The sequence below is a fragment of the Zootoca vivipara genome, chromosome 1, assembly GCF_963506605.1.
Source record: "Zootoca vivipara chromosome 1, rZooViv1.1, whole genome shotgun sequence".
Classification (NCBI taxonomy): Eukaryota; Metazoa; Chordata; class Lepidosauria; order Squamata; family Lacertidae; genus Zootoca; species Zootoca vivipara.
Window position 1 is genome coordinate 44,901,937 of NC_083276.1, and position 470,995 is coordinate 45,372,931.

The window sequence follows — 470,995 nt, forward strand, 5'->3', positions numbered from 1 at the left end:
TCTCATCTCAGTCTTCTCTGTTCAGTCTTCAGCTGTTCGGCAGTGGAATTTGCTACCAAGGAGTGTGGTGGAGTCTCCTTCTTGGAGGTCTTTAAGCAGAGGCTTGACAGGCATATGTCAAGAATGCTTTGATGGTGTTTCCTGCTTGGCAGGGGGTTGGACTGGATGGCCCTTGTGGTCTCTTCCAACTCTATGATTCTATGATTCTCTTTTCCAGGCTAAATATACCCAGCTCCCTCAACGATTCCTAATAAAGCTTGGTTTCTAGACCCTTGATCATCTTGGTCACCCTCTTCTGCACTCATTCCAGCTTGTCAGTATCCTTCTTAAATTGTGGTGCCTAGAAATGAACACAGTACTCCAGGTGTGATCTGATTGAGGTAGAATTGAGTGGTACTATTACTTCCCTTGTTCTGGATGCTATACTTCTGTTGATGCAGGCTAGAATAGCATTAGCATTTTTTTCCTGCTGCATCACACTGTTGACATGTTGAGCTTGTGGTCTACTAAGACCCCTAGATCCTTTCCACATGTACTACTGGCAAGCCAGGTGTCCTCCATGTTATATTTGTGCAGCTGGTTCCTCCTGTCTAAGTGTATAAACTTGCATTTGTCCCTATTGAAATTCATTTTTTTAGTTTGGGCGCAGTTCCCTAATCTGTTAAAGGTCATCTTGAATCTCAGTTCTGTATTCAACAGCACTGGCCACTCCTCCCAGTTGGGTGTCATGTACAAATTTGATGAGCATCCCCTCCATACCTTCATCCAAGTCATTTATAAAGCTGTTGAACAACAACAAGCCCAGGACAGAACCCTGCAGCGACTCACTTGTCACTTTTTTCCAGCATGATGAGGAACCATTAGTGAGCATTGTGGGTTTAATCAGTCAACCAACTACAAATCCACCTGGTAGTTACCTCATCCAGTCCACATTTTACCAGTTTCTCCACAATAATATAATGGGGGACTTTTTCAAAAGCCTTACTAAAATCAAGATATACTATGTCCACAGCATTTCCCTGATCCACCAAGCTTGTAACTCAATCAAAAGAGAAAGAAATGAGATTCATCTGGCATGACTTATTTTTGAGATGCTGAGTCTTAGTAATCACAGCATCCTTTTCTAAGTGCTCACAGACTGACTGTTTAATTATCTGCTCTTGATATTCCCACCCCCATCCCTTTTGTAGATGGGAAAAACATTTGCCTGCCTCCAGTATGCAGGGACCTGACCTGTTCTCCAAGAATTCTCAATGGTTATAGACAGAGGCTCTAAAATTACACCCACAAGCTCCTTTAGTACCCTTGGGTGCAACTCATCAGGCCCTGGAGATTCGAAGTCATTTAAGGTCGCTAGGTGCTCCCTTAACTAATCTCTTTTCCTATCTTGGGCTGCAGCTCCCTCCTTGCATTATTTATTCTGTTATTACCAGGTTGGGCACTGCTTTCTTTCTTTTTGCATGAAGACAGAGGCAAAGTAGGTGTTGAACAGTTCCACCTTATCTCTGTCACCCAATAGCATTTCTCCATCATCTCCACACAAGGGGCATACTACTTGCTTGTTCTTCTTGCTTCAGACATAGCCAAAGAAACCTTTTAAAATTATTTTTAACCTCTCTTTCAAGCCTGATTTCATTCTGAGCTTTGGCTTGCCTGACCTACTCCCTGCAACTCTTCCTTTGTGATTTCTCTTTTCTTCCATTTCTTATACATTCCCTTCTTACATCTCAGCTCATCTGTAAGCTCCTTATGCAGTCACACTGGTTTCCTTAGGTGCCTCCCACTTTTCTTTCATGTTGGAATTGTCTGCCTTTGTGCCTTCAGTAGTTCACCTTTAAGAAACTCCCATTCATCTTGGACTCCCTTCTCCATGAGTATTTCTGACCATGGGACTTCACCTACTATTTCCTTAAGCTTTTTGAAATCAGCCTTCTTAAGTTCCAGAATACATGTCCAGCTGCACTCAAGCATTCCCTTGCCTGTGTATAATGAAACCCAAGAGGACAAATTAGTTTAAATTTCCTGTTATGTGGATTATGAGCCAAATTCATCCCAAGTATATACGCTTAAAAGAGAGACTTTAGAGGCTAAATATGTTCTTTGTGGCCACCCAGAGATACCAGACTTTAAAACAATGCCATGCACTTGATTGCTTTTTTAAAAAACCACTGAGCTTGCTACACTTGCAGTTGCAGCTTCTTTCTGATGCTGCAGTCAAAGAGTTGTTTATGAATCTCATGAGAGGATGTGAGTTGCAAACAACTTTGACAGGTGTCAGTTATTTTAAGGTAAGATTCCCACACTCCTGAATGCCGGAGCTCTACAGAAGATAATTGAGAGTTGCTGGACTTTGCAGCATATCTTTTGTGAAATTCTTATCTGATTCGCCTTTGATTTTTAGGTTGCTCAAAGGGCTGGACCAGTTCCAACCTCTCCTTTGTATTAGCTGATAAACAGCCTCCCCCAAGAACTGTTACAGCAGCCAGAAATACATCCTTCAATTACAAGGAGCACCAACAGGGTATGCACTCTTATTGTGTAGTTTCATAGAACTTTATATTTAGTACCTGACCTAAGGTATCTTTGAACTAGTCTATGCACACATTACTTTATCCATGCAGCAAACAGCCCTGCTTATAACATCTCTAACATATACTTTCTATGTGGATCCTTTGGATCAACTGAATATCTAGGCCACTTCTAAACTAACAACAACAACAACAACAACAACAACAACAACAACAACCACACACATTCTCAATTCCTCTCTCCCCAAAATCCACTTTGCTTTCAGGATAGTAGTGGGATGAAGACAAAATCTACTGATATCATATATCAGTCTGGAACAACTGGAGACTTACCAAGCTGAACAGCCCACTAGGTGTGTGCTGTGGCCTGTCAGGGACTTGATAAGGCCCCTGTTTTCTTCTCTGCCTCACACTGCAAAAAAGAGTTGCTGTTGTCATGTCGGACACCTTGAAAGGCATAATCCATGGCCGATGGGCTGCATTTGGCTTAGTTTGTACCATGGCCTCTTATATGTCCCCCACTCCCACAAAGACTTGTACCCACTGTGAACTTTGCCCAATTCCTTGATTCAATAATCACATGTCTACAGAGATATTTTGGGGCCTGATAAGCCCCAAATGATAAGCTTATGGTGGCATAACAATGTAAGTATGTAGCCAGCAGACTGCTTTAGAAAGGCTCTGCTGGATCAGGCCGAAAGGCCTATCTAATCCAATGCCTTCTTTCACTTGTTTGACAACCAGGTGCCCATGGGAAGCCCCCAAACAGGTAGCATCTTATGCTTCCTAATGGTAGGACTGGAGAACATGAAAATAATACTGAACCACGGCCCTTTCTCTCTTTTGTTTAAGACTACTGTGGCTGCAGTCTTAAGCACACACTCCTAGGCAAGCATGTATAGGACTGCATGGCACGAGACCAGATTTAGTCGAAACACAAGTCAGATCTGCACTGCAAGCTGATAATCAACTGTTTAGTGCTGCTGGACAAAGATGATGACCTGGGGTTTTTGCTCTTTCTGTTGCCCCCCTTTATTACAATATCATTCCACACGCAGTCACAATGACGTCTCTAGGAAGGTGCAAGTGTGGTTCAGTTCCATGGCTGCCACCCTTTGGTTTAATCTCAGACGCAAAATGTGCAGTGATTCATTTCCAGGTAGCAATCCTACTGACATTCTTTTCCGCTTTCCAGTTATTTCTCATCAAGATACTATCGTGGGTTTATTTGTACAACTACGCAAAGTTCAACAAAAACAAATGTGCCCAGTTTGCCTTTTGATAAAGATGTAAATTGGGAGGTCTGATTTCTGTGGTTTCTGTCTATGTGCATGTTTGTAGAGCAGTATTTCGAAGCAGGGAAAGTTGCCCTTCAGACTAATAAAATGTTCAATGCAGTAACAGCATGCCACACCACACCCACACTAGCTTCCATATGGTGTCAAAGCAGGCCAGATGTGCATTGCACTGCATATGGGGTAGGTTAGGTGCCTTGTATCAGCATTAACTTGCATATAACTGTAAATGCATGTCCAGGGTAGATATCTCCTGTCACACTGCATACCTTTGATTTCTGCATGAAATAAAAAACACCGTTCTGGTCCCGTCCCCCCCAATATTTGATCTAGCAACAATTTCATTGACTGGAGTATCCTTTGTGGATTGGGTAGTAGTCACACCCTCCACTGTTTTAGAGGATGCCATCACCCCCACAGTAGTAGGGTACAAAATCCATTCATGGGGGACGTTGTTCAAAACTGTTGGGAATCTGGTTCCAGCAGATCATCCCTCTTGAGTTAAGAGCATGTGCAGAACTACAAATAGCCAGACATACAGCTTACAGGACCACAGATGGAGCATTGTGTTGGAACAAGATGCTTGCTCAGGACTCTACTACATAGGAGGGCCTCCCAATGTCCCAGGACTGATTTGCCACATTTTGAAGTAAGATGAATAATATACTCTGCCATATAAAGCAGGCACAGGAAACCTCTAGGCCCTGCACTAGATTCAGCCCTCAGGGACTCCCCACACAACTCACCCAAGCTTCTCCCCAAGCCTCCCCACCGCTCCTCTGTTAATTTTTAAGTTTGTAGGCAGAAGACTCAAGGTTCAGTCCCCAGTATTTCCAAACACAGCAGAGAGAGTCTCTGGGGTGCAGCTGCCAAGTCAGTGAAGGCTGGGGTGCAGCTGGGGTGCAGCTGCCAAGTCAGTGAAGGCTGAACCAGAGGGGCCAGTAGTCAGTCTTGGTATACAGCAGTTCCCTATGTTCCTGTGATGTATATTTATTCTGAAATGAGTCTCTCTGAGTTTAGTGAGGCTTAATCTTAACCAAAGATTTTAAATCTTTGGTTTGGTTAAAATCTTAACCAAACCAGACAGGAGTTTATTGTGAAATTGTTGCTGCTATGCTTACAATTCCACACACATACACACACCCTGCATCTACATGACATTGTAATGTAAACATACATACATACATACATACATACATACATACATACATACATACATGTTCAGTTTCTGTTAATTGGTTCTCATGGGAAACTTATAGATTCTTGCTTCATACAATTAACTCAAGGCAGTGTCAATTTACTCTTGGCAGAAAGCCAAGGTCTGCCTGACCTGGAAACTACTCTCTGATTGGTTAACGGCCAGCACTGAACTCTTATCTAGGAATGCTAGCACAGTTGTTTCTTGTTGGGTGTTAGGAGTAGGAGTGCTGTGTATATGGTTGGAGAGAGAGAGACAGAGAGGATTTATTTTGCTTTGCTTTATAGGCAGAAACTCTGCTGGTTTTATTTTCTTTTAATAAATCCTGTAAATAGTTATTCTGCGTCTAGCCGACTAGTCATTTCCACCTCAACTAGCTTCTGCACTGTGCAGGAAAACTCTGCTACGTTTGGGCTAAAGCCACTAGAGCTATGCCTGACACTTCAAAATTCTAAGAATACATACATACATACATACATACATACATACATACATACATACAGGCTGGCATTTTTGTTTGTTTACATTTAGTCTGGATTTCCCCTTAATGTGGAAAATCAGATATGTAAAAATAGCCCAGTGTACACCTGCAACTGCTCCCAGCATGTTAGTGCAATCTTTAGGGTGAGTGTTTTGTTATGTGTGTGATAACATCTCAGTAGGTAGTCCCTATTGCCACACACCTACTTACATTTTGCTCTTCACCTGAGCAGTTTTGTTTCCAGTAGCCTCAGATAACAAATACAAGACTCCTATTTCTACTGCTTGTCCCACACCTGGTTTGGAGGAGAGACTCTCTCAATATCTCCTGAGAGGTTGTAATCACTGTATGAACACCTGTCCCCCCTTTAATTAGAAAACAAACAAACACAGAGGTATTTGACAAAACCCACAGTTTTTTTTTTATTTAAATTATTCCCTTTCCAAAGCCCTACCCTTCATTTTGCCCCTAATAAAACATGGTAGCTAGCTGAAGAAGGCTGGCTATGCTGGCTCATGTACAATTCTTAGGATGCAATTTCTTCAGGTATGCAGAGGTATAGAAATACCTGTGTTCATGCCTGTAATTTAAAAAGGTAGTGGGTGCCAGGGGAGAAGTAACTGAGGGGAGAGACCAAAAAGCAGCAACTCTGGTGTGGATGGTAAGTAGTGGAACACTCATGAATATAATATCCATTACAGAGGTGGGGAGAGGAATGTGTGGAAGCTAGCATGCCTAACACGCACACAGAAAAAGTAGATCTTGAAGACTCATTTATGATACCAGGTCTGGTCCCTATCTGGAAGTACCCAAAGTGTGCTTAGCAGTGCAGTCCTCAAACGTCCAATGATTGGGTTTCACATACATGCCTGCTGAGTGTGTTCACTCAAAAGTTAGTCTCATTGAGTTCCATGGGCTTCACGGCCAAGTAAGCATGCATAGGATTTCAGCCTTTAGACACATCAAAAATCTTTCAGCTCCTCTTCTGGGTAATTCATTTGCAGACTCGTGTAATTAGCCACAGGTAAACTCAGACGTCTTGGTGTCTTTCCCAGAAATGGGGCTCTGTCTCCACTCCTTTCCCTTGCAGTCAGAAGACCTGCTGCCTCCGAGAAGTTCCTTCGCTGCTTCGGAGCACTTACATGTGCTTTAATGAAATGTAGGCGAAGTTCCCTCCCTCCCGCTCCCTTTTCTCATGTCAAAAAGATCAGAGAGGTCAGGTCCCAACACGCTACACCCAGACGATCACGCTTCCAAAAAGTTGCTTTGAGTGAAACAAACAGGCGGTCGGTTTGGCCACTGTGCATTATGTAACTAGTGCACTGGCTGCAGGAGCTGGATGACTGACACAGAGAAATTCCTGGCGGAGGGGGAAGGGTGCTGCTGCTGCTGCCCTGAAGTCACTGTAATTACCAAGCGCCGTTCCAAGAAACCTAAAGGGTAAAGTGGCTGGAGATCAAGGGAAACAAAATGGAGACCACCATGTTTTGTTTTGTTTTCGTTTTTTTTTAATACCCCGAAGAACTAGAACGTGCACTGCAGAAGTGAGTGTCAGTACACATGTAACACGCCCCCCCCCCGATTAAATGGCACGAACCCAATCCGAGCATATGAATAGTTGGTGGTGGTGGAGGGGATGCTCTTCGGGAAACGAGAAGCTATGGAAACAATGAACGAACTATGTTTCACCCCCGCGCGCACACGCACCCCACGCTCGCCTCTGTGCGTGTGCGGTTGTTGTTCTTTTTCTTTTAAAGACCCAAACTATTATTAAAAACTCTTAAAACTCCCCGCTATCTAAGTTCGAGCGCAGATTGCCCCTTTGCTGTGTCGCTGCCCCTTTAAGACCTGCTCTCTTAACAGTTGCACAGAAAGGGAGTGACCTCTGGGCTTTGACAGCTCCCCTAATAACTAGCAGAACCCTGGCTCCTCCCTCGGCGTTTGATTGGGCGGCGGGCCGGTATCCACTTTCTCGATTGGCCGAACGCTTCCCCTGAGCGAACCTTTAGAACTCCGAGACACAATATTCTGTTACATTGTAGCAAAATGGCGACTGTCATTCACAACCCCCTGAAAGCGTAAGTAGGAATCAAAAATGTACATATTCCGCGTGGTTTAAATATGAAAAAGGGCGCCTTTCCGATGCATGCTGCCAGACTGAACCTGGCGTCTCCAGACTCCCAGCTGGTCTACCCTCCTTCGCTCTTTTCTTTCCTATCTCCTCCTCCTCTCTTTCTCTTTTTTGTGCAACACACACGAAGTCTCTCGCTCGGTAATTAATAAGAAGAAATTATTACGTTCGCGTCCTGCTTAATTGATTTGCGGTGGTGAAAAGAAAGCGGAGTTTCTGGGCGCTGGGGCACCGACGCTCTTGCAGCTCTCGGGAACGGCAAGGTTTTGACGGATCCCCGAGGGGGTGCGTTGCACTTGACAGAGTCCTGTGCGTGGCGTCCGGGCTGGCTTTGCAGCGCTGTCAGCGCAGCGTCCAGCGCAGAAAGATCGATTTGTGGGAACCGGGTGCACAAGGACGGGCTCGGCAAACGCTCGGGTTGCAGTTTCGCGAGTTTTTTTTTCCTTTTCTGTTTGCAGAACACTGTAGTTCGGGGATGGCTTGAAAGCTGCGGGAGGGAAGGAGTTTGAGTCGCCAGCGTTTGGCTGGCTCGTTGTTGGCAAAAGGGCAGCACGGATCTTTTCATGGCAGGACAGTAGGGACATATTAGCCATTACACTTGTATATGCGTGTGTATGGAGAGAGAGAGACCGACTTGTTCTAGATGAATGACTCGGGTTGGTGGCTGGTTGCTTTTGATAAAGCGCAGGAAGTCCGGCGATCTGCTTTACATACCGTTCGACCCCCCCCCCCCCGCTTTTAAAAGTCGAGGATGCCGGAGCTCGGAATGCGTTTCGATTCTGGAATGAATACACTCGGTGGACGCCGCCAGGGTGCAATTGAGGGTGAAATCTGGCTACTCTCCAGAATCCAGATCATCCAGAAAGCCCCGGTGTGCAGGTTCTGGGGGCAGCCCTACTACCTCGGGGGGCGGCGTGTGTGTGTGTGTTTTTTCCATCATAACCCTGGTGGTTAAAGGCGGGTAGTTTTCTTCGGAACCTCCCCGGTTTTTCCTTCTGGTCTGCAGCACACACAGCCAGTTTAATCCCCCCAGGCATTAATGGGAGAGCGGGATTTGGCAGTGCGACTGGGGATTGCGGGGCTTTTCCTTTTCCTTAACCTTTTCAGGGTTACTTCTGCGCTCGAAGGAACCGGCGCTCAGTTACAACGCGGACGGTGGTGGATCGGATCAGGGATCCTGGCGTGGTAGAGGCGGAGGGGAGGGAAGCTCCTTTGGGGCTGCTTCGCTACCACTCGCTGAAGTTATCCGACCGGGGGGCGGGGGGGGGCGGGTCGTCTGCCACCTTTCAGCCTTCCTTCCTCCGATCCGGGAAAAAGCACACATTTCGGAAGGGTGTTCCGGGGATACTCGCTGATGTGAATGGATGGGAGGAGGGGAGAGTAAACCGGAGGAAGAAGCAGCCTTCATTGGGGACAGCTGTGGGGGTTGGGGAGAGAGGATGCACAGCGAGCTGTCATATTTAAATAACTGACATCTCCCCTCCCCCCTCTTTCCCTTTCTGGAATGAAATATTTGCATAATGAGACCCTTTCCTTTAGTGAATTCTAAGCAGGGACCGTCAGGGAAGCGGCACCTGCGATTTTCAGATCATTAGCGAGCGATCCCCTTCCTGCGATGGCGAGGGAGAGCGGGGCACAAAAGTCGGCGGCCAAAAGCCATAGCTGCCAAGTTCTCCCTTTTTTTAGGGGAAATTCCCTTATGCTGAATAAGCTTCCTCGCGAGAAAAGGGAAAACTTGACAGCTATGCCAAAAGCGGGTGGACGTTCATGCAGCTTCCCAGCAAAGTTTAAAAACACCGTATTTGTCACATCCGTATCTCGCCCTTCCTCCGAGTGGCTCGGGGCGGCGCACGTGGTTTTTATGAAAATAGATTACTAAAAAAAAAAATCTTCATAGCAAACCTGAGAGCTAGGTAAGATTAGAGCAGTCGGTGTGCTTCGTGACTATAGGAGCCAACTCCTAGGGGCCGAGGTCCCTTCGCCCCCCTCCATTTGAGGGCCCCCCAAAGTTGATGGGCATTGCCATTCAAATGGTGTGCGTGAGCTGCATCTTGTGATCGATTATGCGGGGTAGGGCTTACCCCCCGCAATATTTTATTCAAGTTGGCACCCCTGTTCATGACTACTGAGGGCTGGGCGAGGGCGAACCCACTTCTCCTCAGCCCGGATCCAGTATGCGCTTACATCTTGTGGAAGTGATCTGGAGTTATGCTCGCTTGGAGTCGCACGTGTTACGTCGGTTTCAGGGGGGCGAGGTCGCTCAGTCCTCCCTGCTGAAACCCCCCAAGTGAAGCAGTTAGTGGCCTCCTTGACAGCTCAGTCAGCCCTGCTCCCTATTGCCTGCGGGGTCCTGTTCCCTGTTGCCCCATGCAACCCTTGCACCCGAGTCAGTCGGTATTTTACTCCTGCTTGCACAGATCCGCTGCAGCAGCAGCCCACTCCCGGGCATGTTTACTCGGAAGTAAGCCCCGATGGCCATTGGCTTGTCAAGCCCACAGCCGCGAGCACGAAGGCAAAGGATGAGTGGAAGTTTCTTTTCGAGGAGCTCCCTCGAAGGAAGGGCAATATTTTCATCGCGAGCCTGGAAGGGGGCGGGAGGCGCGTGGGGGGTGGATCCGGAGTCGAGCCTCGCTGACATCATTGGTGCAAACGAAGCGTGTGCGCCCGGCGAAGTAGCAGAAGCTCCTCGCGCGACGCTATTAAATTTGTTGGCGCCCAGCAACCTTGTGCATCAATCATTTCCTGCCCCTCCACGTGACCCGTTGGGAGCCCTTCGCTGCCCGTCGATGAATTCATCTTGCGGCCCAGAGTTCGCCGCCCTGCCGACTCTCTCCCGCTCTTTTAAAGGGACAGAGAGAGAGAGAGAGAGAGAGAGAGAGAGAGAGAGAGAGAGAGAGAGGGAGGGAGAGAGGGAGAGAGGGAGAGAGGGAGAGAGAGAGAGGTGTTACTGTCCATTTGCCAAATTCACAACTTGCGTCGTTGTTTTTAGTGCGCGTTAGTTAAACGCAGTTAAATATACTATAGAACGTTTCTTCTAAAAAAGTTGCTGATCACAAGCCGTATAAATATATACCAGCCATATATACGTATAAATATGCATCGCGCCAGCTTATGAGGGCAAAGGCAGTTAAGACACATTAGGGGGCCAGAGAAGGGGGGGGGGTCGCAGCGCGATCCGTCTCAGCCCCGTTGTGTCCTTCCTGACAATGAAAGGGAGCCGAGCAGCATCTACATTTTGATTGTGATGTCTCAAACAACTGGCGCCCCACTCCCCTTGCAAAGAAACTGGCCTCGAAAAGGTTTTCTTGGTCACCATCGGTATCGCTCGACCTCCTAAATGACAGCGGCCCCCTTAAACTCTTTGTATCCTTGGTGTATAACAATCCCTTCGTTTTCAGTATACACCGAACTAGGCAGCGCTGCTAATTCCGTATATTAATTCCACGTGGGGAATATAAAGTACTGCATTTCCAGTCCCGCCGGATACTCGGAAGAAATACTTTGAAGTTCCCAACTGGAGGCACTGGGGGCCCTTTTCTGTTTGTTTTCAATTTCCCAGTGCTCTCTCTCTCTCCTCCTCCTCCTCCTCCTCCTCCTCCTCCCCTCTTACAATAGCATCCGCAGATCCTTTTGGGTGTCTCCGGCGCTTCTCCGCTTTCCCTCCTTCTCTTCTGGGATTCAGCCAATGGTGTGGCTGCCCATTGTATTGTTTCTGCCGCTGAACACCTTGTTTGCCCACACGTTGCGAAAAGGCAGGGAGCATCTAGAGGGCTGGATGGCTGGGATTCCTGAACCTGGGCTCTAGGGGGGTGGGGAGGCTAAGCATGGGCAAATGCCCACCTTGGATAAAAATGGACTGTCTTGCAGCACACCCACTTACCTGTTCTTGTCTGCATTAGAAAAAACAGACTCAAGGGAGGTTTATTTCTGGTGGTGAAGAAGGTAATATGTGAGACAGTTTGTGCAACCCTCTCCTCCCTCCCTTCTGACCCCAAATCTCTGTTGACCCTCCTTTATTCACCTTCTATTTTTTCCTTTTCCTTCCTGGGCCTGCCTTTGATCAAGAAAGGGAAGCTGGACTTATCTGGACAAAACTTGCAGGATCAAGCAGCCATAAACAACTAAGACTTTTTACATTTGCTTGCTTTGGAAACTTAGACATTGTCTGTCTGTCTGTCTGTCTGTCTGTCTGTCTGTCTGTCTGTCTGTCTGTCTCCAGTAGGGTGTCTCTCTCCACCCTGTACAGTATTTGCGTGTCATTGCCTTATTTTAACACCCTGGAGGGCAGGGATTAAATGATGTTCCTATCACTCCCTGTACGTAATTGGATTCTGCAGTGTCTCCTGTTGGTTGCCTGTTGATGGTTGTTGATATTGACCTCTTAGTGTGGACAGTTGGGACAGTTGGCATCCACCTGCCTCAGGAGGCAGTGGAGGAATGTGCCTTTGGGAGTACATACAGTCAAACTGTAGTATGGCTACAGCACCTGCTGTGGAGACCAATATGGGAGAGACATGCTTTGTTGCAGCTGCTGCAGATGCATCATGGTATTTCTTCCCTCTGTGCTCCTCCCAGCAATCATTCCTCCTCTGGTCACTACTCTGCATACACGACCTGTTTGTCTCCAGGCCCTGCGGCCCCCTCAAGTCTGAAGAGAAGTCCTTGCTCACCCAAGACATGGTAATTTGTCCCCCAGCTCATCTTCATCCCTGGATAACTCACCTCCTTTCTTCCTACCAGCCTTGTTACCCGCCTCCCCCAATCTCCTGCGGTTCCTGCTCATGAGAAGTGCTAAGAAAGTTTTATAGAATTCCCCTCTGTTCCTGCTATACTACTAGTGGTCAGTGCCCCAGGCTACGTACATGCCATACATTTAAAGCACATGACTCCTCAAAGAATCTTGGGGATTGTAGCTTTGTGATGGGTAAACTACACTTCCCAGGATTTTTTTGGGGAAAACATGTGCTTTAAATGTATGGTCCGTAGGCAGTCTCACCAATGCAATCTTCCTCCTGGTTGGTGATCTCCATTCTGATCTCAGTGGGAGAGAGAATCAGCAAACAACCACAAAATGAATGACGGTTCACTTTCTTTTATAGGCTCCCCAGTATTCCCTTGGGAATGCTAGCGTAAACGTTGCTTGCACTAGGGAATTCCCACCCTTTTCCTCCCATGCTACCTTCCAAAAACCTCTCCTCAGTTAACTCAGGGATCCTTGGTAAAGGGCTGGGATGTGGGGCAGGGTATTGCTCTTCTCTGCTGACCAAAGATGCTTTTGCCTGATTGCAGACTATTCCACACCCCATCTCCAGTAGTGCCCTGTCCCACATCCCAGCCTACACTGAGCACCCCATGAACACTAGAAATGGCCTTTTGAGGGTTGCAGGAGCTGAGAGTGCGGAGACAGGTCGAGAGTTCACTGGGGCAAGTGTCCCTTCTGGTCATGCTCGCAGAATTGGGTACAACTCAGTGTTTATGTGGAATACATATGTGTACCAACACACACACACACACACACACACACACAAATTTGGGATAACGTCATGCACCTGACAAAATGGACCATAGCAGATGAAAGCTTAAGCCGCAATATACCTGTATCTGCTAGTCATTACGGTGCCCCAAGAGTCTTTTTGTGTTTGTGCTGATGAAATCAGCAGCCATCATGTGCTTAGTAACTAACATGCCTCAAACTATCGCCAGGCTTAACAGGCCTGAAAACAAAGAATAAAAAAGAAGAAGAATGTAGTCACACAGAAGTGTCCAAGCCAGCCCGGACTAGTTCATTTGCATGGAGGTGGCTGCTGTGTGTCTGAACGAAACCTGAGGAGTCTCATTGGTGAAGGAAACAAAAAGACCCCTAAATATGATTATGCCTTGATCTAAACCTGCACTGTGATGAAGTACAGATGAAGATAATTGTACTTTAAAAAAACAAACAAACAAAAAAACCACTGGAGTTTAATAGCTACCTGCTTGCTGAGTCTGGCATTGAGTAGTCCTTTCAGCAGATGTTAATCATTAAAAAAAAAAAAGAGTCTTGAGGCTTAAGTCTGTGGAGCAATGTGCCGGCAGAGATGCAGCTGGGATGGAGAATAACAGCACATTGTCGCAATCTGATGGTGGTCATGAGCCAATCCAAAATATTATGCTAAAGCAACAGCTCTGCTGTGTTAGCAATTATGCAAGTGACAATTGCCACTGTTTAATGTAGGCAGATGGGGTCCATGGGGCTCGCCAACCTGGGAGGGTAGCCCATCTAGGAGAAGGAAAACTCTGATCCTAAACCTCTGCTGCCCTGCAGGGTATCTTCAGGAAAAGAAAAGGTTAAGGAGTAAACCCTACACAAATCTGGAGTCCCTAAGATGGTTGGTTGGATGGCGTATTGTCATAGCTGTCTCCCGTTTTTTGCAGGAAACCCCCGGATTTTAATCCGTTTCCCGCTGTTATCCCGAATAGAAAAAAATCCCAGAAATCCCCCGGATTTCCTACCTGCCAGAGGCTCCATTTCAGATGCCGCTCTGCCCATGCCTGGGCACCGGAAATCGGGCAGAGCGGCATCGGAAGTTGCTTCTACACATGTCTGGACACGCATAGAAGCGACGCCTGGTGCCGCTCTGCCTATGTCTGGGCACTGGAAATCGGGCAGTGCCGGCACCGGAAGTTGCTTCTACGCATGTCCAGACATGCGTAGAAGCAACTTCCGGTGCCGCGCCACTGCTGACCCCGCATTTTTCGGCAGGAGCCTTGGCAGCTATGCGTATTGTATGCCTCCTTCTGACGACAACTGCAACCAAACTGGTGCCAAACATATTGCTCTGCTTTCTTGGACCACATAAAGAAGGCCGAGAGGGGGTCCTATTGTCTGGGCAGCCCAGGACTTCCATCCACGCTGCCCAGGCTTGTACATTGGGGAGGTCAATTCAGTGATGTTAACCCAATGGTTTGATTTCACTCCTGTTCTGCCCCATTCCAACCCTTTCTGTGAATTTTTTATGACTTCTGGGGCTACTTCCAGGTCCAGTGCTATGCATGTGTGATTGCGCATCATTTGGACATGCCTAGATTGGTCACTGCATGTATTAAATTTCTATACTGCCCTTCACCCAAGGATCACATGGCAGTTTACAATATAAAAACACAAAAATACACAACATAGTAACAAACACAAACAATACCCCCACCCCACATTGATGATTAAATTAGTCAAAGGCCTGGGAGGAGAGAAATGTCCTCCCCTCCCCGCTTAAATATATGTAACAAAGGCTCCAGGCAACCCTCCTTGGTCCAGCAAGACTCTTCTTACATTCTTAAGTTCTGTGGCTCTCGACATTTATAAATGCTTTTTGAAATGCATCCCACTTATAATTTGTTTCAGAAGCAAAACCATCCTAATCAGTAAAGCTCTGTCATCCTTGTATCTTTGACCTCCTGGAAAAGTGTTGGATAAATATAGCCGCAAGATGTGTGAGTGGATGTGGATGCTGAACAAAATGGGCTAGAGATAGGAAATGAGAACTGCTATGAGCTGGGGGAAGGGTGTACTATTGGGGAATCTGGGAAATGATAGGTTCCCCTTTTATTTAGTTGCATGAAAGACTTGAATAGTTGCTTAGTGCTTTTGTACCGTATATTCTGGTGTATAAGACGACTGGACGACTGGGCATATAAGACGACCCCCAACTTTTCCAGTTAAAATATAGAGTTTGGGATATACTCGCCGTATAAGAAATACGACCCGGCGTATAAGACGACCCCCCAACTTTTGAGAAGATTTTCCTGTGTTAAAAAGTAGTCTTATATGCAGGAATATACAGTAATTTGTTTCTTCAAAATTCAAGTCTTGCACAGCCCATCAGATTGCGTGGATGGATGGAGTTGGCTTCATAAATTTGTCATGGGGTGGGAAAGGATTTTCTCAAAACCTCTACATTTGTTTATACATACTGTATTCCCCCCCCCAAAAGAAGCCACAATAATAGGCTTGGATGGGAATAACATTCAAGGGACATGAAAATCAAAATTGTTGCAAGAATTCAGAGCTACAAATCTCCCTATTTGTGGGGGTGGGAGGGGAAAGGACTTTCATGGTAAAAGGGGAACATATTTGGGGAAAGTTTTCAAATTGTGTTAAATGGGTTCCACATTCAATCTTTTTCAAAGAAAGTCTGCACAAATAATGGGTCCTTGCACTTAAGTATCACTAAAATCAATGGGACAAGGTAACTTCTGGTGAGACTGTCTCATCAATTTCATTGAGATTTAAGTATAATGTAACGTTCTGAGGGTGTTATGAAATGAAGTGGCCTTTCCACATTGCACACTTATCCTGGGAGATGAATCACAATGGATTATTAAGCAATGGACTCTAGATTTTGTCAGTCTGTGTTCTGATCACGTTTGCAATCTAGGCATGTGGTTTTGTGAGGGTTTTGATGAATGTTGTCAGTTACCCTACACTTTCTAATTCAGTTTCTGGGCATTCGACTGCTGCTTCAGTGAGGTCTGAAGACAACATCCAGACAGTATAACCAGCTTCAGCAATTTGCTTTCTTTATCAATACATGGGTGGTGCTGTGCTCTAAGAGCCTAGGGCTTGCCGATCAGAAGGTCGGCGGTTTGAATCCCTGCGACGGGGTGAGCTCCCGTTGCTCGGTCCCAGCTCCTGCCAACCTAGCTGTTTGAAAGCATGTCAAAGTGCAAGTAGATAAATAGGTACCGCTACAGCGGGAAGGTAAACGGCATTTCCATCTGCTGCTCTGGTTCGCCAGAAGCAGCTTTGTCATGCTGGCCACATGATCTGGAAGCTGTACGCCGGCTCCCTCGGCCAATAACGCGAGATGAGTGCGCAACCCTAGAGTCGGTCACGACTGGACCTAATGGTCAGGGGTCCCTTTACCTTTAATGGGCAAAAAAAGAAATTTCAATGCATTCCTACGGGGAACCGCGATTCGCAAGACAATTTTTTCGCAAAATGAATTGACTCGCGGAACAAATTAAATTCGTCTTGCGAGGCACCACTGTATCTTGGTACCCCTGTGGGGCTCAGGAGCCCAGTTATGTCACCCTTTGCTTGCCTACAGAGCTGGCAGCCTCTCACCCTTTTTCTAACACTGTCCCTTGTGGAGTGTTCACTCAGCCTCCTCTCCTCTCCACTCTCTTTGGGAGTCCTCTGGGCAACTGCTGCCGCCACCCCTGGTCTCTGAGCTGCCACCCCACCCCTTCCAGAGGCACCATTTGCCTGCAGAGCTGGTAGCCAGAGCTGCTGCAATAAACAGCTGTGCAAGCCTTGGGGAAGCAGAGATGAGAAAGGGCATCAGAGGAGGGGGAGGGAAGGAAAGGGGGACAGAAGCCAGTGCTGCCCCTGACCATCATTCAAGGCACCCCAGGGTGCCACAGCACACTGGTTGAAAACCACTTGCATAGGGTATGCTGCCAGAGGAAAAGAGTTGAGTCTGTGGAAGAGGTTAGAGGACTATTTATTGAGAATCCAATCTGATTTGTGCTTGTGGTGTTACATGGGCAGTTATACATAATCATGCTTTCAATAGCATTTGCTCTTGGGTGGGGGTGGGGGCGGCACACTGCTTTGTTTGCAATAGGTCTATATCCTGTAGTTTTCTGCTGTCATCCTGTAACCTTTAATACCACAAATGTTCCGAGGTTATGGTTTCTTTGTGTCCCTCCAGACTGCAATAATGTGGTGACATTAGGGAAGCACCCAAAGCCAAAACTCTGTCCAAGAGGCCACAGTGTGCTCACTACCTGTGTGATGAATAACTATAACCAATTCCATTAGTTTTCTCTGCTGGAACTGTTTGAGGAGCACAAGTTGTAACATGGTAGCCTTATGAACCCAGCAGAAGAGAGGTGGGATGGCATAGAAAAGCAAGAGTATTTTCCTTTTGAATGAGAACATAACAAAGGAGAAGAACGTTGTAATCAAATTTTAAATAGTTCTCTCTTAAACCACTGCAAGAAGCTCTGGCCAGGAATTTTTCATGACATGGTTTATAGCCTAAGAGAGCCTGTTCGAGCCACAGATTCCAAGTCAACGGCCTCAAGGAAGAATTTAATTTAGTGTCTCTGAAGTTTTTGGCATGGCCTCCAATACACCAATTCTCCCCTCATATGGGAATAGCTGATGAAGTTCAGCAAAATGCATCTTAGGTCACACTTTCCCTGGCTGGGTGTTGTAATGTAAGCAAAATACAACTTCAGCCTCTGTGAATAATTTGATGGCATGTTCAGCAGTGCCCAGAACTGTTGCATCTTGGCAGAGAATGATATGACAAATTCCACAGCCGTATGGTGTGAATGTAATCACAACAGGGTGTTTCCTCTGAATCTTGACTGGTTTCTCATGGCACTTGCTCCTCAGGCAACTCCTTTGGGGTGTTACTGATGTGGGCTGCTTCACCCAACTACCGTATGTTTCATCAAAAGCTGGTGTTCAATGTTATATCTTTTAATATTGCAGAGTCTAGTTACAGGGCGTGCAATTCTTCACTGAACGGAGGTACTAAAACAAAATGGTTTTATCTTTATTCAGTTTATGGGATCAATGTTGCGAAAGATCCCAGTTTGCCAAGGACTGCTTAGCCTTGCTTCTTATAAGTAACCCAACTGAAATAAATGGGTTACACTTAATCCACCCCCCTGTTGTCTCAATTCCAGATCTATGGGTTTGGTCATGGTTTCTTGGTGCTTAGGAAAGTGCATTCTGCACATGCTCACTGTCTCCTCCTTTTACTGCACATCTCCCAGGACTGAGTCTTGCCATGACAGTGGTGTGTTGGGACTCAGAAGTTCTGAGTTAAGCACTGGTGAGCCTGGATTCAAATAATACCTTGATCCTCTCCTTTACCCTCCCAGTGCCTTTTGTTCTATTCCTGGGTCAGTTTTATCTGAGAGATTGACAATGGGCTGCTTAACAACCAGAGAGTTTCTTTTTCCTGGTCACCTTCACATGGGATGATGGTTATAACCCAGCATGCCATTTTGCAAATCAGGGGGCTTCCCTTGTGGCATTACCTAGTTCCATAAATACCGTAGCTCTCGGTGGCTGTTTGTGACTGGGACCTTATACATTTGGCATTGTACCCCACTTTACAGAGATGGAGAGTGATTGAGATGGAGAGTGGTTGAAAGAGGCACATCCCCATCAGGTGATGTTTCAGTTCACTACCACCTGAAGAACGGATATCTTCTACAAGCATTTAGTCTTGGGGAATAGTTCTAGCCAGACAGAGGTTAGTAGCTAATCACGAAAAATACCTATTGTTATCGTGATGACAGACTTCTTCCTCCTGCCCTCCAATGTATATTCCAAAACACTATGTTCCAATGGCTAACTAACAGCACAATCCTAACCATGTTTACTTAGAAGTAAGCCCTATTGAATTCCTGGGGGCTTACTCACAGGAAAGTGTGGTTCGGGCTGCCGCTTAAAAGGCCTGAAATTAAGAGGAGTTTCACTTGATGTTACTGTCTTTGGCTAAGCTGCTTGGACACAGTGTGGCAGGCCCAGGGAAGGAGAAGACTGCAGAAAGTAAAGAAGTAAGAAGTTGCCTGCAAAAGGTGAGTTAGAGGAGGGGAGTGGTTCATCCACAGGCCTGAGGAAAAGCCAGTGAGAGGAGACAGAGGCAAACTACACACAAATGTGAGGAAGCCCTGGCAGCAGCTGCAATAATAATAATAATAATAATAATAATAATAATAATAATAATAATAATAATCAGCCGCCTTTGGAGGCTCTGGTTTTGAGCTGCAAAATGGGAAGGGGATGATACAAAGATGTACATAACCCTTTCCCTAAATAACCCCCTGTGGCGGTTTCCTCAACCTGCACAGAACCCCCAGACGTTTCACGGTCCGTTGGTACCTGCACCAACCACGTTTTAATTCCGCTGCCACCAACCAGTATATGTCTGGTAATCTCTCCACTCACTCCAGTCAGGGATAACGTTGGAACAAACTATGTTTATTTAGATTTAGTACATAAGCATGCGGTTTCCAAAAGATTAGTTCTTATTTTCTTTCATAACAGTTCCTATACCGGCCTATACCTATAGCTTATAATCAATAACAGTTCCAAACTCTCTCTCCCTTCTGGTTACCTCGCTACCTCTGCCTCACCCTCATACTCTCTCAACTGCCCCCTCTCAGAACTCTCAGCCACACCTCCTCAAACCTCCCACAACCAGCCCCAACAACAACCCCCTTCTCCTTCCTGGGGTGGGTTTATATAGTCCTCCTAACCCCACCCCCTAGGGTTCTAACTGGCTAATCCCTTTAACTCCTTCTATGCTGTCCCTAAATTTGGGTGATCGTCACACACACACACCCTGCCAACTGCCTATTTCTACAGGGTCGCTGTTAGGTATCCAAAACACTAACAGCATGTGTTTCCAGCAGCCAGTGTAGAGGTCACACTGGTACCTGTGAGACCAGCATTCAAATCCTCATAAAACTCCCGTGGTGCTCTTTAGGAAGTCATTGTCTTGAAGCCAAACCTACTACCTTGCAGGGTTGTTGTGAGGACAAAATGAAGAGGGCAAGAATCGTGCATGGCACCTTGAGCACCTTGGAAGAAAGGGGGGAATGTAAAGAAGCAATAAAACAAATGAATAAGCACACAGAACTCCATGGGCAAGGGAATCCCGAACAGAAAAAAGAGTCACCAGGGAAAGGGATAAGCACCACCTCCACTCAGAAATTGCACCCTCCTGAGAGGGGAAGGAAATTGCACATGTTCAGAAGCTGCAGATGTGAGAAAAGCCCACTGAATTTAAATAACCATCCACATTTTTGGCTCTTGGCCTCTATCCAGCTTGCATTTGCATAGATCGAGTTGCTGTTAATGGCACAGGAGCCAGGGCCAGGGAATAAGCTGGCAACCCTGTCAACTCTCCACATTTTATGCTTTGAAGAGCTAATTGGTTTGGTCAGCTGAGAGCAAATTCTGTGTCTAGTGCTATCCGTCAGCTTCATGTGAATGAACTAGTGAATAGCATGTAATTCAATAGTCACAGATGATGGAAACTTGGACTACAAGATCTGTTTCCTGATTAGTCACTGCCAGTTTATATCCTATCAGTGCGTATGTGAAGTTTGATTGTTTTGTCCTAATGTGCATAACATTATGCTTACATGTTTGTCATTTTGTTCCCCATTCACCCACTTTCAGAAACTATTCTGGAGCCCTTTGAGGTCTGTTTGGGTTTTCACAATCCTGAATAATGCAGTAGCATCTACATAACTGGCTACCGGTACCTTGCAGCTCACCCCTGACTGGTGCTTTTTTTTGTGAATAAAGAAAACAGCACCAAGCTCTCCTCTGTTTTCATTTTATTCATTTGTAGTAAATGACTTCCATTCATTTGCTATGTTAAGTTAGAAATTCTGTCTCTCATCTCTAAACAATTTCCCTGTAATTGGCCCTAATATTTGGATCTTTTATTCCTTCTGGTATCCATGCCACTTCTTTGCTTGTATTACAACAACTTATCAAAACCTTGCTTTCGTTGTCCAAGACTGATATTTCCTTTTACTACACTGGTATCTTGTAACCCCCCCCCCATCCCAGATTATAAGCCATTGGGCAGGACTCATTGGGTTTTTCCTTTGGAAATCATCTAGTTGTAGGCATCATTTACCAGTAAATCACGAGTGGGGACATTTTCCTGCCCTAAGGCCACATATTTATCTTCAGGGAAACTTATTGAGGGCCATATATGAGTGGTGGGTGGGGTCAGAGCAGTGTCAGATTTACGTATAAGCTAAACAAGCTATAGCTTAGGGCCCCACTCTCTTGGCCCCCCCAAAAAAAGTTAAAGGGAAAAAACTGGATGCACATTTCCAAAATATAAGATAAAAAACAAATAAAATAAAACCTACATACAGCAACAGTGTTTTGTGTTGTGTAGGCTCCTATGATGTAAGTAATGGGCCCCACCTGCTAGCCTGCTCCCTAAAATATCACATATTTTGTTATATGCAAATGGCTATTAGGTCCATAAATTACCATATAGCATATATTCAGCACAAAAAACAGCGACAATTTGTTGTTGACAAAGGACAGCTGGCCCCTTTACCTTCAGTAGCTTAGGGCCTCATCAAACCTAAATCCGGCCCTGGGTCAGAGGCAAAAATAGATGGAGCAACATTATTTTTTAAAAAACCGTATGTTCAGTACGGTAGTTTTACACATGCTAACACTCACCCTCTCCCCTCGGTCCAGATAAGCAAGAGGCAACATCAGAGTTCAAGGATACATTCCTGCTACACAAAAATGCTTGGTGGTTGCAGCAGGACCAATGAGGAATGAGGCTTAGGGAGAATTCAGAGGACCAGACAGAGAAGCCTGAGAGGATGCATAATGCATTGAACCCCCATGGCCTGAGGTTCCCCACCTCTGATTTAAACATTGCTGCAGAGATTTCTGTGATCTCATGGCAGGACTTTTGGAAACTCCTTCCATTGCAAAAATTGCCTGCACACTGCGGCTGTCTGGCATTTCTGTACATGCTTTATATGCATGGCAGCATTTTTCCATGTGATTTTGTGCAACAATGGCATCTTCTCCATGAAATGGTATGCAGGACCATATGCGTAAAAGCTGCCTTATTCTGAGTTAAGACTACTGCTCCATCTAGCTCAGTATTGTCTACACCAGGCGTCGGCCACGTTTTCTGCCCGTGGGCTGGAGGATTCCAACAGATTATCGTCCGTGGGCCGCACAGGCGCATGTCCGCGGCTGCACAGAAGCAATTTCTGGCGCTGCAGACATTTTGGAAATGAGCAGCACAGCACCAGAAAATGGCTTCTGCGCATGTCCGCGGCTGCGCAGAAGCGATTTCCAGTGCTGGCCGCCCATTTCCAAAATGTCCGCAGCACCAAAAATCGCTTCTACGGCTGCGTAGATGGGATTTCCAGCACCGCTTGGCGAATCCCCGTGCTGCACCGGTTTACCGCAGCGTGCGGGGGACTTGCTGAGCAGGCCGCTCGGTTCACGGGTGGTCTGTGGGCCAGATAAACAGCCTCCATGGGCCGTATCTGGCCCATGGGCTGGAGGTTGCCGATGCCTGGTCTACACTGACTGCCAGCAGCTCTCCAGGGTTTCAGACAGGGAGTCTTCCCAGCACCGTCCGGATATGCCAGGGATTTAACATGGGATCTTTTGCATGCAAAGCAGATGAACTAAGCAGCCTTAACCCGCAGAAGGTTCCAAATGTTCCTGTAGAATGCTGCAGTGGGGCCTTGTGTGAGAGCGAGACCCAGAGGGAAGAAATGTTGGGCAGAGAGAGTGTATCACTCCTGCCCCACTGCTTATCAGCTATAAATTCCCCTCTCCCCAAACTGCTTTCCACGAGTTGCATGGAACCTATATTTAGTCCCAGAGCTTTTATTCTTTCCCTGTGCCTGCAGAGCCGCCTGTGTGGCACCATTTTGGGTAGCATATCCTTGCAAGAGCATGTTCAGGGATGCATAGTGTGAATAACAAGCTGCCCTGGCTGTGGAATAGAGAGATCAATCAGATTCAATGAGATTCTACTTCCTGCATATTAGCACTGTGGGAAATTGGTAGATTTGGCAACTGTCTCTTCTGGCGTCAACAACTTAGATATACTTAAAACTATAAGATGGTTGTTTTTAGACTCTGGACTGAATGATCTTATGCGCCTATTCCCACCAGTCTTTCGATGGTAATGTGCTTCTTCTTCTTTGGCGATCACTCATAGCCGAGTAAGATTGTCTTCCAAAAACACAATTTTAACAATGAGTCCGTAAGTGACTGTGGAGGTTCATTCTGGATCCGCACGTCCTTCCACAGTGGGGACATTGGTTTCTGGGCAGAAACCAATGATCACGGTGTGCATTTGCCAAGCATGCATTCCTCTTAGCACGTTTCTCCCTTGCATCCTGAGATCGAGTGTCTTCAAAGCCCATGACACCTTTGGTAAAGGCTGTTCTTCAACTGGAGCGCTCGCAGGCCAGTGTCTCCCAGTTGTCGGTGTTTAAAGTAATGTGCTCTGTTCTACTTACTTCAAAACTGGTCAGTCAGCCCTGCTGCTCATTCTACTGACTGGGGCCCTGAACCTTGCCTGAAAGTCTTGCCCTGATGGCACCCACTATATTTGCATGGAGTCAGGGTGGTGAGCAGAGCTAAGAATCTGACTCAGGAGTAAAGCAAGGGTGCTGTGAAGTTTGTGTGTGCCACAGATTCCTGCTAAAATAAGAAAGCTTTAAAGGAGGGGAGCAAACACTGTCTGGTGTTGACATGGACTAAATCAGGGTTGGTCAACCTTGTGTGCCACAAGTCATGATAGTGCATGTGTGCATACATTGGGTGTTACACCCCTTTCATGTCGCTTTCTCACACCCACCTAGTTTTGAAAATATATTTGTGGTTCTTTCTGCCTGCTGGCTCTATAGTAACAGCCATCCAGGCTGTCTTCACCTTAATGCAGTGTCACCATTCACTCAGTGAGCAGCAGCTGGTCTGCATCTGGTTGCAGCTCCACTGATGGGGACCCTCCAACTCCAGCCAAGGACACCTGGACAGTTAAGCCCAGTCAAAGGTGACTATGGGGTTGCAGTGCTCATCTCGCTTCAGGCCGAGGGAGCAGGAGTTAGTCCACAGACAGTTTTCCGGGTCATGTGGCCAGCATGACTAAACCACTTCTGGCGCAACGGAACACCATGACAGAAGCCACATGATGCTTACCTCCACTTGTGTTGATGTCACTACTTCTGATCCCTCGGATACCTATTTATCTACTTGCACTGGCATGCTTTTGAACTGCTAGGTTGGCAGGAGCTGGGACAGAGCAACGGGAGCTCACCCCATCACAGGGATTTGAACCGCCGGCCTTCTGATAGGCAAGCCCAAGAGGCTCAGTGGTTTAGACCACAGCGCCACCTGCTCCAGCCAAGGTACACAATGTGAGCTCCTCATAAAATGCAGTTCCCATCAGGGGACTGGAATAGCCACAAGAGAGTTAGAGGCATGGCCTGTGTGTGTGTGTGTGTGACAATAGTAACAGCAGCGACTGCTAGTTACTGGAGGCTTTTGCCACCTTCTTCACAAGCCCTGTTCTACATATCCACTGCCAGAGGCCCCACTCCTTGCTGCTTCTCTGCCTCCATGTTTATGCCTGATCCCTCCACCCCTTTCCCTGTGCCATCCCCTGCAGGGCCAGCAGTTCAGCCTTCATCCTGCATCAGTTCATGGAAGCAGCACAGATAGCAGCATTATTTATTGAAAACGTGATGTGCAGGTGTGCAGTGAGAAGTAGCATCTATTTTTTTTTTAAATGTGACTGTCATTTCCTTGACCATTAGTCCAAGGAGAACAAAATGGAAGGGAAAGCATCCTTCCCACAAATCCGCTGTAAAGCCAAAGGTGGAATGAGGGAGGGAGGGGAGGGAAAAGGTGCCAAACTGGTTCTGCAGGCCTGAAGCCACTCCTCTCAAAATAGTAATAATACCACACTGTTGATTCACATGACACAGAAAGCAGCGGCAAAATGCAGTAACTCAAAGTTGGTGTAAAACTAGTCGGAGAAATCTCAGGATGAAGGATCAGAAGTGCAGTAGTGACATAAGTAAGCCCTCCCTGAAACACACCCACACCCACACAGGAGCCCATCCATGGGGGGGGGGCTCCTCTTTTAACAGGATACATAGTTCTTCAGTGGTGGAAATTTGGAGGACCTTTGGTAGAGTACAACCCTTTTGAGCTGCCCTCCTCGCCCCCATACATAGGAGGAAATAGCAGCTGTTAGACTTCTTACAGCCGTCATGAAATTAAAAGACGCCAGCTTCTTGGGAGAAAAGCAATGACAAACCTAGACAGCATCTTTAAAAGCAGAGAGATCACCGTGCCTACAAAGGTCCATATAGTTAAAGCTATGGTTTTCCCAGTAGTGATGTATGGAAGTGAGAGCTGGACCATAAAGAAGGCTGATCGCCAAAGAATTGATGCTTTTGAATTATGGTGCTGGAGGAGACTCTTGAGAGTCCCATGGACTTCAAGAAGATCAAACCCATCCATTCTGAAGAAAATCAGTCCTGAGTGCCCACTGGAAGGACAGATCGTGAAGCTGAGGCTCCAATTCTTTGGCCACCTCATGAGAAGAGAAGACTCCCTGGAAAAGACCCTGAAGTTGGGAAAGATGGAGGGCACAAGGAGACGGGGACGGCAGAGGATGAGATGGTTGGACATTGTTCTCGAAGCTACCAACATGAGTCTGACCAAACTGCAGGAGGCAGTGGAAGACAGGAGTGCCTGGCGTGCTATGATCCATGGGGTCACGAAGAGTCGGACACGACTAAACAACAACAGACTCTTTGCATATCCTATGCTGAACCTTTGCATTGCATAAAGAATTTGATGCTTCTAAAGCATTTCACTTCTTCCTGCCTCAGGCCAAGGACTGGACCTTACAGACTTTGGGTGGGGGGTGTGTGTCTTCATTTTGTGAGGTTTTCTCCGTTCTTGCAAGTACCGTAGCACCATGGTGTCATCAACCCTTAAAAACCAGCCAAATATTACAGCCAGCTTTTCATTGGACAGCTACAGCTCGGCAGCTGGATGTGCAAACAGTAATGGGTAATAACGTTTATTTTCTCTTGGTGAAAAGTTTCACCTCCCTGATTCCTGCACATCAAACATAAAAGCAAAAGAGCAGGCCAGCACAGGTTTTTCCCCCCTGGTTAGTTGGCAATGTTAGTTGCTCAGGAGTAAACAACAAAAACAGGAGCTATATATCTTCACACTCTTGAGAACACTTAGGTCATTTTCGCAAGACAATGAAAACCCATTTTGCATTTCCTGTGTCTGTAATTCAAATGCAAAAGTTACATTGCTTATTAAGTAGATTCCATTAAATAAATGGTTCTCTTCTCTTTCTCCCATTTCAGCAAAGTTTGCATATGCAGATAAATGGTGCAAGAGCACTTTTAGAAAGTCCACAAGATCAGAGGGCCAAACTGGATGTTGCACAGGCAAACTGAGCAGTCTTCCCTCCTTTTTAACTGAAAAGCACCCCCTGACAGCTACCAATTTGACAGGAGGAAAGGAGAAATGAGAGAAAGAGAGACTTGTTCCTTTCCCCCTTCTGCTGTTTTTCAGCTCAGAATTGCAATTTCCAAGCTGTTTTTTCCTGTATGGTGAGAAAAGATACAGGAATCCTGTATCTTTCTTCACAAAGAGGGTAGTACTTTTGAGTTGAAAAATGGTAGGAAGGGAAAGGGTTAAGCAATGCATCCTGCTCCACTACTCTTCTGTTCCTTGATTGCAGCCTCTAAGACTGTTTTTTAGTTAAAAAAACAAAACAAAACAAAACAAAAACAAAAGACAGGACTTGGAAAATTCATGCACTTCTTGGAAACATCTAAACATAAGATGAGTCTGCTGGATCAGGCCAATGGCCCATCTAGTCCAGCATCCTGTTCTTACATTGTCCAGCCAGATGCCTGAAGGAATCCTACAAGCAGGACATGAGTACAACAGCACTCTGCCCACCTGTGATTCCCAGCAACCGGTATTCAGAGACATCATGTCTGTGACAGTGGGGGCAGGGAGGTGGAACAGAGCCATTGTGGCTGGTAGCTGTTGATCATATGCTTTCGCCCTGGTCATCCTTCACACAGAAGAGAAGGCAGAAGAGAAAAACCTTTGGTGGAAATTGGTATTTTGGACTGTGTAGGTTTACGAAAAACAACTACAGTACCAGACTTTTAGAGGACATCCAAAAGCAGCCTTGTTTAGAGAAGCTTTTAATGTTTAACAAATTACTGTATTTTAATACTTCTGTTGGAAGCCGCCCAGAGCGGCTGGGGAAGCCCAGCCAGACGGGCGGGGTATAAATAATAAATTATTATTATTATTATTATTATTATTATTATTATTATTAATTATTATTATTATGTTCTGCCTGGGTCCAGGGAGTGATGCAGCCACCCCCACCCACCACATCATCTTCAGATGATGGTTGTTGGAGGAGAGGATGTTGGGAGGTGCATTTGGGGCCACTGTGTGACCAGTGCATCAAGTCGACAGGTTGAGGCCATTGTAGTGTAGTAGTTAAGAGCGATAGATTTGTAATCTGGGGAACCGGGTTCGCTTCTCCACATGCAGCTGCTGGGTGACCTTGGGCTAGTCACACTTCTCTGAAGTCTCTCAGCCCCACTCACCTCACAGAGTGTTTGTCGTGGGGGAGGAAAGGAAAGGAGAATGTTAGCCGCTTTGAGACTCCTTCGGGTAGTGATAAAGCAGGATATCAAAAAATAGGTGGGAGATGGCTAGTGTTGATGATGTGCCTCTCCTTTGTCCCAGGCCATGGCCAGAGGAGGGGTTGAGCAAAACTGCATTCAACTCTTCCCCTCAATTTCTGAGATATCAAAGAGGGGCAAGAAGCAAATAATTCCCTTCTTCTGAGCACTCCATGTTCCTGGGCAGATAGTGTCTCAGTTGTAGCTCAGTGATGGTGCATTCAAAATCCCAGGTGCAATCCCTGGCCGCATCTCCAGGTAGCCCTGAGAAAGACTCCTTGCCAGAAACCCCGGAGAACTGCTATTCAATGTAATCACTGAGCTGGATGGACCAGTGGTCTGTCTGCCTTGGGGGGGGGGCACACGACACAGCTTCTTTTGTTCCCTGTTTCATGGCAGCAGCAAGGAAGGAGAGTGGACTCACACATTCAGTACTTGGAGTACACCTTGCTGAACCCAGCAGGACTGGTTGTTTATGTCATGTTTAAAAATACAATTTCTTCTTACGTGCTTCCTCTCTTTAAAACACTGTAAGCGCAAGACTCATGAAAAGCACCATCCGCATGATGCTGCCAGATGTAAGCATCTGCTTTTCACAGTCCAGTCCTGTTAAATGTGTCAAAGCCCATTCGTTTCAGTTTGCTAAGCCTAGGTGCCTTTAACTCTGCATAGAATGGCTTGCAGTCTAGGCACATCTCTGAGTATGCCCCATTGAATTTTGTTTAATTTTGTTGTTGTTGTTGTTTAGTCGTGTCCGACTCTTTGTGACCCCATGGACCAGAGCACGCCAGGCACTCCTGTCTTGCACTGCCTCCCGCAATTTGGTCAAACTCATGTTCGTAGCTTCGAGAACACTGTCCAACCATCTCATCCTCTGTTGTCCCCTTCTCTTTGTGCCCTCCATCTTTCCCAACATGAGGGTCTTTTCCAGGGAGTCTTCTCTTCTCATGAGGTGGCCAAAGTATTGGAGCCTCAGCTTCATGATCTGTCCTTCTAGTGAGCACTCAGGGCTGATTTCCTTCAGAATGGATAGGTTTGATCTTCTTGCAGTCCATGGGACTCTCAAGTCTCCTCCAGCACTGTATTTTTAATTTAATTTAAAATTAATTTAGTCCTGAGTAAATATGCCTAAGCTAGGGCTGCATTCCCTATTGCTTTTATAGGAAGAGAGCTAAGAACATGCTTAAGTCATACACTTAAACACCAAAATGCTTTAACTTTGGGTGGACTTATACCCAGTGCTTCCCCCCTCCCTAAAAATGTTTAGGGGTACTCTCATTTTCCTACTCACATTGAAATACTGCCCCCCAATGAGGCCAAACTTAGATTCACAAAATGTTTAGGGGTATGTGTACCCCAGAAAAAAACACTGCTTATACCCTAAATCATATTACCCCAAGTATATTTCCTGACTTCCTTTGAATCATTTGTATATACCTTGCTAACACAGTGTGTGTTTTAAAGAAAAATGAGGGCTATATTGAAAATTATTATTATTTTCCACAAAAGAGAGAGGAAAAAAAGATTAGCATCAACCAGTGGGCTTTGGAGGGGATGCCTAGAATTGCGAGTCTCCTAATAACATTGCAAGAGTTGGCAGCTCTGTGGTTGTGCACCTGAGGAGAGGATTAGGTTGCTTTCTTATCTCTGGAGTCCACCACCTGTGCAGATCTTGCTAAACCATCTCTGCTGGAGATGACCTATCTCTGGCATTCCCTTCTTGACAAGCAGCATTTTGCCTCTCGGAGGAAGCGCATTGCACCAAATTCCAGGTGCTTTTAAATAAATCAAAAAATCCCAGGGATGTTACCAAGGCTCTTTAAAATCTTCCAATTTATTATTTCAAGCTGGAAACAAACATTGTTTATAAGAATTCTGCTTCGATGGAAGCCTGAAGTACCTTTCCTTCATGGACCAGCGTAACAAGAGAAATTCCCCAGAAATATTAAAAAAAAACCCAAAACACTTCATCATATCTATTAATGATCAACCTGATGGTGTCTTGTACCTTGTTGTGATTTTAAAAATAAAAACAAGGGATTTAAAAACAAATTGCATTGCCCAGCATCTGTTCCTTATGAGCACGCGTATTTCCAAGCCAAAAGGAATGTGACACAATTGCAATATTGGGTCACTTATTATCACAGCACTGACAGTACATTACTGCCTAAGATCACTTTTCTCCTATTAAATGCCCTGTTTAGCCTTATCTCAGTCCTCTTTATAGCTTGGCGTATTTCTTAATGAAAAGTCTGCTCCTAGTTCAACCGCACACATAGGCTAATCAAAGAGGTACATTGCACTGATACATACACATCATGTGCAAGGAGAAGAGCCTTCCTCCTCCTCCTTCTCCTCCTCCTCCTCCTCCTGCTTCCTCCAACCGTGCATTTAATTGCTTTTCTATCCCTTACAGGCCGGGCATTTTCTTTTTCCGAAGGTTGAGTTTCTCTCCCCTCCCCGTTATTTACTTTCTGGTTTTGTTTTCATTGCAAGCTTATCCACCAAATGCACTTTTGGGCTCTTCTGTCTCACGGTATGTCTCCAAGGTTAGCCATTGCTAAGCAACCGCCACACAAAGTTCAAGGCTGGTCAGCCTACCGCAATACATTTCCCAGGTTATCTCTGATACGAAGTTAAGGGCTGCTGGAGTTGGGAGGAGGGGAGGCACTCCTTGGGAGAAGGGGGAAAACGTTTGCGGCTGAGCTGCCACTGTGACTTTGAACAAGGCTCCGGCCAGAAAATGGATTTCAAATTCCACCTGGACGCTTCTCTTCCTTGGTAATGGAACGGCCCACCTGAGCTTATGTCCCCCATCGTATTAATTCCACCTCTGCTCAACTTTCCCAGTCAATTAGCCATGTCTATCCACCTCTCTAAGCAACCACATGTGACTCTTTTGGGAAGAGAAGCAGCTGCTGCAGGGATCTAGAGCAGCATTTCCTTTGGCGAGCTCTCACAGCAGCAACCCCCCCCCTTCCCGACACACTTGGAGCGTGGTTATCAATCAAGGCATGTCAGGTTTCTCTTTCAGACCCATCTATCTTTGGGGTTTGGCCTCTTTCTTTTGTTCCATTTTATACCATTTATGTATGATGCTGAATTCTTAGCTGTTGATTAAACTGGTTTTCTTCAGTCTGAGTGTGTTGCTTTTAGCTAACCTCCAAATCAGTTGGCACCTCTGGCACTTAAGTTCTGCCTGTGCCATATAAATGAGGTCACTCGCAGAAGTCCTACTTGGGTGGCATATAGAATCCTAGAATCATAGACTCGCAAGGGACCCCGAGGGTCATCTCTACAAGCCAACCCAGCCTCCTGCAATGCAGGAATCTCAGCTAAATAATCCATGGCAGATGGCCATCCAACCTCTGCTTAAAAACCTCCAGTGAACGTGACCCCAAGGGAGTCTGTTCTACTGTCAAACAGCTTTTGCTGTCATATGTGGATCTGGAAGGGGCGAGCTGGATTCTCTATGTATTGCACGCAACACTTTGAACAGAACGGTAGCTGTAATGTTCTGCATGCAGAACTGGGGGAAAGGCAGGATTCCTGATTGTGTGGAAAGAGCCTGTGCATGTAAGTCTCTCTTCATGTACTGCTCTTGCTTCAGACCTTGTGTGAAAGGTGGTGGAGGAACATATTCAGGCACATGTTGCACTGGAAAGTGAGCTTTACGAAATTGGCCAATCTGGTTTGCAGGCCATAGTCTGATATAGCTCTAGCAAGGAAGCCAGCCAGATCAAACTTTGAAAAGCAAATAGCATAGGATGATTAAATGCAATAGAGGCTAGCGCTTGAGTTCCTTTTAATAATAGCTGCGTGGAAGAGCAAATTTTGTCAGGAGTAAATTGTCAGGCCACAGCGGCGCAGCGGATGACTGCAAAGCGGCACTTGCCGAAATTCCCTCTTTTCTACACCTGCGGATCTTCTAAGCCCACAGAGTGAATGCAGAGGTGGCAGGAAGCTGAACGCTGGAAGATTCGGGACAGATAAAAGAAAGTGCTGCTTCAAGCAGTGCGTAGTCAAATTATGGAACACTCTCGCCCAGGAGGCAGTGATGATTACCAACTTGGATGGCTTTGAAAGAGGATTTTATATGCAATATGGGCTTGTGCGCACAATCTACTGGTAAATGAAGGCAGGTGAAGGGTGAGGCTTGCAGCCAAGTCTCTCTCTCCCCTCCCCCAAATTCCCACATTCACTCTACACGCTTAGAATAGCATAGGTCTGCTGCACCTGGTCTCACCGCAGCCATAATTCTTCAAATACTAGAGTCTGAAAATAAGAGATATCTGTGATGTCACATAGAACCATGATGTTACACAGAATTTGGGAATTTGCATGATAATTGGGGCTATAGATATGGAGCTGTGGGTGCGTTGAGAAGCCCCAACCCTAAGGGCCTTTTTCTTTCTCAGCTTCCCTCCCTTGTCAACTTTCTTCCTATGGGGTTCACACCTTTTGTGTGGTCTGGCTCCTCTGTCCTCAAAATCTGCCTGTCAGTCATTAAATGATTGCTTCTCCCCCCACCCCCAATATATTTTCTCTTTATTCTTTTAAAAGCTTCAGCAATTTCATTTGAGCATATAAAATCTTGGGTTTTTCATAGTACAAAGAGAGAGAATACCGGGAACCGGCAATTATATTTTGGGCTGGCGAAGTGCCCATCATTATGACAGGGGAGGTGTATATGTGCTGGAGATGAGATTTTGTATTGTACTGTGTGAAAGGTTCAGAATATTGACGATAGGGTGGCCAACTATGCATCAACCAAAAGAGAGGACAAAGGAGACACAAGTTTGTATAGTATTTTGTATATGCTTTTATTGGTATAGATGCCAATTTAGAAATAATTGCTATAATTTAAATAGAAATACAACTCACTGTAGTGAGGAAATCACAATGCTACCTCTGACCTACAATACTATTCAAACTTTCAAGGCTATCAAAAGTTACTCTCTCTCAGTCCAGCCCCACAACCTGCAATAGCGGCATATAACCCTTCTTTGCAGGCTTGTCACAAACTCTTTGTCCAACCTCCAGCACTCAGTTGCACTACGCAGCTGTTGTAAGCCACGAACTCCCAGCCACAGCCCCCTCTAACCCACAGTTTGGGAATAATAGGATGCAGCATGTGTACTGGAATTTGTACTGGCAAAACTGTTATTTTAAAACATTTCGACAAAACTGAGGCAGTTCACACAAAGTAAGATCTGGGTTAAAAAGAGCAAGGATATCCTGGTTCCTTTTTTGGAGGAGGCAGACTGTGGACACACAGCCCGGACTTCTCCCCCATGCATCTCTCCCAGAAAGCTGAAGTCCTGAGAATACACACACTATTGACAGAAGAAGTCGAGTAAGTGTTACTGAGACATACAGACAGGGAAAGGAAGGAAGCAGCTATAGGCCTGAACTCTTTTGCCTTCCTTAACCATGTGGGGAACTGACAACAACATGGGCCACACGTTTCAAAGGGTGTCTCCAGGCAGTGGCTATTTTGTGGGTCGGATTCAAGTGCGTACCAGAACTTTAGACTGTCGCAATGAAAGTGGATTCAAGTGCCCCGTTGTTGCCTTAGCACAACAAATCCACATTCTTCTTCTTGTTTTTAAAGGGGATGTTTTTTGTTATTAGGAAAAGGATGGGGGGGAGAGAATTCACCGAAAAGCAAATGATTAATGGGAAGACATGTAATCACCCTGCAAGCAAATCAGGATGAATACTCATTGGCATATAACTGTCCCATAAACAAATCAAAATGAATGCTCAGTAAAGACCAGGCATTGTCTAACAGCTATATAAGGTTTGTGCAAGCAAATCAAGGTGAACGCTGAACAAACAGTCATCTGAAGGAGCCAAAAGAATGCCTTTCTATACAGTCATACCTCAGGTTGCATCCGCTGCAGGTTGCGTCTTTTCGGGTTACAGACGCACCGAACCCGGAAGTAACCTGTTCCGGGACTTCCAGGTTTGGCGTGTCCGTAACACATGCACAGACACGAGTGCTCGGGTTGCGGACTTTTTGAAGTGCAAACGGCACCCCGGAACGGATTGGGTCCACAACCCGAGGTACCACTGTACTGTCACTCATGTTAGCTTCGATTCTTTTCTCAGGCCCTGCTCCATGAAGTGAGAATTTACTGCTCTTTATTGACCTTCTGGAGGGGTGCAAAAGCATATTTACTATTTGGCTTCTGGGTCAGCTGGGTAGTTTTGTGTGGTTTCATTGGTGTCTTTCTCTTTTTCTTAGCTGTTGTGTTTGTCCTGTTTTCTTTTACTTCTTATGGTGTGCTGCCTTGAACACTGGGAAGGTGGCTAATAAATGTTTAATTCATAATGATTCATAATCTCCCAGATTTTTAACTGGGTAGAGAGGGATAGCAACAGTTGCCTTACCACAAACCTGGAGGCTACAAATGATGTGTCATGAAAGTCATAGTTTGAGTCTTCTGCTATACAGTGGTACCTCAGGTTACAAATACTTCCGCTAACCCGGAAGTACTGTAGTACCTCAGGTTGATAACTTTGCTCCAGAATGAGAACGGAAATTGCGCGCTGGTGAAAGCATGCCTCAGGTTAAGAATGGTTTCAAGTTAAGAACGGACCTCTGGATCGAATTAAGTTCGTAACCCAAGGTACATGGTATATTGTGAGGTGCTTTACAGGGCTGGTGTTATTTATTCTGAACATTTATTGCATTTGGGGCAGATGCATGATAAACACTCTGGTTAAATGGCCTGGATTATGCTCCTTGATTGGTATTGTCTTTCTGCTGAATAGATTACACCTGGAGAAAATTACACATGCACTACAGAGGAGGTCCCCAGCTATTAACTAACAGTGCGATGGAAGGACATGGGTGGCGCTGTGGTCTAAACCACTGAGCCTCTTGGGCTTGCTGATCAGAAGGTTGGCAGTTCAAATCCCTGTGATGGGATGAGCTCCCATTGCTCTGTTCCAGCTCCTGCCAACCTAGCAGTTCGAAAGCACAGCAGTGCGAGTAGATAAATAGGTACTGCTGTGGTGGGAAGGTAAACCGCCAGAAGCGGTTTAGTCATGTTGGCCACATGACCCAGAAAGCTGTCTGCGGACAAACACCAGCTCCCTCGGCCTGAAAGCGAGATGAGCGCCGCAATCCCATAGTCACCTTTGACTGGAATTAACCATTCAGGGATCCTTTACCTTTACCTAACAGTGCAATCCTATGCATGCTAACTTAGAAGAGTAGGGGATGTGGTGATGGACAGTGAGATAGAAATTAAAGACTCCCCAAAAGGGGTCCCCAGCCCCGTATGGAGGTCTGGACCCTCGGAAGGAGCGCGGTTGCTGAGGCTCCGCTCTGGTTGGGGGGGAATGACAGGTACCTCACCACACAATGTGCTTCAGTGTGCCCGCAGTTGGGTAACATGTGATTTCCTTCCCTTATTAAATTATCTGTGTATTGGGAAAATCTGAATTTAGCAGGGGCATAGTGTGGGCTGCCCCTTTGATGATGATGAAGCAGCCATACACCTCGTGACACAAGCGGCTTCAAATCCACATTAAACTCCAATGTGGATCTTCTCTTTCCCCTCTGAGAATATATACCCGTATATTCCGGCGTATAAGACGACTGGGCGTATAAGACGACCCCCAACTTTTCCAGTTAAAATATAGAGTTTGGGATATACTCGCCGTAATAATAAAACGACCCGGCATATAAGACGACTCCCGACTTTTGAAAAGATTTTCCTGGGTTAAAAAGTAGTCTTATACGCAGGAATATACTGTACTAGGCCCAGACCTTGAAATGGGGAGGGGAAAAAAGTACTGTAGTGCTGGCTAATGTATTAGTTCTTCAAACATTCTTATACACCATGTGCTGATTTATTGCACTGCATGTTCTAACTCTAATGTTCTAACTGTTTTCCATTGGCTGACTCCAACAACTTGTGTAATGGAAAAGACTTTTTTTTTTTAGTAGAGAACTCTGGGAACTTTGGCTGTTTTAGCACTCAATGGATCAATGCATATTCCAGAAACTCCTTGCCTAAGTGACCTACAATTGGGCGATCAAACCTCTCCCCCCCCCACTGCCTTCCTCTAGCCTCTCCCCTGGAGAAAAGCTTGTAATTAGATGAAATGAGGACAGACTATGCATAAGTATCTGCTTCGCTGGGATTCCTGCCCAGAAAGGAAACAAATGAACACACTGAACTGGTCAGAATCTTTTGCATCCTTTACATTAATGACAGGTTTATAGTTTGACTGTGGAAGCACAGAAGATTAAGTTAAAACACAGAGCTGCTGACTCATTGTGATCTCTCCAGGCTGACTGGCTTCAATAATAATAATAATAAACAAACTATACATCCTATATTGTTAATATTTTCTCACATCCTGCATTGCTGTGGAAGTTTTGGCTCAGAGCAAAGAAGCTGATTCTTCACTTGGCCTCTGTGTAGTCATTTATTTGCTTGCAAAGTGACCATGAATTCTGGTCGTGCAAATATTTTATAGGGTTACTAATTATCACATAAGCTGCACATGATGCTGAATCAGGATTCCAGTCTATTTCCTCTCCACTCCTGTTTATTTATAAGGTAGCACACACTTCTTTACTTCTTGATTACTCCACTGACGACTAGAAAGATTTTCTTAAATTTTGAGTGCGTGAAGTATAGGAAACATTAGTCAGTTTACAACAGGTGGGTTGGATCCAGGCTAACAACAGCATCCTATGCATGTCAGCTCAGAAGTATTGGATCCAATGGGATTTACAGCACTTTGAATTGGGCTTTTCAAAAGCCCTTTTCCAGGCGATGTAAACATTGTGTTATGATTGTTTAATTTAAGTAATGCATTCAGTGTTTCTTTTTTTAATTCGGCATTCCAAGACTCCTGTTAGGATTGTATTGGATTAAAGAGCTCTAACCTGAATGAGATTTAAACAATTAAAGGTTTAATCCACTGGTGGGGAACTTTTGGCCCTTGGGCTGAATTAGGCCTGCCAGGCCTCAGAGCATCGCCTGTCAGGCTGTTTGGGGCAAACCTGGTTCTGTGTTCATATATGATTTCAGATGCAAGCTGGGGTTGAAATGAAGAAGTGGGAAGAGGATGTTTGAGAACCCCATGCAAAGCAGCAGAAATAGGTTTCAGCTCTCCTGTCAGTTGATGCACAGCAGACAACCAAAGCCTGTGAGACAAAGGCTGCTTATAGCTGGTTTGCCAGCCTTATGCTTGGTGCAGTGGAATTCCCAAACCTACTAACCTACATGTGGGTGGTGTGGTGGGAAGATCAGGCCACATATTTGCTCCTGCTGGAAGTGGCAACAGTGGCGCACCTGCGTGTCCCTCAACCTCTAACACCAACAGCAAGAGTATGGCTGTTCACGCCTTCATCCCACCACACATTCAGTGGCTGTGCTTAGTGCTGTAGTCTTGGACTGCCTTGACAGCCAAACATGATCACTCTTCCCCCATCCCCCACTTGTAATGCAGCCATCAGTGGGACCTTTGTGAATGCACAGTCCCATTCATGGATGCCCTAAAGCAGTGCTCTTTTTTTAAAAGGAAAGGAAAGGAAAAAACGGTGCTGGAACTCGCCATGAAGTTGTTACAGCAGGTATCACACATTGAAGACTTGAGGGAAAAGGTGTACCCTTGACTGCCCCCAGAAAAAAAAACATTTCCTGTGGAAAGGGTTAAAAAAAAGGGAGTGGAGATAGCTTACAAGGAATGGGCAAGAGCATGCAGTAATTCTCACAGGTGAATTCTAGGGTTATTGCAAGGTTGCATGCATTTTATTGTGCTGTAAACTGAAGCAGTATAATTTAACCCTTCTGCAGACTGGGAAAGCCTTTAGTATTGTACAGTGGCTCAGAGGATATACTGATTGCCTGCTATGTGTTGTACAAATGTCACCAGAGGAAGCATGCTAGATCCACATTACAGTAAAAGTAACACACACACACACGAATGCCATGAGTGGGCAAACATTCAGAATATATTTGAACTCCTATAGAAATTGCATGGGAGGAAACATAGCAGGAAGCAGCTACTCCCCCACCACAACTTTCTTCTTGAATGCTATGCCAGAAGCATGAAGTATGTTGTTGTTGTTGTTGTTGTTGTTGTTGTTGTTGTTGTTGTTTAGTCGTTTAGTCGTGTCTGACTCCTCGTGACCCCATGGACCATAGCACGCCAGGCACTCCTGTCTTCCACTGCCTCCCGCAGTTTGGTCAAACTCATGTTCGTAGCTTCAAGAACACTGTCCAACCATCTCGTCCTCTGTTGTCCCCTTCTCCTTGTGCCCTCAATCTTTCCCCTTCATGGATCAATGCCTTGTCGTGGCGAAGGGGCTTGAATAACTCAGTGAAGCTATGAGCTATGCCATGCAGGGCCACCCAAGATGGACAGGTCATAGTGGAGAGTTTTGACTAAACGTGATCCACCTGGAGAAGGAACTGACAAGCCACTCCAGTATCCCTGCCAAGAAAACTCCATGGACAAAGACAACAGCATGAAGTATAATGAAATATAACTCTCCTGGTGCATTCTTAAAAAGTCTGACTCTTAAGCCAGTATTATTATTAATTTTTTTACTTTGCATTTAAAAAGGTGGCTTACAAATTTTCTCAAGGCAGCCTTTTCCTTTTTTTAAAATAGATAAACAACCTTGGCTAACTAAAACGGCAGCATTAAATAGCATTCCAAATAAAACTATCAGTTTCATTAAAAACCCTAACTAAAATATAGAACTAGCATCAATATTATTTATTTAACTTATGCTAAGTTTACTAGCAATGACAACCCTAGACAGCATCTTAAAAAGCAGAGACATCACCTTGCCAACAAAGGTCCATATAGTTAAAGCTATGGTTTCCCCAGTAGTGATATGGAAGTAAGAGCTGGACCATAAAGAAGGCTGATTGCTGAAGAATTGATGCTTTTGAATTATGGTGCTGGAGGAGACTCTTGAGAGTCCCATGGACTGCAAGAAGATCAAACCTATCCATTCTTAAGGAAATCAGCACTGAGTGCTCACTGGAAGGACAGATTGTGAAGCTGAGGCTCCAATACTTTGGCCACCTCATGAGAAGAGAAGACTCCCTGGAAAATACCCTGATGTTTGGAAAGATTGAGGGCACTAGGAGAAGGGGACAACAGAAGACAAGATGGTTGGACAGTGTTCTTGAAGCTACCAACATGAGTCTGACCAAACTGCGGGAGGCAGTGGAAGACAGAAGTGCTTGGCGTGCTCTGGTCCATGGGGTCACGAAGAGTCGGACACGACTAAACGACTAAACAACAACAACAACAACAACAACAAGTTTACTATACCGGTACTACTTTTGTCAAACTGTGACATACACTCCTCTCACCTGCTAGTCTTTAGTATGGCAAAACATTGCTGGTTTTGCTGCAGCCAGCTAATCTTTTTACTGGAACACACCAGTGAAGAGGATACAGTTAATCAGCCAGAGGTTGCTTGAGACCACCTCCCACTCAATGTTGAAAGATACAGTTCCAAAGGTCAGCCACCAAGGACACCCCTTTCACCATTTGTTCGGAGAAGGAGATGAACAGAGACGTTTTTTAGTGACTATTCTATAGTTACTGAAAACTCCCCAAAGACCCAACATTTATTTAGATTTCTACCCCCTTCCCATGAGATGATTCGTATAAAACAAATAAATTTCATTAAAACTCACAAAATATATGCTTATACTCCCAGATAAAAACCAGCAGAATTAAAACTACTGTATAATCTCTGTTCTTGGAAGATTTATCTTCATGTTAGAGAACAGGAAGGGACATATTGAAGAATTTATCGGTTTCGTTTTCCTCAGACATTTCCCATTTGGCGGTGTGGCTTTTTAAAGGTACAGGGAACACCTGGAATCTATAAGCCAAGATAGTTAAAGATTTTCAGTTATGGAGCTTTCCTGTACAGTTCACCTTTTACTTTCCACAGTTGCGCCTAGTAGTAGTTTTATGACTTCAATTTGCTGTGATCAACTGGGTATATATCAGGGGTGAGGTTACCTTTCTGGAATCCTGGTCCCAAGTTGCAGAGGGATTTATATGCCAAAATGAGCACGGGGGTCCATTGTTCTGTTCGCACAATAGCCAACTAGATGATAATAGAAATCCCACAACTGGAACCAAAATGCAACAGAGATAGTGGCAGTGTGAGATGACCAAGGAAGATGCCCAGAAAGAAGGCTCTAGAGCAGGCACCCCCAAACTGTGGCCCTCCAGATGTTTGGGCCTACAACTCCCATGATCCCTAGCTAACAGGACTAGTGGTCGGGGAAGATGGGAATTGTAGTCCAAAACATCTGGAGGGCTGAAGTCTGGGGATGCCTGCTCTAGAGGCTTCTGGGCTGAAAGCTTGGGGCGCTGATCATGTGCCAGTTCACCAGGTGAGTTTCTTAAAGCATAGCCCCTGTGGGGAAAAAATGTAACACCATAAATGCTGGAGGTTAATCAGTTTCCCCCCCAAAATAATCACATGCATCTATAACCCCAACCTTCTTCAGCATTATTTTATTTTATTTCTAAATTAAGAGGAGGATAAATTCTAAAACAGTTTCAGACACAACGGCCAACTGTCATTCTCATGACAACTTTTCTTCTGTCGCTTCTTTTGAAGTTTTAAAAGGCCTTATCCAACAGATGTGAAGAGTAATGGCGCACACTGTTTCCACACTCTCTTTCCGAATGCCATCACCCCCAACCCCCCCCCCCCCAAGTCAGCCGAAAGCCAGGTACAGTAATTATCTCCAGGCTTGTTGACATCTGCAGAAATATTCCTGTAACAAATAAAACTAGGCTTGTGCCAGATGTTTCCGCACTTGAAGCCAAAAGGGAACAATATGGATCACTGGAGACCTCAGAATGCTATTGGAGGAGAGAAGTTGTAATCCTATCGTATCCAAAGGCAGGAGCAGAAGAGGGGGTTGCTACCTGCCTCAGCTGAAGGAAGGAAATAAGCACAGCTTAGAAAGTGGTTTTCTATTTTTGTGGACAACTCTTCTTCCAGGCCCACTTTGTATTTAAATCATGACATGCTTTAGTATAGCAGTACCAATGTGATGCCATGCAGTGTTTTGGACTATCACTCCTATCATCCCTGGGCATTGGCCATGCTACTGGGACTGATGCCGAAAATTGTAGTTTACATCATCTGACGGGTCCCACAATTGCCTATTTCTGTTTTAGCACATAAACCTGGCAGAGCCTAAAATAAGTATGGAATAGGCATTCCTTCCTATGGAACTTAGTTCATTTGCTGACCAAAATGCTGACTCCTGGTGCTTCTACATGGATGGATAACTAACTCTTCTCCTGCCCCCTAGATATCCTTTGCCCTTTCTGTCTGTGTTACTTCTCCCTTGGCCACCCTTGACAAATGTACCAGATGGAGGGGACTGTGAATCTTGAACGAACTTGCATTTTTATACTCCTAGCAAGGGGGCTCCTCCGAGCTCTGCCCACTGTGAAGCAAGGGGTTCGATCAGAAATACAGAGCAGGACAAACATGGGTTTGGTGACTAAGGGCATTCTTTGTACAGTTCATTCTGGAATCAAAACAGAAGCTCTGCGGCCTTCTGCTTATTTCATGAAGATCACTTCCTAGAACTTTGTGGCACACCACCAAGAATAAAACCCAAATACAGGGAAACTGAGCAAGGCAAGATACAGAGCCCCTCCCTCAGTTAATATATATTGCACCACAATACTTGTTTTATGGACCTAAGAGCAAAAGGAAAAGAAAGCAGGAATTTGTGGCATGGATGATGATGATGATGATGATGATGATGATGATTGCATCAATGTGTATAATATTGAGAAGATGAGCAGCATGAGCTGTGAGCTCTTGACAAGAAATGGACCTACGAGGGAACTTTCAGTAGTGTAGAACTTTGTGCCAGGAAGCCAAAGGGCTCAAGGAAGGATTCCTGAGAGGGCTCCTATATCTCTTTCTAGATGTTATTTCTCCCATCATCCGATATGGTGTGGGAAACCACGCCTGGAAAAATGTATTGTACAGGGGTCTTCCCAAGGTCTGGACCTGGAAGCCATAAGTGTGGACAGCAAGGTCCAATAACTGCACAGTTCATGCTTTTGTGTATTCACTTCCATGGTTTCACTAGCTCTGCCTTTTGAGATGTGGATTCCTCCTGCAGATCCCATTCTCACTAGGAAGTCTGTTCCCTAAGATACAAGACTCAGGTCTTTAGTGTTGTAGTATCTACTGGTACCATTTGCAACTCCCCCCCCCCCGTAATATAACTGTAGGTCTAACTGTAGCCAGGATAAACGAAAGCAATAAACCTTTGTCCTAGATCTTGCAGGGAGCTGAGTATCTATAATTCTCCCTGTGAATGAAGGTGGACCAGATGCCAAAGTCTTATTCTGGGAGGTGTCTGGATAAGAACTAAGCAAAGGTTTGCTTTCGCATATGACAAAACGGGGTTCAAATAGTACATAGACCACAGAAACAGGCATACTTTAGGCTCCCCCCCCCATTTTCATGGCCCTAAGTGTACCTCATTTTGACCTGAGAGAAAAACGTCAAATGGTAGAAAACTATTAGGATTGCAACTGCATGGTGGTGGTCAGGATTAAGCAAATACTGAAGATACCATTGAGAGGGAGATCCCATGACCCAACTTCTCTTTCTTTTGGTGGTCTTTTAATCGCGCATCTGGTCTCAGTTATATGTATTATGGCAGGCAGCAAAACCACTGCAGCACAGGGAAATAACTATAGTATAATAAAAGCTGCCTTGTCAGGGGAGAGAAGACTAGTAATTCTTCACTTGGTGGGGTGTAGGAGGGAGGGAGAGAGAAGGGGGAGGGGACTGCTCACGAGGCTGGCATGGGGTGCTGCACATTGTAGGAATGCACAGTGCCATTTGCAAAACTCAGATCACTTTGCAAAAATCTTTTATTGCCAAGCGATAAACAGTGACAACAGCAGTGATTACTTCACCTAGTCATGGCCCATTACGTCTCTGAGTGTTACACTCCGTTCAGTTTCTAGGCAATATGAGTCTGGATAGATCAGGGGATTGCATTGTCATGGGCCTCCATGTCTCTCCACTGATGGATAACAATGTATAGCTCCTTCACCTTTGACTGTAGGCCCTCACCAGGCTGCTCTCGGCCTTGTTGCACCTTGTGCACTGGTACAACTCATTTCCACACGAACCACTTATTTCTTCCTCCTGTCTCTATAACCAGGGGTGAGGAAACTTCTGGTTCTCTAGCTATTGTTGGACTCTGGTTCCCTCAGCACCAGCCAGCATAGCCAATGGTCAGAGATGATGGAAGTTGGAGTCCTGTAACGTCTGGAGGGCCACAGGTTCTGCACCCTTGCTCTACAGCATACTTTCTCACTCTGCCTCATCCTCCTGCTTTTTTTGTCCTTGGCCCTCTGTGGTCTTGGCTTCCCATCCTGAGCGACTCTTCCTCCCGCTGAACACAGACCTCTCTAACCGAGCAGAGAGGGGGAAGTGGGCTTGTTGATGTCGAAGCTCCACATCCCAATTGGCTTAGCTAGATAAGGCCCAAGCATGCAGTTTGGACAGAAACGATGACCAGGATACAGCCTAAGTGAATTCGGCTTGGAACCGTACAACCCTTGCCTTGCATAACAAAAATGTGCTTGCTCTACAATGGTAGGGGAGATACAGAGTTTAGACGATCCCCATGCAACCAAGATTCTTACAGTAAGGAAATGCACTTGATCCTATTGTTGTTTGGTCGTTTAGTCGTGTCCGACTCTTCGTGACCCCATGGACCAGAGCACGCCAGGCACTCCTGTCTTCCACTGTCTCCTGCAGTTTGGTCAAACTCATGTTGGTAGCTTCGAGAATACTGTCCAACCATCTTGTCCTCTGCCGTCCCCTTCTCCTAGTGCCCTCAATCTTTCCCAACATCAGGGTCTTTTCCAGGGAGTCTTCTTTTCTCAGGGGGTGGCCAAAGTATTGGAGCCTCAGCTTCACGATCTGTCCTTCCAGTGAGCGCTCAGGGCTGATTTCCTTAAGAATGGATAGGTTTGATCTTCTTGCAGTCCAGGGGCGTAGCCAGGATCAAAACTAGGGGGGGGGGCAAGCCATGGTCGTTCAGGGGCGGGGCCAAGGCACGGAAGGGGAGGGGCCATGAAGTGGGCAGGGCTAAAGGGCCAGCGGCCACCTTGTGCTTCTGGGGCTGGTAGCGTTGGCGGCTACCCTGCTTGGCTGGAGAGGACGGGAGGGTCGGGCAGGCGAGAGGGGGTGGCAGGGCGGTCGAGGGCGAGGCAAGACACGGCCGCAGCCACGACGGCTCCGAGGCGTTGATGCATATCAGCATAATATTTCAACCATGGTTCAAGCCCCACCTTAGGAAAAAAATCCTGCATTGCAGGGGGTTGGACTAGATGACCCTTGTGGTCCCTTCCGACTACAATTCTATGATTCTATTGATATATTACCATAGCATATGCATCATTCTGCTTTCTTGAATTGTCCTACTCCTAGGCATAGCATCCAACTCCTAGAGGCCTAGGTGCCCCCCCCCCCAATTACTGGTAAATACCGTATTTGAAAGAGTCATCCCCCCCCATGTTGATGGGCTTTCTATGTGGGGCTTATCTGCCTCCCCCCGTATTTTATTAAGGATGGAAGAGGGAGGGAAGGAAGGAAGAAATAGAGAGAGAGATAACTCATATTTGTGGGTGTCTCTGGATGACGCTGTGATGCTGGAACTCTGCAGCAAGAGGACAGGAGGGTTGGGCAGGCGAGAGGGGGTGGAAGGGCGGGCGAGGGCGGGGCAAGGCATGGCCGCAGCCACGACGGCTCCGAGGCGTTGCTGCATATCAGCATAATATTTCAACCATGGTTCAAGCCCCACCTTAGGAAAAAAATCCTGCATTGCAGCGGGTTGGACTAGATGACCCTTGTGGCCCCTTCCGACTACAATTCTACGATTCTATTGATATATTACCATACCATATGCATCATTCTGCTTTCTTGAATTGTCCTACTCCTAGGCATAGCAGCCAACTCCTAGAGGCCTAGGTGCCTCCCCCCCCCAATTACTGGTAATGAAGATTTTCTATTATATGGCCATTTGTGGCTGTGCTGCACGGCTGTACATTCTTGCCGTTCCAAGCAGGTTTCATGTGGCATTAAGTATAAGCGACAATTCTTAATGGCAATCTGGCCATGACTGAACAGGCACTCTGACCTCCCTGGAGTTTAAGAACCAGAATTTTCATGTTGCATTTGCATTTGTTTTATTTGTTGAGGCATGGGAGGAGCAAATTACAAAGCACACTCGGTGTTCAAACTTTAATACAGAGTTGTACAAAGCCACAGAAATTGGACCCAAGAGTGAAGCAGTGAAAGCAGCACCCAGCTCAGCTTAAGGGATGCTGAGACCTACCACTTGACCCTAATATAGGAGGCTTCACAGAAGATCAATGTTACCAGGAATTGCAACAGCATCTTCACATACATCACCTTCCAGCTACTGCTGACCATACCTCTCAGACGTATCACAATGCTGGAGGTGGCAGCCGTTTGAAAGTTACTTTTGAAGCCTTTTTGAAATCAGTTCAAGAGCATTTTTAGTAAATAATATACCCTCCAACTAGTGGCATGGGAGCATATTGTTATTTAGCTTTCATGTGCAAAGCGCTTATGAATACCTGCTATCCATCCTGACAGCAAAACCTGCCATGTGAACTGTTAGAAGCCTCATTTAGAGGTTGGGGAACGGAGGAAAATGACTGTGAGGTATTAGACATCAGGTCAAATCACTAACAGAAAATATTAACAGAATGCATTCCCTAAGTGCTCCTGTCTACTTTTCTCAATAATCCTTTCCATAACTCTGTAAAGGCAGGAGGCAATGAGTGTGTTTTATGACAAAATATGGGATTTGAACCAGGGGCTTTCTGCTCATTGCTGACACTTTTCAGTACACCGCCTCCATCACTCTGATTTTCCTGCTGTTGTCCATTTCAGGCACTAAAGTACAGCAAGACTATGGCAACTGTGCTGAATGTCAAAACTGCCTTGTCAAGACACCTCTGGCTGCCTTTCTGCTACACCCTTACACACACACACACACACACACACACACACACACACACACACACACGAGAGAGAGAGAGAGAGAGAGAGAGAGAGAGAGAGAGAGAGAGAGAGAGAGAGAGAGAGAGAGAGAGAAGAGAGAGAGAACACTGCTGGATCAAGCCCCGTGGCCCATTTAATCCAGGCTGCAAAAATGGCTCTTTCATCTTTGGTCTTTGGCTTCCCAGAAAAACCTAAATGCTGACATTCCCTCTGTCACAATATTTCTCAGACTGGTACAACTGGGCACACCCCAGTCCACTTCCTTTTTTCAAGAGAAACCTTTGGTTCTGATTTGCTCTTCTTCTGACTTTCCATTCCCAGTGAATCCCAAACGTGACTGAATCATGTTCTTGCAAGCTTGACCAAATCGTGGCGATTTTTCTGCTGACCAGATCCTTTTTTTAAGACCTTGGCAGGGAAAGGAAGGAGGTAAATGATAGCGCCATTTCTTGGTTAAGAAGATCCATTACAAGCCCAAGTTGCCAGATTGCATGGTCGATCAAGGTGTAAGTGGCTTTGGCTGCCATACTGTTTCAACAAAGCACAACTGGGGAAATTTATTTTCCCACTACAGTGGTACCTCGGTTTATGAACACAATTGGTTCCGGAAGTCTGTTCATAAACTGAAGCATTCATAAACTGAAGCGAACTTTCCCATTAAAAGTAATGGAAAGTGAATTAATCCGTTCCAGATGGGTCTGCAGCGTTCATAAACCGAAAATTCATAAACCGAGGTGTTCATAAACCTGTCAGCCTGTCTCTTTTAAGGATTCAGAGGCCTGCCTTTGTACCTTGCCTGCTGCAGTAAAGAGGGTGTCCCACATCCTGCAGCAGAGAAGGCTGGGGGGCTAGTGACCATTGGTGCAATGACACCAAAGACATAATTTCCACTGCCTTTCTGGCTCTGAGGGCTATTTCACCCTATCCTGAAGGCTCATGGTGTAAGCACAACCGACCCCCAGCAAAACAGAATATATTCTATTTCATTAAATCACCAGGGACAGATGATGACTTTTATTTACAGTATTTATTCACTTATTTTAGTCATGTCTATAAATGGGAAGTGAGGAATGTTGCAGCTCCCCACAGTATACAATCCACATGGTGAAAAAATAAATTATGAGGTTGCCTCTCACAAGTAATGGGGTACATTTTGCATCCTAATTCCACAACACGAGGCATCCCAGTGCGCTAAAAGGTATAGACAGGGAGATGCACCCAGTGTGATTCCTATTCAGAGTAACCGTAAGTTCATTAAGTTGATTTGGGACTGCCCTCGGTGTAACTTAGTTGGCTATCACTCAGATTCTTCAAATCAGGGGCGCCAACTATAGGGGGTGGGAGCGACTTCGCTCCCTCAATAATTCTGGGCAGGGAGCCAAGCCCCCACCCCAATATTGAGGGGGCCACCATCCCCCGCCACATCATTTTTTAGAGGGGGAGCAACCAGGAGCCCACACAGAGGCTCCGCGAGTCAGGTCTGCCCCAGGGGTGGGAAGAAGGGGAGTAAGGGCAGCCGTGTTGCGGCCCTTCTCCTTCACTGCGCTGTGTCCGTGAGGGAGCAGCCAGCTCCCTTGCAGCCAGCCGCAGCTCTGCTCCTGGGTCAGGTCTGACCGGAGAGGCAGAGAGAAGGAGGAGAGCTGCGGCAGTGTTGCTGCCCCTCTCTTCAGCTGGGCAGCGCCGCACAAGAATGCTGTCGAGGCAACTTTTTTGCGTCCAGTTGGGCCGGGCGCAACGGACTCGCTCTGTGCCCTGCCTCCCTTGGGGGCACAGCCTGCATGCCCAACATGGGTGGGAGGAGCATATGCTCTGCCGCTGCAGTGGGTAGGAGGGTGATTTTCTCCACCACTGATGGGCCAGCGGTGGCACTCTGGGCTGGGGCGGGAGGTGCGGAGGGTGAAGATACCTCCATGCTCCCCAGCCCCTGCTGCCAGTGGACAAGCACTGGAGTGCTGGGTGAGGATGGGACAGGTCATGTGACGCTGGGCCCCCTCAATGTGGGGGACAAGTCAGCGCCTCTGTTGTAAGTCAACTCATAAGAGCATAGAAGACTTTAGGAATTGTTGCTAGAATGACATAATGAACAGGAATGAACAGTCTCTATGTCTAAGGAATATAATACAATCTTAAGGTGTGTTCAAATGGAAGAGCTAACCTCTTAATCTGTGTGCTAATTCAGAATTTCAGAACATCTGGAAAGTAGAACCCTTTTTTGCACTATTTGTTATTAATAGATTAGTAGATTACCCCGCGCTGAAATCTCATGGTGTAAGACTTACAGTGTGACATCATCTCTGGTGTAGGTGAAAAACAACCACCATAAATCCCCAATAAAATTTCATATATTTTATTCGATTTAAACAGAATTAAAACACTTTCTACTGCAATTTTCAGTTTATCCCTTTAGCCCCTAAAAGCCTGCCCACATAAAAGATCTTACAAGGTTCCCAAGAAGTGCTCGGACTGAGGGAAAGGGGGGCGGGCGGCAGCAGGAATGGTACAGTCTACTATTACAATGCTACCCTAGCACCTTCTGTGCTGTGAATGGCAGATACACAGGTCTAGGATGAATGTAGGATTGGGGCTTTTGAGAAATACACAGTGCAAGATGAGAAGCACTGGAGGAACCCTTGTTCCCCTTAAAAGCCAGAGTGTTTGCACACCCTTCGAAATGGCATGCACAGCTCTATAAGTCAAACCCGAAATGTTAAAATGTTGGCCTCTAGGATAGTAAATCTTGACAAGGAGCCTGTATCAGGTTTGGTTCCTCAATTGGATACATTGTAATTCCACTGATTTCCTGTCAGAACCTTCTATTTTGAAAGGGATAAGATGACACCCTTGTCGTGCCCCACCCACCTAGTTTCCTACTCCAATTGCATTCTTGAGTGCCCTGGTGCTATTGCATTACTTACTGCATCACTTCTCATGAAGGCAGGACTTTTAAACTGAAATAAGGCTCTGACCCTTTGACATGACACCTAAGAGAAGGTAGATAACATGATCCTTTCTGCTTATCAGAGGACACTTTGAAACTCTGTAAGAAGATACCTTTCTCAATATAGCCTCCTATGAAGAGAGGAAAATGGGGGGGGGGAGAGAAGCTTAACCACTACTGTACTAGAATGCTGCAGTTTACAATTTTGGTATACTTCAGTCAGTGGGCTGGGGGAACCAGAATATTCAGCAAAATATGGTATATCCTCTATATACAGCACTCTGGAAATTAAGGATACATAGGTATGGATGTTGAAAATTTGTTGGATAGTTTCACCCATGGGTGTTTTGTTCTTTAATGGTCAGATTCAACAGTAAATAGAAGCTAATTTTCAACACAGGTACATTTGCATTAATATGTGCAAATTAGCAATGCATTATATTTCTCTGGAAAACTGGGCAACTGTACCTGACACTGTCTAGAAACGGTGTGTGTGTGTGTGTGTGTGTGTGTGTGTGTGTGTGCAGATAGTAGTTCTGGGGAATCATCAAGGGACTGAAAGTAGGTGACTGGTGGGGAATCAGATTTCCACTCTGTAGCCAGTCATTTAACTATTTGCTGGCCTAGTAGCATGTTCCTCTGAATGCTTATTCAGAGGTATGTTCCACTGAGTTCTGTATGATTTACTGCTAAGTGAATGAGGATATAAATGTGACATTCCTGATTCCCTGCAGTGTTAGTTGTTTTAAACAAAATCTACCCTTATTCCCAGGTGGCGCTGTGGGTTAAACCACTGAGCCTAGAGCTTGCTGATCAGAAGGTCAGTGGTTCGAATCCCTGTGACGGGGTGAGCTCCCGTTGCTTGGTCCCAGCTCCTGCCAACCTAGCAGTTCGAAAGCACGTCAAAATGCAAGTAGATAAATAGGAACCACTACAGCGAGAAGGTAAACGGCATTTCCATGTGCTGCTCTGGTTTGCCAGAAGCGGCATTGTCATGCTGGCCACATGACCTGGAAGCTATACGCCGGCTCCCTCAGCCAATAATGCGAGATGAGCGCGCAACCCCAGAGTCGGTCACAACTGGACCTAATGGTCAGGGGTCCCTTTACCTTTACCTTTACTACTACTACTACTACTACGCATATGTTTGAAGCCTTACATCCTATGTACATTTACCTAAGAACTAGTCCCACTGAACATAATGGGACAGTCCTCTGCATCAATATGCATATAATTGTTTAATATATTTAAACACATGTGAAATAAAAACAAAATTGATATGTGCAAGGTAATGCTAATACTGCTCCTGGTGGTTGGAAGCAAATGCAACCACACTTTCTGATGTCTTTTCATATTATCAATTCAATTTGTTAGTCACTTGTCACATAAGGAGCCCAGAAGTGATGTACAAAATTTTCAAAGTGCAAGACATGACATAAAATCTGAAAAAGAACAATACGTTATAATAAAAGCCATAGAGTAAGCTATAAAAGAGCAGAAAAGGAAGAAAGAGCCTTTTTACAGTATTTATATTCATGACCACTGCTGACTGAATGTCTTTTTGGGTGGGTAAGACATTCTCATTTGTTGTGTGTCTCCCCCCCCCCACGGGCTCTTTTTCTAATTTCCTTTGCCTATTTGCTTGCTTCTTCCTCTGTGTCCAAGTTGCTTCATTTCCAGAGAAAGGGCAAGGGCTCCTGGGGTGTGACCGGCACTTAACAATGCCAATCCCTGATGGCAAGCCCTGTCCATGGTGAAATGTGAAATTGTCCCAGCCAAGGTGGACTGCTGATGAGAGTGAATATAGGAAATCCCTGCAGTAACCATTATCGCAATCTAGCCTGGCCTCCTACATTGTAACACCTACAGACATTTGTGTAATTATTTCCATGTTGTGTCCAGTCTGCTTTAGAGTTGTTTTTTCCCTTTGTACCATAGGGATGGTCCATGTTGATTCGAAAATTTTCTGTCCAGTCGTGTTACCAAATCACACTCTGGAAACCATGCACAAACCTTTAAAATTCCCCAGGGGGGAGATGAAGTAGCGACAGCCTCTTCTACCTTTCATCACCTGGTCCTGCTTTTAACCCTTCTCCCACTTCCCGTGTCCTCTATGTAGACACACATTCTCTTTGGGTAAACCCGAGAGTTACTGCTTCTTCTGAACAAATTGAATTCCAAGCATTTTTTCCCCTTTGGTCTGAACAGAACAATGGGTTTTCTTGTGTTTTCCTAACTTCCTCACAGTGTGTTGAAAACTTGCTTTCTTGTCATGCAGACCGGTTCGTCGCTGTTATTCAATTTTATGGTTGAGTAGCCAAGGGCAGGGTCACAAAGTATTGTGAAGTGCGTTGCTTAGACCTACAATCCCACATCTGCTTGTTCAAGGAAAAGACCAATGAAATCAATAGAAGTTGGTAGGTAAGAGGAAATTAACCAAAGGTTGTGTAAGTTTCCACTCTTTTATCAGCATATTGTGCCCACACAGGAATTTGCGTGAATGCTGGTAAATGGTAACAGTTATTAAAGTTTGGATTCCATATTCCGTTAGAGATACCAGTTGAAACATCACCTTGTTGGCTTCTTTACTTCTCTTTGAAATATATATGAGAAGTTTATTTTATTCAAGGTCATGAGCACAAGCTGCAATCCTGAACCTGCTTACTAGGAAGCAAGTTTATTTATTCTTTATTTATTAAATTGGTATACCGTTTATTTATTAAATTGGTATAGGTCTCAGGGTGGTTCACAGGATAAAACCACAATATAAAAACAAGAACAGTCCAATAACGCCCCCAATACGTTTTAAAAGGGCACTGAGTGTCAGTCAGCCAAAGGCCTGCTTAAAGAGGAATGTTTTTGCCTGGCACCTAAAGGTGTATAATGAAGGTCCCAGGGGAACCTCCCTGGGGAGAGCATTCCATAGACGGGGAGCCACGGCAGAAAAGGCCCGTTCTCACGTTGCCATCCTCTAGACCTCTCCTGGAGAAGGCACATGAAGAAGGGCCTCAGAAGATGATCTCAGAGTCCGGGAAGGTTCATATGGGAAGAGGTAGTGTGGTCCTGAGCCGTTTGAACTGAAATCAGGAGTACTTCTTGGTAAACATGCTTATGATAGAGTTATCAGTCTTTAAGGTGGCAATTCTACGCCTGCTTACCTGGGAGCATAGCTGCCAAGTCTCCCGTATTCCCCGGGAAACCCCCGTTTTTCCAGCCGTTTCCCGCTGGCAGCCCGGATTTAAAAAAAACCCGTAAATCCCCCGGATTCTTACCGGCCCAGGGAGGCTCCTTCTGCGCATGTCTGAAATCTCTGGACATGCGCAGAAGCGACTTCCAGCGCTGCGGCCATTTTGGAAATGGGCAGAGCATGCGTAGAAGCGACTTCCTGTGCTGCTCTGCCTACTTCCAAAATGGCCACAGCGTGACTTCCGGTTACAGCGCGACTTCCGATCCCGGATTTTTCAATCTGGGAGTTAGCACCTATGCCTGGGAGTAGCACAATGTAATTTACTTTTGAGTAAATATGCATATGAATAGGCTGTAAGTTCAGGTGGTTTTTGTACCTTCTCTTGAGGGGCCTTCTTTGTGGAAGGTCCTGTTCAGTGTGGCTCATTTGGTGCCTATGACTTCATTTTGTTGCCAAGTAAGACTCCCCCCCCTTATTTTAAAAAACCCATTCTTTTAAAAGGATCCTTGGAGGTTTTAAAAGGCTTTTGGGGGGAATATTTTTCTTTAAAAAAAACACTTGCAAAGGGTTTTAAATTTTGAAGGCTTTAAAAAATCTCTCTACTATGAGTCTGATAGATTGATCTTACTGATTTTTTGCCATTTGCTTTTGTTTTATTGATTGCATTTTAGCTGATTGCATTTTAATTGCTATAAGCCACTCAGACAATTCTGAGGCATAGAAATACCCTCATTGAGTTTGGCCTCATTGAGGGGCAGTATTTCAATATGAGTAGGAAAAATGAGAGTACCCCTAAACATTTTTTTAGAAAAAAAGTACTGGCGATACCACAAACAAACAAACAAACAAACAAGTTACACATACTGGTGTTTTTGCCCATGTCATCTAGTCTGGCAATTCCCTTCCATCCAAATGAATCAGGAATTGGTGAGACAGTTTGGAAACATAAGCAAGTGCCTGATCCGTATTTCTCCTCCCTTACAGAACTATAGTTCTCAATGCTCCCTGGGGAGAGAGAAGGACTGCTAAATCAGTGTATCAGCTGCAGTGTAGAAACACCCTGAAGATAGCAAAGACCAGAGGCATCTGTGAATTGAGATGAGTTGTTTCAGGTGAATGCCTTTAAAGGTCAAAGAAACAAATCCAGTGGCCACTTTTTATATACTGTTCTTTGGGATGGATACTCAACTGGGCTTATTCTCCAGTAAAACAAGGCCTTCAAGAATCAATTCCATTTGCCACCTTGTCTGGGTTTTTTTTTTTTAATCGTCATGGCTTAAACAGCACAAGTGCTTGACTACTTTATAACAATCAGCTTCAATTGCACCAAATTTGAATTCGAGTACAGGTGGCGCTGTGGGTTAAACCACAGAGCCTAGGGCTTGCTGATCAGAAGGTCGGCGGTTCAAATCCCTGCGACGGGGTGAGCTCCCATTGCTTGGTCCCAGCTCCTGCCAACCTAGCAGTTTGAAAGCACATCAAAGTGCAAGTAGATAAATAGGTACTGCTCCAAAGCGGGAAGGTAAACGGTGTTTCTGTGCGCTGCTCTGCTTTGCCAGAAGCGGCTTTGTCATGCTGGCCACATGACCTGGAAGCTGTACGCTGGCTCCCTCGGCCAATAACGTGAGATGAGCGCCGCAACCCCAGAGTCGGTCACAACTGGACTTAATGGTCAGGGGTCCCTTTACCTTTTATTCACAAGGTGTTCCTGGAAATAAAACACATTTTCCCTATTACACAGTATATTCAGGAGGTGAGTATGGAGGGGAATGATAGGCAAACTTCAGTATTGTCCTCTCCTCCTCCAGTACAGTGGTGCCTCGCTAGACGAATGCCCTGTAAGACGAATTTTTCATTTAACGAAGAGATTTTTTGAGCGGAGTTTGCCTCGCAAGACGAATTCATTTTGTGAAAAATTCGTCTAGCGAATCGCGGTTTCCCATAGGAATGCATTGAAATTCAATTAATGTGTTCCTATGGGCAAATAAAAAATAAAAAATTCAATGCATTCCTATGGGATTTGCTAGAAGAATTTTTTGCAAAACGAATTGACTCACAGAATGAATTAAATTCGTCTAGCGAGGCACCACTGTAATGGCAACCTGGGAGTAGAGAGCAGCAATGCCACAAGGTTGTCTTCCAGAAGTTGGTCACATGGTTCCTTGCAGGCGCATATAGATGTTTTATCTGTACAGTGGATGAGTGGCACTGTCCTGATTACTCCTTTCTAAAAATAGACTTATTCCTAAATGAATTATGCCAAGCAAGCACCAAGAATAGTTTCAGTTGAATACTGTATACTAATATAAGGATTGCTTCTCTTTCAAATCATGCTTTAAACTAATTGCACAGTTTAATTATATTGTTTGTTAAGCTGCTGATGCTACTTACTATCTATACTGTTGCAGCTTCTGCTGCCTAGATGTCAGGAGTCCAGGTTCCCAGCTTGATAACACAGTAAGCGTAGGTAATTAAAAAGGAGGATTTCTTGCAAAAACAAACAGATAGCTCTGGACAGCTCTAACAAAGCCTCCAACACCATTATTCAAGATGACCCTTCTGAAGACTCCTTCCAGTGACAGAAGATATTGAACTTATGAACCTTACGTCTCTTGTTTTGCTTCCTATCTAGCAGCCCTCCCATTCACCAACTTTTCGGACTGAGTGGATCAGCTCCAACCTTTTGCTTTTCTGACAGGCTGTCTCTGAGTTCTTTCACGCCTGCTTGTACTTCCGGGGAGCTTTGACTGTGTTCTAGCCTGCTGTCAGCTACTGTCTTATCATCCTACCCGTCAAAGTCAGGAAGAGCTGAAGTCTGCAGCTGCCGGCTCTCCCCTGCCTAACATCAAAGCCTCCCTGTTCCTGGCTGCTTTCTGCAGTTGGCTGCAAACCTTCGCTTGGAGCTAGCTCATTCCTGACACTAGAACAGTTCTTATTTTTATCTGTAAGCCACCTTGATTCCCTGTCAGTGGAAAAGGCAGGGTATAAGTAAATAAATATATATATAACAACAAAAACAACAACAGAATGGCCTCTTTTCTGCTAAGCAAGTTGCTTCCCTCTCCACCATAAAATCCCCTTTTGATAGCCTTAATAGGAAAACCATTGTTAAACTACTGTAAACTTCACTTTCCCTAATTCTCCACTGCCATCTGATTGTCCCCCTACCTAATCCTTGTCATCAATCATGTGCCAGACTGTTACCGTTGTCTTCATGGTCCTTGAGTTACTTCTTATGTTGCTTGGTTCACATCAAAAGCCATGGACCACATGAGAGGTACTTGACCAGGCATCCCCAAACTGCGGCCCTCCAGATGTTTTGGCCTAAAACTCCCATGATCCCTAGCTAACAGGACCAGTGGTTGGGGGAGATGGGAATTGTAGTCCAAAACATCTGGAGGGCCGAAGTCCCGGGATGCCTGTACTTGACCATGTGGCTCCCTCCAGTGCCAGCACTGGCCCAGTTAGGATTTTTCTGCTGAGTTAAAACATATCTGCACTCCAAAGGCCTACTTTTTTTAAACCAGCTTATCTTCAATGGCTTCTTTCAAATAATATTGGGAAGTGTAGTGTGGAGAGGTGGATGAGCTTTTCATGTCAGAGATCTCTGGTTTCTTTCACAGAACTACAGTTCCCAGTATTCTTTATAGGAGCAAAGAGCAAATTAGTATTCATTTTTAGGCTGCGGTTTAAACATGTCATTTGTGTTCCATGCAACTACAGTAGTGTGCATTTCTTACAGACAGTATGCAAGATTTCATTCTAGGTTATGCCTTGATAGGGGATATCATATCAAGCACTGAAAGCTAAATATTTTTTTTCCTTTGGAAACTTACCACACTTTTTATATCCATTGCCATCATGGATTTTTTCCGTAGAATGTGGTTGTGCTCATTTAATAGGCATTTCTTTGTGACGTAATTTGTGAACAGTGTCACAATTAAAGTTTGCATCGTTTTGTGAAAATGCCTCCCTGGTAAACTGCCACTGCCTTTCTCGAAGGGTGCTCCCAATATGTGAGATGCTGAAGGCAGATCCTGTGAAGTCCTCTTGCCACCTGCATAGGAAACGCTCCATGCAGTGCGAGTGCGGGCAGAATTGAGATTCGGAATAAAATTGATTCTGTTCGTTTGGCCACATCCTGTTTCCCTTCTTTATGTACCTGCTGCGTTGAAATCTGGCAACTAATTTTCAGTTTGATGGAGGCCAAGATAGGGTTGAGCAGCTAAGGAGGGCCGCCACATTTTTTTTTTAACCAGGCAGAAAACCTGTCTAGCTGCTGCATGAAATACAACACACACAAACACCCTCTCTCCCCCCACCCCGCCCAGTGCCAGGAAAAGCTATAGCTTTCAAAAGTTCAGAAGCTCTTACAGGAAAAAAAGCTGTAATCCTACTGCCAAATTGGGTTGGGTTTTTGGTTTTTTTTTTTTACTTCAAAGTATCTTCATCAGCTGGATACTTGACTAAGGAATCACTCAGTCGATTGTCATCTGTCAACTTGGAGCTCATGCCTGTCCTCTCCAAAGCTCTGTAGCTTCCTCTGGAAGGAAACAAGCAGCTGTTGTGTTCCTGCTCCATTCCTTGACCGTCACTTATTCATATAATCATGCCCAAAGCTTTTTGGCTCCCCTTTTGCCCAGTCACTATTGAGAAGAAGAGATGCAAGAACTTTTCTCGTCCTGTTTTTTTAAAATTTTCTAGAGGCAGATGATAGGGATTTCAATGTGTTGATTGTAGTATGAAAGAGATCTCCCTTGCCATTGTATCGATTGAGCTGGTAATCAGGTTTTCTTGGTGCCTTAAAAGTCAGCGAAACCTGCTTGACCAGGGACCAGAGGAATCGTAATCGTAAGAATAATAATAATAATAATCAGAATTCATTGTAATGGTAAGGAGATCATTCTGTCAGTACAAGCATTTCTTCTTGCTTGATGGAACAGTCTCCTCTCTCCTCTTCTCATGTACTTTTTGGAGTATTCTCTTGACCATCACCACCCCCAAGCCAATTTGTGGGGGTGGGGAGAAAGCCCCATGCACACGAAAGCTCATACCAAAATAAAAACTTAGTTGGTCTTTAAGGTGCTACTGAAGGAATTTTTTTTATTGTATTAGAGGACATCCTTGCACAAGCTTCTGCTAATGGGACTGGTTGGCTGAATCTGGCCCAATAATAATAAATACTTCAGCCATAACACTTTCAGTTCTGTTAGAAGTAAGTGACTGCCTTTAACCCCAGACAAGCAGTTCACATAAGGCAGTTCCATTCGCCTTCCTCCCCAAGTATGTGAAGTATTATGTCTTTTTGTCTCCCACAAATAGTTCATTCTCTGGTTTAGCTACCTGTCAGTCCATTGATATTCTCCCACCTACAATCCTCAGGACGTAAGAAGGCACAACCCAAGAGATCCACAATTAAAATACTGAAAAAATGTAGTAGAAGCAAGTAGGTGCTGGGGGTGAGGCAGAAATGCGCTGGGAGAAGCAAGATATTTTCCCTGTGCTCTTCACACAGTGCAAATTGTTTCTTTTTCCCTGAGCTGCCATTTTCTCCCATGAGGAACAGCACACCTTTCCCCAAATGGGACAAATAGCACTTGGTAGGGAGGAAGGTGGTAGTGTAGAGAGGGGGTGGAAAGAAGAGTTAAACCAGGAACAGAGAATATGGGGCTCACATATGTTGTTCAACTCAATCTCCCATCAGCCCTAGACAGCATGGCCAATGGTTAGGGTGATGGTAGTTATAGTCCATCCACATCTGGATGACCACGGGTTCTCCACCCTTGCTGCTAAAGAATCTAGGCACATTCCATCTAGGTGTGGAGCCCATAGGGTCTTAACGCTCCAATGCACCATGAACTATGCCCTACCTTTCTAATATACAGTGGTACCTCGGGTTACAGACGCTTCAGGTTACAGGCGCTTCAGGTTACAGACTCCGCTAACCCTCAGGTTAAGAACTTTGCTTCAGGATGAGAACAGAAATTGCGTGGTGGCGACGTGGCAGCAGCAGGAGGCCCCATTAGCTAAAGTGGTGTCTCAGGTTAAGAACAGTTTCAGGTTAAGAACGGACCTCCGGAACGAATTAAGTTCTTAACCCGAGGTACCACTGTACATGCATTATACAAGGTGGACTACATCTACCCACTTAAAAATGTAATAACAATACTGGCAGTATAAAAACCACAACATAACAATTGCAAATTGAAAACACAGCAACAATTTCAGCAAACTAAGAAGAAAACTGCCTTGGATTGATCTCGTGTCTTTAAAAGAGGTTTGATGTGAAAAACCATGCCACATTACAGTGGTACCTCGGGATACAAACACTTCGGGTTACAGACTCCGCTAACCCGGAAGTAGTACCTCGGGTTAAGAACTTTGCCCCAGGATGAGAACGGAAATTGTGCAGCGGTGGTGGGAGGCCCCATTAGCTAAAGTGGTACCTCAGGTTAAGAACGGTTTCAGGTTAAGAATGGACCTCCGGAACGAATTAAGTTCATAACCAGAGGTACCACTGTATATCACCTGCTAATTGCTGCAGATCAAACCACTCTTAGAGGCCTGCTACAGAGACCAGCCCTGCTGTTGGGCTGACACAGTTCTGCAAAAGCACAAAGAGGTCTTGGTGTAAAAATGATTTCAAAAAATGAATATAGCCTTGAACTCCTCTTTCACAATGGAAATGTTCAGTGTCAGAGAACTTTTGAGCTCTGCTCTGTAATGTTTCTTGACCATCTCCCCCAAGCAGTTCCTTGTTGGAATCCAGGTTTTTGTTACTCAAGCTTCAGATATGCACCCCCTTTTCTCTTCTTGCCTTTCTCATTTTTTTTCTGTAGCAGATGGTGATAATTCCCATGGCTGGATCAGGCTGCAGCTGAGATGGCTTCCCTGATGCCTTGACTGTACCATGGAAACTCCCTCTGGCCTCTCCGAGAGGGGAATACGCAGCTTATTATCATCTTCTGTTTATGAATTTAAAGGTCCTATTAGGATTATATTTCTTACTCATGTGTGTTTTCCCTCTGCCCTTTTCAGGGTACCTTTTGTACCTTTGTGTGACTGCTCTATTTTGACTTATGTACAAACACAATTGCAATGGCCTTATAACAGAACCTTTGTTTATTCCATTTTTAAAAAAAATAGTAATAGCATCCAGGAGATGAGATAAATTTAGTAACTGAAAATTCCTGTTTTGAGATTTAAAACAACAACATTATTTTTGTCATTCATAGTGATTCATTCTGATTGAGGGTTACTTCTAGCATTTCATCACTGTCGGCCTAACCTGGAGGTTTCCCCCCTTTGATGTGTGTGTGTGTGTGTGTGTGTGTGTGTGTGTGTGTGTGTTTTTTCAACAATTTATATTTATATATATATGTTCAACGATTTATAGTTTTCTTTACACTGTAATTTCTAAACAGTTTACAATGAGGTTACAAAAGAGATAGAAAAGATAAAATCAGAAAAGCTTACTTAAAATGTATACTGAAATAAAAAGCACCTAAGGTTCAACATGGGGGGAGCCTTTCTGGTCTCAGCTAGAAAGGTGTTCACACAATTGGGTCCACACACCTCCTGGGGGTGGGGGTGCCAGGCATGCAGCTTAACCACAGCCTGGCCCATATTTTATTACTTACTTCATCAACATGTTTTGCCTGGCATGGACATAAACTGATAAGAAAAGCTTAACTTAATTTCTGGACAGGGGCATCGCAATGGGGGGCGAGGGGGGCGGTCCGCCCCAGGTTCCACTCTGGGGGTGTGCCACTTGGCGCCCCCACCCCTGCGACTCCCAAGCCAAGCCCCCAGCCTCCCGGTAAAAAGTCAGTGTCAAGCGGACTTTTCACCGGGAGGCTGGAGGCTCGGCTTAGGAGTCGCGGGGGTGGGGGCACCAAGTGGCATACCCCCGCCATACCGCGCGGATTGGAGTCACCAGGGGGGGGCAATACCCTGCTACGTAAGATGCATGTGTAGCGGGACGCTGCACATGCGTCGTTACATGGCGGGGTATCGCCGCCCCCACGCCTCCAAAGCCGCGCGCCTCCAGCTAAAAACTGCAGGTAAAAAGCCCGTTCAGAGCGAGCGGGCTTTTTACCTGCAGTTTGTAGCTGCTTTGGAGGTGCGGGGCGGCGGCGATACCCCGCCACATAACGGCACATGCGTCGTTACGTAGTGATGCCACCCCCCCCCCGGGTGCATGGCAATTTGCCACCCCGGGTGTCGCGGCGCCTCGCTATGCCCCTGTTTCTGGGGCTTAGGCCACTGTTGAGGGGAAAAAGCAAGGCCTCTAAAAATTTTAACCTATACTCAGGGCAGGAGTGTGGAATATTTTCCTGAACATAAGGAAAGGCTGCTGGACCAGGCCAGTGACCTATCTAGTCCAGTGTCCAGCTCTCATTCCCAGTCACCAGTCTAGCTGTCGCATTCTGGATTAGTTGTAGTTTCTGGGTCACCTTCAAAGGTAGACCCACATAGAACACATTGCAGTAGTCAAAGTGGGAGATAACTAGAGCATGCACCAATCTAGCGAGACAGTCTGCGAGCAGGTAAGGTCTCAGCCTATGTACCAGATGGAGCTGGTAGACAGCTGCCCTGGACACAGAATTGACCTGCGCCTCCATGGACAGCTGTTACTTTTAGACACTTTTAGATAATGAAAGAGTTGTTAATCTGGAATGTATTAAACAGAGATGTGAGGGGAAAGTTTAGCTGAATTAATCTTCTCTGTTCAAGGCATCTGTTAATGGTGCAGGAGCAGGGCTACTAAAAAGGTGTTTCAACTAAGTTTCACTCAGATCAGACCCATTGAAAAGAAACTGACCTGACTTAGCCATGTTCATTAATTTAATTGGGTCTACTGTGGGTTAAACCACAGAGCCTAGGGCTTGCCAATCCGAAGGTCGGCGGTTCGAATCCCTGCGACGGGGTGAGCTCCCATTGCTCGGTCCCTGCTCCTGCCAACCTACGGTAGCAGTTTGAAAGCACGTCAAAGTGCAAGTAGATAAATAGGTACTGCTCTGGCGGGAAGGTAAACGGCGTTTCCATGCGCTGCTCTGGTTCGCCAGAAGCAGCTTAGTCATGCTGGCCTAATGACCCAGAAGCTGTACACCAGCACCCTTGGCCAGTAAAGCGAGATGAGCACCACAACCCCAGAGTCGTCCGTGACTGGATCTAATGGTCAGGGGTCCCTTTACCTTTACTTTGTGTAAAACTTGGTTAAATACTACTCAGTAACATGATATGTTCTTGTTCTATGAGGTGTATTAAACTGGGATCCTTAAACTTGAAGTCCAATCACAATAGAAACATTGGACTACAGTTGCAAACAAAACTTTTAAAGTGTGTTTTAAGTGCAATATACAATGTGACAATATACAACGTTTGCTTATGGAAAATTCAATGTATTTTAAAAAATGCTTTAAAAAAAGCATTTTCAGTACGGCTTTTATATGTGTGTAGATTCCACCCTAAACACATGGATGGGGAACCTCTGGCCCTCCAGATGTCATGTTGGCTACAAGTCCCAACATCCCTGACCATTGGCCATGCTGATTGGGCGTGATGGGAACTGGAGTCCAAATGCATCTGGAGAGCCACAGATCCCCCCCCTCCATCTGGAGAGCCTTATATCCCCCTTCATATAGACTGTCACTGATTTTATTATGTCTTTCGAACTCTTCCAAATAATGCAGAAGAAAAGTAGAAAACAGTTTCTATATTCAAGGGCTTCTCTAATCAGCAAGGACACATACGCCAAATAACACAGATGGATGCCACTGGAACAAAGGGCTATTCATTTTCATTTATAGGCTTCCTTCAAAGGACTTAAATCATAAGGTATGGAAAGACTGAAGAAACTTTGAGCCACGAGTTCTCAGAGAAAGTAAAGCTGGAATGGCCTATAATGCACAAAGCCCTATCATAATGACACATGTTGCGTCTTTAAGGTTCCTCAAGGCTCTTTGCTGTTTTCGTAACTAAACAGTTTGCACCTACTGTACCTATCTTTGGTGGTGGTAGTTTTATTTACTGTGGCATGGCTTTATTCATTCCTAATTCTTAAGAATATGAAGAGAGTCCTGTGGATCAGACCAAAGGCCTATCTAGTCTAGCCCTCTGTTCTCATAGTGGCCAACCCAGATTCCCACAACCAGGACATGAAAACAATGTACTTTATTACTCATGATCCCTATGATTTACTGGTGGAAACAAAATATAGCTATCATGAGTCTAGTTTTCCATCAGTCTATAACTCTGTCTGAGAATAAATGGAAAGTTCTTTTAAAAATCAAGTTACGCTGGAGAGCATAGTATGCTCTCTGGTTGCTGCTAGGAACAGTCTTCCTACATCTTTCCTTGAAGTGTGTTTAACCAAGGAGGTGTCTTCAAAGGCAGCCTCTGTTGCTCCTTAATTAGCCGGCCACTCCAGGGAACAAAAAAGTGGGACAGGAATCTAATCTGGCTTTCCTGGATGGCAGAGCACAACTCAAGAGTTCCAGCAGCTGAGTGGGCGCATGCATGTTATATATGTTAACCCTTAGGAAATGTACCCGAGTTCTCAGGGGTGGTGGTGGTGTCATTTTGAAATGAAGAGTTGGATCATTTCCACATTTAAATCAATGCATATATTTCCTAAAGCAAGAAGGCAGCTTTGCTAGTTTGCCGGTATGGGTAAATGATTTCTCTTTGATCTTTGTTTTGAGTAAAAATGTCATGAATCCAGTTTTTGCTGAAAGCACTGATACTTCAGGTACTACTTCGGGAAAATTGCCCTTCGCTTGTATTTTTCCTAGAGCATTGCTATGTTTATGTCATCTGGAAATTTGGGGCTGCTGGTTATTTTATTTATGATATGATTTTTTAAAAATATTCACCAGGTGAATATGTTTGCCAGATCTCCCCCACTCCCGAAGCAGGGCTGTATGGCCAGGCAGAATATTGTTTTCAGTCTCCCATGATGAGTTGATCTGGCCTGGTTAGATTTTATTTTCCTTTCTTTATCCCTTTTAAGCATTCCTTAGAGTTGATGCTCTCTTATTGTTCTATATTTGGGTTGAATAGTCTCTACTATGGTGACAAATGTAGAGATGATTTGTTGTTAGTCACATACAGTATTAGGGACATGTCATTCTCACCCGCTTTACTTTTTGTTGTGGTTATCCGTTCATCTTTGGTATACAGTAATATGGGGAAGATACAATTGTAGGGGCTTTCAATTAACTAAAAATGTGTAAAAAAAACAAAAAACCAAAACCACAAACTTGGGGAAATAATTATTTAGAGTCCTCCTACAATAATTATTGATGTGACACCTGTAGGATGGAAGTGGAACAAGCTGACAGGGAATAAAATGTTTTGCATTGGTGACTGCGTCCATGAGTCTGCATATAAATTACTCAGCATTTCGTAGGATTTAAGATTTGACTATAATGATTTGCAAAACCTGGAGAGATCTAGCAGTCCTTTGGATTGTCCCTATCAGGATATGCCATGGGGAACAGCTGCAAGGGAATGTTCCAGCCATAAAGGAACAGCAGCTATGATAGGAACATAGGAAGATGTCCTACACCAACACAGATTATTTATTAATCTATCACTAGATCTTTAAAAAAAATCAAAGCGATTTACAATGATACCTGTATACAATGAAAACACTTTTAAAAAAATCCCATCAACTGACTCTTATGGAAATATTTATCAGTAATTGCATGCATAAGCCTGGCAGCAGGGCATTCCGCTGGACTGGGCTGATACTAGAAGCTCCATTTTATGTTGATGTCAACTCCTAGGGGCTGAGGGGTCTTTGACCCATCCCATAAAATATTTGTGGGGACCGCCCCCCCCAGTTGATGGGCATTGTCATTCAAATAGTGTGTGTGCACCGCATCATGTGATTGATTATGTGGGGTGGGGCTTACCCCATATTTTATTCAAGTTGGCACCCCTGATGTCAAATGAGCCATGGCAACCTGGGGAACAACCAATGACCCTACTGCAAATGATCTCAGTGATCATGGGAGATAAGGCCCCATAGGTATTACTCTTGAAGAGCCAACAAAAAGGCCCTTCTTTGCCTTTTTGTGAGGCACAACCCCACTGGGCAGTTGTGTGGTAGCATGGCAAGCCCTCGATTCCTGTGTCGAGTCTGGCTCAGTCTTTGGGTTTGGATCACCACTCTCAGGTTTGCTGGGATACAAGCCATCAGCCATGAGCACTTTTGGCTCCGAAATGCCAGCATGAGGAGTTGGCTATTTCCCAGCTGGGGATATAAGCAGCTCCAGACTCGGCTGGCTCCTCCTCCTCTGAGCTTGAGGCATGCAAATGTGTCATACTTTACAGCCTTCTGTTTGAAGGGTCATTCCATCCAGGCCTGTTTTAAAGATACAGAGCCATAGGTAGAGAGAGCAGGAAGGGTCATCAACAGTTAGCCTTGAGCATAGCTGCCAAGTTATCCCCCCTTTTTAAGGGAAATTCCCTTATGCTGAATAGGGTTCCTCATGAGAAAAGGGAAAACTTGGCAGCTATGGGCTTGAGACATCAGCTTGAGCAGGACAGAGATCACTTGGCCACAGTTTCCCCCACTATGGTGAAATAAACTTAATGAATTCGTGCCCACTACTGTATTACCATCTTCATTGGTGACATCTTTTCCTCTCTTTTTGACCATGCATAAGTGGCCACCCTAAGCATAGCTGCCAAGTTTTCCCTTTTCTCACGAGGAAGCCTATTCAGCATAATGGAAAATCCCTTAAAAAAAGGGATAACTTGGCAGCTATGACCCTAAGTGGAAATTAAACTTCAAGAGACAGAGGGTGGTTTTTGTGTGTGTGTGTGTAAACAATGGTCTACTATGGGTGGATAGCATGTGCAACTACAGATTTCTTTCACTTGTGCTGTCTCTTACCGAGCTCTGCTTTTGTTTGAGAATAAAAATGCACAACCTAAAAACATTAACTTTACAATGCGCAAGAAAGGCTGAAGGCATAACAACATTGCTACAGTATCTTAGTTCACAAGCCTGGGATAGAATTAAAAGACTTCTGCTATCTACCGTAAAGGAACACCTTATAAGTAAGATTTGTCTAATGAAAAATAAAAATTATTTCAAGTCCCGCCCCCTCCTAAAATATCAAAAAATGTTCCAGCTTTGGCAGAAATGTTAAGCGCATTAGCGGGTTTAATTGCCCCAGTTGCAGAGGCTCAGGAGGCCACCAAACTGCATCGATTCCATTCCAGGATCCTTTCCAGCTGGTGGCTCTTTTGACAGAACTCGGTGGCAGAGTTACAAGTGCAAGAAGTCTGCAGTTCAGGTGAAATATGAGTTAACGCTGCTGCTATGTGGGTCGGACGGGTGTTGTGTGGGCAGGAACAGGGAGAAGGTTACAAGATCAGTTTGACTATGTCTGCGGCGAGAGAAATGTGAACTGGCTGGCTAAGGTTCCCACTGTTTTCCGCCCACTGGAGGAGGGAAAACGGTTACTATTGATGCTTCATTCATTGTACTTGATGAAGGGGGTATTTGCTGAACTACCCCTCTCACATTTCAAGGTGAAATATTTATGCTTTTTCATCTTGGATGCCTTGGGTAATGTCACCAAGAACTTGTTATGCTTGTGTAATTGCCTCTTGGTCCGATTCCGCTATCGTGTGACCAGTGTAAATGCTGATCATTGTGGGGTCCTCTCTGTCCAGTGAAAATGGTGCAGCTCAGCTAGGAGTGGGCTAGCTGCCTAGCTCTAAACACTAGCGCTCAGTGAAGGCAGAGAAGCTCCCATACAACTGAGCCGAGCCCGGCAGCCTCTTATCTCCCCTGCAGATGTTTGTGCTTTTGTCTCGCTTGTGCATGGAGGCAGGAGAGAATACGGGAATGTGCCAATCCATTCCCTCTTTGCTTCCTCTTTCAAAACTGCCAAAGACGGGCAAACCTCTGACTCTATATTTGGCAGGCGACACAAAGAGCAAAAGTGTGATAGCTACGTCAAATAAAGCATCTGACCGCATTTGGTCTTCTTTGTTGGTTTGGGGCCCAAGTTACACTTAAGGAACCATGGTTTAACTCTTGGTCCATTAGCAAGGCTGACTTCTGCCCTCCCAGTATGCGGCAGAGATGCTGCTGCCAAGAAGGTAGCGTGGCAGCTCCACCCCACTGGGCAAGCTGCTACCTCCAATATGACACAGCCAGGGCTGATGGAAACATAATGTTAATTGGCCATAAACTGGGGTTAAGGAATGGGGCCAAAGGATTGCACACTCTTCCAAGCCTTTTCCCTTACCTGAATTCACCGCTTCTCCTTCACTTTTGGTCTCAGGTATATCTGACTACCATTGACCCGTTAGTAGAAAGGGGAAGGGGACAGCTTCTGGAACTTAACCTTGCACCCTAAAATTAGTTGTGTAGTGCCACTGAGTTTGGGCTACCTAGGGTTAACATTGGTTAAACTTAACACTGAATCGTGGATACGGAGCTTGGGTGCAAAAGAGGACGGGGCTCCTGCTCTTTTAATTGTTGTGTAGAAGCTTAACCTGGCATCCTTCTTTCTTGGGAGACAATGGAGGAGAGTGCCTTTGGAGGTGAGGTCAAGCTCACAGCGCCTGCTGTGGCTGTAGAGACCAATGCAGTAGAGACATGATTTGTTGCAGCTGAGGCAGATGAAGACGTCCAGATGTGCTGCTGCAGATGCATCATGGCGTTTCTTCTCTCTGCACTCCTCCCCAGCGGTCATTTATCCTCTGGTCACTGCTATGAATGCACGACTTGGCTGCCTGTGGCTGCCTGTCTTCAGGCACTGGGTCGTCTGCAAGGGATTTCCATGTGGCAAAGTGCGGCAGATCCTTATCTGAGAGATGTTATTTGCAGATGACACAGCTTTGACAGCACACTCCAAAGAATCTCTAGAGAGACTTATCAACCGTTTTGTGTAGAAGCTACCCTTGCTGAAATGTCTTCAGGCACTGGGTCGTCTGCAAGGGATTTCCATGTGGCAAAGTGCGGCAGATCCTTATCCGAGAGATGTTATTTGCAGATGACACAGCTTTGACAGCACACTCCAAAGAATCTCTAGAGAGACTTATCAACCGTTTTGTGTAGAAGCTACCCTTGCTGAAATTCCCTCAACTATTAGCAGTTCAGGTGTCTTGCTTTCTTTTGCATCTGGTCATCCTAGTGGGGCGGCGAGGGGGGCAAGGAGAGGCTCTCTTTCTTATCCTTTAACCCTGAGTTATCAGACTGCTGGCTTAAAATATTTTTATATTGCCTACTCGTCCCTTCTCAAGGGTGGTGTACAACAGTGTAAACAATGGCATCTGAATCTCCCTTTGCACTGGCCCATAAAATGGCTCTTATAACAGAGTTGTGCTGTTAAGCAAACATGCATTGGGCAGCTAACCTTTCTTTTCTCTCTGAAAGTTAGAGGTTGCATTTTTATCTCTGAACTATATATTGATGCCTAGGGCAAGAGGAGGGGGAACCTTCTAGCATGATACTTAGCCAGAAGCACATTAACATAGCAGGGGTGGTTTATTTTGTATACAGTGGTACCTCGGGTTACAGATGCTTCAGGTTACAGGCGCTTCAGGTTACAGACTCCGCTAACCCAGAAATAGTACCTCGGGTTAAGAACTTTGCTTCAGGATGAGAACAGAAATTGTGCGGCGGCAGTGCGGTGGCATTAGCTAAAGTGGTGCTTCAGGTTAAGAACAGTTTCAGGTTAAGAACAGACCTCCAGAACGAATTAAGTTCTTAACTCGCGGTACCACTGTACTTGCTAGGTTTCTAGCCTAACCATATCAAAGCCTCAAGGTTTAACAAAACACCATATCATATGAAACAGTTAACAGTGGCCATCTGAAGCCACCCCTTCCTCAAAAGTCTTGTAGCACTTTTAAAAGTAACATGGGACTGGGAACTTCATAACCATGGCTAGCAGGGGCAGTCTATCCTATTTTGCCGCCTGAGGCAAAACAGGAAGGTGCCTTCTCCCTGCTGCTGCCTGCCCCCACAAAAGCCTTCTGCCTGTGGGGAACTGCCACAGGACTCTGCCACTCTGTGGGATTCCACCACCCAAGGTGGTGGCTGCTTCAGCCTGTCTCATGGGCGGCCCAGCCCGGTCCTGATGGCTAGTTACAACTGCTCTTATGTCAGCCTCTTCCTGGTTGACCGTTTATTGCTTTAGTATTGTGGGTTAAACCACAGAGCCTAGGGCTTGCCGATCAGAAGGTTGGCGGTTTGAATCCCCGCGACGGGGTGAGCTCCCATTGCTCGGTCCCTGCTCCTGCCAACCCAGCAGTTCGAAAGCACCTCAAAGTGCAAGTAGATAAATAGGGACCGCTCCAAGTGGGAAGGTAAACGCGTTTCCGTGTGCTGCTCTGGTTCGCCAGAAGCGGCTTAGTCATGCTGGCTACATGACCTGGAAGCTGTACGCTGGCTCCCTCGGCCAATAACGCGAGATGAGCGCCGCAACCCCAGAGTCGATCACGACTGGACCTAATGGTCAGGGGTCCCTTTACCTTACTGCACTTTATCTGGTGATGCAAAACAGATAGAGCCCTTATTTTCTATAGCTTTCAACCATGCTGCTAACTCTTAAGAATACAATGCAGACGTGGCAGGGAACTGCAACTCCCATCATCCCTGGCAACTGGCATTTGAATAAATGGAAATGCTTTAAATTCTGCAATTACACCATTATGGCAAAGCTTACAAGTTATTTGAGAGTGAAAGAGGAAAGGTGGAAACTTGCAATGTTTAGACAGAATTGGCGAATATTTCTTGAATACTGGCACAACAAAGCAAATGCTTCACATGATGTAAATGAATACTTTTCATTTTTTTCATTAACATTCTTTGTAAATGTGAGGTTTTATGAAACTGAATAAAATGGTAAGTTTTTAAAAAAGGAAATGCTGTTTGGATAGAATTACTGTACTTAATGTGAGGAAGACAGAATGAATTAAGGAGGTTTGGACAATGGAAAATAGAGTTCAGTCTGCCGAAAAGCAACAAATGCATAGTCAAGCCCCATTCATTTCAATGGGATATATGTATGCTTAACTTACCCATAAGGCGTTTGCCCCAAGGTTTTTCTAGATACATACCTAGAGTCTGAAGTCCTGTTGCCAGTCAGAATACTGAGCAAGATCAACCAATGACTTGAGATAAGGCAGCTTCCTATGTTCCAAACTAGAATGTCACTGAGAATGAGACGGGTTCTTGTGGTAAATTATAATGAGGCAATAAGCATTTGCTACTAAGAGAATAAGCCATCTGTCCAGCTCTGTGTTAGAGAACCTCCTTAATCTCTTTATAAACTGTTGTGCACAGTTGCTTAATATGTTAAGTAGCAAACTCTTTTTTGTTTGTTTTGGATAGGTCTAAACGTTCTGCCCTTCTTCTCAGTCACCAATTTCATCGTCAATTTTTGGGTGTTACCATCTGATGGGGATGAGGCTGCGGGTGCAGAAATAGTTGCTAACTCTAGTTTGACAATTCCTGTGTACATCATGTAATCCTCTAAATCTCTGGCATTTTGATTCTTTCTACCGTCCCCTCTGCCTTCTGTTGTCTGCAAGTTTCTCAGGCTGTTTAACAAATTACAGTGCATTACCTTGACATTTCCACCCTACATGGGCATGGCAAGGGGAGCTAAGCTCTGTTATCCCCGCAATCCATGCTGTTACCCAGAAAAAAGAGAGAGGATGTTCTTTAACTGGAACTGATTAGGGCCTGATGTGGCCAAGAAACACATGAAAGGAGGAACTGTGTTTTAAATCATTAAGTGAAGGCAGAGAGTGGGGTTGCGGGGAGCATCCAAACAAACAGGAAGAGACCATGAAATATCCTCTTTGATGTTTTGCGCTAGGCAGTTTTCAGTCTTTGCTTAAAGACTCTCTCTCTCTCTCTCTCTCCCCCTCCCACTTTCCCTATTTGCCTCTTGTGGGACTGTATCCAATATTACAGCGTTCATGTAATGCCTTGAATTAGCTATCACTCTTCTTGAGATAATTATAGGTTTGTATAATGTACCTATTGTTCTGTTCCACAAAGCAGCACTGTCATATGGATGGCTGGGGTGGGGAGACATCTCAGTTTGCCTCCTGCATCCACCCTGTGCTGTTAATTAGTATTCTGGTTTGCATTGCCTTCTTAAGGGGTTTCCTCCTCTGAAGGCTGCACTCTATCCTCCCCTGGACCGTTCCTTGCTCTTGCTCATCAGCCATTCTTCCAGCCTTTGTCACTACTCATACCAACATAAAACAATCACTCTCCAGCATATTGGAAAGTAAATGAACCTTTCCACTGTGTTCTCTGAACAGACGGCCAAAATTTGGGCAATATGGGTCACTCGCAGTGAAGCAGCATCTTTCCCCAAATACCATAAGTTTCTTGGGTATCTGTCAATATCCTTTCAGATTCTCTAGAATCTGCACCTGCATGTGGGAAATATATCTATCTGTTTAGTGTATTTCCAGTGTAAGTTTCAAGGGTGGCTCGCAATATTTAAAACAGGGGTCAGCAAACTTTTTCAGCTGTGGGCCGGTCCACTGTCCCTCAGACCTTGTGGGGGGCTGGACTATATTTTGAAAAAAAATATGAATGAATTCCTATGTCCCACAAATAACCCAGAGATGCATTTGAAATAAAAGGACACATTCTACTCATGTAAAAACACCAGGCAGGTCCCACAAATAACCCAGAGGTGCATATTAAATAAAAGGACACATTCTACTCATGTAAAAACATGCTGATTCCCGGACTGTCCGCGGGCCGGATTTAGAAGGCGATTGGGCCACATCTGGCCCCCGGGCCTTAGTTTGGGACCCCCTGATTTAAAATAACAGCATAAAACAAAACCAGTTCAACAACCATTATCACAACTAGAAATAGCAATCAAAACAACAAAAACCTTTTAGCTCTGTACAGCGTGGTAGCTGAGCCAGCAGATCTTGTCTGTACCTCGTGTTTAAGGAGGAGAGAGCTTAACCATGAGCTCAGATTCAGAAAATGCACTGACTTAAGCCAAACCTTGGGAGGAGCAAAGCAGCTGTAATCTCCGCCCCTGGAGCCCACATGCCTGCATATTCAGTGTCAGCACCAGGCAGACATTTAACAAATTAAGCAGCATTTAATCAACAAAAAAATATCCCCATTAATCTGGCAGAATGTTTTAAATGTATTATTTTTTAATATAAGTTCTGGTAGAAACTGCTGATGGCAAACATCACCTTAACAGGAATCTCCCCACTTACAGGATGAAATACTCTCTTCTGCTTCTCCTGCTGTAACAGAGCATGCGTTAGGCTTTAGAACTACTACTTTTAACTCCTATGCAGATTTAAGCAAACTCAGCTAATGGATTAATTGACTGCAATTCATATGCTGAAGTCAACTAAGAGTTATTTGAGTGACAATCCTAATAAAAAAATTACGCGGATGAAAGCTACAGAAATGCTTCTTTTTTATAGTGTAATATAATTCAGCCATTACTGTAGAAGCTAAGTGTTAGGAGTTTTCTATCAAGCATCCAGTCATCCCCATTAATGCTATTTCCCCCCCTGGTATGCTCAACTACACCCACTGTGATTTCTGTGATTGGGCTAAAATTTTTTACTTATATAATATTATTTGTATATGTAAGGAAGATACCCTCCATGAAAAACAGCCTGATGGAGATGACTCTTACTGGTACCTTCTGCAGCCAGACGTACCTGAACTGTTTGAGGCTGATTGGAAGCTTGGTGGAGCGCTGGGTCAGGTTTAAAGTTATCTCCATGGAGGGCTATTGCCTGCTGGAAGAGGCAGGTGAATCAAACAAAGGGAGCAGAGGACTAGATCCCTCCACTCCCTGCCATCATGGTTCCCACAGCACATCATGTCATGTATCCCCAGCTGTAAAACATCCGAAAAGCCCTTTAGCTGTTGCACAAAGAATTCTCATGCTCACGTTCCGGAATGCTCCTCAAATCCACTGAACTGGGCTGGAGTTTCTGTCCTAGAGAAAACTTTATAAGAGTTTGTTTCCTGCCATCATAATAGGCCTGGGCTGTACACATTCCAGAATGTGGTAGAATCCCAAAGTGGTGGGCTGTAACTTGATTGCAGGTGAGGATGCCATTTTTGAATGCAACCCATATTTGAAAATATAACTCTCCGTACGTGTAAGCAAAACAAAAATCCTATTATTTCAGGAATAAAGGGTAAGCCTGTTATACTGGCTTTCTATTTGCAGGGGATTTTTTCTTATTGCAGAAAAGAATTCAAAATGTGAAGCTTCTTCTGCATCCCAAAATTGTTCTCTCACCTCTGGACATCTCATTCCCATCTCATGTTGAGAACGGTTTGCTGCATATGTAGAGCAGGCCAAAGTTACCAATTGTATTACTGTTGGGATTCAGTAAAAAAAAAACAGTTGCAGCTTTGGAAATGAGTGCAAAAGCAGCTGATAATAATGATGACACAAGCCTTTGTACTTTAAAAACGCTTCCCATACCTGATATGAAAGCCAATTCTGCCTGTCTGTGGTGATAGCTGATGAATGTGATGTGGCTGTTGATTGATGCTGGTGTTGAGTGATTTGTAATGTGAGATGGAGGGACAGGGCTGCACAGCTAGTTCCTCAGCATGTCCAGTAGATCTGCATCTTGGCAATGGGGAGCTTTCAAAATCCATTTTCCTTCCTCAATCATTTGTGGAACTGTGTCATGGAAATAAATAGAAGCAGCTGAGAAAGAAGCACAAGCTGGCAAGCTGCAAATACCACAGGTCCAAACTTAGGATAAACTGATGCAAACTTTTCAGGTGAATCATCACTATCAATGATCACTGTTTGCCACCATTATATTTCAATATATTTAAAATGTTGTAGGTGGTGATGGTGGGTAAAGGTAAAGGGACCCCTGACCATTAGGTCCAGTCGTGATCGACTCTGGGGTTGTGGCGCTCATCTCGCATTATTGGCCGAGGGGGCCGGTGTACAGCTTCCAGGTCATGTGGCCAGCATGACAAAGCCGCTTCTGGCGAACCAGAGCAGCGCACAGAAATGCCATTTACCTTCCCACTGTAGCAGTACCTATTTATCTACTTGCACTTTGACGTGCTTTCGAACTGCTAGGTTGGCAGGAGCAGGGACCAAGCAACGGGAGCTCACCCTGTCACAGGGATTCGAATCGCTGACCTTCTGATCAGCAAGCTCTAGGCTCTGTGGTTTAACCCACAGCGCCATCTGCGTCCCCCAGGAGATGGTGGGTATCTACAAGGAATTCTGAACCACATTTGCTCTTTGGAGAGGAACACACAGACATATATACTTGCCCTGATTGAGAACATAAGAGGAACCCTGCTGGATCAAGCCAAAGGCATATTTAACTCAGTATCGCATTCTCACAGGGCCAACCATATAGAATCATAGAATCATAGAGTTGGAAGAGACCACAAGGGCCATCCAGTCCAACCCCCTGCCAAGCAGGAAACACCATCAAAGCATTCTTGACATATGGCTGTCAAGCCTCTGCTTAAAGACCTCCAAAGAAGGAGACTCCACCACACTCCTTGGTAGCAAATTCCACTGCCGAACAGCTCTTACTGTCAGGAAGTTCTTCCTAATGTTTAGGTGGAATCTTCTTTCTTGTAGTTTGAATCCATTGCTCCGTGTCCGCTTCTCTGGAGCAGCAGAAAACAACCGTTCTCCCTCCTCCATATGACATCCTTTCATATATTTGAACATGGCTATCATATCACCCCTTAACCTTCTCTTCTCCAGGCTAAACATACCCAGCTCCCTAAGCCGTTCCTCATAAGGCATTGTTTCCAGGCCTTTGACCATTTTGGTTGCCCTCTTCTGGACACGTTCCAGCTTGTCAGTATCCTTCTTGAACTGTGGTGCCCAGAACTGGACACAGTACTCCAGGTGAGGTCTGACCAGAGCAGAATGCAGTGGTACTATTACTTCCCTAGATCTAGATGCTATACTCCTATTGATGCAGCCCAGAATTGCATTGGCTTTTTTAGCTGCTGCATCACACTGCTGACTCATGTCAAGTCTGTGGTCTACCAAGACTCCTAGGTCCTTTTCACATGTACTGCTCTCAAGCCAGGTGTCACCCATCCTGTATTTGTGCCTTTCATTTTTTTTTTGCCCAAGTGTAGTACCTTACATTTCTCCTTGTTAAAATTCATCTTGTTTGCTTTGGCCCAGTTGTCTAATCTGTTAAAGTCATTATGAAGTATGATCCTGCCCTCTGGGGTATTAGCCACCCCTCCCAATTTGGTGTCATCTGCAAACTTGCTCAGGATGCCCTCAAGCCCATCATCCAAGTCATTGATAAAGATGTTGAACAAGACTGGGCCCAAGACAGAACCCTGTGGCACCCCACTAGTCACTACTCTCCAGGATGAGGAGGAGCCATTGATGAGCACCCTTTGGGTTCGGTCAGTAAGCCAGTTACAAATCCACTGAATGGTAGCATTGTCTAGCCCGCATTTTACCAGCTTCTTTACAAGAATATCATGGGGCACCTTGTCAAAGGCCTTGCTGAAATCAAGATAGGCTACATCCACAGCGTTCCCTTCATCTACCAGGCTTGTAATTCTGTCAAAAAATGAGATCAGATTAGTCTGACATGACTTATTTTTCAGAAGGAAGCCCCCAACCAGGACATGAGTGAAATAGCAGTCTCTCCACTTGTGATTCCCAGCAAACAGTACAGTGGTACCTTGGTTTAAGAACAGCTTGGTTTATGAACAACTTGGATTAAGAATGCTGTAAACCTGGAAGTAGGTGTTTTGGTTTGTGAACTTTGCCCTGGAAGCAGAACATGTTCTTCTTCCTGTTGAGTGTGTTCCATCTGTAAATTGAGTCCCCCGCTGCTATGGGAAAGCACGCCTTGGTTTAAGAACACTTTGGTTTAAGAACCAGGGCTGGCTCTAAGGCAAGGCTGGGTGGCGCAATGTGCCACGGCGCTGGGCCGCCAGGGGGCGCCACACTGCATGCAGCGCCCGCCAGACAGCCGCGTTGGAAAACGGGGCGGGGCGGGGGCGCCGGAGGGATCTTCGCGCCAGGGCGCCAGATACACTTAAGACGGCCCTGTTAAGAATGGACTTCCGAACGGATTAAGTTCATAAACCAAGATACCACTATACTCAGAGGGATACTGTTCTCACAGTGGGTGGAGAAACATAGCCATCATGTCCTTGGTAGTCTTCTCCAGGAACTTGTCTAATCCTCTTTTTAAAGCCACCCAACTTGGCCGTCACTACATCCCGTGTGAGCAAATCCCACAGTTTTAACTATGTGCTGGATAAATAAGCACTTTCTTTGGTCTGTCCCGAATATTCCAACATGCATGGCCCTGTGTTCTAGTATTACGATTGCTTTATGGTGCCCTTCCTTTGAACAATTACAGCCTGCCTTATGCCATGGCAGCTATTTCTCCCCATGTGCCCTGAAGTAGCAACCCAAAGATTAATCTTGGCAAACTGTGCAAGTGGTTGGCACCACTGGAGCAGCTCCAGAACATTTTCTCCCCTTGCCTTAAGTGTATTTACATACCACGGCTCTTTGCTGTCCTGACACACTCCTTTCTGTATTCATTCCCAAGTCTTGGGCTTTTCGCTTAGTTCTTTCTCGACTATTTTGTCTTGGATTCTGTTCCTTTATTTTTTTAAAATGCAACTGTGACTGAAATGCTACTAAAGAGTAAAGATCGAACAAACTGGCTGCAGCCTCTCATCTCTTAGTCATCACCTTATATTGTTCTTATCCTAATTAATGTTTGGCAGTAGCTATTCTGTTGAAGTTGGGCTGGAATCTGTTATGAGCCAGCCCTAACTTGACCGCACACGATCCCTGATTTGGTGGATGAGAATCTCAAGCATGTCCTAGTAGCTGAGGTAGCTTACGAACTGCAGGAGTATTATTATTATTATTTCTTAAATTTATATACCGCCCTTCATCAAGAGATCCCAGGGCGGTTCACAGAATAAAATACAAGATAAGGCCATAGCTGCCAAGTCTCCCGTATTCCCCGGGAAATCCCCGTTTTCCCAGCTGTCCCTAGCTGAAAAACGGATTTTTTTTTGTTTTCCCCCGGTTTATTCTGGCGCGACGGCCATTTTGGAACTGGGCGGAGCACATAGCTGCCAAGTTTTCCCTTTTCTCGCGAGGAAGCCTATTCAGCATAAGGGAAAATCCCTTAAAAAAAGGGATAACTTGGCAGCTATGGCGGAGCATGCTCAGAAGCGACTTTTGATGCTGCTCTGCCCAGTTCCAAAATGGCTGCAGTGCGACTTCTGGCACGACGGCCATTTTGGAACTGGGCAAAGCAGCATCAAAAGTCACTTCTGAGCATGCTCCGCCCAGTTCCAAAATGGCGGCAGCGCTACTTCCGGCCCGGTCCCTTATTTCTCCAACAGCAACTTGGCAGGTATGGATAAGGCACAAGTAAATAATTAAACCAAAACAACAAAACAATGACTACCCCCTTCCCACAGATACATTTAAAAGGTGATAGGTGTGTTAATTTGAGTAAACCAAAAGCTCCAAGGAACCCGTAAGAACTTTATCATGCCCCTCTCGAAAATTACGATAACCTGGGCATAGTAGAAATAAGTATTTATTTTACTTACCGGTACATTTGATAATAGACTTTGCATTTACTCTACCAAGTCCACAACACTCAGACCAAAGGGGAAAAGAATACCAGCTAATACACTTTCCTACATCAGGCATATCAATTGTATAGTTTAATCAAAAACAAACAATTCCAATTTCTAACAACTGTCAAAAGCATAATTATTCTTAAGGCCTCGTCATTCTAATAACCCATTACGTTTTTATCTGAATTACCAGACAAATTAAAAACTTAAGAACCATCTTGCTTATCTATTGTTCCAGCTTCTTTTAACTGTTCCCAAAGCAATTGTCCTCTTCAGGAATCTGCATGAAGCCGTAGTACCTTTTTAAAAAAGTCCACCAACTTAATTGGAAATCTCCATCTATAATTAATATGTAAATGCTGTAACTCACTTGTAAGCCATTTCCAAAGCCTATGCTTTTCTAAGTGTCTTGCAAGATAAATCAGATAAAATCTGTATTGGAGAGTTACTCATTAATAAATTTTGTGTCTGCCAAGCAGACCTCCTTATTAGATTTGTCAGATGCTTCAGTCCTATAAGTGTACACCTGGAAGTAAGCCCTGCTGAACACAGCAAGACTTTCTTCTGAGTAAACATGCATAGGATTGTTGCGCTGCAAGTCTATATAACATGAGCCACAGGGATGCTTATTTCCTTGCTGGTAGCAAGACTTTAGTGCAGGGGTCCCCAGACTTACCGCGCAGTGGGCTGGAGGGTGGGGAGTGCGCGCGCAGCGGGCCGGAGGGCGGGGGAGTGCGCGCCCGTGCGCATGCGCACACGCACACGGGCGGGAAAAAATCGCCGAAAATCGCTTGTGCGCATGCGTATGGGCCTCCCCGCCCCGGAAGTGCATCGGAAATGACCTCTTCTGGGTCGGGAGAGGCCCATACGCATGCACACAAAGGATTTTCCGCGATTTTTTGCCGATTTTTAAGATCGGCGCCGCGCCGCGCCCCGCCCCGCCCCGCAAGAGCGGGCGGCGGCAGCGGGCGGTGGGGGTCGTCGCGGGCCGGATTGGGAGGCCGATTGGGCCGCATCCGGCCCGGGGGCCGTAGTTTGGGGACCCCTGCTTTAGTGCAAAGGCAGATCCAAGAGTGCTGCCTGCTTGTAGAATTGCTTCTGACCTTTTCAGGTGTTAAGATCTGCAGAGGGGAACCAAGAGAGGGTGGGGTTTTTTTGGTGCCAGCCTCTCATTCTTTGACAATGAAGGTGTTTCGTGGGACCCACCTCTTTCGTCTGTTTGGAATGGTTTTACTTGTTCTATCATTGTAATGGTTTCAACTGTTATTATAAGTTGCCTATTGTGTTGTTGTAAAGTGCCCTGAGACCTTATGGTGAAAGGCAGGTAAGGGATCTAATAAACAATTCAATTGTTGTTGTTGTTTAGTCGTTTAGTCATGTCCGACTCTTCGTGACTCCATGGACCATAGCACGCCAGGCACTCCTGTCTTGCACTGCCTCCCGCAGTTTGGTCAAACTCATGTTTGTAGCTTCGAGAACACTGTCCAACCATCTCATCCTCTGTCGTCCCCTTCTCCTAGTGCCCTCAATCTTTCCCAACATCAGGGGCTTTTCCAAAGATTCTTTTCTTCTCATGAGGTGGCCAACGTATTGGAGCCTCAGCTTCACGATCTGTCCTTCCAGTGAGCACTGAGGGCTGATTTCCTTCAGAATTGATAGGTTTGATCTTCTTGCAGTCCATGGGACTCTCAAGAGTCTCCTCCAGCACCATAATTCAAAAGCATCAATTCTTCGGCGATCAGCCTTCTTTATGGTCCAGCTCTCACTTCCATACATCACTACTGGCTACGTTACGTTTAGTGACTGGCTACTTTACGTTTAGTGATGTAAACGATTCAATAAAGAATATTAAACCACATTTCCCTTCCCTTCAAAGTAGCAGAGAATCACAGATTTTACCAGGGGTGCTGTATTATTTTGGCTTCTGGACATGTAGTTGCATCCTGAGAAGAGATGCAATGAAAAACATTAGCAGCTAGTCAATGGCGATTAATCTTACATAAACAGTGCAGTTATCTCACAGCTACTCAAAAGTAAGTCTCTTTGATTTACCTAAAAGAGGCTTCCTCCCAGGTAAATGAGTAAGCAGCCAAACTTTCCTGAACTCAATAGGATTTACTTCTGCGTAGTCACGTGCATAGGGTCGTGCTGTATAGTATACATATGCACCGCGAAGACTCATATTACAAAGAATTGTTATATGAAGGCCACAATTACTTCAAAATAAGTTTAACTAAACTCAGAGGGTCTCATCTGTAAGTAAACATGTAAAGGACTGCATTGTAAACGACTTGCTCAGGGATGGAAAAATATTTTCAAATCCTGCCCCCAACCTCACATTGCTGAGAATCAGGTTTTTAGGCAATATCATCAGGCCTGAGTGATCAGGAGTCTGAGATTTTCCTGCTCTGGATCTTAGGGTGCTTAGGGGCCTTTATTGTTATGTCGTGAGTGTGATTTCAGCTCTTGGTGAAGTCAGCTCTGAGTAGTGAGTCAGCATACTAGCAAGGAACTGCTAGGAGTCAAGTAGGTATAACAAGAACAATCTTCTTTATTGCAGTAGGAATCTTGACTGACTGGAGGGAAAGGGTGAGCTCCTTTTATACTCTCAGGAGCATGGGCGTACCCAGGATCAAAACTAGGGGGGGGGGGCAAGGGGAGGGGCCAAGGCACGGAAGGGGAGGGGCCACAAAGTGGGCGGGAACAGCGAACTCGCGCTCCGCCGGGCTGTGCCCCTCCCTAGCAGCAGGGCTGGTGGGCGGAGGCGGAGCCCAGCCCAGCGCGAGTTCGGCGTTCCCGCCCACCGCGCCGCGCTCCCTGGTTCCCCGCCGCGCTTGGCCTTGCCTGAGGGTGCGCCGGGGAGCTGGAGGGAGGGTGCGGCGCGGTGCGGCGGGAATGGCGAACTCGCGCTCCGCCGGGCTGTGCTCCGCCTCTGCCCACCAGCCCTGCTTCTAGAGTAGGGCAGCTGCCCTAACTTGCCGCATGGTGGGTACGCCCTTGCTCAGGAGCAGGGCTTGGGGAAAGGATACATTTAGATTTTGGCGGGACCCTATCAGAGTGAGGATCCAAATTGTGCTAACAAGTTAACCAATAGCAACTGTCACTGCACCCATTTGAATCGCCCTGGAGCGGGAAAGGTAGTTACAGGACTAGCAGAGGAACTCATGTACACAAATTAAACCAATACATAACACTTATATTGCAAGTGGGTCATTCAGATTCCATTTCTTGCATTTGTGCTTGGCACATAACTTACACACATTCCTGGGTTTCTTCTTCCAGTCATGGATATTCATAGCTATTCTGATAGTTGTCCATATCAGTAGGCTGTTCATCTGCCTTTTTTGTATTGGCAAAAGTTAGAAAATGTGGAAAGGACTGAGGTAGGGTGGCCAGATGAGAGAGAGATGAGGAAATATCAGTAAAGTATAGCTTGAAAGATGCCCATTGTAATTCCTCTTCCACACAGCTATTGAAATTATAGGAACCTGTTATCTTTTTCAATTGAATCTGAAAGGCTTAAGATTCGAGCACCATATTTGACACTATATAGTACAGTAGGTAGGCAGTATTTATTTTTTAATGATTTGATAACTACTGAAATTCCCTTTTCTACACAACTATTAACATTATGGGAACTTATCTTCTCTTTTTAAATGAATTTGGAAGGTTTAACATCTATCAAATCATTAATAATAAATACTGCATATTCTGCGGTATTGTGTGCAATATGAAGCCCCCCTTCAGATTTGGCTAAAATACTACCCCGTCTTGAAGCCTTTTTGAATGCCTTTGTCCTTTCATAATATCTTAATAAGTTAAAACTTAAAATAAATAAATAATCCTGGTGCTATTGTGACCAGAAGTGCCTGGTAAGCAAAGCCCACAGGCATCTGGCTGGCCACTGTGAAAAGAGTTTGCTAGACCGGATGGGCAATTGGCTTGATTCAGCAGAGTCTTGCTATGTTCTTACAAATCAACACAAATAGTCCCCCTTTCTCTCCCATCAGAAACCCTTCTGTGTGCAAAGGAAATCAACTGGATTCCATCTATATGTATTTTTGTGTGTGTGAAGAAAGCATGAGTTTAGACAGGAGAGGTCCAGTGGTTAGCATATCACACTCCTTGCAAATGAAATTGAGACTGATGAGTGGAATAGAAACCACCTCCCATGATAGTGCTTTATAATATTTGAATGCCTTTCTTCATTATGTAAAGGTAAAGGACCCCTGACACTTAAGTCCAGTCGCGAATGACTCTGGGATCGTGGCGCTCATCTCGCTTTACTGGCCGAGGGAGCTAACGTTTGTCCGCAGACAGTTTTTCCAGGTCATGTGGCCAGCATGACTAAGCCGCTTCTGGCGAACCAAAGCAGCACACGGAAATGCCGTTTACCTTCCTGCTGGAGCGGTACCTATTTATCTACTTGCACTTTGATGTGCTTTCGAACTGCTAGGTTGGCAGGAACTGGGACTGAACAATGGGAGTGTTGGCAAAACACCATAGGGGACGCCAGGGTTTATGTGCCCCCCCCCCAGGCCGGCCTGCAGGGTGTCTCAACCCTCCGGTGCAGTCAGGAGATATCGACCTAGACTTTGATAGCCTAGGTACGCTGTTGCAGAGTTCACACAGCTTGAGCGTCCAAGAGAGAGAGAGACGTGTTGGCATATTTACAGGCGTTTATTCAGCAAGAAGATCAAACCTATCCATTCTTCAGGAAATCAGCCCTGAGTGCTCACTGGAAGGACAGATCCTGAAGCGGAGGCTCCAATACTTTGGCCACCTCATGAGAAGAGAAGACTCCCTGGAAAAGACCCTGATGTTGGGAAAGATGGAGGGCACAAGGAGAAGGGGGACGACAGAGGATTGGATGGTTGGACAGTGGTCTCAAAGCTACGAACATGAGTCTGACCAAACTGCGGGAGGCAGTGCAAGACAGGAGTGCCTGGCGTGCTCTGGTCCATGGGGTCACGAAGAGTCGGACACGACTAAACGACTAAACAACAACAACATTCAGCATATCTCAGAAGAGAGAAAAACATGTCCTCTCCTTCATCAGCACAGCAGAGAGAAAAAAACAATAGCAATATACAACGGAAGTGCACAGACATGTGACATACAACAGCTACACGTCTGTACCTTAAGGTGGAACTGAATTCCCAACAACCTCCCCCATTCTGTGTAACCTTTAAGCTCCAGTACTTCCTAACTGTAGCTTTTGTACATAAACCTGAAGTTGTTCTCTGTTAACAACTTTGGACAACAGATCAGCAGGAACCTCGTTACCTGGCATGTAGGACACCTGAATAAGTTCTTTCTGGATACACTCCCTTGCATGGTGTAACTTGATCTGCAAGTACTTGGTCCTTTGCTTGCAAATCTGAAGCCGGCTAAGCCAATTTTTCCGTTTCCAATGCATTCCTATGGGACACCGCGTTTCCTATGGGGAAACTCGACTTGCGAAGTTTTCGACCTACGAGTGTGCATTCAGAACGGATTAAATTTGTAAGTCAAGGTCCCACTGTATAAACAAAAGTTGAGAGTGCTTCAGCCCAATATTGTTCAGGAAGATTGGCGTCGTGCAGCAAGGTCTGCCCTTTCACACAAACCATTCTCCCAAGGACGTCTGGGACATGAGAGGTCATGTTGAATTCATTTCTCAGCTAGAAAAGCTTCAAACTGCTGAGAAGGGAACTCACCCTGTCGCGGGGATTCGAACCGCCGACCTTCTGATTGGCAACCCCAAGGCTCAGTGGTTTACACCACAGCGCCACCTGTGCTTGCTATCTTCATTATGTGGCCATAGACTACAAGGCAGCTTCATTTCTGTTGGATTTCATTGGAATTTCTCATTAAGAATGTTAGCCTGATATGCTAAAAAGATATGCTAGAAAGATAAAGAGATTGATTAAAAAATCCAACAACCTTGATTACTAAAGTTAAGGAGGATCTTTAGGGGAAAGTAGACATTTTCTGTCAAATGTGTCTCTTGTTGGCACTAATAACTTATTGGATGAGATAGATTTTAGTGCTTTGTTATGTATGTTGATTATGTTTCTTATGCATTATCCCATCTTTATTACTGCAAATTATATCTATTCAGGGCAGGCAGATGTTTAAATAAATGTATCTTTGTATTTGCGTATTTCAAAGCCAGGCTTGGGAGCAAAATAAAATCTAATTATTACACTAATGTAAATTTATTATAGAGCTGTTAAATGTAATTGTGGTTTACAAGGCTCATATTGTGAATCCAGAATTATTTCACTGCATGCTGCTCGTTGCTTGGGGACAGAATTACATAGTTTAAACAGCTTACTTCCCCCCTTTCCTTTGAGTTTCATAAACTTGTAGTACGACAGATCAATTAATCATGCAATTGTAAGGTTAGAGTCTACCTCAAGACCATCTAGCGAAACCTCCTGCACTGAGACGGCATCTTTGAACACCCTGAACAGATTAGATTACTCAGAATGCTATAAACAGAGAGGAGTGAAGAACGTGTGCCATAGGAACCTGTAAGGCAGTCAAGTGAAACAAGTTTTTTTTTTTTGCTGCAACTTCTGTTGTTACACTATTGGTGCATCAGGAAGTATGAACCATGACAGAAATACAGCTTGAGACTCTCAAATGAAGAATGGTGCGGTTCAAGGCCACCTGGCACTTTAGGAGCCAACTCCTAGGGGCCAAAGGGGCTTCGGCCGTCCCCAAAAAATATTTGAGAGGGGCCCTCAAAGTTGATGGGCATTGCCATTCAAATGGTGTGCATGCACCATGTCATGTGATCGATTATGCAGGGCGGGGCTTACCTCCCCCCCCAATATCTTATTCTAGTTGGCATCCCTGCCTGGCACTGAGAGTGATTTGGACCACGTGGGCACAATGTGCCGCAGTTTGGATCCATGGGCAACCTTCTGGGAAGCCACAGGCCAGTAGTAGGGGGAGCTGGAAGCAAAAGTGGACAGAGCAACGGATATGACGCCTATCTTTGTGCCATAGGCTACATTCTAGCTGTGTAGAGGGTTCTGCATCTCCCTCACCAAACTGTCCTCCATCCAGGCAAACAAGAGGCATTATCACAGTTCAAGGACACATGCCAGCCATGCAAAAGTACTTGAGGGAAAGAGTAAGCAAAGGCCAGTGAGAGATGGGGCATTGGGAGAGGGGTGTGGCTGAGAAGGAGATGAAGCCTGAGATACGTCCAAAGAGCCAGACAGAGACAATTGGAGGGCTGCATTTGGTTCCCGTATCTGATGTTCCCTATGCCAGATCTTCAGTATGTGTGCTTCAGATAGTTTTTCACCACTTTCTCAATTGCTTCCTAAGGTTTGGAAGACTATTAGCAAGGCCATGGGAATTGGGTTTTGATGTATCTTGATTGCATAGTTAGTTATTTATCTTTCATTTTATTGAAAGACATATATAAGCTGCTTAAATATTTTAAGAATCTATGTTAAAAACTAGCTGGCCCTGCCACGTGTTGCTGTGGTTCATCCCTGTGACTTCCCCCATCCTGTTCCGATCCATGACGTATTCTGTACCCTCCCTCCGGCTCATCCCGGTGACTGGCCATACCCTGTCCCGACCCATGACCTATCCTGCCCCCCCCCTACCGCCACCCCCGGCTCATCCCTGTGATTGGCCCCACCCTGTCCCGACCCATGAACTATCCCGGCTCCTCGGCCCAGTCTGCAAAGCCGAGGCGAGATGCTGTGGAGAGGGAAGCTTTCCTAGCTGCAGTACCAGTGTAGCTGTCACTAGAGGGCGCTGTTTTGCAACATCTCCTGTGCTCCCAGCATGCACTTGAGGGTGATTTGTGAGTTCTGGAACATGGGGTTTGGGGTTTTTTACATGGCCAAGGTGTGACATCTGTCTACCAACCTGTATATGGTCACTCTCATATTTGCTTGGGACGTTTTGTCAAAATTTGACCGTAATCGGTCAAGCGGTTTCGGAGAAAAGTGGACAGCCACCCACATGCCCTTTTAACACACACACACACACACACACACACACACACACACACACACACACAGTATTTATCTTGCTTGTCTTGAGCCTTCTCAAGAACCTCCACTAGCAATGAGAGGATTCGTCAAATTCATGGAGACTATGGCTGTCAGTGACTACTTACTACAGTGGCTATGCTCTGTGTCTGCGGTTGGAGGCAGAAATGCTTCTGCAAATCAGTTGCTGGAAACCACAGGATGGGGGGCATGCTATTGCGCTTGGTTCCTGCTTCCTGGTTTCTTGCAGGCACCTGGTTGGCCACTGTTCACTACTAAGCCTGTTGTTCGTAATGAAGCTGAAATATTTTGATTTGGTTAAGGTCACTTGTTAAGTTCGTGACAAAGAGTTCAGCTTATCTCTTTGGTGGTTTCACACCAAAATACTAACATCGTTGTGTAGCCCATTTGAAAATGGCAGGTGTCAGAACTAGAGGAATTTGAGAGGAACATTAAAAGAAAAACAACACCACCTCACAGAGACTTTTCTAGAGTTATGGCAAGCAGACACTAGCTGGCTATTCCTACGCACTTAGCAAGCTCTCAATTTCATTTTAACATCTGCAGTTTTGTGTAACTAGTGTTATTAGAGGCTTGTGTTAGACGCATCATAAAAGCTCTCTTCAGGCATTAACATTAACATTAATTAAACAGGTGAGGGGGTGCAGTGAGCATGAGTATGTTAGTTCCATCTCCTTCCATAACCATTTCCATTGCCCTTCAACTTCTGGAGAGCGACTGTCTGCAGCAGGGAATCTTCTATCCTTGTAGGGCTCCTTGTGTATCCACGCGACGGGGTGAGCTCCCATTGCTCTGTCCCAGCTTCTGCCAACCTAGCAGTTCAAAAGCATGCCAATGCAAGGAGATAAATAGGTACCACTTTGGCAGGAAGGTAAACAGTGTTTCTGTGTTCTCTGGCTACCGTCATGGTGTCCTGTTGCACCAGAAGCAATTTAGTCATGCTGGCCACATGACCTGGAAAAGCTGTCTATGGACAAACGCCGGCTCCCTCGGCCTGAAGCGCTGCAACCCCATAGTCGCCTTTGACTGGACTTAACTGTCCAGGGGTCCTTTACCTTTGTGTATTTTAGATCCCTGGAAAATTAGGCTTCTAACTTACATGGGGAGTCTCCATGACTGGAGAAAGCTACTCACTGCATATAACTGCCTTCCACAATGACAGGAGATGGAGCTAGCACAGTCATGGATGTATATTTAGGTTTTATTTGTTTGTTTGTTTGGTACTGCAAATCGTGTATATTGGAAGAAATCTTTTAGTGTGGCAGCTTTGGAACACCCTTCCTGTTTACGTCAAGCAGGGGTCTTTTATTCTTTGCTGTGCCTGCTTAAAACATTTTTTGTATAGGCAAACTTGTCAAAATGTAGATGTTGATGTGTTTTGATCTTTCTTAAATTTTAATTATTTAACATGTTTTTAATTGTTTTGATCAGCTTTTGTTGATAATTTTAATATTTCCTAGAACTGTTTAGAGATTTTACCACACTCAAGCAGCATATAAATTTTGTTAAATAAATAAATAAATAAATAAAATTTCATGCTACCTCCCTCTTGTTTTTCTGTCCCCCCGTTTTGCTTATGTTATCCTGCCAGCATTCACAAGCTTAGTATGCTGGAGTAATGATACTGATAATTGCAGTGTCTCTTTTTCATTTAAGACAAAATGAAGCAGGTGATACAGTCCTCAATAACGTCTCACTGATATATGAAATTTTCAAGTTTCTTACAAACCTTTTAAAGTCAAGGGGTTATTCTGGATATTCCAAAATTGGCAAAATGTGAGCAGATGCTTTTTATTTATTTATTTAAAGTATTTATGAATCGCCCTCCCTCCAAAGAAGCTCAGGGTGATATACAGTAATACAAAAATTATGCTCTCTCCGTCTTTCTGCACCCACCCACACCCCAAAATCAATTTAAAACACAGAAAGAGACGATAAGAACAAGAGATAAATGATGAGAACAAAGCTAAATGTGGTAAAGTAGAGCCTATATTCTGCGAAAGCATTTATTTTCTGGTTAAAGCTATAGTAACATTTTTGATAACATCAAATAACTGACACATCATAAAAAAAACTTAATAAAAAATAATCTTAAAAATCAGAATTTCTTATTTTCAGACCTCTATAGGCTTTTCAACTGCTGCCAATAACTGAACCCTTTGATTTTCATATAACTTTCCCCCACCATAGCAAAAGTGGTATTTTCAGATTTTAAACAATCCTTTATGCCACCAATTTAACAAAAAGATTTAAAGTTTGAAGTTCTACCGTACTTTTATTTTTAGCATTGCAACTAAAGTGTTGAGCAGCAGGGATTCTTATACTGGTAGCAATAGTTTAACTTTTGCCAACCTGATGCCCTGCAGATGTTTAAGCCTAAAACTTCTATCAACCCCAGCAAGCATGACTTTTTTTTAGTCCCATCTGGAGGGCACCAGTTTGGCAAAGGCTACTGTAGTTTATTGTTCCCTAGTTTCTGTTAATACAAAGTGATGGGCACTGCTCATATTTCATTCTTGGGAGGAATTTTTGGTACACACAGGACTTGAGCAATGGGTTTGTTTGCATACTCTCTTTTCTCTTAAATTCTCCTCCCTCCCTCCCTCCCTCTCTCCCTCTCTCTCTCTCTCTCTCTCTCTCTCTCTCTCTCTCTCTCTCTCTCTCCCCCTCCCTCCCTCCCAATTTTCAGTGTGACAGAAATTTGACACTATGCTGTTAAATTGTTGATTAGTTCCTTTGTCAGTGTGTCTGATAAAACAAATGTGCGTGTCACCCAGTTTTAATCAGCTTCATTTCTTTCTAGTGAGACTTCAGGTTGGGTTTGTGTGTTGTTGTCTCTCCCCCCCCTGCACTTTCTAATTGAAAACAGGGGTCTAGACAGTCACCCTGGGACTTCTGTGCAAAGAGCTTTCTCAGTAGGCTGGCATCTCCCTGCAGATTGTATATCCACAGCCACATCCCCTCCCTTCCTGGTGCCATACAGGCCTCCACCCCCTGCAGTCCCTCAGGGAAATGTCTCTGCTGGTAGGGGTTCCACCCCACCTCATCCCACATTCCCATATCCTTCAGGCTACTGGAAAATCCTACTAAATATCTGCTACCTTTTTTCTTTCTCCCCGGCGAGACGCTTGCGGCTTTTTACACTTGCACGATGGACAAATTCAGCCGTAAATATAAACTCTCGCATGAGTCTTTCCCGCTGCTTTGCGCCAGTGCCAGGAAAAGCTGCAGCGGTTAAACTTCTTATCTGCCGTGCAGCTGCTGAAGGAACCAGGCCACAAGAAAAGTGGTGGATTTAATTTAGTCTAGAGCGAGGGAAGAAATAAAAGAGAACAAGGTTTTCTCTCTGTGGGTGCACCTTTTAACAGCTACTGTGGCCTATTTAAGCCCTTCTCCTGTTATTAAGCAGATTAGGGTTGCTGTTGCACCACCCCACATATAAGCTTTGTGATAAAATGCCATATGTTGCTATGTGGCTGACTACTGGAGGAGGAGGACCACACAGTTCAGCATGGGAACATGGACTCACCCAGACACAGCTATATATGTAACTAGCTGGCCCGGCCATGCGTTGCTGTGGGTCATCCCTGCGAATCCCCCCACCCTGTCCCGATCCATGATGTATCCCGCCCAGCAGTGTTGCTAGCCTTTTGGCTGCCCGGGGCGGCTTCTTCCTCCTCAGGCGGAGCGGTGAGGGATGCCTCTCGCCGCTCTGCCTGAAGAAGCACACGTCGCACTATGGAGTGGGTTGCCGGGGGGCGGTGCTCCAGTGCCCAGATCTGAGGAGCACCACCGTTGGCAACCCGCTCCGTAGCGCGACATGTGCTTCTTCCTACTCAGGCGGAGTGGCGAGGGGCATCAGCGACTGACGCTGACGCTGCTCTCTGGCCCGCCCCTTGCCTCCTCCCCACCAGGAAGAAACGAGGGGCGAGGCCAGAAAAACCAGGGCCTTCGCGATGGCGGTCGCACCGCCGCCACAGTAGCAAGGGGGCACCGCGCTGCCCCCCACAGTCGCCCTGCGCCCCGCCCCCGCCCCTATTGTGACGCCCATGATCCCACCCCTCCACCCCCTCGGCTTATCCCTGTGTTTTGGTAGGATACCCTTCCCTCTGTTGTCCCCAGGGAGTGTTGGCTCCTCCCCCTATTTCTCCATACCTTGGCCCCCACCCTTGGAAAAGGAATTGTCAGCTTCTTCCCAGCATGCACTTTTGTCTGAGCCTTCTGTTGTCCCTGGGGAGTGTTGGCCCCTCCCCCATGTATCTCCATACCTTGGCCCCCACCCTTGGAGAAGGTACTGTTAGGTTCTGGGTAAGCCCTGCTCGGTGCCGCAAACCCCGCCCACCTGTGTGGAAGGGAGGGCGGTAATTCCAGGGACAGCCCTGGATTTACGGAAGCTGTCCTGGTTTTTGATTTAGGATGTCCTTATTTTCATTGGAGAAATGTTGTAGGGTGATCCTCTGGAAGACTCTGTGAATAGAAATAATGTTTTATTATAATATATGTTGGAAGTCACCCAGAGTCGCTGGGGCAACCCAGTCGGATGGTTGGGGATACAAATAATAGAATTGTTGTTGTTATGGAATAGGACATCACTATTTTCATCGGAGACATGTTGGAGGGCATGCTATCACCTCCACTTCCCCAGTTCATCTGCCTCACTCTCTCTCGTTCCACCTCTCAACCTTCCTGCTATCTAGTTGCTCAGTCTGTCATTTTTCTTGGCAGTGGGAAGGGTGGTGTGTGTCTGGTGCAGGGGGAGGTATGTATGTCCAGTCCAGTGGTTGCTTAGCAACCAGGATATGCCCCCCACACCCTGTCCCATTCTCTTAAGCTTCATTGGTGAGGAAGGCAAAGGGAGGATGAGGCAGTCAACTAGATGAGTAGCACTGAGCAGTGGTGGAGATGCCTGCTGGCCAGGATCTTTATAGCCTCCCAAGGGGCTTGTAACCGCAGGATCTTGTGTCTCTTTTGGGCAGTGAATCAGAGCATATCAGCCCTCCTCAAAGCTGCATTCTGTCATTCTTTCATTCCCTTTCTGTGCAGCTATTTCCCTCTCTCCCATGTTGTGCTTTATTTACTTTTTAATTATCAGAATGCTGTACAATTCATTTTTGGAGGGTGGGAGAAGAATGCTGAACAGTCCTTTAACAATTAGGCCAAAACCTCACCACAGCACTTAAACAAGGATACTAGTTCCGGTTTGAAACTGGCAAGGATGGTAAACAGCCTGACTGTAACTAATAAATTGTACAAATCGTCTTGTTCTCATCACACATCAATCAAAACACAACTGCCCTAAGCAGGGATGGGTTTTCTATAGTCTCAGAAAAACAGACTTTGATGTGGAGATACACCCAGACCAGTGCTAACTGTGTTCATTCAGAGGGAATTCCCATTGTGTTCACAATCCATGGATCAACCTGTGTTTAGGACCTCAGCTAATAACTCTATGAGAATAACTCTCTGAGACAGCCATTAGTGCAAATTACATGCTGTTTTGCTTGCCGTTTGATGCCCATTTCAGTGCGCATGAGAGCACATTAGCAAGTATACTTGCTTCCTGTTAAACTACATAATTGCCTGTCAGGTGAAAGTTGCTACAAGAATAAGGCATAATAGTGAATCAGACATGCTGCTTTAAACTCAATTATTATTTCATTTTAAAATTAGGACAACTTGCCTACCTCCAACTTGCATGCTTTTGAAAAACACGTGTGTTTTTTCATGCTGGCTCTTGTCATAGCATGGCCTACTGTTTTTGCAACTGCAGTGTAGACCCCCAGAGTTTCTGTTAACATTGCAGAGGTTTCTAGGTGCATTCTCAGTTCATGTTGGAATGGAAAATCCAGTCATGTTTGAAACTGTGGGCCTCTCCATATGTCCTTTTTCTTGTGCATTCATGGTTATTTGTGCTCATGATGGTATTGGGGCTTTTGTACATGATCTTGCTTGGGTTCCCACTCCCACCTGCAAAAAGTTTGGGGGCAGACATGCTGCTTTATCAGTCCAATCAGTGCATGTGGTTTAGCTGCCTGCTGAAATCCAGTAACTGCTTATTCCACAAATATTCCTGGCGTTGTTTTTTTGGTCCTGCTTCTGTTGCCCTATAGCACAAGAGTCCCTGTCCAGATGGCAATAATGTGGTAATATTGGAGACACACCACCAAACAACTAATAGAAGAGAATGATGCGTGGACAACCCAGTGTAAATCCACAACTAACGCGCTATTATTGTGTCAATGTCCTGTTGCAGAGTGTACCCACAAAAAGCCACCAATCCACTCCCTTCTTAAAAGTTAGGGCCTCACTAGCTTCCTCCCTTTGTGAATAATAGGCCTGTGGGGCATGGGGAGGTGTGGAGGACTTCAATTAATTGTGTACTTTCAACGCTTTTCTATAATTTCATTATCCTGTAATTGCACTGATCTTTGCTTAACACGTTTTTATGCCCCTTTCCCTCTTTGCTTTGTTTTGATCCTGGGGAAGGTGGATGTCCACTGCTTCATCCTCTGCTTCTTCTTCCTCCTCTGCAGACTTGGGGACCAGTTCTACAAAGAAGCCATTGAACACTGTCGCAGCTACAATTCCCGGCTATGTGCTGAACGCAGCGTCCGTCTTCCTTTCCTGGACTCACAGACAGGTGTAGCTCAGAATAACTGTTACATCTGGATGGAAAAGAGGCACCGGGGACCAGGTACATATTATTCATCAGTGGCATTGAGCTCACAGAGCTCTGCTACCAGGAACTTTGAGAAGCCACACGCAGGAGGGCCTGCCTGAAAGGATATGCTTGAAAGGGATTCCTTTTGTTAATTGCAGAAGATGAGCAAACCCAGTGGAGACTGGTGCTTATTGGGACTGGTAGGGCGGAAGGCAGGGAGCCCAACAGCTGGTGGAGCCACAGCCAACGACAGGCAGAGCCAAATAATAATAATAATAATAATAATAATAATAATAATAATATATTATTATTATTATTATTTATACCCCACCCATCTGGCTGGGCTTCCCCTGCCACTCTGGGCGGCTTCCAACAAACATTAAAATACATCAAATATCACAGATTTAAAACTTCCCCAAACAGGGCTGCCTTTAGGTATTTTCTAAATGCAGGGCCGGCTCTAAGGGAAGGCTGGGTGGCGCAGTGTGGCGGAGCTGCGCTGCGTGCTGCGCCCGCCCACCAGCCGCGGCGAGAAATGGGGAGGGGGGGCGCCGGCGCGATCTCCGCACCACGGCGCCAGGGCACCCGACATGCTAAAGACGGCCCTGTCTAAATGTCAGGTAGTTGTTTATCTCTCTGACCTCTGATGGGAGGGTGTTCCACCGGGCGGGTGCCACTACCGAGAAGGCCCTCTGCCTGGTTCCCTGTAGCTTTGCTTCTCGCAGTGAGGGAACCGCCAGAAGGCCCTCGGCGCTGGACCTCAGTGTCCGGGCAGAACGATGGGGGTGGAGACGCTCCTTCAGGTATACTGGACCGAGGCTGTTTAGGGCTTTAAAGGTTAGCACCAACACTTTGAATTGTGCTCGGAAACATACTGGGAGCCAATGTAGGTCTTTCAAGACCAGTGTTATGTGGTCTTATTTGTTATGCCAGTTTGGTCTCCATTCTCCTCCCTGTTGGGTTCTACAAAGGCAAAGCTGAGACTAAGGAGGAAGAAGATGACAGGCAGGTCTACCTCCTGGACTGGCTGTAAGTAAGAAGGCCGGGAGGCAGGAGGGTCCTGGCTGAGGTTGTTGGGGCACTGCCCCATTTCCCTTACTAGACCAGTCTCCACTGAGGAAGCCCAAATTATTCCTTCGCCCCCATTCACTGTCACTAGAGAGGATTGCTTGACATGTTGTTTCCTTCTGACACAGCATATTCTCAGCCCCTTTATTTCTATTGATCTTCATTGCATAAGTGCAATGGAAAGTGAATGGGAAATGGTTTTAAGTAAGAGTTGCGAGGGAAAGGCATCCGTAGGTTGTTACTGATACACTTGAGAATAATGAACCTTATTTCTCAGAAGGAAAAATGCATTAGTGGCATGCTTGCAATTTTAAAGTGACTTTACCATTGCCCGTTTCAGAAAGCGATAGGGAGTGCCTTGTTCCCTTCTTGTACATACCATAAAAGTTTAACATATTAATGGCAACACGAGGATCAAACTATACCTTACACAGAATTCTTGATACACCCCTCAATTTCAAAAAAAGAAACTAGCTGTTTCGGAGTGGGAGGAAGTTGCGTGCTGGACTTGCGCAGCCTTGCAGAACTCAGCGTGCCATTGGCTCTGGTGCCACTTACTGCTGACTGCCCAGTCCTCAACCACTAGTTCCAGTGGGCACCAGCCACTGCTGCAGGTTCAGAAAAAGTATGGGATAGAGTCCTGGGGGACTGCACTCCATATCGAAGAAAGCTAAGGTGCCAAACAGTAGGGTTGTAACCCAGCTTTCTTTCTACTATACAGTGGTACCTCACAAGACGAATGCCCTGCAAGACGAATTTTTTGCAAGACGAATGCGTCTTGCGATCTGATGGTGACTCGCAAGACGAATTCGTTTTGCGAATCGCGGTTTCCCATAGGAATGCATTGTAATTTAATTAATGCGTTCCTATGGACAAAAAAAGAGGAATTTTAATGCATTCCTAGGGGAAACGCAACTCACAAGACGAATTTTTCGCAAAACGAATTGACTCGCGGAATGAATTCGTCTTGCGAGGCACCACTGTACTAATTTTACTAAATAAAATTTACTACTATAATAATTTTACCAAACAGCCTCTTGCTACCTGCACTCTGAAGTGGTGCAGTCCCAGGGACCTGAATGCACAGATTGGCTCTGGGTATTCTTTTCTTCAGGTGTTATACACTTTTGTACAGTTCTCTTAATAAATACTGTATCTCATGGCAAACAGTTGAGGGTTAATTTCACACAGTACTGCACATAACTCCTTTCCTCTCTCTCTCCCCCCCCCCAACCTTTCACTTTAGCTTTGAGTTATGACTCTTCTACACTAATGAGATAAACAACATAACTCACTGTGGGTCCCGCTATTTCCTTTATAATCAAATGGTTAGAACCTTCTGTGGTTGCCCTATAAGGCACTGAATTGTGAGGCAACTCAGGAGAACAAAGAAAATAAAAAACAACCATGCCTGTATTCTCACCCATGTCAGAATTGGGGAGAGCCTTGCAACTGTAAGAAATGGCTGTCTTCCTGGACTAGTCTTCTAAACTTCTGTTTGCAGGAGAATGAAAAAAGGAATACCATACTTCTTTTTGGAAAATTATATTGCAGCGGCTAGGCTCAACACATCCCTTTCCTGTTCCAAATTCAGTAGACTCTGCTTTCGAAGATAACATGAGGTTACTTCAGATTAACAAGATTGTGTAGTAGGACTGCTTGTTAGCATACAGTCTCGTCAATTAGGAAAGGAAAAGCAGGTTTTTATGTAGGGCATTTCCCATCCCTGTTGTGCCTCTTTCTACTGTAGCTGCTAGGGGTTATCTGCCCAATCAGCTTTTTGAGTTTGAAAGCTTTATGCCTGGTATGAAACAGGGACAGGCGATGGAGGGGTTGTTTCTCTCGCCCCTCCCCCCTCCCATTTTTTCCTCAGGATGTAAGTATAAGGTGTTCAGCTGCAGAAACTAAACAAAAAAAGCCCACCCCCCACAATGCCCAATTGCAGCCATGTCTATTTACATTAACTGGAACAATTGCTGCTTGCCCCAAGTGGGTTGGTAAGTATCCTGGCACCGTACTTTAGCATGTGCTGCCTCTGCGTTCCTCCCCCCTTGCCATTATTCTCCTTCTCTAGATCAATGCTTTTAAGCTGCCAGTTGCTGCTGCTGCTGTTCTGACCAGGGAACTTTTGCCTCCCCAACCTTAAAAAGACAGCCACTCTCAGTTTGAGTGACCTAATTCTTCATTGATGGATAATGTTGTAGAAGAATGTAACTCTCTGTGGTGCAAAGCTGTATAAATGGCACTTTCAAAGTGAGAAGGAGATTGCCAAATGCCCTTTATTTTAAAGACAGCCGTTCTTCTCACAAGGGATGTCGTCTTTGTTCCGGAGCGATATCCTTATGGCACTTCATATGGGCCCCTTATTTCGGATTTTAGATGCAATGCAACACAGAAGAGAACTGAAACTGCGTCTCTGCAGTGACAGGTATTTTCTGAACTTTTGGTCTCACAACCCTGTAGAAGAGAGAAGAGGTGGAGGGAGAAGCTTTGCAATGCCTTTCACCCATTTCATTCCACTTCATGTGTCACTTTGAGCTAATCAAGTGGGAAAGCTCATAGTGAATGAATCAGCTGTTGGTTTCCACATCGCCTGAAACATATAAGCTTCCTCTAAAGAGTGCCTGGTTTTTCCTTCAGTCACAGGTGGCACTCAGAGGCCAGTCCTAAACTAATGTTTTCCCTAGAACTAACTTCTCCAGCCAAGTGCCCTATGGGGCAAATGGGGTAGGAGAGAGCAGTGGCAGCGTCCCACCAGATGTGTTGTAACCAGCATGCTAGCTGGGACTCATGGGAGTTGTAGTCCAAAACCTCTGGAGCATAGCTGCCAAGTTATCCCTTTTTTAAAGGGATTTTCCATTATGCTGAATAGGCTTCCTCGCGAGAAAAGGGAAAACTTGGCAGCTATGCTCTGGAGGGTACCAACCTGGGGAAGGCTACTCATGAGCAAGTGGTGGGTATGAGTATGAGCTTCCATTCATCTCTGGAAGCCACTGTTGCCACTATCAACATTTCCTTAGTATTTAATAAAACATGTACTGGTAGGTCATATGGAACAAAAGCAGGGTAAATTAACTTGTGACCCTGTAGTTGTCAGATTGAATAAAGCGGGGGCCCCAAACTAGGGCCCGGGGGCTGGATGTGGCCCAATCACCTTCTAAATCCGGCCCACGGACTGTCTGGGAATAAGCATGTTTTTACACGAGTAGAATGTGTCCTTTTATTTAAAATGCATCTCTAGGTTGTTTGTGGGGCATAGGAATTTGTTCATTCCCCCCCCAAAAAAATAGTCCGGCCCCCCACAAGGTCTGAGGGACAGTGTACCAGCCCCCTGCTGGAAAAGTTTGCTGACCCCTGGAAAGGACTGGATTCCTGTGTCTTAATTATTCTGCAGGAGGAAGGTATGTAGGGAATGTCATTTCCCCATTTCTAGCACCATAGTATGAAGAGTTCCACTCTCTGAAGATGCCATTAAGGGTACAGTGGTACCTTGGTTCACGAACGGCTTGGCTCCCAAACAAATCGGCTCCTGAACGCCACAAACTGGTTTGCGAACTTTTTTTGGAGCCGAATGTCCAACGTGACTTCCGTCGGAAGCTCCTGCAGCCAATTGGAAGCTGCGGCTTGGTTTTTGAATAGTTTTGGGAGTCGAACGGACTCCGAGAACGGATTAAGTTTGAGAACCAAGGTACCACTGTATACCTACACAAAAATATTTTTGCAGAATATGTTATAGACATGCATACAGTGGTACCCCGGTTTAAGAACAGTCCTGTTTAAGATTCAGTTTACCAACTCTTCAAAACCGGAAATAGTGTCCCGGTTTGAGAACTTTATCTCGGTCTAAGAATGGAATCCGAATGGTGGAAGGGCACTGGCCGTGGCAGGCCTCATTAGGGAAAGCGCACCTCAGTTTAAGAATTGTTTCAGTTTAAGAAGGGACTTCCAGAACAGATTAAGTTCGTAAACCGAGGCACCACTGTACTGTGAAAAGTTGATGGATCTGACTTGGTGCTGTGTGCTGGATCACGTTCCACTTTGTCCCTGTTAACATCTCACCTTTTCTATATATTAAGAGGTACTGCGACCGTGTTTTCGATGAGATGGAAAGCATGTACCACTTCAGGCTGCAAGTGCTGGCTTACATGATTGAATACTCTTCCAAACACACAAATAAAAACCACTGCCCATAGAAAACTAGATGTCAAAGAGGAGCCTTGGCTAGAACACTTTCCCCCAACATGCTAGTTTTCTAAGTGGATTAAAAAAAATGGTCTGGGGAGCTCTTAGTAATGTAGTCCCCAAGTTGCAGTGTAAAGTGGTGCAGGTCTTAATTTATCAGCCCAGTGGTAAAACTTGGTGTGACATTGCATTGTAGCTGCTATTTGCTCCACTGGGGTAAATGCATAGATATCACATGGATTCTGGTAAGTGTCCACCCCCCCCTCTACAAATACCCAGAGAGGGAGGGTGAATTTACTTGGAAGGAAGCACAGTGGGGAACTTTTGCTGCTATTGATAAGAACTTCTGGCTCACCTTTGGTTGGTTCCTGAAAAAAGGCTTGAGTTTCCTCCAAAATCTCACATGCGTGCCTGTACACTACAGCTCTCCTAGTCAAGCACAGCATCATCTAACGGTGCATGTAGGTGGCAAGTGCATTCTTCCCATGCTCCTTCTTTGCCCACAGGGGGTTGTTTAGTCATTCAGCTATGAATTCATAGAAACTCCCCAGGGGAATGGTAGGGATTTCTCTCTCTCCCGCATACACCTCTGAAGTCAATTTAGGAATATAGTTGTGATGAAGAAACAACATTTGTAACCCCTGCAAATTAAAGTAGTCTGGAAGAGCCCTCGGACTTAATGCAGATTAAAATAGCATAGCATTCTTGAGCTCTCTTTTCATACAATTTTTAGATGATATAAAGTGGGATTCCCGCCTTCCCCCTCAACAGACTTTCTGTTCATGCTTACGGGCTTAAGTGAATATTCTCAAAGCTGTGATAGGGCCCTTCAGAAGTCATAGCAAAAAGGCGAGTCCTTGCATTTCCTCTGTGGGTTGACCACATATTTTCTGTAGAGTCTGAAGTCTTCTGTAACTATGTGATAAACATACCAAGGGAACATAGTCAGCTGTGGTCCCCCAGTTTTTTGCTTTTGAACCATGTCCACAAAACATTATAGAAGGGGCCCACGGTTGAATAATTATAATGTGTTGTGTTGCTGGCAAGGAGCATATGAACTGGGTCAGTTAGTGATTATTGACCCAATAATACAAGGAAATTTGTGACAAAGGACAGGTTGACAAATATGGGGCAGAGCTCCTAGCAGCTTAATTCCCACCCACCAGATGGGAGCGCAAGATGTCTCTGACTGTGGACCTGAAGACCATGTTCTGCAACCACTTCTCTTCGTATTAAAGAGAAACCAGCGTAGTTCAGTTCACCGCAGCCCATTTCCTTTCTTATAGAAATGTTCTTAGATTTTTTTTTAAAAAAAGCCTGTGCAGACCAGACAGGACATACAATTGGTGGAGTTCCTCACCTTTGAAGAATCCACAGATGGAGAACAATTTTTTATTATTATTATTCTCATGATTTATTAAATAGCCTCCTTACCCTGGGGTAGAAGTTTAGAGCTCACTTGCAGTAGCTTGATACAGCTGATTCCAGAGAATCGTGAATCACTCCAGAGTTTGTCAGCCTTCGAGAGGAGGAAGGGTGGGCCCAACCGAATTGCATGCAAACCTCTCTTGTCAGGAAGTGTGGATGCTTCAGAATGAAAGCTACAGTTAGGTTTGCAAAATTTGACACTCCCGTCTCCATTTTTTTATGGGGAACTTTTTAATGAGAGAGAGAGGTTTATTAAGAGTTAAAAAATCATTGTGCTTGTTGTCATTGTCCATACTGGAAAATACATATTTCTTTCGGAACTTGCCAATAGTTCCATTTGTTTAGGTGGAATCTTCTTTCTTGTAGTTTGAATCCATTGCTCTGTGTCCGCTTCTTTGGAGCAGCAGAAAACAACCTTTCTCCCTCCTCTATATGACATCCTTGAGCATGGCTATCATATCACCCCTTAACCTTCTCTTCTCCAGGCTAAACATACCCAGCTCCCTAAGCTGTTCCTCATAAGGCATCGTTTCCAGGCCTTTGACCATTTTGGTTGCCCTCTTCTGGACACGTTCCAGCTTGTCAGTATCCTTCTTGAACTGTGGTGCCCAGAACTGGACACAGTACTCCAGGTGAGGTCTGACCAGAGCAGAATACAGTGGTACTATTACTTCCCTAGATCTAGATGCTATACTCCTATTGATGCAGCCCAGAATTGCATTGGCTTTTTTAGCTGCTGCATCACACTGCTGACTCATGTCAAGTTTGTGGTCTACCAAGACTCCTAGATCCTTTTCACATGTACTGCTCTCAAGCCAGGTGTCTCCCATCCTGTATTCGTGCCTTTCATTTTTTTTTTTAATAATATTTTTTATTGAACATTTTTTCAACAAACATACACCAAACATACAAAATACAAAATACAAAAACACATCAAAAACATCAAAATACAAAATACAAAAATATAACAAAAAAATATATCATTTCTCATCCATTTTAATACTCATTGTCTTCAGGCTTCCCCAATTCCCTACTATCTGGTTTTCATTTTTTTTTAAACTTCTATAGCAGTTTCTAAATCATCTTCTTTCCCATCATGCAATCCCTTTAAAACTTCCAAGTTAATTCATCTTCATATTATTTACCCTAATTTCAAACTTTAAATCTTCTATTGTTTCCCTAATGCCTTAACCTCTTTACTTTCCTGGATTTTCAAACTCTAATTATCGAATACATTCCCTATATACATTTTAAATTTCTTCCAGTCCTTTGAAACTTTGTCATTTGTCTGGTCCCGGAGTCTTCCTGTCAATTCTGCTAATTCCATATAGTCCATCATTTTCATTTGCCATTCCTGCTTCGAAGGCAATTCTTCTTTTTTCCAATATTTTGTTAATAAAATCCTAGCGGCTGTGGTGGCATACATAAACAGATTAACATCATCCTTGGGGATTTCTTCCCCCATTTTTTTCCAAGCAAAAAGGCTTCCGGTTTTTTCGAAAATGTGTTCTTAAACATCTTTTTCAATTCATTGTAAATCATTTCCCAGAAGCCTTTTATCTTAGGGCATGTCCACCACATATGGTAGAATGAGCCAACATCCTGTTTACATTTCCAACATTTATTGTCGCTTTTGTGGTACATTTTAGCTAGCTTGACCGGCGTCAGATACCATCTATACATCATTTTCATCAAATTTTCCTTCAACACCGTACAAGCCGTAAATTTCATACCTTTCTTCCACAATTTTTCCCACTCCGACATCATCACATTATGACCCAGATCCTTGGCCCATTCAATCATAACTGATTTTGTTTGCTCATCTTTCAAATGCCATTCTAACAACAAATTATACATTCTGGACAAATTCTTGTGATCTGTCTCTAATAACTCCGTCTCTAATTTCGATTTTTCTGATTGGAATCCTAATTTTTTGTCTAACTTGAATACCTCATTTATCTGCACATACTGAAACCAGTCACTCAACCTATATTTCAATTGTTCGTATGGTCTTAACTTAAAGTGGTTTCCCACTTCCATCAAGATATCTTTGTATTTCAACCTATTCTCATCCATATTTGTCCTTTTAGGTTTCTTTGCCTCAAGAGGTGAAATCCACCTAGGAGTTCTCCTTTCCAACAAATCCTTATATCTCATCCAGACATTAAACAATGATTTCCTGATTATATGGTTTTTAAAACCTTTATGCAATTTCACTTTATCATACCATAAATATGCATGCCAACCAAATGCGTTATCATGACCCTCTAAATCCAACAAATCATCATTATCTAACAAAAACCAATCTTTCAACCAACAAAAGGCAGCAGCTTCAAAATAAATCTTTAAGTCCGGCAGGGAAAATCCTCCTCTTTCTTTAACATCAGTCAAAAGTTTATATTTAATTCTTGGTTTCTTCCCCTGCCAGACAAATTTAGACAGTATCTTCTGCCATTCTTGAAAGCATTTCATTTTATCAACTATCGGTAGGGCCTGAAATAAAAACAACATTCTCGGCAAAACATTCATTTTAACAGTTGCTATTCTACCCATTAAAGACAATTTTAACCTCGTCCATACTTCCAAATCTCTCTGGATTTCTTTCCATAATTTCTCATAATTGTCTTTATACAAATTCAAATTTTTTGACGTCATATTAACTCCTAGATATTTCACCTTTTTTACACACTTCAGTCCTGTGCATTCCTCTATATCGTGCCTTTCATTTTTTTTGCCCAAGTGTAGTACTTTACATTTCGCCTTGTTAAAATTCATCTTGTTTGCTTTGGCCCAGTTATCTAATCTGTTAAAGTCATTCTGAAGTGTGATTCTGTCCTCTGGGGTATTAGCCACCCCTCCCAATTTGGTGTTGTCTGCAAACCTGCTCAGGATGCCCTCAAGCCCATCATCCAAGTCATTGATAAAGATGTTGAATAAGACTGGGCCCAAGACAGAACCCTGTGGCACCCCACTAGTCACTACTCTCCAGGATGAGGATGAGCCATTGATGAGCACCCTTTGGCTTCGATCAGCCAGCCAGTTACAAATCCACTGAATGGTAGCATTGTCTAGCCCGCATTTTACCAGCTTCTTTACAAGAATATCATGGGGCACCTTGTCAAAGGCCTTGCTGACGAAGGTGCCAGGTGAGCATCCCTGGGAAGAGCATCCCACAAATGGGAAGTGAGCATTCCACTGCAGAAAAAGGCCCTTTCTTGTGTTTTGCCAACTTCTGGACCTCTCATGGAGGTTCATATGGGGAAAGGTGGTCCTTGTGGTATTGTGGTCCTGAGTCATTTACAGCTTTACAGGTCAAAAACCAGCACTTTGAATTGGGCCCGGAAAGTAATTGGCAGCCAGTGCCGTCAGGCCAGGGTCTGTGTTATATGCTCAAACCATCTTGCCAAGTTCTGCACCTCCTGAAGTTTCTGATCCACCTTCAGAGGCAGCCCTACTGCAACACATTGCAGTATTCTAACCTAGAGGTTACCAGAGCATAGGCAACAGAAGTTAGGCTATCCTTGTCCAGATAGGGGTGCAGCTGGGCCACCAGTCAAAGCTGATGGAAGGAACTGCACACCACAGAGGGCACCTGAGCCTCAAGTGACAGCAAAGGATCCATGTGTACCCCAAGCTGCGTACCTGCTTCTTCAGAGGGAGTAGAACCCCATCAACAGCAGGCAATTTCCCCATCCATCCTGTTTAGGGAATCACCCACTAACAGTGCTTCAGTCTTATTTGGATTGAGCACTTTGAATTGTACTCGGAAACACCCAACGTTGTAGCATGATTTATCATACAGGTTATTTCCAAGCTAAATTCTACATTCTGCTGCTGATATATAAATTCCTATGTGGTTTTGACCTGAGATGCCATGTAGGAATGGAGGAGTAATTTGTGTGTTCTGCATTTTAAAGCAAATCAAACTAAGCCCCCTCCTCACAGTTTGCGGTGAGTTGGGTATAGACTCCAGATACAACATGTTTAGAACCATGAAAATTTGCTTGATACTACAGCATGCCAGGACAACAGCTTTCCAACCCCCTGCCCCCAGCCTTTTAAACATTTTAAGTTGAAAATATTTTGATGTGTTGATCCTGTAAAGTCTGCCCTGAAATCTTTATTGTGAAAGGTGCTATCAAAACCCATAATGGTTCATTCCACTCCTCCTTTCTGAAATGATACCCAAAGGTTGCCTTCAGGCCAAAAGAGCTGCTTCCTCTTGCTTAATTATAAATTTGGCCCTGTGTGGGTCACCCAACAGAGACAGATCTAAGAACTAACTCCTGCAAAAAGAAAGAAAGGAAAACCACAAAATCCTGCCAGTACCAGCCCTGTGCTTTCATCTACTGCTGGGACTATGACCCCCAACAGCACCAACCGTATTATCAAAGCCACATTCACTAGAGCATTCTTCAGTGCCTGTCAGCGATGCTCTTATGGCACGCCCATGAGCCAAACAGTTCACCCTCTAAGTGAGAAAATGAATGGACATGAATAATAGGGTATTAGAAATGGAAATGTCCAAGTGGAGCACTTCTCAGGCTCCCGGGGGGGGGGGGGTTCTGTCTCTGACCTTAAGATTGCCATGCTTAAACAGAAAGGCTTAGAAGAGAATTAGACTGAGAAGGTGCCCAATTAGAGTTGGCTAACAATTTTGCTACTGTATCTCTTGGTCTAAATAAGGGCTATAAAAAGTAATTGTTCCCCATGTGATAGCTGCTTTTGTGCTTTGATGTTTCAGCAAACGCAGAACCCTGCTAGGAGGACTTCCATGCTTTTTTTTGAAACCGTTAAATCTTACCTTGTTAACCTAGTTTTTGCTCCCATGCACCTCCAGCCATGTGTACTCATCGGCTCTTGCAGTCTTTTACCTATTGCAGCACAATTAACAGGTTCTTCTTCAATGCCCTGCAGGACTCATTTGTCTTTTGTACTGGCCAAAAGCAGAAGAACATAAAGTCTAGACTATATTATAATACTATATTATATCTCTTCATTAATTTATTTTAAATGCCATATTTTTTTTCTTGCCACCCCAATTTTGTGAACTGTTTGTCACACAGTTGCTACTATTGATAGTATACAGTGTTCTAGATCAGTACACAAGGTTAGTTTGCTAAAAGGCTACCTTTTTACATATTACCCTTTTCTCTTGGTTGTTATGAATTTCTAATACTGGTACCTATTGGGCATACTTGCAGCAAACTGACCGATTTTCAATGAGCAGTCTACAAACTTGTCAGGATTCTTTTTTTAGTTGTCATGCTGTAACTTTGGATTCTGCAAAATGCAGCAACAAACTTGTTTTTCCTGCAGAGGAAAACAAAACCTAAGCCGTGTCTGCATTAAACTTCAGAAATTCACATCCATGAGCCCATCTTGACATCATGCGCCGCAGGCAAGCCTCCTCTGGTGCCACTTACCATGTCGCAACTGCTGCTTGCCAATGTTCTCCCAAGTAAATTTACAGTAAGAAGACTGTCTTTTCATGCCTACTCAGAAATAAACTCTGCTAGCTTTGTTTAGCAAGCTTAGACTTTGTTCACACTCCCATTTGCTGTACACTCACTTTGTTTCCAGTGCTGGGTTTTTAATCAGTGTTCACAAGGCATTATCCAAAATGCATACAGGTACTGTATGTATGCCGTACGTTGTTATAAAATACTACTGTTTGATGCATTGTTTATCAAACTAACTTCACATCAGTTGCCGTCCTTAAGCTGTCCATAATCCAGCTCTAGCCAAGGTGTGAGCACCTTTGATAGGGTAAAGACATCTCTGCCTATCAATGTTCCCTGGTGTGTACACAAACAAAAACAAATCAGACACTAAGGAAGGTATGTTGATGTGAACAGGTGGTGGGGCGGGGGGGGGGGAGCTGTGAAACCCCCCCCCGGGGGGGGGGAAATGACTTCACTACACTCCAAGGCAGTAATGTGAACACACCCTATGTCTTCATGAGATTTGTATTCATATGTGCATGCTGTAAATCAACCTGCTATGAGCTGTTCTGGATTTACACCACTGTGCAGCCGAGTGGTGTTAGGGATGCTGTGGACCCATTCCTAGCATGATTACTATGCCACATGATTTTGGGACCATCCCTGGTGCTGGGGCATCTAGCATCGCACTTGCTACATCCAGTGACATCCAGCTATGGAAAGATGCTAAGGAGTTTTGCAAGGCTCTAAATGGCTATAATTTTGAAGAGGTGCTAAAAACCCTTCAAAGACAAGATGTAGAGGTAAAGGGACCCTTGACCATTAGGTCCAGTCGTGACCGACTCTGGGGTTGCGGCTCTCATCTCCTGTTATTGGCCAAGGGAGTCAGCGTACAGCTTCCAGGTCATGTGGCCAGCATGACAAAGCCACTTCTGGCGAACCAGAGCAGCACACGGAAATGCCGTTTACCTTCCCGCTGTAGTGGTACCTATTTATCTACTTGCACTTTGACATGCTTTCGAACTGCTAGGTTGGCAGGAGCTGGGACCGAGCAACGAGAGCTCACCCTGTCATGGGGATTCGAACCGCCGACCTTCTGATCGGCAAGCCTTAGGCTCTGTGGTTTACAAGATGTAATGAAGTATAATTCCAGAGGTGAAGAAACAGTGAGCAAGGCTAATGATGATTTGACAGTGAAACAAAATTGTGTGTGTTTTAATTGTTGTCTTCCTTTCCTTTTAATCCTCAGGATTAGCACCAGGTCAGCTCTATACGTATCCTGCTCGTTGTTGGCGCAAAAAGAGACGTTTGCATCCTCCTGAAGACTCCAGGCTGAAGCTACTGGAGATTAAACCTGGTAGGTACTCCTCTCAATGTAACTTCATGACTCTAGCAGGCACAACCTCAGGGCTTTTGAACTTTCCTTTCTGTCTTTGCCTATCTCCTGTTTGTAAGCAGAGAATTTTAGCTAAAATCCGTTATGTTTTTTAAAAGGAAAAACCCATTCATTTTGAATTTTAGTGTGGCTGTAATTGATACTGGTCTTGAAAGACTTGACAATGACTCCCAGTATGTTTCCGAGCACAATTCAAAGTGTTGGTGCTGACCTTTAAAGCCCTAAATGGCTTCGACCCAGTATACCTGAAGGAGTGTTTCCACCCCCATCATTCAGCCTGGACACTGAGGTCCAACTCCACGGGCCTTCTGGTGGTTCCCTCATTGTAAAAAGTGAGGTTACAGGGAACGAGGCAGAGGGCCTTCTCAGTAGCGGCGCCTGCCCTGTGGAACGCTCTCCCATCAGATGTCAAAGAAATAAACAACTAGAAGACATCTGAAGGCAGCCCTGTTTAGGGAAGTTTTTAATGACTGATGTTTTACTTTAATCTTTTGTTGGAAGCTGCGCAGAGTGGCTGGGGAAACCCAGCCAGATGGGTGGGGTAGAAATATTATTATTATTATTATTATTATTATTATTATTATTATTATTATTATTATTATTACACTGTGGGAAACTGCAGTATTTATGTTGGGGCCAAGTGTTTTTTCTCAATTTAAAACACTTGAAATTTGGGAGGGCAATGTATCTCCTGAGTGTTATGCCTCATGATGGCATATCCTAATAAATCTTTGCTAAGGCTCCATTCATCCAATACAGCCATAGCATGGTTGTCTGTGAAACAACTGTGGGTGCAATTCCATATGGGAAAATATTTTTTTGTGTTGTAGTTTCCTACATAGTTCAGCAGATAATCACAACCACCTGAAAAAAGTAGTCATGCAGCTCTTGCAATGCAATGTGTAGGAAATCCTTCAATAATGTGTGTGCGTGCTTTTATGCATGGTGCCTCACAGGGAATCATGGGAACTGTAGTTTTCACTGAACTGAAGGCAATCCATGAGAGTGACAGATGTTGAATGTAGATTGTAAACCTGAGAACAAGTACCGTCCTAGTGTTGACATTTCTAAATGATATAAAAAGTCTTCAAACAAATACTTAAGTAAAATAAAACAATATAAATGCATATGTATGCTTTCCTTTATATTTCTAGCTTTGCTGTTTTCTGATTTCCTCCTCCTTGCCAAGCTATTAAGAAATGAAGAAGGGAGGAATCCTTGTTAGCAGTTAAATACAGTTAAAGCACTAGCAGTTTCTAGCGCTTAAATATTCATCAGAAGGAGGATGTTCTCATACTGTTCAGTTTTGGAGAGGTGAAGCACCTGGATGTCTAATTGTATCCTTACTTGCAGGATTTACTCTTGATAAAATCCCACAAAAGTGGCAGCCTCTTCTGGGCAAACAGGAAGACTCCAATCCCTATTGCAAGCCACATAGAACTAAACTGGTGTGTGTGTGTGTGTGTGTGTGTGTGTGTGTGTGTGTGTGTGTGTGTGTGTTCTCATTTGTTCAGATTCAGTTTTCTTTACCAGAGAGAGAAGGCCCAGTGGTAAAGAATAGGTCTTCTCTGTTTGAACCATTGCAAAATTGGGCATATTTGGATCTTAATTTGGCTTAATCACATTTGGCTTCATCACAGAAAGTAGCCAGATGGTCAATAATGGAAACCAAACTAAAGTCTGTTTAGGATACTAACTGAGATGCGTAATAAATCTAACCGCAGCAATCCCAATACTGTATCTAATCTATCTATAGCATGCTCAACACTGTACATAGAGCATAAATATCCAACACTTAGTCATGCCTCAGCCACACAAAAAATAAAGTATTTAATGAATAAACCCCAAAGCCTTTTTTTCATATTGGCATGTTTCCACTTAACTCCTCCCTCCAGTCATACAGTAGAAAATCTCTCTGAAACCAAATGTCATTGTCCAGCACCACAACTTAATTTATGTGTCTGTCTGTACGTACTCATTTGACAGTAATTATGGGCTCTTTTATCTACTGTGATCAAATGCTAAGTAGATGTTTTCGAGTGCCCTTTGACTATGGTATCCTGGGAGGCTTGTTCGCTGTGATGCTGCAAAATAACATGATCAAGAGTCTGGTGATGTTCATTCTTGTCTGAAAAGAAAACCCAACAGAGTCATATTAAACATTTATTTATTATGGCAGAAACAATGTCTAAGTTCGTCTGCAGTATCAACTTGAAATGGTGATTTAGTCACATTGCGTTCTATAAAGTATTTAGGGATTACAAATAGTTATTATTTGTGAAAAATCAAGGAGAGGTTTTTGGAGGAGAGAATGTGTCAGAAGAACATTGTGCTAGCATACCACAGCAACCCACAGTAAATTTTCTGCACCGTGCTCAGCTTTTTTGATAACCTTGTGGGAAAGTATATCAGAGAATCCACAAAGCTGGAGGGAGGGGGGGGAAGCAGAGGGGAGGAACTGTCCCAAGCATAGCTGCCAAGTTTTCCCTTTTCTCGCGAGGAAGCCTATTCAGCATAACGGAATTTCCCTTAAAAAAGGGATAACTTGGCAGCTATGGTCCCAAGGGAGCTTCCCTTGCCTATTGCCCTCCTCACTCTCCAAGAGGACTTTGCAAGCTTTTGCAAGATTAAAGGTGTTAGCTGCAGGTCCGGAAAGTCAGCTAATCTGCAATTCATAGCCCTTTTTAGATGCAAGGAGAGTGTTTCCTAAACTTTTAGTAATTGAAGCATATGTTCTTCTAAATTTAAATTCAAATTTTCCATCTGAAGAAGTTTACATGGAGGGTACCGGTATGTAAAAACAAGAATTATTTCTCCTCAGAAGACTCCATAAAGATTTGTTTCTGCCTGAGTCACTAATCTGGGCTTGCCTCTTGATTGGAAACAGGCAAGTCCAGAGCAGTAAATCTTGCAAAGATACTACAGGCAGCCTCTTCTGTGGGTGGATGACTTGGCCAAGGCCACAATCTGAGTATATATGCCAGAGCTCTGAACACCAAACCAAGCCTCCTTTTCTTTGACCAGACAGATGGCTTGCTGAACATTGCTACTATCCCTCAACCCCATATTGGCAGACACAAAAGGAAAAACTAATCTAGGCAACCTCACATAGCGTTACCACTGCACATAATGCATCTTTCACTTATTGGATTTGCTGCTGAACGTGTGATGATAGCCACTAAGAATTCAATCCTATACACATCTACTCAGAAGGAAGTTCCACTGAGTTATTCCCAGATAGGCGTGTGTGGATTTCCACCTTAGTTAGATGGCTAAAACAACAACAAACCAGGTATTTGGAAAAGAAGTCTATCAACTAGCTACACGGCATCCAGTCTGCTTCTGGGCCTGGGTCAAGTGGGGATGCTTTAGGAATTCATTGGTTTTTTTGCACTCCAGTACAGTATGAACTTGCTAGATCAGGGGTCAGCAAGGTTTACCGGCCATGGGCTGGATCACTCCCACGGAGATCGTCCGTGGGCTGGACGGGCGCAGTGTGACACCAGAAATCGCGTCTGCGCATGTCTGTGGCACCGGAAACCACTTCTGCGCAGGCCCAGATGCCAAAAATCATGCCTGCGCAGAAGTGATTTTCGGTGTCTGGACATGCACAGACGTGATTTCCAGTATCTGCAAATGCGTAGACGTGATTTTCAGTGCTGCTCGGTGAGTCCCTGCACCGCGCTGCACCAGTTTAGCTCAGCGCACAGGGAACTCACCGAGCGAGCGGCTGGGTTTGGGGGCAGCTTGTGGGCCGGTAAAATGGTCTTCGTGGGCCGGATCTGGCCCATGAGCCGCACGTTGCCAAACCCTGCGCTAGATCCACAGTATCTGGAGTAATGTGCAGATTGGAACATAGATTTTACAGTATGCTTCTTTGAATGTTGCAACAGTTCTTGCCTCAAAAAGTTTTTAAAATGTGTATTTTGGCATGGAATACTTTCAAAATATTTTATTTAAAAGTATGAATTTTTAAAATAAAACCTGAAATATACTCGGAGTCGAGAGTGAATTTCATGCTCTTTATTCAGCTCATATTCATCAAGGAGAAGAAGAGAAGACGAATGGCTCTTTTCCCAAAACCATCTGCTTATATACATTATTTACACAATGGGCCTTGCGTGATTGGCTACTTCAGGGCTACACCTGTGGGCCAATTATATTGTGGATTGACTTCTGCCTGCAGCCTGATTGGCTGCTCCTACAGGCCAATCAGGTAGCAGATTCACTTCTGCCAGCCGCCTGATTGGCTGCTCCAGCAGGCCAATCAGGTTGCGGATTCACTTCCACCTGGAGTTGGATTGGGTAGCTCCCGCTGATTCTGAATCCTATTGTTCTAGGATTCAGCTCAGTACATAACACCCCTCCCCTCTAAGTTCCAGTCCTGCCCGGGAAGTTGCATTCGTAGTCCCCAAGGTCTGCTGGCCGCCTCCGTGTGCGTTGTGGCCTGGGGTGTTCCTTGGTCAGGGGTTCTGGTTCTGGCTCGTGTTCCGAGGCTGCTGGCTGTGCCGGGGCTGTCTGGTCTGGCGCCACTGAACCACTAGGTTGTGACTCTGGTTCCGGTGTCCTTCCAGCCTCGGGGCGCCCCTCTGTGCCTACTGCTTCTGCTTCCCCTGCCCACCCCTCTCGCTCTACAGGCCTCACTGCCCTGCTGTCCCCTTGGGACCCCTCTGTCCCGCTCTCCTCCCGGGTTCCTCCTGGGAATCGTCGCCGTAGCTGGTCGCAGTGGCGGCGCCAACATTGCCCCCCTTCCGTTAGTACCTCGTACGACACGGGACCGGTCACCTTGGTGACTGTGGCGGGTACCCATGCTGGGCCTGCCCCAAAATTCTTTGCATACACTGGGTCCTGGGCCACAAACGTCCGGGGGTTCCTGCCTTTCCCCACCACTACCTCATCCTGAGCTCTGTCGGGGTGAAGTCGGTCCAGTCTAGTTGCAAGGCGCCGGCCCATGAGTAGTTCAGCTGGGCTCCGGCCCGTCGTTGTGCTTGGGGTGCTGTGCTGTGCTAGAAGAAATGCGGCAAGGCGGTATTCCCAGTCCCCTTGTGTTATGCGGCGGAGGCTGTCCTTGGTGGTCCGCACCATGCGCTCCGCTTGGCCATTGGTGGCAGGGTGGAATGGTGCTGAGCGGATGTGGCGGATGGCGTTCTGCGCTGTGAAGGTCTGGAACTCCTCTGACGTGAATGCGGTTCCATTGTCCGAGACGAGGGTGTCAGGGAGCCCGTGGGTTGCAAACAGCTTACGTAGTACCCGGATGGCTGCCGCCGTAGAAGTGGACGGTACCAGTGCGACCTCCAGCCATTTGGTGTAGGAATCCACCACTATGAAGAATGTTTTTCCCTGGAAGGGGCCAGCGAAGTCCACGTGCAAGCGTGACCATGGATGTCGGGCGGACTCCCAGGGCTGGACTGGGGCCCTTGGGGGATCCGGGCGGGATTCTTGGCAGGTCTGGCAGTGTTGGACCCAGGCCTCTATCTCTCTGTCAATCCCCGGCCACCACACATAACTCCTGGCAAGGGCCTTCATCCTCACTACCCCTGGGTGTGTCTCGTGTAGGGCTGTGAGGACCCTTTTGCGGAGGGGCTGGGGAACAACAACCCTGCTTCCCCATAACAGGCACCCCTTGTGGGCCGACAGTTCATGTTTGCGGTTTGTGTAGCCAGCGAATTCTGGCCCGGGGCTGCTGCTGGGCCATCCTCGCCACACCCAGTCCAGGACCCGGGAGATGACCCTATCTTTTGTGGAATGGTGCGCAACTTCTTGTGCCTGAATGGGTCGGTCGGGAAGCAGCTCCAGGGTCATAACCTCTTGCGCAGGCGCTGGGTCGGGGCCTGTTTCTGGTAGTGGTAGCCTGCTGAGTGCATCTGCGTGGCCCATCGCCTTCCCAGGGCGGTGGATTAGTGCATACTGGTAGCCGGCAAGGAAAATTGACCACCTGAGGACACGTGGAGACAACACTTGGGGGGTCTGCTTCTCGGGGGCAAACAGGCCAAGCAACGGCTTGTGGTCAGTCACTATGGTAAAGGGCCGCCCGTACAAGAAATCATGGAATTTTTTTACGCCCTTCACGATTGCCAGACCCTCCTTGTCAATCTGTGAGTAGTTTCGTTCGGCTGCAGCAAACGTCTGGGAGAAGTATGCCACTGGCACCTCTCTTCCATCCGGGAGTTGGTGTCCCAGGACAGCGCCGATGCCATAGGGAGAGGCGTCGCATGCCAGCACCACTGGCAGCCTCTCGTCGAAGTGTGCCAAGACCGAGTTTGAGACGAGCAAGTCCTTGACTGCCTGGAATGCGGCCCTTTGTCGCTGGCCCCACACCCAAGGGGCCCTTTTATCTAGGAGTCTGTGTAGGGGCTCTGCTACCGCTGCCTTATGGGGAAGGAAGGCATGGTAAAAGTTCAATAGTCCCAAGAATGACTGAAGTTCGGGCTTGCTCTTGGGCGCTGGGGCCTCACAAATGGCCCGTACCTTGTCACCGGTTGGATGGACCCCTTCTGCGTCCACCTTAAATCCCAGAAAGTCCACCTGCGGCACTCCCAGTAAACACTTTTCCCGCTTCACTTTGAGGCCCGCCGTCTGGAAACGGTGCAGGACGGAGCGGAGGCGGTCCTCAAATTCCTCTGGTGTGGGCCCGGCGATCAGTACATCATCGAAGAAGGGGGTGACGCCAGGAATCCCTTTAAGGAGAGAGTCCATTAGATTCTGGAATATGCCTGGTGCCACGCTAACGCCAAATTGCAGCCGCTTTACTCTGAATGCCCCTCTGTGCGTCACAATCGTCTGAGCCTCTGCTGTGGCTTCGTCCACAGGCAACTGTTGATACGCTTGGGCCAAGTCCAGTTTGCCAAAGATTTTTGACCCAGCCAGGGTGGCGAGGACATGGCTGACCACTGGCACTGGGTATGCATGGGCCGTGAGAGCCTTGTTTATGGTGCATTTGTAGTCTGCACAGATGCGGACCGAACCGTTAGGCTTGACGGGTGTGACAATTGGAGTTTCCCAGGGGGCGTTGGGCACCGGCTCCAGCACTCCTTGCTCCACGAGCCGGTCCAATTCCTCGTCTATGCGGGGTTTCAGGGCGAACGGGACCCGGCGAGCCTTGTGCCTGATGGGTCGTACAGCGGGGTCTAGCTGTAGGGCAATGGGGGGTCCTGTATATCGTCCCAATGCCCCATCGAAAACCCCTGGAAACTCTTTGCATATGTCGTCCACGTCCACTTGTAAGCTAGTGCGGTTCACCCCGGTAACGGCTAGCCCCAGAGGTCCAAACCATGCCAGTCCCAGTAAGCTAACGTAGGGGCCCTTAACTACCAGCAAGTCCAATTGTTGCTTTCGCCCTCGATATTGCACCCTGAAGGTCCCCACCCCCATTGTAGGGACCTTACGTTTCTGGAAGTCCCGGAGGGTGAATGGGGCCGGCCTTAGTTTGGGACCCCCATTAGGGCACAGTTCCCTTAATGTTCGGGCCGAGATTATGGATAGAGTTGAACCCGTGTCCAGCTCCATGCGGCATGGGGCTCCCTCTATCTGTACCTCTATATAAATTTTCTCTGTGCTGGGATGGGGCAACTGGAATACCTGGTAGTCCGTGATCTCCGTCGAGTTGCCTTGGTGCATGGTGCCGTGTGACCTGGGGCTCCTGGGTCGGTCATCTGATGCTTGTCGACGGGTGAGTCGAGCCCGACACACCCGGGCGATGTGTCCCAATTTTCTGCACTGCCTGCACTCTGCGTTGCGGAAACGACAGGTCCTCCTCTCGTGGTTCTCCCCGCAGCTTGCACAGTTCCCTCCTTCTCGTCGAGGCTGCTGTGGTGTGTGTGCTGCTTGAGTGCGCCGCTGTACTCGGTGTACTTCCTCCCTGTCAGATTCGGATTCGTCGGTGAGGTCTTCGTGGTAGACCCTCGGTTGGGATGGCGGGGCCGGTCGTGCCTCTTGCGTTGACCTCTCGGCGGCTTCGGTTGCCAGGGCTTCCTCCAGAGCAATCTGGAACGTGAGGTCTTTTTTGGCGTAGAGGCGTCGTTGCAACATCTCGTCCCTCAGGCCACCGACGAGGCGGTCACGAAGCATGTTCTCCAACTCTGCGAAGTTGCATAACCGGGCGGCTTGGCGGAGGGAGGTCACAAACCCAGTTATGGTTTCCCCCGGGGCTTGCCGCTTTGCGTAGAAGGCATTTCGGCAAGCTACCACCGAGGGCTGTGGTGAGAAGTGCTCCTTCAGCCGTTCCATTATTGTTTTGTAAGAGACGGTAGCGACATCTCTAGGTGCAAGGAGAGCCCGGGCGATTTCAAACGTCTCCTCTCCACAGACGCTGAAGAATGTCGCCCTCTTCATGGCATCGTTGGTGACTTCTTTCGCTTGCAGGAGGAAGTTGAAACGGGCGGCGTACCCTTCCCAGTCTCCTGATGCTGGTTTGAATGGCAAGAAGCTGCTGTCGGTTGCCATTCTGGGTTCCTTGGGTCCTGGAGCTGAAGCCTGGATGCACGGTGCGATGCAGCGGTGCAGCAGGTGGCGGTGCTGCGGTGCAGTGCGTGGTGGCGGTCAGCTCAGCAGGATCCCATCTTCGTCGCCAGTGAAATATACTCGGAGTCGAGAGTGAATTTCATGCTCTTTATTCAGCTCATATTCATCAAGGAGAAGAAGAGAAGACGAATGGCTCTTTTCCCAAAACCATCTGCTTATATACATTATTTACACAATGGGCCTTGCGTGATTGGCTACTTCAGGGCTACACCTGTGGGCCAATTATATTGTGGATTGACTTCTGCCTGCAGCCTGATTGGCTGCTCCTACAGGCCAATCAGGTAGCAGATTCACTTCTGCCAGCCGCCTGATTGGCTGCTCCAGCAGGCCAATCAGGTTGCGGATTCACTTCCACCTGGAGTTGGATTGGGTAGCTCCCGCTGATTCTGAATCCTATTGTTCTAGGATTCAGCTCAGTACATAACAAAACCACAAATGAATGTGGGAATGAGGCACATTATGAGGGATCATATGTGATAGCAACTTGGTCTGGATCCCTACATTCAAAGTGCTGCTTTTGATGATTAAATGCTCCTTAGAGCTTACGACCAGGATCTTTGACAGATGGCCTACCTCCATATGTAAAGGTAAAGGGACCCCTGACCATTAGGTCCAGTCGTGACCGACACCAGGGTCATCTTGCATTATTGGCCGAGGGATCCGGCGTACAGCTTCCAGGTCATGTGGCCAGCATGACAAAGCCACTTCTGGTGAACCAGAGCAGCACACAGAAATGCCATTTACCTTCCCGCTGTAGCGGTACCTATTTATCTACTTGCACTTTGATGTGCTTTTGAACTGCTAGGTTGGCAGGAGCAGGGACCGAGCAATGGGAGCTCACCCCGTCGTGGGGATTCGAACTGCCAACCTTCTGATTGGCAAGCCCTAGGCTCTGTGGTTTAACCCACAGCACCACCCACGTCCCACCTCCATATGTACCTACCCATATTTGAAGACCTTCAGTGGGGAGCCTCCTTTGGGTGCCCTCGTCAAAAATTGTGAGGCAGATGGCTACCACAGAGAGGGCCTTCTCAGTGGTGGCCCCCCCAAATTCTGAGGTTTACAGATATGCGTTTACTCAGAATGCCCCAGCTCTCCCACCTCCAATTTAGAGAGGTGGGAAAGCACAAAAACACAACATGATGGGCATGATAAGCCAGCCCACCACCTCTGTGGTGGAACGCAGACTGTGTCCTGAGGGGCATGGGCTGAATGTGATCCCTCTGCACAGCCCACTGCGCAACATTCTGGCATGCCTGTGCTCTATTAGTCTCATGTGCACATGCACCCATTGAATGACTATTGATTTACAGTGCCTGGTAATATGATTTATTTAGGACCCACAAAGGAGTATTGATTTTTTCTCGAACCTTTTTGACCTTTTTTTTTTTAAAGGCAATGTGGCCTGTGTGGTCTTTATGTAAAGTGACCAGTGGCACAAGGTACCGATGGTTATTTAGGCTTGTCTTCCTCCTTTTAGATATTTCTCTCAGTCCCCCCACCACCACCCCACTGTATCCTAAGCTGTGAGCCAACCTCACTTCCTCCCAGCTATCCAGTTAACTTTTCCTTAGGTGTGCTCGGAGAAGTGGGTTTGCAAGTTCTGTTTTCCCTGATTTTTGCTGCTCAAACAAAGCATACATAAAATCTGGTTTGAAGGCTGTTCCCTTTATTCTGTTCAGCTCTCCCCCATCTTTCAGGCAGGCTATTTCCTCCTCTTCCCTTCAAGTTCCCCCTGTGTTTGTTCAAACATTTGTAACGTTTTCTAACAACAATAAATATAAATGTGTATAAAGACAATTATGAAAAAGTATGGTCTGAGATAAAAAGGAATTTAGAAATATGGAGTAGAATGAACCTTTCCCTACTAGGAAGAATTGCGGCAATAAAAATGAATATGCTGCAAAATGCTCTTTCTCTTTCAGACAGTCCCAGTAATGGTCAAGGATGACTGCCTCAAAAGATGGCAAAAGGATATTTCCAAGTTTGTCTGGGGGGGGGAAGGCCAAGGATTAAACACAAGATACTTACAGACACAAAAGAAAGAGGAGGTTTCGCCCTCCCAGACCTCAAATTGTACTATGAGGCCACATGTTTGGTTTGGATTAGGGACTGGATAAAATTGGAAAAGGAAGAAGCATTAGACTTGGAAGGCCATGATAACAGATATGGATGGCATGCATACTTATGGTATGGGAAAGGGAAAGTACATAAAGGATTTTATAATCATATAATTAGGAGATCACTAATGAGAGTATGGGAGAGGTATAAAGACCTAATGGAACAAAAAACACCTTGGTGGCTATCACCAATTGAACCTTTGTTATGCAAACTGCTTGGCAAAAAAGGGAAGTGGCCTACATACCGTACAGAGATTTACTGAGAGATCAAAAAGGAAAATGGAAATTAAAAGATTACGATGAAATAAAAGACTATGTTTAGAGTTGGTTGCATTATAGACAACTAAATGAGATGTATAAAGAAGACAATAAAAAGGGGTTTAGCTATACAATTTCTAGATTCCAAAAAGAGGTTATAGAAGATGTGAAGCTATTGAAGAAAGCATATAGTACTCTGCTAGAATGGGAAACGAAAGACGAAGAAGTTAAATCAGTTATGATTAAATGGGCGCAAGAGATAGGACATAACACACAATTTGAGGATTGGGAAAAATTGTGGAAGGTAGATGTGAAATTTACAGATTGCTTTCTTTTGAAGGACAATTATATGAAAATGATGTACAGATGGTATATGACACCAGTTAAGATGGCAAAAATGTATAAAACCGGATCAAATAAATGTTGGAAATGTAATGAAAAAGAAGGTACTTTGTATCATATGTGGTGGGAATGTAGGGAAGTCAAAAAGTTTTAGGAGATGATATATAATGAATTGAAGAAAATGTTCAAAATGACATTTGTAAAAAAAAACAGAAGCATTTTTGTTAGGGATCCTAGGACAAGATCTGCCAAGGAAAACAAAGAACTTATTTATGTATGCTGCAACAGCGGCAAGAGTCTTGTTGGCACAAAGATGGAAGAATGAGGAAATCCCAATGAAAGAACAATGGCAAGAAAGACTGATGAGTTATGCAGAACTGGCAAAGTTAACATATAAATTACGTGAGAAGGACAACCGTGACTTCAAGGAAGAATGTGAGCTTCTTACAAATTATTTAAAAAGACAACAAAAGGATCTGGACTCCTTGGCAGGTTTTGAATAAATATCCACAAATTTATTAGTAGAACACATGATAGATAAGTTACAGGTAGGTAGCTGTGTTGGTCTGACGTAGTTGAAACAAAATAAAAAAATTCCTTCCAGCAGCACCTTAGAGACCAACTAAATTTGTCATTGGTATGAGCTTTCGGGGGTATCTGAAGAAGTGTGCATGCACACGAAAGCTCATACCAATGACAAACTTAGTTGGTCTCTAAGGTGCTGCTGAAAGGAATTTTTTTTATATTTTGTTTCGACATGATAGATAAGGTAATGATATGTTCAATTTTATAATATGCAGAGAATAATATGTATAAACAAACCAGAGAGGGGAGCTGAGGGAAGTCCTTGGAGGGTGGGAGAGGGAGAGATGGGAGGCAATAAAAAGGGGGGGGAGTATATTGATTGACAATATGTTTGTTTAAAAAAGGAATATATTAAATAATTTTTAAAAAACATTTGCAACGTTTTTGATTTTAGAAATTAGAATAGAATGTATCGTTGCACTTTTAGCCGCAATTCTATTCTAATAGGGCGGAGGAGGAAGAAAGAGGATAACATCCACTAACAGAATAATGCTAGAAAAGAACCAGCACCTGTTTCTTATTAAGAAGCAGTGCTGAACATAGAGGCTGGAAGCAGGGAGAGCTAAAGACCAGGCATTTCTCTTGGGAGAGACGAAGAGTTGCTTGACTGTCCCTCTCCCCTTTCCCGAGGCCTTCATGCGTCACTGTGGAGTTTGAACTGCCCATGGCTTAGTTCATTCCTGAGAGATAGCAGGTGGCCTTCAGCAGAGAGGGATTCTAATCTGAGGAAGCAAAATACTTTGTACGGTGGTTTCGGCTGCCTAACTGATGTCCTTCATTCCGTGTTATTGTCCTCAACCGTTTACAGGATTAGCATTTTCACCAACGCACCATTTTGGGGTGGGGGGTGGAAAAGAGAGGGCAACCTCAATTTCTATTTCCTTCTTGTCAGTGAGTGTAATATGGCATCTGAGTTTATGTGTGTGTAAGGTTAGCCCTGCTTACATGCAGATCTCTATTTGCATTCCTGTGTTCAGCTCGGGCTTCTGTAATCACATTTGTTTTACTGGGCAAAAGGTCTTTTCAATGGCTTGTTGACTCAGGAGGAGACTTGGGAAGCAAAGAAGGGCAGCCAAGGTTTTTGTTATCACAGAGACAGCTTGAAAAAACACAACTCTCCCCAACTAATAACCTTCCCTCTTTTTATCAGGTGTTAGAAGGTGTGTTCTATTGTATGTATGTGTGTGTATAAGATCCTAGACAACTTCAAATAGCCTTGAAAAGGTTGAGGGTTAATCCTAACAAGCGCTGGGCATACTTCTTTCTTTCATTTCCACCAAGCATCCCTAGTGTTACTTTTGCCTGATCTAGCCTCCAGAGGCTCTTCCTCCTCCCGAATCCCAGCTGAGAGGCTCCCTTGGCTTCCATGCTCTCAAACTAGGCTGGTCGGATGCAAAAGAATTCTCTCTCCCTTTCATAGTTCTGTAGAAGAGGGAATTTCAGCAGTTGTACCTTATCAATCAAGCACTAGAGCAAGAATGGGAAGATTGAGGGGTGGGGGGTGGGCTTAAACAACAAAAAAGACAGCTCAGATGAATTGTTGTTCTCCATCACCACTGTTCTGTCGTGCTCACTATTGTGGACAACATTTATTTACTTAATATCATCTGCATATCATTTTATCTGGGGGCGGGAGGAGGGAATTAGAGTGGGATGCACCCGTAGAAAAAGTGCAGTACTGTACCTTCAATGGATTGAATAGTTGGTTGCAATTCCAGTTATAACTTACAGCGTAAGAGCAATGATTGGGTAGTGCAAGGTATCGCCCATCTGGAGGTCCCCTTTGACAGACAGCATGGTGGCATAAAAACAAATAGGGCTATATGAAAGTAGAACAGGAGTGGTCAATGCCTGCTCCTTTAGGAGAGAGGGATGCAAAGAGCTTAACAGGAGAGGGATCCAGTGTGGTATGGCAGTTAGATTGGGAAGGCACAAGTTCAAAGTTCACAGGCTATTCTTGGGCCAGTTACTAGCCTTCAGCCTAAGCTACATTATTTATTTATTTATTTATTTATTTATTTATTTATTTATAGCCCGCCCATCTGGCTGGGTTTTCCTCACCACTCTGGGCGGCTTCCAACAAATACCAAAATACATTAAAATATCACAGATTAAAAACTTCCCTAAACAGGGCTGCCTTCAGGTGTTTTCTAAATATCAGGTGGTTGTTTATCTCCTTGACCTCCAATGGAAGGGCGTTCCACAGGGCAGGTGCCACTACCGAAAAGGCCCTCTGCCTGGTTCCCTGTAGCTTTGCTTCTCACAGCGAGGGAACCGCCAGAAGGTCCTCGGTGCTGGACCTCAGTTTCCGGGCAGAACGATGGGGGTGGAGACGCTCCTTCAGGTATACCGGACCGAGGCCGTTTAAGGCTTTAAAGGTTAGCACCAACACTTTGAATTGTGGTCGGAAACGTACTGGGAGCCAATGTAGATCTCTTAGGACCAGTGTTATGTGGTCTCGGCGGCCACTCCCAGTCACCAGTTTAGCAGCTTCCACAAACATCACAGTGTTGTGGGGATAAAAAGGGAGATGGCCAGGATAAAAGTCTAATTGATAGATTGACTGATATTGTCCATTTCGATAAAACATTCCCCCCATGGTAATTGCAGGTTACACACCTTCCCTGTGATACACAGTTTGCCTTTTTGATATATAAAAATCCCCATTTACACAGCACCGACAATACTCTCTCTCTCTCTCTCTCTCTCTCTCTCTTTTATAGCTCTGGAAATGTTTGCTGCACTTCTTGTAACATGTGACAACTTACTATTTTACCACTAGCTTTCAGCTGACTTTGCTTCCTGTGATTTAATAGCAAAATTGCTAGTCCTTCAGAATGACTGTCCCAGATATACTGTTTAATGAAGCTAATACGTTATATAGAAACGTAACATGGCTACTTCAATCTGTGAATAAATATTTGAAGTGTAATCTGCTTTTTGAGATAACACGTTGTGTAAGATTTACTGCATATTTTTTTTACTGTGAAATAAGCCACATTCTCTGAAAAAAATTGTCGCTCTGCTTGTCATTACCAAAGTCCTCCCTGCCTCCAGCAGTGTTGGGGGTCCTGTTCCACTTTTTACTAGATTGACAGGCAGAAGATGCAGATGGAGACAGCCTACAGATCAGATCTTCCCCCCAATGTGTAGACAGGGCAGCGTCAACAGGAGTCACAATGGCTAGACTAGGGAGTGTAGCTCCCTTCTTTCTCCAGAGCATAGCTGCCAAGACTCCCATTTTTCACGGGAAACCCCCGTATTTTAAACCGTTTCCTGCTGGCAGCCCGGATTGGAAAAAATCCCGTAAATCCCCTGGTTTTCCTACCTGCCAGGGAAGCTCCATTTTGGGTCTTGGTGCCGCCCGATTTCCGGTCCCCAGACATGGTAGCGCGGCACCGGAAGTCACTTCTATGCATGTTCGGACATGCGTAGAAGCGACTTCAGGTGCCGCTCCGCCCATGCCTGGGCACCAGAAATCGGGCAGAGCAGCACCGGAAGTTGCTTCTGCGCATGTCCAGACATGCGTAGAAATGACATCTGGTGACGTGCCGCTGCTGATCCTGCATTTTTCAGTGGGAGACTTGGCAGCTATGCTCCAGAGTATCTGGGGAAACCCAGCCCAATGGATGGGGTATAATAATAATAATAATAATAATAATAATAATAATAATAATAATAATAATAATAAATTCTACGTGTTGTTATTTGCATGGTGGGGAAAACATCCGGACAAGATTATGGGGGGGGGGGAACAAACTGTTGCTTCAGAGTCAAACTTCAGTGCTTTTCCAGTATTTTCTGCAGAAATAGATTTATTTATAGTGCTTGTTTGCCTTTAGTAATGACAAAACACCATAAGTAGTTCCCATGTCTTCAATTTGTAGAATCCAACTTTTTTTTTTAAAAGATTTCCTTGCCTTGAATCAGTACAGAAAACTACTGTTTTAGGGCCAGTAGAGGGAGTAATATTACAGGATTTATTTTGTGCGTATGGGGTTTGATTCTGCTTTCATTTAAGCTGATGTATGTCAGAAGTGAGTTTGTTCATGGGATTAACATAAAACTGTGCACTTAAATTCCTGACTGCTATACCAAAAGCACAGGTGCGAAATAGAAACGTACAGCCATAAAAAATCTGTCACTGTAACTTTTTGTAACTCCAGCCAGTACAGGTGCTCAGATTTGTGACTGCACATTTGGACTGCAATGGTAGTCAGTCATTTATACAGGTGATGGGAGAAATGTGCACACAGCTGGACATTTTTTAAAGTTTTTAATTGCAGCCAACTTCCTGGCTGAATAAGCATGCTGTTTTTATATGCTGTTTTACCTATTCTGTCACCTGAGTGGCAGCAGTAAAAACTTTCAAAACTTTTCTGTTTGTATGTGCTTATCTCCCTAGTGTGCAGGGATATGGCTGTCTAGGATCACGGCACTGGGTTTTCATGTACTGCTGTGTTCATGCACTTCAAATGTGCAGCTTTTTACTCTCCTTTGGGAAGGAGGGGAATACAGTACAGACATACTGCTAGTTCAATATACTCTTTTTCTAAGCAATTTACAGAATGATGGGATAGGCTCTCATTCCCAGATCTTTGCCAATCCTCAAAAAAACTACAGTCTGGTTCCTGCCTCAATATTTTACATTGGTATAGCTACCCATGTAATTGTTCTAGGCATGGAGCACTATAGCTAAAGGATGTCACACACCAAGACTGGGTATGAAGTATGGCCATTGTTTCACCCGTTACTCTGTGGCTCTGTGACTGCAAGTACAGTGGTACTTCGGAAGTCAAACAGAATCCGTTCTGTAAGTCCGTTCGACTTCCAAAATGTTCGGAAACTAAGGCGCGGCTTCCGATTGGCTGCAGGAAGCTCCATCAGCCAATCGGAAGCCGCGTTGGACATTCTGGTCCCAAAGAACATTTGCAAACCGGAACACTCACTTCTGGGTTTGCGGCGTTTGGGAGCCAAAACGTTCGACTCGCAATGCGTTTGGGATCCAAGGTACGACTGTAATAGCAAGCTCTTTTATGCCTTTGCTAAAAATGTCTGGTCCTATGGATGTTCCGACAGTGTAATAAGCCCGGGAATGTCGCTAGCCCACAAAAAATGTTTGTACTGCAGTTTGTTGGGGGTTGACGGAGGAGGACCAGGGTGCTCCCATCATTCCTGCAGCAGCCCACTGCATTTCTATACTGGGTCTAGAGGAGGGTTCCTCCATACCCTCCAACTTTTCTCTGATGAAAATAGGGACGTCCCAAGGGAAAGTGGGACGTTCTGGGGTCAAACTATCAGTCAAAGGGATTGGGAAGCCACGTTGTGTGCTACACCCAGCTGCTAGAACAGGAGCTGAAACTAGTTTTTGTGATTTGACTTTGTCATATTTTAAATTTAGAGCTGTTTCCCTCCACCCCCACCAATTTATACGCCATTTAAGTGCAGTCATCTCTATGTGGTCTACAAGTAACAAGTACCAGAAGTCCCCTCCAAGCTGTTGGTTTTTTCCCCATGTGCAAAATCATCATATAGATATGATTCTAGTATGCCATACATTTGTCCTGAGGGTCAAATACCGTAGAAGCTTCTTTGTGTGGTTTTTTAACTGGGGAAACTGCATGGGGAAAAGGAATAACCTCTTCCCCCAGCACTATGGTCCAAAACTGAATTGACCCCACCCCACCCCTGCTGGTTTCTAAGACTTTTAGAAACCGGGGGGGGGGGGGCTGTAGTCTGGCCCCTAAAGATTATATATATTACCAAGCATTACTGGGGAGACATGATTGGCCATATATCCCATGTGGTGTCTAGTTAAGCCCGAACTCTATAAAGTTGATGCAGTAATAAGTGTGTAAGGAATCAATGCAAAGTTTCATATGTGCTATGTGTTAAAAGAAATGTGGAATTGCATTTCATTAAAATGTGATCTTTAAATTTTATTCTGTTTTATAGGTCTCTTTGGCAGATTAAACTGTTTAGGAGGTTGAAATACGATAATATTTAAACAGTGATTCTCCCCCTCCCCCTCTCCAGTGTATAGTTTCAATGAATAAGCAATAAATGATATTAAATTCCATTTTGAAATGTTACAAGCCAAGTTTTATGGATACATAGAGAGCAGTAAGAGCTAAAAGATAATTTTCCTTTGTCCCCATCTATTATTCTCCCCTTTTCTTCAGTGAATGTTTTCTGAAAGTGATCTGTCATCTTTATTCTTCTCCCGGGTAAACATTTTACAGCCTCATAATCATTTTACACTTGATGGATATTAAATATGTTTTTTACTGGTTTGCAATTCATTTCAATATTTCCCTACATTTTGTACTTCATGTCCTAATAAAATGCAGGTATTTTATGCTAAAACATTCAGACCCAGCAAACACCTGCACTTTCTAAGTAATAAATGCATTTGTATGGGGTATATGGAAGTGGGAAGGAGAGTTGATGTAATTCACCCTGAAGCAAGATATATGTATGTATATGCTATGCTTATTTAAGGCCCCACTCAGAGATCATATCTCTAATGCACTATTTTTGAGTTCATAAAGTGAGTTTGGTATTGCATCAACATTTGGCAGGGAAAAAATAACTAAAGTTGCACCTGTGTATATATGTAAAGGAATGATAAGGGATGCGGGTGGTGCTGTGGTCTAAATCACAATCAGAAGGTTGGCGGTTCAAATCCCCACAACGGGGTGAGCTCCCATTGCTCTGTCCCAGCTCCTGCCAACCTAGCAGTAAAAGCACACCAGTGCAAGTAGATAAACAGGTACCGCTGTGGTGGGAAGGTAAACGGCGTTTTCATGCGCTCTAGCTTCCATCATGATGTCCCATTGCACCAGAAGCGGTTTAGTCATGCTGGCCACATGACCTGGAAAGCTGTCTGCGGACAAATACCGGTTCCCTCGGCCTGAAAGCAAGATGAGTGCCGCACCCCATAGTCGCCTTTGACTGGACTTAACCATCCAGGGTTCCTTTACCTTTACCTGACTGCCAGTGTGCATCGAAAGGGCGGGGGGAGTAATATGTTCTTAAATGGGGCCAATATTGGGAGAAAGGAAGATGGTTAGGCCAGCCTCAATTATGTCTCTTAAGAAGATGGTTATAGGTGTGCCTGAAAAGTGGCTTGCCTTTATATCCTATCCCCGTTCCACTTTGAGTACACTATGGCTTAAACTTATACTTCAGAGTCCTATGGTTTTAGAAATACTACCACAAGAAAAAAAAAGGTAATAAAACAGCACCCTGTGTAGACCCAATCGATTTGTGATCATTTAACAAACAACATATGCTGTAAGAAAGAAAAATAGGCGAAGTTTGGTCTGTGAGTATCATAAGCAGAAGACAAAGTGTCACTCTCTGTAAGATTCCTTTCGCTAGAATGAAGTTCACCCTAGCAGGGAATTTAAAGTAATGCTGTACCCACAGATGATCCTTCACATACATCTGTCATTGTAATCTAATGCTCATTGCTCTGCAAGGTGAAAGCACAGCAGGAGAACAGAAAGCAGTGATGTTAGATCTGTTTGTGGTGCTATGGATTACAAGCCTGTCAGCAAACAATGATAATGTTAACTTGAGGGTATATGCTTGCAGCCGCTGTATCTGCCAATACTGTAATATGGAAAAATACACATAGTTTATGGGGTTCCCCCCCCTCAAAAGATTTTTGTGCTATCTTGCAGGGCAAAATCATACCGAGGTGGCTTCTGTTAAAACCATAAAATACAATAGATAAATTAAAACCACAATGTGAAACACTATGACATTAAAACATTAGTACGATGTGATGTATTAAAAAGAGAGTTGTCCCTGAATTTCTCTGAAAACAGCATTTTGGAGCAGATGTTTCTGCTCAAGCAAAAAGGAAAAGAAGATATTTTTTTTTTGAGGGGAGATTAAAGTTTTGATCAGGCAAATTCCGCACCAGAGGCGTGGGGGTTTCCACATCTATCTAATTCTACAGTTTTGTGATTCTAGCTTTTCATATCTGAATGGACAAATCAATCAACTTCCTCTTAGAAATGATGCCTGAAAGGCATCTAACTGTCAGCATGATGGCTTGAACCAAAGCATACCTAACTTCTCTTTGCAGTCCTTCAATCCTGAATCTTAATAGGTCTCCTACTGCTTTGATGCATGCAGAACACGTTAATGGAGATAAGACGTCTCCCAGCCCACTGTGCTGTTTGGGCTGTTCCGTCTTCCACACTAGCTGTAGAAGAGCAGCTTACCAGCCAAAGATATCCATAGATTGATGAGCTTATTACATCGTTCTCTTCAGCTCCTCAAGTCCTTTCCTCCCTTGCCGGCAATGCACCTTGGAGAGAGGCCTTGCTCATGTTCTGCAGACAGATGACTGTTGTGGGGGAGCGGGGTGGCTGGGAAAGAGAAGGAACGCAGTTTAATGAATCTCATGGCCAGATGTTAATGAACGAACACACTGACCTTGCCAGAGTACCCAAAGGAGCCTGCGCTCTCCTTCCTTCTGAGGGGCAGGGCACCCCAGGTGGCTCCATCTGCCTGGTGTTTATCTGTCTCTCTAAAAGGAACATGACATGCCTGCATTTGGCACGGCTGTTTAGAAAAGACATTTCATTGCACATCAAGGGCAGATGACCAGTCATTCATCTCCGCAATGTGGAGCCTCTCTGCAGCCATCAATCTTTTCTCCCAAACCCGCAGCTTCTTGGCTCCTCATTAATCAAATGAAGGGAAATACGGAGGCACCGCTCCTCACCCCCCTTCATTATCATTTGCTTTTCTCTTCGGATGCATTTCTCCTCCCCTCACAGTCTTTACTATTTTTGGTCAGGGAAGGCGGAGGCAGTGAGAATAATTTATGGAGTGTGGGGATTTGTCTCCACTTCCCACAGTTTATGCTGTCATTTGGATAGATGGCAGAGGCTGATAAACTCCCATGTTTCACTTTCAGATACGCATGGTCATATTCTGGGTGTATTCTCCATAAGAACTGCCTTGCTGCTTTTTCTACATCAGTCCATCTGGTCCAGTCCTCTGTGGCCAGCCCAGCAGTCACAAGCAGATTGCCATCTCTCGTTTCTCTGGGCCAAAACCTTCAGTTCATCAGCTGAATCCGACCAGTTCTTTCTATATCCTCAGGGCAAACAGGCCCATTTTGCTCTCTGCTGTGTGTTTCCATTTCTGATTTTTTGCACTATGAATCTTTCAGCTATGTTAAGGCTTCCAACTCTATATGCTGCATTTTTGGCTAAAGCTCCCCACCCACCCGCCCCAAATGATACCCCAGAGACTTTGAACGTTACCTTGTTCACAGTTTCTCTTTTCTCCCACCGTTCTGATTCTTGCTGAGCCCGCAGGGCACATTTCCCCCATCTGCATATTCTTTGCTGCCAGAAATCTTGTTTATTTGAGTGCTCGTATTTTTTATCTAAACTTTATATAAAAGCTTCTGGCATACCCTCCGGTAGAAGGCAGAAATTCCCCTTTCAGACACTTCTTATTGGTATAATAAAATGACACATCTCTTGCCACCTTTTGGGAAGACTAGCGGTGCTAATGACTCCATGACAAAAACTCTTTCCATATCCCTGCAAATACCGGGAGCAGGGGCGGGGAACTCTTTCCAGACCAGGGGCCACACTCTGTTCTGGGAAACCTTTCAAGGACCACATGCCAGTGGGTGGGGGTGGGGGGCAGAGCCCAGAACGTAAATTTTATCTTTGTACAGTAGTCCAGTTTTTCATATATGCAGACCCAGGCAAGCAAGAGGCCTTCTCAGAGTTCGTGGACACATTCTAGCCATGCAAAACGCTCAGGGAGAGTGCAAAGCGTCCCATTAGAAGAGTTTGGATTTGATATCCCGCTTTATCACTACCCGAAGGAGTCTCAAAGCGGCTAACACTCTCCTTTCCCTTCCTCCTCCACAACAAACACTCTGTGAGGTGAGTGGGGCTGAGAGACTTCAGAGAAGTGTGACTAGCCCAAGGTCACCCAGCAGCTGCATGTGGAGGAGCGGAGACGCGAACCTGGTCCACCAGATTACTAGTCTACCGCTCTTAACCACTACACCACACTGGCTACGCACAGTACTCCTACGCACAGTGGACAACACAAACATGTGGTTTCCTGTCCTTTAGGTTGATTGTCAAATCTTAGAGTGAGACAGGGTGGAAGCAACATGCTGCTCTCCATCCCTACAGCCTCACTTCTCTCGCGTCCATTTTGACTTTGTTAGTCCAGAGCTCAGGGCATGAGTAAGTACTGACAGGCTAGCCGTATGTTGTATTGTGCTAGGCCAATTAATATGGCTGTTGCGATGAAGGAGCTCATCCCATCAATACTGAATCAGGAGTATGGTTTTGTTCAGCAGTCCTCCCCCCTCCCCACATAAGTAGCTCTTCCCTTTTTTTTCGGGAGCATTTGCAAGGTTTCCACATGCAGAAGACTGATCCTTAAGAGCAGTTAATCATTTTGGATATTGTGTGGAAATATACTGACTTTGCCCCTCAAGTGGTATCCAAAATGGTAAAGTGAGTGACTTTTCTGTCTAAAATGTTAATATGAATTGCGCCCTCATTTTACCTAGGATACTTACTTGATCGATTGTGGAGAATTCTGGGACAATATTTTTACAGTGATATGCAGTGCTTTTTTCTGGGGGGATGATGCAGGGGTACACATACCCCTAAATATTTTGTGAATCTAAGTTTGGCCTCATTGAGGGACAGTATTTCAATATGAGTATGGAAATGAGAGTATCCATTTTTTAAAGAAAAAAAGCACTGGTAATATTAATAATAGAAACCTATAGGAGAGAATTTTTATAAGTTTGTTCTTGTTGCTTATCAGGTGCTCTACCGAAAGAGCTTTATCTTCCTGTTTCTATGTAGTTCCTATGACAGGCTAGCATATCACACACACACACACACACACACACACACACACACACACACACACACTCACACCTGTTAGAAATCATCTGAACTACTTTGTTTTCAGAGGGCATTCACAGTTGGACTGACAATACTTAAAAAAAGGTAAAGGACCCCTGCCAGTTAAGTCCAGTTGTGAACGACTCTGGGATTTCGACACTCATCTCGCTTTACTGGCCGAGGGAGCCAACGTTTGTCCTCAGACAGTTTTTCTGGGTCATGTGGCCAGCATGACTAAGCCACTTCTGGCGAAACCAGAGCAGTGCACGGAAACGCCATTTACCTTCCTGTCGGAGCAGTACCTATTTATCTACTTGCACTTTGATGTGCTTTTGAACTGCTAGGTTGTCAGGAGCTGGTACCGAGCAATGGGAGCTCACCCCATCGCAGGGATTCAAACCGCCAACCCTCCAATTGGCAAGCCCTAGGCTCAGTGGCTATTTACATGTGCAGCTCTTCAGATAGCTTTGTGGAGTATTCTGGATGGATATCTGACAGTGTGTTTTAAGAGTGTGTTTGTGTTCCCATTTAATTGACTAGAAACCAAAGTAAAGAAAGTATAATGCCCCCCCCCCCGGTTTTAAACCTCAGAGAGCATAAGGGGATGGAGTCAAATGCCGGAATCTGTGATTAAAAGACCTGACAAAGCCAGTGATTTCTAAATGGTGGTTTGGGACCTGATAAATGATTGGAAGAGTATCTGAGAAATTGTGATTATACTGGCTGCTCTCAGATGTAATTGGTATATAATCTTCCCCTCTAGACTCCCTTTATATCTAAAGGTTGTTTCACACTTTATACTGAGGTAACCAACACTTCTCACTGAGCATGTGTTGGATATGGAGCTGTGGTCGATTCTGGGTCCCTGAAGGATGGGGATGTTTTGCAAATGTGTCTGCCACCTTAACACCTGACATTTTGGGGGTGATATATACAAAATAGCTTAGGTGTACACCTAACAACATAATGTGCACAGTGGTGCAAGAGATTGCCACCTTTTCTGCACAGGGTGGTTATGTGTCATGCTTTGAAAAAACGGCACTCTGCACAGAGGGCTGTCAGAGAAAAGTACTCTATTTCTCATTTTTGGACACCTGCCACTCATAGGGTGGAAGTCAGTATCATGTTCTTCTGCAATTCTGCAGGTGCAAGCATTTCAGCTTGTCAGATGGAACCATCACCTCTCTCTTCCCCTCGCGTGCTGTTCTGGTGGTTCTCCTAACCTAAGGTTACCAGATGTCCCCGTTTCCCGGGAACAGTCCCAGGATTTTCAAATCAGTCCACATACAAAATCCATTGAAGTTGAAAACTCTCCTGGGATTCATTGAAAAAAACCTGGTAACCCTATCCTAACCCCCTGCAAGCCAGCTTTTGGGAGGAAATGGGGGAAGCCCCCTTGCACAAACACACTCCTTTCCCTCTGCTGGCAGAGCTGGTTAGCTGATTCCTACCATACATACCTTTCCCCTTGCATACCTTTGGTGTGGCCCTCTGCAAGTGCCCAAGCACTCCCTGCTTCTGGATTTAAGGACGGCTGAGATCTCTCCCTGGTAAGGACAGACTTGGAAATCAGGACTGCGCTGGCTGTCACAAACATGACCCCCTGCTTCAAAAGTGTTTTCCTCTCGCTGCTGGGCCAGGGGGTCATCTGCCCTTTTCTGCCTCAGCAGGGAGAGGCTTTGAAAGCCAGGCTCTTACCGGCTGTCACTGATGCAATCCCTGCCTTCAAAGTTCTTCCCTCCCCCTCTCTGCTTCAGTGGCAAGAGGGGTCTGCCCTTTTGTGCACCAGCAGGCAGAGACTTTGAAAGAGAGGGTTGCACTTGCTGTCAGCAGCGCAGCTTCTGCTTTCAAAGTGCTCTTCCCCCCCCCCCCGTGTGTCTCTGTGTGCACCAGGCAATGTTCACACCACTAGCACGTCGCCCCTGATCCAGGGGCATAGCAAGGAGGGAGCGGAGGGGGCAGCCCGCTCCCAGCTCCATTTTGGGGGGGGGGCAGCACGAGCGGCGCTGCTGGCACTCTGCTACGTAGCACGCATGCGCAGCGATGCATACATCATACATAGCGACGCATATGTCATATGTAGTAACGCTGTGCATGCGCACTACAGTAGTGGTGCCCTGCCCCCGGGTGCTCGTCATGTTTGCCACTCCGGGTACCCAAGCGGCTTCCTACGCCCCCGCCCTGATCACCCATCCACTGCTGCATGTGGCCTTTGGGGAAATGGCTCACCGCCAGTGATCTATTTGAACCTATCAGAAGTGGTTGTTTAAGAACGAGAAGAAGGGAGAGCCAGGGCAGGGTCTTGATGCTGCCCATCAGCACCAGATTGAGAAGCCACACAGTCACTTGGACCCAGTTCCCTCCCCTCCCTATGATGAGACATTTGTTCTCTTTTTGATTATTACAACTTGCTTACTTTTTGTTGATGATTAATAGGTCACCCTACTTCTCTGTCCAGTTGTGCTCTCTAGGAGCTGGGTATGTTTAGCCTGGAAAAGAGGAAACTGAGGATATATGATAGCCATCTTCAAATATCTTAAGGGTTGTCATATGGAAGAGGGAACAAGCTTGTTTTCTCCTGCTCTGGAGGATAGGATTCAAACCAATGGCTTCAAGTTACAAGGAAGGAGATTCTGACTAACATCCCTAAGAAGTCTATGACAGTAAGAGCTCTTCAATAGTGGCCCCTCAGGAGGTTGTGCACTCACCTTCATGGCAGGTTTTTAAGCAGAGATTGGATGGCCACCTGTCATGGATGCTTTAGCTGAGATTCCTGCATTGCAAGGGGTTGGACTAGATGACCATTGGGATTCCTTCCAACCCTACGATTCTATGATTCTATAATCAGAGGCGGCACGGCTCTAAATTCCAGTTGTGAGATAGCTAGAGTGGGAGAGAGCTAATGCTCTCATGTCCTGCTTTTCAACTTCCCCAGAGGTACCTGGTTGGTGACGAATGCTGGACTTTCTTCACCAACCAGGCAGGGCTCTTACGATGTTTCAGTGTTCAGTAGTAACTTGCTAATCTTCTAAGGGGTTGTTATGGTATTCCGGCAGTTTAATATTCCAGAGAGCATTAGGGCAATTGGACACTCTTTGGGCTGGTTTGCTTCCCCTCCAGCAAGGCCAACTTGTCTCACAAGATGAAAGAAAGCCAAGAATTGGTACACTCTGGGATTTTACTCTTCCACAGTGCACTGGTATGATAAATAGCAGTGGGGAAGCAGGGTGTCTTTGAATTTCAAATAGCTATGCATTTGACCTAAAGGAGCACTGCTCTCCAAATCATACTCCCCACATTAATTTTTCAAGTCTCCGGCTTTTAAAAAAGCTCTGCTACTCTTTAAGGAACATCCTTCAGAAGTTTGTTTCAGTACAGCACAGCAAAAGAGGAAAAATGATCTCACTCATAGATGGTGTATGCTATTGTCCTAGGGGAGCATGGTTGGCAACAATACATTTAAATTAAAAAGAAAACACTCATTTTATTTAAACAAACAAACCAGGAAGACCGAAGCATTATTAAAATCAACTGAAACTTGTTTTAATGGTCATATCGGTAAAAGTGGTTACTCAAACAGTAAGTTCTTACAATATTTTGGGGATATGCTTGGATTTAAAATTTACTTTACAAGAGAGATTTCTACAACTAAGGGAGGGTGTCTGTCAGTGACCACACCATAGCTGCCAAGTTATCCCTTTTTTTAAGAGAAATTCCATTATGCTGAATAGGCTTCCTCGCAAGAAAAGGGAAAACTTGGCAGCTATGGACCACACACTACATACAATGGGAAGGGAGAAAGCAGGGAACCAAGGGACTTGTTCTTCTAGGATGTTGACCAAAGGTTACCTCCATAATGAGATGCATGGGCTCCACCTACACAGAGGAAGATCAAGGAATGTGAAAAACACCAGTGTGTGCTCTTCCGCAGTGTGCCATAGGGTCATAGAATTGTAGAGTTGGAAGGGACCCTGAGGGTCATCTAGTCCAATATAAACACTTTGATAAACCAATAAATAGATTCATGATTCTATCAATGTTTAGGAATCATGATGGCTATGTACTACCTCCAGTATTGAAGGCAGTAGGCCTCTGTATACCAGTTGCTGATAGGCAGGCGGTGGTCATGAATGAGAGAGTGCTACAGCATTCATGCCCTGCTTTTGGGCTTCCTATAGGCATCTGGTTAGCCACTGCAAGAACAGAATGCTGGGTAACATAGGCATTTGGTCTGATCAAGCAGGGCTGTTTTTATGTTCTCAGTGCAATCCCTTCTTCTTCTTGTTGTTGTTGTTTAGTCGTTTAGTCGTGTCCGACTCTTCGTGACCCCATGGACCAGAGCACACCAGGCACTCCTGTCTTCCACTGCCTCCCGCAATTTGGACAAACTCTTGTTCGTAGCTTCGAGAACACTGTCCAACCATCTCGTCCTCTGTCATCCCCTTGTCCTAGTGCCCAACATCAGGGTCTTTTCCAGGGAGTCTTCTCTTCTCATGAGGTGGCCAAAGTATTGGAGCCTCAGCTTCAGGATCTGTCCTTCCAGTGAGCACTCAGGGCTAATTTCCTTAAGAATGGATAGGTTTGATCTTCTTGCAGTCCATGGGGCTCTCAAGAGTCTCCTCCAACACCATAATTCATGCAATCTCTTAAGGCATTGCAATGAAAGTTAGTGTGCTAAACACCAATTATATATTTCATGTTCAAATCTGACTATCTCCTATGCACCTGTTCTCAAGATGATCTAGGAGCGAGGAAGGTCTTTCAAGCATTGAGCTTTACCAGTATATGCACAATATTATGCAGAATTCAGTTGTTCTCTGGTTATTTGGTTGGGTTATCTTGGAGCAGACCTTTTCCTTTTAATTGCAAAGTATTCATAGTCCTGCCTTTAAGGCAATTTAGTCATGCACACTTAGGTGCGGGGAAGGTAATGGTTAGGCAGCTTTCCTGCGAAGACAACATATGCACACTGTCAGCCATCTGCTCACATTCCCACATCAGAGAATCTTGTCTGCTAGTGCAATTTAAGATTTCTCTGCTTGGGGCTATGGTTTGAAGTAGCTGTTGTTCTAGGGCAGAATCACAGGTTCTTATTTTCACATAAGATCCTAGCAATCCTTTCTTCCATAGTCAAGGCACAATACAGCGTTCATACAAAAATGAGCCAAGATACATGGTTATGAGAACGTTTGACGTGTCCTTTTTTTTTGCTGGTGGAAATGTAGCTTTTACCTCAAGGGCTCTGGCACCTTAAAAGCCTGTCATCTCCTTAAATTAATTGGATGGTTTCAAACTCTTGTTCACATGATGAAGTCACTCACACCTCACTTCAGCATTAGGGGCTCTCTGGGCTAAGGCTGTGTCATATTATGAACAACATTTTAATCATCCTCATTTATACAAACTGTGCAGGCTGCAAGGAAGTTTCAGAACCGAAAGAGGAAGAGTGAGGGAAAGAAGGAGTGGACAGGACTAGGCCTGGGAGAATGATGTGGAGGTCTGGAGTGGTGAGGATGGTAAAAGTCAGAGTTGTTGAGTATTGGGAGAGGAATGGGCGTCACAAGACATTTTCCAGAGTGAAATTCTAGACTGTATTATGAGAAGCTTTCCCTTTGTTAGACCAATAAAAATGACTTTGTGGATGTGGCTCACAATTTTTGAATACAAAACAAGCAATTTCCAGGTACCACATTGACTGGACTTTATCATTTTCCCAATTAATAACCCAGCTATTTGACTAAGTATGTTTCTATATTTTCTCCCCACCCAATCTTTAAAAATCTACCCCCCTTCCCACTTGCACTTTAATACTATAGAAATGTGGAAATGAGCAATATGATGGATGGATGGATGCGGCTTGTCTGGGTTTTTCACCACCATTTCCCCCGGGGCGCTCCATCTGCTGGCAGAGAGCACCATCCCAAAAGATGGTATCTTTTGCAAACTCGACAGCTAACAGACAGCTTCTCTCTCTGCATATTTCCCAGAAGAAGAGTGGGCTTAATCTGTTCCCCCCCCCCTCTCCTTCCTGTGGCATATTTCATGATATTTTTTCTGACTTCCATTGTTCCCAGTGCTCCACCTTAAATAAAAATGCTAAGGGTGGGAAAACAGGAATGGAGACTTTACACTTGTGACACTGATAGATTCTCATTTGAAACTGACATGAGATTTAATTGCTCACTGAGCCACTGAGTTGCCCTTTAAGGCACATCCTGCCACATCCTGTTAATGAGCTCAGTGGCTACATTCACCCAGCGGTAGCTAGGTGGCATGTGGATACATAAACACGCACACACACACACTTATTATTTGAAGATTATTGGGGTTACAGCCCTGGATCTGGGATTTACCATCTCAAATGCTATCTACTAGAATCAATCGTGATGTACAATTATGTGGTATTTGTTTATGAGAATCAGCTAGTCCAGAGAATCAATGTGACACAGTGTTTGTATAAGCTTTGTGTAAGCATTTCTGAGGAAGCGGAATTGCTGTGGTTTGCTTTTGCACAGCAGCTGTCCCTGGAGTGACAGAGCATGCTAGAGCTCACCCAGTAAGTATCTCGTTCCCTGTTAGAACTTGGAAGTGGAGCTGCTTTTGTGCAGAGAGACAGTACAGTTTGGATGGCAGCTGATTTGGCATTGTGTTGTGATACATTGTATACTGCATAGCAAATTAAAATGCTGATAGTTTTATTTTAATAGGTAAGCCTAGAGTGTAGGATATACTGTAGCCTATTGTCAAGCACTGCTCACCTGAGGCAGTTTGGCCACCCCCTTTGTTGTTGTTTAGTCGTTTAGTCGTGTCCGACTCTTCGTGACCCCATGGACCAGAGCACGCCAGGCACTCCTGTCTTCCATTGCCTCCCGCAGTTTAGTCAGACTCATGTTGGTAGCTTCGAGAACACTGTCCAACTATCAGGGCCGGCTCATCATAGACCCCCGGTGGCGCAGAGCACCATGGCGCCGGCCCGCTGGCCGGCCGGTCTGCCGATCCGCTGCGCAGCTGCACGCGGCACCCACCTGCCCACCGCGCTGGGTAACGGGGCGGGAGGGCGCCGGAGAGATTGCGCTGTGTCTGCCCGCCCGCCCGTCGCGCAGCAGCGCCGTGCTCACCCGCCCACCGCGTTGGGAAACGGGGCGGAAGGGCGCCGGAGAGATCCGGCACACCATGGCAACAGGGGCGCTTAAGACGGCGCTGCCAACTATCTCATCCTCTGTCATCCCCTTGTCCTTGTGCCCTCAATCTTTCCCAACATTAGGGTCTTTTCCAGGGAGTAATTCAAAAGCATCAATTCTTCGGCAATCAGCCTTCTTTATGGTCCAGCTCTCACTTCCAGGCCACCCTCTTAGTGCTGACTAAAAACTACTTCTCCGGGCTGAGTCTTACCAGGAAGAGGAAGTCACTCCTACTAGCCCCTCTATGGACTGTTTCTTTCCCCACAAGATATAGGGCACCCTTCTGAGGAAGATGACTCAGGAAAATCTGTGTCCCAACTCTCTCTGGGCACTGGATCTTGCCAGTCTCTCTGGCACCCACTCCTATCCAGAGCAATCAGATTGCAGAGGTGCAGTTTAACACCACTTTAGAGCATTTAATCCAAGAAAGGAGATATATACATTGATCGAACAAACCCAAAATGATAAAAGTGTGCTCTAATGACTCAACTCACACTCTGGATTGATACTAATCTGCAGAGTCAACCATAAAGGTAAAGGTAAAAGCCCCCTGACCTTTAGGTCCAGTCGCGGACAACTCTGGGGTTGCGGTGCTCATCTCGCTTTATTGGCTGAGGGAGCCGGCGTACAACTTCTGGGTCATGTGGCCAGCATGACTAAGCCGCTTCTGGCGAAACCAGAGTAGCACACGGAAACGCCATTTACCTTCCCGCTGTAGCAGTACCTATTTATCTACTTGCACTTTGACGTGCTCTTGAACTGCTAGGTTGGCAGGAGCTGGGACCGAGCAACGGGGAGCTCACCCCGTCGCGGGGATTCGAACCACTGGCTTTCTGATCCACTGACTTTCTGATCGGCAAGCCCTAGAGTTGACCAGATCCACTGACTTTCTGATCGGCAAGCTCTAGAGTTGACCATAGTAGATTGCAAAGAAAGCCATTTGTGTGTGCGTGTGTGTTCCTTTTTGAGGATGGTGAAGTCTGACTCTTAAAACAGCGCCACTTGTGTGAGTGCACTGTTGGCCAATCTGGCCTGGGAGAGGAGGTGTGAATAGCCACTTGCAAATTTGGATTTAGTCAAGTGGGCTTTGAAGTTGGCCTTCTGACCGAGTATGCTAATTGCTGAAAGCAGATGTGATTAGGAAATGAGACTGACACCTATCAAGGAGGGACAGTGCTTAATTATCACCACTTTATGAGCACTTAAGTTGGCTGTCACTTTGGGAGGAAGCATCCAGGAGTTGGAGGGGATGATAGGTGTGAAACAGCATGCTTCTTGGAATGTGATCATGTCTAGCCTGCTCTCAGGGAAGCTGGGGGTTAGTTTAATGGATACCAAATTTATCCAAAAGGCTTTTCTTAATCATAACCATGCAGGGGTGCCAACTTGAATAAAATATTGGGTGGGGGGGCACTACCCCACATAATCAATCGCATGCACGAACACCATTTGAATGTCAATGACCATCACCTTTGGGGGCCCCTGGCCCCCTCAAATGTTTAATGGGGGGCAAGGGGAACTCCCCCCTAAGAGTTTGCTCCTATGTAACCATGCCAACATTCTAGTGGTAAATGTACTCGGATTATAAAAAAAAATAAGCCTGCCATTTTGTGGTCACCAAAACAGCAGCCAGTTTTCCTCTTTCAATGGCTGCCTTAGGATTGGTTCATGCATGAACATACTTTGCTTGTATTAGTGGAAAATTCATTGTGTGCTGCTGTGACACATGTAAAGCACCACTTGATGGTGCTTTTTCAACATGCACATGTGAATCATATAAATGGATGGCACTTTAAAAACTGTTTATCTTTTGGAAAGAAGGGTAGAGTAAAAAAAGAAAAAAAGAAAAAAATACAACAGCACTTCAAATTCCTCACTGTAGTACAGGGATGTGCCACCGGGATATGGGGAGTTTCTTCACACCACTGCAAACTTTTTGGGGAGGTTTGTGTGGCAGGTGGTGAGGGCTCACCATTCTTAATGGCTCCATGTGAATGATTTGCTAAAGGGAGGTAGTCATCACAGGGAACACTCTAAAGTGGCCTCCAATATCCTACCATTTTTGTGCCTAGCAGAACTTAAAATACAAACACTGTTTAAAGGGTTAGGCTAACAGTTGCTCAGACTAAGGGTGGGAAGACTTCAAGTTTGTGGCGGGCAGAAGTCTTTTTTGCTTTTGTTAAAGAATTGGGGATCAGAAATTATTGTTGACCTACCATAACTCACCCAGAGATCTACCAGTTGCTTCCAATCTACCCGTTGCTCTCCTCTTGTTTAGACTTTGCATGGGTAACAACTGCTTTTCACATGACACGGTGGTTGAATTCTGACTGACTGCATGGACTGCATGTTGAGAGGGATGTTATGTTGTTTTCATATAACAAAGCTTCCTGCAAACAAGTCAGCTGGGAAGAGGCCTAAAAACAACCCCAACACCCCCACTTTTGAATTGTGATTCAAGTCCAGTTTAATGGATTCAAATCCATTGGAAAAATAGACTCGTGTGTTTTATTTCAGGGTGTTCCAACAATGATCACATAAATCCATGTTTGACTGTTTCCCATTCTTAGTCAGCTTGAAAACCCACATGACTATTCTTCCATTTGTGATGTGCATCTTCTGGTTGCTTATTTACTCTTAGAAACACATATAGGGAAACTGAGAGTAAGTTGATGACATGAGAGGTGCCTTAACAGCAGTAGAGAAGATGAGCTGGGCAGGACTTCTCAAGAGAGCCTCCCTGAGTGGTTTTCAATTTCACACATCTTGTGATTTATCTGTGCGTGTGCATCCCTGGCACTGCAGGAAATAACCATAGCCTCTGTTGTTGTATTTGGTTTGTCAGAAGTTGACCTGCCTCTGAAGAAGGATGGCTTCACATCGGAGGGGACTACGCTGGAAGCGCTGCTGCGTGGAGAAGGGCTTGAAAAGAAGGTAGATACTAAAGAGGAGGACACTCTACAAGAAATCCAGGTGATTAAGTGCTCTTCTATTGGCCTGGTCACATTTCCAATCTATGTAATACTGAAATGGCTGCTTATAAGATTTTGTGGCTCAGTCTCAACCTCCAGCCTATTAATCTCTTGTGACCTTTATCCCATGATCTACAGGAGGGCACACACACATGCAAATACCAGCTGCTGTATATAACTATAATCTCCGGTGAGAAGGAGAGAGAGAGAGAGAGAGAGAGAGAGAGAGAGAGAGAGAGAGAGAGAGAGAGAGAGAGAGAGAGAGAGAGAGAGATTGTGTTGCTCTGTGGCTGTGTAGGTGTGCCATAACCAACTATTGCAAAGGACCATAACATAATAACAGTTGGGCAAATGCTGCCCACACAACCCAGTGGGTAGCCCAATTCATTCCCCTTTCCTTCAAGATTAAGGAAAATGAATACACAATAGAGGAATGTGGGAAGGAGTGGATTTACTTCATTGCAGAAAGTGCAAATTAACACTGCTCCAAATACTGCAGGGGCATCTTGCGGTAAGATACATTTGCATCTCAACACTACATGAAGGGCGGGCATTGTGACTGCAACACGAGTGTGAGTGTGTATTTGATACCTGTAGTAAATTCGGGATACAATTACTGAATAAAAGCATGATGGGAATTGAAACTCCTCTCTAATTTTGAGGTGGAATACGACAGCAAACACTCAAAATATGTGTTCCAGTGTAATGGGTGTATTGCAAAGTGGGGGTGGAAGATACATGTTTATCCATGGAAGCTTCCACTGTACCCTTTGAGCCTCTTCACAGCCCTGACTGGCTGCTGTTTTTGTTGTCAGGTGCCCCTCCCCAAATTGGTCATCTTTCTAGACTACGTAATGATGTCACTGTTCCCTGGAAGAAGAAAAAAGCCAAGAAAAACCATTTGAAAAAAAACAACAACCCAAAATGGCAACAAAGCACCAGCTAGTCAGGGCTGTGAAGATTCTTTGAACAGATGTGAACAAAGTGAGCAACAGAAGGGTTCCAATAAGGTTTTTGAAAGACCCCCCAAACCCCACCTTGTAGTCTTAAAAATCATCAGTTGTTGACGCTTGGTACAGCCAAGCTGCATGTCCTCCTTGAGAGCAGGTTTGGAACTTTCAATCCATAACTTGAAATGGATTGGTCCGCTGCACCAAGGATTCCCTGCCCGAGCTGCTTCAGGTCGTGTCGGATGTGCTCCTGGAGACACCTAGCTTGGTTGTCTTAGGGGATTTTAACATCCATGCCGACACGACCTTACAAGGAGCTGCTCGGGACTTCGTGGAAAGCATGGCCACCATGGGGCTGTCCCTGAATAAGTCTGGCCCAACTCATAGCCGCGGACATGCCTTGGACTTGGTGTTTACCTCTATGGATGTTGGTGATCTGACATTAAGTAAAAGCGAAACAAAAGAAGTGCCATGGTCAGATCACTTTCTGGTGCAACTGGACTTCTCCGCAACCCTTCCCCTCTGCAGGGAGGTGGGACCGATTCGGATGGTCCGCCCCCGCTACTTAATGGATCCAATTGGCTTCCAAAGAGTGGTAGGGGATGTTTTATCCCATGTCGATGGCCTTTCAGCTGATTCCCTGGTGGCCCGCTGGAATGCGGAGTTAACCAGCGCTATTGACTGTCTGGCTCCGAAGCACCCTCTCAGATTGCATGGAGCCCGGACAGCCCCATGGGTTTCCCCGGCGCTGAGGGCAATGAAACAGTCGTTGAGACGGCTAGAGCGCCGGTGGCGGAAAACTCATTTTGAATCAGACCGGACACGGGCTAGAGCTCAACTTCGAGCCTACCAAGTGGCAATGGCGACGGCGAAGAGGACCTTCTTCACCGTCTCCATCGCATCTGCAGAAAACAGCAGCAGGAGACTCTTCCAGGTGGTTCGCAATTTAGCGGAACCACCTGCTCCATCCGGGCCTAGTACGGGCCACATGATCTCCTGCAATGATTTTGCAAAGTTTTTTGCAGATAAAGTCGCTCAGATTCGGGAAGAGGTAGACTCCACCGTGGGAGCAGGGCCGGGGCGGGGGAGTGCTAGAGTCCTGTCTAGTCAAGTTTTGTGGGATCAATTTCAATCTGTTACCTCCGAGGATGTGGACAGGCTGCTTAGACGAATGAAACCAACCACCTGTCTCCTTGATCCTTGCCCATCCTGGCTTATAAAAGCTAGCCAGGAAGGGCTGGGCGATGGGCTTCGCGGGTTGGTAAATGCTTCTCTCCATGAGGGAGCCTTCCCAGACCCGCTGAAAGAGGCGGTTATTAAACCGCTTCTTAAAAAACCATCTTTAGATCCGGCCAATATGGCCAACTATCGCCCAGTCTCAAATCTTTCATTCTTGGGCAAGGTGATTGAGCGAGTGGTTGCGGAACAACTCCAGGCACGCCTGGAAGAAGCGGACCATTTGGATCCCTTCCAGTCAGGATTCAGGCCTCATCATGGGACTGAAACTGCCTTGGTCGCACTGGTCGATGATCTCCAGCGGGCTAGGGACAAAGGTAAGAGCTGTTTCCTTGTTCTGCTGGATCTCTCAGCGGCTTTTGACACCATCGACCATAACATCCTTCTGGACCGTCTAGAGGGCGTGGGAGCTGGGGGCACTGTCATGCAGTGGTTCCGCTCCTTCCTCCTGGGCCGTGTTCAGAAAGTGGTGGTGGGGGATGAGTGTTCAGACCCCTGGGCGCTCACTTGTGGGGTGCCTCAGGGTTCTGTCCTCTCCCCCATGCTTTTTAACATCTATATGCAGCCGCTGGGAGAGATCATCAGGGGGTTTGGGCTGGGTGTCCATCAGTATGCTGATGATACCCAGCTCTACCTCTCTTTTAAATCAGAACCAGTGAAGGCGGTGAAGGTCCTGTGTGAGTGCTTGGAGGCGGTTGGAGGATGGATGGCGGCTAACAGATTGAGATTGAATCCTGACAAGACAGAAGTACTGTTTGTGGGGGACAGGAGGCGGGCGGGTGTGGAGGACTCCCTGGTCCTGAATGGGGTAACTGTGCCCATGAAAGACCAGGTGCGCAGCCTGGGAGTCATTTTAGACTCACAGCTGTCCATGGAGGCACAGGTCAACTCCGTGTCCAGGGCAGCTGTTTATCAGCTCCATCTGGTACGCAGGCTGAGTCCCTACCTGCCCAGTGACTGTCTCTCCAGAGTGGTGCATGCTCTAGTTATCTCTCGCTTGGACTACTGCAATGCGCTCTACGTGGGGCTACCTTTGAAGGTGACCCGGAAACTACAACTAATCCAGAATGCGGCAGCTAGACTGGTGACTGGGAGCGGCCGCCGAGATCACATAACACCGGTCCTTAAAGACCTACATTGGCTCCCAGTACGTTTCCGAGCACAATTCAAAGTGTTGGTGTTGACCTTTAAAGCCCTAAACGGCCTCGGTCCGGTATACCTGAAGGAGCGTCTCCACCCCCATCGTTCTGCCCGGACACTGAGGTCCAGCTCCGAGGGCCTTCTGGCGGTTCCCTCATTACGAGAAGCCAAGTTACAGGGAACCAGGCAGAGGGCCTTCTCGGTAGTGGCACCCACCCTGTGGAATGCCCTCCCACTAGAGGTCAAAGAGAACAATTACCAGACCTTTAGAAGGCATCTCAAGGCAGCCCTGTTTAGGGAAGCTTTTAATGTTTGATGGATTTCTGTATTTTAGAATTTCTGTTTTTTTGGAAGCCGCCCAGAGTGGCTGGGGGAACCCGGCCAGATGGGCGGGGTATAAATAATAAATTATTATTATTATTATTATTATTATTATTATTATTATTATTATTATTATGGCCGGATCCAGAGTTGCTCTGTATTTGAACAAAGCCAAAGCATGCACCCACAATGTCTGATTTCCTTTGCCTTTCTGTTATGAAGCCTCTGTTGTTCTGGGAATTGTTTTTAATTACTGTTTATTGTTCCAACTACAGAGGGTTTTGGAAAATGATGAAAATGCAGATGAAGTGAATGAGGAGGAAGAGATGGAGGAAGATATTCCAAAGCGAAAGAACAGACCCAGAGGACGGGTAGGTTGCCTTAGCCACATGGGAGGACAAAAGGGAGGAGCGAGAACGCTATTCTGTTGTTTCTATTTATATTGATTGCCTAGACAGACAAAGAGCTTAATGATACCTGTGTTATGTGATACGTTTTGTATGGTATGTATGGCATATGTATTGGTATGTATACATTATAAAGTGATGTGATGAACAAGGATTCCTTTGAATCTTTGGTCTTTTCACTCTCTGATTTTGGTTTTTAATAAAACTGTAAGAGAAACAAACCTGGGAGGGAGAGGGAATGAATGCACACATGGATCCGAGAGATTTGTGTGCATAGATGGCATAACTTTTATTATCTGGTGCTTGTTTTAGCTGCCTTTTCAGATGGGCTACAGTTCTATCTTTTCCCTTGGCAGTCTCAGTGCAGGGAAGAGCTGGCTATTGATCAGTGCTCTCTGCATGGGTCTGCAGCTGGAGGCTCTCAGTAATCAGATCCCCTGGCAAGAAACCTACACAGCATGAAGGCAGGCAGCTCACCTCCCACTCTTCATGCTGTCTGGCTGTTCTGGCCCTCTCTGCTCTCTGGAGTGAACTGCTGGAGGCTCTCAGGACTTGAGCAAGCACCAGCCCCTGCAAACCTCCGGTAGCAGACTCACAGCAGGGAGATCTGTACATTAGCCAAATGTTCACAAACTCCTCTATTCTCCTCCATCAATAAGTGGCTTTTACAGGGTGGGGTGGGGGTGGGGGGAGAGACACCCAGGCCATCTATGATCTGTTAAATTGTAATGTGCCACAAGCAGAAAGCAGGAGGGAAAGACTTTGTGCTTGTGGTAACGGTAGGAAAAGTCCACATAAAATCTCATTCTTGCATGCAGCTCCTTCTACTCTTGAAATTTCTTCTTTGGCCCTTGCCTGCCTGCCTTGCCTCCCTTCTCTTTGTGCTATGACTTCATCTGGCTGCTCTTGGCTTGGAGCTGACCTATTGCACAGAATGAGGCACTCACTACATTTTATGGCAGCAGGCGTGCATCTTTACAGGCAGGTCTGCCAAATTTGCAGTTAAAATAGAGTCGGGTGGAGTGGAATTAAAAGGGTCAAAGGGCCTCTCCAAACTGGTGTTTTGTTGCGGAAGTATTTTGCAATTTGTGTTCTTGACACAATCATGGTACGGTAGTGGTGGATTTGTTCTGCGATGCTTCCCCATTGTTGCTGCATGGAGCGGCTGTAGTGGGACAATAATACGTTAGAACATTTGTGCTATAGAACATTACAGGGCATGCACTGACTGGAAATGAAGCAGTGGAACTGCCCCCAAACCCTTGCGGGTGCAAGCAATATTGAAAGCTGAATTGTGTGTGACAGCCCTGATAGCATCATGAGCACAAATCACCAAGAAAGTGCAATAAAAGGTATGTCTGGAGGGAGCCCAAAGTGGTGTTTGTGCAGGGAATACACAATCCTCCCACCACTGGCCTACACTGGAACTGAGTTCAGCAGGAAGGAAAGTTCCTGGGGGGGTGGAGGAGAGGCTGGGCGGAAAGCTGCAGGTGAGAGCAGACTTATGAATCCTTGTCTACATGCCTGCTTGTTTCTTTAAGTTACTCCCTATCTTCACCACCACCACCACTACTACTGCTACATCATCATCATCATTAAAATGTGTATAACCACCCTTTATCCGAAGATCCCAGGGTGGTTCACAACCGAAAAATACAAAATGAGAATGCAAAATGCATAACAGAGCAAACCATTAACCCCTCTCCCACAAACACGTTTAATTCACTTTACGTATGAATTGCAGCTTTTAAAGATGTGGGTCTGCTGCCATAATGTGTACTGCCAAGGACCCAATTCGCTACCAGGTCAGACTGCCTCTCCATTTAACCCAGCACTGCCTCCTCTGGTTGACAGTGGCTCTCTCCTGGAGAGGTCTTTCCCATTGTGAGGGTGGGGGCACAGCACTGCCAGCCCCTCCTGGGATGCAATAGGAAATTGCCCCACACTACTATTTTGTACCTGGCTCTGATAGGGGTTCTGGGAAAAGACAGAGTAAATTCTGTAGCCCTGAAGACTGCCCACCACCCACTTTAAAGTACAGTATGCTGAGCCTGGAGTACAATGCAGAGCCAGCTAAGACACTGAAGCTCTGGTACAATGTTTCCCCAGCAGCCTCTCCCACTAGGACACATAAAAAACCGAAGGTGCCATTGTAACAAAGCACCTCATCCTTTTTTCCTAGATCTAGAAGGTATGTTTCTTTCTCCACTCATCTGCTTTAAGGACACCATTGCACTAGATTTCCAGAAGCAATCTAGAGGCCCCTAAATGTATATTTAGGCCCATGTGTTTGGTTGTTTCAGAGCAGCAATGAGGGAATGATAGGCACTGCAACAGAAATAATGCGGAGGAGCTGATGTGCTGGCCATTCCAAATTCGTGCACGTCCTTCCCTTTCCTGCAGCATGATTTCATTTTTAATCTTGGGCCCCTTCATCTGTCCTTCTGGCAAGCGTCCCTGTTTGGCTCCATCTGAATGCTCCAAGGCTGCTCTGGCGAAGCTTTCCGGCTATGTACATCAATCCCTTGCTGTAGAACGGCAGGAGGCTGAAGGCAGCCATGGATGACTGAATGCCACATGCTGAAGCACTGACAGCAAGCACGTGGCACTCGAGTTTGTGCCTCTGGGGCGGCTGTCTATTTGCCAGCCCCCCTGAGGCCAGCCATGAAATTATGGGAGTGTTGGGAAAGAGAGTTGAAGGCCAAGGATATATGGATTTGCAGACAGTGAGAGGGAGATTTAAAGAACATTGTCGGGCAGAAATAATGGGCAGGGCAATAAGGCCTGAAATCACAGAGTGCACATTACACACAGCCTGAGAACATGAGCATGCACTTTAGGGGGGATGTATATTTTGTCGATTGTGTAATATAGGTTAGGTGTAGCTACCATTCATTATTCAGTGTCCTCAGTGCACCAAGAGCAACCATTTCTTTTTTAAAAAAAGGAACAAGAAAAGAAATTAGAAATCAACATGCATGAATGTGCTTGGGGCAAATTTTACTGAAAGCTCCAGGTTCAGACATTTTAATTTATGCATGTGCTTCGCTCTCTCCTATTTTAAACAAGGAGACTTTAAAGTGAAAACTTTGTGTGTAATGTAACTGTTGTTATAATTGCTACACTATTAACAATGCTATAACACTTTTGGATGTGTACAAAATGCTTAATACTGTAGTGCTCATTTCTTAGAGCATCTATTTTCAGAGTGTATATCCTTTAAAAATCACATTCCCATTTTCACTTTGTTTCCTCCTGGTAATGAGGATTATATTGTATCCCTTGTGAAGTTTTAAAAAGAGATGGCTTGCATCAACCCCTGCTGGAGCATTGCTCCACAACATTGTGGAACAGAGCTGTTTGCAGGTGCTGGCATAATGTACTGGAGCCCACCAGAGACATGGGCAAGAGGGAGAAAATTAGTCTCAGAGGGCCCTGCTAGTATTGGTGTGTTGTGAACAATGGGTTAAATTACACAGTCTCATGTCTTGAGGAGTAAAGGTAAAGGTAAAGGGACCCCTGACCATTAGGTCCAGTCGTGACCGACTCTGGGGTTGCGGTGCTCATCTCGCATTATTGGCCGAGGGAGCCGGCGTACGGCTTCCAGGTCATGTGGCCAGCATGACAAAGCTGTTTCTGGCGAACCAGAGCAGCACACAAAAATGCCATTTACCTTCTCGCTATAGCGGTACCTATTTATCTACTTGCACTTTGATGTGCTTTCAAACTGCTAGGTTGGCAGGAGCTGAGACCGAGCAACGGGAGCTCACCCCGTCACGGGGATGCGAACCGCCGACCTTCTGATCAGCAAGCCCTAGGCTCAGTGGTTTAACCCACAGCGCCACCCGCGTCCCGTCTTGAGGAGTACCCCCCCCAATAATATGGCTGTCCTGAGATAAGGGTGTCAGGTGCACTGGGTTACCATAGCAACACTAGCAAGGCCAAGTGTATGACTAGCTGAGTCCTCCCATTGGTTCAGAAAATACACCTACATGTAGAGACTGTTTTAATAGTCTCTAGGCCTTTGCTTTCATTATGTCCTGTTGCATCTCCTGATGCTATCTTGTTTGCTGTCATGGTCTGACTATGAATCTGCAAGAGTCAGGGGGAGAGGCTGTAGGCTTTACACAGCAGTGTAAGCTAGCATGGTGATAGTGTTGGTCGATCTGTACTTATGTATCTTTACCTAGAACACCAGAAGAACTGCATACAGTAGATAGTAGTGCTTAGCTTTGTCTTGTGTCTGGAGACAATAAACACTTTTATTACTTTGAACTGTGTGGGGAAGGAGTTAACCGGGGACTGTGGAAGAAGCTGTTCTGCTGGGAGCAGGAAATCTCTGAAGACTCTGTCCAGCTGCACCAAAGTCAGAGGTTCTACACATATAGCACACCGTCCAGGCAAGAGGGCTTATCCCAGTTCAATGACATATTTCAGCCAGGCCAAAAAAGGGAAAAGTGGAGGTGGATGTGGAGCTGTGCCACTGAGCGTGTGGCCTTTGGAGGAGGCGTGGCTCGCAGAGAGTCCTGAGTGCCAGATAGGAAGACCTGGAAGGCCACATGTGGCCCCTAGCTCTGAGGTTCTCCACCCTTGTGCTATAAGAACATCAGCTATCATGAATACGTAGTAATTCCTCCACTAGTGTCAAAACAGGATTACGGTATTATTATTTTTGCTGGAGAACAGTTCACCCTGCTACTTTTTGGTTTTGTTCACATGATTTTTGTACCTGAACAGTACAGCAGCATCAGAAAACAAAACACTGGGTATTCCACTCTGGGGTAATTTTCATGGAGCTGTCCTGAGGACGCTCAAACCAGATTAATGTCTGGGTGGTGGCTGTTGCATTAACATCTTGGTTTATTTCTAGGCTCGGGGTTCTGGAGGTGGCAGGCGAAGGAATGATGTTTCTTCTATGGACGACCACGATAAACCTTACGTTTGTGACAGTAAGTAGCGTCCAGACCCTCCACTCTGCTTTCAGTCTGGTGCAGCAATCAAGACATAATCCATTCCTTTCCAGAAAATAAAACACATTTCACTGCTTTAGAATTTGCTAAGCTGCCACTCCCATCACTACTTGCCGTTACTATTTTTTGAGCGAGCGAGTGAGTGAAAATGAAACCCGTGGCAAGAGACCACATCACACCTCACCTCTTTCTTTCTCTTAGGCTCAGTTTCCCTCTCTGCTTCATTTGCGGCTTTCTATGCCTTGGTATCTATGTCCACCGCATGAGTCACTCTCTTTTCTTTTTGTGGTTCAGATAGGGCCACACTAAATGCTACAAGGGAGATGCATGAACAGCCTCCCAGCATTCTTCTTCAAATGAAAAAATAGTTGTGGGTGGCTGCCAGTTGGAGCAGAGGTATGGTGAGGAGGGGAGAAGAAGCTGCTTCACCCACTCCCTTCCAGTCACATTTTTCTTCTTCTCAAAACTAGTCCCTTGCCTGCATTTCTATAGAGGGGGGGGGTGATTTTGGGCAGGAAAATGCCAGGAGGGGAAAGGGATGAAATAGCCCTTTATCCTCATGCTGTCCCTGTGCTGAAACTACCAGCCTCCTGTGGCTGCTTTCCATTAAAAAAGTACAAACTCTGCCTGAAAACTGTGATATGCATTGCTCATTTAACATCCAGCTCAACTCTGTGGTTAGAGATAAAAAGTATCACCTGAATACTTAGGTACTTTACAGGTATACAATTCCCTTTTCCCCAAAACATTTTTTTCCAGTCCAAAAGCAAAATCTCATGCTGCTCTTTCAACCCAGATTATGGGCGCAACAACAGAATGTATTTTTATAACAAGAATACAAAGCTGAAATGAATGCACTGCAGCTAAAACATTATGTTCATTTTCCACATGGTCTAGTCCTTCCCCTGCCCACCCTTATACAGTAATACTCTTAAGAGGGTCCCTTCTGCAGTCTTCAGAGAGTGGCTGGAAGTGGGGAGGCAGAAAGCGGCCCTCCTTTCCTTCCACTCTGCAGTTTTAATCTGAAATCTTAGGCACAGTACTGTGCCCAGAGCTCATAAACTGTTCACATTAATGAAATTCCCTGTCGCAAAATGCGCCTAGAACAATGGGAGTTTCGAACACTGCGTGTACAGTATATGACTGAGCCCTGCTTGGGTTCTATCTCTGTTCTATGACAGACGCAGCAGAGAATGTAATTGAAATAAGCCACTCAGAATGAACTTGCTTTTTGTAGGAATTCCTATGTTTGCCATTACTGCCATTCTAACCCCTGCAAAAGCTCTGTTCATTGGCTTTTTATTGGCGATACTGTATTGTAATTGAGGACCTTCTCCCACCAATTTTAGAAGGCCCATTAAGCACCACACATTTAATCTAATGACGTCTCAACCAGGTAACTTGTGTCATAAGAGCTGTTTTTGAATAAACCAATGTCGAATTCAGTCTACGGAACTGCCTTTCATACGAATGCTTCCCTAACCTACCATGTGGTGTGACTGTTGCTCAAGGGGCTGGCCAACTAGAAAAGGAAAGTTCAGAAAGGTGAAAGTAGAAGAAGATCCCTGCTTGGATAAGAGCAGGCATCCCCAAACTGCGGCCCTCCAGATGTTTTGGCCTACAACTCCCATGATCCCTCACTAACAGGACCAGTGGTAGGGGAAGATGGGGATTGTAGTCCAAAACATCTGGAGGGCTGAAGTTTGGGGATGCCTGGATAAGAGCAAAGCGCTCTTTAATTCAGGGCCCTAGATGTGCCCGATAACAAGATTGCTATAAGCCGGAATGGAGGTGGGAGACTGGGAGCCCACTTTTTTATTTTTCTTATAACTAGTGAAGGGTTATATCACTTAATCTTATGATATTCTTATATCAATAAGAAGCGTGATGTGCTGTACATTCACATTCCTCAGTCTCCTCTTTCAATCTCTTCATCTCTTGCTCAGTTCAGTCTTTTCTGCCCATCCTGTTTCCCTTGGCAACATTGGCTGAACTGTCCAGATATTACGAGGGGCTTGTACGTTAGTCTCCTCTCTGTTTCATTTACTCAGTCGCTCTGATCCTTTCATTTTGGATACTAGGATCCAGTGCTTTTTTCTGGGAGTACTCAAAAGTACACAGTACCAACACCATTTTTTTCCCCTCCCAAATGTTAAAAGTGTGGCACTTACTGTAACAACTTCATGGTGAGAACTGGGACCTTTTCTTTTTCTTTCTTTTTTTTAAAAGCACTGCTAGGATCCATGAGTTTAGTTTTCAAAATTAAACTGCAAAAATGTTGTTTGGAACAAAGGATAGGTTGGGTGAATGCTAACATGAAACTAGACTAAACTCACCTCTGCAATTACTTGCTTGGTTCAGTCTTCTCTTCCTGCCCTGTTTCCATTGATAACATTGGTGGAATTGCTCTGATATTACAGAGGGATTGTGAATTAAGTCTCCTCTGGATTTCATTGGCTTAGTTGCTCTAATGTTATGGAAAACCTGGGCTGATCAATGGCAATCTCCTTTACTGAAGTTCAGAAGGAAGGAAGGGTGAATGAATCCATATAATTAACAATAAATGAGGGCCTGTGTGGAAACAGATGTGAGATGACACAATAGCTGGTTTGAATTTCTACCCTAAACTCAGCTTTCCTTTGTGGAAAATCTTCAGTTAGTGAAACGTGCAGATACATTCCAAAGTTTATGCCAAGATGAGAAGACTGAACCAATGTGGCCCAGATCAGCATACTTTGTTGGAAGTGATTGCTCTGTGTGATATTGTGGAATCATTGTTTAATGCTTGTTACCTCTGGCTTCGTTCCACTTTCCTCCAACCACACCACAATAAAACTCTAAATATATTTTTTATTCCGCAGTTCTTACCATATTCTCCGCCAGCACCTGAATTTTGTTCTTTTCCTGTTTCACTCAGCAATTCCTTAAAAATAAGGAAGGTTCTTAGCTTGTTGTTTCGTGGCATTTAATGCTCCTGCTACTTCCATTTGTAGGAAAATTTGCACATTAATTAGCACAGTCCATCTATCTAAATCACTGATCAATTGACAGTCCGTGGGCAGCATCCAACCCTCACCTCAATTTTTGGTGCCTGTTCCCTGAGAGCTTGTTTTAAGAGCACCTGTTCCATCAGGCTGGAAACCAGGGCTGCAAAGGAACAATTGCTCTCAATATTTCCTTTGCAGCCCCAACATGCATTTGGCACTGAATGCAAGGCCCCCTGCTTTTGGCAGTGATAGGATCCATTCGGGAGCTAGGGCTGCAAAGGAAAAATTGTGAGGACACTCTGAGGCTCTGGATTGCTCCATAGCAGCTTTGCTTAGGCTGTGGCTGATGTCATATGACATCAGGTAAGTAACAGGTGTGTGTGGCCAGCTGAAAACAGCCTTGCGGTCTGGATTGCAAGGCCTGGCGGGTTTAATTAGCCTTAAGTCAGAGGTTCTGCACCCCTGCTTTAGACTTTTGTTCTCACTCACTTTAGTTTGAACGAGGTAGCTGTTAAATGAAGCTGAAGCCTGGGAAAATATTGAGCTCTGCAGACTACAGGTATTGTCCCTGACAACTGTCCTAATAGCTTACTCTCAGCACACATGTGAGGTTTCTGATAATAGTCTTATACCTGTATAAATAAGAAAGGTAATATTAATTATACATTCAATACCTGACAGTTGCTTGACTGTAATAGTCTTATATAAATAAGAAAGGTAGTATTAATTATACATTCTAAACCTGTCAAATGGAACAGTGTGTATGATATGCATCAACATTCGTGTTTTAAATATGTCTAAGTTGTGCTTTGATCATTGCCCCTTACCATCCAGACCATTCATTTTTAAATTCTTTAAAAGAATAGCTGCGCTAAGATAGTTGCACCTCATCAGAATCTTTTTAAATAAGATGTTCTATTCTTTTCTTAATTCTGCCATAATCTAGCATTTCTTAGACCTCTAATTTAATGTCTTAATTTAGAAACATTTTGATATATTATCAAGCTTATTGACAGTATTCTTAGAACGTCTAGGGTAATAATCTTTCAAAATAGTTCCTGCACAGTTTTGTGCATCTCTCCCAATGTGGATGCTTGGTAGTTAAAACAGCCGGTTGTGTAAACAAAGAACGATGCTTTTCATTGACCTTATTCATCATGTCCTCATTTCCACATGGTGTTGACCTGCTAACATTTATTCCTGTTAGATATAGTACAACCTGACTCATTTAGTTTAAGAGGCAGGAACTGTAATGAGTTTTAAAGGCCTGCTAAAAACCCACTTGTTTAGCAGGCTTATTATTTTAATTAAGCAGTACATAATTGTTATGAAATAAATAAAGTATGCACTGGTCAGTTTTATTGTTGTGAGTTTTTTTAATTATATATATATATATATATATATATATATATATATATATATATATATACACATACACAGTATTAGTTGTGATTTTATAGTATATCTTATGCGAACTGCTTAGAGAGTGGTATGTTAAGTGCTATATAAATATCACTACTAAATCATGATAATAACAACAACCACAACTAACTCTTAGTGCCAAGTTCTCCCTTTTTTAAGGGAAATTCCATTATGTTGAATAGGCTTCCTCACGTGAAAAGGGAAAACTTGACAGCTATGGCCAAAGATTGCAATTTGCATGCCACCAGAGCTGCATTCAATTCGAGTTAATAGATAGTTTGCAGCATTGTAATTTCAGCTTGTTTGCCATAACCAGGATAGTTTTCCTCCAGGGCCTCAGCTCTCTCACTCAAGCCAGTTTCCATTGAGGAATAGATAGGCTGACATGACATCCAACGTTAGTTATAAAACAGGTCCATTATGGTCTCAAATTCATTGATTATAATGGGTCTACACACAATACGTGTGAGAGAGAGAGGAGAGAGAGAGGGAGGGAGAAAAAAACCATTATCCACAGAGATGGCCTAAAAAGATTATAAGTACATGAACAAATATAATAATATAATTTCTAATATAAGTACAGATCATTTGTGTTCATAATAAGCTATTTTAACCTTTCTACATGCTTTAGTCTCTTCAATGGAAAACTAATGATTTTTTATTAATGTTCACAAGCTAATACCCAGAAAGCAGTTTCTAATGGAAAAATATTTAAAATTGATAGACTATCAGCTTCAGCAGGGCATTTTTCCCTGGGAATTTTCTCGTTAACATGAATTCTGGGGCATCTGATCCCTCAATGCTGGCAACTCGCTGTCCCTAGTCTGAAGAAGAGCTACCACAGCATGGCACTCAGCTGTGACCTTAACCGTGCAGCATCTAAATTTAAACTGAGACAGTATTCACACATAGATCATTCCATTTCCTCAACGTTCCCTTAACTGTTAATTTCCGAATTATAGTTGAGCTTTCACAGGATGTAAAGCCACTTTTTGGAAACCAGTTTTATGTTTAATGCTCATTTGCATGTTGGTAGGTTGCAGAAAAAAATCGGTTTGCAGTAAAGGGATGGAATTTGGAGCAGTATACAGTTCTTTCCTGCTGTTTTCACAGTGGAATCATGGGGGAACAGATGCCTGCATGTGCAGAAGGGGTGTGTGCATAGAAATATTGTCCAATGACGTTTGTTGTTGTGTCACATGGCACCCACTGGGTTTGAATGACATTTAGCATGGCATGCTGGTATATTGGTCAAAAAGCCATACTGTAGTCCCATAGCACGACAGGTACTGTGGTGTGAAAGGAATGTTAGAAAATGGGACGGAAGTGCTAGTATTATAATCCAGAAAACTAATGCAATATTCCCCACATCTGAATGCACCCTGAGATACCTTTGGGGCTGATTCTTACTCTACATTTCATTCATTCAGCTATGCACTGCCCAGTGGGGAACACGTTTTCCTCAGACTTTCAGTCCATGTCTGGTTGCCTCTTCTGAGTGTTTTAAAAGAAATAGTTTACTTCAAACCTGACTGGAGGGACAGGTATTTTGTATGTGGGTATTTAGCCCTCAGTGAAGAGCTATCCCTCTGGTGTTATGAAATAGAAATAAACATCTGTTTGTCTGGGAAAGGCAGCAGCAGTGAGGAAATACTTAAGGCCACTTTAGTTGTTACTGATGTATCATCCTCTGTCTTCTGCTCTTTGTGTTTTCTCTGTTCACAGTCTGTGGAAAGCGCTACAAGAACAGGCCAGGATTGAGCTACCATTATGCTCACACCCACCTTGCTAGTGAGGAGGGGGATGATGCTCAAGAGCAGGAGACACGCTCCCCACCTGTCCACAGAAATGAAAATCACAAACGTGAGTAGAATATACATTTCCCTCCTCTTTCTGCCCACCCCCCTCCTTTGTGGAATGCTCCAAATCCACCATCTATTCTTCCTGGGCTACCTCCACCCTTGCATTTCAGCAGTGGCCACAATTACTTTGCTCCTCTGTGAATTATTGGGACCTGGGCTTTTAGAGGAGCTAATCAACTGCAGCTTTCCCAGGTGCTGAGCTCAGCTAGTCAAAAAATTCAGCTCCAAACCTCACATTAACTCTGCAGCAGGGCACTTTCCATCACTGCTCCCATGGGGCGAACATGTCGAGGGAAGACAAGCGGAAGGGGGGAACCGAATCTGCCCATTGTCAAGCTGTTTCACTGTGGTTCAGCTCTGAGAACAAGAAAACACACTTTTTATTATCTTCTATCTCTGTCTCTTTTCTTCTTGTTATTGTACAAAATTCACTGCACGTTTCCAATGTCTTTCTTATGTGACACATGATATGATCTCCATAAATATCAAGGGAGCAAGTCGGACACAAGGGCCTAGGCCTAGATCTGATAATATTTTCTGCTCCAGAAAGCCTCTGGATATTTCAAAAGGTAATGATGTCCCCCTCTCAACTCTTATTTGAAAGTCCTAAGACTACGGTAGTTATTGAGGGGATGCTGATTCTACTGCTGAACGAAAAGCCTGGACACACTTAATCTCTATCCGTGCTTTTAGACATATTGAGAGTCTTTTTTATTTTAAGTGTTGTATAGCTCTTATATGAAGAAAGGCTATAGTAGAATTTATTATAACTGGTGTGAAGTTGTACCGACAGTAACATCAAATCTTTGCTAGGATCAAACTATTATTAATGCTACAAATAAATTTGGAAGTACAGTGGTACCCCGCAAGACAAACGCCTCGCGCAACGGAAATATCACAAAACGAAAGCGTTTTGCAATTTTTTGGATGACTCACAAAACGAAGCCGCCTATGGCTGTTCTTCGCAAGACGAAGGAGCCTTGCGAGGGGAAGGGAAGCCGCTGCTGCTTACCTTTAGGACTCCGCCGGTGAAATCCACGGCCACCGCTTCTGCCTCCTGCGGCGGCGCGGCGCTCATGGCGGCCTCCACAGCTCCAGCCTTGCCCTCCCCGGCGGCCATGGCAGCCTCCGCGGCTCCTCCGCGGCGGGATCTGGCAGGAGCAGCAGCGGGGCTCGCCAGGCAGCCCTTGGCGGGAACAGCAGCAGCGCCTGAAGGAGCGGAGGCTGCGACGGGAGGAGACCCCTGGCCCTCCTTTTGCTTCCCCCTCCCCAGAGCCTTGAAGACCTCCGGCCGTGGCGGGTGAGTCGGCACCCTTTTTTTGCGCTTCTTTCCCCCCCATAGGAACGCATGAATTAAATTTCAATGCATTCCTATGGGAAACCATGCTTCGCAAGACGAAATTATCGCAACACAAAATGACTTGTGGAACGAATTAATTTCCTCTTGCGAGGTACCACTGTACCAAAGTGCATTCCTCTTCATAGCAGGATAAACTGCCATAGCTTCTTACCAAGTTAAGGTTAGTAAGCCTCTCAAAGCATCGGTTACTACCGGTAGTTTCTTTCTAGAGGCAGTGTGCTAAACTAGGTGACTGTTGAATTATATTTAATTGTAGGAATATAAGATGAATCTGATGGACTGGACCAGGCGGTCAGTCTTGTCTTTCTTTTTTTTCTTTTAAAGCAGCAATTGATTGATTGGAATATCAAAATATAGTTACCTGGTCATTAGCACCTTAAAAGCAAATTACAAATATTCTCAAGGTGCCCTTTCAAATGTGCAATTCAGTTTGTCAAATAACCAAATGAGATTGTTCAGTTGTTCTTTTTAATAATTATCATTCATTTGCAATCGTATCAATTCCCTCAATTCATTGCATGTATCCTTTAAGAGGCTTCCATAGTAACAACCCATCCATTTAAACAGAGACCCGTGTGCCTTATCCAGTATTGGGGGGGAAAGACTATCCCCATATTTAGCATGCAACTCATTCTCCTAACTCTATATCATAAAATATGTCATTTTCAAAGTTATCAACACTGCTAGGATTTTACACCTCACTGCATTTCTGCTAGTCGTCATATTTGATCTATTTGAATTCTTGTGGCTATCAACAAATGGCAAACCATTTTACCGTAGTAGGACCTGTACCAATGGATTCAAGTTACAAGAGAGGAAATTCCGACTAAACATCAAGAATAGCTTTCCAGCAGTAAGAGCTGTTAGAGAGTGGAATAGTCTCCCTCAGGAGGTTGTGGACTCTCCTTCATTGGAAGTTTTTAAGCAGAGGTTGGATGGCCATCTCTCATGTATGATCTAGCTGAGATTCCTGCATTGCTGGTTGTTGAACTAGATGACCCTCAGGATCCTTTCCAACTGTATGATTCAATGGTTTCCATTTCCTCTCTATTTTTCTAAATAGCTCAAGATCGCCTGTGATCTTCATTTCCTTAATCAGGATTTCATTCCAATACATTTGTACATTAGGACAATCCCATGCACCATATTATGCATCTAGCCTGTCCTAGTATTCCAACAGTGTGAATTATTACAAGAGTGCAGGTGTTTTTTCCTTGAATTGCCACAGCACCACATGTCACCAAGCAAATATTTTGAGGCAATTCTCCATTAAACTGAAGCATGGTGTTAAACGTAGAGTTCGCCCTCATATAGAAATCCAAATATTGACTTCTATCTCCTTATTCAAATCCTTGTTTCATTTAACGCAGTGAGATTTTGATTTTAATTACCACAAGCTCTAGCGGTAGTAGTTATTTGTGTGCATGTTTATCCTTCTTTTATGTCCATCTTCCACCTTACTGGTCTGTGATTAAAAACATTTCACAAATTGTTCCAGTGATGGGGAAGGGAGATGTTAATGTCAACACAGCTGGTTCCCCCCAATGTACAGAACCACCACCCTTAAGCTTCCTCCGGGAAATTAAGTCAAGTTGTTTCTCAACCACCTCTGTTACATTCTCAAGCGATGGGGATTGCTGAGCATCAAGGGTGCTATCAGACTCACTAGAAAATGATTGTGTTCTTCCTTTTGTGTCTTCCATCATACTGTGAGTCGCAGCACAGTAAACAACACAAACACACTCAACTCTATACAACTATGTTAAAGGTAAAGGGACCCCTGACCATTAGGTCCAGTCGTGACCGACTCTGGGGCTGCGGCGCTCATCTCGCTCTATTGGCCAAGGGAGCCGGCGTACAGCTTCCAGGTCATGTGGCCAGCATGACTAAGCCACTTCTGGCGAACCAGAGCAGCACACGGAAATGCCGTTTACCTTCCTGCCAGAGCAGTACCTATTTATCTACTTGCACTTTGAGGTGCTTTCGAACTGCTAGGTTGGCAGGAGCAGGGACCGAACAACGGGAGCTCACCCCCTCCCGGGGATTCGAACCACCGACCTTCTGATCGGCAAGCCCTAGGCTCTGTGATTTAACCCACAGCGCCACCCACATCCCTACAACTATGTAGCAGGGGCATTTCAGGCTAGCCCTGCACCATAATTGCATGTGGCATTATGCATGCTGTCGGCAGGATGACTCTGAGGGAAGCTGCTTGTCTTTCACCCTTCCTCACCCTTAGGCTAGGCAGTGGCTTAAAGCCATATTAATTCCTTTAACATTTGTTAATCGCTCTGAGATTTAGATGCTTAAGAGGGAAGTTTCCCCACCCCCCCTTTTCAAATGACTGGCTGCTACTCACAGTAGGAAGAGTAGTACCAGAAGTAACACAGAAATCCTCGTAGGCATTCTCTGCTGAGAGGGGAGCTCTGGTGGCTCAGTGATAGCAGTGCCCCACTTGCGTTGCAGGAAGCTGCAGGATCAGGCTGGGCTGGGCTTTGCAAACCACCCACACTACCCCCTGTCACTGCTGCTGCTGAAAACAAAAGAATTAAGCTTGTGGCATTTTTGGTCAGGTGTAAAGGTGGGGGTTTCACAGGGGGTGGCAGGTAGGTGGAGCTGGTGAGTGAAGCAAGGGACAGTGGGCAATTATTATTATTATTATTATTATTATTATTATTATTATTATTATTATTCTCCTCCTCCTCCTCCTCCTCCTCCTCCTCCTCCTCCTCCTCCTCCTCCTCCTCCTCCTCCTCCTCCTCCTCCCACTCTGAGTGGCTTCCAGCACATATAAAAACATAATAAAACATAGTCCAAGCTACTTATATATACAAACACACACACAGTCTTTTAACCATCCTAGTCCCAAGTGTTTTAGGGCTTTAACAGTGAGATCTAGGACTTTCAGTTGGACTCAAAACTAGTCCAGCAGTTGATAAAGTAGATTAACATACTCCAAAAGACCAGCTGCTGCACGCTGTCCCATTTGAAGTGTCCATATCCTCTTCACAAGAAATGAGACAAACCAAATGACAGCTTGTTGCCTTTTAAGGGTAGCCTGTCACAGTGCGCAGAATTGCAATGGGGCAGTTAAACATCATAGGGAGCCATATCCCGTATCCCAACAGGGTGGCATAGCTCACCTGCCTTGTGAAAGCCAAGTGCCTGTCTTTTGCCTACCCTGCTTTCATCCTTTCAGTGATTTGCACTGTTCCAGCAGGAACATGGCCATTCAGGCCTGTTGCAGCTGCTATCCCTCTATGTTCACACAGCCTTTGCCTTGAACCCAGCTGCCCACAGCACTTAGGTGCACCATGCCACCCCCTGTCACAAGTCCCTTCCTATTTCCCCGTCACCTCTAGCTCCTTATCTCTTCCTTCCTTTCCCCTACATGCTGTATCTGCTGTATCAGCATTTAACCCTTTCTTAGCTTCTTGAATTGCCTGCGGCTGTGTTAACCACAGCCCCATTTCCTCTACCTTGAGCTTTCCTTCCAGGTCTTGCTCTTCCTCTGGACTGGCTCTATCCACATATCTTCTCTGGCTGGCTCTATCCACATATCCCCATAAGAAGATGCCTGAGGTGGGCCACTTCACCAGGTGTAGTGGTAGGATTGGCCCTGAGGTTGCTTCTGATGGCTTCTGCAGCTCCTCAAAAGCCTTCTGTTCTTGGCCCAGTTCTGATCAACTTAGCTTTCATGTGAGATGGGAGAGCAGGACTGAGTCTGCCCCCCCCCCCCCGTTCACAATGAAAGCATTTCTCACTTGATGTTTATGCATGAGCATCTCACCGGCAAAGGACCTATAGGCAAAAAAATCCAGGCTTAAAGGTGGCGCTGTGGTTAAACTACTGAGTCTAGGGCTTGCTGATCAGAAGGTCGGCGGTTCGAATCCCTGTGACGGGGTGAGCTCCCGTTGCTCAGTCCCAGCTCCTGCCAACCTAGCAGTTCGAAAGCACGTCAAAATGCAAGTAGATAAATAGGAACCGCTACAGCGGGAAGGTAAACGGCGTTTCCATGTGCTGCTCTGGTTTGCCAGAAGCGGCTTTGTCATGCTGGCCACATGACCTGGAAGCTATACGCCGGCTCCCTCGGCCAATAATGCGAGATGAGCGCGCAACCCCAGAGTCGGTAACGACTGGACCTAATGGTCAGGGGTCCCTTTACCTTTACAGATGTTAAGTCTTTCGTGCAGAGGTCCTACACCTATTGGATACCCATGCCTGGATATCTGGCAGGCCTAGAGGTGCTCATGGTGGGTTGCGTCAGCAGCCACAATCTGCTCTCCCACCTTATGCAGCAGGAAATTTATTAGAACTGGTAAAAAGTATGATCTGGGAACAGGATTTTACATAGTGCGCTCTTTCAGTCACTCAGACGATCGCCTGCCCCCCTGTAGGCCAAAACCTGGCTCCTCTTTGAATGTCTCTTTACAGCCTAAAAACCTCTCTTCTTTCACTTATCAGGATTTAATTTATGTTGCCATCCATCTTTCATGTGGATGCTAATTGTTCATATTGCCAAGACATAGTTGTTAAGTGGTGCCTTTGTACGCAGGGAGGAAGCAGGGAAAGCCAGAATGCCAGACCCATCCACTCCCTAAGTTGGGTGCGCGTTGTGAATCAGATCTGACAGGTCCACAAGGTCACAAGGTCTGGACTTCAAGAATCCTCTCTGTATGGCTCTTGGGAAGGGAAGTGGAGGGGGGGATGTTAATCCATATGACTAATCTGCAGCCTTATGAAATGCCCGGAAAGGCAAAATGCACGGTAAATGGCAGGCCGTGATAATTTCCCCAGCTACATGGGACAGAAATTCAAGAAGCGCAGTTTAATGAATGCAAAATAAACCCAGAGTAGGTTATGACATGTGGGGGGGGGGTGGAAGATAGATCATTGCCACAGTCCTGGATTCTTGCTTATTTCCTTCCTCCTAGTTCATCCATGTCTCCTGTTCAAGCATCTCTTCACAGCAGTATCTGTGGTAATAATAGGCTGGTGCGGAATCTGCCAAAATCAGATATAGATTTGCTGCCTGGTGTCAGCTGCTGGAAGAAAAACATTTCTTCCTTTTTTTATATCCCCCATTCTGGCCACTGTGGATGTCTAAAAAGTATATTTCCCAAGGACTCTGGAGAAAATGTTTGTCAGGGCATCCTCATTTGAACTGACTGGCTTCCAAAAGGTCTGCATTATAAAACAACAGAGAGTCCAAAATGGGATGTTAAATTTGCCCCATCTATACCATCCTTCAGGTACTTTGGATGCCAAAACCAGGGATTAGGCCTGGTTTTGGCACAGAAACTGCCTTCATCACCTCTGTTGGGAGAGAGACAGGGGGAATGTGGTCCTGTTAATTCTCTTCAACATCTCAGCAGTTTTCGATACAATTGACCATGGTCTCCTTCTGGAGGGATGAGTGGCAGCACTTTGCAGTGGTTCTGGTCCTACTCGAATTGTTGTTTCCAGAGGGTGATGCTTGGGGAGTGCTCTTTGGTCCCAGGGAGCTTTCAATGTGGGGTTCCTCAGAGTTCAGTTGATCTCCTATGCTGCTTAACATCTACATGAAAGTGCTGAGTGGGGTTATGCAGAGTACGTTGTCAGCAATATGCTGACGTCACCCAGCTGAGCACTCCTTCTCCTTTACGTCTTCAGGTGTGGCAGTGGAGGTGCTGGACTGTTGTCTTGCCTTGGTAATGGACTGGATGAGAGTCAACCAAGTGAAGCTCAATCCAGATAAGACTTGAGACACTGTTAGTGGGTGCTTCTCTAGACCAGATGAGTGGGAGGTTTCCTACTCTTGATGGCGCTACATTCCCTCTGAAGGAGCAGGCATGTAGCTTGAGGGTACTTTTGGGTCCTTTGCTGTTGTTTGAGGCTCAAGTGGCCTCAGTGGCGCAGAATGCCTTTCATCAGATTCAGCTGCTGGCCCAGCTGTGCCTCTGTCTGGACTCTGGACAGGAATAGCCCAACTTCTGGTAACCTAGGTTAGATTACTGCAACATGTTATATGTAGGGCTGCCTCTGAAGATAGTTCAGAACCTTCAGCTGGTGCAGAATTCATTGGCCAGGTTGCTCACTGGGGCAATATGGTCTGAGCATATTACATTATCCTGGCCCGACTGCACTGTCTGCCAATTATTGTCTGGGCCCAATTAAAAGTGCTGGTTTTTACTTATAAAGCCTTAAACAGCTCAGGACCACAAGGACCACCTCTCCCCATATGAACCCACCCAGACCCTGCAATCATCTGAAGCCCTTCTTCTTATGCCTCCTCCACAAGAGGTCCAGAGGGCAGCAACACAAGACCAGTCTTTAAATCGGCCTTGCCACTTCAAGAAATGGAGACAGCATGTTATTTTTGGCGTGTATAATATTTTTCATAAAGGTTTTTGCAAGGGTCTACAAAAGAGTGAGAGTGTGACTATTCATACTGCATAGTCATAGATAGCTCCAACAATGCTAACTGCTCCTGATTTTTTGCCCTACTTTCTACTACACTGGTTATAAATATATTTGTCCATTGTCATATTAGCAGCATTCTGTGCCTAATGCTACTGCCATCCCAACTGTTCATGGTAATATGCAGCATCTGAATGCACAATCTGTGCTGAAGTGTATGACTAGCATATAGGACTCTCCTGCTAATAGAAGCTAGACACATTTCCGCATTGTGGAACTCAAGACCAGTAGGCTTGGGAATGCCTCATTTTACCCCACATACTTGGCATGGAATTTTTAACCGCTCCATGTACAGGGAAAAGGGCATCTGTAGCTGTCATTCCTTTTTTGTTTCTCAGTCCTATCATCCATTGTGTTCCTCCGCCCACTGGGACAAGCAGGTCTTCAAGTCTGCCATGCAAAAGTCAGTGCAGATGAGTAAAATAGCCGGGGGGGGGGGGGACACACACCTGAGATCAGCCATGTATTTTCAGAAACTTTCTGTGCTTATCTGTAATGTCGGAGGAGGGATGCCAACCCTACTGGAAGCCGTCTTGTAAATTACCTTGCATAGTGGTTAATTTGGACCTCGACAGATTAAAATAAAATAAAATTGGAACCTCTCCGCTGATCAGCTGGTGTCGGTTTTAGATCTGAAGCATAATTTGATACCTAGTCTCCAGAAATGGGAAAAAATATGATGCCTTTATCCCACTAGATCCCAAGCTCCCCCCCCCCCCCATTTCCCTTTGAAACTTCTTAACTTTTATTTTCATCTAAGCAGGAGGCTATGGATGAATAAATAAATCAAGACAGCTTCTCAGTGGGAGAGAAACTATTTGTTCCTCACACCAAGCACCAGCTATTTGGAATGCTGCACGAGGGGCACCCCCCCCCAAGTGGTATTTTCTCCTTGGTCAATGGCAGGAAGTATATTTGAATGCAAAGAGTGTTTTCCCTTGCCTTCCTTGAGGAGGGTGACAGCAGCGTCTTTTCACTGAACACAGTATCATGTTATCGTTATTATTATTTATATTTTTATCCCACCTTCAGTCCATTTACCCCTCCTACTGGATGTTAGGGAAAGAGGAATACATATGGTACTGGTTACAGGTAGGTAGCCGTGTTGGTCTGGATCGAAGTAAAATAAAAAAAATTCCTTCAGTAGCACCTTAAAGACCAACTAAGTTTTTATTTTGGTATGAGCTTTCGTGTGCATGCACACTTCTTCAGATACAGTGAAATGGAAGTTTCCAGGCACTTATGTAGAGAAGGGGTGGGGAGGGGTGGGGATGGGGAGGGGGGATCACTCAGAAGGGTGGTGGAAATGGGTGATTGACTGACTGATAGCTGTTGATGACCGCAAACGACTGCAAATGGTTTTGCATGAAAAAGCAAGGGTTGAGATGGCTGAAGATCGCTTATCATGTATAATGAGATAAGAATCCGATATCTCTGTTCAAACCAGGTCCCTCCATGGTTTTGAGCTTGGTGATAAGTTGCAATTCAGCAACTTCTCTTTCCAGTCTATTTCTGAAATTCTTTTGTAGTAAGACAGCTACTTTGAGATCTTGTATAGAATGTCCTGGGAGATTGAAGTGTTCTCCTACTGGTTTTTCTGTCTTCTGGTTCCTGATGTCAGATTTATGTCCATTTATCCTTTGGCGTAGGGTTAGGCCTGTTTGTCCAATATAGAGAGCTGAAGGGCACTGTTGGCATTTGATGGCATACACAATGTTAGAAGATGAGCAATTAAATAGTCCTGAGATGGTATGTTGGATGTTGGATGTTGGATACCATACCAAAATAAAAACTTAGTTGGTCTTTAAGGTGCTACTGAAGGAATTTTTTTTTATTTTACTAGGAATACATATGTTGTTCTGAGGCAAAATGTTCCTGTTCTATGTGTAGACGAGGTCTTCTAGACAGATCCCATAAACTGCACACTTTCCCTTCTACATTTGCTGGAAGGACAACCGTGACCTCTGCACCAAGAGACGCTTCCCTTGGGAACAGAGGTGATTGCAAATCAGCTGGAGTGGAGGGGATAATCAGAGCAATTTCAAAACCATTTGTGAAATCAGGCCACTACAAAGACTTACATCTTGAGCCAATGTTCTTAAAAACAGGAGCAGAGAAATGCAATGTTGGAAGCATCTGGGGGTGGGGGTGGGGGAAAGAGGGGGGGGGGACTCCTTTTGAATGAATACAAAATGTCTTAAGTTTTGTGTAAGCTGCATCTGGATTGTCCTTCGGCACTCTGACCAATTTATACTGCCTTCTATGTCTTGTTTCAGTCCACACCTTTATTGTGTGCAAAGAATAAAAAATAAAACAAAAAAAATGTAATGGCCTGTGCAATGAACCATTCCCTTTGAAACCCACCCGCAATGACTTTCTCCATTTCTCATTAAATGTTGGGAATAAGCCAGCCGGAGGTGGACGCGTCTCCAGCAGGGATTCAATCTCTCATTCTGTTAGCGCAAGGCGCTTCCAAGAAGCATGTCTCCCCTCTGCCGTTTTTCTGCTGCTCTTCCTTTCCCATTTATTAGTTGATGCAAATCGGTGACTTTTTCCCTTTTAATTTCTCATTTCTTGAATCCCACCTCTTCCTTGCAAACTTGCTTTTGAACGGGAAAACAAGGGGCCACAAATCAGCTCTTTACACTTGAGAGATAGGATAATAACAGGTGGCAAGACTAGAGGCAGCAGGAGCCTGGGATTCTGGTTGTCATGGAAACATGTCAGACCTGCAGAGAGATGAGCTCTGTCAGCAGTAGAGGGGGGGAAAGGAACAGCTCAGTGCCACTTACCCTATAGGTTCAGACTGTATGTCAGCCATCCCTCCGAGGGATGAAGGCTTGGAAATATGTGGAAACAGGGAAGCCAAATTCTGAACACAAGATTTGAACTGCAAAGAAGAGGGCTCAAGGGCGCAGGACAGAGAAGCTCTCAGCCTAGGCCTCAAACAAAGAGCTTTTGTTTTCTCATAACTAAATGCAGGGGCTTCATTCTCCCCGGTGCTTTTTTGACTTGAGGTGCCAGCACAAAGGACTGTAGTGGCTATAAGACGCAGAATAAGCAGATAACCAAAATCTCATGCAGCCCATTGTATTATATTGTAATCCTTAATTGTTTCAAATAGCACTTTTATTTAACGTGAGTCAAGTGCTTGGCAATCTTTATTGTTATTTGGAAGCCTTACTGCACAATCTCTGCCTGGCGCTGATGGTAGATTTCCTGATTTGGGATGTGAATTGTCTTCTAGAGTAGAGTCATAAAGCTTAATTTGGAGTAAAAAAATAACTCCAGTTTAAACCAGTGCTGGCATCCCTGCACACACCCTTTGATGGAGTTAGAATATTTGCATCAAGAGGTTTAGCCATTAACACAGTCTCTGATGAACCTCTGCCACCAGGCAAAGACATTTTTATTTAGACAGGTCAGGCTGACTTGCCTGTTGTAATTGGTTTTAACATGTCCTCTTTAATCATTTTAAAAACGGCCGGCCCTAAGGGAAGGCTGGGTGGCGCAATGCGCCAGGGCGCTGGGCCGCCAAGGGGTGCCGTGTTGCACCCGTGGCAGCTGCGCTGCGCCTGCCAGACAGCCTGGCCGCCCTCCCGCTCGCCCTTCTCCTTGCCTCCCTCCCTCCCTCCCGCCGCGGGTTCGAGTCCCGGCCTCAGCCTGGCGGGTCAGGTCGGGGGCATCGCAGCTGAGTCCGCCCACCCGCCGGCTGCTCTTCCGCGCAGCAGCACCCTCAGGTGGGAATTGCGTTTACTTATTGGATTCCCCCCCCCCGCCCTGCCCACTAAGGTAAATCCAGATTACCAGGGGTCTGGGGAACACGGGATGGCATTTTAATGTCAATGATCTTGTGTGATTGCTGCAAAAAACCGAAAAGCAACCTCATGTGCATGAGGCACACTAATCTCACAATACTGTAAATACTCACCAGGACTTGCTTGTAGTCTGATCCTGTCAATTTAATTTTCAGCCGTAGAGCACAGGAGTCATGGGGCACCCAGATACATGCACTGGGCAGTTTGAACTAGCTTTATCCCAGTTATTCTGTTGGTCAAATGTATTGTTCAAATCCATGTAGAGAAAAGAGTGGAAGTTGCATTCTTCTGCATGTCCCCTGATTTAAGCAAGAATGTTTCTTACCTGCAGCCCAGAAAGGACCAGATGGGGCCATCATTTCCAATAACTACTGTGATTTCTGCCTTGGAGGATCTAACATGAATAAAAAAAGTGGACGACCAGAGGAACTTGTCTCATGTTCAGACTGTGGGCGATCTGGTAGGTGATTCCTTATTGTAACTTCCTGTGAGTGACTGACATGTATAAATTCCTTTTTCTCATACTTAGGAATTGTGGATTTATTGTTATGTTTTCTTGTACAACTGGAGTTGGTTAGACACGTAGTTTTGGGTGGGCATTTTAAAAACTGTATATACAGACGAGATTTGTTCCCATTCAACTTGGATAATTATTTCCACTGCGCTCTCCTCTGCCTCTGTTTCTGCCTCTGTCTCTCTTACACGCATACACACAATATTGCATGAGACTGAGGATGTTTGTCAAACATTGTTCTTTACAGTGCAATACTACTGAAGAGGGTTTTTATATATAAAAAAATCTGCTTTTAATCTACGTGCGTCTGTTTTAATATAAATTGTGATCGTTTTATCATTATCATCTTGAGATTGTCCAGCTCAGTTGCTGAGTTTGGGGATTGTTTGGATGTTTTCATTCTACTTGGGGGGGGGTTTGTTTTTAACAAGGGAAAAAAGGAGCTTGTAACAATATTTACCAACGTTTATTCCATTTTAAACTTGTTTCTATTTTTTTGGGGGGGGGAATTTGAGGAATATAAACTCATGGGTTAAAATCATAATGTTCCATCCAGTTAGTTCTTATGCACATGATTATGAGCATGCAGCTCTTTCCTGCGCATGCTTTCACAGATGTAGGGTTGGTGACTGATGGTAGGGGTTGGTGAAAGGAAACTCCCATGCACATAAGAGAGGCTGGGAGGATGTGGTGGGTGTCTGTATAGTGTCTATAGTAACAAAAACCCTCCGAATTTGAAATCTGTTGCATTGATTCTGCTCCTGACATTAATTACATGGTAGGATAATCTACTTTTTGTTGTCCAAATGATGCAGAAACTTCTTCTAAAAACCAGTAGTCAACTTTTTATCAAAACCGGTGGGTCACCAAAACTCTCCCTACTCCTTCCAAACTCTTGCTGGTGACAGCAGAATGCTATTTTGTGCTTTACAGAGAGTAAACAAAGCACAACAGATTCATGCTGCAATCCTGTGCCCACTTTCCTGGACCCTAGTGGAGAGCAAGAAAAAATTTTTTTAGCCTGCCCCCCCCCACTCTGACCTGTCCCATATTTTGCCCGACATATTCTTTATTTTAACCTGACCAAAGGTGGCAACCCAAGGCCCATTCTGCAAACATTTAAACGTTAAATTGAATTACACACATTCATCTGCTAGCTGAGGATAAGACTCCATGCTTATAATCAATGAGGTCATTTATAGCACCAGCCCTACCAGGGAGCCAGTGTGGTGTAGTGGTTAAGAGCGGTAGACTCCTAATCTGGGGAACCAGGTTCGCGTCTCCGCTCCTCCACATGCAGCTGCTGGGTGACCTCGGACCAGTCACACTTCTTTGAAGTCTCTCAGCCCCACCTACCTCACAGGGTGTCTGTTGTGGAGGAGGAAGGGAAAGGAGAATGTTAGCCGCTTTGAGACTCCTTTGGGTAGTGATAAAGCGGGATATCAAATCCAAACTCTTCTTCTTCTACCATTAGGCTGAGTAAAGTGGCTGCCTTAGGTAGCTGGTTTTGAGTGTCATGAAATGGCAGAAAATTCTTGGTTATTTTCAGTGCTTTTTTCCTAGAAAAAATGGTATCAGTACTCCAAAGCTTCACCCTCCCCAAGGGCAACATGAGGCTGAGCCTCCATAGAACAACTGAATACTGCATACTGGCAGAAAGGGGAAAAACCATTGGTTGTTTTAATTGACATTGTTGTACTTTCCTGGGACAGGAAGAAGCAGTTGCAGGAGTTTCTACCTTAGGTGCCAAAATAACTTGACTGGCCTGAGGTATTGTGTACCTTGACTTGCAGTGTAGGCAGGGGCAGTTTCTTCTCTGCCTCAGGCATCAAAATAATTTGGGCCTGCCTTGTAAAACATTAAAGCTTATGCCACAATAAATCTGTTAGTCTTTCAGATGTGTTCCTAGGTTCTGCTAGGATTGTGCTTGCCATTGGGGTGCGTCAGCTAAAGTTGGATCCAGTTCTTCTGGGCTGTTTTTTGTTTTGGTAGCCCCTGTCTATACAGTATTTCCAGCATCCCTAATTTTACATTATAATTTAGATATAAAGCTTTTTCTTATTCATTTATTTTTCATACAGTATTTGCAAACCACCTGCAGAATGTGACACGTAGACTTTCTAACTATAGAGTCTAGTATATTAGTAGGGAGGGGGAGATGGACACTCCCATGAATGGAATCCTTTTGCAAAGCAACTATTATTCAGTTTGAATTGTTTACCAGAGTCAGTTATCTGTTACACGGATGTCTGAGTCTGTATATAGCATGTTGGGTACAAGCACATGCAGTCTGGGTGGCACATCATTCTTAATTCTAACAAAAACCTTACTCATTTACCCATTGAAGAAACTTCCTTTATATGACCAAAGGAGACAGGTTAACCTCTTTGCCTGTATAGACATAGTAAAATCATTAAGTGTTACTATTTTACACGTATTTTCATCTTTGGAAATATGATTTGTACATCAGAACATTTTCTGATACTTGTATATCAGAATATTTTCTCGATATCCACTTCCTTCATCTATTTGAAGTCCTGCTAATTGGAATTATTGAACAAGAAACAATGTGGGTATTGTCGTTTCACTCTCCGAAGGATGGATCCAGGAATATAGTGTATTTTGAAAATTGTGTCACAGTTACATATTATATTAGAAACCTTTTTTTCCTTTGGATGAAATGCTTTTAAATGTTTAAAATTTGCTTTATCTGCCTTTTTTATATATGTACATATCTACAAAGAGAAACTTTACTAAGTTGGCAATATGTATTTACTTATTTACTAGTTCTGGAAAAGTTTCCCACTTTGTTTTACAAAAGAACTATACCATTTAGGAGAACAGGTGCAGAAAGATCAGGATGAGGGTGTTTTGGTTTTTTTTTTTAAAGTCATGGAAAACTCTTGAAATGGATTATTACTCTCAAATAATACATTTAGGGCAGTTGATGCCAAAATGAAGGCCAGTCATCGCACCCCATACTCTTAATGGATTCCTACTATTACACACAGTATGAGTTGTTTTAAAGCTGCTCAAAATAATCACCAAAAAATGTTTTCTGTATGTTTTAAAGAGAGGAAAACAATATTAACCCTTTTGCTGCCTTAGTTTATGGGCAACTGTGATGGTTGTTTTGCTTTTTACTCTTTCAAATGCAATTCAGTTTATACTTTCCTTATTGCTCCTGCTGTTGTTCTGCTGCTCTGTTATCAACCTGAACCTCACTTTAGATATATACAGACAGACAGACAAATACATATATTTGTATGGCTGGGAGATCTCTTTACATATTTTGAACTGTTGAATAGTGATAATAAGCGATAATGATGAAATTAATGGTTGATGCCTGTTGCTTAACCCATGTGCTGATATATTCATCATACATGTCAGCTCATTTGGGAAGAGAAAGCAGGAAGGAGGAGGCAGCGGCAGTGGCAGTGGCGGCGGCAGCAGCAGCACACACTACGGAGGACTTGTTCGGTTCCACATCTGAAAGCGACACCTCAACTTTTCACGGCTTTGAAGAGGATGATTCAGAAGAGCCTCTCTCAAACCAGAGCAGCAGCTCCCCGTCCACAAAGAAAAAGGGCGGCTGCTAAAATAACTAATCACACACAAACTCTATGAGCTACTTCCTGCCCTTTTTGCTACGTTTATTGTGGCTGTTGCATCTCTCTCTCTCTCCCCCCCCCCCCCCGTTAGACCCATTTTCACTTTTGGATGTGTACACTGAAAGCACAACAGTATATATATTTTAGAAAACTTCCCTTCTCTTTTTATTAAGAAAAACAACTGCAAGTTTTTGTTATTTTATTTTCACGATCATTCATGCCCCTTCTTTTCCTTACAACCACTGAAATGTAGACGTCTTTAACAAATAAGTAGTAGAAAGCTAATTTTCTGGACTTTTAATATATATCAGCCAGATACAAAAATATGAGTACAGAAGGGTTGGACACCAGGAACCCGCCTCATAGAGTGCTTATATATTTATTTATATATTCTATATATTATTAGAAAGAGAGACGTTTTGAGTTTAAAAGAAAAAAAAAAGCAATGAAGTCTACTTGATAATCTTAACTACAGAAAGAGAAACCGCTGTGGTATGGATAGTTCCAGATGGAAAGGAAACTCAATCCCTTGCCAGTGTGACTTTTGCACTGTGAAAAGTTTGCATTTACTGTAGCACACTGGATTTTGTGACTTCCCCCTTCATATTCCTGCTGTCCTCACCTTTAACAGTTTGAAAAATAAAAAGGCAAGGAAGATCAACAAAGAACATAAAACTGAGGAATTTCTTGCCTCCTTATTTTGGACACATTTGTCGTCTGTAAGGAATGCTTCATCTCTCCCCACCTTGGCATCTTTTTCTAGCCACTGCTTTGTGTTTTACGTTTCGCTCCTTTACCTTCTACGTTGTGGAAAGACATTTCCAAGCACAGGGATGGAATACAACCAAGTCACAGATTCTGCAAAAATGAAACAAAGGATGTGAACCTTGAAAAGAAATGAAAAGGAAAAAAAATACCTCACGTTTCTTTTACTTTTTAAAAAACAAAACAAAAACCCCATTTAGTCTTATTTTTGATAGCTCCTGTTGAAATAAACCAAAGCAATACTCGCCAATCTTCAAAGGGCAGTAGAAAAGACAGAATCTCTCTCATTCCACCACCATAGAGCTGAGCAGCAGGATTGAAAGGTATGTTCCAAAATGAAGTATGTTTCATTGTTTGTGAAATGCCTGTACAGTACTTAAGTTTGTCCCAAACTATTCTGCATTCTTGTTTAAAGAGCACAATGCAGACATACTGGCTAAGTTTGGGTGGTCATATCAATTTGAAATTGCTTTAATATCCTGGCTTGTTCTGGTTGGTAACCATAGTTTCCTGGTTCAGGTGACACAATAAACTATGATTTATTAGAAGCTTCTCTTCATTGCTCATGCTGCAAAGGGAAGAGCAAAGGGCTAGTAAAGGTGGGATATGATTATCATAACTGGGCCAGCACTCAAGTATGGTTAGCTTAAGATCCCCAAAGTGCAGCATGGATAAGCACTATGTTTGTGTTGTGTTGTGTTGTGTGATCTTTAGTTCTGACCTAGACAATTGTAGAGTTCCCGAGAGGAAGCCTGACCCTAAGATAGATGGAAGTTTGAAAAAATGTCATGGGGTATATATGTATGTGAGGTGTGTGTGTGTGTGTGATCCATATTTTATATTAATGATTGTTTCCTGTTATTATTCTACGAGGGCATGTTACTGCTTGCTGTCCCCTTAAAATAGATCAGTGATACTTTGACTTAACATAGGAGGTTCTTCTCTAGGAAGGGCTGGGAAATATCCCTATATGCCAATCAGTATACACCAGCCTTCCCCAACCTAGTGATTTCCTATGATGTATTGCAACTCCCAACAGCCCCAACCACCATTGCTGATGGGAATTTTAGGGCAAGACATCTAGAGGGGTCATATTATGGAAGGCAATAACAAACTAAATGGGCCAAGGGTCTGACTTTATACTTCTACGTGCTTTAATTGATAATAGGATTATGATCAGACCATATCTTTGTGTGTTACAGTACTCCCATATATATCAAGGTCCCAGCAACAGCTATGTACAGTGGTGCCTCGACTTACAAATTTAATCCGTTCCGAAGGCACCTTCGTAGGTCGAAAAATTCATAAGTCAAAAAATGCCACTGGAAACATGATTTCCCATAGGAATGCATTGGAAACGGAAAAATACTGTATGTAAGTTGAAGCAACCCTATCTAAAAATTCGTAAGTCGAAAAATCCCTATCTAAAACCGCCATGGTTTTCCCCCCAGATGTCGAGACATTTGTAAGCGTGCAGCCATTACCCCCATTCGTAAGTCGAAAAATTCGGTTGTCGAGTCGTTCGTAAGTCAAGGTACCACTGTATATATAGCATCATTGGTGCTTGAATGTTTGCAGAACATTCTAGAGTGATAAAGCAAGAACTGAGAAAAGGCGGCAGCATTTAGAAGGGACTTCTGGGAGGCAAAGTTTTTTGTGGGATGTGGAGGTGAAGAACTTGTAGCCTAGTACAGAGCAGTCCTAGGGAGCGTGAGTTTGAACTTGGGTTGTGGAAGCACCACCCTTCATTTAATAAGTACAGAAAAGAAACTGTGCTCTGTTTCCCACGATACATAATCTCATTATTGCAAGAAACAGGGGTGCAACTTGCACCATCTGTTCCAGCCTCCTGACTTGATATTGCCTTGCGGAAGGCGATTCTTTTAAAATGAGATTCAGAAACCATACTAAGTACACAAGTAAGTGAGAAGATTAAGGATTTTATTCTAAAACAGCAAGCAACGTATACATACCAAGCAAGCATTTCAATCTGCCACTTGGAAGCCCTCAAGAATGGGCAAAGTGACTCCCCCAGGTGGCCTCAGTTTGCATGGCCCTGTGGCCGATCAGTTCAGGCACAAGCTTCAAAGAAACTGCCCAAACAGTCCAATTTCATAGATAGCCTGTGTATCTATGTGCAGACCATCCCCTCCCAACGCCTCACTTTCTCAAAACAATGTCCAACATCAAAGAAGGCACCCAGCATTATCCTCCACAACTGATTAAGGCAGCTGTGTGTGCACCTCCTCCCAATGTTCTCAGGCCATTAAATACTGTTCTCACACCATCAAAAACTTAAGAACGAGGGAGGGAGAAGGAACAGATGCAGGAAGGGTAACCATGTCAGGTCATTAACTCCTCAATACATTTTGTCTTCCGGATGCATTTCCCATACAGATATCTCCCAAGGCCAATGCTGTAGAGATTCCTCCTCCTCCTTTTCTTTCTTTTTTGGCACTATCGGCTGTTTTCTCACACAAATCATTGAGTTACGGAGAGCAGTACCTCCTAATACACCATGGAAGTTAATGGCAGATAGGTGGTAATCTGAACACTGCATCCTCTCCTAATATTTGCCAACTTGATAAAACATAGTGCCTAAAAGCACCCCATTTTAACTACTGTGATTGTAGCAAAAATAAACTTATAACTATATATAATGAGATGGTCCATAGTTTCTGTGTTGGACACCCATGTGGTGAGGGCAGTTTCAACCCCCCATCTATTACTCATTGTTGGAAGTTGTTCAAATTTACTGTTTTTCAGCCTGTGGCTGTAGTTCCATAGATACAGAAAATCATTCCTGCTAAAGCCTGGAGCAGATCAGATAGTTGATAAGCATAGCCTGTAGAAGGGACACCATCTGTGCTAAATGCCTTCTGTGCCTGCTGTCATATCTGAATCCGGCAAATCTTCATGAGAGGCAGGGACAAAACAAAATTTTCAATCTGAAAGTTGGAATAGGCCCAGGTATGGTTCTTTGGGAATTTTGCTCATTATAGTAATATCTGCCCTCTGGATGTTCTGCTCCTAGGTGAATGAAAGGTTACAGCAAACGTGCAAATGGAGAACCCAGAATGGGAAAGAAAAACACCAGACAGTTTGGGTAGGGTCCAAATGATAATGCAGCCCCTTAGCTTAGCAGTAGTATAAAGTAATCCTACCTCAGTCTGTCCCAAGAGATAGCTCACAGCAAAAGTAATAAAAAGTATTTCCAGCAACTTGCTCTCCTTGCAGCGTTCCTACGCAGATTAAGTTCTAGCCAAGCAACAGGGGTGGAGGCAAAGTTGCTATAAACACAAGGGCATTTTATACTTTAGATTGTGCTGAGTCACTCTCTGACTCACTCACAAGTTTGCCGACTCACACTTAAGCAGCTGCAGGTGTAGGACAAGCACACCCAGATCAACCCTTTCTTGTCCTTTTTCTCTGCATGCATAAATCCACATACACTAATAGTATTTCCATAAGTGTGGTGTCTGTTATTTGCTGTAAAACCCCAAGTATCTCAGCTGTTAGGTAAAGGTAAAGGGACCCCTGACCATTAGGTCCAGTCGTGACCGACTCTGGGGTTGTGCGCTCATCTCGCATTATTGGCCGAGGGAGCCGGTGTATAGCTTCCAGGTCATGTGGCCAGCATGACAAAGCCGCTTCTGGCAAACCAGAGTAGCACATGGAAACACCGTTTACCTTCCCGCTGTAGCGGTTCCTATTTATCTACTTGCATTTTGACGTGCTTTCGAACTGCTAAGTTGGCAGGAGCTGGGACCAAGCAACGGGAGCTCACCCCGTCACAGGGATTCGAACCGCCGACCTTCTGATCAGCAAGCCCTAGGCTCAGTGGTTTAACCACAGCGCCACCTGGGTCCCCTGGGTCAGCTGTTAATAAACCTTTAAAATCTCCATGGTTGTGCAGATATGGTTGAAAACACAGACTGGGCCACAACCCAGCCCATACTTAAGCCCATTGAAATAACTTGCTTGAAGTACACTAATTAAGTAATGTATTGTAGGTACAAATGGAACCACAATCCAAAGGACTGCATAAATAGATTTCCTTACCAATATACTCCCAGTCAGATTCCCACATTCATAAACTCCCATTGTTGATATTTCCAATATATTTTTCTCCTATTACCGCACCTTTTTCCCCTCTCTTTTTGAAAAAAAGAGAAAGAAAATACTGAGTCAATAACAAAGGATGCAAACTAGGTTCATTCAAAATAATCAGTTTACATATGAGCATAGAATTTGAGTTAACTTGGTGAAATATTTGAATTTGGCTGGTGCACAGTATGAAAATCCTTTCTTACTCCTCTTGGTTTCAGAATTCAATATTGTTCTTCAGCAAATGTTTCAATTATGAAGTGTGAGTGTGCCCGTGTGCCCGTATAGAGAATGGTGATGGTCGTGTGATGTACTTTTGTGAGAAGTAGTCATTGTGGCTATTTTTAGCAGCTCATAGGCCGAGGTGTTGGTGTCAAGGATAAACTGCAAGTTTTTCATTTGATTCCAACATTAAACCAACACAGCTATGATTGCCATTTATGGTTGGCAGTCCTTAGGTTTGTAGTCACAGAGTTGTCCTGAACTGTAGCATTGCCGTTCTTTGTTGCAGTGAAGTGTATAGTGCTGGCTTTAACATTTGCTCCTAGTAATGTCTAGAGGCAATAAAGCACAGGGCCCCTACACTTTAAAAAAAAAAAAGTTGGAGAGTCATCAGGAGGAGTTTTCACCTCAGCAGTCCTGTGGCCGGTCAATATATACGGTACTTGCTGAAATTCACTCTTCTGTGCAACTGTTTCAGGCATATGAGCACTTCCATTCTTGTTTGTGGACTCTATTCAATAGGAATACTGTAAACTGAATGTGCAAAGAGCAGCAGACCCCATCCCATTTGTTCTGCCTGTTGTATGAGGCTTGCTTTTTTAGTTTTCCCTTTCATTGCCTCTCCTTCTGCAGATAACGGTCCTGCGCTCACTTAAGATTCTGAATCCATCATCCTTCAAGAAAACTGTTGGAAGAAGCCAACCAAGAATAGCCAGGATGTTCTGATCTTCCTCTCATTGCCTGATCCTTTCATACCTGTGTCTCATCCCACACAGGAGCCTGGACTGTGGAACGCCTGCTGGCACTTGCTCAGAGAAGTCTTGGGGATTCCCTAAGCTTGTGCAATACAAAGATACCCTTTCCATTTTATTTTATTTTTTAAAAAAATCCCTTTCTTTTAAATGTTGTATGAGTTTGTAAGTGTGTGCGTATATATATATATATAAAAGCCCAGGTCAAACTAGAACTGATTTACAGTAGAAGTGACTGAAAACAACAAACAAATGAGAGAGATAAAAACCTTGACAAAAAATAGAACAAGTTATTTTATTTATTTGAATATTTAAGAGAGAAAAGTAGTGCTGATGTTGCACAGTATTTTTGTTTAAAATGCATTTTACTTCAAAATTTAAAAGCAATTCTTGTGAAGAGGGGATTTTTCCCTAGAGTGCTTAAATGTAAGATAAAGACTGACTATTTGCTTTCAGGTTAATTTTTTTCTTTAAGTTATGAAAATAAAGATAAACTCTGCTTTCTCTTACTTTAAAGATGCCATTCATACACACGCTGGGTGTTTTGTTTTTTGTTTTCCAAACTGGATGTGGTAAGTTTTAAAGTTGTTCTGGCTTATTTTCCTGAATGTCTGCTAATGTTTCCTGCTTGGATGTATTGTATTAGGGCAAAAGTCAAAACTTTGAACAAAATATTTTGGAAATGAAATGCTGGGACTTGGACAGTTGTTGTAACAAGGACTATAAGCACAGTCTCCCCAGCACTATCATCTTACAGGAACTTTGGGTGTTACCAGTTCTCAGCAATAATGCCACTGAAACTAGGTGCTTATAAAATAGATTCCGTTGTCTGAAAAGAAGTTGCTTTCCTGCGTGGATTATTCCACTCGAGACCTACCTATCAGCAGCTAACAGCTGCTTGCTATAGTCCACAAATAATGTAAGCAACTAAAAAAGAAGCAACCAGGACAATACATCTGGAGAGAAACCTTTTTCTCTACAACTGTTCTAAGAGGCATTTGAAATAATATTTGGGAAGAGGCAGAATATTAAAAACAATCTTTCCATGAATAGTTTATACAGGCAGAGTTTATACAGTTGGATCTAGCCACAGGTCATAGTTCTCTCTATAGTAATTTGTTAGGACCAACATGTGATAGCTGGTGCTTATATGACAGCTTTTAAAGAGTGATCCCTACCTATTCTGGGAAGGACGTATGAACATGACTCCAGGCTCCAATTGATCCAGAATAGTTCCTGGGAAAATCCAATTGGAAAAGCCATTCTGATAGAACTTTTCAGTGGATATTTGCTTACCAGATGATGTCAAAAAGTTGATTGTGTGAGCCTTCGAATTGTACTGTGCAATGTACTTCTATGCACCTTTACTTGGAAGTAACACTCGCTGAGTTAAAATGTGACTTACTCCTTAGTCAGTGTGCACAGGAGTGCTTAGTCTGCTATACGATTTGGTTTTGAGTAAAGGTAATGACACCATCCCTATACGATTTAAACCTGAAGCCTTCTCCTGAAATTCTTAGAGCGATCCTGCTCTAAGAGGACTGAGCAAACCCAGCCATCATGCATTCTCATTGAGCTTGCTCAGGAGTCCAGGGGAGTGAAACCACTTTGAAATATACAACTGTACAGCAGTGGTGCTATGAATTTTGCATGCTCAGTTGTTCTTTCAGGGATGCTGGTTATGGGGGCAATGCAGAATCCAGTCCAGAAAAGTATCAGACATGTTCAACTCAGTAGGTCAAATCTTCATCCTAGGGTCAAAAGTGAGGAGCTGGAGCTCCAGAACACTTGCACATTAAAATCAATGGCAGAACTCTTATTGAGCTCAGTGACAGAAGACCCAGTTAGACAGTCGCTTCAGTGATTTCCCTTGGAAATCTGCAGACTTCCTTATGCTGCCATTAAAAACAAATGTTCCCATTAGATACAAAATGCACAAACTGTACTAACTTGTGTTTTGTGTTCATTTAAAATCAACTTCCAAGGCGCCTCCTGTATACTTCTCTGTAAATATTTATTTACCCAACCTTTTTTTAAAGGAAAAAAATTGTGAAACTGCAATTGTTGTACATAGTTTTTAAAGGTCCTCATTGTTTACAATGCTGTCCTCCATACCGAAAATAAAACTTCCTTCTCTACTTATTTTTGTTTGCTTTCCCATGTGGTAAAATATTATTTCAGTTTTCAAAAAACAAACAAACAAAATGCAATGTCTAACATACCTTTTTTGTTTTGTTTTCCATTGTTATTTTGACTTTGTTCATAGTCATAGTCAGTGGCTGCTGTGAAGGTAGAGAAGAGAACAGGATGTGCAAGGCTACCTTATGTTGTGTCTAACTTTTTGTCCGTGTAGCTCACTCCTGCTATCTACTGTGGCAGTTTGACTGACTCCAAGGTTTCAGGCCAAGGTCTTTCTTAATGGGAGATGCATGGGGAATTGAACATGGGGCCTTCTGTAGGCAAAGCACCTACCACTGAGATGCAAGGCAAAACTACATGTTCCACTGGGCATGTAAAGAAATAGCATGGTTAAGCTGACCAGTTTTATTTTGAAGAAATAAACCTCCAAAAGGCCATTTAAAATCCATTCTGGGAGCTCCCAGGTCCAGATTAGGGTCCCCCACTGGATTCCCACTGAACCCCCAACTACTGTTAACTCAAAGATTCTGTCAATCACATCTTCAGGTGCAACTGGGGAGATTCTCTGTGGGAAACTGGCTTGGAGTCCCTAAAGGCCGCTTTTCCTTCAAAACAATGCTTGTTCAATATGATGTGTAGTCTGGCCCTTCCACAGGTGTCAGCCCCTCCCAGCCGCTCCCGCAGTAGCTTATGCACGAACTACGGTGTGTGTGTGTGTGTGTGTGTGTGTGTGTGTGTGTGTGTGTGTAATATAATAGGGAACCAAGGGGCAGAATCCTCTGGAGAAAACTGCACGAGAGTTGCATGCTACAGCTATTGTACATTCCCATATACATTCATTTCAGTGGGCTTTCAGAGCAGAACTTCCAGAAGGATTGTGATGAATCCTTAAAGGTTTAAAGCACAATGATAATTGCTTAGGAATGCTTAAGTCTTCATCAGTTAACTAGGAGAACAGTAGTCCTACTGAACTCAGCGGGACTTACCTCTGAAGCAAACATGCGTAGGATCAGACTGACAAGAATCAAACTACGCATTTGATTTCTTTTGTAAGGTCGATGTACAATTCATAGAAACTTTAAAATTAGTGTGGCAGCCTGATCAGTAGTATATATAATGAAATGTAAAACCAAATAGAATCCTGCAGTTGTTCCTCTCTTAATGTGTATATATGTGTGTACACACACACACACCACACACACACCACACACACACACACACAGGCCATAAATTGACCTACAGTTAATGTACACTTGAGCTCCTTTCAGATTTAAATGCAGTTTGGTGTGTACAAAATATAAGCCCATTGCTACACTACAGAGCTCCCTATGAATAGGAACTTCCATTTCTTTTCCAAAAGAGGATAACTACCATGTAAACCATTTTGCTAGCATCTCTTTAGTCTGGACTCTAAATCATGTTAGAACTAATCAGAAAGCAAAATAAAATTATTTGAATCTTTAGTTGGTGTTAGCGAGAGTCAGACAGCTCAGTCGGTAGAGCATGAGACTCTTAATCCCAGGGTTGTGGGTTCGAGCCTCACATTGCAGGGGTTAGACTAGATGACCCTCGTTCCCCTTCCAACTCTATAATTCTGTGATTATATGATTCTGTGTTGTGATTAATTGAAATCATTTGGTTTACATATTTTTGCCCAGTTGTGGTACACTCTTGCTCCTGAGCTGGAAGCTGCCTATGAAGCATTAATAGCTCGTGATACTGCTTATTCAGTATGAGAATGGGGAGCCCTGCTCAAGTACCTTTAACACAGAAATTAGGTATTTCCCCATCTTGTAGCTCTTGCAAGGAAATGCCAAATATACCTGCCAAATATCTCTGTGTTAAAGGTGCATGAGTTTCAACTGATTTTGTGGGGTGGGATGGAAAATGGCAGGGAAAGGAAGTAACTCTTATTTTTATTTGTGGCAGAGGCTGTTATAACAGCATTAGGCAGAACCCAATTTTTCTATTACCCTGATATTTTTAAAACTAGCATAAGCACTAAAATGTGAATTTGATAAACAACCCTACAAAATAAGCACCATATTCAGTAATACCAAATTCTAAAAATTCCCCCTCCTCTTTCATGAAAAGCTTCTATATTTCAGGATAGAAACTCCTTTAACAGCACTGTACTCAATATCATTAGAAATACTTGACTGGGCTCCAATTTAAAGGTCTGCGCTAGTACTGAATGACATGCAGATGAGGTCCAGCTAAAAACTGCTACAGAAACAAAGATTTATAGTAAGTACAGTAAAACGAATGACAGTTTGAAGCAGCCTTTGTAGCCATTGCTTGATGTCAGAGATGCAAAACTTTGGAAATTATTCACAGGTGTTAGTCCTTTCTGATCACCTTGTCTGATAGTTCTGCCTAGCAAAAGAAGGTTATATCTCCCCTGTAGAGTTGAGATTTAACTACAGAAATGTTTTTGTGTTTTGTTGTAGAGGCGATTATTATAGTTCCAGTTCATACCAGTGTTCTCATCAGGGCTTTTGGCAATACTTTAAAGTACAGTTTGGTGAAATGGTGCTATTTTTCACTCTGTCACTGCTATGCCAGCATTAATAGGACAGATGGGTTGAACTGTACTTTAATCAGCACATCTTTCCAATGGCCCCTTTGTAGATATATCTGGTGAAATGGGTTGAGTGGTTCCCCCCCCCCATGCCCCCAGTATGCCATCAGAACTATGCCAAATATTTCAGGACATGTAGCAACCTGAAAACTTCTTTCCTCAACTCTGATAAGACATGCTTATACATTATTCATTTCTCAGTAGCGAGTTCAGTGACTTAGACCTCTAAGTCTGTTATAGAGGCCCAATTTCCTACACACCATCCAGCCTTTAGGGAGATCTATTTGATAACTAATTTCAAAAGTTTTAATGTGCCCTGAAATCCTTTCTTAACTAGAGTTTACAATGCAATCCCAACCCCCCAACCCCACCCCTGGTAGTGCAGCAATAAAATTGCTAGCACATTTGCAAAGCTAAGCAGGGTCCAGTATGGTTTCAAATTGGATGGGAGAGCACATGTTCAGATGCCTGCATTGCAAGGGGGTGGGACTAAGTGACCCTTAAGGTCCCTTCCAATAATAATAATTAATAATAATTTTTTATTTGTACCCCGCCTTCCCCGGCCAGAGCTGGACTCAGAGCAGCTAACATCATATAAATAATACAATATGCATAAAAATAATAATACAATATGCATAAAAACAAGCAATCAATCGATTAAAATGCATCCCAAAATTGATTCAAATAAATTAAAGTTAAAGTTAAAACTGGACAAATGACAATCCTCAGGTTAAAATTGAAAGTGGGTAATACTCCCCAGGACCAACTGTTTCCACTGACATTGTAAGGACCTGTGAGCGGGCTGGGAAACCTCCTTCGTGCTTGTTCTTATACAAAGAGAAAATGAGTCAGACTAAACCCTGACAAAGGCCTGGCGGAACAGCTCCGTCTTGCAGGCCCTGCGGAAGGATGTCAAATCTTGCAGGGCCCTGGTCTCTTGTGAGAGAGCGTTCCACCAGGCCGGGGCCACGACCGAAAAGGCCCTGGCTCTGCTCGAGGCCAGTCTAATCTCCCTGGGGCCTGGAATCTTCAGGGTGTTGTTATTTGCAGACCGTAAATGATTGTATTCATATCTACTTAGAAGTAAGACCCACTGAGTTCAATGGGACTTTCTTCCAGGTACTGTAAGCATTTTTGTGCAGCAGAAGCTGCTCTTCCATAGCAATTCCGCCTGGTATAAAAGTGGAATTCACCGCGTGCTTGCAACCTTTTTTCTATAGTAGTACCAGGTACATTAGAAGCAATCAGTCCTGATACGGTTTTCCGAACTTCAGGATGAGCTTCACAGCCCCAGCCATCTATTTGCTAATGGCTTGTGCTAAATGCAGATCTTGAGGATCAACTGCTAGTACAGAACTAAACATGATAACCATATCTTGCTAATGTTTGTTCTGTTTCTAATGGAAGCAAACTAAATTGGTTCTAATTGAAAAGAAAAGGAGGGGAAATCAATAGATCATTCTCTTTAATGGGAAGTTAAATTTTAAACATTGAACTCACATCAAGTGGTTGAAATAGTCTCTGAAGGTAAATAACTGAGCAGAACTCAGCAGAGAATCTTCTTATTTTGGTTCGGCCTTTATTAGACATGGAAATTAGAATAGTACATTAGTATTACCATCAGGTGTCAGCAGGAATAAATGTAAAAGGCGGAACTATTGAACAGTGCGTATCTGTGCATGACACAAACAGTTAAATCATCATGTGCACATGCTAGCTATGTGTATTGCTGTACTTAGTTTAGTTCTCAGTTTACTAATTATGGGAAATTATAATCTTCCCCCACAATATAACATAAAATGTCACAGTAAAAATTGTTTCTGAAGTGTGTTGCTTAGTACTAGAGTTGATAGTAAACAATATATCATTTTCTAAGAAAGAAACTGCTAGAAAATTGGAAATAAGATCTCCACCCCCTGCTTAAAGGCACCCATTCAAATGTATTCCTATCATTTAATAGATCAGCTGTATCTTGTCAAGCTTCTTCAGAGCCCATGGGTAGAGATCCCTCCGATGAAGAGTGTTAGCACATGGTCTTTGCATCCCTTAACGTTTTGTGTAAACCTACAGACTTCTCTATCTTGTTAAAGATATAACTGCAAAGCCTTGTGCAATGACTCTGAATCGAAAGAGGATACGCTGCATAGCTGCCAAGTTATCCCTTTTTTACAGGGATTTTCCCTTATGCTGAATAGGCTTCCTCGCGAGAAAAGGGAAAACTTGGCAGCTATGATACGCTGTCTAATTCCGAAGGTATGTTGACACCAACCTTCTCCAACCAGATGCCCTCCAGACATTTTGGACTACAATTCCCATCATCCCTGACCATTGACTCTGCTGGCTAAAGCTGCTGGCAATTGGAGTCCAAAACCACTAGAGGACCTCAGATTGGGGAAGGGTATTTTACACAAACAAATAAAGGTTCAAACAACCTTAACTGCAACCTCCCCTGGAGCTGCTATACGAACTCTTCACATATGTTATTCCAAGTGTTTTCAGTTCAGTATGACTCACTGACACATTGTTGACCTGGTTCATAGAAAATGTGATACACTTGCTCACATTTGGAAAAGCTTTCTGACAGTAAGAGCTGTTTGGCAGTGGAACAGACTCCCACGAGAGGTGGTGGACCCTCCTTCCTTGGAGGTTTTTAAGCAGAGGTTGGAGGGCCATCTGTCATGGATGCTTTAGCTGAGATTCCTGCATTGCAGGGGGTTGGACTAGATGACCCTTGGGTCCTCTTCCAGCTCTTAAGATTCTACAGTTCTACTGTATTGAATCTGCTCTCTCTCATATTTAATAAGCAACCGCTAAATAATCGTAGGAATGTAATGGAAACGCCAATGTAAGAGCCATATAAGATCTGCACATCCCACGTCCACATAACATCTAATAATACAAAATTAATCACACTATTCCCTACAAACAGGATATATTTAATCATAAAAATAGGCAGATTGTCAATTGTCATATTTCTTTTGTGGATTAAGAAGAACATTCTTCCAGTTACCCTACCTTGTTACCTCTTCCTCCTCCCAAGTTTACATAAATATTTGAATTAATGCTAGCTTTTTCCGATACAGGAAAAGCCACTACAACAAATCCCTTTGTTTCTTGTACGTACAAAATCTGTAGACACGATGCAAAATACCATAATGAAACATTATGCTTTTCAAAAAATACTTGAAAAGACAGAAGATTCAGTATCTGGGTGATCTTTCGGTTTCAGAAGGTCGTTGGGCTAGTTCCAGGTGAGAGTGAAATGATAGAGGATGCATTTGAAACTTTCTCTTTCATTCATCAACAAGAGAAGCCATTGCAGTACAAGGGCATAGATTCATTCTTTGTAAGTATTACCTTAAATCTGTCTGTCTGTTGGGCAGCACTACAAATCATGCACACACAATGCTGCCTGTTTGTACTAACCCAGTAAGGATGAGAGAGAAGCTTTATTGCATTGCATTATAGCTTTATAAGGAAGTTTAAAGGTACATGTGTAGTTTGTGGGAAATGGTGTTGTTTATTAAGTATTTGGGGGCAGGGGAGGGACAACCACAAATTCTGCTACCCTGAATTTTGAGCGTACCATGACCATGTCGTTTTTGCTTGGCTGCACATTTTGAAAGGGTTAGTGAGCTTGCAAGTTGATTGAAAGCTCTGTGGTGTGTGAACTGGCCCAGGCTGAAAACTTCCTGAGGCCCTGCAGAAACTGATTCCCCTGATGAAGTTTGCCGAGGGTGTCATGATGGGTGAAAAGGGGGTACAGAGGGAGCACCCCCTTGTAGCTCTTGCATTGTGGTAATTCACCCAGCCTGTCTTTCCTTCCTATCAACATATTGTTTGTCTGCCCTTAGCTCAGCAGTCAAGTATAGCAAAATGCCCTTGCAGAGAGGTACATTCAGCATGAAAGATTTGCCCAGAGTAAGTTAAATTTTATGTACTTTTGATTGGTAGTACCGGTATCTTATAGGTTGAAGAGGCTTTATTTTCAGGGCGCTTACATGACAAGCTTAAATTCCAGTTTTACATATCAGTCTTCCTGCTATTAAATCCCCTTGCTTTGCATGAAGACAGGTTCCTTCCCTGTTGGGATTGTTAAACTGTCTAACTGCCTTTGGCAATTAGCAATTCATTCCCCATAATGCTTTGCTTATTGTAATATGTACTGAGGGTGTGTGTGTGTGTTTATCTGTGTTTTCTGGAGGTCGCAGTGACCTAATTCACCCCCAGGAATTGAACAGCGTTGGGCGCCTTATCTAGTGCATTAACAAGCTGATGCATCAATATAAGGTCATTTGAGTGCTTCCCCAGCAGATTTCATAGGCAAGGAGCAAGCATTTCCCCTAGCAACTAGGAATGTCAGAAAGGGGCAGTTTGGTAAAAGTTGAGGCAATGCACTAGGTATTTAGCCTGACAAGGAGAATTATAAGGAAGCCATGTTATCAACAGATCTCAGGTTAAGGCTCCAATCAATAATTACTGCATGCTTGGGTCCAGGTGTCAGCCCTGCATCTTTAATGCCTTGGTGTTTGTTTGTTTGTTTTTTAATTTATTAGCAAAGGCTCTTCATTGTCAGGATACTGAAGGTGAGACAGTTCTTGGGTGTGTAACTCAGCTCACATGTTAGCTGTTTGGCATTTCCGAGATCGAGACCAGAAAAGCCTCTGCCATTAAAGTTGGATGGATGCAGGTTTTGTTTACCTTTGTACATGCACCTCTCTGTTCCTTACATTTTGTCCAGAAGTGCATCCTCTTGCACTAATCTGTTTTCCTCTTTGTGACTTCTTCTTGTGTGTTCTGTCTTGTAAGGGTTCCAAGAAGGGTAACATTTTGAACTCTGCTACTGTATTTTTCTCAAAACCCTTGATTCATATCCTGAGGATCTGGTTCTGTTGGGATTACCTCCAAACTTCTGTGTAGTGCTAGGTGTTTTAATATCTTCTCTCTTTCCACTTCTCTCAGTTTCTCTTTCACCACTCTTTAAGTTCGGGTTCTTTACATTTCCACATCACTTATTTATTTTTTATTTTAAAAGCCCCCATGAAAATTCAGCAACATTTTAATGTGAATTTATCCGAATATACACATTTTTGCAAAGCCATTTCCCCTTACACAATGCATTTTTGTATGCTATTTTCACTAGTACTATATAAATTTTTATGCACACCACAAAAATGCATATTTTTGTACATGGTACTTGGCTGGAAAATTGCATTGCAAAATTTGGAGAAGTGCAAAGGATGGCTGTATTTCAGTTTGCATACTGTTTAGAAAAGCACACATTTGTATTTCTTGGCCTTTCCAATCTTGCCTTTACTATGTTAACGAAGCTTATTTATAGAGGATGAAAAGTCAGCTTCTCCCTCCTCTATGTCTGAAGTTTCAAGAATTTTAGGTGCAACAAAGAGATGCATTTTATTGGGTTTTCCAGTGAAAATATGGCCAATATTCCTACCATGAAGTCCTAGTTTCATGTGCATAGTTGTTTAATGCAGGGATCTTGCAATGGGAACCACAGTGGTTGATACAGAAATAGATGGTTGGTTGCATTTTGGCATGGAGCTGTGAGCAATCTTGAGCTGTTTAAACCCTCCAACAGGGATGTCTTAGATAAAGATGTCTTAGAGCAGTGGTTTTCAACCAGTGTGCCTTGGCTCGTCTCCGTTGGGCCACTAGGACTGGGGACATCCTCTGCCCAGGTCCCTGTGGGGCAGCATGAGGAGGCACCTTCCTTTGGGGCAGGGGGGAATGTTCAGAGACTAGGGGCAGCAGCAGCGGCTGCCTGGAGGACTCCCAAGGAGAGGGGAGAAAAGAGGAGGCTGAGGGAACACTCTACAAGGGAAGGTTTCGAAAAGAGGTGAGGGGCTGCCAGCTCTGCAGGCAAGGGGTGACCTAACTGGGCTCCTGAGCCCCACAGGGGTGCCGCGGAAAGAATGCAGTTGGTCAAGGGAGCCGTGGACTCAAAAGAGGTTGAAAACCTCTGTCTTAAAGAATGTTGTCTTCTAGTTCTATAAAGCATAACTACTTTCCCCTAAGACTGACACATCATTTTACAGGGGTTGCTGTGATGAGGATTCCTAGTTTAGCTCTGTCTTGAGCCTTCTTTATCTTTGCCTAGGTGTCAAAGTGAAGAACCCAGGTGTGATGTCTTGTTCCTTTAACTCTTCATCTTAAAGTTTTTACTTTAAGAAGTTTTACTTCTTCTTTGATTCTCAGTTCAGTGAAAAGGAAGCTTGCCATGGTTGCTGAGCTCTAGCCAAAATTTATAATACATGTAACTCAGCAAAATGTATTTACATACAATGTATTTCTTTTTAAGCCTGAGTTTAAAATATAAACTATAATTAAAACATGAACGATCACCGAGCAGAAGCTCCAACTAACCTCTTGCCACTTAAAGCTCAACCAAATAGTCACTTTGGCGAGTATGAATGGAAAAGGAATGGCATAAGAATGGATCATGTTCACAATACATCCCTTTCTTCTGAGAGCTTAGTATGTCACTTTATAATAGGAATTGATGTGCAGATGGTATAGTTAAGATGCCATGATCATGGAGATATTGATAGGACATATGAGGATAGTGCGGCATAGTATGTAGGGAAAACCTGTCAGTAGTGAGTTATGTATTTGATTTTTGAATAGCTTTGTAAGTGTTGTGGTAAAGGTAAAGGGACCCCGACCATTAGGTCCAGTCACGGACAACTCTGGGGTTGCAACACTCATCTCGCTTTACTGGCCAAGGGAGCCGGTATACAGCTTCTGGGTCATGTGGCCAGCATGACAAAGCCGCTTCTGGCAAACCAGAGCAGCGCACGGAAACGCCGTTTACCTTCCCACTGGAGCACTACCTATTTATCTACTTGCACTTCGTGCTTTCAAACTGCTAGGTTGGCAGGAGCAGGGACCGAGCAACGGGAGCTCACCCCGTTGCAGGGATTCAAACTGTCGACTTTCTGATCAGCAAGCCCTAGACTCTGTGGTTTAACCCGCGTGGTAGACACCTATTTGATCTGAGATGTAAGAATAGCAAATCTAAGCATTTGATCTATTTAAAATAAATTATCCGCTAACTTTAAACTCAGACACTAACAAGCCTTTGAAAAGTTTGTTCTTTTTCTCCTTCAGATATGTAATGTCCTTTCCCCACACCATAGTGGGCCAGCAGAACGAACAGATTTAAGTGCCACACGATGGGATAGGTATATATGTATATAGTTTTAATTTTATCAATGTTTAATTGTTTTTTAATGATCGTGTTTTCTTTGTTCTTAGCAATTCTTGTTTTTATCTGTAAGCCATCTTGTGTCCTGTCAGGGCAGAAGGCGGAGTATAAATTATTATTATTATTATTATTATTATTATTATTATTATTATTATTATTATCTGGTTGTGAGTAGTTCTCGCAGGATCAATTTGGTGCTGGGTGCTGGCAAGGAACAGGTCCAACAACTGCTCTTGATAATATAATTGGTAATTTCTAACACTATTAATAGAAAACCAGGGAATTTCTTGTAACCAAAAGAAACTTTCATTATCTTTTCATCAAACCTCTGTGCACTTAACTGCCTGTGAACTGTAAGCATCAACAACACATAAATTGTTTCTCTTACTTGAAAAAACCAATAACTTATTCTATAAATGGAAGCTGTCATGTCACAAATCTATTGTTTCTTGAAATATTCTTAAGAGGGTAGATCGAGGCTCTAGGTGGGGTGGAGCACCCCCTGACCTCGTGTCAACTGTGGCCCCATGTAGGGGTTCAAGTCCAAAGCAGGATTTGTTGTGTGAAGCATTGGGAAATAAAACTGAGCCAAATGTGAAATTGAAAGTATCAACACAGTTACGAGAAGCAGATACACAAAGCCATGTGTAAGGGGGACTCCCTACAGGGAGCCAGCCCCCATCATCCTAACATCCACCTCGCCAAGCACAGGGAGCAGTAGTGGGTCTGAAGCAGCCAGGGGAGAAGGGAGAGACTCGGAGGGAGAGAGAAGCCAGTACGCAGAACGATGGGAAAGCTCAGGGGAGGAGAGATGTAGGCAAGGGCTCAAGGATTCCACCGCCTTGAGCAGAAGGAGGCTGAGAGGGCATCACTCCTTCCGGCACAAGAGTTAAGGAGAGCACCGCAACGCAGGTCAAGGGGGAGGCGTTTTGGGGTGCCCTGACTACTTTGCTGGTGTAGAAACAGACGTACACCATTGCTGGATTCAGATTTGGAGAGAGAGGTCATGTTTTAAGCTATCTCTGCACTGTAAATACTTTGCACAATAAAAGTCTTTAAAGACAAACTGGACTCAAGCGGAGTTACTCTAGAGTAGCCACGACGACCCTCTGACACCATGTTAATGTGGCATGTATTGATTTTACTGACATTTTGTAGGACAGGTCATGAAGATGGTTGGGTCTTACACAGATCATTAAAATAGTTCCAAAATAAAGGGATAGCACAGCATGGCCAACATAAGCTTAGCTGTGCTTCTGTTTTCCATAACAAAAGAGCACTTGGATCCTTACAAATTGAAGATAATGATAGTAATAGCAGAACATTCTAAAGCAAAACTAAAGTAAGAAATAATGGGGACGAGAATGGTGATTTGGTTGGATATATTTAAAGCCAGGGAATTCTAAAGCCCGATAAGAGAATAGCATATGAGTTAGATAACCCACGGGTAACCATTGTGAACATTAGAAATTGCAAGGGTACTGACTAATGTTTTGGGAATTAAGATTGCAAAATTACCAGAGAGAAGACCATCTCTGATAAACAAATCTTTCCACTACAGTGTTTAGACTTTGTCCGTCACTGACCAATTGTCCACCGAACTGGGTAAATATGATTTACCTCAAGAACAACTTGCAGACCTGCTGAGAGAGTAGCATTAAGTTTTCAAATCTGTCCTGTGATTCAGGAACCCACAACTATTTGAATTTGGGGTTAAATTTGTAATCAGGACCTGTGCTTGTGGATTCTGTTTAGAAAACTACCGCAAGTAGAAGAAAGAGAGTTCAGAGGGAAAGAATGCAGTCTGAGCAGTGACTGTTAAAAATAAACAAATAAAAAATAAAAAATAAAAGTCTTCCAGAAACAACACTATATATCAGGAATATACACTGGGAACCTGATACTATTCAAACATTATTGGACTCCACCTCCAATCACCCCTGACCATTGACCATGCTAACTGGGGTGGAGGGGAGCTTTTATCCAACAGAACCTGGAAGGCTACAGGTTCCCTTGCTTCGTCGTGTAGCATTTGTATCTTGATCCTGTAGTTTTTTACACAGAATAAACTCCTGCCGAGTTCAGTGGGTTGTACATCTAGGTCATGAATTGTTTCCTGGAGTTTTAATTCTGAAACAAGAAGAGAGCTATCACTTTGTTGTTGTTTAGTCGTTTAGTCATGTCTGACTCTTCGTGACCCCATGGACCATAGCACGCCAGGCACTCCTGTCTTCCACTGCCTCCCGCAGTTTGGTCAAACTCATGTTTGTAGCTACGAGAACACTGTCCAACCATCTCATCCTCTGTCGTCCCCTTTAAACACAATTAAATCCTGGGAAGTCAATTGGCCTACTTTTGGTAGTGACTTTGTACTGTCCTTTAATTATTGGAGCATTGGAGGCTGAGCTGGTAATGGTATTGTGTTGACTCTTAAATTGCACAAACTGGTTTTTCATGACTTTAGTGTACACCCCGCCAAGGTTTACACTGGAAAATATAGCCACCGTGTATCCTAGGGAAGCTGTTCTGTGATTACATGCTCCTAGTTAGCTAGATGAAAGGCCTTATAGGTTGTCCTAAGAGAGGGACAAGATCAGGGAAGGGCAGAGACACAGCACACAGCTAAGTTTTATTGACAGCTTTTCAGCAGCATTGAGCTTAGGAAGCTGCCAAGACAAGGACAAGGGTGTAAATGCTGAGATTTGTATTTTGAATGCTGGTTAGCCTAAACTGGGCCTTGAAGCTAATATTAGAAATACAGTAGGGGCTTCCCATTGCCATCCACTGGGGGAGCGGCTTTGCCAACCAACATAGACCTGGTCCAAAGGTTATTTTAAGCCAAATATTGGTTTGTTTTTGGTTACAGCTTGTGGCTCCATGAGCGTGGGTTTGGAGAACCTTGGCTTAGCTCAGCCTAGTCCAGTGTAGCAGCAAAAAGGACCAGGGAGAGGCAAAGTGGCTGCATGCTGCTTTCTGGAGCCTGCACATTCATTCATGTTAAGCCAAGGTTTGTCTTAGTATGAAATGTGAATCAGGCTACACTCTGCTTTACTGTAGGTGTGGCCCATCAACCGTTGACCAGTTAAAATCCATAATGGCCCTCAATTCCCAGTTACTCAAATGCTGAATATGGGGGTGTACCAATGAGAAGAAAATACCAACCTGGAGTGATATCCTGTCTTTACATTCTTTGAGTTTTCCTCCCTGAAGTCCACCTAACCTAAGCACTCGCCTCCAGGCTGCTGTCATGCAAGGCTAATCAGATGAGGGAGCTGCTGTCTTAGGTCCTAGAGCTTCCCTCCTGGCCCACTTGGCACAACCTCATCTTTGTTGCAAGGAAAGCCATTTAGTAAAAGGGGGAGGGGTAGATATATTATTATTTTTTTTAAGTAAATGGCCATTATTTTTTCCTGAAGTCATTAGGGTTGTTGTTTGGAGGGGATATTGATTTGCTTTAAGATGTCTGGTTGCTGTGGCTGTGCATATGTGGCCACAATTAATCTTGTGGCGGAGAATTCGCTAATGAAGAAGCATAAATGAGCTGTGTTAAGGTCGTTAGTGGTCATTGGATGTCTGCATACAGCAATTGCTCCTGCCCTTAATGGCATTTCTGGTCATTAAGGTTTCACAATTAATGACAACCGCTCTTTTTAAATATGTGTGCGTGTTGGGAAGCAAGCTCTTCTTCAAGAATTCCATCTGTTTTCTCTCAGATGTGTCTGACTTACAGTATTCTTTTAGAAAGAAATCCCTTCACAAAAACCTCTGTTTTTAATTCTGGGGCTGCTGTAAAACAATGGTGAAATGACCAATGAATCCAGAGATGATTGCAAGCTAGGAAACGGTTCTACTTCAGGGCTGGTTCTACTTCAAAACAGCTGACTGTGATGAAGAGTTTGCGTTTTGCTGGAGATTCTGTGTAAAGAATGTGCATGGGCCTTTGGTGAAAGAGGACCAAGGCAGTAATTTCTGGGATTCTTGTTATGGGATGCCTGCCAATGAGCGAACGACAAAGTGAAGGGAAGTGCACAGAAAGGAGAGCAAGATTGGGGAAACTTTAGGGAGCGCCGCAACCCCAGAGAAGGTCACGACTAGACCTAATGGTCAGGGGTCCCTTTACCTTTTATCCATCCCCAGGTCATCCCCCAATTAGGACTCTTAAGCAAAACACTTCAAAAATTTCAAGGAAAGCAAACAAAGAATCTGAAGAAGGAAACATTTCTCATGGGGATTTCACACATCCTAAATCTCAGTCAGCTGAAATGACTAGATAAATTGTTGTTTGTTGTACTGGATAGTTGGACAGCTGGTAGAAAATTAAAACTAATAATAAGGGAAGTGCCTCACTGAGATAGGAAGGGCCCTCCCCTCAACTGTCATTTCAAATGTCTCCCCTGCCTGTCCCTCAACTGTAATGTGTAAGTCTCAAGCATCTTTCTTTTTTTCAGATCAGTCACATGATATAATAAAAATGAAAATGAAAATAAGAAAAATAAAAATAATTGGCACCAACAGACACGTATTTCTTGTCTCCCCATATACTGTAGTTATTATGGGTTGCAAGGCTTACAGACAATTATGAACCTTGTAAATTCCAACACACACGCACGCACGCACGCACAAACAAACACATACACCTGCCTTTAAACATTCATAACAAGTTGTTAGTTCAGTGCTACTGTGTATTGTGAGGGTTTCCTTTTTCCGCTCTTTTTTATTATTATTTAGCTTGGTAGAAGTGAATTGCTCCACCAGGCAGACTTCCAATTAATCACCAAGTGCTTGTTCAGGAGAACCTACCCTGATGTCATAGACAAAAATATACAGAATGTGTAACTCAGATCCAGCCTGAAGTAATATCCTACTGCTCTGGGTGACATAGCAGTTTTGCATTGTTGCGTTAAACTCATGAGGACCAAATTATACATTTATTTTTTCCCCAAAATATCTGGGGTGGGGAAGAGAGATGGATCACAGTTGCAACATGTTGTGGGGCCTTAACCCTTCCCCTGCACATGATGGCTTTTGTCCAAATCACTGTTCTCAGATCTCTTATATGGGGAGACGCAATCACAGATCTCCCATTCGGTGTCTGGTTTAGCAGTCAGGCCCACCACTCTTTGACATTACAATAAGCTATGTGTACACAGGAATCGGTGGGACTCCTAACATGCAAATTACATTCAAAACCTCATAGAACCGTCCAGGTTCAAGATGAGTGGGCATACCCAGACAAGTAGAAGAAGAGGGCTGGTTGAATGGCTAGACTTGAGAGGAACAAATGCAAGGTGGCACCACCGAAATAGCCCATGCATGGTCATTCTTGCAAACAGTTGTCTAGAATTGGCTGCTCGCTAGGGTTATACTCATAATAGCTTCAAGTGCTCACCTTAGAAAATAGAATTTGTGGAGGGGAGACAACAAAAAGACAATAGAGGCTGTTCCGTGGCCCAGAAGTGGTCTTTTGAGTTTGGTGGCTCTGCTCAGAGGCCTAAACTAGATGTGATATGCAGTGGTGCTCATGTTTCCCTTGACCTTTTTGAAGACCAAAAGCAGCCTTAGGAAGTGAGTCTGAACAAAGGAATGGCGGGTAGGAGGATATGCTCAATTCTTTTCCATCTGTCATTTCCCTCCCTGCTCAGTCTTTTCCATTCCAGCCGCTGCTTCTCCACCTCCGTGGAAAAGATACAGGTGCCTTTTGTCTCCTTCCCCATGAAAAGCAGTGGGGGGAGTTGGGCAGAAAAATGGAAGAGGGCGAAAGGCTTAAACAGCCTCCCTCCAGCCCATGATCCTTGAACTTGGAGCCTCTTGAGTCTACTTGTGCTTTGCAGGAAATACTAAGGGACAATACTGGTGACAGCCAGCCACAATGAGACCGAATAACTTCAGAGCTGAGCCATTATCCCCCTAGGAGTTCTTCAGAATCCTTTGAGAGACTGGAAGAAAAGAAAGGTGAATGCTGTCTAGCCGCAGCATTGTGCAGAAATACAACAAGAGTGAGGATCAATTCTTCGGGAATTTTCACTGCTCCTTGTTGCTGCTCCTTGTAACCACGTTCATTTTGAGCACAGCTCTTATGCTGATTGATTTCATTCCAATCAAAAGTCATTTCGTCCCTACCCCTGCCCAATTGCTAACGACTGCAAGTCTTAAGCCATGCAAATACTTGAAATGACAAGCTTGTCCTGTAGGACGCCACACGTATGTCCTTTGCTTACTTTTGCACATGTGCATTTTGGATGCATGTCAAAACTTGGGAGTTGCTGAGACAGGGATGTAAAAGACTGCTTGTGAGAGATGAATATTGCATATATGTAGGCAAACCTTGGAGGGATGGGAGACGTGGTTGAGAAGGTGATTGTTGTCATTATCTCAGTGGTCTACTGTTGTCTTTCTTGTTTTGCAGAAGGAACACTGACCCTACCTTTGGTTTGTTTGTTTGTATTTCCCCCCTCCCCTCCAGAACCCCCCATTGCTGATCCTGCTACCGTAGTCCTGCTGTTTTGCAAAGCTGGAATCGACACGCATGTAGGGGAGGGGGCCAGAGTCCCTGCAGCTGTCCCCAATAGATGTGACTGTTATGCTAGCTTTCCTTCGTTTATTCCTTTTGTAGATTATTTTTGGTTCTGGGGGTCGTTGGGAGGTGTGTCCCCCTCCCCTTTTGTTTGTTTGATCCTGAAAGGTTAGCTGTGCAATTTGGTTTCTTCTGTGCGAACCAACCTTGGGAGTGCAGAGCTCTTAAAAATACAAATTCCTATTGCAGCCGCAAGTTTCAAATTGGTCTCCAAGTGAGGTGGTGGGCAAAGCCCACATTGATTCATTTAGAAGAGGGAGGCGCTATTTGTTCCTTCCTTTCACTCTCCTTGTTTTTGTAAAAGAGGAAAAAGAAGAAAAAGCCCACAATGTTTTTAAGAGCTCTGAATAAAACTGCTTTGCCAATGGGGAAGCGGGAAGGGATGACTTGTGGTTTTTCTTGTGCCCGGCAGCAAAAGGGTTAATGCCTGCTTTCCTCTTTGATATCCATTAGTTTGGAGCCCATGTTGTGATTGGTCCATGTCCATGTGTGTTTTGTTCCTGAACTTTATGACTTTGATTAAAGGAGCAATCCAAAGCGCGCCTGACTAAGGGTGGACATTTCCCATTTCTCTAGGTCACCCAACCTGCTTGCAGTTCACAGCAAACATGACTGAGGCTGTCAAAACCTACCAGTGGCAATGCATTGAGTGCAAATCCTGCAGCCTCTGTGGGACGTCTGAGAATGATGTAAGTTCATCTTCATTACCGGTATTGAGATTAGCAACTTAGTTGAAAGGCCACAAGTGCCCACGTACCATTTGCAATGTTCATTCATTTAAATCATAGCACTTTCCGCGAACAGAAGATAGCCTTTTCTATGATCTATAATGCTTTGGTGTGCACACATGAGCTCTCTCTCTTCCCTGCCCCATTGCTTTGAACTGTTATACAGGATCATTTAAGCTGATAACACCTGGCACAAATGGATCGAGGTGATAACAAAACTGTGATGGTTCAGATGGCACAACCCAATGTCCTTCATGAGGCTCATTTGCTCTACCCAGGATGTAACCACTAAAGAACTTCGCAACAAGGGAGGGACAAGCACTGCATTTTCCAGCTCTGCAGATACCCACAGCACAACCAAGGGAAGGAGTGCTGCTAGTGCTCCTTTCCCTATCCCAAGGAAATTAAAGCAACGGCAGCATAAGCTAGAGACCACCCTGCACTATTTCCTTGAAACCACATACAGTACATGATGTGGCTTCCGGTCTCAGGAAGGGTGTTTCGCAAGATGTGGCCCAATGCAAACACCATCCCCTCTGCACAGACAGCAAGGGAAATGGAGGCTTGTGATAGGGTCCCATCATTTTACGGCAGAGGAAGGGAACTTGAGGACTTCCAGACAGGGGCGTAGCGAGGCGCCGTGACACCCGGGGTGGCAAATTGCCATGCCCCCCGGGGGGCACGCCGTCGCTACGTAACCACGCATGTGTCACTATGTAGAGAGGGATCGCAACCCCCCCCCGCAAATTCAAAACGGAGCCTGGGCGCTCCGTTTAGAAGTTGCGTGGGGGCGCGCAATCCCCCTCTACCTAGCACGCATGTGCAGTGGGATGCTGCACATGCATGCTAGGTAGAGGGTGAGCGTGCACCCCGTGACTTCTAAATGGAGCCTAAATGGAGCCTCCCGGCTCAGGTGCCAATTGTGGGGCGGGGGCGCGGCCCCGAGTGCCACACCCCCTCCAGCAGGCACCCGCATGTCACCCAATCGCTCGGCCGGTGCGCCTGCAGCTTCTTTTGTTTTTTTTCCCCTGAGGCTGCCGTGCAGAGGTGACGGGCGGGGGCGCAGCCCCGAGTGACACTCCCTCCAGGGCGGTGCCCGGGGCGGGTCGCCCCCCCGCCCCTTGCTTGCTCCGGCCCTGCTTCCAGATGTTGACAGTCTCCAGCTCCCATCAGGCCCATCCAGCTTAGCCAGTGGTCGGAGATGATGCAAGATGTGGAGGGCCACCGATTCTCTACCTTTTAATAAGGCATCTATAAGAAAAGAATGTTCCTCTCTGATCTGGGTTTGAATATGTGTGGACTTGAACTATGATAGCGCAGGGTGGTTCAAGCCTCAGAGTATTAGGACCTGGAATATGTTTTGGCTGCAGGCCAAACATATTCCAAACACATTGGCGAACATGCAAAGTCCCAAAGGTAATGTGGTAGAATCACCGTTCACTTATACGTACCGGTACATTAGCTTTGCAAGCACTCTTTAGTAAAATGCTTGGAAATCTCAGATCTGAAGATGGAATTTATTTACCTCTCTTCCTTCCTCCCCCTCCTGATACCACTGGTGTCATTTGGCTTAAGTAGGCTGCCGAATTTCCCACCTGGTCTAATTTGCTGTTTTGTTTTGCTTAATTTTTTAAAAAATAATACTTTAAAAAAATCTGCCCACTCATATAAAATATCAAGATGGAGCACAACAATATAAGGAGGTTGTTGTAAAGCAAAAGAGACCACAAATAAAATATTGAATAATCATTAAAAATGACTGTCTCATCTTGAGAAAATGCGCACAGCCTGTTGGTGTTAAAGGGTCTTCAAGAGATGACTGAAAATTAGCATTGAGGATGCCTTGTGAATCTCTGCTGCAGAAGCGGCTCAAAAGGTGGGATAGAGCCACTGTCCTAGCTTACTGGAAGGGAGAAGGGCAGGAGAGAGGCGGTGGGGAGGTTGGTGTAGTGGAAACTCACCGGGAGGAATGCTGAATTAACTCCTCGGGTGCATTTGCATCATGCCAACCTCCCTATTTCCTTGCCACTCCCCCTTCCTCCTGGTAAGTAACAGCGACCCACATAGCAGTTCTGTTCCACCTGGCAAGCAGCTTCTCTTGGCACAGGAGATTTTAAGCATCTTTCCAAGACAATAACAGGCAACAACAATAATAAAAAAACAAAACAAGCTGCTTACTGAAACCCCTCTTGTTTTAGCAAGGAAACTCACCCCCCCCTCTCTCTGTGTGTGTGTGTGTGTTGATGCTGCTGTTAGGCCATGCCCTGAGCAAGATGAGAGATTCCTCCCTCCATTCGAAATACAAGTTGCAACATGCATGCCAGCTATGTCCAGAAATCCTGCCTGTGGAAAAGTGAGAACAGAGTGACAGTCATTTCAGAAAGCAGGAGGGATGTTCCTGTCTCTTATCTGCATTCATATATGTTCTCTGTTGTCTTCTTGCCACAACTTCATATTTATAGTTCCGCAATGCACCCATTTTATGGGATACTTTCAGCTGTTATGACAAATCTTATGTCTGCCTTCTTCTCTTTCCTCCTAACAATCTTGGATCAGGACCAGCTGCTCTTCTGTGATGACTGTGACCGCGGCTATCACATGTATTGCTTAAACCCACCAGTCTCTGAACCTCCTGAAGGTAACATTGCTTGGAATCTACCTTATTGTTGCTGTTGCTGTCAAATATTTCTATCCCTTTTTTCTGCTCAGAGAACACTCAGGGTACCATTTCCAACTTTATTTATTTATAATAAATTTATTTATTTATTAAATTTATTAAATTTGTATACCACCCTTCATTCAAAGATCGCAGGGCAGTTCACAACAGAAAAATACAAAATGAAAAACACAATACACAATAAAACAAAAGCAAACACAAAACAAATCCATAACCCCCCCTCCAATACTTAAAAGGCCATAGAATGTTAATCAGCCAAGTGTCTGGTTGAAGAGAAATGTTTTTGCCTAGCGCCTAAAGATATGTAATGAAGGTGCCAGATGAGCCTCCTTGGGGAGAGCATTCCACAAACAGGGAGCCACCACAGAAAAGGCCCGTTCCCATGTTGCCAAAATATAGAACGAGGTAAAGACATTTTCAACATTTTCAACGACGTTTTCAACGACGTTTATGGAAAAAGGTAAAGTAGTCAGTGTTGTAAATCATGCTATGTATGTGCAATTACACAATATGGCTTTGTCAAAGGATTCACAAATACTAATGCAAACTCCTTGCACATCAAACAGAATTTGCACCAGCAGATGAGTTCAGGTGAATTATAACTTGCTTTGCAAGCTTTTTAGAAGTCTACACTAACAAAAGTAACACAAACCAATGGGTGGTTTCTTGACTTAGAAAACATGACCGTTCATGAGACCTAATTACATTTAGAGGTGTACACCTGCTTCAGATGAAACGTAAATCACAAACTGAATCAGCATGCGTTGGAGAGATTTGGACCTTTTCTGAAACAGAGCAAGTCTTCTCCAAAGCAATTCATGGCAAATGTGGGTTGCTCCTGAAGTTGCAAGGGTACTTAAGAGTCTCAGGTGTTGAAAACTGATGCATATTTAGCAGCAGGGAGAAGTAGGCATTTGCAAATCATGGTTCTTTCTGGTATTGTTAAAGACGAGTAACCAGAAGCAATCTCCACTTTTCCATCTACTGTAGAATTATGACATGATGAAACAGCATCTCCTGAAACTGATAGGTCTACAAGCAGGCATATGTAACCTCTCCTTTGTTGTATTAGGTCAGCTTAGGCCAGGAATGAGCTAGATATTGTTGGACAACAATTCCCACAAACCCTGGCCATGCTGGCTGGGGCTGATGCAGATTGGAGTCTGACAACATTTGGGAGGGCCACAGGTTCCCCTTGGCTTAGGCCAATAGCACAAAGCTCAGTGTTAAATAGTGCTTTATTACAGCAGCAAAAGCAGACAAGAAAACTGCTTCCTACTTCCTGCCCCCTAGTTACTCATTGTCATACCTGCCAAGTTCCTGCCGGAAAAATAAGGGATCAGCAGACCGGAAGTAGCGCTGCCGCCATTTTGGAACTGGGTAGAGCAGCACCAGAAGTCGCTTCTGAGTATGCTGTGCCCAGTTCCAAAATGGCCACCGCGCCGGAAGTCATGCTGCGGCCATTTTGGAACTGGGCAGAGCAGCACTGGAAGTCGCTTCTGAGCGTGCTCCGCCCAGTTCCAAAATGGCCGCTGTGCCAGAAATCGCTTCTGCGCATGTCCAGAGACTCCAGACATGCGCAGAAGGAGCCTCCCCCGGCCGGTAAGTAAACCGGGAAAAAACAAAAAAAAATCTGTTTTTCCAGCTGGGAAAAACAGGGGTTTCCCGGGGAATACGGGAGACTTGGCAGCTATGCTCATTTTAACAGCTGCCTTATTGACTCTACTACACACTCGGGTCAAACTTTGTTTTCTTCAAAGTTTTGGAACAAGTGATGGTTTTTGGAAATAATCTCTAGTGTTGTGACTGTGTGTGTGTGTGTGTGTGTTGACTTCAACAGAAGCTAAGGAGTGATTTTCCAGATTGTTTGATGAGGCTCATGCCTGTGCCCTGGGAAATCAACCAGTTAACTAAATAATTAAATGTGTTATGTGAGTCCAAAATCCTACCTCACAGAGTCAACTGCCAGCCAAATCTCTACATAGTTAACTTCCTTCTGATCAGCCTCATAGGGAAGTGGGGGGACAGAAGTAATTTTGACACATCTTCAGCTATCCATCTGTTTATTAGGCTGAATACAATACAATTTAGTGAAACCACCCAAACGAAAAGGTATTGTACATTTGGCAAACACATGTACACTCTCTAGGCACTGCCACTCACTATGCACACTGTATACAATACATCACTGTATCCCCCTTGTTTATAACCCCATTTGGTGCTGCATTCCACTGCAAAGTGGGAGAGAACAGGCACTGTAACCTTCCAACAGCTTGACTTCACCCCCATAGACTCCTCCATTGTCTCCAAAGATGGATGGATGCCAGCCTTGTCTTTATCACACAACTGTGACAAACATCACTGTAATTACAGTAGTTGTAGCTGTGTGGTGCTTTAAAGATCGCTTTTTAAAACCTCAATGCAGGTATGTATACCTGCACTCATGCACTGACGCAGAAATGTGCACAGCATATTTCATTAGAGCAGTGATGGCCAAACTTGGCCCTCCAGCTGTTTTGGGACTACAGTTCCCATCATCCCTGACCACTGGTCCTGTTAGCTAGGGGTGATGGGAGTTGTAGTCCCAAAACAGCTGGAGGGCCAAGTTTGGCCATCACTGCATTAGAGTGTGTACCCAAGTAAAGAAATTTTTTTTTTAAGGATTGTACCACCTCAGAGTGGTGGAGGGATGGGTGCCAACCAAAATTGATGCTTCCAGTGGGGAAACATCTGGAGAACTCTTGCATCTTTTGTCATTTGGTCCTGAATATAAATATATATATAGCATGTCCATATAGCATGCACACACAGAGGAATATGCATATTCATAGGTGCCAACTCCCAGATTGAAAAATCCGGGATCGGCACCAGAGGTCGCGCTGAGGCCATTTTGGAACTGGGCAGAGCATGCGTAGAAGCAACTTCCGGTGCTGCTCTGCCCAATTCCAAAATGGCCACAGCACCAGAAATCGCTTCTGCGCATGTCCAGAGACTCCAGACATGTGCAGAAGGAGCCTCCCCGGGCCAGTAAGAATCCAGGGGATTTATGTTTTTTTTTTTAATCCAGGCTGCCAGCAGGAAACGGCTGGGAAAACGGGGGTTTCCCGGGGAATACGGGAGACTTGGCAGCTATGTGCATATTTGGATCCACATGTCTTCCAACCTGCAAATGTTTTACCTGTAGGAAATGTGTGACATACAAATTGGTCCCTTTGTGTAGTGCAGTTTAAATAGCTTTCCCACTTATTCTGCCTGACATTGTTTGATGTACCCCAGGACCACTCACTGATCTGATGGTTTTATTGTTGTATTTATTTATAGGGAGTTGGAGTTGTCATTTGTGCCGAGAACTTCTCCGAGAGAGAGCATCCGCCTTCTGTTTCCAGCCCTAGAAGAGTCTCCATGGACCAGGACTGGGCTTGCTCCTGGACTTTTGGCACCAGCACACAACTGTCATCCGTCACCTAAGGATCTGTGTCACTACAAACACACCTGTACACACATGAAAGAGAATGGACATTCAAAGAAAATTCTGTGGTATTTGCTGTCCAAGTATAGATTTCACAAATCTTGTACCTCCTGGGTTCTACTAGAAGGAACACACTTTTTTTTAATGTTTCCCATCCCCACTGCAGTGCATGATTGCAGATATGCCGTAATAGATTCACATGTGTTATGATAATAGCAAAGCGGGGAACTCTTGTAACTGTTGGTATTTAGGCATTTAAACTGTGTGGCATTGTGTTTTTTGTTTGATCTGTTGTCCCCCCCCCCACTCTAGCACCCCAAGAGAAATGCCAATGTCATCTCCACATCCACAGCAGAGCTGTGGTGAAGATATTGAGAAGTATCATTCGCTACAGGTGTCTTAGAGGTGTCTCTTCCCCCCCCCCCCAGCACACCTTTAGATGTAGAGGACCTTCAACGGATACAATAGCTCAATTCTTTCCTAGTCATTAACAGTAATGCCCAAGCTACATGTTGGTTGCTACCAGTCCAAGTCCTCCCAATTCTCTGGTAACATGTATGTGGAGATGTGGAACCTGTGACTCTCCAGATATTGTTGGTCTACAACTTTTCAACACCATCCCTAACTGTTGGCCATGCCCTCAGCTTCCTGCTTTACATGGGGTTGAAGTAGATCTGAGCAGGTGGGAAAATTCAGCCCTGGGGTCCAAATATCGCTCTCCAGGTTGCTCAGAATTTCCCCCAAGCCACACCCCATCACTGTTCCTACTCCACATGCTGCTCAAAGTTCTTTTGCCTGGCTGGAATGTGTCCTTCACTCTGATAATGCCTCTCGCTTGCTGGGATGGAGAGGGGTGTGTGTGTGTGTGTGTGTGTGTGAGAAGAAACCTCTGGTTTTGCATTTGCATCTGTCGCTCTACCCATCTGTTCGCCTTTGGTCTCCCCCACCTCTGGCATGCAGCCTCGGGGAAGTTACCCACAAGGAAATGCTGTCCTCAGGCTCAAAAAGGCCCACCACCCTCCTGTTCAAACACATTGACCTGCCAACATTTAAGTTGGACCAAAGGACACAGTTTCTTCAGGCCTGATCAGAAGACTTTAAATTGGGAGGAACAAATGTGCTTAGGGTAGAGCACCCAGCATCCCATGGCTGTGTAGCATACTGTGGGCATGATCCATAGGAAGTTTTCTTATGGAAAGCCAGACCATTGATTCGGCTAGCTCAGTGTTGTCTACGACGACTGGCAGTTCTCCAGGTTTCAGACAAGAGTCTTTTCCTGAATCCCCATCCCTACGTGGAGAAGATAGGGATTGAACGTGGGGCCTTTTGAATGGAAGGCATGTGCTCCACCTCTGCACTGCATCATCACTAGTCCAGGTTAAGCATGTTTAAGTATCACAGATTTAAGCCCACGCTTAACTCTCTTCCATCTAAATCAATGGCTATGTACAGTTCTTAGGAGCATGATCCTAAATTTCCTCTAGTTGTCGTAAGGACATTTTTAAGTGTTTAAAGCAGGGGCTGGGGCTGTAGCTCAGTGGTAGAGCACCTGCTCTTCATGCAGAAGGTCTGAGGTTCAATCCCTGGCATAGACCCTTGGCCAAAACCCTGCTGAGTCAGTGTAGACAATGGACCAATGGTCTGATTCTGGATAAGGCAGCTTCAGATATTGCTATATATGTTACAAAACACTAAGAGACTTGGAAGTCAGAATGTCAGCCCTTTCCTTGTACCTGCAGATTTTAGTAACTGCTTAAAGGACTCTCTAGCAACTGCACTTCTGGTGTAGCAGCTGCACTCGGATGCAGCTGTCAGCAGTGGCCGTCAGCCCCAGAGAAGGTGCTGTGCTAAAGCAAAAAATCTAGAGCCTGGTGTTCCTGTAGAGTTGAATTGAGGATTTGCTTGATTCACGGAAATATACAGTGGCCATTACAACACATTTCCTTCCCTAAAAGAAGACCTGCAAACATTCTAGATGCTGTGTTCAAAACAAAAGAGAACCAAAGATGGTTGTAGTGTCCTACATCTCTTCTGTGGACCCTAGGTCTACTACCAATCAGTATCTAAGATGGCTACAGAATACATTGTGATTGTCAAGATACCCTGAGCCTCCAGTTGCAAGAAGGTGGAAGGGGATGACTGGGGATCCTTCATTCTATTAGCACCTGCTTTCTTGTAGCTTTATTTTGAAGGACCCAGTACTGGCACAGTAGGAGACAGGGCACTAAGCTGTTTATAACATTGACCTGTGGTTGTCTGAATGTCCTTATGATTGACACACTGTGTTTGACCCTTTTTCTTTCATTTGATTTTAGAGAAAGAATGGCTGTATGTAGATACATAAATTGTATACGTCCCATAACTGATTTGTTGTAATATGCCAGGGAAAACTTCTCAAAATTGCCATTTGCTTTGGTTCAAGGCCACCATTTAAGGTAAAGAAGCAACTTTGTTGTTTAGTCGTTTAGTCATGTCCGATTCTTCCTGACCCCATGGACCAGGACACGCCAGGCACTCCTGTCTTTTACTGCCTCCCGCAGTTTGGTCAGGCTCATGTTGGTGGCTTCGAGAACACCATCCAACCATCTCGTCCTCTGTCGTCCCCTTCTCCTAGTGCCCTCCATCTTTCCCAACATCAGGGTCTTTTCCAGGGAGTCTTCTCTTCTCATGAGGTGGCCAAAGTATTGGAGCCTCAGCTCCAACTAGGCTTTGTTTTTTAGAAAAGTGCAGGTCGTCATGTTTTAAAAGAAAACTCCAGCAAGAACAGAATCCTAATACTTCTCTTCAGGCCAGCTGCTAACAGTCACAAAGGAGCGTGCTCATTTCTGAGTGTCGCCAGATGAAACAAAAGTGAGGGGGGGAATAAATGCTGCTGGTAAAATGTTTTGCAATATGCAATATAAAATAGATTTTCTAGAATCTATTTTAAAGTGCCATAACCCACTACTCAGAAATAAGGGTGCAATTCCAGCCAAGGCTGACCACTTTTATGCCCCATAGATTTCAGCTGTGACTTTGCTTATTTCTGCCATGGAAAGCAATGAGACTCAGAGCCTAAAATCTTGATTCAAAAGTAAACCCCACTGAAGGGACTTGCTCCCCAAGAACCATGCATCAGATTTCAGTCATAAAAAGTTTAATTTTGACCGGCCGACTCTGTAAGGGTTATCATTTGCTATCACTGTGTACCTTTATGAACTACAGCACTGTTTTAGCACTAAGTTAAGTTGGCACACCTGCAGCTTCCATCCCATCAGCTTCCATTACCAGATGTGGTGTTAAGCACAGTGATTGTATGGCCCAGTATTGCCCAGAGGGAGCAAGACTGAGATGACACTTCAGTCACCATGGGGTTGAAATGTGTCATCTGAGTCGACGCAACGCTATGCAGCTAAAATTGAGTAGTAACCTTTGGGAAATGGGACTGCAGCAGGACGGATGTGCCCAGAATATGAGGTGCCCGTCTTGTGCCAGAGCAATCCACCCTGGACACTGTTGCTGCTACACATTTCTGTAGGCTCAGTACATCAACCTGCAGTACTCGGGGGGTCAGTTGCTCTGAAATAATTGGATTTGCTTTCAAGTATATTGTGTTTAAGATCAAGGGATGGGGTGAACAGTGTTATCTTGAAATGCCAATGCAACTATGTACATTTTAGTTAATCCCTTTGCTGAGTAATGCTCTGCATAGCACTGAGCAGTCATAGCAAGGCAAGAAACTGGTTCGGCTGTTTTTTAGGGTCAGGAAAATGGGGGGAAAGGCAAATGGAAAAAAGACCATCTGCTCACAGAACAAATCCATCTGCGGAATGGGAGGAGGCAATTTTGAGGTTTTCACCCTTCCCCGCAGCCCTTGTGCTCCCCTGAACATGTTTTGGGGAGTCACCAACCCACCATAGCAGATTAAGAGCGGGCCTGGAAGGCAGCAGGGGAGAGGGAATTGTCAGGGGGAATTGTCCTCACCCCTCATTCTGCTGATGAATCCCACCACTGGACACCTCCAAGAAGGACCTGCAAGAATGGAACCCAAGGAGGCATTTGAAGTCCCGTGTCTCTTGGCCCTAAAAGTTGTCTGAAAGGACAAAAGCGTTGGTTTTTGATGAACTCGAAGCAGTCCATGGAATGCAGCATGTCAAGCAGGGCAGTTACAAATCTTGTGTTTGCCTAATGTGGCACTAATGTGGAGGGAGGATATTTGCAGGAAAGGATCAGCTGACAGGTGGAGGTTCTTCGCCGTTCCCCCATATTGTGAGGACCTCTCCATCATGCCCATTCACGATGATTTGCACTCATAATGGTATCAGGGTGGCCTCGCTTTTAATAGTGTTTGCACCTGCAAAAGTTTTGCAGCAGACATCTCATAGGTAGTTTCCTATCAGTGCATGTCCCCAGGCTTTCCACTGAAATTCTGTAGCTTGTTCTACAACAAATGTCCCACTTCTGTTGCGCTATACCTCAAGGGTGCCCCTCTAGATGGCAAATAACTAACAAAGCAGAATGCTGTGTGAGTGGTATAGTATACATCCGCCACTAATGCACTGTTGTTGTGTCACTGACATGTTGCAGAGCACACCTGCAACTCGTCTCCCCAGCTAATTGGGAGGAGCCCTGGGAAGACTAGAACACTCTTCTCTGCCCGTTAATTCTCCTTTAAAAATTCTATCCCATTCCTTATTACTGTATTCCTGGGCAATTTGTTTGCTGAAGTGATGTGTAGCTCCACTGGGATCAATGGAAGTCAGATAGGAAGACGGCCAAGGCTGCATTTGGGGAAATGTGCACTCTTCGAAGCTTCTCTGTAAAGTGAATCACCTGAGCGTTTAAATGTACATTGTCAAAAGAAGTATCACTTGAAGTTATTGCCACCACCTCCTCAACAAATTAAAACACAATGAATTATAAAATAACACAGAATTGCTTTTTCTTGTTTGCATTGTCTGTAACCTTTTGTATTCATTATGATGAGATTGGAGCACATAGCAAGTTGCACATTTATATACCCGGACTCATACGTATGATGCAACCAAGTTCTACAAAGGACAAGAGAACCATTTAGAGCCATCAAAAACTTTGTCTGCTGTTGGATCACAAGAAAATGCATTATTATTCCTCATATTCTCTTGCACTGAGAGTTGTTTGGGTTCATAAAAATGGCCTTGCAGGTAGATAAGGTTATTGGGTCTTATGGAGAAGCCAAGTATCAAGTGTCCGTTTGGTTTTTGTGTACCATGGTGAGCAGCACTCAAAGCACTAGCATTTTGCAAGCATAGAGAGAACAATCTGTGCCAAGTTTGGTGTGTGACATCTGCATCTGCACAATCAACTCCATGCATGGCAGGGAAGGAAAAGTCAATGCAACCTGACCCAAAACGGCAACGCTGCTGCTACGTACCAGAGAGACCCATGAGAATTGGCTCCAAGTTGCAAGACTTTTCGATTCCAGTGTTGTTCCAGGAACTTCATGCTGAGCATTCAAAGCATCTTTCAAGGGTAATGAAAAACTAGATGTCGGTTCAGTCAAGGCTTGGGTTGATTGGCTGTGTGTTTCTCTGTTCTGGTGAGAGCAGAATAGGAAGCTGGAGTGAGGACTGGCAGGCAGCCAAACCTTGCCTCAGCAGTGATATAATTACTAATAATGACCTCAAGCCCAGTCAGCTAGTTAAATGGCTTTTCAGGACAGGCACCAACTTAAAGTCTGGTTTATAGACAGGATAAACTGAATCTTTGGGGTACATGAAAATGGTTGTGCTTAGGTCCTCCTCCTTATGGTCCAGGAGAGATATCAACATCCTCAGGCTACAAAGCTAACCACATATTTAAGATTAAATTGAAATCATTGCTATTAAAACATTTAATTAGAAAATGACTTGAAATACTTAAAATATACACATACAGTATGTATGTCTGTGTCCAAGAGATTTAGAAAATGGAGTAGTTTATAACCCTGAGAAAATAAGAAGAACCTTCCTTGGATTAAGATCAAAGGCCTACCTTAGCCAAGCATCCTGTTTCTTACAGTGGCCAACCAGAAGCCTATAGGAAACCCACAAGAGTGTGCTATAGTTGTTAAAGGGCAGGACTGGGGTTCAAATCCCCACTCGGCCATGAAGCTCACCAGGTATCCTCAGACCAGTCATTGTCCCTCTGTCTATATAACAGGGTTATTGTGGAGATTTAGAGGGGGGAGAATCATGTATGCCACCTCGAGCTCCTTGGAGGAAAAAGTGGGATATAAATTGAATGAATGAATGAATGAATGAATGAGAGGACATGAGGACCTAACACTTCCCTGCTTGTGTTCCCCAGTGACTGGTATTCAGAGGCAATACAGCCTCTGATCCCAGAGGTAGAACATATAGACATAACTAGCAGCTTGGTAGCCTGATCTCCATGAATCTGTCTAACCTCAGGTTAAAGTTGTTCAGACTGGTGACCGTTCACTATATCTTGTGGAAACAAATTCCATAGTTTTAGCTATGTGCTACAAGAAGGACTTCATTTAATCTACCCTGAATATTGTGCCGCTCACCATCCTTGGATGGCCCTCTGGTTCTGGCATTTTATGTGTGCCATTCCTCTAATTGAAATGGCTCCAAGCATTGTATGTAACCATTCCTCCTCCTTGGGGAGTTGTTCTTGCTCTCCAGTTATTTTGGGTGCCCTTTTCTGCACCCTTCCCAGCTCTACGCTATCCCCCCCCAGTTGTGCTGACCAGAATATTAATGCACAGTATTCTAGGTGTCATAGATTTATATAAAGGCATGATGACAGTGACAGTTTTATTTTCTATCCCTTTCCTAATAATCTCCGATATGGAATTCACATTTTTTGTTAAAGAGCTGCCACACACTGGGTCAACATTTTAATTGAGCTATCCACAATGACCTCAAAATCCCTTTCATTATCAGTTGCCACCAGCTCAGAACCCCATCAGTGCAAATGTGAACTTTATTTTCCCACAGTGTACATTACACCACTGGCGCTGTGGTCTAAACCACAGAGCCTAGGGCTTGCCGATCAGAAGGTCGGTGGTTTGAATCCCTGCGACGGGGTGAGCTCCCGTTGCTTGGTCCCTGCTCCTGCCAACCTAGCGGTTCGAAAGCACATCAAAGTGCAAGAAGATAAATAGGTACAGCTACAGCGGGAAGGTAAACGGCGTTTCCGTGTGCTGCTCTGGTTCGCCAGAAGCGGCTTTGTCATGCTGGCCACATGACCTGGAAGCTCAATGCTGGCTCCCTTGTCCAATAACGCGAGATGAGCACCGCAACCCCAGAGTCAGTAACGACTGGACCTAATGGTCAGGGGTCCCTTTACCCTTTTATTACTTTTACTTACACTTGGAAACAACAGTTGACAAAGGAGCTATCCAAAACTAGAGCACTCCAAAATGGCACAGCTTATAATATGCATTATGGAATTAAATATGTTGTCCATAGAAACTCTAGTTGAAAATCTTTTTGGTTTGGTCTGGAAAATGGGAGAGGATGTTTTTTTAAAAAATCCCTTCAGTGAATAGGAATTCAAGCTAGCATTCTGAAACCTCACTCTGGGATGCCGCCTGTGCTTTCATTTGGAATGGGGCTCGGCTCATCTTATGAAAAAGCATCTTTTACACTTGGAAACACCAGTGCTTGAATTCCAGTAGAGAGACAGAGCCTGGGCAGGGCTGTTGCCGCTCTGCATCAGGTAATGGCTAGTTTGAAGAGGAGGAACTGGCAAGACAGGCAGCGTAACAGCTGTGCCAGGAGCCATTCTGCATGCAGACTTTGGCAGCATTGTTTACCCTTTCCAAGGCTAAGCTCCACTGCTATGGGAGCTTGACTGGCTCAAGCTAGCTGGGAAAGCAAAGCTGTTCAATTCCCTTTTCTGCAGTGACCTTGAGCTACAGAATGGCTGTGCATATGGTGCACAAGCACAGAGCTTGAAACTAATCCAGGAAGGTAGATAGGAGTTCGTGTGTCTGTGTGTGTCTGTCTGTGTGTGTGTGTGTTGCCTCTCCGCATCTCCCAGCTGATTCCACAGCTTAGGCCTTAACAGCTGCAGTTGTCTGACAATTAATTCCTTCCCAGCCTCAGCTTCCCTCCCCCTCACTTCACACAGGCCTTTATATACCCAAGTGTGAAGGTGCCTGGCAACACAATTTCCTCCATGGATTTGGGCAACTCATGGCAATTTTCTTCAGAGATATCAGCTCCTGCTCCGGCTCAGGCACAAGTCACACAAGCTTATAGAGCAGCTCTCTTTCAGAAGATGCTCTGTTCTCGGATTTGTGTTCCTCCACAAGCCTGGCCTTGCATTTCAAATTCATGGGAGTTGAACTGAGCCCCCCACCCCCACCCCACCCCCTCACAACACCAGCAAGTCGCTGAGGTATCCCTCACTGAGGATTCACAGGCTAAACTTTAGGCAATTAGCACGGTTAATGTTCACTGTGTGATAGTACAGCTGTGCAAGTCTCATTAAAATGTTCCTACGGGAGAGCAGATGTAGGCGGAGACTAAGGTACCAGTTTTGCATCCTGTAGAGGAGACATGCCTGTCTGCTGTGATGGGGCCTGTACCTGATTAAACACTCGGAATCTCAAGAGCACAGAAAATATTCAGGTTTTTCACCTGGCTGTAAAGTGTCAGTGTGTCACCAGGGAGAGGTGCCTAATGAGTGGGACAAAACTCCTCCTCCTTCATTTTATTAAAAGAGTTGGAATATATTATTATTATTATTATTATTATTATTATTATTATTATTATTATTATTACCCCAGCCATCTGACTTGGTTGCCCTGCCACTCTGTGCGGCTTTCAACATAATGTGCAAAAAGACAACACAACATCACACATTAAAAGTGTGCTGATATCGGGCTGCCTTCAGGTGTCTATGGAAGGTTGATGGGAGAGTGTTTCACAGGGTGGGTGTCACTACCGAGAAGGCCCTCAGCGCTGAACAATGGGGGTGGAGACGCTCCTTCAGGTATACTGGGCCAAGGCCGTTTAGGGCTTTAACGGTCAGGACCAACACTTTGATTTGTGCTCAGAAACGTACTGGGAGCCAATGTAGGTCTTTCAGGTCTGGTGTTAGTAGGGTTGCCAGACTCAATAGAGGACAGGACTTCTGTGCCTTTAATTGCCCTGCTCTCTTTTGAGTCTGGAAACCTTAAAGAGAAACCAGCAGACCCTTTGTTTAATTTCCAAGCAAAGGGTCTGCTGGTTTCTCTTTAAGGTTTCCAGACTCAAAAGAGAGCAGGGCAATTAAAGGCACAGAAGTCCTGTCCTCTATTGAGTCTGGCAACCCTAAGGTGTTAGACCAGGCATCCCCAACCTGCGGCCCTCTAGATGTTTTGGTCTACAACTCCCATGATCCCTAGCTAACAGGACCAGTGGTTAGGGATGATGGGAATTGTAGTCCAAAACATATGGAGGGCCGAAGTTTGGGGGTGCCTGTGTTAGATGGTCCTGGCAGCCGCTCAGTCACCAGTCTAGCTGCCGCTGCAACTGTGGACAGAAACCAACTGGACAAGCAGATGAATCTTATTTCAATACCACCGATGTAATTGTGGCTTTTACTGCACCTGAGGGCAGCAGGATAGTTCTGGGTGTGCAGGATAGAGTGCAGCTGCTGATCACAGGTCCTGCTTTTGGCTTTATCACAGGCCTCTGTGAGAACAGAATACTGGACAAGATGAGCCACTGGTCTGATTCAACAGGCCCTTTGTTGGATGCTCTTAATGCACAGTTGTAAAGCAGGGAGAAATTCAACAGGTACAATGTTCCCAATATGGAGATACGGGGGGGGGGGAGCATAGTTGCTTCTTTATGCAGTTGTTAAAGGCAGAAGATAACCCTCAGGAAAAGTTGGCTGCCTTATCAGAGCAACAGCAGCCTTCCTTGCAGATTCTCTGCCTCACTCCATCCTGGGATCTAAAGAAGGCGACAGGTTGTGTAGGAGAAGGGGGAAGACATATCTAATAATTCAGGTCAGGCCTCAGAGAACATGATGGTGCTTGTGTGCTGCTGGAACCAGACATTTCATTCCTTGTTAAATGCTTTCATTATCTCTCACCAATCATGAGTTCAGAGGCCACTGTTAAGAAATGAAGTCAGTTGCCTCAGCAGACATGGCTAAGCAGTGGCCTTTGGAGTGGGAAAAAAAAATCTTCACAAGCATCTAAAACCAGGCATCATTTCAAGGGCTTTTGTTGGGGCTGCAAAATTCACAGCCAAGTTTAAAGATGCAACGTTCCCAAAACTCAGCATATTTTAAGAGCGAGTGTTGCATTTTCCATTGTTATACCCTCACAAAAAATGGGTCTTAGATGCCCCCAGGTGATAATCCTGTGTGGGTTGAAACACAAGAGTGACCATCCCATTCTTTCACAATGGCATTTCAGACTTAAACAGTGAGTCTGGTAAAGAACAAATCTTTTTTCACATGAAGTATGTGAGAGAGAGAGACAGTTTCACGTCCCATATTGTGGTTTTTTTTTGTTAGCACTGCTTCCAAACAGCCCATTGGCCACAACACACGCTATCCATGCCAGTGTCAGACCCTTTCTAAGGCCAGACCCTCCAAGTGTCCCTATTTTCCAGGGGCTCCCGGATTTACAGAAGCCGGTCTGGTTTCTGATTTGTGTCCTGGAATGTCCAGCTTTTCCTTAGGACGTCCCTGTTTTCTTTGAAGAAATGTTGGAGGGTATGGAGTTATGCAACCCCAAGCCAAGGAGAGAAGTAACTATATAACCTTCAGAATACATCTGAAGGCATGTTTAATGTTTCTTTTCTAAAAAAAATATTATTATACAGTATATGGAAGCTGCCCAGAGTGGCTGGGGCAACCCAGTCAGATGGGCAGCATATAAATAATAATAGCTACCGGTAAGTTGGTTAGAGTGTGGTGGTGGTAATGCCAAGGTTGCAGGTTTGATCTTCGCATGGGACAGCTGCATAATCCTTAATTGCAAGGGGTTGGACTAGATGATCCTCATGGACCCTTCTAACTCTATGATTCTTTGATTCTATTATTTTAATGGAACAGGTCATTCCTATTTTCACCGGAGAAATGTTGGAGGGTATGTAAGGCCCAGTGATTAGAATGTCATGACTATGACCTGAGATACTCTGGTTCAATTCCCCACTTATCCATGAAGCTCACTGGGTTACTTATTATTTCTTGACCTAACTTAACTCGCAGAGTTGTTGTCGGGGTAAAACAGTTGTGGGGGACACATGTACACGACTTCACAAACCATTTATGGGGAGGGTAACATGAGCGAGTCATTTTTATTCCCCCACCAGCTGCACAATTGTTGCATGTTTTTATCTGCAGCACCCATGGAAAGCTTGATTGACTCAATCGATCCAACACAGGCCCATTAAAACAACTGGGACTCAAAGGATGTGGACTGTCCCCAGTGTGGGGTAGGGGACTCCAAGGCAATGGGGCTAGGCAGGTGGGTTCAATACAAAAGGCAATGCCTATGGTAAAGCTTTGTAGAGCACAGGTTGCTGTCAAAGATGCTTTGCCAGAGAGAGTTTCTACTCACTGAGTGGTTAATTTTTAAAGAAGGAAGCTCTTGAAACAGTCCGTGCCGAGATTTATGAATGTTTCATGTGACTTGGAGGTTTGTTGGTACAGTTGTTTTATACTGTGCATCTTTTGTAGACTGTATTGGGAGCCAATTGGGGAGCTTTAAGACAGGTTCTGCAGTGTCAAATAAACAAACAAATTAACGAGAAATCCATATACTCCTAATGAGAAATCTTCTCCAACAATGGTGTAGCAGGGGCGGGTGTGATGGGGGCGAGTCTCCCCGGGTGCCACCCTGGAGGGGGGGTGACATTCAGCACCCCCCACTGGGGAACTTTTTTGTTGTTGTTGCATGAGATTTTTCAACTGTTCTTATCTGAAGTCGGTTTTGTTCTGTAAGCTCTAGGTTTTTTTGGGAATTCATGTTTTTCACTTTTCACCAGAGCAAGAGCCGTGTGTGTGGGGGGGGGGTGACAAAAAAAATCCACACCAGGTACCAACTGGGCTATTATGCCTCTGTTCTCCAATTCCAGGTGGAGGATTTATCCGTGGCAATGGCAATGGGCACGGCCTGTTCCTTAGAGGCGCTCTCTTCTTTTATGATTTCATGCATGTATCCATTCTATTGGAGGTTCTGAAGGAAGCCCTTAAGTGCTAAAGCCAGAACAAAACGATATCACTCCTTCAAAGATCTCTGTCATAAAGATACCTGTTTCTCATATTTTAAGACATACCCATAAAATAAGCCATAGCAGGATTTTTAAGCATTCAAGGAATATAAGCCAGACCCCGAAAATAAGACATAGTGATAGGCGCAGGAGGAGGAGGAAAAAAATAAGACACCCCTTGAAAATAAGCCAAAGTGTTTTTTTTTTGAGGAAAAAATAAATATAAGACATGTCTTATAATATGAGAAACACGGTATCACATATTTCAGTGTGATCTGCAATCCTGATGGCAATTGCTTTCGAAGCTTGTAACGGAAGGAAGAACACCAGAATTGCCATAATGAAACTTGTGTAGGATTTGATTTATTTCCATTCCCCCCCACCCCCGGTAATCTATTGCATTTTTGGTACATATACATACATATATATATATTTATATATATATTATTCATTTCCATAAACTGTTGCTATAGATAACCTATGTACATGCAAGTAAGTAACTGTTTCTATAGAACTGCCTCATCACAAGTTAAACAGCAATACAGGTCTTCGTCTCCAGAAAAAATAAAATAAAGTTACAATTTGCCATGAGTAGATTTAGCACCTCAAATATTGCCCATAAATCATAATAACTTCACCCTTTGGGGAGATACACCTGATCATCTTTCATCACCTAGGTTGTAATGTGCCCACGTGGGCTGGTTAAGTGCCAAGAATTTTTATTTATTTTTTTGGTGCAGAAAAAGAATGACGTCGTGTCCCACCATCGCAATCTGCAACATTTTGGCTGACATGCTAATCTGAGGGAGCGCTTTCAGGCTCGTAGTCAAATTATTTTACTTGTAACCGTTGCTGGAACGGAAAATATGAGGAGAGGGGAACAGAAACGCATTAACAGGATAAGTAAATTCCCATGCTGATTCCATACCTGCCTTACCAAGGTGTGTAGCGGGCGGCGGCATGGCCTAGGAATCTCCAAATATAAAAAGAGCATCTGCAGGCTCACTCATGTTCCTTTAAAGGTACCTTCATGTTGGCCTGATCCTATTGTCAACCACTGCAATGTGAATATGATTTCTCTCAAGCATGTACCGTTTTGCTTCCTCTTGTCTGCAGGTCAGGTTTTCCCCAGCGGTCTAGTTAGGTGGGACGATTGGTGGTAAATCACAGCCTTTGCATGGTGAAAGTTCTGATCCGGTCCCTGGTCCCTCTGATTAAAAGCATCAGGTAACAAGTAATGGGCAAGACCTCTGCCTGAAACTCTGGAGAGCTACTACTAGTCATCGTAGTAGACAATGCAGAAAGGCTTGTTCTGCAATGATGAGGAAAGCTGAACCTAAAACCTTCAGCTTCTTCAAAAGGCACAGGGAACCTGCACCCTCCTTGCATCTTGGCCACCTTCATGGGGTCCAGATCCTGAGAATGCCCTGCATTGGCAAGAGTAACTCAGAAGCCACAGGGGGCTTTCCTCATCATACCTGAGATGTTGTTATGTTACTGTCCCCCAACATCCTGCAACTTTTGAAGGGAAATGCAACATATCCCAGCTGCAACCTGACAGATGGTGCTAATCTTGGCTGCTGTTTGGACCTGACTTGACCTGACTGTGGACTATCTTTAAATATCGTCTACTTTGAGGTCTAGGAGCAGAGTGGCCAAGAAATATGAACAAGTGGCTCTTTTAAAAAAGGGTGCAAATGAATGGCAAATACTTCTCTAGGGCTCTTGAGAACTAATGATGTAAAAAAAGAGAGAGGAATTAACTAGAACCAGAAGTGAGAACATTTAATATGCATCCTGCTCTCCTTTGCTACTGAATGACCAATTCAAATTATTTGAATGTCACCTTTTCCCCTGGCCATCTCTCTCCCACCTGTGATCATGGCAAATGCCCATCTGGTCTCAGTCCTGAGACGAGAAAGATTATTACCCTTCATGGCTGACAGCTTCCTATTTTCTATCACGGACTAGCATGTCTAACCTCCAAATGAGCACCATCTGCATCTCCACCTGAACGTCAGTTTTCCTCGCATGGATTCTCACTTTGCTTGCCAACATGTGTTTGCATCCTGGATGGGAGGTGTGAAAGGTGATGGAGCTTGGCACAACTTTTGCATAAGATCCTATTTTTGACTGCTGCTTCTCTTTTGCATCCTGTACATTTACATGAAGGGATTTGTGAACTATATGATGCCACTCTGCTTAAGACTCCATATCTACACTAGCCTTCCCTAACCTGGTACACTCCAGATGATTTTGACCACAACCTTTAATTTCAGGATCACAGGCTCGAGCCCCACATTAGGCAGAAGTATTCCTGCATGGACAAAGGCTGGAGTAGATGACCCTTGTGGTCCCTTTCCAATGCTACAATTCTATGATTCTATGACTCTTAACTCTGATGAAGCCAGCCAGCATGGCCAAAGGTCAGATAGGATGGGAGTTGTAGTCTAAAATATCTGGAGGGCATGAGGTTGAAGGTTGACCTAGATTGACATTTGCCAAGGATTTTGGAAACAGTCCCTAGAACCAATGGGAGCTCTGTCACTACCAAGACAATACTTTTTGTAGACTTTTTCCTCCTTTAAACATAAAACAAATTTTGTACGGCACACAGCACATTCTGGAATAGAACCTTTGCGTGTGGACAGGACCATGGCTGTGATAGTAAGCACACTTACTAGGAAACAAGTCCTTTTGAACTCTGTGGTACTAACATCTGATTAAACATACTTAGGAGAAGGACAGCTCTTACAAGGAGATAAATGAAGTACCGGAACAATTTAGCATGTGGCGTGTGGCATCTGTAAGCTGAAGCCTCCAAAATATCCATGGGTCGCCAAGGTACATTTCACTACATTACACAATATATCCAGAAATACAATTGTCCTTGTGATCCTAACTGTCCTTGAAAAGTCTCTAGTGAATACTGTACCTGGGACTTTTCCACCAGGGTCAGGTCCTGTACTACAATAGCCACTGGCAATTCTGCGAAAGCGCATTGGAGAGTTGCTGCACAATGTTTATTCTGGGAAATAGATTCTTTGCCTCACTGCTCCCTGCATGCAATTTCAAGCCCAGCCCAGCATTGCAGTTTGTATCTGCATTAAAATGCAGCGTTGAGCTGTTCCAAGGCACTGTATGGCGGTAAGACATGTTCTAGCAATGGGGTGGAGAGCCACTACATCCCACAAGCGAGCATGGAGAGGAGGCGCTTTTGAAGTAAGATGGGAGCAGGGTCTCAGAGCAGCCAGCAGCACAGCAACCTGAAAGCCCGCTGCCCCTCTATGATTCAGCCAATTAGGCAAGCAAAGCCCTACCTGATTGAAGGCTCTTTTCAATACCAAGCAATGATATGTAGTGTAGCTCTTCCTGGGCTGTATCAGATAGGAAAGCCCACTTATTTCCACAACCCTCTCCCTGCATATGGAAATTGACATGCCAGGAAAAAAGAGGTTTAGCCCAGCCTTCTCCTTAAACTGCTTGATTTCCATATAGAAGGAAATTTATATCGGAAGTGTATCATCCAGGAAGGATCAAACTTGTTATCTCTGCACACTTGAATGGTCACTGGCATTTTGCAGCCATTTGTTACTCGGCTGACGCAGCTGATAAGCAGCACAACAGAGCTAGCTTAGCCCCAGCCACCAAATGCATCATGGCTGCTCTAACTACCCGTCTATAAATTTGGGGAACTAATGGGATATAAAGTCACTCACAAATGATCATACAATTTTGATGTTAAAACTTCGCTAGGTAGCAAACTGATTCTGCACTTCCCATGCTGTGTATCTTTTTGGCCTTCTAAACACTTGGCACATTTTTGGCAGGATGTTTCTGTGGAAGGGCAGGCTTCGGCTAACCAGCTGTGCTTCTTGCTGCTGTAGAACAGATTTCTTCCACAAGCATTATGCTCAAGCATTACTAGACTACAGTAGTTCCTAAATAAATTTAGGAACATGCGAATTGGTAGCACAAGGTGGGTAGAGTAGTTAAATCTGACTTAAAACAGGAGGTTCTTTTTAGTAAAGCAAATGCTTGAAAACAAAGGACAGGGGATTCAAAGAAAAGAGGCATGCCACCACTGTGATTTCAATTGCTTGGAATAAGAGTGCAGCAAAACAAAAGACGCTGGCCCTTCTGAGGGTCTGCAAGAGCAGTGCAGCCAGCCATTGGCCTTATTTATCCTCCAGGATGCCATGGAAGTGATGGGAAAGGGAATTTTTCTAATGCAGCCTTTGGCAGCTCTATTTAATCCTAAACTGTCTTCCCGGAAGGGGAAATCCATCATGTCAGAAACCATGCAAAGGGAAAGCTCAAATGTCTTTCTTTATATGGTGCTGCTGGACGAAACACACACCCCCTCCAATTATGTTCTGCTTTTGCCTTGCAGCTTGGCTTGGGATGGCCTAGAAACAAAAGCAGGTGGGGACACCTTAATATAGTAACACAGCTGCATTTCTGGAAACACTTTCCTTGAGGAGAGGGAGAGGTGGGAGCCTCGTCACATGAGCTGCCTGCAGAGCCACCAGGAGTGCTATTACCCTGCCTCCTTTGACTGGGAGCCAAAAGGCGTGCATTGACAGAGCTTGCTTGGCTCTTAAGGGAGTGGGGAAGGCTTTAAGAGGTGGCTCCCCAGTTGGAGTCCACCCCTGACAATGCAAAAGTGTGCCCTCGACAATCCTGTATGGGGAAAAACTAGAGAATAGGCACACTCTGGAGTGTCTTAGCAGTAGAACACCAGAAAAATGAAAGGTAACGGCTCACATTACTAACTTGGCTTCCTTGCATACAAATTTCTATCACCTAAAATATGGGATATCTTGATATTCAGGCATTCTGAACCTGCAGGGCACACATTCTACACCCACACTTAGGAAGCTGCCTTCAATCGAATCAGACCATTGTTCCACGTAGTTCAGTATTGTGTGCACTAACCAACAGCAGCTCTCTGGGATTTCAGAGTTTTCTCCCAGCCCTACCTGAAGACACCAGGTATTGAACTTTGGGCCTTCTGCACTCAAAGCAGATGCACTGCCACTGACCTATGCCTTCCCCCTGTTTCCCCCCTACACTGGTGGAAAGAAGAGAAGCCCCCAGGTTCAATCCTCACATCTCCAGGTAGGGCTGGGATCACCCCCCACCTGAAACTCTAGATAGCTGCTACTAGTCAGTGTAGACGTAGAGGGTGCTGGGGGAGATGGCGCAATGGTCCAACTCAGTATAAGGCAGTTTTCTTTGTTTGTAATATTTTCCGCCTCAAACAGCTTGTCCCCTAAGTGTAGTGTAGTGGCTGGAACGCTATGAGAAACTGCATGAAGAAGGGCTGGGTCAATCTATAGACATAAGCCTCAAGAATTGCCAAACAGCAGGTGTCATGCAAATACCCATGGTGTAAATACAATGCTCGCACTGTTTTATTTATCAGAAGCTGCTTAAGGAACTCATAATTCACACTTGCAGGGTTACTTGCTCCCCATAATCAATCAGCTGCCTTATCCCAAGGCTGCAACATGCCATTTGCAATAGCGGACCAGCTGGTTTGATAGATGTGGCCTCTCAGAGCTCCACCCAGCCCTTTTCTGCCACAACTAGGCTTGTAACCCTAGAGCTGGGGTTTGCAAGAACAACACAAGCCAGCCTACTGTGATATCAGAAGAAACTGAGCTATGGGCATCAAGGGTGCTGCAGCAGGAAGAATGATCCATGACTGAAGAGGAAATTTCAAGAGTAACCTCAGAGGGTGAGCAGTGGAATACAGAACTATCAAGACATTCCTTGTCTATCATTAGATATAAAAGAAAAAGTATACGTTGCAATTTTGGATTAAGGCAACTCATCTGCACCTCCTATTTTAGCCGCAAATTCTTTGGTCCTAGTTGAGGAGGGCGGGAATGTATTTCTCTGGTTTTGTATAGAACCCCGTTTACCATTTGTGAATCCTAATAGATAGCCTTTGAGACTGATGATGGGCATAGCTGCCAAGTTTTCCCTTTTCTTGCGAGGAAGCCTATTCGGCATAAGGGAAAATCCCTTTAAAAAAGGGATAACTTGGCAGCTATAATGATGGGAGAAACAGGATGCAGCTGACACCAAGAAGGCTCCGTGTCAGAGAAAGGAGTTAAATGCTTAATAGCTAGGTGTAGATTCATCTGGCTCAAAGGAAGGGATCCAGATTGGCTATCGAGACTTCTTCCTGTTATCTTCTTGTCTGGCCAAATCAATCATCCAGTTTGACACAGCAAGAGCAAACAAAAGGCCTAGCAATTAGATGCTTGGTGAGACTGGGGTATGGGCTCTAAAGTTAATGCATTCCTCTATGTGTTGTCAAGTTGAGTCCATCCATTAACTTAATTCCATGTGATTTTGGGTGGTGAGTGAGCAGGCAAAATGACTGTAACACTGATAAGAACCAGAGATATTTACCGGTAAGACACATGCCCAACTTTGCTCTAAGCTTCCCTAAGTCATCAGCAGCAAGAGAAGTATTTGTGTATTCACAAGTGCAGCCCAGAATTCATTTGCACGACTCACATGAAAGCAAGCAGAAATGGGGTTGAGAGTTGAGGCTTAAGGCTGGGGTTGCCATTGTGAACACTGAAGCAGTGGGGAGGTGGGGGCAATGACCAAGCAATTGCATGACCACTTCACTACATGCCTAGATCGAGCCTTCCCTAGCCATGCAGATTGCTCAGCTGATGGAGTTCAGCCTTGGAAAACTGTGAAAAAGAAGCTCTGTGTCCTCCATGGACATTTTCATTGCAACAAGTTGAGTAAGGCACATGGGTCTTCAGAGGGCAGGGGTAGCCAATGCTGTGCTCTCCAGATGTTGGTGGACTTCAACTTCCATTAAGACCCAAGGATTGTGGGAGTTGGGAGTCCATCAACACCTGAGGGGGCACCATGTTGGCTCCCCCCGATGTAGGGTATCCGTTTAACAGTGGCTGGGAAGTAGTAGGGAAAAGGTTGCTATCGTTCTTCAATGAAAGCAAGGCACACACAACGGGGCTCAGAGCAAGGGAATCTTTAAGTTTCACTCCCCCTTCCACCTAAGTTCTTCTTCGCTCTCTCAGAGCTGCAGCTAATCAGTTACAGATTCTGACTGTGGAATTTCCTACACAGAAAAGAAAAATCATGCAATGTGGCCTCATCAATAACAAAGGCAGCTTTGCATATTTGGTTTGAGATGTCCCTTCGCTTTCTATGGTGCTTTTCCACCATGTAAGATGATGAGAGGAGTGTTTGCAGGGGGTTGCCATGGCTATGAGGAATACTTCCAGCAGCAGAAATTAGTGATGGGGCTGGAAGCATGAAGAGAACCAGACAAGACATGTTGTTGTTGTTGTTGTTGTTGTTGTTGTTGTTGTTGAGTTGTTTAGTTGTGGCCGACTCTTTGTGACCCCATGGCCAGGCACTCCTGTCTTCCACTGCCTCCCACAGTTTGGTGAAACTCATGTTGATAGCTTCGAGAACACTGTCCAACCATCTCATCCTCTGCCGTCCCCTTCTCCTACTGCCCTCCATCTTTCCCAACATCAGGGTCTTTTCCAGGGAGTCTTCTCTTCTCATGAGGTGGCCAAAGTATTGGAGCCTCAGCTTCACGATCTGTCCTTCCAGTGAGCACTCGGGGCTGATTTCCTTCAGAATGGATAGGTTTGATCTTCTTGCAGTCCATGGGACTCTCAAGAGTCACCTCCAGCACCATAATTCAAAAGCATCAATTCTTCGGCGATCAGCCTACTTTATGGTCCAGCTCTCACTTCCATACATCACTACTGGGAAAACCATAGCTTTAACTATACGGACCTTTGTCAGCAAGGTGATGTCTCTGCTTTTTAAGATGCTGTCTAGGTTTCTTACCTAGACAAGTTACCCTGCTCCATTTCCAAAGCAGAGTGCAAGAGTTAACTGATTCATTAATCAGATGACTTGGTTAAAGAAAAAAAAACATTGATCCAAATGTGTTGAATCAACTAAAAAAAGTGTCTCTGATTAATTGGGCAGTAGATTTACTTTATTTTTTTAAAACAAAAGGTTTTAGTATAGTACTGATTAAAACTACAGATGCCATCTCCAAAAAGGCACCCTTCCTGACCTCAGAAAGAATAGGAAATGCCTCTTCTAAGAATAAAGAGCATCCCTATTCAGAGCAAGGTGTGTGTTGCGGGGGGAGGGGCTAGTAAAGAAACTGCTTATATTCAGTCCACAGAAAGAGGATCCTAAGAGGGACAGCAGGCTCCCTGTTTATAAATGTTTTAAAGGATGTCAGAAAGCAGAAAGGGAATAATTATTCAGGAGGAACGTTGTTTAGGATAGGAGCAGAGAAATGTGAGTTTAAGTTACAGGCCTGCGGATTTATGTTCAACATGAGAGGGGAACTGCCAAACTCTGAGAGCATTTCACCAACAGAGCAAGCTGCCCTTTAAGAAAAGCTTAGCTCCAGAATCAGGGTGTCCTGCCTTCCTGCTGGCGATTTAACAAGCCCATGGGAGGCCAACACTCTTTTTCTATGGAGGAATGAGGAGAGGAAGTTTCTGGAAGCTGAAACATTAGGGAATAGGATGGTTGCCTTGGGACAAGTGTCATAGGCAATCTTGGATGGCACAGGAAACAAAACTGTCAGCCAAGCCATGCTACTCATTGGCTCTCAGAACCAGTGGTCATTTTAGACTCTGGACCTACTGTTCATATGGAGGGTATTCTATAGATAACACACATTTCTTCAGTGTGTGATAAACCCACCCTGCTGTATTTGGGGACTCTCCTTCTCATTCTGGGGCTCTGGATTGCTGCCCCAAAGCCCCATATGCATACAATAATGGTTGGGTTTTATTACAAGGGCTTTGCCCCAAGAACCACAGTGAGTGGAAAGAAACTCACCACAGACACAGCCGTGGCTGAGGCAGCTGTGCGTGGAGCAGTTTTGCAACACAGGAGCGGAAAGTGAAGTGAGTGAATTAGTACTGGGGCATGTTCCCATGGACCACATTCCTGGTTAAGCATCATAGGTAGAGCCATAGACACAGAAATGCCCCTGATAAAGCACAAACATCATACATCTCAGGATGCTTCAGTGCCCTAAGTCAGCTATGCATCCTGTATAATCCCCAAGTGGCCTAGGTCTGTCTGTCTGTCTGTCTGTCTGTCTGTCTGTCTGTCTGTCTCTCTCTGTGTGTGTGTGCACATACGTACTGCTGGAGACCACTGTCTCCAGCAGCCCTTTTACCTGGTATACTGAATGGCACATCCTGTTTTCCCCTAAATAAGATCCATGTAGATGTGGCATGAGTGACACAGCTACATCACAAAAGGTGGAGCTGAGCTACCCAAAGGCTTCACCTCTTTCAGAATAGGTGCCACGAGGCAAGGCTACCTAGCAGAGGGGGTGGATGCTTTAAGAAGGGGGTCAAGCAGAGCACGATTGCTGAGCTTGGGTAACTGTGTCTCTGTAAAAGGTGTATGGAAAGTGGACTTTCCAAAATCTTTTGACACCTGCAGCATCACTGATCCAGATTGCTGGACGTGTTTGGAGTTATCCAAAGGATTTCATGGTTGCACTAATTTGCTACTTTCTGGGCGACTGAAATGGAAATAGATTAGTCTTTTTGCTGCCATCAGAATAACCAGCAGGAGTTTTGAGGGATGTGCTTGGAATCAAAGAGTGAGGCAAGGATAATGAGATCCTGCCCAGGATTGCAAAAGGCCAAAGGGGTAAATGTGAGTATCCACCATTTTAGCTGTTTGGAGAACTCCACAATTACATAAAAGCCCTTGTATTAGATATTTTACTCCACCCCACCCCCCGCCTTTTGTAATATTATATGCTTTTGTCTAACATCAACAGAATGCCCAAATCATGTTGATAAGAGCTGAATTACCTCCAGAAGGTAGGTGGAGAGCACAGATGCTCTGCTGTTCAGGATGTGCTATCACTGCACACATTCACTCCTCTCTGCAGTCCAAAAGCAGCAGGCACGCCGCCCAGTTGCTTGGGGTGGGAGGCGCAGCTGTGCTTTGGTGCATTCCAGCTGGCCTGAGGCTCTCCTGCCTGAAGTAGCCAGAGGGTAAATTTTGTCTGCAAATTTCTGTGCCCGATGCTGACAGCCCCAATTGTTCACTGGCACCACTTTCCTCTGCACTGCTGGATGGGGAGGCTGTCAGCTCCAAGGTCGCTGCTAGGTAGCTTTCGCGCTTCCCGCAAAACTATGGGGAAGAGCTAGACAACCCTGCGCAGAAAATCACAAAAGAAAAGCAAGTGGGGCAAAAAGCCCTTGAGCAACGACGTGAACAACAATACTGCCTGTGCTGTAGGGCTGGACCATTTCAGATCACAGGTGGGAGGAGTGCATGGCTGAATGCTCCCCCAAATAGCAAACTAGCATGCCAAGGAGAGGATTAGGCTAGAATGGTCTCCCCGGTGTATTAGCTTACCGCAGGCAGAAATACTTTTGATGCAGGGAAACATTCAGATGTACAATCGACCACCTGCAGCCTGAATTGGTCCAGTCCTAGAAGTCCTAAATTATTATTATTTTCTTGCTCTGCATCCTTGAAGAAGACTCTCCAAAGGTTCGATTTAAGCATGCACTAGGGGGAGGGGGAGATATTGCTTTGTTTTTGCTTTAATTATGTATATTGTGTTTTTATGCTGTGAACCGTCCCGAGATCTACAGATGAAGGGCAGTATACAAATTTAATCAATACATAAATAAATAATGAAAACACAAAGTCTAGTAAGTGATACCATTTTAGACTGCCTCTTTCATTCTCCAATCAACAGGAAAGGCTAGACCAGACCAACAGGCCCATCTAGAGTAGCACTCTCTCATCTGACTAGGACCACGGAGATGCTCAGGGAAAGTCACAGAGGAGGGCACAAAACCATTATCCACTCTGGCTTGTTAGCCTCCAACATCTTGTGGCGCCAAAAACAGCCAGGTAGAGATTGATCATTAAAATTCCTTCCTGCTGAGAATACAGTAGTTTATCAGGGAACAGGTGCTGTATCCTCATTGCGGGGCAACCGGCCACTGGTTCAATCAGTTGATTTATATTGCAGTGGATCCCAGGTGTGATTCTGGTGATGAAGAGGAAGGGGACCTACCTGTTCGTACATAATTTCTCTCCTGCATGAGGGCAGAAATATGGTGCATGAGTTATGAGGCCTCAACAGGATTCATTGCAGGAAGCATCCTGCGCCTAACCCCATTTTCTAGCTAGTTTATAAATACCATGACTGGTAATTTACAACTAATATTAGCATTGTTTTCTTCCAGTTTTTTTTGGGGGGGAGGGGCATCTCTCTGGAAAAAACCAAGAGGCCATCGAGCCATAAAAGGATGAGTCTAAGGAAGCTCTACAGCAACTTTTACCAAAATGGTGCCTTCAGAAATTTCGGCTACAACTCCCGTCAGCCCCAGACACCATAGACATGCTTGTCATGTCTGATTGAAACTGTAGGTGAAAACCTCTGGAGGGTGCCAGGTTGGTGAAAACTGCCCTATAACTCCAATCGTCTACTTCCCTGTACGCCCTTAAAGGTACATACTGAAAGAAGCTGCCCAGCCTTTTGAGAGTAACTGTGAAGTCCCTGGTCAGGTTGTCTACTTTTAAGCAATGGCCCGCCATCTTAAAAAGGAGAGTTTTGATATGGAAATGGAAACTGAGCCATGTTCAGCTGAACCTTAGAAACAAAACGTTTCTTCCTTCATGCCTTGCATGCATGAATTGGTTCAAACTCAATCTGACATAAACTCAGTTTAGCACCTGCCCTTGCAACATCCCAAATGACAAGATGACAAGAAAACAGAGCATTGTGTGATGCTCAATGTGATCTCATGGCAAGATGATGAAGCTTTCAGGGATGAGCATCACATACAGCTTTCCAGAATAGTGGCTTATTCCATGAAACACATAATGGGATGCATTACTCATGGGCACACAAGGCGAGCAGATGAGCCTATAAGCCTCCAACATGGGCAGACATGAAAGGTTCACCTTTTGGCCACTGATAACTATTATTTGATACTTTCATGAATGGAGTTCTGTCCTTCCTTCTTCTACTGGATGGAGTAAACCTAGTTAAGTGTCTTCAGTTAAGACTCTCAATCAAACGGAGATGAATTACACCATCATATAGGGCCCCCTTATGACTTGACACCACTTTATAGATCACAGTATTTCATGATACCTGACAATTAAGGGATATATTGGAAGCTTTTTGTTGTTCTCTAGTTGAATTACTTGTCGCTACAATGATGTAGGACCATCTGCCAATGTGATTTTTGCCATAGCTGGAATTTACCAAATTAATCTTACCAAAGTGCATTTAGCTTTTGTTGAGCTCCTGCAGATGTTATGCCTTAGCAGAACCCAAATCACCTAATATTTTGTGCGAGGGCACATCTAGTGGCCATTTTCTGCACCTGGTGCGACATGGAAGCACATGTTCCTCTGCATTTCACAGCCACTGTTTCATGGGTTGCACAAAGGATACAGAAGCTTTGATAGACAAAATAAGATGATAAGGCATGTCTCTGAAAACAGCTTTGCGTAGAGCATGGATGGGAATGTGGGGGCAGGATTTGCTAATTTACTGTGGGAATGGTGAAGTTTCTGGCACTCACCAGGCACATAAGAGCCCAGCTGTGATATCCAGTGGAATGTTTTGAAGTAATAATATAGCATGAATATGCATGAGAAAGAGTGGGAAATGGGGAAAGATCTAAGCTGAGGAAGGACTTGTGTTTAAATATCACTGTGGTTGAGGAGCGGGGAAGACAGATTAAGAGAGGACGTGGGGTGGTCAAAATAAATGGTTCAGATTTTTCAAATAGCAAATGTGTCTCATGCTTTGCCTTTCGCTAGGAAAAAAAACCCCCATTACTAGACATATATCTCTCTACACAGAAGGCAGTCAGACATTTCAGTAACCAGTGTAGTGAAATCAGGATCAGATCACACTGAACTTTATTTATTGTGCTAGGAATGCTCTCCTACCTTGCGCCGAACCTACACTTGCGCAGAGAAAGAGAGAGGGTGGGGAGTTTGAATGGTATTGTCTATGCCAGGCATAGGCAACCTTGGCTCTCTAGATGTTTTGGAACTACAACTCCCATGATCCCTAGCTAACAGGGCCAGTGATCAGGGATCATGGGAGCTGTAGTTCCAAAACATCTGGAGAGCCAAGGTTGCCTATGTCTGGTCTATGCGGAAGGGAGAGAGAGATGTACTTTGGTAAAGAGAGGAGGAGAAATGGGAGTGTGAAAAAAATCCATGTTGTATGAGCTCTACAATCAGGACTAGCATGAGGTTGCCCTGGGGGTGGTGTGGGGGGTAAGTGGCAGCAAGTGCATCTTGCCACTCCCATGGCAGCCATTTTGAGTTATGCAATGCCCTAACAACAGCCATTTTGTGACTGGCACCCACAACATTCTCTCAGGATTTGAAATGTTTTCCTGGTCCAAAAAGGTTGACTCCTCTTGTTCTAAGTGGTTCTTCCTTTGTTTCCTCCCAACTCCATCTTCCTCTCTACCCTTTATTGTCCCACTTGTCAATAAATTTAGATTGTAAGCTCCTTGGGGCACTGTTATTCTGCAATGTGCTGTGCTGGATCAACATACATAATGATAACTTGTCCATCTAAGAACCAGTAGCACAATGTCTGACAGAAAATTACCCATATTGCCTTTTTGTACTAGAAGGTGGACGGGAATGTTTTCCCCACCACGCTAAGAATTCATGATACTTTATATCCACCTACTGCCAATAAAATAGCTTCATGTGCATTTAAAGTGGAAAGATTTTTATGAACATATGTATTATGAAATATGTATTACACAAAAATATCAACACTACTTAGACTATCCTTCCTCATCCTTGGACCAGATGTCTCAGCATTTGCCATACTGCTTGGGGATGATGGGAGTTGGAGTCCAACAACAGACAGGGACCCAGTATTGGAGAAGATTGCCTTAGATAATCATTATGATGCTAAGTAGGTCCAAATCAGATTGAACTTGTTTTAGTTCACACTTAAAGTAGCACTTTGTCTCCTTTTACTACTTTTTTTAAGCTAGTTCCCCTGTGCTCCCATTTCTCAGAGCACTGAGAACAATTCTGAGAAATCAGCCATATTATTTCGATACCTAGCTGAGTTATCACACAGTTTCAAGCCATCCTCACTTATTGCCACATTGTGAGAGATGTTCAAATGCCATTACACTGAGCAAAAAGCCATTCACCTCCAAGCCAAAGTGTTTTGGACTGATTTCCCCCTTTCTCTACAAAAGAGACTTGTTTGCGACTTAGTTGTCCAGGAATGAATAAATAGCCCTACTAGGATTTGCTTTAGCACAAATGACCACAGGCTCTCTCTCTTCCTACAAGTGCAGGGAGATGTCTCAAATTCTCCCATCAGCTTGGTTTACTCTGTTTGACTAAATCGTGAGACAGACAAAATGGGAAGAAGTATGCCGAAAGTGCAACCACACAACAAAGACAAGACTTCTTTCCCAATCCAATATCACCTCTTCAAAGATGGTGTGTTTTTTTACAGCATGTGTGCATAAAGCAGGCCAGCACAACTTGTGATACAACAAACTTGAATGCAGCCCACTGGCCGTGTGCAACAGATAGTGAGGGGTTCAGAAAACCATCCATGTTTGCTGCCTTCCTGGAACTGCAAAGCAACAACAGACAGGCTGCCAAACACTTGGCAGGCCACCCTATAAGCTTGGGCTACACAAGCTGTGCAGGCCTGGCATAACATTTTGATCATATCGCCCAAGAAGCAGGGCCAACATTTTCACTTGTGCAAAATGCAAAGCAACTCTACTGAAATCAGACCCCTCACAGGAAGCTTAGAGTCTGGCTTTATGGACCAAATCCTGAGCTGGCAATCAGTAGCTTTGCCCCTTTCTATGCAGCTGAGGAACCCAAAATGTATTTTTGGACGGATATTGCTGACAGTGAGTGAAGAAGCTAAAAAGCACTTTTAGAACCATTATTTAAAAAGTGGGTGATAATATATCTTCTATCTCATTGTGGTAAAACTGATTTCTTCCTCCCATCCTTAGGGAAATTTCGATTATTATTTTACTGTACCTGAACGGTTCTATGAAAGGGGACATGTGGCAGGATCAGCAAGAGCTCTTTCTGTGGCTAGGGAGGAAAGGTATTTTGGACCACCCTTTCCTCTTGCTCCGATTCCCCTTTGCCTACTTTAATCTGCATTTCCACTCAAGGATGGCAACACCTGTACTGTGTACTATTCTCTCAGGTGGAGAAAAAAAACACCTCTTCAGGTTTCGGAAAGGATTCCAAATCTGAGAAGTTACTGTCAAGTCAGCAATAGCCATTATCCATGGCAAAGAAGAATAAAGGGCTATCAAGATATGCAGAAGATGGATATTTTTGCCTGTACACATGCAGCAGCAGCAGGAGGAGGAGGAGGAGGAGATATGAGTGTGAGAAAGCGCCTACATTACGAATATGGATCTCAACCAAATCTTTATCAAGATTTCTCTTAGGGCCCCTACATTAAATGACACCCATAGTCCCCCTCCAATCTCTGCCTGAGTTGGCATCCTGCATACAGCAAGTTGTGCTCCTCTGAAATCAAACGAGAAACAGAGAATTCTCTTGATAGAACTCAGTGCCATTACAAAGCTGTACAAGTAAGAAAAGTGTTGATGTAAACTATGAAAAGAGGAACCTCCGGGTGGGCCAGACTCTCCCTCGTGGTTTCCTTCTCCTTCCCAGTGCTCCCTTCCGTCTCTTTCTCTCCCCATATTGTTTGCACTCCCAGCCGTACACAAACACACAGACACGCGCGCGCACACACACAGTGACCCATTTGCCCCCAAATGATATTTCCGCCGTGGAGGAGGTTGAGTGAGTGCAGCTGTCCTTCGGAGATGCCAGCGACCGCTTGCTGAGACGATGCTGTCAAGAGGATTGCATCAAGCCTGTGAGGCGCTTGCCTGCCAGCGACTTCCCCTGGAGGAAGAAACAAAGGGAGAGGGAGGGAAGAAAGCCAAGGATGTGAATATATCTCAGTTACTTGGTAAAACAGGCCAGATTGCTCAGTGATTGGGAGGTCGGCACGGTGACCAGACAGGAAAGGCAGGAGAAGGAAAGGCAGCGATAGTTCAGCAGCCTACTTCACCAACCTAGTGCCCACCAGATGTTTTGGACCACAACTCCCATCAGCCCCACCTAGCAAGGCCATGGTGACATCATGTTTGGGATGACATCTCCCATCGGTTCCAGCCAGATGGCCATGCTGGCTTGGCCTGATAGAAGCTGTAGATCAAACCATCAGGAGGGTACCAGATTGGCTGTATGGGGGTGGGGAGGACACCTTTCTTATGCTGTGGCTCTTTCAGGTGAAAAAAATCCCAGGTGCCATACTTGCTGATTCAGCACACTTCAAATGGTTGCAAGGACAGTTGGAGAGCTGGTCGCTGAGCAGCTGGTAGAGCAGGCTAGGTAAGTATAGTTAATCCCACCACATCCTTTCCCTGCCAAAGGGTCCTACTTGGCTGCAAAATAAGCCTCCTGTTTAATCCTGGCTTTGTTGTACTCGTGCGGCAAAGAGTTGTACACTTACAAATACATTAGAACTGTTCTCAGCTTTGCCCAGATGCTCAGGGCAATCTGGTTGTGCCTGTATGTGTGCGAGTTGTGTTTTTGCATCATTTGAAATGGCAAGTGTATAATGTTTCACAAAAATCCAAGGCTATTTTGCTGAGCAGCACCATATTGGTCTAATTGGTGGCTGCTTAAACAACAAGCAAAAAGATGTTTATATTTAACCTTTATTGGCAACTGTTAGTCCTTCCCTTGGTTGAGAAGAGATACTCTTCCCAACCTACTGATGTTGAATTTCCTATTTTCTCTGAATTCCTTGATTCAATAAGCTTCTAGTGTGCCTGTGCCCAATTTATATTACATTTGCATCCCAATCCGGCATACATAGATACTGGCCAAGCCCCAACTGGAAACTAAACCATGCACTTTCATACCAATCGTAACAGCAATTGCAAGTACCCCACATGTTCCAAACTGATGAACAGTTGACATTTGGAATTACGTGATAGATGTAACTTTAAAGCTGCATGATCATGTAATTCCACAATGAATACCTTACCTGGGCATCCACATGATAAAATTCCAGGGTTATCTCAAGGCATTCTTCCCAGAGCTACTATTCTGAGGTTGTAATGCAAATTATGGCTGTTTCTTTTTCTTTTTAGCTTTGTTTATTTGTTTATGCAGCCAGTGGTGCATGCAAAATAACAGAATGTGTGTCAAAAGAATGCAACAGATTTCTCAGAATACAGTAGGTAATGTTCACCCTGATCAGAAAAATCCATCACATGCTTTATCATTCATTTCTGTAGTTTAACTCATAGTCTTCTTTTCTTCATTTGCTTGCAATCACTAGATCTATTTGCAACCTGAATGTGGAAGTTCTGCCCACAGCTATCTGTGTGGATCAACGTACTATTGTTTGGAGGGCACACAAATTTTCCCCTCCTCCTGAACATCTTGCACCCATTTGAAGCTGAGAATGGCTTTTCATGCGCCTAGCTGGGGGGGGGGAGCTGCCCCTCCCAATCAAGTAAATAAATAAAAATAACTGACTAATCACGTCTCAGATAGCTCAGTTCTGCCCGTCCCCCCACAAAAGTCCTGCCCCCCCAATATAAATCCTAGCTATGCCCTTGTGGCTTTTGCCTCTCTAACAGAACAATTCGTTGTGTGCCGCCTCAGAAATATGTCTTCTATGTGTTCAATAGAGTTCACTCACAGGTAAACAGATATAGGATTGCAATTTAACCTCCTTGGGAACTATCAAAAAGAGGGGGGAGGCATCCATGATTTCAACGCTGCCACTATTTATAAATTTCCTTTATCCAGACACCTCTGGTTGGTTACCCATCTAAATGAAGAGTAGATTCTGTGATGCCCTCCAGAGGTTGTTGGATTATAACTTCCATCATCCATGGTGCTTGGGCATTGCAATCCAACAGCATCTAGAGGGCAGCCATTGGCTATTCCTAATCTAAATGGATCTGTCTGGATTATAACAAACAAACAAACACACCTAATCTGTGTGCATGTAGGAGCACTCTATGGCAGAGGCCTCCCTGATGTTGCCCATGCATGTCCTGTCTGATAAAGAAGAGTTTGGATTTGATATCCGGCTTTATCACTACCCTAAGGAGTCTCGAAGCGGCTAACATTCTCCTTTCCCTTCCTCCCCCACAACAGACACCCTGTGAGGTGAGTGGGGCTGAGAGACTTCAGAGAAGTGTGACTAGCCCAAGGTCACCCAGCAGCTGCATGTGGAGGAGCGGAGACGCGAACCCGGTTCCCCAGATTACGAGTCTACCGCTCTTAACCACTACACCACACTGGCTCTCAAGTTGTCTTTAGACACCTGGAATGGGCATCCTCTCCTGACCATGATTCCAGTACCATTGTTCTTTTCAGGGGCCTGAAGGAAGGTGAAGGTAGGTCTGCCAGGGCTGACTCTATCCCTAGAGAGTCTCTGGCTTTGCATTTCATAGAAGGGGAGCAAATTATAAGCTATTTTATTATGGTTGCCTCCCAGGGAGAGGCACCTGTATAATTTTCTGCCCCATGTGTCAAAATATTTAGGCCTTCCGTACTATCCGCCTTGATGTTTGAGGCAAGTGGAGCCAATTGCCACTCTGCCTCTGGTAGGAAAACTTGGGGGGCTTTCTCTGAGGACAAGACGAGCACAACTGACTTGCCCTTCCTTCCCAGGAGCTAGATTACAGGGTTTAAAAAGCACAGTTGTGTGGTGCCTCTAATCACAAGGGGAATGCTATTCCCGAAACCTCCAGATATTCATAGAAATGGGTACTCAGAGAAGAGGTAGAAATGAGAAGAGGAACAATCTCATTTATTAGTTCACTTCTCAAACACTGAACTGTCTCAACGGTGCTTAGCACAGCATCAAAGTTAAACTGAAGGTCAAAGGTAGAGCAGAAGTGTCTTCTGTAATACCTAGACTAATTTAGCCCCTTTTGGAACATTAACTTCAGCACGACCATCTCCCTGCTTCCTCTTATTTCTAAGCAGCTGTAGCAGCAGGGTGGTAACATTGAGCTCAACGGTGTTGGCAAGATGTAGGGGATTTGCTTCCCCATATGACTACAGGCCGCAATGGAGGAAGCTTTCAAAGAGTTGTTACATGACTATTGGCAGCCTCAGTCTTTGTGTGTCCAGCAGGATGCTGGACTTTGAAATCCTGGAATAGGGACTTGACTTTCTGAAAGCAGCTGTGAGCTATGTGCCTCCCTCCTTGCCCCAAGTTTCATTTTATTTGTTTTTTAAAATTATATCCTGTTTTTAAAATATATATATATCTAGGTCTCAAAATGGCTCTCAAATATGCACCACACAGAATAAAAAAACTTAAATTAAAACCCCTGAAACTTAAAATGACCAAACAGATTTAATTTCTTGTGATCAGCTGACTCGTCCACAGTCTCACGCACTGGTAGTGTCTATCCATTGGGTCTTATATTTGGTGAGGGGAATCAGAGTGTCATCAAACTCCAATTGCCAACATGAATTACGGTACTCAGCCCTTCTTGGTCCTGCTGAAAGGAAGCATGGTATAGCCACTAAAAGGAACCCCTGATAGGCCCAAACTCTTAGAGAACCTAAACTCATGCACACAGGCACGAGTCGGACAGCAAACTACCATGAAGGTAAGCTCCACATCCATGAACATCCATAATTTTATAAATGCCTATCATGTCACCATGAACATATGTGAAATTAAGATTCTCTCCCTCCCCCCCCCCCCGGCATGCATAGATTTATACCTGTTTTCACTGAATTGCATTTGCCATTTTACCACCCATTGACTCAGTCTGGAGAGGTCCTTTATTTATTAATTTTCATGACTCAAGTTAAATAGCACAGGTCTCATGACCAATCCTTGTGGGGGTTTCCACTTTCTACATCCCTCCACTGGGAAAACTGTTCATTTATTCCTGCTCTCTGCTTCCTGCTACTTAACCAATTCTGATCCACAAGGAACTCTTCCAACACTGTCATTCTTCAAAATATCCTGGGAAATGGCTGTAAGGGGCATGGTGACCCTTGACATCTCCTCAGGCAGGAGGCCACATAGCAACTTGTATTCATAGCACACGATGGCTCCTGTACTTCAACCAGTGCTACAGAGAGCAAAAAGTATTGTGTCTTATACTAATAACTCCCCCCCCCCCAAGATGGATCAACTCTGCTCACACTGAATATTAGATTCCTCTCAGCTACCCAGAAGGCACCCAGCCTCTTGAGAGACTGTAAACTTTTCCTACAATGACAATACAGGGAAATAAAGAGGCTGTGTTTCTGGGGGCTTATACCTACAGCTACAATATCCCCTAATTCAGGCCATGTGATGCATTGGGCCTCTCAGAATCTGCACTGACAACAGATCCTAAACATCACAGGGCATGCATAACCATTTCTTATTGAACCAGGATTTTTCATAGGACACCCCCAAAAATCTCCATGTGTTTTCAATGCATTATGCTTTTAAAGATCTTAAGGACCATATCCTTTTATAAATAGCCTTTTATTAGCATTTGCTGGGGGAGAAATGATACACACCATAAACATAAGAAGGGTAACATAAATTAGGAAAAGAAACAAAGTTAAATGCTCAAGTAAGGTTAAGCAGCAGTAAAGAAAAGTAATGTCAAGAGAACATAAAATCTACACAGATAAATTCACATGAAAAGAGAAAAGAAGAAGAATCGATTTAGCATGCATATAACAAATAATGGGTAACAACATAAAAATGAAGCCTTATATAGATTCTCTTTCTTAAAAAGTCAAAAGCATATGTCTTGAATGGAAATTACACGTTTATCTAGATGAAGAATCACAATCTGGATGTACAAATGTCAACTCACTAAGAGAGCAGCCCACCAAGTACAGGAATGTCACACTTACCCTATTGGCGCCCGGAGATTGCACGCACAGTAACTATCTGACTGCCTGATCCTTTCGTTTCCAGCTGCATCTAACTGCTCTTGCAATAAGAAGGTAATTTTTCTGATGGTGTACATGCACAGTCACTATGACAAATGCAATGGCTTTATGTCAGGAGTGGCTAACCTGCAGCCCTCCACATTTTGAATGAAAACTGTCCCCCAGCCAGCAAGATCAATGGCTGCCAAGAGATGATAGGAGCATCCAACATCTGGAGTGCCACAGATTAGCCGCCCCCCCCTGCTATCTGGAGTGCTGCCTACCAAGCATGCAGACACAGCTGTCCCCTCTGCCATTGAAAAACAGCCTCTTTAAGGGCAGCTCTTTATATCAGTATTGCAGGGGTACTTGCAGGCATGATGGAGAACATCCAACTTACTTGTGCAATGTAAACTCTGTTTTGATGCCACTGCTACAACAGACTAAAATTGTGCCAGCTACACGTCTTTCCCCCCTTTCTTGTAGTGTCCTGATGAAAATCACACATTGTGCATATCTAGAGGGGTTACAAAGATCAGGGCACAGAGAGATACACAGCAGCACTGTCGTAACATCAAAGTACACCTCAACTCCTAACCTCTGCATGCAAGACTTCAGTGAAACATTAAGTCTGTTGCAGTAAGGGATGGATGAACCCATCAGTTTGGGTTTCTCCTCAGTTTCTCACTTCCCCAATCCTCAGTTCACCACCTTTCTGAATCACTTTGCAAATGCATCTTTTCATAGTCCTCCTTGTCAGTGTTTTAGTGTGTATTTCTCCTAAGATACAAAGTTTTGTATGCAGTTTTCCTCCTGAATTGTGGGACTGTGGAGCAGGGGCACTGGCTCCTAGGGGAAGGAGGGTTGAAGCTACCGATGGTACCAAGAGGAGTCAAAGGAGGAGCCGCCAGCCATTGAGTCATGTGGCCGCTGCATTTGACTCCGCCCCTGGCTCCTCCCAAAGTCCTGAAGTCATCCACATGACATTGCATGTGCAATGTCAGCCCCCCCCCAATTGCCCTCGCAAGTTTGGGGATACATTTCCCAGCACCTCCTGCCATGACCTAGAAGGTGGGAAAGCAGAGAAAGACAGACAGAAAAAGGACTGCAGCCTGAGATCAGCTCTTTGGGGCCTGATGAAGCCCCAGTGGGGACTTGGAGGCGAAGAAGATTCAGTCTAGTGATTTGGAAACAAAGGTAGCCCTGGGATTGTTGCTAGGCAAGGTAGTTCCGTAGGAAAGACCCTGCGAAGAAGGCCAAACATAATGTTGAAACTGTGCAGGCCTCCTGTTGGCCGGTAAATGTAGAAGCCTGCACTGTGGAACTTTGAGCCCAGATCTTTTGTGACACCCCCAGGAAACTGCAGTTTTCCCTGTTTCCCCACCTCCCGCTCCACCACCCCAATTAAATGAACTGCTGTGTGTTAACTGCATGTCACGTGTGATGGCTCAAACTCACCAGGGTCAGTAAAGAGAATATTAATACTAAGATGCCTTCAGCACTTTCCTCCAGTCCTGATTATATGCACCCACTACTGATTTGAAGATCCATTACACTGCATATATAAAATAACAGAAAAACTGAAAGACACCATTTAGTCCATTCCTCTATGCATTCAAAGCAATCGAGTGTACATGAGTCTATTTCATGCCGTTTGGGAAGATTTCCTAGTGAGCAAGCATTCAAAGCCTTTCTTAGGAGCCAGCAATGGTTCTTAAACAAGATAGAGCTATTTAGTTTTAAATGCCCTTCAGGCCACGGTGAGACGCTGGCAGTGGCTCATTAGAAAAGAAAAGCTAATCCTTGCAAAATGTGTTTTGGCTGTAGGAGGCATTTGTCCCTTCAACATGCAGGATCAGAGAGAGAAAGCAACAAACCTCACATATTCTGTGTAGGAGAGACAAGACTCTGGGCAGCAACCCAGTGCAGAGTGACTGACATCTGAACTAAGGACTCGGGCACCATTTCCTGGGGTCCTCAGCACATGGGATGCTGAAACAGCTTCTCAGAGAAGCCTCCAGTAGGATTTCCCCAGTTGCCATTGCCCCCAAGCCAGTGAAGTGGGATGGGTTGGCAAGGCAGGATACAGAAGCATAAAGATACCCCTTTATGCTTACGCTGCCATCACGGGTCAACCAAAGGGCAATTATCAAGGAGGAAAGAGGAAAGACTTGTTCCATCTTAGTATTGGAGAAAAAATAAAAAGGTAAGGAGGGGAGATGAGAGTGGTGCATAAAATTATGCATGGTACAGAGAACGTGGATAGGGGTCCCCCCCCCGGTAATACTATAACACGAGGTCATCCAATTAAGCTGAATGCTAGAAGATTCAGGATGGACAATAGGATAAACTTCACATCCTGTTCAAGGGCTTCCTGTAGGCTTTCGCTGGCCACTGTGGGCAACGGGATTCTGGACTAGACAGGTCTTTGTTCTGATTCAGCGTCTATGTTTTTAATGTCATAGTCACTACAGTACCGAGCTTAGAAAAAAAATACTCCCCCCCCCCCCCGTGCGTGCATGAAAAACAGTTTGGTTTGTTGAACCCATTTCTGAATCTGCTTCTTTGCTGCTGTGCAGAAAGGCTGTGGTGGAAATTGAAGATGCATTAAAAGCTAGTTGAAGAAAGAAAAGCCAAGAATCCAAAGGGTAACCTGCCTGAACCACTGACGTTCCACACTAAAGAACAGTTCAGAGGACTTTTATTAAGAGAAAGACAGCCAAGCTCAAATCCCATGGAACAGGTTTGTTGTGGCCATTTCTACTCGTTTCTTTTGCACACTGTTATCTATTGAGGCTGAGATTGGAATGGGAAGACAGAGATACATTTTCTCCATTGAGGGTAGGAACAACTTCAGGGTATGTGTGATTTTTCAGCGGGAAAGCAGAAGTCACATTCTTCCCATACCAACTTTTTCTTTCTTAGAGATTCATTCCCCATGTTTGCATTCATGAGATTGTTGTCTATCACATGACTGAGTATGTTTTGACTCCACACAGTGGGAAGTGACAGAAACAGGATGTTTCTGTTACTGTGTTTCCTGAACTATTGTCCTTTGTTCACTCTCTTTGCTGTCTGATGCTAGAGAGAGAGGGAGCCATGTTGCAGTGCTCCGTGTGTGTTTATATGTAAATAAACATAGATTAACCAAAATGCTGTGCTACTGAGTTCGGTTATGCAACTGCGCAAACTCTGCGGATCCGTAAGTGTGCTGATGTCAGTTGGCATCAGTCGCTGTGATGTTCGGGCTGGAGAAAGCTTTTGAAGCTCCCAAACGATCGACCAGGAGGGAGAGAACATGCCAGCCGGGCATGTGTCTCTACCAGGGTCCTACTTGAGAGTAAGAGATCCTAACACTTTCCCCTTCAAATGGCAACCTCAGTGGCTGCATGACACAAAAGGTGGTAGGATGTGCGGGAGAGCAACTTTTTATTTTATTTTAAAGGAACAACATATAATATGCAGTTCTACCCTCTGTAGAAGTATAAAGGGAGGGAATGTAAACAATTAAAGGAGAAGCAAAAGCAAGTAGGGAGCCTTATCCATTATGCTACACCTAGAATGGAAACCTTGTTGGACAGCCAGCATGGCTGATGGTTAGGGAAGGTGGGAAGATGTAGGCCAGCAACATCTGGAGGCCACCGCTTCCCCCTCCCTGTTTCACATGGTGGCATATGCAATTAGAACATACCTGCCAAGTTGCTGTCAGAGAAATAAGGGACCGGGCCGGAAATAGCAGACCGGAAGTAGCGCTGCCGCCATTTTGGAACTGGGCGGAGCATGCTCAGAAGTGACTTTTGATGCTGCTTTGCCCAGTTCCAAAATGGCTGCCGCGCCAGAAGTCACACTGCAGCCATTTTGGAACTGGGCAGAGCAGCATCAAAAGTCGCTTGTGAGCATGCTCCGCCCAGTTCCAAAATGGCCGCCATGCCAGAATAAACCAGGGGAAAACAAAAAAATCCATTTTTTCAGCTAGGAACAGCTGGAAAAACAGGGATTTCCCAGGGAAAACGGGAGACTTGGCAGCTATGAATTAGAAAGCAATTAGGGCTAAGCTGGAACAGCTTGCCTTATTCATGCTTCCAAAGGTGTACTGAAAAGCATTTTCCATGTTTTGGTATTGCTCTTCTCAGGAGTATTTCTTCGTTGTCTTCACTGCCCTCAGCTTCATTTGCCCCAAGCTGCCATTTAATCTGATTGGCTTTGAGGACCCCCTTGAGGTTGGCAACGATTTTGTGGTGCTGCCTAAGGACACCCTGGGTAGGTGCAAACAAGGCGACATACTGTACATCTCCACAGCCAACAGGCTGAGCAGCCGTGTGGGCAAATGAGTGAGAGGACCATGAAGGCAATTTAGAAGAAGGCAGAAACCCACTAGGGTAGGCATGTCAAACCTGCGGCCCTCCAGATGTTTTGGACTACAATTCCCATCTTCCCCAACCACTGGTCCTGCTAGCTAGGGATCATGGGAGTTGTAGGCCAAAACATCTGGAGGGCCGCAGGTTTGACATGCCTGCACTAGGGCACCAAAGAGAACCAAAGGAGTACAAATGTTTTCAGTTATTGTTCAGCTGCATCATCTCTGCTAATTTCAAGGGAAATCTGGAAACGAAAGTACACAGCAGTAACTGTAATGGCTGTCAAATCAGAAAATTATTTCCCCCTTGTCTTTATTTAGCTCACAGCCAAATATTTTTCCTGTATGGAGAGCAATGACTTACAAGATGTTTCTTCAATGGCTTTGGGTGGTTGATTGCTAGCAATGACACAAATCACGTGCTTCCAAGGGGACCTAGAAGTGAGACAGCTAGGATGCAGATAGTGGAGATAAAATTCCTCTGAGTATCTTTGCTACCGGCTGGTGGGTTTCCAAGGCCTGCTTTTTGCTTTTGGTAAACGGAAGCTGGTTTAAAGGCTTCCACTGTCTGGGTGTTTGTCTACTTCTTCCACAGTCAGATGGTGCATTTGTAAATAAACACATATTTCAGAAATCGACAATCACCTCCAGCATTCTCTCCCTTCTAAAGAATATGATACCACAGCAGCTGTCCCTGGAACTTTCTACTGTTTGGGGGAAATGGGAAACAGTATGTTTAACCTAAATTGAAAACAGATGTGGGGTTGCTGTTAAGTCCTCTGTGATTCATAATGTGGTGAGGACTTCTCCGTAGAGTAACATCCAGGCAGTGAAATTGTGTAACGGCAATAGGAACTTGGCACGGGTTCCCACTTTGCTTTTTTTTTTTAACCTCATGCATGCATACCTGAGTATGAAGCCCATGTGGTCAGAAAAGTTAAAATAAAATTAGTGGTTGCTGGTATGAATGAAAGAAGCTTCTGACTTGACCTCAAGATCCACCTCTGCCAGTGTCTTCCACTTAGGTGATTGAAAAGAGAAGACTTAGGAGCCTCTAGCTTAGAAGACTTAGGAGCCTCTAGCTTAGATGCCTTTGGAAAGGGATTACGTGGAGGATAAGACTGTCGTTGGCTACTAGTAATGATGGCTGTATGCTACATCCAGGCTCAGAGGCAAGCATGAGTATCTGTTACTGGGGAATGACAGCAGGGGAGGGCTATGATGCTCCGAAGCTTGTGGTTGGTCACAGAATGTTGGACGAGATAGGCCTTTGGTTGGATCCTGCAGGGCACTTCTTATGGTTCTCATGAATGGTTGAGGAAATGTTATACATTCTGTTCTACAGCCAGGTTCAAAGAGCAACTTAAGCTCACACTTTTGCTAGTCTGGGTTTATTTTGTCCTCTTCTTTTTCTTTGACTTGCCAACCACTAAAGGCAAACCGCAAATTACTTTTGAAGCTCCCTTCCGTTTCAAAAGCAATCTGCCATGTGTGAGGAAAAAGTACTTTTTAATGAAATACTATCAGGCTCATGGAACTAGTCTTATGCGTCTTTGCATAGGATAGCTGACAGTATTCAATCATAGCTGACCGTTCCAAAATATTTTAGAGGCCCACGTTAGATCAACAGAACTGTAATGGATTTTGGGGACTGAGTTCAGAATCTGCATGCGCTTTTATGAATGAAAATTGTAAGTTGTCCATTACTGGGCAACTGGTTTGAAACAAGTTCATTAAACATCTCTTAAACCTATAGCGTTGTGGGGAGCATTCTGCTTATGGTAGACTGGGGTACCTTCACTAGCCGAAATCTGCATATCATGAAATTCTACCTTTTTATTGTACAGGGGTAAACTACACAGGAGTTGTTATAAAATTTAATAAAATAATTTCTGAAATAAAAGAAAATGCTGAAGAGAATGTGGGGAAAAGAAAGAAAAGCAAAAGCAAAAGGAACTTACCACGCTGCGAGTGAACTTTTCTAGAGAAGTTCTACGACCTTGCTCATTCTCGGGCTTTGGAAGGGGAAAAAAAAGTTAGGAAGGAAAAACTACTGAAAAAGAAAAGAAAAGAAAAAAAGAATCCCTTCAGCTTAAATTTTGATCTAAAAACATTAGCAAAAGAAAAGAAGAAAGATAAAACATCTCAAAACATGGCAGCTACAATTTGCAAGAACAAAGCAACTAACTTTTGTATTGTAATATTCTGGTAGCTTTTCCCATTGGAAAGTATCCTGTGCTCTGTGCTTAAAATGTGGCTCTGTAGGTAGCTCTAGTCCAAACTTACATTGTTCAAGAGAAAGATACGTAATGCTGCATTCTGCATCTGTCTTTTTAATAAATAATTAAATCCCTGAGCTTTCCCAATCAGCACACGGCAGTCTCCTACCATTCAGGATAGGCTCATTGATTTTATAAAATGAACCAATATGAACAGACATTGCCCCTATCCAACATCAAGGAGTCACCCATGGAAGCTCTCCTAACCCCTGCATGTTGGGTGTGTCTTTTAATTTGAATGCTGATGCATTGCCTTACGGGACCATGAACCACTCGTGACAATAACTGGATCAGGGCCAATACCATTCAAGACTGACCTACTTATAGCTTTATTATGCTGTTGTATATTGCTGCACACAGGTGAGACGCAACATATACAATGGCTATAGCACAGTGGTTTTTAGACTGTGCTATGAGGAATCCTGTAGGTTTCTCAGGAATCTCTAAGTGAGAAGGACAGAAATGGCAGTCAAGTTTCCATAATAAACAAGATTCTCCACCACCAATTTATTTTATTCTAAAATATGCAGATGCAAGCGAGCAAGGATGAGACCAGGGCCAATCCTGCCATTAGACAGCAAGTGTGGGGGGTAGCAGATGGAGAGCAGCAGCAAGATGTTGGGAGACAGAGCTGTCTGTCACTTGGCTTGCCCTACTGCCCTCAGGTGTGTTGGGTTGTCGTCATCCCATTGCAAGTGTTGGTAGAAAGTCTCAACCACCAGGATTGGCCAGCTTCTGTACATGGCTTTGGGGGCAGGGGGAGACACCTGGATGAGACTATGATGCAGTTGTTGTTGTTGTTGTTGTTGTTGTTGTTGTTGAAAAAACTAATTAATTATCTGCTAGAGCATATAAATAATATAATTTCATTACAACAAGAAAGCTACCAACATTCTGGATATGTTGCTGTTCTCCAAAGTAATGTGATTCATTTGGCACAGGACAAACCCTAGGAACTATGAAAGAAGAGGTAATTTTGCTAGCAAGCCTGCCATTTGGTTGAATAAAGGGATTAAATGGTGTGTGTGTGTGGGGGGGGCAAACCATCAGCATATCATCTGGGGAAACTACCTTACCTCCAGTTCCCTTGGGGTTGGGAAGTAACAGAGACATGGGATTATGAATGTGTTTGGTGGTTTTATTAAACCTGCATTTTCTTTTAAAACGAAGGGTCAAGAGATCGGAGAAGAACAGCAGATCCTTCTAAGGAAAGGAAGAAAGGGAAATCCTTTCTAGCAAAAGGACACTTTTGCTGAAGGGAGTTAGGAACATTGGGAAGTTACGTAAAGAGCAGGGCTTTGCATTATGGTACTAAACACTCTGCTTTGCAAGTGACTGTTTCTGTAATTGAAAACTTTCATGTCAGTTGGTGCTGCATGGGGGCGTGGAAGGGAGAAGAGTAATGGCAAAGGGTCAAGTTATTTTGGGAGAACTCTCTTCATTCAATTCTACTCCTCCGGAATACAAAAGATAAAATCAGTGCTTGTGACTTACAGATCAGATCTACAAGCAGATGGAAGAGAAGTGAAAGCGGGTGGTAAAAGATTGCAGCAGAAATCTGCCTATAATAGGGATGAGGACGCTCTGGCCCTCCAGATGGTAGCTGGGGCTGATGGGTTCAATACTAGTCTGCAGGAGCAGGCAAGGGAGAATCTGGTGAAGCCTTTATGTCAGGGATGGGAAACCTTTGGCCCTCCAGACGTTGTTGGACTATAACTCCCAACATCCCTGACCTTTGGCCATACTGACTGCGGAAGACAGGAGCTGGAATCCAATGGCATCTCAAAAGGTCACAGGTTCACCATGCCTGGAGTGCAGGGATTAATCAGATACTAGGCATTAACATACAGCCAGCAGTGCAAACAGGAAGAAACACATCTTTCAGGTCAAAACATATCATAAGAAGCAAGGAGAGAGAAAAATGGGAACTGCTGTCAACACCAGCAAAACTTATGAACACAAGAAAAAATTAAGATGCTTCAGTATAAAGGCTTCTTAGGGTTGTGCTACATAGGAAGCAGCCTGACCATTTAAGCGGAGTATCATCTGGATATGCTGGGGGTTGAACCCGGGACATGGTGCCTGCTGCTATGCAGATGCTCCACCCCTGAACTAAGGCCTTTCCTCCAACTTCTTTTCATCTGGTTCTGGTAGTTTTCCATGTACATCAAAATAGAATCTTAATGGGAAAGTCTCTGGCGCTTGAGATTAAATGCTCAATTAAAGAATGCACTGGGATGACCTTTGCCTTGATAGTATGGCACAGCAATTATTAGAAAAGATGCCTGCATGTCTGTAAATAAAATATTTTAGGCTTCGATGGTGAGGAATTGAACTCTTAACCTTTTCTGAATGGTCTTCAAATTGCTTTGCATTCAGCATCAAAGAGTAGAGCAAGACTTTTGTTAAAAAAGAAAAGAAAAGCTTCTTCTTTGCAAGAGGGACATCTAGGTATCCATAATTAAGAAAAGCTGAAGTTTGGGATCAGAGAACCTTAAAATATACAGATTTTCTTCCAGGGCTCTCTGAAGTGTCTTGCATTCCATTTCCTATTTTAACACTGGTTGAAAGAAAAACCCTGTGTCTGAAAGCAGGGTCCTGAAAGTGCAGCCCATGACCTGTGGTTGATGTGCACAGCTCAAGTTGCACAATGATGCTTATCTGGGTCCTGATGAACTGAAGGGATGTCTCTTGGCCTTCTTATTTGGGGCCAATATAGCACAGTGGAGAGGGACGCGGGTGGTGCTGTGGGTTAAACCACTGCGCCTAGGGCTTGCCGATCAGAAGGTCGGCGGTTCGAATCCCTGCGACGAGGTGAGCTCCCGTTGCTCGGTCCCAGCTCCTGCCAACCTAGTAGTTTGAAAACACATCAAAGTGCAAGTAGATAAATAGGTACCTCTACAAAGGGAAGGTAAACGGCGTTTCCGTGCGCTGCTCTGGTTCGCCAGAAGCTGCTTAGTCATGCTGGCCACATGACCCGGAAGCTGTATGCCGGCTCCCTTGGCCAGTAAAGCGAGATGAGCGCCGCAACCCCCGAGTCGTCCACGGGGGGGGTCCCTTTACCTTTTATAGCACAGTGGGGAGGGGCTATTGTTCAGTGGTAGAGCACATGCTTTGAATTAAGAAGGACTCAGATTCAGTCCTTGGCATCTCCAGGAGGGCCTTGAAAAGACTCCTACCTGAATCTCTGGAGAACTGCTGTCCCTCAGTGAGGATAACACTGAGTTGGATGCCCTGACTGTGCATTAGGCAGCTTTGCAAGTATAGATTTTTGGGAAATGAATAGAATTGCATTAAACTACAGCTGGTTCTAGATCCCTGAATGGGTTGCATCCAATGGTGTTCAATAGGAGATGATGAAACAGGAGATTTCCATTAACAAAATTGGAAGGAGGGAACTTATTTTGGCTAATCCCTTCTCCCTTGTGCCACCTCCCATGCATGTTCCAAAGCATCCCTCAAACAGTGATGTGGGTTTTCTGGGAAAGTTGTCTGGAAAGCTTTCCTATGCAGATTAGGGTAATTTGCATCAGAAAATGTTCATTGGGAAATGTTCAGGTTGCAACAGAATACTATATGATGCCCCAGAGAGCTATTTAATGTAGTTAGTTTATTTTACAGGTATTTAGTAAACAAAGTTAAAAACCTGCCTAATGTTTATTTGCAATTTGCATTAACCCATTGTTATGAATAAACTTATAAAATTGAACCATCTGGAGCAGATTTTTTGGGGGGGAGGGTGTGTCTGCAGGGGAGAGGGAAGTGGTGAAAATTGTTTTCCTTCCTGTTGTGCTGACCGAAGCCTCTGCTGTGTCAAATAACCTTCCATCAGTTCAAGTGGGAACAGCAATGAATACAACCTATTATATGCCTTTTCTTGGCGCTGAAAGAGATTGAGACCAAATCAGTTCAGAGCCTATGTAATGATGCAGCAAAGGGTGTGTGTTCTGACATTTCCAGTTCAATCCAGTTCAGACACGGGATTATTAGCTGGCATTAGGCACAACAGTGGGTTTCCTCACCAGAACCTCCTCTTTCCATCTGCAGCATGGGAACAATAATTCTGGCCTACCTTACCGGGTTCTCATGAGGATTGCCGAAATATTGCACATCCAGCATTCTGAAAATGGACAGGTACTATAGACATAAGCCTTGCTTATGTATTATGTATTATGCCTGAACAGGAAATGCCAATAGAAGTAAGGGGCATGCAGGCAGGGCAATCCCCCAATGTCCTGCCCCACCTCCAACCTTCCTAAACTGAGCAGGAAAGTCTGGAGGGGGTTTCCAGCAAGGCTAGACTAAATATGTTTTTAGACGCCTTCCTGCAAATCAGGAAGCCCCTCTGCTACCAGAGTTCTTGTTTATGAATTGTGGGAAGGTTGTGGGTGGAGTAAGTGGAGTTGATGCATGTGGGGGCCTTAGGGGTGGAGTGAACATGCAAACTCCCACACCTCCCTGCTCATGTTGACATTCCCTGCTAAGGCATCACACCTGAGCGAGGCTATTCTGAGGACGCAATCCTAAACACACTTGCTAGAACATAGGGGAACTTAAATTCCACGTAAGCATGCATAGCATTGCACTGCAAGTATGACAAATAGGTTGACACAGATTAAAACCAGGATAAGTGTGCATTTTGCTATCAGCAGTATCCCTGCCTAACGAAGTATGCTCAGATGATAAATTGTGGGTGACTAGATCTTTGTTGCTTGCTTGAGTTCACTGAAAAGTGAACATACTGGGGACTGTTTCGTAAACCTTGATGAATTTAACTGGAGCGTTCTGTGTGTCCCTCTTAAAGCAGGGAGGATAATTACAAACCTATCCATTCTATCTGTGGCAGCATGTTAACATTTCCACTCATTAATGTCTGTAAATGCAGAATTCAGCACATACAAATATGCAGGGGGGCTGGCTTATGCAGTTTTGAAACATGCAAAAGAGGGGGTCATGGGGGGAGCGCAGTTGGCACAAGAGAACAAATCAACCCATTGTTGTAGCAAAGAGTTGGGCATAGCTATGTAAAGTAAAAATGCTCTGATAAGGAAAGCGCTCATTCCAGTTAGCTGCAAGGGGATGAGAAAACGTGGGTCCATAGGTTTATTGTGTCTGCATTATTTCCCCTCGCTTAGCTTTAGCCACCCTACCTGATTGCTCCTACTCCAACCCCCAAATAGCTAGTTCTTCGAATACAAGGCCTAGTGCCAGGATGCGTCATTCCTGCAAGGCATTTCACATCCAAGTCATTTTGCTGCAGATCAGCGAATGACCCCCGCCCCCCAAGTTAAGGTGCACAGAACTCCAGAGGCTGGCAAAGTTATTTTGGCGCCTGATGCAGAAAACCTCACAACTCCCCTCTCCCACACAAAACACAATAATAAAAGCTATTTTATTTATCCATTTGCTGCCTTTTCAAGACTCCCAAAAACAACTGCTGGAGGCAGCCACCCCATTCAGCTTAATGGTAGGCTGCATATGTACCATATATTTGAAGTACATGCATAGCTGCCAAGAACCCCGTTTTCCCCGGGAAACCCCTGTTTTTTCTTAGCTTTTCCTGGCGGTCCCCCATATCACGTTGTCTCCCTTATATTCTCCCTTATATTCTCCTGCCGGCGGCCATTCCCCCCCCCCTGATTTGCCCATCTATGGGCACTGAAAATGGCCGGCGCCGGCTTCGAAAGTCGTGTCTACGCATGTCCGGAAGTGCATAGACGTGACTTCCAGTGTTGGCAGTGGCCATTTTTGGTGACCATAGATGGGCAAAGCGACACCGGAAGTTGCGTCATGCGGCTGCCGGTCCCGGATTCTGCAGTCTGGGACTTGGCAGGTATGAGTACATGACTCCCTTCCCCCGAATCCTGGGAAATGTAGTTTCTTAGCAGTGCTGAGAATTGTAATTCTGTGCAGTCATACCTCGGTTTAAGTACGCCTCAGTTTGAGTATTTTCAGTTTCACGGACCGTCTGGAACTGATTAATCCACTTTCAATTACTTTCAATGCGAAAGTTCGCTTCAGGTTAAGTACAGACTTCCGGAACCAATTGTGCTTGTAAACCGAGGTACCACTGTACTTGAGATGCCAGGAGTTGAAGACTGGGGAAAACGTCACCTAGCAGAAGGAGGAACAGCTGGATACTACCCTGGGGTAAACATTTTGAATTCTTTAAAGAACTTTGGACATGCCTGCATTAGATGCTTCCCTCATCAACTCTTAGAGAGCAGTGGGCACACGTTGCCCTAACAACTGTGAGGTAGGTCAGTTAACACTTCCTCCCGGTGTCACTTCCAGCCATCTTCCCAGTCAGTCAGGACTCAGAGATGGGGTTGTACTCCTGCACCTTTCAGCTGAAGCACACTTTGCATCGACACATCCTTAAAGCTTTCCTTCGGGATGCTTTGCTTTACAGAGCTCACTTTGTTTCCAAAGCTGTTCTGTTTTTTTAAGGGACTAAACACTTCTTGCTGTCCTTCTGTAGCAGCGAAGCTCATATACCCTTTCTAGTTTTGAAATTGAAACAGAACACCAGCAAAGCTTACATCCTCTTGAAACAACCTCTTACAATCCCATTAATTATTTCATTTTCTTAAAAAAAACAAAGCAAGCAAGCAAACCAACCAACCAACCAACCAACCAACCGTACTTCAGTTACTTGATCCCCTGAAAGCACTTGGGTTCATAGCCCTACATCTGAAAAAGAAAAAGAAAACCACTACAGGTGATTGATCACACAGCACCCACAGTTCGGTTATTCAAGAAGGCTACCCCTTCTGGGACCGGACTACCAGAGGAGTCTGCGGCACCAATTCAAGATCCGTACTAGGGCTACATGTATACCTTAAATAAAATCTGATGCTCTGCATCGTCTGACAAGACTCCAACAGAAGCAGCAGGACGATGCTTATAGGTACTCACTTTGCACCCTGAAGCATATACTAAAAGGAATGTGGACTTTAAAGAAGGCCTCTCGAAACAGTAACCCACCAAGCCCACAATCCATGTATGGCAGCAACCCACCAGTCTGAAGATAAACAAGAAAACTACACAGAGCAAATAGGACCTTCCCATAGTACCTGCGTTTTCCCATTTCAACGTATGCCACTAAAACCTGCCTGAAGTCAATGCCTGGTATAAGAGAACCTCTTATTTGGTCTGTTGCCTCTATACGGCATTCGCAATGGCAGACAGCATGGAAAAAATGGTTCTGGAAAATACCTGGCACACTCTTGGAGCTAAGTGAAGGCTGCTTCAGTGTACAAGAGTTTTCGCTCAATTGTTCCAACACATTCGATCCAATCTAGTTGTCTCCACAGTGCATGAGAGGCCACTAACAGACGTGCAAAGGCTTTGCTCAGTAACTCCAGCTGTGCCTCTGAGCTCCTGAACACAGAAGGGACTGCTGGATTGTGGGAAATCCATTCTAATCACCGAGGGCACATTGGAGCTGCAGTAGAGGCTAACTTTAATTTGGCAGCATATGGAAGCCCCAGCAGGATGGAGACAGCAAAGAGCAAAGCAATAGGAAACAGCAGTAAACCCAAGCTGCAGAAGCTGGGAAAACTCTGCACAAAGTGTCTTGAAGGTCAAAGGGGAACGAGAGAAGTGGGGAATTCTCTCCTATGTCTATGCAACATGGTTCTAGGTGGAGGAGCTTCTGAAAGATGTTTAAACACAGCCACAAACGGAGATAAAACTACCTCTGCTCTCCACCCTTCTTCCTTGCCTGGCAAGGACCTGATTATCAGTGCAACAAGAAACCCTTTGTTATTTTGACCTGGATGGAAAACATATTGCTGATAATGGGCATGCAGATACCAAAAAGGCAGAAAGGAATGGAAAGGGGTGCTGCTTTTGAGGAGTTCCCAGTCTTACTGTAATTAGCTTAAAATTAAATGGGGGGAAAGTGGGACGGGAGAAACCACATACAGGAAAGTGCAGGTAAAACAGGAGGGGAGGGGAGCTGATAGGAAATCATGATGAAGTCTCCATGCAAGGCATCCCTTACAAGAAAAGCTACAAGGCTTGACAAAAGACACTAAATGGAAGAGGGTTTTGTGCTACTTCCCAATCATTAGCTACTGCCATGGTTATGAAAAATAGAGATTCATAGGTAACGTTACACAAGATCACATATTTGTCCTGAATGAGTTTAGAATGGGATTTTAATGCCTTATGCTTAGTTGGAGAGATCCTTGTGAAGGAGCTGTAACTCCATGGTGGATCCCATACTAAGTCCCAGGGTCAAGCTCTGACATCTCCAGTTAAAGGTCCTCAGGGTCAAACTACACATTACACCTCCTCCTTAGCATGCAGCTGTGTCTCCGGGTGTCCTCCCCTTACTTAATTGCAGGTGTGCACCCTCTGCTGAATTGATATTAGAACTGCAATGGGTGGGGAGGGGCGGCAATGAGAACTTAGTGCCAGTGGGAACTTTTGGACTAATCCCCATAGCTGTGTTGCTCCTAGGGAGGGATGAGCTGAACAGTGTCAGCAACATCAGGCTCCTCCATGGCTGTAAATAAGAGACAACAGAGATGTAGCTACGCATTGTGCATCAAGTGTATTTTGTCATTTGACCCTGAGGTAGAAGAGTTGAGAAAGGAGGATCGGAGCAGACAGCCAGTGTGCTCCATTGATGTAGGAGCCTAGGAAACTGCCTTTTACTGAGTCTGACCATTGGTCCATAAAGCTCAGCATTGTCCACAGTGACTGACAATACACCTCTCTAGGATTTCAGAAAGGGGGTCTTTCTCAGTCCCACTTGGGGAGGCCAGGGATTGAACCCTGACCCTTTGGCAATCAAGCCATTTGCCCCTTCCCAATGACCAGGCTCAGAACTAGGCAGCTTCTATTTCACATGATCCTCGCAGAGGATGCGCAGAGTAGGTCTTCCTCACATTGACTGCTGTTTATAGGGATGCCAAACATGGAGCTTCAAGGAGAAAGAAAGAAGTGCTTTCATTCCTTTGGAAGAAAGGGGAGCGAAAGCCCCCCCCCCAGATAACGTAATTTTCATGTTCACACAGCAGCAAGCGGCAGGCAGGAGTCAAGAAGTGCTCAGAGATGCAAGCATGTCCTTCCCGACAGATACCTTCTTCTTTGCCAGCAACAAGTCTTGGTAAGCATTAGAACGGAGGAAACGTGCATAGCTGTCGCTCTTCATCAGCTTGTAAATGTGCTCCTGTGGGAAGGGAAGAAACAACGGGCTGAGATTTGTTACCTGGACACTAGTCAACATTTCCTGGGCACCTATAAAAGAGAAAAGAGAAATACCAAAGACAAGAGTAGCATTATTTCCTTTGTCCCTTCAATGCGATGGGTATTCAACAGAGAGGCTCCCTAACTAATCTGTCAGCCAAGAGAAATGATACTATAATCACATTGTGAGTTTGGTCCTGGATACGAAGCAGGCATTTATGAATACAATACTTATTATTTGCACATTTATCTAAAATATTTCCATCTCGTCTTTCAGTCAGCAGACCCTCAAAGCATCCTATCAGAAGCCGGATAGAATTCATTTCAGGAACAGACTTGATCATCCAAAATACAGATGATTAACACAGGTTCTGATACACAGGCGTACAGGTGTCCTCTACAGGTGAAGATGGGGCCATTGAGAACACTTTGAATCTGCTAGACCTGTATCTGCCATTGGAGCATGTTTAAAATACAAACATTATTGCTGTAGTCCAGCTAGAGCAGCCTTCTCCAACCTGATGCCCTCCAAATGTTGTTCGGCTCCAAGTCCCAACCAGCATGGCGAAAGATCTGTAGTTCAACAATACCTGGATGGTTCCAGGTTGGGGAAGGCTGAGGTAGAGTGAATGATTCTGGTACAGAAGCACCTCTGCACACAAATGGTGTAATGTGCAAGGTCCCCCTCCAATTGTATCCAGGGGCACCAGCTAAGTATTTAAAGTGCCCATTTGCATATGCTAATGTATATGTATCCATGGCTCTGGCTGTGAATATGGCTCTAACCCTAACCCCAATCCCCCTCTTCAAACATATACACAGTTCTCCTTTCCTATTCCATCCACCCCTATTCCATCAAGATATTCCCTATATTTGCAGGTTCCTGACACCAGTCAATACCACCTGCACTTGATATCTGTCACAGAGTGAGCTAGTCAGCAAATCACACAGGTCAAAGTTGGTGTTAACACTTTATTAGCAAAAATACAATCTTCACCGACTTGGCTGAGTGTCAGGCTTACTGAGCACACTAGCTCCTTCCTTGTAGGTCTTACTCCATGAAAACAAAAGGTTACTCCATGAACTAAAGGTTCCCGCTTCCCCAAGCCATCTACTGTATGTCTCCTCCTCTCCAGGGCCTTTCCCAAGCAATCGGATAGTACTTCTGCATGTAGCCTGTCTTTGCTCCACACTTTTCATGCCGCCTGTGGTTCTGGGAGTCAGGGAGGGAGGGAGGGAGGGAGGGAGCTTGTCCCAGAAAGAGAGCGAGATTCCTGTGACTCTTCACCAGCCTGACTCATCTCTGCCTCTTGCCCTTTCCCATCCCACTTGCCTCCTTCAGCTTCTGCCTGATTCTGGAGCACTGGCGGAGGAAGGGGGTGGGGAAAGCGTACCGCCCCCGGCATCATTGGGGAGGGGGGTACCATTGCGGCCACCCCCCAGACATGTGCCGTGCACCCCCCCACCGTGCCGGGCACCACGCCCCTGGGACGCGCCCCAGCCACACCCCTGCCTGCTCTCCTTCCCCGGTGTCGGAGCGTGCAGCTTTGCCACTGTTCTGGAGTTCTCTCTGCCACAGATTCTCCCAGTGCCTTAGTTTTCCCAGACTGCCTCTTTGTTGTCACATAAGTCTTCTACACCCACATTGCACTGCTCAAAAAGAAGAAGCAGCAAAACAAAACAAACCACAAAACACCAAGCCGACTGATGAATAGTTATTTTTGCAGATAACCAAATACAGTGGTACCTCTGGTTAAGAACTTAATTCGTTCCGGAGGTCCATTCTTAACCTGAAACTGTTCTTAACCTGAAGCACCACTTTAGCTAATGGGGCCTCCCCGCCGCCACTGCCACAAAATTTCTGTTCTCATCCTGAAGCAAAGTTCTTAACCCGAGGTACTATTTCTGGGTTAGCGGAGTCTGTAACCTGAAGCGTCTGTAACCCGAAGCACCACTGTATGACTCGTCTCTAAGAACTGCCTGTCTTGGGACTGGGAAACCACTGCAACTCTAGTCTTTTCATTGGCAGGCGGCAGGGCCTTTTTTTTTCAGCCGGAACTTGCTGGAACTCAGTTCTGGCCCCTCTCAGGTGGGCACCATTGCCATTTTAAGAGAACAAGGGAGGTGTTCACGGTGAGCTCTGGCACCTCTTTTTCTAGAAAAATAGCACCGGCAGGCAGTAACTGTTTAAAATTATTCCCAAGCTTGGAATGTTAATGAAGAAAAGGCTGAAGGAAGAAATTAGCAGAGTCTCTTCTCTGACTGCAAAGTTTTGCAAGCTCCCCTTTTCATCCTTTGTGCGACTTCTGCTGGGGAAGCTGCACTCGCCTTTGCAACCTGCAGAGAGTGCCCCCCAGCTGTCGCTGCTTCAGCGTCTCGCTCTCTCTGTCATACCTGAGAGAGCAGCGGTCTGCAAGGGCTCTGGCTTGAATTATAGCTTCAGCAATAGGTAAGCCGACCTTATGCAGGCAGTGGATAGAAACTCTTAGGGTAACAGATTATATTGATTAAAGTCTGCACCCCTATGGGGATGCCAATAATATCTGCTGATGCTACAGGACTGCTAAAAATGTGTGCACAGCCCACAAAGAAAATATGCAATTAGTTCTTGGCATCGAACAACAGATTGCAAGGGCAGGGGAGTTGGCAAAGCGCTTGGGAAAGGGTTGATTGTGTGAAATATGTGAAGCCAGTTTAAGTCTTCTCTCCCATTGTCCCCCTGGACCTGTCCTAGGGTACCTACTGTTGCTCACAGTTAATTACATCATCATTTTGAAAGATCCGAGTAATGACTTGAACCCTAGCACCTGGACAGAGCAGTTTCCAATAGCAGCAGGGGTTTCCAGCATGGCGCCCACGGGCACCAGTGTACCCTTTAGTTAGTATATCCTATAGCACCCATTAAAGATCTCCATAAATGTCCTCTCAAAAATCTACCATGCATGAGAGACTGTTTGCCCTTCCTGATCAGTTTCTGCCATCAATGAGCTAAACTGCCCCTGAACATGGAGGTTCCATTTAGCTGCTATGACTTATAGGTGTTGATAGAGCTATTTTTATAGGAACACCGATGTGTGAATCCATATTACATCAAATGTACGAAGCTAATGTGGATAGATCAAAAATGAAAAAATTTAGAAAAAGCGGCCCGGGGGCAGGGGATAAATTCAGAATTCATATTTGCTAACTTCAGTTTTGTTATGTGGATTTCTAGTACACATCCAAACCCCCAGTCTGAGAGGATTCGAAAGCACACGGATGCAATTTCTCCCTGTGTAACTTGTGTTAGATATTTATGATTATTTTTTTGCCCTGAATACTTGAGGGAAACTTTTACCCTTTTCAGCCCGTTGCTTCTGCCTCGCACTGCTCTTAGGGTGAATATGTTCTTTTCCCTGTCTCAGCTCCATGTGCTTTGAACACAGGTCTGGGTAAAACAAAGGAGAATTCTTCTCCTTTGGCTCCTTCTTTTTGTACAAAGTGCGTATCTCTGAGTCCTGAAAGGGAAGCCAGGAGGCCCCAAATGCAGCAAAGGGGCCTGACCTTCCCAGACCTTACTGTAATTCTATCACCATTGAAGCTTACATCTGTTTCTACTGAAAATGTAACTCAGTCCAGCTGGTCTCTCTCTTGCCCCTTTTTCTGCCATGGAGAATAATGGGATGGGAAAACTTCATGTATCAGGCTGTTTAAAGACACCAGAGTAGGCCTAGTAACAAAACCATGACAGCCTGTGCTGCTATTATTATTATTATTATTATTATTATTATTATTATTATTATTATTATTTGCCTGACAGACTATAATAATAATAATAATAATAATTTTTTATTTTATTTGTACTCTGCCCATCTAACTGGGTTGCCCCAGCCACCCTGGGCAGCTTTCAGCAAAATATAAAAACACAGTAATACATCAAACATGAAAACCCTCCCTATACAGGGCTGTCGTACTATTCATTTACTCATTCATTCATTTAAATATTTCTAATCTGCAACATATAAAATATATAATAAACTCAATCCACAAATATCCATAAAATATTGTTTGAAACACCAGTAGATAAGATGATTGGTTAAAAAGAGAAATCCACATTGCCAAGGCTTGTCTAAATAGTGCCGTTTTCAGAAGGCAGGGATAGCTCCCTGCTGAACCTCCACTGGCAAGGAGTTCTATAGGGCAGAGACTGCCATGCTAAAGATTTGGCCCTAGTGAAGGACAGCTGAACCTCGGGGCGTGGGGAACCACCAGAAGTGGCCCACCAGAAGAGCAGACTAGACTTTGAAGGCCCATCTTTGAAGAACTAAAGCTTTTGGAAGACCTAGGCCTGGAGAAGCAAAAAGAAGCAATGGCGGCGGCTTCCAGTGAGATCTCGTGAGAGCTCCACAAATCTCATGAGATCACACTGGAAGCCATCACTGCGCAATCCCAGGAAGCGAGGCTTTGGCTGGGCGGCAGCACCTTCCTGTTGCAAAATGGGATGGGCCTGTTGGTTGGTGTTGCAATATGATCGACTTTGTGAGTATAAAGAGTAAAGAACACGAAGATATATCTGTTGATAACCTATTCCCCCTCCCCATGCTAATAAATCAGTTAGAAAAGTCTAGGGGGAAATCTCCAAGCACCAAGGTTGACAACTGAAGAGGGAGGGAAGTAAAACCTTGCTACAAAGATACGGCTCCCGCTCTGCATTTCCCCTCCTGTTACACACAAACCATATCTCTGGGAAGAAATGAAGGACATTTTTCTTGAACCAAATGGAAAGGAACACAAAACCACAGCAACCCTGAACTCCAGATGGGAATGTGGGAGGTGGGATAAGATGGAGGCTGCTTCGATAAGGCACCTGCTTCAAATCAATTCACGACAGGAAGATCTCAAGGCTCCCTCTCCTCCCACACAGCCGTTGAACAACAACAACCCTGGCTAGGACACAAGGTGGGCAACCAGCCAGTCGGGGCCTTGAATATACTAGACAAACATCCTGGGAACAGCTGAACTGTTTAAAATTGTGTCATCTTTTATCTCTGTCTTCTGCGCTGGGAGCTCATCAGAATACAAGAAAGCACCCCTATTTTCCTTTTGTTGTGCAAACTGAAGAACTCCCCACCACTACCACTCTTTTTTCATGCACTTGAAGAAAGAACGGGGGGGGGGAAGGTTTCCCTTGCCTTTCATAACATCTCTGGAAAAGCAAGAGGCAGCCTGAACAACTTGCAGTTGCAGCATGCAGTATTCTGCTGTTGATGCCACTGTCCTGAGACCCCCTTACCTGGTTTGCCTAGTGGCTTGTGGCCACTACTGTCATTGCCAAAAAGGCCCCGGGGCAAAACCATGTGATTCTGGTGCATCATGGGCAATTATAATGGCAGCCACATGGTGCCGATCAGAGCACTGACACTAATATCACCCACCACTGGCAGAAGGTCCCATGCACAGGCCCCTCATTCCTCAGGGAAATAAATAGGAGGACAAAGCATCCTAAACCACTTGGCAACATTGAGGGGGAACGATCCACCAGCATGAGAGACATGACAAAGGAAGCCATATTTAGAGCACTGCAATTCTGGAGTTGTCCCTGCCCACATTAGGGCTCTATAGATCTCTTGCTTTTTCTGCCTGCCCAAGACTGCAAAAATGGAGGCTGTCAAAGATCTGGCAGGTCACAATAAATGGTTCATGACTGGTGCTCAATTTGTCATGTCACAAGTTGCTTGGTCTCATGTAAGTTCTTCAGGCCAAGCAGGCGGCTGCCTAAAAGTACTCTTGTTCTTCTAACTCCACCTGCTGCTGCATTTTTAAACATTCAATGCTAGTAGTTCTACTATAGGAGTAGCTGGCATTGCTATTGGATTAAACACATTCACTGTTTGACTTGTAGCTACATAGTCATAGAGGAAAAAAGTACCACAAGTTCATTTTCTGTTTCTAGATACGGTAGTTTATGCGTGTCGGCGCCTAGGCTTGGACAATATTGTCCCTTCAGCAGCAATGCAGCCTGCGGCTGCAATCCAAGATACCAAAGAACATAAAATTAGAACTATGTGGCATTTTTTCCTGGGTCAATTTCTGATGCAGCCAAAGTGTGCATCTTTCCAGGTGACACTGAACCTTTCGTCAGACAGAAGGGAGGGGAAACTGTTTTAAGCTACATATTGTAAAGATCAATGCTATTTACAAAACCATTCATCTAGAGATGCGAAGACCAGAAATGGTCAGAGTCAGCGCCTGCTTTGAGAGTTGGCTTGATTTATTTGGAATAATTGATATGATTGGTTTGTAATTGGAAATTTTAATAAAAAATGGTTTTTTTTAAAAAAAAGAGAGTTGGCTTGATTCTCCCTAATGTATATACTGAATTCTCATCCAGGTACACACTGAGTCTAAGAAGGCAGGATCAAAGTCATGAGTTGTTAGCAGGAGATTTAGTTCAGCAGACATATATTGTGGCATCATATGTACATATCATCAGTAGTGTAAGTTATTCAAGTATACCATTCAATCTCCCCCTACATTGAGAAGAAAAATGTGTAATTGTAAAGTGGGAAGGTGAGAGCTGATCAGTCAATGAATCCTTTGTGTCAGTATAGCAAGTGGTATCCCATAATGATCAAACCCCTAAATGTCAACTACAGGGGGTACGCTAATAAGTAATTTTAATTCTTCTATTTTAATCCTTGTCATATTCACACTGTCCTTTGTATTTTTGATATGTTTTATGATTTGTGATATTGTGCGTGTTGATGCTGGTCTGTGACCGTATTAATAATGAATTCAATTCAGTATAGCGGCAACCCCTTTTCCTTGGGAGTAAAAAAACAAAGGTTCCCTAAAGATTCACCTATGAAATGTTGGCGGGAATGAAGCTGGCTAGTTTCCACAAGCCTTACCCAATCTGGTGCCCCCCCCAGATGTTTTGGACTCCTGAATCCCATCAGCCCCAGCCAGAATAGCCCACAGTCAGGCTCCAAAATGCCCGAAGGGCTGCAGGTTGCAAAATGCTCACCTACACAAAAGCCCAACAGAAGGGTACAGATTCTCTGCAGGGTCCCCAGCCACATAATGACTGTCCTGTTTCTATTTTAAATTGTGACTCAGTAATCTTATCAGTAGCCAAGAAACCACAGCATCCTTATCCTCCCCATGTATTCCTCAGTGAAGAGCATGTTGCCCACAAGCTGAAATATTTGCAGGGGAAATATGGTGATTTTTTTCTTGCAGTTTGGGGGTTTTTTTGGCACTCGAGTGGGAGCAGAGGGACAGGATGTGGCTTCATTCAAACAGCCTACAATAGCAAACATTCTACATTACAACAATAACTTGTCAGCACTGTAGGCCACATTCCAGCAAGTGTCAGCACTATGATATATTTGGTCACGTCTATGGGGAATTAGAAGTGAAAAACATATGCAGAGGAGTATAATGGATACGGATCTGTATCCCTTGAAAGGCAGGGCAAAACCACCTTGTGGGTGTAGGTTTTGGCTGTGGGGTAATTCTCAGAACAGAAGGACCATCTGGGCTTGCTGTATGCCTGTGTTATCAGGGTGTAACGATTGGCAAATTCTGTTTTAAAGCCCACTATGGAGATACATCGTATGCTGCAAAGCCACAGTGCATTGCCTCTGAAACACAGTGCAGATCAACATGTTGAATGATGCATTTACCATTATGTGCTTGCTCTTTGGGGGGGGGATCCTTTTTCATTTCCTGTATAGAAAAACAATCTGGGCTGCTATGCCTTTTTTCTAGGCACCATTGCCTTCTAAAGCAACCAAACCGATCTAGCTCTTCTCTCTTTCCCTAAGATATATTGCCTGGCAGCTTCCCACTTCTGTGTCTCAGCTGATCCAGCCACACCAGTTACATTTTGGCATGCTGCTAATCAAACAGGCATTACCTGCATTTGTTTATTTTCCGGTGGTGGGCATCACTTCTGAAACTCATCCCTCTGGACTTGCTGCCTTCTGCACACGCTTGGCAAAAATGGCAACGTGGTAGGTGTGCGTGAATATGAGGATTGAATTTCCTAACAGCGACCATAATTTAGCTCCTATAAATAATCTCCATAGGACAATATAGTTCAAGTAACTGAGACTTCCTTAAATTCACCTAAGGACTAAAGCCTTATGTGGATGCATACAGAGCCTACCTGCAGTGAAGGAGGGGCATGGCACTCACTAACCCCATCTCCTTCCAGGCCATACCTCTGAGCCCTGTTCACTTATTTGGGCTCTTCCCCGCATGTAGAATGAATGCACTTATGAGAGGTGGTAGCAGACTCCCACTCCTGCTGCATGGGTCCACACACAAGCATACCCCCAAAGGGTTCAGAATTCCTCACTGCATGGAGCAGTGTCCAGGGTGTGGTGACCGGCTTTTCACAGTGCAAATGTCAACAGGTAGCGCCTGCTGCTGCCTACCATGCACATATTTATTCTACGCATGGAGAAGAGCCAGGGCCATCTTAAGCATATCAAGTGCCGTGGCATGAAGATCCCTCCAGCGCCGCCGCCCCCCCCATTTCCCAGCTCGGCGGCCCCTGGTGGCCCGGCACCCTGGCGCATTGCGCCACCCAGCTTTGCCTTAGGGCCGGCCCTGAGAAGAGCCATAGCAAGCAAATAGGGCCCTTCTCTCCATGCACACTCTGGAACAGGGGCATTCACTGGTAGATCTCAGGAGGCATAGGCTCTGCCCAGCCATTTATACCCACCAAATCTGGAGTGCATGGAGTAATTGTTGTGTGTCACCTCCTATGCAAACATGATGTTCCATGAGTTGATATGAAGGAGGCAAGAACCATTTGATCTTTCCTCGGGTGCAGATTCTACACATCCAGGGCTTAACATAACTTGTTCGATTTACGGGAGGGCTCAGTTCAAAAAGATTAACGCTGCATAGCGAAACCATTTCCTCCCCCATCCAACCCAAGGATGTTCCCATTGTTTATTCTCTTTCCCATCTTGCATAGTTTATTTTAATAGAATACCCTCATATCTTCCCTACCACATCACTGTTTTCTTTTACCTAATTATGCCTGGCTTACTGCGCAGGAATGCGATGTCTGTGTGTGTGCGTGAACTCCTGTGGGAACTCGCAGCTTAATTTGAGCTAGGGTGTGCCAGGTCTCACCCTTGAAATTTGTTTTCAGTGCCAAGGCTCAGCCCCCAGAAAACATGATATGTCATTATAATGTGTTTGCACTGGTTATCTCATGCAAAAGGAGAACTATCAGTTCCTGCTTCAAACCTTTTCAAGCACTTATGGGACATAGAGATGTGTGGTGCCAGCTTTTTTTGGGGGGGGGGTATCATAGAATCCCAGAGCTGGAAAGGGACCCTGAGGATCATCTAGTCCAACCCCCTATGCCGCTGTCCCATATGGGGATTGAATCTGCAACCTTGGCATTATCAGCAACACACTCTAACCTTCTGGTAAAGGTAAAGGTAAAGGGACCCCTGACCATTAGGTCCAGTCGTGACCGACTCTGGGGTTGCGCGCTCATCTCGCATTATTGGCCGCGGGAGCCGGCGTACAGCTTCCAGGTCATGTGGCCAGCATGACAAAGCCGCTTCTGGCAAACCAGAGCAGCACATGGAAACGCCGTTTACCTTCCCGCTGTAGCGGTTCCTATTTATCTACTTGCATTTTGACGTGCTTTCGAACTGCTAGGTTGGCAGGAGCTGGGACCAAGCAACGGGAGCTCACCCTGTCACAGGGATTCGAACCGCCGACCTTCTGATCAGCAAGCCCTAGGCTCAGTGGTTTAACCACAGCGCCACCTGGGTCCCTTAACCTTCTGGTAGAAGGAGCAAATTCAACAAAAGTCCCATGGATTCTGTGAATGAGCTAGGTCTGGTAGCATATTCAATTAGTTCCTTTTTGAGAATACATTTCTAGTGTGAATTGGCTTATCCAGCTCTTTTATTTCTGCCCGTAGTCCTCATTGTATATATTAACTGGCTAAACATGAGTACATTTTACTGACACAATTCTTGCCCAACCTGAAATCAAAAAGTTACATCCCCTCCTCTGTTCCAGTGCACTATTAGGAATGACACCCAAGTCCGAACCTGTGCATCTTCATATGTGTACCTCCCTGGGTCTTTGACATTTTGGCTTGTTATCTCATAGCTGTGAGAGTCCAAGTTGATGGCACTCTGGGCCCCAGGAGCGAGGAACTCTTGCCAGATATCTTCCACTCTGGTAGCTACATCTTGCAATGGTTGCTTTTTCAGGTCTTGGACAGCCAACCAAAACCTGCATCAAGGGAAAAGACAGGGGAAATTCATCTCAGAGATGTGCTTCAACCTGAGCTACCAAGGCACAGGCTAATCCCAGCCCTAGCTCCACTGAAGCTTACATTAAAGAGAATTCATTTATAGTACAGAAGCTGACATGTTATGCATCCAATATTCAAATCATGCTAAACACAACTCAGTTACACTAATCCAGTGGCTCGTAAAACAAACTTTGCAAGAACCAATAAGTGACCTAACCACTAGGAAAGTGGTCGCATTTGTGGTGCATTTGTGGTTTGAGTCAATATGGAAATGCTGATAATGTAGGGGATAAATGAAGATGGAATGTACATTAAATCCAATGTGGAGGAGTTTACATTCATGTAAAGAACTGATAGAAAACACAGTGGATGTCTTTTATTAAAAAAAACTTCGTCTGTGAAATTGCCTTTATTCAAGATAGATTCTGCAATGCGCTCTATGTGGCGCTTTCCTTGTGCTTCATCCAGAGGTTAGTGCTGAATGCTGCAGCACGGTTGCTGACAGGAGTGAGGCCTTGCCAGCATATAACACCTGTGCTCAGAGATCTGCACTGCTTGCCAGTCTCTGTTACTATTGATATGTAAAGCCCTTAACAACTTGGGGCCAGTTTACCTATATTATAGATGGCCTTACCCAACATGTGCCCAGTCAACCACTTCGACCGGCAGAATTGGCACTACTACAGGTGCCACATAATACCCATTCGGAATTTAATAATAATAATAATAATAATAATAATAATAATAATAATAATAATAATAATAATATCATTTATACCCCACCCATCTGGCTGCATGTCCCCAGCCACTCTGGGCACCTTACAGCACACATATAAAAACATAGTAAAATGCCAAAAATTAATAACTTCCTGATACAGGGCTGCCTTCAGATGTCTTCTAAAAGTTATCCTTGACATCTGAAGAGAGGGTGTTCCACAGGGAGAGCACCACTACCGAGAAGGCCCTCTGCCTGGTTCCCTGTAACTTCACTTCTTGCAGTGAGGGAACCAGCAGAAGACCCTTGGAGGAGGACCTCAGTGTCCAGGCTGAATGATGGGGGTGGAGAGGCTCCTTCCATTATACTGAATGGAGAACTTGATCATTTAGTGTGCCGGCACCTCAGACTTTGGAACTCCCTGCCTATTGAGATCAAGCAGGCACCTTCACTGTACTCTTTTTGGCACCTGCCAAAAACATGCTTGTTTAGAGAAGTCTACACAGATGCCTAGAATGCCGAGGTAATTTTAATCTGTTTAAGTATTTTATCTTTTGTATGTTTTAAGTCGAGTTATGATTTTTTTCTTGATTTTACTGTTTTCTTTTGTAAACTGCCTTTTTTGTTTAAACAACCAAGCAGGGTATAAAATCTAAGAAACAAACAAATAATTTGTACATGTACACCTGCCGTACACAATTTGCTGTTTTGCACTGCGTGCCTGAGTTGCTTACTCCTTATAATGTGCTCATACGCTTGTCCAACAGGATCAATATAAATCATCTGGAGCTGATAACACACCAGAGGGAACTCAAATGAGGCCTGCCTTTACATTTTATCAATGCTTAACATGACATATCAATGCAACTGGATGTGTTCACACTGGTGTGGGGTGGATGTTGCCTACACATGCCTAACAAAAATATCCCCCCTAGGTGCCCCTTAAAAGTAACTGTAGAAATAAACCTATTTTTCCTACTGCCAATAAAGTGCTTTGTCGGGAATCTGTACAAAGTGATAATGACACCCAGTGGGCATTCACAATAACTGCAACGTCCATCCCATTTGGGCAACCCCAGACAAGAGCTGATCGCTGAAGAATGGATGCTTTTGAATTATGGTGCTGGAGGAGACTCTTGAGAGTCCTGTGGACTGCAAGAAGATCAAACCTATCCATTCTGAAGGAAATCAGCCCTGAGTGCTCACTGGAAGGGCAGGTCCTGAAGCTGAGGCTCCAATACTTTGGCCACCTCATGAGAAGAGAAGACTCCCTGGAAAAGACCCTGATGTTGGGAAAGATGGAGGGCACAAGGAGAAGGGGGACGACAGAGGATTGGATGGTTGGACAGTGTTCTCAAAGCTACGAACATGAGTCTGACCAAACTGCGGGAGGCAGTGAAAGACAGGAGTGCCTGGCGTGCTCTGGTCCATGGGGTCATGAAGAGTCGGACACGACTAAACGACTAAACAGACAAGAGCTGTCAGGGCAAGCAAATGTATAAGGAGCAACTCTTCAGGGTTTCAAAGGGCAATCCCAGAATCTTCTACCTGATCTTTCTAACTGAGGATGCCCAGGACTGGACCTGGGAGCCTCTGCAAGCAGATCACATGCTCTGTCACTAAGCTAGGTCCTCTTTCCATGTTGCTTTTTTTTCTTGCAGGTGGTACAAGAGGGGCTGGCTCAGTTGTCTACTATGATTTCTCACCACTGGCAACTGAAATTGCACCATGTAAAAACATTATGTGTCAGGTGATACGGAAATGCAATCTGCGGTATTCGATCTGTGACAGCTTATTCAATGTGCAAGTCGCCAAATGATGATTAAATATGTGCGACCCCCCAAATAAATAAATCTCCAAAGGCATGTACTTTGGAGGCAAACCGTTTATGAGCAGCTAGAGAAATGCATGCCGTTAAAAGGTCATGAGGCCATTGCTTTGCTGAAGCTCAAAAGGTGTGTGCCTTGCTCTGTGCTGGATGGCTGACCACCGGGGAACTACATGTATTTTCTGTGATGGAAGGAAAGTGGGGTATAAATGCAAACAAGTACATTCATTGTGCCTCTCTCCTTCTCCACCACTTAAGAGAGTAAAGATTGCCCTCCTCTCTTTAATCACAAACCTCAGCCATGTTGCTAATGCTGGAATAATGCATTTTCCATTCATTTGGCTTGAGCTTTGTGAAGTTTTCTCTTTTAGTACCTCCCCCTGCCCCCCAAAAGGCAGCTGTATGCTGCTATTTCCTGTTCTTAACAATCTCTCCACCCTGCAAGAAGTATTAAAGCCATCTGTGTGACAGGATCTGGTGGGCTGTTCCACAGTTGCCTTTCAAAACCGCCTGCAGTTTGATTGACCGTCCATTCCGGTCCTCCTCCCCCATAGCCATGGCAACCAAAGAGAAAGAGGAAGGAGGATAAGCCATTCAAGATATGGAACACTTTAATGATCAGCTGTGGTGCAGCCCGTCCTTGGGAGCCACAGTTTGCACAGACCCATTTTGAGCGCTTGTAATCCTGAAAGAAAACACCTAACCCAGCCTAAATTACGCGATCTGCTCCTCCGTATACTGAAATGCAGGACTAGTGTGCAATGTGATCAGCAAACCTGCACAAGAAAGGAGGGTCCTAAAATGGACCTCCTCTGAGGTTCTGTTTGCAGAGTAAATGGGATAAGGAGTGGACATGGCGGTGATCCAAGGCAATGTCAGGCATGGAAAGCCCCCCAGTGAACAGGACAAAGCTATTCTGCTGCTACAATGGCTGACCCACACTTTAAAGACAGCCTGAGGAGAAAGGATTCCACCTAGCCAGAGGAAAGGGATTCCTCGCTGCATTCTCATTACAAACAGCACACAGTTGTGGCAGTGGGCAGGCAGAATAGAATGTAAACCTACGACAACAGGCACCGCTGTGATTTGAGGAACACGGAAATATTGTACAGGCAAAGAGGATGCAGACCTGGAATAAACAGCCATAAGAAAGAAACACATTTAGAAATGGCAAGTGCCATTGTGAGTATTGGGGGGGGGGAGAAGGAAAGGTGGGTTTTGAGTTTTAATATTAACCACAACCACAAATTAAGTTGCTACTAGTCAAATTCCATACTGGCTGTTACCAGCAAGGATCTGCAAAGAAGAAATCGAGGCTGTGCTTTGCCTTTTGCCTCTTAGGGAGAAGCTACCCACCCAGGGTATATTTGCTGTTTATTTTAACGTACATCCTATGAGGGACTGCATTTTGGTAGATTGCACCCTTTCCAGCCAAAGAGTCTAATTTTGTAGTCTTCACAAAGACATTCAAATCATGAAAAGTCAGAGGAGCTACTTGTGAGAATAGTATTCAAAACCCATCAGGATGTGGCAGAAATATGTTCCACATAATGACCCCTTCTTATATAATCACTGTCTAGTGTCTGCTAAAGATAACAATGTAATGCTATTTATACCATCCAGAAGGGAGGATATTCTCCATTTCTTCATAGTACAGTAATAGTTGTTCTTGAAAGCATGCTCATCAAAAGAAACATTTATATATACCAGATCTCTTTGAATGAAAAGTGATAAATGCAAGCTGTATTTTTTCAGTGAAGTGATAGTTGTCATTAGTGATTCCCACATATACAGTGGTACCTCGGGTTACAAATGCTTCAGGTTACAAACGCTTCAGGTTACAGACTCCGCTAACCCAGAAATAGTACCTCGGGATAAGAACTTTGCTTCAGGATGAGAACAGAAATCGTGTTTTGGCGGCGCGGCGGCAGCAGGAGGCCCCATTAGCTAAAGTGGTGCTTCAGGTTTAAAACAGTTTCAGGTTAAGAACAAACTTCCGGAACGAATTAAGTTCTTAACCAGAGGTACCACCATATATGCTCATGTTTTGAGCCACCTTGAGCATGGGTGGAAGGCAGCATACAAATAAAATGTATGTATTAAGTGAGGCTTAATTCTGAGAAGATAAGCCGAGGATTCTGCTGTTTGCGTTCGTTGCCCTTCTCAGATCTAGTTTAAGCTACCAGGCACCAAAATTACTATGTTTATAAGGCTCATATTAATTGAGCCTTATAAAAAAATTAAAACCACAGTCTTGCAAAAGAACTCATTTCTCCCTCCCAAATAATGGGAAATATAATGAATCGCACTTGCTCTGATCAGGGCCAGCAGTGTGTTAAAAGATACTGGTGTGAAATGTATTTATTTGTGACACTTGTACTTCAATTCTCTGAGCTCAGTGCAGCTTGGATTTGCTTCTCAGGTGGACTTACAGTGCCAAAGCTTCAGACACTTGCAGGCATCAGGAAAGCATGTATGATTCGTCCAGAATAGATTGTCCAACTCCTGAGACTAGGAGCATTTTCTTATGTTGGGTGTAGAAAACAAAAACATTGAGATCTCAAGGTTTTAGGTGGGCTATAATCAGGTTGTTATTCAGACCCTGTTCACAAAGTGTGGCTCAAGACACTGCATCTATGATAGCCCCTAAAGGAGGAAAATAGAACATGCTTCACGTTTACATCTCACTAGTGAGCGATGGACTTGGGGGTGGCATGTGGGGAAGATGCATTATTTACAAAGTAATTCTGAGGTGTGTGACAAGCTTTCAATGTATACTTTTCAGTTCTCCAGGATTTAGAGTATAACTTTTGAACACTGGTGAATAGCAACAGTTCTACAATCAATCAGGCTTCGGGTCCTTCTCTAGACCTATGGAATATAGTACTCCTTTTCGTATCCACACGATGTCAGAGATCTTCCACCTGAGTTTAACAGAAACTAGTACCTGTAGAGCACGGGTGTCAAACACAAGGCCCGGGGGCCAAATCCGGCCCGCCAGACCTCGTCATGTGGCCCGCCGAGCGCCCCAGCCAGCGGGACCCAGCAGCGGGACCTTGCTGCTGAAGCGCCGCGCCGACAAAGCGCCAACAAACAGCTGGGGGGGGGTTAGAAAGGCGGCCAGAGCAGCGCTGCGTGGAGCGCCCAGAGCCACAGCAGGAGAAGGAGGAGGCAGCTTGCCGGGTCAGCGCCCGGCAGCGCCGCACGGAGAGTCCCGAGCCTCTGCGACGCAGCAGTGCTCTGTAGCACTTTGAATCCTCCTCCTCCTGCCATGGCTCGGCGCCTGGAAATGGCTGCTGCTGCTGCTGCTGCAGCACAGACAAAGCACCCAGCAGCGCCGTGTGGAGGAGGAGGAGGATTCAAAGTGCTACAGAGCACTGCTGCGTCCCAGAGGCTCGGGACTCTCCGCACGGCGCTGCCGGGCACCGACCCGGCAAGCCGCCGCCTCCACCTCCTCTTGCCTCACCTCCTCCTCCTCCTCCTGCCGCGGCTCAGCCTCATGAACGTGAGCTCAGCAGCGGCTCAGCCTCACGAACGTGCAACTCTGAGGCTTTACGCACTTCTCCTAAAACGGACACCCGCTGCCTCACGCTGCATGGGAAATGCTTTTTGCCCCTGGGTCCCTTCGCGCTCTTTTCTGGCGCTGAATCAAGGCGGCGACCCCCCCTTCCCTTTCTTTCTTCCTCTCTCTCGTTCTTATTCTTTCTTTCCCTCTCCTTCCTTCCTTCTTTATCTCTGTCTTCTCTCCCTCTTTCTTTTTCTTTCTTTCTTTATTCCTTCTTTCCTACTCTTCTTTTTCTCACCTCTTTTCTTCCTCTCTCCCTCCTGCTCCCTCTTTTCTTTCTTTCTTTCTTTCTTTCTTCCTTACTTCCTTCCGTCCTTCCCATCTTTCTTCCTCTCCCTTCATTCTTATTCTTTCTTTCCCTCTACTTCCTTCCTTCTTTCTCCCTTTCCGTCTTCTCTCCCTCTTTCTTTTTCTTTTCTTCTTTATTCCCTTCCTTATTTCCTACTCTTCTTTCTCTCCCCTCTTTCCTTCCTTCCTCTCTCCCTCCCACTCCCTCTTTCCTTCCTTCCTTCCTTCCTTCCTTCCTTCCTTCCTTCCTTCCTTCCTTCCTTCCTCCCTCCCCTCCCCTCCCCTCCCTCTCCCTCTCCTCAGAAACATAGGATGCTGCTTTATACTTCTGGCCCTTAAACCCTGGAACCAGGAGAGCAGCTCCAGTGAGTCAACCTCAGCCAGTCCCTTTGGTGAAGGGTGGTGGCTCACTGGCAGAACATCTGTCCTGCATGCAGAAGGACCCCAGCATCTCCAGGTACTAGTAGCTCTGCAAAGGTCCTGCATGAAACTCTAGCAAGCCTCCACCACCCAGTGCAGTTACCAAAAATCATTTTTCAATAAATTGTACAATAATTGTACATTTGAATATCTACTTGCCATTATTCTGACTATGTTTCTTCTTTCAGAGCTAGTTATTACTTACATTATTACAAAAACAGTAATAATTGAATGCAGTGACAATAATTTATGATAATAAAGAGTGGACACATAGTCCTACAGATACAACCGGCCCTTTGAGGGTGACCAAACTGCTGATGCGGCCCCCGATGAATTTGAGTTTGACACCCCTGCTGTAGAGCATCTGCACCCTCTAGTGGCTAAGAGACTACAGACGCTGATGTCAACAAACAGCAAAGTTATTTTAGCTCCTTGGAATTTCTGCCTCATCTTCTTTGTTTAAAAGGTCACACGGAGACAGTAATCATTACCTTTTGTACCATCTCTTAGGACGAGATGCCTTAGGAGTCTGATTAGTCTTTCACTGTCAAGAAAATGTGTTTTGTTGTGGTTGTTGGCTTCTTTATAGACACATATATGCTTGCAGTAGTGTCTTTTCCTGCTATCATGTTGGAAGTAATTTCATATAAGGCAGCCTTCACCAATCTGGTACCGTCCAGATTTGGCACCTTCCACTTGCTAGGGCTGATGGGAGTTGTAGTTCAAAACATCTAGAGGGCACCAGGTTGGCGAAGGAATACTTTTAAGCACATAAAAAGGTAAAGGTAAAGGGACCCCTGACCATTAGGTCCAGTCGTGACCGACTCTGGGGTTGCGCGCTCATCTCGCATTATTGGCCGAGGGAGCCAGCGTATAGCTTCCAGGTCATGTGGCCAGCATGACAAAGCCGCTTCCGGCAAACCAGAGCAGCACATGGAAACACTGTTTACCTTCCCGCTGTAGCGGTTCCTATTTATCTAATTGCATTTTGACGTGCTTTCGAACTGCTAGGTTGGCAGGAGCTGGGACCAAGCAACGGGAGCTCACCCTGTCACAGGGATTCGAACCGCCGACCTTCTGATCAGCAAGCCCTAGGCTCAGTGGTTTAACCACAGCGCCACCTGGGTCCCATTTAAGCACATACATAATGTATATTGTTTAATCACTTTTGCTGATATCTTGTCTTGGCAATTGGATCTTTTCCAGTTTTGTGCTGAACCTTCATGTTAAGCAAATGAACGACTGACGGATTGACACCGAGCTGTCACTGCAGCTTGTGTTGGTTACGATGATACCATGGTGACAGGGATCACTCACATTTAGCTTTTCCCTTGCATCATAACTAACCATTTCTACTCCCAGCAGAGGTGTCTATGCATATGGCGGCTGCGACTGGTGGGCATTTTAGTCCAAGGTTGTCAAAGGCAGTAGGTACAGAGACAATGAGTCGAGGTCAAACACTGGATACAGTTGAGGGTTAGTGAAGCGAGAGTAGAACCAGGAGCCCCAGGCTGGGCTGCACACCAAGCCAAACCTTGTCTTAGTGTAGCACAGCTGCGAAAAAGGGCAAAGGGGCTGGGAGCTCCTCTCTGGGAACCTGGTCTCAGTAAGCCTGTGTGCCCTGTGCTTTTCTTATCCCTACCTGGAGATGCCAGGAATTGAACCTGAGACCTTCTGCAAGCAAGGCAGGTGCTCCACCACTAAGCTTTGGTCCTTCCTCCTTGCCCTAAGCACACTGAGAGGAGGGAGAGGAAGGTGCAGCTAAATCTGCATCCTGTGTATCAGGTAAGGATATTATTGATGTGTTCACAGGAGTGGCATTTGTTGTTTTCACAACACTGTGCTATTCTGAGGAATAAACTGGAATAAACAGGGAAATTGCCTGTTGTCTTTGTCCATGGGAAGAAATGGAGGCAGTGAGAGATTTTACTTTCTTGGGCTCCTTGATCACTGCAGATGGTGACAGCAGTCACGAAATTAAAAGCCGCCTGCTTCTTGGGAGAAAAGCAATAACAAACCTAGACAGCATCTTAAAAAGCAGAGACATCACCTTGCCTACAAAGGTCCATATAGTTAAAGCTATGGTTTCCCCAGTAGTGATGTATGGAAGTGAGAGCTGGACCATAAAGAAGGCTGATCGCAGAAGAATTGATGCTTTTGAATTATGGTGCTGGAGGAGACTCTTGAGAGTCCCATGGACTGCAAGAAGATCAAACCTATCCATTCTTAAGGAAATCAGCCCTGAGTGCTCACTGGAAGGACAGATCGTGAAGCTGAGGCTCCAATACTTTGGCCACCTCATGAGAAGAGAAGAATCCTTGGGAAAGACCCTGATGTTGGGAAAGATTGAGGGCACTAGGAGAAGGGGACGACAGAGGACGAGATGGTTGGACAGTGTTCTCAAAGCTACGAACATGAGTTTGACCAAACTGCGGGAGGCAGTGCAAGACAGGAGTGCCTGGCGTGCTATGGTCCATGGGGTCACGAAGAGTCGGACACGACTAAACGACTAAACAACAACAACAACAAACAGGGAAATAAAAAACTAAGTATCTGAAATTAAGGGAATTTAGTAAACTTAACAAAGCCTCCCCCCCCCCAACCGCCCAACTGCTTATCTTCCTTTTTTTTTGGTGTGAATCCTTTTTTATTATTTTTACAACTACCCTTAAGGTCTTTTGGTACTTCACAAATGTCCCTTTTCTCAGCATTCACACATGCTTGCTTACTCTTAGGTTAATACAAAGAGAGAAAGAGAGTTCTAATTGTGACGTTGGCTATTTCTCCAGCTGGCTCGGATACACAAAAATCTGGAGACAGCTGGTGGAACTCCCCCTCAGGGCTGGCTTTAGGCATTTTGTCACCATAGGCAAAAGACTGAAATAGCTTCTCCCTCCCACAGGATCCTGGAACTCCCAGAACTAGCAGCCTCTCTTTCCGCAGCCCATCTGGTCCTAGGGGCTGTTGCATTTTGATGAGGTCTTCCTTCATCAGCCACAACTGCACTCCATAACTGCCCCCTCCCCTGTGATTGGACTATCCCTTCACTATTCCAGTATCATCACCACCATCTGCATTTATAATCTGCAGTTTCCTCTGAGGAGCTCACATCAGCATACCCAGGGGCGTCTTAGCCATAGAGGCTACTGGCACAAGGTGCCATGGCGCCAAGTTATGGAGGGTGCTTTGGAGGGCGCCTCCGCCATGCCGTGCCATGCCCAGATCCTCCTCCCTGTGGGAGGAGCCACCCTCAACAGCGGTGCCGCCCTCGCCCGCCTCTTTTTGGGCTGCGGGCGCTGTTGCGGGGAAGCTGGCCGTGAGTCTCCCGTCGGCGCAGCAGCCAGGGCTCCCTGGGCGGCAATGCCACGCAGCCGCTTCGGCTGAGCAGGCAGAGGCAGAGGCGGAGGACAGCTGGCAGCGTCCCTGCCTCCCTTTCTGCCGCCGCCGCCCCCCTTGCTGCCTCCAGCTTGGAGATCTTCATAAAGCGGAGACGCCTCGTCTGCCCAGGGGGCAGAGGAGCTGTGGGAGGAGGAGCGGCACGGTGGCCCCGTTGGAGCTCTGGGCCAGGTAACCTCTTCAAGGAGCACGCGGGGGGCTTCCCAAAGTGGGTGCACGAGCCTGTCTTTGGGGCCGGAGGGAAGAGACGGGGGTCGGATTCCCAGGCTGGGGACCTCCTGTTGCGCTCCATCGAGGCAGCGGAAGGGAGGGATGGGGGGGCGCCTGAGGGATCCCTGCACCACGGCGCCAGATAGGCTTAAGACGGCCCTGAGCATGCCTCTTCCCTTTCTCTCCGCACAACAACTTTGTGAGGTTGGTTAGGCTAAGTGATAGTGACTGACTGGTCCAAAGGTGCCATAGGCAAGTGGGGGGGATGAACTTGTGTTTCCCTGGTCCTAGTAGTTCAAGACTCTTGCTGTGTCTCATCCATCTATACTGAACGTTCAGTTCTAGGCTCAGTGAAATAAGTATTGCATTCTTCAAGGGCCACAGAGATCCTTTGGCTATTAACTAGCCCATCCCTTATTCCTTTCTTCGTCCTGCCCTTGATATATGTGTGGGCATTCGCCAAGATGTCTGTTGCAGAACTACGAGCATCTAATGTAGTGGTTCTGAAACCAGTCTTTAGCTGTGGCTGCAGGAGAACAGTGTTCTCAAGGTGCTGCCACATCCTTTATCAATAAATAAAGCAAAGCTATGCTTCAGTGGCCAGAAAACATTGCTTAGGAATAAGGCCTGTTCTGTTCTCTTTGTGAATTAGCTCACTCAGTAACACTGATTTAAAATCTGACCCTGTTTGACACAAGCATATAAATATATTATCGAAACCTACTAACAAAGCTGTCTGTTAAACACTAGATGGGGTCTCAGATCTCTGCCCCGAGATTGTTCCTGCCCCTTTTGAAAATGATGAGTAAGCAAATGAATGACTGACAGACTGACACTGAGCTGTCACTGCAGCTTGTGTTTGTTATGATGATAACATGGTGACAGGGATTGCTCACGTTTAGCTTTTGCCTTGCATCATAACTAATTTTAGTCCAGCATACATGGAAAATTAACCTTCTTCTAGATGGAATTGTAGGTTTCTATCAAAATCCAACCAGCATGTCTTTTAACAAGGATCTTGGCAAATTCCTTAGTGGCCAACATTAAGGTGCCTTTTAGATACAGGCTAGCACTGCTGTCATGCTAATTTATAGCATTCCATACAGGAGTCCAGTTCTCACATTCCTTGCTCTTGACATCAGTGAACTTTTCCGCTGAGCAAGTACTGCAACCTTTGGAGCACTAAATCTTTAGCGTATCTGAAGGGTCTTTACCTGAGGTTTTCAGAACTGAATTCCGATTCCAGAAACCGAAGAAACTGGTCACGCCCAACAGGATCTTTCAACACCTCATCTATAGAGAAGCCCCATCTTTTGACCCGGTGCTGAGAAGGCTCCTTGCTATTCAAAGGATAAAAAGATAAGGATGAGCCAGAGTTTCTTTTTTGAGTCTCCCAATGAATATTTCTCTGTGACAGCTTAATTCAAAATGCTCATCAGTAAGCTTGTACTGATAATTTAAATTAAAGGGGGGGGACACACATCCTTTTGACATCAATGAGTAGAGAAATCTGTACAGTGGTACCTCGGTTTACAAACAGCCCCATTTACGAACGCCTCCGTTTATGAACACTGTGAACCCGGAAGTGTTTACATCTGGTTTCCGCGGCGTCGGATGCGCAGGCGCGATCTGCGCAGCTCGCATATGCGCAGAAGCTATCTGCGCAGCGTGCGTGTGCTCAGAAGCGCTCTATCAGTGCTTTGCGCACACGCAAAAGCGTGCCTTTGGGGAGCGAACGCCTCTGTTTACGAACGCCTCCATGGAACGGATCGCGTTCGTAAACCAAGGTTCCACTGTATGTATGCAAACAGGTGATTTGTTACCTTGTCAAAATGTCAGAAAAAGATAAGCTAGGTAGTACTCTGCTTGTGGATACAAAGCTGATATCAGAGAGAAAAACTTGCTTATAATTTAAAGAAATCCACTCTGTAGCCCAAGAGAGGAAAATGTCAACCTGCAATATTTGGGGTGAGTTATGATTTTCTGAGGCGGGAGGGGGCATAATTTCCTATTCAGTGCCTGTTTTATGTATTGAAAGGAGAATCTGAGGGTGATAAGTATGCAGCCGTATTCTTTTCCTCAGAAGGGTCTCTTACTCTAATAAATTTCTTATCTCAGAAAATAAGAAATTAATGATATATTTAATGACAAGTTTGGGGAAGCCCACAAAATCCCTCTTGTGGGGTTGCATGCAGCCTGAGACAGAAAAGTTAACTACCCTTATTTTAAATTCAAATAATGATATCCAATGTAACGGATAGGATACAATAAGGGACAAAGGAATCTATGAAGAGGAGGAGAATCAAATTTAGGTGGTTGTTGTTGTTTAGTCATTTAGTCGTGTCTGACTCTTCATGACCCTATGGACCAGAGCACGCCAGGCACTTCTGTTTTCTTAAATAATTCTTAAATAATGTTATCTAACATTATTTAGGAATTGGTACAGTGGTACATCGACATCCGAATGACTTGACTTCCGAAGATTTCGACTTCTGAAGTCGGCAAACCCAGAAGTCTTGTCGCCGCGTGCACGTTCTGCGCCTGTGCAGAAGCGGCGCGTGCGGTCCGCGCATACGCAGAATGGGTGCTTCAACAACCGAAGACTTCAGCTTACGAAGAGCACCGCGGAACGGATCATCTTCGTAAGTCGAGGTATCACTGTACCTAAATTTGCTCTTCCTGGGCAGGGACCATCCTTTGTAAATAAACCATCCTGTTCATAGATGGTGCTATATAAATAATAATAATTGTTACAATGTCAATTAGGATTTTGGGAGTCAGTTCAGGGAAGAGAGGAGCCAGCCAGCAGCTGTTCTCTGCAAGGCCTTGCCATCTCACCTCTCCCTCTGTTATAGGCAGGTGTCAATCCTTCACATAAAGATAATGCAAACTGTGCAGCCCAAAGAGCTCTGCAATGTTTTATTTTTGAAAGTTTCACCTTCAAAAGTATGAATCCAGGTTGTAAACCGCTTTGAGATTTTCCCCCCTTATAAAGTGGTATAGAAATGAATAAGACGTATGAAAAATATTAATTTCTTACCTTGTTTCTAAGTCCCAAAATATAGCGTCATCATTTATCCAGGGATTGGAAGGTTCAGCAGGAGTTAAAAAAGGGTCATAGTCAATGTACTGATCTGAATAAGTAATTAAACTGTAACAAGAGAAAAGAAAATATACAGAGATGAGAGCTGTGTGTATAACTTCATTAAATATTATATATATATATAGAGAGAGAGAGCCCTTTTAAAAAAGCATATTAATCTGAAAAGTATTCATGATGTGCCCACACACTGCACAAATGTCAGTAAAAAGTCTGGTTCCTATGGGATACAGTCTATGCCAAAGTGTTTGTCTTCCAATAGATGTTACAAACCAAACAATGCTACCTTGTATTATCTAAGTTCACAGGAAAGTAACTTTTGTTTCCATTCCTTAAAAAAAGAGAAGTGGGTTAGGCAGATGACTGCTGTTGATCAAAAACAAAGTAGCTAACCAGCCGGACAAAAGTAAGCCCCCATTAACTTCTATGGGACAGAGCTATGCATTGATCTCAACAGAAAATCAACCGGTGCTTTGTCCAACAGATGTCAATGGGGGATGTTGAACACTTAAGTTTTGTCGACTTGTGCTCATTGTTTTCTAGTGTTCCGCTTAATATAATAATTGCATCAACAAGATAATATCATTTTAGTTTTCCCCACAAATGCTCCATTCACCGCGCATACTTTGAGGTAGTTGCATTGCTTTCATTTGGTCTCCTTAAGGCAAATCAACATTTTTGGCCAGATTATCACTCAGAGGTGAATGTTGATGTGCACATAGCTGGGATTTGCAGCCAGCGGCGGAACAAGCCGATTGGGCGCCTGGGGTGGTGCCAGCCAGCCGGGCCAGGATGTTCCACGGGGCCTCCAAGGAGTCTGCCTGCCTCCTCCCACTCAGCCGCCCTACAGCAGGTGGACCATTAGGGGCAGTGTGGAGCCTATGGGCGCCCAAGCCACCACATCACTCCCAGGAGAGACATGTGGCTTGGGCGCACTACAGGCCCTGCGGTGAGTTCCCCCAGCATTTTGTCACCCCCCTCAGTGGTGACACGTGGGGCAGACCGCCCCACCACACTGCCTTCATCCGCCCCTGTTTGCAACATCCACATGTGAACACCAGCATTTACTAAAACGCGTATGTTCACTGTTAAGACCAGGGGTCAGCAACCTTTTTCAGCCATGGGCTGGTCCACCATCCCTCAGACCATGTGGTGGGCAGGACTTTTTTTTGGGGGGGGGGATACAAACAAATTCCTATGCCCCACAAATAACCTAGAGATGCATTTTAAATTAAAGGACACATTCTACTCATGTAAAAACACGCTGATTCCCAGACCGTCCGCGGGCCGGATTGAGAAGACGATTGGGCCACATCCGGCCCCCGGGCCTTAGGTTAACCCCTGGTTAAGACTGTGCATGGACTGTAGCTAAGAATAAGAATCAAGAATCAAACTGTCACTAGGGAGAATAGTCTAGGTTCCAAACACTGGCCACTTTAATTCTTCTTACACAGGCTATATCACCTGCCCCTGTGTGTGTGTGTTTTAATGAGAAATGGTGCAGCTGGAGGTGTGTCGCTCTTTATCTCTTCAGCCTGTCACAGGAAGGTTGCTGTTATTTCACAAGGCATTAGAATCACACCATTTCGTAACAAAATGCAGGTCCTACCAATAAAGCCTCGGGGTCCTTAGTCCCTCCCTGTCTTATCTTATTTCATTAATAACGTTTCATGACCGCCGCGGATCAGGAGTCGGAGGAAGGAAAAGCCTCCATTTTCACAGTAACAGAAGCATTGGGGTGAGGGGTGGGGAGATTTCTTTTTTAAAAAAATCAATTGGGGACTATAATTTCTGAAATTCAAATGTTTTCTAATGAAACAGCGAGCACCACAAGGAGTTAAAAATAATGTGGGTTGCAGTTCAAGCTGTTTACTTCAGAGGCATTTCATGGAATTTGATGAGCCTATTATCGAGTGGCTGTGCATCACACCGGGCAAATTGTAAAGTCAGCCTTGGTTTTGCAGTGACATGAAAAGTAAGGGATGAAAGGAAGGAAGAAAAACTGGATCCACTGAATATTTCAGGCGTGTTCTGCAGCTGAACATTGCAGGCACTTTGCTCAGTGTTGGTGCAATGCTCCATGGCACATCTGGGCGCATGCAAGTCTGGGAAAGTCACCATCTACTTTCCCTGTGACTGCACAAGGAATTTCTCTCTTCTTCTCCCTGGTGAAGAAACTTCCTTTGATGCTCCCCAACTCTGCTGAACGATAAATATTCTCTTTCTGCACTAAACAGGAGTGCTGTTTATCTTTCAGCTTCCTCACTTTTTTGCTGTACATCTGCAGTTCTAAATTTTGTGATTCTATACGTATTTTTTACAAAACAGAAAAGCTGTTTAAAATGGCATTTTGCATCCCAATCCCTAATAGCTATTGGAATTCAGGGCACACACACTCATGAATTGTGCAACTAGGACAGTATTCTGATTTGCTGACACTGCAACGTGCTCTTCTTTGTCTCCTTCTAGCCAAAGTCTCCTTTACTGCTAGTGCAAAATCTGTTTGGAGACTTCTAGGAGGGGAAAATAGTCTTGGGAATTAATGCTGCACAGATAAAGAGAAAAGAAGCCCTCATGCGTTATGATCTGCTAATCTGCCACATTCCCGGCGGAAACAATAAGCTATTAAACTGTGGGTTCAGCCTGAAAGGCTACCGTACAACAACAATTCCATCGTAATCAACAAGTCTGGCCATGCTGAGCTCAGCATTTTATCCCAACTTTAAGGTCAAAGGATCTTGCTTGGGTTGGCTGTTAAAACTACTTCATCCTAATTCACTCTTGTGAGCCTCTGACATGTAACACTAAATGATGCTTTAAAGTTATGTACACAAGCCCACAAATGCCTTGTACTCGCATGCTGTCTCTCTCTCTCCACACACACACACACCCTCTGCTGTAGCTGAAAAGAGGAGATTGGAAGCTGCCATTTATTTTAACCAGAGTCATCCTGGGCTCCATTGAGAGGAAGAGCAGGATATAAATGTCATCAAGTAATAAACTGGAGGGACATTTAGTTAATTTAAATGTAATATTTACTTACCGTATATTCCGGCGTATAAGACGACTGGGCGTATAAGACGACCCCCAACTTTTCCAGTTAAAATATAGAGTTTGGGATATACTCGCTGTATAAGAAATACGACCCGGCGTATAAGACGACCCCCAACTTTTGAGAAGATTTTCCTGGGTTAAAAAGTAGTCTTATACGCAGGAATATACTGTACTTACTTAATTCTCAGGAGAACCCATGCTGCAGTTCTCCTTCCTGCAGGATCAATGTCTCTGCTTAACAGAGTCACACAGCTGTTAATTGGGAGGGTGTGATCCTGTGCAGTGCCAGCAAACAGCTGTGGAGCATAGGCCCCTCCGGAGGTGTGTGTGGCGCACTCCCAAGGGGCGCGCGGTGTGGAGGGTGCCCTCCCAGGTGCGGGATAGCCACTTGGGTGCCCAGAGCAATGCGTGCGCCCTGCAGCCGCGGGCGGAGCGAGCTGCCCATGGTGGACATTCGGCAATCCGCCTGCCCACGACTTCCAAGCCTCCTCCAAGCTGTCAAAATGAAGGGGGAGGGGGAAATGCCACTGGCAAAGCGGTGCAGCTCCCCCTCTTACCCCGACGACTCAGGGTATGGCTTGGGAGTTGCGGGCGGGCGGCGCATCAAATGTCACCCCCTTCAGTGAGTGCACCTGGGGTGGAACGCCCCCCACCCCTTCCTCTGCCCCTGCCAGCAACTGCTGCTTCATGAGCAGCTTCCCTCAGTGGGAAGATCTGATCCTGCATGGTGCTGCTTTGCTTTCCCACCCCCCCACCCCACATAGGATAGATGGGCACCGGGGCTTACTGTCAATCCACATTAAACCAGAGTTTGCTGGTTTGGATGTAATGGGGAGCTCTGATTCAATACAAATCAGGATCTTCATGCCAAAGTAGGCATACAAGCGGAGCAAGGGAGGGCAGCGGTCAAGGGATCAGCCATTGTCTTGAAACATTTGAGAGGGGGAAATAGGAGAGCAGAGAACCATTACAACAATGATGATAACATATGTAAATGGGGAGTCTTACCTTTCTGCTACTTTAGACATTTTTAAACAGTGTCTGTCTATCTGCACGTTCAGAAATGTTATCTGGTGGAAGGAAAATAAAACACCTTTTAACGCTTCAAATGACTTACACTGTAATATACTTAAAGATGCTGGCTCCCAGCCCAAACCTTCCTGACTATTGTGGTGAGCATATGGGGGACCTGGGCACCACAGTTCAAGAAGGATACTGACCAGCTGGAACGTGTCCAGAGGAGGGCAACCAAAATGGTCAAAGGCCTGGAAACAATGCCTTGTGAGGAACGGCTTAGGGAGCTGGGTATGTTTAGCCTGGAGAAGAGAAGGTTAAGGGGTGATATGATAGCCATGTTCAAATATATAAAAGAATGTCATATAGAGGAGGGATAAAGGTTGTTTTCTGCTGCTCCAGAGAATCGGACACGGAGCAATGGATTCAAACTACAAGAAAGAAGATTCCACCTAAACATTAGGAAGAACTTCCTGACAGTAAGAGCTGTTTGGCAGTGGAATTTGCTGCCAAGGAGTGTGGTGGAGTCTCTTTCTTTGGAGGTCTTTAAAGTGGAGGCTTGAGCTGTCCGCTTTGTCAGGAATGCTTTGATGGTGTTTCCTGCTTGGCAGGGGGTTGGACTGGATGGCCCTTTGGTCTCTTCCAACTCTATGGTTCTATGGTTCTATGACCTTGTAAAGCCAGACTTCTCAATTGGCTGAATTGTCAATGGCCATATATGACATGAATGGGGAAGTGCAATGGTCCAAGAAGGAACAAGTTGATTATAGGAATGCAAGTGTCTGTGAAATAAACTGACTTGTGTTTAGCATCAGGGGGTCGTCGGCATCTTACAACAAACTACAACAGTACAAGAGAAACTTTAAAAATTGGCAGATTATGACGTACTCTAAACACACGTGTTTTCTTTCGAGGGAGAGGCAAGTTTCCAATTTCATATTTACTCAATATTCTGTCCTATTTATAGTAACATGGAAATAGAAAAAGGGTGGAATATCTTCAAAAGGAACATGAGAAGTCATGGAGAAGATTCCTTACTTGCTTCCGGACATCATCTTTTGTTGTTTTCCGAGCTGGTTGGGAGGGCATATGTACAGGACTTTGGGACTGACTGTCTTCTGTAACTCCATATACTGACTGCAATCAACAGGTGAGAAACAGTATGTTAAGAAAAAAGAAAAAAAAAGTGGATTATGATTTTAAACACTAGAGTTGTTAATGTGTTTTAGAACAATTATACCTTCCTCCCTTTCCTCTTCCTTTCCTTCCTCCCCTCCCCTTCCATCCATTGGTGGTCGTTTCTATTTGTAAAAATTTAGACAGTAAATATCTCAGTGTGTGGCCCTATCCTTTCTCCCCCCAATTATTATGTTGTTTCAGCCTTATTAAATCTCAGATGCTTCTGACTACAACTCCCATCATCTCTGACCACCGGCTATGTCGGCTGAGGCTAATGAGGTGGATAGTCCAAAAGAAATAGAGGCCAACGTACAGTGGTGCCTCGCTTAGCGAATGCCCTGCTTAACGAAATTTCTGCTTAACAAAAGGTTTTTTTTCTAGTGGAGGTTGCCTCGCTAGACGAATTCGTTTTACGAAAAATTCGTCTAGCGAATCGCGGTTTCCCATAGGAATGCATTGAAATTCAATTAATGCGTTCCTATGGGCAAAAAAAAATTCAAAAAAATTTCAATGCATTCCTATGGGATTCGTTAGACGAATTTTTCGTTATAAGAAAAGACCCGTGGAACGAATTAAATTTGTCTAGCGAGGCACCACTGTATTGGGGAAGGGTGTCTTATGCTGTAAAGTGCCAGATACACCGGAAGCCCTGTATATACACTGTAATGGTAAGACATAAACAGCTTAGGCCCAAATATCTGAAAGGCCACTTCCATCCCTACAAACTCTCTTGGGTGTTAACGTTCCACTATCCCCAAAAGTGCGGGGAATGGCAGCCTGAGAGTGGCTTTTCCAAATTTAGGCATCCCCTGAATCGTGAAAGAACTTCCTCCACACAGAGGTGCCTCTAGCATTTCATTGCACAGCTTTTGTCATATCCTGAAAACACACCTCTTGACATACATTTGTCATTTAAGGTGTTTTTGTGGCGCCAACCTCTTCTGTTTCTTTAATCTATACCAGGGGTGGCCAGCTCCCAAGAGACTGAGATCTACACACAGAGTTATAAACTGGCAGTGATCTACCCCCTTTTTGGGGGTTCACGTCAAAGTTGTTGAGCTTTTTTGGGGGGGTTCGGGTCAGGGAGGAGGTAAAATGTTGAGCTTTTTTTTTAGGGGAGCCAATGATCTACCAGTGATCTACCGCAGACGTCCAGTGATATACAGGTAGATCACGATCTACCTTTTGGACATGCCTGATCTGTACTATGCAGCTTTCGCCTAGAAAGGCTTTATTTGTTTTATGATTGCATATAAACTGTTTTAATTCTTTTACTTTTTTAAAAAAAAATTACATGATTATATTGCTCTGAGCCACCTCGGGACCTTACAAGGAAGGTAGAAACCTAATAAAAAAATAAAAAAAATAAATGACGTAATCAGGTCTACATGTTATGTTGTATGATTCTTTACAAGTGGTACACACCATTTATCTACCTCAATGAAACTGAAAAGCAACTGATATGTATGGATCTCTAGCATGGCCATGTGCCTCCTGCTATATAACAAAAACATCCTATGAAACTCTGATATTCTTATTGTAAAGGTATGGCGTAATTTAACGTTCTTTTTTTGAGGCGGGGGGAGGGGGGAATCTTGCCTTTTTGACCCTCTGTGGATTTTTCATACGCCGACACTTTCTGATGTCCATCTCCGTTGTGTTCACGCAGCCTGGCTGAAAAACACACATTTATGAGATTACTGGTTGCGTTTAATTTTCATACAATTAGAGGGTATTCTAATAAGAAATTCCAGCTTAATTGGGATAAGTTTGGAGAATACATGAAAAGACAGTGCCCCACAATAAAATCCTGGGTTTACTTCTAAGATCTCGTAATGAACAATCTTGATTTATCTTAAGTTGATTAAAGGGATGGAGGATGAATTTTTATATTAGGTTATCCTAGGTTATATATTTGTAGAAATATGGGGAAGCAGTATTGTATTATAGCATTTGACGAACCCGAGAAAGGGATAAGTGGAAGTCAAATAGGAGGGGAGATTTTCATTATTATTATTATTATTCTTTTTCTTTTCTTTTTTTAAGGTTTTGTTTGTTTTTACTCGTAATGCTTGTAGGGCTACGAGTATTATAATCTAAGTTGGATTTGAAGTGAATGTATGAATTTAATCTTTAAGTTATATTGTTATTATTTCATTATTTTTTATTGCAGATGATTTTGTATGTTATTATTATTATTTCAAGTGTGTGTATGTGTTTATGTGTGTGTTTATTTTAATTTGAATTTCAATAAAGTTTATTTAAATATTTTTTTAAAAAATTTTAAAAAAAATTTCATACTGTCCCTGCTTTCTAAAAATCGGTAATTTCAAACCATGATCCACACAGCCCAAATTGCTGTCCTTTATTTAAAGTGCCGTTATTAAAAAAACAGGAGCTGTTCTAATGCAGGGACAGGGAACCTGTTGCCCTCCATATATTACTGAACTTTCAACAGCCCTAGGAAGCACGGTGAGTGATCAGGCACAATATGAACTGCAGTCCAACAACTTCTAGAGGGCCAAAAGTTCCTCACCTCTGCTTTTAAAGTCTCAAAAGGCCACTATGAGGTACAATCCAGGACAAATTAGCTGCAACTGAATTCAATTTCATACATTGCCAGTGGCATTGCTCTCCTTTGGGTGGTGAAATGCTTATGCCTTCCCACTCTTCCCAGTGGGAAGGGGCTTTAACTAATAATTTTTAACTAATAATTACAGAATTGTGCAAATTCTTCCATAGGATAAAATAAAGAAAAAATGCAAGCTCACGTGATATCTATGTGTGAAAACAAAATAGAACATGCCATTGGAGCAGTGTATAGCAGCAACAAATAATTTAACTTACCACTGGCCTATGGACATCCCAGAAGGCTCTTTCTTGACTATCCAAAATTTTTCTTTCTGTTTTATCCTTTTTTCTGTCAATTCTAAAACAAACCACACACAAAAAAATCACAAAAGCTTAATTGGGGCTTATATGAGAATCTAGATGTGGTGTTTTGACCGATTGGTTTTTAGGGTCTATTGAATAACCTTCGGAACATTACAAACACAACTGCTATATAGAAAAGCAAAGGCAGAATACAAATGCAATGTAATACTAAGCACCCACAACAGCTCATAAAAATCCTCCACAAGGACAATCCCACAACGAAATCAGACCACAATTTCACCAGTTGGAGTTAGCAAAGGGTAGAGATGGGGAACCTCTGGCTCTCCAGATGTTGTTGGACTCCCAACGCCCACTAGCCCTAGCCAGCATAGTCACTGGTCAGGGATGAGCAGAGATGGAGTCCAACAACATCTGGAGGGCCAAATGCTCCCCACCCTGGGCCAAAACTCTTGTCTTCCCCAAGGTTTATTGAACTCAACAAGGCATGTATAAGATTGTGAGGCTAATTTGTTAGACTGTGGTAGTCAGATTAGAAAGGCTTTGTAGGAATGCTGTTGTCACTAACTCTGCACCAAAAACATGATGCTCACTCCATCCCACTGGGTGGACTTGTATGTGCATTATTGTCAGGAGAGATCCAGCAGTAATTCACACTGTGCAACTTGGAGTTAACTCTTTATTAGCAAAAAAACACGATCAGCGCAGGAGTGTCAGGCCTAATGACCACAGCAACTCATCTCTGGTAGTTCTTGCCTCCATGAAACAGTTGTTCCCCAGCTGGCTCCTCCCCACATTCCTCTGCATCCAACCAGTCTATGAGAACTATACTACAAGTCCTCTCTGTGGTATCAAGAGGCAATTGCCACATTTCCTTTCACGTAGCAGAGAGCATGCCTTGAAACCATGACACGAATGTATTCCTTAGCAGTAAGCAAAAATGCATGGGGGCTACATTCACCCTACCTTTAGAATAACATGGGGACAGAAAGCAGTTAAGCATACATAATTCCTAGATGAATTTTGCGGGAGGCCATTTACATATCACCAAAAAGGAGGGCACAAAATTGCACAAAACTGGCATGTCCTAATTTACATCTGTAGGTGCAAATTTAGAAATAATTGCTATAATTTAAATATAAATACATTACACCATAGTGGTTAAGTCTGTGCCCAGGTGACCTGTTCGCCTGCTCAATCTGCTGTCTAAGTGGTAACAGCTAATGGGCAATTTCAAGGTCTCTGCTCTCTCTTCTGACGGATCTTTACCTTTCAACCAGACCTGGACCGGACAGCTATTCAAAGAAAGGACCTCAAATAGAGGACTGTCCTCTGTAAAGCGGGACACATGGCCACCCACTGGCAGGGCTCCATTACACCTGTGTTTGTCATTCAAATGCAACCCAGTTATGAACTAAGCTTTTATGTCCGCCTCCCCCACCCCCAAAATGTTGACAACTGCCAGAAGGGAAATACAGAGTAAGTAATGACATGGTGGGCACAACTGTTAAACCTAAGTACTTAATATTAGGCACATAAATCTAACCGTCTTAGCAGCAAGAGTTTAATGAAGAGCATCCACACTTATCGCTGCGGTTGGCACTGACTAATGTGGCTCATTTAATGTTGCCTGCGGCTTTGGGAATACCCCATGGATGGGGATAGAAGCCTCTGTCATAGCAGAGAGGCCTTCAAATGAAGGTGGCCAGGAACAGGCAAAACAAACACCCTCTATTCCAGTTTCACTGCTCAAATATGTAGGGATGGGGGGGGGAGTGAAGAGAATCAGAGAAGGCAAGAGTAAAATGAAGTTTTAAAATCTTTCCCATATTAATAAGACAATTTGCAGCAACTGTCAAAAGTAGACTATTTAATTATGATTAGCCTCAAAGTTCTTCACACCACATTGGAACTATAAGGTTTAATTGGGAGATTAAGCAACTGACAGGGAAGATTCACACTTACCTGGGAGTCTCATGGAACAACGGGATTTACTTCTGAGAAGACATGCACAAGGTTGTGCTGTAAGACTTCAATGGATTAACTGGTGGAGCCCAATTTTAACTGGCAAGAATGGAGGTTAAGGGTAAACATTTACTTGGGGCTTGTGGGTGGTTGCGTGTGTGCTGTTTTTGTTCTGGTGTGTTAATAAAATAGGGAATGAAAAAAAGATGGTGCTATAAAACAGACCGTGTGTTTTAATCTGTTTTTAGTTTGCTGCAAAATTTGTGGGTTTTTTAAAAAATGTTTTAAGCGGTTGCTCTTAACTGTTTTTTTTTACCAATAATGATATCTTTTTTATTCCCTTTTTAGGTTTTTCACAACAAAGCATAAATTTAACGAACTAAATAAATTCCCTCCAGCAAGGTGTGATCATTTTTTCTACCAAATTGTAAGTTGACATGTTTATTGCAGAAGGCATCTTTATTTCTTTCTCTTTTTTTGGAGGGGGGTGGAGCTTCATCTTCAGATAAATTAATGTATTATGGTTTTGAGAATATGCAAAATCACTGAAATGATTCATTGGATCAACAGCAAGTGATGGCTCAATAGTTAACCATTTATAATGACAAATTAGGGCTAATGCAATCATTCCCACCTGCCCTTTCCATGTACAAGCCATGCACAGGGTGATATCCAATGAGGGTCCCACCAGAGACAATTAGTGCACACATATGTGTGTATGCACACACATGAGGGACTTGGTACCTACTTCACTTGAGCTTCGGCTTGCATAAAGATGAATTCCCACTTTCTTGCAAAAGCTCTCTGAAGTCTTGCCAAGTTCTCCTAAACGAGAGAGGAAGATGGTTATACTAATCCGTGCTCAAAATGAACCTCTCATTATAACGTCAGTCACGTATATCTGCAAAGCCGGACAGTCACAAAGCAATGGCGGTGGCAGTTGAAATGACAAGAATGGAAATTGCATTGGGCAGAAAGGAGTAAAGAACAGAACCCAATACCTTGAGTTGTAGCAGGGCATGAAACCACCTTTCTTGTATTACTGGTGTCCACCCCCCTTTGTTTCATGTACCCCAGTATTTTGGGAATTATTTAGCTGCTGTCTGTTCGCTTCACATAAGATGAGTCCCTTGGCCTTGATGTCAATGTGGCATATGTAGAGGAGTTGAGCCAGCATTTTTAGAGTCCCATTGACTTAAATGGGAGCGTTTCAAGTATCTACTTAACATTTCAATCAAGTCAGTAGGACTTGAAAGCACTCAGTTTTAGCTCAATGCTTTCCATATAATGTATCCATTATGTGTATTTTTTCTATCTTAACCCCCCCCCCCAGCCCAATGTATTATTGAAGCAACCTACACTATGGAAATGCCACAATGGGAATTTCATTAAATAAGTTCACTGTCTAAAAGTGTTCAGACCCCTGGGCTCTCACTTGTGGGGTGCCTCGGGGTTCTGTCCTCTCCCCCATGCTTTTTAACATGCAGCCGCTGGGAGAGATCATCAGGGGGTTTGGGCTGGGTGTTCATCAGTATGCGGATGATACCCAGCTCTACCTCTCTTTCAAATCAGAACCAGTGAAGGCGGTGAAGGTCCTGTGTGAGTGCCTGGAGGCGGTTGGAGGATGGATGGTGGCTAACAGATTGAGGTTGAATCCTGACAAGACAGAAGTACTGTTTGTGGGGGACAGGAGGCGGGCAGGTGTGGAGGACTCCCTGGTCCTGAATGGGGTAACTGTGCCCCTGAAGGACCAGGTGCGCAGCCTGGGAGTCATTCTGGACTCACAGCTGTCCATGGAGGTGCAGGTAAATTCTGTGTCCAGGGCAGCTGTCTATCAGCTCCATCTGGTACGCAGGCTGAGACCCTACCTGCCTGCAGACTGTCTTGCCAGAGTGGTGCATGCTCTAGTTATCTCCCGCTTGGACTACTACAATGTGCTCTATGTGGGGCTACCTTTGAAGGTGACCCGGAAACTACAACTAATCCAGAATGCGGCAGCTAAACTGGTGACTGGGAGCAGCCGCTGAGACCACATGGTCTTGAAAGAACTACATTGGCTCCAAGTATGTTTCCGAGCACAATTCAAAGTGTTGGTGCTGACCTTTAAAGCCCTAAATGGCCTTGGTGCAGTATACCTGAAGGAGCGTCTCCGCCCCCATCGTTCTGCCCGGACACTGAGGTCCAGTGCCGAGGGCCTTCTGGCGGTTCCCTCGTTGTGAGAAGCCAAGTTGCAGGAACCAGGCAGAGGGCCTTCTCGGTAGTGGCGCCCGCCCTGTGGAATGCCCTCCCACCAGATGTCAAAGAGAAAAACATCTACCAGATTTTTAAAAGACATCTGAAGGCAGCCCTGTTTAGGGAGGCTTTTAATCTTTAATCGATTATTTTATTCTTCTGTTGGAAGCCACCCAGAGTGGCTGGGGAAACCCAGCCGGATGGGCAGGGTATAAATAATAATATATTATTATTATTATTATTATTATTATTATTATTATTATTATAATATTAAAATGACCCATTGACTTGTATAGGAAAGCATCATTGGCCTTGCCAACACAGTGGACTAAATATTAAAGCCCAGCCATTTTAAGAGACAAATCCACCACGAGCCAGAATATGCAGACAACATGTCTTGCCTAAAAAAATTAAATAGATAGATATGAACTCACATATAGACAAAAGAATGGGAAAAGAAGGTATAAGCAAAGGAAAAACAGATAGCAGTAAAAAAAAAACAATTACAAAAACCTCCAAAACATCTGCAGTAATATATCCAATGGTTTGTTTGCAACCACAGAAACAAAATCACCCCTAAAAAAATGGAGTTTCTAGTTTTAACAAGAGCTTCTGCTAAAGCCACACACCACTCTTATCTTTAATTAACCGGGCAAGTGTTGATGTGGTTGCTCATCACGTGAGCTATGGGCTTGAAGAAAATGAAAGATGATCCAATCATTTGTCCTTGTCTGATAATTATTGCTCTCAATAGGCCCAAGAATACTGCATTTTGGTGCCGTGCCTTCTCTGCATGTATACCAGAGCGTGACTGGTGGCTCTGAGTAAACCCTTTGTGATTCGTAAAGAAGCTTTATAACCCGCACAATTGACTAGCTGATAGTAAGCAAAGATTTGTAACTGAATTTATAAATAATGAAGTTGGAAATGTGTGGGAGTAAAACCCTGTAAAGAGTGATAATATTGCATATAATTTTTTTAATATACCATGGTTGGTGGTTAGAGTCAATTGGCAGTTCTGCCTGGGTTGCAAGGATGGAATGTGTATCTGTTTTAGCAAGCCAGAGGAAGCACCGGTTTGCGCAGGAATAAACATCCACTGTGGTTAACAAGCATCCAAAAAGTGAAAGAGCGTGAATTCCTTGACATTTTAAGAGTTTCCAAATAGAAGCAACAATTAGAAAGCACAGATCCCACCTTCAAGTTTGTTGTACAAAGAAAAGAGGTTTGCTGTAAGAGGACAACATTACACTTTGTAACTGTAAAATCAGTATACCTACGGCTTCATAATCCGCCAGCTCCAGCCTCGCTTTGTTCTGCATGGTCCTCTTGCAAAGATAGATGGCTATGGAGAGAAAGAAAACAAAATGTCACCATTAAGGCAAGGGTAGTTGCTACAGGGGAAAAAAAACCCAGCTGCAAATGTGGACCAGTTCCCTTATCTGCAAAATCACATTTTTCAGATGCCAGAATCACACAAAAATCATTTCTGGGTACCCAGAAATTCTGAGCATGTCTGTAGAATTGTTATGAGTATCATACAAATGCTTTCCTGAGCTACTTCAAGATGAAAAGTAGGATACAAATGGAATAAATAATAATAAAATAAATCTTAGCAAAATGTCAACATCAATAACATGGGAGAAGAATTTTGACTGTGAGTGCTAGTCTTTCGAGATGGTTCCCTGTGCAAGCCCTACGTGCTATGATGTTGTTGTTGTTTAGTCGTTTAGTCGTGTCCGACTCTTCGTGACCCCATGGACCATAGCACGCCAGGCACTCCTGTCTTCCACTGCCTCCCGCAGTTTGGTCAAACTCATGTTGGTAGCTTCGAGAACACTGTCCAACCATCTTGTCCTCTGACGTCCCCTTCTCCTAGTGCCCTCAATCTTTCCCAACATCAGGGTCTTTTCCAAGGATTCTTCTCTTCTCATGAGGTGGCCAAAGTATTGGAGCCTCAGCTTCACGATCTGTCCTTCCAGGGAGCACTCAGGGCTGATTTCCTTAAGAATGGATAGGTTTGATCTTCTTGCAGTCCATGGGACTCTCAAGAGTCTCCTCCAGCACCATAATTCAAAAGCATCAATTCTTCGGCGATCAGCCTTCTTTATGGTCCAGCTCTCACTTCCATACATCACTACTGGGAAAACCATAGCTTTAACTATACGGACCTTTGTCGGCAAGGTGATGTCTCTGCTTTTTAAGATGCTGTCTAGGTTTGTCACTGCTTTTCTCCCAAGAAGCAGGCGTCTTTTAATTTCGTGACTGCTGTCACCATCTGTAGTGATCAAGGAGCCCAAGAAGGTAAAATCTCTCACTGCCTCCATTTCTTCCCCTTCTATTTGCCAGGAGGTGATGGGACCAGTGGCCATGATCTTGGTTTTTTTGATGTTGAGCTTCAGACCATAATTTGCGCTCTCCTCTTTCACCCTCATTAAAAGGTTCTTTAATTCCTCCTCGCTTTCTGCCATCAAGGTTGTGTCATCTGCTATGATGTATTCCCCTTTAAAAATGTGCCCATGGTTAAAATGGCAGCCCCAAGTGTCATCAGGTCCAAGAGCCTGCAATGCAAATGCAGCAATGCATTGGGTTACTGACTGGATGGATTTTGCCAGTTGTAAGGAAGCAGAAATTGCCATCTCTTAAGCATGAAGCACCTGCTTAAATATCTCCCACTGAAATAAAATGGACTCGGAACTGCTTAGACAGCTGCACAATGGACTCAATACCTAGTGAAGGAGAAGGATTGTTACATACCTTTTTTCTTATTGACTTGTTGGAGTTATTAACAGTTAAATAAGAGATTAGATGTGATTACCATTATATGACTTCCACAGTGATGGCAACTCTGCTTCCAACTATAACTACAAATCCTACAATCATCTATATATATAAAAATATAGGCATTGCGCACGCGGATGTAACAGCCTTTCTCCGTAACCGCTGAACTGTAATGTAACAAATTTGGCCACAACGTTCCGTGCCCATCAGTGAGGGATCAGGCTTGATTTTTTTTCCCCCAAAAAGCAAACCTTTCATACCTAAAATAATGATTAAACACACAGAAAAGTGCAACCCAAATTAGACATCACCAGCAGAAGCTCTGAAGACTCCAGCAGCATCCAATAGAAAGGCAGATTGCCCACTGCTGCCTGCAAAGCCGCGCTACCAGATGACATCACAAAATTCCACAGCAACCAACTGAAAACAGGCCTTTTGCAGCAACAAGGCCCAACATTGCCAAGTGGAGGTAGGGTCCTGCCTGGGGGGGGGGCGAATAGGGGGCAGGGATAGGTAATGGGTCAGAACAGGGGGGGGAGACACAGGGATGAAACCTGCCCTCTCCACAGTATCTCGCCTCAGCTTTGCAGACTAGGCTGAGTGGATTTAGAGGCCTGCCTGGGTGGGAGATGGGGGGGCTGAATAGGCCGCAGCATAGAATCTATGGGCCTTTTACAGGGCCATGCCTTTGGGTAGAATAAATGTTATTTTGCATAACACACGTGGGTAGGGGAGTCATGTTTGGGACAGGCAAAATCTTACAGAACACGAGCATTGGGGGAATGATTGTGTGCAAAATGGACGGGTCACAGAGATAACCCGGGGTGGGGTTGGACGGAGGAGAGGAGGAAAATCATAGGGGTAAGTGGGGGGTTAGGGGGAGGAGAGGGGGGAAATCACAGGGATGAGCTGGGGTGGGGAGAAGAGGGGGCATAATAGGTCATGGATCAGGACAGAGTTGGGGGATTCACAGGGATGAGGGAGGGGGATGAGGGGGGTAATCACAGGGATAAGCCGGGGGGTGAGGGGAGGAGTGGGGGAATCACAGGGATACATCATGGATCAGCACAGGGTAGGGGAAATCACACAAATAGCCCACAGCAACGCGTGGCAGGGCCAGCTAGTATTTATTAAAAATTGTGCAGTGACAGGGAAGAAAGGGTTTTTGTTTGTTTGTTTTGTGTGGTCATAAATTGCTTCTGGTCAACCTGTAAAAAAAAAGCACTGCCAAAAGCCCTTGTTTTATGAGCACAGGTATATTCATTTCCTTTGCCAGTGCCCCGGTTGAATGAAAAAATTGATTTTATCATTTCAGCATGAGAGGAGTATGGCTGTAGAAGAGACAGCAATAATGCATAGAGACAGCTAAAGATAACAATGCTGACATATTCCTTTTATGCATTAGTACTCAAGCTGTTCAGACATTTAATAGAGAATTCTGTGGTTTATTAGCTCATAAACCACTGTTATTTCTTTCCCAACGCCTGACACCAGCCGCTAATATAAACTTATCACTCTTCTTTTTTTATGCTATACATCAATGAAATGTCATTTTCATTTACTGCTGTTAAGGGATTTCTAATTTTGGTTAGATAACAGTTTATTGATCAGCCAGACTATATATTAGTGTCCAGGCTATATCATCATTTCTTGTACAGGACACCAAATTCATCCACAGATCACAGCCTGACCTTCGTACAAAAACCATACTAATGATGCTAGGTGGCAATAACCTTAAGGCATTTTACAATGTAATCATTTTATACACGGGGAGTGCATTCATATCTACAGCTGTAGATTGAGACTGTTGCATCTGAACAAAGCCCTATCTTAATTTCCATATTAACTTAATCTCTCCTCTGTTCTGTACGCAATTTTGTATACGGCTCGGCACTGTTGAAATTACTGTAATGTCTGCCCAAGGACCTTTTCACACAACAATTAATATCACCACGGCCGGCCCAAGGGGAGCAACAAGTGGTGCCCCTATCCTAAATCAAGGTGCTTAGTAATGAAGGCTGTCAAATTATTTGGCATCAGAGGCACAAACTGCACAAGCACCCCTCCCCAATAGTAAAAATGCAACAATAATAAATTAAACAACTAACCATTTGCTGCCCAATCATGGCACCCAAAACCAGCTTAATAGTAGGGTTAGCTCTGAAAAACACTGTAATGTTTCCAGTGTAAAATGAATGTATTGGGATGGGGGCAGAACTGTGATGTGACTTTGGCTCAGCTCTGCTTGCTTTGAGGCAGGTGGGTGCCAAGAGAGCAGAAGCAAAAAAAAAAAAAAAAGGGGGGGGAGGGAAGTTGTCTTCACAGCCACTGAAACACTGTGGCTGGTGCCCACGATTTTAATTTTTCTCCAAATGCCTCTGGGGCCCCAACTCAGGGTAGATCTAGAGCAGTGATGAGTAACCTTTTGAGTTTGGTGTGTCAAAATTCGCCAAAAAACCGAGCATAACTTGGTTCCGGTTTCCGCCTGCAGGAATGGCGGACCTGTTTTCCATCTCTCTGACCTTCGTAAGGAATTTGGCGGTTGCTAGGGGAGTAAATGGCAACCCCCTACCCTCTCCGGGGGTTACGGAGAGGGGCCGCTGGCCCGCGATGCCCCCAGACCCACTCCGACTGTTTTTGGAGTGGGGGGAGCTTGGGCTGAGCACTTACGACGGCCAGGACTCCCGGACGCTAATCTGCATGGCGGGGATTTCCATGGTTAAAGAAGATAATTAGGCTTAAATCTATGGACATACTTCAGAAGGAGGGGAAGAAGCGCTGTTTACTGCTGAGAATTTTATGCTGCTGAGCGAGAGGAGTCAAAGAATGTACGGCATCTGGAAGAAGGATTGATGGGGACGGAGCGATAAGGGAAGCAAGTTTTTATTTTTTCTTCATATTGTTGCCTCGTATCTTCCCGGACGCGATGTCCTGGCTTGTTTGGAGTGAAAGAGAAGCAAAAGACTGTGTGAGTTGAACTTTATAGCACTGAGCATATTTCTTAAAGATGTGAAGTTGCCGATGAGAAAAGCCCCCCCCTAGTCAGACGGAAGGAGTTCTGGACGCGTTCGGAGGATTTATGAGCTGTGACGCACTTTAAATTGGAGCAGCGACCTGAAGCTAAGTTCAGCTATAGGGCAAGGAGATCCATTAATTTACCAAGAGTTCATGGTTGGATGTTTGGGTCTCCTGCCTGAAAAAGCTGTAAATTCTATAAAGATAAATAAATCGTAAATCTTCATGGCTATGAGAGAAAATGAAAGTGATTTGAGCCTTTTAAGATGGCGCTGCTACTCCGTCGCAACAGGGAGCTCCACTAAGAAGATTTATGGGGAGGCTGGACTGATTAACTCACACAGGAGAAAGAACATCTGTGAAACTTCGTTTGACATTTATCTCAGCAGCTGGAACAATCGGATGAAAGTGGAAAACATCTAGGTGACTGTAAGGGGAAGATTTGGAATATTATGAGCTTGGAGGACGATTTGAACTTTAGAAATAAGACGGCAGTGGACAGTTGCGAGGAATTCCCAATTTCTTGAAGCATGGGAACCCAAAAATAAATTATTTAGATGATTTGGCATAACATTCGGTTTGATTGATATATATATGTGTATAATTTGAAATATTGAATGTGATATAATTGGTTTTAATTGGAAAATTAATAAAAATATTTTAAAAAAAAAAAAAACCGAGCATAACTCGGGTGGTGTGTCACTTTGAGAAAAAAACCATAATTTCGCGATATTTATAATTTAAATAACAAAAATGTATAATTGTAATATATAAGTGTATTTAATAAACCAAAAACTAATTATTTAACCAAACCAAACCAAAAACCCCTTATTTATCACAAAGTGCCCAGAGTTGTTGAGCTTTTTGGGGGGAGCTGCTGACCAACATTTTGGAGGTTTTTTTGGGGGGTGCAAAAGTTGCTTTGCTTTTGGGGGGGCGTGCCCCAAAGCTGCTGCACTTTTTTTGGGGGGGGGAGAGAACAGAAATAAATGATGAATAATACCTTCGCTGGAACTAACATGCAGCACCGACATAGTCTGCCAAAGCGCCAAAAAAACCCAGCACAGAACGGGTTAAAAAATGAACGCTGTTACACCCAATCATCATCTGCCAAAGCGCCAGAATAAAACAACACAGAAAGGTTTAAAAAACCAATCTCTGGCTACCAGGAACAACAACAACAACAAAAGGATCCGGGTTTTAATAGCGAAGACAAGCTTGTAGCATGAGGAGGAGCAGGAGAACAAATGGGGGTGGGGGACAACAACAACAACAGCACAAATGGGCTGATGGGGTGTGTGCCAGCAGTGAGGGCTCTGTGTGTCACATCTGACACGCGTGTCATAGGTTCGCCATCACTGATCTAGAGCAAGGTTACACTGGGGTCCCTAGTGGCAGAACTGGATAAGGCATAGGGACACCGGAAAAACATAGAGTTTTTAAACCACTTCCCCAAACACTGTGAGATTGGAGAGCCCTGGAGAAATGATTCACAGTCATTAAAAACTAGAGCTATCTGTCGACATATATCTGCCGTTCTTTTATATATTATATTAGTTAAAAGTTAATGGGAGGCTAGGATTAAGATGTTTAACACAATAGGCACATCCACTGCATTAAATTTAAATTTCCATAGATTTCAAATTGTATTACATACATTAAGTGTAATATAAAAAATAAAAGAAGCAAGAAGAAAACAATTAAAAAATAATTCAGCACCTAGCACAGCATATTACAATTGCTACAACAGGAAGAGAAATCATTAAGCCCTCAGCAATTTTCAAGTGTTCAGCTAGGCAAAGAGGGAAACACTGCTCTTGGAAAAAAAATCTACTGTTAATTTAATAATTCACCCCATAATTTCTCTTGTGCTTGCTCATTTTATATTTCATGAATTTGCTCCAGGAGATGCTGTGTGTCAGTCAAATGAGGGTTAATATTATTATTATAATCCAAACTGAAGGACAGTCCAGCTCTAGTCCAGCTCATGCAAGTAGAACTGTAGACGCAATGTGGCTCATATAATGAATCATCTCTTTTTAGAACAATTTGGTCACTGGAGATACATTTACAAATAACATTTTAAAAATGGTATCACCCCCAAATTCTCACCATAGTCTGTGTTTTCTGGTTCCCAACAATTTGAAGGCCAAAAATATGGAGCCTGAAAAACAGTGAATTTTTATCACCATGATGCAATCATCCAAATATAATTATTGCTGTTACCATAATTAATTTGTTTATTTTATGAATCACTTCTCATGAGGCATCCCAAAGTAATTTACAATATAACAAAAACATATTTACACCTGTTACGCATATAAAAAACAATTAAAACAATTGTATGTATATAAACAATTTTAAAAACAGTGTGCGTGTGTGTATGTAAAACATCACTTTAAAACATCAACAACACATAATATTGGCAATTACTTATGACAATTATTCCTAATGTTAACCGAAAGACCAGAAACTGGACCATGGTGGCAGTTCTTACTACAGTTAAAGTAAATGGGATTTTAATAGCCTAGCTGTGTGCGGGGTAGCATTCTTACGTTAATGAGAAATATTCATAAAAACAAGATTTGATCAGTTGTAAAATATTGTGAGAATTAGATTTTCTTTCATTGCCTCCTCATATGAAGAAAACTGATATAGTGATGTAACCAAGATGTGTAGCCTCATCATAGAACTTTAGAGTTGGGAGGAATCCTGAGGGTCATCTAGTCCAATCCCCTGCAATGCAGGAATCACAATTAAAGCATCTGTGACAGATGGCCATTCAACCTCTGCTTAAAAACCCCCAAGGAAGAAGAAAGTCCACCACCTCTCATGGGAGTCTGTTCCACTGCTGAACAGCTCTTACCATCAGAAAATTCTTTCAGATGTTTAGCTGGAATCTCCTTTCTTGAAACTGGTTTGGGACCTAAGCTCTGGAGCAGGAGAAAACAAGCTTGCTCCATCTTCCATGTGACACCTCTTTAGATATTTGAAGATGGTTGTCATATATCCTCTCAGTCTCTTCTTATCTAGGCTAAACATACCTAACTCCCACAACCATTCTTCAGAAGGCTTGGTTTCCAGACCCTTTATCATCTTGGTCACCCTCCTCTGCACGCATTCTAGCTCGTTAATACAGTGGTACCTCGGTTCCCAAATGCCTCCGTTGCCGTAAATTTTGGTTCTCGAACATCAAAAACCCAGAAGTAAATGCTTCCGTTTTCTGGAACTCAAACGTTTGACGCTGCTTCCACTGAGTGCAAGAAGCTCTTGCAACCAATGGGAAGCCGTGCCTCGGTTTTTGAACATTTCGAAAACGAAACAGGCTTCTGGAATGGATTCCATTCGAGAACCGAGGCACCACTGTATCCTTCTTAAACTATGGTTCCCAGAACTGGACACAGCACTCCAGGTGGGATATGACCAAGGTAGACTGGAACAGTACTACTATAACTTCCCTTGCTGCATCGCATTGTGGGTCTGTCAGCTGCCAATGGGTGGAAAGTGTAGGAAAATAAGTTGGGCATGAGACTGAAGATAAGATGCCATGCCACGGGGGCATAAGTATGTGGTAGAACACATGGTTAGCAACCAAAAAGGTGTGAGATTCAACACTTAGCCCTACTAGTTAAAAAGGAATCTCTGTCACAGTTAAAACAAACAACCCCCCCCAACTTAACTTTATATATAAGCATCTGTTAATGTCAACAGCACTGCTTAGTTATAACAAAAGTGAACCATTTCTATGCCGCTGTCAAACAACTAAAGCAGCTCCCCCAAAAGTTAGATGGCAGCAGGTGTGTGATGGAATGCCTTTACTCAAGGCTTATTCCTCTTGTCAAGGAGAATGCAGGAGGTTTTTATCAAGGAGGGTGTTGGGTCGTTGTGTAATCCAAATTACCTGAAAGCGATAGAAAGTCCCATCATCCTTCAAAGTAAGTACATGATCCGAGATTGGGAAAATATATCCCTGTGCTGCAATGAGACTTCCCATATGTATTGCTTCAGCTGGAAATTAAGGCAGAAAAAATATGTCAAATATCTATACAAAGCAACATCTCCCAAGGCCTAGGTGGCAGGACCTTGCTTGATGGTACAGCAATTCCCCAGCCATTCCTGGTACAGCAATTCCTTTCTTATAGACACTCTTGGGTGCGAAAATTGGCAGAGGGGGGCCCCTCTTGGTAGTTCTTCCACCTTCAGAGGCTGGTGGCGGCCCAAGAGAGGACATTCTCTGTGGTAGCCCCTAAGCTGTGGGAGTCCCTCCCCACAGAGGTGCATCTTGCACCTTCATCCAGAGACATACAAACCCCACTGAATTCATTGGAGATTCTTCCTAAGTAAGTGGGTACAGGATTGCAGCCCCAGGTTCTGCTATAATGCCTCTGCATTTGCTTGCAATCACTGAAATAGTCTCAACATATGACAAGTCTGCTGGCCCAGACAACCTTAAAAGACTACGTTAATATATCATAATAACAAAATTCTAAAGTTCTGGAAGAGTTTGCCACAATTCTGAGTGTGTGGTGGGCATCCCCCTCTAGCCTTCTCTAAGGTTTTCATCAATCCAAATGTGGTACAGAGAATTCTGGAGAATTTAGAAGAGAAAATGAATTCATTTGGGGTGGCACAAAACTACTTTCAGCCCCTCTTTCACCTTGTGGTCACTTTTTCCACCTGGGTGTCAGAAACAGTGCTCCCAGAGTCTGGCAACAAATTTTTAACCCTTCAGTTTGGGATGCCACAGAATCACAAGATTCTGAGTTTCATTTTATAGCACACAATATTGCAAGCCATAGATAATACCAAGCCCCAAGCTTATATATTTTTGGCATTGGAAGAACAAATTACCTGGGTCTTCAATGGCGAGATTCTTCATTAGCCACTGCACTATGTCAGTCCCTAGAGAAGGAAAGGAAAGGAAAGGAAAAAAGCCATGAGGAATGAGACAAAGAATACATAAGCCATAAGAACTATTTTCAGTGGTGTGGTGGAGAGGAAATGCTGTGGGGAGGGGTGCAGCTCCAGGATTATTATTTTTTTACAGCAGGAGCAATGTTGTCATCAGGAGGAGAACCAGGATAATTGTTGAGTCCCCCCTGCTCTGGTAGGTGAGGACGAGACTTTCAAGTTTTCTTGTGACAGATTAGCAGATATGAAGACAGCAAATGAGGAATATAGTCAGTAGAGTCAGGACGCTTCTTTCTTTGATGTGGTTCCCCCAGGCTGTCAGTTTAAATGGTGACACTTCTTGGCAATGTTGTTTCCGTTTCTAATTAAAACAGGGAAGGCCAGGGAACCTTCTTAAGCCCAATGGCTGCACTCCCTTCTAGGCAATCTTCGGAAGGCCACATACCAGCAGTCCGCAGGGCCAGAAGCAACAAATGTGCATTTTACCTTTTATACAGGAGGCTAGTTACGCACTCATGCACCCTCTTCATTCATTAGAACCTGGATCAGAGCAGTGGTCCATCTAGCCCAGGCATCCCCAAACTGCGGCCCTTCAGATGTTTTGGCCTACAATTCCCATGATCCCTAGCTAACAGGACCAGTGGTCGGGGAAGATGGGAATTGTCGTCCAAAACATCTGGAGGGCCGAAGTTTGGGGATGCCTGATCTAGCCCAACAACCTGTTTTCACAGAGGCCAACCAGATGTCCACAGGAACCCCACAAGCATCAACTGTTGTTCAGAGCCATGTTGCCTCTAGCAGTGGAGGCAGAACTCTCTCTGTTCTGCCGTCTTCTTCCCTCTTGGATGTGTGCTGTGACAGCATTGGTGGGAAACCCATGTTGCGGGATAACAGTTTCCATCGTCCTTGGCCATGCTAGCTCGGACTGATGGGAGTTGTATATGGAGGGTATATATGGTTTACAGCAAGTTAGAAACATTACACACAGCAATACCTTCTTCATTGAACAGAAACAAGTGTCTTGGGCCATGTATTGCTTAGGACAGCAACCAGATTTTCCGGTCAATCAAATATTTTGGCCTCCCAATCAACTAATGAATCAGTCAATCAGACAGTCAATCAATCAATCAATCAATCAATCAATCAAGTAAGTCAGCCATCCTTCCACACTCCAAAACAATTTGGAGCTTCTGAAGATTTGCAAAGCTTGTACAAAGCTAACTCCAGAAACACTGCACAATCACCCCTTTATGTGTACCATTTTTGAAAGCCCAAAGGGCTCCTGAGAGCCACCGAGAAAGGAAAGTGGTTTTTTTTTATGGTGGGTCCCCAGCTTTCCCCAAGGCTGACAGATTATCTTCCTGCTGACTTTGCCAGACCATTAATTATCACCTGCCAAAAATGATTACTCACCCTCAGGATAATGACAAGCGTTTCCTCCCCCTGTTAATTAGTGTCACTGCTAATACTCATGTGTCTGATCAGCATTCATCAAGAAAACAGACATATCCCCACACCCTCCTCCCCAGATGCCATTAATCCAACAAAGGAAACACTCACATATGTGTGTGCATGTGTGTGATTATGCAGGCTATTACATGCTATTCATGGGTCCCCCCCCAAAAAAAAACCTGCTGTATAACTATGCTTTCCACAATCTGCCAGGGGTCAGCTAACTCCCTTATTCCTGTGGGCACTATTAAAAAATAAAAGTCTCCTGAAAGCCTCAGACTTACAGTTTATTTTCTACAAAAAGAATGGGCTATAACACAAAAACAGACAAACAAACCTCCTTATCTCATAACAAGCAACCAGGGTTAATTTTCCCATGGAGCTCATCTTCTTATCCACTACAATGCCTTCCAGAACCAAAGTTTTCCCTCTCAAGTCTCTGGCCCTGTAAACATGTGCTATAATGAATACGTTAGTCGTGGTGCCCTTCTTAATCATGCAGGAAAGCAACAGAAAACTTTAACCCTCGTTGCATATTTCTGAAATCAAAGCCAGCAGAGTGCACAAAACAGGATAAAAAAATGGGCCCACTGGTGTCTGCGATTGACAAAAGGGCCGCTGCTATTCAGGGCATTAGCACACAAGAGAGTCCATTATTTCATAGCTGCCAAGTTTTCCCTTTTCTCACGAGGAAGCCTATTCAGCATAAGGGAATTTCCCTTCAAAAAAGGGATAACTTGGCAGCTATGCATTATTTGGCTTCCAAATCTCTTGCATTTTTAGGAGGAAAGCAGCAGTAATGGCTGATGTACAGAGAGACAAACAGCGGGAGATTTGGGAAGGAGGGGCAACAGGGTGGCAGTAGATGTCAGGATTAACTGCAGTGTGTGTGTGTGTGTGTGTGTGTGTGTGTGTGTGTGTGAGAGAGAGAGAGAGAGAGAGAGAGAGAGAGAGAGAGAGAGAGAGAGAGAGCAAATTTCTTTCTAGGTATCTTTCTAGGGACCACTTACCAGTGATCATGTTAATGGAAATTTCTATATATACACACACACTCCCATTTCCTGAAAGCAGGAAAGAGAGTCCTGGAGGGCCTTCTTTGGCCCCCGAGCCTGAGGTTCCCCACCCCTGTTTTTTTGTAGCATATCTATATGAATATTGTATTGTGGATCCCTTAATCTTAGGGAGCTTGCCTGCCTATGTTAGGAAGTTGGGCAACTCCATTTGGGTTTTCAATGAGTAACAAATGAGACTGCCAACGATTTCACTGGCTCTGCAGCATGAAGATAAAGTGATGTGCAAGGACAAGGTCTTAGCTAGTGAACTGCTGCTGTCAGCCTACTTTTCATGTACAGGAGCAGGGTCAGTATAAAAGTTGGCAACATTCATCTGACCAAGGGAGCATCTCTTCCTGGCTCTGTGCAGCTACTGTATTATACCTAGCACTCATGATTAGAAATGGAAGCTACATAGGCAACGTTTCTGAATTCATCCCTTATAGGAGGCGTGAGGAATCTGTGGACCTCCAGAAGTTTGAGATACACTGTTTTTTATGTCCCATCACTATTAGGAAGATTGCAAAGCTCACAAGAAATCAGTCACAATTTCCTGAGCCTGTCTGCCTCCCCATACTTCTTTACCGTTAGGGTAGCCATGTGCCCTTCTTTACAGAGGACAGCCCTCTAGCCGCAGAGCTGTCCTGCTCAAGTCATGTTTAAAGATAAAGGAGGCACAGGGGCCTCGAAGTTGCCCATACAGTTAACACCTTGGAAGGAGAGGAAGCAGGCACGCAGGCCACCTAGTCAAAGTTTTTCCCACTAGGATGGGATTTATTGTATTTCTGGTTAAATTACAGCAATCATTTTCTAAATTTGCACTTAAACATACAAATTAGTATATTCTAGTATATTCAAATGTTATGCAAATCTGTGGCCTCTTTTGAATTAAGCGCCTCTTCTTTTTTTGGCAATGTGTTTCTGGCTACCACATTTATAATGTTTGATGAGGTGAACAATATGGAACAGTCTATATAGTTTCTGGTGTGGAAAAAGAACTGCTCATGATTATAGTCTTTTCCCATTAGATGGAACATTTTGTATTTTGGGGGACGTGGGTGGTGCTGTGGGTTAAACCACTATACCGCTTGGGCTTGTCGATTGAAAGGTTGGTGGTTCAAATCCCCACAATGGGGTGAGCTCCCATTGTTTGGTCCCAGCTCCTGCCAACCTAGCAGTTCGAAAGCACACCCCAAAGTGCAAGTAGATAAATAGGTACCGCTCCGGAAGGAAGGTAAACAGCGTTTCTGTGCACTGCTCTGGTTTCGCCAGAAGCAGCTTAGTCATGCTGGCCATATGACCCGGAAAAACTGTCTGCGGAAGCGGACAAATGCTGGCTCCCTCTGCCTGTAAAGCGAGATGAGCGCCGCAACCCCAGAGTCATTCGTGGCTGGACTTAATTGTCAGGGGTCCCTTTACCTTTACCTTTTTATTATTTTCTGTATTTAAATACTTTTTTATTGTAGCTTGTTTTGCTTTTTGCTCCAGAGAATATTTCTTGATGGGTTGCCATGAAAATAAGCACCAGCATCACTATCATTTTACTGCTGCTACTACCGCAACAGCTACTTATTAAATGTGCAGAGCATAACTGCAAGGACAAGAAATATGCCCACAAAGGGCCTGGAAAATTAAAGAGTGGGGTTTAGTCTCGGCAGACTAGGCAGTACTCTGAGGCTAATTTTCATATTTCATGCTATACAAATGCTAGTCATGTCAAACATTTTATTGCAGCTACCAAAGGTCATTAAAGTTCCCTCTGGGGGCAAAGATTTGCATGCAGAAATAAGGTATAATTAAAAAGACCAAAATTGTCTATCTTGTATCTCCAAAACAGGAAATAGCAGCTTCCATCACTGCCTTGATGCTAACTTTCTCTGTTTGCCGCTTTAGCAGAGAGAGCAAACACCTTCCAAAACCTGATCCTGGTTTAGGCAAGAAGTGTTAATAACATTGGCTCCTCTGCTGCCCACAAAATCCAGTCTTCAGCTGGAAGGGAAGTCAAAGCACTTTCGATGCAGCATCTAGCTCTCTCCCAAGACTGTTGACTGTCTTCTTTCTTTTCCTGTTTGAAGCCCTTAAGATGCAGCAGCAAGACAATGTGCGGGACCTGCTATCAGAGGGCTTATGATACCCCCCCCCCCCCCAATTCGCCTGCCAGACAAGGGATTTTCCATGTAACACCATGTTGTGCCACAATGTCCGAAAACCATTTAATGGCATTTCCCCCCTGTAATTCATATGTAAATAACTGCTCATGTCAGCATGAAAAATCCTGGCACTTCCATCTGAAAGTGCAGTAATTGCTTCACTTTCAGTATCAGCATGTGGTAATTGCTCTGTTTGCTGCCAGCAAGATGCATCAAGAAAGAAACAGCAGCATGGAGTGTTTGAGCAATGAGAGCAGAGCGCTCCATTTGTTTTCTGCACCTTGCCTTTGGGGTGTGTCATGGCAGCACTGCCCATGACATATCAAGAAGAGTCAGGCAGGCTGAGGCCTCCTATATCTGAAAGGCTGCCTCCTTCCGCTGGGCAGAGGAGGCCTCCAGTTGATTTTGCCACTGCTGCTTACTGAGAGACAGAGGCAAGGTCAGTGCAGTGGAAACACACTTGTGCAGACAATCTGGCATGGGTGTGTTTGCACTGCACTGATTTGGCCACCACCTCACCCCTCCTGATAAGCACCAGGTCAGATGAGGGATGCCACACCACCAATCTGTCTGCTCTCTGTTCCAAAATGCTTCAAATAATATTTATTTATTTACTACTAACTAACTAACTAACTAACTAACTAACTAACTAACTAACTATGTATCCCATGTCTCCCCCAACAAGCTCAGTGTTGGTTCTTCCCATAGTTCTTCCCCTGCTCCATTTATCTTCACAACAACCCTGGTTGGTAGGCTTGGCTAAGAGATGGAGCACCAAGGTTACCAAGTGAGCTCTATTATTATTGTTCATGATGATGACTAAATATATAAATCACTTTCTCAAAAAATGACTCAGAGAAACTTGCATAGTATTATAATCTCATGGTGGAGGGGGGAGTTGAACATGGGTCTCAGCCTTGGTCCAAAGACTCTTAACCAGCACACACTGGCAAACATCAGAACTGGATCTTTTGTATAATATTATTCAATATTACTTAAGAGAGTTGACCCTTTTCCATTTTACACACACACACACACACACACACACACACACACACACTGTATATTATTTTTATATGGCATATTTCTCCCTCAGGGTTCAGTTCCCTTTCTTGTGATTTCTTGATGCTTCTCACTTTTTGGGTGGATTAGATAACAACAATATAGGGATTAAAACAAGTCTTTATCAAATGGGTTGACATCATTGCCATCTCCACCTTCTAGATTGAGAAGGGATTCACATTGGAAGGTGGGCTCAAGAATATATATTTTCTAAGTCCTATTCCTACTTGATAGTAAGCAAAGACCTCATTTCAAGACCAAAGCCAAGATGAATGAATAAATTTCCAATCAGCTCCCTGCAAATAAAATATGTTCAAGATTTGGGTCGGACATCATTCAATTTATTAGCAGCAGTGAAATGGAATCGTTATCTGGTTTCTCCAAGGAAGGAGGAATCTTCTTTCATCTTATTCCTTGATAGAATTCTTGTCAACATCAGAGTCCCAGGAAACCTTTAGCTGCTACGCCCAGGATCTGAGCTCTGTGGCACACCAGAAACTTTAATTGGAAAGCTGAGAAGGAAAGAGCGTGAAATCTTTTCATGTCCTTCTGAGTCTTGCCAGAAATTGAATCTGAAGTTTCAACCTGTGAGTTAAATGTCCTGCACTGTAATCTAAGTTTATCAACCCCAAGCCACTAAGAGGGTTGTTTCTACCGAAAGCTACTGTCATGCCTAGATTCAGACTGGCTGGCTGAATACTGAATGCTGTGGATACCAAATGCTAAGGCCTCTGTTATTTATGCTAGTGCTGTGATACCAATTTGGTCTGTTATTTCCCATCCATTCATTGGGAGAATTCTGGGGAAAGAGGCTGGAAATGTTGGTTGATTTCTCTAGGGTGCAGGGCTTTGTCATTTACCTTAATGTCAACATAATACTGTTATGAGGTACCTAAGGAGTGTCCTCTTGGTTGTTTTTTAACCAATGCCTGTGCCCTTCTCTTGTGCCCTACAACCTCCCTGGCTGTCCAAACTCATGTGAAAGCTCATAGGAGGATGCCACACAAACTTTTTTTTTGAAATCACTGCCTATGGGAGCTGCCTGGGGAATGCCTGAATGTGGTACAATTTCGTTGGAAGTTTAAGAAGCTTCTTTTTGTGATTTTTCGAAAATAATAGTTGCGCCACTCAGCTGCTCTGTGCTTCTGAAGCTGCACAATGGGACATTTGACAAATGTCCTGTCAGGTGCCATCAGAACATTCAATAGACGTCTTCTTAGACAACTTCGGAGCTAAGGGGTTAGAATAAATGACCTCTTGTCCTCTAAAGGGACAGAAGTGACCTTGTACTCCAGAAGTATATTGGGATGCTGGTGGTTCTCCTAGAAGGAGGAGAATAGGGGTTTTTGGATATCTGTCAGTGTGTTGAAGCTGTACCTCCACCTATGTTCCGTCTTCTACAGTGGTACCTCGGTTTGCGACCGCAATCCGTTCCGCGGAGCTGTTCACTCCCCAAATCGGTCGGTCGCCGAAGGCACGCTTCTGCATGTACGTGAAGCGTCAATAGAGCGCTTCTGCACATGCGTACGTTGTACAGATCGCTTCTGCGCATCCGACGCCATGGAACCCGGATGTAAACACTTTCGGGTCCGCAGTGGTCGGCAACCGAAGCGGTTGCAAAGCAAGGTTTGACTGTATATTTGTAAATAAGCAGAAATATTTGACCTTATTTGGAGGGGGTAAAACAGACCCAGATCAGCTCTGCACCCTTGAAATGTCTCACAATTCTGAGACTTTTGATGTATGTTTAACAACAATCCTTTAAAAGTTCCTTGCCTTAAAAACTAAGAACAACAGCAACATAAAGGCACTAATGAGCAGCAGCCAACACAGCAATTTAAATAAAATCCAGCAACATATGGAGGGTGTAAGTCCTAGTTTAATGCCCCATGGATGAACCTCCTTAGGTCCAAACAAAATGCCTCAGGTTCATGCCCTCTGCTTCCTCCCATGTGGCTAAGGCGTAGGCCAGGCATCCCCAAACTGCGGCCCTCCAGATGTTTTGGCCTACAACTCCCATGATCCCTAGCTAACAGGACCAGTGGTGAGGGATGATGGGAATTGTAGTCCAAAACATCTGGGGGGGGCCAAAGTTTGGGGATGCTTGGCGTAGGCCATGTTAACTGTCATTTACAAAGAATCTTGCATGACTGTTTTATGTAAAAAACAAAAACAAAAAACAACACCACAATGCTTACCCATATAAGCCAGCTTCATAACCTGTGGTTTGAGGTCTTCTTGTTTAGAAAGTACATAGCACTGAGCTGAAATTCTTTGAAATAAAAAGTAAACTCAGAAGCAGTGGTCCTTTCAACCATACAGGAGGCAGAGAAGGGAAGGGGGCCCATGTGAGCCCCATGTACTGCTTAGTTTGGGGAAAGCCAGACCTTTCTTAACTCTGTTCTAGGCGGTGGCCAACAATTTGTTGTGTTCCAACAAATATGGAAAAGTTGTGAGGAGAAGTTTATGTATCCAAAAGAAAGCCCTGGAATACGCCAAGACAACAATGTATGCGGCAACTACTAACCACTTAGTCCCACAGGTTCAAGGAATCACAAATACGGAGGCAGATTGCCATTGCATGCCAGTTGCTGGGAATCAGAAGTGGAGAGACGCCTGTTGCAGGCAGGTCCTGCTCGCTGGTCACTGTGGGAACAGGACACTGGTCACTGATCCAGCAGGGGTCTTCTTACGTTCTTATAAAAATGCACAGTATCTCACCATTCATGCACAATATCTCATGAAAATTAGATGAAAGAATGTAAGTACCACTGAAAGAGGTGCAGTCTGCTAGGCCGCAAATCCCCATCTACATTATCCCGCCATACTGTGCCGCATCAATGAAAAACAGTGGACAGATATATTGCGGAAAGTTCCTCACGCTACAGTACGTGCAAATGCAACCCTAATTCCAGTATCAAGGCGCTGGAAAGGCGAAATCTCACACGGGATGCCGTCCAACTACACCTCTCCTACAGAAGTATGAATCAATTACTGGGCAATCCCTGCTCATCACAATCAAGTCTGTGTTCTCATATGAAACATAAGCTGCACAATCCTTTGTTTATCCATTCATTGCACACACACACACACAGAGAGAGAGAGAGAGAGAGAGAGAGAGAGAGAGAGAGATATTTTCCTCCTCCTCCTCCTCCTCCTCCTCCTCCTCCTCCTCCTCCTCCTCCTCCTCCTCCTCCTCCTCCTCCTCCTCCTCCTCCTCAGCTTTTTTCATTCCTTTGCCCCCTGCTTTGCTTCCTCTCTAGTAAGACACCTTTGAAGTTAGGCAGGAGGGTTTTGCTTCAGTGAACATTTGGGTGAAAGCAGAAAGCTGAGGGGTTCACAAGTTATTAGCATGCATTGTTATCTGAGACAGTGACTTTGAACCATGACTACAAACAGTGAATTACCGTTGTTGAATTCTAGCTTCAAGGGACCCTAATTCCGCATATATCTATAAATAAGACCCAACAAAAGACCCACAAAGGAATGTGTCCCTGATAGAAAAAAGTGGCTCACTACAAATCCTCTGTTAAAGAGTCCTTTATGTATTAGCATCTGAGAAAGTGATTCTGATGCATATTGGGGAGCATGTGTTATTCTGGGAAACTTGTGGGGGCTGCATATTGCCTCTGAGCCTCTAGTTAGCTAACCATACTATACACTAGTCTGCTTCCAGTTCATATCAATTTCACATGCCTTCATTCATAAATCTGTTCCATTCTGTTTCCACATTAATTGGCAGTTTTTTTAATAAAAAATATCTGCATGATAATTGGTGTCAAATAGATATTTTTGAATATATTTTCTCAAAATTATTATTTATTAAATTACAGATTTCTGAATGCATTTCCCTACAGTTTTAGTTGAGAACAGCACTGCAAAATTCAAAGTGTGGAATACTAAGAATAACCAACATTCCAAACTGCATTCTAAAAACTACATTCCCAACCTGCACCTTAGTCCAGGAGGTGCAGACTCGATGAGCCTGTATAGTAATTCACAAAGGCTGAATTTCTCAAACTTCCCTTCTGCTAAACACACACACACAATAAGGACTTGACTCTGCAGGAAAATGTCTCCAGCAAAGCACCATTCCAGAAACAGTTATGCAACTTGGCCACCAGATGGTGGACTTGTACACAAAATAGAAAGCCAAAGTGCCACTGGTTCAAAAACTTTCCATTATTTCATTTATTTATTTATTTAAAAAATGTGCTACATACAGTGTGTGTTAGCTAAGGTGGATTGCCGGCATCTGTGCACACATTGATTTTGAATTAGCAGTCATTAACACTTCAACATGCTGCTTGCCCTTTCAGCGGAAACAGAATTTATATGAAAACTGATCTAATGTGCATTTACAGTAGTCTGCTACTACTGCTAGGAGAAGTCTGTCTGCAGTGGGAAGAAACAACCACCGGATGTTTTGTTGCAAAGGCCAAAAGTTCAGGTTCATTCATAGGCCATCACAGGCATGGGAACATAAAATGAGCAAGGCAGGTCTTTTATTTGTTTGCTAGTTTTAAACAGTTGTATGTCTCCTTTCAATGGAAGTATTCCTAGAATATTATTAGGAACAATGAAATTATCAGATCTAGTGAAAGGATACATTTGGGGAAGGGGAGCTCATGCAGCTTGCTCTTTCCTTGTTTATTTCCTGCACTGTATATAGTGTTTTTTGAGTGCAACGGTACAGAAATAACTTGTGTTAATATTGGCACTGATCTGGTTCAGTAGATGAAACAGGAGTGTGGGCCTCTCAAAACCTGAAGTGCTGGTTTCAACCTTTGAAGTCTTATGTAGCTCAGCATCCTTATGACCTAAAGGGCTGCCTTTCAGCATAATGTTGATAGTCAACAAAAGAGGTTTCAAGACTCTCTCAAGGCAAACCTTAAAAAATGCAGTATAAACACTGACAATTGGGAAACAATGGCCCGTGAGTGCTCCAGTTGGAGAGCAGCCTTTACCAAAGGTTCATGGACTTTGAAGATGCTCAAACTTAAGACGAAATGGAGAAACATGCTAAGAGGAAGGCATGTTTTGCAAACCCTCACCTTGATCACCTCCTGCCCTGAAATCCATGTCCCCACTGTGGAAGGATGTGTGTATCCAGAATTGGCCTCCACAGTCACTTACGGACTCACTGTTAAGACCGTGTTCATGGAAGACAATCTAACTCGGCTACGAGTTATCGCCAAAGAAGAAGACCCTGAGATCACCAGCTGAGACTCTTATTTATGTGCTACCTCTGAGGGGGGTTCAGATGTTAGCAAAGAGAACAGCGCCATTTCTGTAGCAGCTCCCTGTCTATGGAATGCTGTCCTCAGAGAGGCCTACCTGATGGCAACTTTGTCACTTTTTTGGCACCACAAAAATACATTTTGTTTCCCCAGCAGCAGCAGCAATGACTGGATGTTTTTACTCTGGTTATGCTTGTGTTTCATTTTTCTGTATCACTGTGTTCTGTTTTTGCAAATCACTTCAAAACTGTCTGTTGTGGGAAGCAACTTATAAATTTAATAAACTAAAAACGTCTCCACTCTTTTTTGTGGGCAGAAGGATGGGGGGCCATAAATGCACTGATCACAAGAAGCTGTAGGCAGATGTGGTATAGAAATGATGCACTTGTGACTGGCAGAATAGACAGTTTATGTGTTTGCCTGTGCAGATAAAATTATTGAGATCCATATAAATTACTCGGTTTTCTGAAGGGCTGCCCTCACCCGTATCAGCTGACTTGTGACCCCCCTGTGAGAGCAAATAGGTTGACAGGTAGAAGCAAGGGGGCTCTTTGGAGGGTGGAGATTGTGGACTTGCGATTCCACAGGCTCCGTCACTTCAGGCCTTTAAGAAGAGGCGGAAAACGTACCTGTTCACTGCTGCCTTCCCATGATTTAAGAATTAGCCCGGCTGCTATAACTTTGGTTCTATTTTATCATACATTATGACTGTGATTTGATGGTTTTACTGGGCTGAGTGCTGTTTTAAGTTAATGAATTTTGGGGTATTGCCATCTATTAATTTTATTGCCAAGGTGTGTGTTTTCATTTTTAAAAATGTGGTTTTGTAGATTGCTGTTCTAAATTTCCTTAGTTTATATATTAATTGAGATGCCTAGCAGGAAAACTGCCCCTCTCAAAGTGATGGGATACGGATTTGGTAAATAGATAGATGATAGATAGATAGATGATAGATAGATAGATAGATAGATAGATAGATAGATAGATAGATAGATATAGATAGTTGATAGATAGACAGAAAAACCACAGTAAGAAAATTGGTCATTTCTCACTTGACAGCTTCATCTGCACATCTAAGGGTCAGGTTATGTTTACATATTCTGTATAGGAACACTACTCTAGGCCAGGGGTTCCCAACAAAATTTTCTTGAGGACCCCTCATCGAGCCGCTATTGTGACAAGGACCCCCATTAATTCCTAATCCTAAAATTAAAAAGTGAGAGCCAAATTAAGAGTCTTTTTATATTTCATATTTATACGTTTTTTACAGTTACAACAGAGTACTCCATCAGTATACAGTTAGTTTTAATTTTCAGTTCTTAATGAGATGAGTTAAATCTGTCCTTTGAGTCCATTATTTCTGAAATATTAGGTCCCAAACTTGAAACTTTCACTCTGAAATCCGAACCCATGTCGAGCCGATTCCTATATTTGTTTTTCATGAAACACATGGAAGAAAATGCTTGCTCACACCGATATGTGGTTGCAAATGGAAGGATCTTTTTCATTGCCTTATCTCCAAGTTTCTTGTAGTCCTTGCGGCATACAGCAGAACTACTGCCTCTATCTAATTCTAGTTTTGCGCTAGACTCTGCTCATGCAGGAAGCGGCCAAAACAAAAAATCTGTTATCATATGAAATATATTTAATATATTTTTTATTCTAATAGCATCTTACGGACCCCTCTGGCATAGCTCGCGGACCCCTGGGGGTCCCCGGACCACCTGTTGGGAACCACTGCTCTAGGCCATTGTTAGAAGGCATTGAATCTTTTCCTCCTTGAGATTCTATGCCTCTACACCAGCCTTTATCTATCAGTCCACCAATGTTTTCCAGCCTAGAGGGCACCAGGTTGACAAGGGCTGTTCTTCACCACTGCCCTGCATTCCTGAACACCCCCACCCCGCTCATTTATGCTCTCCATGTTTCTTATCCAAAGACATGATGATAGCACAGCAGGAAGGTTTTGCAAATATGCCTATGTGTTGACGTACATATCTCACTTACAGTTTAGCAACACATCAATCACACATCCATCACAAGCTTGTGCTGATAAAAACCCTTTACGTTGCAAATCACCATACGTGTGTGCACTTTCGGTAAACACACGCTCAACAAAGCTAATTTGAAAGCCTTTCAAATGGTCACAAAGCCATGCATGCTAAATTGAAGTATCGAGAGAATATCCTGGGAGGAAAAGTGTTAGGGAAATGGCAAATCCTTGCCAGAGCAGATTTCCACCTACAGTGGCTGTACAGTGTACCTTGAGACTGTGAGGGCCTCCGCTGGGAATGTATTTCCCTTGGGACATCATTAAGTGATCACAATACCTTCCACACCGTTCCATGCAAGAGATGAACTGCCCCCCTTTTCTTTCCCCCACCTCCAGAAGCAGGCTATAGTAATTGTAACTGCTTCACAATTGAAGGAAGATCAAATAGCAGAAAATCACAAGAGGAATCTCCCTTTCTCTTTAAGGACTTAGCTCATATAGATCACTGATAAGACTCAAAGGTTGGTCTCCTTACTCTACATCACAGCCACATTTCTTAATCAAAGTGTGCTCTGTTCTTTCTCTATATGACTTATTTATGGACTTAACCTTCTTGGTACAGAGACACATCAGCGTCCAGCATACATAAATTATTTGAACAGCTAGGACACAATGGAGAGTTTAATATTGTTTTCTGCCAGTGCTTCACATTATCTGATACCATGCTGCATATATACACACACAAAGGAATTGGTACAGAGTTCTTACTTGGATTCTCACCACCACAAACCAGCATTTGTTAGTTCTAGTTGTGTTGCAGATCTGGAGCAAATTTAAAACCCAGAAGTTCTGTGAATTAGAAATCACTGCATGCTCAACAATGTGTCAGTGCCCAATAACGAGGCACGTAAAGACTGGAAGGAGATAACTACAAATAAACGCAGAAGACAGAACCATCATGACCAGTGCTTTTTGGGGGGCGGGGGTTACACAGGGGTATGCATACCCCTAAACATTTGGTGAATCTCTGTACTTTTGCCCATTTACTGTATTTATTTTTCCTGATTTGAACTATAAAATGGTGATTGTCTTGAGTCAAAATGAGAGAACCCCTAAACATTTTTTTAAAAAGCACTGATCATGACAAATGGAACAGTACTGGTTTTTATGTTGAACTAATTGACCATTAATGCAGTATCACTGTAGGAGGGCAATGGGGAGCCACCTATCAACCAAATTAGGTTTTGGCCCTTAAGGCCTGTTTGCCCCCAATCACATCATTTGTGACATCAGGTATGGGGCAAGTAAAGACGCAGCTGCAAAGGAGCTATTGGGAGTCTTAAAGTGTACACCTGCTTGTTCCTTGGCAAATGGGGCTTGCTGTCAGTGCCAATCAGCTGACAGTGTTCACAAACCCTGTTGGGATCAGCTGAGCTATGGTGTTCCTGATCACGAACTCCCTAGTGCAGTCAATCTCTGCTTTTGGCAAAGATCTTAATTTGAGTTCAAAATGCCCTGTAGGGAGTGCAGGAGCTCAGGATCCAGCCTGCGGGCCGGATGTTGCTCTTTACCCCTGCTATAGGATCTTGGTAGGGGGTTTCAATGTGTCCTACTTTACAAAAGGGCAGTTTACTGTCAGAAGGACGGTAAAAGGATAGTCCATTGTTTGAATAGGCCCTCTGCTTGCAACAGAGTTGGAAACTGAGAAATGAAAGCTAGGAGCTAAATGGCACCTTCAACCTAGGTTATGGGCGCAACAACGGAATGTCTAGGCACGCTTTTTTATAACAAGAATACAAAGCTGAATATGAATGAACTGCAGCTAAAATATTATGTTCATTTTTCACTTGGTCTAGTCCTTCCCCTGCCTGCCCCTCCCCAATATTCTTCTTGAGTCTTCAGAGAGTAGCTGGAAGTGGGGAGGCAGAAAAAAGGTCCCCCTTTGCTTCCACTCTGCAGTTTTAATTTGAAATCTTAGGCACAATACTGCGCCCAGAGCTCAGAAACTACTCACGCTAATGAAATTCCCTGTCACAAAATGTGCCTAGAATAATGGGAGTTTCGAACACTGGCTTGAAGGGCTTTCCAGCCCAAGCCTGTTTTAATGATAAAGAGCTTAAGAAGGGAGACTAGAAATGGCTTTGATGTGGTCCAAAAACCATTAATTCATGGACAACAGATCTAGCAGACACATTGGCCTCTTGTTCACAGTCTTTTTCACATATGATGATATGTATTTCTGCTCAAATTATATACAACTCTACATGTATGGAACCTATGGAAACGTTTGGCAAATTAGTGTCTTCCTTTGTAGCGATGCAATGACTCTTCCTTTTTTGGTGACGTGTAAGTAGCCACCTTAGATTCCACCTTAGGGTAGAATGACAGAGGTGAGTCTCTAGGTCAGTTCAGTTGTTTTGCTATATTCACTGTGAGCTTCAAGCCCCCCATGCTGTGGGGTGCCATCCCAACAGCAAAAGCCAAAGCCAAAAGCAGTGTCTTCAGTGAGGGGTGGTTGGGTGTAGAAATCTCACCCACATGATTAGTACCGTTGCCTATTTTATTTAGGGGGCACAGAGACTGCCATACTTATATTACGTGGGGAAAGGAAAGAAGACCCAGGCATTAGCAAAACTGGTTTATTCTATGCGTGTGAGAGATTGTTTGGGTCCCACTTGAACTACACAAATGGATTTAAGTGCCACTTAAGAAACAGCTTTAATCTGCTCTATTTGATCAGTAGCTGTAGTAATTTGGAGAGAAATATAATTTTGTTCAAAACCCAATAATTTGATGGTAATAGACTTTTCAAAAGGGGTTTCTGAAAGCCATGTATAAATGCTATGTACGTATATGCTCAGTTAAAATTCATTCATTGCTCCAGCGAAAACAGTCACACTTCTGATGGGGCCTAATTGCTTCATTAGTATTCAGTAGATAGAAAGAAATGATCAGTAACAAAAATATTAGAGAGGGTTTTTGTTTTGTTTTTAAGAATAATCTTCTAGCTTTTAAATTTTATCTTGATTTTTTTTGCTGTCCCAGTTACAGCAGTGCACAGGCCTGTTTATAGCTTAGTATTAGCAAGCCAGTAGGACAGGGCTATGTGAATCTAACCAGTGGGCCAAATCCTAGTCCTACCCGGTGGGGCCCATCTTGATACATGGGCCAGGCCACCCACCTGTCAGATGACATCACTATGATGTCAGATGAAGTGTCTCCCTTGAATAAAAACCAGTCTGCAAAAGAAAAATGCTCCTCTGCCTGTGTAGTTTGATTGAAGCGTTTTCTGTTTACAAACCAGTTTGAATTTCAGCCGGGCTGCAATGGACAAGTGTTCTTTTTCGTGGAGTTGCTCCACTCAGGTGCTCAGAAGTTGACCCCCTTGCACTTGTATCCAACATTGCAAACTCTGCTTGTGGCCAGGTGCACCCAGTTAACACAAACCACAGTGGGACTTAAAGGGCACCAAATGCAAGCCCCGCTTGCAGAGGAGGAATTAGATGCAGACTTTAAGACGCCCACATGCTTCTTTGCAGTCGTGACTTTACCTGCCCTGCAAAGGATGCTGTATGGGTGTGGCTGCGGAGGGCAGTGGGGGGCGGGCATAGCTGTCAAGTTCTCCCTTTTTTAAAGGGAAATTTCCTTATGCTGAATAGGCTTCCTCGCACGAAAAGGGAAAACTTGACAGCTATGGGGGAGGGCCTTGTGGGTCAGAAGCTCCCCATGCCTGCAGTAGGTCTTCCCAAGCAGTAATGAGACTGAGGCCTGAAAAAAATGTGTGTGCAATTAAGGGAAAGGAGCTTCCACTCTGCTGAAATGGCAGCATGTATAAAAAGAAATGACAGACAGCCAGATATTGTAACAGATAAAATAGGTAGAAATGAAAATGAATTTCAATGAATAACTTGGACATGAATTTCCATGTAGGACTTCTGAGGAGATGCTAAGGGTATGACCCAATAAAACTACTCTATAGTGAAACTGCTGCCATGTAGCTGGGCAAAATAGGAAGAAGCCACTGGAGGTGGAGGAGAGGAGGAGTCAGGAATTCCTTCTCCTTGCTCACCCTAATTGGACACTGCAGGTCTCCCAAGTGTCATGGCTAAAGAGCAGGTATAACCTTTCCCTTAATTAAGGGGGGGGGGGAAGAGAAAATAGGAAAATGGCTCAATGGACTAGTTTACCTGGAAGAGTTTCCACCTTAAAAACCCGAGTCCCTGTTCAAGGTCACGAGTCCTGAACTTCTGTCTTTTGATTACAGTCTCCTCCATTTGATTCCAGGACTGAGGGAGAAAGAACTTTTGGACCCTGAAACAGAAGCCTTTACTGATGTCAGGAGGGATATATTGTACAGTAGTGTAAAACACATACGGTAGCTGATAAGCCGTGTCTGTTTGCTGTGATTGGAAATTCTGCTAACTTGTGCTCCAGTCCTAACACAAGAGAGTGGCCCAGTTTGGATGCAGCTTGATCTACAAATATGCACACGAAGAAACAGAAAGCATAGACAAGCAAGTATCATATATAGAATTTAGTCTAACTGTTTGAATAAATGATGCAGTATTTTAAGACATAATTTTTTAAAAATCAGTTGGATCCAATTAAAACAACCACCAACCTTAAATTTGAAGATTTAAATTCAGTTAACATCCATTGAAATAAACAGGAAAAATAAAGTTGCTCTCCCTATATTGCCCTCCTTGGGTGCTGCAGTTGGCTACTTCTGCCAACATCAATTGATGTCAGGAGGCCTGCGACCTGCTAGAGCAGGCACCCCCAAACTTCGGCCCTCCAGATATTTTGGACTACAATTCCCATCATCCCTAACCACTGGTCCTGTTAGCTAGGGATCATGGGAGTTGTAGGCCAAAACATCTGGAGGGCCGAAGTTTGGGGATGCCTGTGCTAGAGGGCCTTCTTTGCAATGCCACTCCCCACCCCTTCCCAGCCACCGAATGTTGGCTGGTCCCTACCTTGCCTATTTTTCACCAACAGCCAGTGGTGGTTCTCACTCTCCAGGACTTTGAACAGGCCTTCTGAATAGGTCAGGGGTTATGTGACAGATTCTGTAGGTTTTTAACTGTAATGTTATACTGTGTTTCATATTGCTGTTTTTACCAGTTTCCGAAATGCCATCAAAGAGAAGTCCAGATGAACCTCCTTTGACAGCAGCATGGACAAATGTATTTCTCTGGTTGGGTTTTTTTGGTTTTTTTGTTTTTTCCTGGGCATTAATCACAGCTCAGACAGCACTCTGCAAAATCCCCCCCCTCCAAAAAAAAGGCTGATTTTAAAGGCTCCGGGGAACTGTGCAGTTCCTCAGCTAATCCACAGAATTCAAGTCACAGAAATTCCTTGGGAAAGTCTTGAGAGCAAGGAAGCTATGCAATCCTTGAACTTGCTTGATCCTGCTCAGGAAAGCTGCTCAGCGCAACTGGGCTAAAGAATAAAGCATACATCCCTTTATATGCTCTCCAGAAGCCTTTTCCATCTAGATTTTATACTGCCTAGACTCTGCACTGAATAAGAACATAAGTACATAAGAACAGCATGCTGGATCAGGCCAGAGGCTCTTCTAGTCTAGCAGTCTCACATTGACCAAACAAATGCCCAGGAAAGCCCCTGAGCATCACAACAGGTCCCTCCCCACCTGCAATTCTCATCAACTAGTATTCAGAGGCATACTACCTCTGACACGGGAGGGAGAATGTGTTGGTGAAACTGTAATATTTCAGTTATTTATTCTTGAAGTAATATTCAGATCAAGGAGACAGTTCCAGTCAGAGTGGGTTGAAGACTGGTTTGAAGCCATTGCTTAGCCTCATCATAGATGCTTCTACCACCTCTCATTGTACTGTATAACATACTAGAGGAACACAAGTGTGTGTGTGCGTGTGCATGTGCACATGTACACACACACACACACCAAAAAAAAAAAATTAAAAGACCCACTATCAAGCTATGCCACCTAGAAAGTCCATCCCAACACAGCTGTAGCAGAACTTCTATAAAAAGCACAAAACTTCCTTCCAGCTGAAATGCAAATATTTGGAGTTGTTTTGAAAGACGGGGAGGGAAACCCACACTGAAATATTTTAGGAAATGCTTAAATTATTTTTTGTTTTGTTTTTAGCTTAGGCATATTCAATTTGCTCAAGATGTTTCTGCATCTGTGACATAGTATGTTTGTTTAATACCCAACTTTAAAGCCTACGGTTTCTAAGACCATTAGAGGATTCGTTTTTCAACAGCCCTTGCTGCAAACCCTTATCCTTGAGGAACTAGTACCCGCAGGACACACCGCCTGGAATTACAGTGGTTTGACACCCACTTTGTCACATGGGAGCCAATTAGATGAACATTTTATGAGAGATGCATCACAGTTCAGCAGGGTCACCGGGGTGAGAATTAGTATTAGGAAATACACCCATCTTAAGGTGTTAACAATAAGAAGGGAGTTTCTGTGTTCCTAATCAGATTGTTGCATAATCACAGTACACACAGCACCACTATATGTGGTTCCTGACCCAAAGCACTGTAATCATTTGTTCTTGGGCAGCAAACAGCAATGGTAGTGGGCTTTCTGTTGCATCAGATAGAGCCAGTTTATTTCCAGCTTCTCTGACTTTATAATGTCCAGCATTAAAATACATTTTAAGTGAAAGCATTTAGTTTTTCACCACCTGGCTGAAGTTAAACTCAGTCTGAATACTAAGCAACGACTAGTTGGCTGATGGTATACACCAGGGGTCCCCAAACTAAGGCCCGGGGGCCAGATGTGGCCCAATCACCTTCTCAATCCGGCCCGCGGATGGTCCGGGAATCAGCATGTTTTTACATGAGTAGAATGTGTCCTTTTATTTGAAATGCATCTCTGGGTTATTTGTGGGGCATAGGAATTCATTCATATTTTTTCCCAAAATATAGTCCGGCCCCCCACAAGGTCTGAGGGACAGTGGACCGGCCCCCTGCTGAAAAAGTTTGCTGACCCCTGGTATACACAAAGGCATATCCTGATTACGTTCTCCTCTCCCCTGAAAAATCTACCAAAACATATTCTGCGCCTTGATGACATCGTGCTGTATGTTTCTCTGCCTCTATCCCTTAGTCTTCATACAACTTGAACCACATCCATGCATTTAAGCCCCACCCAAAGTGGTTGAGGCAACCAAGCCAGATGGGTGGGGTAGACATAATAAAACTATTATTACTCTTACATATAGGGACCCAGGTGGCGCTGTGGGTTACACCACAGAGTCTAGGGCTTGCTGATCAGAAGGTCGGCGGTTCGAATCCCTGCAACAGGGTGAGCTCCCGTTGCTCGGTCCCAGCTCCTGCCCACCTAGCAGTTCGAAAGCACATCAAAGTGCAAGTAGATAAATAGGGACCGCTCCGGCGGGAAGGTAAACGGCGTTTCCGTGTGCTGCTCTGGTTCACCATAAGCAGCTTTGTCATGCTGGCCACATGACCCGGAAGCTGTCTGCGGACAAACGCCGGCTCCCTCGGCCTATAAAGCGAGATGAGCGCCGCAACCCCAGAGTCGGACACGACTGGACCTGATGGTCAGGGGCCCCTTTACCTTTTACTCTTACATATGGCAAATGTTGGTTTGAAGCAGGAGTGGACCATACTTCTTGTCCACCCTCCACATCGTCACATCAGCGCACCAAGCCCGCGCTCCACTTCTGTGGACACCTTGATCAAGCCACTCACATGTTCTGTTACGCTCACTTAGCTGGCATTTTTGAAATAAAGGGTAATAATTAACATATGTAAATAGGCAAAGGGCTTGGCTTTCCTACCTACCATGGGCTACATTCCAGAGAGATGCTCCTTTAAAAGCTCTGAGTTTCCCTTTAATATGTACGGTATTGTTTCCTATGCTGACAGCAATATATCTGGAGAACTTGAACATTATTGCCAATGGGAATTGGTCTATTTGATTTGAGAGTAAAATATTATTAAGCGCTACCTGACTAAAGCTGACACACAGGTCTTTATTCTACATTTTATTTCTTCCCTAAATATTGGGGATAATCTGGCAGAGTCAATAACTAACTGGTTATCTTTGTTTGCCTGAAGGATCAAAATGGTAGTTTCTATTTCCTCATTCCCCCCAGTCCACGTCCTCTGTTTTTGGTTCTCCTTTCCTCCCTCGGACTGAGAGGGAATCATAAACTCAGAAATGAAACACTCCCCTCCCCTCTAGATGTTTCAAAAGCTGAGGTAGTGACTTCTTAAATTGTATCACAGCCCACTACTGCCATGGAACAATGGAAATGCTGACTTTTTAATTCACTATATGCTTTGTCAGATCTCTTCTAGGTGTCATAGTCATTCTCAGCTTTTGGTGTGCAGATCTCAGAGACCTGAAAGTGCAGAGGAAGACAAAATAAAATAAATCTCAAAGAGAGAGAAAGGGGGATGGGGAAGTCTGGAGGATCAGTATAAATGAATATGACAATGACCAACGCGATCTTCCAACTGAGAAGCAAGTGAAAAGGGAGTATACAGCATTAAAAATCTAAATTAAAATGTTGATCTGACATATAGAAGCATCCACTGCTTTTTGTGTGTGATACTCACTGGTCCAAAGTACCAGCACCTCTTTCTTTGTGGTCCATGGCAGCCATTTTTTTACTGGCACCCACAGACTTTTCATCAATGTTTGAGTAATCTTCTTTTTAAAAAAATACCCCCCAAGCGCTGGAAACATCCTTTCTAAAGAACCTTCACAGTATTTAATGCCCTAAGGCAGATGAGCAAAATCTGCACACTAAGTGCAGTGGTTAATAGTCCCTGGTTAAATAAGCTGACTTCACAACCTACGCAGATATAAAGAAGGACTATCAACACTTTTCCAAACCCCTTTTTCCCGACTGTGGAGGAAGAACTAAATTATGGATAGCCTTGGTCATCAATCTTGAATAATACCTGCCTATCAGTTATGAGTTGTCCAGAAGGGATGATAGGTGAACTTGGGATGCAGAAGCAAAACCAATATTAATACAGGATTTAGGATTACTGCTAGATGCTGCTAGTAAACCTCTGGCTTGTACCTCTCTGGTCTTTGCTTTTATGTTCATTTTTATGTAGTATTTGTTACTACATAGAGGATAGACTTGGTCCAAATCTCCATCCAGCCATGAACTCACTGGCTTGGTTAGATGTCACAATCTCAGGCTGGTACACCCTGAACTATGGCTATGAGACTGAGCTGTGCGCTTTATGCTTCCTCCCTGGCCCTCCCTTCATACAGCCAGCTTCCGCTTTCACTTGGAAATCTTGCTCTAATAATCTGATTTCAAATCCTGCTTTGTAGGCAGCAATTAGACCACCGGTTCCAAGTACAGACACCATTATTTAATGAGCTGGATATCAGCCCCAAAGCCAACAGGCCACTGATTGGCCTTAAGCAAGCTGCAATCTTTCAGTCTCAGCCCCTTAGCTATATTCCGAAACAATCATTTTGGCCTGCTAGTGAGACAATTTATGTGAAGTACAGAGAGCATTTAGTGAACGTATTCATAAATATTCATCATGTTTACTTCTACACCGGAGTGTGATTTTGAGGAAGGAAGTTCCATGAATGTTAAGATTACACACTCGAAGGGGTTACATGAGCATCTTGAGCTATTACAATTGATCTTGGAAGAGATACCACGGTCTGCTTTCTCATTTCCTTTCTGCCACTATATATAGGAACTCATTAAGTCACCACCATCGCAGTCATGATTTGACTCATGGGCACAGCAGCTCCTCTACATACATTTTATTTGAAATAGGTGTAATAGGCTGGGGTTAGATTCTAGAAAGAAAGCATACTGTTAAGTGGAGGTCAGGGAAAAGACAGCAAGATGGTGAATGGCAGGATCCTATTCACAAATCCTTCCCTTAGCTCAATGGACCGCTCTTCTCTACTACCAACTAAAGGTGGTCCATCTGTGACCCTCCAGGTGATGTTGGACTGCAGTTCTCATCAGACCCAGCCACCATTGCCCATGGTCAGAGATGCTGGGATTTACAAATGAGGAACGTCAATTTGGGCTACCAATTTTTTTAGAAGTCCTGCTTTTAAGTCTTTTACAGCAGCCTAACTCACATAGTATTTATTATTTATGTTTGTTGGTCACCTCATAATGTAGACCAGGCATCCCCAAACTGTGGCCCTCCAGATGTTTTGGCCTACAACTCCCATGATCCCTAGCTAACAGGACCAGTGGTCAGGGATGATGGGAACTGTAGTCCAAAACATCTGGAGGGCCGAAGTTTGGGGATGCCTGATGTAGACAACAGGTGCCAGTGACACTGCATTCCACACAACAACCACAGTGTCAGCCTATGGGCTCAACAGTGACTTACTCAGAGTAGGACTTTGCGGTAAATGTCTCGGTAGAATGAGGAGGAGGAGGGGTCCCCAAATGCACATGGGTTGGCTTTTCAAAATTTTGAAGTGGACTAGTAGTACACATTACACGTCCAAAGCCCTTTTAAGACCCTTAAGCCCAAAGTCTAAAAATTCCCACCCGACAATATATGGGGAAGAATCACAATTTTGCCAGTACAAAATGCAGTGCAGCATATCAACTGTGCTGTCCCCACAACCATCACAATCTGAAGGGAATTATCTTGACCCTATAGAACAAATAGGCTGTGATAGAATTTTTAATGCCAAAAAAATCCTTACAGCAGCTATTCCTAGGAATGCAAAAGACCCGTTTTCAGGAAGCCTGATCCTGCATAAGGATAAGGATAATCAGCTTAGAAATGATTGTCGTCTTTTCCCTTCCTTGTCCTCCTAAGGAACAGTGATGGCTAGCTCCAATGCTTAAATAAAGCCCATGAATATTAAACAAGAAGATAAGCAATCCCTTTTCTTAGCTAAATATACATTAAGTCATCTTGACTTGTGTCTTTCGCACTTGAGCTGATGGGATACATTTTCAAATGAGATGAATCACTTGCTTTTTTAAAAAAAAAACCAAAGGACATTCAGATACAAAGTTTGTCAACATGAATTTCATGCCCTCGTACTCTGTGTACATAGCTACATCAATGATAGTCAACAAGTGCCCTCCAGATGTTGTTGTTGAACATATAATCCTCCAATAATCCTTGGCCATTGGCCATGCTGCCTAAGACTGATGTCCACTTTGGTTGACCCTGGCCTACATTATGCACTTAGTATTTGGGGACTGCAGATGAGCTTGAAAGTCCCAGGAGAACTGAAAATCTTCATGATCATAGTAGTACTGAGAAGAGCGCATGCCTGCATGGCTGGATAGCAAAATCCAACACCTGGGTTGCCATGAGGGAGCTTCAATTTACACACCAATCCCTGGCATCTCCAGGTTGAAGAAGACTCCTGCCTGCAACCCTAGAGAGCCACTGCCAGTCAGTGTAGTTAAGCTCTGTCCTTCTAGATGTTGATGCACTCCAACTCCTGGCATGGCCAATGGTCAGGGATGATGGGAATTGTAGTCGAACCACATGGGTAGGGCTACAAATCAGCCACCCTTATCGTGGACAGCACTGAGTTAAGATGGTCCGGTGCTCTGACTTCCTATTTCTTCCTACTATTATGATTTGAAACAAATTGAATGGCCTATTGTGTTACAATTCAAACAGCATACATACCTGTGACAACACTGGGGATTTTTGACAGAAAGCTCTTGACTGTTCGGATGGGCACACCACCTGTTTTGTCATCTTGCATTCTTGTAATGACATCTTCAATCTGGAAAGGAAGAGGCAATGAATATTATTCTTCCAAACCACATAACTGACTATAGAGATTTAGACTGCAGCAACATATTTAACGGTTCTAGGAACACTTCACCAACATCTCAGGTGTTACAAGGAACCATGCTCAAAGGGAGCAGGCAGAGAAGAGAAGAGCTGAAGGAATAGCACCGGCTGAACCTTAATTTGGTTGCCAAAAGGATGGAGAAGAAGAAGAATGAATGACCAGTCTTTAGAAATGGCATTATCTTGATAACATAAAAGCAAGTAAATCAAGATACCGGTAGTTGAAAACAAATATGATGCATGCCAGAAATAAGGAAGTATTTTACCAAATCAAGTTCTGTTGAATCAAATGCAGGATTGTGAATTACAAATTGCATTGTTATTTTTATCATCATCATCATCAATATCATCATCAGGTCGCTTAAAATAAAAAAGCATAAAACATGAACATTAAAAATACTGACATTAAATTTATAGAAGCAGGCACATACTTCATAAAACAAAAATGTTATCTAAATACAAACCAGAACAGAAAAATAGTGTCAGCATGTTCTGAAAAAATGTGAAGGAGGGGATCATATGTATGCTGCTGATGAATTCCATCCATAGAACTGGGCCACATCAGCAAGGCCAAGAGAGGGTTCTTGTTGTCTGGGCAGCTCAGGACCTCCCATATACATTACCCAAGCTTGTGCTTTGGGGAGGTCAATTTGGTGCTGCAAATGCAGCGGTTTGACTTCAATCCCAGAGGAGTCCTCCATTGTCTCTCGAGACAGTTATATCTCAACGAATGCTCTGGACTATAGAAAGGAGGAGGAGTGGAAATTCCTAAAACACTAAAGTTTCTAATTGGAAAAGCCTAACTCTCTGCTTTCCTGGGAGTTTCCATCCACAGTCTTCAGTCTAATGACTTCAGCTCCCCATAATTACATTTTACCACTGCCTTCTAGTAAGCTTATAATTGAAACCAGTGTCATTGCTCTGCTCCAAATAATGTCTCTGGAGACATGTGGGTGATGATGACTCATTACTTCAAAGCTACACAGTACATCATGCGCCAGCCTTATTACTGTCAGCAACTTCAGCTTGCATCTTATAAAGTTACATAACTGATTAGCCCACTGCTGTCTTTTTGTATTTACACATAATCACATACATGAGAATTATTGCTAGTGATATCTGTGGTGCTTTTTAGCATGCAATGAACTTTTACTGTTGCTGTGGAAGTTGCATATATGTACAAAGTAGGCTTTTAACTGTAACTATTTTTAGAATGTTTTAAACTTGAATCTGTTTTGGAAGGTGTTAACTGTTTTAGAATGCTTTTTTATTATTATTGTGGATGTGTTTGCTGCCCTGGGCTCCTTCAGGAGGAAGGGCAGGAAATAAATTAGATAGATAGATAGATGATAGATAGATAGATAGATAGATAGATAGATAGATAGGCAGAGAGATGATAGATGTTAGATAGATAGAGATGAAGAGATATATAACATTTGCATCACGATATTACTACTACTAATAATAATAACAATTTATTATTTATACCCCGCCCATCTGGCTGGGTTTCCCCAGCCACTCTGGGCGGCTTCCAACAGAATATTAAAATACAATAATCTATTAAACATTAAAAGCTTCCCTAAACAGAGCTGCCTTCAGATGTCTTCTTAACGTTTGACTCAGCCTTGAAATGTAGGAACTGTCTCAATTGAAAACTGTTATGTTTGCTCTGAAGTTGGGTGGTGCCAAAGATCTACCTGCGATGGCTCAAGGTGTGAAGGTAAGAAAACCAGAGGTGCCGACAAATGTGACAGCTATCATGGAAAAGTACTTGCTACCAATGAAATGATGCTGAATGAACTTTTAGAAGGTATGAGCTCTATCCCCAGTGCTTCTTGACTTACTATAAAGATTTGTTTATCCAAAGGTGTCTTTACCATCTGTATAACAGATGAATAATTCACGAGGTAGGAAGTACAGTAGAACTTAATTCACTAATGCTTGTAAATGGCCTCAGACATGCCACCAGAGGAGAATATGCATGCATACACACACTTTATCCTGAAGTGACTTTTAGAAATACTTTAATCAAACTAGAAAAAAGCACTTCAAATAGAAGCAAAGGTAGAAGGCTCTGTCTAAGAATATTTGAGTTTATACAACTGTCATCACTAGATGGTAGAAGTGTTCTCTTGTGCTCCTCACAGCACTCTGCTGTGCTCTTGCACTTGACACAGATGCTAACCTCATGCTGCGTTCCATGTGCACTCTGACCCTACAAGCAGATGGCCAAGTTTTAAAATTACTGCACATATTTATCCTGGGGTCCAGTCAACCTGGCATATCTCCACACCAAGAAAAAAGTGCAGTGTGTCCATATCCAAGAGGTGTTGTTTACAGATGGCACAACCTTGACAGCACACTCTGAGGAAGCTCTACAGAGAATCATCAACTGTTTTGCCCAAGCCTACAGGGAGTTTGGCCTTATCACCAGCCTGATGAAGACCAATATCCTGAGCTAGGATGTCAGCAGCACTCCACACACCAGCGTTGGTGACAACACACTTGTAGTGGTAGATGGTTTTGTCTAACCAGCAACCTCTCCATCAATGCTGCATTTGGCAAGGCAGTTATGGCAATGGCTCACCTCTCCCAAAGGGTATGGGAGAATGTGCTGCTAACGACCAATGCCAAGATGAAGGTCTGCCAGGCCTGCAGGTTGAACACACTGCTTTATGGAAGTGAGTCATAGGCACCTTACAACTGCCAGGAGCAATGCCTCAACACCTTCCACATGCACTGCATCACGTGGGCATCACGTGACAGGACAGAGTCTCAAAGATGTGCTCTTCCAAGCCCACATCCCTAACACGTTCACACTCCTGTCTCAGCAACATCTACGAAGGCTTGGCCATGTCCACAGAATGGAAGACAGCAGGATCCCCAAAGACAGGGAGCCAGCTTCAGGCACCAGGCCTGTTGGCAAAGCAACTCTGCATCACAAAGCTGTCTGCAAATGAGACATGAAAGCTGCTGTGTGGGAATCCCTTGCAGATGACTGCAATACCTGGTGACAGACAGGTTGCATATCCATAGCAGAGGAATGACCGCTGGGAGGAACACAGAGACAAGAAATGCCATGCTGCATCAGTAGCAGAACAACCGGACATCTTCATCCGCCCCAACTGCAACAAAACATATCTCTCCCATATTGGTCTCTACAGCCATTGCAGGCGCTGTAACTCTCCAGACAGTTTTACTTTACCCACTCTTCCATTGTCTCCCAAAACAGACAGATGCCAACAATAATATTTATCATGCACAATAAAATTTGAATGTCTTGGCTGAGCTTGGCTGAGCTTGAGGACCAGCTTGAGGACCAGCAGAAATAAGATTGCTGCAGGTCTTGGCAGGTATGTGGTGGTGTTGCAAGCCTGGATGTGACCTGAGAATGAATTCAACACAACAGGTTTTGATTCATTTAGCAATGTGGGCAAGACACATTGTCACCAATTATTGTTGTATGATCAGTGAATGGTCACTGCTTTTTTTCATATACTCCAAATGAATTCCCTCTGAATATTTGCATTTCATTACTATTTAAACCCATATTTTACATTCCCCTCCCCTGTTTTTGTATACTTGACAACTGAGGATAACACTTCATGCGTCTGATGAAGTGGAGACTCTCATCCATTAAGACTTACAACATTTTAAAAATAGTTAGCTTTTTAGGTACTAGAAGTTTTTATTGTTTTGTTGCAGCAACAGACCAACATAGCTTCACCTGTGGGAGTTTTGGTCTTTATGCTGTCCCTTATTCTTGAAGTTTATTGAATAAGACTTCACAACTGTCCAGTGGGATTCAGATTATGCTCATGCTTCACAAAAGGCATGAATGCAGGCTGGTATAGACAGAGGCATCTGATGAGTCAAAGCAGTTCTTTCTCACGATATGTGCTTGTACTGGGGGCATCTAGGAGGATGCTGTACTCTGGTGCAGGAATCTGTTAATAAATAATTATTGCTTCTAGACTTAGGCTCTGAATAGGTTCGGACAGAGTGTTACACTTGTGAGAACATGTGTGCGCGCGCGTGTACATGCGTGTGAGAAAGACAGGGGCAGCAAAGGCAAACCCATCCATACATGGGTGGCTCTCTCTATATTTTATGTTTGATGCCACTGAGCTCTCTTCTGAGACTATAAAGGTCATCATGGCAGGTGATAACACCCCTGCATTTTCCCCCCTCACAAGCTAACAGCATTTTCATTTTAAGAAGCAAAAAGTCTTGTGGTGCCTTAAAGACCAAGACATTTATTACAGATTTCCTAGACGAGATCTGACCTCATCAGTTGCATGGGACATTATTCTGAGTTGGCAAGTATATACAGTGTAACATATAATACATCTGATGAAGTGAATTCTAAGTCCATAAAAGTTTACACTGTACTAAATGCATTAGTCTTTATGATACCACAATACTTTTTTTGTTGTTGCTTTTGCTACAACTGACTGAAATGGCTACCCTTCTGGATTTATTTTAACAACTAAATTTAGGTTCTTTTCTTTTTTGACCAGTAGTAATTAGATTTTAACAGTGACCTAGAAATGTCTTCTCCCATTCCAGAATAAGACACAGGGAAGATTTTAAATGCAAATGATGAAGCTACACAGATGAGTACCTAAAGGGGAAACACCACTGGGTTTTGCGAACTGCAAAAGGTGTGTGAGAGAGAGTGATAGTTTTGCTTTGCTAAACTCTTCATGGGCTGAAGGGAAACCCACAGCTTCTCTGTAAAAGCAACATTTATTTGCACTTGTTGCCTTGGAAACAGGTGCAGCTTTCTGGTGTAATACTTCAATATCTTAACATAAAGATAGGCAGGTCTTTGTGTTTTGACAGTTCATGTAACAGTGACTGAAACAATAGCATGCAACAGGAATGGGGGCAGAGCTGTGGGAAGTGCACAAACCACCTGCCCTCGACTCTTTATCCACATTTCCTTTCATTCACCCACAAAGGATATTAAGGTATAATATTAAAGGGATGCCCTTTTGCAACAGCAGCCAAGGTATTAATGAGTCGCTGTAGAGTGAGTGGGTTATGAATGGCAGGCAGCCTTCCAGTCCAATCTGCACTCCTAAATCAACATGCCTGGACTGAAACAGACTGAAATCAATGAGATTGGGGGCTGCTTCACACATGAGATAATTCCTACATGGGGGTGTGTATGGGAGCTGATGAGTAACATATGGATATAATGTACTGGGGTGCACAACTACAAGATTCAGTTCGGGCGCCAATTCAGCCCAGTAAAATCCAAAACGCTTTGAAATCTGTCCAACTCAGCTCAGGGTCCAATTCTGATAGTGCCTTTTCCATTTACTTTCATAGGGAAATTTAAAAAAGGAAAAAAGCTGCAGTCTTTTTCCTTTCATCAGAATTGTATGGAATTTGCAGATCCAAGAAGGCCTGTAGGGAAGGAGATGGTCTTTCAAATATTTTGAGGGTCATAGTTGTTGGGGGCTCTAAACACTAATGTGAGCAACTTGAACTAAGCCCCAAAACAAACTCGCAACCAATGCAGCTTTTTAAAAAGAGGGGTTATATGCGATCTAAATGGAACCTCGGCCAGGAATCTGGTGGCTGCATTTTGGACCAATAGAAGTTTCAAGGGTAGTCCCACATCGCGTGCATTACAATGATCTGATCTGGAATTTACCAGTGCATGGAGTACAGTGGCCAAGTCACTTCTGTCCAAAAGTGGTTGCAGCTAGCAAACCAGTAATAACTGGAAAAAGACAGTCCTGGCCACTGAGACCACCTGAGCCTCTGAAATCTCTTACCTACTTTTCAGCACTGCATTAAAAACCAAACCTGGGCCACTTAGTGCAGGGGTGGGCAGTTTGTGGCCCTTCTCAGGTTATTGGACTGCAACTTCTCTCAGCCCCAGCCAGCATGGCCAATAGTCAGGGATGATGTGAATTGTAATCCAGTGGCTGGGATAGCTCAGCCAGAAGGGCATGAGACTTATTGGCAAGATTCCTGCATTGCAGGGGGTTGGACAGGATGACCCTTGTGGTCCTTCCCAACTCTACGATTCTATGAAAATCTAGAGCTGGCGTTGGCAATGTTTTCCAGCTGTGGGCCGGATCATTCCCACGGACGATCACCCATGGGCTGGACATGCACAGAAGCGATTTCCGGCGCCACGCTGCCCATGTCCGGGGCACCGGAAATCACTTCTGTGCATGCCCAGAAGCCAGAAATCACTTCCGCATATGCCTGGAAGCCGAAAGTCACACTTGCACAAAAGCGATTTTCAGCGTGTGGGCATCCGCAGATGCAGTTTCTGGCATCTGCGCATGTGCAGATGCAATTTCCGGCACCACTCATCGAGTCCCAACGCCGGTTTAGCGCAGTGGACTTGCTGAGTGGATGGCTCAGTGACCGGGCAGCTCATGGGCCGGATAAACGGCCTCCGTGGGCCAGATCCGGCCCATGGGCTGGAGGTTGCCAACCTCTGATCTAGAGCACCACAAGTTCTCCACCCTTAAATTACATGTTTCCCTTCCTACAAAATTGGGCAATTTTTATGCACAAGTTCTGCCCATTTCTTGGGAGACGGAGACTGGTTAAATCTGAAGTACTGTTATTATTACATTAACCTTGAGATAGCATTTTTATAATGAGTGGGCTTTATTTGTACGGATTTTAATTTTATGTTGTTACCCACCCCAAGCCTTTGGGGGAAGGGCAGGTTAGAAATCTAATAAATTACAGCGTTACCCTCGCTACAAGAAAACTCCAATTAGGTTTTGTATTAGCTCCCATCACTTCCCCAGCATGAAGCTCTAAGTTTGGCAGGGCTGCATTTGTAACAAATGACACATGGAAAAAAAGCACAGTATCATAGCTACCAGTTACAGCAACGAGTTAGTGGAGGAAACCTGAACCAATCATTCCTTCCTTTTATGTTGCTGTTGTTAAATTCATACAGATTAACAAAGCCACTCCGCACGAATAGATTTTTCCAGTGAATAGCAAGCGCACCATTAATACTCTCTTCTCTCCCCCCCCTTTCACACTATTTTCTCCCCCTCCCCTTTTTGTGTGCTTTTCTGCACCACATAATGCAGTGTGACAGGTCATTTCATGCATCATTTAATGCTATGCACTGCAATCTAGCATGGCCAAAATTAAGTCTAAAAATTGGCAAAAGGCAGATGTAAAAAGAAGTGAAGCTTTGGCCCAAAGGCATAGAGGGAGTCTGTTTACCAACACAAAGTGAAGCTGGGGGGTTCAATAAGCAAAGGCGGTGCCCATTTCCTCTCAGGCTTTCTGAAGGGCTTACGATCACATGGTGGAAAGTGAAGCTGAAATATTTAAACTGAATGGAGCTGAGGGGGAGACAGGTGTGACAAGGGCACAGGTGGGTGGTTTGGCTGACAGGCCAAAAGGTGAACAGAGTTATCTTCTGCCCTATTCCTGCCTCTCGGCCCTTTATGCAAGGATGTTGCCATAGCAGCAGGAGTTGCAGCTTGAATGAAGAGCTGAGAGGCAACCTCTTTACCCACCAGCCAAAACTTCAACCAAACAGTCACAATGGCAACTTTTCAGGCCAGTTCCTTGAGGTTATTTTTTCCTAAGAGGGCCAAGACGAGTCCAATGGGGCCAAGGCAGCAGCATCACACTGCCTTTTTAATATACTAAGAAAGAAGAAGGAAGCTATACTTTCAAGTCTGATGATTCAGGGTGCCTGAATTGTTTGTGGTGGATTTGAAAAATGCTTTTGTTTTAATCATGGGCTGTTAGAGTTCTTGTTGTTGGCAATTTACACTTGCAAATACAATACTGCAATTGTGTTTTACTGCCATTTCTTGCTGTGAAACAAGTTGGCATCTATTTATATGGCAGGTGGTATACAGGCACCTTAAATAAGTGAAAGAATAGGAATGAATTGTCTCAAAACTTTGGGGGCTTGACATACTTCTAAGCCAATCTGTAAATTTAATGCCATACGGAGGCACAGTTAATGTAGATGAAAGTTTTTTGTTTGCGCATTCCCTTCACATACTAGCCGTATTCGAACTGTTCACATGGCCAGAATTGCACAAGGCTCCACAACTAGCTAACCTTAGCCCCACTATTGCTTCTGGAGCTGTTGCCAATGAGAGATGGGATGGGAGTAGCTGCAGCCTGGATCTCTCTCTGAAACATCTCCCTGTGTGGCAAATTGGGATGGTGGGATTTCTTTACCCACCCTTCTTTCTCTGTCAGTTTAGGAGATTTAAAGGTCTTTACTCTTCCCCCAGCCTCTCTTTGAATCACAGGGGCATTGACTGTGTCTGCATCACAGACATGAGGCAGGAGGTCGATTGAGGATGGGGGGGGGCAGCCCTGCCTCTTTCAGAAGGACAAAGGAGACTGCCTTCTGACCTCAGCCTAAACCAACCCAGTGAGTCACCATAGGACAGGATCCTGCACAAGGCGTTTCTGAAATTGTGGGTGGGGAGCTTGATGCCCTCCAGCTCCCACCAGCCCCAGCCAGTGGTCTGGGAAGGAGTTGCCTATTTTTATTTTATTTTATTTATCATTTTAATTTTATTTCAGGCAGGTGACAGGTTCCCATCCCTGTTTTAAACTTTCCAGAGGATGTACGAGAGTACAGCAGATTTGCCACTGTGGAAACTGGCTCCGTTGGTTATAGAGTCTGGTGCTAATAATGCCAAAGTCACAGGTTCAATTCCCATATGGGCCACCTGCATATGACTGCAATGCAGGGGGCTGGACGAGGTGACTCTGGGGGATCCCTTCCAACCATGCCACTCTCCATGCATTGTATTCTATGATTCTATTATATTTGCCTTACAGTGCCTGGAGAGTGGCATGGTTGAGCAAGAGGATGAGACAGAGGAGGCAGGGCTAGCAAGTACATTCCCACTGTCTCTCGTGTGATCCATGTTTGGGAACTGAGCACCTAAATAAAGATCCCTCTTTCATAACACAACCTCATGGACAAACATCAGTGCTGAGCGTTGGGATGATTCAAGACTGAAAAAGGAATTCTCCACACAGCATGATTTTAGACTGTAGAACTCACTCCTACAAGCAGTGAAAACCACCAACCTGGATGGCTTTAAAAGAGGATTATATAGATTCAAGGACCGCCTCTTTCCATATGAACCTACCCGGACCCTGAGATCATCTTCTGAGGCCCTCCTTTGTGTGCCTCCTCCTCAAGAGGTCTAGAGAGTAGCAACATGAGAAAAGGCCTTCTCTGCAGTGGCTCCCCATCTGTGGAATGCTTTCCCCAGGGAAGTTTGCCTGGCACCTTCATTATACACCTTTAGGTGCCAGGCAAAAACATTCATTTTTATCCAGGCCGTTGGTTGATTTGATTGACATCCTATGCCCTCTTAAAATGGGGGGGGGGTTTACTGGGTTGTTGTTATTTTTATTATGTACTTTGTGGTTTTATATTCTGATTTTATTCTGTGAGCTGCATTGAGACCTGCAGGTATAGGGCGGTATAATGAATGAATGAATGAATGAATGAATGCGGCCTACTAGCTATGATAGCTATGTTCTACCTCGACTGTGCTCCTCTGAATATCAGGTTGAGAATCACAAGTGGACAGAGTGCTGTTGTGTTCATGTCCTGCTTGGAGGCTTTCCACAGGCAACTGGCTGGCCGCTGTGAGGACAGACTGGACTAGATGGGCCACGATCTCATGTTTTTATGCTATCGTTGTGACGCAAAACTTGAGAAGATTAACATTAGAGAGCTCCCAACAAGACGGTTCAATTTGAAGCTGACCAGTGTGCATGTTAAAATTAGCCTGAGTGGGGTGCCATCCAGAAATTAAATTTTACAGTAACTGAAATGGAAGTTTTAAAACTAATTCAGTTCAGAGACAAGAAAACCGAATACCGCGCCATATGCCAAGCACAGTCATCAGCAAGCCAGATCACATTCTGTGAATGTACTTCAACACTTCTTTAGGCTTCAGGAAGTTAACCCAGATGATTTTAAGGATTGCTGGTGTTGCTCTTCCAGGGCCAAACTCCACGTTACATGCAAATGTGTACAACACTATGCAAACAGCTTATTTTTAATAGGAAAAATTCAAATATTTATTGGAAAAAGACGGAACAAATTTAGTCAGACAGCTCTGATTCAGAATATTTTGTGCAACAGACAAGTATCCAGTTGGCCACTGGAGAATATCCACAAGCATTTATGCAGGAATAAAAGAATAATTGAGAGGGATACTTTTGTGTGTTTGGTAGTAGAAGGATTCAGAGGCTGGAGACCCAGATTCACATGGTTTTACACAACACAGTAACTATAATTCAGTTACATAAGACGCCAACCCTTGAATAAAGAAGCTAGATGCTTTCTCTGAGGTCAAATTGTTTCATAATGTAATGCCCTGTGCCATCCTTTGAAGCATATGACATTGCTACCAAGAGGAGAGAGACATCAGCCTCCATACACACCACTTAAGCGATACAGTAGTCTTTTGTTATTTTACTACTGAGAAGCTTAATGTACTTTAATTGCTTCACTTCATTCTGTATTCTCCACATCCTGATTCCATAGCTACAATTTGCTCAGATGTGTAAAGAGAACATTTTCATGGGGAGGGGGGGGGGAATATGTGAATAATCTCCCAACAGCAAAAGGATAATATGAATGAAAATCCGGATCCAAGCGCTTTGGGACTTTATGTATTTCAGACGCAGGGTTAGTGCTTTGAAAACAACTAAAGAAAACTAAATGCTAGAGGGTTCACTCGGATCACCTTGCCGAAATCATGTGTGACAGGGTTGTGCTAAATAGCCTCAGCCCCATCAATGGAGGTGATGGCCATGTCCTCTCCACCCCACCCCCCATCACTCTGCCCGGATTCTGAGGTCCAGTGCTGAGGGCCTTCTGGCAGTTCCCTTGCGGCGAGAAGTCAAGTTACAGGGAACCAGGCAGAGGGCCTTCTCGGTAGTGGCACCTGCCCTGTGGAACGCCCTCACACCAGATGTCAAAAAGAAAAACAACTACTGCACCAGACTTTTAGAGGACATCTGAAGGCAGCCCTGTTTAGGGAAGCTTTTAATCTTTAAGAAATTAGTGTATTCTAATATTCCTGTTGGAAGCCGCCCAGAGTGGCTGCGGAAATCCAGCCAGATGGGTGGGGTATAAATAAAAATTATTATTATTATTATTATTATTATTATTATTATTATTATTATTATTACTATTATTCATGCTTGAGGGGGAATTGTGTAGACCCTCCTACTGACGGCTACAGCTATAGATACAGCCTCAAAATTACTACTGTATGTGGATTGGCCAGGACGACAAAGTCTTTACATACTCATAATATTATTGATGAACTGAAGCAGCACTGATTTGTTAAAATATACGTCTCTGTTTATCGTAATATGTTATTAGCCATTGAATGTGGCTTGTCTATTCTTTCCGTTTACAGGGCAGGCACCTGGACACCAGTATAACTGACATCTATTACTAGCATGTGCGGAGGGTGTTGAATATCCTCAACTTTCCTGTTCAACTAAAAAGGTTACCACATTGGGAAGGGAGCAGATTGGGAAGGTGGCAGGATAGAGTCATACACATATACACTGCTGCGTGGGTAGGGCTTCTTCACCACTCCAGAGGCACAATTCAGGAAATCTTCACCTTGTAATGCCTACTGGAGGACATCTACTCCTCACACCGGAAAGCTAAACTAGATGGTGTGAAGTAGGGCTGCCAAATGTCCAGAATTTCCTGGACACAGTCAGAATCACTGTCCAGGCAGAAATTACTGAAATGTCCGGGGAAAATCCAGATATATGGCAATGCATGTTGAAAGTCTAGATTTGGTGAATTACCTTTTTTTAAAAGCTCAAAAACTTTTTTACTTCCTCCCCTTTTTTTGAGATTCTGCCAAAAAAAAACCCACTGACCAAAAAGTGTCCAGATTTTCACTTTTTGAAATATGGCAACCCTAGTGTGAAGCCAACCTTTTTTTAAAAAAAGTATATGCAACAACCCAACACAACTCAGTCACCTCTTAACTATTTCGACAAGAGAAAGAACATGAGACTAACCCAGGCATCCCCAAACTGCGGCCCTCCAGATGTTTTGGCCTACAACTCCCATGATCCCTAGCTAACAGGACCAGTGGTCAGGGAAGATGGGAATTGTAGTCCAAAACATCTGGAGGGCCGAAGTTTGGGGATGCCTGGACTAACCCGTGCTCTCTCCTCAAAAACATGAAACTAATAAGGTTTTTTAGTTGGCCTAATATGGATTGTGGAGGAAATGATCCCTTTTACTTCCCACACAAAATCCTCTGGACCCTTTTTTCAGCAATTTGACAGGCATAATTCATGCTGGAGGGGTTCCTGTGTCTGCAAAAGTCTTCCACTTCTGAAAAAAGTGAAAGAAGTTATACCGGTAGCTGTGTTTAGATCTCTCATAAAAGTGAATGGAGAACATGGAGCTTCGTTATATGCAGAGCAGGTCAGAGTCTGAATCACAGATTGGAGCAGAGTGAAGACAGAGCAAATAATGACAGATTGGTTGTTGTTTTTAAAAGTACAAATACAAGGCAAATATTGGGGCACATGTGAACCCTAATATTTATACCTTTTAGGAAATCATCTGCATGAAAAAATACCATCCATTTACCTGATACAGTTCCAACAATTTTCTCAGAAATTTTTCAGCGGCAACCCAGCTTCTAAAAATATAACTCTAACTATCCAGCAGCTAATTTGAAGAAGAGGGTCAGACATCTAATGCTCATCATCATAAAGTAAAGGTAAAAGGTAAAGGACCCCTGGACGGTTAAGTCTAGTCATAGGTGACTACGAGGTTGCAGCGCTCATCTCGCTTTCAGGCCGAGGGAGCCGGCGTTTGTCCACAGACAGCTTTCCGGGACATGTGGCCAGCATGATTAAGCCGCTTCTGCCGCAATGGGACATCATCGTAGCAGCCATTGTTATTTATATAGCATAATAATAACAATTCATCCCCACCTTGTGCGGGCAGCAGAAAAAGCTCTGACACAGCCTGATCCTGTATTGTTTGAAAGCTGAGGGTGGAACTATGCATGTAACAAAAACTATGTATGTAACAAAATCCTGACAGCAATTTCTGGTGGGGGGAAATAGGTTTGGGGAGGGTTGATTTGCGCTGGAGAAGTGTGTGTGTGCGTGCATGCGTGCGTGCAAGGGCGGAGTGTCAAGCTTTCCTGCCTGAGACAAAATGGGAACATGCTGTGCTGCTGCCTCCCTTCCTTGGGTTGTGTGGTAGCACCAGCAAGGCTCCAGTAAGTTCTGGAGAGATCTTGCCTCATGAGCAGACTGGCCCTGTTTGTGTGCTTATGTATGTGTGTGTGCTCACTCTGCAATTTCCTTGAACTGTTTCCTCCTCTGTCTTTCAGGAAGTGCAAATCCTTTGCACCCAGAACCCCTTAGAACAGTGATGGCCAAACATGGCCCTCCAGCTATTTTTGGACTACAACTCCCATCATCCCTAGCTAACAGGACCAGAGGTCAGGGATGATGGGAACTGTAGTCCCAAAACAGCTGGAGGGCCAAGTTTGGCCATCACTGCCTTAGAAGGAAGTGGGTGGTAGGGGGAGAGGAAAGTTGCATGACAATACCCAGATCCCTCCAGGAGTAAATAAAGACACAGGACACGTTGAATAAGGTTAATGGGCATAAAAAGGCCACAAACTTTATTGATTACGGGTGTAGAGAGGTATTGGCTTAGGCATTGGATCTAACCAACTATATCCGACTCCAGCCCGTTGGGCTGGCAGTCTGTGAAGGGCTAACCACCATTGGGTGAGCCCTGCAATGCAGATCAGCTAGGAACTCATCCTGGGGCCACCGATAGGGGGCGTGCCTTAGGCCCTCACCTTCCACGGCTTCGGACATGGCCACGCCCCCAGACTCCTTAAGGATGTACCCTTCAGCATTTTGGGGGAGGTGATGGCAGCAAACCCCCCCCCCCACCGTAACCTTTCAGAAATGATCCAATGCCTAACTGCCAGAACCAAAGTTGTGACAAGTTGCTACGAGGTAGGCGAAAACCACCCGGCCAGAGCCAATTTGCCAAGTGGAAAAATTCCTACCAGGCCCCTCAACGGCAACCAACCGAGGTCTGCAGCAATGTCAAAAGGAAAGCCCTGCCTAAAGGGAGGGTGGGTGGGAAAACCGAAGCAGCTGGGGGCAGGAACCAAGAGACTGAGCCCCTGGCCGCATGCTCACTTAAGTCAGTGAGCCACGCCCCCCTCCCTGGGACGTCCAGATTGGACGTGCCGGGGAGCGCCACGCCCGGGGCACAGCCAATGGTTGGGGGGATGAAGCATGGGTGCCCGCAACCTCCCCTCCTGCTATGCCGGAAGGGACTTTCCAAAGAGACAGCAGGAGCTGCTTTTCCCTGAGCAGAAGTGGCAATTAGTTATACACATTCACAGCTAGGTCTGCCCTGAGAATATACCGTACAAGTCTGCAGCAGAATTACACCAGGGGAAAAACCTTGCACTTATATTTCATTGCAGCACTACAATAGTTTCTTGCTGGAGTCCAGGGGTGACATATGAGCCTAAGAATCAACAAAAAGAATCACCTTTCACTGTGAGCAAAGGTGAACTACAGCTGATCCCTCCCCACAAGAACTCCCAATATATTGTTTAATCTCTTATTCTTCAAAAATTCTGATTTGGTATTTCCCTCCAAATTTCCTGGATATGCATTTGCTATTTAGACAGAACTCTTAGTGCACCCAAAAACATCTAGACCAGACATCCCCATACTTCGGCCCTCCAGATGTTTTGGACTACAATTCCCATCATTCCTGACCACTGGTCCTCTTAGCTAGGAATCATGGGAGTTGAAGGCCAAAACATCTGGAGGGCCACAGTTTGGGGATGCCTGATCTAGACATTATTGCTTGAGATGTGGAGCTAAGGTGAGGTTCATCCAAAAGAGGCTGGCAAGGAGACACAAGATCTCACCACCCTCTCACCAAAAGGGCTCAGAAGACTCTGTGCTGGGATAGATAAGCAAGCAAGCAAGCAAACAAACCTTTAACAGAACAGTGGGGTGGGGGTGGGGAAGGGTAGTCCCATGTGCAGGATTTACCATCTGCAACCTGACTCATATGGAACAATTTTCCATGAGACAGCTGTAATGTATATACCACACCAGAAATTACTCATATTTCTTGGATTGCACCTTCCAATTAACATTCAAGTATTTTACAGCAGTGAGGTATAAGTGCTATTTTTGAGAATGAATGGAATCATTTTCGCTTTTCAAATCAAAGAAAAGATGTCTATGACCTTGAGACAGAAGGTTTTAAGTCTTTAGAGCTAGGGAGGTGCACATCAGCAATCTTAACATGTCCCTCTCTGTTGTCAGACCTTATTAGTGTTCAGGTCTGACAGTGGACCTTAGTGCAGCATCATTATCTGGCAAGCCTTACATTTGTGATTAAAATCACATTCTCCTTTAGATTATGGGTTGCTGCTATGGTGTTCAAAATACAGACTTTAGCAGTAACTAAACATTCAGCATAGTTTCCCTTAGACAAAAAAATAATAACTGTGATTTTCAACTGCGTCAGAAAAGGCATCAATTTTCCAAGATGAGTGTCACAAATATAGCCAAGCCTAGTCCGATGATGCAATCACAGTTCCTAATAGCCCTTTCCAGGCATTATAACTCTTGCAGGGGATGGGATTGTGCTGGTTAGCAAACCCCTGACATCATTTGTGCTGACTAGCCCCATCCTCTGATGTCTATTCATGGGGGGATAGGGCCCCCACAAATACAGCTGAAGATGGGTAGGCTTGCATCCAACAAGGAGCCCTGTGCAATCACAGTTTGAGCCTGGAAGCCTTGTCATAATAATTCATTATCTATAATTTTTAATGGTCCTATTCTCTGAAACTCAGTCACTATTTCTCCCAGCACGTAAGCCTCCTGGTTGTTGTTGTTTTTTAATGCCTTCTCCCCTCAAAAAATGATAAAAAAATTATTCTACCATCTCATCATTCTTCTGGTATGGTCATTTACAAGGACCTGTTTCAAAAGTCTGCTTTCAATTAACTTGCAGCTAAAGATCTATTCCTGATCACTATCTATTGTACTTCTAAAAAGTGCTAAAGGTTATCTTGGGAATAACAGACCAAGAGAATTAGAAGGCCTGCCAGGCCACAATGCAACTGTGCTCTGATTACTTTCTTGTTGGATTTCTATTAAGGGGTGAAAAGTGCAAAGGCAACAAGTTAAATTAAAAGCGCGGATTTTCTTCACACAATACATGCCTTATCCCTGACACTGAAAAAAAGATCCTGAAAAAAGGATAGATATTTTTATCCATCCATTTGGATCCTGGGCTTCTTCTCCAACACATAGATGACCACTGCTTTCAGGATTCTGAACAGGTGATTAGCAGTCTCAGAGTGGATAATTCCACTCATTTGATTGGCAGTGCCCATGCATTGGTACATAAAAGGGGCAGATTCAGATAGCTATTCAAAACATGTTGTTGTGTACCTTCACTGAATGAAAGCAATTATATTCAGATATGCTGAAGGATGGCCGGTTATTCCTGAGAATGAGTCTAACGGCATTGGGTCATGCATATAACACAGAGGTCCCCAGACTACGGTCCGTGGGCCGGATATGGCCTGGTGGACCGATTTATTTGGCCCGTGGCGACGCCTGCTGCTGCCCGCTCTTAGCGGTGCAGCAGCCCACTTCCGGGTCGACAGAGCGCTGGAAAGAGCTTGCACGCATGCGCAAGCATAATTTACAGCGCACTTCCAGTTCGGAGGAGGCCCGTGTGCATGCACACAAGCCATTTCCAGTGCTCCAGCGACCCGGAAGTGCGCCAGAAATAGCATGGGCTCACGCTCCTCCGCCCTCCCGCGCAATCGGTGCTTTGGGCACTGGCCCGAAGCGCAGTAAGTCTGGGGACTCCTGATATAACATGAGTAGGACATGATGCAAGAGCATCCTGTTTGAAAAAGTATATTATTTATTGGAATCTGCTTCTTTTGCTATTCTATGAGTGCTCTCTGTGAGGATATCTGAGCAACTCATAAAGAGTGAGATATGCATTCTGTGGGAAGCCAACTTGGACATTTGTTTTCAAACAGGTTAAGCTTATATTGCCATTCATTCTTTCAAGTCTTGGGACCATTAAAATGTCACATTGAAAAGCAGCCTGAATTGATCAGGGTAGCCAGACCTACTGTTGAGTGGACCTTCCTGTCTTAACCCTGGCATTGTTGCTTGCCCAATAACAGTGAATATTTTCTCACAATGACTTTCCGCTTCCAAATTGAACTTCCAAACATACCTCCCGTGTGACCTTTTGTTCAGTGCATTCTTGCTATAACTAACAACCCTAAACTTTGCCATTAACAAGCAAGCAGCTTGTTGGAATGATGTGGGATTTCCCGTACAATACCACACCGTCAGAATTTAGAATTCAAAATTGCATTAAAGTTGCTTCTGTGTTCGTTTTGGTGGACAGATTTAGACAACTGGTAGCTTCTGGAATGCCTCATCTGAGGAAGCGTCATCTCACCAAGTGGTGGAAAGTGAGATATGTACCCTGGGCTTGCAGCACAATTGTGTGTGTCAGAAGACAGCCCCTCCACGGGGTGGACACCCAGATAAATGCATACAGGGTTGCATTTTAATCTCTTGGTTGAGGACTGTGGACTATTATCTCTCCAACAGGGCACGAGCATTATTTATGTTCTTAAAATGTCCTTAAACTTTCATAGACCTTTTACATATTGTGAGAACAAACGCCTTTGCTTCATAACATTCCTGATGGGATTTGGCTAAGGAATTGAATGAGGTAGATATTTTTTCCATCCCCTTTTGGTGGCTGCAATCTCCTTTTCATCTCTTTCACAGTGTTTCCTAGCCGTTCGCTCCTAATCATGCAGAGTGATGCAGTGCAGCATGTATTCACACAAAAATCATCTTGAAGCCCATTAAGAATTCCAGCCACCTTTTGAAAACAGCCAGGTAGTCCTCTGCTTTTTATCCATCTAGCTGTTTTAACATTTATTATTGATGACCTTTCAGCACTTCCTCTCACCTAGTGCTCTCCAAACCCTTGTGCACCGCTGTGAAGGAACAGGTGGATGAATAGGCATGAAGCCCTGGATGTTGATCACTGGCCTGTCAGGGCTTGTTTCATTTCAAGGCTGCTTGCCAGCACTTACATAGGTTTCTTCTCAGTATAGTGGTTTTGAGGCAGTGTTCATTCTCATAAAAGAGAATTGGGTGATTGTGGTCATAAGAAGTTTGAGCTACCCCTTTGCATATTTGTACCATTGAAACAAAATAATTTTTCTTTCTTTCTTCCAGTAGCACCTTAGAGACCAACTAAGTTTGTCACGAAGAGTCGGACACGACTAAACGACTAAACAAACAACAAGTTTGTCATTGGTATGAGCTTTCGTGTGCATGCACACTTCTTCAGATACGGTATCTGAAGAAGTGTGCAAGCACACAAAAGCTCATACCAATGACAATCTTAGTTGGTCTCTAAGGTGCTACTGGAAGGAAGAAAGAAAGAATTATTTTGTTTCAACTACGCCAGACCAACACGGCTACCTACCTGTAACTTGTACCACTGAAATTAGGGAAACTTATTTCTGACCAACATATGTAGAGAATTAGGAACTTAATTAGGCAGGGAAGAACACATGGGAGCTTTCTTGAGATTTGAGGGGCAGAGAATCTCTCTTCCTTCCAAAGTGCAATGTTTGTTTCAGCTAATCAAAACCTATAACAACTTAAAAGTAGACTCATATCCAGACATAGTTGTTTATTCACACTGGGGTTTGGGGGGGGGATTTGGAGGGAAAAAATGAATGACCAATCTAAAAATTAACAGCAACAGAAGGGGAAAAATGAAAAGAAAATGTATGAATGACCTAGACACTGTAATTTCAGAAATATAATTACAGGTAGGTAGCCATGTTGGTCTGAGTCGAAACAAAATTTAAAAATTCCTTCTGTAGCACCTTAAAGACCAACTAAGTTTTTATTTTGGTATGAGCTTTCATGTGCATGCACACTTCTTCAGATACCATTCTTCGTATCTGAAGAAGTGTGCATGCACACGAAAGCTCATACCAAAATAAAAACGTAGTTGGTCTTTAAGGTGCTACTGAAGGAATTTTTAAATTTAGAAATATAATTGTAATGCATTTTATTAGACAACTTCTCTTGATGGAAAATAATGTAAGTTTTTGAGGTCCACACAGTGATACTTCATACAGAGGTTGATAAACTTTCCATGCATTATTCACATCCCACCATAGTATTAAGTACTGTGACTCACTGGGGCCCATGGCAGTTTGCCTTCTAGAAAGAACTGAACACCACCATTCTTAAAGCAAGTGTTGTGATGAATAATCCATAAATATTCCAGACTTTAATGGGAAAGTTCTATGCATATACAAAGCCTTGCCATATTTTGGTAGCTTGGTCCTTTATTCTTCCAATTCCAATAAATATGATCAATTTCTGGTAAATTTTTATAAATGACAGCCTTCTGCTTGTCCTGTCCACACACACACCCGCTCCATCTTGACAAAGACAATCCCCTTCTTTCCTTCTAAACAGGAACCATAGGACATGCAGATGTCTCATCCCCTCATTTAAGTAAAAACAGCAAGATGTTGTACATGCCCTTCATTTCTACTGTTACTCTGCACAAGGTAGATTGAAATCACACAGCACATTTCATAAAGTTTGGTTCAGAGATGACTAGTCAAATCTATAATATTTGGAACAAGTGCCTGATAAGCACAAGTCTATCTTCTTTCTTGTAGGGATGGGACCAGCAACTGGAACTGAGCAAGAGCCTGCATGGTGGCACTGTGTTCACTGGTCCACCCCTGCCAATATGCCTCCTGTTGGCCCTTCCCTTCCTCCCCGGCCCATTATCCATGACTTGGGTGGGGAGTAGAGGGAGCCTACTGTATGAGTGTAGGCTTCTGCCAAGATTTAGATTTCCATGTGACCAGAGTTCTCAACCACTTGCAGAGAAGGGGAAGAGTCTATGTAGGTAAAGCAGCCTCCCGTATAATATAACCTTTCCATAATATATAGATAATGGTGGGTGATGGAGGTAGAGGATTGGGGTCAGAGGATGTAGCCCTGTTCTCCTGTTCCATATGATGTTAATCACATGTTGATGAATGCTTAAACTCCCCCCAGCCTGGAAAAGCTGTGCCAGAGCCAAACTCTGGAGTCTGGTTTAGCATATCTGAGCACCAGTCATTGTAAATCTATCTCTTCTATTTCCAGTTTCCCTCCATCCATCCCCCGCTTTCCCAGGGTGAAAAGTGGTGGCAGTGAAGGCTGAGATAAAAAGAGGGGCTGGTTTTACATTCCCAGGATTCCCAGCAGCATTTTGAGTGATTCTTGAGTGCTTCCATTGCAGCCAGGAGCAGCTTTTCATTCATCCTGGCTCAATCCAGTCAGGATGAAGAGAAACTACAGATCCCAGGATTCCCAGCAGTAATGGAATGTACCTCTTGCCCAAGCCTGACCTTCCACCTCATAAGAGGAATTTAGGAATCAAGCACGTATGGTGTATACTTTGCCTGTTTCACACATTCCATTGTACTTCCATGGGTGTATATCTCATGGTACATACAATGTTCCTCCATTTGGCAAGCATGTGAACTGGCTTTATGGGGCGCCCCTTCCAAGGGACTAGATGCAATCAGCTAAAGCCAGTGCTACTTGACATCCTTTAAAGTTATGGTTATCTTTTGACAGCCACAAATTCTCTCATGTATTTTTTCTTGAATGTTAATGGGGGCCTTACAAGATACCCGCAGGCTTATCTAGCCTAGCACTGCATTGGAGTTTATTTTCTGTATCTATACACTACTTGCAGTCATCAGTGACTGTTCTCAAGCTGCTGCTGACCCAATTTAATGCCTGGCAGGAGATTGTACTCCCAGCTGTAATTAAAGTAAAAAAAAAGAGGACTTTACAATACATTTATTCATCCAAAGCCCATGACATCTGTTTATTCTTCTCCCTTCGTATGCCTGAACTTATTTGAAGCAAATACATGCTCTATAGTGTTTGAAGCTCTACATAATCCCGATGAAAATCACTTCAGAACAAACACTCAGCTTCTAATAATGAAAGGCCAGACTAATCCTTCAGCTGGTGTTTTCAAGCTAAGAAAATAGTTCCTGCGTTGCTACAGCAATTTGCAGTATATTATACCCATAATGCCTAGCAACTGAGCTTTACCTCAGCAGTATTTTCAGCATGTCATTGGCCCAGGTTAACCTAATTCAGTCTCTATTTCTCCAGCAGGCTGGAAATATGTATCAGGGAAGTGGGTCTCAACTTCCCACGTTACACTTTACACAAATGTGTAAATATGAATGCAGGATACATAGGGACCTAGGCAGATCCCTTATACAGAGTCAGCCCATCGGTACATGTACTAGTTCAATATTGTCTTCACTGTCAGGCAGAAGCTCTCAGGGTTTGGAGGGGGAATCTCAGCCCACCTGAAGATGCTGGGCATTCACTAGGCATCTTCTGCATGCAGTGAGTAATGCAGTCCTTTCTCAGTGAGTTTACCATCACATAATTCTAGAACTGTAATCTAATTAGAACACAGACCCTTCCTAATGTTAGGGAGAAATAGCTGTAGGGTAAATTCATGTGTAAATATGTTTCTTTCAAATTTAAAGATTAGATTTTTTAAAAATAATAATAATTCTGCTGCATTCTACTGCTCTCTTCCCCACTGCCCCAATGTAAAATACAATGGAAGGGATTCAACTACTCAGTCGAGTCAGGAGAAAGCCCTGCAGGATGGCTTCCATTTCCACAATGGGAATTCCCCCCTTTTCTTTGCCACCCCCGCTTTTGTCCCCTAAAAATTGGCTGTGGGGGGGGGGGTCAGGAGAAGCCCCAGAACAGCACACAGAGGGAGGAGAGGAGGGAATGTTCCATCTGGAAAGCTGTAATAGTGTGATGCTGAATTCCACCCAATATACTGTAATTGCGTGTCGAGACCCTGTAACCACCCCCTCAAGGAGGAATAAAAACACTAAGACACAGGATATAAGGTTAATGTTATTGGGCAAATTTAGGCCACAACTTTATTGGTTACAGAATGTGGGCAGTATTGGCTTAGGCATTGAGTAGACCAGGCTATATCTGACTCCTGCCCGCTGTGCAGGAAGTCTGGTAGGGTAAACCACCGGTAGGGGGAGCCCCATCGATGCAAACCAACTCGAGCTCCCCCCTGGGTTCCCGAAAAGGTCGTGGCATGACCCTAGCCCCGCCCCGGGCTTCAGACAAGATCCACACCCCCGGATTCCTTTAACGGAATACACCTACGCATGGAGGGGCAGGCGATGGCCAGGCCTCCCCTCCCCCATCAGAAGGTCACCCAATGCCTAACCACCACAAGAGCCCTAAAGGCTCGCCGCCACATACCCTCACAACTGCCACCAATACTTCACACCCTCGATTATGTCAGCCAACCAGATGTCATTTCCCCAATCTGAAAGCTGGACGCCATCGTCTCGAAACAATGCCATCTTGCTGTAAACTATTGTGGGATGCAAAATCACCCGGCCACCAAGCAAGTGCACCTTCTGTGGCACTGAACAATTCAAGCGTTTTTTAGTATGATCCATTGCGGCTAGGGAACTACTACCACGCCAAACGCGTCTCTCTAGAAGCTGCGAACAAATACGAGTCATTTTCAGGGAGTTCAGAGCCAAATAGTCCAAGTCCCTTTCGATATTTGAAAGCCAGGCCATGCCTTTCCGACTCAGCAAATCATTTTCACCCAGCTGCAAGACCAAAGCACTATAGTGGGATGCGGAATCACCCAGCCACCAAGCATGCGCACCTTCTGTGCCACTGAACGATTCAAGCGTTTCCGGGTATGATTGGTGGCAGCTGGGGATCCACTATCACGCCAAATGCGTCTCTCCAGAAGGTGTGACCAAATAAGAGTCATTTTCAGGAAGTTCAAAGCCATATAGTCCAAGTCCGTTTTGATATTAAAAAAGCAAGTCCACGCCTTTCCGACTCAGCAGATCATTTTCACCCAGCTGCCAGACCAAAGCATTGGGGGGGGGGGTTTCAGGTTAAGAACGGACCTCTGGAACGAATTAAGTTCTTAAGTACCACTGTGCTCCTTTGAATTCTTTTCTACGCTCCACTAAGCAACAGGACTTAGATGGCCATAAAGACGCACATCCGGGCACAAAGGTTCACATGTGCTCTCCATCTTGTCGGAGCAACATATTTGCTTCCGCAGAGCAATCTCAGGTCTTGAAGCTCTCGGTTCCACCGAGGGCTCTGCATCCTACTCCCAGAACAACTATTACCAGCTTAGAATACCAATTCCCAGCTGTTTGTTACTGTTCTCTGCCACTGGCAATGCCTCTTTCTTCTGGCAGGCCCCTCAGGGTCACAGTCAATGCCCTGCAGCTCCAAAATAAAACACAAGAGTCACTGTGAAAATAAGCTGACAGGTATGCTAGCCTTCAAAACTTGTCCTCGTTCAATTAAAACCTGAGAATTCCCTGTTCACCAAATGAAAAGCATTCATGGTATTTTCTTTCATGATACTACATTTGGGGTGCTGATCTCAAGCACTACTGCAGATCAGACGATCAGGTGAGCAAAGTGATAACCAGCTGAAACACTGGGCAGCCTGCTGTATCTGAAAACCTTTATTCTGTCACCCACCTCTGAACAATTCCACCCTATCTGCTATGCTCCTTGGGGGAAGTTTTTTTGGGGGTTGCTACTTGCATCTCCCTGCTCTCAAACCTCCCCATTGCTTTTCCCTCTCCCCCACATGAAAAACTAGACTAGACTTTTGAAAATCAAACACTTCTGATTTGTATGAGGAATGAATGTAGCAATTAAATGACCAAGGTATCTGCTATTCTAACAAAATCTGTTCATCTGAATGGGCAATGGAGCAAGAAATGAAAACTAACAAAGTCATTATGTGTGGTTTTTCTAAAGTGGAAGGAGTGCGAATGCAAGAACAAGTTATTATCTTCCTCAAGATATTCACGGCCAAAAAGGAGCTTCAACATCTTTCAGAAGTTGTGCAAAACCTGAAATCTAAACTTCCATGCTGTTTGAAGATGCTAAATTGAGACATTTTGCTACTCCCCAGATAATCAATTTTTAAACATATAAGTTAAGTAAAATGTTGCTTTGATTTTAAACTTTGACACTGCAACCCTAACTCCATTTACGTGGCAGTAAATCTCAACTGAATTTAATGGGACTTACATTTGAGTTCACATGGTTAGGATTGTGTTGTAAATCTCTCTCTCTCTCTCTCTCTCTCTCTCTCTCTCTCTCTCTCTCTCTCTCTCTCTCTCTCTCTCTCTCTTCACCATCAGCTCCAGTTTGATTCCTTGTCTAACATGCTCTTGATGCTGACTTATCAATCAGTTCGGTGCTGAACAGCAAGTCAAGAAAGCAAAGCAAAGCCCCTGTGCCTTTGTAGTGGTAAAAGAAGGTCATTTCATTTATATTGGGTGGTATTCAATTAACTTTTGCTCACTTGCTCCACAGGATTATAGAATTATGGAGTTAGAAGGGACCACAAAGGTCATCTAGTTCAACCGCCTCTCCTGCAACACAGGATATATATATTTTTGCCCAACATGGGGCTTGAACCCACGACCCTGAGATTAAGAGTCTCATGCTTTATTAACTGAACATGTTAAAGATATGATTAAGTTAGATGCATCAATTTCAATATATTGCCACTCATTATTTCAACCCAAAGGATAAGAGAGAGAGGAAGTACTTTTGAATTCCCCCACACTTCTTACTAGTTTTAAGAACCTACAAATGCTATTAAAACTTTCCGAGGTCTTCTCAAAGTGGGGTGGAAACCCTAAAAACTTGCAAAAGGCTACGTCTTGGCCTCCTTAAGACACATCTACATTTGATTCTGCGTTGAAACCTTTTCAGATTAATCATGGTGAAGTCTTCCAGCTTCTATGCAGAGCCAAGGATAGAGAACAGTATCTTTATAGAAAGCCTCCTCACACAGAGACCTGTTAATAAAGCAAGCACTTTTTGGAACTGAACTTCTGAAAGCCTGGCATGTCTCTGGAGTTCAGATGTTTTAGAGAAGGCTGTCATCATTTGAAGTTTGAGTTCTGTTCTTCTAAGTTTCTGAAATGGGGTCACTCCTTATCGTGCCATTGGTTTCTTTCAGCAATGCTCCCTTTCATTCATACACCCTCCAAAAGGGGCTTTTTTCCAAAAAGCTTATGAACCTGTTATTTTTTTCATTAAAAATGACCCTATTGCCTTGATCTTAATGTACACAAATAGAAGTTCCCTTGCATAAATGCAGAAGAACGTAAGCAGCAGCAGCAGCATAAATTTGTAATGGCAGACCTGGTTGTCTTGAAAGGCGCATTAATATTCTATAAAGTGTAGAACAGGGTTGTTTTATATTTGATGTTTCTCATGCTTGTGACCTGTCATGGCCTTGAGGAGCAGATGTGCAAGAGAGGATAAATGGATGACACCTAATGAATACTGCAGAGCAGAAATGCTTCCGGTTGGAGCTGTATCTGAAATTCAGCAATCATTTCACGGCTTTGCTCATGCCACTTCTGCTCTAGGAGGTGAACACAGCCAACCACTGATTAACCCGGAGACACGGCTGCGGTCACCAGAACAACTGTCTGTGACTGAGACAAACAGGGCCCCTGGTCTACATCACAGATGGGGAACCAAAGCCTTTTAACCAACAAGGAGCAATGCATAATGGAACAGCAGGACCTAAACCAGAAACGATCAATCAAAGCGGTCATGCAGCATGCATTTTGCTCTGCTATATCAGGGACATGGCTTGCATCCGTCCACAGTCTGACACTTTGTGTAGTCAGGCAAACACCTGCACATGCCCAATATAAAGAAGTAACAGCAAACAAAATGCTCAGTAGCCAAAGCATCTAGGAAAGCTAAACAGTCCTCCTATACACTCAACCGTTTCAATCTGCAGAAGGTGCCACATATTTATTCTGTACATGTAGGAAATTGATCTTTCAGCCTGGCAGCACATACAGTGAGGAACTCCCTGCCTATTGGAACTTTGTTGTACTCTTTTCAGTGTCTGCTAAAAAAAGGTTTTTTTAGGCAACCTATCCAGACACCCAGAAGTTGGCATGTGTTTTCATTTGTTTTTAACTTAACTGCTGGTTTTATTTTTATTTTGAGGGTTGTTTTTTTTAAAAAAAAACCCTCTATTTTTAACTTTGTCTTTTATTGACAATTAGAATGTTTGTTTTATTTTTATAAGCCACAATCAAGCAGAATATATATATTTTTAATGATGATGATGATGATGATGATGATAATAATACAAGCAGTGAAGCAGCCATAGATATCCCAGGAGAGGAAATTCCTGAGAAGGAGCCACCTTTGAGAGCTCCTCTTACATACTGTCCCCTAATCGATACCTGAAGAGAAAGTGAGAAGGGTCTCTGTGGAAGTTATGTCTGCCTATCCATTCCATCAATTCCCCCCCCCCCCATCTGCTGTGTCTGGGTTTGTGAGGGTTTCAGATCTTTGCTGCTTCTAACTGCCCTGGGTGGCTCTCCATTTTGCAGGAAATGAAAAGGCGGTATATAAACAAATAAAGCAAATTATCAAAACAGATGCCCCTGGCAAAGTCCAAAGTCTAAGCCACATTGGGAAGCTGCTGCCCAAGGTCCTCTGACCATTTTCTGAACCTTCGTCATTGCCGCTGGATGACTTAGCAGCACTGCTTTTACTTGCTTCCCTCCATTGTGTGTGATTTGTGAGCACAGCCTATGCAATTTGAGACATGGTAATAGATTCACTTGCTTGGCATTAAGCAAATGATTGGTTCGTAGCAGGGCAGCAAAAGATCAAGACGAGCAAGTCTCTTCCATGCCATGCCACTATATGGAAGAAAATTTAATATTTTCCCAAAATGTCCATAAAGATTGTAGGACCAGTTGGAAAATATATTATGCAGTCAATGAACAAATCTGTCCAAAGCCCAATCCTGTTTACCAACCATGAAACCTTTCTCTTTACATCAGGAGAGGATTTTGAAGACGAGCATTCCTAATGTGAAATGTACTGTAAAAAAGGGAAAGGTTCCCATCTCACTTTTCCCCCTCATACAGATTGGGGAAGAATCTGTATGTATAATATATAGTTCCCTGAAAAAGCATTTGGGGAAGTTGCATTGAGAGCATTCCAAGGCCTCTGACGTCCAACACATGAAGTCCATAAGGAAGTAATAAGTGGAAAAGAAAAACTTCCCTCTTCTGGAACTTGTAAAGTGAAGGGGGGGGGGGAGTAAGCACAGGGCCTCTTTCATTCAACTGGAAACATGAGATAATAATGGTAAGTTCAGTGCCGGGCAGGCACTGGGGGCTGGGGAAGCCGAACGGCAACCTGGTGTGCAGGAACACCCTGGCTCTCACCAAACTTAGTTAAGGGAGAGCCAGGGCACTCCTCACAGCATTGGTGCTTGGCTTATTTCCTCACAGGGTGGAGCTTAGCAGCAACATAGCGTGCAGGAACAACCCAGCTCTCACCGAACTCAGAAGTTTGGGCGTTCCATAAAGCATTGCTGCTCAGCTTCTCTGCCCAGAGGCGGTGAAGAGGCGTGGCAACACTGCACACCAGAGTACCTCCCTCTCACCACCAGATGCTGTTGGACTTCAGCTCCCATTAGCTCAAATCAGCATAGCCCATGGTCGTAGATGATAGGAGTCCAATACTACCTGGAGGTCATTACATTGGCTACCTTGAGACATATCCATCTACTGTATATCTAAATATTTCTGGATTGTATCCAGTGTAGCAAAATCCATCAGCGGAAGGATTTTTGCTGGCACAACAGAACTTGCTTTCCACATTCCTCCCTAAATCTGTCCTGGGCTCCCCACCCCCCGCCAACCCTCTCGAGCAGATCTGGGGAGGAAATGGGAAAGTCCCATTACACAGGCAGACATCCTTGTACTAGTGGGATGTGTCAGTTGGATGTCGTCCTCTATTTTGGCTTGGAGCACAATTTTGTTAATGAGAAAGATGGCTTTTTTCCCTGAGACCTGAAATTTAGCATTAAAAATATCTGGACAGAAGCAGATTTATGCAGCCTGTGTGCACTTTCAGACCCAAAATGAGCTACAGTGTCTCTTGTAACGAGCCTTAGCTGCGAGGTATGTTTTCCATTCCACTGCTTGACGTGCATTTCAATTATCTCACTCACACTCAGTTATAAATAAAGCTGCAAGGAGATGTTCAAATTGGGGCTGACTGCAAAAGTCAAGGGCTTCACTGAGTCAGGCTTTCACTTGTGGAATACTGATTTTTAAGCACTGCGTTTCTTAAATCCAGTGCAGGTAACAGACAGACAGATGGAGTTGGATAACAAATATTTTAATCTTTTGATTACTCTATTTATCCCAAATGATATTTTTCAGGCACAGCATTGTCTGCATAGTTGTGATAAAAGTGTATGTGTGTATGCATGCATGCATACATACATACATACTGGGAAGGGTACGGAAAGGGCAGAATGAGGAGAAGGTTCATGTGTCATAACTTATGTTTGCTAAGACTGGCAAAATACTCTTGATCCAAATATAAGCACATGTGCATAGCCTGAGCTATTGTGGCTGGGAACGTACATTCCCATCTGCACTGCAATTGCTTTTAAAAAAATCATGTACCAATACAACCAAAATTACAAGATGCTTGTAAAGAGCTATCACTCCCAGAGAGCTGCAAAATTTGAGGTCCCACTTTGGAAAGGAAAAGACTACACGGTCCTCAAACCTTGATGATTTTGTCCACCTTGTTCCACTGCTTTTTTTCTTTCAACTTTCTAAGGGAGGATTTCTGTAACACTGATTATTCTGCTACAGGTATAAACCATTTCCAATTACACTTAAATGTTTATATGAGTGCCAGACTAAAGCTATCAAATGATAATATTATTCCGCATGAAAGGATTGTGTGTGAATAGCTATTGTTCTCCAAACCCTCTCTTAAAGAAGGGGTGGTTATTATCCATGTTTCGTTCTCTGTAATTGGAAGAAAATTAAATTTCAGTTAAACTAATTTTTCCACTAGAGATTGTTGTGACTCAGATCCAAAGGCACCTGTACTACCTTCCTCATTCATATATTCTTTCATCCTCAGAACTGTAACATCCTATTAGCTTCCGCCTCTTTCAAACATCCGTGGTATAGAAGTTACAAAGGACTTCACAAGCATAGCGCAGAAGGAATGTTGGACTTGGCTACGAGTTCATTGACATATCAAAAATCATTAGATAAGAAAGATCCTAAATTTAAAAAAGAAAGAAGGAAATCCAGAAGAGTTTATATAATAAATGAGAGCCTGTGGGCCCAACTATAGGTGGCATTAAAAGCAGACACAATGGGAATCCAAGCTTGACTAGGGCTGGGATGCTGCCCACACACAGTTTCCCAAACTTAAATCCCACCTAAAGTTACAAAGTGGAGGAGATAGGAATCTGTACTGTACTCCCATTACCACCACCGCTGCCCTGGTGACTAATAACAGCTCAAAGAACTGGGAGGCCATGAATATGTTTTGCCTTGAACAGCAAATGGATAACTGAGTGCCAGAGTCCAGAGGTAACCAAGACATTGAATCAGACTTACCAGCTGAGCAGCCAGACTGGGTCCCCAACTCTAGCAGGCAGGAGTCTGCCTTAGAATTAATGTTATTCAATCACTCAGCATTAATAAGATTCTCTTACTCTCACTTTGCTCCTGAATTTCAACCAATATTCTGTTGTTCATTCTGTTCTCCAAACAAGCAGCCGGTTGTATCATTTGTTTCAATATATCTGTGTACCATTTTAGATGGTATCCATAATGATTTTATTCAAAAGGCTGAAGGAAATTATAGCCAAGCAGATGTGCTTCTGTATTTACTGATGGCTGTCCTTGTTTTGACTTTTGAGATGATTTAATTCATTTATTGGATGTCTTTTAGGACAAAGCCATAACAAAAACATAAAATAAAAACAAAAGACCATATTGGAATAGTTTCACTATATCCTGTGGAGAATCCGTGGGGGAAAGCTATAGCTCAAGGTCCCAGGTTCCATCTCCAGGTAGGGTTGGAAGAGATCTTCAGGACCATGGACAGAGCCCAGGGAGCAGATATGGTAGCATTGTTACCGTACATCAGCTCAGGGCTCCTCTACAGTTCCGCTTGTCCAGTGCTTTCTAGGCACGGATCTGAGCAGTTTTCTCTCTGCCCCACCACATTCCCTGTAAAAACTGCTCTTTAACGCTGAATCAAAGCAAATGTCAATACACAGGAAACCCGATGGACATTTGCTCCAATTCAGTGGTAAAGAATGGATTTTCCTGATGGGAAGTGGCAGGAGAAGTTTAAGTCTGGATGAGCCTTTAGTCTCAACTAAACCCTGGGCTACCTTCCCTTGCTGACAATGCAGAGTCTGAAAGGAACCTGGCATTCCTTCTCCCAAAGGTCATGCTGGTCACGTTGGCTCCACTGATGAGACATAATGGTTAACGATGAGGGTCTTGGGTATAAGGAAAGCAGCTCTTTGGTGAAAGAAGTCTAGGGGGCAGTAGTCCTAAACATCTGGTCTTCGGGGTCTAGGAATCATGTTTTTTTGTTGTTGTTGGGCTTGGGGGTCAGAACCTTCTCAGGCAGCAATAGTGGCATTTCCCTCTCTGTGTGTTGGTGGCTGTTTGATATCTGGGCCACAACAAAAGTTAAAACCATTTTTTAAAAAATGGTTTCAATGTGTTTGCTCTCACACATGGGTGACTTTGGAAGTATAGGGCAGGCTGCTGCAGAGGAAATAAACACAGCATACAGGACACAGAGAACAGTGTTCAACAATGTGCTATAGCGTGTGTCAAGGAAGGGCTTGGGGTGCACGGATGATGATATTTGGTGTAATGATAGAGGTGTTGCACAAGCATAGTGCCTGTTTTCATCTGGGAAATGTTGGGCAGTTAACACTGCTTTCTTCTGCGCGCTCTTTTCTCTCAGCAGGGCCTCCTCTGCTGATCTTAAAAGGCAGAGAAAGGAAGTAGGTACTTCCTTGGGTATGCTGGATAGAAACTAGACAGCAACAATATCACCACTATATTTGGAGCAGGAGCAGAGAAAAGGCATATCCCCTCACAGGTTGAATTGGCCAGTTAATACTAAAGATCAAGATATGACATGCAGCAGCCACTGGGAAATTGTGCCAGAATCATTCATGTGCCACTCCCCTGCCTATGGCCAGCCAAATCTGTACCACTGGAATTGACAGGATTAAGTTTCTGCCTGCCGGCATAAATAATTAGTTCACTGTAGCATGGAAAAAGCTTGAACCCGTGAATGGTGATTTCAAAGGGCTATTTGGCTGCAAACGTGGTAGTGGTATGTGCAGGGTTATCAAATTACTATGGAAAGATTGTGGGACTGGACTTGAGTATGAGAGAGAGGGCTGGCCCTGCCATTAGGCAGAATATGGCAGCCACCAAAGGCGGCAGCAGGCGTTGCACACCCACCCACACCCAAGCCATTCCACCTGAACTCTCCACCTGAGCTGGCAAGCAACCATGTTTGGTTATTGCTGGACTGGCTTGGCTGGTTTGCTGAATTGCCTTCTCCCATTGTGCTACAGGCAACACTGTTGGGAAAAGCCACCAGCTGAGCAAGCAGGGGAAAGAGGCAGCCAGACAACACCACACAATCCAGCAGCACATCTGCTCTCGAAATGCATGCCGACCTTACTGCTACTTTGCATCATTTGTCTGAGTGAGCAAGAAGAGCAGTGAATGATGGACAGGTGTCAGAGGACAGATCCATGAAGCCTGCCCTGTGCCCCTTAAGCTGGCCTGCTGCCATCATGTGCAGTGGAGCATGCTGTCCCATCACCATTACCCAAGTTTCACCTGTCAGTCAGCTTCTATGTGCCGTTTTGTCCTTTGTCTCAGGAAGCTGCTCCTCTTTCCACAGGACTTCCTTTGGTGCAGAGTTTATAATTCCATGGCTTCACTGCTGTACTTTAATATTTTCCCTGATATTTTAAGCTTCGTAGAGAATGTTGTTATTGGGTGGCATAGAAATGTGGCGATACGCCTAAATTACAGTCGTTCAGGCACCGTTTTATTCACCAGGGCTTTTAACTGATTTATGTTCCCACTGTATTCTGATTTTACTGACTGCTGCTTTATTGCTCTGACAGTCGTTTGTATTTATGTGTGCTGGTTTTATTTTTATTTCTTTGTGTTTTTAAAGTTGATATGTTACTACATCACTTTGACGACTCAAAGCAACTTGGGTTTTGTTTTTATGAAAAAGCAAACAAACCCAGAACAAAGCTAAACAAGGGGGAGACAGAACTATGCAAAGCTTGTTCACCCTCTGGAGCTACCTTCCTTGTTCCTATTCTCTGCTTATTCATGGTCTCAATAGGACTGGATGTTCTTCAGACTTTTTCCCTGCCTGTGTTTCCAAGATAGTGTGGAAATGAGTCTTGCTGAAGCTGCTACCCTACATGGATCCTCAGACAGTTGCTGGAGTGAGGCCAGGATGCTAATGTGGTCCAAGTACTTCAGCTCTTCACGTCACAGGAGCAAACTGCACTCATCTGCTTGCACCATTCAAGAACAAGGCTGTGTCAGGACGGCTGCCAAGGCTGGCCTTGCATGAAGAAGAGCAGGCCTTTCTTTTGATAGGCAGCACTAAGTCACAAAGAATCTCAATGACAGAGGAGCACAGAAGTGGCTAGTGGCACCATCCCAATAACTGAACAAAGCTGTAAGGGAGACAAGTGCCACATTTACTTTCCAACATTGATGTGAATAGCTGTTGCAATAATTGCATGAGTGGCCTGGACAGAAGCATAATGTTCTTGCTAGAACATCTGCTTTGCATTCAGAAGGTCCCAGATTCAATCCCCGACATTTCCAGGTAGGGCTGAGAGAGATCGTGGTCTGAAACCTGGGGAGTCACTGCCAGTCTGTGTGGACAGTAATGACCTACTGTAGATCAGTGGTTCCCAATTAGGCATCTGGGAACCCCTGGGGGTCTGCAGAATGCATCCAGGAGATCCACGGCCCCATCCCTTGCCTCCCTCCCAACTATTTTTTTTTTGTCATTTTTGCTTGGCAATATCACAAATTTTATGGTCTGTTTTTTCATATATCTTAAATCATTTGCTTATTAGGGGCTACCCCACATTTTGTTCAAAACATTGCTTTGCAGAGGTAACTACCACAGAGCATGGGCATAGCCCAGATTTTTGTTGGGGGGAGGGTTTTTTTTAGGGGGCTTTTGTTAGGGGGGGCAGAATCTCAGATTTTTATTGATTTGTAATGGTATGGGGGGCAGCTTCCCGCCTGCCCCCCCGGGCTATGCCCATGCCATAGAGTTATCAGAATTTTCAAAAGTAGGGGGTCCATGGCTTGGCTTTTGAAAAATATGGGGTCCTCAGTAATTAGTTAATTGGGAACCACTGACCTGGATGTAACCCTTGGTCAGACTCAGTATAAGGCAACTTTCTCTATTCCAATGTTCACAGTTTTGGCTACAAAAGACTCAGGGCTGTCCCTACACATTTTGCTGCCTGAGGCAAAGGGCAAGACTTCATTTCTCTCCACTCCACTTACAGAAGCTGACTGGTCTGGCAGTCCATTCTTAATTCAAGACAGGTGATGGGGTCATGCCCTTCACCGCACCTGCAGCAGTTGGCATATGCCTCCAGGCGATTGACAGAAATGCCATCAAAACATCTGAAAATAGTTCTGAAAACAGTAGTGCAGAACTCAAGCTAGACAGGTCTAAAAACAACACGAAATGAGCACCAAGGCAGAGAGAAGTTTTCATAAAGTTGCTGGGAAAACTAAATAGAATAATAGACATGGCATATTGAAACAAAAAATGTCTTCAACTGCTTCTGAAAAGTAAAGATAGTTGATGCCTGTCGTATCTCATCCCGAGTGCTGTTCTACAGAACAGGGGCAGCCACAATGACAGGTCTGCTATGAGTTACAGTGGCTCGGGATTCTTCGTTTTGGGACTTGTAGGAAAAACTCTCTGGGAGAATAGAGTGCATCCACAGCTCAATCCACAGCCAGGAAACTTGGGAAGAACAGCAAAGGGACTGCTGCCCCCACCCTGCTGCCTGGTGGCATACTGTCTCTGATACTGGAAAATGTGCACAGCCGTTACGAGTAAGAGACCAATAGCGATTGTACCATTTACAAAATGTTGCTCAGAAGGAACTCATTCTAAATAGATGTTTTCCACTGCATAAAACTGTTAAGGTGTTTAAATCCAACATTTGCATTCCTATACCTTCAGCGATACATTATCCAAAAGAAAATTAGATGTTGATTTAAGATGACCTAAGTGACTGATGCAAAAGGAACAGAGGCAGAAAAAATACAGTGGTACCTCGGGTAAAGAACTTAATTCGTTCTGAAGGTCCATTCTTAACCTGAAACTGCTCTTAACCTGAGGTACCACTTTAGCTAATGGGGCCTCCCACTGCCACTGCGCTGCTGCCACACAATTTCTGTTCTCATCCTGAAGCAAAGTTCTTAACCCGAGGTACTATTTCTGGTTTAGCGGAGTCTGTAACCTGTTGTTGTTGTTGTTTAGTCGTTTAGTCGTGTCCGACTCTTCGTGACCCCATGGACCATAGCACGCCAGGCACTCCTGTCTTGCACTGCCTCCCGTAGTTTGGTCAAACTCATGTTCGTAGCTTCGAGAACACTGTCCAACCATCTTTTCCTCTGTCGTCCCCTTCTCCTAGTGCCCTCAATCTTTCCCAACATCAGGGTCTTTTCCAAGGATTCTTCTCTTCTCATGAGGTGGCCAAAGTATTGGAGCCTCAGCTTCACGATCTGTCCTTCCAGGGAGCACTCAGGGCTGATTTCCTTAAGAATGGATAGGTTTGATCTTCTAGCAGTCCATGGGACTCTCAAGAGTCTCCTCCAGCACCATAATTCAAAAGCATCAATTCTTCGGCGATCAGCCTTCTTTATGGTCCAGCTCTCACTTCCATACATCACTACTGGGAAAACCATAGCTTTAACTATACGGACCTTTGTCGGCAAGGTGATGTCTCTGCTTTTTAAGATGCTGTCTAGGTTTGTCATTGCTTTTCTCCCAAGAAGCAGGCGTCTTTTAATTTCGTGACTGCTGTCACCATCTGCAGTGATCAAGGAGCCCAAGAAAGTAAAATCTCTCACTGCCTCCATTTCTTCCCCTTCTATTTGCCAGGAGGTGATGGGACCAGTGGCCATGATCTTGGTTTTTTTGATGTTGAGCTTCAGACCATATTTTGCGCTCTCCTCTTTCACCCTCATTAAAAGGTTCTTTAATTCCTCCTCACTTTCTGCCATCAAGGTTGTGTCATCTGCATATCTGAGGTTGTTGATATTTCTTCCGGAAATCTTAATTCCTGCTTGGGATTCATCTAGTCCAGCCTTTCGCATGATGAATTCTGCATATAAGTTAAATAAGCAGGGAGACAATATACAACCTTGTCGTACTCCTTTCCCAATTTTGAACCAATCAGTTGTTCCATATCCAGTTCTAACTGTCGCTTCTTGTCCCACATAGAGATTTCTCAGGAGACAGATGAGGTGATCAGGCACTCCCATTTCTTTAAGAACTTGCCATAGTTTGCTGTGGTCGACACAGTCAAAGGCTTTTGCATAGTCAATGAAGCAGAAGTAGACGTTTTTCTGGAACTCTCTAGCTTTCTCCATAATCCAGCGCATGTTTGCTATTTGGTCTCTGGTTCCTCTGCCCTTTCGAAATCCAGCTTGCACTTCTGGGAGTTCTCGGTCCACATACTGCCTAAGCCTGCCTTGTAGAATTTTAAGCATAACCTTGCTAGCGTGTGAAATGAGCGCAATTGTGCGGTAGTTGGAGCATTCTTTGGCACTGCCCTTCTTTGGAATTGGGATGTACACTGATCTTCTCCAATCCTCTGGCCATTGCTGAGTTTTCCAAACTTGCTGGCATATTGGGTGTAGCACCTTAACAGCATCATCTTTTAAAATTTTAAATAGTTCAGCTGGAATATCATCACTTCCACTGGCTTTGTTATTAGCAGTGCTTTCTAAGGCCCATTTGACTTCACTCTCCAAGATGTCTGGCTCAAGGTCAGCAACCACACTACCTGGGGTGTACGAGACCTCCATATCTTTCTGGTATAATTCCTCTGTGTATTCTTGCCACCTCTTCTTGATGTCTTCTGCTTCTGTTAGGTCCTTACCACTTTTGTCCTTGATTATGGTAATCTTTGTACGAAATGTTCCTTTCATATCTCCAATTTTCTTGAACAGATCTCTGGTTTTCCCCATTCTATTGTTTTCCTCTATTTCTTTGCATTGCTCATTTAAGAAGACCCTCTTATCTCTCCTTGCTGTTTTTTGGAAATCTGCATTCAGTTTCCTGTATCTTTCCCTATCTCCCTTGCATTTTGCTTGCCTCCTCTCCTCCGCTATTCGTAAGGCCTCGTTGGACAGCCATTTTGCCTTCTTGCATTTCCTTTTCCTTGGGATGGTTTTCGTTGCTGCCTCCTGTATAATGTTACGAGCCTCCATCCATAGTTCTTCAGGCACTCTGTCCACCAAATCTAAATCCTTAAACCTGTTCCTCACTTCCACTGTGTATTCATAAGGGATTTGATTCAGATTGTATCTTACTGGCCCAGTGGTTTTTCCTACTTTCTTCAGTTTAAGCTGGAATTTTGCTATAAGAAGCTGATGATCTGAGTTACAGTCAGCTCCAGGTCTTGTTTTTGCTGACTGTATAGAGCTTCTCCATCTTTGGCTGCAGAGAATATAATCAATCTGATTTCGATGCTGCCCATTTGGTGATATCCATGTGTAGAGTCGTCTCTTGTGTTGTTGGAAGAGAGTGTTTGTGATGACCAGCTTGTTCTCTTGACAGAACTCTATTAGCCTTTGCCCTGCTTCATTTTGAACTCCAAGGCCAAACTTGCCAGTTGTTCCTTTTATCTCTTGATTCCCTACTTTAGCATTCCAATCCCCTGTAATGAGAAGAACATCCTTCTTTGGTGTCATTTCTAGAAGGTGTTGTAGGTCTTCATAGAATTGGTCAATTTCACTTTCTTCAGCACCGGTAGTTGGTGCATAAACTTGGATTACTGTGATGTTAAAAGGTCTGCCTTGGATTCGAAGGGTCTGTAACCTGAAGCGTCTGCAACCCGAAGTACCACTGTACAGTGGTACCTCGGTTTATGACAACAATTGGTTCCAGAAGTCTGTTCATAAACTGAAGCGTTCATAAACTGAAGCAAACTTTCCCACTGGAAGTAATGGAAACTGAATTAATCCGTTCCAGATGGGTCCGCGGCGTTCGTAAACCGAAAATTCGTAAACCGAGGTGTTCATAAACCGAGGTGTTCCACTGTACTGCCAAATCACAATATACAGTACTTTCCCAGTTGCAGCACAGCAGTGTAGCATCAGCAATCCCCATAGGCTAAGAAAGCCCATCACAAGTCTCTGCAGGCCACTGTAGAAGACCCTGGGAATGCCTAGATTAGGCACTTTCAGCCACAGATCACATTTCACTCTTTAGTTTGCCCTTCTTTCTTATTATATCCTTAAATCAAAACACTTACAGATCTGTTTGCTCCGTTTATATTTCATTTCTCATGCTAAGACACCACCTGTTTGTGCAAAATTGCTGCTGGGTTAAATTGCCAACGAGTGTCCTTCTGGCTTATTTCCGGTGCAGGTGGCCATATTAGTCTCTTGCAGCTAAAGCTATTATCATAAAAAAAAACTGTTAGTCCTTAAGATGCCACAAGATTCTTGGTAGTTTTTTATGGCTTGTATCTGTACATGGTGTATTGGTTTGATTAATGTACTGTCTAATTAAACACTGACTCACTGCAAATAAATTTATGCTCATCTTGGGTAGCTCAAAAACTGCTATGCATACAATTCTATTAACGATTTATAGGGATAGGGCCTCATGATATCATGAGGAACAGAATTTCACAAATGCAGCGTCAACACCACCAACAACAAAAGCTTTCTCTCAAAAGTCTGCCAAATCCCCAACAATGGGAGTAAATCCCACGGAACACAGTAGAATTTATTTTTAAGAAATTTATATAGGATTGGTCCTAAGTGTCATAGCTGTCTATGTCCTACTGTTTGACATTCAATGACTTCTTTAATATACACAAATTAGGATGCTACTATTAAGAAGGGAGTCAGAGGAAATCTCACAGGGACACTGGAATAGGATGACAGGTTGGTAAACAACTAGAAGATAACCATCACAAACCATCTTACTCCAAGGCAGGACCTTCTCAAGAGTACTGCTGAGGGAAATTAGGAGAGCATAAACATGTTTGTCTGTTTTCAGAATTAGTACGCAATTTTTCTAATGCAGAAGGCATGTTGCCATTAGAACAGAAACAGTGCACAATAAATAAAAAAACTACAAAAATATCTGTTAAGCCACAAAGCACTCTAAATAAGGACTGAAAACCTAAAAGCAATAGGAGCATTAAAAACAATTTAAAGATGGTATAGCAAAAAAAAAAAATCTAGCTGGAATACAGTTGTTTTGTTGCCCGTTTAAAAGCAAGCAGGTGATTGGATCTGGCTGACCTCCATGAAGAGGTTGTTGCAGATTTGAGGTGCAACAACTGAAAGGTCCTCCCCTTAATAGTGCATTTTTTAAATGGAAGTTAATTCCACTGCCAAAATTTGGAAAGGTGGGATACAAATGTTTTAGATAATAATAAATAGCTGTGCTTTTAAAAATGTCTCCAGTCAGGTAGCATCTATTTCCCAAGTCGAGGCAAAATACTGAGGGACTTAGAAATGAAAGTATCTGAGTTTTTAAATGTATTTTTGGAATGGAGTGCACTGACAGGTCTGACAAATATCCATTCTATGTTTACAGACTAGATGCAAGATGAATGGTGTCTCTTACAATCAAAATCCCATCATCACCAAACAAGAACTCTTAGAAGCTATATTGAACTTTCAAAGCACTTCACATTATATTTCAGTTATTGTTACTGTTATTCTTTTCATTTCATTTTTCTTTACCACTTTATATTTTAAAGGGGGGGAATTTATGTTAACCCTGCTTTTGTTTATTTGTTTACCAGGTTTGATTATATTTCTTATCATAGTTGTTAGTTGACCTGTAGTTAGTTCACAACCCATATTTCCGTTGATGATGATGATAAGATCCAGTAAGTTGCCTAGGGATACCATCATAACTTTGGTACTGGGGTGGCATTTAATCATGGCTTCTTGGTTTACAAGTTAGTCTCCACACAAGCTCTCAATAGTCTGGTTCACAAACAAATGCTAAACTAAAATATAGCTTAGCCTGAACAAGGAAGTGTTGAATTCAGGTAGGTAGCCATGTTGGTCTGACGCAGTCAAAATAAATCAAAAAATCGTCCAGTAGCACTTTAGAGAACAACTAAGTTTGTTCTGGTATCTGAAGAAGTGTGCATGCACATGAAAGCTTATACCCAGAACAAACTTAGTTGGTCTCTAAGGTGCTACTGGACAATTTTTAAAGGAAGTGTGAAGGTACTCAGAGAAAAAAAAATCACAGCTGCTTCACTCCTTCCCCAGTCCGGCTGCTGTTCTGCTACCCAGAACTAAGCCATGGTTTGGCTTAGCATCACCTCCAATCCTGGGCTCATGGTTTGACTTAAGTTTGTTCTTGTCCTACTGCTTGTGGTTTGTCTGAAGCCTGGGTTTGGACATAATGCTAACCAAATATTGACTTACAGCAGCGGGAGGACTAGGAGAGGAGTGAAGAGGCCATGGTTTTTGCTCCAAGTATTGCACCCACTTGCATGCTTAACTCATGCTCAGTCATGGATTGGCTTAGTGTTGCATCAAACTGAGTCACTCTATCGAAGTGACCTAGCTCATTGTTGTTGTTGTTGTTGTTTAGTCGTTTAGTCGTGTCCAACTCTTCGTGACCCCATGGACCATAGCACGCCAGGCACTCCTGTCTTCCACTGCCTCCCGCAGTTTGGTCAAACTCATGTTCGTAGCTTCGAGAACACTGTCCAACCATCTCGTCCTCTGTCGTCCCCTTCTCCTAGTGCCCTCCATCTTTCCCAACATCAAGGTCTTTTCCAAGGATTCTTCTCTTCTCATGAGGTGGCCAAAGTATTGGAGCCTCAACTTCACGATCTGTCCTTCCAGTGAGCACTCAGGGCTGATTTCCTTAAGAATGGATAGGTTTGACCTAGCTCATACCACTAGATAAAACACTCATTGGTCGGGATAGGCAGGTCTCCCTCAAAAGGTTACTGTTCTAATAAACAGCAGTTTTAAGGAAGCTGCTTGCAAGAATGTTCCAAGGCACATCTCAAGATAAGCCAAAGAAGCCATTAAACTGATTGGGATGTTTTGGGGTCCAATCTAAACCCATTAAGTATTAGAATGTATTGATTGCCAGCAGGCTTGTAAAAACCAGTATGGATGTGGTCATATATCAGCATCTTCTAAAGCCCCGCAGATAAAAATAATTAACATTTAACTTTTTGTGGAGGGGAAAATCAATGTAATCAAAACGGATATTAACCTATGAATAATGTATATTCTCAGGGGCTCTCCGGTTGAATTAACTTGTAAGAACTCTCTTGGGCTCATATGTAATGGAACTTACAGGTCGCTCACCCAGCAGATCTTAAGAGGTGGGAGTGCATGTGGAGGGGGTGGGGAGAGAGGGGGAGACCAGCTCATCTGCTGGTAGCGTCACTGCCAACAGCATTGCTTTTGTATGGGTGCTGGGAGGAAAGGACAAAGTCTGGGAAGATGCTAAGTAGTTTAATCAAAACAGCACATTCAGAAATATTATTAAGCTGCATTGCTTCAGAATACAGTTGGAGAATTGCATGACTGAATGCCACCCACCTTCAAAAAAAACACCTCCCCATACAGTGTTGATGGGATGTCTAGCTCAGCATTTACCTTGATGCATAGGTGCCAAGTTCCGGATTGAAAAATCCGGAATCAGCAGCACCATGGCACCGGAAGTCGCTTCTACGCACTTCTGGACATGCGTAGAAGCGGCTTCTGGCACTGCGGACATTTTGGAAATGGGCACAGCTGCACCGGAAGTCGCTTCTACGCATGTCCGGAAGTGTGTAGAAGCGACTTCTGGTGCCGGTGTGGCATCAGAAGAACATGGCCACCGGCAGGAGCTCCGTAATTCAGGGGAATACAGGGTATTTTGCCATTCGGGACACCTGCGGGAAACGGTAAGAAAATACGGGGGGGGGGGGGTTCCTGGGGAAACTTAGCAGCTATGCATTGATGTGTGCATGGAGGAGGAATTTTTAATATGGTATATGCTGTGAAGTAGTAGTAGTACCGTAGTAGTAGTAGTACTAGTAGTAATACCGTGTTTCTCCGAAAATAAGACACCATCTTATATTTATTTTTCCTCAAAAAAACCACACTATGGCTTATTTTCAGGGGATGTCCTTTTTTTCCCCTCCGCCTGCTGCTGCGGCCAGCATTGCATATTTTCGGGGTATTGCTTATTTTTGGGGTATGGCTTATATTCCTTGAATGCTTAAAAATCCTGCTATGGCTTATTTTATGGCTACGTCTTATTTTTGATGAAACAGGGTATATTTATACCCCCCCCCAAAAAAAATCTGGGCAGCTTCCAAAAAAATATTAAAAAGACGATAAATCATCAAAAACGTCCCTAAACAGGGCTGCCTTCAGATGTCTTCTAAAAGTCAGATACAGTTGTTCATTTCCTTGACATCTGATGGGAGGGCGTTTCAGAGGGTGGGTGCCACTACCAAGAAGGCCCTCTGCCTGGTTCAACCTGCATTCTCAAATGGTACAATCCTAGAAAGGCTGCACCATGTCATAATATGTAGTTCAGGTCTTAGACTTGGGAGCAGATGACTGAGAACAAACAGATATGTAATACTAATAACACTTCTGAAGTAGAAAATTCAATGTAAAATGTAAACACTAAAATGTAAACTTGAATATATACTAAAATGCTCTCCTAGAACTTATTTAATGCATTTATTTTCATAGCAGCAAAGGCCTCTCTCTAGCAAGAAATAAGGGTTCTATTGTCCTCTTTATACCTTATCACTTGGTGAATAGAACTGGTGATAGATGTTTTTTTCTATGTACTTGGCAACCAAATAGCTCTCAACCAAGTAGGAAAAGGAGGAGCCATGTGTAACAGCAATGTTAAGCAAGCCACATATTCAAAGGACTTGTGCTGAGCCTGTGACAGATTTCATAGCTAGAATATCTGGATATACTTAAAGTCTCATTAAAAATTCTACTATAAAAAAGCTTTATATTGTAAAATAAAATGTAGGTTTATTTTCACCCATGTATTATTGTGAGTTGAAATCTAAATGCACACTTAGTTGAGAGTAAGCCCCACTGAACAAAATGGACTTACTTCTGAGGAAACATACACTGCATCGAACTGCACAAATGTGTCCAACTGTAAACTTGATTCTTAAAAGAAGGACAGTGTGAGTTATGGTAGAGAGAAGGGGAGAGATGTGCACTGTGGTTATTTGTGCCCAGGAAAATAATTTACCTCAGAAAATGAGCCAGGAAATGGACAAAGACTCCTCATGTGGAACTCTCCTCAGACCCTGAACAATTTGGAACAGATTTTTGTTTACTGTGAATTTAAGAACGTTGGCGCTTTTAGCTGCTGCTCATTGGGAGTTTTTAGCTTATTTCTGCCAGTCAACAATAGGAAAAGGTTGCACATATTCCATAAATCGTGTCCTCCATTAAAGAGGGCACGCGTTGCAGTGAGACCTGGCAACCAAACCCTCGTGTAGTGGGTAGGAAGGATTGGACAGCCACAACACCCTATTGGTAGGTCCCTTGATGCTGGGTTCAATCAGGCCAATGGGATGCGAGCTAAACGGATCAAGGGACCTATATATGCCCATGCATGTAACCCAGAGCTTCCTCTTTTGGTGCATGCATCGGAACACCCATTCACCGCTCCATACTTTTAGGGCATGTGCGCTTGACCTTGCTATGCCATCATGTGTCGTTGGGACAGGGGCACGGCAGGAATTTCCCCCACTTGGCTGATTGGCTGGTGCCACTTGGGTTTCGCCTGCCGCGTAGCAAATCGTCACAACTTGCAAGGTTGCAAATAGGCTCTGGTTCAGGTGATAGGGATGGGGAAACACTCTCGCCATCCCTATTTGAAGGGTATTCTGTTAAAGGAATCCAGGGACTCAATGGTTTGGTCAACCCTGTGAGGGGTTGTGCCCGTGCCTGAGTCCAGGGGGACATCTGGGTGGTGGACATAGCAGGTCCCCGGCTTCCCACCTATCCAGGTGTTCACCCTTGGCTGACCTATGCTGGAATCCTGGGTCAGCGCTACCTGCATGGCAGGGAGCTAGTCGAACCAGAGCCTATGCAACCACTCACTTGCTGTAATCAATGGCATGAATTCTGCCAAAAACCAAACCAAAATCATGAGTCTTGTGTGAATTCATTTAAGGGGGAGGTTTAAAGGTCTGAACACGCAGACAGAATTTCATAGCAGTTTGACCCTTGACAATAAAAAGAGATTTTTCTCACAGATTGGTGGGTGCTAGAAAACTAATCTCGTTTTGTTGGGTTATGTTTAACCGCATGCTTTATTTAGTTAATTATTTTACATTACAAACCCTTACAGTGCTTCCTGGGAACTGTAGTTCTCAGTATTCTTGGTGCCTGGCATTCTACCAAGGAAGCATCAGGTGCAGGGAGGGGGCACCCTTTCATCACGGCCTTGGAAGCCACAATGGCATATGGAAGGTTTGAGGGAGGGAGAAGGGGAACTGGAAGCTCATGGGAAGGATCAGATTCCATTGCTAATTAAACTCTACACTTGATCTTAGCCAAAAGGCCGAGAAGGCTTGAAATCTTCCAAAAAAATTATCTCAGAAGAATTCTAGGCCTCCCTCAGGGTACTCCGGCAGCCTTCTTAACAGTGGAAGTAGGATTACTTTCTGTGTCTGCTAGGGCCCACTTAAGATTTCTGCGTTTTTTCATCAACCTCGCAGATGCCTCGAACACCTTATTGGCTAAACAAGCCTTTGTATCTTTACAACATAATACTACTTGGCGTCAAAACCTATTAGATATTCTATCCAGATACAATCTACCCGAGTTTAATACTCTCAAACTGTGGAGCCCTGATAAAGTTCGGGAATGGATCTATGAAAAACACGCCTTTTTAGACACCATGAAGATAAAAAATTCTGGGTTTTCCTACTGGTTTCCCTGAGTAAAAGCAATCAAAATCTGTGTCAACTTCCTGGTGGATATCACTGATCCCACCCTTCGGAGAGCTTTCACTATGGCCCGGTTTCAAACATTGCCAACTGCATACCTGACCGGTAGATTTACAAAAATCCCAGCAGAACACCGTTTATGCCCTTGCTTCATGAAAATTAAAGAGGATCTTATACATTACCTCCTCTATTGCCCCATTTACTCGGGCTTTAGAGACGCGATGCTGCAAATTATACCCAACTTTATAATCAATCCTGAAGATAGAGTAAAAAAATTATTAGTTGATGCTAACCCACGAATTACCCATGTGGTAGCGGTCTTTGTGATGAAGGCCATGAAAGCCAGGGAAAGATTTATGGATGATAAAGATCCCTTCATCGTCTGTTTAACTCGTTGCTTGTTTTCCTTCTCTTCCTGTTTTGTGGGATGAAGGTTTTGTTGGGATAGTATGCAATGAATTTTAACATTTTTAATTATTGTTGTGTTGATATTTGTGTACAGGCATGGTCCTCGCAATAAACGGTTTTTGTTGTTGTTGTAATTAAACTCAAATTGGATTGGAATAGACAATACTGTTTCCCTGTTTGGGTGGGAGTGAATAGCACAGCTTATCCCAAGCCAATCTGGAGGGTATGTTTGGCAGTGGAGGAGATGCATTTGCACCATCAGTGACAAAGTATTACCACTGGCTAATCCCCCATGTAAACTAAAAAAAAACCCTGAACATAAATAGCTTAACAAATTCAGCAATAAGGGTACAGGAGGGGATACCGGGAGACTGTAGGCACTTTGTATCAATAATTAATGCTTTGGTGTATTTTAAATCAAAGGACAGATATCTTAAACAGACACACATTACACTAAGAAAATAGTGGCACAATATGTTGCCAACATTCCATAATGACATACTGTAATGCTTGGGTCAGCATCTAGGGCCAGATTCATCATAAAAAGGGTTATTTTCTTTTCGTCTTGGCTCAAGATCCCACCAGGGGGAAGCAGGTTGGCAAATCTCTTCTTTAATAGTTCAGCTCAGCAACAGTTCAGCTCTTACTGTGATGCGGTCCAACAGCAACTACTCAGCTTTGTAATCTTCACCCCACAATGGAAGAGGGTTATTCCTTATCTTCAACTGCAATCCTAATCTCATCTACACTGAAGGATATCCCATTAAATTCAATGAGGCTTACTCCCAGGTAAGTGGGGGTTAGGACTGCACTCCCAGTGCCACTTTTGCTCAAGGAGAAACAAGTTATGACTTAATGAGAGTGGCTGGGAAGAAGGTACAAGCATCCAAGTACTATTTGTTATCTTATCACAACAATTTCATATTGCATGCAAATCAGTGCTGCGCTTTGGGTTTCTTACCTAAGAAAGGACTACCAGCTTCCACCACTGGGTGGCTTCTATTTTTCTCTACCGTCTTAGAGTACAGTACAGTACATGTTTTTGCAGCTCTACCTTTACTGCACAAAATCATTTATTTAAACATCCCAAAACTAAGGAATAGGTATACAGCATTAGTTTCAGCAAAACTCCATCAAAACTTCATGAAGTCAGTTCATAAAGTCAGAGACGTGATGTTCATCTGAAATAATCGCCTGACTATTTCTCCAAGGTTGCCGTTTTAATACCTAGCTGATATCCTGCCTTGTTTGCCCTAATAGAAAGGGAAAATATATATTTATGCTGACACCTCAGTTTCACTCTCTTTTGGCATGTCTTATGTACAATAGCAGGTGCTCTGTTAAGGCTTTGTTAGGCCATGAGTCTCTAACCAAGTTATACCACACTCTAGTTATTAAAGGAAACCACATTTATCCTATATTTGCTCAGATTTCTGTGCAAGACTTGCAAACTCTAGAACAGAAACGGGAAACCTCCAGATTTTGCTGGGCTTTAATTCCCATCATTGTTGACCATTAGCCATGTTGGCAGAGGCTGATGGGAATTGCAGTCCACAACATCTAAGAGACCTCAAGTTCCCGATCTCTTCTATAGGGACTGGTGGCAACAATCTTGAGTTGATCTCCAACAACCTCTGGAGGGCCAGAGGTTGCCCATCCATGCTCTGTAAGTTGTTTTTCTCCCCTTCTCTTTTACCTTCTCTACTCCCCATGGCCATTTTTCCTATTTCAGCTTTTCCTTTTTCTTAAAAGGGAACACACCAATTCATCGATTCCTGTTATGCTGCCCAAACCTTAAATACATCTGCTGTGTTCAAATGAGGCCAAGCTGTCGTGATAAATGCTCAAATGGAATGGTTCTGTACAGCAGACAAAAATAGGCTACCTCATGTTTTCGAGCTTGGGCAAAAATGAGACAAAAGTCCCTTGGCATTTTGAAGGCTGGCTTGACATACCTCAGTTTAAATTTAGGTAATATAATTTGGCAGCACAGGGCAGGAAAGAGGTTATAAAGTTGAGCCAGCATACTTCCAGAGAAAAGTAGGTGTGTATTCCAACTCTGCCACCCACAAAGATTTTGAAACTGGAGGTAAACAAGAACTGACTACAACCATAAGGTTTATCTGTCAGCAACAATCTACTCAAGGTCCTTTGAATCTGCACCAGTTTCTCCATTACAGTTGGTTCATGTCTGCATGGATATCGGTTTGTTGCATGAAATACACTATTGTGTTTTATCCCTTCCCTTATTCTTTTCTGAGACAAATCACCCAAAGGGCTGTATGGAATGGAATGTTTTTATAACAGCGATCTTTCCACACCAGTGAAAGACACCAGCTCCTTCAGATCTCTGTATGGCATTTCCTCTCCCTTTCCACATTTATTTTCAAATTGTTGTTGCTAAGATTCATATCCCTGCCTTCTTCTCAAAGGAGCCCAGTATGGCAAACACACAAAAGTAAAAAAAAAAACACAATAAAAACATCTAAAAGCAATTCCAATATGATGCAGACTGGAAAGGTCTCAGTCTTAAAAGGCCTGCTGAAAAAGGAATTATCTTTAACAGGTGCTGAAAAGGCAACCATGGTGGTGCCTAATATTTAATTCCACCCCAGAACCCAAATATTGAAACAAAACATATTCGTTGAAAGGTGCTTGAGAATTTCCTCCTGAAAAGAAAACCAGAAAGCTTCCTCTAAAGCACTAACTTTCTATATGACAGAATTGACCATTTAAAATACAATGAGATTAAATATGTTCAGGAGCAGGCATAATCAATTGAAACATGTTTATTGTTCCTTGAATTCCATGTTAATTCCCAGAATTAACAATTGGTGTGTGTGTGTGTGTTTAAATCAGATATAAATTCCAGTTATACAAGAGAGGCTAAAAACTAAACCTACTCTACAAATTGCCAGGGTGTACAAAGTGGGTGGCGCTGTGGTCTAAACCACAGAGCCTAGGGCTTGCCGATCAGAAAGTCAGCGGTTCGAATCCCCACAATGGGGTGAGCTCCTGTTGTTCAGTCCCTGCTCCTCCCAACCTAGCAGTTTGAAAGCACGAAGTGCAAGTAAATAAATAGGTACCGCTACAGCGGGAAGGTAAACGGCGTTTCCGTGCACTGCTCTTGTTTGCCAGAAGTGGCTTAGTCGTGCTGGCCACATGACCCGGAAGCTGTACGCCGGCTCTCTCGGCCAATAAAGCGAGATGAGCGCTGCAACCCCAGAGTCGTCCGCGACTGGACCTAACGGTCAGGGGTCCCTTTACCTTTACAAAGGCTGCATCCATACTCTACCTTTAAAGCACATTCAAAGAACGTTTTTCACCTCAAAGAATCCTGGACCCTGTAGCCTGTTAGGAAACAGCAGCAGCAGCAGCAATTTTATTACCATATTTATACCCCAGCCTCTCTGGGCGGCTTCCAATACATATAAAAACACAACATAACATCAAACATTAAAACTTCCTGGTACAGGGCTGCTTTCAGATATATTCTCAAAGTTGTGTATCTTCCTGACAAGTGATGAGAGGATGTTCCACAGAGAGGGTGCCACTACCAAAAAGGCCCTCTGCCTGGTTCCCTGTAACTTCACTTCCTGCAGTGAGGGAACTGCCAGAAGGCCCTCGGAGCTGGACCTCAGTGTCCGGGCTGAACGATGGAGCCGGGCCGTTTAGGGCTTTCAATATCAGCACCAACACTTTGAATGGTGCTCAGAAAGGTGCAGTGTATACTCAGCCAAAAACCAACAATGATTCAGGGTGATTGTGAATGGGGAGAGCTGATATTGAAGTAAACTGCTTTTGCACCAGGCTGTGGTGAAACAAAAAAAACCCAAGGCTGAAGTCTATTCAGCCCAGCACCAGAACAACCATGCCTTAATGAAGTCATTATCATGAACAGTGGTTTTAGGCTATGCACTTGCAACTTTACTTTTTCACCAGACCCACTGTACCTTACTTGGATTGTAGGATGCTGTTAGGAAAATGGTATAAAGGTACTCATGAGGTAGGCAACTGTAACAGGTCAGTGGTGGGCTTTTATCATTCTGGCAGGACCCCGTTTTCTATAAAGATCCCTCTCCAGAGAATTACGATAGTCTGTCAGCAGATAGGGTGTATATCCTGCCACACCCAGGACAGATGCAGATTGTAAGAAAATCCTGTGAAATATCCTCAAAACCCAGGGATAGCTTTAGTAACCCTGCTATCTAACACATGGAGAATATCCTAGTAAAATATTTCCTGAATAATTGCCTTTTCAAACCAAAGAAGCCAAGTGTCAACATATGAACAATTTTATCAGGGAAAAGGAGAAGAAGGGGGAAGGAAAAGGGAAGGCAAGGATCACACAGAGAGACTTACAAAAAAATCAATAAAGTCAATCTAACTTAACAAGCTATGTGTTACCTGATTGAGCAGAGTCTTATGCTTCAAAGCATCTGCAAGAGAGAGGTTCTGAGAGAGGGCACTTTTGGATTTCTAATTAGAGGTAGGAAGAAGACTGATACCGTAGTATAGCTTCCTATTTTTGTGGGAATCTGAACACTATTAAAAAAAAACAGCTTCCTGACTAAGGCAGGAGGCAGCAGACCCACACTATACATTTAAAACACATGAATCCCTCCAAGGAATCCTGGGAACTATCATGTAAGGGCATTGGAAATAGCTCTTGGAGGGGGGAACTAGAGTCCCCAGGATGCTTTGAGGGAAGTCATGTACTATAAATCTTTAGTGCATATCTGCCCAGAGTGTTGCTTTGTCCAATGGTGGGGGGAAAAATCTCCATTTCTGATCCCACTAACCCATTAGATAATTATTTAGAAATCAGATCTACCTCCCTAATGACTCTGACCTTACGTTTAAAAGGGCCTAGCAAGCGCTAACCGAATGCAGCATTGTGCAAAAGAGCTTAACTCCTGGATGTTTATTCAGAGGAAAGGCCTTGGAGAGCTGTTAATTCAGAATTCACTGGAGAGTGTGAAATCCCAGGCACTGTAGGTGGCACTGTTGACTTCATTAGAATATGTACTGGGCTTCATAACAATGATAAACTCTCTTCTCCAGCGTTGATAGGAAGCTTGGAAATGGATGGAAAGATGTCGGATCCAAAGCTTTAAAATAATTGTGACAGCATGCACACCTTTGTGTTTGAAAAGCTTCTTCCCCTTCTTTAGCAGGGGGATGTGTGATGCCCCCGCTATGATTTGGACATATGAGTAGGAAGGGGCCCTTCTGCATTGTACTGAGAGGTGGAAAGGAAGCTTGAGCCCACTTAAGGACTGGTGGTCCAGTTCTTCACTTGATTTGGAAGTGGGATCTCTAAGAGTGTGCAGCCTGCATCTTTGTCATGGTTGTCTCTTCTGTGGCCTGGAGGTCTGGGAGGTGAGTGCCCCCTTATAAGCAAAATAAGCAGTGATGCTCGTAGAGATGGTGGCAATTTAAAATGGAAGAGGGGAGGACTTAAGAAATTAACTCCCCAATTCAGGAAGCAATAAGCATTACAGTGGTACCTTGGGTTACAAACGCTTCAGGTTACAAACTCTGCTAACTCAGAAATAGTACCTCGGGTTAAGAATTTTGCTTCAGGATGAGAACAGAAATCGTGCTCTGGCGGCACGGCAGCAGCAGGAGGCCCCATTAGCTAAAGTGGTGCTTCAGGTTAAGAACAGTTTCAGGTTAAGAATGGACCTCCAGAACGAATTAAGTTCTTAACCAGAGGTACCACTATACAAGCTAAGCCAAAACTTGTTTGTTTGAACCTGATCTGCCCCAGGACCAGCTTGCTTCACTTCCTGGCAGTGCCCCTTCATTCCCACCCTGCTGCTAGCTCTCTTCATTCCCAAGCGTATCCTGATGAGCAGAGACTGGCAGGGCAGGATGAAGTGGAAGGTGCAGAGTCTCATTCTTACAGATTCTGGATTCTTAGTAGCATGCTACAGAGGATCCTGGAAAGTAGAGTTCTCAGTGATTCTCTGCTTCTCCTAGTGAGCCTGTAGCCAATGGCTTCCACCTGCAGGCCCCCTACCTTTTTGGTCGCAATTGAAATGCCCCCCGTTTCTTCCTCATCTAACTCAGCAAACGATTCATTTGAAGGCTGCTGCTGGCTGTGTTCGGACTGCACAGGGAATTGAGGAAAGCTGTGGAGCTTGTGGCTACAAATGTCACTTGATAACCTTCTAACCAGTGAGACAAGGAAACTCTGACAGCAGAAGCACTGAGGATTCTTGCTTGCACAATCCTGGCGCAGCATGTGCGCAAGAGAGAAAGGGGGTGTGGGGAATCACATCTCTGACTTCACAACATGTTGATTTGTGCTTTCCGTGCATGGCTATTTTGGGTTCATTGGTGCACAACATTGGTGGCAGTGTTGGTCAGCACTGTTGGCTGTCGGTGTTGCTACGTAAGGCTATTTCTACCAACATCGTTTTGCTTTCCACTTTGCATACTTAGGATGGTGACTAAGATACCCCAGCACTATAGCACTGGCCCATAAATTCACATGAACTACTTGGTGGTGCTGCATCAAGAGCTGATGGTTCCAGCTTTTACTGCGAGCTGTTACCTAATTTGCTTGTATTACTCTTTTGTGCACCCCATTAAATTATCTAATAGAATGCAACTCCCACTTCTTCCCACTACAATTTTTCATCAGAGAAGGTGCCTCCTCATTAGAGCCTGGCAAAAACATAAAACAGATTGGATTAAACTAATTTAACATGAATGCACTAGGGAAGTGGCCAGTTTGAGATTTTTCTGCAGTTGAGCTTGTTAATTGTAGGCTGGCTGAATACAAATAAAGAGATGAAGAATTGCAAGAGGCAGTTGATTGGTTATTCTTGGCTGCCAGCAAATTATTCAAGGAGCAATTGGAGGAAATCCAATTCTCGTTAGCTTACTTTAACTCTTAAGATAAAGGATTACTGGCATAGAGCAAGATATGGATGAGAAGAACTACAATTGGAGGCATGTATTATCTAAATAAAGCTGAAATTCTCCAAAGATTCTAATCTGTAAGAAAGGGAGAAATCACACAGCCTTATTAAGGATGAATGAAATTACAGTCATTCAGATTCTTTGTACATGTTAATTGCTGATCACAAAGGAATCAAAAACATGTTGTGTAAAATGCATAAATTTACTTTTAATCCCTTTTGTCAGGACCTTTAAAAACACCAAAATATTAAGGTCTTTTTTAAAAACAAAAAAGGTGTCCAATGACTAGGCAATCTGTAAAAAATGCTGTTTTGGAAACATTTAAATTTGCTTTAGAGGCAAACAATGAACTATGACCTGATCCTACAAGACATCTTTTCATTGGGATAATTGTAGCATATGTGAGCTTCATGGGAGTTTTATAAATTATACTGCAATTGTGGAATCTGTCTGTAGATGGCAACCTCCTTTGTTTTTCTGGACATTTTAATGTAGGCAGTGAGGGGGGAGAATAAATGGAGTAAAGATGGGGCTTACAGCAGCAGACACAGTATACAAGACATTTTTTCCGCACATCGCTAAGCTCCTTGAGCCTTTTGTTTGTTTGTTTGCACTATTTGTGTTGATAATGAGAGATATAAACTATTGCAAATTTAAGGGATATTACATTTGTTTGGCATTGTGTGAACAAATGTCCTAACTTAAGAACATGCTTCTGATGCTACCACAGACTAAATCCCAAGACGTTATTCTTTCCTGTAGCTAAGATTGATACACTCACAAAATAGAAATTATGTAAATTTAAGACTATAATACACACCCCGATGTCCGGAGGGTGGTAACACAAGAATGGGCCTTTTCTGCAGTGGCTCCCCATTTGTGGAATGTTCTCCCCAAAGAGGTTTGGCTGGCACCTTCATTATACATCTTTAGGCACCAGGCAAAATTGTTTCTCTTCAACCAGGCCTTTGGGTGATTAACATTCTATGTCCTTTTAAATGTATTTGGGGGGGGGTTAATGGCATTATTATTATGCATTTTTATGCTGTGAAATGCCCTGAGATCTTTGGGTGAAGGGTAGTATACAAATTTAATAAATATTAATTATAATACAGTACTGTAAGCATTTTCCTTCAGCTCATACAGCCAAGAGGATTATGAGATATGCAGCACAATCCTATGCATGTTTACTTAGAAGTAAGTCCTACTATGTCCATTGGGGTTGACCTGATCTATAATCAGCTGACTAGGACTGGCAAACCTTCCCCTTAAATACACCTAGAATGTTTTCTAGTTTACATGTATGATCATCATTCTAGTTTAAATTTCAGAGAATAAGGGTCATCAGTACAGAGTCTTCAATGTTGTGGAACAATGGTGTGATCCATTTATTACTTGCAAATCACTCAATCTTCACATACACCCCCCCATTCATCTCATTGCTGCTAGCCAACAAATCTAAAATTAAACATTTTATGGCTAAATCAAATCAAAACAAAGCTACCTGTCTGAATGCACTTGCTGATTCATCCCCATTTGCTATTCTCCAACAAAATGGCAAATCCCTTTCAGAATGTTGACACAGGAATTAATTTGCCCATCACTGAAATGAAGACTTCCCCTTAGGTGAGATGTGGCTGCCATTCTATTCTGGCAACCTCCAAAACAATTTACTGAAGCATTCAGGAAGCAAAACAAACTTGCCTAATTAAAACCACGGCAGATCTTGAAATGCAATTATCCCAGTTGCAATTTGGCCAAGATATTGAAACGAATACCTTTTGCCGTCAATTCTTAACATAATTATTCCCAAACAGTCTTGCTGAACTCCATATGTAGGAGCTCAGGATTGTAGCCCTAGGTGCTAACCACAAGCCACTTAATCTGAAGCATTTCCACTGACTTCAAATGAGTCATACCAGAAGTACAAGAGGTTGGTTTGCAAGCCATCGCTTTAATCTTCCATAAGCGACATGCATTTTTCAATAATCACTACACAAAGACCCACAAAGAGTGAAGACAATCCAAAATCCATGACTGGGCAATAACTTTGCTAGGAGCAACCAAAATATCACAAAAGCATGAAAGAGTTTTTGATTCTTCCAAACCCTTTCATCAGGCAAGATTGATTTCATTTATATCGCACCTTTTTATACAAGGAGTGCATGGAGGCACACATGGTTCTCCTCCTCCTCCTTATTTAATCCCTACAACAACCCTATGAAGTGGGTTAGGAAGCAAAGGGTGGGGGTGAGAAAAGTTGGTTTGTTGTTGACATCAAAGGATTACATTTAGTCACAGTCTAAAGATGGAGAAAGATCATAACCCAGAACTATAGTAACTTCAAAGAACATTTACATACCTTACTAGGTAGAGAAGATATTCTTCTTAATTGTTGTGACTAGAACTGGACACAGTATTCCAGGTGTGGTCAGACAATGGCAGAATAGAGTGGTACTATTACTTCCCTTGACCTCCCTATACTTCTGTTGATGGAGCCTATAACAACATTAGGTTGTTTGTTTGTTTTTGCTGTTGCATCACACTGTTGACTTGTGTTAAGCATGTGGTCTACTAAGCCCCCTAGATCCTTTTCACATGTACTACTGGTAAGCCAAGTGTTCCCCATCTTATATTTGTGCATGCATCTGGTTCTTCCTGCCTAAGTGCAGAACTTTACATTTGTCGCTGTTGAAATTTGTTTTGATAGTTTGAGCCCAATTCTCCAGTCTGTTAAGGTCATTTTGGATCCTGATGCCGTCTTCTGCAGCTTTAGCTACCCCTCCCAGTTTGATTTCATCTGCAAATTTGATCAACATCCCCTCAATTCCTTCATTTAAGCTGTATATAAAGACATTGAACCACAATGAGCCTAGGACAGAACCCTGTGGACAGAACACTTGTCACTGTTTTCCAGGATGATGAGAACTCTTTGGGTTGGGCCAGTCAACCAACTACAAATCCACCTAACAGTTACCTTGTCAAGTCCACAGCATTCCTCTGATCCACCAGGCTTGTAACTCTATCAAAAAAAATATGTTGGATTCAAAAGTATTTCTTCACAAAGTTAAACTATGGAATTCATTCCCAAAACGGGAACTGATGACCACCAACTTGGATGGCTTTAAAAGAGAATTAGACAAATTCATGGAGAAGACTACCAATGGCTATTAACACTGACGCTATCTGGTTGGCCACTGTGAGACCATGATGTTTGGCTAGATGGGTCACTGGCCTGATGCATCAGGCTCGCATTATGTTCTTATGTTGTCCTATCCAGCATGACCAATGGACAGGAATGATAGGAACTGTAGTCCAAAAATATCTGAGGGGCACCATGTTCACTACTATGTTCACCATAGGGTTTCTAAAAGCCATTTAGCCCACGTATACATACAGCCAATGGCTTCCAAGTAAATATCAGGAAGAACTTTCTGGCATTAAGAGTTGTTAGACAGTGGAACGGTCTCCCTCTCCTTCCTTGGAGGCCATCTGTCATGGATGTTTTAGCTGTGTTCCTTACATGAGGTTAAGGAGGGCGGCGGCGGCATAAAGCATTGGGGTTATTTTGTGTTGACGGCACCGAAAGCGGCGGTAGGTGGTTGCTGCCTCTAAAATACAGCTCAACAACTTTGTCCATCTCAAAAAGGTGGGAGTTCCTGCTTCCAACTCTATTCTATTAACTGCTGGAGGGCCACCACCTTGTTCTGCACGTTTAGAAGCTCACCTTAGATGCGATTTCTTACATAAATAAATTGTGTAAAAATGCAGAAGAGGAGGTGAGAACCAACCAAAAGATATAGTGCTGAGCAAAACAGGGTGGGTGGAAGATAATGTTTATGCCTGTGAAGTTCATAAACATAAATAAGCAGTGCTGGTGTCTGTATTTTTAGGGCAGTCTTGTATTACTTCAAGCTGTTTTGATTAAGCAATAAAACAAAGAGAAACAATGGAATACAAAGCAAGAGAGTACAGTATAAACAAAGCTGAAAACAGATTGTCATTGCAAGGCTTCAGATCAGTCTCATAAATAAGCCCCACAGGAACAGAAGATGCTGCATTAAACTGAGGCAGATTATTGACCTAACCAGCTCAGTATTCTCTGCACTGACTGACAGCAGCTCCCTAGGGTTTCAGGCAGGATTCTCCCCAAACCGTAGGTAGAGATGCTGAGGATTTAACCTTCTGCATGTAAAGCAGATGATCTACTGCTGAGATACAGCCCTCCCTGCTAAAGTTACTAGCTGGTAGGCTGACAGAAGAGAGATAAAGACCTGCATTTCTATGCTGAATGTGAAGGAGGGGGCTTCCCTCTGCTAGGGGACTACTCATGATTCTCTACTCGGCACAGGGGAGGGATGGAGCACTCCACCCCTTCTCTGCCAGTCTGCACATTTGCCTGCATGGAGTTTCTGGCGGCTAAAAGCTACCAGGCTAGTGCTTAAATACAAAACTGATAAAATACATGCACTCATAGGCTCGTTTTATTACAGAGTAATCTTTAAGAATTTGATAGCAAACTGTCAAACAAGTCCAGCTGCCTGTTCAGGTTCAGATAGCCCCATTTGTACTTCTCCTGTAACTTACAAAGGCACATGCTCCATGTTTCCATGGACATGAATTTTGCATACAGTCAGACTGCATAATGGGTTCCGTAGTCTTCTGTTAGCATGTTCTTTCAGCATTTACATTGCCACACACAGTGCAACTGTGCACACTGTCCAAATGCACGAAAATCGCAATGAGAACAACCCACTTTAATCTTTGACACAAGGGAAACGACCCTATAAAAGCTGCTTGGAGCTTTCTACCACTCAGGGAAGGAAGAAGTATAAAACAACATGAAGCATACTCCTTTTGACAAATATTATGCTGAATGAGATGAGTTTACAAAAAGACGGATTTCCTATGTCATGATGAAAGCACGAACCCTTCTGTTCGCAAAGATCTGAGTAAGGAAAAGGCAAATGTTCCAGAAGAAGAAGAAGAAGAAGAAGAAGAAGAAGAAGAAGAAGAAGAAGAAGAAGAAGAAGAAGAAGAAGAAGAAGAAGAAGAAGAAGAAGAAGAAGAAGAAGAAGAAGAAGAAGAAGAAGAAGAAGAAGAAGAAGAAGAAGAAGAAGAAGAAGAAGAAGAAGAAGAAGAAGAAGAAGAAGAAGAAGAAGAAGAAAAGGAAGGAAGGAAGGAAGGAAGGAAGGAAGGAAGGAAGGAAGGAAGGAAGGAAGGAAGGAAGGAAGGAAGGAAGGAAGGAAGGAAAGAAAGCTAATTTCAGCAAGAACTTGCGAGACAAACAGCCTGCATCTGTAGGATGCTAAATAATAAAAAGCTCCCATGGATTCCAGGTACCATCTACAAAGGCAAGGTCCCTTCAGAGTTGAGGTTTTTTCAGTCAGTTTATTTTCAAGATGTCCCATGGCAAACATCTGCTGTGGGCCCTGGAAGCTTCCAGAGCTATGTGGTGGTGCCAGGGCTCTAGAGTCCAGAGTCTCTGCAGAAACAGGAGGTCTGTAGCCCAATGGTAAAACATATTCCTTGCATGCTGAAGGTCCCAAGTTCAATCCCCAGCATCTCCAGATAGGGCAGACTCCCATTTGAAATCCTAGAGAGCCACTCCCCATCAGTGTGGAGAATAATAAGCTCTATTAGCCAACAGTCTGAATATAAGGCAGTCACGCGCATTCCCAGAATTCACTGCTCCAGCCCTATCTGCAATCAGGTTTCTGCCTACAGTTTGGTGTACTTTCTAGATCTCCAGGAGAGAGGCTTTCTCTCCCAAATCCCTGCACAAGCTGAACTTGGCCTACATTGGCTCATTTGAACACACTTGAACGAGAGGAGGGTAAGCTGGCTGAGTCTGGCGATGTCGTACCACTGGCTGAGAAATTGGGCTGGGTTCCTGAGGCTAGTGATAAAGGGCATACTGTACAGAACATGAGCCTCACATTTTCCAGAGCTCAGTTTGAGGAGTTGAGTCCCCTCCATGCTACCATGTGTGTCCAATGAAAGACGGAGCATGCCAGGTAAGGGCAACAGAGAAAAAGGAGAACTGCTCGCCCTCAGGGCTATCCCTTTAAGGGTTCACATACTTCCAGCAGTGGGGTGGAATTGTAGGCAGGGCTGGGCAGGATGAAGAAACTCACAAGCCCTCAGTCCACCTCCTGCCGCTTGTCAAAGTGAGCTGCTTATTAGGAGCTTTATATTGTTTTGTTTTGTGGGTGTCTGCTGCAAAAGGGTCTGGATAATGGGCGAATCACAGATGGCCAAAATAGAAGCATGGAGGAAAAAAGTCTTGGCTAAGTTGTTTGGAGAAAAGGATATCTTAATCGAAGCTCTGCTTACAGGTGAGGAAACTGGAATTAGGTATCTGTGAAGGATTAAGCCAAAGCAGCTTCAGTTCAGTGGAAGGTAGCCAATCACACAGAGAAGGCAAAGCATTTTAACAGATTCCCAAATCTAATTGGCATCACTTAGGCTAAGCACAACAAAGCAAAGAGGGAGGCTGTTTGCCAGAGAATTGCGTGAAGATATGTGCGAGGGGAAGGAAAGAGGGGAAAGCGTGCTTCCAATTTTAATTCTGGGGGTGGGTGGCAGATACCTCAAGTATCTGAAGTCTGTGAAAATGTTCAGAGTTGTTAAAACAAAAAGAAATTGTGAAGAGCTCCAGAAGGACCTCTCCCAAACTGAGTAAATGGGTGGCAAAATGCAAATGCAATTCAGTGTAAACCAACATAAAGTGATACATATCAGGGGGGGGGGGAAATACTTTCACATATACACTCATGGGGTCTGAAATTGATTGACCAGGAATGAGACCTTGGGGTCATAGCAGAAAGCTTGATCAAGATAGTAACCCAGTGTTCTAAAATATTACCCATTCTGTGCATTGCCTTCCCAAAGGAGCGAGTGATCCTTTTGGGGGCATCGGGTTAACTTTTTTGGAGGGGAGATGAGATGTTACAATGAGGTTGCATTTGCACCACACCCATTAAATCTCCTCTCCCGTCATTTCACAACTTTTTTCCAAATGAATGACCTTCATTCAAACTTGTCCCACGTGCATTCACAGTTAGGTCCTGATCCTCTACCCTGTGAGCTTGCAGTACATATCCCCCCCTCAAATAGAGAAAGCTTGAAATATTCTTTCATTATTTGTATAATGACCTTTCCTGTGATATGAGATGTGGCTTGTGCAATGGTGTGTGTGTGGCTGGAAATCCAAATTAGCAACACAGAGGCATTGTGATTAGATGCACCAATAAACTATAATCATTGTGTGAATGAGCCCAGGTGAGCCTTGGGCTTGCACGCTTCTCCTCAAGGCAGGCCCACACGAGGCAAGTTGAGGGAAGGGGGGCAGGATCCATAGGGGCAGCAGATCCAGCCTCCACATGCTGCCTCTACAGCGGCCTCTTAGCAAATAGAAGGTGCTGCTTGTCTTCTCCCACCCTTGTTCAACAGTGTAAATCTTTATTCCTCACTTGTTCCCAGTGCAGAACTTCACTCACCCCTTCTTCCCTGGCCGGGAGGGGGTGCCATTTGTGGTGCACCTCAGGTGCCAAAATATCTTGGACTGGCCCTCCTCCTCCTCTGGTATAGCTGTGAAGAAGAGATCAAAGCTTTTGCTTCCATTTCTAGTAATCACAGCTTAGCATGATAGCTTGGACCTGGACAAATTGTTGTGTAGTTTTAACTATAGTGTACTGAAACAAATCAAATCAATTTCCAGCTGGCTAGTTTCAGCAAAGGGACACGGGTGGCGCTGTGGTCTTAACCACAGAGCCTAGGGCTTGCCGATCTGGTGAGCTCCCGTTGTTCGGTCCCAGCTCCTGCCAACCTATCAGTTCAAAAGCACGTCAAAGTGCAAGTAGATAAATAGGTACCACTCCAGTGGGAAGGTAAACGGCATTTCCGTGCACTGCTCTGGTTTGCCAGAAGCGGCTTAGTCATGCTGGCCACATGACCTGGAAGCTGTACGCCAGCTCCCTCGGCCAGTAAAGCAAGATGAGCACCACAACCCCAGAGTCGTCCACGGCTCTGTCAGGGGTCCCTCTACCTTTACCTTTAGTTTCAGCAAATCTCAGTTAAAATGAACCACTCTCTCATATTCAGACATAATGCTAAATGGTGCTTAATTAAAAATGGAAGCAAATCTCCTCTTCATGACTGCATCTGGGTGGGTATGGGAAGTTGTTGTTTAGTCGTTTAGTCATGTCCGACTCTTCGTGACCCCATGGACCATAGCACGCCAGGCACTCCTGTCTTCCACTGCCTTCCGCAGTTTGGTCAAACTCATGTTCGTAGCTTTGAGAACACTGTCCAACCATCTCATCCTCTGTCGTCCCCTTCTCCTTGTGCCCTCAATCTTTCCCAACATCAGGGTCTTTTCCAAGGATTCTTCTCTTCTCATGAGGTGGCCAAAGTATTGGAGCCTCAGCTTCACGATCTGTCCTTCCAGTGATGGGAAGTACATGAGCCCATTTGCCACAGTTGGTCCTTATTTCTGAATGCATCCTATGCAGCTAGAGAAGAGAGGATGTTGCTTTCACTGCAGCATTTTAAAGCACTATTAAGCAGCAGCTGGTGCAAAATACAGCTGGTGGCATCTTAGTGGGATGCTGAACTTTACAAATATTATGCCAGTCTTGAAAGATCTGCACTAGCTGCCTATCAGCTAACAAACAAGGGTCAAGATTTTGCTGTTGACATTTAAAGCTCTAAGGAAACCAGGATACAGAGAAAACTGCTTCCCCTAGTACAGACCGAGCCAATCTTTAAGATATTTTGAGCAGACAAATTTCTACTTGGTGGTAATGTGGAAATGGGCCTTCTCGGCGATTGCATCCACCTTCTGGAATGCCCTCCCTCACGTAACTGGTGAGACAGAGACAGTAATGACCTTTAAAAACCACTTCACAACTTCTCTGTTTACTCAAGCTCTACCAGACTCTAACCCTTATTTTCTGTTTTGCTTTGTACGCTGCTCAGTTTTAATTGTGATATACAGTTGTGTTTCGTTTTCATCTCATTTTTAGGCAGTGATACTGAACGTTGTTGTATTAATTTTTTAATACAGCAGCATAATTATTTTAAATAAACAGCAGAATTTTACAGCAGAATATTAAAAACAAAACAAATAAAAACCTCAAACTACACATGGATTTGGGGTCTGGATTTGCTTTTAGGGAAGCACAGCCTTTGGTGGCTTCATATCCTGCTCTACTGCTAAAGGGTAAGGTACTTCTGAACAAATCAATATAGTGATTCCATATAAAATATATAAAAATAGCAGCCAGCAAAGGACATTCAGCTATTCAGTGCTACCAGCTAGAGCAACAGATAAGTGACAGCTTAAAAAAAAAGACCACTTTTTTTTAAAGCAAAGTCAAGGATTCTCTACAGAGATTAACCTTGATGGCAAATTAAAACTATTACAGTATTATTATTATTATTATTATTATTATTATTATTATGTGGAGGGAGGGCTGCCAAACTCCCAATATTTCATTGTTTGAAACGTCCTAAAAATGCCATCTTACAAAACATAAAACGAAGACTACAGGCCCTGCTAGCTTTAGCACAGATGATGCAGCTGAATTTTCAGTTTTAAAACGGTTCCTGGTTTAGTATCAAATTATGTTTGTTTTCCACTTTTTGAAATGGATTATGAAGACACTATTGCCATTACTTTGAGTTGTATTCACTTTTACTCAGAGTAGACCCACTGAAATTAATGGCTGTAACCAGGGCTTTTTTCCAGCTGGAACTCACCAGAACTCAGTAACAGCACTTATTTTCTAGAACAGTGTTTTTCAACCTTTTTTGGGCAAAGGCACACTTGTTTCATGAAAAAAATCATGAGGCACACCACCATTAGAAAATGTTAAAAAAAATTAACTCTGTGCCTATATTGACTATATATAAAGTAGTTCTCCCCCGGCACACCAGGCAACATCTCGCGGCACACTAGTGTGCCGCGGAACAGTGGTTGAAAAACACTGTTCTAGAAAAATAGAACAAGGGAGGTGTTCATGGTGAGTTCCAGTACCTCTTTTTCTAGAAAAATAGCACTGGCTGTAACTAAGTTCATTAATTTCAATAGCTCTAATATTAAAGCTGGTTGAATAAAACTCTTCACAATACATTTTCACTTTTCTGACTTAAGCAATTGGAGGTTCAAAGATGCACAGCTATCTGCTAGGTGCATTTCTACTCATTAGCTGATTCTACCTAATGAAGTGCTAATTAGAGAAAGTGCTCTCTCCATTTCCCTCTCCCATTAATAGTCTCAGTGTGGCCTTTATAGACAATTTCCTTTCTAGTTATTGAGAGCAGATGGTCAGTTGACACTGTGACACTTCTGTGGACTTGCTGGGAGAAAGAAATTAAAGATTAGAGGGGATTTTGGTAAACTTGGTATGCAAAACTTTCTTCTATAAGTAAGCTGTGGGTCTTTTCTTACTGATACTCCCCAATGGGGGAAGAACATTTCCCTGGGCTGACAATGCATAATCATTATGAATGAATGAAACTTGTCCCTTTATTTTGGTGAATATTTTCACCTTGCTGCATGCATGCAACTCACATGAAGATGATAATATCAGTGTTATGTACAATAGAAGATATGCATCATGCATACATCTTCAAATAATTGTTGCACATAGCACATATATTACCATCTTCATTCTAGTTTAACTGTGTTTCCCTAACCAGTACAACAAATCAGAAACTCTGCTGCACATCATGTATGTGAACAGTATAATTGCACAAGACCTTGCACACTGCCACACACTCCTGCAAATTGGATGACAATATTGCAAATCTTTTGACTTTTCAGTTACCAGCAACAAGATGGAATACCTTCATTTTTTACAGATGAACATCCATACAGTTGTTTTGAATACAAGTCATACCTTTAGTAGACTCGATCCATCTTTGGTTTTCTGTAAGTACTTGATTTTGCAGGGTGGATTATGAATCCCCATAGAAATTAAGGACTAACACGCTTTCTACATTTGACATAAGCAAAAAGTATTTTTTTTAATGTCTGTGGATGCCCTCTCTGCTCTTCAGCCCTAGACATCAACTTGGAAGGAGATGTGGGAATTCTTACACAGAAGGATGTGGTAAGTGATGTGCTCTTGGTGCCAAATCACTGGGAAGAGAAAGATAAGCCCTGTGGACTGATCCTGTCCTACCCCCCGCCCACCTCCCATGACACACATTCTCAACTCTTGAAGAACTCTGTGTCAGGTTCATGTGAGTCTCTCTCCCTGGCTGTGTGTCCTATTGTGAACTTTTTCTCCTAAGTCCTAAGAAATGTAACATTAACAACAACAACCAAGGTTTGTTCTTGAATTACCACTCATGGTCTGTCTAAGACAAACCAGAAAGCTGTGTTTGCTTGGAACAAACACTAAACCAAGCAGTGACTTAGCTCTCAGGAGCGTCAGGGACAGGGCAGAGGAGGAATGGTGGACACCGCCTCCCCATCCTGACCCTTCCAGGGAGGAGGAGGAGGTTGGCAGTATACATTTACAAAGTTGGGAAATCCTGGAAGAGCCGGAGCAACACCTGGCTGACATGTTGTCATTAGAGAGCATTCCAGACCCTCCATCTCCCAGAACCCGGCGAGCCTTAAAAGTAGGAGAACAAAGAGCTCAAAGACAGAGGGCACATAGCAGCACCCGTAGAAGTGACGAATGAGGGAGTGGGAGAGACAGGGGGTGGAGATTCACTCACGACAATGCCATTATCCAAGAGGCTGGTTTCTATAGCCTCTCTCTGAAAGACTGAAATAAAGAAGGACAGTAAGAAACTTTTCCTTGTCTTTATAACTTTCCTGGACCACCAGCCGGGAGCCACTGACAGCACCCTGAAAAGTAGTATGGCAGTCGCAGTAGTGAAGCAGACACCATTTTCTAAATGTCCACCAGTATGCTTTGTTGTTTATCATAGTTCGGCTTAGCATTCTGTGTGATGCCTCTGATGTCAAAGGCATAAGGGACATATTATATTTGAAAGGCATTGATATCCTCCGATGAGAGATTCCTGTGCTTCTATTGCCTCCATTGAAGTGAATTGTATAAATGCTTCAAGCACAAGAACAGCTTCCACATCAACCTGTGCTCAGTGAGTCTCAATATCTGTTTTATGCACAACATTGGTATGAGGCTCACTTTCAGGCGTGACCCCGTTTCTCAGAAGCTGTACATTGTGATTTGACCCTTAGCAGAGAAGAATGACAGGCTGGGGACAGAGTGCAACAGAGCTGAGACACCAACAAACTACAGAAAGCCGCTGAAGTAACAGTGTCAGAGAGGCCTTGTTAATCCTGGAAAACTATGAAAGGAAAACAGAACCGAATGCCAGAAAACTTCTTGGCATCTCTGCAAGACCTCTTTATATACAAAGAACATATGGGCAGAGTTCAAGCTGTTGATTGATAGCTACTGCACTTTTTAAATATGTTTAATTTTTCTGTTCTCATATTTTAAAGAAAAAGTGTAATCTATCACTAACTGGCATCTAGTTCAGCTTTGTAGTTAAAGACTGTGTGTGAAAACAAATGAATATCAAAAGGCAGTGCTTAATAAGTTTTAATATGCTCTCAGTTGTTTTTAAATATTTTTAGATTTCTCAACTTTTAAAAAATGTTCTTAATAGGTTGATATTTTAGTTTTAACTACTGCTTTACTACTTTGTTGATGGCCACCCTGGGCTCCTTTGGGAGGAAAAGTGGGGCAGAAGTTTATCGTCCTCAGTCAACAGACTCCATCGCTATATGAGCTGGGCCACCACAATGAACAGTTAATTTCTAAAGATGTGAGGATTGTTTTATTGACCTCTCAGTTCTAGAAGAAAGAGGATGAAGTTTGGGCCCACAAATGAAAGAAACCAGGATGCCAGTGGTTGCATTAATCCCTTTCTAAGCTACTGAATTTGGCAGTGGAGAATAAATTCACGTGACTAATTGATATTCATTGGCTAGAAAAGCCTTACTTAAAATGTAGAAAATAGGTAAAAGAACACTGGTGTTGAAACATGATTTGAGCTAACTTCATAAATTTCATTGTCTGTTCTACTTAAATCTTGTGTCATGAGAGAGCCTGTTTTATAGCACTATGAGTTTCCTCAGGATTAAATATTGCTGGTTTAAAAACAACAATTCCTTGCAACAAAGTGAGATAATCACTTGTCAGGTGCAAGTAAAAGGAACCACTTAGAGTAAATCAAGTCCTGTGTGTGTGTTTTTTAAAAAAAATTGGGCAGTTAGCCATTTTTCTTTGTAGTTCCAACCTCACCTATATTCTATTAGATAATGATGTATAACTTAGGCTTGCCTGTAGTAGAATAACACAGTATTATGGTTTAACATGGTGAGCACTGTGTGTTCAAATTTCAAACTAATTCTTCCAATCTGTTTAGTGGAACAATTTCTTGTTGATTTCATCTGTTACTGTCTATTGCATTAAAAACTTTTCCTTTTCTTTGTTCTCCCTTGCACTTTTATTAAGTGCTCCTTTCTTCTGAATTGCAAGTTTTCACTTGTTTGATTGACTTAGTACTTGACAGCAAATGTTTCTGCCTTGAGAAACAGATTTGCACTTGGCCGAAAGAAGAAATGGTGAGTGGGATGTTTTCACAGCTACCAAAAGCTGTCATGTAGGAGGCTGATAGTTTTTCTGATGAGAAGGTGGAATATTTCCTAAAATATGAAAGGTAATTGGGAGAGGTCCCTTAAAGAATGGATGGGTGTGTGTGTCTTCAAATGATCCAATACACGCAGAGTCACAAAGCTAAGAGGACCAGAGGTCAGGGATGATGGGAGTTATAGTCCCAAAATATCTGGAGGGCTGAGTTTGCCTATGCCTGCTCTAGACTGTGGACTCAATGGTTTTGTTTGTTACTAGGTTGTGTATTTTTGTGTTTTTATACTGCAAACCACCTTGTGATCCTCGGATGGTGGGTAGTATAGAAATTTAATAAATCCAAATAATATTAGCCCGGAGTAGATAAATTGCAACTGCATTTCCCCCACAGCTGTAAATGCCCCATATGATGGAGTTTTCAATATGGCAATCTTACTGCTGAGATGATACATAGAAAAGTAAGCTAAAAGGTGAACACACTATACCTGCATCAAGCCTAATTCTGAAAAGAATTGTCTTCAGCATGAGTGCTTACACGAAGCTTTTAAAAGAAAATCAGGGGAAGGTGGCCGCAATCTACATACAGAAGCAGTCAGACACATAATAAAGGGCCGGGGAGAGAAAGACCACACACCCAAGGCTGCTTCTTGGAGTGTTAAAATGCATCTGAATGCGTTTATGCCAAACCTCAAAAGAACGGCAGGAAAAAATCATTTTGTAGCTTGGAGCAAACTGGAGTTATGTGTTTGCATGTATTTCATCATCAGCTTATTTAATGTCTACTGTTTCTTAGGATGACTCTATAATTCATCAGCTGCCTTAGGAGACCTATAATAAAGTGATGCTTGTCCTGCTCCCTCTATTTTTATAACTCTTTGCAGGGAATCTCTGAATTCTAATGCAAAACAAGGTCCTGAAGTCTGGCTGGAAGCAGGTATTCCTATTTCGCCGTTTTGCTCCTAAATATTTAAATGCCGTTAGGAAGCGAAACAGCCTTAATTAAAAATAAATATATCTTTAGGGTGAAGAGTCAGATCAAAGAATCAAAATACTACTACTACTACTGTTAAATTCAGATCCGACAGAATAACTCTGGAACGTTGGTGATAAATTATCATAATGAAATCTTATTAGGCAACCGCAACAGTCATAGCTAAGTGCACAGGTAGCCTCAACAACTGAAAAGGGCAGGTACCGTAACTGCTGGCTGACATTATATGTAATGGCAAGATAATTTCAGTGCAATTTTTAGTGAAAAGAGCAGTAAAAGAATACTGCAGGTTACATGATTCAAATTCATGACTGGTCATACACACTGCTTTTCTTCTAGAACAGGCATCCCCAAACTTCGGCCCTCCAGATGTTTTGGACTACAATTCCCATCTTCCCCGACCACTGGTCCCGTTACCTAGGGATCGTGGGAGTTGTAGGCCAAAACATCTGGAGGGCCTGCCTAATGTCAAGGGGCAGAGAGTTCCAGACTGTAGGAGCCTCATGTAGCATGTAGAGTTAATGCCATGTTCTTAAAAAAGCAATATGTAATTTGGTATGGCACTTGGGTGGTTTAGAGCGGACCATTTTCCACCACACACAGCTGCCCCTGCTGTGTGGGAAAATTCTTCTTCCTCTTTGGCAGACTGATGCAGACAGCCAAGCTGCTAGGAAGAGGCTGCTCCCCACAGGCGAGTTTGCATTGTCTCCCTGTCTCTGACCATCTCTGTTCTCCTGTGCCAAAGTCTTCCAAATGTGGAAATTGGAAAGACATTCAAAGCACCAAATCCCTTGACTCAGCTACTGCTAATGTGGAGAAATGGCTGTAATTTAAAGTCTGGATCCAAAGCAAGATTTTGCAATAAAACCCACAGCGCATTAATGGCCAGAATTCTTAAAACGTTTGAAAACCTCTGCAAATGGCCAGTAAGTACTTAGGTACTGAGGTCCTTAAAGCAGGAGCTCATTTTTTAAATACTTTTTTCCAAACAGTTTTTCAGTAAAGGTTACAATCATTTATTATTTATAAAAGTGTAATATTACCGAACAGATATAAAAAGAACAGGTCCCTGGACACAGGCTCTAACATGACGCTTTTGGAGAGCAATAGAATGGGACATTGGTCTTCCAGCCTACTTAAGGATGAGACCAGCTTTAAAAACTACCCTGCAAGAAGGCAGAAAACTTGTATTGCTTGTATTTTTAAAAGGGGGAGAAAGGGAGTCATTCTATCTCAAAACCTCTCACCCTGGAAGGGCAAGCTTGAGGCTAAAATCCTCCACACCCTGAGTCTAATTAGGCCCACAAGGCCCTTTGGGGCAGGCAATGCCCACCTGGCCCAACCCCTGATGGCATCTGGTTCAAGGCAGGTAAAAATTTGGTTCAGGTGAAAGGGAGGGTTGGAGGCACCTCTGATCAGCTGCCTAGCCCTATGTGCAAAGTGCTCCACGAAACAGTGCTTTGAAAGGAGTTCATGACCTCACAATCCGCTGATGGGCAGGTCTTTGGAAGTCCTTCAAAGCACTCTCTTGCTCTGGGCTTTGAAAGGAGCTCAGCAAGACCCAATAATCAAATGATTATCAGGTCCTGAGCAGGGATCATACAAAGTTCTCTGCAAGACTTCCATGGGCAAAAAAAAAAGATCACCTCATGCCATTGTGATATCTGGTGATTGGCAGCTGGGAACCTATCATAATTGGCCCGTGAGGGGTGGGTGAGATAATGATCTGGCCCAGTGGCCAGATCCCCACCCCTGCTCCCACATTTACCTGGGAGTAAGCCCAACGTTCCTTTTTCTAACAGCAGCTCTTCTACGGATGCTGTCAGAGCTATTGTGCTGAAAAGGGACAAAATCAGATTCTTTCCACAATGAAAAGCAACACAATAATTACCCTTCATGGGTGAGAAATTCTGCTTGATCCACGGGGATTAATTTTAGTTTATTTCAAATTAACTGCCAGGCTTTAATGATTTTTAGCACATGCGGTTAATGAGGCCTGGGAGTGAGAAATCCAGGGGTCTTTGAATCGCAGGCAGAGAAAGCCCAGAAACACTTCAACCACCCACCTGTTTTCGTTCTGTAATGATCAGAAGAACGCCAAGAGTGGAGACGTGACAGTTAATTGTGAAGAATGGAACCTGCTCATAGAACCACATGCATTTCCACCGGACTTTTAACTATTTATGTATCTCACTTGTGATGGAACCAGGCAGGTAATGCCTAGGGTAAGCTGAACAACAGCCTAAATAGGCCTCAACAAGGTAATAATAATAATATAGTCGAATTATGTAACATTCTCATTTCATAAACGTTCATCATTTAAGAACATATGGCCAGCCAGATGCCTGTGAGAGGCCTGCAAGCTAGACATGAGCACAACAGCATTGGCAGTGGAGGTCAGACACAGCCATCATGGCTCGCAGCCACTGCTAGCATTTGAACGTGCTTCCAAAACTGAAGCCAAATCACATCACCTTGCTGGGTGGCTTAGTTGCTGTGCTGCTGAGATCCAAGAGCTGGTTCCGGAGTTCAAGAAAAACACAAAGTTTTAGCCGCCCTTCAATTGATTTGTGCTGGTAACAGTCAAGTTATTTGCCCCAATTTATGTGTAGTACTTCAAATTATTCTCACTGTAACTGTTATGTCTGATGAGAGGTCATTTTCAAAGTTGGAACTTATAAAAAGAAGTGCGTGTTGCAAGAATATCTAGTAGGATTAGCACTGATGTCAGCTGGACTGGGAGAAGCTTGGATTACAGAAATTTGATTGAGGACTCTGTTTCCAAGAAGGCGAAACAATTTTTCATTTCATTAAATAGGGAACGAAAACATTGACTCTTACGTGATTAATCATTATAATGTTATTTTTCAGTGAACTGGCTATCACTAAACTCACCGTATATCCTTCCTACCATGATATCATACAAAACTATAAAAATAAACACTTTGTGTTTGGGGCTGTTTCTGGTTACAAAAGGTAAACAACTTGTTTATGCCTTGCATTCATGTATTTACAGTTTGGTGGTAATATAATGGTTTGCATCAGACATCTTCAATTGGTGGGTGATGACCCACTAGTGAGTTGCAGCTGGATCCAAAATGGGTCATACAGTAACAGTATCACCGTGGAAATATGTGGCAAAGGGTTACGAAATGAGTCTCCAAACGCACGTTTGGGTTAAACATGGACCCTGGGTCTGAAAAGGTTGGAGATACCCAGTTTACATAATATTCTCCATGCCAGTTGTAATGAAAATTTGCAAGGAATTTATTAATGAATCATTTATCTGTACTTTCATTGCAACTTTTTGTATAGAATTGCCTCTATTTATGCCTGACTTACTTTCATACCTTTAATGGCCACACTGATGCTCTTGCCACCCGCAAAACCCTAGGGTACTCATGGGCGTAGCCAGGATTTTTGTTAGGGGGGCAGGCTTTTGTTGGGGGGGGTCAGAACCTCATATTTGTATTGATAGGAAAGATTTGTATTGTATAGGAAAGATTCCAGTAGACAGGTTGGGAGGCAATTCCAGCAACTATGTCAGGAAGCAATTACACAGAGTTGAGAGTTTGCAGGAGGGGGTGAGCGCATGATCTATGTCTAAGTCTGTCCAAAATTATTTGGGCCAGATCCAAGATGCAGAGGAAACGGATTGGTGCTGAGAGACCAAGATAAATTGTGTGCTCATGGAGGCTCAGCTGGAAACAACCACAGTATGTCAAGTCTGTAGAACCTGTGTATTTTAAGAAGTGTCTTTTAAATGAACACACACCCTTGTCATGATTCTTGATGTCTGCAGGAGGAAATCTATGCACAAAGATTACATGACTAACAGGTGAACACTGGAGGTAGGGAAGCTGAGTAATGTTGGAACAGGACTTACCCCTAATATGGGGCAAATGATGTAGTAATGTTGACCTACCTTACAAGCTTACCTAATAAGGATTAATTATAACACTTTAAAGCCTCATACTTGTTTGTTATATTTTAATATATGCATTTTACAGTTACAAATAGCTTCGTTATATAAGGAAGATGCTAGGGGAAGTGCAAGAACATTAAGATTCTGATAAGTGGAAGAGTCTCACCTTCTTGGAGCTAAAATAAAAAAATTCCTTCAGTAGCACCTTAAAGACCAACTAAGTTTTTATTTTGGTATGAGCTTTTGTGTGCATGCACACTTCGTCAGATACACTGAAACAGAATCCACCAGACCCTTATGTATATTCAGAGGGTGGGGGTGGGGTGATGGGAATGGGTGATGGGCTGATAGGAGTGGTAAACCTGTTGATGACTGTTAACAACTGTTAATGACTGCAATTGGTCTTGCGGGGGGAAAGCAAGGGCTGAGGTGCTAAGGAAAGCTTGATCATGTACAATGAGATAAGAATCCTATGTCTTTGTTCATTCCAGGTGGCTCCATGGTTTTAAGCTTGCTAATGAGTTGCAATTCAGAAACTTCTCTTTCCAGTCTGTTTCTGAAATTTTTCTGTAATAAAACAGCTGCTTTGAGATCTTGTATAGAATGTCCTGAGAGATTGAAGTGTTCTCCTACTGGTTTCTCTGTCTTGTGGTTCCTGATGTCAGATTTGTGTCCATTTATCCTTTGGCGTAGGGTTTGGCCTGTTTGTCCAATATAGAGAGCTGAAGGACACTGTTGGCATTCACAATGTTAGAAGATGAGCAATTAGATAGTCCTGAGATGGTATGATGGATGTTGTTGGGGCCAGTAATGGTGTTGTCCGGGTGTATGTGGCAGCAAAGCTGGCATCTGGGTTTATTGCAGGCTCTGGTACCAGTGTCCATGTTACGTCTGGTGGTTGTATTATTGTGGGTGAGGAGTTGTTTAAGATTGGGTGGCTGTCTGTAGGCAATGAAAGGTCTTCCTCCCAGAGCTTGAGAAAGAGAGCTGTCATTGTCCAGGAGAGGTTGTAGATCTCTGATGATGCGTTGTAATGTTTTAACTTGGGAGCTGTATGTGATAACTAGTAGTGTTCTGTTATTTTCTTTTTTGGGTCTGTCTTGCAGCAGGTTCTCTCTAGGTATCAGTCTGGCTCTGTTGATCTGTTGTTTAACTTCATCAGGTGGATATTTTAGTTCTAAAAAGGTTTGCTGTAGATCTCTTAGGTGAGATTCTCTGTCTGTAGAGTTGGAACAGATGTGGTTGTAGCGTAGGACCTGGCTGTATACGGTGGATTGTTTGGTATGTTTGGGATGGTAGCTAGAAGCATGTAGATATGTCAAACACACTTAGACATATATACCGTGTTTCTCCTAAAATAAGACGTGCCTCTAAAATAAGCCATGACACGATCTTTTGAAGGCCAAAAAATGTAAGACATCCCCCCAAAATAAGACGTGTTGGGGGAGCCAGCGGGACGACCCAGAGCGAGCCGGCAAACGCAGCAGCGCGCGCTGCGCCGAGCCCCAGCGCAGCGGGAGCCCCAGCACAGTGACGCGCGGAGCTCCGGCTGAACGGGTCCCAGGACCTGGCAGCGGGCGGCGTGCGAAGCCGCAGGAGCCGGCAGGAGCCGGCAGCAGCCCCAGCCGCGCCGCGCTGCACTGCGTGAACCCCAGGGACCCAGCAGCGGGTCCTGGGGCTTCGCGCGGCGCGGCACGGCTGAGGCTGCTGGCTCCTGCCGGGTCCTGCGGCTTCGCGCGCCGCCCGCTGCCGGGTCCCCGGGCTTCACGCGGTGTGGCGCGGCGCGCGAGGCCGCAGGACTCGGCAGGAGCCGGCAGCAGTCCCAGCCGCGCCGCGTGAAGCCCAGGGACCCGGCAGCGGGCTCAGCGGGCGGCGCACGAAGCCGCAGCACCCGGCAGCAACCGGCAGCAGCCCCAGCCACGCCGCGCCGCACTGCGTGAAGCCCAGGGACCTGGCAGCGGGCGGCGCGCGAAGCCGCAGCAGCCAGCAGCAGCCTCAGCCGCGCCGCACGAAGCCCCAGGACCAGGCAGCGGGCTCAACGGGCGGCGCGCGAAGCCACAGGAGCCGGCAGCAGCCGGCAGCAGCCTCAGCCGCGCTGCGCTGCGTGAAGCCCCAGGACCCAGCAGTGGGTGGCGCGCAATGCTGCAGGACCCAGCAGGAGCCGGCAGCAGCCACAGCCGTGCCGCATGAAGCCCTGGGACCCAGCAGCAGGCTCAGCGGGCGGTGCAAGAAAGCCCCGTACCATACGTAACAATAAGACATCCCCCGAAAATAAGCCGCGATGTATTTTTTTAAAAGAAAAATAAATATAAGACGTGTCTTATTTTAGGAGAAACACGGTACGTGCAAGGAAGTTACACCCAGTCAGTTTTATTAGCATGCAAAGCTTAACTAGAGCCAGTCTTCCACAAGAGAAAGTTTGTTTTCTGCGAGAGACCCTAGTGTAGGTGTGGAGAATCTTTGGCCCTCCAGAGGTGGCTGAACTACAACTCCCAGCACTAATGCTTCACACAAACTTTACAGGATGGTTTATTTTGGCACAGCACTGAGCTTATTGTTCAATAAATGTATAAGATATGGACAGAGTGGCTACATGTACCTATTTTATTAAATACATTTGTTGGCCCTTAAAGAGTTTGTTTTTCTGTCACTTTTTTAAAAAAAAATAAAGAAAGTAAACAAAATTTAACATTATTTTTTAAAAAACCCTCCATCTTCTGTTCTACCCCAAAGGGCAATCTCAGTGGAGAAGACAGTTATTATGGAAGCTAGGTAGCTGTATTACAATGACTGTCAAAATCCCGCTAAAGCAAAGTGATCTAACTGGTTGAATGCCTAGTCCAAGGATATCCTGTAATGAAAGTGGTTCATCACTGGAAAGAATAGCTGTAATATACATCACAACCTACAGAACATTAAATTAAGTGGGCTTCATTTGTAATACGTAAACTGCACCAACTATTGCTCTAACAGGATTCTGACGGCTTCTAACATGTTGGATTGATAAATATTAAAGACTATCAAGTACTAAATGGTGCTTACATTTCTGGGAGACGTAAATATATCAGTTTGTGTGATTAGTCAGCTCTTTAGAGTCAGCGGCGGATATATTTTTATATCCAACTGACAGGCACCCACCAACAAGCAACATCCATTTCTGACAACATTGTTGCTTACTTGGGCTAATTCATAGGAGCCAACTCCTAGAGGCCAAGGTCCCTTCACACACACACACCCCAATAGAATTGCCAGCCTTGCCCCCACCCCCAGTTAATGGGAATCGCCATTCAAATGATGTGCATGTGATGCATCTTGTGATCGATTATGCAGGCCGGGAGTTACCTGAGCCCCTCAGTATTTTATTCAAGTTGGCACCTCTGGGCTGATTACATTGAAAAGACCTGCATCTGCCTTAGACAATCACATGTTGTGCCCAGTTTACATGATTTAAAATCAGAACAAGCATCCTAATTAGGAAGAGTAAGATGTCCTTCAGTTCTAAAATAAAATTTGGTGTAATGGGTGAAACATGTTACAGAAAAATGTTTGGGGCACAGCTTCAGTAAAAAAAAAAGGTACTAGTAACATCTTGAGAGCAGTTGCACTGTAAAGATACAAAAGTGTACGCAATCAGTTTGGGGAAATAAATTGTCTGAATCCAGGAAACAGAACAGGGCCATGCCACGAATGAGGCCCCTCACACACCTGTCTGTTGTGAAAGGTTTGTTTCTGGAAACTTTCCCTTTTGAAAATACGCAGATACAGGACCTGGGAAAGCTGTGGGCCCCAAATTTCAAGAGAGAGGGAGGGAGGGAGGGAGGGAGGGAGGGAGGGAGGGAGGGAGGGAGAGTGTGTGTACTTCTATGGAGGGGCAGGGGTATTAGCAAATCTGCTTGTGTCCCAGTGCATGTGTGCCTGAGAACCCATGTCTCACAGTCACAAAAGATTCACAAAATCTTCACTGGAAATGATTGTACACCACAGGCATTATTGCAATGGTCATGATTGTCTAGCTTGCATTGGGGAATTTAGCAATAATCACACCATTGTTATAATTAGAATAGTTATTCACAAAAATAGCTTAAAGGGGAGTTCTTAAAAGGTTTTTAATATTGTGAATTGTAGTTATAGAAGGATAACATGCTTGATGGTCACACATGGCATAAGCCACCCGCCCCATGTATCCTGGACTATACACTTTGACTGTCATATTAACCCCTGGAAGGCAGTAGGGCTTAATGGAAAGGGGAGGCCAGCATTGCAATCTACAGCTATGCCAACCAGGGCAGAACCAGCGAGGAAGAAGAAATAACTCTTCGCTGTGTCAGCTTCCAGGCTCACAAAACCAAGAGGTAGGCAAGGTCTGAAGCATGCTGAAAACATTGGTTGATAATGCAGAGACAAGGCTCTTGATATAGGCAGCAGAAAAGGTATCACACCAGGGCCAGCCCAAGACATTTTGGCACCAGAGGCGAACCACAAAATGCCCTCACCTCAGGCAGGGAAGAAGGGGTGAGTGAATAAAAAACAAGGGGGTGATGATGATCTACATCCCGATTTACATCGGGAACAAGGGTGGAAGGGGGCCAGCAGTGCCTTTTACTCATCAAGATGCTGCTGTAGAAGCAGGACTTTGGGGGGGGGGGGCTGTGGAGGTGGCGGCAGATCTGGCCTTCAAAGAGCACACTGCGGTGGCAGGTGATACATTCTTAGAAGCTGGGTCCCCTGCCCTGTACCACGCCTATTGTCACCAGGGAGCTCAAATATCATAAATCAAAATGCAAATATAGAAATGATTGCTATAGTGTATATAGAAAAAAAATACCTGCCTGTAATGGGGAGGACGGCGGCCATGTGACCTGTGTAGGTCTGTTCAGCCTGCTGCCCAGGTGCTCTGATAACTGTTGATGGGCTTGTTGTTATTTACAGGTATCTTAAAACCATACTTGGTCTGGACATCACTTCAAAAGAGGGCTGTCCTCTTGTCAAGTGCAAACAGTAAAGTACAAACAATATGAAGGTGCTGGTTTGGTCATGCCTGCTTCTTATATTTAACTGATAAAGAGAACAATGCCTGCTCTGTTTTAAGCTCCGGCTTCCTCACACCCTCCAGACCGAGATTCAGATAAGGCCGCTTACAGCCAGGGCTGTCCCAGGTGGTATCACAGGAGCTTTAAATATATGGTGTGAATGTGCCCTTTGACACTGCTATAAGGAAAGAATGTCTTTCATTCACATTTTTTCCCTGTTGCAGAATCATAGAATTGTAGAGATGGAAGTGACCACAAGGGTCATCTAGTCCAACCCCCTGCCACACAGGAATCTTCTGCCCAATGTGGGGCTCAAACCCACAACCCTGAGATTAAGAGTCTTATTGCTCTACCAACTGAAATAGCCCAGGTCCTAAGCGTTAAATTACTCTGAAGAGAAATAAGCATAGCATTTATTTGTTTGTTTGTTTGTTTGTTTGTTTGTTTGTTTTTTATTTATTTATTTATTTATAAAACGATAAGCTTGCTTCAAGCACCATGGAGACCTGACCATTAACATTTGGTGAATAGTCATTTGTATTCACCCAGTTCCTATATCTTATCTCTCATTCTCACGAAACTAGTGCACAGGAACAACATATTGTACCACATTTATACTCATATATTTGGTTATAGTTTCTGTTCAAAATTTAAATAGTCCTGCAAGCTCCCCTTTGAAGATGCAAGAGCTACATATATTATTATTATTATTGCTACTGCTATTACCCACCCTTTACCCTAAGGTCACAGGACAGGTTACAACAATTAAAACTACTCAAACATCTCACCTACATGGAAACATAGAAAGCTGCCTTATAGAGAGTCAGCTCACTGGTCCATCAAACTCAGTATTGTCTACACCAGGCATCCCCAAACTGCGGCCCTCCAGATGTTTTGGCCTACAACTCCCATAATCCCTAGCTAACAGGACCAGTGGTTGGGGAAGATGGGAATTGTAGTCCAAAACATCTGGAGGGCCGAAGTTTGGGGATGCCTGATCTACACTGACTGACAGGGTTTCAAAGAAGTATTTTCCAGCCCTGCATGGAGATGCCAGGGGTTGAATGTGGAGCTTTCTGCATGCAAAACATGTGCCTCTGCCACTGAGCTACAGCCGATCCCCAAATGCTCTCCTTATAATCACCCAGGTATCAGTTATTCATCCATATGCTGATCAACTAAAAAAGGGAAGGGGCGCAGTTTGACACACACAGCTAAAGCTCTAATTCACTGGGGACATTTGGTTACCTGTGAACAACATTTATATGGTGACTCAGTAACAAGCAGTCTGTTGAAATACTATTTAAAAAAAACACCAACCACCTTTCACAAGAGGTTTAAAATCAATATCGGCAGACTTCTGCTGCAATTACACTGATAAGATGAAGATAGTAGCTAGGGGACTGTTTCAGGAAGAAACTGGTGAAAGATTATACACCGCTCCAACATTATTAGCAGAGTCAGTACGCTACCACTAATTAGAGCCGTGAGCTCTTGTTCCAAAGCCGACTTTGACCGATTTAAAAATGGCATCACTCCCTTTTTCTTATAAGGGAAGCAGCCTGAATTAAGAGAATTCAAATAGAGGAAAGGTGAGCGAGAAGCACGGGAGGCATTTTCAGCTTGCAAGGTAAAAATCACATCTCCTCCTCAAAATTTTCAATACCATGGAATAATTTCAGTTCATCCAAATGCTACCCAATGTAACGCCATGTGTTCAGTTATCCTAATTGAGTTAATTTACAATTGGAGGAAGTGTTCACTTAAGAGGCAACACCTCCTTTCTTTGTTACAATTAATAGCAATTGCCACACTCTATTCAAGCTGTCAGTAAGAAAGACAGTTTGCCATAAACATCTGTTTCCTTTCATTTGTACAGACATCTCTAAACAGCTCTGTTCCTTAGCCTAATGCACAACTACGTTAGGACTTCTACAGCAGAGCCAAAGAGGGGATCCTAGAAGAAAAGGTCAACATAAGATACGCAGTTCTATAGTGATGATTCACAGATCACTTACACAGGAGTAATCTGGCATATTTCAATAGCATTACAACAGCACAGCTGGCCTCCAAATTGTCCTTCTGTTCAGTTAGTTTCCACTGTTACTCAGAACTACTATCAACAGGCCATAAGCCTAACCTTACTTACCCATTGATTTCAATAGGGCTTACTTCAGAATACGATGGCACTGTTAGTTAATGAAACCAAATCCTTATTTCAATAAGCTATTCGTAGCATTGCCATATATTTGTTGTTGTTGTTTAGTTGTTGTGTCCGACTCTTCGTGACCTCTTGGACCAGCGCACACCAGGCACTCCTGTCTTGCACTGCCTCCCGCAGTTTGGTCAGACTCATGTTCGTAGCTTTGAGGACACTGTCCAACCATCTCGTCCTCTGTCGTCCCCTTCTCCTTGTGCCATATACTTAACCACCAATAAAGCCCAATCAGCAGTACAAATTCTCCTGAGGCAAAAGCTTGTCTATATCAGCCGTCCTCAACTTGGTATCCTCTGGATATTTTGGATGGCAACTCCCAGGAGTCCCAGCCAGCGTGACTTGAGGCTGAGGAAAAGTATAGTGCAAAACATCTGGACAACACCAAATTCACTGAGGCTGATCAATATTATCCTGCCAAGTGATAAGGAAGATTTTGCCATTTACCAACTGTGTGTGTGTGTCACGAAATGGTCAGTTATACATTCTCAATCTTAGGCCACAAAAAGAAACATTACTACCAAAAATAACAGCTATACAGATTGCATGCATGCATCATCTTTCTTTGATATATGCTTTATTTTATCTATATCCAGGGCTTTTTGTTTCCAGCCAGAACTCAGTTCCAGCATGTCTCAGGTGGGCACCATTGCCATTATAAGAGAACAAGAGAGGTGTTCATGGTGAGTTCCGGCACCTCTTTTCCTAGAAAAATAACACAGTTTATATCCCACCTTCCCAGCACATCATGAAACTCAACTGGGGCCCAATCAAAACTGGCATCAGCAGAGGAATAACACATGACATTACTGACCCCTCCACCCTAAGTACATAGAGGGTTGCATTCAGCATGGTGGATCAAAAGCTACGTAAGCCTTGTGTAGGAGAAATCGGAAAGTATTGAGGACTGGCTGTTTCCATTTTTATCTAATGTTTCAGCTGAGGATTTTCATACTGTGCAGGAGACATCAAAACGAGAGAAGATTGGGTTGTAATTCAGCAGCTCTTCCTCGACTTCCATTTCAGGGAGCGAAGACCAGGGATACAGTCACATGCACACACATTTGGTGTAGATAAGTTACAGTTGTCTTGCAAGAAGGCTATACAGTACCGTGGTGCTTCGGGTTACAAACGCTTCAGGTTACAGACTCCGCTAACCCGGAAGTAGTACCTTGGGTTAAGAACTTTGCTTCAGGATGAGAAAAGAAATCACGTGGTGGCAGCGCAGCAGCAGCAGCAGGAGGCTCCATTAGCTAAAGTGGTAGCTCAGGTTAAGAGCAGTTTCAGGTTGAGAATGGACCTCCGGAACGAATTAAGTTCTTAACCAGAGATACCAGTGTACACAGTCCTTGAGGTGGAGAGAGAAGGGTTTCGCCTGGCTTAGGAGCTTACTCCAGTCTGGAACTCTGCACCGTTCTTGCGGAGCATACGCCACAGATTAAGACAGGTGTGGGTGGGTGTACGACGTACACACACCCTCTGGTCTACTCTGCTAGCAGCTCTCAAAGGTTTCTGACCCACATCCTTTCACTGGAGACGTGAGTTGCCAAGGGCTCAACTCTGGGCCTTGTGTGTACTCTGAGCTATGTTCTCCTTCATAGTTAACGCAAAGGCTGTTCAAAATCAGTGAGCTCATGTGATCCTTGACTGGTGCTTTAGTGCTTAAAAATCAGGCAGGAAATAACTTTTCCTACCACAAGGCATCTCCTTTGTCACACCAGCGGACAGACAAGTATTTTTGGACTCAGAGAGGTGCTAGCTGCATACCGAAACCCTTCCAAACCACTGCCCCCATACAAACAATTCAGTCTGTGCAACATCCTCCATGTGTGCACATGTAGACATCTTCTTGATGGACTAATGGTCCCATTAACTCTCTGGCATATCTTCTAGCTTTGATGGTCTGAAATGAGAGCAGTATTTGGATTTATGTCTTTACCTCAAATGCCTTCTTCGCTTTCCTTGTAATCATTTTCTATGTTAGTTGCCGGAGGTTATACATTCTCCTGTGTTCCTCATTTGCCTTCTATTTATTTGAGGGTTTTTGTTGCTGCTAGCTTGATTCAAAAGAGTCTTTCTCAGTGCCCTGCTTAGCCATGTGTTCCTTTCTATACTGAATTGTCTTTTTGGGGGGGGGGATTAAATATTTATGCTGAGCCTCTTATAATAGTTTTAGATTGCAAGAGGCAGTTCTGCTTTGTATCTGGCCCTTTTAATTGGCTCTAATTAGCATTTTCATTCATTAACTCCAGTTCCTCTTGAAGCCTAATGTTACTGTGGTGGCTATTTGTTTGCATTTTCCAGTATCTGTCCTTCTGCCCTCTTACAAAAATACAAGCACATTTGTAGTCATCATCACTGTGCTCCATTTACATTTTAAAAAATGGCAACCTCTCATCATGCGGCTTTCAGTGCTACCACTGACTAAAGTGTAGTCATTGATGGTATTTAAAGCACTCTCCACATTGTACATAGAGGTGACATTTGCACAGTTAACATAAACAAAATTTAAAATCGCCCATTAAACTGTGTGCAGTGCATTTGTAACCTCCAAAGCTCCCCCTATGATTTTTGAATCTCTGTTCCACAGTCATAGCAATTAAAGATATACCATTAACTTTTATCCACTTGGGCATTAACTTCTACTCCTCTTCTTGGTAAATGTTAGTCTAACTCAGGCATCCCCAAACTGCGGCCCTCCAGATGTTTTGGCTTACAACTCCCATGATCCCTAACTAACAGGACCAGTGGTCAGGGATGATGGGAATTGTAGTCCAAAACATCTGGAGGGCCGAAGTTTGGGGATGCCTGGTCTAACTGGTATGTTCTCCTAGAGACATTTCAAGCAATGCTTACTTCTGCTCCTGTGCTGACCATCACAGAAGGTGCATGCGAGTGAGCAAACATAAAACATGAGAGCTGGGAGAATGGGCATTTCCATGGTCTAAGCAGCTGGAATATTGTTCATCTGAAGTTATATCTCCTGGCACAAATCCTCTGTTTACTTCACACAGAATGGTGGCTGGGAGAACTTATGTAAACAAAGACATCAGCAAAAGGCGAAAGATTTATACTATCTGAAGAGAAACTTAGGATAACATGTCATGTATCTGATGGACTGTGTTCCAAGGAAATGCATGCCATTATAAATTTGTTAGTCTTCAAATGTGCCACTAGACTCTCTATTATTTTTACTTCTATGAGGCTATTGTAGAAATTGTTATCAAGAAATTCCTGCTACTGAGGATGTTGAAGGAGAGTGGCTTATTGAAGATGGACACAGTTACAGCTGAAGAAGTTTATTTATTGAGAATAAGGGTCTTCTCTTCCTGGCTTAGTGAATGAAAGGAGTCCAGCCTGCTGGAGGTATTAATAATAATAATAAATTTTTATTTATACCACGCCCTCCCCAGTCAAAACCGGGCTCAGTGCGGCTAACACCAATAAAATTACAATAAAACATAAAAAGCAATTAATTAAAATACAGATTAAAATACAATATTAAAATTTAAAATGCAGCCTCATTTTAAGTAGTCCATAAATCCAAACCATGAGGGAGGAAAACACAGGGGTCAGACTAAGTCCAACCCAAAGGCCAGGCGGAACAGCTCTGTCTTGCAGGCCCTGTGGAAAGATGACAAATCCCGCAGGGCCCTGGTCTCCTGTGAAAGAGCGTTCCACCAAGTTGGGCCCTGGCCCTAGTAGAGGCCAATCTAGCCACCTTATGGCTCGGGATCTCCAGAATATTGCTGTTTGTGGACCTTAAGGTCCTCCATGGGGCATACCAGGAGAGGCGGTCCCGTAGGTACGAGGGTCCCAAGCCGCATAGGGCTTTAGAGGTCAAAACCAGCACCTTAAACCTGATCCTGTACTCCACCAGGGAGCCAGTGCAGCTGGTAAAGCACTGGATGAATGTGAAGTATGAAATGGACAAACAAACATCTCCATATGTTATTATTCTAATATCTTGGTACTTTGGCCATTCCCTCATTTGATGGAGAGTGTGTCAATTATCTCACTAGCCTCAAATGTTTTCTGCTGTGTTGACCCACCTCTCAGACACATTGGAATTCTGCTTCATAAAATGGAATTTTGACTGGTGCCTGAACAGCAGAACTCTGCTCCAGGGAAGACTTGTGGCATTGTTGTCTTCTTACGTTTTTAATTGTATTGATTTTACATAGTTCCTAAGTCACCTTGCGGAGCCTAACTGACAGAAAGGCAAATATTTTATGTCATCCCTCCAAGAACGGTTTTGAAAGCTCCAAAACAGAAGCAGCTTCTTGCTGTGTTTTTAAATTTGGAAAGAGGAGATTTTGTGATAAGAGTTCTGGTCCTAAATCAAAATCCCAAAGCACATGCTTACGTTCTCTTCCGGGTCAGAGCTCTGCTTCTTGCAAATGTTCATAGAATCACCCGGCAAAGTTTACTGACTCTGAAATCTGCCAAGGAAGGAAGGGGATCGCCAAAGGGCACTCTGGATCTGGCCACAGAGCCACAGAGTGCATTGACAAGCGTAAGAAGAGTGCCTTGGGATATGTGCATGGTGCTTTTCTGAATCATCTGAACCAGTTTCCACATCCATGGGGCTCAGGGAAGGCTAACCAATTGTTTTGGACCTGGCCTCATGTTACAAATTAAGCATCAAAATATAAGAATTACATAAGATAATGCATCTCCTTCACAGCCTAGTTACCCAGGAGGAGGAGGAGGAGGAGAGGACTGCAGGTCACTTTCTGAATAGTTGCATAAGCCAGATTGTTGTAGTACTGTGGCTTGTAAAAATAATTAAATGCTTGCTAGAAGGGGAAAGGGCACTGCTCCAATAGCCCAATAAAGCAGTTGCTTAGCTAATAAAATAAACACCACTAATGTAAACTGCTGCCAACCAATTTGTAAACTGTTAATGTTCAGTACTCTGGAGCCTGTCTACAGCTGGCATGGTCCAGTGGAAAAAGTATGTGAGTTAGAAGCTGAAAAATCTGGTTTCAAACTCAGGCTCTGCAATTGTCTCACTTGAGTATTGGCTGCCTTTGGCAAATTATTATCTTTCTATAGATAGGAATACAGGATTGTGAAATTAATTGGTGTTAGTTTGCCTCCAATAGAGACACTTTATGCCGCTCGAGTCAGGTAGAGAGCAGAGAGAATTGCTGTAGAGACCCTTCGCATCCTGGTCATCACCTGTTTGATTTACTCCCATCCGGACGTCGGTACAGGACTCTGTATACAAAAACGTCTAGGCACAGGAATAGCTTTTTTCCTTGCGCCATCAAATTGTTGAATCTGTAGTTGTGGGCGGAAGGGAGGCCGGTTGGTGGTATGGAGTCTTTTTGCTGTGCTGTTGTATTGTGAGGGGAATAGTGTTTGTATGAGGTATGTTCCCCTCCCCTTTACATTGCAATGTAGTCGAAGCAAAATTCCAAGTATGGTTGATACTTGGGCCAATAAATTATTCTATTCTATTCATTTTGGTGCATATACACATTCCTCATAGTTCCATCACATTCTCGCTGCAACTTGGGACCAAAAAGAAAAATCATCTCCCCTGACAGGTGGTCCTGTCTCTTCCTGGAGTGTGCGCAGCACTCTCTCACAAGGTTCCCCAAAACATATATGCCTTCCTCTGTCCCCACAACCCTGCACATCATAATTCTGCAAAAATTTTGCTAAGCCCTGCAGTTGAGGCTTTTTAAAAAATGAAAAAAAGACCCATGCATATTTCAACACTAATCACAATTGGACAGCAACAGATCTTGTCAACAATACCACAACTCATTACATATTACACACATACACATTTATATTTTCGCCATTAACCGTTGGAGATAACTCATGGTCTGCTGCAGTCTTAAAAAGAGATACAGCAGAGGAGGATAGATACCTGTATTTACAGTATTTAACACAAAGCAAAGTTACTTACTCTGTAGGTCCAGAACAGGAGGCTGCTTATTGATGAACAGAATAAAATTCAACTACGTTGGGAAATGAAAGTAACCACAATAACATGCTAGAGAGTCCAACTCATTAACCGTTGGAGACAATATTTAACTCTATAAATACCAAGTGCTACAGTTTGTTTAGCCCTGTCTCCACAGGCTGGTTTTCTGCTCAAAATCATGCTTCCCCCACATCCAGCAAGCTGCAGGGGAAAATATATGAGTAGCTCGCTGTATCTTTGGTTACAGGTAGGTAGCCGTGTTGGTCTGGATCGAAGTAAAATAAAAAAATTCCTTCAGTAGCACCTTAAAGACCAACTAAGTTTTTATTTTGGTATGAGCTTTCGTGTGCATGCACACGAATCTGAAGAAGTGTGCATGCACACGAAAGCTCATACCAAAATAAAAACTTAGTTGGTCTTTAAGGTGCTACTGAAGGAATTTTTTTATTTCGCTGTATCTTTGTTACCTATGGAGTGTGTGTGGTGGTGGTGGGGAATCTGGGGAAAGATTGAGTTAAGGGGGGGGTGGCTGAAAGAAAAAATTTGGAGCAACCATTCTTCCCCTCCACTATTTTTCTTCAGAATTGCCTTGTAGGTGGTTACTTCCGAGAAAAAATAAAATGCTGGGATGAAACACAACTTATGGCTGAGTAGAACATGTAGTTGGGCCCTACTTTGGTCTGCCTTTTAAAAAAAAACATTGTAATTTTTGGAGGCTTTGATCCAAGAGCACAGCACATCCAAATAAATGCTAGGGGAGAGGAAGAGAGAGCTACATGTGCAGATTCAGGTCACCATCCTTCCAAAGATGAAACCAACCGGTGTAATTTAATATTTAATCTATTCTCTGGCTCATCTCCCCCTTTGTTTTAGTGTGTTGTCTTGATACAGTTCAGCAGAGGGGAGAACCAGGAAGTGAAGCTGAGCAGCTCTCTCGCCTGAACTGCTCTCTAGATAGCACTCTGATACAGAAAGAGACAGGGCTCAAGAGAATATATAAATATCTTATAAAGCATCGCAACACTCAATAATTAATTTCCAGCAAGAAGAAGCTTTTATTTCAACAATACATGGGTGCAAAAAAGAAAAAAAAGAGAGTGCTTTAATTCCACATCTGCTGCCACATTACCCCTGACCTGACCCCAAACTAAGAGAGAAAATGGAAGAGCCCCAACTTAAAAAAAAAAATTCCCTGCAGCTGAAAATATTAAATGTATTTTTTTCTAAGCATTTATACCCCATGGTTCAGTCAGAAAAGCACTGAGAGTGGCTTACAAATCAATAAAAACAACAGAGTCCTTTCCCTCAGGCTTAAAAAATGGCACAAAAGGGAGGAAGTGATGGGGAGGGAAGAGGAAAACAAGCAAACTCTGGCATCAAATTCTTAATGCTACAACGTTCTTATAATGACCAGCTTGGATTGAAACAGGCTATATGCAAAAAGTTCAAAAAACAGCCTTGGTGGGCAAACATTCCTTGAAGTGGCTATAAATGCAGCCAGACGTTATTGACCTTACAGAGTAGAGTCTTGGCCTCTGGGGTCCTAGCTGGAATCTGCCAGCTTCTTGTTTCTCCTGTCATGGCAGGTAAAGGTAAAGGGACCCCTGACCATTAGGTCCAGTCGTAACCGACTCTGGGGTTGCGGCGCTCATCTCGCGTTATTGGCCAAGGGAGCCGGGGTACAGCTTCCAGGTCATGTGGCCAGCATGACAAAGCTGCTTCTGGCGAACCAGAGCAGCACACGGAAACACTGTTTACTTTCCCACCGGAGCGGTACCTATTTATCTACTTGCACTTTGACGTGCTTTCGAACTGCTAGGTTGGCAGGAGCTGGGACCGAACAACAGGAGCTCACCCCGTCACGGGGATTCGAACCGCCAACCTTCTGATTGGCAAGCCCTTGGCTCAGTGGTTTAACCCAGTGGAGGTAATCTCCACTAAAGCTCTGTGGTTGAGCATCTGCTTTGCAGCCAAAAGGTTCCATGTTCATTCCTGGCATTTCCAGGTAGGCCTAGGAAATATTCCTGTATGAAATCTTGGCAGAAGCTGCTTGGACTATAAACACTACTGAGCTAGATGGAACAATGGTCTGGCTTGGTAGAAAGCAGCTTCTTACATTCCTAACACCAATCCTCCTCTATTTGTGCAGTACAATCCCCTCCTGCACCACTGCTTTTCTGTCAAGCCATAGTTTGCCATTGCATCCAAACTGGACAAACCACGACTTGCACAACCATAGTATTCCAGATTCAGGTAGGTCTGACGCAGTCGAAATATATAAAAAAATTGTCCACTAGCACCTTAGAGACCAACTAAGTTTGTTCTTGGTATAAGCTTTCATGCGCATAGTATTTCAGTTCAACTTATAATGCCAAACTACAGCTACAAACCTGGAAGTGCTGGAGAATGTGAGAAGGGAAAGGGAATACGTAAACCCTGATGCTCGTTTGTGTAATTCCAAACCACGTTTTGGGTGATACATCTTAACTGAGACCGTGTTTTCTGAGTGCATGTTCTGGAAGTTGGGCAATAGGCGAGAGTGGAGGAGAAGATAACAGCATTGTTCTGTATACCCTGGAAATAACTACTCAATATTTAGACTACCAGTCAGCCACTTAATAATTTGTTTCATGGCATAAAAAAGTCACTGAATATACAAACATCTCCTCATTTTAACTATTTCTGAGTTTTCTTTTACAGAGCTTGTCTCAGACAGCAAAGGAACAAAATGCTCATTGATTTGTAGTTAGCATCTGTTTTGTCAGCAGTAATTTGAGATTTATATACTGAATGCTGAGCTGAAGTAAAAAGCATTTATTTGGACCAGATCCCAGTATTAGTTAAGAATACTTAATGTCAGTGATAGAGTAGTTCCCTGGAAAAAAAAATGTTTAGCATCACATGTTAACCTAATGGCACAAGCTCAGCTGTCAATCCAGAAACTGCTCACTTGTGGCTTCTACTTCAAGGTGAAGTGCTACGTTGCTACTGAGTCACAACCAGCAGCTGAAACCCACAGATTACAACTGAGGATAATTCCAGATCTGTGTGTGGTGAAGCAAAGCAGAAGCTTCGTTTCAAATGAGTTCTCAGCACTGTTCAAAACTAGCTAGGCATCGGGCACATTTTGCAACTGGTGTGGGTATAATTGCGACCATGTGGAGCTCTCTGAATGCCAGACTGGCGACCAACATCTCCATCTGGCTGGCCCCTCCAGCCTTCTTAAGCAGGTAAGCAGAAGAGCTTATTTATTGTATTTATATCCCAAACAATCCAAGGAATGGTTGTTTATTTAAGGGTAATAAAAGTGATCCCTGTTCACCTCACAGAGCTACAATTCTCAGAGTGGTCTAACGGTCATCCCCTCTTCCCAGGAATTGTAGCTCTGTGAGAACAGAGGTCTCTCAAACTCAACGGCCAGGAGATGGCCTTTTTATTATTACCCACCCAGTCTTTTTAGCACGTAATATCAACTGGCTCCATGATGATTTTATCCTACCTGCTGTTCTATGCTGAACCTTTTATGCCATTGTTACTTTTAGCATGGTTTACAAGCAGCAAATAGCTATAACAATAATAACAGTATTAACTGCAGCCTTTGGCAGGCTCATGGGCTCCTGAAGTTTTGGACTACAACTCCCATCAGCCTCAGCCAGTACAGACATCACCCGTGGCTGATGGGAACTGCAGTCCAAGGCATCTGGAGGACACCAGGTTGGCGAAGCCTGGTTTATAGTAGCAGCAGCTTATTATGACTATTGCTGGTGTTTTCTTACTATAGTGCAACACTGTCGTAAACACTGTTCCTAAAATCATTCAAATAAATCAATGTAAAATTGGAAAGGGAATCAGTTTGACTTTCCAGCTCAGGCATGAAAATACCACTGGACACTGTTCAATGTACTGTTTAATTAAGCAGCAGCATCCAAAAGTCTCCCAGCCATTACATTATCCATCAGAAAGATTACAAGTAAAGTTATACATTTCATTCCTGGCACCATCAACTGAAGGTGGGGGGGACGGACAGAAAGCTCTGGCATTCAAATTAGAAATACATATTTGAATGCCCTCTTTCAACTACTTAGCTTCTCTTCAATAGTTAAGCTATTTCACCCATAACTGTGTCTTTCCCCTGTGTGCCATGCAGCATAATCTTATACAGGTTTACTTGGACGCAAGATCCACTGTTTTCAGAGATGCTTACCCACAGGACTGCAGGCTGAAGATCTAAGCACATTACCAGGAGTAGGTCCCATTAACTCCTGTACGGAGATACTACCGTAACTTGCTTTCATATAAATAACTCTGTTCTCTTCCAACAGTCTGGATTTGAGCCAAGGACGTAGGCATTCAACTATCTCCACTTACCATGTTTAAAATAAAACTATTTCATTTTAGTTTGTCAGTTTTCATTCCAAAAACATATGAACAAATCCATCAATGCTTAAAAGGAAGCACTGCCTGCCTACCTTACCAGGTATGCAATGGAGTGGGGCGAATTAAAATAGAACGAGAAATGGAAGAAGTCCGTGCTGCACTTCCTTCATATTCCATTTAGGAAAGAATCTCAACTACTCCTGCTTGAAACCCCTGGGGAGTCCTCATCAACCTGACATGTCTTAATTTGAGCTTGTTTTCCAGGTCACTGGCTTCCACTCTCGCCGCTTCTCCATTTTAAAAACTCTTAGTAAAAGAAGCGCAAGATCCACCCAAAACAATTTCTCTAAATATGCAACAATTTCCCAGGAGCAAAGATGGCACTCTTGACTCACTAAGAGAAGGAAGCATGACCTGACTGACATCCATGCCTTGTTGTCTCTCTGGAATTGTGAATATGTCACAAGGCCAAGTGCATGCCTCATGCAGGGATGTGACTGGCTTATGGATCATATCCCACACTCCCCTAAAGCATTGATGTGATAAGCAAAACATGCCCTGGCAAATTCTTTATGTGGTTTTCACAGCACATTTTCAGAGTAACTAATCCCCTTCCCTCCCTTTCTGATCATCACCACAAAATTGTGAGTTGAGCTGGTATTAATGCAAATTATATAGGAGTTAGTAGACAACATATAGTAGATTGGGATACCCTTTCTGATACCATGACTGTAAGGGGGAGGGCTTATAGGGAACAGCCTCCCCTCATCAGGTCGAGTTCTTCGCAGAGCAGCAAGTCCAGTAGCCAATCAGATTACAGGAATCAGGAAGTAGAGAGGGAGGAGAGAGGCTCTGACAGCATGAGAGAGCCTCAACACTGAGTAGAGAAGGAAGCAGCTAGGAAGGAAATGACGGGATTGGCCACTGGAGAGCAGTCAGAAGGACGGCCCTCCCCCCCCCACACGCCTGAATTGATGCATACGGCACCCTGTAGGGTGAGAGGGAGGCGCTTTGGGGTTCCCAAGCTGTTATGTTGGGCGCGAAACAGAAAGAAGCCATTGCAAGGTTCTGACTCGGACTAAGCAGACATGTTTTCCAGACTCTTTGCACTGTAAATAATATGCACAATAAAGACACCTTAAAGACAAGGAGGTGTGGAGTGTCGTTACTCAAGAGTAACCACAAGAACCTCTGACAATGACCTAAGAGCATAAGAGTCCTATTGGATCAGGCCAAAGGCCCATCTGACATCCTGTTCTCACAGTGGCCAGCTGGGTGCCTATGGGATGCCCACAGGCAGGAACCAAATGCAACAGCACTCTCCCCACTTGCAATTTCCAGCAACTGAGATTCAGAAGCATACTGCCTCCAACAGGGGAGGTGGAGCAGAGCCATTGTGGCTTGTAGCCATTGACAACCTTCATGGATTTGTCTAATCCCCTTTTAAAGCCATCCAAGTTGGTGGCCATCACTACCGTGTTTCTCCTAAAATAAGACAGGCCTTAAAAATAAGCCATGGCAGGCTTTTCATGAGTCGAATTAATATAAGACATACCCCGAAAATAAGCCATACCGGGTAGTGTTGGGAGCAGGCTGCGTGAAGCCCAGGACCCGGTGGTGGGCGGCGCGTGAAGCCGGCAGGAGCTTCAGCAGCGCCGCATCGCGCAAAGCCGGCAGGACCCAGCAGCAGCCTCAGCCAGCGGCTGCGTGAAAGCCGGGACCCGGCGGCGGGCGGCGCGCGAACCCGCAGGAGCCGGCAGCAGCCTCAGCCGGCTGTGTGAAGCCCGGGACCCGGCGGCGGGCGGCGCGCGAAGCCGCAGGAGCCGGCAGCAGCCTCAGCCGGCTGTGTGAAGCCCGGACCCGGCGGTGGGCGGCGCGCGAAGCCGGCAGGAGCTTCAGCAGTGCCGCATCGCGCGAAGCCGGCAGGACCCAGCAGCAGCCTCAGCCAGCGGCTGCGTGAAAGCCGGGACCCAGTGGCGGGCGGCGCGCGAAGCCGCAGGAGCTGGCAGCAGCCTCAGCCGGCTGTGTGAAGCCCGGGACTCGGCGGTGGGCGGCGTGCGAAGCCGGCAGGAGCTTCAGCAGGGCCGCATTGCGCGAAGCTGGCAGGACCCAGCAGCAGCCTCAGCCAGCGGCTGCGTGAAAGCCGGGACCCGGCAGCGGGCGGCGCGCGAAGCCGCAGCAGCCGGCAGCAGCCTCAGCCGGCTGTGCGAAGCCCGGGACCCGGCGGCGCGCAAAGCCGGCAGGAGCTTCAGCAGCGCCGCATCCTGCGAAGCCGCAGGACCCGGCAGCAGCTGTCAGCAGCCTCAGCCAGCGGCTGCGTGAAGCCCAGGACCCGGCGGCGGGCGAAGCCGCAGCAGCCGGCAGCAGCCTCAGCCGGCTGTGTGAAGCCCGGGACCCGGCGGTGGGCGGCGCGCGAAGCCGGCAGGAGCTTCAGCAGCGCCACATCGCGCGAAGCCGGCAGGACCCAGCAGCAGCCTCAGCCAGCGGCTGCGTGAAAGCTGGGACCCGGCGGCGGGCGGCGCGCGAAGCCGCAGGAGCCGGCAGCGGCCTCAGCCACGCCGCGTGAAGCCCTGGGACCCGGCAGCAGGCTCAGCGGGTGGCGCAAGAAAGCCCTGTACCATCCTTACCGGTAATAATGCTGTACCCTACTTAGGTAAAAAAAAAAATAAGACATCCCCTGAAAATAAGCCGTGTTGTGTTTTTTGGGAGGAAAAATTAATATAAGACGTGTCTTATTTTAGGAGAAACACGGTACATCCTGTGGGAGCGAATTCCATGATTTACAGTAACTATATGAAGAAGTACTTTCTTTTGTTCTTGTTATCCCTGTAGAAATCCTCCAAATCACCACTTTCAATACAGGAAGCAATGTGTTCAAATGAGGCAGTGTTGCACCCAGTCTGGGGTGAGGCCTGCTGAAGCCCAGCCACTGTACTCACCAAAAACCATCCCCACAGGACAAACTGAGAGGTGGGGTTTCCACATTCCACAAGATGCACTGCTATTTGACAGTCAAGTTGGCACTGGAGGGGAGACTGACCAAGGCCGTCTTCTGAGAACAAACAAATGCTGTGGTTGAAATTGAACTGATGGCCCACAAACATCTGCATAGTCAAAACACGGAGTGCTGGATGCATTTGCCAACCAGGAAAGACTATAGCTTTGGAAAAGAGCTGTAGTGCATTTGCCTTGCGTGCAGGATGTCCCAGGTTCAATCCCCACCACCTCCAGATTGGGTGGGAATGGTCCCTGTCTGAAGCCCTGGAACGCTGCTATCAGAGGAGACAATACTGAGCTATGGTCTGACCCAGGACAAGGCAGCTTCCTATGTCACTTCTGGTACTGGAATTAATTGCAGCCTGAAATTCTTTTGTTGCAACTGTGGGGTAGAAACAGAAATTCTATTCTTGGTTGAGTTGAGTTTTAGCCTTGGCATTCTTTCACCCTCCCCAGCCATTTGATTCCAGCCAGGCACCAAGCTATTCTATGAACTCAGCACATTATTTTCCTCACCAAAGTGTGCAATGCTGGTGCAAATCCCAGCTGATCTGAAATTTCTCCATTGACAGATTCAAAGCAGACTGTCTTATCCATCTGAAACAGCAACGGGGATTTACATAGAGTAAAACTGCCTCCTAGCTACTTTTAAATCCCTCTTGGCATATTACCTTCCTCCAACCAGTTCTGATATAGCACTGTCATTAAGTCAGATAGCTCTAATCCTTCAATTTTTATATACCTTTGATTCCCCATTCACTTGCATCTTGTATCTTCTTTGCAGTGGATTTAGCTTCAAGTCCCTAGCCCCCATATCTCATTTTTGATGTTCCTCTTCTCCTCATTGCTTAATCCTAGTAATTCCAAGGCACTCTCTTCTCACTCTCTTCCTCACAGCACAATGCATAAACACAATTTCCCTCATACGCTCCCGTGGGGGTCTATAACAGGAAATATGCACTGACCTTCCAACTATTATTTATAATATATATTCATTTGTCACTTGTGCAGCGTGATCAGTAATTAAAAAAATAGCATGTGTGTGTTACATGTCAAAATATTTCCCATTTCTATTTTCATGCTGAAATTGGGAGTCTGAAGTGGGAGGATCCTGGGAGATTGCAGGGGCTGCCTCTGCAAGAAGAAACGTGGCATTTTGCAATCTTTGCAATTGTGGAAACAGCTGCTGCAATTTTTCATGAAGTTCAGAACCTGAAGTGCTCATAAGAGCAGATCACTCACATCAGCAGTTGCTTAGTCACACTGGTTATCCAACTGCACTGACTTTTAGGAGAGAAGTGAGGAACTTGTGGCCCTCTAGATGCTGTTGGCCTCTCAACTCCCATCGTCCCTGACCATCGGCCACAGTGGCTGGGACTGACAGGACTTCAGCTGGAGTCCAACAAGGGCCACAGGTCCCTCACCCATGGTTTAGAACCTTAGTGTTGTCCAGCAGCAATCCAGGCAGAAACATGAGATGCCAGAGGCACCAGCCAAGGAGTCAGATCAGGTTCAAGGATCTGAGCCAGCTGCTGGAGATATGGAGACCAGTGGGGATGTAGCTGACAGACAGTCCACAAAAAACTCCCCTAGAACCAGGACCTGTAGAGTTCTCTGAGCCTGAGGAGTCCACTACCTCATCATTCCAGTGGCACACACCAGGCAGGTGGCCATGGAACATAGGAGGATTGCCCATCTTCAGACCAGAGGATTGGCTCTTTAAGGAAGAGAAGAGTTCTCTACAAGGGTGTCAGAGAAAGTTGCTCACTGAGAGCTATCCGTGGTACTGAAACAGCTCCTGACCATCATTGCTCCATGGTATCTGACACCAGACAGACAAGACTCTTAGCACTTTAACCAGACCTGGAATGAAGAAGAGCTTGTGCCAATCGCACCAAACAATTGTAGACAGGAATGATCTGTACAATCTCCTGCCTGCCTCTGAAAGCCAAACTACCCCGGAGGAACTTCATCACCAATGCAGGCATAGTAGTAGGCAAAAAGCATCTTCCACAAAAGTGAAGTCATGGCTGTGGGACCTGAGCTGTGCTAGCCACCCTTGCTGTTTGGCATGTGGCACATGCCAGGTCCCAAGAGCACAAACCCAAGCTGGTCAACAATAGGAGGAAGCTAGTGGTGGAGAGTCCTTGCCATGTTAAATTCAGCTCACCTTCCCACACAACCTACCAAAAGGTGACACAGCCTGCTTAAACCCAGCCAACCAGAACCCAGTTGCATTGAGAGTAGAGTATGCAAGGGCCCTCAAAGGTCAATTAGATAGCAGCCTAATAATTCCTACTGAGCCCCATAAGGCAACCAGCAAAAAGCACCCTGCTGGAAGGATGAGAGGGCAGGATGCTGAAAGAATAGAAAAGGAAGTGCTTGGGTGAAGTCTCTCCTCTATACAGTATAGGAGGCTTGCTTCCCCCTACAGGCCTAAGAAGGAAATCCCTTATTTCCTCCCTTTAAGGAAAGAATTTGAGAGTCCTCTTTCTAAAAGGGGATGGAGTAAATACAGCCTCAACTAAAGGCTGGGAATGGCAAGATCCTAAATTTATAGGAAAGTAGATCATTCTTTGAGATATTTTCTGACTTTAAAGCTCCAGAAACTGAACAGCACTATTTGTCAAGTGAAGCAGTTTACATGCGCATGCACACACCCGTTTTGGGTGATAATCATAGCTTAACAGGGTGCTTAACAGGGTTAGTTCCTCCACAGGGATGGAAAGGGTAATGCTTGCATTCTAGTTGCCATGGAGGCATCAAGCTGTCACCAGTGTGAACTGCCCAGGGACATGAGATGGGTGGTCAAGTGGCAATTGCAGCTGTAGCAGTTATTTTCTGTATTTTTCCTCTCCTGGGGAAAAACAGTACCTTGCTTTGTGTGGTGATAGAAGATGACAGTCATCCAATACTTTCCTTCCAACTTAAACCTAATATAGCCCCCTCCCCCCCCAGTCCTCAAATCACACTATAGTTAGCATGAATTTGGGCAAAGTGCTGACTAAGTCCTGTTGTGGTGCAGGCAGGCAGAGGATCATTTCACACACCTTATTTTTCTGCAAATTTTCTCCCCTTGAGGGGAGCTTAGGTAAATGGCCTCTTCAGATTCAGAAAAATTGCTAGTAGTACTGCGTTAATATATATGTCAAAGGAGCAGATTGAGAACATGAAATCAAAGACCATTTGAAGGACTCATCCCATTTATACAAAAGCAAATTAATAATAATAATAATAATATATTTTTTTATACTCCACCCATCTGGTTGTGTTTCCCCAGCCACTCTGGGCGGCTTACAACAGAATATTAAAACAGGATAAAACATCAAACATTTAAAACTTACCTAAACAGGGCTGCCTTCAAAAAGTCCTTGACACCTGATGGGACGGTATTCCACAGGGTGGGTGCTACTACCCAGAAGGCCCTGTGCCTGGATCCTTGTAACCTCGCTTCTCACAGTGAGGGAACTGCCAGAAGGCCTTTGGAGCTGGACCTCAGTGTCCAGGCAGAAGGATGGGGGTGGAGAAGCTCCTTCAGGTATACTGGACTGAGGCCACTGAAAGAATAAGCCAGCGTTCCCCAACCATCCAGATGTTTTGTACTTCAGCTCCCATCAACTCTAGGCAGCTGCTGTTGGTCAAAACATATGGATGGCACCAGGCTCAGGAAGGCTGAACTAGGCTAAGATAATTCTTTACTGAGCCAGGAAAACATTTTTGCATTCTTTGCCATTAAAAAATATATATATAATTCAGAAATATTTTAGGTTCTCCTTTCATATGAATTCATCCACTTACAGCAAAATACTCTCAAGTTCTACTCAGAAACTCCAACGAGTTCAAGGTAAGTGAGTTCAAAAGAGTTAGACCATGTGACACTCTACAGATGTTGTTGGACTCTAATTCCCATCAGCCCCGGCCAACATAGACATTGGTCAGGCATGACTGGAGTTAGAATCCAAAAACAACTGGATGGCATCATGTTGACTATCTCTGCAGTATAGGATTGCAGCCTCCATTTAACGGACCTAACGAACTTCTACGTAAATATCTATAAGCCTCTACAGCAGATAACACAAACAGGACATTAATCTTAAGGGACTTAAAATGCAAGTCATTTTTATTGGTGGATGTGAGTTCACAGTATCCAGTGTTCTTTGGGCCAAGCCCCCCAAACTGTTTATCTGCTCCTAAACAGATTAATTACTCATACTTACAACATACACACATATCATTTTGAAATACAATTTGTCCCAAATCCTTTGCCATTTTTTAATAGTTCCCCTGAACTCCCTCAAAATTAGAAAGTTCTTTCTGATAATGAGAGGCCAAGATTTGTTCTGTGGCCTTTTCTGCCAGATGGCACAAAAGCAGGCTTCTTTCTGGCATGGCCCTCAAATCTCTTATTTTTATGAGTTTGATTGCAGGAAAGCGAAAGCCCTGGACCATTTGGATCCGAGAAATAATACTCAAATGAGCAAAGCTATCAGTATAGCTTAGATTTCAAGGACAAGTGACAGTCATGAAAAATCAATTGATGTTACCTCTTACTGCTTGCTTAATAAAATATTTCGCATCCTCCCTGTGTTGTTTCGAATTTGCCCATCTTCTGCCATGCTCACAGTGACAGACATGGAAAGAAGCAAGAGGAGCAGAGAATGTTGTCCTATACCAAGTTACGCCATTGGTTCATCTAGATCAGTACTGTTTGTGCTGACTGGCAGCAGCTCTCTAGGTTTTCTAACGGGGATATTTCCCAGCCCGATCTGGAGATGCTCGAGACTGAATCTGGGACCTTCTGCATTCAAAGCTCTTCCACTGGGCCCCAATACAACCCAATTCACTTCAAATGAAAGCTAACCTTTGTTGCATGTGCCTTGGAAGAGGGCAGGGTCCTACATACAGCAACACAAGAATCTGGGGGAGATGAAGAGATTACTGTCTTAAAGGTTTTCTGACCACTCATGACTCCTAGACAGTCTGATGTGCGGGTAGTCAACGCTGGGCTACAACTCCCATCAGTCCTGGCTGTTGGCCATGCTTTGCTGGGGTTGATGGGAGTTGGACCCCAGCAACATCTGGAGAAAAGCACATTTGCTTTCCCTGGTTTTATGACTCTATACAGCACATCAACAGTCCATAGCGTGGAAATAAATATTCAGCATGTGTATATTACAAGTGGGGGACCTGTGACCCTTTAGTTGCTACTGGACTCTGGTTCCCATCAGCCTCAGCCAGCATGGTCAATGGCCAAGGATGATGGGAACTGGAACCCAAATAGCATCCAGAGGATCAAGCATTCCTCCTCCCAGTATATATGATGCTGCCCAATATTAACACTCATTTTCAACTGCACCAGAACCTGAAATATAATCCTCTTCATAGAGATTCATACTGTGTTTGTGTAAAGAAAAATTGTGCTTGACAATGGTAGCCTAATGAAACTCAGCACTTCTATCAGGATATATAAAGTGGTGCCTCACTTAACGAATGCCCTGCTTAACGAAATTTCCACTTAATGAAAGGTTTTTTCTAGCGGAGGTTGCCTTGCTAGACGAATTCGTTTTACAAAAAATTCGTCTAGCGAATCGCAGTTTCCCATAGGAATGCATTGAAATTCAATTAATGCGTTCCTATGGGCAAAAAAAAATTCAAAAAAATTTCAATGCAATCCTATGGGATTCGCTAGACAAATTTTTCGTTATAAGAAAAGACCCGTGGAACGAATTAAATTCGTCTAGCGAGGCACCACTGTAGTTAAACAAGATTATTGATTCAGATTCATGTGTAAGTTCCACTTTCAGCACTGAAGAGAATTTCCTGCTATGTTTAAAGCAAGCAATTAGATTAGTTTAGTTTCTGCTTTAAAAAAACCCTATTCTTTGTATATGAGCAAGTACTAATGTACAAATTAATGCTCTCAGTCACATATAACTTTAAAATCTACCTCCTGAAGTATTTCTAATGCAACATTGAACGTCTTGAATCAGATAGTGCATTTCACATTACATTTTTTAAAAGGTTTGCATTATGTAGTGGTAAAGCTCTTATACAAGGGCTGTACTCTTTCTAGCTATACATAAAAAGGTGCAGATTGCTAGCAAGGACTCCATGGGGAAGCTGCCCCGCGTCAACAGTTTAATTACCAGAGAGAAGTCTTGTGCTATCCTGACATAGTGCCTGATGTGTTAACTTGGGGGCAAGTGCTTTCAAAACATTGGCTTCCCATATAAAACCTGAAATAGAACAGTCCCCACAAGGGGATTTCTGCTATCTCATTATGGAAAGATAAAATAGCCTTTACTGAAGGCTAGGCTGCATTACAGAATTTTACTGGTAATAATAGGAAAGGTTAAAACCAACAGCTTGGTCTTCTTGACTTTTGATTGGGGGTAAGCAACCTACAGGTGCCTTTAATAATATGACCAAGATCTCACACACCGCACAATGAGGTTTCCAAAGGGCAGAGTTCCTCTGCCTCCCCCATCCCCCGGTATGCCAACTAAGTATGTGAATTGGATATCTGATACACACACATACTGTATACAGGAGCTGTGGTGGTCTCCATGCTGATTTCCGCTAGTCCAAATGGCAGACAAAAGTCTGTTACAGTGGATGCAGTTGCTAAAACGCCAAACAGGAACTGGGATGCACAAGCCTAGAACCATTTGGTGCATTTTCCATTTCTCCCTCCCCTCCACCTCCTGGTTAAATGCTACAGCTACTTTAGCACAGCAAGGCCACCTGGATTGCACCTCCAGTGCAATCCTGTGAATGTCTACTGAGAAGTAAGTCCCACTGAAGCCAATGGGACCTACTCCAGTTTAAGTGAGCGAAGGATTGCAGGCCAATTTTATATATCGCCACTTTCATGGTCATAAGGAAAAGTGCATTTGAACTTCTACTGTTTTCTTTATCAACTAGTAGGATACTGCATTATAGTAACATCTCTGTTCAAATGTGTGCCAAAACATTTCCAAGATAGCCCGTTCTTTGGAAATTGAAGGAAGAGAAAATGTTTTTCGTAGAGTGGTTTATACTGACTACATGGGACTATTTTGGAACCTTCAACTTGAAGACAAATCCTTTTAGTTGGCCGGCTCTGGGCAGCATTCAACTAAATAGCTGCTCAGCTGAAAACATTAGTGCTACTGTAACAGGATCCCTCTCATACCCTCTTCCAGTGCATGCCCTTTGCCAGCCCCAAACCTGCTCTGACAGGCTGGAGGAACCCCAAGAACAGACGTAGGGAGGGGGGAGGAGAAGTGGAGAACATTCCATTGTGTAAGGAGAAATCCTTGCGCTGACAGAATGTTTTGCTTAGCACTATATTGAATACAGTCCTAAGTCAAAGTACAGTGATTTATGCCAATTAGGTTCCAATGAAGTCAGTCAAAAACTGCAGTTAGCTTGGTTGTGGCTGTCTACTGTTTAAAAAAAGCAAACCAAAATACCAGTTCTACAACAGACTCTTACAAAGGTGAATCTAATTCAACCTATTTTACTAGCAGTCAGTGATATCTTACGTTTTCCTTTTAAATTTACAGGTAGCAAACCCAAGTACAGACAAAAACTACAGAAAACCGTTAATCTTATAGTAAAAAAGCTGAATAATCCCTTTGGAAAATAAGTCTGCAGTCCTATGCACACTTACCTGGGAGTAAATCTCATTGATCTCATTGAGGTTTACTTCAAGGTAGACATGTATGGGATTATGCAGCAAGTTATTTTCTGAAAACATGTAAATAGTCATCCAGCTCAGAAGCTGGCACAGAAGTAATGAATGACTCTGAATGTCTTACTTTTCTGTAAACAATCATATTTGGAGAGCTCTCCTCTTGATCAGCTGTTTCCATGTCACTGGATCCTTGGGCCATTATGAACTGCCTTCTTCTCACCCAGGCTGTAAAAGGGAAGAACATTATTCAATGGGTCACCCAGAGGAAGAAATACAGAAAGATACATTCAAAATCAAATAATAAGCATAGATGTAGAAGACAAAAAGTGTGCTCAGGAATTTTATTCTATCATATAATCCCTGAAAGGCATGAGATGCAGAAATATTTTTATCACACTGATGAAATAACAGTCTGGCAAAGTTGAGTCTAAACACATGCTTACTGCCTTGCCAAGGGGCAAGAAGATTTTTGTTTTCTTTGGATGAGACAGGGTGTGTTTGTAGTATTTGTTTAGAAGCAAGTAATTTGCTTAGAAGAAAGTAATGTTGAACTTGGGCTTAGTGCTGTTGACTGGGGCTGATGGGAGCTGCCAGGCAACAAGTTGAGGAAGACTTAATTAGTCTTGTTAAGAACAGAAGACCAGGGCAGCTGAATCAGGCCAGTGCTCATCCTGTTCTTACAGTTGCCAACAAGATGCCTGTAGGAACCCTGCAAGCAGAACATGTGATGGACTCTGATAAGGGGGCGCCATTAACAGAACCTCCTCAGATGATCTTAAACACAGAAGTCAACATGACAGCATATGTGACGTTTCTCCATTTCTCCTACAAAAACATCCCTGCCAATCAAAAGCTCCCTTGCCCATACCACACGTAGTGTAAGTGAGTAAAAGGCTGGAAATCTGTATGAAAGGATAGAACCAAAAATATGCATCTTGGGTCTTAAGAGAGCCAAAGAATGAGGCTGTAGAGCAAAAGAATAATCGCCACCACCTTGAGGAGCCTCATATCCATGGGTACAGAAGTCCAGGCATCCCAGTACCCACTGGCATCTAAGAGATTAGGTTTTTCCTCCTAAGGAGAGATCTTGCTGGCTCCAAAGTTTTGCAGAAATGATTGCGCCATTGCTCATTCGCTCGCCTCTACTTGGTCAACCGTTCTTAAGGTAAACCCAGTGTCCTGACCCATCACAATGTAATTACATTAATGCTTAGCCAGAAACAGTTTCACTTTGAAGCTTTGTATTAATACATTTTCTTTGACTTGTATTGGGGTGGTGGAGGAGTGCCGTGGTCCATATTCATCTACTTGGCCATGGATGTTACTTCTATTGAAAGAGACAATCAGGAAGTTAATTCTTTTCCAGGAGTTGACAATACAACAGACAAATTCAACTCCATCATGACTGCATGCCTAATTAGAAAGGAGAGGAGAGGAGAAAGGGAACATTTGCCATTACTTTTGCTAATAGACAATACATTAGAAAAAGCATCAGACCATGCAAAAATAAAGTCAATATTGGCAGAGTCTAAATAGTTTCATCATCATTTAGCAAGGAGATTCAAAGAACACGATCTGTTATTTTATGCCAGTGGACTGAGAGACATCAACATACTGCTATGCATCAAGCGTATAATAAAAATGTATTTTTAGGGGCTTAATACCCAACCAGTTTAGAACATTTCACAGTTAATGGCCATGATGAATTCCACATCTAAAAACAGAGGCCATTAAAATAAAGACATTAATATGGTAGATGACAGTGGATGAGATTGGAAGTGTGTGCAGAGTCTTTGTCTTAAAATTCAAACACTGATCCAACTTTAGTAAAATGAGCTACCCCAGAACATAGATGAAGATACACATTAACAATGCAGTTCTAAACTAGAAGTGTGTCCCAATGAGTTCAGTGGAGTTTACTCCCAAATAGGTATGCCTGGGATTGTAGTGCAAGATGGACAACTGATAGAACATAATACAGTGCGCGCAGATTACAGCATTTATTTGTCTGTAGTTCCTGATCAAGCAAGTAATATCTGCTTCTATGCCTGCACCTCCTTTTCTGGATCAGGGTGAAAGAAATGGGACATAGTTTAGGAAAGGGGTCCACAAACTAAGGCCCGGGGGCCGGATGCGGCCCAATCGCCTTCTAAATCTAGTCCGCGGATGGTCCGGGAATCAGCATGTTTTTACATGAGTAGAATGTGTCCTTTTATTTAAAATGCATCTCTGGGTTCTTTGTGGGGCAGAGGAATTCGTTCATTAATTTTTTCCAAAATATAGTCCGGCCCCCCACAAGGTCTGAGGGACAGTGGACCGGCCCCCTGCTGAAAAAGTTTGCTGATCCCTGGTTTAGGATACCTTAGAACCAGGGCTGAGCTAAAACAAAGAAGTGGACTAAAGCCCCATTTCTGGGATTATGGCAGAAATGTATGGCCTGGAATAAGTCAGTCTTTTAGCATCTGTAAAATGGGTTTCTACTCATGCTTCTTCCTTTGAAATAGCAGGAAAGTAAACAAGTGTTGTCAGATCCCAGCAAGAGCAATGTGTGAGTGAAAGCAGGTGTACATGGAAGTTTTCCCTGCTGGACAACAAACAGCACACATGCAGATGGATTGTGTAGGTGCAGCTCCTAAAGCTAGTTCAGTATAACCAGCACAGCTCCAAGCACTGATTATAACATTTCACAGGTGAAAATAGGGACCTACTCATCATAAAATCCTTATTTTTCCCATTCCAAGGATCACAGACAAGATACCCCACCCCCACCATCACTACACTGCTTTGCTTCACCTGCTGGTGTAAGCTAATGACCACAAAGATACACATTCCTCTTGGCTTATGGTTCCCCCATTTATCCCACAGCTCCCTCAGCTCATATATCCCTCTGCCCTTCCAGGGAAGTGAATGGAAAAGCTGTTGTACGTGGAATGAATAGGACATCACTGAATTGAAGTAGTGCAGGGTTAGAGCCTAGTCCTTAAACAAACCCCCTCTTTATAACGCCCAAGACGTTGCTATGGCAGGATATTGCTTCACCAATAATCAATTTTGCATAAAAACCCGTGGCTTATCTTTCATCTTATTCCTTAATCTTCTATTTATGACATCAAATTCTGTTGCTAGGGAGATGCTTACGCAGATCATTATGACTTTAGGTAGCAAGACAAATGGCTAGTTCTTATGCATCCCCCCCCCCCGGAAATTAAACACACACACCACTACAGTTCTGTGCTTTCAAGGCAAAACTGATTCCCAAAGGGAAGGCTGGTCATCAGTTACAGTATAAAGCTGCATAGTAACGCTTATTCATGACTAAGATGAACTATTCCACTGGAAAGGCACATACCTAATTCCCAAACCCTGGTGCAATTTTTTATCTGACATGACAACTTGTCACTTTAAAACAGGGCTTGAACAACGGCTGATGTCGTGATTCAGATATTCTTGCAAATATTTCCTAACAGCAAGGAACTATGAATATTAGCTTTATGGGGGGGGGGTCTATCCAGAGTATCAGTTTACAGCCCAACAAATGTAAAGTTGTGTATTTGTTGTGCATATGATCCAGACATCTTCCTACCAGAAAGCATGGCTGAATCAGGGATAAACTGCAATATATATCAATATATATTTGCTGTTGATAAAATGAGTTGCCGGTAATTGTTGCCTCACCCACAGGACCATCAACATTTGAAGCAGGATGTCAAACTGAAATTGAACCTGTATTTACAAACTGATCTGGGGGCAAAACAGGATTGAACCAGGAGGAGGAGGAGGAGGAGGAGGAGGAGGAGGAGGAGGAGGAGGAGTTCAGCATTCAGATGCTCAAGAGGCTCCTTTGAAGGCGGTGAAGGACTCCAGGCCAGGAGAAGCAGGCAAGAGAGATGCTGTATCATTGTACTTAAGTATTGCTAGTTCTCAAATCTCATGTATTTTGTCTATAAATATCAATTTTTGCTGAATCAATCTCAATTTCAGGTCCAAGGAAACATTCTGCATAGATTCAAAAGCGTTTCCCCATTGTTTAGGCTGCATAATAATAATAATTATTATTATTATTATTATTATTTATTTATACCCCGCCCATCTGGCCGGGTTCCCCCAGCCATTCTGGGCGGCTTCCAACAAAATATTAAAAGACAGAAATCCATCAAACATTAAAAGCTTCCCTAAACAGGGCTGCCTTGAGATGCCTTCTAAAGGTCTGGTAGTTGTTGTTCTCTTTGACCTCTGGTGGGAGGGCATTCCACAGGGTGGGTGCCACTACCGAGAAGGCCCTCTGCCTGGTTCCCTGTAACTTGGCTTCTCGTAGTGAGGGAACCGCCAGAAGGCCCTCGGCGCTGGACCTCAGTGTCCAGGCAGAATGATGGGGGAGGAGATGCTCCTTCAGGTATACTGGTCCAGTTCAATATCTTCTAATTCCCTGTGTGTTTATCCTAAACTAAATAGTTGAATACAGAAATCCAATGAAGCTAAAATCATCAGTAAAGACATCACAACAGTAACAGCCAAAGGCATCTGGGACTAAAAGTGAAGGATAAACACATGTGCTTTTAACTGGCGGCAAAAGCACTCCAAAATAGGTGGCCACCTAATTTCTTACAATAACCCTAAGAAGCAGGTTGGTTTGAGGGATTAGGATTGGCCCAAGGTCAATGAACTTTCTGGCCAAGTCTGGGTCTTCCCACACAGAGACCAGCTGTGGTCTACATTGAATACACCCCACTGGCTCTTGCAGATTCTGAAAGCTTTCATGTAGGAGGCTTAGATTGCCTTTGGGCTGCTTTTGCGCTATTTATGCAGATGTCTGATCTTTCTTCATGTGGAAGAGAAAGCGGAGGAAAGACACTCAGAACAAGTAGTGGTATTCTGGCTAAAGTTACATTTATATCAGAAATCTGCTTTAAGTCTCATGTATGAAAATGCCCTTCACTCCTTGGATGGGTGGTGGAGACAAAATAAGGTCTCCTTTCCCCTGCTAACACCATCTATGAGTCCCTTCCATCTTATAACCTCTGCAGGATAATCTTGGAAGTCCCAGCTGAAAGGCAATAGTATACTCCCCACCCCAGTTCACAGGTAAAAAGGATGGATAGAGGAAGGAATAGCCTTGTCAAGGAGGGGAACACGTCTTTTAACATTTGTTTTAAACTGATTTTAATATTTTATTTTTAAATCTTTGTAACACACCCTGGGACCTCATGCGGATGGGCTGGCAAGAACCTTGTTTGTTTGTTTGTTTGTTTGTATGTTATTAATGGCTTCTCCAGACTCACTTGATACAAGCCATTTCCAGTTCCTGTGTATCACAGATTTTCTTGTTGCTACTGCTGCTGGCCACTTTCCCTCTTTCCCCTGAACCCATATCCTCCAGCCTTTGAAAGGACCGCCTTTAAAAGCAATGATATTCCACCCTCCACACTCATCTGCTACCTGTGAACAGCATGGCATTGTTTCGAAATGGGACTTGTAGGATTATGCAGCAAAAGCAAAATAAAAAATGGGAACACAGATGTACCTGAGTTCCCTTCCCACCTTATAAAAATATCCTTTCCAGAGAAATATTTCTCAAATTCAGCAGTGAAGTTTCAAGACAACTGTTTTGAGGAAGAGAGTACGATGATTCCCTAATGATGCTGAACGTGACTCCTTGTATGCAAGCCCCACCGGTTTCAATGGAAATTAAGTGCATACAAGTGTGCTTGGTACTGCAACATAAGGATTTCTCTATAGTCTGCCTTGTTGTTTTTGGCTGTGCTTATTTGTTGGTTTTAAACTGCACTTGTATGCTGTGTGAGTTAATTTCACAGACACTTTTATACATCAACCCGGTATCTTTTGAGGGTTGGCAGTCAATAAATATTTAAATAAAATAAATAAAAGCGTATAACCGCATTGTTAGGCTATATAATTTTATTTAATGAGCTTTGGGAAATATAAGTGAAATGCATCCTTTGATTAAACTTGAAGTGGATTCGACTAAAAATGGAGAGACTTAGCAACCCTCCCTACATAACTTGCATCATGAACGCAGTGCATGGGGGGATCCTGCTGATTAATTGACAGCACTGCTCTTCTAGCAGTCTCATCCTGACCTGCAAAAACAGAAGGTTTATCAGAGTCTCAGAAAGTAGGTTTCAAGCTGTGCAAGCCTGTCCTGTGCTTAGGATAAGGAAACACAGCTATTGACAGGACCGCTGCTTCCTAAGAAAAAATCCAGCAGGCAACATGTTCAACCAACTCAACAAGCAATCAAAGCTGAGCTTCACTTTCGAAGTCCACCTGGGCACACTAAACTCCCATCCAGGAGCTTTAATTTTAAGGGACCACAACCTTAAGGCTGTGCTAGCACTTCTAATCCCCACAGCCCAGAAACGTGGGGAACCTAAGCCTGCTCCACAGCTGCTTTCACGCAGTGCTGGTGGGGACTTGTGCGGGACCAGTATGGCCATGCAATGCAGCTGTGAGGGCATGGCACACTCATGCACTAACTGGGAATATGGAAAGATGCCTGTAATCAGCACTCTCCCTTCTCTCTGTCACCAGCCAGGTCTTGCTAATGCCATGGGGATGAAACCAGTCTCACATCCAAGCAAGAGCCTTTGATTTTTCTTTGGAAAGATGTGCAGATGAGTAACATGCAAGTTCTCAGGCACTCCATGGCAGCACATTATATTTAAATATATTTAAAGCACATACAGAGCCAAAAAGAACCATGGGAACTGTAGTTTACCCCTCACAAAGCTCCCAGCACCATTAAACTACTGTTCCCCCAATATTCTGTTTCGGGGTGGGTGCTTTATATGTATGATGGGTATGCAGCCACAACTCAGTTATGCCAAAGTATTTACTTGGCTTTAAGTGACTCTGCACACTATATCTCCAAAGCACATGCATAGCACACTTGCCCCCCTCACAGAATTCTGGGCACTGTAGTTTGTCAAGGCTGCTGGGAAATGGAACTCTGTGAGGGGTAAACTACACCACCCAGAATTCTTTGAGCAAAAGAACGTGCTCTGAATGTGATTTAAAGATATAGTGTGTACACAGCCTAAATGGAAGTATGTGTAAGTATTGCTGTCTTTTTAGTTTGTTGTTGGGGAGGGGACTATGCATCTACAACTCAAAGGCAAAGCCTGAAACCTCTAACCTACTGATCTCAGTGGGTCAGAGAGTTTAGGATTCCAGTCCCATCCCTAGGGCCCAACCAGCCTCAACCCCTTTGTGGAACAAGAGGAAAGTGCATGGAGCAGCTGAAAGACTACCTGTGCAACCCTAGACGCATTTACTCAGAAGTAAGCACCTCTTAGTTCAACGGGGCACACTCCCAGGGAAGTGGATGTAGATTCCAACCTAAAATGCAGGTCGTGTTGGGAAGACACCCCCTCGGACCTTCCTCTCCCCAAGTACTTCGGGGCCTGGTTGCAAGATCATTTATTTGCTTTGAGTTTTAAAATCAAATCCCATTCTTCGAATATACGCGAAACTTGCGACCTCAGCCCCGGCATCTAGCTCTGCAGATCGCCAATTCAAGTGCAACCATTTTCAAGTGCGCCCCCCCCCTCTCTCGCCCTTGAACAGCGTGCAGCAAGACGCGACCGCCGGCGGCAAACTCCTGCTCCCAAGTTTCATGATCCAAGGGTCAGGGGCAAGCGGCGCAGCAGCGAGCCAGGCAGCGCCATCCCTTGCCCAGCCCGTTGCTTAGCGATCGCCCTCCGCGCGCGCCCCACGGCACCGATTCGCAGCGCCCCGCTTAGCACGCAAACCCCGCTCCTCTCCTCCCGGCGCAGGCCCCCCGGGGAAGCCGGCCGGCGGGCGGGCAAACCAACGCTCCCCGCGCTTAAAATCAACGCGCGCACCTCCCCCGCCCCGTTCCTCCCCAAACACACGACGGCCCCGCATGCAAATAAATAGCTGCGCTCCGAATGGAACGCCGCGCCGAGGGCGCGTTTACAACGGCGACGCCCGCGATCCAGTTCGTCGCCTGGCGCTCTCCTCCAACTCATTTGCATCCCTAGAATAACAAAAGGGGGAAGACAAGAGCTGCTGCTTCATCCGAATCCCGCTCCTCCTTTTCGTACCCATTGCACAAAAGGGAGTAGCACACATTGCTTGGGGCTCGCCGGGTTTAAGGAACCGAATAGCCGATTTAATGAGTTCCCGTGTCCCTTTAACGTGGGGAAGCGGGGGGGTGGGGGTCATGCATTGCTAGGCATCGTTGCCCCACAAAGCTTTGGAGGTTGGGGGGGGGTGAGGAAGCGAGGACGCTGCGCAAGGGCGATCGTAATTTACCTTGGCAACCAAGGATCTGCTGTGGGTCGCTTTCCTACGGCTTTTAAATTTCCCCTCGGCGGCAGGGAGCAGCCTGATTCATGTTGAAGCCGAAGTGGCGGGGAGGGGAGGGGAGGGGGGGAGGCGGGTTAAAGGAGAGGCGGCTTCCCTGGGGATCTGGACCTCTCTTTCTCCCGCCCGCCTTTCAGGGTATCTTAGACGTCGTCGTCGTCCTCAGGAGGGCGCGTACCGGCTGCCAAAGGGGTCGAGGGAGGGTTGGCAGCGCCGCTGGCGAAGATGGACCCAGAAGAAGCGGCGGAGCCCCGCTCAACATGCTCGGCGGCTCACGCCTCCCGTCGCTGCATTCCCCCTCCGCGCGCGCCTTCCTCTCTCGCCTTCCCCGCGGCTCTGGCACACGCTCTTCGCCCTCGCCGTCTTGCTACGCTCGAGGCCGGGCGGTGGCGGCGGGGAGACCAGCCCAGCGGCGGCGGAGGAGAAGAAGAAGAAGCCAGCCCAGCGGAGCCGAGGGAGGAGATGTGGATGGAGAAGGAAAAACAGAGGCTCCAAGTCCCAGGTTTGTCCCTTGCGAGCCAGCGGGAGTAGCAGCAGCGCCCACTGCAGGCTGCGGGCGGAACTTGCAGCCTCGTTTCCAAAGGCTCTGAAGGCCTTATAGAGAGAGAGAGCGCAGCCCCCCCCCCCCCCTAGCAGAAAAACCCCCAGCAAGTTTGTTTTTGTTTTTGGTTGTGGTTTTGCTTAACAACCTGAATTAATGTCAGGGCGGTGCACATTTTAAATCACCAGTACAATGCTAACATCTCCTCCAAATCCACACTACTTTATTATTTTTTAAAAAACGTTTCACATCAATAAAGGTAAAGGTAAAGGGACCCCTGACCATTAGGTCCAGTCGTGACCGACTCTGGGGTTGCGCACTCATCTCGCATTATTGGCCGAGGGAGCTGGCGTATAGCTTCCAGGTCATGTGGCCAGCATGACAAAGCCACTTCTGGCGAACCAGAGCAGCACACGGAAACGCCATTTACCTTCTCGCTGTAGTGGTTCCTATTTATCTACTGTACTTGCATTTTGACATGCTTTCGAACTGCTAGGTTAGCAGGAGCTGGGACCGAGCAACAGGAGCTCACCCCGTCACAGGGATTCGAACCGCCAATCTTCTGATCAGCAAGCCCTAGTCTCAGTGGTTTAACCCACAGCGCCACCTGGTTTAATATTTTTTAAAAAACGTTTCACATCCATACGTACAACAAAATTGAGAGGAATAATGAAGACAGCCCAGGTGGTTGACACAATCGCTCTCGAGTGCCATCTCCTCTCCCTCAGGGCCTGCCATGGTCCGAGAATAATGAACCTGTAAGGGAGATGGCATAAACATGTGAAAGAAAACTCTCAAACACAATCAAACGCAAGTGTATGCCCACTGTCAAGCCTGCTCTGAGGCCGTGAATGCAGCAAAGAAATGTTTTCTCTCTGCTTCCGTTGTGTCCTCCCAGTGCCACCCAACAGTTCTTCAGAATGGCTTCGGGTCCTTTTACATGCTGGCCCCAAAGAGGTGTCATTGGCCTGCACTGACTTGTTTGTGAAACAATTTGGGGATAAGGAGGCACTGGAAGCATCAAAGGCCTGCTGGGATAAGTTTGCTAGGCACTTCAAGGACAAACCCATTCGCCTTCATACCAATATTGATTCCTTTGCTATTATAATCTCTGGTGAGACGTCCGGCACACGCGTCCGACAGTCATATCTAGTTCTGTGGGATCAGTTCCAGCTACAGAGGCCTGAGGATGTGGACAAGGTGCTTCTAGCTACCCATCCCATCCCTTGCCCATTCTGGTTGCTGGTGCAAGTCAGGGTGGGGGCTGGTTCATGCATCTTTGCATGAGGGGGTTATCCCAACTGCCTTAAAGAAGGTGATGGTACACAGCAATGATCAGTTGTGTAATCAATTCATTGGAAGTCACAGGAGGAAATTCCAGTTCAGAAATCAGAAAAGGAGCAAGTTTAGAGCACGGAATTGTGTCCAATTTGATCATTCGTGAAATTGTTTGAAGAGGAGGAGGAGGAGGAGTTTGGATTTGATATCCCGCTTTATCACTACCCGAAGGAGTCTCAAAGCGGCTAACAATCTCCTTTCCCCTCCTCCCCCACAACAAACACTCTGTGAGGTTAGTGGGGCTGAGAGACTTCAAAGAAGTGTGACTAGCCCAAGGTTACCCAGCAGCTGCATGTGGAGGAGCGGAGACGCGAACCCAGTTCCCCAGATTACGAGTCTACCGCTCTTAACCACTACACCACACTGACAGTAAAATTAACTGTCGAGTACTGAGTGTGGAGCTTCTGGGGCGCTGCAACAGGCATCGCAACTATGATGTCCAACGGAAGGCAAGAGATGGGGGGGGCACCAGATTTTGGCGTTGAACAGGGCACTACTGAAATTTGAAACACCAAGGTCTGCCACTGGCTAAGGCAGGCTGAATTTAGTGGGCACTTCTCCATTCACCTTAATGGAGCAGCCTCCACTGTTTTTACTTTATCCAAAGTGGACATTTATCACCACAATGCATCACAACAATCCCAGGCTGGAGTTCTGACAGTCCCCAAATTCCTGCCTTCTTACCTCTAGCCCGTGTGGTGGTGCTGGCTGCCAGCTTCCTCCTCCTTAGTCTCAGTGTTGCCATTATAGAACTCAGCAGGGAAGAGGAAGGAAGCCAAACTGGAATTAGTGGGTTCTTTCTGCCATTGGCTCTGGTTCCACCTTCTCTTGGCCTCCTTGTCTTCTGCCCTGCCATTTTCAATGGGCCCCGGCCACCACTGAGTTCTGAACCTGTTAGGAAGACTTGCTTGAATGCATTTAGGCCATCGTTCTTCTTGTGGTGCACTTGGCTATAATAAGGAGTGTTTAGTATTCATGACAGGCCGGCATCCTCAAGTTCAAGAAACACACTTCAATGATTGTGAGATGAGGTTTTTAAATGCCTAACACATGCACAAACCCCCGTCACAAATAACCCCACCATTTCAGATGGAGTCAGTGTGTTACAGACGATGCTACAAGCACAAGGATTAACAGGATGGTGGTCATTTGTGAAATCAAAATGTGGAGCAAAATGTAAATGCTAGGAAAATACAGCAGCAGGGTGACTTTTCTGGAGTTCTCAATCGAACCACATTCACTATTTTTGAGGCCTCTGTGGTCCATTATGATTATTCAGTATTACCCAAAGCACCATACAGACTTTAGAAGTACTCTTGTTTCTGTGTCACGGTTAAAAAGCTTAAATCTACACTATAAAAACTCTCACAGATATCCAGGTAAATTATTCTTCCCATAAGGTAAGAATACCCATCATAAGAAAAATCTGTGTGGAGCATAATAGGACAATCCCTCCCGTAAAGTATTGAGATCTTACTGTGAAAATTTACAATGGTAAAAAATGTGTGGAAACTACTTGGAGCAGACAGACAGATCTGCAAACTGCCTGTTACTATATGACCGACCTGTAAGCATGATTCCTAATATTATAATAGTGATGGGAAAGATCCAGCCAAATTAAAACACTTTAAGATGGAATCCTATGACCCCTGGGAGGGTGTCCCAGGGGCCATAGGATATACTGAATCTTTCTCTCCAATCTCAGGGAAATGCCTCCAACATCATAGAGGCAGCAGGGTGTAAAGGAATTTTAATAAAACAAACACTTTTGTGCTGCATTGTTTTCATTGGGAGATCAGAATGACAAAGAATATATAAAGCAATACACATAGCAATAGCAGCCAAAATATCCAGGAGTGTTCAAAACCCAAAAACAAATTGTGTGTTGTTGTTTTTAACTTCACTCATGAATGCAAACAGTGAAGGAGTCATATGGATCTCCTGAGGGAGAGAGTTCTAGAGGTGGGGGAGCCACCACAAAAAAGTCAGTCTCTCATGCTGTTACCTTACAAATACCTTGAAGGGATCACCAGAAAGGCCTCTGTGGAAGATCTCAATTTGCAGATCGGATTACAGAGGAAGGTGGTACTTCTGGTAAGATGGTGCTGAGCCATTTAAGGCTTTATAGGTCAAAAACAGCATTTTGAATTGTGCTTGGAAACAAATCAGTTGAATCATGCTTCAAAATGGCTGGGTTCCTTGAATCCACTGCTGCAGAACTTTTGATCTACCCTTTCAGAAGACCAGAATGACAAGGACATTGATCAAGAGAAGGTATTTAATTTAAAACAAAAGTTAATTTACCTGTGGCCTGAATTTCACAGCAGGAAACACTGAATGACTTTGCTTTTCACTTGGATTCCAATGGTCAGATTTGCCTCCTGCATCTTAACTTGCATCAGATTGGCTATAGCTCCATGGCACAGCATTTGCATTGTTCGATCCCAGCAGTCCCCAAGCTGGGCCTGGAATGACTCCTTCCTGAAACCCTGGAGAGATGCTTTTATTTATTTATTTAGCGTACAGTCATACCTCGGTTGAAGTATGCTTCGGTTTGAGTACTTTCAGTTTAAGAACTCTGCGGACTCGTCTGCAACGGATTAATCCACTTTCCATTACTTTCAATGGGAAAGTTCGCTTCAGGTTAAGTACAGACTTCCGGAACCAATTGTGTACTTAAACCGAGGTACCACTGTATTTGAACCTTGCTCATCAGCTAGAAAGGCTCCCAGAGTGGTTTACATACTATCAAAACAAGACAGTCCCTACCGTAGGCTTACTAGCTCAAAAAACATAACACACAAGGGAAAAGGAACAAGGAGGGAAGAGGAAAATGAAAACCAGACACCAATTTCTGAACAGTAGGTCCTATTGACCAGCCAGCACAGGAGTAAAGCTGATGAATGAGCCCTGCTTCCTATCTCTCCCAGTGAGGCAGCTTGATAGAATGGCTGCCCCTAGGTATCAGTTGAGGGGAGAAGAGGGCTGATGGAGCTGGCCTGTCACAGCAGAGCCAATGGAATGAGCTCAGCTTCCCATCTCTCCCACTACTGGAATGGTTACCTCTAGATGCTTCCTGCATCTGTGTTCCTAGGCCTCCTGCATCTTATTATGCATTAGATTACCTGAGAAAAAAGGGTGCTGCGGGAAGGTAAACAGCGTTTCCATGTGCTGCTCTGGTTCACCAGAAGTGGCTTTGTCATGCTGGCCACATGACCTGGAAGCTGTACGCCGGCTCCCTCGGCCAATAACGCAAGATGAGTGGCACAACCCCAGAGTCGGTCACAACTGGACCTAATGGTCAGGGGTCCCTTTACCTTACTTCAAGCTCAATACAGGAATTTGGCTGCTGAGATATTTTTATTCTTTCCAGCTACATTTAAGGCATCCGTAATGACCATCTATCTCCTTTTGTATTTATGCAGAGGTTTTTGAGCATCTTGCGCTACATTGTCAATTTCATTCAAATGTCAGCCCAGATAACTCTGGACTTGTCATTGTGCTGTAAATTTGAGAATCTCAAATGCCTCAACCTCTTTGCAGAAGGCTCTTTGTTTTGTAAATATTTAATAACTCTATTTAGGCAATGAATTGACTAAGCGGGGATGAAAATCTTACAAGCAGGATAAAAATTGTACTTACATTGTGCAGCACCGAATACTGCCATTCTATGAAGCATTGACAATGCAACCAGCAAATCTTTCACCCTAAAAATTCTTCTGACTTTCTGCTTAGATTCAAGACAGATTTGGAACTTCCATTATTAGTCTGTTATGCCCACATGCCAGGACTCTGGCTGCCCAGATCAAGCTGGTGCATAGGCAGGCTTTCAGTGGTGGGAGCAGATCTGCACCAATGCAGAAATGTCCCCAAAGAGCTGCCCTGTGAATCCATGGACCAAACTAAATGATAGATTAAATGCAGGCTGGCCTGGCCCTACCATTAGGCAGAGTGAGGCACACGCCTCAGGTAGTGGGTGCCGTGGATGGGCCAGCATCTCTTACAAGTGTCCTGCCCCCATAAACTAGACTGGAGGAGACTGTCCTGTAGCCAATATGGAAGTCAGATTCAACTGCCAATCTAGTGGAATTCAAGAGGAAAGATTACGGGTGCCATCTTGTTCTTCAACGCAGGCAGCACTTCGGATTGTTGTGCAGTGCACTCATTCTATATATAGCATTAGCAGAAGTCACCACCTGTTGCGTCTCCACCACACCTCCACCATGCTTTATGCATGGGAAATATAACCACTTAATGTGGAAAAGCATATCCAGTTGCCCCACTTGATTTATCATGTGATTGTGCATGTTTACAAAGAATACAAAATATACCTTACGTTTGTCAATAAAAGTCAATGTTAAAAACAAGTTTATTTAAAAAAGCAAAAGTATACATTGCAAGCTAATATGCCAGATTAGAATACACATCAACTTTACATGTCTGGGTAAAGGTAAAGGTAAAGGGACCCCTGAAGGTCCAGTTGTGGACGACTCTGGGGTTGCGGCGCTCATCTCGCTTTACTTGCCTAGGGAGTCGGTGTACAGCTTCAGGGTCATTAGGCCAGCATGACTAAACCGCTTCTGGCGAACCAGAGCAGCGCACGGAAATGCTGTTTACCTTCCTGCCAAAGCGGCACCTATTTATCTACTTGCACATTGACGTGCTTTCGAACTGCTAGGTGGGCAGGAGCAGGGACCGAACAATGGGAGCTCATCCCGTCGCGGGGATTTGAACCGCCGACCTTCTGATCGGCAAGCGCTAGGCTCTGTGGTTTAGACCACAGCGCCACCTGTGTCCCCCGACATGTCTGGGTAGGCTTGGCTAAACAGGAACGTGTTTAGACTTGAGTTGCCAATGCATCCCCCCTCCACGACTGTCCTGTTTGGATGCCCACAGTCTATTTAAATAAAGGCATGGGGAATTTAAACACATTTAATGTGCATTTTTGTTGCTGTGTATGTAGCAGCCTTAGAACTGGAGGGGAGGGGAAGTTTAATTCTTTCCCTAACACAGTCCTGACAACAAGAAAGAATTGCCTCCCTAGCACTGCTGTTTGCATTTCAAGGGAAGCCTTTGCTGACATCAAATGAAACCGAAATGGCAGCTTTGGAGAAATTGCAGTTGCTGGAACTGTGGCAGGGAGAAAGCGAATCAAAGAAGGTGCCCACAGCTTAGGTTGTTCGGGTTTCAAGGCAGCTGCTTTTATTACGTAGAGCAGGGGTTCCCAACAAAATTTTCTCGAGGACCCCTCATCGAGCCGCTATTGTGACAAGGACCCCCATTAATTCCTAATCCTAAAATTAAAAAGTGAGAGCCAAATTAAGAGTCTTTTTATATTTTATATTTATACGTTTTTTACAGTTACGATTTAGGTTCAATGGACACTGACAAGATCGGTTCGAGAGTCGCTGACTTACTTGCTTGAACATCAAATGCATTATCTTCCTCTTCATCTGTAGGCCTTTGTCGTTTTAACGAACCACTTTTTAACCAACGGTCCATTTTTAACTACGCGAACTGTAGCTTCCGTGAAAAACAACGCTTTGTTTACAAACACTACTGTTTTGCAAAGAGGCAGCGCGCGCCAGGGAGGAGGGAGGGGAATGGAGAAGACAGGGTACCTGTGCAGTAGCGCACAAATGAAGCCGACGCGCGCAAAGCATCTTGGGGAGGTGAGCGTTAGTAGAATGTGTGCGCTGCCTCTTTGCTAAACAGTAGTGTTTGTAAAGCGCCACCTAACGGCATACAGCAGAACTACTGCCTCTATCTAATTCTAGTTTTGCGCTAGACTCTGCTCATGCAGGAAGCGGCCAAAACAAAAAATCTGTTATCATACGAAATATATTTAATATATTATTTATCCTTGCGGACCCCTCTGGCATAGCTCGTGGACCCCTGGGGGTCTGCGGACCACCTGTTGGGAACCACTGACGTAGAGTAAGCATTGAATTCATGCCATTGATGTCACATCTGCTTTGGCCCACAGGGGGCACTCTTTCAAACTCCACCCACCAGGCAAATGGCCATTGCCAGCAAATACATAGCCTCTGGCCCTTGGAGGAAGAGTTCCCAGGGTGTTCCCTGGGGAGAGGGAATTACTGTGACACCAGTTTACATGTGTAGCGTTCACATTCCCTCAAAAGCCCTGAGCGCTTCTGGTTACTTGCAAATGCAGAGGGAGATGAATGTCAGACGCAAGTTCATCCCTTATACATTTTAAGCAGGACTGCTATCTGGCAGAAACCCAGATTATCAGCGGGAGGTTATGGGTAGCGAGAACATAATCCGTATAAAAAATGAGCTCAGTTTTCTACTCACAGCCATGTAAGAAGGAGAATGTTTGTTCAGGGCTTGAAGTAGCCTCAGGCAGGGAAGGAAATACTATTTTGAGTCTTTGAGGCCATGGGAATGTTATGCTGTCTCAGGCTGCCCATGTTTTGAGAGATTTAAGAGGCCAATTGAAATAGCAGCATTTCGGCACCTAAATGCTCCATTCATTATATACGTTACTGCTAGAACTATAATGGCTTTCTTCAGCCCATGGCAACACCTAATATGTCAAGCAAATGCTCAACATCTTGCCCTGTACTATAGGTGCTGATGGGAAGAGGAGCTCACTTGTACTGAGAGAAAATAACAAATCACCTTCATGTTCCTTATGGCATCCTTTTGAAGTAATTATTTGGGAAACCAGCTAATGCAATGTCTTCGTGGAATGGAACTGGTTACATTCCTAGCAAGTTGTTATGTTTACTACAAACAGTTCCCAGCAATACAAGCCATGTCTGATTTTATGTGCCATTCAGTGTAGCACATTTACCTCCCCCTTTCTCATTTTGCATAGAGGCGAGAGCAGACCATCTTACAAGAAATATCACCTAATTTTTATTTTTTGGAAAGCAGATAAGCTTGCCTTGATTAATTTCCTTGTTAAAAACTCTGGCACGGGGAAGCATCTCAGTTACTACAATATGTTCCCCAGGTCCCTGTTTTTACCCTTTCCATGTTTCCATGTTGGAAGCCACAAAATATTTTAGAATGGAATATTCTTGTTTATTCCATTTGTAGCCAAGTTAAAGCACAAAACGCGGGTGGTGTTTTGACCCACCTTCTGGACCCCCACATATCTGGTGCACAGAGTTTACACAAAATAAAAAAATTCCTTCAGTAGCACCTTAAAGACCAAGGAATTTTTTTATTTTGCTTCGACTCAGACTAACACAGCTACCTACCTGTAACTAGAGCTTACACAGTTCCCTGTGCTCCAGAGATGTATGTCTCTGTAAGAATTTCTTTACAGACAAGAGCTGTATTGGCCTCCTCAAATGAAGACTGAGAGTAGACCTGGGGATTGCTGCCGCAGCTGCTCCTCACTGGGCTGTGGAAATTACTAGACATCCCCTGATGCTTCATTTGAGTAGAAGGGCTTTGGGGTCTGTTTTTTTTTCAGGCCAGCTACAAAAGATCTGATTTAGGAAGATGGCTTGTCTGGGCAATGTGTATTGCAGGCTTAAATCTGGCAAAAATCAATGGGGCTGAAGCACAAGTCACTCCTTATATATTGTTTTCAGAGGCAGCTAGCTGAGATCAACCAGTCTTTTAGAGCCACACTCAAAAGTATTTGCGGTTCGAGGACCCGCCCCCCGCAATAAATAAAGACACAGTGACACGTGGTATTAAGGTTAATGGGTAGAATAAGGCCACAACTTTATTGGTTAAAGCAAGTGAGAGGTAGTGGCTTAGGCATTGGACTCACTAGAAAGCGTGACTCCACCCCGCTCGGCGGGGGGGTCATATCAGGTTAACACCCCAAGGGAGGAGCCTGTTGATGCAAATACAACTGAAAGCTCACCCTGGTGCCACCGGGGTCATGCCATGGCCCTAGCCACCAGCAGGGCGTCGGACGGGATCCACGACCGCCGGATCCCTTTAAGGGGATACCCCTATAAGAGGAGGGTTGGATGATGGCCATAACCAGTCCTCGAACACATCAGACAACTCCATATTCCAATGCCTACCACGCTAATTTAAAGACCTGTTAGCCCCGCCCCCCAGCTGGTCCTATTGGCCAGCCCTGAGCGCGGCAGGCAAAGGTGGAGCAGGGGGCGGGACCCGCCCCCTGCTCACTGCATAGAGCGGGTCCCGTCCGCAAATTCCCCCCTCTCTGAAGAGGAGGGATCTTATCATTCCAACAGATAAGCCTGCAACAAACATTTCCTCACCCAGAGATCTAAATTTATATATTTTCATATACTTTGTTACTTCTCCTTCCCCACCAGACACAGCAGCCTTCTGTTTTCTTTCTTCCTCTTTGTACTCTATTACACATTAACACAAAGCTCTTTCCCTCACTTGGCTTGAGGTGCTAAATAAATAAATATTGTGTTTAAATCTGCTATTGAGAGAGAGAGAGAGAGAGAGAGAGAGAGAGAGAGAGAGAGAGAAGGAGGACAGATTAGAAATCTTCTGGAGCAACATGAGGAATGAAAGCACAGGTGGTTTGCAGTGAAATGTTTGGGGGACACTCATTATCCATAACCTGGAGGGCACAGGAAGCATCACAAACACTCAAGCCAAACAAATGATGTTCTTCTGGTCTGATCCCATGAGCCACTATACTGCACCAAAGCAAAGCTTTTTACATATCCCGGGATTACAGAAACCATCCTGACTTCTGATTGGATCACGGGGTGTTCCGTTTTGGCTCCCACGAGTATGTGACCCCCAAAGACACCCATTTTGGGGAGCCTTGCTTTCACACAACCCACAAGAGCCAGCCCCGAAAGATGTGGATATCCAGGTACAGCAGCAGCGGTGAACCTGTGGCCCTCCAAATATTTTTGGGATTACAATTCCCATCATCCTTCATCATTGGCCATGCTGGCAAGGGCTGATGGGATAGAGGATGTGTGCACACTCTACATTTAAAACACCCCTCCCAGGGAACTGTAGTTTGTTGAGGATTCTGGGAATTATAGATCTGTTGGGGTGAACTGCAGCTCTCACAATTATTGGGGGTATGGTTTAAATGTCTGGAGTGAATGCTTCCACAAAGTTCAGCCACATTTGGATGGCCACAGGTTCCTAGTGACATCACCTAGTGCTTTTTCATAGCCCTGCCATTCATTTCATCCACAAGTTCAATGCCTTTCCATCTTCTGAAGGCATCAAGATGTGCCATCCCTCCCCCCAAAAAACCCCGGCCCCTAACAGCCACTCAGAAAAGGCCAGAGAGTAGAGTGCTACATTTGATAACAAAGAGTTGAGAAGGGGTGGGGGCAGTGATCTGTAGAGCTGTGAGGGAGACTCGCAGCTACAAGACCAAGCATAGTAACACCGTGGCCCTGGGACACCAGCCAAGCCTGCAATTAGCTGTGTCAGATTGGCAAAGCCTATAAATGTCATGGCCAAATTAGGAATGTCAGCTCCCTTGCCTGCCAGGATGAAGCATGCATCTTTCTCCGCTTGGCAGTTTGACATGATGTTGGAATGCAAAGTTGTGACAACAACTCACAGAAAACTTGGTTCAGGCTCTTTGTCCCTGGTTGTCACTTTCAGAGTTTTAAATTATTTGAAACGCTCGCAGAATACTAGGCATGGCGGGAGCCCATCTCAGTGTGTCCACTAACCACAAGTTTAGAGCACAAGCAATAAGGGCAGTGGGCTTAAATGTATGTAATGATGAAGCCTCACTGTTTTGTTTTGTTTTGTTTTGTTTCATTTTGTTTCGTTTTGTTTTGTTTTTAATGAGACAAAGTGTTAGGAGGCTGCAGTACTGTGCAGAAGAGCAATGGGGTTGTTATTTTCTACTGAATGACTTTGATTTTAATTAAAGATAGGAATCCATTGGCATCAACTGAACCTTCCACCTAAAGGTTAATAATGTGGTACCTCGGTTTAAGTACACAATTGGTTACGGAAGTCTGTACTTAATCTGAAGCGTACTTAACCTGAAGCGAACTTTCCCATTGAAAGTAATGGAAAGTGGATTAATCCGTTCCAGACGGGTCCACAGAGTACTTAAACTGAAGCGCACTTAACCTGAAGCGAACTTTCCCATTGAAAGTAATGGAAAGTGGATTAATCCGTTCCAGACGGGTCCACGGAGTACTTAAACTGAAAGTACTCAAACCGAAGCGTACTTAAACCGAGGTATGACTGTAGCAGCTTGGGGTGGAAGGGTGGTTTCTGTTGGGATCATAGCATATGGGAAGGGGGATTAACCATCCCTATGAACTTCATCCCACTCCTGACCCCACTCTACATATATACAACTAAATTTTAAAAACTAGGTATTCTGATTGCAACCATACAATTAAAATCTTGCCGAATTTGGCTTTTGGACTAAGAGAAACACTGCTGCAAACCTGCATTAGGCCCCCCGCTACAGAGTCATATATAACATTTTTTTAAAAAAAGTGGACACCCAGTTCTATAGACAACACATGGAACACATGAGGAGTGCTCTTATGCAGTGCCTATTCATTTCAATGAGACTTGCACAGGAAAAGATCGCCATGGACTTTGCTGTGTGCTAGTTCAAGGGTAGGGGAATTCCACTTGGATTTTTCATACCAGGCACTAAAATGTGTTGGGCATTATTTGTCTTTTTATTTATTATTTCTCTTATTTATTATTTATTTCAATGAAGGTTTGCCCCACCCTTCATTCGAAAGAAAGCCAAAGGGGCCAACCAATATATGATTATAATATTACAAAATACAAAAAGAAGGAGAGTGAAGCCACTTAAAACACCAGTGAAAACATACAGCAAGGTCACACCAACCTCAGCCTGCTACCAGCCAGCCTTACTTAGTTACAACCCCTCAGGGAGAGCACTGATCTGTGTGTCAGAGAGAAGATATGATTGTTGTTGTTTAGTCATTTAGTCGTGTCCGACTCTTTGTGACCCCATGGACCAGAGCACACCAGGCACTCCTGTCTTCCACTGCCTCCTGCAGTTTGGTCAGACTCATGTTGGTAGCTTCGAGAACACTGTCCAACCATCTGGTCCTCTGTCGTCCCCTTCTCCTTGTGCCCTCCATCTTTCCCAACATCAAGGTCTTTTCCAGGGAGTCTTCTCTTCTCATGAGGTGGCCTGGAGCCTCAGCTTCAGGATCTGTCCTTCCAGTCAGGGTTCCACTCAGGGCTGATTTCCTTAAGAATTGATAGGTTTGATCTTCTTGCAGTCCATGGGACTCTCAAGACTCTCAAGAGTCTCCTCCAGCACCATACTTCAGTGATCCTTCATGGATCACTGCCTTGTCGTGGCGAAGGGGCTTGAATAACTCAGAGAAGCTATGAGCTATGCCATGCAGGGCCACCAAAGATGGACAGGTCATAGTGGAGAGTTTTGACTAAACATGATCCACCTGGAGCAGGAACTGGCAAGCCACTCCAGTATCCCTGCCAAGAAAACTCCATGGACGAAGATATGATAGCCATCTTCAAATATCTCAAGGGCTGTCACATGGAAGAGGCAAAAAGATTGTTTTCTCCTGCTCTGGAGGACTCAAACCAATGGCTTCAAGTTACAAGAAAAGAGAACATCAGGAAAAACTTTCTAACAGTAAGAGCTGTTTTGGCAGTGGACCTGTCTCCATCAGGAGGTGGTGGACCCTCCTTCCTTGGAGGTTTTTAAGGAGAGGTTGGATGGACATCTGTCCTGGATGCTTTAGCTGAGTTTCCTGCCTTGGACTAGATGATCCTTGGGGTCCCTTCCAACTCTACAATTCTACGATCATTTGCTCTGGTTTCATCTACTGTTGTTCTCCCTGCCTTCTGCCTCACCAGTCCCAATGGGCACCAGGTCTTTAAATGCCACTTCTATAGTCCAGGCTTTACTTGTTAAACATCTTAGAAGCCTGCATCTTAAGACTATGCCTCTTGTTAGATAAGCAAGCAGAAGTAAATCAATCTGGGCTCTATCTTTGTGTCTCAGCATACTTTATGCGCTCAGTATTTACTGGTGGAGATTGTTGTGTAAGATCCTTGTGGAAGCTTCAGTGTCGTCCTGCCTTGGGTAGCCCTATCCGTCATAATGACAGCGCTGAGTAAATAATTGATAATAATGAAACTTCTTTATTGGAAAGGACTTTTAACTACTTAGCTGCAAAAATATGCACAGCCTGTACAAAAGCAGACTCAATATCGTCGCTCAAAGTGCTCTTGTGTCCTGATGAGTCAGCTTTGTAAAGAATTATGCAGCAAAGAACAGATCTGTGAAAGGAATTTAACTCAGAATAGCTGAGTTATTGCAAAGCATATCTTCTATCGACCTCTAATTTTTCCATAGTAGCAGCTTGTTCAACAACAACAACAACAACAACAACAACAACAACAACAACATTGTGTCTTGAACCTAAAATAGCACTTTTGGATTGCCAAATGCATATGAAAAACTATTGGGGGAGGCAGGACCCATCTGAAACCGGCTAAAGAGCCAGTGTGGTATAGTGGTTAAGAGCGGTGGACTCTTAATCTGGTGATCCGGGTTCGATTCCCTGCTCCTCCACAGGCAGCTGCTGGGTGACCTTGGGCTGGTCACACTTCTCTGAAGTCTCTCAGCCTCACTCACCTTACAGAGTGCTTGTTGTGGGGGAGGAAGGGAAAGGAGATTGTTAGCTGCTTTGAGACTCCTTGGGGCAGTGCTAAAGCGGGATATCAAATCCAAACTCTTCTTCTCTTCTTCTTCTAACTAGGCATGTATAAACCTGATGTTTTAGAAGATATTTGAAATGAGGTTCCCATCAAATTATAGTTCTTTTAGAATTGTTTTTTCTTTATTAAACCTTTTTGAAAATGCAAATTAAAAATAAATCAAACAAAACAGATGCAAAGTTATTACCGGTAACATAGCAGGCTCAAGACAGCTCAGCAACTATACATACTGATAAACAGGCCTCAGTTGGTTCTATGCAGTGCAATTGTATACATGCTATTGACTCCAATGGGATTTACTCCCAGGATCCATAGGATCACAACTTTTAAAAGCACATGCATTAGACAGGCCATGGGTTAGAAAAAAAATATTTACAAGAAAGCAAGTTTCATATTCTTTTAAATACACCCATGGACCCAGGAGCACTACTATTTTCAAATGGTTCCAAGGCTCTATTGCGTCTTCCATGCTACCAACATACAAATATTTACTTTTAAGCCTTGATCCATTGAGCAAGCAACAGAGAATGTACACATTCATTTCTGCGGGTTGGAAGAAGAATGATCCTGTTCCGCACCTCAGCTTTGAAAGCGCTGTTGACCTCTCTCAAAAGTTTTTCCGGCTTGGAAGAAGCAGCTTCCTCCCACGTGACCTAGTTCTTGCGGAGTTGAGTAAGTTGTGTAAGCATTTGAAGTATGATGAGGATATATTGCACAACGCTGCTGTTCGGAAGGAACAGAACGCGGAGGAAACTAGAAGTCTCATGAGTAATTAATTGCCGTGAAATCTATTATGAATATTACTTGCCATTTCTGAAGCACTTTCCAGGCATGCCCAGATGGCTGCTTCCCACACTCTCGGTTGGGGACTGTAATGCAAAACCAAAAACACAGCAAAGCGGTGCAGGGGATGCCAAGTCCCAAAGACTCTCCTCATCATCACGGATGCCCAAGATCAAGGGCTTTGGTTGATTCACTTTCTCACATTCCTATCTCACATCCTTCATGGAAGCCAAGGCACTGGTATACATGTGATTCCCAGGCATGACCAGACCCTGACTGGCTTTGCTTCATCGAGGAGTTGGTGGCCTCCTTTGTCTTCAGACCATGTGGCATGGTTGGATTGGGGCCAGGGAAGGAGTCTTGGGCAGAACCTTGAGCAGGAAAATTCAGAGTAGAAAGATCTGGAGCAGATAAATGGGCCGGGGGGGTTGGCTGCCGTGCCAAAAGAAGTGGTGGGACAACCCATAAGGAAACAAATGAATGGGCACAAGGTAGGGACACAATTCCTGTTTTCAGTAGAGGTTACATTGCAAAAAACAGTGTTTTGTTTTGTTTTTAACAAGGGCATTGGCTGCAGATATATATAGATATAAACACATACCCTGTTATCCAGACAGATTGATCACTGATCATCCTGCCAATATCCTCTTTGTGCTTCCTTGGGTAGGGGAGACAGACTGCAGCCTATCAGACCAGAACCAGAACCATTAGTCACAGATGAATATAATGACAAGATAGCAGAGCTGGGATGAGAAGCGAGATCCCTGCAGTCACAACTAGATTGTCCATGCTGTGCTGGCCCCTCTGAGACACGAGATAGGCTGCATCTACCGGTAGTTCTTTCAGTTAGAACTTCATGATGTGTACCGCATTATCAAGGGGCTCATAAAGAAGGTCACTATAGTGCTCTTTTTACAGCACAGGAAACAAAACTGCTCACCTTCCCATGTGACACATGCCATCGTGTGTCAGCAATGATAGGATAAACATGAAAGAATAAATGGACACAGATCTGACATCAGAAATGGCAATATTCAAAAGCCCATGGGTCAAAACAATTCAACCACCAGGACACTCTATATGTGACTTTAAGAGTGAGTTGCCACCCTGAAACAAAGGAATCTCAAAGGGAGACTGAAAAGTGAAACTGCTGAATTACAATACATCAAGAAGTTCAATACTGTTTACTTGTGAACTGATCTGGGATAAAATACAGCACTACTAGTGATTTCATAATTATTATTGTCTGTACTTTTTGGCTTTGGATTTCTCTCTGAACTCCTGAGTCTGTCTCTGTGTAACTCAGGATGAAACTTCATGCATCTGACGAAGTAGATTGTAGTCCACAAAATCTTATGCTTTTGTTTGCCTTTTAAAGTACCGCCAGACTGTTTGTTCTAAAATTCAGACGATTCCCCGCAATATGGCAACTGGGAAATCAAATATTCCTTGCATGCATGCATCTGCAGTCAGGTTAGTAGCCTTACAAGGATGGAATAGCCAAACCTATGGAGTAGTTTAGGAACACAAATTGCTATACTTCTTCTTCTCAAATTTCCTGTAAACATTTATACCAGACTTAGGTGAATATTGTAAGGGATCATAGGGAGCCTAATCACTTCTGATAAGAGCCCACAGCTTCCTGAAGAGCTATGTTTCAAGACTGGGTGGCTCAAGATATCCAGTCCAGCAAAGTGATATGTAGGTACCATCTCTAGACAAGAACCAGACAACCTTACAATGTGGTGGTGGGAAACCTCTGGTCTGCCAGATTTGCTAAACCATAACTTCAATCATCAGGCTCAGCCAGTTGCAGCCGTTCAACAAAATCTGTAGGGCCAGAGGATCTCCTTCCTGGTCAATGACAGTGAAATTGGCTCCAAGCCACCATAAACTGATAAGATGGTATTTCAGCAGATTTAACCCTACTAACTGTAACAGTGTTGAACTGCCAGCAATCCCTGCTTATTTTGTTTTTCATCTGAGCCACTAGTGGCCACAAGTCTCTTCTATAGCCAGAAGGGAACCTGTTGTTTGCTATTTTCTCAAATATATTGAAGGAGCTTTGCAGAGTAAAATCCTTTATAGCTGAAGGAAGGTGAACACATGGAGGTTTTTGACTCTATGCTTTGTGGTGGCTGTGTTTTGTTAATATTGCATGGCCTGCATGAAACTTTCACTGGGGAAAGGCCTCCGGGAATTGCACTTTTATGGTTGACTTCCAGAGTTACATTCTCACTAATTGCAATAGCCATTCCACTTGCTGATGGAGCAGCGAAGGGAACACATAATGTTTTATACACTCACATGTTTAAAGCTTTTGGTCCTATTCTATTCACTCACAGTTCCCATCACCTGCAGCATTCTGATATATATTTTTAAACTAACATTTTAATATCTTTTTTTCTAACAATATTTTCCATACATGAAAGCGTTTTCTACATTGCATCTGTCTATTCATTTTAAAAACTGCAATTGGATTCTTATTGCCCAGAAAAGTGGCAAACTAACTCCCAGGAAAATGCAATTCTATACCCATTTAGCCAAACCTGGGAGTTAGCTCCACTGAACTAACTAACATTTCAGGGAAAGAGAGAGATCTCTCCTTTAACCTGCCAAGTGGAAGGAGAAGTGGTGGGGAAAAAACAGCATAGAGCCAATTGAAAATATTTATTTAAACATTATTCCCCAAAATCAATGTGACTGGAGTGCCCCAAGAAAATAATTTGCTGTAGTTAAAACTTAGACCAAACCCTCCAAGTGTCCCTGTTTTCCAAGCACACCCCTGATTTAGAGAAGTTGTCCCGGTTTCTGAATTGATCCTGGAATGTCCCACTGTTCTTTAGGATGTTCCTATTTTCATTGGAGAAATGTTGGAGGGTATGGAGTTATCTGCACTGGCGAAAGAAGAGGAGTGCGGGGGGAGCACACCACCCCCAGCAGCACAATTCCGGTGGGGTGCCATCGCGGCTGTTCCCCCACCTGCGCTGGGTGCCACACTCCTACGGGCGGCACGCCACGCTCCAGGACGCACACCACGCCACTACAGGCAGTGAGCCATGCCCCGGGGACATGCACCAGCCCCTCCCCGCCTGCTCTCCGCCCCCCAGGGCCGGAGCATGAAGCTCCGCTACTGATTATCTTGACCCCTGAGCTGTCTGAAGGCAATCCTATATGGGGAAGGTTTTGTTCATGTTTCATGTTTTATTATGTTTGTATATATGTTGGAAGCTGCCCAGAGTAGCTGGGGCAACCCAGTAAAATGTGTAGGTTATAAATAGTTAAATTATCATTATGGAATGGGACGTCCCTATCTTCATTGGAGAAATATTGGAGGGTATGCTAGACCTTACTGTCAAAAGGAAAGATACCCCCTACCTCTCCCACTCCCTTCCTCACTTGCTCAGTGTGTTTCCCTAGTCAGCTCGCTTTTGCTCTTTTACAAAAACAAATAATTAATTAAAATGGTCCCTTTAACAACGCAGCAACTTTTGTGTTGTGTACCCAAGTCCAAAGAGTGTCGTGGGACTTTAGGAAATCCCTGAACTGACTTGAGGTGCCATGTTAGTGGCACAATCCAATTTGGGCCTGTGAAAACCACACCTAAGTCACCTCCATTCGCCTCATAATTGAGGAAGTATACAGAGCTCAATTATGGTTTCTACTCCAGAAAGTCTCTATATGCTAATTCATTTCTTATAACATCATGTGAATGTTTGCATTAAAATTCCCCAGAGGCTTGACCCAGAAAGGATTGTGTTAGACATAGGAACTAACTCCTAGAGGCCACAGTCTCTTTGCCCCCCATATATATATATTTGAGGGGGGCTGCCCCCCAAATTGATGGGCATTGCCGTTCAAATGGTGTATGTGTACTGTGTTATGTGAACGATTATGCGGGAAAGCCCCACCCATATTTCATTCAAGCTGACACCTCTGATGCTAGAACTGGACGTCCCTTGGCCTGACAGCGGAGCAGGGTCAGTGCAAGACACTTGGCTGACAGAAGCAAAGGACAAGATGGCTTCTGCCCCCGTTCAGTCTACCAGGCTGGCAACTGAACTGTCATTTGACACTGGCAATGGGACAGTGTCCTCCACTGCCCCCCAAGGGCATCAGGTTAGCTTAGGGGGCACACAGAGGCCTGTCCACTTCCTGCCCCCTCAGTATCTGTCAGCCGAGGTTGCTGCCTGTCTCATGGCAGGGCCAGGCCTGCTGTCCTTTGGATTGTGATTCCCTTCACAGGTTCACTAAGTATATGAGGAGGTGATGGGATTGCTCACCACACACAGAGAGAGAGAAGAGAGAGAGAGAGAGAGAGAGAGAGAGAGAGAGAGAGAGAGAGAGAGAGAGAGAGAGAGAAGCTGCTAAATTTGGCACTAGTGCGAAGGTGACCTACACAAAAAGGGTCAGATATGTGTGGGCCTCTGCTAGAGAAACAGGGACCCTAACAGGCCAGTGAGTTCAGTTGAACTGAAGAAAACAACTGCCACAAACGCAGAAGGTTTAACTGAAAGCAGCATTCAGAGAGGTGCCCAGAGGTGCACAATGCCAGAGGATCACATGCGTGCATTATGTTTTGAAGTCAGCTTGCTATTGTTAGCAGGTACGTTCCCTAAACAGGAAGCCTCCCGACAAATAGCTAGCGCAATTGACTTCCTCCCCGCTGCTGACAACACAGAGATGCATCAGTCCTGCTCTTAGACAAGTCATATATTTTGTTGGAGAAGGCAGGATGATTAAATGTTTAGACACTTTGTCAGCAGCAGGGGACACGGGAAGGGACAAAAGCCGTGGACCAGATGAATGTATCTGGAATGAGTTTGTTTCACAAAAGCATTGTTGTCAGCATGAGGAACACAATCACAGTTTGTCGCCATGAGACAGTGGTGATAATGAGCGGCTGGTGGGCTGATTCTTTCCCTGAGTTGCGCCTGCTGAATGGGGTCAGACTCACTCCTGTCATAGAATCATAGTTCTGGAATGGACCTTGGAGGTGAGGTAGCCCAACCCACGGCACAATGCAGGATCTGAAAGTAGAGCATCCTTGGCAGACCCTGCCTCTGCTCAAATGCCTCCAATGAAGGAGGAACTTCTACCTCCCGAGACAGGAAGAGCTGTCAAACATCTCTTACGTTTAGCAGAAATCCGCTTCTCTGCAATTTCCACCTATTGGTTCTTGTTTCTTATCTGGACCAGATGTCTTCTCCATCTTCTTCATTCCATCCCTTCACTGCTCTTATGCTTGCAGAACCCGGCATGGTAGAGCGGTGGTAGTGCTTGGGGAATAGACACTAAAAAGGGACACCCCTGAGCACTGCTGGTGTAAGGAGCAAAAAATACTGAGGGAGAAAAGTGGCTTAGGCAGAACCATGGTATGCCAGCTGATTCAGTGGCTCAATTGTGGAGGTCAGGCACATTTCTGACAGCACTACTGCTCAATCTAAAACATATTTATATGCCACTTTTCTGGGCAAATCCTGTCCAAAGCAGCTTTTAAGTGAGGCTACTGCCCTTAATGTACTTATTTTGATGTATATCTTCTGGAATTTTTTTTTTTACTTTCCTCTGAGTAAATTTATTTAGGATTTGGGTGCAAACATGAAATATTAAAATGTTTCGGTTTGGGAAAGTGTAATGTTTGAGAAAGAGCTCTCTCTCCGAATCTGCTTTGCTGATCCTTGCTGTATCTTTTTTTCAGGTGGCTCCACTGATGAGGCAGGGAAATTACAAAGCAAGAGAGACAAAATCAGAAGATCTGAAAGAGAGAGAACATGTTCAGAAAAAGATGGGTTTAGTATGTGTGTGAAGTAGAGGGAACCAAGATCTGAAGGACAGCAGGAGGAATACAGATAAGGAAGTTTCTTCACCTCTGCATTAAATTTCTTCCATACTTAAGATTCTGTTGCATCATAAGATTGCAGGGAGGAGTTCCTCCCTTATTATTCTTTGGAGAAGCTCAGAACCATCAGATAAACTGCTTTCTTGTCTCCCTATGAAAATCTCAGTACTGTTGTAGCAGGAGCTATAGTTCAATGCGCACAGTTCCCTCTGGAAACGCCTGTCAGGTCTTCAGTGATTGGCAAACAGAGATTAAACTGCCACAGTGCCTTTGTATTTGGAGTTCTGGGGGGAAATGCGCACACAGAGATAATAAAGAAACATGCTGTAGTGGGGAATACATAATACAGCGGAACCTCGGTTTACGAACACCTCGGTTTACGAATTTTCGGTTTACAAACGCCGCGGACCCATCTGGAATGGATTAATTCACTTTCCATTACTTTCAGTGGGAAAGTTCACTTCAGTTTATGAACGCTTCAGTTTATGAACAGACTTCCAGAACCAATTACACCCATGCTTCGGGTGAAGTACGCTTCAGGTTGAGTACTCCGCGGACCCATCTGGAATGGATTAATCCACTTTCCATTACTTTCAATGGGAAAGTTTGCTTCAGTTTATGAACAGACTTCCGGAACCAATTGTGTTCATAAACCGAGGTACCACTGTACTTGTAAAATATCTGGAGGGGAAATGTGCTGCACACAGTCCAGTTAAACACTTTAAAGTGCTGTGGAGAAATAGGAATTTACATGACTGGCTGCTCCAATAGGTCTCTGTTAGCTGCATTCTAGACCACCTGAGGTTTCTGAACCGCCTTTTAAAGGTAGCCCTACATAGTGCACATTACAGTAGTCTAGTCTGGACATGACCAGATCATGCTTTTCAGATATAAGCACAGGTTCCCACTTTTCTCTTTCCTTTCCCATTGCACACATTTCCTAGACTTGGTGGTGACAGTGGGGTGTTTGTTGGGGAGCCTAAAACAGTGGTTAGAAGTGTGTGCACCTTTTGTTTCTCCGCTAATTATTTTCTGTACAATTACAATGTTAAAGCCATCATCTTTCTTTCCTCCCCTGAAAGGGCACCATCAGATCAGCTCCTCTGGGATTGTTTTTGCTTCCCGTTGGAATTCACGAGCAGTTGGTGCCCTGGTGGGTGGGCTAGTTCTTATTTATTATGGATGACACGTTTATTAAGTATTAATACGCCCCATTCAAATGAGTCACCTTCCTCTGCGTGCCTGCTTCAAGTTTCAGATTTTTCTGCACTATCCCAGCTGGAGGAAGGAAACAGGATGGGACTTGACTGCTGTTGCATCATTCTTTTTGGATGCAATGGGCACTAAGGCAGCCTCACACCACCTCCATGTCTTCCATTGCACCCTCGTTGCTTCAGCCTTTAGGGTCAAATTTCCTTGTTTCCTTATAGCCATGAAACGAGGAAGCAGAAGACAGAAGGACTTGCTCTTCTCGTGCCATCATGCTTGGGAAGATTTCTCAAAGAGTGCCACCCTGGCTCTTTGTCCCCCAAACTGTTAGCAGAATGTGTTGCAGGTATCAGTAGGAACAACCATTCTTCTTGTCCCTGAATCTTTGGCTCAAGTGGGAAAGAAACAGCTCTGCAGGACCTGGAAGTATCCACAAGATGCTCAGGTTGTTCGGGCAAAAGCTGAGGTGAAGACAGATGTGGTCTAGTGTGAGTCTTGAGGATGGTCAAGGAATGAGCAAGTAACCCAACGTCAATGTAACACGCGGCCTGGAAAAGCAATGGTGTGACCTACTAGCAAGAGTATTGCAGCAGGTCCCAGGTCAGGCTGTGAACCTTGTGTGAAACCATACAAAGCTGCTACTGGTCAGTGTAGACAATACTAAGCTATAGGGACCCATGACCTAACTCAGCATGGGTTCCTGTATTTCTGATTCCAAAAGACCTGGATTCAAAGGCTTGAATTCCATAGATGACTTGGGGCAAGCTATGCTCTCTAAGCCTAATACAGTATTTAAAATCTGGATGAATGGCAGGACTGGGTAGATCCACCATTTCAGAATGTGTTGGAAAATCCAGAATAAAATAACAACACTGGATTATTTAATAACTTCAGCATTTAGAATGAATTCCACCTTTGGATATCCTCAGAGACCACGGCCCTCTCTGTGACCTTCTGTGACCTTTAAAATCAGCTGAGGACACTTTCTAGGCCCTATGAGCCATGACCCTTTCCACAGAGATTAGTCTGAGCTGGCCAAGTATTCACCAGTAGCGATGCTAAGATTTTGTTCATTATTATTTAGTCCTTACATTTTATAGGCCACCCAGGGCTGTCTTAAGCGGGTCGGGCGCCCGGGCGCCGTGGTGCGCGGATCGCTCCAGCGCCCCCGCCCCACCCCGTTTCTTCCTGCGGCTGGTGGGCAGGCGCAGCTCACAGCATGGTTTCCGCACGGCTTTGCCGTGCAGCGCCCCCTGCCGACCCGGCGCCCTGGCGCCCCGCGCCACCCAGCCTACCCCTAGAGCCGGCCCTCAGGCCACCTTTGCTCCAAGGAAAGTTCAAGGTAGAGCACATGTTTCTCCACCTCATTTCATCCTCCCAGCTACCCTGTAAGGTAGGTTAGAGTGATAAATAGTGGCTCAAGGTCACCCATTCAGTTCCATGGACGAGTAGGGATTTGAACCCTGATCTCCATGGTCCTAGTCTGATGCTTTAGCTAGGTGATCTTGCATCCCTGGCAGAACCATCCAGATTGTGCCCCCTAGCCACGGGCAAATTAGCTCTTCTCCCCCCCCTCTCCTCCAACCCTCCCCCATTCAATTCACCCTCTTTTTAGATGAAGGGAACGCTGTGGATGTAGCATATCTTGATTTCAGCAAGGCCTTTGACAAGGTGCCCCATGTAAAGAAGCTAGTAAAATGCGGGCTAGACAATTCAATGGTTTTGTAACTGGCTGACTGACCGAACCCAAAGGGTGCTCATCAATGGCTCCTCTTCATCCTGGAGAGTAGTGACTAGTGGGGTGCCACAGGGTTCTGCCTTGGGCCCAGTTTTATTCAACATCTTTATAAACGACTTGGATGATGGGCTTGAGGGCATCCTGAGCAAGTTTGCAGATGACACCAAATTGGGAGGGGTGGCTAATACCTCAGAGGACAGGATCACACTTCAAAATGACCTTAACAGATTAGAGAACTGGGCCAAAGCAAACAAGGAGATGAATTTTAACAGGGAGAAATGTAAAGTACTACACTTGGCCGGGGGTGGGTGGGAATGAAAGGCACAAATACAGGATGGGTGACACCTGGCTTGAGAGCAGTACATGTGAAAAGGATCTAGGAGTCTTGGTAGACCACAGACTTGACATGAGTCAACAGTGTGATGTAGCAGCTAAAAAAGCCAATGCAATTCTGGGCTGCATCAATAGGAGTATAGCATCTAGATCAAGGGAAGTAATAGTACCACTGTATTCTGCTCTGGTCTGACCTCACCTGGAGTACTGTGTCCAGTTCTGGGCACCACAGTTCCAGAAGGATGCTGACAAGCTGGAACGTGTCCAGAGGAGGGCAACCAAAATGGTCAAAGGCCTGGAAATGATGCCTTATGAGGAAGGGCTTAGGGAGCTGGGCATGTTTAGCTTGGAGAAGAGAAGGTTAAGGAGTGATATGATAGCCATGTTCAAATATATTAAAGGATGCCATATAGAGGAGGGAGAAAGGTTGTTTTCTGCTGCTCCAGAGAAGCGGACACGGAGCAATGGATTCAAACTACAAGAAAGAAGATTCCACCTAAACATTAGGAAGAACTTCCTGACAGTAAGAGCTGTTCGACAGTGGAATTTGCTGCCAAGGAGTGTGGTGGAGTCTCCTTCTTTGGAGGTCTTTAAGCAGAGGCTTGACAGCCATCTGTCAGGAATGCTTTGATGGTGTTTCCTGCTTCGCAGGGGGTTGGACTGGATAGCCCTTGTGGTCTCTTCCAACTCCATGATTCTATGATTCTAAAACCATTTCTTATGAGGCAGTAATCAATATTTATATTTATGGACATATTTTTAGCCGATTTTGTGCCCCCCCAGTCGTCTGCGCCCCTGGCGGGGGCCCACCTCACCACCCCCTAGCTACAGCCCGGCACTTTATTCACTATACCCTGTTGGCTCTCTTATCTGCAACAGCAGGATTAATAATAATACTAATAATAATAAATCATTTGTATCCTGCCCATCTGGCTGGGCTTCCAACAAAGTACATTAAAACATCAGTCATTAAAAACTTCCCTAAACCGGGCTGCCTTCAGATGTCTTCTAAATGTTAGATAGTTGTTTATCTCCTTGACCTCTGATGGGAGGGCGTTCCACAGGGTGGGTGCCACTGCCGAGAAGGCCCTCTGCCTGGTTTCCTGTAACTTCGCTTCTCGCGGAGAGGGAACCACCAGAAGGCCCTCGGCGCTGGACCTCAGTGTCCGGGTTGAACAATGGGCGTGGGGACGCTCTTTCAGGATATGAATAATCTTAAATCATTAAAATAGAGATAATAAGCATCTAAAACACCCCCTGAGGGTGGGGGGTATCATGGTTAAAGGCAAAAGTGACAAAGTAAGCTTAATTGTGAGCAAAAACTGGACTCTGTGTGCTCTTGATTCACGTGTGCAGATAAGAGCATTCAGTACTTGGTGGAACGAAGCCCTGAAGATGCAGTCTTTTATTTAAAATACAGTGATGCCTTGCAAGACAAAATTAATTCGTTCTGCAAATCGCTTTGTCTTGCGATAATTTCGTCTTGTGAAGCGCGGTTTGGCAAAAAAAACCCACAAAGAATTCGTCTTGCGAGGCACGGCCATAGAAAACTTCGTCATGCGAGTCACCAAAAACATCGCAAAACGCTTTCGTCTTGCGAGTTTTTCATTGCGCAAGGCATTCGTCTTGCGAGGTACCACTGTACTGTATTTTTCTGTGTATAACACGCCCCCATGTATACAACGCCTCCTATTTGGGGGGGATTCCAAATTAATAAAATGGGGAGATTGCCAAGAGTTGTTAAGCTTTTTGGGGGGGAGGATTGCCCCCAGAGTTGTTGAGCTTTTTTCAGCTTTATTGGGGGGGGGGGGTGTTGTGCCTAAAATCACTCACCCGACTAACCCACATTGACAATAGCATGTGCTGACAAAGCCACCAATCAACTGCCCACTCGGCGCCAGCAGCCACCAATTGCCTGCCCAATTGCCGCAGCCCTAGCCTATCGACAGCAGCCCTTGCCACATGCCGCAGCCACAAATCACCCGCCCTATCGCCGCTGACCATCTCCTGCTCACGGCACCAACCAATCGCCTTTCCACCCTCTGGACTATCTGTGTATAAGACAACCCCTAATTTTTTACATAGTTTAAAATAAAATACAAACCCTTGTCTTAGACACGGGAAAATACGGTGATTGCAGGTTCTGTGAAAGACTCTTTGCAGCTCGTCCTGTAGATTTTACACAACAACTTGTACAATGAGTGTTCTCTGTAGAGCAGCACTGACTAACTCATGGCTGCTCTCCAAATGCTGTTGGGCTCCAGCCCTGTTTGCCTCCCTCCCAGCCTGGGCAACAGCCAGGGATGTTGTGAACTCACCCATCAACACTGGAGGACCACAGATTCCCATCCCTTGCCCAGTATGAAGATGCTAAGGACAATTTTTTAAAAAAATTTTTAGCAATGAGACTGATCTGGCCAAGTCTCTTTTCCACCTTGTGGAAACATCTCTTTAGAGCAGGCATCCCCAAACTTCGGCCCTCCAGATGTTTTGGACTACAATTCCCATCTTCCCCGACCACTGGTCCTGTTAGCTAGGGATCATGGGAGTTGTAGGCCAAAACATCTGGAGGGCCGCAGTTTGGGAATGCCTGCTTTAGAGAGTTGAACCAGAGCAGATCAAAAGGAACTTAAGAAACCCGTCTCCAATCAGACTCGGCATCTGTTCTCTCCGATTTCATTTTGCTGTGACCACCTAGTGGCTTACTCAGCCCAGGAGGGTAACAGACCTCCATGCGTGGAACAATTAGGTAGCATGTGCTCTTTAAACTTGCATAATGACAAAGAGCTTCGTTTGGATAAAGAGAAAAAAACATTATTTAAATGTGATTATGCTGTTTTACCGAGGCTAATTGGCTTCTAAAGGTCAGTCTCATTAGGAGCTCATCAGTGAAGGATTCATTGAAAGAAATTGCATTGTGGGGGTTTTTTTAACACATTGATTACCTTTGTCTTTTTTTTTCATATTAACAACTGAGTGGGAAAGTACAAGAGTGGTGAAGTTGGGCAAAATACAGGTGTAGCCCAGACTGTTTGAAAAGCGATCCACTCTGGGCTCATTTCCCAAGACTGTGTCTACAGCATGGACTCCCACAGGAGAACTCAGAATGCCATGTGGCTTTTCTACTTGCAGATACAGAAGCCTGACACCACCCACAGGCTCCGCTCCTCCTGAGGAGGCATGGGAGAAGGTCTGTGCAGTTTGCATTTAAAGGTGAACCGGTTTCCCAAAACTGTACATGAACCAAAGCACAGCCACCCTTGGAAGTTCACATATCTATGAATTTCGCAGTGCAGTTCTCAAGCCATCTGTACAAAAACGCATCTTTAGGCTAGAGAAAAACGATATAAAACTATTCCTCTATGCAACAACTGGAGCAAGAATGATTTTAGCTCAGGTATGGAAACAGGATAAAATCCCAACAATAGAGGATTGGCGTAAAAAGATGGTGGAGTACATGGAAGTAGGTAGACTAACTTCAAATATAAGACAACAAGATACCGAAACGTATGAAAGAGAATGGGGAATTTTTTTGAAATATATGGAATATTAACATCATAAGGAGCTCAGCAAAATGAACACAATCTCATAACCATGGCTTAAACTTCTTTATTGGTACTCAGGTAGAATAACAAATACAATGTATTAGATAACAAGACAATTTGACAAATGCATGGAGGGGATTAATTGGAAAGACATAAACATGGAAAGAAAATCATGTATATCTTTGAAGAAATTAATAATAATTAATCTAGAACCTTAAACATAAAGAAAGACAAACCGCGCAAATGTAAAGCAATTTATAAAAAGGCAAACAAAGGTAGAGTGGAAGTCCTATTTTAATATATGTATTAATATTTGTTTTACAGTTAATATTAAATTTTTTATTTTTCTATTTTTTATTTTTCCTTTCCCCCCCCCTTTTCTTTTTTCTTTACTGCTGGAAAATAATGCTGAAGAAAACTTGATGTAAGTGAAATGTATTCGGCGGTAATTATGTAAAAGAAACAAAGATTATCTGAAAAAAATGCATCTTTAGTGGGGGGAAATAATACAAAGGGGGGGAGTGTTTATTAGGATAAGTTCACTGATGACTTTTCATGGGGACATAAAACAAATGGTAAACTGATGTGAAAATGTAGAGAACTGAACTTAAGAGAAACAGAAACTGATAATTGCACATCCCTGCTTCTATAGGAGCCAACTCCTAGGATCTGAGGGGTCTTCCACCACCCCCCAAAAATCTGAGGGGGTCAGTCCCCCCCCCCGGTTGATAGGCATAGTCATTAAAATGGTATGCATACACTGTATCATGTCATCAATTATGCTGGGCGGGTCTTACATGGACTTCCCCAATTTTTTATTCAAGTTGACACCCCTGCCTGATCCTGACATAATACATACTCAAAACCACAGTTATATCCACTGGCTTAGCAGGTGGTGAGAATTCTTGTGCTCAGTGTGCTAGGACATGCACACATGCATGCACAAACACACACACAGAGCGACATCCTGAAACCAGCAGGGACGTGTCAGGCAAAGTCACAAAGGCCGTTAGTTATATCATAGAGATCACACCCAACTTATTTCGCTGCTTTTACGTTTGAAGACATAGCTCCTCTAGACGGTGCTATTTTTCTAGAAAAAGAGGAGCTGGAACTCACCATGAACGCCTCACTTGTTCTCTTACAATGGCAATGGCACCCACCACATGCTTTCGGAGGAAGAGCTAGCCCCGTTGTATATCGTGTGTGTGTGTGTGTGTGTGTAGAGCTAATCTCTTCCTTTAAATACCTGGGAGTCCATCTTAGTGAAGACCTAACTTGGAAGGTCAATACAGCCCAGGTGGTTAGGAAGGCCCAACAGAGACTTCATTTCCTTAGGGTCTTATGAAAGAACAAGGTTGGACAGCAACTGATGATTTCCTTCTATCGGTCCATGATAGAAAGTGTTCTCTCGTACTGCATTATGGTGTGGTATTCTGGTTTGACAGCCATGGACAGAGAGTCCCTCCTACGGAGGGTGGTGAAGACAGCACACGATATCGTGGGCTGCCCCCTGAGTCCGCTAGATGTTATCGCGGGAGACGGTTGCCTCAGAAGAGTGAGGAACATTCTCAGGGATGACTCACAGCCTGGCCAGCACCTTTTTAATCTCCTGCCCTCGGGCAGGAGATATAGAAGCATGATAAGCCGCACCAACAGGTTAAAGAACAGTTTCTACCCATGGGCCGTGAGGCTGCTGAATGGAAGACAGCAACATTGCAGCTGACGTTCAGGGTTGGTGGTCGTACGACAGCACACAGAGTGTAACAAGGACAGAGAGATGGGGGGGAGCTCATTTAATCTCACTATAAACAAGTGAACAGTGACAATGAAGTATTTCTATTCTATTTCTCTTTCTAAATTCCAGTGCGTTCCAGCTGAAAGAAAGCCCTGTGGAAGTTTATCATGTTTATCAGAAGGAGAGGTGATACACTGTGTCTAACTGCTGAACAAATTCCCCCAACAAAAGAGCAGTGTCCTTCTAAGCTGCAGAGCCAGGATCCACATAGCATCACATCGCAGAAGAGGCCAACAAGCAACAGGTCTCCTGACTCCTGGCCAGGTGTGTCACTCACTAACCTCCACTGTCCATTCTTCTGTTGACACGTTTGCCACAGGTGGGTTATCTGGGCACCACATGATGGTTTCGACTCCTAGTTCCTCATAATACTTTCTGTAACAAAACTCTCTCTTCTATAGCAGCCAAGCTTAGAAACAAAAATGGGAGGGGTGGGGGAGCTATTGTACTATGCAATGAGGCAGTGGGCTGCGCCACCTCGTGGCTGAAATGCAGCACATGCCAAGACTGTTGCCCTTTTGAAGGAGGAAAACGGAGCGGTCCGAGGCACAGGGAGATTGCCAAGGGCTTTCCCATGAAATACGGTGACGTCTCGAGCTATAAAATTGACATGACTACTATTAGGCTTTAATGAATTCCCAGGAGGTCTGTGCAGCCATGATCCACACCTCTTTCACAAAGAAAGAGGAAGGAGCACCGTGATTGAGCTTGTGCATCACATGCTCAGGGTCAATCCTAGCAGCACCAGGCAGGAGTGGGGGAGACCCCCGCTTGAAAGAACCACTGCCTGTCAGAGTAGACAGTACTGAGCTGGGTGGACCAACAGTCTGACTCTGCCATGGGCTCTGCCCGCATCCTTGTTTCCATGTGTGCATGTGTGTTTTCAAGTTTATGCCTCTGAAATCATAGAATCATAGAGTTGGAAGAGACCACAAGGGCCATCCAGTCCAACCCCCTGCCAAGTATGCTCGTGGGCGGTACTTCGTGGGGTGCATTTGCACTGTGTGTTGTTGCCCCTCCCCTCAGTTAGGACTTCCCAGCCCAACGTAAGTTACAGAAGTTTGAGGTTCATTATGGGCAATGCTTTTTAAAAAAAGTATTTTTGACATACAAGTTTTTCAGTCTACCATATTTACACAAAAGAGCAGATAAATAATAATAATCCCAAGGCAGGAGTCCTAAATTCTGGTGTGTGTGTGCACCCATTTAAAATTTCTTTTTGAAATACGAGTTATTTTGATATACCGAATTTGCCACACAAAAGAGCACTTTTAAAATTTGTGTTTCCACAAGGCAGGGAAGAATTTACCGTTGCTCACAGGAAAGGTTGCCACTTCCTTTACTTCCTTTGTCCAATCCTTCCTCCTGTACTTTTAGGGGCAGATGTTATTTTTATTTTTAATATACTTGTTTTGTGCAAGAGCAGTTCTGTGCGAAAGAGCTGTTAAAAGTAAAAATACTGCTCACCTCCCTTCAGCAACAACCAGTGGCAAAAGGTTTTAAAGGTTATCCGTACCTTTAAAAACAAAATGGAAGTATGAGGTATCGTGATAGATGGTGCCCAGCCGTTACCACACACATTTTTTAAAAAACCTGCCCACACAATGAAACTCAGTGCATACGCAGTCAGGTAACGTGCTTTTATATTGAGTTTTCTTCCCTTATCAGATTGTATCACGAAAATCCAAATTTAACAGTGGGGAAGCACAGGCTGCCTTTTGGATGAGGAGGACGCCATGTGAATGCTGCAAAAACAACAATACAGTGGAAGCTCTACTTACAACCATAATCCGTTCCAGAGGTCCGGTCATAACTAGAAACGTACATATGTAGAAAGTAATGGAAAAGTGAATTGATCCATTCTAGACAATGAAAAACACCCCTTAAAACAGCGATTTAACACGGATTTTACTGCCTAACAAGACCATATAGATCCATAAAATGAAGGCAATAATCAATGTACTGTACTATAAAATAAGTAAGACAGTATTGTAGATGAAAAAAAATAACATTTTTTTCCCTTGTGTGCACTGAGGGTGGGTGGGCTTACCTGGCTACAAGCTGGGAGTATGGCAAGAGTCAGTAAAGAGCTGGTTCATTTTGGCCAGGGTCATTTTTTTTCTTGCTTGCCAGGTCAGGTTCTTCTCTGGACCTCCTCAGGTTAGTTCCTCGGTGGGGTTTGGGGCTGCAGTGTGCCCTGCTGTGCCTCTTGCAGGCGGCACCTCTTCCACAGCTTCGGGGGTGGGATGGGGGCCCACTCCCCGGCAGCAGAGGGGCCCCTGTCTCCATGAACACAGTGGAATCTGAGGCATAGGGAGCAGTGGGAGGAACACTCTAGGAGGTGGGGGCAGGCAGGGGCCCACAGCCCAGCTGACCAGGTGGGGCTCGCTATCTCTGGGAGGAGGTAGGTGATTCCTCAGCTGGAGTAGGCTTGGAACAGGTGAGGGTCACATGCCTTATCAAACCCAGGTGCTGCAATCAGCAGACAAAGTACCAAAGGCAAGCAGAGCCTTTGTCTCCTCAACTGCCCATGTTGGTTAGATCACAACTGGGTGTATGGGACGGACCTCCAGGTGCCCTGATCCCTGGATCAGCTGCAGAGGTGAGAACCTGGCCTGACTGGACTCTGGACTCATTAGCCTACTAGACTACATGCTAGCATCTGCCATGTCCTTGTGTACACCAGTAGGACTTGGGTGGGGCTGTGGTCTAAACCACTGAGCCTAGGGTTTTGCCAATCGGAAGGTTGGCGGCTCGAATCCCCGCAACGGGGTGAGCTCCCATTGTTCGGTCCCTGCTCCTGCCAACCTAGCAGTTCGAAAGCACATCAAAGTACAAGTAGATAAATAGGTACCGCTCCAGCGGGAAGGTAAACGGCGTTTCCGTGCGCTGCTCTGGTTTCGCCAGAAGTGGCTTAGTCATGCTGGCCACATGACCTGGAAAAACTGTCTGGGGGCAAACGTCAGCTCCCTCGGCCAGTAAAGCGAGATGAGCGCCGCAACCTCAAGAGTCGTTCGCGACTGGACTTAACTGTCAGGGGTCCTTTACCTTTACCTTTACCCCATGGTTCAGGACATAGGGGGTACACTAGGAGCAGGGAGGTGAGGGTGGGAGCAGCAGCAGCAGGGCATAGTGGCACTTTCCATTGCGCAGCAAATTAAGACACATTGCCGCTGCTCATAACAGACCCATTGAAATGAATGAACCTATGTGAGTCCTAAATCCAATGGACATAAAGAACTAGCATTGAATACCACACAAAAAAATTCCAGCAACAATAAATTATGGCGAGTAATGGGGCAATGAAGTGTCCCTACAAAGCAAATCACACTGTGTGGTTTTTTTGTTTTGGTATTTCTTCAGAAAAATGAAAGCTTTTGAATGAAAAACTTGGCCTAGCAGAAAACCAGCTAGCATATGAAGTTTCTTCTTTTTCTGCATTGCAGGACTTAGAAGCATAGAATTGTAAGGGAACTCCCAAGAGCCATCTAGTCCAACCCCCTGCAATGCAGGAATCTCAGCTAAACCTGGGTTTCTGAAAAATAGGTCATGTCAGACTAATCTGATCTCATTTTTTGACAGAGTCACAAGCCTGGTAGATGAAGGGAACGCTGTGGATGTAGCATATCTTGATTTCAGCAAAGCCTTTGACAAGGTGCCCCATGTAAAGAAGCTAGTAAAATGTGGGCTAGACAATGCTACCATTCAATGGATTTGTAACTGGATGACTGACCAAACCCAAAGGGTGCTCATCAATGGCTCCTCTTCATCCTGGAGAATAGTGACTAGTGGGGTGCCACAGGGTTCTGTCTTGGGCCCAGTCTTATTCAACATCTTTATAAACGACTTGGATGATGAGGGCATATTGATCAAGTCTGCAGATGACACCAAATTGGGAGGGGTGGCTAATACCCCAGAGGACAGGATTACACTTCAAAATGACCTTAACAGATTAGAGAACTGGGCCAAAGCAAGATGAATTTTAACAGGGAGAAATGTAAAGTACTACACTTGGCCGGGGGTGGGTGGGAATGAAAGGCACAAATACAGGATGGGAGACACCTGGCTTGAGAGCAGTACATGTGAAAAGGATCTAGGAGTCTTGGTAGACCACAGACTTGACATGAGTCAACAGTGTGATGTAGCAGCTAAAAAAGCCAATGCAATTCTGGGCTACATCAATAGGAGTATAGCATCTAGATCTAGGGAAGTAATAGTACCACTGTATTCTGCTCTGGTCAGACCTCACCTGGAACGTGTCCAGAGGAGGGCAACCAAAATGGTCAAAACCATCTGGTATGGTGTTTCCTGCTTGGCAGGGGGTTGGACTGGATGGCCCTTGTGGTCTCTTCCAACTCTATAATTCTATGATTCTATGATCATAGCAAAGACACCATAGCAGAGACACCCTGGAGGTGTTGCATAGAACTGCTGCAAGCTTCTGGACGGATATCCTTCCAAATTAACGGTTAGTGAAAGAGGAATGGGTAACAAGTTTTAAACATGTTTGGCTTCTGAAGAACAGCTTCCCCTGCTCTACATACTGGAAGTTTAATCCTTGCAGAAATGAAGAAGTGTGTGTCTTGATGCCTCAGTAGCGATTCTGCATCTGCATATTTCATGCACAGGTACACTTCTCAGCCGAACCACAGATGTTACTTTAGTTATAGTTGAACGAGTCCTGATTCCCCACGGTGATTCTGCCTTTGCCAGCAGATAGTGTTGTGTAGCCTGGGCAGTCTTCTGATGAGATCATCTCGGGTAGGAGTCCGGGGGGTGGGGGGCAGAGAGATTACTTTCTTGCTCTCTTCCCCATATACGATATATTTCCGTGCTCTCAAAGCACGCTTCTGTGGATGGATGTACATGCACTGCAAATTACTATGAAATGGTGCACACTTTGCAAGCAAAAGCTCCTAGGTTCAATCCCTCGCATCTCCAGGTAGGGTTGGGGAAAACCTGACAATCTGGAGACGAGCCTCACGGAGGAGGCATATGATGTGTTCTTTTCAGTCTGAAATTGCTGTCTGTATTAATCTTGCATTGGAGAAATCCTTGATGGCTGCAGATGTTCATGTCCTTTAGGGTTATACTCCGTAATATGGGGGGTAACAGTAGGACAACAAAAAATGGATGCTACAAGTCCTTGTGGTTGCTAAGAGACCTATGCTTTTGAGCCTGGAAGGACATTTTTCACCATCTGTTATGCAGTGCTTTGAGAACCTTAATGCCCTTGCTACCTTCTATAAACACCAAGTGCAGTTGGTGACCTTTCTGAATATTTGGAGGTCAATCTCTATGTGTAAATAAAGATGGATGCATTGATGTTTCTTGCACTGTGAATGGGAGCAGACGATTCTGTTTTTGTTTTGTTGTTTTGTTCTCCCCCTTTCCAGTCCCTTTTGTGGATTTTTTCTTTCTTCCTTTAATAAATTAGCAAAAATAATATATATACCCAGAGAACGGCTGTCATACAGTGCTGGCAGTGCTTAACTGTATACCTGAAGGAGCATCTCCACCCTCATTGCTCAGCCCAGACACTGAGATACATCTCCGAGGGCCTTCTGGCAGTTCCCTCACTGTGACAAGTGAGGCTATAGAAATCAGGCAGAGGGCCTTTATGGTAGTGGTGCCTGCCCTGTGGAACCCCCTCCCACCAGATGTCAAGGAAATAAACAACCACCTGATTTTTAGAAGACATCTGAAGGCAGCCCTCTATAGGGAAGTTTTTAATGTTTGATGTCTTAAAAGTAAAGGGACCCCTGACCATTAGGTCCAGTCGTGACCGACTCTGGGGTTGCAGAGCTTATCTCGCTTTACTGGCCGAGGGAGCTGATGTACGGCTTCCATGTCATGTGGCCAGCATGACAAAGCTGCATCTGGTGAACCAGAGAAGCACATGGAAACGCCGTTTACCTTCCCGCTGTAGCAGTACCTATTTATTTACTTGCACTTTGACGTGCTTTCAAACTGCTAGGTTGTGTTTTAATTTGTTGGAAGCCACCTAGAGTGGCTGGGTAAACAAACAAACAAACAAACAAACAGGTTTCCCCAAGTGTGTCATTTTCCCAACCTTAAGTTTGGTTATCTATATTTCTGCATCTGGTTGCAATTTTACTTTTTAAAAAATGTTGTCGTGAAAATTCATTGGGGAACTTTTCCTAATACACAATAGTTGTATGCAATCTTGTTGAATGTACACATTTTGGCAAAGCAATTTGCCCCAATAGAATACATTTTAATATGTTGTTTTCACTAATATGTGCATGGTTACGCACACCTCTCCCCATTTTATGCATATTCGTACACTTTATTTGGCTGGAGAACCTCATTACAAAATTCGGTGGAGTGGAAATTTCAAAGGATGGCTGTGGTTCATGTAATGTTTCAGAATATGCAAATTAAGTGGGTTTGCTTTTAAATGTAAAGTGAACAGGTTTCTCTCCCATCCCTACACAGAGCAGACTAATGTGTTCATACTATGATTGGCCAATGGGAGCTGGAAGTGGTGGTGTCCAATTAAACTTGATGTTGGTATTCCTTTGTTTTAATTTAAAAGTATCATTTTCAATTTCTGTCCCACCATTTCAGACTGTAAAGAGGCCTCTAGGCAACTTACAACACAGTACCATATTCCCAAATCAGTTCAAACCCAGTTTTAAAACCAAAACCTAGCACTTAGCTACAAGACAACAACGTTACTGACAACAGCAGCCAGCTATCATCACCCACCCTGGACCCTAATCTGAAGCCACAGCATCTGGTATCTCTTCCTCCATTCAGTAAGAATATCTCAAACACACAGGCACAAGTTCTCCTTAGTCACATGTTTAACAGAAACAATATTTGTTTGTTAAGTTTCCTCTTGTTTGGAAGGATAAAATCTTGTGTGTCAAAGTGAACACTAGGGGGTGCCAGCAACCTTTGCTCAAATTGATGAAGCCTCTGCAGCTTTTGGATTGTGTTCACTGGGGAGGGAGGGAGATTTCCCAGAACCCAATGTAAATAGTGTGATTAAAATTAGCATCTGTGTTGCTAATTCAGAAAACACTTTACTGAAAGTCACACTTAATGGTAAAAGCCACTCTGTGTTGATGCAGTTGAGAGTCCAAGCCAGTTAATTGGCGAGTCAATCCTGCGCTACTGTTACTCTGGCATCGATTATTCCATTAATGAGGAATTGTCTGTGGCTAATAGGCTTTTGATCATTTGTCTTGAGTGCCAATACGGCAGCAGATGCTTAACCTGTTGAGACACCAGTCTTCTTTTCCACCGCATGGGCCAGATGCCTTAAAATAATCCCATTGTCACGGTGTCCTTCGCAAATATCTTCCCCCCTTCCTATGAAAGGTGCTTTGGGTGGTGAAATGGCAGTGCCTTTGTAGCAGCAGTTGTGGTGGTGTGGAAACAAGGACTGAATCAAACAGTTTGTGGGTTAGAGGCCAAGCTCATGGCGTCACCAGCTTGCCTGATATGGTTGGTGCTGATTGGTTGGAAGGCGGATGACTGATTAAAAAAAAATGTATCTGAAGTCAATTACCTGGCTTTCTTAAGGAGGGTGTGGGGAGGCTATTTCTTAAGAAGGAAATAGCCTTCTTAGGGAAGGCTTGTTTAGGGAAGCTTTTAATGTTTAACAGACCATTGTATTTTAATATTTTGTTGGAAGCCGCCCAGAGTGGCTGGGGAAACCCAGCCAGATGGGCAGGGTGTAAATAATAAATTGTTGTTGTTGTTGTTGTTGTTGTTGTAAACTAAGGATGGGGAGCTAGTGACCCTCCAGATGTTGCCAAACAACTCCCACTGGCCTCAGCCAAACATGGCTAGTGATTGGTGAAGCTAGGGGTTGTGGTTCAGCAATATCTGTAGGGTCACAGGTTCTCTACCCCTGACTTAACCTATCTGCCCTGGAGCTGCCTTTGAAGATGGTAAAGAAATGTTAACTGGGCCACAGCTGCTTGAGACCTCGTTGGGAGCAGACATAATTCTGTGCATGTTTGCACTGGCTGATGGTGCTTTTCTGGGTCCAGTTCAAAGTCTTCTTCTCTGGCGATCACTCATAGCTGAGTAAGTTTGTCTTCCATAAACATGGTTTTAACAGTGAGTCCGTGGGTGACTGTGGAGGCCAATTCTGGATCCACACGTCCTTCCACAGTGGGGACATTGGTTTCCGGGCGGGAGCTGATCACAGTGAGGGTTTGCGATGCGTGCCTTCCTCTTAGCACGTTTCGTCGTTTGTCCTGAGTTTGAGCATCTTCAAAGCCCACAACAATTGGAGAACAATTGGCTGTTCTCCAATTGGAGCTCTCGCAGGCCAACGTTTCCCAGTTGTCGGTGTTTATACTACCTTTTTAACAGTAAATTTGCCTTGAAGAGGTCTTTGAACCTCTTCTGTTGACCACCAGCATTACGCTTTCCACTTTTAAGTTCAAAGTGCTGGTTTGGTTGCAGGTTATTTGGAGAATTGCCTCACTTAACTACTTTCAAAGTCAGTTAGGCTGGGGGGCACCAGTGACAGGACCGCCTTATGGTGGCTCCTAACCTATGAGATATGGGACACAGGTGGCGCTGTGGGTTAAACCACAGAGCCTAGGGCTTGCTGATCAGAAGGTTGGTGGTTTGAATCCCCGCAACAGGGTGAGCACCCATTGCTCGGTCCCAACTCCTGCCAACCTAGCAGTTTGAAAACACGTCAAAGTGCAAGTAGATAAATAGGGTCCACTACAGCGGGAAGGTAAACGGTGTTTCCGTGTGCTGCTCTGGTTCGCCAGAAGCGGCTTTGTCATGCTGGCCACATGACCTGGAAGCTATACGCCGGCTCCCTTGGCCAATAATGCGAGATGAGCGCGCAACCCCAGAGTCGGTCACGACTGGACCTAATGGTCAGGGGTCCCTTTACCTTTTTAACCTATGAGATATACAGCTATAGCCCCTCAGTTCAGGCTCTTATTTTAGTCAGCTTTAAATTGAAAGGGTTGTTGCTGAGGTTCCCTCTTGGTGTTTATTGAATGTTATAGACATATTTAAACTCTCTATTTTATTGTGATTTCAATTGTATGTTTTTAATGTTTGTTTGTTTTTTAAAAAATGTAAGATTTTCTTTTAATCATGTGAACTGCCTACAGTAGCCCAGGAAGATCGGAAGTAAATTATTAATATCTAACCTTTGATATTTTTAAAACTAGGTGTTCCTGGCTGCTTAGTACCAGGCAGTCCTGGATGAGACTCATTATTTGATCCCAATTTCACTCTGGCTTCAGACCTGGAAATGGGGCAGATGGAAATCTGAGCGAGAAGGAAGGAGGAAGCAGGCAGAGGCCCTGTGATACTTAAAACCAGGCTTGTGAACAGAAGACATGCAACAGAGAAAACATTGCCCTATTGACATGCTCTACAAGTAATTCCCTGAAAAGGGTTGAGAGATTGATCAGGCACTAATGATGGGCTAGAGTCCTTACTATACTCACAATGTCTTGGGGGAGAGCTGCAGGATTTGTCTGAGTGTCCATTCTCTTTTAATTAGAGCTTGGTCAGCAATTATTTCTCTTATTCAAGGAAATCGGAGAACAGAAGTACAAGACAAGCAAATCTGCACAAACATTTGGCAGGCAATAGCAGCAGCACTACTTTCTGCTCAAGTGGAGCCTGCCTTCCATTCCTGCCCTGCAATGTCAGCATTACAAATAAATACATACCTGCGTATAGTGCTATATCAATTTTTTTAAAAATGTAAGAAGATGCCTCGTACCAAGTCAGGCTACTTGCCATGTAGCCCAGTATTGTCTTCTTTGACCAAGAAGTGGCTCTCTTGGGTTTCAGGAAAAGGTATTTCCAACCACAGTGCCAGGGATTGAACCCAGGACATGCTGTGACAGAGCACATGCTCCTTACGCCAGGTGTGGGGAACCCTTGGCCCTCCAGATGCCCTTCGATTCCAGTGCCCACCACCAGCCAGCATGGCCAACTGCCACAGCACTGTCAGGCAAGGAATGTCCAGAGTGAGGAATTAACCGTTCATTGTCAAAAGCACACTTACAAGCTAGGAAATGTATGTCCATCAGTCCTATGTGTCTCAGCTTCTTCTGAGAGTGCATCTGATGAGGCAGATACCCCCCAACCTTGGCTTATGTATCTTACCTATCCAAGTTGCACGCAAGCAGGCGCAGACTCCGCCTGTGTTTCACTTTCTGCTCCTCCCTCTTCAATCCTCCTTTGGTCCTGGGAGACAAAGGAGCAGGAGAGGCGGGGGCAGAAGGAAGAGGCTTTTCTTTTCCCAAAGGAAAATAAAGTAGTAACAAAAATGTAAAGAGAGCACTCTCCTCCTCACATGGAAAATCTCCCAATGTTTGCATGGGCGGACTGAGCAGATTTGAGTGGTCCAGTTGCTAGGGTGCCCTCTGCATGGGCTTTAGAAAGATACCTGCTCTCTGCCACGCTCAGCATTCACACGGCAGCTGCCACTCACGTAGGTCGCTGGGGTATTTCTCCTTCTCTCCAGCCTATTGGTGGGCAGTGCAGAGGATACTTGCCTTGACCCGGACGCCGGCAGTCCATGCTATGCCACTGGGATAAGTCTTCTAGGAGGCTATCCTAGAAGTTGCTCTAAAGCCGAAGGCAGCCTTCTCTCCAAGTCACAAGAGAGAGCGGACACACGGAAACGGGCATTTTCTAATTTACAGCTCACACTTAGCCATTGCATCAGTTCATTTATCTAGTTGTTGGGTTTATTTGGCAGAAGTAGGAAAGAACAGTATTTTAGAAGCAGAGGGCAAGGGATTTAAATAAAAGAACAACCTGCAAATGCAAGAAGAATCCCCTTCCCTCATTGCCCGAGGCAGGAGGCTTATGCTTTTCTGTCAGCTGTTTAATAGGATCTACTTCCAGCCTGCTAGTAAGGCACTGCATAAGAAGTTGCACCTTGAGGAGGTATCAGCCTGAGATGATGGATAGGTTTCCTGGAGTACTGAAAAAATCGATGAGGCAAGGAATCTGCTTTAATTATTCGGAGCACCATCTGCTCAACGTGTCTCACAGATGTTGGCCTAGATCCAGAGGTATATAATGAAATGTGCAGCAGAACTGGGAAGAATGCAGATTTTCCTGAAAGGCATCTATAGAGGCAGCAGCATGGCAACAGAAAAGCCAAGGAGCGCAGCAGCAGCAGCTGGCATTGTGCTCAGAGAGCTCATGTGTCACGACGAGGAGGCGCTTGCTTTTATGCTGGCTGCACAGAAACTTCAGCAATTGTTTTTCGCAATGCTTATTTTTACATTGATCAGTGAAATTCTTTCCCTAAAAAAAAACACCCCTTAGTTAACAATAAATGACTCATGAGAAATGGGTTTTCACAGCTTTTAATGCACCGGGAATAAGAGTGCTTCAATTCCCTAAAAGTCAGAGAATGGGAGACAGGTGGTCATCCAGCCTCTGCTTAAAGACCTCCAACACTGCAGAGCCACTGCTCTCTAAAGGAGTCTGTTCTACTGTCATACAACTTTGACAGAAACTGCTGGGGTGGAGGAGTGTGCTATGGCAGCCGAAGACCCAGAAGGAGTGCGCACAGACCATATTTTTCGCTCTATAAGACGCACCTGACCATAAGACGCACCTAGTTTTCAGAGGAAAGGGGGAAAGCCCCATTTTTGCGGGGATCAGCTCACAGTTGTGCAGCTTCTTTTGCAAAGAGGAAAAGACCCATTTTTAAAGGATCAGCTCAAAGTTGTTGAGTTTACTTTGCAAAGGGAAAAAATCCTGTTCAACTCAGTTCTGCAGCTTCTGATAAAAATCTAATCAGCCAGATAATCCAATCAGCCAGTCACATGTTGCTGGGGAAACAAACAGCCTCCCTCTGCAGAACATTCAACAATGGAGGCCTGGGCAAGGGGGCAGGCAGGAAGGGAGCTAGCATCCCTTATCTCCCTCCCCTATCTCTTGCAATCAGCTGCTAAGCGGCTTCCTTTCAACACCCCTCTTTCCCTCTTGTTAGCCTTTAGCTCTTTCTAAAAAAAAAAGAAGCAGCAGCATGATCTGCTTTTTGTCGCTGGGCAATTCGGCTCCAGGGACCACACATTTGCTCCATAAGACGCAGAGACTTACTCTCCTTACTCTTTAGGAGGAAAAAAGTGTGTCTTATGGAGCGAAAAATACGGTATTTCTCCTCAGGGATGAACAGCTCACAAGCGCTGCCTTGTGTTGCGATGCTTAAGACATCTTCTTGAGGGGTGCATTGCCACATTCAGCAAGAGGCAAAAAAAATCTCCCCAAACCTCTCTCTGTTGGTGTGAAGATGAGAGCACCTACAGTACCAGCCCTGAATCAGCTGCAGTCAGACTCAGCAGAAGACAATAGATCCTCAACAGGTCAAATCATGGTTCTTGGTCTCTCTCACAGGTATTATCTTTCCTCTGGGGGACACTGCATTTGTATCAGTGATGATTTGCCAGGAGTTCCTAAGGACAAATGCTATGAATTGTTCTAAATATAGAATGTGAACTCGGTTTTTGTTATTTATGTCTCTGTAACTGCTGCCCTTTATTCATATTCTGGCATGAAACGGATGTACTAGTGGGGTTAAAAAAAATTAAAATGAAACCTTGCCTAGCAAATGCATCGCTGATCTGCGAGTTAGATCAGGGCAGGGGATGTTGCTGGCCTATAATCACCATAGCTGCCAAGTTATCCCTTTTTTTAAGGGAAATTCCCTTATGCTGAATAGGCTTCCTTGTGAGAAAAGGGAAAACTTGGCAGCTATGATAATCACCATCCCAATAATTGGACATATTAGCTTGGGATGATGGGATGTGGAGTCCAACACCACCTGGAGGGTGAAAGGTGTCCCCCCTGCATTAAATAGTGAATCAACCAAAATACGAATGCTGCTCCTTGCAGCCAACATCCCTTTGACATAGGAATGATGATTTGATAAATAAATAAAAGGCCAAAGGAACATTTTATGGTACACTTAAAATATGCTTCCTTTAGGAGTAATAAAGGGACTTGTATCAAAGGGAAATTACTCACTTCAAGAAATGTGCAAGTAAACAAAGGCCACAAGCTAATATAGGAACAGCTGAATATCATCAACACAGTGTAAGTTCAAACAATGAGATTTAATATTCTTCATTGCCAAGAATGCCAATAAACCAAAGCACCTATTTCACAAAACACCCAGACGCCGCACGCCCAAATAAAAACATGACCAGTATAATAAAAATCAAGAACGTCTCCTTCGGTGCCTTTACAGCACACAGGTATGTTTACTCAGAAGTCAGTCACATTGTGTTCCAAAGAACCTAACTCTTGAATAAGTGCTTTTAAGACTGCAACTCGGGTCTCTACAGTGGAAGTTATAGTGTCATCCGGATCTATGTCTTCTCAGAAGTAAGCCCAAGTTAAAGTGCAGTCCTGCTCCCTATAAAAGAGTATTTGGAGTTGCAACATAGAACACAGCCTCATAGCTCCGCAAGAGCTTC

At 44.4% G+C, this 470,995-nt stretch overlaps 2 protein-coding genes across 5 annotated transcripts; one reads left to right on the plus strand and one right to left on the minus strand.

Annotated features, from left to right (window-relative positions):
• The first annotated feature begins 7,506 nt into the window (after positions 1–7,506).
• DPF3 (double PHD fingers 3) lies at positions 7,507–205,115 on the plus strand. 4 transcript variants are annotated; one of them, XM_060273692.1, is made up of 11 exons: positions 7,507–7,580; positions 91,363–91,523; positions 104,862–104,969; positions 137,779–137,906; positions 141,828–141,923; positions 146,830–146,908; positions 153,064–153,201; positions 165,169–165,297; positions 193,904–194,016; positions 196,612–196,693; positions 200,054–205,115. In XM_060273692.1, exons 1-11 carry the CDS (start codon positions 7,549–7,551, stop codon positions 200,122–200,124), a joined length of 1,137 nt encoding a protein of 378 aa, XP_060129675.1. In that variant the 5' UTR covers positions 7,507–7,548; the 3' UTR covers positions 200,125–205,115. The 4 variants fall into 4 exon arrangements, 3 of the variants coding, with proteins under 3 accessions (XP_060129675.1, XP_060129683.1, XP_060129688.1); XR_009557490.1 differs by lacking the exons at positions 196,612–196,693; positions 200,054–205,115 and adding an exon at positions 168,742–170,050 and having other exon boundaries at positions 174,690–194,035; XM_060273700.1 differs by lacking the exons at positions 196,612–196,693; positions 200,054–205,115 and having other exon boundaries at positions 168,742–194,035.
• A 20,458-nt stretch (positions 205,116–225,573) lies between these two features.
• RGS6 (regulator of G protein signaling 6) lies at positions 225,574–428,235 on the minus strand. The gene is made up of 17 exons (XM_060273710.1): positions 427,689–428,235; positions 419,518–419,618; positions 320,690–320,789; positions 296,041–296,091; positions 295,091–295,197; positions 293,302–293,353; positions 286,674–286,738; positions 283,910–283,986; positions 281,152–281,233; positions 279,904–279,978; positions 278,164–278,262; positions 277,120–277,181; positions 272,998–273,108; positions 271,172–271,297; positions 259,327–259,513; positions 249,147–249,236; positions 225,574–228,388 (listed from the first exon to the last, which is right to left on the minus strand). The coding sequence occupies exons 2-17, from the start codon at positions 419,590–419,592 to the stop codon at positions 228,338–228,340; spliced, it is 1,410 nt and encodes a 469-aa protein (XP_060129693.1). The 5' UTR covers positions 419,593–419,618; positions 427,689–428,235; the 3' UTR covers positions 225,574–228,337.
• Between the last annotated feature and the right edge of the window lie 42,760 nt (positions 428,236–470,995).

Coding starts and splice junctions, on each gene's coding strand:
- DPF3 (XM_060273692.1), top strand. CDS start 7,549: ATGGCGACTGTCATTCACAACCCCCTGAAAGC. Junction 7,581..91,362: donor ATTCACAACCCCCTGAAAGC/GTAAGTAGGAAT, acceptor CCTCCTCTGCAG/ACTTGGGGACCAGTTCTACA. Junction 194,017..196,611: donor GTGGGACGTCTGAGAATGAT/GTAAGTTCATCT, acceptor ATCTTGGATCAG/GACCAGCTGCTCTTCTGTGA.
- RGS6 (XM_060273710.1), bottom strand. CDS start 419,592: ATGGCCCAAGGATCCAGTGACATGGAAACAGCTGATCAAGAGGAGAGC. Junction 296,092..320,689: donor AATCCCCAGTGTTGTCACAG/GTATGTATGCTG, acceptor TTCCTTCTCTAG/GGACTGACATAGTGCAGTGG. Junction 259,514..271,171: donor TTCAGTTCTGAAAACCTCAG/GTAAAGACCCTT, acceptor CCCTTGATGCAG/GTTTTGGTTGGCTGTCCAAG.